This window comes from Hyperoodon ampullatus (genome assembly GCF_949752795.1).
Source record: "Hyperoodon ampullatus genome assembly, chromosome: 4".
Lineage (NCBI taxonomy): Eukaryota > Metazoa > Chordata > Mammalia > Artiodactyla > Ziphiidae > Hyperoodon > Hyperoodon ampullatus.
This window is the reverse complement of record NC_136917.1, coordinates 130,007,787-130,584,502: the sequence shown is the minus strand read 5'-3', so window position 1 is coordinate 130,584,502 and position 576,716 is coordinate 130,007,787. Positions and strand designations below refer to the sequence as shown.

General features: G+C 39.0%; 3 protein-coding genes and 2 pseudogenes across 5 annotated transcripts; 4 read left to right on the top strand and 1 right to left on the bottom strand.

The window, feature by feature from the left end:
- Window positions 1–109,747: 109,747 nt before the first annotated feature.
- On the bottom strand, window positions 109,748–115,541 carry PLK2 (polo like kinase 2; the record flags this gene model as incomplete). The annotated part of the gene is made up of 14 exons (XM_079701810.1): window positions 109,748–110,438; window positions 110,574–110,684; window positions 110,944–111,073; window positions 111,195–111,435; window positions 111,668–111,797; window positions 112,099–112,196; window positions 112,547–112,694; window positions 112,786–112,984; window positions 113,094–113,189; window positions 113,665–113,752; window positions 113,983–114,112; window positions 114,313–114,429; window positions 114,571–114,678; window positions 115,272–115,541. The coding sequence occupies 14 exons, from the start codon at window positions 115,539–115,541 to the stop codon at window positions 110,247–110,249; spliced, it is 2,058 nt and encodes a 685-aa protein (XP_079557936.1). The 3' UTR covers window positions 109,748–110,246.
- Window positions 115,542–124,469: 8,928 nt separating this feature from the next.
- On the top strand, window positions 124,470–125,006 carry LOC307052747 (acireductone dioxygenase-like; annotated as a pseudogene). The gene has a single exon. The product of its transcript is annotated as an acireductone dioxygenase-like (transcript).
- Window positions 125,007–170,649: 45,643 nt separating this feature from the next.
- On the top strand, window positions 170,650–171,114 carry GAPT (GRB2 binding adaptor protein, transmembrane; the record flags this gene model as incomplete). Its single annotated transcript, XM_079701886.1, has 1 exon — window positions 170,650–171,114. The coding sequence occupies one exon, from the start codon at window positions 170,650–170,652 to the stop codon at window positions 171,112–171,114; it is 465 nt and encodes a 154-aa protein (XP_079558012.1).
- Window positions 171,115–241,471: 70,357 nt separating this feature from the next.
- RAB3C (RAB3C, member RAS oncogene family) lies at window positions 241,472–553,068 on the top strand (the record flags this gene model as incomplete). Its single annotated transcript, XM_079703446.1, has 5 exons — window positions 241,472–241,495; window positions 267,892–268,119; window positions 375,550–375,668; window positions 489,453–489,577; window positions 552,881–553,068. 5 exons carry the CDS (start codon window positions 241,472–241,474, stop codon window positions 553,066–553,068), a joined length of 684 nt encoding a protein of 227 aa, XP_079559572.1.
- On the top strand, window positions 313,698–316,387 carry LOC307051892 (pre-mRNA-processing factor 40 homolog A-like; annotated as a pseudogene). Its single transcript has 2 exons — window positions 313,698–314,191; window positions 314,339–316,387. The product of its transcript is annotated as a pre-mRNA-processing factor 40 homolog A-like (transcript).
- Window positions 553,069–576,716: the final 23,648 nt, after the last annotated feature.

Below are 576,716 nucleotides of genomic sequence, written 5' to 3'. Positions count from 1 at the left end.
ACAGTGCCTTTTTTGAAGAGAAGATGCAATTCTCTGTCACACCCCTCACTTAAAATACATGTCTGGAGTCCAGTCCCTTTTCTCCCAGCCCACTTGCTCATATGTAAGGTGACCTACAGTTTCAATTTGCCTGGGGTCATCTCAGTGTGTGTCTGTTGTCCAAATAGTCCTTCTACTTCACCATTTTCCCAGACAAAAGCTTCTCTAATATCATAATAAATTATATGATCACTCTATTCAGTCATGATATGCTAAGTAGACTAAAGAATTTAAAAATCAATTTCAAAAAGATGCATGTCAATTCACTCAAATTCCTTATATGCAGAGCTGACCACCCGCCCCGAGAAAAATCTTAGGTACAATCCTGCACATCAACACTACTTTCAAAACAAAGGACATAAATATAAAGCAGTTTAATAGCTCCAAATCCTGGTCAAACTATTGAGGATGGAGTGTGTACTTTCTTGGATGTTACATGGAATTCAGTTTAGTAGACAAGGTAGATTACCATGAGTCACTATCCAGATGTTCCTTCTTCCTAATGCTAAAGGACTACATCCTTAGCCTGACTGGGTGAGTATAAGACCAAGAATGCACAGCCAACCAGAAGACTGAAGGTGGTGTAATCCAGACTCACTCATTCCTTTAGATGATGCATGCATTGTTGAAAAAAGGCAGCAATAGAGTGCAAATCTGTCATATTCCTACCTAAGGACACTAAGAGAACAGTAATGCAAGGCCCAAATACCTCCACCAGGTATTGAAAAGAGGACATGCCTTCTTCTACTGGGAAATATTAAAATAAAATGCTCTCCTATTAACAGTAATATCAGTGAGGTATCTTGTACAATGATTCATTTTGAAATAGAAACTCCTCTCTAGGATAGTTGGAATGAAGAAAAACTAATCTAGGTTTCTCTGTTGGAAAGGGAGGAAAAGAAAAGCAAAGTTCTCACATTTTTCCAGAAATTTCATTCATTTTAGTGATGCCATCACTGGACTGGGCTATCATTTTTCTCAATACAAAATTAAATTTCGAAGCTGTATTTTTATTTGTCGTTACTAAGGTAATTTCATTTGTATGCACTGCACTTTTCTATTACTAGAGATTTATTATAATATTATTTAGACTGTATGATTGTTTATTCTAGAATTTTTCTTCCATTTTTACCCCATCACCAGCTACAATAACTACAACTTGGAAATTTTATGCTAACAGCAAATTTTAGACAAGCCAATTTTGTTTGGGTAGCTGACGTTTGAAGAAGGCAAATAGATTCAGGGCTCCCTTCCCTTCCCTCTAGAGAAAAATCTGAGTTTCAAATGGGGCCTATCCTCCCCACCTCCTACATCCCCTTTCATCAGCATAATCCTTCAGATTGGCTTTTACAAAATGTCCACATCAAGACTTGGCTCTTTGTAAGTAGGACTGGAAAGAAGCAAGACGGGCAATTCTGCTTTAACACAACTCAGAATCTTGAGCCTCTCCCTCCCCTACCCAACCTCAAGTAACCCCGCCCTACACATCCACCTTGGCTTGGCATTTTCAATGTCTATGGGATTTTCCATTCTCTCTGTGGCTAATGCAGAACTATTAGGTATCCACTAGTGCCCTCGTGGCCTGAAGGGGCTTAAGAATTAAATCCAGGAAGAGGCAGTAGAAAGAGAGTTCTCTCCCCTGTGTACTGAGAAGCCATTTCATAGAAGAATGGAATTAAATGCACTTACAGGGCTTTTTAAAATCCAGGATTCTAGTTAGCAAGGTTGCTGTAAATTTTCCTTTCTCCTCTTTCATCCTCAAATAAGCATGCAAGATGGGGAAGCCTGCATAATCTCTCAAGACCATTTCAATTTGAAGATGCATTGACTCTCAGATTTTCTACACAGTGAGTTTTCTTTCTGTTGAATATCTGATTACACTAGATAGTTTTGATAATGTTCTAATTTCTATATAAATCTGCAAGAATTTTTAAAAAGATAGCTGCATACTTGCAGATTAAAACCAGCATAGGCAGAACTAAACATATTCCTCATGTCTGATTTGTACAATAGTCCAAATCCATCCTGAATATCTTCCCTGCACATGATAACAAAGAACTTAGTAGGTTTTGAGCTGTGGTTATACAGTGACAGGTTTTAACCTCTATTGCTGCTACATAGAAGAACAAAGGCCATTTTCCCAGGGGAGAGGAGACAAGAGCAAAGAAATACAAAAAAAAGACAACAAATAATAAATGTTGGCAAGGATGTGGGAAAAAGGGAAACCTAGTACACTGTTGGTAGGAATGTAAATTGGTGCCTCCACTACAGAAAACAGCATGGAGGTTTCTCAAAAAACTAAAAATAGAACTACCATACAACCCAGCAGTTCCACTCCTGGGTATATATCTAAAGAAAACAAATACACTAATTCAAAAAGGTACAGCCCAATGTTCATAGCAACATTATTTACAATAGCCAAGATATAGAAGCAACCTGAGTTTTCATGAACAAATGAATAGATAATGAAGATGTGGTATATATATACAATGGAATATTACTCAGCCATTAAAAAAATGAAATTTTGCCATTTGCAACAAGGTGGATGGACCTGGAGAGTATTATGCTTAGTGAAGTAAGTCAAACAGAGAAAGACAAATACTGTATGTTTTCACTTATATGTGGAATCTGAAAAATAAAACAAATGAAAGTATATTAAAAAAACAGAAACAGACTCACAGATATAGAGAACAAACTAGTGGTTACCAGTGGGGAGAGGGATGTGGGGAGGTGCAAGATAAGGGAAGGGGATTTAGAGGTATGAACTCCTAGGTATAAAATCAATTAGATACAAGGATGTAATGTACAGCTCAGGGAGTATAGCCAATATTTTATAACAACTTTAAATAAAGTATAATCTATAAAAAAAATTGAATCAGTATGTTGTACACCTGAAACTAGTATAACATTGTAAATCAACTATACTTCAATTTAAAAAAAAGAATCATATGACCCACCAATTCCACTCCTAGTATAAGAATTGAAAACAGGTGTTCAAACAAAACTTGTACACAAATGTTCATAGCATCACTATTCACAATAGCCAAAGGAACAACTCAAAAAAAAAAAAAAGAAAAAAGAAAGAAAAAAAGAGAGATACAATGGCAAAGGAATTCCTCCTTTGAGGGTAGTTATTCCAAATGTACCACATTCCTTGGCCTAAGACTAATGGAAGGTGTTAGGAATGGTTCCTAGCGTGTATACACTTCTTGAACTAGATTCCTTTAACTATGGGTCTCCTAGTATATGAGCTTCACTGACCAAGAAAGCAAAATGCCATATTTCAAATCCTTAGAAAAATCCAGATCCTAACCAAATTGAAATGTGTAATTAACAGATGTGGTCCTCCTAGAATTTAACATTTTCCTTCTTGTAAAAAAATATGGACTCCATCATCAATTGAGTTTTTAAATATGTTTTTGATGTTTAACCTATAATTTACTGTTTTTATATCCTATCTCTTTCCACTTATTTAGAAATACAGATGCAATAAGTAAACACTGCCAGAACCTATTGTTTTTAAACTAAAAAAGCAAACCATTCAGAAGTTTGTAAATATCAGAATAACAATCATCGGCCATTCATTTTCTGTACTATCACATTTTTTTCCCAATAGATTCACGTGTCAACCATCCTGTGAAAATTACATGTAGTGGCTAAAATGCTTGAGAATAGTGAGATGAGTCGATAATTGAAAGTTATCAATAAGACAGAGTGTGTCCGATTGTCAACTGGTTTCTCAAAACCCCCACACCATACTTCCTATGTGGGCCACGATTCTCTGCTTTCCATCCCACGTCCTAACAGCAGTAACAGGATATTCTAAAATACATTAACACTGCATCTTCTCAGTTCAGTTTGTCTGTCACAGGAATCAGCATGCTGTTATAGATTTTTTTCTAAAAAATTTTTTTTGCATACTTGGGTTTATTGAGTTGCCTTAACCTAAATAGACCTTATAAGTGATTCTTATAATTGAGAATCACTTTCAAAAATATTATCATTATCATTATGAAATTGCTAAAAACACACTTTTTGATAAATAGGTCCTTCCTCTTTCCTCAAACATTAACTCAGCTTATTTGATGTAGCAGATATTCTAAACTAGGGTTTCTCAACATCAGCACTGTTGAATTTTTTATTGGACCTGTGCATTGTAGAATATCCAGCAGCATCCCTCACCTGTACCCATGAGATGCCAATAGCATAACCCATCCAGCTGTGACAATCGAAAATCACCAGTCAGAATGACCATCATTAAAAGTCTACAAATAACAAATGCTGGAGAGGATGTAGAGTAAAAGGAACCCTCCCTACATTGTTGGTGGGAATATAAATTGGTGCAGCCACTATGGAGAACAGTATGGAGGTTGGTTAGAAACCTAAAATAGAGTAACCATATGATCCTGCAATCTGACTCCTGAGCATATATCTAGAGAAAACTATAGTTCAGAAAGATACCTGCACTCCTATGTTCATTGCAGCACTCTCTATAAAAACCAAGACATGGAAACAACCTATATGATTGACAGAGGAATGGATAAAGAAGATGTGGTACATACATACAATGGAATATTACTCAGCCCTAAAAAAGAATGAAATAATGCCATTTGCAGCAACATGGATGGACCTAGAGATTATCATACTAAGTGAAGTAAGTCAGACAGAGAAAGACAAATATCATATGCTATCACATACGTGGAATCTAAAAAGATACATATGACCTTATATAAAAAACAGAAATAGAACTCACAGACATAGAAAACAAATTTATAGTGACAAATGGGCAAAGGTAGGGGAGGGAGGGATAAATTAGGAGTTTTGGATAAACATATACACGCTACTATATATAAAATAGATAACCAACAAGGACCTACTGTGTAGCACAGAGAACTATACTCAATATCTTGTAATAACCTAAAATGGAAGAGAATCTGAAAAAGAATATATATATATATATATTATATATATAATGTATAACTGAATCACTTTGCTGTACACCTGAAACTAACACAGCATCATAAATTAACTATACTTCAATTTAAAAATGGTTAAAAACAAATAAAATAAAATAAAATTTCTTCAGACATCAACACAGTAAGTGTGGTAATAATGGGCTGCAAAGGGTATTATGAGAAAACAGAGGACGGAGGACAGACAAAAATTGGGGAACATGATATGCTAGGGCATAGAGGCAAGAAATAGTATAGTGTGGCTGGTACCTGGAGTTTGTGGCCAGGAGTGGTAAGAAATAGGGGTGAAAGAGAGGGAGGCACCAGATCATGCAAGGCCAACTTCTTTTGTTTGCTACTGAAGAACTGAATTTTCCTCACATCCACCCCTTAGTCATGCCATTTAAAAAGCATCAGATAAAATATTACTTTTAAATGTTAAAAACAGAATGCCAGGAGCATTTTTGCAGAAGGTGAATTAAGTCATATTTATGGATCAAGTTTATTCCTTGAGGCCAAACCTGCATAGTTGATTATTGTTTTCCCTAATATTGATAATGCATTGCTTTCTTTGAAACCTACTTGGAATATGTCCATATCCTCACCTCATCACCAATCCTTGCCGCAGATGTTCTTTTCTCAACAGGTATATTGGCTTCCTTGTTGACTTCTAGCTATGCTTGGTCTTATATCAAAATGCTGTCTCTGAGCAGCGCTTGAGAGAAGCAATTTATCCATCTGCATTCTATTTCAAGCAAAGCCTTTGACTCAGGGAGTGAGACACTTGACCTACTTGTGACTCACTTAAGCCCAGTAGGAGAGCAAAAGTCGGGCCTCTGGTTCTATCATCAGCACCGACATTTCCTGGCAAAAGGAGATTTAAATTTAAATAGAATAAGGTTTCAACATCATCATTTCATTATCTTCTCTTGGGTGAGTTAGTCTTGTGACAATACTGGTAAAGCAAGTAAAGTTTTAAGATGCACAATAAAATAACAGAGTCTATGAGACTCTGAAACAATCTTCCTTTTCATGCCACAAAAAAATCAAACGCTTGCTAGGATTGCAGTGTCTACTCTTGGTCTCCTCCTTTGTTGAAATATATGGGGAAACTTCAGTTCCACAAATATTTATTACATCCACTCTGAGCTAAGCACTTGAATATGAATACCACCTAATGGACAGAAAGTTGACTAAGGCCTATTACAGTGGAAGATGCAGATAAAGAGACAGATCATTTGAGTCCATGTGATAAATGCATGATTGAGGAAAACACAGAAAGAAATAGCTGATCCAGTGGGAGAGGTCTGCAGTAAAGACTCTTTAGGAAAGAGAGCCAAGGCACCCTAGAGAAAATATCCTGGGAGCTGACTCTGCAAATGTGATGGGTAATTAGCCAGGTGAAAAAGGGGAAAATGTTCTGATGGATAGAAAGCATGAACAAAGAGGCAGCAAGGAAGGCAGCATAGGCTGTACAGAAGATGTAAGGCTGAAGTGAGGAAGGCATGAGGGGCTGGGACTGAGGCCGGAAGATCCCTGGAAAGGGATGGAGGTTTTATCCCATAGATGTTAGGAAATTGCTGAAGGGTTTTAGGCCAGAACATGATAAAGACAAATTGGTATTTTTGAGAAATTACTACAATATCTGGGTAGAAAATTTGGGCTTAAAAATGATACAACTAGAGGTAAGGCAACTAGTTAGTGTCTGTTGTAGTTCTTCAGAAGAGGAGTGACTTGGGTTGGTACTTACAAAGTGGCAGTGGGGATGGAGGGAACAGCTTTAAAAAACATGTAAGTGGCCTGGCTTGGTGTCTAGATGAACTTTAAGATTTTAGAGACTGTTTTTAAGAGGAAAGTTAGAAAGTAAAATTCTTTTTTCTTTTTTTTCTATGGCCACGTTAGTTCTTTATTGCTGCTATAGCAAAGCACCACACACTTTGTGCCTTCAAAAGACATAAACTTCTTATCTTACAGTTCTGGAGGTCAGAAGTCTGAAATCAGTTAGAAAGTAAAATCCTTAAGGACAAATTATAGTAATTATAGTTATTACACCTGAAAATAACAATCCATGACATTTGGTAAGCACTAAAGCAAATAACCAGAAGTTAAGGTAAAGTAATGGAAGAAGGGGGTAAGGTGGGGAAAAAAGATAAGGAAGTAAAAAATTAAGAGTTTTTTAAAAGGAGTAAAAAAATGTACTCGAAGTAAGTTTATACTAGTGATATAAATATTATTTTTACTAGAATTAATTGTCAAAGAACTAACATAGAGTCTGTGTGCAAACTTGCTCCTTTTTTATGTGAAACTGTCTTGTGCCTGTTAGGGAACTGTACACAGGATAGTACTCAGTGCATGATCATTGATAGAAGACAAAATGGAGGGTAGAAAACAGGAAAGAGAAAAGCAGATTGAGGAGGTAAATATATCTCCACAAGAAAACAGACTGAATAATAATAGGAATGCTTGAAGCAAGGTTTAAAGAAACATTTCTCAATAGTGAGGATTATCAGACACCAAAAAAATGGAAGTAACTTCATTAAAGTATTGAAAAGCTGGGATACTGGAGTCCGACTGCCTTGGTGGGGATCTTAACTCTACAGGTTAATAGCTGCATGAACTTGAGCCACTTCCTTAACTACTCTGAGCCTCAGAATCCCCACATGTAAAATGGTGGAAAATATTGAGTTAGTAGCTACCTTATTAGGCTTGGTGGGGATTAAATGTTTTTGTACATATAAAGGGCTTAGAATAGTACCTGCTACAAAGTAAGCATCAGTTCATATTGGCTGTTTATTAATATTATTGGAGCTGGAATTTGTTGAAGATGATGGTACTTCCCGTTCTTATTTATTTATTTATTTATTCTTATTAGTCATCCATTTTATCCACATCAGTGTATACATGTCAATCCCAATCTCCCAATTCATCACACCACTACCCCCAGCCCCTGCTGCTTTCCCCGCTTGGTGTCCATACGGTTTTTCTCTACTTCTGTGTCTCAATTTCTGCTCTGCAAAGCAGTTCATCTGTACCATTTTTCTAGGTTCCACACATATGTGTTAATATACAATATTTGTTTTTCTCTTTCTAACTTACTTCACTCTGTATGACAGTCTCTAGATTCATCCACATCTCTAAAAATGACCCAATTTCGTTCCTTTTTATGGCTGAGTAATATTCCATTCTATATATGGAGCACATTTTCTTTATCTATTCATCTGTCACTGGGCATTTAGGTTGCTTCCAAGACCTGGCTATTGTAAATAGTGCTGCAATGAACATTGGGGTGCATGTGTCTTTTTGAATGATGGTTTTCTCTGGGTATATGCACAGTGGTGGGATTGCTGGGTCATATGGTAATTCTATTTTTAGTTTTTTAAGGCACCTCCATACTGTTCTCCATAGTGGCTTTATCAATTTACATTCCCACCAACAGTGCAAGAGGGTTCCATTTTCTCCACACCCTCTCCAGCATTTGTTGTTTGTAGATTTTCTGATGATGCCCATTCTAACTGGTATGAGGTGATACCTCATTGTAGTTTTGATTTGTATTTATCTAATAAATAGTGACGTTAAGCAACTTTTCATGTGCATCTCGGCCATCTGTATGTCTTCTTGGGAGAAATGTCTATTTAGGTTTTCTGCACATTTTTGGATTGGGTTGTTTGTTTTATTAATATTGAGCTGCATGAGCTGTTTATATATTTTGGAGATTAATCCTTTGCCCAACAATTCATTAATTTCCTTCATCAGTGTCTTATAGTTTTCTGCATACAGGTCTTTTGTCTCCTTAGGTAGGTTTATCCCTAGGTATTCTTTCTTTTTGTTGCAGTGGTAAATGGGAGTGTTTCCTTAATTTCTCTTTCAGATTTTTCATCATTAGTGTATAGGAATGCAAAAGATTTCTGTGAATTAATTTTGTATCCTGCAACTTTACTAAATTCATTGATTAGCCCTAGTAGTTTTCTGGTGGCATCTTTAGGATTCTCTATGTATAGTATCATGTCATCTGCAAACAGTGACAGTTTTACTTCTTCTTTTCCAATTTGTATTCCTTTTATTTCTTTCTCTTCTCTGATTGCTGTGGCCAGGACTTCCAAAACTATGTTGAATAATAGTGGTGGTGAGAGTGGGCAAGTTTTTCTTCTTCCAGAGCTTACAGGAAGTGCTTTCAGTTTTTCACCATTGAGAGCAATGTTTGCTGTGGGTTTGTCATATATGGCCTTTATTATGTTGAAGTAGGTTCCCTCTATGCCCACTCTCTGGAGAGATTTTATCATAAATCGGTGTTGAATTTTGTCAAAAGCTTTTTCTGCCTCTCTAGAGATGATCATATGGTTTTTATTCTTCAGTTTGTTAATATGGTGTATCACATTGATTGATTTGCATATATTGAAGAATGCTTGCATTTCTGGGATACATCCCACTTGATCACAGTGTATGATCCTTTTAATGTGTTGTTGGATTCTGTTTGCTAGCATTTTGTTGACGATTTTTGAATCTATATGCATCAGGGATATTGGCCTGTAATTTTCTCTATTTTTGTACTATCTTTGTCTGATTTTGGTATCAGGGTGATGGTGGCCTCATACAATGAGTTTGGGAGTTTTCCTTCCTCTGCAGAGGAAGAGCTTGAGAAAGATAGGTGTTAGCGCTTCTCCAAACGTTTGATAGTATTCACCTGTGAAGCCGTCTGGTCCTGGACTTCTGTTTGCTGGAAGATTTTTAATCACAGTTTCAATTTCATTACCTGTAATTGGTCTGGTCATATTTTCTGTTTCTTCCTGGTTCAGTCTTGGAAGGTTATACCTTTCTAAGTTTGTCCATTTCTTCCAGGTTGCCCATTTTACTGGCATAGAGTTGCTTATACTAGTCTCTTAGGATGCTTTGTATTTCTGCAGTATCTATTGTAACTTCTCTTTTTTCATTTCTAATTTTATTTATTTGAGTCCTCTCCCTCTTTTTCTTCATGAGTCTGGCTAATGGTTTATCAATTTTGTTTATCTTCTCAAAGAACCAGCTTTTAGTTTTATTGATCTTTGCTATTGTTTTCTTTGTTTCTATTTCATCTATTTCTGCTCTGATCTTTATGATGTCTTTCCTTCTGCTAACTTTGGGTTTTGTTTGTTCCTATTTCTCTAGTTCCTTTAGGTGTAATGTTAGATTGTTTATTTGAGATTTTTCTTGTTTCTTGAGGTAGGCTTGTATAGCTATTAACTTCTCTCTTAGAACTGCTTTTGCTGCATCCCATAGGTTTTGGATCATGATGTTTTCATTGCCATTTGTCTCTAGGTATTTCTTGATTTCCTCTTTGATATCTTCAGTGATAGCTTGGTTATTTAGTATGCATTGTTTAGCCTCCATGTGGTTGTGTTTTTTATGTTTTTTTTCCCTGTAATTGATTTCTAATCTCGGAGCATTGTGGTCAGAAAGGATGCATGATATGATTTCAATTTTCTTAAATTCGCTGATGCTTGATTTATGATGCAAGATGTGATCTATCCTGGAGAATGCTCCATGCACACTTGAGAAGAAAGTGTAATCTGCTGTTTTTGGATGGAATGTCCTATAAATATCAGTTAAATCTCTGGTCTATTGTGTTTTTTAAACCTTCTGTTTCCTTGTTTATTTTCATTTTGGATGATCAGTCCATTGGTGTAAATGAGGTGTTGAAGTCCCTCACTATTATTGTCTTACTGTTGATTTCCTCTTTTATAGCGGTTAGCAGTTGCCTTATATATTGAGGTGTTCCTATGTTGGGTGCATATATATTTATAATTGTTATATCTTCTTCTTGGATTGATCCCTTGATCATTACGTAGTGTCCTTCCTTGTCTGTTGTAACATTCTTTATTTTAAAGTCTATTTTATCTGATATGAATATTGCTACTCCAGCTTTCTTTTGATTTCCATTTACATGGAATATCTTTTTCCATCCTCTCACTTTCAGTCTGTATGTGTCCCAAGGTCTGAAGTGGGTCTCTTAAAGACAGCATATATATGGGTCTTCTTTTTGTATCCATTCAGCAAGACTCTGTCTTTTGGTTGGAGCATTTAATCCATTCACATTTAAGGTAATTATTGATATGTATGTTACTATGACCATTTTCTTAATTGTTTTCGGTTTGTATTTCTAGGTCCTTTTCTTCTCTTGTGTTTCCCACTTAGAGAAGTTCCTTTAGCATTTGTTGTAGAGCTGGTTTGGTGGTGCTGAATTCTCTTAGCTTTTGCTTGTCTGTAAAGCTTTTGATTTCTCCATCGAATATGAATGACATACTTGCCAGGTAGAGTAATCTTAGTTGTAGTTTCTTCCCTTTCATCACTTTAATTATACCATGCCACTCCCTTCTGGCTTGTAGAGTTTCTGCTGAGAAATCAGCTGTTAACCTTATGGGAGTTCCCTTGTATGTTATCTGTTGTTTTTCCCTTGCTGCTTTCAATAATTTTTCTTTGTCTTTACGTTTTGCCAATTTGATTACTATGTGCCTCAGTGTGTTTCTCCTTGGGTTTATCCTGTATGGGACTCTCTGCGCTTCCTGAACTTGGGTGGGTGGCTATTTCCTTTCCCATGTTAGTGAAGTTTTTGACTATAATCTCTTCAAAGATTTTCTCGGTTCCTTTCTCTCTCTCTTCTCCTTTTGGGACCCGTATAATGCAAATGTTGTTGCGTTTAATGTTGTCTCAGAGGTCTCTTAGGTTGTCTTCATTTCTTTTCATTCTTTTTTCTTTATCCTGTTCTGCAGCAGTGAATTCCACCATTCTGTCTTCCAAGCCACTTATCCGTTCTTCTCCCTCAGTTATTCTGCTATTGATTCCTTCTAGTGTAGTTTTCATTTCAGTTATTGTATTGTTCATCTCTGTTTGTTTTTTCTTTAATTCTTCTAGATCTTTGTTAAACATTTCTTTCATCTTCTCGATCTTTGCCTCCATTCTTTTCCCAAGGTCCTGGATCATCTTCACTATCATTATTCTGAATTCTTTACTTTAAGATTACATATCTACATTTCATTTATTTGATTTTCTGGGGTTTTATCTTGTTCCTTCATCTGGTACATAGCCCTCTGCCTTTTCATCTTGTCTACCTTTTTGTGAATGTGGTTTTTGTTCCACAGACTGCAGGATTGGAGTTCTTCTTGCTTATGTTTGTTCTTATGTATTGTTTGTTGGGGTCATTGGAGGAGATGGGAACAGTTTCCAGTTTTTCTTTGGGACCAAGTCAATGATTTTGAGAGCCTTATCGTTCTAAGGAATTAATTTATAAGCAGTCACCTGACAGTCTTGCCCATCACCTCCAGTCAAAATGTGCAGGTATTTTGAAGTGACAGTCAATCACCCAGGAATGTCATTTGCTCACAGCCAAGTTCATGAAGCAAGAAAGGCTACTTGTTCCTCCATAGGAAATGTACTTCCTTCCTAGTCATTTTACAACTACAGCCACAGGACAGAGAAGGTTTTGGATCCATGGTCTGTAGGTGCCTTAGCTCTCTGAGAGACATTGTGGTTGTTCTCTAAACAATTAATCAAAATTCAATCATGGTAGATGTGTTGAATTGGTTTTAGCCCAATTTAGCTCAGTATTAAGAAAAGATGATCATTTTTGGCAGCTGCAGACAAAGTACAAAATATTAGGACATACAAGACTAATTTGAATTCCATTGCATGGAATCTGTAAATTATCATTTGCCTTTGAAATGAGCTACTGGCTGAGCCCTTTGAAATGGCTGCCAGACACATGCAAAATGACCCAATTCAAAGGGATTATTTCTGTACCAAAAGATCTAAGGCATAAGTGTTTGCTTTAGTGAGTGTAATTGTGTTCAGTGAAGCAATGATGGGGAAGAAATGTAGCTATTTTGCAGGGAAATTATGCTTTCTGTTTCATGGGCTCTTTTAAACATAGGAGAAACAGGAGAAATCACATTTCTAAACTGCAATTTTCCTTAACTGGTGCATACTTCAATTAATGCAACTAGAGGTACACCTTAGAAAAATAAGGTTTTAATGAAAAAACAGCTGCTTGTTTTGGCACCAGATGTCACCAAAGGTGCTGATTGAAGAAAGTCTTTTACCTATTGACTGCACTCTGCTCTATTCCCACGTACTTACCAACTGTGATGCTTTCAGCTTCTAAAAGCCAAAGAGCTCCCTAGTTAACTGTAAAATGTGATATCCTTCTACATTCCACTAAAGTTTTAGTGTATGTGTGCATGTATGGTTTGATTTGTACATGCTTTAAAATAACGTCATGGAGGATACCTTCTTTTAATATGACTCTTCTCTTTTGGATAGGGAGACTATCACAGGGCAGAAAAAGAGAAACTCAAAAGTGTATATGTGTGTCTGTATGCATTTGTGTGTGTGTATCATTTGCTCCTAATAATATGTTAGGCACTCTGACAGACTATCACAACAAGGGCATTTTATACAATTAAAATATCTCCCAGCACTTGTATCAGAATGCTATTTTTTTTCAGCAAATAACCAAAAATGTCCCCTCTACTAGGGCTTATCTCTCTCCTTCAACTGTCTGTCCCCTCCAACTCTCCTCTACCAGCACTCCTAATTCCTTCATCCTATTTCTACATCCTTTTTTCAGTGTTTCTTAAACAGGTATGGTTTAAAAAGCATTTGCTAATCTAATGTTATAAAGCTTTCCAAAATCCTAGCAATCAATAATATTTACTGAGATCCACATTGTGTCCAACACTTTTCTGTGTTCTCAGGACTAATCCTGGTGCTCAAGGGGTTCACACACTGGGGGCAAAATGAAACTTATGTTGAATCACAAAATTTGAGAGTTGAAAGAACCTGAGAAGCTATCTGATCAGCCTTGCTCCTCCAAGGAGGTATTCTCTCTGCCACATGTGATAAACTGTCACTAACTCAGGTTCTTGGGCTTCCTAGGATGGGGAATTCACTGCCATTGACAGATCTAGTTAGCACACATTTCTCCCAAATAATGGGATGAAATTGGATTTCTTATGCCTTTTCCTATTGGCCCTAATTATGCTAAGTTGATTCTTCTTCCACACATGAGCTTTTCAAATACTGAAAATTTCTAATATTATCAGAGGTATATCTTAGACTATTTCTTCTCACTTCATATACTTTCCCTGAACAGTCTCAGTTGCCCTGTGGTTTTTAAATTCTCAATGTCAGGATGACTCCTAAATGTTTATCCACAGCTCAGTTCTCTCTTGAGCATCAGCTCTGAGTGTCCATTTGTTTATTACCTCTGTGTCTTTCACTGCCTTCATTATCTCCCTCTGGCCCCAAACCTGTCTCCTCCTGGGTCCCTGTGTTAGTGTCACCTTCACCTACCTAGCTGCTCAAACCTCGGAGTAATCTTTGGTTCCCCATTCCCTCCCCTTCCCATGCTAGAAACAGAAAGAACCAATAAGGATTTTTAAATACTGAAGTGACAGAACAAAACGAATTTTTTAAAGAAAAAATGATCTGTAGTAATATATCAAACAGATTAGAGATGGATGGATTTCATATAAGGAGAGCAGAAAGGAAGCAGGTTTTGCAAGCAGGAATATAGAGGTGAATAGATGAGTGTTTGGACAAGAAATTTAGAAATAAAAGCAGCAAGAGACAGATTAGAAGACATTATAAAGAAAAAAGCACTATGACAATTCATACATGGATATAATATAAAGTAATGATATAATCTAAATCTGACTGGCTTCAAAATAGAGCAGAAAGACCGCAGTGCAGGCAAAGCATGACTGCACATGGCCGCCTCTACCATCTTGAACTGCACTGTCGGGTGCAGCCATTGCACACAAGGAACTCTGGTCTGAAGTGCTGGAGGTGAGGTCTCTGCATATGGCACCATATGAGCAAGTGAAACTAGACGAAGCACTGAGGAAAGAAAAAGGCTGCCCCCTGCCTTCCCAGGAGACCCTCCAAGACTAGCAGGTGCACATGTGACTTGTGGCCAGCATTTTGGAAAGCACAGGTCTGGAGAGCAGTAGAGGAACAGGAAGACTACCCAGATTAAGAAAACAACAACTGATGGTCGACCAAGATGGCAGAGTAGAAGGACGTGCTTTCACCCCCTCTTGCAAGAACACCAGCATCACAACTAGCTGCTGGACAATCATCGACAGGAAGACACTGGAACTCACCAAAAAAGATACCCCACATCCAAAGACAAAGGAGAAGCCACAATGAGATTGTAAGAGGGGCGCAATCACAGTAAAATCAAATCACAAAGCTGCTGGGTGCGTGATTCCCAGATTGAAGAACACTTATACCACAGAAGCCCACCCACTGGAGTGAAGGTTCTGAGCCCCACGTCAGGCTTTTGAACCTGGGGGTCCAGCAACAGGAGGAGGAATTCCTAGAGAATCAAAATTTGAAGGCTAGTGGGATTTGATTGCAGGACTTTGACAGGACAGGGGGAAACAGAGACTCCACTCTTGGAGGGCACACACAAAGTAGTGTGCACGTTGGGACCCAGGGGAAGGAGCAGTGACAACAGGGACTGAATCAGACCGACCTGCTAGTGTTGCAAGGTCTCCTGCAGAGGCGGAGGGTGGCTGTAGCTCACTGTGATGACAAGGAAACTGGCAGCAGAGGTTTTGGGAAGTACTCCTTGGTGTGAGCCCTCCCAGAGTTTGCAATTAGCCCCATCAAAGAGCCTAGGTAGACTCCACTGTTGGGTTCCCTCAGGTAAAAAACCAACAGGGAGGGAACCCAGTCCCACCCATCAGCAGTCAAGTGGATTAAAGTTTTACTGAGCTCTGCCCACCTGAGCAACAGCCAGCTCTACCAACCACCAGTCCCTGCCATTAAGAAACTTGCACAAGCCTCTTAGATAGACTCACCCAGCAGAAGGCAGACAGCAGAAACAACAAAAACTACAATCCTGCAGCCTATGGAACAAAAACCACATTCACAGAAAGACGGACAAGATGAAAAGGCAGAGGGCTATGTACCAGATGAAGGAACAAGATAAAATCCCAGAAAAACAACCAAATGAAGTGGAGATAGACAACCTTCCAGAAAAAGAATTCAGAATAATGGTAGTGAAGATGATCCAGGACCTCAGAAAATGAATGGAGGCAAAGATCGAGAAGATGAAAGAAATGTTTAACAAAGATCTAGAAGAATTAAAGAAAAAACAAACAGAGGAGCCGGAGGAAGATGGCGGAAGAGTAAGACGCGGAGATCACCTTCCTCCCCACAGATACATCAGAAATTCATCTACACGTGGAACAACTCCAACAGAACACCTACTGAACGCTGACAGAAGACCTCAGACCCCCCAAAAGGCAAGAAACTCCCCACATACCTGGGTAGGTCAAAAGAAAAAAAGAATAAACAGAGACAATAGGATATGGACGGGACCTACACCAGTGGGAGGGAGCCGTGAAGAGGGAAGGTTTCTACACACTACAAGCCCCTTCGAGGGCGGAGACTGCAGGTGGCGGAGGGGGAAAGCTTCGGAGTAGCGGAGGAGAGCACAGCAACAGGGGTGTGGAGGGCAAAGCAGAGAGATTTTGGCACAGAGGATCGGTGCCCTCAGGCACACACCAGCCCGAGAGACTTGTCTGCTCGGCCGCCAGGGCGGGCGGGGCTGGGAGCTGAGGCTCGGGTATCGGCTTTCAGTCGGAGCGCAGGGAGAGGTCTGGGGCTGGCGGCAGGAAGCGACCCTGAAGGGGTTAGTGCTAGCCCGGAGGGAGTCCGGGGAAAGGGTCTGGAGCTACCGGAGAGGCAAGAGACTTTTTTCCCTTTTGTTGCCTGGTGCGCGAGGAGAGGGCATTCCCCTCCCTCCCCTCTGCCTGAGTGAGCCAGAGCCCCCGAATCAGCGGCTCCTTTAAACCCGTCCTGTCTGAGCGAAGAACGGACGCCCTCCGGCGACCTACGCGCAGAGGCGGGGCCAGGTCCAAGGCTGAGAACCGGGAGCTGTGAGAGCAGAGACAGGGAAATCTCTCTGTGCAGCCTCCGAGGCAGCGGATTAAAGCTCCACGGTCCATTTGATGTGCCCTGCGTCTGTGGAGTGCATGAATGGACAGCGAATCATCCCAAATTGAGGAAGTGGACCTTGAGGACAAGATTTAAGACTTTCCCCCCCCCTTTTTTTCCTCTTTTTACAACGAATTATCTCAAATTAAGGAGGTGGACTTAGCAAGATTTCAGACTTTTCGCCCTTTTCCTCTTTTTACAACGAATTATCCCAAATCGAGGAGGTGGACTTGGAGAGCAAGATTTTTGATTTTTCCCCCTGCTCTCTTTTTGTGAATGTGTATGTGTAATCTTCTGTGTAAGATTCTCTCTGTATAGCTTTGCTTCCACCATATGTCCCAGGGTTCTTTCGGTCCGTGTTTTTTTTCAATAATTGCTTTTTAATTTTAATAACGCTACTATATTTCATACTTTATTCTATTTTACTTTACCTGCTCTTTCTTTTTTTCCTCCCTTCCCTTCCTCCCTCCCTCCCTCCGCTCCTCCTTTCCTTCTTTCTTTTTCTTTCCTCCATCCCTCCCTCCCTCCCACCCTTCTTCTTTCCACTTTCTTTTTCTTTCCTTCCTTCCTCCCTCCCTCCCTCCCTCCTGTCTTTCTTTCTTTCTTTCCTTCCTCCCTCCCTCCCTCTCTTCTTCCATTCACTCTTCCTTTTGCTTTCATTCCTCCCTCCCTCCCTCCTTTCTTTCCTTTCTTTCCATCCTTCCTCCCTCCCTCCTTTCTTTCTTCCTTCCTTCCTTCCTTCCTTACTTCCCTTCTTCCTTTCTTTCAATCTCTCTTTCTTTCTTCTACTAATTATTTCTTTCTACTTTTTCTCACTGTTATTCTGAGCCGGGTGGATGAAAGGCTCTTGGTGCTGCAGCCAGGAGTTAGTGCTGTGCCTCTGAAGTGGGAGAGCCAACTTCAGGACACGGGTCCACAAGAGACCTCCCAGCTCCACATAATATCAAGCAGCGAAAATCTCCCAGGGATCTCCATCTCAACACCAGCACCCAGCTTCAGTCAACGACCAGCAAGCTACAGTGCTGGTCACCCTATGCCAAGCAACTAGCAAGGCAGGAACACAACCCCACCCATTAGCAGAGAGGATACCTAAAAACATAATAAGGCCACAGGCACCCCAAAACACACCACCAGACGTGGACCTGTCCACCAGAAAGACAAGATCGAGCTTCAACCACCAGAACACAGGCATTAGTCCCCTCCACCAGGAAGCCTACACAACCTACTGAAACAACCTTAGCCACGGGGGACAGACACCAAAAACAACGGGAACTACGAATCTGCAGCCTGCAAAAAGGAGACCCCAAACACAGTAACATAAGCAAAATGAGAAAGCAGAAAAACACACAGCAGGTGAAGGAGCAAGATAAAAACCTACCAGACCTAACAAATGAAGAGGTAATAGGCAGTCTACCTGAAAAAGAATTCAGAATAATGATAGTAAAGCTGATCCAAGATTCTATTTCCCAGATCCAAAATCTTGGAAATAGAATAGACAATATGCAAGAAACAGTTAACAAGGACCTAGAAGAACTAAAGATGAATCAAGCATCGATTAAAAACACAATAAATGAAATGAAAAATACTCTAGATGGGATCAATAGCAGAATAACTGAGGCAGAAGAACGGATAAGTGAGGTGGAAGATAAAATAGTGGAAATAACTGCTGCAGAGCAAAATAAAGAAAAAAGAATGAAAAGAACAGAGGACAGTCTCAGAGACCTCTGGGACAACATTAAACGCACCAACATTCGAATTATAGGGGTTCCAGAAGAAGAAGAGAAAAAGAAAGGGACTGAGAAAATATTTGAAGAGATTATAGTTGAAAACTTCCCTAATATGGGAAAGGAAATAGTTAATCAAGTCCAGGAGGCACAGAGAGTCCCACACAGAATAAATCCAAGAAGAAATACGCCAAGACACATATTAATCAAACTGTCAAAAATTAAACACAAAGAAATCATATTAAAAGCAGCAAGGGAAAAACAACAAATAACACACAAGGGAATCCCCATCAGGTTAACAGCTGATCTCTCAGCAGAAACTCTACAAGCCAGAAGGGAGTGGCAGGACATAATTAAAGTGATGAAGGAGAGAAACCTGCAACCAAGATTACTCTACCCAGCAAGGATCTCATTCAGATTTGATGGAGAAATTAAAACCTTTACAGACAAGCAAAAGCTGAGAGAGTTCAGCACCACCAAACCAGCTTTACAACAAATGCTAAAGGAACTTCTCTAGGCAAAAAACACAACAGAAGGACTATACCTACAATAACGAACCCAAAGCCATTAAGGAAATGGGAATAGGAACATACATATCAATAATTACCTTAAATGTAAATGGACTAAATGCTCCCACCAAAAGACACAGAGTGGCTGAATGGATACAAAAACAAGACCCATATATATGCTGTCTACAAGAGACCCACTTCAGACCTAGAGACACATACAGATTGAAAGTAAGGGGATGGAAAAAGATATTCCATGCAAATGGAAATCAAAAGAAAGCTGGAGTAGCAATTCTTATATCAGACAAAATAGACTTTAAAATAAAGACTATTAGAAGAGACAAAGAAGGACACTACATAACGATAAAGGGATCGATCCAAGAAGAAGATATAACAATTGTAAATATGTATGCACCCAATATAGGAGCACCTCAATACATAAGGCAAATACTAACAGCCATAAAAGGGGAAATCGACAGTAACACAATCATAGTAGGGGACTTTAACACCCCACTTTCACCAATGGACAGATCATCCAAAATGAAAATAAATAAGGAAACACAAGCTTTAAATGATACATTAAACAAGATGGACTTAATTGATATTTATAGGACATTCCACCCAAAAACAACAGAATACACATTTTTCTCAAGTGCTCATGGAACATTCTCCAGGATAGATCATATCTTGGGTCACAAATCAAGCCTTGGTAAATTTAAGAAAATTGAAATTGTATCAAGTATCTTTTCCGACCACAATGCTATGAGACTAGACCTCAATTACAGGAAAAGATCTGTAAAAAATACAAACACATGGAGGCTAAACAATACACTACTGAATAACGAAGTAATCACTGAAGAAATCAAAGAGGAAATAAAAAAATACTTAGAAACAAATGACAGTGGAGACACGACGACCCAAAACCTATGGGACGCAGCAAAAGCAGTTCTAAGGGGGAAGTTTATAGCAATACAATCCCACCTTAAGAAACAGGAAACATTTCGAGTAAACAACCTGACCCTGCACCTAAAGCAATTAGAGAAAGAAGAACAAAAAACCCCCAAAGTTAGCAGAAGGAAAGAAATCATAAAGATCAGATCAGAAATAAATGAAAAAGAAATGAAGGAAACGATAGCAAAGATCAACCAAACTAAAAGCTGGTTCTTTGAGAAGATAAACAAAATTGACAAACCATTAGCCAGACTCATCCAGAAAAGAAGGGAGAAGACTCAAATCAGTAGAATTAGAAATGAAAAAGGAGAAGTAACAACTGACACTGCAGAAATACAAAAGATCATGAGAGATTACTATAAGCAGCTCTATGCCAATAAAATGGACAACCTGGAAGAAATGGACAAATTCTTAGAAATGCACAACCTACCAAGACTGACTCAGGAAGAAATAGAAAATATGAATAGACCAATCACAAGCACTGAAATTGAAACTGTGATTAAAAATCTTCCATCAAACAAAAGCCCAGGACCAGATGGCTTCACAGGCGAATTCTATCAAACATTTAGAGAAGAGCTAACACCCATCCTTCTCAAACTCTTCCAAACAATATCAGAGGAAGGAACACTCCCAAACTCATTCTACGAGGCCACCATCACCTTGATACCAAAACCAGGCAAGGATGTCACAAAGAAAGAAAACTACAGGCCAATATCACTGATGAACATAGATGCAAAAATCCTCAACAAAATACTAGCAAACAGAATCCAACAGCACATTAAAAGGATCATACACCATGATCAAGTGGGGTTTATTCCAGGAATGCAAGCATTCTTCAATATACGCAAATCAATCAATGTGATACACCATATTAACAAGTTGAAGGAGAAAAACCATATGATCATCTCAATAGATGCAGAGAAAGCTTTCAACAAAATTCAACACCCATTTATGATAAAAACCCTGCAGAAAGTAGGCATAGAGGGAACTTTCCTCAACATAATAAAGGCCATATATGACAAACCCACAGCCAACATTGTCCTCAATGGTGAAAAACTGAAACCATTTCCACTAAGATCAGGAACAAGACAAGGCTGCCCACTCTCACCACTCTTATTCAACATAGTTTTGGAAGTTTTAGCCACAGCAATCAGAGAAGAAAAGGAAATAAAAGGAATCCAAATTGGAAAAGAAGAAGTAAAGCTGTCACTGTTTGCAGATGACATGATACTATACATAGAGAATCCGAAAGATGCTACCGAAAAACTACTAGAGCTAATCAATGAATTTGGTAAAGTAGCAGGATACAAAATTAATGCACAGAAATCTCTGGCATTCCTGTACACTAATGATGAAAAATCTGAAAATGAAATCAAGAAAACACTCCCATTTACCATTGCAACAAAAAGAATAAAATATCTAGGAATAAACCTACCTAAGGAGACAAAAGACCTGTATGCAGAAAATTATAAGACACTGATGAAAGAAATTAAAGATGATACAAATAGATGGAGAGATATACCATGCTCCTGGATTGGAAGAATCAATATTGTGAAAATGACTCTACTACCCAAAGCAATCTACAGATTCAATGCAATCCCTATCAAACTACCACTGGCATTTTTCACAGAAGTAGAACAAAAAATTTCAAAATTTGTTTGGAAAAACAAAAGACCCCGAATAGCCAAAGCAATCTTGAGAACGAAAAACGGAGCTGGAGGAATCAGGCTCCCTGACTTCAGACTATACTACAAAGCTACAGTAATTAAGACAGTGTGGTACTGGCATAAAAACAGAAAGATAGATCAGTGGATCAGGATAGAAAGCCCAGAGATAAACCCACGCACATATGGCCAACTTATCTTTGATAAAGGAGGCAGGAATGTACAGTGGAGAAAGGACAGCCTCTTCAATAAGTGGTGCTGGGAAAACTGGACAGGGACATGTAAAAGTATGAGATTAGATCATTCCCTAACACCATACACAAAAATAAGCTCAAAATGGATTAAAGACCTAAATGTAAGGCCAGAAACTATCAAACTCTTAGAGGAAAACATAGGTAGAACACTCTATGACATAAATCACAGCAAGATCCTTTTGGACCCACCTCCTAGAGAAATGGAAATAAAAACAAAGATAAACAAATGGGACCTAATGAAACTTCAAAGCTTTTGCACAGCAAAGGAAACCATAAACAAGACCAAAAGACAACCCTCAGAATGGGAGAAAATATTTGCAAATGAAGCAACTGACAAAGGATTAATCTCCAAAATTTATAAACAGCTCATGCAGCTCAATAGCAAAAAAACAAACAACCCAATCCAAAAATGGGCAGAAGACTTAAATAGGCATTTCTCCAAAGAAGATATACAGACTGCCAACAAACACATGAAAGAATGCTCAAAATCATTAATCATTAGAGAAATGCAAATCAAAACTACAATGAGATATCATCTCACACCAGTCAGAATGGCCATCATCAAGAAATCTAGAAACAATAAATGCTGGAGAGGGTGTGGAGAAAAGGGAACTCTCTTGCACTGCTGGTGGGAATGTGAATTGGTACAGCCACTATGGAGAACAGGATGGAGGTTCCTTAAAAAACTACAAATAGAACTACCATATGACCCAGCAATCCCACTACTAGGCATATACCCTGAGAAAACCATAATTCAAAAAGAGACATGTACCAAAATGTTCATTGCAGCTCTATTCACAATAGCCCGGAGCTGGAAACAACCTAAGTGTCCATCATCGGATGAATGGATAAAGAAGATGTGGCACATATATACAATGGAATATTACTCAGCCATAAAAAGAAACGAAACTGAGCTATTTGTAATGAGGTGGATAGACCTAGAGTCTGTCATACAGAGTGAAGTAAGTCAGAAAGAGAAAGACAAATACCGTATGCTAACACATATATATGGAATTAAAAAAAAAAAATGTCATGAAGAACCTAGGGGTAAAACGGGAATAAAGACACAGACCTACTTGAGAATGGACTTGAGGATATGGGGAAGGGGAAGGGGAAGCTGTGACAAAGGGAAAGAGAGGCATGGACATATATACACTACCAAACGTAAGGTAGATAGATAGTGGGAAGCAGCCGCAGAGCACAGGGAGATCAGCTCGGTGCTTTGTGACCGCCTGGAGGGGTGGGGTGGGGAGGGTGGGAGGGAGGGAGATGCATGAGGGAGGGGATGTGGGAACAGATGTATATGTATGACTGATTCACTTTGTTATAAAGCAGAAACTAATAATAAAAAAAAAAACTGTATTTACAAATTGCTGATGTACTGACTTTTATTTGTTTAAAAACTACAACAGCTAATAAACACTTGATTCATTTAAAAAAAAAACAAACAAACAGAAATGAACAATACAATAACTGAAATGAAAACTACAGTAGAAGGAATCAATAGCAGAATAACTGAGGCAGAAGAACGGATAAGTGACTTGGAAGACAGAATGATGGAATTACCAGCTGTGGAACAGAATAAAGAAAAAAGAATGAAAAGAAATGAAGACAACCTAAGAGACCTCTGAGACAACATTAAACGCAACAACATTTGCATTATACGGGTCCCAAAAGGAGAAGAGAGAGAGAAACGACCAGAGAAAATCTTTGAAAAGATTATAGTTGAAAACTTCCCTAACATGGGAAAGGAAATACTGCCCAAGTCCAGGAAGTGCAGAGAGTCCCATACAGGATAAACCCAAGGAGAAACACACCGAGGCACATAGTAATCAAATTGGCAAAACTTAAAGACAAAGAAAAATTATTGAAAGCAGCAAGGGAAAAACAACAGATAACATACAAGGGAACTCCCATAAGGTTAACAGCTGATTTCTCAGCAGAAACTCTACAAGCCAGAAGGGAGTGGCATGATATACTTAAAGTGATGAAAGGGAAGAATGTACAACCAAGATTACTCTACCCTGCAAGGATCTCACTCAGATTCAATGGAGAAATCAAAAGCTTTACAGACAAAAAGAGAAAGAAATCAAAAGCTTTACAGACAAAAGCTAGAAGAATTCAGCACCTCCAAAGCAGCTCTACAACAAATGCTAAAGGAACTTCTCTAAGTGGGAAACACAAGAGAAGAAAAGGACCTACAAAAACAAACCCAAAACAACTGTGAAAATGATCATATTAACATACATATCGATAATTACCTTCAATGTGAATGGATTAAATGCTCCAACCAAAAGACACAGGCTTGCTGAATGGATACAAAAACAAGATCCATATATATGCTGTCTTCAAGAAACCCACTTCAGACCTAGGGACACGTACAGACTGAAAGTGAGTGGATGGAAAAAGATATTCCATGCAAATGGAAATCAGAAGAAAGTTAGAGTAGCAATACTCATATCAGATAAAATAGACTTTAAAATAAAGAATGTTATAAGAGACAAGGAAGGGCACTACATAACGATCAAGGGATCAATCCATAAAGAAGGCATAACAATTATAAATATATATGCACCCAACATAGGAGCACCTCAATACATAAGGCAACTGCTAACAGCTATAAAAGAGGAAATTGACAGTAACACAATAATAGTGGGGGACTTTAACACCTCACACCAATGGACAGATCATCCAAAATGAAAATAAATAAGGAAACAGAAGCTTTAAATGACACAATAGACTAGATAGATTTAATTGACATTTATAGGACATTCCATCCAAAAACAGCAGATTACACTTTCTTCTCAAGTGCTCACAGAACATTCTCCAGGATAGATCATATCTGGGGTCTCAAATGAAGTCTTGGTAAATTTAAGAAAATTGAAATCTTATCAAGCACCTTTTCTGACCACAACGCTATGAGATTAGAAATGAATTATGGAGAAAAAAAGTAAAAAACACAAACACATGGAGGCTAAACAATACTTTACTAAATAACCAAGAAATCACTGAAGAAATCAAAGTGGAAACCAAAAAATACCCAGAGACAAATGACAATGAGAACACGATGATCCAAAACCTATGGGATGCAGCAAAAGCAGTTCTAAGAGGGAACTTTGTAGCTATACAAGCCTACCTCAAGAAACAAGAAGAATCTCAAATAAACAATCTAACATTACACTAAAGAACTAGAGAAATAGGAACAAACAAAACTCTAAGTTAGCAGAAGGAAAGAAATCATAAAGATAAGAGCAGAAATAAATGAAATAGAAACAAAGAAAACAATAGCAAAAATCAATAAAAATGAAAGCTGTTTTTTTGAGAAGATAAACAAAATTGATAAATAATTAGCCAGACTCATGAAGAAAAAGAGGGAGAGGACTCAAATAAATAAAATTAGAAATGAAAAAAGAGAAGTTACAATAGACACTGCAGAAATACAAAGTATCCTAAGAGACTACTACAAGCAATTCTATGCCAATAAAATGGACAACCTGGAAGAAATGAACAAATTCTTAGAAAGGTATAACCTTCCAAGACTGAACCAGGAAGAAATAGAAAATATGAGCAGACCAATCACAAGTAATGAAATTGAAGCTGTGATTAAAAATCTTCCAACAAACAAAAGTCCAGGACCAGACGGCTTCACAGGTGAATTCTATCAAACATTTACAGAAGAGCTAACATCTATCTTTCTCAAGCTCTTCCTCTGCAGAGGAAGGAAAGCTCCCAAACTCGTTCTATGAGCCCTCCATCAACCTGATACCAAAATCAGACAAAAAAAGAAAATTATAGGCCAATATCACTGATGAATATAGATGCAAAAATCCTCAACAAAATACTATCAAACAGAATCCAACAACACATTAAAAGGACCATACACTGTGATCAAGTGGGATTTATCCCAGGGATGCAAGGATTATTCAATATATGCAAATCAATCAATGTGATACACCATATTAACAAACAGAAGAATAAAAACCATATGATCATCTCAATAGATGCAGAAAAAGTTTTTGACAAAATTCAACACCCATTTATATTAAAAACTTTCCAGAAAGTGGGCATAGAGGGAACCTACCTCAACATAATAAAGGCCATATATGACAAACCCACTGCAAACATCATTCTCAATGGTGAAAAACTGAAAGTATTTCCTCTAAGATCAGGAATAAGACAAGGATGTCCACTCTCACCACTATTACTCAACATAGGTTTGGAAGTCCTAGCCATGACAATCAGAGAAGAAAAAGAAATAAAAGAATACAAATTGGAAAAGAAGAAGAAAAACTGTCACTGTTTGCAGATGACGTGATACTATACATAGAGAATCCTAAAGATGCCATCAAAAAATTGCTAGAGCTAATCAATGAATTTGGTAGAGTTTCAGGATGCAAAATTAATGCATAGAAATCTCTTGCATTCTTATACACTAATGATGAAAAATCTGAAAGAAAAATTAAGGAATCATTCCCATTTACCATTGCAACAAAAAGAATAAAATACCTAGGAATAAACCTACCTAGGTAGACAAAGGACCTTTATGCAGAAAACTATAAGACACTGATGAAAGAAATTAAAGGTGATACCAACAGATGGAGAGATATACCATGTTCTTGCATTGGAAGAATCAATATTGTGAAAATGACTATACTACCCAAAGCAATCTACAGATTCAATGCAATCCCTATCAAATTACCAAGGGCATTTTTTATGGAAATAGAACAAAAAAATCTTAATATTTGTATGGAGACACAAAAGACCCTGAATAGCCAAAGCAGTCTTGAGGGAAAAAAATGGAGCTGGAGGAATCAGGCTCCCTGACTTCAGACTATACTACAGAGCTACAGTAATCAAGAAAATATGGTACTTGCACAAAAACAGAAACATAGATCAATGCAACAAGTTAGAAATCCCAGAGATAAACCCATGCACCTATGGTCAAATAATCTATGACAAAGGAGGCAAGGATATACAATGGAGAAAAGACAGTCTCTTCAATAAGTGGTGCTGGGAAAACTGGACAACTACATGTAAAAGAATGAAATTAGAATACTCCCTAACACCATACACACAAATAAACTCAAAATGTATTAGAGACCTAAATGTAAGACCGGACACTATAAAACTCTTAGAGGAAAATATAGGAAGAACACTCTTTGATGTAAATCACAGGAAGATCTGTTTTGATCCACCTCATAGAGTAATGGAAATAAAAAGAAAAATAAACAAATGGGACCTAATGAAACTTAACAGCTTTTGCATAGCAAAGGAAACCATAAACAAGATGAAAAGACAACCCTCAGAATGGCAGAAAATATTTGCCAATGAATCAATGGACAAAGGATTAATCTCCAAAATATATAAACAGGTCATGCAGTTCAATATTAAAAAAACAAAAGACCCAATCCAAAAATGGGCAGAAGACCTAAATAGACATTTCTCCAAAGAAGATATACAGATTGCCAACAAACACATGAAAGGATGCTCAACATCACTAATTATTAGAGAAATGCAAATCAAAACTACAGTGAGGTATCACCTCACACCGGTTAGAATGGGTTTCATCAGAAAATCTACAAAGAATAAATGCTGGAGAGGGTGTGGAGAAAAGGGAACCCTCTTGCACTGTTGGCGGGAATGTAAATTCATACAGCCACTATGGAGAACAGTATGGTGGTTCCTTAAAAAACTAAACATAGAATTACTATATGATCCAGCAATCCCACTACTGGGCATATACCCAGAGAAAACCATCATTCAAAAAGACACATCCATCCCAATGTTCATTGCAACACTATTTACAATAGCCAGGTCATGGAACAACCTAAATTCCCATCAACAGACAAACAAATGGATAAAAAAGATGTGGTACATACATACAATGGAATATTACTCAGCCATAAAAATGAACGAAATTGAGTCATTTGCTGATTCGTGGATGAATCTAGACACTGTCATACAGAGTGAAGTAAGTCAGAAAGAGAAAAACAAATATCGTATATTAATGCATATATGTGGAACCTAGAAAAATAGTACATATGAACAAGTTTGCCAGGCAGAAATTGAGACACATATGTAGAGGACAAACGTATGGACACCAAGGAGGAAAGTCACGGGGGGGTGGGCGTAGGGGGGTGATGAATTTGGAGATTGGTATTGACATGTGTACACTGATGTGGATAAAATTCATGACTAATAAGAACCTGCTGTATAAAAAAATAAGTGCAATAAAATTCAAAAAAAAAAAAAGAAAAAGAGTGGAGAATCATCTACTTGAAATCTTATCATTAGCCATTTAACATCTCTCTTCTTCTGTAAGGAACAGTCATTCACAATCAATAACTTTAAAATTCTCTTTCCATACTCTGCTTCTAATTCTCCTCTGTATGGGAGATGTGAGAAACAGGAGCTGTATTTTTGTTCTCATTTTTTGAAATCTACACCAGGTTATTTCCTACAGTGAGTGACGGGGGAGAATTCCAGGCTAGTTTATGGGATATGAGCTTCAGTGATACTAATATCTCACTTTGAAGATAATTTCATATGCAAATAATTCTCATGGGTAGGAAATTCTATCACATATTTCAACAGTAGCTTTCATGAGACTGAATAATTATTATGAACAAACAGTGTTGTTTAATTTTAGGTGGGATATTAATGATGATCCCTAATAGATGCACGTTATTTAACTGAATTATATGAGAAAACTAAGAGCTGAGAATATTTTACAAGCTCAGAATAATAGAGCTCAGTTTTGTTGTCAGCTGGTAATGACAAGACAGGTACAAACTGGATATTTTAATTGTTGGTTGAGCCTCATGAGAAATAGGATACTGAAATGTAGTTGAGACAAGTTGGTCAAAACCTTTTTTCCCTCTTTGATGAGCTGTGATTTGGGTTATTCTAATATTACATGTTTCATGCCTTGAAACCTGAAAGTTCAGTATAGAATAAAAATGATGTAGCAATATAGAAATCATAGAGGTCAAACCTATTGGACATTTCAGGATGCTACATCTTTTAAGGTAAATTATTTTAGCAACTAACTCTAACATAAAAACAAGAAAGGAGCCAGAAGTCAATAATCTGATTTTTTAATTGAGAATATCCTATAAACCTATCATGGGGCTAAATGCTATGTGACATGTGACATTTGAGTAGTGCTCCAAAAAACTTACATGGGAATCATTTTATTCGATCTTCATGAAAATTCTACAAAGTAGTTAAAGCAAGTAACATTAGAAATCATACATGAATAAACTGAAGTTCAAAGAGCCCTGTAACCTGCCCAAGACTATGGAGTGAGTAAGCAGTGGTATAAGGACTCCAACTAGATATTCTGTGCTTTTCCCTGAAGAACATATTACTTCCCAAGGCAAGCCAAGATTAACCCTCAACAAAATAAGTTCATACGTTAGTTTAGTTTTTAAGACTGAGGCACAGGAAGAAGTAAGTCAGAGAAAGACAAATACCGTATATCACTTATATGTGGCATCTAAAATATGTTACAAATGAACTTATTTACAAAACAGAAACTGACTCACAGACATAGGAAACAAACATATTTACCAAAAGGGAAAGAGTGTGGTGGGGGGGATACCTTAGGAGTTTGGGATTAACAGAGACACACTACCATATATAAAATAGATAACCTATCAAGGACCCTACTGTTATAGCACAGGGAACTATATTCAATATTTTGTAATAACCTGTAATGAAAAAGAATATGAAAAAGAATATATATATATATATATATATATATATATATATATATACACACATATATGTAATCACTGAATCACTTTCACTTTGCTGGACACTTGAAACTAACACGACATTGTAAATCAACCATACTATACTTCAATAAAAATTTAAAATGATTGAGGCACAGGAAATAGAGGAAAAAGAAAAAAAAATCAAGGCCAAATATTGTTGGTTATGGGATCATTTTAATGCAGTGTTTCTGGTTCAGGTTTGGCTCCAAAACTTACATTATTTCTTCTACAGCACACTGATCAAACCTAGAGTCATAATCTCCAGTCCTACTTTATCTTATTCACATCACTTTATATCCAACCATATTTTGGTGTGTCTGTGGTATTCTCCCCGACAGACTCTGACATCATTATGGAAGGGGTGGCTAAGTGACTTGTCTAAGGTCACACAGCTGAACATAGTTGCACAAGGATTTGAAACAAAGCTGACAGAATACAAAACCCATACTCTTAAACACTATGCTGTACTGTCTTTTATATGATAATCAATAACCAAGCGAGTATGCATGTGATTTGCATATATACTTAACAAAAGATGAAGGGCTGTGACTCTTTCCTTACTGATTCCTGTTTTAAAAATAAATTAATCTTTACTGGCTTCTGTAATACAAATTGAGTAAATATATTCAGCCAACCTTAATTCTCAATTGATAAATGAACTCATATACAAATATATGATATCCTTTCTATATTTACCTTGTTGTGAAGATTATGCCCACTGTTTGCCTTTTAAAAATTATTTTTTAACAACTTTATTGGAGTATAATTGCTTTACAATGTTGTGTTAGTTTCTGCTGTATAACAAAGTGAATCAGCTATATGTACACATATATCCCCATATCCCCTCCCTCTTGCACCTCCCTCCCACCCTCCCTAACTCACCCATCTAGGTAGTCGAAAACACCGAGCTGATCTCCCTGTGCTATGCAGCTGCTTCCCACTAGCTATCTATTTTACAATTATTTTTTAAATACCTTAAAAAGTTATATTCATTATCCAACTTAAAAAGTAATTGAGATTGAGTCAGTTTAGAAAGAGGAAAACAAAATAGAACAAAACACCAAAATAGGATAAAATAAATAAAAGCTAAGAAATTAAAAGCATATTTGTTCAGCTGTCTTTTAAACCTCTATAGACACGTAAGCAAATGCGGGTTTATTTTTCTCACTTTCTAGAACAGGTCTAGAAGTAGGTAGTCCCAGGCTTTTACAGAATTATGGAATGTCATCAGGCATCTCTTATCTTTCCATTCTGTCATCCTCAGTGTATGACTTTCGTCTTCATGTTCACAAGATAGCTGCTGCACTCCTAGGCATCACATACACATTCCAGGCAAAGGGCAAAAGACAAAAGTTAGGATGCCAAGTTAATCTGCCCCTTTTAGAACACCCAAAGATTCCTAGCAATTTTCTACTTATGACACATTTGTCAGAACTGTATACCCGCAGCACCTCCACTTACAAAGGAATTTAGAAAATCTAGTTGTGGCTTTGGTGAACAAAATTAAGAGCTATCATTCAGAAAGATAGAATGTGTACGAAGGAGACAAGCCTCATTAACTACCATGGAAAGACATTAACAAAATTGTCATTATTCACAGACAATATATTTGTGAAATAAAAACCTAAAATAACCCATAGAGAAACCACTAGAACTAAAAATACTAGATATATAATTTTGAATTCCTATATACAAATGACAATTAGAAAATATATTTTAAAATATCTACAATAGTAACAAAATACATTTTATGCATAGGAATAAATAAATCTAATAAAAGGTGTAAGAGCTTATGGAAAAACATGTAAAACTTTATTTAAAAAACATAAACAAATACCCATATAAATGGAAAATTATATCATGTTCATGAATGTACGTGAATATTATCAACATAGTAATTCATTCCAAGTTAGTCTATAAATACAATACAACAAGATATTTTTGTAGAGTGGTGTTTTACAATGCTATTTTCTGCTGAAGCTGATCATAAAATTCACAGTGAGTTGTATGATGTCTTTTCTTTCACAAATGTTATTAATTTTAATGGAGTCAATCATCATTCTTTTCATCTATGGTTTGTGATTTCTATAACTTTTAATATATTCTTTCCTGCCCTGAGGTTATAAAGATAGTGTCTATGTATCTTTTTAGGAGAACTTCCTTTTTTCTCTTTCAATATAAATGGTGACTTCCTGGAACTTGGTGAACAAGTTCTAGGTTACAAGATGGAATTCTACAGAGCACATTGATGGGACAGATCTGCTAAATGCTCTTCTGGACCTTGTAAGGAACAGAGTAAAATACTTATGTCTACACTCTGGTTCTCATGCAGGCCATCTGCTTAGTTGAGACAGCCAACATCAATCTATGCTAGAACAGCAGGAGAACATCATGTTATGTTTTTGTCATTAGACAGGAAGCTCACAGGCGCACTTTGAAAGTGCTTCCATACTCCTCCAATTCTCCTTTGGATCTCTATTTTTGCCATAAAGTATTAACTGGGACTACACTATATCAGTTTCCATTTTAATTTTTAACAAATATTTTCTTTCTCCTTAGGCTCTGCAAACAATGCTTTCTTAATCCCTTAATACTTCTCTCAGCCTCAAGTTTTAGTCCTCTTCTTAAATAATTGTTTCTTTTCCTGAACAGCTAAAATTATGTATTATAATTAATTATATTTATTTATTTGTTTTTTGATCCCTTAAGTCTTCCCTTCTTGACTTCTGTTCCCAGCACCTACTCACTCACACTGCTTCCTCCATCCCAGTCTTCCCAGGTCTCTCAGCCTCCCCTCTGTTGTCAGAATGTACCAAGCCTGTCCTCCACTACCCCCATCGGATCACTTAGCTAAGCTAGCCTGGTAAACCAGTCTTCAGTGATGAGTTATGCAAGGTAGAATGGGCTTCTGTCTTACTCCTCTTTCTTCCTATGTTTACATTTTAAAAGGAATTTTAATCAGTCCTATCAACTGAAAAAATATGCACTACCTAAAAGTTATGTTTTATTCAGTGGAAAAACTGAGGACTTAAGCCCAGGACACAGGAGCCAGTATATACCAGAGTTTTTGCAACAAAGACCAGGTATTCAGAACATCAAAAGATTACTGTTAATTAAAAACAACCAGATATCTCAAGGAATTTAGCACTTTTCTATGTATGGGAAGATGTAAGAGTCTGGGATTACAAAAATCATCACTTTGATATGCACCTCAGCTGTTTGGGGCCAGTATCCTGTGCTTCTCATCCTGAGGCTCCTCCGGGTGCACCATCCGGGGGCAGCTGTAATGTCTTGATGGCTGCAACATCTTTTGTTTACTGATATGACAGGTGACATTCTTAGTTCACAGTCTTAATACAAAAAACTAACCTTCATGTGGATTAGAAGGATAAACTGCCCCCTTCAAAGGAGTTGTAGAAACACTAGGTGGATCTAAAGGGTGATTGTGTTTGTTGGCAGTCTGTATATCTTCTTTGGAGAAATGTCTATTTAGGTACCATGAAAGAATGCTCAACATCATTAATCATTAGAGAAATGCAAATCAAAACTACAATGAGGACCCTGGGAAGATGGCGGAAGAGTAAGACGCGGAGATCACCTTCCTCCCCACAGATACATCAGAAATTCATCTACACGTGGAACAACTCCTACAGAACACCTACTGAACGCTGACAGAAGACCTCAGACCCCCCAAAAGGCAAGAAACTCCCCACATACCTGGATAGGGCAAAAGAAAAGGAATAAACAGAGACAAAAGGATAGGGACGGGACCTGCACCAGTGGGAGGGAGCCGTGAAGGAGGAAAGGTTTCCACACACTACAAGCCCCTTCGCGGGCGGAGACTGCAGGTGGCGGAGGGGGAAAGCTTCGGAGTAGCGGAGGAGAGCACAGCAACAGGGGTGTGGAGGGCAAAGCGGAGAGATTCCGGCACAGAGGATCGGTGCCCTCAGGCACACACCAGCCCGAGAGGCTTGTCTGCTCGGCCGCCGGGGCGGGCGGGGCTGGGAGCTGAGGCTCGGGTATCGGCTTTCAGTTGGAGCGCAGGGAGAGGACTGGGGCTGGCGGCAGGAAGAGAGCCTGAAGGGGTTAGTGCACCACGGCTAGCCCGGAGGGAGTCCGGGGAAAAAGTCTGGAGCTGCCGAAGAGGCAAGAGGCTTTTTCTTCCCTTTTGTTTCCTGGTGCGCGAGGAGAGGGCATTAAGAGGGCTGCTTTGGGAAGCGCCGGAGACGGGCGCGAGCCGCGGCTAAAGGCGCGGACCCCGGAGACGGGCGTGGGACGCTGGGGCTGCTGCTGCTGCCGCCGCCGCGGGGCCTGTGTGCGAGCGCGGGTCACTGTCCGCCCCGCCTTCTGGGGGGCCTGTGCACCCCGCCACTGCCGGGGTCCCGGAACCCGGGGACGGCTTTCCCGGGAAAGCGCACGGAGCGCCTCGGTCTGGTGCAACGTCACGCCGGCCTCTGACGCCGCAGGCCCGCCCCACTCTTCGCTCCCCTCCCTCCCCTCTGCCTGAGTGAGCCAGAGCCCCCGCATCAGCGGCTCCTTTAAACCCGTCCTGTCTGAGCGAAGAACGGACGCCCTCCGGCGACCTATGCGCAGAGGCGGGGCCCGATCCAAGGCTGAGACCCGGGAGCTGTGAGAGCAGAGAAGAGACAGGGAAATCTCTCTGTGCAGCCTCGGAGGCAGCGGATTAAAGCTCCACGATCCGCTTGATGTGCCCTGCGTCTGTGGAGTGTATGAATAGACAGCGAACCATCCCAAATTGAGAAAGTGGACTTTGAGGACAAGATTTAAGACTTTCCCCCCTTTTCCTCTTTTTACAACGCATTATCCCAAATTAAGGAGGTGGACTTAGCAAGATTTCAGACTTCTCGCCCTTTTCCTCTTTTTACAACGAAGTATCCCAAATTGAGGAGGTGGACTTGGAGAGCAAGATTTTTGATTTTTCCCCCTGCTCTCTTTTTGTGAATGTGTATGTGTATTCTGTGTAAGATTCTCTCTGTATAGCTTTGCTTCCACCATATGTCCCAGGGTTCTATCGGTCCGTTTTTTTTTCAATAATTACTTTTTAATTTTAATAACGCTACTATATTTCATACTTTATTCTATTTTATTTTACCTGCTCTTTCTTTCTTTCCTTCCTCCCTCCCTCCCACCCCTCTTCCTTTCACTTTCTTTTACTTTCCTTCCTCCCTCCCTCCCTCCTGTCTTTCTTACTCTCTTTCCTTCCTCCCTCTCTCCCACCCCTCTTCCTTTCACTTTCTTTTTCTTTCCTTCCTCCCTCCCTCCCTCCTTTCTTTCTTTCTTTCTTTCCATCCTTCCTCCTTCCCTTCCTCCTTTCTTTCTTTCTTCCTTCCTTCCTTCCTTTCTTTCCTTCTTCCTTTCTTTCTCTCTCTCTTTCTTTCTTCTACTAATTCTTTCTTTCTACTTTTTCTCCCTTTTATTCTGAGCCGGGTAGATGAAAGGCTCTTGGTGCTGCAGCCAGGAGTCAGTGTTGTGCCTCTGAGGTGGGAGAACCAACTTCACGACACGGGTCCACAAGAGACCTCCAAGCTCCACATAATATCAAGCAGCGAAAATCTCCCAGAGATCTCCATCTCAAAACCAGCACCCAGCTTCAGTCAACGACCAGAAAGCTACAGTGCTGGTCACCCTATGCCAAGCAACTAGCAAGGCAGGAACACAACCCCACCCATTAACAGAGAGGCTGCCTAAAAACATAATAAGGCCACAGGCACCCCAAAACACACCACCAGACATGGACCTGTCCACCAGAAAGACAAGATCGAGCCTCAAGCACCAGAACACAGGCTCTAGTTCCCCCCACCAGGAAGCCTACACAACCTACTGAAACAACCTTAGCCACTGGGGACAGACACCAAAAACAACAGGAACTACAAATCTGCAGCCTGCAAAAAGGAGACCACAAACACAGTAACATAAGCAAAATGAGAAGACAGAAAAACACACAGCAGGTGAAGGAGCAAGATAAAAACCTACCAGACCTAACAAATGAAGAGGTAATAGGCAGTCTACCTGAAAAAGAATTCAGAATAATGATAGTAAAGATGATCCAAGATTCTATTTCCAAGATCCAAAATCTTGGAAATAGAATAGACAAAGTGCAAGAAACAGTTAAAAAGGACCTAGAAGAACTAAAGATGAATCAAGCATCGATTAAAAACACAATAAATGAAATGAAAAATACTCTAGATGGGATCAATAGCAGAATAACTGAGGCAGAAGAACGGATAAGTGAGGTGGAAGATAAAATAGTGGAAATAACTGCTGCAGAGCAAAATAAAGAAAAAAGAATGAAAAGAACAGAGGACAGTCTCAGAGACCTCTGGGACAACATTAAACACACCAACATTCGAATTATAGGGGTTCCAGAAGAAGAAGAGAAAAAGAAAGGGACTGAGAAAATATTTGAAGAGATTATAGTTGAAAACTTCCCTAATATAGGAAAGGAAATAGTTAATCAAGTCCAGGAGGCACAGAGAGTCTCATACAGAATAAATCCAAGGAGAAATACGCCAAGACACATATTAATCAAACTGTCAAAAATTAAACACAAAGAAATCATATTAAAAGCAGCAAGGGAAAAACAACAAATAACACACAAGGGAATCCCCATCAGGTTAACAGCTGATCTCTCAGTAGAAACTCTACAAGCCAGAAGGGAGTGGCAGGACATAATTAAAGTGATGAAGGAGAGAAACCTGCAACCAAGATTACTCTACCCAGCAAGGATCTCATTCAGATTTGATGGAGAAATTAAAACCTTTACAGACAAGCAAAAGCTGAGAGAGTTCAGCACCACCAAACCTGCTTTACATCAAATGCTAAAGGAACTTCTCTAGGCAAGAAACACAACAGAAGGAATATACCTACGATAACGAACCCAAAGCAATTAAGGAAATGGGAATAGGAACATACATATCAATAATTACCTTAAATGTAAATGGACTAAATGCTCCCACCAAAAGACACAGAGTGGCTGAATGGATACAAAAACAAGACCCATATATATGCTGTCTACAAGAGACCCACTTCAGACCTAGAGACACATACAGATTGAAAGTAAGGGGATGGAAAAAGATATTCCATGCAAATGGAAATCAAAAGAAAGCTGGAGTAGCAATTCTTATATCAGACAAAATAGACTTTAAAATAAAGACTATTAGAAGAGACAAAGAAGGACACTACATAATGATCAAGGGATCGATCCAAGAAGCAGATATAACAAGTGTAAATATGTATGCACCCAACATAGGAGCACCTCAATACATAAGGCAAATATTAACAGCCATAAAAGGGGAAATCGACAATAACACAATCATAGTAGGGGACTTTAACACCCCACTTTCACCAATGGACAGATCATCCAAAATGAAAATAAATAAGGAAACACAAGCTTTAAATGATACATTAAACAAGCTGGACTTAATTGATATTTATAGGACATTCCATCCAAAAACAACAGAATACACATTTTTCTCAAGTGCTCATGGAACATTCTCCAGGATAGATCATATCTTGGGTCACAAATCAAGCCTTGGTAAATTTAAGAAAATTGAAATTGTATCAACTATCTTTTCCGACCACAATGCTATGAGACTAGACCTCAATTACAGGAAAAGATCTGTAAAAAATACAAACACATGGAGGCTAAACAATACACTACTCAATAACGAAGTGATCACTGAAGAAATCAAAGAGGAAATTAAAAAATACCTAGAAACAAATGACAGTGGAGACACGACGAACCAAAACCTATGGGACGCAGCAAAAGCAGTTCTAAGGGGGAAGCTTATAGCAATACAATCCCACCTTAAGAAACAGGAAACATCTCGAGCAAACAACCTGACCCTGCACCTAAAGCAATTAGAAGAAGAAGAACAAAAACCCCCCAAAGCTAGCAGAAGGAAAGAAATCATAAAGATTAGATCAGAAATAAATGAAAAACAAATGAAGGAAACGATAGCAAAGATCAATAAAACTAAAAGCTGGTTCTTTGAGAAGATAAACAAAATTGACAAACCATTAGCGAGACTCATCAAGAAAAAAAGGGAGAAGACTCAAATCAATAGAATTAGAAATGAAAAAGGAGAAGTAACAACTGACACTGCAGAAATACAAAAGATCATGAGAGATTACTACAAGCAACTCTATGCCAATAAAATGGACAACCTGGAAGAAATGGACAAATTCTTAGAAATGCACAACCTTGCAAGACTGAATCAGGAAGAAATAGAAAATATGAACAGACCAATCACAAGCACTGAAATTGAAACTGTGATTAAAAATCTTCCATCAAACAAAAGCCCAGGACCAGATGGCTTCACAGGCGAATTCTATCAAACATTTAGAAAAGAGCTAACACCCATCCTTCTCAAACTCTTCCAAACAATTTCAGAGGAAGGAACACTCCCAAACTCATTCTATGAGGCCACCATCACCTTGATACCAAAACCAGGCAAGGATGTCACAAAGAAAGAAAACTACAGGCCAATATCACTGATGAACATAGATGCAAAAATCCTCAACAAAATACTAGCAAACAGAATGCAACAGCACATTAAAAGGATCATACACCATGATCAAGTGGGGTTTATTCCAGGAATGCAAGCATTCTTCAATATACGCAAATCAATCAATGTGATACACCATATTAACAAGTTGAAGGAGAAAAACCATATGATCATCTCAATAGATGCAGAGAAAGCTTTCGACAAAATTCAACACCCATTTATAATAAAAACCCTGCAGAAAGTAGGCATAGAGAGAACTTTCCTCCACATAATAAAGGCCATATATGACAAACCCACAGCCAACATTGTCCTCAATGGTGAAAAACTGAAACCATTTCCACTAAGATCAGGAACAAGACAAGGCTGCCCACTCTCACCACTCTTATTCAACATAGTTTTGGAAGTTTTAGCCACAGCAATCAGAGAAGAAAAGGAAGTAAAAGGAATCCAAATTGGAAAAGAAGAAGTAAAGCTGTCACTGTTTGCAGATGACAGGATACTATACATAGAGAATCCTAAAGATGCTACCAGAAAACTACTAGAGCTAATCAATGAATTTGGTAAAGTAGCAGGATACAAAATTAATGCACAGAAATCTCTGGCATTCCTGTACACTAATGATGAAAAATCTGAAAATGAAATCAAGAAAACACTCCCATTTACCATTGCAACAAAAAGAATAAAATATCTAGGAATAAAGCTACCTAAGGAGACAAAAGACCTGTATGCAGAAAATTATAAGACACTGATGAAAGAAATTAAACATGATACAAATAGATGGAGAGATATACCATACACCTGGATTGGAAGAATCAATATTGTGAAAATGACTCTACTACCCAAAGCAATCTACAGATTCAATGCAATCCCTATCAAACTACCACTGGCATTTTTCACAGAACTAGAACAAAAAATTTCAAAATTTGTTTGGAGAAACAAAAGACCCCGAATAGCCAAAGCAATCTTGAGAACGAAAAACGGAGCTGGAGGAATCAGGCTCCCTGACTTCAGACTATACTACAAAGCTACAGCAATCAAGACAGTGTGGTACTGGCACAAAAATAGAAAGATAGATCAATGGAACAGGATAGAAAGCCCAGAGATAAACCCACACACATATGGCCAACTTATCTTTGATAAAGGAGGCAGGAATGTACAGTGGAGAAAGGACAGCCTCTTCAATAAGTGGTGCTGGGAAAACTGGACAGGGACATGTAAAAGTATGAGATTAGATCATTCCCTAACACCATACACAAAAATAAGCTCAAAATGGATTAAAGACCTAAATGTAAGACCAGAAACTATCAACTCTTAGAGGAAAACATAGGCAGAACACTCTATGACATAAATCACAGCAAGATCCTTTTGGACCCACCTCCTAGAGAAATGGAAATAAAAACAAAGATAAACAAATGGGACCTAATGAAACTTCAAAGTTTTTGCACAGCAAAGGAAACCATAAACAAGACCAAAAGACAACCCTCAGAATGGGAGAAAATATTTGCAAATGAAGCAACTGACAAAGGATTAATCTCCAAAATTTATAAACAGCTCATGCAGCTCAATAGCAAAAAAACAAACAACCCAATCCAAAAATGGGCAGAAGACTTAAATAGGCATTTCTCCAAAGAAGATATACAGACTGCCAACAAACACATGAAAGAATGCTCAACATCATTAATCATTAGAGAAATGCAAATCAAAACTACAATGAGATATCATCTCACACCAGTCAGAATGGCCATCATCAAGAAATCTAGAAACAATAAATGCTGGAGAGGGTGTGGAGAAAAGGGAACTCTCTTGCACTGCTGGTGGGAATGTGAATTGGTACAGCCACTATGGAGAACAGGATGGAGGTTCCTTAAAAAACTAAAAATAGAACTACCATATGATCCAGCAATCCCACTACTAGGCATATACCCTGAGAAAACCATAATTCAAAAAGAGACATGTACCAAAATGTTCATTGCAGCTCTATTCACAATAGCCCGGAGATGGAAACAACCTAATTGTCCATCATCGGATGAATGGATAAAGAAGATGTGGCACATATATACAATGGAATATTACTCAGCCATAAAAAGAAACGAAACTGAGCTATTTGTAATGAGGTGGATAGACCTAGAGTCTGTCATACAGAGTGAAGTAAGTCAGAAAGAGAAAGACAAATACCGTATGCTAACACATATATATGGAATTTAAGAAAAAAAATGTCATGAAGAACCTAGGGGTAAGACAGGAATAAAGACACAGACCTACTTGAGAATGGACTTGAGGATAAGGGGAGGGGGAAGAGTAAGCTGTGACAAAGCGAAAGAGAGGCATGGGCATATATACAGTACCAAACGTAGGGTAGATAGATAGTGGGAAGCAGCCGCAGAGCACAGGGAGATCAGCTCGGTGCTTTGTGACCGCCTGGAGGGGTGGGATGGGGAGGGTGGGAGGGAGGGAGATGCATGAGGGAAGGATGTGGGAACAGATGTATATGTATGACTGATTCACTTTGTTATAAAGCAGAAACTAATTTTAAAAAAATCAAAAAATAAATAAATAAAGCTAAAAAAAAAAACTACAATGTGATATCATCTCACACCTGTCAGAATGGCCATCAACAAAAAATCTAGAAACAATAAATGCTGGAGAGGGTGTGGAGAAAAGGGAACACTCTTGCACTGCTGGTGGGAATGTGAATTGGTTCAGCCACTATGGAGAACAGTATGGAGGTTCCTTAAAAAACTACAAATAGAACTACCATATGACGCAGCAATCCCACTCCTGGGCATATACCCTGAGAGAACCATAATTCAAAAAGAGTCATGTACCAAAATGTTCATTGCAGCTCTATTTACAATAGCCCAGAGATGGAAACAACCTAAGTGTCCATCATCGGATGAATGGATAAAGAAGATGTGGCACATATATACAATGGGATATTACTCAGCCATAAAAAGAAAGGAAATTGAGCTATTTGTAATGAGGTGGATAGACTAGAGTCTGTCATACAGAGTGAAGTAAGTCAGAAAGAGAAACAAATACCGTATGCTAACACATATATATGGAATTTAAGAAAATAAAAAAAATCATGAAGAACCTAGGGGTAAAAGAGGAATAAAGACACAGACCTACTAGAGAATGGACTTGAGGATATGTTGAGGGGGAAGGGTAAGCTGTGACAAAGCGAGAGAGAGGCATGGACATATATACACTACTAAACGTAAGGTAGGTAGCTAGTGGGAAGCAGCCACATAGCACAGGGACATCAGCTCGGTACTTTGTGACTGCCTGGAAGGATGGGATAGGGAAGGTGGGAGGGAGGGAGAAGCATGAGGGAAGTGATATGGGAACAGATGTATATGTATGACTGATTCACTTTTTTATAAAGCAGAAACTAATACACCATTGTGAAGCAATTATACTCCAATAAAGTTGTAAAAAAAAATTTTTTTTAAAGAGTGATTGTGCTTAATTCTGTCACTGGCAGGCAAAAGAGGGGCCAGTTGCTCAAACAGACTTCATTTATGCCCCTGAAGACTCCTCCTTTAGACTCTATGTACTTTAAGCACAGGGAGCTAGGGATACAAGGTGCTGCTCTAGCCCCAAGAAAAGTACAATGGTAGGAAAATTGAAACCAGGAGGGAAGATAGAACAAAGACACATGCCTAGAGGAATTATACAGAAGTCTGGGGAAGAGATTTTTTGATAATCAACATGGTTTTATGCTCTAGATGACTATGGATATAAAAGAGATCACCCAGGTAACACGTGTGGAGTGAGAAGGGAAGAGCCTCAGGCTGGAATTCTGGAAAGTATTGGTATGTGAGGATCAGGCCAGGGAAGAGTAGGCTGCAGAGATGTGTTCAGAGAGGTGGGAAGAGAACTGGGAATAATGCCACCAGCACCATCCCCTACCATTTACTGGTATTTTCTATGTGCCAGAACTATGCTAATCTTTCCACATGTTTTTTTTTTTATCCTAATCATCACAACAACCCCATGTGGTAGAGATTATTATTATTATTATCTCCAAATCATAGACAAGATTTAAAAATAAGTAGGTAATATGCCTAAGCCACAGAACTTGGAACTGTCCTGTTGGAGTTCTGTGGCAGAATAAACCACTGGCACCACACCTGCTTGACTCGCTGTATCTACACCCCTGGCCACATGACATCATAGTCCTTCCCACTGAAGGCAGAGTGTACCTCCCTAACCCTCAACTTTGGGCTCAGCCATTTGAGTTTTATAGTCAAAGGAATGTGGGCAGTCATGACAGTGTACCTGTTCCAACCTAGGACTTCAGAGGCATGCAATGTTTCCACTTGCTCTCTTGGGTTTCTGGCATCACTTCCAGACTCCAAGTTTCCTCAGTTTGCCTCCTAGAATGATTATACAAGGAGCTTACCTGAGTTTTATCTGCAACTAGGTGGATCAGTAGCTTGAGGTACCCTCACCTAGCAAACCAAATCTAGATCAGCAGACCCCCAGCCGATGCATAGACACAGGACCAAATCAGCTGAGATCTGCAGAGCCATCCCAGCTAACATGAGAAACAAATGCTTATCATTGTAATCCATCAAGAGTGTATGGTTGAGAAAAACAAGATACAGCCTCATCCACCAGAACACAAACATCAGTCCCCTCCACCAGGAAGCCTACACAACCCACTGAACCAACCTTAGCCATGGGGGGCAGACAACAAAATCAATGGGAACTATGAACCTGCAGCCTGTGAAAAGGAGACCCCAAACCCAGTAAGTTAAACAAAATGAGAAGACAGAGAGACACACAGCAGATGAAGGAGCAAGGTAAAAACACACCAGACCAAACAAATGAAGAGGAAATATAAAGTCTACCTGAAAAAGAATTCACAGTAAAGATACTACAGGTGATCCAAAATCTTGGAAAAAGAATGGAGAAAATACACCAAACGTTTAACAAGAAACTAGAAGAACTAAAGAGCTAACAAACAATGATGAACAACAAAATTAATGAAACTAAAAATTCTCTAGAAGGAAACACTAGCAGAATAACTGAGGCAGAAGAACAGATAAGTGACCTGGAAGATAAAATATTGGAAATAACTACCACAGAACAGAATAAAGAAAAATGAATGAAAAGAATTGAGGACAGTCTCAGAGACCTCTGGGACAACATTAAATGCACCAACATTCGAATTATAGGGGTCCCAGAAGAAGAAGAGTAAAAGAAAGGGACTGAGAAAATATTTGAAGAGATTACAGTTGAAAACTTCCCTAATATGGGAAAGGAAATAGTCAATCAAGTCCAGGAAGCACCGAGAGTCCCATACAAGATAAATCCAAGGAGAAACATGCCAAGACACATATTAATCAAGCTATCAAAAATTAAATACAAAGAAAAAATATTACAAGCAGCAAGGGAAAAACAACAAATAACATACAAGGGAATCCCCATAAGGTTAACAGCTGATGTTTCAGCAGAAACTCTGCAAGCCAGAAGGGAGTGACAGGACATAGTTAAAGTGACGAAAGGGAAAACCCTACAACCAAGATTACTCTACACAGCAAGGATCTCATTCATATTCTATGGAGAAAATAAAAGCTTTAAAGAGAAGCAAAAGCTAAGAGAATTCAACACCACCAAACCAGCTTTACAACAAATGCTAAAGGAACTTCTCTAGGCAGGAAAAACAAGAGAAGGAAAAGACCTACAATAACAAACCCAAAACAATTACAAAAATGATAATAGGAACATACATATCAATAACTACCTTAAATGTAAATGGATTAAATGCTCCCACCAAAAGACATAGACTGGCTGAATAGATACATAAACAAGAGACATATATATGCTGTCTACAAGAGACCAACTTCAGACCCATGGACATACACAGACTGAAAGTGAGGGGATGGAAAAAGATATTCCATGCAAATGGAAGTCAAAAGAAAGCTGGAGTAGCAATTCTCATATCAGACAAAATAGACTTTAAAAATAAAGACTATTACAAGACACAAAGAAAGGCACTACATAATGATCAAGGGATCAATCCAAGAAGAAGATATAACCATTGTAAATATTTATGCACCCAACATACGAGCACCTCAAAACATAAGGCAAATGCTAACAGCCATAAAAGGGGAAATCGACAGTAACACAATCATAGTAGGGGATTTGAACACCTCACTTTCACCAATGGACAGATCATCCAAAATGAAAATACATAAGGAAACACAAGCTTTAAATGATACATTAAACAAGATGAACTTAATTGATATTTATAGGACATTCCATCCAAAAAAAACCAGAAAACACTTTCTTCTCAAGTGCTCATGGAACATTCTGCAGGATAGATCACATCTTGGGTCACAAATCAAGCCTTAGTAAATTTAAGAAAATTGAAATCATATCAAGTATCTTTTCCAACCACAATGCTATGAGACTATATATCAATTACAGGGGGGGAAAAACTGTAAAAAATACAGACATATGGAGGCTAAACAATACACTACTAAATAACCAAGAGATCACAGAAGAAATGAAAGAGGAAATCAAAAAATACCTAGAAACAAGTGACAATGAAAACACAATGCCCCAAAACCTATGGGATGCAGCAAAAGAAATTCTAAGAGGGAAGTTTAGAGCAATACAATCCTACATCAAGAAACAAGAAACATTTCAAATAAAAAACCTAACCTTACACCTAAAGCAATTAGAGAAAGAAGAACAAAAAATCCCCAAAGTTAGCAGAAGGAAAGAAATCATAAATATCAGATCAGAAATAAATGAAAAAGAAGTGAAGGAAACAATAGCAAATATCAATAAAACTAAAAGCTGGTTCTTTGAGAAGATAAACAAAATTTATAAACCATTAGCCAGACTCATCAAGAAAAAAAAGCAGTCTCAAATCAATAGAATTAGAAATGAAAAAGGAGAAGTAACAACTGACACTGCAGAAATACACAGGATCCTGAGAGATTACTACAAGCAACTATATGTCAATAAAATGGACAACCTGGAAGAAATGGACAAATTCTTAGAAAAGCACAACCTTCCGAGATTGAACCAAGAAGAAATAGAAAATATAAACATACCAATCACAAGCAATGAAATTGAGACTGTGATTAAAAATCTTCGAAACGAACAAAAGCCCAGGAGCAGATGGCTTCACAGGTGAATTCTATCAAACATTTAGAGAGGACCTAACACCTATCCTTCTCAAAATCTTCCAAAATATAGCAGAGGGTGGAACACTCCCAAACTCATTCTATGAGGCCACCATCACCCTGATACCAAAACCAGACAAAGATGTCACAAAGAAAGAAAACTACAGGTCAATATCACTGAAGAACATAGATGCAAAAATTCTCCAAAAAATACTAGCAAAAAGAATCCAACAGCACATTAAAAGGATCATACACCATAATCAAGTGGGGTTTATCCCAGGAATGCAAGGATTCTTGAATATATGCAAATTAATCAGGATGATAAAGCATATTAACAAACTGAAGCATAAAAACTATATGACCATCTCAATAGATGCAGAAAAAGCTTTTGACAAAATTCAGCACCCATTTATGATAAAATCCATCCAGAAAGTAAGTAGGGACTTACCTCAACATAAGAAAAGCCATATACGACAAACCCACAGAAGACACTGATGAAAGAAATTAAAGATGATACAAATAGATGGAGAGATGTATCATGTTCTTGGATTGGAAGAATCAACATTGTGAAAATGACTCTACTACCCAAAGCAATCTACAGATTCAATGCAATCCCTATCAAACTACCACTGGCATTTTTCACAGAACTAGAGCAAAAAATTTCACAATTTGTATGGAAACACAAAAGACCCCGAATAGCCAAAGCAATCTTGAGAACGAAAAATGGAGCTGGAGGAATCAGGCTCCCTGACTTCAGACTATACTACAAAGCTACAGTAATCAAGACAGTATGGTACTGGCACAAAAACAGAAAGATAGATCAATGGAACAGGGTAGAAAGACCAGAGATAAACCCACGGATATATGGTCACCTTATCTTTGATAAAGGAGGCAGGAATGTACAGTGGAGAAAGGACAGTCTCTTCAATAAGTGGTGCTGGGAAAACTGGATAGGAACATGTAAAAGTATGAGATTAGATCACTCCCTAACACCATACACAAAAATAAGCTCAAAATGGATTAAAGACCTAAATGTAAGACCAGACACTATCAAACTCTTAGAGGAAAACATAGGCAGAACACTCTATGACATAAATCACAGCAAGATCCTTTTGGACCCACCTCCTAGAGAAATGGAAATAAAGACAAAAATAAACACATGGGACCTAATGAAACTTCAAAGCTTTTGCACAGCAAAGGAAACCATAAACAAGACCAAAAGACAACCCTCAGAATGGGAGAAAATATTTGCAAATGAAGCAACTGACAAAGGATTAATCTCCAAAATTTATAAGCAGCTCATGCAGCTCAATAACAAAAAAACAAACAACCCAATCCAAAAATGGACAGAAGACCTAAATAGACATTTCTCCACAGAAGATATACAGACTGCCAACAAACACATGAAAGGATGCTCAACATCTTTACTCATTAGAGAAATGCAAATCAAAACTACAATGAGATATCATCTCACACCAGTCAGAATGGCCATCATCAAAAAATCTAGAAACAATAAATGCTGGAGAGGGTGTGGAAAAAAAGGAACACTCTTGCACTGCTGGTGGGAATGTGAAGTGGTACAGCCACTATGGAGAACGGTATGGAGGTTCCTTTAAAAACTACAAATAGAACTACCATATGACCCAGCAATCCCACTACTGGGCATATACCCTGAGAAAACCTTAATTCAAAAAGAGACATGTACCAAAATGTTCATAGCAGCCCTATTTACAATAGCCAGGAGATGGAAGCAACCTAAGTGTCCATCATCAGATGAATGGGTAAAGAAGATGTGGCACATATATACAATGGAATATTACTCAGCCATAAAAAGAAATGAAATTGAGCTATTTGTAATGAGGTGGATGGACCTAGAGTCTGTCATACAGAGTGAAGTAAGTCAGAAAGAGAAAGACAAATACTGTATGCTGACACATATATATGGAATTTAAGAAAAAAAATGTCATGAAGAACATAGGGGTAAGACAGGAATAAAGACACAGACCTAAAAAAATATAAATAAATAAATAAATAAATAAATAAATTTTAAAAAAATTTTAAAAAATAACAAAAGGAGTATATGGTTATTACCCAGCATTATTGTAAGAAAAGCCAACTGATGCAGAAATGAACCCAGGCAGTATGATTCCAGAACCCTGTGCTCTTCCCTGACCTGAAAGATATTGGGGATATCAGAAGCACTGAGTTTTAAGAGAGATAGAGTAGCCATCATAGCCAAATGCTGTAAGATGAAGTTAGGTTATTATAAAACATATCATCTCAGAATATTTTCTCTGCAAATATGTTTGAATTACAGCGTGGTACCTCAGGCAACCCAGAGACAAGCAGCAGGCAAAGAAGTTTCACACAAGAACAGTGAGAGTGACAGACAAGTAGACGTTTCCAGAAAGAAAACTCCATTTATGGCTGTAAGCAAAGGGTGACTTTGGCATGGCTGTGGTTTCCAGCTTTAATGCTGGAATATCTGGCAAAAAAGCCTGAGGGGAGGCAGCTAAGTAGCACCAAATGTGAAAGTCAGGCATGAATTAATTTGCTCTGCATTAATGCTTTTGCCTAGAAAATCCACCTTTGATAATGGGTAATCCATGTCCAGTCACCAACAGAGAGCAAAGTACAAACATAAGTTTTAAGTTTTAAGTCTTACGATTATATTCTTTTTTTATTAGATGATTATGTTATTAAACATAGTAATATAATGATACTTCTGAATTTACTATATTTTTTAAAAGCTTTTGAATAAGATCCTCATTAATATATTGCCAAAATAGATACTTTCCTATTTGATCCAAAGGGGATATATACCTACTTGATTTTAGCCAAAAGTTGTGAGGCAAGATCATAGTAAAAAAGCAAAAAAAAAAAAAAAGAAAAAGAGCAGAAGGTGTGTCGGAACACTTGGGGTTGAGTGTTGGCCAGGCCACTAAAGGGTACGTGGCCTGACCTTACTCGATAGATTGCAGACATCTCATCTATAAAAGAGAAGAGACAGCCATAGTAGTTGCTTCTGACTTGCATTACTTATGCAACAGTCTTTCAACTCTCAAATTAAATAAAGCTAGTAAATATAGCACTGAATTCTTTGGAATAACTAAACTTCTTAGAAATTTTACTGGAAGAATGTAGGAATTCTTTAAAGACTGTAATATGAGGAAATTTATAACCCCTTACAAGATTATAACACAGTGAATCTTCTAACCAAAAGAGGCCAAAGAAAAACTTTAAAGTGAAAAACTTTCATCAGAATTGGAACTAAGGACCTGTTACAACCACTAACCACAAAATTTGAGGAATTTTGGTTTCATAGAGTGGATTTGGAACAATATCAAAGACTGACTCACAAATCCTCTTCCAAGAGAATGGAACAACATTACAGAGAATAAGTAAAAGAAACTGAGAATGGAAGCCCTGGCAGAATATTCCAGAAAGCCTTACTTTAGAGGGCTTGGCTGAAAGCTGGAGCCCACTGGAAAATCATGCATCACTTCAGTGGGGGCCTCGACAACCAGGGATTAGAAGCACTCTGAGTTTCCAGGAGCAGGGCTTTGGGAGAAAGTGGCAGCTACACCCAACAAACACCTTGCGGGTAGTATGAGTTTTCATAATCCAGCTTCTCAATGGAGTCAGGAGCTGACTCCAAAAGGAGAAAGACTTTCTGAAATGAAGAGGAATGTCCTAACCTGAATGGGGCAAAGCTAGACATGATGCTGGACTGTGTAGAGATGAGGACCATTTTACCCAGAGCTGCTGCAGGTGGAGAACAATCAGAAGTAGCTGTGCTGGAGGGAGAGTGAGGCCGGTGCTTTCCGGAAACTGAACTTCTTGTTAGTGTGACCAGTCCCCCTGGACCTGGGAGGAACACTTTCAAAAATAAAGGCATCCCTGGTACGAGACAGAATGCTCCTCCTCAATTAGAGGTCTACCACTCGAAGAGACTGCTTGGAGCCGTGATTTCTCGAGAAGCCTCAGCCCTGGTCCGGCAGCAGGTCTAAATGAGGACTGTCAGTTGTCAGTTTGTAGCTGCAGCCTCAGAATGATTTTCGGGGTGTTGGTGGCCATCACCGTGGAGGCTCTGCCGGTGTTTGGAGCCTGAACCTAGCTCCACAGGCCTGGAGGGCCCCGCTGCCCGAGGACCGCTAACCAGTGCCTATTGGAGCCGGAGGAAGATGGCGGAAGAGTAAGACGCGGAGATCACCTTCCTCCCCACAGATACATCAGAAATTCATCTACACGTGGAACAACTCCAACAGAACACCTACTGAACGCTGACAGAAGACCTCAGACCCTCCAAAAGGCAAGAAACTCCCCACATACCTGGGTAGGTCAAAAGAAAAAAAGAATAAACAGAGACAATAGGATATGGACGGGACCTGCACCAGTGGGAGGGAGCCGTGAAGGAGGGAAGGTTTCTACACACTACAAGCCCCTTCGAGGGCGGAGACTGCAGGTGGCGGAGGGGGAAAGCTTCAGAGTAGCGGAGGAGAGCACAGCAACAGGGGTGTGGAGGGCAAAGCAGAGAGATTTTGGCACAGAGGATCGGTGCCCTCAGGCACACACCAGCCCGAGAGGCTTGTCTGCTCGGCCGCCGGGGCGGGCGGGGCTGGGAGCTGAGGCTCGGGTATCGGCTTTCAGTCGGAGCGCAGGGAGAGGACTGGGGCTGGCGGCAGGAAGAGACCCTGAAGGGGTTAGTGCTAGCCCGGAGGGAGTCCGGGGAAAGGGTCTGGAGCTACCGGAGAGGCAAGAGACTTTTTTCCCTTTTGTTGCCTGGTGCGCGAGGAGAGGGCATTCCCCTCCCTCCCCTCTGCCTGAGTGAGCCAGAGCCCCCGAATCAGCGGCTCCTTTAAAACCGTCCTGTCTGAGCGAAGAACGGACGCCCTCCGGCGACCTACGCGCAGAGGCGGGGCCAGGTCCAAGGCTGAGACCCGGGAGTTGTGAGAGCAGAGACAGGGAAATCTCTCTGTGCAGCCTCCGAGGCAGCGGATTAAAGCTCCACGGTCCATTTGATGTGCCCTGCGTCTGTGGAGTGCATGAATGGACAGCGAATCATCCCAAATTGAGGAAGTGGACTTTGAGGACAAGATTTAAGACTTTCCCCCCTTTTTTCCTCTTTTTACAACGAATTATCTCAAATTAAGGAGGTGGACTTAGCAAGATTTCAGACTTTTCGCCCTTTTCCTCTTTTTACAACGAATTATCCCAAATCGAGGAGGTGGACTTGGAGAGCAAGATTTTTGATTTTTCCCCCACTCTCTTTTTGTGAATGTGTATGTGTAATCTTCTGTGTAAGATTCTCTCTGTATAGCTTTGCTTCCACCATATGTCCCAGGGTTCTATCGGTCCGTGTTTTTTTTCAATAATTACTTTTTAATTTTAATAACGCTACTGTATTTCATACTTTATTCTATTTTACTTTACCTGCTCTTTCTTTTTTTCCTCCCTTCCCTTCCTCCCTCCCTCCCTCCGCTCCTCCTTTCCTTCTTTCTTTTTCTTTCCTCCATCCCTCCCTCTCTCCCACCCTTCTTCTTTCCACTTTCTTTTTCTTTCCTTCCTCCCTCCCTCCCTCCTGTCTTTCTTTCTTTCTTTCCTTCCTCCCTCCCTCCCTCCCTTCTTCCATTCACTCTTCCTTTTGCTTTCATTCCTCCCTCCCTCCTTTCTTTCCTTCTTTCTTTCCATCCTTCCTCCCTCTCTCCGTTCTTTCTTTCTTCCTTCCTTCCTTCCTTTCTTCCCTTCTTCCTTTCTTTCAATCTCTCTTTCTTTCTTCTACTAATTATTTCTTTCTACTTTTTCTCACTGTTATTCTGAGCCGGGTGGATGAAAGGCTCTTGGTGCTGCAGCCAGGAGTTAGTGCTGTGCCTCTGAAGTGGGAGAGCCAACTTCAGGACACGGGTCCACAAGAGACCTCCCAGCTCCACATAATATCAAGCAGTGAAAATCTCCCAGGGATCTCCATCTCAACACCAGCACCCAGCTTCAGTCAACGACCAGCAAGCTACAGTGCTGGTCACCCTATGCCAAGCAGCTAGCAAGGCAGGAACACAACCCCACCCATTAGCACAGAGGCTACCTAAAAACATAATAAGGCCACAGGCACCCCAAAACACACCACCAGACGTGGACCTGTCCACCAGAAAGACAAGATCGAGCCTCAAGCACCAGAACACAGGCTCTAGTTCCCCCCACCAGGAAGCCTACACAACCTACTAAAACAACCTTAGCCACGGGGGACAGACACCAAAAACAACGGGAACTACAGACCTGCAGCCTGCAAAAAGGAGACCCCAAACACAGTAAGATAAGCAAAATGAGAAAGCAGAAAAACACACAGCAGGTGAAGGAGCAAGATAAAAACCTACCAGACCTAACAAATGAAGAGGTAATAGGCAGTCTACCTGAAAAAGAATTCAGAATAATGATAGTAAAGCTGATCCAAGATTCTATTTCCCAGATCCAAAATCTTGGAAATAGAATAGACAATATGCAAGAAACAGTTAACAAGGACCTAGAAGAACTAAAGATGAATCAAGCATCGATTAAAAACACAATAAATGAAATGAAAAATACTCTAGATGGGATCAATAGCAGAATAACTGAGGCAGAAGAACGGATAAGTGAGGTGGAAGATAAAATAGTGGAAATAACTGCTGCAGAGCAAAATAAAGAAAAAAGAATGAAAAGAACAGAGGACAGTCTCAGAGACCTCTGGGACAACATTAAACGCACCAACATTCGAATTATAGGGGTTCCAGAAGAAGAAGAGAAAAAGAAAGGGACTGAGAAAATATTTGAAGAGATTATAGTTGAAAACTTCCCTAATATGGGAAAGGAAATAGTTAATCAAGTCCAGGAGGCACAGAGAGTCCCATACAGAATAAATCCAAGAAGAAATACGCCAAGACACATATTAATCAAACTGTCAAAAATTAAACACAAAGAAATCATATTAAAAGCAGCAAGGGAAAAACAACAAATAACACACAAGGGAATCCCCATCAGGTTAACAGCTGATCTCTCAGCAGAAACTCTACAAGCCAGAAGGGAGTGGCAGGACATAATTAAAGTGATGAAGGAGAGAAACCTGCAACCAAGATTACTCTACCCAGCAAGGATCTCATTCAGATTTGATGGAGAAATTAAAACCTTTACAGACAAGCAAAAGCTGAGAGAGTTCAGCACCACCAAACCAGCTTTACAACAAATGCTAAAGGAACTTCTCTATGTAAGAAACACAACAGAAGGACTATACCTAAAATAACAAACCCAAAGCAGTTAAGGAAATGGGAATAGGAACATACATATCAATAATTACCTTAAATGTAAATGGACTAAATGCTCCCACCAAAAGACACAGAGTGGCTGAATGGATACAAAAACAAGACCCATATATATGCTGTCTACAAGAGACCCACTTCAGACCTAGAGACACATACAGATTGAAAGTAAGGGGATGGAAAAAGATATTCCATGCAAATGGAAATCAAAAGAAAGCTGGAGTAGCAATTCTTATATCAGACAAAATAGACTTTAAAATAAAGACTATTAGAAGAGACAAAGAAGGACACTACATAATGATCAAGGGATCGATCCAAGAAGAAGGTATAACAAGTGTAAATATTTATGCACCCAATATAGGAGCACCTCAATACATAAGACAAATACTAACAGCCATAAAAGGGGAAATCGACAGTAACACAATCATAGTAGGGGACTTTAACACCCCACTTTCACCAATGGACAGATCATCCAAAATGAAAATAAATAAGGAAGCACAAGCTTTAAATGAAACATTAAACAAGATGGACTTAATTGATATTTATAGGACATTCCATCCAAAAACAACAGAATACACATTTTTCTCAAGTGCTCATGGAACATTCTCCAGGATAGATCATATCTTGGGTCACAAATCAAGCCTTGGTTAATTTAAGAAAATTGAAATTGTATCAAGTATCTTTTCCGAACACAATGCTATGAGACTAGACATCAATTACAGGAAAAGATCTGTAAAAAATACAAACACATGGAGGCTAAACAATACACTACTCAATAACGAAGTAATCACTGAAGAAATCAAAGAGGAAATTAAGAAATACCTAGAAACAAATGACAATGGAGACACGACGACCCAAAACCTATGGGACGCAGCAAAAGCAGTTCTAAGGGGGAAGTTTATAGCAATACAATCCCACCTTAAGAAACAGGAAACATCTCGAATAAACAACCTGACCCTGCACCTAAAGCAATTAGAGAAAGAAGAACAAAAAACCCCCAAAGTTAGCAGAAGGAAAGAAATCATAAAGATCAGATCAGAAATAAATGAAAAAGAAATGAAGGAAACGATAGCAAAGATCAACCAAACTAAAAGCTGGTTCTTTGAGAAGATAAACAAAATTGACAAACCATTAGCCAGACTCATCCAGAAAAGAAGGGAGAAGACTCAAATCAGTAGAATTAGAAATGAAAAAGGAGAAGTAACAACTGACACTGCAGAAATACAAAAGATCATGAGAGATTACTATAAGCAACTCTATGCCAATAAAATGGACAACCTGGAAGAAATGGACAAATTCTTAGAAATGCACAACCTACCAAGACTGACTCAGGAAGAAATAGAAAATATGAACAGACCAAACACAAGCACTGAAATTGAAACTGTGATTAAAAATCTTCCAACAAACAAAAGCCCAGGACCAGATGGCTTCACAGGCGAATTCTATCAAACATTTAGAGAAGAGCTAACACCCATCCTTCTCAAACTCTTCCAAACAATATCAGAGGAAGGAACACTCCCAAACTCATTCTACGAGGCCACCATCACCTTGATACCAAAACCAGGCAAGGATGTCACAAAGAAAGAAAACTACAGGCCAATATCACTGATGAACATAGATGCAAAAATCCTCAACAAAATACTAGCAAACAGAACCCAACAGCACATTAAAAGGATCATACACCATGATCAAGTGGGGTTTATTCCAGGAATGCAAGGATTCTTCAATATACGCAAATCAATCAATGTGATACACCATATTAACAAGTTGAAGGAGAAAAACCATATGATCATCTCAATAGATGCAGAGAAAGCTTTCGACAAAATTCAACACCCATTTATGATAAAAACCCTGCAGAAAGTAGGCATAGAGGGAACTTTCCTCAACATAATAAAGGCCATATATGACAAACCCACAGCCAACATTGTCCTCAATGGTGAAAAACTGAAACCATTTCCACTAAGATCAGGAACAAGACAAGGCTGCCCACTCTCACCACTCTTATTCAACATAGTTTTGGAAGTTTTAGCCACAGCAATCAGAGAAGAAAAGGAAATAAAAGGAATCCAAATTGGAAAAGAAGAAGTAAAGCTGTCACTGTTTGCAGATGACATGATACTATACATAGAGAATCCGAAAGATGCTACCGAAAAACTACTAGAGCTAATCAATGAATTTGGTAAAGTAGCAGGATACAAAATTAATGCACAGAAATCTCTGGCATTCCTGTACACTAATGATGAAAAATCTGAAAATGAAATCAAGAAAACACTCCCATTTACCATTGCAACAAAAAGAATAAAATATATAGGAATAAACCTACCTAAGGAGACAAAAGACCTGTATGCAGAAAATTATAAGACACTGATGAAAGAAATTAAAGATGATACAAATAGATGGAGAGATATACCATGCTCCTGGATTGGAAGAATCAATATGTGAAAATGACTCTACTACCCAAAGCAATCTACAGATTCAATGCAATCCCTATCAAACTACCACTGGCATTTTTCACAGAACTAGAACAAAAAATTTCAAAATTTGTTTGGAAAAACAAAAGACCCCGAATAGCCAAAGCAATCTTGAGAACGAAAAACGGAGCTGGAGGAATCAGGCTCCCTGACTTCAGACTATACTACAAAGCTACAGTAATTAAGACAGTGTGGTACTGGCATAAAAACAGAAAGATAGATCAGTGGATCAGGATAGAAAGCCCAGAGATAAACCCACGCACATATGGCCAACTTATCTTTGATAAAGGAGGCAGGAATGTACAGTGGAGAAAGGACAGCCTCTTCAATAAGTGGTGCTGGGAAAACTGGACAGGGACATGTAAAAGTATGAGATTAGATCATTCCCTAACACCATACACAAAAATAAGCTCAAAATGGATTAAAGACCTAAATGTAAGACCAGAAACTTTCAAACTCTTAGAGGAAAACATAGGTAGAACACTCTATGACATAAATCACAGCAAGATCCTTTTGGACCCACCTCCTAGAGAAATGGAAATAAAAACAAAGATAAACAAATGGGACCTAATGAAACTTCAAAGCTTTTGCACAGCAAAGGAAACCATAAACAAGACCAAAAGACAACCCTCAGAATGGGAGAAAATATTTGCAAATGAAGCAACTGACAAAGGATTAATCTCCAAAATTTATAAACAGCTCATGCAGCTCAATAGCAAAAAAACAAACAACCCAATCCAAAAATGGGCAGAAGACTTAAATAGGCATTTCTCCAAAGAAGATATACAGACTGCCAACAAACACATGAAAGAATGCTCAACATCATTAATCATTAGAGAAATGCAAATCAAAACTACAATGAGATATCATCTCACACCAGTCAGAATGGCCATCATCAAGAAATCTAGAAACAATAAATGCTGGAGAGGGTGTGGAGAAAAGGGAACTCTCTTGCACTGCTGGTGGGAATGTGAATTGGTACAGCCACTATGGAGAACAGGATGGAGGTTCCTTAAAAAACTACAAATAGAACTACCATATGACCCAGCAATCCCACTACTAGGCATATACCCTGAGAAAACCATAATTCAAAAAGAGACATGTACCAAAATGTTCATTGCAGCTCTATTCACAATAGCCTGGAGATGGAAACAACCTAATTGTCCATCATCGGATGAATGGATAAAGAAGATGTGGCACATATATACAATGGAATATTACTCAGCCATAAAAAGAAACGAAACTGAGCTATTTGTAATGAGGTGGATAGACCTAGAGTCTGTCATACAGAGTGAAGTAAGTCAGAAAGAGAAAGACAAATACCGTATGCTAACACATATATATGGAATTTAAGAAAAAAAAATGTCATGAAGAACCTAGGGGTAAAACGGGAATAAAGACACAGACCTACTTGAGAATGGACTTGAGGATATGGGGAGGGGGAAGGGTAAGCTGTGACAAAGGGAAAGAGAGGCATGGACATATATACACTACCAAACGTAAGGTAGATAGATAGTGGGAAGCAGCCGCAGAGCACAGGGAGATCAGCTCGGTGCTTTGTGACCGCCTGGAGGGGTGGGATGGGGAGGGTGGGAGGGAGGGAGATGCATGAGGGAAGGGATGTGGGAACAGATGTATATGTATGACTGATTCACTTTGTTATAAAGCAGAAACTAATAAAAAAAAAAAAAAAAAAAAAAGAAGTCTACCACTCCATGAGGGAGATCCAGAAGGACATAACCACACTTTGTATTTAGAGTAGTGATTAGACCAAGTTGAAAGACAGAGACAGAAGTCTGGTACATGGTACAGTGGTATGAACGAAGAAAGAAAAGCGTGCAGAGAAAAACTGCCTTTCTGCAATTAACTCTACACCTCATCCCCACTCATCTCTCCCCTCCAACTATAGACACCCAAGAGTTGAACTTTAATATAAAGAATTTTTTCTTAATTTTTATTCAGAATCCAGATTAATTTCTAAAAGGAAGACCTCAATGAAATGCAGATTAAAAAAGAAAACAGGGAAAAACCCAAGGAGTATTGACACAGATGACTTTGGCCCACCTGCCAAGCCCAGATAAGCTTGTCCTCATTCATGAACGAGTAACCAGAAGAATGAAAAATACCACCATTGTGTGTCTGAAGAGATTCTGCAACATGAAAGGAGACAAACATGGCATGAAAGGACCTGGTAAAGAAGATACTTCTGAAGATTTACTCCAGGAAACAGAAGTAAATTTTTAGGTAGAAAATGCTTTGCCTTTTTTTAAAAAAAATTAAGAAAATATGGTACAATGAAAAGAAAATAATAAAACAAGGGCATGAGATAAAGTGATAGCTGGCAGAGCTAATGTAAAGTTTTAAAGAGTAAAGCCACTGCAGAATTAAAACAGTATCAATAAAAAAACACAATTTATGGTGCAGAAAATTGAATTTCTGATAAATACAGTTTTGAAAATAATCACTTAGGTTTTAGAGGAATAAATGACATAAAAATAACATTCAAAGCTATAGCAAAATCCCACCTCCCAATCTGAAGAAAGAAATTTTGGTTTGAAAGAACTCTTGATGTCAGACAAATTTAATAATAAACAACTGACATCTAAACGTAGTCTATAAAAATTAATGACTTGATCAGACTTGGGAAAAAGGATATATCCATACATCCAAATATTTTAAAAAAGGAAAACTAAGCATGACCAAGGGGAAAAAGTCAGACATTTCAAACAGAACATGAGATACAAAACAACACAATACCCCCAAATAATACAAATAGACGAATATTTAGTTTTGAGAAGAAAAGATTAAGATCTGAAAATCTTATATCCATTCAAGTCGCAATTCATGTACATAAGCAACAGAAAGACTTTTTATACTTGCAAAGACTCCAGAAGAATACTGCCAAAATTCAGCCTAAAAAGGATAAAATTAAGAACTCAGATAAGACATAGCTGAGGAAAAACTAGTGGTGAGTACAAAAACCATGCAATTTACCTTAAAAAATATATATCTACAAAGAGAATGTACACACATACTTCTTTTGTAAACAAGGTGAATAATATAAAATGTCTAACAGCATAACAGTAATGAATTAGAGGAAACATTCCAGAGTTTATAATAGCCAAAACTGGGAAGTGAGTATGTGAGGAAGAGATCAAGCTTCAATAGACAGCATTTCATTCCCAGGATTGAGTCATTCAGATGAGTACATTATACGGAAATCGTATTTTTCTTTGTACTCTTATTTTCTTTTGTTGGTGAGGATAATAACATGATTAGCTTTTGAGTTGCCCTCTAGAATATAGTTTGTTTCAGACCAAGAATAAAATTTCAGCCATGTAACTTGAAATCAGCTTCTTGAGAAGCATGAATAAAGCATAATGTATGATTACTGTAAAAAGATGAGCTTCATTATCATTACCATTCCTTTACAGGACATGAAAAATTCAAGCATTTTTGAAGTTTTCTAGTTATTCTTCATGTGACTTACTGAAAAGAGATTAATGTTAATTTAGCCAACTAGGAGACAGGAAAAATGAAATGAAAGCAGGAGTACTGAAGATGTAAATTATGTGTATGCCTTTAATAGAATTCATCTTTAATCCTGCTCAGAACTGTCTTCCAGAATACCAGATAAAGCCCTCCAATTTTGCCTGGCTAGTTATGGAACTTAGAGAAGGTGGCTATAAAATAAGAGGGATAACCCTTTGGAGTTTCAAGCTTTTGTCTTTGAACTATGACATGTCATGCAGCAGGCACAGTCGAGGAGTACATAGCAGTTCAAGAGGTTGTGCAAACTCCAAATCACATGATACTCTTCCATACTTGCCCCAAAACACTTATGCCTAAAACTGAGATTTAATAATTAGCCTTTCCAAATATGTCCTGGAGTGTCTTAAATGTACCATAGGGCAGCCAGTCCTATTGCTCTAGGTATTATCTTTTAGAGACAAGCTTTTGCTAGCAAGCAACCCTAACCAGAGATGAAGAGCAAAAAGCATTCATTTGGAGTAACAGGAGGGGAATAACCAGAAAACACTAAGCTCAGCACTCTATCCGTCCTACAGGCAATGCTAAAAGAAGAGAAGAAGTGAATTGGGGGAGGAAATGGAGGAAAACAGAGACTTAGAGGATCACTTTCAAAATAATAATAGACCTGGATTAGTAAAAAAGAAAATGAAGCCAAGAAGTTAACTTGCCCAGCTTGACACAGTAAATGATAACGCTGGGATTCGAATCCAAGTGTGATTCCAAAGCCTGGTATTTAGCACTATAACCTACTGCTTCCTGGATTTGCTAAAGGTTGAAGTTTAAATTAGGAAACAAAGTCAGGAAAGAGACAAATAATTCCTATACTTTGCTCATAATTCTCAGGAAAAGAGAAATCCTCAAAATAAGGATATATGGTTGCTATTTGACTGAGGTCCTTCAACGTGGAAATCATTTGGTTTGGACCCGCTCTGAAATTTTAGAACCAGATGTTGGACAAGTTTACTGTTTAACTCTAGTCACTAATCAAAACTATGCACACATCATTAAGTAAGGGGCAGATTCAGCACTCACCTAATTATATTAAACAGCCAGCCAGACCAGGTCATTCTTGCCCCAAATTGTAGAGAAATTTTTAAATTCTGTTTTAAGCAACTTTACTCTCTACTACATTAATCAAATTAACTACATAACCATGAAGTCACTACTTCATTTTGTGATGCACAAGCTGCTGCACACTGATTTGCCTCCTAGGACCTACATGGAATTACTAGTTTCTTACATCCTATGGAGTACTGAGTCATAACCATTTTACTTCCATATATGTACATCCATATTCACAGACACATTCCTCTCTCTTCTAGGCTAGAGTAATAGCGTTCTAATGACTCTTTCTGTAATCACTCTTGCATTACTGTAATCCATTTTCAATACCATAGAAAGATAACAGTTTTATAAAGGAAAATCTGATCATATGCTTTTCATGCTTAATGTTTAGTCAAACCCGTAAGAAAATCAAAACCTGTTTATTAGCCCTTCCTCGTTACCTGGCTAATACAACTTTCAGACCTCAGGTTTTCTCTGGGAGGACTTTCCTTTACTCTAGCAGTTAAATCCTGCCACACATTCCCAGCAGCCTTCCACACTGACAGCGTTTGCTACACTGATTATTACTTCTTCGGTGTTTGTCTTCCTCACTAAACTATAAGCTCCAAGAAGTCAAGGGCCTCTTTGGTCCTGTCTATGGCTCTGTTTTCAGCCTTTAAGAAAGTGCTTGCTACACAATAAATATTTATTGTTTGATTGATTCAGTTATAGGTATATTGTCAGTTTATACAAGTCTGAGAATAGGTAGATGAATGTCTGTTCACTGGTATTTTTATTGAAAGACCAAAGGGATCTTCGAGCTTTATTTTTAAGAATACTGGTCAACATTTATTGTGAGGTAATGAGGCACCAGTGTCATAAAAATCAAGGCTGTAAGCAAATCCACGCTCAAGAGCTGTTGAAATCCTGAGTTACTGCACAGTTTTATTCAAGGGACCAATGCACTTTTAGCAAGCTCAGGAAACTCTTACCTGTGTCAATCATTAGGTTAAAAGAACTATTTCCAAAGTGCTAAGGCTCTACATGCTTTAACTTCTACCAGGAATCGATCATTCTAATGGAACTATTTGTTCTGAAGAGAAGCATGGATTCTCTGATAGGAGCTTAGACCAGATTGTGAAAAAACAAACAATCATGCAGGTCATGGCCCCTACTTTTTCCATTTGGGTTGTCAAAATGCCAAAGTTTCAACAACAAGTTTTGTGAATTTGTAAATTTATCTGGCAAAGGCCATGCCACGATTTCTTCAGAAAACATGCTATTGTACTGTGAATAAGAAAAATCTGTCAGAATTCTCACATCTTCCTTAATGAGGAATGGGACCTGGAAAAAGCACAGAATGGAATAATCTGTGTCCTATCCAGCTCTACTTACCCATGGGTAGTGAAGAGAAACATTGATTCAGAAGATATAAAACTATGGAGAGTTTGCTCATCATTTTGGGGTGGCCCCCTACCATTCTAACTCTTCGGTACATGACCTTTGTTCTTGCTCAGCAGCCAGTTCATGAATCAAAGTGATGAGCATGACCTGATCTTGTTGGTTAGAGGTGGTTTCCTCCCTCCAATTGCAGGCAGGATATAGGTTCTGGCCAGTGATCCTTAAGTTCTAAGCCAATACTTATTGAATAGTTTTTATGTGCCAAGTACTCTTACAAGTTGTATTGATGGGAGCCCCCAAACAACCTTAAATCTCATAAGTTAGTTATGTCTCAGAAACAGACCCAAGTGAGAGAGCCAGGATTGACACGCAGACCTTTGGACTCTACCAAACCATGACTACGCCAAACCATGACTACGCCTGATGGTAGGGCAGCCCACCCCGGGTGTGGACCTCTGTGGTCAGCCTCTCATAGGTCCCTGGAGCAGGCGGCATTCTTAGGGAATGGCCTGGAGGACTGACAGGATTTATCACAAAGGTGATGATCGGGGGTAGAAGTTTGGGCAGAAGGGAGGGCTGCTATATATCTCTCACTGAAGAAGCGTAAGGACTTTCTCCTGCTCAGGGTTCTGGAGCTTCCACAGGCCTCTCATGCTTACTAGAGTCCCAAGGACCAGAAACCACCTCCTTTCTCTGGCTGTCTTGGGTTTCTCTTACTCTGCCTACAGCCTTCTCCTCTGACATGGCTCAGGGAGCCCCTTGCCCATTCACCAGGTCATTGAGAACAGACTGCAGGTAGCAGGTGGCTATAAAGTTTCTGAAAAGGAAAAAATGGCTTTCTTTCCCATAATCAGGATTCCTCCCCAAGAACTGGACTCCCCCAGATTGTGAGAGCCATGGATACAGGGCTCAAGAATCGGGATAGAGAGACTTGATCATCCAAGTTCCTATGGACTTCTTGGCAGACACAATGCCTTATTTATCTGTGTGTTTCCTGTCATGCAACATGATTACTATTGAAAAGTTTCAAACTGCATCAATAAACACTTGTGTCAGCATGTTCAAAATTGTAGAATTTTGACACGTAAATTGTATGAACAGAGAGGACAGGGAACAGATTATGATTTGGTTTTGCTGCATTCCCCCTTTTCTCCCATCATTTTTCTCTTGCCTGAATAAGCCGTGATGTGTAACCTGTGGGCTGCAACAGCCCCTAAAACATCCTTGCAAAGTCCTCCCCTCTCACTCCCTCTGGGCTCAGGCTTAAAGGTCCCAGAACCAGCATCATTTTGTGTATGGCAGAGAGTAAGCCACACCACCCTGCCCAGAATTACACTGCTGCTGGAGCAGTCGGCAAATATATGAATTCAGCATAGAGGTGAAGAGGAAGGGAAGAGCGAGAGCAACTGATAGCGATGTGGAAACTGTCGGAAAAAGGAAAAAGAAGCTGCCGAAAAAAAGGTAGACTTTCATCTTCTGTTGTCAATGACGTGTTAGAGAATTCGTTACGTCATGTCAATTTTATTAAGCTGTTTGTTTGACTTTATATGTAGCGTAGTTGTCATAGAAAATAAACTCCTTATATGTGGTAACTAATTAAGAGTACTTCTTTGTTCTTTACATCTGTGCCAACCAGAGTGTGAGAAGTGACCCAGAGCTGCCCTGAATGAAAAGGAAGAAATAATAATTTGGAGATAAACATTCCAACTCTTATTAGACCACTAACTTGAATGCAACCCAGGACCAACAGACTCCCACTAAGTTGTGCCTCAATTTTATTTTCAAACACTGTTGCTTTACTAGTCACTGTATTCAAGTCTTAAGAGAAAATCTTATGAAAGGTAGTGATCTTATATTCCTCTGTCATTAATTAAGTGGCAATTTGAAATACATGCAAACCTTGTTAACCACTCCTAGAGCTTAATTTTCCCCAGAAGAAAGTGCGTCATATAACAGAAAAAAATAATGTTACAGATCTTCTTTCCATAATCTAGTAGATTTTCCTTTCGACTCTCACTATGTCTTAGCTAACCCTGTTAGGCAACTTTGGAGACCTGTTTGTTCGGGATAAGAGAACATCACAGACTTAAGGCCACTAAATAGCACAACTGAACAGGGTGTCATGTCCTTAGAAGAGTCCAGGTCTCCAAACAATGGATTCAATGGATTTCTTTATGGTTTTGTACAACTCTTCACAAAGGGATCCCAGATTGCTTACAAGATCCCCTTCCCCTTATTCTTCATTTGGAATGTGGTCCAGTAAACCATCAACATAACTACCTACTAGAAATTCTTATCAACACTAAATTTTTCTTTGCACACATATAAAGAAGATACTTTGTATTGGAGGGTCCTCTAGGCCTTCTAAAAGTCTGACTCATATAATGAGCATTGGCCATCAGTAGAGAAGAAAGTATATTCTATGAGAGCTACAGAAACATCCCCACTATTGGTAGAAAAACTCTTCTCATATATCTTTCAGGTGCTAAGAAGAAATACAGCTCATTATAATTTTTGTGACTCTGGAGAGTGACACTGATCAGTCTACATTTGTATCTAAATGAAGCATTTAGAAATCACAAAGCTTTATGAATCGTGAGTAGATCTCACTGTAAAACTGTACCTGAGTAAAAAGACATGCCAGGACATGAGTTATTGTGAAATGAATCAAATACCTTAGTGCTCAGATCTCAAGTGGAAAGGATGTGTGTAACATGGATACAATTCTAATGAATAAATATATAGATGTAGAACCCCTAAAAACATGTTTTGTGAAAGGAAAAATACACACACCTAACTGAAATCTTTTAAGTTCATAAACCTGGGAAATGTTTCTCACATTCTACCTGCCCCCAGCTCCATCCCCCCAAAAAAGCCTGTATTAATTTGTGATTTAATTGCATCAGCATGTTTCTTATTTAACACATGTCCATCTTTAAAGTTTTTTATTGGTCTGATATAAACCACTAATTGAACTTGATGTTCAACATCAAAAATTTAAAATAGTGTGGATCTGATAAGCAGAGGGCTTTTCTGCTCCTAAAACCTAAGGGCTGGGTTACAAATGTCAAATCTGTAGAACTAGGTAGTGTGTGAGTTTTTACTGCATATATTCTTTTGTGTGTCTTTCATTTAGTGATGTCTCAAAGACAACCACCATTCACATGAAAATATCTGCAATTATTGTAGGATTACAAACATGTGGCTGCCTGGGTTTGGCATGAGAAGGTGCAAATACAGTATGATTCACCACATTAGAAAATGTTACATTTTACTTTCCTTTGTTTAGTTTTTAATTACTTGAACAAGTTTGAATAATTCATTTGCTGGGGAAAATAAGGCTTCACATGTCCAATCATTCTGACTGAGAGAACAAACTATCCGCCAACTAGAAATACCAAAGCCCCACCCAAAGGTAATCATCACTTTGTAGTTTGACACAAGGTTTTACTGGAAAGATGATTATCAGGGAACAGCCTTTTTAAAATGTGAATTCCATATGGTTTTATGAACAGAAGTCCAACCGTTTCAGCAGCACATAGTTTAGAAGACGTCAGGTAAGGCTATTAAACCCAGGGCACTATCGAAGGCAATGGCTGGCCCTTGGCAAACAGCAAGAGGAAAAAATTGGGCATTTCCAGCTTGGCAAATCTAATTCTGGATGAAAACTTGTAATCAGTTTATAATGGGGAACCTGCCACAGAGAGATAGTTCCACCAGCCCACGTGAATCACAGAACCTGGGAGAACAGCTTTTGAAAACTCTTAGAAATAAAGGTTTCCTGGGGCTGGTTTCTTTAAAGCAAGGAAGGGGAAACTAGTTAAAGTCCTCAAGGACTGACTTTGACAAGCTTAAGGGCCCTCGCTTGCCAGGGAGCTTCATCTTTGCCTGCCTGTGCAGGCAATCGCTGACTTCAGTGAGGAAATAAGAAAATGCCTGCAGCGGGGAAAGAACCGTCTCTTCCGGTGTTCTCCCTTCTTCCTCTGTTTCCCTCCCTGCTCCTTTCTCTTCTTTCTCTGCTGCCAAGCAGAGAGGCAGCAATAAAGTAACTCAACGACTGAGGTGAGAATGGCAGTTGTGGGTGTGGATATGTCAGGAAAAAAAAAAGTTATTCAATACTACTGTCCTGGAATCTTGTTATTTCCCCTTCTACCAGAAAGATTCGAGATAAAGCATCTGCTTTAATCCTTAAGTAAAGAAGGTACTTGCTATAATATGCAAAGTACTCAAACCCACCAAAGGACCCCCTCCTGAGTGGATCCCAAGAAGAGCATCTTTGTAAGATGCCAGGATGGAAGTTTGCATCTGCTAACCCTTCTCCTGAGCTTGGCTTAGGTGATGGCAACCTATATCTCAATTTCAGAAGTTCCAGTCCTCCCTCTCCCTCTGCTGCTTCCATATACTCTTGTGTTATTTTTTATTTCTTATTTTTTTGCGATACGCGAGCCTCTCACTGTTGTGGCCTCTCCTGTTGCGGAGCACAGGCTCCGGATGCGCAGGCTCAGCGGCCATGGCTCACGGGCCCAGCCGCTCCGCGGCATGTGGGATCCTCCCGGACCGGGGCACAAACCCGTGTCCGCTGCATCGGCAGGTGGACTCCCAACCACTGCGCAACCAGGGAGGCCCTCTTGTGTTATTTTTGTTACACGTACTTAAGACTTCCTAAGCATTGACAGTGACCTAGCACTCTGCAGAGTTCCTCTGCCCTTCGCCAGCTCATGTGCTCATGCATCGTTGGAACACAGTTTGAAGCCCCGGTCTCCGCTTCGCCATTAAAATTGTGTGACCTTGGGTACATTCTTTTGCCTCCTTGGGATCAGTCACTTACACGGTGTAAAAGAGTTTCTTAGACATTCATCTCCAACGCTATGATTCCATGACAATTAGGTGATATTGATTCATCCATTTGAAAATCAAATAATTCTGCTGGGCTCCGTTATAGGAAGGGCTCACCAGAGGCAAAGTTTTGAAGCTAAGAGGGACAAAAGAACGATTATGTGAATGGCCTAAACTCGAAATGTACTAAGTGATAGAGGCAGGAATTGATGCCAGATCTGTATTTCATTATCCAGATTTTGTATTTGCATTTAACCAATATTCTTGGAATCAAAATTTCTTAACCTAAAAGTTTCTAATGAAGAAACTATGAAAAACCAATGGCCTACACAGTCTAACTGAAGGGTACAACCGTGCCTTGCAGCCTTGCTTTGCAAGAATATGGTGGAAATTTAGGCTCTTTTGTTTGAAATGTAACCTGTATCATTGGAGAAAATGTCTTCATCAAGCAATGTCTTAAGAATTCATTTTGATGACCAACACTCTGTTTTATGTAAATCTCATCTGAACTACGGGCTAGGGAAAAGTTTATTACCATATTTCCTGTTGCCTTTTGAGTCAGCAAAAATCTTGGAACATTAGTTGTAGCCTACTTTCTCCAAACTTTGTTTCAGGTTGATTACTAATGTGATTACAATGGTTACCTTTCCATTTGCAAGCGTACCTCATGTCACACCGTATGTAAATACCTAGGAACACACATGTTAATAACATTTTTAATATTAGAGTCATATTTTAAATGCTTTAGAGAATTTCACTATTTAGGAGAATCTCTACTGAAAAGCTTTTTCCAGCAGGGTTATGGTTTCCCTGATTCATCAGTTTTGCCCATTTAGATTTTCATATGTTGTGCCTTGGTTAAAGGGAATCACAAATATTTTGAGAAAGGGTCTACCCAAACTCTAGAGCTTATTGTGATGGTGACTCCAAGATGCAGAGTTTTTTTATATTAAGCCAGACGTAGTTCTTCAATAAATAGTTTATGTGAAAGATTTCCTTGGTCTTAACTTTCTCTCCTCTTAAGAAGAAAGTGTAGGATGATTGGCAAATATAAACTATAGTGTAACTATAGACAGTTTGCAAGACTAAAGGGGATTACTCAGTGTGGTACCAGCATATAATGGGGGAGCTAGGGATCGGAATGTGGGGCTGTGGCTGGAAGGTGGAAGGTTGGTAAATGGGGAAGGTTGGAAGAATCTTTGTGGTGGAGAATCAGGTGAAGAGCAGGGCGCATCTGGGACGATGGTCATATACAAGGCTGAAAACATGCTTTTTCCATCCGAAAACATAACCACCATCTTCCCTATTAGTGCATTTCCATTAATGAAAGGATGCCCTTTCTGTCAATGAAAGGCTGTTCTTCCAAAAACCCAGGCTTGCAAACTTTGAGTCATCTTTGAATCAGTGATGCCCAGAATCCTAGAGTTGGGTAAAGTCTTCAAGGATACCTAATCTAATCCCTTTACTTTTCAGACAAGGACATGCAGTGGAAAGAGATCCTGTTTTCTGCAAGTTCACACTGCAAGCAAGAACCAGGCCTAATGCTCAGTATCCTAAAACTCCATCCAGTGTTCCATTCACTGCTCTACCTGGTTCTTCCCTTTCCTTCAGCTCTTATTCAGCCAGATGCCAAATCCCACTAACTTTTCTTTTGGAATCTCCTTATGTCTACTCTTTTCCTTGGCTTCAAACCTAGTCTAGGCTCTACTTACAATTACTTCCTAAAACACTCCATGCCCTTAGGCTCTCTGCTCAAGTCCCGGGATCACCATAGTTATCCTAACCATCCTCAGACATTAATTTCATCATGTTTCTCAAGAACCCCTTTGTTAAATTCTAATAGCATGGGAGAATAAAAAGTGCTTGGGTTTTGGAATCGGTTAAATGTGGGTTCCAATCTCTGATCTACCCCTAAACTCATAAGTTACTTAACCTCCTTCAGATTCATTTTCCTCATCAGCAAAATGGGAATTGCAATCATAAATAAAAACAATACAAATGGTAGTTATAGTGAGAATGGATTGAACTCATGTATATTAAATTGCCCAGCAAATTAAAGATGTTCCAAAAATGTAAATTCCCTTTCTAAAATTCACACTGTTTGCAATATGGCTCACACCTGCCTTCCATTCTTTACTTCTGCTGTCCCACGAGACAAGTTCTTTGTCCCAGCAGCTTGGCCTGGCTCCTGAACACACTGCAATGTCTCAGCTGCTAGAGTTAATCCCACTCCCCAAAGATGTTCATCCCCTTTCTTCTTGCTTATACAAATCCTTTTAATTTACCCCAGCCTATGTCACTCAGTTTGTACTTCTACTCTCCAGAAGGAAAAGGAGGTGTTCAAACAGAGCATGTGGGAAACAGTCTGAAGTCTGTAGCTCTGAAGTCCCAAGCAGGTGTCTCTCTTGTGGCAGGACCTGTGAGATCCCATGATCTCCCGGATGGGACTTGTCACCCTTCTCTGCTGGTGCTCCCATGCTTGCCGCCTTACTCTGACAATCACATCCTCATCCTAGCCACTCTCGCTGTGTGGCACTGGCACTGTGTGGCCCTGCGGCTGCCCACCTGACATCCTTCTATTCCCAACGTGGTCCTCAGCACACCTTCCCTATTCTGCCCCTGCTCACCATCATACCGGATGACACTAAATAATTCTGGGAAACTTTGGTGTCCATGGATGATTTAAGGATCTAACTTGCTTGCATTCCTCAGATCTTCATCTCATCAGGTCTGGGTCCATCAATATATCTAAAGGGAAAGATGGCTCCATGGGACACAGCCCTGAATAACCTGTGAACAGCATCTCACCATCTTCTCTCTGAGACTTTTAATGAGTGTTGTTGCCTCTCTTTTATTAGGCATGGTTTCCCAGTTTGTGACAAACACTCCTCCTTCCCTCTCAGGGTTGTAAACTCTGGGCCTGAACTGGGAGGCACTTCCAGGAGCTCCGGGGAGTGTCTCATACAAATAAATACCAAGGTTTCTGAACTGATGGAAGACAGTTTTCTTCTCCTGCAGGCTTAGTTCTCAGCTGAGTCAGAGCACTCTCAGGAAGCTAGGATGTACCCTCAGCCTTCCCACTCCACCCCTTCCTGCTCAGGTGAGTGATTTTACCTCACTATGCTTCCAATAATAGTTCTCAAACCATAGAGTTCTCATTCTCACAATTAAGTGAGTTAATCCACATAAAGCACTTCACACTTCGTGTGACTGTGTACGTTGCACCATGAACAAGTGTGCCTTGCTAAGGCAGCAAGTGGGGACTAAAATCCAGCCCACACTCCATTCTCCAGACCTGGGCCTAGGCCAGGGTATGGGCTGGAACTGCCCAGAGGTGGGCAGCATGTTTTTTAACCTGTACGTAGGGACCATTGCTTGTCAAGCCCTGTGCTCACCAGATGAGGGGGGAGGGGTTGTCTCTAAGTTACATGAAGGCGCTGTGTGGGCCAGTACAGGCCATGCTAAGGCATGACACAAGCTTGATATATCCCAGTTATTACAGCTCTTATGACTGAGCCCCAATAGTGACTACCTTAAAGAGACTGTCTCAGAACCAATTTCTGAGATACCAAGTGTTAGGGCTTTAAGTTGATGGAAACATCCAGCACACAGCCAAAGGAAATGCATTGTAATCTAACTAAACATGGTCTCATCAATCTCATGTTTATTGCCCATAAACTAGCCCAAAATAATTCCTGGATATAGTTGGCCTTTTTCAGTCTTTGAAAACAGAAATCTTCCTTTAAGAGAGAAGCTACCCCATATTTTAATTTTGAACTGTAATGCCTCTGACTTAGTTATCTGCTGGGTTAGAGACTGGCTCATGGTAGTCCTATAGAGTTCTTGTTCGAGTTACCATCAGGCATAGAACACATTTATTTTAAACAAGTGTGAGAGATAGAGCAGCGTTTTATTCAGAGAGGGGCAAGGAAAATAAAAAGTACTTTTCTTCCCATTGTAAATGCTGCACAATGAAATTCTCAGACATGACATCATCAGTTTCTGGTTTCACAATGAGGAATCTTAGTCAATAGAGCTGGTTAGAGCAGAATGAGAAGCAGATGCAACCAGAATCAGAGAAGGTGACTTTTTAAGTATTTAACATTTTAAAACTCTGTTAAAAAGTATCCATTTGAAATAAGCTCTCCAGGAATTCTAGAATTTTTTTCATGAGAACAAAGGACCGATTAAAGTGGTAGGTTTAAGGAAAGCAAGGTTTTCAAGAGTTACCTAATTTATAATATGCTATTATAGTAAAAACCTGGAATACTATACTCTCATGCAAGACTTTGCTTTAGCTTCAAGGAAATTAAAGTCATCAAACAGGTTTAAATAAACGCCTACAGCTTATACTTTATGAACCTTTCTAGATAAATGGTACCACTTTCAAAGTAGCTGAAGAAAAGAGATACAAATATTTGAGTTTCAAAAAGTGGTATAAAATGTTCAGGGTAACATAGGCATTCAGAGTCAAGCACCTGAAGACTCGCTGTTGAGACACTGAAAATCTGCAGTTCAAGGTCGGAGCAATGCCAAGGAATGGAGACGTTCTGTTAAAGTTTACTGTTCACAGTACTTATATGACTTAAGAAAAAATATGGATTCCCCCCACTCTAAGTGCATGTCATTTTTGAAGAAAACATATCAAAGGAGACGTATGCTCTTTAGAAATGGTAATGTCAAGAGTGTAACATCTTCCAACTTCAACCTAAAATACTGCTAAATGTTGTAATACTTCATGGGGTTTACTATTTGCTATTTTCACAGGAATATCACAGGAAGCTCACAATTATGTCACATTCAGGAAATATCAGTAATCCATTTTGTGAAAAACACAAACAAGAAAGAATCTATATCAGTAATACATAAGTAATTAAAATATCTATGAGTAAAATACATACAACCAAATAAGTTATAAGAGAAATAAAGCTTAGCCAAATTAACGTATGAGGTAGATGCTCAATCTCATCCATTAAAGGGATGTAAGATCTAAAGACTTTTTTTCTCCTGTGAAATTGATTTCAAACTTGGCTAAAGTTACATGAAAGTGCAAAAAATAGCACAAACATATAAACCTACATACACACTATTAATGGGATTAAATCTCAGCACTATCCCTCAGAAGGGCAATTTGGCAGTATATAAAAACTATCACTCTTTGATCCAGAAGGTTAATTTCTAGTAATCTGTTCTAAGAAAATATTCAGACATAACAAAGGTAAAAAAATTACATATAAGTTTGTTCATTACAGTATTTTTTATAATGGCCAAATATTAACAACAAATAAAATGTCTATCTATAGTGAGTTTTAAAAACATAGTTTGAGTGCTCACTTCGGCAGCACATATACTAAAATTGGAACGATACAGAGAAGATTAGCATGGCCCCTGTGCAAGGATGACATGAAAATTCGTGAAGTGTTCCATATTTTAAAAAATAATAATAACTAATGGTATGGAGAACGGTCATTAGAAGTAAAAAAAAAAAAAAGCACAGTATAAAGCTAAATAGAATTGGATTCCATTAAAGTGTGTTAAAAATTAACAAAAACAAAACATAATTTGATTACTCAGCCTTAAAAAAAGAATGAAATAATGCCATTAGCAACTACATGGATAGACCTAGAGATTATCATACCGAGTGAAGTAAGTCAGAAAGAGAAAGACAAATACCATATGATGTCACTTATATGTGGAATCTAAAATATGACACAAATGAACTTATCTACAAAACAGAAACAGACTCACAGACATAGAGAACGGACTGTGGCTGTCAAGGGGGAAGGAGGTGGGGGAGGGATGGATTGGAAGTTTGGGGTTAGTAGATGCAATCTATCATATATAGAATAGATAAACAACAAGGTCCTACCAGGTAGCACAGGGCACTATATTCAATATCTTGTAATAAATCATAATGGAAAAGAAAAGGAAAAAAACAAAAAAAGCAAAAACAAAAACAGTGTTTGTGGGCTTCCCTGGTGGTGCAGTGGTTGAGAGTCCTCCTGCTGATGCAGGGGACACGGGTTCGTGCCCCGGTCCTGGAGGATCCCACATGCCGTGGAGCGGCTGGGCCCATGAGCCATAGCCGCTGAGCCTGTGCGTCCGGAGCCTGTGCTCCACAACGGGAGAGGCCACAACAGTGAGAGGCCCATGTACTGCAAAAAAAAAAAACAGTGTTTGTAATATGATGCAATATTATGCAGCCACTAAAAAATCATGTTTTAAATACATAGGGAGAATAGAGAATTGTTCACTTTATAATGTGAAAAACCAGCAAGATACAAAGCTCAATATACATTAAGACTTCAAGCAGGTGAACGTGAATATAATGTATGTGCCTGTATGTGTATCATGGAGGTCACACTAAATGCTAACAGTGGTTATCTCCACTTGGTGGAATTAAAATTATTTTACTTTTTTCTAAATGCAGAACATCTGTAACCAGCCTGTACATCAATTGAAATATAACAAAATATTCTTAATTCTGTATTGAATGTATTTGCTTGACACTTTAAAATACACTCAACAGTTGAGCTGAGGAAATGCAGTTGCAGTAACTCTATACTGCTTGAATGGGTTTGAAGAAACATCTGTGACCTAATAAACAAATGAGGTGTGGTGGGAACCAAAAGAGAAAATCAGGATCCCAGGTACCACCTCACAGCATGTTCTCTGTAATGGGACACACTAAGCCAATCTCAACCAAAAAGCATTAAAAACTAGGGGAGACTAACCCTGGCTAAGAAAAATTTGAATGTCTCACCACAGAGTCAGAAGTAGAAAATGAGGATTCCTGTGCTCCAGAAAATGAGGAGTCCTGTTCTCCTTGACTCTACGTGGGAAAGAGAGCTATTTCTTTATCCCCATTAAAGCACAAGATGCCCTGAACATCTGTCACAAGTGCATCTAGCCACAGAAACTCAAGCAAGCAATGGATTAAACAATTTAAGATTGTTTTTTTTTTTTTCCCCTTGTGTAACAACATGTCCAGCTGCCCATGGTGTAGTAGCTCCAGAATGTTATCGGGTACCTGGGCATCTTCTACTCTCTGATTCAGTCATTTTAGTGGGTGGCTTTCACCCTCATGCTTCTTGCACTGTGGTTGCAAGATGGCTCTGTCCAAGCAGAAAGGGCATGAGGAGATAGGAGAAAGGCAAAAGCTCATGCTAAGGGGACTTCCCTGGTGGTCCAGTGGCTAAGATTCTGTGCTTCCAATGCAGGGGGCCTGGGTTCGATCCCTGGTCAAGGAACTAGGTCCCACATGCCGCAACTAAGAGTTCACATGTTGCAACTAAAGATCTTTCATGCCACAACTAAGCCAAATAAATAAATATTTAAAAAAAAAAAAAACTTATGCTAAGGAAACTGCCACCTTAAATAGCTTTCCTGCCCAGAAACTTCCATGCATATCTCATTGGCCAGGATAATGTTCATGACCACATCTTGTAGCATGGGGGGCTGGAAATTAACTTTTTTATCTGAGCATATTGCTTCCCCTTGCTGAATAATAAGGAAGAAGAAGAGTGGGAAATGGACAGGGAAATGGGAAATCATGGTCTTCCATATTCTGGTACCCAACAGTCTCTTGCACCTAGTACCAAAAGCAGACAGTTTGTGTGGGCCAACAGGTAGCCTCAAGTCTGTCTAACCAGCTCCCCATAAGCTCTCCTGATGGAGGCTGCTACGTCTAAGACTATTGCCTTTACAACTCCATAGCACAAGAGCATAAACCCTCCAACCGCAAACTTGGAAAAAGAGGGGGAAGAGAATAAGTCAAGAGAATGTTTCTATCCTCAACTGCAGACACTATTAGTTCTACCCATGATCCCCTCCCTTCTTCCTTGCTCATACATAAATCTCAGTTTGGCTTGGCAGCAATGCACCAAGTTGCAGTTTGGGGGTTGGTAAATTATAGCCACCCATCAAATTAGTTCTGCTCCCATTTTTAGAAATAAAGCTTTATTGGAACACAAATGAGCCCAATTTACATATTGTCTATGAGCCACTTTTCCACTACAAAAGCCACACACCTGAGCAGCTGCAACAGGGACCATCTGGAAAGCAAAATCTAAAATATTTACTATGTGGCCCTTTAAAGAAAATCTTGGCAGACCCCTGCCTTAGATGATGGCCCATGATTGGACTCATCCAACTAACACATGGGTCTTTACTCTCGCCCACTCCCTCGCACCTGGGGTGGCCATAGAACCATATAACTGAACAACTGCTGAGACACTTCTGGGGAAAATTTTAACTTCCTTGGATAAAAAGATAGTCATAGCTGATCCATCTTCTTTCCTCCTTCTTCCTGCCTTGAGCAGGGACACAAAAACTGAAACTACAGCAAACAACTTGGGGCCATTAGGAGAAAAGCCAAAAAATTCATAAAGATCTTGAACCTGACACCCTTAATCCAATATATCCATGCTGAGAACAACCTACCTCCAGACTTCTTCTTATGTGAGAAATGTAAATCCTTATTTATTTAAGCTCTGTTATTAGACTTCTTGTTTTTCATTGCAGCTGAATGCTTCCCTAATGATATGGCTTATGTCCAGGAGAGCCTTTCTGATAACTCCCAACTAAGCCCTCATGAGAGAACAAAGCGCAGAACATATTATACAATATTGTGTGGCCACATTATCCTTTTTTTTTTTCTTTTGCAGTATGCGGGCCTCTCACTGTTGTGGCCTCTCCCATTGCAAAGCACAGGCTCCGGATGCGCAGGCTCAGCGGCCATGGCTCACGGGCCCAGCCACTCAGCGGCATGTGGGATCCTCCCGGACCGGGGCACGAACCCACGTCCCCTGCATCGGCAGGCGGACTCTCAACCATGGTGCCACCATGGAAGCCCATAATTTTGTGTAATTTTTGAATAGCAATACATTTTGTATTCCTTACATTAATATAATCAATCAGAGGTCTGGGGCATCACCTTATAATTACCACATTACTGCAGTAAAATATATTAATATTCACTCCAAGAAGAATGAATAAATACCATAAACAGAGGTGTAGTTTATGTCAACTTTTGCTGCTAAATTATTTAGGCCGAGTGAGGTTTTTTCACCAAATGAGTTACATAGATCTTTTTATTTTTTCAGGACTTTTGAATTTCAAAATGGTAGAAAAAGACTTGTAGACTTGTACCACACATTTCAGTAAGATGTAGTGCAGTCTAGACAGATGAGCAAACCAAAATGGCTTTTCTCTCAATAACTTTTTGATTATATGAACTAAGCCAAGGACAGAAATCCATGTTCTCAGACCCCTTTTTGTAAACTATATAGAAGAATCTCAAACAGAAAGATCCTCAAAAAGCTATGCAAAATCCCGCTCCCTGACTCCAAATTGCAACTTTGGAGAATCCCAACTCCCACAGATTAAAAGGAAAGCTTGTGCTCTCCTAGGAGGAATGTGTATAAATGAACATGACGAAGACCCTATTCTTGTATTTTGGAAGAGTCAAAGAAATATTTTTTCTTTCTTATTTATGGTTTTGAGATTGTGGCCTGTGTGAGCAGAACAGGAGGTCCTGTCCATTCATCTCTTTCACTGTTCCTCTCTGGAAATGTGAGATGCATGTCCAATGCCCAGAAAACCTGAAAAGAACCAACTTCAAACATTCCTTCCCCCACCTGGTTTGATTTTCAATTTAACTGGAAACTTGGAAACTAATCTATCCTTGGAAGACATGGACCAAGCAGAACAGCTTTGAAGATCTCTTAAGCTGAATAGCATAAAGCTATAAGCAGACTGTTATTGTTAATATCAATTATTAAACTAATAAAAAAAATCAAGGTAAACAAGTTTGATAAAGAGTTCCTCCAGGCTAGACTGGAGTCAAAGCCAAAATAACAGACATTTTGGAAAATTTCCAAGCCCACATACTGGCCCCAACATATAAAATTTATTAAAAAGTCTGTCATTTAATTTAGCATTCACTTCTGGTAGCCTAGTTTACATAAATATTCTCACAGGTGGTAAGTGTATACTGATGCCTTCATTCATTGCCTTGACCTTGACTTGTCTTGACCTTGAGTCTCTGACTTTATTCACCTCCTTTGGGATCAAGGGCAAATTCTTATTTTAATGGTGACAGCTCAAAGGTGCAGCTTGTGTTTGTAGCACCTTTGTGCAAATTACAGAATGCTGCCAACTCTGGGAAGACGAATTAGAGCAGAACCGAGGGCATCATGTCATCCATTACCTGCCTTCTGAGCCAACGGCTCTGCACAGCACACAAACCCACTGTGCTATATGGGGCCAGTGTAGCTGTCGTCAGAGAGACAGAAAATTTGCTGAGGTTGAACACTTCTCAGTTCGATCAATTTTTTAAAATCATTCATCACAATTTTTGTGATCTCTGAACTTTAGGGCCCTGAGGCCCTAGAATCACCCCAGACTCTCCACTCTGCTTCCTTACACCAAACCCTCTCAACAATGAGATTGTGCCTCTTGTGCTGGACCTCCGGCTCCACCCTCCACCCTTCTCTGCCCTGTCCTGGGCTCCAAAGGGCTGACGTTCGGTGAGTGTAACACTCAGATCCCTTTGTCCTCTGGTTGGGTTTGACCAGTGCTGATGAGAAGGCTGCAGGCAAAAGAGAGACAGAGGTATTGATTCCCAAGCTCCAGCACAGCACCCCCACACACACTCTACTTCCCTTGCTTGGTAGGCTTATGGCACTGCTTTAAGATGGCACAGTTTGAACTCTGAGGTGGCCCTACCTACAGCCACACCTCCATCTCTCCAGCTCTCTTGGCTTCCACTAACACTGCTCCCTCCTGGTTTTCCACTGTTGCCAGTCCCTGAGAGCTTCACCGTCTGTTGCTTCTTCTCCTAACTCGGACCACACCCTGCAAAGGTCAGAGTCCATTCATGACGGTCTCCGCAGTTACTCCTTTTGAGTGCACCATCACGCTCCCTGCCACTTCTGTCACCAGGAACTCTCACATTGGTCTCACTCCTTTCTTCAACAGTGCTACTCGTCTTTCTTTCTCTTCTAAATGTCCCAGTCCTGGTTTCTGTCTTTTCACCTTCTTCATATTGCCTGCAGAGAGATCTGATCAAGTCACCCTCCTGGAATTGGACAGAACTGAGCCCTGCATACTTAATTACTACATTTCACCTCTACCTGTCTCTCTCCCTTTATCTCTCTGAGCAGCAGCCATGCCCAACCGCTTGCAGTACTGACATTCAGTGCTCATCTCACCTCCACTTTTGCACTTCAGCTGTTCCTACCTCAAAATCCCTTTATCCCATTCACACTCCCTGCTGAATGCCTACTAAATATTTGAGGACTAAGTCAAGTGTTATTTTTTCCATGTCTTTCTTGGACTTTCAGCTTCTTCCTTTTCTTACTGTCTTTTTTGCCCATCCCACCTTACTGTCTGTGTCTTAGGAGATTGTGATAATTCTATCAAAACACCTATAAGATTTTATTATATTAATTTGTTCACTTGTCATTTTTTCTCCTATTAGCCCTTTGAAAATCAGCTCCAAAACTCAGTCAGTGAAGGCAAAATGGAGGCATTTAGTACATTGAAAGGAAAAAAAAAATAAAAGAAGAAGACAGACTAGTTAAAGGTAATGTCCTGTTTATGTTGCAAAATATCATATAAGGTTTTCATGTGTTGCATGAAGACAGAGTGACTTTGTGAATTGCATTTGTTATCTCAGAGTTTGGGGGTGACTACTAAATCCCTGCAAAGATTTTGATAGTAGTAAGGGATAAGTGCAAATATTCTGGGGTTTTTTATCCCAAAATTTAAAAATAGAAAATTCTAAAAGTGAAATAATGCTAGAGTTTTAAAAACAACAAATTCAGAAAGAAATAAAGAAAGGACTGTTTCTCTAACTTGAAAAAAAACCCAAAAAAACACCTTCTAATTAAAAATCAGGATATCTGCATTTAACTGCTTTATGGTGACCAGCTTTTATTATTGCTGTATCAAAATGGAATTCAAGACACATTGGATGGCATCACTAAAAATATGCTAGAGAATTTACTCGAAAAAAATGAAAGTTTGGATTTAAAGATCCCATGTTAAGAGGAAAATGGTATTTATTTGACTAGTATTTACTAGGTGTCTATTCTAGATGCTAGTGATACAACCGTGAGAAACAGCAGCATGTACTTCATAAGGGTTTCATGTCATAATGCAAGTAAAATGTTTAGTGCATTTATAGGGTATTTGAGAATTATGCTCATCTAGATATTTATCAAAGGTCAAAGTTTTCAAAGGTCTTTAGTTACTACATGAATCTTTTTCATCAACGAAAGAATTGGAGAAACTTAAGACCACACTTTTAAATATGAAAAAAAGGCCCCATTCTCCCATTGGGTTTTGTAAATATTTAATATATTCTAATCACAATATGTTTTACCTTTCTGTTTGAACTTGACTGCCTAGTCTTTCAGGCTTTTCCTTTTCTTTTTGTGATAATGGGACTTAGGTCCTAACAGTCATGGAATAGTCCCCCATATCAGAATGCGAACTTGGCCAATTTCTACAAACTAGTAAAGCTCAGTTTGTGTCCTGATGCCTATGGACCTTAAAGCTTAGCCTCACTAAGTGAATTAATATTCATATAAATAAGCGTAACTCAAATCCAGAAAAAAATTTAGACTTGGGAAAATTCAAAGCACAACAAAGAATTTGTTGTTTTGAAGCATTTTAATATTTGGCCATGCTGTCAATATATTAATGAATGTAATGTCTTTATCAGGATCCTTTCTTTCCTGATGATAATGAAGAAGATGATGATTCACTCACCCTCTACCAGCTCTTTTTAAAATTTATTAAGCTTATTCTGTAGGTAGTAGCATTGAAGACTGGCAGGGAAAATTCAGAATGTGTACAGAATTCCAGCAGCTAAATAGAGGTTTATATATTATCTCTATATTAATACATGTCTTATTAATTCAAGTTTCACTTTATAAGTGAAATGTATTTTAGAAATTAAATTAGCAAGGTATGTGAAAACGATCTTTTTTATATGTTTTTGTCTCCATCTCATAATTAGATCATAATTCTACCTCCAGGTTATCGATCTGATCTAAAAGACCTAAGAAAGGAAGATTTTTGCATTATTTTGGTCAGTCAACACGTTAGTGCTCTGTTCAGTGACAGTATTTTTGAAGACTGAAACTAAATTGCTTTACCTGCCTATCTTGCTTTCTAATGAACGTTGTAATAATGACTTTCAATATTGCATGTTATGCAATCATACATTTTCATGCACTTTAACTGCATCCTTTCAATGTATAGCAGTACATTAAAATAAATTTATTATTTATCTTTTTGATATTTTTAATTTATAAAAATTTATATATTTTGATTTATAAAAAATTATTATTAAGTATATTTCTGATTATAATGATAACTTGTGTGATTCACTCTCACAGCTGTAGTACCTTTTAAAGTTGATAAAGACTTCCCTTCTTTAGTTGCCAATCATGAAAAGGGACAAAGTTGCCCAAAAAATCCACTAATTTTGAAGAAGAGAGTGCTAAATCACACATTGAAATAACATCAAAAGGATGAGAAATTTTTTTTTAATCTCCCATGACTCCCCCTAGTATTCTGTCTTTGATGAAATAACTAGCAGGGGAATATAACTTACAATTTGAATCATAATGAAACCTTTCTTGTTTCTTAAGATATTCTCTCATCTTTCTCTTTTTAATGTAATGGTTACTTTTTATTACAGATTCAAGGTAATACTTCCTCAGGAACTTTTAAATGAAAACAGAGGATCTATTGTCTGGTTTGACCTCTAAATTATGTCTCTGATAAAATGTCACACAAATTAAGTGGTCTCTTTCTGAGAAGATGTAAGCTGTCATTTTGGGTGACAGTCAAATGAATTCCATTTACCATATGCAAATGGGGTACTAGAATCATAGGGTCAAGGCTGGGTCATCTAGAGAGGGAAATAGTGTATTCAGAGTGATCAGGAAGCTGCCCCAAAGGGTGTCAATGAAAAACTACATTAGTATGTAAAGAAACTGCTAGAAAATAGTGCCCAAAGTGCTGAAATTTCCTCTCTGTGGGATTTCCCAGACTGATGATATCATGTTGTTATATCATTCAGTCTCACCACATTCTCTTTAAGTATGCCATGGTGAATTTTACAATAATTAATTAATAAGGCATATCTAGTATTAGGGTAAAATTTTACTTTCCAGTCCAGTAGAATCACTTATTGCCAGAAAACTCAAATTGTAAAGCATACCTTAAAAGTACCACCCACTGAACACAGCAAGATAATATTTCCCCACCTCCTTGTGTAGGTGCATGTGGCCTTGTAAGCTGATTTATGGGCTATGAAGTGTGAGCAAAAATGATGTGTGCTATTTAGAGGTTAAAACTTTAAGATATGGGTACACCCCCACTGTCTCTTTCACCATTTGCCAAGAACAAAGACTAGGGTAAATTCACAAAATGAAAGAAGTCTGGGCTCCTGAATCGGACTTCTACCCAACTGGAAAAATAGAATTGGGAATTTTTAACTTAAGCATAATGGCAAATCATTGGAAGGTCTTATGCAGGGGAGTTCTGTAATCCCTGTGGTAGAGAGTAGATTGTAAGAAGATGTGGCAGCCAGTCTCCAAGATGGCCCCTAATGATCCCCACCTCACGGAGTTCACACCCTTATCTATTCCCCTCCCTCACTGTAACATGATTTATCACTGTGGCCAATGGAATATAGCAGAAGTGATGGGATGTCACATCCAAGATTAGGTACTAAAGACACTGTGGTTTCCATCTTGGTCTCTCTGTCTCTCTCTAAGATTACTCATTCTGGGGGAAGCCAGCTGCTATGTCATGTGCAGCTCTGTGGAGAGACTCACATGTTGAGGAACAACCACATGAGTGAACCATCTTGGAAGTGGATCCAACCCCAGTGAAGCTTTCACTGGGATCCAACCCCAGTAACCATGCTGTTGGTCACTCAAGCCAACAGCATGAGTGACCCTCAGCCAAAATCACCTAGCTAAACCTCTCCTGGCTTCCTGACCCACACAAACTGTGTGATATAATAAATGTTTGTTGTCTTAAACTACTTAGTTTTAGAGGAATTTTATGCACAACAATAAATAACTAATATAAGAGATAAGAGTATAAGCAGGATGATTAGACATGAGACTATTGCAATGATCCAGCAAAGAGATGGTTGTGATATTAACAGATTTGGAGATAAATGAGAGGATCATGTATTTTTTTTTGTGGTGAGGTGGAGCCTAACCTGATACAGTTTATGTGGAAGAACCTGGAAAATAATCCTCTCAGTGCAAGATATTGATGTGATTTGAGTGCTGAGAAAGCCAACTGAGGCTTCCCCAAAGTGATAGTAGCAACTTTTGTGATGGTATGGACTGCATTTGTATGCTCCCCCAAAATTCTTATGTTGAAACCCTAATCTCCAGTGTGGTGGTATTTGGAGATAAGGCCTTTGCAAGGCAATTAGGTCATGAGGATGGAGCCCTCATGATGGGATTAGTGCTCTTATGAGAAGAGACACACGAGAGCTTGCTCATCTTCTCTCTCCCTCTCTCTTACTCTCTCTCTTTTCTATATGAGGATATGGCAAGAAGGCATCTATCTGCAAATGAGGAAGAGGGCTCTCACCAGGAACCAAATTGCTGGCCACCTTGATCTTGGACTTCCCAGCCTCCACCACTGTGAGAAATAAATTTCTATTGTTTAAGTCACACGGTCTATGGTATTTTAATTATACAAGCCCAAACTGACAAAGAGAGATGGAAAGGTGTTTCCTCTGTTTCTTGCACTGTGTAGGCTATTCTTGGAGCGATTTGTCTAATTCTGGGTGATATACTTGCAAAGAGCAATTGAAAAACAAGACTTATACAGAGGATGTTCCAAAACGGTAGACTGAGGGATGGTAGAATGGAAACATGACAGTGAGAAATGACGAAGGGAAAGAGCAGTATCAAGCTTGGGGAAAAAACTAAGATCGAACATGATGGACATATAAAAATATTTGGAGAAAAATCCAATCCTTACCAATTCTCTTTATCTGAGGCTTTGGAAATTTTACTGAGTGCTTAGTTTCTTAATTATAACTTCTTTCCAACTATTCTATCTTCAGTATGAAAGAATTAGTGAGAAAATTCTGTCCCCGAGAAGAAGCCAGAATCAATTCACTGAACTGATATTTGTATAATGTCCACAAGACATGGAGAATTATAACTCAAGAGATTAAAAGTGTATTAGAGCATTTTACTTTTTGCTCTAAGGAATAGTGGTAATTAAATAGATATTTTGTTCTAACATTGTGATCTCATTTTTAATATCCTTCAGCAAGAAATTATGGCAAATTTTCTCTCATTTCTAGAAATTAAAATTTTTTTTCCTCAGGAGACAAATGTTTGTTGTTTTGTTTTATACCAGTGTAGACTTGCCTGCTCCAGAGAGCAAGGTTTCATTAATATAGCTCCCAGGAGGTAGACAGGCAGCTCACAGCTTGGTGATGAGAGGGGTCACATAGAAATAAGAAGGGAAGAGTTGAATAAATTGCACTAAGAGTGAATTGGGTAAGAAAATGTTGGAAATATTACCTACAATAGAAATACAAGTATACTTTTAAACAAACCCATGAAATTCACTTAAAAAATATTAATTTAGCTCCTACAATGTGTCAACCATTTTACCAGGTACAGTAATCCAATGGTGAACAAAAACAAAGCAAACTAAAACAAAAAAGCACTCAGTATATTGTCCTTACAGGCAAGTGGGAGAGTCAGATAATTACATGAACAATTATATAAACAGGAGTAAAATGGATGTAAAAGTACAACTTTGCCTAATGCTATAGATGATATAATGGAGAGCTGCAAGGTATCATGAGAGCCTAAAACAAGAAGATTTGACTTTATGAAGGAGCTTAGGAAAGGTTTATCTGGAGAAGTGATAAGGTAAGATCTGAAGAAAGAAAAAGAGTTAACTGGGTTGAAGATGGTAGAAGTTGAGGGCATGTCAGGAAAATGGAATGGCTTGTGCAAAGGCCCAGTGGTTGAAAGAAACATGAAAAATATGAAACACTGACCTGAAGCCAGAAGGCCTGTACCCAGCAGAGAAGGGCAAGAGGGAGTAAAGGATGGAGAAGAAGCTCAGGGCTAGACCCTGCAGAGCCTTATGAGTCATCTTAGGAAGTTTTGTTTGCATGTTTGCAATGGGAAGCAGTTGAAGAGTTTAAGTCTAGAGAGGGGAGAAGAAGGTGACATGATTAGCTTGTCTTCGGGGGAAGGTGTAACTCTGACCACAAAGTAGAGAAGCAGTTGGACAGTGAGCAGAATAGAGCAGAGCAGATCCATAATTGAGGTGAGAGGTGATTGTAACTTGGAATGGAATAGCTATGGTATGCATGGAAAGAAGTGGATAGGTCTTTGGCAAAGTATTGACAATTCGATGTGTGAGAGAAGGAGGGGTCAAGGATGACTGTGAGCTTTCAGACTCACACAACTGTTTGGATGGGTGGAAATAGGGGTTAATCACTGTGAAACAGAATACTGAAATAGGCCTAGGAATTAAGCCAGATGATTAAAAGTTTGGTTTTGGAGATGCTGAATTTAATCTAATATGAGGCCACCAAGGTGACTTTTCACACAGGCAGTTCAATATATGGGTATGGAGCTCAGAAAAGAGGTCAGAGCTAGAGATCACTGCTGTGAGTTACCTGCAAAGATGTCATAATTGAAGCAGGAGTGGAGAAGAGGTAACCTGGGACTGCACGTTAAAGAACTCCAACGTTTAAAGAGAGAAGATGCGGGTAAGGAATACTGAAAGAGAGTGGCCAGGCAGATAGGTGGAGAAGCAGGCATGTGCTGGGTTTAGGAAGCCAAGGAGAAAGAGCATTTCAAGGATGAAGTTGTCATTGAGCCAACCACTGGTGACAGATCAAATAAAAAGAGAATATGAAGAATAGACTCTCCCATGCTAAACAAGAAAGATTATTTAAAGCTTCTAGAGGAGAGGGCTTCCCTGGTGGTGCAGTGGTTGAGAGTCCGCCTGCCGATGCAGGGGACATGGGTTTGTGCCCCGGTCCGGGAAGATCCCACATGTCGCGGAGCGGCTGGGCCCGTGAGCCATGGCCGCTGAGCCTGCGCGTCCGGAGCCTGTGCTCCACAACGGGAGAGGCCACAACAGTGAGAGGCCCAAAAAAGGCTTCTAGAGGAATTTGCTTCAACTTTATTAATTCCCTAAGTCTCAGAATTGTAGGAAGGAGTAGGAGGTTTTTTAACCTCTTGATATTGTCATAAAGGACCATATGTCTCATACACCCAAGTTCAGAGAGATGGCACAGTCACACTACTGTTATTCCCAAATGTAGGAAATCACAACTTGTAAATTATGATTTTAAATTAACCGATTATTTAAATTAGGTTTAAGTGGCCCCCATAGCCATCATCCTGACTTCATTTTGAAAATGCAGAGAAACACGAACCTGCTATTTCTAAAAGTTCTTTAGCAACATTAATATAGAAATAATTTTTAACAGTTTGAGTAGGAAATGAGAAGGAAGAAAGCTGAAGAAAAGTAGCCTGCAAATATATCATCTTAAGACTCTAAATCATCTATATTTATTTGCTTTTATTTCTTATGAGGTACGGGGATGTATTGTTGTAGCTTAGCATATTCTTGGTACTTAATGCTTACTACACAATTTTTTTTTTTTTTTGCTGTACGCGGACCTCTCACTGTTGTGGCCTCTCCCGTTGCGGAGCACAGGCTCCGGATGCGCAGGCTCAGCGGCCATGGCTCACGGGCCCAGCCGCTCCGCGGCATGTGGGATCTTCCCGGACTGGGGCACGAACCCGTGTCCCCTGCATCGGCAGGCGGACTCTCAACCACTACGCCACCAGGGAAGCCCCCACAATTTTTGTAATAGTGGGAAAGAAGAGGTAAATTTGACTCAGACAAGCCAGAATTTATTTTTAAAGTAATATTTTTAAAAATCCACGTTTATTTTCCAAAAGAACACTGGCTTACTCCTTCCAACGAAATGATGAATTATTAATATTTAGGGGAAAAAATGATGTTCTTCTGATTACCTAATACATTTCCTGATCCTCTTTCTTCCTTTTCATTTATTATAACAATATATGGGTTTTTTTTTAATATATTTACTCTGTAGACCAGAGACAGCCTCCCTATGGGGGAAATAGGAAGAGGGGAAGGAGAGCCACCATCAAATGAAAAGCTGCCCAACAGCAAGAACAGAGCTGGACACTGCAACGGACATCTCACTCAGTCCTCAGGATGAACTCCTGTGTCTCCCTAATCTTACAGAGACAGAAAGTGAGGTTCTGAAAGGAATGTTCCTGCTCCAGAGTGAACAGAAAGAGTTTTCACTCCTCTGAGCTAGTGTCCATACTCCTCACACTATATTATCTGCCCACACAGGGTTGTAAGGCTGCATGAGAGAATATTATGTCCCCTCAGTCACCATATTTACTTGACTGTGGAAGTCTGAAGATGCATGTCCATTCCAACTTAGACGTAAAGAAGTAATACATTTGGGTTAAAACGTGTGATATTGATTTTTTTTCCTAGGAGCAGATTATAAAATATAGAGAGATAAAACCTCATTGAACATCTGAGAGGGATGGGACATGAAATAAGGGAAGAAAGGAGTATTAAGAAGGACCTAGGGATACCAAAAGTGTCCTCTTAATTTTGCCTGCAACCAACACAGTTGAAGGCAGAGTAATTGTGTTGTTGATGGAACATTCCTTCCACCTGGCACAATTAGCAAGTTATTACTAATAGATTTGTCCCCTCACATAGTCTCCAAAATAATTTTTCTCCATTTCAGAAGCAACAACTTTCATCAGGAAATACTGAGGACCCTTGCATAAGCTGCCTTTGAAAGAGTGCAAGTTACACAGATAGAACGGCCCAGTACACAATCCACTGATGAACTCTCAACTACAATACCTTGATTTTTGCCAAGGTCATGATAAAAAATAAAATTAAGAGATCAGAATAAGTTCATGACCACAGAAAGTCAGTTCTAGCTAGTGTCTTTCTCAGAATTTCCCAAATAGAACCTCTATAAATAGTCACCCTCTACCCAGAAGAATTTGATTTGGAAATTAACAGCTGCCTCAGTGAAGAATTTTAGCCACACAGGAAAAAAAAAAAAGTTTATTGGAGAAGCAGGTGCTAATTGCACTACTGTATTTCCCAAATGTGTGACTGCTTCTGAACTGCAATACACTGCTCTTTCCTGCATACAGCCTGGCTATTCCAAAAGTAGAACATTGCATCCTTAAAGTGACTTCAGTGTAAGTCTGTACAACTACAAGACTGAATACCTGATGCAATGAAGTGTCTTCAGTGCTCTTGGTTTATTCTACTAGCTAATCTGAACTCAGTACTTTCCTTTACTTTCACGCAGCTTTGCCTGCACATAGAATGAGATATGGAGGCTGAAGGAGACCGGAGCCCATCCTAAGCCATGACAGGTGTCTGGGGAAGAGGCTGTATTTTGTCAGTGTGGTCTGCCACACCGGCTGTTGGAAGACCATCACAATGTTGCTATCCAACCTCAGTAGAAAATTCAACATTTGTTTCAAATGTTTAGGTTTTCTTGAAATATTTTAAGTACTTTTAAAGACATTAAATAGACTACTCAGCTTTTCCTTGTTTGAATGATTCTTCTTTCTCCCTCTGTTCCTCAGATCCTAGAGTTTGATCCATTGTAGATTTCTATGAATATCAAAGAATAAAGGACTAAAAAATAGGAATAGGATACATTAATACACTTACTTATTTAATAAATATGTAGTGGGAATCTGTTATGTGCCAGATGCTGTTTTAAATTTCCAGAACTCTGTGTCTAGTCCACATTCATAAATGGTTATAATTTAAGACCATATGTAAGAAGTTCCCCAAAAAAATAGGTATAAAGAAGGTGCAATATTAGTGTAGAGAAGTGGCTGGGATGATGATCAAAGTATTCAAGAAGGGCTTCCCTGGTAGTGCAGTGGTTGAGAGTCCGCCTGCCGATGCAGGGGACACGAGTTCGTGCCCCGGTCCTGGAAGGTCCCACATGCCGCGGAGCGGCTGGGCCCGTGAGCCATGGCCGCTGAGCCTGTGCGTCCGGAGCCTGCGCTCCGCAATGGGAGAGGCCACAACAGTGAGAGGCCCGCATACAGAAAAAAAAAAAAAAAGTATCCAAGAAAATTATAATGCCTATTGTTTATTGTCAAGTTAGAACACCTTCTGTTCTCTTCTGTCTTTCCTCTGCATCTTAGGGGCTGGAAGGCTGAGAGCTGCATTTCCATGAATCCCTTGCTAGTTAACATTTTGGGTAAGAGCCTGCCAGTGATAGGCACTTACATAAAAATATGTAAGTAGGGGCTTCCCTTGTGGCGCAGTGGTTGAGAGTCCACCTGCCGGTTCAGGGGACACGGGTTCGTGCCCCAGTCCAGGAGGATCCCACATGCCGCAGAGCGACTGGGCCCGTGAGCCATGGCCACTGGGCCTGTGTGTCCAGAGCCTGTGCTCCACAACGGGAGAGGCCACAACAGTGAGAGGCCCGCGTACCGCAAAAAAAAAAAAAAAAAAAAAAAAAAGTGTAAGTAAAAGAGACACAAAGCCATATTATTGTTCCTTTGACAGTAACAAGTCAATGTGTGAACTACAGTATAGTTGAGGGATTTTTTTAGTGACTTCTGGCATTTTCCTAAGAGTTACCTACTTTCATGCTCCAAGCAGCTGTTAACAGTAATGGTAATTTCCTGTGGTTTTTTGAACTTCCTGATTCTCTGAATGTTAGTGGCAAACCTAAGAACTAGCCATAGCCTTCCCTGACCTTTATTTCCTGTAGTCCTTCAAGCACTTACAGCCTTATATTAAAGCCTTGCTTACATAAATTTCCTACATATGGCACTCTAGCTGAACCTATACCAGTCAGGACGGTTTGGGTTTGGTTGGCAGAGTGGCAGGTGATCAGGAGCCAGATTGTCTAGAGATCAGGACAAGCACAAGTACATCATCTTATCATCATTAGCATCACCACCATCATTACTAGTGTTTACTGTGCTTACTATGTGCCAGGTACTGTTCTAGGCACATATTTACTCAATCCTTAAAATGACGAATATAGGTGCTATTATTGTAAAAATGGGAAAATAAGTGCCAAGAGGGGTTAATTAAACCTGTGTAAGGTCACAGAACTATCAAGTGGTGAAACCAGAATTCATCATGTTTGGAAAATGAAGGGTACACGTTAAACAAAATTGAAGATACGACCAGAGAAATTGAGCCAAAACATCAGTGTGTGGTCTTAAATATTGTTGGTAAATTACTACCTTTGTTAAAATGTTAAAAGTATTGACAGACTCACAGAAAGTTGCAAAAAAGCAACAGCGAGATCCTGTATACCCTTCTCCCAGTTTCCTCCAAATGATTACATCTTTCATAATTATAGTACCATATCAAAAGCAGGAAATTGACATCGGTACAATGCCAATAACTAAGCTACAGATTTTGTTCAAATTTCACCAGTTTATACATACACTTGTATATGTGTGGTCCATGTGTGTTATACATAATGTGATCGAATAAATTACTGTTTTTAAACTCAAAAACTTAACACCTCAACGTTAATATGTCTTAACATATTTTCAAGACAAACAATCTTTGCTTGATATAAACTCAGTGTGAGTGAATAATACTCAGTCTCAGGCTGCCTCGATAGCAACACCGTGCCCAGCCTCTTGGTGATAAGAGCTCTACTATAGTATACACTGATTAGACCCACCCAGTGGTGCTCACCCACACCCGGAGAGACAAGACAAACTGGAGGACTTCCAGAGAAAGGAAAATGGACGTTGAAGGGTGATGATCAAGGATCTGAAATCCCTGCCATACAAAGAAGGGTTGAGAGAATAGGCACTGTTTATCCACGAGAAGAGATGATCTAAGAGGATGTGATATCAAGCTGCTCATGCAACCCAGGGTCTCAGTTTTACACATGACACTTAGTTAAGCCAAGCACCCACTCATGCATGAACATCCATACTCTTCTCTTCTCACTTGGAAAGCCCTATTTTCAGAAAGACTTTCATGATTCTTATTAATTAATCTTTTCTTGAATGTATATATAAATATAAGTATATATATATGTGTGTGTGTGTGTGTATATATATATACATATATACATATATATATATATATATATATATACACACACACACATACAGCCTTTACCAAATGACCCACATAATTTAGCCTAGTGATTCTCAAAGTGTGATCCAGGATCAGCAGCCTCAGTAAACTTGGAGATTTGTTAGAAATATAAATTCTTGAGCCCCACCTCAGACTTACTGAATCAGAAACTCTGGGGTGAAATCTGTATTGTAACAGGCCATCAGGTAAGCTAATGGATGCTAAGGTTCCAAATCTATGGTGTAGTCCTTAACTACCTGGGGTGTTGTTGTATTGAATATGGATATCCTCTTTCCCCAGCTACTGCTCTGTGAGGGAAGGTTCTATGTCCTTTTCTGTGTCTCCCTAATTGTGCCCAGAACAGAGCTAAGCAGTTTACTGATTGATTTACAAGACTTATTCTATTTTGTTTGGAAAATTGTGTCTGTTTCAACATATATCTGGAGTTGGTTTCTATCCTAGAATAACAGCTTTCTCTGACTTCCTAGGATTTGATATAGTTCACTATCAAAGCCAAGACGATTAAAACTATAATATTCATCAGCAACTGTCAGTGGTATTAATGCATTTTTGACACCAAACTCAGAACATAAACTTCTACTTTCCCTTAAAGCTGTCCTATCATACAGATTTGGCATCTGTACACCCTTGGCTGACCAACAGGGCTAAGATCACAGCTAAAAGAAAGCTAATGTGCCCTTAGCATGCAGCTCTATTAGCTGGCTTCCATATCAAAGCTCAGGTCAGAGAGCCTGCAACGTGTCCTTTTATCCTAGTCTATCCTGTTCTCTGAGAACACTGGAGCTAAATGCTTCCATCATTTCCACAGAAGCATCACATAATCAAGAAGTAAATATTCCTAAGTGACAGAAGACATGGATCCTGCTCTTTTAAGAATTATTTTTAGGGTCACCAGAGGGCTTCTGAGATTAGCTCAAGAGGCAATCCTTCTGCCTCCCATCTCTGCCCTGAGTCCACAGGCTATACGCAGTGAGGGCCAGGCACCCAGGATAGGAGACCCTTCGGGGGTCTGATTCCAGGTTTGCTAAGGGAGTTCCTGAACTCCTTCACTGGCTGAGGGGGCAGGGGCTGTGGTTCTCAAACTTCTGTGTATTTGAGAATCACCTGGGAACACATTTAAAATGTGCCTGGGTCCCTCTGCAGAGATTCTGATTTATTCGTCTGAAGGGAAGCTGGATAATCTAAGTTGTTAGCAAATGCTCATGGAGACTCTGATTTAGGAGGTCTGTAGTTTACACTTAAACCAATTATGAGGAGAACAGCCCTACTTAGAGTATTTAGCATTGCCTCATACACCAGGGAGGTGGCACAAAGCAGAGGTCTGTTCACCACCTCTTTGCAGTCAGTTGTTAGAACTGCATTAGTGAGAGAGCATGTGCTGCATTATCATATATATGAATATATATCACTCAAATATTATTTGTTCATTCAACAAACGTTATCACATATACTATGTCCAGGTCCTGTGCTAGATACTGGGGGAATGAGAGTCAGTTTCTCCATTCAGAGGAAGACAAATATTAACCGTGTCAATATCAAGGAGTCAAGTCCTACAAAGAGAGTACAGCGATCTGAAGAAACAGAATAGAGCTAAACTAGTGGCCAGGGCTGAGGGGGTAGGAATGGCTGATGAGGACAAGAGTTTATTCCCTTAAATTAAAATCTCGCCTTCAGTGAGGCTCATTTTAAGGATATGCGGAAAATCATATCACTATTGGTCTCATCATTTGGAAATAGAGTCTGAAGCAATATAAAGTCTTCTCAATCAACTGGCTAACTAATATATCTCAAATTTTATAAAACAACCATTTAAAAATGTGTGTAGACATATATATATATATATATATATATATATATATATATATATATATATGAATGACTATGCATAGAAAAATACCTGGAAATGCACACTGAAACTGTTTTGATCTCTGAATTCTGTGATTACTGGTTATTTCTGCTTTTTCTTTGCCCTTGTCTGTGTTTTCCAAATTGTCTATAATAAACTGGTATTATTTTTGTAATCAGAAAAAATATTATTAGAAACAAAACTAAGGCAGATTCTACAATAAAAATGAAAAACATTCCTATAAGGAAATTATGAAGAAATGTTTTGAGGCAACATACATTTATTAAGCATCTCTTATATAGATACTAATATTCCTAGAACCACAGCTTGTAGATCTTCCATTTACCAGTTGTGTAATGTTAGACAAATGACTCTCTCTTTCCCTCAGTTTGTTTATCTGGAAAAGCAGTTCAGTCATTGCGAGAATTAAATTAATTAATGAATGTTATGTGCTTAGAGCAGAATATGACATTTGATAGCCCTCAATAAATGTTAGTTATTACTGTTGCTACTGCTACTCTAAAGAACTACTGTCTCCTCCATTTGTGAGTCACCAGGCTCTGCTGGAATATGATCAGAGATCAGGATCTCATTACTTCCTAAGATAGCCTTTTGGATTTCTGAATAGCTCTACTTATTGAAAAGGTCTGCTTTATGCTGAGCCAAAATATGCTTTCCTGGAATTTCCACCTACTGGACACTCTTATTTCCATTACTGCACTGTGTAAAAAGATTGCTTCTCCTCTACATGAAATTCCTTCCTATATGCAGGTTACCACCATTTCTTCTCTGAGGCTTCTCTTTCTGCTTGGTAAACAGTTCCTCAAATGACATAACAAGAGCAGTAACACCTGCCTTATATTTTATAAAACTTTATTACATGTCTTATGTGAGCATCTCAGCACATAGAATAAATATTACCACCATCACCTTTTTATAGGTCAATAAATTCAGGCTTGGAGAAGTAATTGACTCATGCAAGATCACAGCTAGTAGGTGGTGGTAGTGAGAATTAAACACAGGATGCCTCTTAAAAACAAGATGTCCAAGCCTCTCTTCTACATCACGTCTATTTTAAAATGCCATACTTTAAGTATAATGCTCCAATTGTACACAGAAGGGTTCTCCTGTGTCTTCAAATACATCTTTTATTACGTAGCTTGAGTTTGTTATCAGCCAGAATTCAGCCAGGAAACAAGAAACCAGTCTACAACTTCCAAACACAGAGAACTATAATAGAAGGAATTGGTTTCACATACGATAGAAGAGGTGTGAAGCCAAACAGAGGACATGAAGACATTCAAGATATTCGCCAAAGGTGGAAGCCATTACCACCCCTAGAAGTGGTGTCCAGAGCCAGCTCTGCACAATAGAAGCTGGGAATCAAGACCTAGCAGGATTTGAGGGAATGAGAGCCACAAGACACTGGGAATGGGGGAAAAGAAATATTCTGGCTTCTCTCTTTTCATCCTCTACTTGTCAGTCAGGGCCCAGCATCAGCTGAACGCACCCAGAAACTAGGGTCCAGGGGAGCTCAGGAAATATAGATCCTGAATTACAGAGCAGAGGTGGGGAAGAGTGGGGACCAGGTCTGAGAACAACCTGGCTATTAGAGGCACACACCACACTTCTAATTCATTTTGAGCTTACTGTCAAGGTAAAATCAAGTCATTTTTCACATGAACCCTTAGTACACTAGTTCTTTTTTGTTTGTTTGCCTTTGGCAATTGATATTTTTTTTAACATCTTTATTGGAGTATAATTGCTTTACAATGGAGTGTTAGTTTCTGCTTTATAACAGTGAATCAGCTATATGTATACATATATCCCCATATCTCCTCCCTCTTGAGTCTCCCTCCCACCCTCCCTATCCCACCCCTCTAGGTGGTCACAAAGCACCGAGCTGATCTCCCTGTGCTATGTGGCTGCTTCCCACTAGCTATCTGTTTTACATTTGGTAGTGTATATATGTCCATGCCACTCTCTCACTTCATCCCAACTTACCCTTCCCCCTCTCCGTGTCCTCAAGTCCATTCTCTATGTCTGCGTCTTTATTCCTGGCAATTGACTTTTTGAATTTAAGTAGGGTCTTTAATTTATCTTGCTTAATTTCATCTTCTGACTTTTGGTCAGCGTTTCAGATGCTGTAAACCTCTCATCCCCTCTAGCCTTGTGTAATCTGGAAATCAACAAATATGATTCAATACCTATATTCAAATTATTATTAAATATTTTGAATGTGGCAGGGCTAAGGCTCGAGATCAACAAATAAGAGCGACCACAGTGGAGCACGTGAGGTACCCACCTTGGGCGCAAAATTGGGGCAGGGGGAGTGCCAAAAAACTCAGTAATCAAGATAAACAATATTTTAATGTGATATATTAAAAAATCAAAATTAATGCAAAATCCCAGGGTAAACAAAATATCAAAATTATAAATAAAAACAGACCTCACAGTGATTAACATTTATCAATTTCTCAGCCACCTGTAAATTCTCCTTTTTATGCTCTAACCTCTCCCACCCTTTTCATCTATTACTGAAGGATAAAATAAAGTATGCTGTTAAACATCTTTCAAATGCTTTGATACATTATGTTCTTGAATCTACTAGAACACTAATTTACTGACCATGTAGAGAAAGAGAAGAAATTCAAGATCACATCTGAAGCTGATATAAATTAATGGAACATCACTCTCTAAAACCATTTTATACTAAATGTATTCCCAATTCGATATCACTTCATACAAAATTCCCAAAATGTGGCCACTCCAACGTTACTTGACAAGAGGTAAAGTGTGGAAAGTGGACGTGGAAAGAGACCATGGTCTTAACTGATCGTGGTTAGACTATTTTACAAACTTTACAAAATGCATGTTCTTGTGAACATGCTGTGCTGCTTCCCAGACTGTAGAAGGGGCCTTTGCAAGCAGAGTTTTATTAATTTTGTAGTAAATCCAACTCTGAATTTAGACAAAACTCCTAGTAAAATTTCACGCATGGACAATAAAACACAGCAGACCCTTCCATTGTGCACTGTTACACAGATTTGATTTCTTGCTAGATAGAATCATGTCTTCTGAACAAAATCTCTTCTCTATAGATGAGTAGATTGGAGCATATGGTTTTGAAGATGCTCTCTAATTTGAAAAACTTACTCCATTTCATAAAATAAAAACTGGCTATTTCAGAAATAGTCCAGAACAAAAGTGACAGTCAATTTCCCCAGCATAGGTTTTTTTGGTTTTTTTTGCGGTACGCGGGCCTCTCACTGTTGTGGCCTCTCCCGTTGTGGAGCACAGGCTCCAGACGCACAGGCTCAGCGGCCATGGCTCATGGGCCCAGCCGCTCCGTGGCATGTGGGATCTTCCCGGACCGGGGCACGAACCCGTGTCCCCTGCATTGGCAGGCGGGCTCTCAACCACTGCACCACCAGGGAAGCCCCCCAGCATAGCTTTTATAAAAGGAAGTCTGCATATAAAGTACCTCTCTTTTATAAAATATCTCATTTACAAAAATGTTGTCTCAATTAGGAAGAAGTGCAGTCAGTTTTTGGTTTTTTTTTTCACTAAAAAAGACAAATATCCTGGTGTTGTTTATCAAGAAACCAGAAAAGAGAAAAGTCGCTGTGCACTAAAACTCCAAAAGGTGGCCTAGATTTTGGTACTTGCTAAAGAGGAGCTTGTCTAAAAATAAGCCCAAGTGTCTGGATAAGCTTGAGGATTTTAGAGAAATGATTCCAAAATGCTAATATGAATGCTAAAAACTCAAATCCATAAATGTCTTATGTTAATAGTTTAATATTAATTGCCTTCTGAAAATAGTATCATTGCTTTACAAATAAGCAGAGAATGGCAAATCCCCACAATGAGCATCATAGTCAATGTGTTCAGAGGTATGAGAGAGTGGTAGGAAAATCTGAACAAAATGATGGGTAAGGAAGAGATATTTTGGGCCTTTAATCTTGGAGATGGTAAATACCCATTTTAGAACGAGGCACAGTCTGACTCAGCTAATCTAAGTTCATTTTTTAATCACTCTGTTAAAACCACCCACAAACAACAGACAACTCTTCATCACTCACATTATAATAACTTCTCAAATCTCTTTAAATCTGTAAAACTGCCAGTTGACTCTAATAAAATACAATCAGCATAATACCCTATGGCTTGATATTTAAACGCTGAATTTGATTATTTAATTGATGTGGATTTTTTAACCTCAATGTTTAAAAGACAATTTGAAATATTAAGATTCGATAGTGGGCTTCCCTGGTGGTGCAGTGGTTGAGAGTCCACCTGCCGATGCAGGGGACACAAGTTCGTGCCCCGATCCGGGAAGATCCCACGTGCCGCGGAGTGCAGGGCCCGTGAGCCATGGCCGCTGAGCCTGTGCTCTGCAACCGGAGAGGCCACAGCGGTGAGAGGCCCGCGCACCTCAAAAAAACAAACAAAAAAAGGATTCGATACTTTAGAAGCATGGGTTTCACCTAAAACCCACAGAAAAAAAATAAAATAATGTAAAGCCTGCGTCATATTATCAAGAGTGTGGTGTTATTTTGACAATGATCTAATTTTTTGGGTAGCTTATAAACAATACTTCTATAGTTGTTGTTTATTCTAATGAATGTTATCTATTTTAGATACATTGAACAGTTTTTGATTTGGCAATATTATGTCCATTAGTCAATCTTAGTTGTTTTCAGGAACATCTTTAAATCTTATCAGATTCAGTATAAATAAAATTGGATTTCATCCCTTCTCTATGGAATTGTACCTTTCAGCCAGTAAATCAGTAATTGTTTTGTAGCTAATGACTTCATATCTTTAAATCCTAGAACCACCACTGTAGCAAAAGATGGGAAAAATATAAAATATACTGAGTTCTAGCATTAGAAAATACCATCTGATGGTTTGAGTTGACCCAAATGAAGGGAAAATAGATGTTGTACAAATTTATTTGTAGCAACTTGATTCCATGTGCTCTTGTTTATGCAAAAGAGGTCAAGTAAACCCCTAACAACCCACTCAGTTCAGCTTTCACATTGTGGTCATGAACCAGTTCTTGTCTGTAAGATATTCAATCATTTGTGGATAGAACAAAATTGATATTAGTCTATTCATCTTTATACTTTGAAATAAGTTTTGGCACTCATTGTTCATGAATTTAAAAAAATGTTATGCAGTGAAATCCTCTAAGGCAATTAGCATAACAGGGTTTATTTCTTCAACCAAAACCTTCTACTACTAAGGGCCTTTTTGGAAATCGAACTTAATGCTTCAAAGTACCTATGTGAAAAGAAGATGAAATTTAATTTTTGAAGCTTGTTTTTTTCTTTTATTTCACAGGTTTCCCCTAGAGACAATGCAGCAGATACACTTCAGAAAATATAAAATAATTCTCTGCTTTATTTATGCCGGTAGAAATGTCCAGATTCTCATTCTGACCACAATTTATCTTTTCTCCTGTGTACATGAAAAAGGATTAGGAATCTAACCTGACTTCAGCATATGGTAATTTTCCATCTCCTGTGATGTTAATTAATTTAATGGAAATGCTTGATTTTAGAGATAAAACTGGGTCCTCAATGTTGTACTTACAATGTATCATTATTATTTATAGAGCACTTTGCTTTTCAGAGCATTTTCAGGAGTTTTACTAGTCAGTTTTCATTGTATCGCTTACAGTTGTATGATTACTCTCATTTGACACATAGAGAAAATCACAAATAGAGACATGAAAGCTATGGTTTACACTATGCCAAAACTATGCATTTCATTCCATCAGTGCAGCTAATCCAGTCATGAAGGAAAAAATAGCAGCTCAGTCAAGATACTTAGCACTATCTGGACAAAAAAGAAAATCAAACAAAAATAAATACACACATCTGTAGTGATGTCCTAAATGAAATGGTCAACCAAGATATAAGTTTGTTACATAACTTCAGACCTAGCTCCTATCCACCCTATGCATTAACTCATGGTAATGAGATAAGATGAGAAGGCGACATTTTTCCTCCTGAAGAGATAAGTAGCTTCCATTCTATGCATAAAAAAAGCTCCTAAAAAGGAGTTTTTCCTATGTTTATTTAAAATTAGTTTATCTCAGTTTTTCACATTAAGAATTAGATTTCCCCAAACTGTGAATATTTTGAAAAAAAGTGATATCTGATATTTATCGAGTCTTGACTCTGTGCCGGCCACTATTGTGGATTATTTTAACAATCCTCGGAGGGTTCGTATTTCTATGACATGGATTTTATGCCTAATTTACAGTGGATGTGATAAAAGTCCAGACAGAGAAGTCAAGGAACTTACCCACAGTCACAAAACTACTTTTGATAAACCTGGGACTTGGACTCAGGTCTGACCTTAGAACCTGTATGCTTTGCCACTCCATCAGCTGAGAGAAAGAAAATCCAGGGCTCAACATGACGTCCATCACTATGATTTGTCCTCACTCTTGATTCCATAGTCCCCAGATAGAGGAGACACTGTGAGTATAACCTGAAATCATTGTTTTCACTAAAACCTCCCAGAAAAGCAATACTTCGATACCCACAGGACAGAGTGCCATACAAAACAGGAGTGTGTGGGCTTTCTCGCCTCTTCTGCACACAACATGCCGTGTGCTCCATGTCTTCAGCCATTGAAGTTCTCGGAATCTGTACTCTCATTTTGGCATCTGGAAGGTTTCAGCATAAGAGCAGGATATTGCTTATAATGGTACCTAGGAGCACTGAGTGGATGGGCCTCCTATGCATTTTTTACAGGGGCTCCAAGAGCAAAAGGAACAAAATGGCCTGTGACTAGAGCAGCTAGAAGAACCCATAGGAGAATGCCAGTGAGATAGCGCCTGCAGACACCATAAATAAGTGGTTAGAAAAGTGTTTTACTGGAAGTCGAAGGTTCTGCAATAACAAGGGGGAGTGAAAGCCCAGAAAACTTAAATCATAAGTGCTCATCTCACTCCATTTTTCACCTGTCCACCCTCCACATCCCTCAAGGCTGGGGCAGCCTAAGAAAATACAAGCTGTGAATTTAATCCCTTGACAATGTTCTTTGTACACTAACTCTCGGATAAATAATGTTTTAAACATGTCTCACTCCACTTCGGATGTCTTCAAGTCTCATGTTTTCATTATACATGGGATCACTGCCCATTATGACAAGTATTGTGTACTGTGATTAGCAAGGCCTGAGCTTGTCTCCTTAATACAGCATATAATTGTCTCTGGCCAAAAAAGAAAATTGATATTGTAATTATATTCAAAGTTAACACATAAGTTTAGGACGTAATCCAAAGAAACAAGTCAACAAAATAGCAGCCATGTAGGTTCCAGAACAGGGCTAGACAGGGCTGTTACCCAAGCCTAATCATTGGTTTTTGTTTGTTTGTTTTGTTTCATGCTTCTGATATTTTTAAGGACCTACAGATGAGTAACATTTATTATTGCTTTTCATGGCTATGACCATTCTCAGAGATTCCTAATAGAGAGAAGAAAATACAGGTATGGTGTAAAAGATTTTATATTCAAGGACAATATAGTAGGCATATTATGGCAGGACATTTTGAAGAGAATGATTATAGCATACATGCACACATGCATATGAGAGTGTGGTTACAGTCATCCTTGATAATCTTCAGGGCCTTTGTTCCAGGACCCCCAGGGATACCCAAATCTGCAGATGCTCAAGTTTCATATAAAGTGGCAATCCGCCATTGCTTGAATCCATGGATTCGAAACCTGCGGATACAAAGGGCCCACTGTATACGTTTCTTGGAAGAGGGATGGGCAGCTCAGTGCTGGTGGTATCCGAGTGGCAGGCTGGTCTTGGTAGACAGCTGAAACAAAGACATCAAAAAAAAAATAAAAAAGAAAAGAGCCATCTGAGTTTCCAGGAAAGGTTAGGTTAAAATCTAAAGGTTAGGACTCCCCTAACAGGTGTGGCAGTCAGGATCTGGGATTCACTCTAGTTACACACTGGCCACCCAAGCATCCCCCTTGAATTTGGCTTGGGAAATAAAGAGTGACCCAGCCTTGCTTTGCTGCTAATGGAAGCATGAACTTTGGGTCCCGCATCACTCCACATAGGTGTCCTCACAGTATCCTCCCGAGGTCCCTTCATAGAAGAGCTTCTGCCTATCATGGCTTTGCTTATGATACCCATAACGACGATTAGTAATAATGCCTCATTTTGGTAGAGCACTTTGCATCCTGCTTTTGTCCATTTTACACCTGTTATTCAGTGTGATCCTCACAATAGCTCTGATGTAGAGTGAGGGTGGTATTAGCCTTGATTTGCAGATGAGGACTGACTCAGGGAAGGACTTGGTCTAGGTCCAACAGCTAGTGAGTGGCAAAGCCAGTACTCCTGACTTCAGGCCACTTCCTTTGCCAGAGCCCTGGGCTGCCTCACCAGCTGTGGCCAAGCTTCTGAAAAAGTGAACCCCAAGGCTGCTGGGAAGATTCATCTTTCAGTTTTGCTTCTCCCAATGGATTCAGGGGCAGTATGGCCTCTTTACAATGTTGGATGAAGTGAAAAAAGGGATGAACTTTATTTTATTTGTACTCTCTGTCTTCAGGTTCTATTTACCACTGACTCTGCAACAATGAACAATATAACTTCTCTGATGATTGATTTCTCTGTCTTTAAAATGGCAAAGGTAATATTTGTCTCCCACTGACATTGCTAGAATTAAGGAACCAGAGCTTCTAAAATACAGTGAAAGAGATTATTTCAAAGAGATGCTCTAGAAATATGATATTTACATTCAATACATTTAAATGTGATTTTTTAAACAGAAATTAAGGTTTCACCAAAGAGTCTTGCCACATTGAACTCATCATAATTTGTGTTTTTATTATTCTTATTATTACAATTTCTTTCCTGTTCAGTTTCAGATTCTGCCATTTTATGGCCCACTGCTAAAGATGGAAATTTCATCATCTTATACACTCCACCCAAGACTTCATTTTATTCAGTTTGTTCTAGCTAAGGTGATAAATAAACATGGCTTTTTTTTTTGCTATACGGGACTAACAACATGTTCTTTAAGCACTGCCTCAGAAAAAAGCATAAGATGATGAATCAGGTTTTACTTCAACACTAAAAGTGCGATTTTGCACCATAATCTAGCAATGGCACAACAGTGTTGCTGGCCCTGGTGAACTGATGCATCACAGTGACAGCCTAAATTAGTCAGGCTGGCATGTCTCCCACTCGGGGAAACTATAGGATGTGTAATCTCTCCAAGGAGAGCTGAGGTATAGCAACCAGACTGCTGAAGGCTTCTTAATGAATGACTCTAACAGTCCAGAGTTACTAGGAATAAAACTATTAAGCCAGAGAGACATCTATGGCTTGCAAATTTAATATGGTGTGTTTGTTCTTGAGAAGCCATTTTTAGATAAGACGTGCAAACTTTCACACTGAATTGGATTGTCTAAAGCACCTGAACCAACAAAATGCTTTCCATAAAGGTGCTATTGGTTGTTGAAATTGACCTTGAAATGATACAGAAGCATTTTTCTGAAACAACCTGAAATTCACAAATCCGGATTTTCATGAACAATATTATACATTATCTACTATTTCATAGGAACTTTTTTCAAAATTGGGTTAGTGTCATTTAGCTTTTCTATCTGTCCCCTGTTTTCAGGAAGACAATGAATTAATATACTGCTAAAAGTCTTCTATGAAAGAAATACCTGTCTTTTAAAGACCTGTCTTTTAAACATCTAAGTGCTTCATTTAGTCCTGATAACCAGGGTCTGCTACCAAAAAAAAACAAAAGGAAAACAAACAAAAAACAATCAAACAAAATGGTTTGTTTCTCAAAAGTTTTTATTTTCTTAAATACAGCTAACCCTAGCTCAAAGTGCTCAAAAATGTTCATCTTCCTCATGACATCTGCCTTATATTTTGGATACTTTGGTTAGGCTTGTGGATTTTGTGTTGTTTTGCTTTAATTTCTAAAGTGAGCAATGGTCTTCCATTAGCTTGCCAGGAAACTGGCCTTTCATTCTTCTCACACCCACTTGAAACAAGCACACAATGTTTGGAAAACAATCCACATTACCTTTCACAGTGTCGGAAGATTGGAATATGACCAAACGTTGAGAGATTGGAATATGACCAAACGTTGAGATTCTGTCTACTTTATTGACCTAAAATTTCCTTCACGTTGCCAAGAAACTGGTTCCTGTAGACACTTGTTACACTTTAATATCAGACTGGTACTGTGGCAATGACGTTAGGTAAATAACATCGATATGCCTAATACGTTTTCTGAAAACCTCATGGTGCTTCACTGAAAAAAAGTCATCCAAACACATAGAGAACTCAATACCATGTCTGTGTAATTAAAATAAATGATACTTTAAAAAAATAAGTTACTTTGGCCAATTTGGTGCTAAACTAATAGAGTGCAAGAACAAGAGCTCGAATCAACTTTCTTTACAAGAATTTGGAGTATTGTGATGTGACCTGCAATATCTGTATTTTTTAAAACACAAATTTTTAGGTTTTCAATAAAAATATTGATATAACCCAAAGATTTTTTTAAATGTTTCTTTTGATTGTTAATTCTTGAAATATTTACATACATGTAATAAAACTTTCATATTTATTGTTGTTATTAGGACTCTCAATCTTAATTCCTGTTTTTGTACTTCTGCCCATTAAAGTAAAAGGATAACTGCAAGAAACCATATAATGTCACTCTTATACCATGAATGCTAAGAGAAAAGCCAGTTAGAAACTGGGAAACCCTAATGAAAAATTTAAATTTGCTATGCAGTCCATTCTGTGTAGTATCTACGTCACTAAAGCAAACCAGCTGTTATATGCCTGATATAAAGTGCATTCTTACTTTTAATTCTTAGCTAAGCCCATAAAATGTACCAATACAATCGCAATTCTAAATGCGTCACTAAATTGACAATGTTACTAAGTTCAAGGTGAAATTCTTTTGATGTATCTAGGAATTCAGAATACTATTATTTTATAACCTCCTTTCTTAGATAAATAATTATGACATCTTGGTATGTTTAGTTAGCATTGGCATTTCAGCTAATATTTACCAAAGAAGCTGGGGTGTCTATATTTAAATTCTTATTTCCATAAGAGCTTCACCACACTCCACAGAATACTTTAAATATTTTTAAATCGATGAGATCTATTATTTTCAGAGTACATTTCAAATTCATTCATTTTCCTGTCAAATTATTTGTCCAGTCTATCCACCTGAATTGAAGGAAATCAATTTTATTTGAAAGAAGAACTCCATATTTCTATTTCAGTCCTTCCTCTTTAAAGCCAGGATGAAATCATGTCACTGTTTACTTCAACCATATACCTCTAAGTTGAAATGACAGATAATTGATTATGAGTCAGAGTCTGTAAAAGATTAGTGATTAGAGAAACCATATCTTTTCCAAATATGTTTCTTTCATTCTCATTTACCAGGTGCTACCTGTGTCATTGACTGTCATTAATATTTTTTACCATCATTGTCATAGTGGTCTTAACAAGCAGATAAAGTAAAAAAGCATGTAATGTGAACCAGCATCTAAATAAATTTGTGTAGCCTGGATTCAGTTTTTCTGCTTCTCTGTTTAGTGAGGCATAAAAATAAGGTCATAGACACTAACAGTACTAAAATATTCTAACCTAACTTTCATAGGAAAAGGAATGGAAATCAGAGGTGCAGTAACATGGAAGCGGGTCATGCTAGATGCATCTTAGCTCATGTGGGATAGCACATGAATGGGATAGCAATGAATATTTCATAGGGTAACCATATAATTCATCTTCCAAATCCAGACACATTTGACTGGGACAAAGTCTGGGTAAGATTTTCCCAGGTACACAGAGGTGTGTGGTCACCCTCCACGTATATGTATCACATCTTTGCAGTACCTGGCTGTTCAGTATTAATGAGAAAAAACCAAATTGGACAATTAATCAATAGCTAAAACAACATGTTCCAAACCATCTAGTGGACATTGAAAGACCCTCTTCATTTGGATTGGAACTATAAAATTATGTTCCTGATGCAGTGTGAGATATATTCAATTAGGGTTTCCTGACTTTTTCTTTTTTAACTGAACTGAGTTTCTGTATCCCTTCTGAATATATAACTCCTTTCCTTATCACTCCATTAAAATAAGTCAATTAAATCTTGCCCTTCTACAATGATTTCACAATGAAGTTTAATTAATAAATCTTGCTCTAATGTATTCAGTGTGATAGGTCCACATGCTCTGTTCAGTAGGCTCTTCACAGGAGGTGGCATATGGAGGAAGATGCTTTACATCTTTTACAGCTGTGCTCTTCAGTGTAAAGAACTATCAACATGCTCTCTTCAAACCCAAAATGTCTTTTGCAAATCATAGTGAACATGGACTAAAATTTATTTTAAAGCATTTCAGTGCTATTATTGTAAAGAAACAGAAATGTGCATAAGTCGACTGTAGGCCTCTCCTTATTATCTAGGAATGGAATGTCTGCACTGCAAAGTTGACATGGTTACCTGGCCATACGGTTGATTCCTGGGCCATAAGTTTCTCCCTCTAGAGGGAAAATTTTCTTACTAAGTAAGACTGTAGAAGATATCCAAGGGCTCTGGAACTGTGATATCAGAGGTGGTATTAAATTCCCTATTCACCTAAATATTGTCCTACCACCATAAAAATCTGGGCTTTCATCCCAACCTATTTGACTGGTTCAAGATCTTTTTAAAGTAAATTTCGGTTACTAAATATGATTACTACATACATTGGCAAACTACATTCCAAGGAACGTTGCTTGCGATCTTAAAAGTTAATCCAAAACAAATAGTGTACTATGGCAAATAAGTTTGGAGAAACCTTTCCACTCTATTCCTCTCTGGAGATTCACAATGCAGGATATAGCATATTCAAATTCCTGAGAAGTTTTGACTTAAAGAAATGTTTACATTTATTTAATTCAGTATTTCCCCAAATAATTTGCCAGTGAGTACATTTTTCAGGGAATCTTCATGATATTGAAAGAATTTGGTATTCCTTGGAACACAGTAGAGCAATTATTTTTGAAGATAGTTGAGAAAGGACTATAACAAGAAAAAGCAACAAAGGAGGACTTACAATGTGGGAGATGTTTATGTGACTGGACTTAAATTTTGTCGGTTATCAGAAATTAAATTGCTCTCACTTTGGGACATTCCTTACTTGATTCCTAGGAGCGTGGTGAATGAAGGAATTAATAATTGAAAAGCTCTAATGCTATTTAATTAGGTACAAGATATACTCTTTACTGAAGTGTATATCACATATTATATTGCACATACTCTTATTTGCTCTTCAGTAAATGATATCAATATAAAACAAAAGGAAATATTAATAAAGACAATATTAAAAGAGGGAAGAAAACTTTCAATCTGATTTCTTCTCTTATTTTTTTTGAATGAAAAGAAATAGTTTTTGTTGTAGGTCAAAAATGTTCAAATATCATCAATATCATATTGTTCATCTTAATAGATTCCAATAGAATTTTTATTATTATCCTTATTTTACAGATGAGAAAGATAAGAATCAAGCAGTGTCGTGTTCCTGATACTCAGCATGCCATTGGCCCAGTTCAGTCAAGCTTAATATAGCTGATTAAAATTCCAAACTTTTCCTACTACATCATATATTTTTATAATTTGTTCATTGTGGGTTTTGTTTTACCACAAATGTTTCTTATTTGAGGAACTGACTTTTTACCACAAGTTTTGTATTTTAAACAAGAAATATAACTTGAATATTGTCTTTGAGGTTAACTGTAATTTCTTACACATTAGGACTTTGAAAATGTATTAGCTTTCATACTTATATTCAGCTCAATTTGATTTTCACTGCCATTTATGAATACAGTTATAAAAGTCCATTTGCAAAGATATTTTTTCATTCAGTTTAAAAATTCTTATGGCATGTTCGACATGATCCCAACTTTAAAGGTCATTCGGCTGCCGTTGATTCCAAAGCAGTACCAAAGAAAGGCATTGCTGATTTTATTTCATTTAGGCCTGCTGCCTGGCTTCTTGCAGTACTAATTTGCTACAGGCCTAAAAAAGAGAATTTGTTCTAACTTGTATCGTTGGATTAAGATATCCGATCATTCAGTATTTCATAGACGAGATATCTCAGTACATTTATTATTTTCACCTTAACTTGGTAGTGAAGTTATTGTACCTCATTCATTAAAATCAATTTTGCTTTGTATATAATTGTATTATAAAGCTAATCCCAGGGGCAAAATCTATGTATTCTATTCAGTTGAATTCCAAACACTAATGAACCATTATATTAAATTCTAACTCTGCATATGGGAGTTTAACATTTTAGTTTGAATTCACTAATATAATTAAATTGTGGCAATTCAAACAAAGGGATACTTTCCATTACTAAAGTTAATAAGGCATAAAGAAGTACTAGAAGAAAGCATGAGTCTATTCATATATAGATTAGAATCTCTTGCAAGCCAAGGAAAAACAAAATGGAATCTACAGGTTTCTGTTTATAGAAGAGGTTATTCCAAGTCTTGGAAATATACTAAATCTACCATGCACAGAATTGCTATAAAATACCAACATTGATTTCTCCATGTACCTTATGAAAATGTATCTTACTCATTTTTAAGTCATATCTATTTTCATTAGACTAACGTCTCTGTAGTGTAAAAAAGTCTGATGATGTTTCAAATCACAGAGGCCTAAAGCAAGAGTGACTCATCTTAAGATTCCTCACTCTATCTTGTTCCTCCTCTAACCTTCCCCTGCCTGTCATCCTCCTGCCTAGTGAACTAGAGCTCTTAGCACTCATGTCACTTTGGGATTTAAGAGGAAGAGAGGATAAAGGTGGTACAAAATTAATGGAAGAGAAAAGTTAAGAAAGAAGGAAGGTATTGGCCTGTTCAAGCTCAGACCCACCCTTGTCCTTCCCTGCTTCATTCTCCAATAGAAGAATGATTCCTGCAACCTTATTCATCAGGGTTCTTTTCCAATAGTGTCCAGTTCACTTGGTGAACAGTAGACTGTAGGGCAAAAGGAAGAAATAATCCAAAATATTTTGTCCCTTTACTTTCCCAACCAGATGTGTACAGGGGTTATCTCAAGCAGTGACTATATTTGCTCCATGATTTCAAATTCCTGGTAGGCAGTGACCACCATAATTCTACTTTCTGCCAGAGACCTCCAGTTCTGGAGTATTCCCACTTTCTCTCTGGGTCTCTCCAGCCAAGGGCGTGGTAGCGGCTTCCTGCTGTTGCCTATCTCTTGGTTGCCTCACCACCTTTGACTTCTGAGCTCTTCCATCATCTATACAACCAATAGCCTCCAATAAATTCCTTCTCTTTGAAAGTCCTAAAATGACTTGTGCATTCCTGGCTCGCCCATGACTGATACAGAAAGGAAGACTGGAAAGGGCAGAAATGAGTCAGTTATTTTCTTTTCTAGGTAACCAGGGTTACTGTCATGATGGGTGTGGAAGAAGGCAGGGGAAACAGGACAAGAAAAGGAGCAAATATTTATTGAGCACCTTTGATGTACAAGTGCTTTATTATCATTTAATCTTTGCAGGTGAGGAAACTGAAGCTTAGAGAGTTTAGGTATTTCTTGAGATCTTATTGGTAATACATGGTTGAACAGGAATTTGAACTTAGGACTGATTCCAAAGCTTTTCCACTGCAGTACATTTCCTATCTAGCAAACATAAGGTTACATTCAAAAATAGTTCTTGAAGGGTGGGGTTTTGTTTTGTTTTGTTTTTTTACTACTTTTATGAAGTAGTAAATGTCAAATAACTCAGGATCTGAGTCCTGCCATGGTCACACCACACTTAGCTGAAGTTAGCTATTACTATGCACCAAAACTGAAGTTTTACATCTTAAAAGATGGCCTTGTATCTCAGCCTATAGACTGCCAGGATTGGGGATGGCTAAGTGAGAAACATTCTTGAGGACCGAAGGTGTTCATCATGCACATTTGTTATTTGGGGGTTGTTTTTATGGAATCCAGGGTCCTTGCTTTTGAAAAGTAGAATTTATTTGGGAATTTTTTATCTTCTTTCCTTCACTGCAAAGGTTTATCAACACTGTTACGTTTTACATAGATGTCCTCAGTGCCAAAAAACAAAAATGCTGCTGGGTAGAAGGGATGACAGGGACCCATTTTTGTGTGCTCTCATCCAAAGCCTGTTTACTCCCAAATCTCGCTCGCTCTTGAGATGTAGACATGTATATCCAACTGTTTTCTGGACCTATTTGAGCATGCTCACACGAGTTTGATTCAAGCTCTCCTAAACTCACTGTATTTCCCTGAATATCAGTCTCTTCCTTCTACATTCCTAATTTATTTCAGTTAATGACCCCACAGTACGCTGCCTACCCACCATTGACTGCCAATCATCTTAAGGCCCACCTTCTTCCTCAGGCTCCATATTCAATAAAGTGTCAAATCCTATTCAAACCAACTTTCTAAGTCCCTCCCAAATCTACTGTCATTTATTCATTCAATATTTGATTGCCATATGCCACCGTACTGGGGATACTAAAATAAACTATTGGTAGATGGGCCAAAGGAGACACTACCTAATGCTTTATATGCACCTTTTTATAAAGTCCTTTCTCACCTGGATCACAACATTAGTATCTTTACTGTTTGGGTCATCTTTCTCCATCTTCTTCCCCACCCATCTTACTTATGTCCCCAGAATGAATTTAATAAAACTGAAATACTAGGTCACTTGCTTCCTTAAAATCTTTCGGTAACTACACATGGCCTTTGGTGCAGCCTAAATGCCTTGTGATGGAACTTGGGGGCACATCAGGTCTGTTTCTTCCAGCCTTTACCTATGATGCTTCAGACTTACACATCCACTTCTCCTGTGAACTCTTTCACCCTCGGGTGTCTATATATGTTATTCCCATTGCTTATAATACCCTTCCCCATCTCATACCTTTATTTAACCCTCACTCATCTTTCAAAACCCAATAAAAAAGAATTTTCTTCTCTGGAATCTCTTCTCTGAGTCCACCCCACGCCTGCGGCTCCTTCCCCATGATTCCTGTTCTTGGTTCCCACAACACCCAGTGCATATCTTTATCATAATATCACAGCACTTATCAGACTACAAGACAAATGCACTAGACAAATGTCTCCTCTACTCTGCTGTGATTTCCTCAAGGGCAGGGAGAGGTTTGGGCTCACTCAACATCTCCAACGCCAGGCCCTGGATTTGGCACACAGTAGACCCTCAGGACATACAAGAATGGATAGGTACCTAATTTTGAAATGGTGAAGTAATATACAACCTAACACTGTAAAACTCAAAATGAAAGCACATTTTTTACTATTTACAAACTCCTACTTCTACCTCTCTGCTCACAAAGATAAAAATAGATTCTACTTTTGCACACCCAGCTATTAGTGTAATTATCCAGTTTTCTTCAGCTATTACTATTTTCTGCAGCTATTACCATAAACCATTTAACAGAGACTGAAGCTGTACACGTGGCCCGAGAACTCCAGTCAGCAGGAGTTACTCTAGGAACTGTGAAATATCCATAAACAGTTCTCCAGATTTGACTTTTATTAATAAAGCATATCAGGGGCAGTTTGTAGTAATTTTAGAAAACTGTAAAATTACAACCACCATCTCTACACTACTCTGTACAGGATCCTAGTGCAAACAGAGCCTAACACATGAGAGAATGCTGCTTTTCTCAGGACAAAATTTTCCTTATAGTGGGATTACAATTGAACAAAAAAAGTATTTGCACTTTATACAGGTCACTGTCAGTTCAGAGTAACAGGGAGAAGCTTTGTACACCTGTCAAAGGAGAGATCCCACTGAAAGAGAAAACTGTCTCAGATTTAACCCTTGGATAATTTGACAGTTTAAAAGATGGGCTTAAAACCAAAGCTTGGTACCCTTACCATTCCTCATCCTCCATGCACCAGAAGGAAAATGACTTATTTACAAAGTACTTCTCACTACCGGTGACCATGGGAGTGTTTAGGTAGGTTTAAGCTGAGTTATACATTTAGGTGGTGCAAGTATTATAAAGTACAGAGTCCTGCCCACATTAAGATAAACTTCCGGTACCTACTGACACTTAATAACAGAGATCCGTTTCCACAGGATTACTCTAGCTTTTAGCTCCAAGCTAAACGAGTTTTGGGGAAATACTCCAGAGAGAAATTGGTTTTGGATTCAGTAGGAGGTCTATATTCTGGTTGTGAAAAGAGTGGTATTTTTGTTATACTCGTCTCTTCTCAAGCTAGATCTACCAGAGAGCCTATGACTTCACTTCAGGTATTAAAGACTGACTTCCTAGAAATTATTATTAGCAAAGTTAAAACTCTAACTTTCTAGCCTGCTTCTACACTCCATGTCCTGCCAAAGAGGGCCAAGAATCCATGATCAGAGAATGCTGTGATGCAGTGCTGGTGCCACACCAAAGACAGGAGATCACTGTTTCTGCTTTTTCATACTCTTTATTGCCAACAGTTTAAAATGGTCAACATAAAAAAAAAACTGATAATAAATACTGCTCTTTGGGCTGTAATAAATAAAAAGTTTATTAACAAGGAATGCACTTTTCCAGCCACAAGTGTCTTCAAAAAAAAAAATTATATATGGCCATAGTTCACAGTTAAGCAGCCAAAAGCTGCTCCAATTACAGCCTTTAAACAACATGGGAGCGTCCTCCCTTCTCCCTCCCCTTCAGGAAGTATATTCACAGTTCCAAGTCCTCTGTCTGAAGTGCTCTCCACAGAGAGAAGTTAAGTCAATGCACCTTTCTGCAAAATTGTCTGAAAAACCTTTTGAAACAGGTACGTCAAGGAAAACTGCATTCGGGGTCACTCTCAGCTTGTCCAAGGTCCAGAACTGTGTGCCTCAGCTTGGTCTGGTTCCACCAGTTCCAGCAGGCTACGGAGGAATTGTTTTCGTACCACCACCTGTCCACCTTCTTCAACGTGCTGTAGATCATTCTACTGGCTTCCTTGTAGATCTCACAGTGGAAAAGAGGAGTCCCATAGGATCCATTCAAAAAGTCTCTTAGTTACACCTCTGTAAGAGCATGTTCAGAGCATATTCCATTCGATTTTTTAATTCTAATGAACAGCCAGACATCAGCAGAGTTGTCAGTCTAAACGTTGTAGATATCCTGTCCTCATTGATGTAGGTGAGAAGGTATTCTTCATTTTGGCTACAGATGATTATTTTTGTATGATCATGGTAGAAATTCACCTTTAAAAAGTAGACATAGATATTAGATCTCTCTAAATATTCAAGATGTGAAGAGTTGTGTCAATGATTCAACTGGCTAGGTGAAAATCATTTTTTTAGGACCTAAACATGTGCTTTCCTCAAGGGCTCATTTACCTGAAAGGTGCCATCATTGAAGAGCATCATTAAGGCCTTATCAGATTTTAGCCACTGAAGGAGGTAGAGGCGAGGTCTTCGAACATCAGTAACACTAGGCAGATCTCCACCCTGGGAGAGATTGGGAGACTTAGTGCCTATAAAAACTTTGCAGTGTGTGCACTCAGTTCTTCTAAGCAAATGCCTATCAAACTTAAGCAAGTGCCAGAATGGCCTGGAGATTCCTGGTCCCACCACCCAGAGATTCTGATCCAGTAGACTGAGGGTGGGACATAAGAGGCTGCATGCCTTAAAGTGTTGAGGTTACACAGATGCTGCTGCTCTGTGGACTACACTGCAAACATCACTGCTTGAAAGCCACAGTACTTACATCCATGAGGTTTTCCTCCATGTAATGAGAGAAGTATTTCAGCACCGTCACTTGACTAATGAATTGTTCAGGGGCATCTGTTGCTGGGAAAACAGAGCATTGGCCAAGTTCTGCATAATAGTGAACTGTTCTAAAGAACAGGAACGGTACAGAGAAAAGAACGAAAAACGGAGGCAGTTAGTCACTATTTTCAGATTTCCTTAGGGCCAAACTAAAGAACTGACAGGGCTTCCTTAATTGAACACGCTTACTTTTTATCTGGAAGGAGGCTCATGTGAGCACCGTTGTTGAAGAGGACACCTACAGTGTGGTCTGAGAGCTGGTACCCAAAGCCATATTTATTAGAGTAGTCGACCCATTTGGTGACCCACTGAAAGGAAGTGCTCAGCTGCTCTTTGGGGATGCAGTCAGCTTCGGGCATGTTTTCTAGACATCCTCGAAGGACTCTTGCCACTGTGTCTGCGACACTTCCCATGGTACTGTCCTCGAGGCCTGGAAAGTCAGAGAAATTTAGAAAATAATGAACAACAAAACCTCAGGCTATGGTAGGCGCTAAGTCTCCCTTCACTAAATCTAAGGATGGAGGGCTCAACATTGTTCCAATCCTCTAATCGTGCTTCTTCTATGTTAAATCAGGCCTAAAACCGAACTGACTTCAGTTACTTAGTATTGAACACTGGCATTCAGAGCGTCATTATTTAAAATGCAGTTGACAGCAACTCACATTCACTGCTACTGCTGCAGCTGCCAAGAGTTCCTCTGACTATCATCCGAATAGCATCTCCAATCTGCTGCTTGTTTTCCACCGCGGGTGTTCCAGATCTGGCGACTGTAGTGGTAGGTGGCTGCAGTTCCTAGAAGAGAGAAGAGCCAGGCAATAGTCAAGCATCTAAAATTCATTGGGGGTTGAGAATTCTAGTTTAAGATGAGATTGTGGCAATTAGTAGGAAAGCTTATCAAAAAGCAATGGACACAAGCCAGGTAGAAGATATTTTGGTCACTCAATCGCACGCATTGTTAAACTAAGAGATAAAAATCTTCCCTTTTAAAGGGTTGGAAAGAAAACTTTAAGTAAATATGTGATCCAAGCGATAATTAACAAAGAATGAAAATGATATAAAGTGTTTATAACTATTTTACTCTTCTTTAGCATACCTCATCTGTCCTGTGTTTGCTGGGCTGCTGAGTTATCGAAGTCTTTTTCAAATCATGCCTAAGCTTGTAAATTTCTTCATCTTCTTTAGCCACTTTATCTGTAAATCAAGGAAAAGAATTATGAGCATTATTCTATCCAAACAAGGTAGAAACAGAGCTAGCCATATTTCCTCCTTTTGCATTAATAACCAACTTAAGAGCATCAACCATCAGCTTTTACTTTTATCTTTGCCATCAGCTGCAATTATGCAAGAAGCACACTTTAATGCATAGGAAACAAAAAGCTATCAACCACAATTTGCAGTGTGGATTTTTTATGCTACAAAAAGTCAAATAGTATACAAACATAGAGGCCAAATTATGTTAATATAAAAGCCTCTTTTAACTAACTTATCAACTTTATATATAATATTGGACACAGAAGAACAAAAGAAGTCTTATAACTTACTATGTGTGTCAATATATCTTGCTTTGTCTTTTTTGCCACCAAAAAGAGCAGCAGCTGCTTTCTTAAAGAAATTCTTAGCTGGGCTTGACAAGTGGAAATCTGGAACTGTATGACAACAGCTAGAAGAGAGTCTGTCTGGAGTGAAGCCCTATGAAGTAAAAGACAAGATCTTCAGTAACCTGATGGGAAATTAGGATCAAGAGCATGTAATAAAAAGATGTCAAAAAAAAAGCACCAACCTGCAAAAAAAAATCATGTCGAATGATGTCATCCAAACTGGGACGATCTTCTGGATTTTTGGACAACATGCTGGCTATTAAGTGCTTAGCAGGAGCCAGCAATGAAGAGGGCATTGTATACCTTGCTTCTCTTATGCACCTGTAAGTTTCTTTCAGGTTTGTAGTTTCAAATGGGGGTCTTCCTAATAACATTGTATACCTGTATGCAAGGAAACACTTCTTTAGGAATGGTCAAAAAGCAACTCTTTTCGAGTGTTAAAAATCTACATCCAAATTTGCTTTTTGACTATTTTGGTGCATTTACTTACATTACACAGCCTAAGGCCCAAATGTCTGATTCACAGCCGTGTCCTTGTTTGTTGAGAACTTCAGGAGAAAGATAATTTGGGGTACCACATATCGTTCTAGGAAAACAAAATATGAAGATCTCATTAGGAACTATACTACTGTTTAAACTTAGTTCTCCGGATAAAACCTTAAAAGCACCATGTTGAATTTCTATTTGGAAACATTTGACTTTCGATTTCTGGCATGTAGACAACTGACATTTGACCAAGTGACTTGGTAATTTTTTTTTTAATGTGTGTACAATTTTTTCAGCCACCTGACAAAGTGTTTTAAGCCAACTGAGACCAGGTACAGCAGGACATATTTATATATTTCAGGCAAATATAAGACAGATTTGTTTCATAATCAACTTATAGGCATAAGGTACTCTGCCTGGTCCATAGTGGCACTGGATAAGTGTTTCCTTCAATTAACACTGCAGCGGTTTGTAGATTTTAGTATCAACTGGTCTTTGAAACATTAACCGGAAAATAAAAAGGGCATATTTGAGCTCCACAAAACCCTAGCAGGATGTATCCTTCTGACTCTTACCTCCTTCTGTGTTCCAAGGGTTCCAGCCTGGCTGCCAAACCAAAGTCCCCAACTTTTAGTTCCATGGCTTCATTAATAAAAAAGTTTCCTAGATGATTAAAAAAAAAAAGATTTGAATTCCCTTGAAAAGCTGTTCTAACCAAGTACACACACATCCACTCAAGAGGCAGGCAGCCAGCTGCTTCAAGTGAAAGCCATCATTCATAAGCAAGATTGCACTGGTTAGATTCCAACTAAGAACATTAATATGTAAAAAAAGGGAAGAGAGACAGCACACCTCTCTGACACAAAAGTCAGCATTTGGAGTGAAAGGCTTACCTAGTTTGAGATCTCTGTGCAAGATTTCTTGTTCATGAAGGTACTTCAGTCCAGACACAATCTGCCTGAGGTAGTATCGGACTTCCGGCTCTGTCAACACCTTCCTTGCTTTCAAGATATGAGCCATGGACTGGGAAGAGGAGAAGGAAAAAAGAGAATCTGTCAAACAAAGTTACCAAACTCAGGGGTTTCCTTGTGCAGGATGAGTGATGAAAGTTAATGCTGCAGTGTAATAATGACCTCCACAACGAAATTCCCAGATAAAGTTCAGTGTGAATGCCGCGTCAGTTTGCGGGAAGTAAATGCATTCAAATAGGAGTGAACACTTACCCTTCTACTGCAATATTCCAAAAGAATGTAAATGTTTTCTTTGTCCTCAAAGTAGTGGTAAAACTGCACTACATGCTTGTGATGGAGAATTCTGTGAAGCTCTATTTCTTTGTCAATCTAAAACAAAAAAGCAAGATCCGTCTTATTAGCCTCCCTCACCTCTGAAAAGCCAGTCTTACACATGCAGAAGACATTTTCCTAACAGGGAAGGGCCATCTTGCACACAAAGAAAATACTTTACTCAACAGTCATACACACCTTTTCCCTTTGATGAGGTTTGGCTACTCTGCTGTGAGGAATAATTTTTGCAGCGTAGACTTTGTTGTTTGTCAAATCTGTCATCTCGTAACATTTTGCAAAGCCACCCTGAAAGGAAACAAAGCCAAGACGGAATTGAGTATGGCAGGGACATGGACGGCAGATTTCTGTTTTATATATATATAAGTAAATGAGAAAGAAAAGCAAAAATATGGGAGAGGAAGGGCGGACAGAGGGATGCGGTCTACTTTTTTAAAGCTCTTTCACGAGGAAAAGCATTCCTGAAAACAGTAAGTTAGAACAGTGCCCCTTCTCCCTTTACAGAGAGGAGCTTTCCGGAGGGGGGCTTGGGGCTGGGGAGATGAGAAATAGGGTCTGAAGAGACTTGTCAAGAAAATCCTCTGGGGGGCAGCTCGAGAGAGTTAGGTCTGGTATAGAAAACCCTCGCTTCTGGCCTCAAAATCAATGTCTTTGGGCGGCGGGACGCAGACTGAGCCGCGGCTAAGGATGTGCAGTCGATCCCGGCGCAGCCAGCGCACAAAAGCCAGAGGAGGGCAGGTGAGCAGCCCACGTCGCGCCGGGATCGGACTCCCGAGACGCCGAGAAGCGGTGGGCGCGGGGACTCGGCGTCCGGCCAGGCCCGGGGAATGCCCGGGCAAACCTCCCTCCCGCCTGGCAACAGGGCGCCCGCCGCTCATCACCTTTCCCAGCACTTTGCCTCGGCAGTAGCGCTTCCCCGTGGTGGGGTCGACGATAATCCTCGAGATCTCGGCCCCTGAGTGCGAGTGGTGGTGATGGTGGTGCGGGGCGGCCGGCTGCACCTGCACCTGGGGCTGCGGCGGCTGCGGCTCCTCAGGGGGCGGCTGCGGCCGCTTCTTCTTCGAGTCCCCGCCGCAAGCCTTGCCCAGCGCCTGCTCGCACATCTTGGTGCCGGCGGCCGGCTGATAGGTGATAGTCCGCAAGAGCTCCATGGTCCCCTCGCCACCCTGCACTGCCCGCTGCCACCTCCGAGGCGCGGACACGCGACCGAGCCGGCCTCTACCCTCGAGCCCCCGCTGCAGCCACCGACCTCCCACGCCCGACGCCTTCGTTCACTTGTGCGAGTGCAAACGCCCAGAGAAGTCTTATATACGGGCGGAGAAGGGGGCGGAGAATCGAAACGGGATGCGACGTCACGGGTGACGCTCCGCCCACCGGCCTCAAGAGCGCCCGGGGCCGAGCGGGAGATTGCGACGGGCCAGTGGCTTCCAGCTTGCGAGCCGCGTGCCGGCCGCGGGGAGCGCTTACCCCGACGGGGAGGCGGACACAGGCGTACGGCCGTCCCCGTGACCGCCATCCCATTCTTGGAATGTTCCGAGCTTCTGGGTTTGAAGTAGAAACCCGAGGGCCGACGCCTGGCTCCGCCCCCACCCGCCCCGCGGCGGGCGGTGCAGTGATCAGAGCCCCGCCGGGTGCTGCGGTCCTCGCAGGTTCCCTCCCCTGCACAGCCCTTCCTCACCGCCCTACAACCTGACGCCTCCGGTGTCAAGGTGTGAGTGTGGCCGGAGCCACCGCACAGGCACGTGAGGCTTCCCGGTGGCCACCTGGAGACCTTCTGGGCTGCCGCCGCCCCCGCAGTTTTACCCCGTTAGCTCCTGTCTAGAGGGACCCTGAGGGGAGGCCGTGCCCATGAAAGACAAGGGTCCGTGGAACAGGGTGTTCCGAGCTCCCCGCCGCTTCTGAATGAAGCGGACTTCGGCTGGGGCCGGCCGGCTGACCATGGCCAAGCCCTACTTAGGCCCGTGTGGCCTCTGCCCATCACCTTAGAGCAAGCCTTTGTCGGAGGTCAGGCCCTTAACCTTGGAGGGGGAGGCCAGCGCCTTGGGAAGGCTTCGCGTTCAGGATGACCGAAGACTGGGAGCAAAGGCGCCATCTCGTGGACTGTTCCAGAAGCGCAGTTAGTCCGAGTGGGCAGCGGTTAATGACTATATGGGCTTTCTTTGACAGTAAGTGGTTTAAAAGTGCTCCTGGTGCTAACTATGGTTTTACAGTCTAAATCATCTATCACTTCTTATTCCGAAGGGGTTATACGGAATGCGTCGTTTAAATGGCTCATTAAGCCACGTGGCTGCTCTGGTGCTGGGAGAATCAATCCTAGGCCTTCCAAGTGGAGGGGATTGGTAGCATGAGGGAGGAGCATAGCCAAGTGAGCTAAAACATCGCTTAGTTTCCTATTTCCAGATTTTACGATTCAGACTTGCTAACCTGGGACCACCATTGTTTCTTGTTCTAATGACAGTAGTGCATTTCTGTGCAGGGCACCATGCTTAGTATTTTGAAAAGCCTTATTTAATTCTACATCCATTCTAAGTAGGAAATATTGTTATTCCCATTTTACAGATGAGGAATCTGGGGTTTAACGAATTTAAGTTAACTATTCTCTATATATATATTTAGTAGAACATCCAAGTTATGTTAATTAGCAATCGACAGATTTTTAAATCCAAGTTAAGAGGTGTTAAACAGTTTTTTGATACTAATTTCCAGTGCTATATAGAATACCAGATTAATAACCCCCTGGAAGTTACCTAGAAAAGGGTTGGCTCCAGTACAGATACCATCAGGGTATGCATAGTATCAGTTAATTAAATGTGCATGGTTTCGAAGATTCTGTCTCAAGTATTTCCCACATAATGTAGAAAGGAGTTTCATTGGCATTACAGGGTAGAAAGGGAAAGTCTTCTGTGACTCTTCCTTTTTGATTCTGTAAGCAGTTCAGGGCAAGCCAAGACATGTTTCTCATAAAGTGAAAGTAGAATTTACCCCATGATTATCAGAGCTGGAATAAGGGGCCGGCCTGGTTGTGGATATGAAGAATTACACAATCCTCCTTTTTAAAGATAAACCTAGGGGTGACCTTTGCTCCCCAGATTTATGCAAACTTATTTACTAGCCTGTAGTAGGCTTGCTGGTTTAGAAAATACTACCTAAATTTCCAGAGCTAATTTTACACCTTGTCTTTATTTTCTCGGTTGATAATGAACTTTTTAATCTATATCTGTTTATGACTCTCTATGATAAAAGAACTATGAAGAATAGTCATGATATTTTCATTATTATTTCCATTCTTTGATTGTCATATACTATAGTATATCTCTTTACCAAATGTACTTAAGCATTTGATGGACTGTTGAACATGCCATGTAAAATTCAGGTCTATCCTCCAAAACATTTGAGCATTTAATAAAATATTAACATGTATATGTGTTATGGGGCCTTCTGTCCAACTGTGAAAATCTGATTTTTTGGTTTGTGGTGCCATCATGTGGACAGAACTAAAATTGTTGTTAGTAGAACAAAAAAGAAAATAAATGTACTTTCCAATAGAGATAAATCTTTAATTACAAAATATTTCTCTGTAGTTCTGTAGATTTAATGTAATTACAAGTGGAATCCCAATATGACTTTTAGTGAAACTTGACAAGCTGATTGCAAACTTTGAAAGTGTAAGTGATCAAAAATAGCAAACTAGGGCTTCCCTGGTGGCGCAGTGGTTGAGAGTCCGCCTGCCGATTCAGGGGACACGGGTTCGTGCACCGGTCCGGGAGGATCCCACATGCCGCGGAGCGGCTGGGCCCGTGAGCCATGGCCGCTGAGCCTGCGCGTCCGGAGCCTGTGCTCCGCAACGGGAGAGGCCACAACAGTGAGAGGCCCGCTTACCGCAAAAACAAAACAAAACAAAAAAATAGCAAACTAACTTAAAGAAGAATTAGAAGGGGGAAGGTCTTTCTTTACCAGTTATCACAACTTATAATTAAGCTAGAGCAATTAAGAAAAATTGGTGCTCTCACAGGGATAGACTGACCAATGGAATAAAGAGCCTAGAAATAGATCCACTTATATATGGAATTTTGGTATATGGCAGAGGAAACATGATAGATCATTGAGGAGAGGAAACTATTCAGTAAATGGAAGTAGAAAATTGATTTTTCCATATTAAAAAAAAAATGAAATCCGTATCTTACACTGTATTAGTTTTCTAGGGCGACCCTAACAGAATACCACAGACTGGGTGGCTTAAACAACAGAAATTTACTTTCTCACAGTTCTGGAGGCTACAAGTCCAGGATCAAGGTGTGGGCAGGCTTGGTTCCTCCTGAGGCCTCTCTCTTTGACTGCAGATGGCTGCCTTCTCATCGTGTCCTCACGTGATCATTCCTCTGTGAGAGAGCATCCCTGGTATCCCCTTGTATGTCCAAATTTCCTGTTATAAGTACAGCAGTTAGATCGGATTAGGGCCCACCCAAATGACCTCATTTAACCTTAATCACCTTTTTAAGGCCCTATCTCTAAATACAGTCATATTCTGAAGTACTGGGGACTAGAGCTTCATTACATGAATTTTGAAGGGAAACAATTTTTAGCCCATAACACACACCATGTACAAAAAATCTACTTCAGATGGAGTAAGGACTTAAAGAGTAAGAACAAAACAAAATATCAGTAGGAAATATAAGTAACCAACTTTCAGAGCATAGGGTAGGGAAAGATTATTTTTATTGAGATCTAGTTGATGTATAATACTGCATTAGTTTTAGGTATACAGCATTGTGATTTGATATATGTATGTGTATATATATGTGTGTGTGTGTATATATATATATATATATATATATATATATATATACACACAGTGAAATGGCTAACACAGTTTATATCACCACATATAGTTATAATATTTTTTCCTTGTGTGATAATAAATTTTAAGATCTACTCTCTCAATAACATTCAATATACAATACAGTATCGTTAGCTAGAGTCACCATGCTTTACATTACATCCCAGGGACTTACTTATCCTATAATAGGAAGTCTGTACCTTTTGACCCCCTTTACCCATTTTGCCTACCTTCCCTGACTTCTATTAACCACGAATCTGTTCTCTGTATCTATAAGTTCAGTTTTTTTTAGATTTCACATATAAATGAGAACATACATTGTCTTTCTCTCTTATTTCACTTAACATAAATACCTCAGGGTCCATCCATGTTATTGCAAATGGCAGGACTTCCTTCTGTTTTATGGCTAAATCATATTCCATTATGTGTGTGTGTGTATCAAATGTTTTCTTTATCCATTCATCTGTTGATGGACACTTTGTTTCCATACCTTGGCTGTCATTAATAATGCTGCAGTGAACATGGGAATAGCGATATCTCTTCAAGATTATGATTTCCTTTCCTTTGATTATATACCCAGAAGTGGGATTGCTGGATCATATGGTAATTCTATTTTTAATTTTTTGAGGAATCTCCATTCTGTTTTCCATAGTGGTTGCACTAATTTATATTCCCACCGACAGTGCATAAGGGTTCTCTTTTCTCCACATCCTCACCAACGCTTGTTATTTCTTGTCTCTTTAGTAATAGCCATTCTAGACAGGTGTGAGATCATATCTCATTGTAGTTTGGATTTGCCTTTCCTTGATGATTACTGCTGTTGGGCATCTTTTCATTTACCAGTTGGCCAGTTGTATGTCTTCTTTGGAAAATATCTATTCAAGTGTTCTGCCCTTTTTTTTTTTTTTATTGAAGCATAGTTGATTTACAATGTTGTGTTAGTTTCTGGTGTACAGCAAAGTGATTCAGTTATATATATACATATATATAATATATTCTTTTTCATATTATTTTCCATTATGGTTTATTAGAGGATATTGAATATATATAATTCCCTGTGCTATACGGTGGAACCTTGTTGTTTACCTATTTTATATATCTCAATAGTAGTTTGTATCTACTAATCCCAAACTCGTAATTTATTCCTCCCCGCCCTTTCCCCTTTGATAACCATAAATTTGTTTCCTATGTCTGTGAGTGTGTTTCTGTTTTGTACATAAATTCATTTGTATCATATTTTGGATTCCACATATAAGTGATGTCATATGATATTTGTCTTTTTCTGACTTACTTCACTTAGTATGATAATCTCTGGGTCCATCCATCTTACTGCAAATGGCATTATTTCATTCTTTTTTATGGCTGAGTAGGATTCCATCATATATACATACCACATCTTCTTTATCCATCATCTGTCGATGGACATTTTGGTTGTTTCCATGTCTTGGCTATTGTAAATAGTGCTGCTGTGAGTACTGGGGTGCATGTATCTTTTCAAATTAGAGTTTTCTCTGGAAAAGTGGTGCTGGGAAAACTGGACAGGTACATGTAAAAGTATGAGATTAGATCACTCTCTAACACCATACACAACTATAAGCTCAAAATGGATTAAAGACCTAAATGTAAGGCCAGAAACTATAAAACTCTTAGAGGAAAACGTAGGCAGAACACTCTATGACATAAATCACAGCAAGATCCTTTTTGATCCACATCCTAGAGAAATGGAAATAAAAACAAAAATAAACAAATGGGACCTAATGAAACTGCAAAGTTTTTGCAAAGCAAAGGAAACCATAAACAAGACCAAAAGACAACCCTCAGAATGGGAGAAAATATTTGCACATGAAGCAACTGACAAAGGATTAATCTCCAAAATTTACAAACAGCTCATGCAGCTCAATAACAAAAAAACAAACAACCCAATCCAAAAACGGGCAGAAGACCTAAATAGACATTTCTCCAAAGAAGATATACAGACTGCCAACAAACACATGAAAGAATGCTCAACATCATTAATCATTAGAAAAATGCAAATCAAAACTACAATGACATATCATCTCACACCAGTCAGAATGGCCATCATCAAGAAATCTAGAAACAATAAATGCTGGAGAGGGTGTGGAGAAAAGGGAACACTCTTGCACTGCTGGTGGGAATGTGAATTGGTACAGCCACTATGGAGAACAGTATGGAGGTTCCTTAAAAAACTAAAAATAGAACTACCATATGACCCAGCAATCCCACTACTAGGCATATACCCTGAGAAAACCATAATTCAAAAAGAGACATGTACCAAAATGTTCATTGCAGCTCTATTCACAATAGCCTGGAGCTGGAAACAACCTAAGTGTCCATCATCGGATGAATGGATAAAGAAGATGTGGCACATATATACAATGGAATATTACTCAGCCATAAAAAGAAACGAAACTGAGCTATTTGTAATGAGGTGGATAGACCTAGAGTCTGTCATACAGAGTGAAGTAAGTCAGAAAGAGAAAGACAAATACCGTATGCTAACACATATATATGGAATTTAAAAAAAAAAATGTCATGAAGAACCTAGGGGTAAAACGGGAATAAAGACACAGACCTACTTGAGAATGGACTTGAGGATATGGGGAGGGGGAAGGGTAAGCTGTGACAAAGCGAAAGAGAGGCATGGACATATATACAGTACCAAACGTAAGGTAGATAGATAGTGGGAAGCAGCCACAGAGCACAGGGAGATCAGCTCGGTGCTCTGTGACCGCCTGGAGGGGTGGGATGGGGAGGGTGGGAGGGAGGGAGATGCATGAGGGAAGGGATGTGGGAACAGATGTATATGTATGACTAATTCACTTTGTTATAAAGCAGAAACTAATAATAAAAAAAAAAACTACAATGAGATATCATCTCACACCAGTCAGAATGGCCATCATCAAAATATCTAGAAACAATAAATGCTGGAGAGGTGTGGAGAAAAGGGAACACTCTTGCACTGCTGGTGGGAATGTGAATTGGTACAGCCACTATGGAGAACAGTACGGAGGTTCCTTAAAAAACTACAAATAGAACTACCATATGACCCAGCAATCCCACTCCTGGGCAAATACCCTGAGAAAACCATAATTCAAAAAGAGTCATGTACCAAAATGTTCATTGCAGCTCTATTTGCAATAGCCAGGAGATGGAAACAACCTAAGTGTCCATCATCGGATGAATGGATAAAGAAGATGTGGCACATATATACAATGGAATATTACTCAGCCATAAAAAGAAACGAAATTGAGCTATTTGTAATGAGGTGGAAGGACCTAGAGTCTGTCATACAGAGTGAAGTAAGTCAGAAAGAGAAAGACAAATACCGTATGCTAACACATATATATGGAATTTAAGAAAAAAAAATGTCATGAAGAACCTAGGGGTAAAAGAGGAATAAAGACACAGACCTACTAGAGAATGGACTTGAGGGTATGAGAAGGGGGAAGGGTAAACTGTGACAAAGCGAGAGAGTGGCATGGCCATATATACACTACCAAACGTAAAATAGATAGCTAGTGGGAAGCAGCTGCATAGCACAGGGAGATCAGCTCGGTGCTTTGTGACCACCTAGAGGGGTGGGATAGGGAGGGAGGGAGGGAGGGAGATGCAAGAAGGAAGAGATATGGGAACATATGTATATGTATAACTGATTCACTTTGTTGTAGAGCAGAAACTAACACACCATTGTAAAGCAATTATACTCCAATAAAGATGTTAAAATAAATAAATAAATAAAAATAAAGTAAAAAGGCTATAAGTTGATAGAGAGATTTGCATGCATATAACTAACAGAGAAATATATAGGGGTCCTACATATATATTGGTAAGAAAAAGGACCCAACATAAAAATAAGTAAAAGATATAAACAAGCATTTCATAAAAAAGGAACTTCTTATAGCCAATAAATGAATTTCTCACAGTTATTAATAGTTAGGGAAATATATATCAAGACCCGTTAAACTCATTCAATAGGTAAAAGCTAGGAAGCCTGAACACATCAAGTGTTGGAAAAGAGGTCAACAATTTGCGTGTACAGTTTTGCTAAGAGAGTGAATTGATCATTCTTCCATCCTACAACCCAGCAAGAGAAATGCTTGCACATATGTACCAGGAGACATATACAAGTATAGTCATGGCAGTACTTTTAGTAATTGCAAAAAAAAAAAAAAAAAAAGAAAAAGAAAAACCACACAAACCAAATGCCCATAAGATAGGAGAATGGATAAATATATAGTGGTACATACACATAATGGAATATTATGTGAAAATCAATGAATTATACATTTCCATATCAGTATGAATAAATCTTAATGTTTGGTTTTTAAAAGGGCAAGTTAAAGATTACTCTTTTTATAAAATTCAAGAGCTGGGCTTCCCTGGTGGCACAGTGGTTGAGAGTCCGCCTGCCGATGCAGGGGACGTGGGTTCGTGCCCTGGTCTGGGAGGATCCCACATGCCGCGGAGCGGCTGGGCCCGTGAGCCATGGCTGCTGGGCCTGCGCGTCCGGAGCCTGTACTCTGCAACGGGAGAGGCCACAGCAGTGAGAGGCCCGCGTACCGCAAAAAAAAAAAAAAATTCAAGAGCTAAGTCTACATATTTTGTTTATACATATATATGTATTGATTTAAAATTCTGTTTTTAAAAATGTGGAAATGTTAAACAGAACATTTAGAGCAATGATTACCACGTATGAAGCAAGGGGTGTAAGAGGGAAAGAACATGCAGGTCCATATAAGTTATTGTCCATGATCGGTTTTTGTATTGGATTATAAACTCAAACAAGATGTGTATACCTGGGGAGACCAATGATAACTATGTCATGAGCCAAGGAATATGGTTAGTCCAACTATGATACCTTAAATCCAGGTAAAAAAAAAAATACATACTTCTAACCAGCATGATTTGAGGGAAGTGAAACAATGGAAAGAACATTTCATTATATGTATGCATTGCCAGGAGGCTACAGGGGCTAGGCTGGCCATGGTACGTCTCCACTGAAATATCCTGAGCATCTAAGGAAGGTGAAAAGAGACCAAACCTAGTTTTATATTTGTCACAGTATATCTAATTGATTGGATATTTAAATTTAAGGTCTAACTCTTTGAAAAGCAACTTAATAAATATAAAAGAAAAGGTTAATTTTAAGATTTAAATTTAAATATTAGGTGTGGCAGCCCTTGCAGGTCCGGGGTCAGGCAACCATGCCCCCGGCCCAGCCATGGTGCAGTCCTGGTACATGGACGAGTCGCCGGCGACCCGCGGCGGCCCCACGGTGCAGAGCCCACGCGCCCGGTCTGCCTGGAGTGGCTGTATGGGCTCGGCGTCCTTTACTGGACGTTGGATGCTGACAAAGATGAGAATGATCCAGAATTAGAAAAGATCCGAAAAGAGAGAAACTACTCCTGGATGGACATAATAACCATATACAAAGACAAACTACCAAATTATGAAGAAAAGATGAAGATGTTTTACGAGGAGCATTTATACCTGGATGACGAGATTCGCTACATCCTGGACAGCAGTGGGTACTTAGATGTGAGGGATAAAGAGGACAGGTGGATCCGGGTCTTCATGGAGAAAGGAGACATGATCACTCTCCCCGCCGGGATATACCACCGCTTCACGCTGGACAAGAAGAACTACACGAAGGCCATGCAGCTGTTTGTGGGAGACCCAGTGTGGACGGCGTACAGCCGGACAGCTGACCACTTCAAGGCCCGTGGGCAGTATTGAGTTTCTGGCACAGATGGCCTAGCAGTGCCCTGGGGCCTCGGGCACCCGAAAGTCCGGGACATGATAGCAGCAGAAAATCTGTCCTATTCTCCTTGCTTTTGTGTTGTAGACTTGAGGCTAGGTGAGCTTTCCTCTGCAAGATTGTTTGATCAGAATACGTTTTAATGGAAGTAGCTGTAGAACCGGTTGGTACATGGAAGCACCTGTGGAAATCTGGGCAAATCCGTTCATTTTCTCTAATTCAGGACCAGTGGTCAGTGGCCCTGTATCAGCTCGTGCCTTCAGCTGTGACCGAGTGAGTTTCAACTCCCCAAACGCAGCCACTTAGCTGCCCCATCTGGACCTGATTCTTGGACTTTAAGCAGGTACCAAGCAAGGCCATGCCTGCCTTGTGCGGAGGAGTGACAGTGGATGACAGGACTGGGCAGAGAGAAGAAGCTTTTCTCCCAAAACATGGGGGGAAGCTGGGTGGGGGAGTGCCGTGGGGGATGAGCTGGCGAGTTAGGGGGACCCTCACTTGATTATGCCACTTTCTTCTTCAAAATAGAGTAGGTGCCTTAACGTTGAAAAATAAATAAATAAATAAATAAATAAATAAATAAATAAATAAATAAATAAATAAATATTAAATATGTTAAATACCTTTTATGTTACATTCATTTTGACATACTGGCATTTTGTAAGTGAATAAAACTCTGTGGTAAATCCTGCCAGTAATCTTTGGTGAAGGTTTATATTATACATTTATCAAAATAGTTGACCAAACTTTTATTCATTCATCTGTCTGTCTACCTGTCTACCTACCTGAATACCCATCCACCTGTTTCCTGGACATGATAATAACAGTGTTTGAGAGCAACTCCCCTTTCCCTTCATTCACTGTTGCACAGACTGAAACTACTAATTTATTGCAGTGGACATAGATCTCCCTCTACTGGTACAAAATGATAATGCCGATCAATGCTATAAAGTTTTTGTTTCTTTGTTTGTTTGTTTTTAATAATTGCTTTACAATGGTGTGCTAGTTTCTGCTCTACAACAAAAGGAATCAGCTATACACATACACGTTCCCACATCTCCTCCCTCTTGCATCTCCCTCCCTCCCAACCTCCCTATCCCACCCCTCCAGGCGGTCACAAAGCACCGAGCTGATCTCCCTGTGCTATGCGGCTGCTTCCCACTAGCCATCTATTTTACGTTTGGTAGTGTATATATGGCCATGCCACTCTCTCGCTTTGTCACAGCTTACCCTTCCCCCTCCCCATATCCTCAAGTCCATTCTCTAGTAGGTCTCTGTCTTTATTCCTCTTTTACCCCTAGGTTCTTCATGACATTTTTTTTCTTAAATTCCATATATATGTGTTAGCATATGGTATTTGTCTTTCTCTTTCTGACTTACTTCACACTGTATGACAGACTCTAGGTCCTTCCACCTCATTACAAATAGCTCAATTTCGTTTCTTTTTATGGCTGAGTAATATTCCATTGTATATATGTGCCACATCTTCTTTTTTTTTTTTTTTTTTTTTCTGTACGTGGGCCTCTCACTGCTGTGGCCTCTCCCGTTGCGGAGCACAGGCTCCGGACACACACAGGCTCCGCGGCCATGGCTCGCGGGCCCAGCCGCTCCGCGGCATGTGGGATCTTCCGGGATCGGGGCACGAACCCGTGTCCCCTGCATCGGCAGGCGGACTCTCAACCACTGCGCCACCAGGGAAGCCCGCCACATCTTCTTTATCCATTCATCCGATGATGGACACTTAGGCTGTTTCCATCTCCTGGCTATTGTAAATAGAGCTGCAATGAACATTTTGGTACATGACTCTTTTTGACATATGCTATTCTCAGGGTATATGCCTAGGAGTGGGATTGCTGGGTCATATGGTAGTTCTATTTTTAGTTTTTTAAGGAACCCCCATACTGTTCTCCATAGTGGCTGTACCAATTCACATTCCCACCAGCAGTGCAAGAGTGTTCCCTTTTCTCCACACCCTCTCCAGCATTTATTGTTTCTAGATATTTTGATGATGGCCATTCTGACTGGTGTGAGATGATATCTCATTGTAGTTTTGATTTGCATTTCCCTAATGATTAATGATGTTGAGCATTCTTTCATGTGTTTGTTGGCAGTCTGTATATCTTCTTTGGAGAAATGTCTATTTAGGTCTTCTGCCCATTTTTGGATTGGGTTGTTTGTTTTTTTGTTATTGAGCTGCATGAGCTGTTTGTAAATTTTGGAGATTAATGCGTTGTCAGTTGCTTCATGTGCAAATATTTTCTCCCATTCTGAGGGTTGTCTTTTGGTCTTGTTTATGGTTTCCTTTGCTTTGCAAAAACGTTGCAGTTTCATTAGGTCCCATTTGTTTATTTTTGTTTTTATTTCCATTTCTCTAGGATGTGGGTCAAAAAGGATCTTGCCATGATTTATATCATAGAGTGTTCTGCCTATGTTTTCCTCTAAGAGTTTGAAAGTTTCTGGTCTTACATTTAGGTCTTTAATCCATTTTGAGCTTATTTTTGTGTATGGTGTTAGGAAGTGACCTAACCTCATACTTTTACATGTACCTGTCCAGTATTCCCAGCACCACTTATTGAAGAGGCTGTCCTTTCTCCACTGTACATTCCTGCATCCTTTATCAAAGATAAGGTGACCATATGTGCGTGGGTTTATCTCTGGGCTTTCTATTCTGTTCCATTGATCTATCTTTCTGTTTTTGTGCCAGTACCATACTGTCTTGATTACTGTAGCTTTGTAGTATAGTCTGAAGTCAGGGAGCCTGATTCCTCCAGCTCCATTTTTCATTCTCAAGATTGCTTTGGCTATTCGGGGTCTTTTGTGTTTCCATACATATTGTGAAATTTTTTGCTCTAGTTCTGTGAAAAATGCCGGTGGTAATTTGATAGGGATTGCATTGAATCTGTAGATCGCTTTGGTTAGTAGAGTCATTTTCACAATGTTGATTCTTCCAATCCAAGAACATGGTATATCTCTCCATCTATTTGTATCATCTTTAATTTCTTTCATCAGTGTCTTATAATTTTCTTCATACAGGTCTTTTGTCTCTTTAGGTACGTTTATTCCTAGATATTTTATTCTTTTTGTTGCAGTGGTAAATGGGAGTGTTTTCTTGATTTCACTTTCAGATTTTTCATCATTAGTGTATAGGAATGCCAGAGATTTCTGTGCATTAATTTTGTATCCTGCTACTTTACCAAATTCATTGATTAGCTCTAGTAGTTTTCTGGTGGCATCTTTAGGATTCTCTATGTATAGTATCATGTCATCTGCAAACAGTGACAGCTTTACTTCTTCTTTTCCAATTTGGATTCCTTTTATTTCCTTTTCTTCTCTGATTGCTGTGGCTAAAACTTCCAAAACTATGTTGAATAAGAGTGGTGAGAGTGGGCCACCTTGTCTTCTTCATGATCTTAGTGGAAATGCTTCCAGTTTTTCACCATAGAGGACAATGTTGGCCGTGGGTTTGTCATATATGGCCTTTATTATGTTGAGGAAAGTTCCCTCTATGCCTACTTTCTGCAAGGTTTTTATCATAAATTGGTGTTGAATTTTGTCAGAAGCTCTCTCTGCATCTATTGAGATGATCATATGGTTTTTCTCCTTCAATTTGTTAATATGGCATATCACATTGATTGATTTGCATATATTGAAAAATCCTTGCATTCCTGGAATAAACCCCACTTGATCATGGTGTATGATCCTTTTAATGTGCTGTTGGATTCTGTTTGCTAGTATTTTGTTGAGGACTTTTGCATTTATGTTCATCAGTGATATTGACCTGTAGTTTTCTTTCTTTGTGACATCCTTGCCTGGTTTTGGTATCAAGGTGATGGTGGCCTCGTAGAATGAGTTTGGGAGTGTTCCTCCCTCTGCTATATTTTGGAAGAGTTTGTGAAGGATAGGTGTTAGCTCTTCCTTAAATGTTTGATAGAATTCACCTGTGAAGCCATCTGATCCTGGGCTTTTGTTTGTTGGAAAATTTTTAATCACAGTTTCAATTTCAGTGCTTGTGATTGGTCTGTTCATATTTTCTATTTCTTCCTGATTCAGTCTTGGCAGGTTGTGCATTTCTAAGAATTTGTCCATTTCTTCCAGGTTGTCCATTTTATTGGCATAGAGCTGCTTGTAGTAATCTCTCATGATCTTTTGTATTTCTGAAGTGTCAGTTGTTACTTCCCCTTTTTCATTTCTAATTTTATTGATTTGAGTCTTCTCCCTTTTTTCCTTGATGAGTCTGGCTAATGGTTTATCAATTTTGTTTATCGTCTCAAAGAACCAGCTTTTAGTTTTATTGATCTTTGCTATCGTTTCCTTCATTTCTTTTTCATTTATTTCTGATCTGATTTTTATGACTTCTTTCCTTCTGCTAACTTTGGCGGGTTTTTGTTCTTCTTTCTCTAATTGCTTTAGGTGCAAGTTTAGGTTGTTTATTCGAGATGTTTCCTGTTTCTTAAGGTAGGATTGTATTGCTATAAACTTCCCTCTTAGAACTGCTTTTGCTGCATCCCATAGGTTTTGGGTCGTCGTGTCTCCATTGTCATTTGTTTCTAGGTATTTTTTTTATTTCCCCTTTGATTTCTTCAGTGATCACTTCATTATTAAGTAGTGTATCGTTTAGCCTCCATGTGTTTGTATTTTTTATTTATTTATTTGTGGTACGTGGGCCTCTCACTGTTGTGGCCTCTCCCGTTGTGGAGCACAGGCTCCGGACGCACAGGCTCAGCGGCCATGGCTCATGGGCCCAGCCGCTCCGTAGCATGTGGGATCTTCCCGGACCGGGGTACGAACCTGTGTCTCCTGCATCGGCAGGCGGACTCTCTACCACTGCACCACCAGGGAAGCCCATGTGTTTGTATTTTTTACCGTTCTTTTCCTGTAATTGATATCTAGTCTCATAGCATTGTGGTCGGAAAAGATACTTGATACAATTTCAATTTTCTTAAATTTACCAAGGCTGATTTGTGACCCAGGATATGATCTATCCTGGAGAATGTTCCATGAGCACTTGAGAAAAGTGTGTATTCTGTTCTTTTTGGATGGAATGTCCTATAAATATTATTTAATTCCATCTTGTTTAATGTATCATTTAAAGCTTGTGTTTCCTTATTTATTTTCATTTTGGGTGATCTGTCCATTGGTGAAAGTGGTGTGTTAAAGTCCCCTCCTATGAATTTGTTACTGTCGATTTCCCCTTTTATGGCTGTTAGTATTTGCTTTATGTATTGAGGTGCTCCTATGTTGGGTGCATAAATATTTACAATTGTTATATCTTCTTCTTGGATCGATCCCTTGATCATTATGTAGTGTCCTTCTTTGTCTCTTCTAATAGTCTTTATTGTAAAGTCTATTTTGTCTGATATAAGAATTGCTACTCCAGCTTTCTTTTGATTTCCATTTGCATGGAATATCTTTTCCATCCCCTAACTTTCAGTCTGTATGTGTCTCTAGGACTGAAGTGGGTCCTTTGTAGACAGCATATATATGGGTCTTGTTTTTGTATACTTTCAGCCAATCTGTGTCTTTTGGTGGGAGCACTTAGTCCATTTACATTTAAGGTAATTATTGATATGTATGTTCCTATTCCCATTTCCTTAATTGTTTTGGGTTCGTTATTGTAGGTCTTTTCCTTCTGTTGTGTTTCTTGCCTAGAGAAGTTCCTTTAGTATTTGTTGTAAAGCTGGTTTGGTGGTGCTGAACTCTCTCAGCTTTTGCTTGTCTGTAAACGTTCTAATTTCTCCATCAAATCTGAATGAGATGCTTGATGGGTAGAGTAATCTTGGTTGCAGGTTTTTCTCCTTCATCACTTTAAATATGTCCTGCCAGTGCCTTCTGGCTTGCAGAGTTTCTGCTGAAAGTACAGCTGTTAACCCTATGGGGATTCCCTTGTGTGTTTTTTATTGTTTTTCCCTTGCTGCTTTTAATATGTTTTCTTTGTATTTAATTTTTGACAGTTTGAATAATATGTGTCTTGGCGTATTTCTCCTTGGATTTGTCCTGTATGGGACTCTGTGTGCCTCCTGGACTTGATTAACTATTTCCTTTCCCATATTAGGGAAGTTTTCAACTATAATCTCTTCAAATATTTTCTCAGTCCCTTTCTTTTTCTCTTCTTCCTCTGGAACCCTTATAATTCGAATGTTGGTGCGTTTAATGTTGTCCCAGTGGTCTCTAAGACTGTCCTCAGTTCTTTTCATTCTTTTTTCTTTCTTCTGCTCTGCAGTAGTTATTTCCACTATTTTATCTGCCAGGTCACTTATAAGTTCTTCTGCCTCAGTTATTCTGCTATTGATCCCATCTAGAGTATTTTTCATTTCAATTTTTGTGTTGTTCATCGTTGCTTGTTTCATCTTTAGTTCTTCTAGGTCCTTGTTAAATGTTTCTTGCATTTTGTCTCTTCTATTTCCAAGATTTTGGATCATCTTTACTATCATTATTCTGAATTCTTTTTCAGGTAGACTGCCTATTTCCTCTTCATTTGTTAGGTCTGGTGGGTTTTTATCTTGCTCCTTCATCTGCTGTGTGTTTCTCTGTCTTCTCATTTTGCTTATCTTACTGTGTTTGGGGTCTCCTTTTTGCAGGCTGCAGGTTCGTAGTTCCCGTTGTTTTTGGTGTCTGTTCCCAGTGACTAAAGTTGGTTCAGTGGGTTGTGTAGGCTTCCTGGTGGAGGGGACTAGTGCCTGTGTTCTGGTGGATGAGGCTGGATCTTGTCTTTCTGGTGGACAGGTCCAGGTTTGGTGGTGTGTTTGGGGGTGTCTGTGACCTTATTATATTTCTAGGCAGCCTCTCTGCTAATGGGTGGGGTTGTGTTCCTGTCTTGCTAGTTGTTTCGCATAGGGTGTCCAGCACTATAGGTTCCTGGTCGTTGAGTGAAGCTGGGTGCTGGTTTTGAGATGGAGATCTCTGGGAGATTTTTGCCATTTGATATTATGTGGAGCTGGGAGGTTTCTTGTGGACCAGTGTCCTGAAGTTGGCTCTCCCACCTCAGAGGCACAGCACTGACTCCTGGCTGCAGCACCGAGAGCCTTTCTTCCACAAGGCTCAGAATAAAAGGGAGAAAAAAAGAAAGAAAGAAAGAAAGAGAGAGAGAAAGCAGGTAGGGAAGGAAGGAAGGAAGGAAGAAAGGGAGGGAGGGAGGGAGGAATGAAGGAAGGAAGGAGAGAAGGAAGGAAAGAAAGAAAGAAGATAAAATATAATAAAGTAAGATAAAATGTAAAGTTATTAAAATAAAAAATAATTATTAAGAAAAAAAAACCGGACGGATAGAACCCTAGGACAAATGGTGGAAGCAAAGCTATACAGAAAAAATCTCACACAGAAGCATACACATACACCCTCACAAAAAGAGGAAAAGGGGAAAAAATCGTAAATCTTGCTCTCAAAGTCCGACTCCTCAATTTGGGATGACTCGTTGTCTATTCATATATTCCACAGATGCAGGGTACATCAAGTTGATTGTGGAGCTTTAATCTGCTGCTTCTGAGGCTGCTGGGAGAGATTTCCCTTTCTCTTCTTTGTTCGCACAGCTCCCGGGGTTCAGCTTTGGATTTGGTCCCTCCTCTGCATGTAGGTCGCCGGAGGGCATCTGTTCTTCGCTCAGACAGGACGGGGTTAAAGGAGCAGCTGCTTCGGGACTCTGGCTCACTCAGGCCAGGGGGAGGGAGGGGCACGGTTGCGGGGCGAACCTGCAGCGGCAAAGACCGGTGTGACATTGCACCAGCCTGAGGTGTGCCGTGCATTCTCCCAGGGAAGTTGTCCCTGCATCCTGGGACCCTGGCAGTGGCAGGCTGCACAGGCTCCCCAGAAGGGGGGTGTGTATAGTGACCTGTCCTCGCACACAGGTTTCTTGGTGGCGGCAGCCTCAGCAGCCCCAGCGTCCCACGCCCGTCTCTGGGGTCCATGCTTTTAGCCGCGGCTCACGCCCATCTCTGGAGCTCCTTTAAGCAGCGCTCTTAATCCCCTCTCCTTGCGCACCAGGAAACAAAGAGGGAAGAAAAACTCTCTTGCCTCTTCGGCAGGTCCAGACTTTTACCCCGGACTCCATCCCGGCTAGCCGTGGTGCACTAACCCTGTAGGCTGTGTTCTTGCCGCCAACCCCAGTCCTCCCCCTGCGCTCCGACCGAAGCCCGAGCCTCAGCTCCCAGCCTCGCCAGTCCCAGTGCGTGAGCAGACAAGCCTCTTAGGCTGGTGAGTGCTGGTCGGCACCGATCATCTGTGCGGGAATCTCTCCTCTTTGCCCTCCACACCCCTGTTGCTGTGCTCTCCTCCGTGGCTCCGAAGCTCCCCCACTCTGCCACCCACAGTCTCCGCCCACGAAGGGGCTTCCTAGTGCGCGGAAACCTTTCCTCCTTCACAGCTCCCTCCCAGTGGTGCAGGTCCCGTCCCTATCCTTTTGTCTCTGTTTATTCTTTTTTCTTTTGCCCTACCCAGGTAGGTGGGGACTTTCTTGCCTTTTGGGAGGTCTGAGGTCTTCTGCCAGCGTTCAGTAGGTGTTCTGTAGGAGTTGTTCCACGTGTAGATGTATTTCTGGTGTATCTGTGGGGAGGAAGGTGATCTCCACGTCTCACTCTTCCACCGTCTTCCCCTCGTCCTCTAAAGTTTTTAAGGTTGTTTAAAATGCGGCTATTCCTTTAAGTCATACCCACCATTCCATTGCCTTGTGTAGCATCAGCATAAAAAGTAATCTCACTTTTGAATCTATCTTAAAGGCCACAGTTCTTTTCTAAAATCAAATTATCTAAATTTTTATAAATAAAAACAAATTATTAAGTGAATATAACACAAACAAAAACAAGGTAAAGGTGTTTTAGCTTTTCCTCATTCTTGGAAGTAAAATCATCTTGTCTTATTGAAATCTTAAACAAATTTTTTTTCAATTTTATTTTATTTATTTTTTATACAGCAGGTTCTTATTAGTTATCCATTTTATACCTATTAGTGTATACATGTCAGTCCCAATCTCCCAAATGATCACACCACCACCCCGGCCCCAGCCACTTTCCCCCCTTGGTGTCCATACATTTGTTCTCTACATCTGTTTCTCTATTTCTGCCCTGCAAACCAGTTCATCTGTGCCATTTTTCTAGGTTCCACATATATGCGTTAATATACGATATTTGTTTTACTCTTTCTAACTTACTTCACTCTGTATGACAGTCCCTAGATCCATCCACGTCTCTATAAATGACCCAATTTCATTCCTTTTTATGGCTGAGTAGTATTCCTTTCTATATGTGTACCACATCTTCTTTATCCATTCGTCTGTCAATACTCATTTAAGTTGCTTCCATGACCTGGCTATTATAAATAGTGCTGCAATGAGCATTGGGGCGCATGTGTTTTTTTGAATTATGGTTTTCTCTGGGTGTATGGCCAGTAGTGAGATTGTTGGGTCATATGGTAATTCTATTTTTAGTTTTTAAGGAACCTCCATACTGTTCTCCATAGTGGCTGTATCAATTTATATTCCCACCAATAGTGCAAGAAGGTTCCCTTTTCTCCACACCCTCTCCAGCATTTGTTGTTTGTAGATTTTCTGATGATGCCCATTCTAACTGGTGTGAGGTGATACCTCATTGTAGTTTTGATTTGGATTTCTCTAATAATTAGTGATGCTGAGCAGCTTTTCATGTGCCTCTTGGCCATCTGTATGTCTTCTTTGGAGAAATGTCTATTCAGGTCTCTGTCCATTTTTAGATTGGGTTGTTTTTTAATATTGAGCTGCATGAGCTGTTTATATATTTTGGAGATTAATGCTTTGTCTGTTGATTCATTTGCAAATAGTTTCTCCCATCCTGAGGGTTGCTTTCCATCTTGTTTGTAGTTTCCTTAGCTTTGCAAAAGCTTTGAAGTTTCATTAGGTCCCATTTGTTCATTTTTGTTTTTATTTCCATTACTCTAGGAGGTTGATCAAAAAAAATCTTGCTATGATTTATGTCAAAGAATGTTCTTCCTATGTTTTCCTCTAAGAGTTTTGTAGTGTCCAGTCTTACATTTAGGTCTCTAATCCATTTTGAGTTTATTTTTGTGTATGGTGTTAGGGAGTGTTCTAATTTCACTCTTTTGCATGTAGCTTTCCAGTTTTCCCAGCACCACTTATTGAAGAGACTGTCTTTTCTCCATTGTATATCCTTGCCTCCTTTGTCATAGATTAGTTGACCATAGGTGTGTGGGTTTATCTCTGGGCTTTCTATCCTGTTCCATTGATCTATATTTCTGTTTTTGTGCCAGTACCGTATTATCTTGATTACTGTAGCTTTGTAGTATAGTCTGAAGTCCAGGAGCCTGATTCCTCCAGCTCCTTTTTTTTTTCCCTCAAGACTACTTTGGCTATTTGGGGTCTTTTGTATCTCCATACAAATTTTAAGATTTTTTGTTCTAGTTCTGTGAAAAATGCCATTGGTAGTTTGATAGGGATTGCTTTGAATCTGTAGATTGCTTTGGGTAGTAGAGTCATTTTCACAATATTGATTCTTCCAATCCAAGAACATGGTATATCTCTCCATCTGTTGGTATCATCTTTCATTTCTTTCATCAGTGTCTTCGGTATTTTATTCTTTTTCATGCGATGGTAAATGGGAGTATTTCCTTAATTTCTCTTACAGATTTTTCATCGTTAGTGTATAGGAATGCAAGAGATTTCTGTGCATTAATTTTGTAAACTGCAACTTTACCAAATTCATTGATTAGCTCTAGTAGTTTTCTGGTGGCATCTTTAGGATTCTCTATGTATATTATCATGTAATCTGCAAACGGTGACAGTTTTACTTCTTCTTTTCCAATTTGTATTACTTTTATTTCTTTTCTTCTCTAATTGCCGTGGCTAGGACTTCCAAAACTATGTTGAATAATAGCAGTGAGAGTGGGCAACCTTGTCTTGTTCCTGATCTTAGAGGAAATGCTTTCAGTTTTTCACCATTGAGAATGATGTTTGCTGTGGGTTTCTCATATATGGCCTTTATTATGTTGAGGTAGGTTCCCTCTCTGCCCACTTTCTGGAGAGCTTTTTATCATAAATTGGTGTTGAATTTTGTCAGAAGCTTTTTCTGCATCTATTGAGATGATCATATTGTTTTTATTCTTCAATTTGTTAATATGGTGTATCACATTGATTGATTTGCGTATATTGAAGAATTCTTGCATACCTGCAATAAATTCCACTTGATCATGGTGTATGATCCTTTTAATGTGTTGTTGGATTCTGTTAGCTAGTATTATGTTGAGTATTTTTGCATCTATATTCATGAGTGATACTGGTCTGTAATTTTCTTTTTTTGTAGTATCTTTGTCTGGTTTTGGTATCAGGGTGAAGATGGCCTCATAGAATGAGTTGGGAGTGTTCATTCCTCTGCAATTTTTTGGAAAAATTTGAGAAGGATGGGTGTTAGTTCTTCTCTAAATGTTTGATAGAATTCACCTGTGAAGCCATCTGGTCCTGGACTTTTGTTTGTTGGAAGATTTTTAATCACAGTTTCAATTTCATTACTTGTGATTTGTCTGGTCATATTTTCTGTTTCTTCCTGGTTCAGTCTCGGAAGATTATACCTTTCTAAGAATTTGTCCATTTCTTCCAGGTTGTCCGTTTTATTGGCATAGAGTTGCTTTTAGTAGTCTCTTAGGATGCTTTGTATTTCTGTGGTGTCTGTTGTAAATTCTCCTTTTTCATTTCTAATTTTATTTATTTGAGTCCTCTCCCTCTTTTTCTTGATGAGTCTGACTAATGGTTTATCAATTTTGTTTATCTTCTCAAAGAACCAGCTTTTACTTTTATTGATCTTTGCTATTGTTTTCTTTGTTTCTGTTTCATTTATTTCTGCTCTGATCTTTATGATTTATTTCCTTCTGCTAACTTTGGGTTTTGTTTGTTCTTTTTCTCTAGTTCCTTTAGCAGTAAGGTTAGTTTGTTTATTTGAGATTTTTCTTGTTTCTTGAGGTAGGCTTGTATTGCTATAAAACTCCCTCTTAGAACTACTTTTGGTGCATCCCTAGGTTTTGGATCGTTGTGTTTTCATTGTAATTTGTCTCTAGGTATTTTTTGATATCCTCTTTGATTTCTTCATTGATCTCTTGGTTATTTAGTAATGTATTGTTTTGCCTCCATGTGTTTGTGTTTTTTACATTTTTTCCCTGTAATTGATTTCTAATCTCATAGTATTGTGGTCAGAAAAGACCCTTGATATGATTTCAGTTTTCTTAAATTTACTGAGGCTTGATATGTGACCCAGGAAGTGGTCTGTCCTGGAGAATGTTCCATGTGCACTTGAGAAGAAAGTGTAATCTGCCTTTTTGGATGGAATGTCCTATAAATATCAATTAAACCTATCTGGTCTATTGTGTCATTAAAAGGTTGTGTTTCTTTTTTAATTTTCTGTTTGGATGATCTGTCCATTGGTGTAAGTGAGGTGTTAAAGTCCCCCACTATTATTGTGTTACTGTTGATTTCCTCTTTTATAGCTGTTAGCAGTTGCCTTATGTATTGAGGTGCTCTTATGTTGTGTGCCTATATATTTATAATTGTTATATCTTCTTCTTGGATTGATCCCTTGATCATTATGTAGTGTCCTTCCTTGTCTCTTATAACATTCTGTATTTTAAAGTCTATTTTATCTGATATGAGTATTGCTACTCCAGCTTTCTTTTGATTTCCATTTGCATGGAATATCTTTTTCCATCCCCTCACTTTCAGTCTGTATGTGTCCCAGGTCTGACGTGGGTCTCTTGTAGGCAGCATATATATGGGTCTAGTTTTTGTATCCATTTAGCGAGCCTGTGTCTTTTGGTTGGAGCATTTAATCCATTTACATTTAAAGTAATTACCAATATGTATCTTCCTATTACCATTTTCTTAATTGTTATGGGTTTGTTTTTGTACGTCCTTTTCTTCCCTTGAGTTTCCCACTTAGAGAAGTTCCTTTAGCATTTGTTTTAGAGCTGGTTTTCTGGTGCTGAATTCTCTTAGCTCTTGCTTGTCTGTACAGCTTTTGATTTTGCCATGTAATTTGAATGAGATCCTTGAGTGGTAGAGTAATCTTGGTTGTAGCTTCTTCCCTTTCATCACTTTAAATATATCATGCTGCTGCCTTCTGGCCTGAAGAGTTTCTGCTGAGAAATCAGCTGTTAACCTGATGGGAGTTCCCTTGTATGTTATTTGTCATTTTTCCCCTGTTGCTTTCAATAATTTTTCTTTGTCTTTAATTTTTGTCAGATAGATTACTGTGTGTTTCAGCGTGTTTCTCCTTAGGTTTATCCTGCCTGGGACTCTCTGTACTTCCTGGACTTGCATGGCTATTTCCTTTCTCATGTTTTGAAGAACACCTTTCTATGTGAATCCTTGCAGGTTTCTTATCCTCTACACATGTACTTCTGAATTTTTTGTTCATTTTAGACCTTTTCTTTTTTTGTTCTTCTAGCTTTACTGAGATATAATTGACATATAGCACTGTGTAAGTTAATGTGTAGAGCATAATGATTTGACTTACATATATCATGAAATTATTATTGCAGTAAGTTTAGTGAATATTCATTATCTCATACAGATACAAAATTAAAGAAAAAGAAAAAAATGTTTCCTTGTGGTAAGAATTCAGTATTTATTCTTGTTAAAACTTTCATATATAACATATAACAGTGGTACATTACATCCCTAGTACTTTTTATCTTATAACTGGAAGTTTGTACCTTTTGATTGCCTTCATCCAATTCCCCTTCCCCCCACCCCCTACCTCTGGTAACCATACATCTGATCACTTTTTCTGCGAGTCTTTTTTGTTTATTTTTGAATTATAATTAACCTTCACCACCAAGTTAATTCCTGTTATACAACATATTGATTCTATATTTCCATATGGTTCAAAATGATCACCACGATAAGTCTATAGTCACAATCTGCCATCATACAAAGTTACTACATAGTTACTCACTATATTTCATACCTGTGATTCATTTACTTTGCAACTGGAAAGTTTGTATCTCTTAATCTCCCTTACCTATTTCTTTCCTCTGCCGCCCCCCCCAAACTCTCCCCACCACTGGGTCTGGCAACCGTGTGTTTGTTCTATGTATCTATAACTCTGTTTCTGTTTGGTTGTATTTGGTCATTTGTTCTGGTTTTTTTAGGTTCACATATAAGTGAAAGCATACAGTATTTGTCTTTCTCTGTCTTACTTATTTCACTTAGCTAATACCCTCTACATCCATCAGTGTTGTCACAAATGGCAAGATTTCATTCTTTTTTATGTCTGAGTAACATTCCATGTGTATATTTATACCACATTTTCTTTATCCATTCATCTATTGATGGGCACTTAGGTTGCTTCTGTATCTTGGCTATGATATGGAATAATAATGCTGCAATGACATAGGGATGCATATATCTTTTCTATTTAGTGTTTTCATTTTTGGTTTTGTTTTGTTTTGCTTTGCTTTGTTTTTGGACAAATACCCAGGAGTGGAATTGCTGGATCATATGTTTGTTCTATTTTTAGATTTTTGAGAAACCTCCATACTGTTTTCGATAGTGGTGGTGCCAATTTACCTTCCCAACAGCGCATGAAAGTTCCCCTTCCTCCATATCCTTTTCAATACTTGTTACTTGTTGTCTCTTTGATAATAGCCATTCTGACATATATGAGGTGATATCTCCTTGTGATATGCATTTCCCCATTGATTAACAATGTTGAGCACCTTTTCATGTGCCTGTTAGCCATCTGTATATCTTCTTTTGAAAAATATCTGTTCAGATCCTCTGCCCATTTTTTCAATTGGGTTTTTTTTTAAATGTTGAGCTGTAGGAGTTATTTGTATATTTTGGATATTAACCCCTTATCAGATATATCATTTGCATATATTTTCTCCCATTCAGTAGGTGGCATTTTCAGTTTCTTTATAGTTTCCTTTGCTTTACAAACACTTTTTAGTTTGATGCAGTCTCAGTTGTTTATTTTTGCTTTTATTTCCCTTGCCTGGGGAGCATGGCCAATAAAAAAGAAAAACGTTACAAGGACCAATGTCAAAGAACATACTGCTTATGTTTTCTTCTAAAAGTTTAATGGTTTCAGGGCCTACATTTAAGTCTTTAATCCATTTTGAATTTATTTCTGTATATGGTGTAAGAGTGGTCCAGTTTCATTCTTTTGCATGTAGCTGTCCAGCTTTCTCAACACCATTTATGGAAGAGGCTGTCTTTTCCCCACTGTACATTCTTCCCTCCTTTGTCATAGATTAATTGCCCATGTACATATGGGTTCAGTTACAGGCTCTCTATTCTGTTCCATTTATGTATGAGCATGTTTTTGTGCCAGTACCACACTGTTTTGATGACTGTAGCTTTGTAGTATAGTTTGAAGTCAGGAGGCATAATACCTTCAGCTTTGTTCTTCTTTCTCAAAATTGTTTTGGCTACTTGGGTCTTTTGTTTCCATACAGATTTTAGAATTTTTTATTTTAGTTCTGTGAAAAATGACATTGGTATTTTGATAAGTATAACATTGAATCTGTAGATTGCCTTGGGTAGTATGGCCATTTTAACAATATTAATTGTTCCAGTTCATGAACACATTGTATCTTTCCATCTGTTTCTGTCATCTTCAGTGTCTTGTAGTTTTGTGAGTACAGGTCTTTTATCTCCTTTGTTAGATTTTTTCCTAGGTATTTTATAATTCTTGAAGTGATTGTAAATGGTATTGTTTTGTTAATTTATCTTTCTGATAGTACATTGTTAGTGTATAGAAATGCAACATACTTATGTTTATTAATTTTGTATCCTGCAACTTTACAAAATTCAATGATGAGTTCTAGTAGTTTTTTGGTGGTGTCTTTAGGATTTTCTATGCATAATATCACATCATCTGTAGTGATCTGTCAATGGACAGATCATCCAGGCAGAAAATCAATGGCAAATGACACACTAGGTCAAATGGATTTAATAGATATATGTAGAACATTTCATCCAAAAACAGCAGAATACACCTTTTTTTCAAGTACGTATGAAGTATTTTCCAGGATAGACCACATGCTAGGCCACAAAACAAGCCTCAGTAAATTTAAGAAAATTGAAATAACATCTAACATCTTTTCTGACCACAATGCTATGAGTCTAGAAATGAACTACAAGAAGAAAACTGAAAAGAACACAACTATGTAGAGCCTAAACAATGTACTACTAAACAACCAATGGATCATGAAGAAATCAAACAAGAAATTAAAAAAAAAATACCTGGAGAAAAATGAAAGCAAAAGCACAGTGATCCAAAATCTATGGGACACAGCAAAAGCAGTTCTAAGAGGGAAGTTTATAATGATACAGTACTACCTCAGGAAACAAGGCAAATCTCAAATACGTTAACTTTACACCTGAAGAAATTAGAAAAAGAAGAATAAATAAAACCCCAAATAGTAAGAGGAAAAAATCATAAATATCAGAGCAGAAGTAAATGAAATAGAGACCAAAAAAATAGAAAAGATCAATGAACCTAAGAGATGGTTCTTTGAAAAGATAAACAAAATTGATAAATCTTTAGCCAGACTAAAGAGGAAAAAAGATAGAGGGCCCAAATCAATAAAATCAGAAATGAAAAAGGAAAAGTTACAACTAAACCACAGAAATACAAAGGATCATAAGAGATTACTATGAACAATTATATGCCAATAAAAAGCAAAACATAGAAGGAATGGACAAATTCCTAGAAATGTACAGTCTCCTAAGACTAAACCAGGAAGAAGTAGATAATATGAACAGACCAATTATCAGTAATGAAATTGAGTTTGTAATTAAAAAAAAAAAAAACACTCCCAACAAACAAAAGGCCAGGACCAGATGGCTTCACAGGTGAATTCTACCAAACATTTAGAGAAGAGTTAACACCTATCCTTCTGAAACTATTTCAAAAAATTGCAGAGGAAGGAACACTCACAAATTCATTCTGTGAGGCCACCATCACCCTGGTACCCAAACCAGACACAGATATCACAAAAAAGGAAAATTACAGGCCAGTATCACTGATGAACATTGACACAGAAATCCTCAACAAAATCTTAGTAAACGGAATTTTCAACAATTCTGTTAAAAGGATCATACACCATGATCAAGTGGGATTTATCCCAGGGATGCAAGGATGGTTCAGCATCTGCAAATCAATAAATGTAGTACATCATATTAAAAAACTGAAGAATAAAAATTATATGTCATCCCAATAGATGCAGAAAAAGCTCTTGACAAATTTTAGCATCTATTTATGATAAAAACTCTGAACAAAGTGGGAACCTACCTCAACATAATAAAGGCCATATATGATAAGCCAATATGTAAAGTCATACTCAGTGGTGAAAAGCTGAGAACATTTCCTCTAAGATCAGGAACAAAACAAGTATGCCCACTCTCTCCACTTTTATTCAACATAGTATTGGAAATGTTAGCCAAGGCAATCAAATAAGAAAAAGAAATAAAAGTAACCCAAATTGGAAAGAAAGAAGTAACACTGACACTGTTCACAGATGACATGATACTATACATAGAAAAATCCCTAAAGATGCTACCAAAAACTACTAGAGCTTATCAGTGAATTTGGTAAAGTTGAAGGATACAAAATTAATATGAAGACCTCTTCAAATGTCTGCTTGAAAAATAATAATGGAGAAATTTTTTCCTTATATTGTACAATCCATTTGAATCCAAACTCCTTCAGTGTTCATGACAAACTTCACAATGAAATCCCTTTCAACTGGAATTTTATGCATGGATCAACATCAACCTATATCCCCTTAAACATATTTTCTTGAAAGTAAAGAACCTTCTTTCATCATTCTATTTTAATACTGACATTTTATGCTATCACATTTTACCACTTTTAAGACTATTTGATAAAACCCGTCACTTTTGTGCATTAACCTTGAAAAATTATTTTGTTGGGAAATCTATGGGTAATGCAAGTGGGAAATCAAAAACCAGGGGAAAAAAATCTGGCTAGATTTAGTTTTAGTTTCCCATCAAAACCTTCCATACAACACAAAGACACATGTGAAGATTACTTAGAGCTATTCCAAAATAGTGCTCTTAATGTATAAGAAAGAGTTAAAGTTATTAAACTTATAAATGTTTATAAACTTATAAACTTATTAAACTTATAATTTATCAAACTCAGGCTTGATAAACAAAGTGTATTTAACACACAATGACAAAGTACACTCCATCTCTTTCAATGGATGGATGTTAACTAGTTCCACCCCAGTGATTACCCACTTTGGTTGCTGTTGTAGCCCAGGGACTTCTTCCCCTAGGAGGAGTTCCAGTGTCATCAGGAAGGAAGGCACACATATATAGATATGAAGCTGTCCTTTGTTTCAAATATCCTTTCCTCAGTGCTTTTTTATCCCTCTCAATAAAGTCATTTCCATAGGAGGCAGGAAGAGTTACAACTCAAGTTTGTTAAAATGCTTCAGACACAAACCATGCTGGAACAACCAGTTAGCCTGGGTCACACATTGTGCTTGCCTTGTCCACCAGAGGGTGACCTTATACTATTCTTCTTCCTCCTTGGAACTGAGCTGTTTTCATTAACTGAAGATCTGTTTAAGAAATATTTATACTCCACTTATTAACTATAACACCTCTGGCAAGCTATTTTGAGTCTTTCCCCATCTCAAAACTGGAGATAACATTACCTACCAAATAGGATTATTGTGAGAATTAAATGAAATATTCCATATAAAATGCTTTTGAAGGTGCTTGGAATATATCATGTTCAATAAATATTAACCATGAGGGATTTCCTATAGCAATGAGTCTAGCAATTTAGCACTTTTCCTTTGTAATGCGGGAAGCCATCTGAAAGGAGAATGGTTAATAAAACCACAAGCTCCATGTTTTTTAGTAAAGCTAGGGAGAAAGATTCCAAAATATTTATAATGTCTGTCAAAAACAACCATAGTTATTCAAAATTTATATTCAAAAATCTATCTTAAATAACAATTAGATCACATAAAAATGCAAACCTAAACTTTAGAATATGTAGGAAAAAATGAGAAAACACTAACTATTAGAACAGCTAAAGCAGTGATTCTTAACTGGGACAGTTTTGTCCCCAGTAAGGGGACCTTTGGCTATATCCAAAGACATTTTTGGTTGTCACAATTGGGGAGGGGGATACTGTTGGCATCTAGTAGGTACAGACTAGTGAAGCTGCTAAACATCCTGTAATGCACAAGAAAGCCTTTCACAGCAAAGAATTACCTGGACAAAATGTCAATAGCTCTGAGGTTGGGAAACTCCAAGCTAAAATAATGCTCAGAAGCAAATTTATAGCTTTAAATATTTATACCAAAAAATAAAGAATGAAAATAAATCTATTTTAAAAGTAATAAAATAGATTAACTGTTGGCTAGCCCAAACTCTGCCCTTTCCTTGAAAATAGAGGCAGAGAAACAGAAAATGTACTTAAACAAAATAACCACAGAGGAAATATAAAGAATAATTGAAGACTACTCCATATAAATAATTTAAATCTAAGATGAGATGGATACTTTCCTAAGAAAATATTTATCAAATATGACCCCAGAAAAATTCAAAAGTTTAAACTGACCAATTTCCACAGAGGAGGTAGAATAATTTTTTTAAGAATTGCTCCCTAAAAAGACATCAGGCTTGGATGGTTTCACAGGGTAATTCTATGAAACTATTAAAGTTAATATAATTCTAATACTATTTTAGCTGTTCCAGATCATAGAATAAAAAAAAAACTTAGAATTTATTTTTATGAAGCAACCATAACATTGACATCAAGACCTGACAAAGAGTACACAAAGAAGACTGCAGATAATCTCACTTATGAATATTTATAGAAGTTTTAAAATAAGACATTAGCAAACAAAAGCCAGCAATGTAGTAACAGAATATTACATCATGATGTAGTAAAAGTTTATTCTAAGTATGCAAGGATGCTTCAATATTGAGAATTTAGTATCATTGATCTACAAATAATACGCAATATTAATGATTTATATTACTAGACATAAAGAGAAAATCAAATAGTCATTTTCATAAGTGATTAAAAGGCCTTTGACAAAGTCAGGATCTATTCTTAAAAAAACACTCAAATTGAGAATCAGTAGATATTTACCTACAATGATGAAATGTACCTCTCAATTTGAAAGCTAGCATTGTGCTTAGTGGGGAAACACTAGATGCACTAGAAGTAAAATTAGGAAACTGCCAGGATGCTCATCTTTATCATATTACCTAATACTCTACGTACCACAAGTACTGGACCTTGTAATTAAAGAAGCAAGATTACAGATATTAAAATGGAAAGGAAATAAAACTATCACTGTATGTATATGATGTGACTGTATTCCTGGAAAACCCTGGAGAATAAATTCTAAAAGAATCACTATAAAAAGTAGAATTCAGTAGCAGGGTACAGAAATTGATACTCAGAAATCAGTTAGAAAATGTAGTGGAAGAAAAGATCTTACTTACAAAAGCAACAATAACAATGAAAGGCTAACATATCTAAGAATAAATAAGAAGTACTCAAGACCTATGTGAAGAAAACTCTTGGAAGGATATAGAAGAAGACTTCGACAAATGGAAAAGCCATACCATGTTCTTGGAGAGAAAGACTCAGTATATCTTAAAACTGTCTGTTCTCCTTGGATGAAATTATAAATTAAATTCAATCCAAATAGAGTCACTTTTTAAAGAAATCTAGGCTAAAGGATTTTGAAGCTCATATAAAAAATTAGCAAGACTGTCAAGGAAAACACTGAAATAACGAACAGTGGGGGCAGGGCATTTGCCTTATCATGTACTGAAATATACCATAAAGTTTCAGTAATTAAAATAATGTGAAACTGGCACATGAATGGTCAGGTAAATCAGTGAAACATGATTGAAAATCCAGAAATAGGCCCAACATATGTAGTGTCTTAGTATTTTATAAAGGTACCAACTGAAATCAGTGAGGTTTACCTTACTGCTTAGGTGTTTACTAACTGCCAAAGTGTCAACGTGGTGACCACCAGGAACGAACATAAGAAGAATTCACACTCTATACCTGGCTTAATTCCAAACAGATGAAAGTTTGAAATATAAAATAGGAAATCGTAAAACATTATGGGAGAGTTCTTTTATAGGCTTAGAGTTTGGTAATCTTTTAACTATTACCCACAATCCAGAATCTATAAAAGAAAAGATCCATTAATGTGACCATATAAAAACAAAAACTTTTTATCTTAAAAAAATAAGTAAAGTCAAAAGATAAATAACAAACTGGAAAAATTATTTTCAACATATACAGAGAAAGGGCTTATCTTCCTGTTGTATAAAGAGCTCTTATAAGTTGATTAATAAAAGACCCATTAGCCAATAGAAAATACATAGTTCTTATATTGGCTTAACTTCACTCATAAGAATAGAAATTGAAATTAAAACTGTAATGAAATACCATTTTCTACCTATGAAGTTGGCAAAATCCTCAAAATTTGTGTGAACATAATTAGTGAAGTTAAGGAAAGAAGCAGTCTTGTGTATTCCTGGTGGGAATGCAAATTGGTACAATCTCAGTAAAAAGTAATTTGGCAAAATCTATCAAGATTAAAAACTCATGTACTCTCTTCTAGGAATTTATCCTATGGAGATAATCCCATATATAAAATAATGAATGACAAGCATCAATAAATAAAGCAGCCTGCTGGCCAAATTTAGTCCAATGTGTGCTTTTGTAAATAAGGTTTTATTGTAAAACAGCCATGCCTGTGTGCTTACGTATTGTCTATGGGTGTCTTCATGATACTCAGCAGAGTTGAGACCACATGGCCTACACAGCCTAAAATGTTTACTATCTGACCATTCATAGAAGCAGTTTGCCAACCCCTGAGGTATAAGTTTATTCATTGGAGCATTGTTTGAAACAACGAAAAGACTAGAAAAAATCTAAGTACGTATCAATAGAGAAATGGTTAAATGTTGATATCTTCATATAATGAAAATGTAGGCAGTTGTAAAAACAAAATGAAAAGGCTTTTTAAGTATTGATGTGGTGACATCTCCAAAATAAATATTTTGAAAAGCAAATAGGATAGTGTATGGTATAGTAAAGCATGTTTCCTTAGGGTGAAATAGGAAAGGAAAATAATATACTTTTATAGTCTCAAATGTGAATAGGGCATAAAATTTCTGGAAGGATTAATAGGAAACTAATAACAATAAAGGTTTTCTCCATTTACTTGTTTATACATTTATTTTTGCAGGTGGGTTATTTACTTTTCTGATCACTTTTTTACAGGTTTTAGTGTTTGGACCAGGAGAGTATATTACCTATTTTAAAATATGTAAAAATATTTTTATGACAGGATTCAGCTCCTCAAAGAGGGCTTGTTGGTCTACACTCCGTCTGTTACTGCCAGTCATCTGATCAAGATTTCTGATGTGTACCTTGCCTTGTATTATTTAATTGTTTGGTGGTTATTTTTCTTCCCCACAGGTGTGAAAGCTTCATGAGTACAAGTTCATTACTGTCTTCAGTGCTGTGTTCCCTGTGTCTACAACAGTACATGGTACAGAGTAGGAAATCAATTATTTTTTGGATAAATAAATTTATAATTATAAAACAGTTGAGGAGACTAGACACATTCTAGATTTGGTCTTGCATAAATTACTGAACCTCTCTGTGCCACAGAGAGGTTCATGGGGATTACAATATTGTATAAGGTGGTTGTGATTAAATAATCCAATGCCTAGAATGGTTTTAGAGCAGTGCTTGACATATAGGAAGAGATCAATAATGTTAGTTACTATTTAATATTCAGGAGAAAGGAAGGGGCAAGACAAAGAACTAGCAAGGGCAACAGGGATGGACAAAGAGAAGTTTAACCCAAGGCCTAGTGGAAAGATCTTCTCTCCAGCATCTGGTTTACTGAAAGTTGAACAAAAATAAATGGAACTAACAAGGAGAAAGAGTGAGCAAATAAGCACCGTTTTTGTTTGCCTTTTTGGTTTGTTTTTGGCTTGGGTAAGTGGAAAGAGAGAGGAGAAGCATCTAGGAGGTTGTTACCACCAGCCAAGGGAGAAGATGTCCCAGCTCTGGACCCGGAACGTGAGGGAAGCTGCAGCTTAGCTGTTCTGAGGGCTGGGAGAGGCTGGTGTGCTTCTCTCAGTGGCTGCCTAGGCAGTCCAAGTGGGACAGGCTTCTTCAGCTCTGCTCCAGGAGGCCAGCCCTGACAAACAGTCTGGTGCCCGGAGTGGCCATGTGCGTAGGAAGCGACCTACTCCTCTTGAGATGTCCCAAACCCACTTCGTCCAAACACCTCTCCACACCGCCTCCCACCGTGGCTCCCACATCCACACCTAACTCAGCTTTTGTGAATTCAGGGGTGCAAAGAGCAAGGCTGACTCTGGGGACTCAGTGTGGTGCCTGCAACCCAGGACCTCCAACCACTGGGGTAGGGACAAAGCCCTGGCAGAGAAGGAGGGATCCGGGCTGCTGGCATCTCACTGTGGAGCTGCAGTGACAGGTTGGCAGCACAGAGCATATTTTTGTTTAACATAATTGTGAAAAACAATCAAACATATAGAATTGTAAAAAAAAAAAAAAAAAAGGGCACGGTGAATGCCTATACATCCAGCACCAAATTCAGCAGTTGTTTACACATATTCGCCCCACTCTCTTGCATGCCATTTAAAAGTATGTTGTAGATATCATAACATGTTATCCTTAAATACTGCAGCATGTATCTCTTAAGATGAGGAAATTCTCATATATAGCTGTAACACTTCTATTGCACCTTGCAAAATAAACAATAATCCTTCATATCTTATACCTAGCTCATATTCACATTTTCCCACTTGTTCCGCAGATTCATTTTATAGCTGATTTGGTTCAAACTAAGAGCCAATCAAGGACCACAGACTGCATTCTGTTATGACTCCTAACTCGATAAAGCTGCAAGTCAGTCCTTCTTTTGGCTTTTTGAAGAGACCGGGCTAGATGTCTTGTAAAATGTCTGTTTTCTGGATTTGTTTTATTTTTTTTCCTAAAGGTTTCATTTAACATATTCCTTTGTCTGTATTTCCTTTAAACTTGAAGTTAGAAATGCAGACTGATTTAGATTGGGGCTGAGCATGTTGTAGTAAGAATACATCCTAGAGAACACTGTATAATGCCCATGTGTCCCATTAGGAGGCATGTGGTGTTGTCCTGCCATTCCTGATAGTCACTCTGCTCTCCGAGTTAAGTTGCAGGCAGCCAGATCTCACCGTTATAAAGCTGCAGGGAATCTGGGGGCAATGTAGGAAAATTTTTCCATCAGCCATTCACCTAATGATTCGATCCCACTTTGATGATTCTTGATAGAACCAGTTATATCATTCATGGTTGCAGAATGGTGATTTTCTGATAGTGTCCATTCTTTCTACATTTATTAGTTGCTATTGCATAAAAAATATTTTCTCATCACCAGAGGCTCGGAGGATGGGGGCAAGGGGAATTGGATGAAGGTAGTCAAAAGGTATGAACTTCCTGTTATAAGATAAATTAGTAGGGATGTCATATACAACATGATGACTATAGTTACCACTGCAGTATGATATATAGGAAAGTTCAGAGAGTAGATCCTAAGAGTTCTCATCACAAGGAAAATTTTTTTCTTTTATTTTTGTATCTATATGAGATGATGGATGTTAATTTAACTTAGTGTGGTAATCATTTCACAATATATGTAAGTCAAATCATTATGTTGTACAGCTTCAACTTAAACAGTTCTGTATGTCAATTATATCCCAGCAAAACTAGAAAAAAGTTTCCTTATCAACTGGGGTTATATTGTTATCCTCAACTGTAAGAAGAGTAAATTAATCCGTTCCCTTTAATTACCAATTTTCAGAATAAGGATTCCAGTGAGGGCAAGGAAGTTTTTGTTTGCATGCTTACTTTTTTTTTTTTAATACAACCGTGGTTTCATGAATTTTTTATGTCTCAAGTGTATTAATCAATTATATTCACTTTTTTAAACAATGGAGGCCCATTCAGACAGCAGAGGTAGGAAATACATTTTTTTAAATCACGAGTTTAAATTGACGTTTATCAATTCAAATTTGACTTATAGGGTTTTATCTAATTCTTTAGATTTTATACTTCCCTTCTTAAAATGAAAATTTTATTTTATAGTGGCATAATCATTTATTTGCCTTAGCTCTATAATATACATAAAATGACTTCCAAATAACAATACCAATATAACTATTAACAGTAAAACCACTGAATTTGAAGCTCTTTTTGACCTTAGAATATATCTTTCCAAAGGTTTGCAGCAAGAATACAATATTCTAGAGTGATCTAATGTAATTGTTTCCTCTGTCTGGTTATGTTAAATTCTGATATATAGTTAGTATCTTTCCTTTTAAAATATTTTCAATTTTAGGGATTACTTTTTTTTTAATGTGTAAAATATTTACATGATTCAAAAGCCAAAATTTCATAAAAGTATACTCCAAGAGGTCTTGCTTCCATTTCTGTTCATTTAATACTGTTTATGTCCCAACCCCCATCCCTAACCAGTAGATATTTTCATTAATGTTGGGTTTACCTTACAGAGTTTCCTTCTGAAAATATAAGTGGATATGTCTGCCTATCTATATCTACCTATCTACTTATCTATATATGTGCATAATATATTATATTCATATTCAAATACTTTTATTTCTCTTTCTTTCTCACACAAAATGTAACATAACCAGTCCTCACTCTGAATCTGCATGAGACTCATTGAATCACCCAGCAGCTGGGCAGACAGAAGAGCCTACTGGAAGATTGTGAGTTTGCCTTTGTCCAGTGCAAGTTCAAGCCAGAGACAATTAGGTTGTTGGTGACACGTGAATTTTATCTCAAGCTTGGGGTAGCTGAAGAAACACCTTCACACAAAAATTTTAAATTTTAAATAGATTTGATTGTCATGCTGATGTGAAAATCTCTAGTTAAATGTGAGATCTTCAAGTAGAAACATCTGGTTGGTGTTTCTGAATGCAAAAAGAGATCAATAAGATTTCTGAGTCATCCACCTAGGGGTGATAATTGGATTTGTGAGAATGAGTCAATTCTCCAAGAGAAAAAATACAGAGAAAGTAACAAGTAACTAATTTTGTAGAAAAGTCAATTCAAATGAGGATATGCATATATTGGAATGTTTCAAGGAGTGCTGGGGCACACAGATAGTTTCAAAGAAATCAATTTACGAATCCCCAGGTGTTACATGAACTCTTTCCTGAAACTCATCTGCCTGTGAAGTATCCCCTCTGCTTGTTCTCCTTTCCCAATTTCTCTTTCACAACTGCCCTTCTCCCATTTTACAGTAGGAGAGCGTGCCTCTCATCTGTGCATCCATCCATCCATCCATCTATCCAGAATTTTACTCTTGTGCATTTCCTCCAGGTGTAAATGTTACTGAACCAGGTTCGTTTGCTCGACACATGGCAAGCCAAATGCTGAGACATTGAGGTTGGCAGCAGATAAAGGGTTTATTCACGAGGCAGCCAAGTGAGGAGATAGGAGAACAAGTCTCAGATTTGCCTCCCAAAGGTGAGGGGCTCAGGATATTTATAGGATAGAGAAGCAGAGTGGTCTTAAGTGTGGGGAAAGGAGATTGGAAGTAGGAAAAAGGTGAGGTAATCAGTGTTCTGTGCAGACATATCTGAGTTACATGCTTCTTCGTGGGATGCATGATCAGAAAATGGCGGTGTTAGCGAGATCTGAGGGTGGAGTTTTTGGCCCTCTGACATCAAAAGGTCATCTGTGGGACGCTCATGCAGGCCCAGTTGGAGGGTCAGTGGTCCCAAACAGCCTTAACCAGCTTGAACTTGAACTAAACAAATACTCCAAGTTCCTAAAAAAAACCTTAAGCAACCGTTACCATAGCGACCCATACGTTAGAAGTATTATCTATAGAGGGCAGTTAAAGGAGGCTTGCGATATATTGTCTAGGCTACCTGAAGTTTGGAGGGTAGGCAATTTGCAGGAACAATTAAAGGGAGCTTAGTCAATGAAGACAGGTTACAGTGTATCATTTATTAAGCAAGTTATAGTTTAAGGGATCCTAATTAATGACTGTCCTCAGTTTCATAAATACCTCTGGAGTATTTGTTCCCCAGAACAAAGGGAAAGTTTGAGACTGCAGAGCTTCTGCAAGAAGCTTCCTCCAAGTGGCAAACCTGTGGCAAGACCTCATGCCTCATCATTTCTTTTCTTTTTCCTTTTTTACTTCTTTCTTTTCTGTGCCAAAGACTTAGAATTTAGAAGCAAGATGGTTTACACAGAGACAGGTTTTAACACATTTATTTGAGTTGGAACACAAAGTCAATTTTCTGATTGATTTGTTCGGCAGTGAAGACTGTGTTTGCCAATTGAATTACATAGTGGAAGTTTTCCATAAACTGAAGGTGCAACTCCATAGTTTTGTCAAAAATGTGTTAGAGACACATATACAGTATTCACTGTGTCACATATTATATTCCTTGTGACCCTTAATCTTATGAAAAAAATTTACATATCAACTTAAAAATGTGTGGGGTGGTACATAATTTTTAAAGTTATTTTATTATGGAGTACAGGGACCAAAACATTTGAAGTCCTGTGAGTTAGAGGACCTGAAGAGACAGAAAAGGACCATAAAAAGTCAGGGGCAAGGAGGAGAACCAGAAGAGAAGGCAGAAGAGACTCCAGTCCAGGAGGTAAGTATGATGGCAAAAAAGAGGGGTAATGAGAAGCGCTAAACATTGCAGAAGGGTTAAGGAGAGTAATAGCTAGATACAAATCTTTGTGAATGCAGTTTCTGCAGGTGGGATAGAGTTAATAGTCTGTTTAGATCATTCAAAAAGTTGGGCAGTGATGACAAGGAAAATAGAATACTGTTTATAATACAATTTGCCAGATCACTGGGATTAAAATGGATTTTGTAACTGAAAGAGCAATTCAGGATGTTGGGCAGTGAAGACTGTTTGAAGGAATACAGTGGCAGGGGCGCAGGGGACATAGACAGAGGAACTTGCCTTCAGGAGAAGGAAGAGAGCTCTTGCTCTGAAACTGGCGGGAGTGAGCAGAGAGCTGTTGAGACAGCTGGAGAGGAAGGAAGTGGCCAGAGGCTCCAGCTCCAGGCAACGGTCTCAGTGAAGGAGAAGCAGAGCTCCTGTGCTGAGAGTAGCCGTCTGGGTGGAGAGCAGAGGTCCAACGACTGCTGAGAAGTTATGCCAAGAAATTTCTAAGAGAGGTTTGGGAGAGAGGACCACTTTAGGATTGTTGCTCATTGTAATTTTTTTATGAGTTTTTAAAGTGTAGTTTTGTTAATACTGTCCCCTTTAAGGTTTCTATATTTTTCAAATTTCCTACAATGAACAAGGAATAAAGAAATTTTTTTCCAAAATAAGGGGTTAAAAAATAAAAGATCAAAGAAGGTGCAGGTAAACAATGTCATCAGCCTACATCAAACTAAAAATCTTCTGCACAGCAAAGGAAATCATCAACAAAATGAAAAGGCAACGTACAGAATGGGAGATAATATTCACTAACCATTTATCTGATAATTCATTAATATTCAGGATATACAGGGAACTCGTACAACTCCACAGCTAATAATAGTAATAACGCAATTAAAAATGGGCAAAAAACTTGAATAGACATTTTTCCAAAGAAGATATACAAATAGCCCACATGTACATGAAAAGGTGCTCAGCATCACTAATCATCAGGAAAATGCAAATCAAAACCACAATGAGATGTCACCACACACCTGTTAGGATGTTTATTATAATAAAGACAAGAGATACAAAAAGCTGTCAAGGATGTGGAAAAATGGAAATCCTTGTATACTCTTGGTGGAAATGTAAACTGGTACAGTAACTATGGAAAACAATATGGAGATTCCTCAAGAAAGTAAAAATAGAACTACCATATGATCTAACAATTCCACTTCTGGGTATATATCCAAAGGAAACAGAATCATAGTCTTAAAGGGTTATCTGTGTCCCACGTCCACTACAGCATTAGTCATGATAGCCAAAGTATGGAAACAAGCTAAGTGTCCATCAATGATGAAGGAAGCAAATGTGGTATATGTAGGCAATGGAATATTATTCAAATGCCTTAAAATAAAGAAGGAAATCCTGTTATTTTCAACAACATGGATGAACATGGAGGGCATTATGCTAATTGAAATAGACAAAGACAAATATTGCCTGGTATCACTTATATATGAAATCTAACAAAAACATCAAACTCATAGAAACAGTAAAACGGTGATTGCCAGGGGATGAGGGGTGGTGGGGGAAACGAGGAGAGGTTGGTAGAAGGATTTAAACTTTCAGATACAGGATGAATATGGTCTGAGGATCTAGTGTATGGTATGGTATCTATAGTTGACAACACTGTGTTGTATAATTGAAATTTTCTAAGAGAGTAAATCTTGTGTTCCCACCAAGAAAAAAAAGTAAATATGTGAGTGATGAATGTGATAATTCAATTGGGGAATCCTTATATGTATATCAAATCATCACACTGTATGCTTTAAATGTATCATAATGTGTCAGTTATACCTCAGTAAAGCTAAAACAGTTTTAAAACAATGTCCTCAGCAAACTCCCTTGGTACTGTAATACTGTAACGTAAAGGAGGAATCATTGCATTTATGTGGAGTAGCTCAATGTTTCCGAGTTTGTTTTGCCAGTTTGAGGAGGCTTATAAAGATATCTTCTGAAACGTTAGATGAGTACTTTCCAGCAGTCTACCCACGGCTGAGCCGACAGTCAGCCATACTACCTGCTCAAATTTTGCTGGCCCTGAGTATGATGGTTTCTAATGATCAGTTTGCATAGAAGTCACGTTTATAACAAAGATAGTGATGACTTGGCAGGTATACAGGAATTGGGTGTGAAAAAAAAAGGTTCATTGACAAACCCAGATTTTTAGCCAGTAGAGGGCAGGTATACAGGAATTGGGTGTGAAAAAAAAGGTTCATTGCCAAACCCAGATTTTTAGCCAGTAGAGGGCAGACTTCTCTAGGTTTTGGGTTCTACAGCATTTGCTCCTAGTTTTTCCTAGTGGTGATACAAGTATTAAAGATAGATAAAGCCGGACACTAGGTAAAGTGATAAGAACACATTATAATCAGTAATCTACTACTGCAATAGGGAAAGGAGTTCAGCGTGAACTGAACTCAACTTTGACTTATACAGTGGTGACTGGGTGTTTAAAGGGAGAATGAGAATGGGGGTGTTGGTGAGCAGAGGCTCAGCAGAGTCCAGAAGGTGAAAGCTTACAAAAAGCAGGGCGAAGTGGGGGTAGGTCCATATGAAACCCATCTGGGTTTGCTAACTGACACTTACCAAAATTAGGCTCCTACCATCCCACAGAGACTGGGAGGTGGGCTCTATCTTTAAGTATTGGCTGGAACAAACAGTAAAGTCTTTTGGCAGCAATGAGTTTTCTCAGGCGGGTACTTTAAGGGGGTGTGAGGGTCATCCTAGGGGTTCAGTCTTGAGCTACTAGAAGCTATGTTGCTATTTGTTCAAGTCTTTATAGGCCAAGGTTGAGGCCTGCTTGAGAAAGGGCTTGAGAGGAACCTGGCTAGAGTTTGGTCAAGGAGACAATTTTTGTCACAGGGAATGGTATTAATACTAGTTTTATTGACAAAAATATAATTCCACTACCTTCTTCTACCAGTGGGACAATGCTGGTACTTCTCGACTTATTGACATTAATTCTGCTTTGGAACTGCCTTAAGATCTCAGCAGAATTTGGGAGACAACTTGAGAAATGGCTCTCTCTGTCCTGAGAGAACTGTTGTCTTGTCCCTGTCCTTTTTCCTTTAAAGAATCTTCAAGAAGAGAAAGGGTCACTTGTGTTTCTTCACAAAACTCCATAATGTCCTTCTGTAAACCATGCATCAGCCGGCAAAGAGAAGTAGTTAACCTCATTTGTCACCTCCGCTCCTGGGGAGGACATGCAAGCTTGGCCTAACCCATCAGAGCATCATACACCCTGAGTCAAACAGTTCTTTCAAGAACTGACTTGAAACCTGACACAGGCCAGTGGTCAATTCTGGGACTTCTGGAACTGTTGAGAAGTCAGGCACTCTTGCCACTAAACTGCCAGCTGTAGATATAGCAAGCTTGGGGCTGCAGCAGATTCCAGCTGGAGAGGGCCTGCAGAGGAACGGGGGGTGCAACCAAGAAGAGGAGGTGCCATTGCTGATGACATTTCTTGAGCTGCTTGATCCAGCCACTTCATGTTGTTTTATCTTGGTTTGTTTTAATTTATTTTGAAGTTTTTCAAATATTCAAGAAGGTATGAAAATTATTATAATGAACATCCATGTACCCATCAGGCAGTTTGGGAAATAAAAGATTACCAATGAAATTGAACTCATGGACTTTTCAGTTATAAAGGTCAGTAAATCTATTTTGTGTGAGCCAGTTTGAGTTGAGCCTGTGTCCCTTACAACAGGAGAGTTCCAACACATATCCAGTAAAGTATGTCCTAAGATGATCTGAAAGCATAGTACATAAACAAATGTAAAAATATAAATAAATGCACAGTGCATCAGTCACAGTTTTAGTTGCAAGTAATGGATCCTATTGAAGCTGATTTTTAACGCTTTTTGAAAAATTAAGACTTTTGTTTTTAGAACAGTTTAAGGTCCATAGCCAACTTGAAGGGAAGGTATAAAGATTTCCCATATACTCCCTGCCCTCACACATGTGGGGCCTCCCCAGTTATCAACACCCCCTACCAGACCAGTACATTTGTTACAACTGACCTACACTGACACTTCATAGTCACCCAAAGCCCATAGTTTACATTACCTGTTCAGTCTTGGTGTTGTGCAATTTATGAGTTGGATAAATGTATAATGTCATTTATCCATCATTAGGGTATCATAAATAGTGTTTTCACTGCCCTAAAAATCCTCTGTACTCTGCCTATTCATATCTCCCCCCTTCCCCAATCACAAGCAACCACTGGTCTTTTTACCATCTCCCTAGTTTTGCCTTTTCCAGAATGTCATATAGTTGGAATCATACAGTGTGTAGCCTTTTCAGATTGTCCTCTTTCACTAAGTAATATGCATTAATTTTCCTTCATGCCTTTTCATGGCTTGATAGCTCATTTCTTTTTAGCACTTTAGTATTCCACTGTCTAGATATTTATTTATCTATTCAGCTACTAAAGGACATCTTGGTTGTTTCCAAGTTGTTTTTTGTTTTTTTTTAGGGATGTTTGCATATTTTTTTCTTTAAAAAATGTATTGACTAAAACATTCTTTAAATTCTGTAGTGCTTTACAATTTTCAAAAGTTTCACACACATTATTTCATATAATCCCATAATAACCCTTTTTCCCCCTACCCTTATATTGCCCCTCCCCCTTCCCTCTTCCCACTGGTAACCACTAGTTTGTACTTTATATCTGTGAGTCTGCATTTTTTTGTTTTATTCACTAGTTTGTTGTATTTTTTAGATTCCAGATATGTGATATCATACAGTATTTGTCTTTCTCTGTCTGACTTTTTTTTTTTTTTTTTTTTTTTGCAGTACACGAGCCTCTCACCGCTGTGGCCTCTCCCGTTGCAGAGCACAGGCTCCGGATGCGCAGGCTCAGCGGCCATGGTTCATGGGCCCAGCCGCTCCACGGTGTGTAGGATCTTCCCGGACCGGGGCACGAACCCGTGTCCCCTGCATCAGCAGGCGGACTCTCAACCACTGCACCACAGGGAAGCCCTGTCTGACTTATTTAGCATAATGCCCTCCAAGGCCATCCATGTTGCAGCAAATGGCAAAATTTCATTATTTTTTATGGCTGAGTAGTATTCTATTGTGTATCTATCTATATCTATCTATCTGCCTATCTATACCTGCCTACCACATCTTTATCCATTCATCTGTCGATGGACACTTAGGTTGTTTCCATGTCTTGGTAATTGTAAATAATGCTGCTATGACATTGGGGTGCATGTATCTTTTTGAATTAGTGTTTTTGTTTCTTTGGATATATACCTAGGAGTAGAATTTCTAGGTCATATGGTGGTTCTATTTTTAGTTTTTTGATCTCCATACTGTTTTCCATAGTGGCTGCACCAATTTACATTATTATAGCAGAATAAAGCTGCTATAAACATCCTTGTGCAGGTTTTTGTGTGGACATAAGTTTTTAACTCCTTTGGGTAAATACTAAGGAGCATGATTGTATGGTATTGTGTGGTAATTGTACGGTAAGAGTATGTTTAGTTTTGTAAGAAACCACCAAGATTTTGCACCCTTTTAAGCCTAAGGACAGAAGGTCTCAGTGAGCCTGGCCCTGATACTTTCCTATACTTGGCTTGTCTTGACAATATGCTGTCAGGACACTTGAAGCCCCTTTTTACCCGACAGAAATGCTCTTCTTTGACCTACCACTTAAGGCCATACTCAGAAGCAGAAAATACAGAGCACCCTTTGTCCCTGACCTTGTCTCCACTAGACATCCATGTCTAGTCCATACTAGAGGCCTACCAGCTGCTTGACAATAAGCTGTACATTTTCATGCCACTTCCTAGACCTGTCCAGAGACACGCCAGCCCACCAGAGGGGACTTTGTACGCACTCAAGGAGGCTGAGGCAACCGGTGGTCTCGTGGCTCAACACAACTTCTCTTCTCCAGAGAGCCTCATCTGACAGTGGAGATCTTGCCGTGTCAACATGAACTGAGTCTGTGCTGGCTCTGCAGTTTTCCAGACTATTTAGTGATATATACATAGGTGGTGAAACTGTAACGAAAAGCAAGGAATGATTAACAGAAAAAACCTGGATTGCCGTTACTCTGGAGATGAGGGAAGACAGTGTCATAGGGTGGCACAAGTTTGGGGCTTCCAAAGTAGTGATGATTTTCAGTTTCTTTATCTGAGTGTTGAGACATACACTGATGTAACACTGTGCTAAAGGGAGCAGCTAATGCAGGGCCTAAAGGCAAGAACGAACTGAACGCAGTGGAGGGTTTGCAGACAGCAAATGTGTCTGGGGTTCAGTGAGGGAGGGAGAAAGCAGGGGCCAGATTATGAAACTCCTTATCAGTAAAAGTGGGGTAATTCCAAGACTACAGGAAGCCACTCAAGGGTCTTAGTAAGCAGGGGGCTGATGTGGTCTAATTTATGTTTGAGAGATATCACTCTATCAACTTTATGGCAGTATTGGAGGGTGAGCAGTGTAGGATAAAGAAGCAGTAAGAGGCTATTTCATTTGTTCAGGCAGAGATGGTGTGGTCTGGAATAAGGACATGTCCATGAACATACAGAGAAGAGGGCAGACTCTATGTGTAACAGCTTACTAAGTCCAGTCAGAGCTAAACATGATGTCATTTCCATCAATCTCCCTGGTAGTCACAAGGGTCACCAGGCCATTTTAAGCATATCACTCCCCTTCTGTGAATTGTTTAATCTGGTACATCACAGGCATTTGGTTACACAAAGAGAAGGAGGGCAGTTCATAAATACCATAGAGGTTAAAAGCACTTGCTCTAGATTCAGGTCACATGCTGTGAGTTTGAATTCAGGCTCTGGAAAGAGATATGGCCTTGGGTAGGCCTCAGCTTCTTCATCTCCGAACTAGTAAATAACACCCAGCCCTATTCTTGCAGAAATTAAAAAAGAAAATCCACATAAAGAGATGAGAGTATGGTCTGACATATGCTCAAGTGTGAAATCAATGTGTATATACTATTAGTGCCACTTTAGCCATCATGCAAATTCCTGGCAGTTTTTAGTAACATATATTTTTGTGGTGAACTTTGAGCACTTTGCAAATCTTTTTTTACAACACTACATTTCAAGTTCTCTTTATTTATTTTTGGTTGCATTGGGTCTTCATTGCTGCGTGTGGGCTTTCTCTAGTTGCAGCGAGTGGGGGCTACTCTTCATTGTGGTGCACAGGCTTCTTATTGCAGTGGCTTCTCATTGCAGAGAACGGGCTCTAGGCTCGCGGGCTTCAGTAGTTGCAGCATGCAGTCTCAGTAGTTGTGGCACACAGGCTCAGTAGTTGTGGTGCAAGGGCTCAGTAGTTGTGGCACACAGGCTTAGTTTCTCCATGGCACGTGGGATCTTCCCGGACCAGGGATCGAACCCATGTCCCCTGCATTTGCAAGCAGATTCTTAACCAATGCACCACCAGGGAAGTACCTCAAGTTCTCTTTTTATAGTGAAGAAAACTGAAGTAAAGAGTTAAGTGGTTCTCAAGATCATACAGCACAGAGCCATAGAATATTAGTTCAAAAGAGGCCTGACTATTCAATACTGGCTTGCTGGGGACTTTAAATACCTGAAGACCTTTTAAAAACTAGTAATGCTCAAGTTACACCCTCAGAGATTTTGCTCTAATTTTTGTGGCCTGGAACCCAAGCATCAAGATTCTTAAAGCTCCTTAATGAGATTCCAATGAACAGCTAGACTTAAGAACCATTAACTCATTAAGATCCATTTTACAGATGAGAAATTGAGGTTCTCTGTGATTAAATGACTGGCTCAAGCTAGTTAATGTTAGAGATAACGATAGATTCTGAGGACAAGAAGGAGATGGTCTTCAAATTCTGATAAACTAGCTAATAAAAGGAACATATTACGGTGAGATATGTCTCTTAAGAATGAACAACACGATGTTAGCCTGGTCTACTAACGAGAAGCCAGTGGTCTACAACGAAGCATAGAAAATGGGTTTCAGAGACATCAACTTGGCTGGGGCATAACACTGGCTTATCTGAGCCTATTAACAATTTATGCCTTACCACTAAATGCCCTCGTGCTCTGGGTGAATGTTCACCAATATTTACCTGAAGATGAATTGGCTTCCAGAGTGTGTTTCCCACAAGGAGAGAGAAAGATGCCCTCTTTATTGGGACCCTTTTAGACAGGTCCTCTGCCCTACCCACTCCGTTAGTGTTTGTTGTTTTCTTCACCCTCTACTCCTCCTCCTGGGAATAAAGTTATATAGGGCGCCATCTCAGAATAATGTTATATAGGGCACCATCTCAGTTTTGGGGGAAAAAAAGTGACTCTAAATAGCTGCTATTCTCTCTCCCCCACCTAATTTCCTGCTCAGAAACAGTGTATAACTCAGATCACTCAGGGTCTTCAAGCAAAGGCCTGAGAATATGCTTTCCTCTGATGGGTGAGCCTCCCCTAGTACCCGCTTCCTGTGCCAGGTTAGATTGACACTGTTCTTGGGAGAAAGGTGTCTGCTATCCAGTAGTTCTTACATCCAGTCTGACTACAGTGTAAAGTTTCAAAATATGTGCAGTTATTTTTACAGTAATGATATGTTATAATGTGCCTTGCAGAATTTTCTGAGGAAGTTGGCAGAATCAACCAGTGACTGATATGGTGCCTATTATTAATCCTAGTTTATAATACTCTCCTCAAATGAACAGAAACCAAAAATCTGTTGAAATAATTTATCCGTTATTTGACTTGTGAAATTATATACACAGTCTAAGATGAACAGTGTATCTTCTGTTGAACTGCTAAATTATGCAGCTTTCAATTTTTTTCATGAAGCAGTAAAATGTTTTCAATTTTTTTCAGCTTTCCCAATGTCCATTTATTTTAATCTGAAGGAATAAAAGGGGAAACAGTGAGGGAAGGAGATGGAGTGTTGTTCAACTGAAGTTGAAACAAGCTTCAAGTCATGTTATCTGATATGCACTAGCAATTAGGAAAGACTTATGATGAAAAAGGAGTTGGAGTGAAAGGAAATATATGGTAAACATGAAAACTGCTTTGAAATATCTTCTGAATGTGATGGCCATTTTTATACTATTCATTTGTACTTAGTAGAATTTGAAGGAATCTTAGGGATTACTGAATCCATTTTTGTTTTGTGGATGAAGAAAGCAAGATGGAGAAGTCATATTATTTGCCCAAGATCACAGAATTATTCCTTTTAGGCTAAATTGCTTTATACCTGTGTTTTAGATTGAATATTATTTTTCAGCAACACATCCCTTAAGTAAGTCAAGGTGTGCCAATGAAAGACCATATTCATAATCTCAGAAAGTAGAAATTCCCTGCTTTGACTGGGTGGAAGCTCAAGGTTCATTAGTAACTCCCATCCTTCTTACCACCAGCCTTTACCAACCTTCAGGCTCAGGAAGCTCCAGATAAAGTTATAACTCATCCAGCTCAAAGTCTACCTGCAATTTAGCAAAATTTCCCCTTCCAAATTAGTAGACCAGTTTACTGAAGAAGATGGTAATCTGAATGAATAAAAACATATATCGTTACCTCAATTTTTCATGACTTTTAAAGGTATTGTCTTCATCTCCAGTTTCTTTTTTTTAATTAAGATACAATTACATAATGTAGTGCATAAATCTGAAATGGACAGCTTGATGAATGGTTATATATAGCTACGTCTTTGTAGCCACCACAAAGATCAAGATATAGAACATTTTCTAGCATCTGAGACGGCTCCCTTATATACCTCCCAGTCTATAATAATCACCTTTCTTCCGACTTCCACCATTATATGGTTGTAGAAAGCTTTACATGATTTCAGGAGTGGAATCATAAAACATGTACTCTTTTGTGCATAGCTTCTTTTTTTTTTTTTTTTTTTTTTTTGCGGTATGTGGGCCTCTCACTGCTGTGGCCTCTCCCGTTATGGAGCACAGGCTCCAGACGTGCAGGCTCAGTGGCCATAGCTCACGGGCCCAGCCACTCCGCGGCATGTGGGATCTTCCCGGACTGGGGCATGAACCCGTGTCCCCTGCAACGGCAGGCAGACTCTCAACCACTGCGCCACCAGGGAAGCCCAATATCTTCTTTAATTATATATTAAGTTTGTAAGATTCATCCATGTTTTTGTGCATATCAGTAACTTGGCTGTTTTCATTGTTGTGTAGTACTCCATTGTGTGGATTTACCATGCTCCATTTACCCACTGTATTGTTGATGGACATTTGGAATGTTTCTAGAGCTTTGGGACATTATGAAGAAAGCGGTCATAATCAGAAACAGCCTTCATTTCTGTTGAGTATATACATAGGAGTGCAATTCCTAGGTCTTTTTCTTTGTTTTTCTTTCAGTGTCTTCTTTTTTTAGTCCTTGACCATAATCTAACCTTTCTAAGTTGTTAAATGAACCATAACAATATACGTCTCTTTAGTCCTGATAAGTGTTTCAGGTGGCAGATTTCATAGTTTAAAATGGTCCACCAATAGGGTAACATCTTTCATGGTTCACTACCTATGGCATCCCTGATGGATTTTGCTCTCTCATTTTCTTATCTCTAACTTCCTGTCCTATATAATCTGACTTAATGTAAGGAGAGAAAAACAGATAGACTCTTGAAGGGGACATCTAGGACTTTCTTTTTATCTATTCCTCACGGAGGTGGTGTAGTATAGAGGAAAATTACTAGATCAGAATCAGGAGACTGTTTTGATATCTGGTCTAGATTTCTACTTTCTATGGAGTAAATCACATCACTTCTCTGACCTTCAGAGGGTTCAATTATATCAATAATTCCCAAACCTGGCCACAATTCAAAATCATCTGAGGAGATGTCAATGTTCCTTTTTCTTATGAAAGTGGCACCTGTTTATGAAAAAAGATCAAACAGTATAAAAGACTATAAAATCAAAAGTAAAAATTCCTCCCCCCGACACAGTCTGTGAATCGCAATCCCTTATTCCTCTAACTCAGAAATGCCTTGGTATTGTTCTTAACTTTTAAAATGAAGATCCCTGGGCCCGACTCCAGACATAATGAAGCAGAATCCCCAGGGTCCTATGTATTTGTTTTTTTTTTTTTTAAGTTTCATAAGTGATCTTCATAGACTTTCAGGTTTGGGAATGAATTCGTTGACTAAATAATGTCTCACATCTCTTCCAGTAAAATCCATTCCAGTCCCCTCAAAATTAGTTGATTTAAGTTTGCCAGCTGCTAACAGGATTGACACTAAGCATAACTAAAGCAACAGTGGTTCTATTTTGACCTCTTCTTATTCGTGCCTTCTCTCCTCACCTTCAACTGCTCAGCTTCCTCACTTTAAAATTTTCTTCACTCCTTGGCCCACACAGTGAAACTTTACTAGTTGAAAGGCAGTGACTCATTCCATTAAAGCTCTAGTTGCCTTTTGGCTCATCCCATAAACCCATCAGTATTAATGAATTTGCTAGCTAATAATATGCTACCTTTCCCAGGCAACATAATGCCTTATGCTAAAATGTATGATTCCATAATGCCTTTAACCAGTAGCATGGAATCTGGGGGCTCCCTACAGAATATCCAGGAAGATGTTTTTAGTCAGTCATGCTTTCAAACAAAATCCACATTCACAAACATTTTTCCACATCTGTCATCACCAATATTACTCAGTTCAAGTATCTGAAAAAGTACATGGTTAAAATAAATAGATATTAACTGACACAAAAGAAATTGCTAGGAATTTTAATCACAGTTAAGTAAATGGGTTGTTAGTCATCAAATAATAGGGGAAGAAATATTATCTGGATAAACTATTCAGTCCAAATTACACTAGAGAACAATTTACCTCCCACGCCCTCTGCTACCCAAACGACATGGTGGAAGGAAAAGCAGGAAAAGAAAGCCTAACTATAATTGCTATGATTAAAAAGGGAACTGTAAGAAGACAATAAAAATGTGTCTCACTAGGCCAAAGATAGGAAGGTAGGGAAACAGAACTCAAGACATAATATCTGATCCATACAAATGATGATTATATAATAATTCTATTTTGAAAAAAATATATATATAGCATCTCTTCTGTAAATTCAAAGAATGGTTATATCTATTACTTAAAAATAAATCATATCTAGAGAAAAAGGCCAGGGAATATCCCTTCATTTTATTTATCTTTAGAAAAACTAAAGTGATAAAGGGTTAAAACTTTCCTAAGTTCAAACAGCAAAATCCAGATGAACTTCCAGTTGTCCTGAGTTCTAGAGTAGACTGTATAATCTCACATAAATATTGTATTTATTACATTCCTTGCAGATTGTGTGCATGTGTGTGTGTGTGTATTATTACTTGGAAGGGTGGCTAATGTTGCAGTTAAAATATTGGTAGAATGAAGATTGAATTCCCATTTCAAGCTTCACAACTTCATAACCTCCTTCACTCTGAGATCTTTGCCTAGAACACTCCTATTCTGCCTTGCTTATCTCCTTCGTGCTCTGTGAGGCTTTGCTCATGTCTTCCCTTCCCTGACAGCTGTGAGCTGGTATCTCTTTTCCTTGCTCCCACTGTTCCCTGTGCATAACGGTGTCTTTCTTAGCTCCTACTGCCTTGATCTGAAAAGATCTGTGGGTACAGCCTCTTCACTAGGCTTTAGGTGCTGCAAGGGAGTTTGTTCACTATTGCATCCCCATTGCTTAGCATAATGCCTGGCACAATGTCAGTGTCCAGTCAGTATTGACAATATTGTTCTTCGAATGTCCAATTGGTATTTCAGTAACTAGATCTTCTTTTAAACTGCCTCATGCAAAGTTCATCCTCTGTGCTTGAAAAAGTTCCAGTACAACAGAAAAGGCAAAATTTCCATTACTTTATCATCTTGTCTGTCTAATTCAGCATTTCCCATTTTGGTATTCCACAGAGTTGTCCTCTGAGAGATGCTGTTAATTAAGGGTTCCGTGATGGAGACTTGTCATTCAGCCTAACGAGACAGCTGGTATGGTGACTTTAGCACACAGGTGATGGAGGCAAACTGCCAGCCACACAGGGGGAGTGAGTACCTCACCACTCTGCCTTCCTCCCCTCCTCTGTAAGAAAGGACGTATAGAGTCCTCTCCTATCAAGTTGTTGTCAGGATTTACTGAGTAGCACACAAAGGATTTAAATACATAGTAGTGCTCAGAAAATGCTGGCGACTATTATTAAATGAAGTTAAACAGTTTTTCTTTCATGTTTGGTTTTGTTTTGTTTGCTTGCTGTAGGACTGCTCATAGCTTTTAGTATGCTGAGTGCCTATGAGTCTCCAGGTAAGCAGTACTTTCCAAATTTACTTGATGAAACTTCTACTAGAAAATTCCAGAAGTAGTACACTTTGGAATATACTTTAGGAAATCCTGTCTTATCAATTTAAAAGAATATGAGCATATTCTGAACCAAAATTGGGACACTGGTTTGACATGTATAGATGTCACCTGGGGCACTGGGACATAGTAGTTGGAAAAAGGACTGTTCTAACATACAAGCAAATAAACAAAGACCTATGCATTACTACATTTTAAAATATTTCTTTTTAAAAAATTTAAAGAGCAAATAAAATGACTTATTTATTCTAAAGTGAGGACTGCCTGAAGATTACACACAGCATTAAACTTTTAAAAAATTATAAAAATTTGGGCTTCCCTGGTGGCGCAGTGGTTGAGAGTCCGCCTGCCGATGCAGGGGGCGCGGATTCGTGTCCCGATCCGGGAAGATCCCACATGCCGCGGAGCAGCTGGGCCCGTGAGCCATGGCCGCTGAGCCTGCGCGTCTGGAGCCTGTGCGTCACAACGGGAGAGGCCACAACAGTGAGAGGCTCGCGTACCGCAAAGGAAAAAAAAAAGTTATAAAAATTAAAAGGTAAAATGCACACTCTTTTAGGTATTGTAGTGGGTTGAATGGTGGACCCCCAGCCCCCAAAAGAGCCATCCAAATCCTAATTCCTGGAAGCTGTGAACAGGACATTATTTGGAAGTAGGGTCTTTGCAGGTGTAATTAAATGAAGGGTCTGAGAAAAGATCATCCTGGATTATCTGGGTGGTCCTACATCCAAAGACAGTGACCTTATAAGAGATACATAGAGGAAAAGACAAGATGAGAAGCCATGAGACAATGGAGCAGAGGTGGGGGTGATGTGTCTATAAGATGAGGAACACCGGGGATCAGCAGGAAGCATCAGAAGCTGGGAGAGAGGCCTGGATGAATTCTCCCCTGGGGTGTCCAGAAGTACCGCCCCTGCCCACCCCTTGATTTTGGACTTCTGGCTTCCATAATGTGAGATAATTAATTTCTGATGTTTAGAAAAAACAAAAATAAAGTGGAGACTGCAAATATTGCTCAAATAAAAGAACCACCTAGGCTTTATGCATCATTTTCTGATATAGTTGGAGAATTATTACTGGGTAAAGATGAAGGGCTGGACTTCCTTACTCAAAAACTCATGCAATTTATCTTAATTCTTGTGCATCTGATAAGAACTTCCTCTAGAGCCAGGAAACTTTGCAAGTATGAAATGATCTGAAAGGAGGGAGTAAAGAAGGAAGTAACTGACCTATGTGAAAAAGGAACAAGTTCTAAACAAAAGCGGGTTTAAAACATAACCAAAAGGACAGAAGAGAGCTCGGCATACCAATCTCAAGGTAAGTAAGAACCTGCTTTAAGGTGTTTGTGTGAAAGGAAAACAATAACAAACTAGTTCATTTTAAATAATCAATGGCTTTTTATCTTATCAAACACAGTTTGTAGAATTAGGTGGCCATACATTGAAAAACCACTTTACAAATTGAGAGTGAGGTTGATGTTTCTTTACTAGTATAGAGCCTCACAAGGATAAGAGTATGCTCTGTTGTTGCCTTGGTTTCAAACAGAAGGGCAGTGTCTGACTGAAAATTTCAGAAGTTTGTCAACAACTTGTGATTTTAAGAAAAATAATTGTTAGGTAACCTGTTGGAATTGTCTTCCAAAACAGAAGCAGTCTTCCTTCAAATTGGGCAAAGTGAAACCTATAAGTTATATTTGAAGGACTCTTGTTTAACATAGGTATCCCATTCTAGTAGGTCTTTATTCATGTCTTGCAGGGTTTTTCCTATTAAGTTATTTTGAAGAAAGAGGACGGATGCATTTATTTTCCTGTAAAAAGTCTCCTTGTCTTTATCTCAGAGAATACTACTTTGACAAACAGCTTTAATATTGGGAATGTACTGGAATGTCTACATAGAAGAACATAGATGGTTAAAAATAAATTCTCCTCTCGAAAATCCAGAGAGCAATTTCTTACCTTATCCTCAGAGGACAATAGTTAGCCTTCTTCACTGCTGTTGCAATCCTGGCAGCTTTTTAAAAGCTGATTAATTTCAATCAATATGTGAAATTTAGTTCAAATATGCTGGCAAATATTTACTTAAATGAGTAATCATTTATACCATGAAATATCTTACATATTGTCAGTTCTCAGCTGCTTCAAAAAAGGAAGTGGGCTCTGAATGGTTAAAGTCACTTGCCAAACCTTTGCCTTTGAACACAAGCACTGTGTCTGGCCTTTTAAAGGAGGGAGCCTACAAAAGTTCCAAAGAGAGTAAAAGTTGTTGCAGTCTGGGGTGTCTGTCCCTATAGTTTTATGAAATAAATGTTATGAGTTAACTGCATCTCCTATTTAATTTCATATTTTATGTGAAAGGCCAATTGAAAATTTGCATATTGATGTATTCTAACCTTGAACAAATTTAGAAAAGTTCACTGTTGTACATGAGTTCCTACTGAGAGCAGGGCACAATTTCATGGGGTTTCTTTTTTCCTGTTTATCGTGACTCTTTTTATCCTAATGGAGGTTGCTCCCTTCATTAACACATATTTAACAAGCTAGCTATTCTGTGTCTAGTACTGCTGCTGGTAATATAAAGATGAAAAAGATATGATTCTGAACACTCAAGAACCTCAGAGCTAATCATCTATAAAAATTTAGTGATGGATGTGCTTGATAGACATTCATAGAAATGTGGGTAGGAATAAGATTTGGGGGAAATTTTTACTTGAATCCAGATTTAATCACTTCTTAGTCATTAAAGAAGTTACTTAACTTTTTTAATCCTCTCTTTTCTCACATATAAAATGGGCATAACAGTAGTATCTATTTAACATGACAGCTGTGCATGGTAGGATTAAATGAGATAATCCATGTAAAAGTGTTTAGAAGCTGACCCCAAATAACTAAATATTATTGATGATGACATTCAGTGGATGATGATAATCATCTCATAAGCACTATGAAATTGGATGACTATAGTTAACAATACTGTATTATTTACTTGAAAGTTGCTAAGAGAGTAGATTGTAAAGTTCTCATTACAAGAAAATAAATTGTAACTGAGCTGATGCATATTAACTAAATTTAGTGTTTTGATCAATTCACAATACACACATATATCAAATCATCATGTTGTACACCGTAAACTGATACAGTGAAATATATCAATTATATCTCAATAAAACTGGAAGAAAACAACAACAATAATGAAAACAATATTGGATATAAGTATTTCTGTGACTAGGCTAAAAACATACAATAATAATATTTTGTTGATAAAATCATAATAGAACATTCAGCCGAGTTGAACACTTCCATTTTTCTCTCCTCTTTGCCATTTTAAAGCATCAACAGGTAGCACTCTAAAATTATCTTAATTAAATGAAAGTTATTTGTTGGAAGTTGTGAGAAGACTAGTGATAGGAAGTCTTTCAAATTTTGTTTTAAATATTTTTAGGTATTTTGTGTTACATCAAAGAGCTCTTTTCTTTTTTTAAGTATACACTGTACCTTTTAGAAGACATGTCTTGAGTTTTAAACTGTGAACTTAAACAATTAGATGCTTAGATTTGGAGTCTTATGTTTATTTAATCATTCATTCAATCAATATTGACTGAGTGTCTTTTTTGTGCTAGGTGTTATGCTTTTCTCTAGGAGTATTCAGAGGAAAAGACCTGACCCCTGTCCACCATTTAACCAGGTAGGAAGACGCACAATTTCCTGTAATTTAGATTGCCATGCTATAATAGAGAACTGACTCATTAATATGGGGATACAGAGGAATGTGTGATTAAGGAAAAAACATGGTCCCAGATCACTACAAAGAGGGACAGGCAAGGTTTCACAGAGGAGGTGATAGGTAATGGAAATGATTGCACATCTTATGCACATCTCTTATCTCTTTGCTCCTATTGTGTTTGAAGCATTATCTTTCTCTTGAAAATTATTAGCCTTATGGTCAAAAACCACGTTGAAATCTAAGTGATCAAACCACTCAGGCTTCAGCAGAGACAGGTTCTTTTAACTCTCCCCCCGCCACACACACACACACAACAGCTAGTACTGTATTTTATATTAAAACAAAAACTCACTAAATGCAACAGCTAGTACTGTATTCTATCCTGAAGGAAGAGCTCACTAAATGCTGGTGCTTAATGTAGTGGTAGAAATTGGCAGAATTTTTATTATGCTATGTAATAAATATGCAATTAAAATGTTTCTAATTTACAGCAGGCACGTGGATGGCAGATCGTTTAACCTTCCCTTCCTTGAGTTTTCTACTCTGCTATTAGTTTCCACTCATTGGTGCTTCATTTTGTGATTCATTGATAAAAAAGGAAGTGGAGTTGAATGAAATCCCCCCGACACGGTGCAATTATACAACAACAATTGTATAATCATCAGCTACAACAAGAGCCAGCTTCCAAAATCAAGTTTACTCATCTCTCCTCTATGTACACCAGGATTTTGCCATGATGTTCTTTCATATCTGAAACAGAAATGCCTAAAAGAGCTTCCGAAATTACTTTCAAACCATATCCTACAAAGAATTACAGTGGACTGTACCTGTGAATTCATTAAGGGCTACACCATACTATGAAACAATACTGTGCAGAAATGCTGAAAAGCTGGGGAAATACTTCAGTGGCCATTTCCATAGGAATTTCCCTTCTTTTACTGTTGGTGATCTGTGGAATTGGATGTGTTAGGCACTGGAAACAGCATAATACAGTGCACTTTACCTTACCAAAGTTTTTGCAAAGGAGAAAAGACTATACTAAAAGAGTCTCCTTGAGCTCCCAGGTTATCGGCCCAGGGCATAAAATCTCAGTTCAAACCGAAGACCACAGCTCTGCTGGGAAGGACACTAACATATATGACAACTATGAAAATGTGGAAGCGTGTCCTCCCCAAGCTAAAGAAGAAACAGATGAGGGAATATATGAGAACACTTGCCAGACCAATTTCAAGGAACATATCTATGGAAATGAGACATCATGTGACTATTATGACTTCCAGAAGCCTACTACTTCTGAAGAACCTCAAGATGAAAACATATACATTCTTCCGGATTCATATTGACTTTTCAAAATGTGGGTTTCGTTTTTGAAGGATAAATATTTGCTGGAACTTTTACTGTACTGATAACATTATTAATCAAGTTCTTCTGTTGAAACTTAATGATCTCTGTTTTATCTCCACCCTTCCGAATCCTCTCTGCATGTATCACTGTGGATTAATTCTAGATATCCTCTCCACCCTCCTTGCCCTGGATTAATTCTTCATTATGTTTTATTGATTCTTCCTTCTGAACATTACTTGTTATATTTTTCTTCTTTTTCTATCTCCACCATCTTTTCTGGCTCAGTCTGCTAACTAGTCTTTCTGGCTCTAGTTTCTACATAATCAGTGATGCTGCATCACTCCCCGTGATGTTGCCAGATTCATCTGTAGAAAATATTCCCAATGGCCACATCATTCCTTTGCATATAACCTTTTAATGTTGCCTCTTTGTAAAAGACATACTACTCATAATTCTAACTCCAGAATTCATGATTTTACACAGTTGGTTCAAATTGACTTTTCCAGTGACTTCTACTAATCTCTCACTTCGTTTTCATCAGAATCATCTGAAAACCTGCCGAACTCATCCCTCCTCCACAGCTTTGCTTGTCCACCCCCTCTTAAGCCTGCCTCGGATCATAACTTCTTCCACAAATCTCTTGAATCATTCCAAACCTACGTTTGCCTTTTTTCTTTTCCTGATCTCCTATAGATTTTGCTGCCTGTTCAATTCTTTGGGCGTTTAAACATATGAATGTTTGCAATGGCATTTTATTATTTAGTGTCATATGGCAATGTCTTAAATTCCCTACTAAATAGTAAGGAACTGTCTCATATTCATATTTTAGCTGCAATACCTAGACCACCATATGAGGCACTCAATATTATTCCGTTTTGACAAGAATTGAACTGTATATTTTACTAAGTCCTTTTGAAAACAATCTAATAAATTCATCCATCCAAGGAATATTTATTGAGTACCTTCTATTTACTTCTTACTGTGCTGTACACATGGAGGGGGTAAAAGAGGGAAAAGAAAGACATGGGTCCTGAACATGTTCAGTCTAGTATGAAAGAAAAGACAAAAAACAAACAAATACTATGCTATTTATTAAGCTATGATATCTCTAAACCCACCCTTGGATATGTTGCTCTAAATTGCTCAGGCTGGAACTCTGCAAACTATCAATACCTTTTCCCTTTGCCAGGTGTATCCACGTTAGGATCTGTCAATAGTGGGCAGTGAGGAAGAGTGGTAGGCAATAAACAGGAAGCAAAAGGGGCCTTGCTCTTTCTCGTTCTCCTTGCTGTTCTGAGAAGGTACTGTTGTTGTTTAATTTACTCCAGCATCACTGGTTGTTCGCAGTTTCTAGTTCTTCCAGCAGCACTCCCAGAACCAGCTTCTTTGCACCTTGTCAGAGATGCCGGCACCAGCCAAGCAGCACCCTTTCCTTGGTATCTGAGAACCAGCCCCTCAGGCCCTCCTCCAAGCTCCTGAGGGACTGGCAGGAAGCAAACGGCACCTTGAGCTCTGGGTCCGAGCCCTGCAGGACACCTCCTCCTAGTTTCTGATGATCCCCAGCCTTAGGTATGTTGGCTATTTCCTGCATTTCCTATTTCTCTGGTACCTCAGTGTCCTGTTTTTGTCTTTTCAGTCTACCAGTACTTTTTTTAAATTGATGCTTTATATTTGGTTCTCCCTTTTCAGACAAACTGGTATGGTTTCCATTTCCCCAAGTGGACCCTGAGTGATACAACTAAAAATGGGATAGTAGGTGTTGTGAAGAAAAAAAAGCTTTCTGTTTTTGAGAACAATGGCGTTCGTTCAGTAGGGAAGAGGATTTGAATTTTAATAAGATGGCCCAAGGAGGCCTCTCTAAAGGCACACTTAATCTAAGACCTGAGGGTGAAAGGGGTTATGTAAATGTGGTGATGGGCAAGAAAGGAACCAGCATATGGAAAGAATCTGAGGGATGAAAGAATGTATGGTGCTCTGGGAACTTAAAGAAAGCCATGGTGGCTGGAGCTTAGTGAGGGAGGGCTGAAGTGACACCTGATGTGTTGGCAAAGGGGGGAAGAGTAGACACAGCGCAGCTTCTCGTAGGTCTTGGCAGGTGGCTTGGACTGACATAGGTGCAAGTGGAGTCTAAAAAATGATTTTAAGCAGAGGAGTGACAACATTACATTTTTAAAAGAGCTACCAGGTTGAGAAATGACGGGAAAGGGTCAAGATGGAAGTGCTTAAGACAGTAAAGAATATTGTTCAGTAACTTACTACTCATTAGTGAAAGTCCATAAAGCCTGGCAAGGTTTGAAATGGCTCCTATTCACTTTCTAGAGGAGAAAAGGATTTATGTTGATCTCAAGCATTTATGTTGGTCCCGGACTGCATGGTCATTTTGAAGTCCCAAACAGTAAGTTTTTTTGCTAGAGTAATCTATACCCATGCCTACCTAGTACTCAATCTTAGGAGCTGAAAATTACCTGCCAGAAACACCACCAGAGAGTATCTCTGTCTTGGTAGGATGGTGGGAATCAGGCTGGAACGAAGAGGGGGTTTAATCCAGAACAGCTGAAGTGGTTTTATCTAAAGGGATCACGAGACTCCCTGTGGAGGTGAGTAGCCACAGGTGGGCACTGGAGGAGCCGCCTTAACAGTCTGGTCTGAGCCTTCATTGGGAGGTGGTAAAGCAAGGTTTCTCAGTGAGCTAAGCAAGGGCCCATTTGCTGTGAGATTAATAGTGGGTTGGGGTATATTACTCTACCCTGTTATTGGGGTATATCATTATTACCTTTATGGTGAAGTGTTAAGTCAGACTGAAGTGAAACGTTGCAAGTTGCAGGCGTGAGCGCCGGGGCAAGGAGCCCGGTGCTCACTGTTGCTGGATGTTGGCCGTGAAACCCTGCAGAGACTAGCTACGAGTCACGGGGTGTGAACACGCCGACATTTCTGTGAGTACATCGTAAAGCCACGCTCATTATATTTGACGCTACTGGGTCTTTTTCCCCACCCCCAACTTCCTTCCTCTTTTAATTGTGGTACATGTGGTTACTTTTGCTAATAACTAACTCAAATGCAAACTGCTATTCTCAGCCGATGTAGACAAACTTTGTTCTTTTTATCTCTCAAGGGCGATTTTCACTTTTGAGATTTTAAGAAGGTACAGAAATATTGTAAAGGATGCAGACGGGAGATAGAAATTTGAAAGGGGAGGTGGGGAGGAAGGTAGAGGAAGAGGAGGAGGAGAAAAGTGGGGGAAATGAGAGAAGGAGAGATATAAACGAGAATAGGAAATTGGAGCGGGTCGGAGAAAGGAGGGCATGTATGGTAAAAAGAGAAGTTGAATGGCAATTTCCTTTACCCCCTCTGTTGTTTCCCCCCAACACACACACACAAGAATTGCTAGTAAGGGGCTTCCCTGGTGGCGCAGTGGTTGGGAGTCCGCCTGCCGATGCAGGGGACACGGGTCCGTGCCCCGGTCTGGGAAGATCCCACATGCCGCAGAGCGGCTGGGCCCATGAGCCATGGCCGCTGAGCCTGTGCGTCCAGAGCCTGTGCTCCGCAACGGGAGAGGCCACAACAGTGAGAGGCCCGCGTACTGCAAAAAAAAAAAAAAAAAAAAAAAAAAAGAATTGCTAGTAAGGTGAGTAGATATAAAAAGAAGGAAGAAGTTTCTGCCTTTACTGCCTTTCTAACCTTGTTGAATGTAGATAACAATTGGCTACTGGTAAACACATTGGTAATTGCACCCGTCCTTGTCATGGAAGTGTACTTATGTGATCACTAGCCTTCTCGCTGGTCCTCAAACTTGCCTGAATTCAGGGGCATTACATTCTCTCAGCCCTGACTGCTCTTCCTCCAGATATTCACACTGTGAACTCCTCATTTTATTGAACTCTATGATCCAAGGACACCTACTCAGATCTGACCCCCCGAATCTGAAATGGCCCCCTACCATGAATCTCAGACCCTTTTCCTTGCTTTAGTTGCCTTCACAGACTTATCACTACCTGACAAGTGTGCTTGTATGTTTATAATCTGCTCTCTTTACCTAGAATGTAAGTTCCATGAGGGCAGAAACATTTTCTGTCTTACTCCGTGCTTGATCACCAGTACTTGCTTATAGGAAATGCTCAATTATGTTTGCTGATCAATTCATTAAGGTGTTTTCTTGAAGACTAACATTTTTAGTGAAATTGCTGACATACTTTGGAAAATAACAAAATGGGAAAACTTACAAATAGTATTTTGAACATCACTAATAGGCAAGGATATATTAAGCCAGATTTTAATAGAAATTCAGTGCCATGAGACACCTTTGCCGTTTCAGGACAAGTGAGCTTTGTGCCACATCAGTAGAAGGAGCGGAGCAGATGTGGCACTTAGGCCAGTGGGGAGACTGGACATTGGGTTCCGTGGAGGAAAGGGAAAAGAGGAGAGAGATGACCCTATTTCCACATTTTTAACTGCTATTCTAAGCCACAATAACCAGCTGGTTTTTACGATTCAGGGAGTTATAGACTCCATCATCCCCTTTTAGTGCTTACATTGTGTTATCACGTTGCAGCATGGTATTCTTGTTCCCTCTCTCCCCTCCTCAGCTCTTTTGCAAGTTCCTCTCCAGGTGACTTAGACATTTATGCCTGAACTCTCCTGCCCCCAATGTCCTTTGGAAGCATTTGACTCACATAGCTCACCATCTAATGCTTATTTCTATGCAGTATTATCCTTCAGACATCTGAAATTCAGCATGGGCCAAACTGATGGCTAGAGGTCAAGGTGTGGGTGTCACTCAGAAATAGAAATGAAATTAATGACGGGATCAGAGAAGGCTCAGAGGTAAAGGGAGGGTATCTATTGCATGGGATGCTTGTTAATAATTTCAGAAGCTGACAGTTCAGAATATCCCAGTGCCAAAAACTTCAGCCTCAAAGTATCATGGTGTCAGTATACCATGTACTGAGTAGCTGCCTCTTCAACATTAGTGCCTGGCTCAAACAAACAAGATTTGTCCCTGTGATCCCAGTCACTGAATTCAGGTGGTGTCACATTTAGCAAACAGTGTGTCTGTCCTTCTCTTCCCCTGACTGCTGACTGTTGAGATCTGAAACATAAAACTCTGTGTATAGCAGCAAAAGGGGTCCAGGGCTTGCTAGGCATCAGGCTAGTGGACTTGTCTGATGACTATAGGTGTATGGCTCAGTAGTGCTACTTATTTCATTTACTTCAACATTTTTGTTTGTTCCTTATTTTTAAATCTTTTAAGGATAACTGCATTGTGCTGACCTAAAAATCAGTGGTTAGTGGACTAAATCATGAAAAAAAACACAGACCACAGACCAGGGATTTTAGAATTTGTCCACTTTAAGTGAATGGTTATCTACCGATATCCCTGTGAAGGATAGGAAAATTGCAAATACATCTTGAATAAAAGCATCTTCTGGTAGATGCTTACAGTTGGATAGACAGGAAGTTGCAGAACACCAAAGTCATGAAATTTATAACAAGGGACTCTCGTGATCTAGTAGGATAAAGTGATTTCCGTCATGTAACAAATATTTGTGAAGCACCTGTGATGTATCAAACCCTGAAGGAGCACTGGAAATTCAGCAGTGGGGTTAGTGGATGGAGAGTGTAGAGACAGACCCTGCCTCTGCATTCGGTGGGCTTACACAGTTTTGAGGAGTTCTGATACTTCTACAGGCTATTAGAATGTATTGAGGTAATGGTATAACAGGGAAGCTCGTGGTGTAATGGAAGACTCACCAGGCTTGGGGTTAAGAAGGCTTTCCTGTGGAAAGTGACACCTAAACTGAGACCTGGAGGACAATTACGAGCTCGCCAGGCAAGGAGGCTGAGGGAATGATGTTCCAAAAAGAGGGGACAGCATATGTGAGGACCCAGAGTACAGGATGTGTTCAAGAAGTGAAAGAAGATAAATACCACCTAAGTGTAGAGTGTAAAGGGAGACCGGCAAGAGGAAGGTGGTGCTGTGAGCAAAGGTCAGCTGATATAGGGCTTTGTATGACAAGCTGAGGAATTTGGACTCTATCCTGACAAAGCTGATACCCATGATAACAGAACAGGATCTTGGAAGGCAGAAATGGCATCGATTTTCCCAAAAACCATAGGGTATTGCAAATAAATAATTTCTCAGCTGTAACAGAATATGGGAAGCGAGATCTGAGGTTCAGGATATGGGACTTGATTCTAACAAACACATGTCTATGAGTTTTATAAAATAAGCCATGCTCTCCAGTGTTTTATTAAGGCTCCCATAGCTTTTAATTTAAATTCAGCTCCCGTAGTTTTGCATTTTGCGATTCTCCCAATAGAGATGGGAATTAAGCAAATGAGAGAGGCTCAAACAAAAGGAAGCATAGAAGATGGTAAATTGCCAGATGCAATCAAGGCTGATGAAGGTGTGACTGCAGCTATTGACCTATGCTGTTGCCATGGGAACAAAAGCTCTGTGGTTCTGGAGTGCTTTTCCTTTTTAAGGACAGACTGGCTTTAGTGAATAGTTAAGTCTGAAAATTATGGAAGTCAGATATCCACTGCCACATGTATTCTAAATCTTTGTTAGTGACAGAGATGGTGGCTAGCTGGGTCTGAGGTGAGCTCCCCAGAAGCCCGGAAGCTGTCAAAGGCATAAGGTTGAGGCTCAATGAAAGGCAGAGTTTAGCTGTTGCCTCAGGCCCACTTCCCCAGCTCCACTCCATGCTAGACTGACATATTAATTGTGATACTGAGAATTTAGGAGGAGGAATATAATTAACTAGGCTTTATTAACATATGATTTTTTAAATATCAAATTAGGATATTGGAAACTCATCAAGCAAATACACAGAAATGTACATTTATTTTCCTTCTTAGGTGTTTCCGAGAAGACTGTAGTCCTCATTACATTCCTACTATTGGAGTGGCTTCTGAGCACCAAGCACCATGATAAGGCTTTATGTGAATTATCTTTCTTAATTCACCAACAATTCTATTGCATTTGTACTATTGTTATCCCCATTTTACAGATGAGAAGATTGAGACTTAGGGAAGTTAAAATCTGACCAAAGATCTCAGTGTCAATAAAAGAAAAAAATGGAGGCAGGATTTGAACCCAGTCATTCTGATGAGAGACTTGCTCAGGTTATTTTATTACAGTATTATTAGTAGATGATATCTTCTATCTTAGCATCATGGCATTTCAGACCTAGAAAATAACTTGGAAATTATCTAAACTGACTTCCTCATATTGCAAATGAGAACAGTGAGTCCCAGAAAGTTTATGTGACTTTCCTAAAGTAAGACAGTGATTCCTGACTAACCAGGATCAGAACTCAGGGCTATTCAATGTAACTTGCTGCCTTTCTTATTGACAGAAAATAGAAAGGTTTTGTTTGTTTCTTAATCCAAGTCTTCTTCATAGCATCCTTTCAAGTCTCATTTCCTGAGGGCTTTGCTTTTATCTATTTTATTTTAGCTGGGCCTTCTCTTCTCTGCATTTAGAAATGATGCTGATTTTTCTAAATGTTAAACAAAGATAGTCCTAAGAGAGCAGAGTATACAGATTTCTTAATGCATGTGGTTCTCGTGTGGCCGGAGCTAAGTAATGAAGCCCATCAATCAGGAGTGGAGTGGTGCACGACATGTCCTCTTTTGGTCATTATTTCTTAGAATGTACGCTTTTGTCATCTTGTCTCATCTGGCAGAATTTGTCTAGACTATATACACTTTTAACTTAATTATCTGATAAGAGAAACACATGACCAACAGAAGAGGCGCATTCAGGGCGAGGGGAAGGGGGAGGAAGTGGGGAAATGTCTGTGACAACTGCATTGCAATGAGAGGGCTGGAGAGCACATTTGAAGGAAGAGCTAATGACAAATATTCTCTCTGAGCTGGAATGGCAGGGGCCTAGAGGCTATTTTCAGTCTGTTTGTTCCAGAAGATCAAGGAGAATACTGTGAAGTACCTGAGCAAGGAAAAATCTGATGTTACATTTAAGGGAGAATCTCCTCCTTTTAAAATCAAAAGATGCAAAAGCAAAAGCAAAGCAATAATTACTTTTGAATTTGCTAGATCAACTAATTAAATCTTAGAGCAAAGGTTTGGGAGAGGACTAGAAAAGTGCACGGGAGGGGGAACATTTAGAAAAAGGAGGAATGAAAAGCTGCACCAAAAAAGAACCCTTGAGAATATATAATCCCCTTAATGGTCATCAAAAGAGAACGTTCTGTCTAAAGGAGAAAGCTAGACATCTACAAGGGCTAGGCAAGGACATATATTCATGAATGAGGCTGCTGAAAGGCAGTGGGGGGCTAAGAGTCTTGTATGTGGAGCAAGTGAAAGGGCTGCCTGAGTGTCTTTCCTTTTCAGACCCTCTGCAGAACAAACAATAATCAAACAAATGTGTCCCTTAGCTCTAAATCAAGATGTAGTTCTTTGTTCCTACTATTTCTAATGCGTCATGCAGATCTGTAGAAATGGTTTGATTTTACTGTTTAGTAAAAGTTCTTTCTAATGAAACACTTTATAGTTCAAGGATGTATAGTAGTAAAGGAAACCAGAGGGGGAAGTGGGAGTCTTTTCATTTCAGAATGATTTTCATTTCCTCTTTTAATTAGCTGTGTTGTTTAATATAACAATACCTTCTCACCCACATGTGTTGAAAAAGAAAGCTGTGAGGCTTAATTTAGGATGCATCTCCTCGATTTCACTTAATGGGAAAAAAAAAGCTGTAATAAAGGGTGTATATTTTTAACATGTGGATTGACATGTTAAACATTTTGCCCCCTTCTCAAAGCCTATATTAAATTCCGGATCACATATGAATCCTTGTTTAATGCCAGCTGTCCAAAATGACCTATCTTGTGCTGATTTCCTTCCTCTGTCTATCCATGCAGCCATTTAGCCATTACCCAGCTAACAGATATTTACTGAGGGTGCATCAGCTGTTAGGCATTGTGATAAGAACTCAATGGTGAATAAAAACATACAATGCAGTCTAGATGAAATACCAAAAAAAAAAACCCTACAAATAAAAGCATAATTAGAAACATAAATAAATGCTATGAAGGAAAGAAACATGGTGATATTAAAGCTTGTAATAGAAGAACTTGACTTAGTTGAGCAGTCAGAACAGGCTACTTACACTGGATTACTAAAGTATGAATTATATAGCAGAATTTACCTAGAATGAAAATAAGAATTAATGACTGCCTTTCTACAAAAGAGGCCCATTATTATAGGACATTATCACTGTGTTGGCTTGTTTGTGTAAAAGAAAGGGAAAAATCTCCAGTTGCTTTGAAAGGCTTGTAAACTGCTATTAAAAATAATTAGAGAGAAACATGAAAATATGGGTTGAGAAAATTTCATACAGATTAGCTTTCTACACAGGTCTGGCAGGAATTTAAATATTTCTAGGCAGTGTAATAGAGTGGAAAAAATAAATGCTAAAACATATACTAGACCTATATTAGTATCACAGTTCTAATGACTATTAGCTATGTGGTTTTGCAAAAGTTCTTTATCCACTCTGAGTCAGAAAATCCACAGCTGATAAGTAACACTAACAAGAATACAGTAGGGTTATTGTGGAAAGTGAATAATATGTGAAAATGCCTCAGACATTAAGATTATTCAATGCCTGGACTTCCCTGGTGGTGCAGTGGTTAAGAACCCACCTGCCAATGCAGGGGACACGGGTTCGATCCCTGGTCTGGGAAAAACCCTCATGCCGCGGAGCTACTAAGCCCAAGAGCCACAACTACTGAAGCCTGCGCCCTCAAGGCCTGAGTACCACAGCTACTGAGCCTGCGTGCTGCAACTACTGAAGCCTGCGTGCCTAGAGCCCGTGATTCACAAGAGAAGCCACCGCGATGAGAAGCCAGCTCACCGCAACAAAGAGTAGCCCCCCGCTCGCCACATCTAGAGAAAGCCTCTGCTCAGCAACGAAGAGCCAACGCAGCCAAAAAAAAAAAAAAAAAAAAAAAGATTATTCAATGCCTAAGATGCATTTAAAACATTAATCTGCTGTATTACTTGTCTCAGTTATATTACCTACATATTATTGTTGGACTTTTCACCATTAAGGATTTTTTTTTTTTTTTTTTTTTTTTTGCTGTACACGGGCCTCTCACTGTTGTGGCCTCTCCCGTTGTGGAGCACAGGCTCCGGACGTGCAGGCTCAGCGGCCATGGCTCACGGGCCCAGCTGCTCCTCGGCATGTGGGATCTTCCTGGACCGGGGCATGAGCCCGTGTCCCCTGCATCGGCAGGTGGACTCTCAACCACTGCGCCACCAGGGAAGCCCCATTAAGGATTATTTTTTATGATTTTCTTCTTCAAAGATTTTGTGCTTTGAAATATTTTGCTCAATAAAATAAGCATTTATTGTATAATAATTGATTTTGATGGACATATATACACTACCAGATGTAAAATAGATAGCTAGTGGAAGCTGCTGCATAGCACAGGGAGATCAGCTCCATGCTTTGTGACCACCTGGAGAGGTGGGATAGGGAGGGTGGGAGGAAGACACAAGAGGGAGGGGATATGGGGATATATGTTTATGTATAACTGATTCACTTTGTTATACAGCAGAAATTAACACACTATTGTAAAGCAATTATATTCCAATAAAGATGTTAAAAAATAATAATAATAATTGATTTTGAAATTTTCAACAATCATGCACTTGTAACTACCAATCAGAACTTCTGATCAGCATGATCACAATTGAATTTATATAACTAAAAAAAAAATTCTTGCACTACTTCGACTTTTTAAAATTCAAAATAGCTACCTCTTATGTGAACAGTGAAGCAGCTCTTGTCCAAATTCCTTTCCAGGAAAATAAAGGGCAAGAATGCTGAACCAAGGGCAAGGTTGAGGGAGGCTGGGCTGGAGATAGATGAGTTCTGTGCTCCTCGCACCAGCTCTGAGAGTTCTAGTTGAACTCCAGTGCACTAGAACGATATAGCTTAATCCCTTATTTCAATATGTGTCAATTAAAAATTGTATCGGGGCTTCCCTGGTGGCGCAGTGGTTGAGAGTCCGCCTGCCGATGCAGGGGACACGGGTTCGTGTCCCGGTCTGGGAGGATCCCACATGCCGCGGAGTGGCTGGGTCCGTGAGCCATGGCCGCTGAGCCTTGCACGTCCGGAGCCTGTGCTCCGCAACGGGAGAGGCCACAACAGTGAGAGGCCCGCGTACCACAAAAAAAAAAAAAAAAAAAAAAAAAAAAAAAAAAATTGTATCGATTCTACTGTTAAGTCGTTGACTCAGATGTTTGGAATGACTTCATTGTCACAGAGCTCACCTTCTGAAAGTTGTCACACTTATTTTGATGAGTTCAAAGGGTATTAAAATTTGCTCAGTTTAGTCTACATTTCTGCTCAAAAGTCATCAGCTTTTGTATATCTTACTGCCTCTCCTTGGCTGCCATACTTTACAAGCTTCCCTCCTTGGAGCATTATGGAGGGCCTTGAGAAATTCTCATGATGGGTACAGAAGTATTACCTAAAGAGACAGTGTCCATAAAAATTATATCCACCCCCATTTGGGCCATGCCATGATGATATAAGTTTCCCTCTTTTCAATTACGAAGATTGTTGATATGCCCTGAAGTTACTTCCACCACATTGACTGCTGGTTGAGTGTGTGCACTTGTCCAAGAGTCAGAATGATATAGGAGGTTGTTGCCTGGGTCAAAGTAATTTAAGGATGTCCAAAGTCCCAATTACACATCCCTCCTGCCTGTCACAGAGTTTGAAACTCACACCAATACAAGGTTCTTCCTTGCTCTTTAGAGTCTCTCAAATCCTTTGTTTAGATGTACAAAAATGTACAAAATACTTATGTGTTCTTAAACCATTACCCACTACTTAATACTTTCAAGAGTTGATGTTTCACGTAAGTGACAGGGATTTAGAGAAGAGCCACCACACATCTGAGCAACTAATTAACTGCTTTCTTCTAAGACAAGTGATCACATAGTGCAGAGGTTCTGGAATTCTGAGTTGGTTCAGGGGGAAGATATAATGGAGTTTCAGATGACTTTTGGTAAAAAGATGCTATGAAGAAATAAGCCAAATCGTCTTCATATTTCTTCTATATTCCTGCCTTCGGGTACTCAGTTGTCCTTTTTAATCCTTGACATTCATCACCATGGCTGCCTAATTAAGAGCATCTCTTACAGCCCTCCAGGTATTAGCCCATGTAATACCTCAGCACAGTATTAAGCTGAGGATACAGATACATGAAAGGCAAGCCACTACCCTTGAGGTTTATAGTCTGCTAAACCTTATAATCATTTTTCCCCCTCAAATCATGGACTGATATTGCCACTCACTTGTTAATTTGCATTATTAGGCCTGCAAATCTTTGGAATTCAATGTCAATCCAGATAAAACATGTACTGCTTTATTTTTTTTAAATGTATTCATATGCCAGGGCCATTCTAGACTGTAGTGACACAGAAATGATGTCAAATGACTCATGGACTCTTGTGAAAGCCACATAAATAAACCAACAGTTTTAGTACAATGTAATAAATTCTATCTTTAGTAGAAGCGTAAGTTCATAGCTATGGGAGCAGAGATGAGGAAGTCTAATTCTGACTGAGAGGGTAAAATGTGTCTTCAGAAAGAAATGGTGAGCTAAGATAGGGGGACAGTACAAGGCTTCATTACCTTGGAAGTCCCAGGAAATATTAAATACAAGATACATATGACTTGATATGAGGGAGAATCTGAGCATGGTCACTATGGGGACCCAGTGGGGCATCATGAGAAAACCAGAAGCATCATGATAAATTCTGGGCAACCAGAGGTCAGAGGGAGTTTTACTGTTAGGAAAACACTAAAAGTAGGAGAGAGACTAAAGAAGGAGAGGTGGAAAGCTTGTAAAATATAAGTCCACACTTTTTCACTATTTTGTAGAAAATGTATATGTCAGTGTGTATAGGCAGTTCAGATAGAGGGAAGTTAATGAAGGAATTGGTTGCAAAGATGTTGCAGGACTGCAAGAACAAAAAGGAGTAGGTAATTCTACTCAAAAGATCAGTAACTGCAGGAATCTATTCCCTCCCTTACAGCAGGGAGAGCTAAAGCGAAATGATCCAGACTAGACTAGAGCTCACAGTTCCTATATCCCTGAGCCTGCTGCTTGGGGATCAAGCTGTGTGAGCAGGAGCCCAGGAAGTGATGCTCAGCAGCCATCACTGCAGGAGGTACCACGAGAAAGCAGAACAAGAGCTTCTGCCTACCTTCAAACCTAACAAAAAGCCAACCGACAAGGGAGCTTGGGAGTTTGAGAAATATAACATGCAGATTCTCATCCCCAGTGGTATAGAGGAGACCATAGGAAAATGATTATGGAGTTGAGAGATAATAGACACTATCTAGCAACTACATGTCCTGACTTAAAAATCCCTTAAGAATCTCCCTCCATCATCCCTACCCCCAGTATTCCATCAACAAAGAACAACATGGAGGACACTCATGTACTTGTTTTCATTTTCTTCAGCATTACCCACATATATAGTCATGTCTACTCTTGGGAAATAGGAAATTATTCTAAGTATGTACTGGTAATAAATGAGGGAAAATTGGAACAAATAGGAGAGATACAGGTTCAGGAGAGAGCCTTTAAAAACAGTAGAAACTAACACAGCCCTGTGAATCAGCTATATTCCAATAAAAATTAATTTTTTAAAAAAGCAGAGAAGGGGGCCTCCCTGGTGGCGCAGTGGTTGAGAGTCCGCCTGCCGGTGCAGGGGATACGGGTTCGTGCCCCGGTCTGGGAGGATCCCATATGCCGCGGAGCGGCTGGGCCCGTGAGCCATGGCCGCTGAGCCTGCGTGTCCGGAGCCTGTGCTCCACAATGGGAGAGGCCCGCGTACCACAAAAAAAAAAAAAAAAAAAAGCAGAGAAGGCTAGTAGTAATTATCTAGAAAAATAATAGTCTCCTCTACTCCTAAACTATTCTTTACCAACACAAAATTTTAAAAAATCCACTTATTTTATACATTTATGATTTCCTTTTTATTTTTTTTAGCTCACCATATCTGCTTTACTCCCACAATTAAAGATTTAAGAAGAAAATAAGTTGTATTTTTCCAACCCAACAGTTTCTAATAATGAAATATGACAAAGCTAACTCTATTAAACAGCTATCCAGGTTGTTCAAATATGCTCTATGGCACATATTTGGATAGGAAAATAAGATATATCTCTTTCAAAAGGAGATTAAATGGCTAAAGATCAGAGAACAATGACAACTGGAAAATTCAACTGGAGAACAAAAATAGATACATACCCAAAGAGAGAAGCTTGGGTTTTCTATTTAATTTATAAAAGAGTTCTGTTTTTCAAAAAAACTAATTGCATTTATTGATCTTTAAAAGATTAATATAAAAATTTAAAAGAAGTTAAAGTAAAAAGAGTAAAAAATACTTTATGCTTTTGCTTTTACATTGCTATTTCCTCTGTATAACAGTTTTTAAAGGCAGTGAGCACTAGTGGCCCACAAATATACAATATTCTTTAGGGTATATTTTATATTTATTTTTCATTTTTTTTGTACTTTAAAAATTTATTTTTTATTTTTTATTAGTTTCTGCTTTATAACAAAGTGAATCAGTCATACATATACATCTGTTCCCATATCCCTTCCCTCTTGCGTCTCCCTCCCTCCCACACTCCCTATCCCACCCCTCCAGGCGGTCACAAAGCACCGAGCTGATCTCCCTGTGCTATGTGGCTGCTTCCCACTATCTATCTACCTTACGTTTCATAGTGTATATATGTCCATGCCTCTCTCTCGCTTTGTCACAGCTTACCCTTCCCCCTCCCCATATCCTCAAGTCCATTCTCAAGTAGGTCTGTGTCTTTATTCCTGTTTTACCCCTAGGTTCTTCATGACATTTTTTTTTCTTAAATTCCATATATATGTGTTAGCATATGGTATTTGTCTTTCTCTTTCTGACTTGCTTCACTCTGTATGACAGACTCTAGGTCTATCCACCTCATTACAAATAGCTCAATTTCGTTTCTTTTTATGGCTGAGTAATATTCCATTGTATATATGTGCCACATCTTCTTTATCCATTCATCCGATGATGGACACTTAGGTTGTTTCCATCTCCAGGCTATTGTAAACAGAGCTGCAATGAACATTTTGGTACATGTCTCTTTTTGAATTATGGTTTTCTCAGGGTATATGCCTAGTAGTGGGATTGCTGGGTCATATGGTAGTTCTATTTGTAGTTTTTTAAGGAACCTCGATACTGTTCTCCATAGAGGCTGTACCAATTCACATTCCCACCAACAGTGCAAGAGTGTTCCCTTTTCTCCACACCCTCGCCAGCATTTATTGTTTCTAGATTTTTTGATGATGGTCATTCTGACTGGTGTGAGATGATATCTCATTGTAGTTTTGATTTGCATTTCCCTAATGATTAATGATGTTGAGCATTCTTTCATGTGTTTGTTGGCAGTCTGTATATCTTCTTTGGAGAAATGTCTATTTAGGTCTTCTGCCCATTTTTGGATTGGGTTGTTTGTTTTTTTGCTATTGAGCTGCATGAGCTGCTTCTAACTTTTGGAGATTAATCCTTTGTCAGTTGCTTCATTTGCAAATATTTTCTCCCATTCTGAGGGTTGTCTTTTGGTCTTGTTTATGGTTTCCTTTGCTGTGCAAAAGCTTTGAAGTTTCATTAGGTCCCATTTGTTTATTTTTGTTTTTATTTCCATTTCTCTAGGAGGTGGATCCAAAAGGATCTTGCTGTGATTTATGTCATAGAGTGTTCTGCCTATGTTTTCCTCTAAGAGTTTGATAGTTTCTGGCCTTACATTTAGGTCTTTAATCCATCTTGAGCTTATTTTTGTGTATGGTGTTAGGGAATGATCTAATCTCATACTTTTACATGTCCCTGTCCAGTTTTCCCAGCACCACTTATTGAAGAGGCTGTCTCTTTTCCACTGTACGTTCCTGCCTCCTTTATCCAAGATAAGTTGACCATATGTGCGTGGGGTTATCTCTGGGCTTTCTATCCTGTTCCATTGTTCTATCTTTCTGTTTTTGTGCCAGAACCACAATGTCTCGATTACTGTAGCTTTGTACTATAGTCTGAAGTCAGGGAGCCTGATTCCCCCAGCTCTGTTTTTCATTCTCAAGATTGCTTTGGCTATTCGGGGTCTTTTGTTTTTCCAAACAAATTTTGAAATTTTTTGTTCTAGTTCTGTGAAAAATACCAGTGGTAGTTTGATAGGGATTGTATTGAATCTGTAGATTGCCTTGGGTAGTAGAGTCATTTTCACAATATTGACTCTTCCAATCCAGGAACATGGTATATCTCTTCATCTATTTGTATCATCTTTAATTTCTTTCATCAGTGTCTTATAATTTTCTGCATACAGGTCTTTTGTCTCCTTAGGTAGGTTTATTCCTAGATATTTTATTCTTTTTGTTGAAATGGTAAATGGGAGTGTTTTCTTGATTTCACTTTCAGATTTTTCATCATTAGTGTACAGGAATGCCAGAGAGTTCTGTGCATTAATTTTGTATCCTGCTACTTTACCAAATTCATTGATTAGCTCTAGTAGTTTTCTGGTAGCATCTTTAGGATTCTCTATATATAGTATCATGTCATCTGCAAACAGTGACAGCTTTACTTCTTCTTTTCCAATTTGGATTCCTTTTATTTCCTTTTCTTCTCTGATTGCTGTGGCTAAAACTTCCAAAACTATGTTGAATAAGAATGGTGAGAGTGGGCAGCCTTGTCTTGTTCCTGATCTTAGTGGAAATGGTTTCAGTTTTTCACCATTGAGGACAATGTTGGCTGTGGGTTTGTCATATATGGCCTTTATTATGTTGAGGAAAGTTCCCTCTATGCCTAATTTCTGCAAGGTTTTTATCATAAATGGGTGTTGAATTTTGTCGAAAGCTTTCTCTGCATCTATTGAGATGATCATATGGTTTTTCTCCTTCAATTTGTTAATAAGGTGTATCACATTGATAGATTTGCATATATTGAAGAATCCTTGCATCCCTGGAATAAATCCCACTTGATAATGGTGTATGATCCTTTTAATGTGCTGTTGGATTCTGTTTGCTAGTATCTTGTTGAGGACTTTTTCATCTATGTTCATCAGTGATATTGGCCTGTAGTTTTCTTTCTTTGTGACATCCTTGCCTGGTTTTCGTATCAAGGTGATGGTGGCCTCGTAGAATGAGTTTGGGAGTGCTCCTCCCTCTGCTATATTTTGGAAGAGTTTGAGAAGGATAGGTGTTAGCTCCTCTCTAAATGTTTGATAGAATTCGCCTGTGAAGCCATCTGGTCCTGGGCTTTTCTTTGTTGGAAGAATTTTAATCACTGTTTCAATTTCAGTGCTTGTGATTTGTCTGTTCATATTTTCTATTTCTTTGTGATTCAGTCTTGGCAGGTTGTGCATTTCTAAGAATTTGTCCATTTCTTCCAGGTTGTCCACTTTATTGGCATAGAGTTGCTTTTAGTAATCTCTCATGATCTTTTGTATTTCTGCAGTGTCTGTTGTAACTTCTCCTTTTTCATTTCTAATTCTATTGGTTTGAGTCTTCTCCCTTTTTTTCTTGATGAGTCTGGCTAATGGTTTATCAATTTTATCTTCTCAAAGAACCAGCTTTTAGTTTTATTGATCTTTGCTATCATTTCCTTCATTTCTTTTTCATTTATTTCTGATCTGATCTTTATGATTTCTTTCCTTCTGTTAACTTGGGGGATTTTTGTTCTTCTTTTTCTAATTGCTTTAGGTGCAGGGTCAGGTTGTTTACTCGAGATGCTTCCTGTTTCTTAAGGTGGGATTGTATTGCTATAAACTTCCCTCTTAGAACTGCTTTTGCTGCGTCCCATAGGTTTTGGGTTGTTGTGTCTCCATTGTCATTTGTTTCTAGGTATTTTTTTTATTTCCTCTTTGATTTCTTCAGTGACCACTTCGTTATTACGTAGTGTATTGTTTAGCCTCCATGTGTTTGTATTTTTTACAGATTTTTTCCTGTAATTGATATCTAGTCTCATAGCATTGTGGTCGGAAAAGATACTTGATACAATTTCAATTTTCTTAAATTTACCAAGGCTTGATTTCTGACCCAACATATGATCTATCCTGGAGAATGTTCCATGGGCACTTGAGAAAAATGTGTATTCTCTTGTTTTTGGATGGAATGTCCTATAAATATCAATTAAGTCCATCTTGTTTAATGTATCATTTAAAGCTTGTGTTTCCTTATTTATTTTTATTTTGGATGGTCTGCCCATTGGTGAAAGTGGGGTGTTGAAGTCCCCTACTATGAGTGTGTTACTGTCAATTTCCCCTTTTATGGCTGTTAGTATTTGCCTTATGTATTGAGGTGCTCCTATGTTGGGTGCATAAATATTTACAATTGTTATATCTTCTTCTTGGATCAATCCCTTGATCATTATGTTGTGTCCTTCTTTGTCTCTTCTAATAGTCTTTATTGTAAAGTCTATTTTGTCTGATATGAGAATTGCTACTCCAGCTTTCTTTTGGTTTTCATTTGCATGGAATATCTTTTTCCATCCCCTTACTTTCAATCTGTATGTGTCTCTAGGTCTGAAGTGGGTCTCTTGTAGACAGCATATATTTGGGCCTTGTTTTTGTATCCATTCAGCCAATCTATGTCTTTTGGTGGGAGCATTTAATCCATTTACATTTAAGGTAATTATTGATATGTATGTTCCTATTCCCATTTCCTTAATTGTTTTGGGTTTGTTATTGTAGGTCTTTTCCTTCTGTTGTGTTTCTTGCCTAGAGAAGTTCCTTTAGTATTTGTTGTAAAGCTGGTTTGGTGATGCTGAACTCTCTCAGCTTTTGCTTGTCTGTAAAGGTTTTAATTTTTCCATCAAATCTGAATGAGATCCTTGCTGGGTAGAGTAATCTTGGTTGCAGGTTTTTCTCCTTCATCACTTTAAATATGTCCTGCCACTCCCTTCTGGCTTGCAGAGTTTCTGCTGAGAGATCAGCTGTTAACCTTATGGGGATTCCCTTGTGTGTTTTTTGTTGTTTTTCCCTTGCTGCTTTTAATATGTTTTCTTTGTGTTTAATTTTTGACAGTTTGTTTAATATGTGTCTTGGCGTATTTCTCCTTGGATTTATTCTGTATGAGACTCTCTGTGCCTCCTGGACTTGATTAACTATTTCCTTTCCCATATTAGGGAAGTTTTCAACTATAATCTCTTCAAATATTTTCTCAGTCCCTTTCTTTTTCTCTTCTTCTTCTGGAACCCCTATAATTCGAATGTTGGTGTGTTTAATGTTGTCCCAGAGGTCTCTGAGACTGTCCTCAGTTCTTTTCATTCTTTTTTCTTTATTTTGCTCTGCAGCAGTTATTTCCACTATTTTATCTTCCATGTCACTTATAAGTTCTTCTGCCTCAGTTATTCTGCTATTGATCCCATCTAGACTATTTTTCATTTCATTTATTGTGTTTTTAATCATTGCTTGATTAATCTTTAGTTCTTCTAGGTCCTTGTTAACTGTTTCTTGCATTTTGTCTATTCTATTTCCAAGATTTTAGATCATCTTTACTATCATTTTTCTGAATTCTTTTTCAGGTAGACTGCCTATTTCCTCTTCATTTGTTAGGTCTGGTGGGTTTTTATCTTGCTCCTTCATCTGCTGTGTGTTTTTCTGTCTTCTCATTTTGCTTATCTTACTGTGTTTGGGGTGTCCTTTTTGAAGGCTGCAGGTTCGTAGTTCCCGTTGTTTTTGGTGTCTGTCCCCAGTGGCTAAGGTTGTTTCAGTGGGTTGTGTAGGCTTCCTGGTGGAGGGGACTAGTGCCTGTGTTCTGGTGGATGAGGCTGGATCTTGTCTTTCTGGTGGACAGGTCCACGTTTGGTGGTGTGTTTGGGGGTGTCTGTGGCCTTATTATATTTCTAGGCAGCCTCTCTGCTAATGGGTGGGGTTGTGTTCCTGTCTTGCTAGTCGCTTGGCATAGGGTGGCCAGCACTATAGCTTGCTGGTCATTGAGTGAAGCTGGGTGCTGGTGTTGAGATGGAGATCTCTGGGAGATTTTCACCATTTGATATTATGTGGAGCTAGGAGGCCTCTTGTGGACCAGTGTCCTGAAGTTGGCTCTCCCACCTCAGAGGCACAGCACTGACTTCTGGCTGTGGCACCAAGAGCCTTTTATCCACCCGGCTCAGAAGAAAAGGGAGAAAATGTAGAAAGAAAGAATCAGTGAGAAGAAAGAAAGAAAGAAAGAAAGAAAGAAAGAAAGAAAGAAAGAAAGAAAGAAGAGAGGGAGGGAGGGGGGAGGGAGGGAGGAAAGAAAGAAAGAAAGGAGGGAGGGAGGGAGGGAGGATGGAAGGTAGGAAAAAGAGAAAGAGAGAAGATAAAGTAAAATAGAATAAAGTATGATAAAATATAATAGCATTATTAAAATAAAAAAGTAATTATTAAAAAAATTAGAAACAAAAGAAAACAAACAACAAAAAAAACGGATGGATAGAACTCTGGGACAAATGGTGGAAGCAAAGCTATATAGACAAAATCTCACACAGAAGCATACACATACACTTTCACAAAAAGAGAACAAGGGGAAAAAAAATCGTAAATCTTGCTCTCAAAGTCCACCTCCTCAATTTGGGATAATTCGTTGTAAAAAGAGGAAAAGGGGGAAAAATCATAGATCTTGTTCTCAAAGTTCACCTCCTCAATTTGGGATGATTCATTGTCTATTCATGTATTCCACAGATGCAGGGTACATCAAGTTGATTGTGGAGCTTTAATCCGCTGCTTCTGAGGCTGCTGGGAGAGATTTCCCTTTCTCTTCTTTATTCTCACTGCTCCTGGGTCTCAGCTTTGGATCTGGCCCCGCCTCTGTGTGTAGGTCGCCAGAGGGCATCTGTTCGTCGCTCAGACAGGACGGGGTTAAAGGAGCAGCTGCTTCGGGGGCTCTGGCTCACTCAGGCCAGGTGGGGAGGGAGGGGTACGGAGTGCGGGGTGAGCCTGCGGCAGCAGAGGCCGGCGTGATGTTGCACCAGCCCGAGGCGCGCCGTGCATTCTCCCGGGGAAGCCGTCCCTGGATCCCTGGACCCCGGCAGTGGCGGGCTCCACAGGCTCCCCGGAAGGGGGGCGTGGACAGTGACCTGCGCTTGCACACAGGCCTCTTGGCGGCGGCAGCAGCAGCCCCAGCGTCCCACGCCCGTCTCTGGGTTCCGCGCTTTTAGCCGCGGCTCGCGCCCGTCTCTGGAGCTCCTTTAAGCGGCGCTCTGAATCCCCTCTCCTCGCGCACCAGGAAACAAAGAGGGAAGAAAAAGTCTCTTGCCTCTTCGGCAGCTCCAGACTTTTTCCCGGACTCCCTCCCGGTTAGCCGTGGTGCACTAACCCCCTCAGGCTCTCTTCCCGCCGCCAACCTCAGTCCTCTCTCTGGGCTCCGACTGAAACCCGAAACCCGAGCCTCAGCTCCCAGCCCCGCCCGCCCCAGCGGCCGAGCAGACAAGCTTCTCGGGCTGGTGAGTGCCTGAGGGCACCGATCCTCTGTGCGGGAATCTCTCCGCTTTGCTCTCCGCACCCCTGTGGCTGTGCTCTCCTCCGCTACTCCGAAGCTTTCCCCCTCCGCCACCTGCAGTCTCCGCCCGCGAAGGGTCTTCCTAGTGTGTGGAAACCTTTCCTCCTTCACGGCTCCCTCCCACTGGTGCAGGTCCCGTCCCTATTCTTTTGTCTCTGTTTATTCTCATTTCTTTTGCCCTACCCACGTACGTGGGGAGTTTCTTGCCTTTTGGGGGGTCTGAGGTCTTCTGTCAGCGTTCAGTAGGTGTTCTGTAGGAGTTGTTCCACGTGTAGATGAATTTCTGATGTATCTGTGGGGAGGAAGGTGATCTCCACGTCTTACTCTTCCGCCATCTTCCCCCAGCTCTCCCTAGGGTATATTTTAAATGGTACTCTGTGTCACTCGATTGAAAATTTCGGCTGAGAAATCAGGAGAAGCCAAAACTTAAAACTATAAAACAAAATCCTGATCTTCCAATTAATTTACAAAGTTATAAAATCATCCTGTAAGTATAATTTGGGGGGCAATTTGCATGGCGCTGCTCTTAATAGACATAGTTTTGGAGTAGTAAGGATTTCACCATAATCTCCTCTCCAGGGTGATTTCACACACCTTAAAATAGGGTCGTTCAGACCCTTTTCCTAGTTGTTTCCTCTTCCTGGAATGCTCTTCCATTAGGTACCCATCTAGACGATTTTCTCACTTTCTTCAAGGCTAGTTGCTTCATTCACTCTATAATAGTAGCTAACACCTTCCTAACACAGCAAGAGTTGTAAGACATCAATCATCCAGAAAGGGCAACTTCAATAGACAATTTTTTAATGTAATGCTTATATATTTACGTGGTTCAAAATTCAAAAGATACAAGAGGATATACAGTGAAGTTTTCCTTCTAGCTCCATACCATATTTTCCACTCTCACCCCTCCTCACCAGGAAAAGCGGTGAGATCCAGGAATATAACCTATACATAAGTGGTGGGTCACTCCACAGGATGAAGCTCACAGATTATTTCTGTGTAATACAAATATGGAGGGTTTATATTCTTGCAGGACACATGTCCCGGAGGTATGTTACACAGTTTAATGGGCTATGATATTTCATTTTCTATGTCATGTGAATAATTCCTTTTAAAAAAACTCTGAAGCACCTAAACATTACATTATGATGCAAAGTGAGCATTGTTCTTTGGAGTAATCATCAATTCTTTAATGTCTGAGGTGAACACCTCATGGAGAAGAACATCCATTTCTAGTTGTATTTTGTTTAATGGTTTTATTAGTCAGGATTATCCAGAGAAGTAGAACCAATGGGATATATTGTCTGCAAACTGGAGACCCAGGAAGGCAGGTAGTGTAGTTCAAAGCCTGAGAGCCAGGGATCTGATGGTGCAGATTCTAGCCTGGGTCTGAAAACTTGAGAACTAGGAGTGCTGAGGGTAGATCCATGTTCAAGTAGTGAGGCAGAGAGAACAGGAATCTAACCTTCTTCTGCCCTTTGTTCCATTCAGGCCCTCAAAGGATTGGGCAGGCGATACCCACCCACACTGGAGAGGGCCATCTGCTTTATTCAGGCTACCAATTCAAATGCTAATACTTCTGGAAACATCCTCACAGACACACCCAGAATAATGTTTAACCAGCCATATAGGCATCCTGTGTTTCAGTCAAGTTGACACATAAAATTAACCATCACAATGGCAAATTTATTAAATTTGTTAAAATTATGTATTTAATAAATCTTTGAAAATATTTTTTCATAAATATTTAAATATAAATAACACATGAATAACAAAATATCCTTTCAATTTAAATGGGAAATACAAAATTACTATGACTGATTATTTTGAATACTCCAAAACCACTAAGACGAAAAACTTACACACATACAAACTCAGCAAATTTATTATTCTACTAACTCTTAAAACTATTCTACAGTTTCACTATCACAAGCTTAATTCATTCCTTTGTTGTTTCACACTTGATGTTAATATCTTCCTAGGTGGATAGCTATACTAATTTTAATACATACCTAGAGCTATAGTCATATTATTTTGATAACTTCTTGGGGGTGGAGTAATCTTAGCAGATGCATTAGAAAAATAATACCTTCTCAGACCAGCCGAGGATTTTTGTTGCCAACAGATGGGACAAAGAATTTGGTCATTTTTCCCATAGTGAGCTTCCTTTTAGGTGACATATTTTATTTGTTACTTCATTGACTCTAAATCCTCACTTCTTATGTGGATATTATTATTGTCATTATTTTGTCTCCTGTTGTCTTCCCCCAGCCTTAATATACTTTCAAATAATCACTTAGCTACACAACCCACTGTTTTTATGATATATTGACCTAGTCTGTTAGCAATATTACAAACTGATATATTTCTTGGTAAAATTTTATTATTATCAATAGTGCTATATAGGAGCTTCACCTTCTAGGCAATAAGCGGTTAACATTAGGTAGTTAGCTCTCCTCATTAAGAACACTGGCTTATTATTTATTTTCCTGGAACAATGGTGACCTCCTTCTCTACTTAGTTTTGTTTGTGGCCACTGATACTGACTACATGTTGAACTCCCTTTCCACCTGATTTTTATTTTGGGTCACCTGTTAATGTTCATTCCTTCCTAGTTTTGGTATAGACTCCTTTTTTCCCCCAGACTTTCTCCATGCTTCTCTCTTTATTCTTTCCATTGTACACAGATGAAAGCAACAACATGTCTATTCTTTATAAACAGACATATAGCAGATATATAAAAGTATAAGAAACTGAGCACTTTTATATATTGCAACTTTATTTGTTAAAATTGTTGTCAAACCCAAGTTCGTGTGCCCGACTCACAGTGAAGCCAAACAAACCAAAACATCGGAGTTTGGAGGAGAGAAAGGTTTAATGCAAGGGCCAAGCAAGGAGTATGGGTGGCTCATACTCAAAAGACCCGAACTCACCAGTGGATTTCAGGGAAGTGTTTTTTAAAGGCAAGATGAGGGAGAGAGTCACAAGATGCATGACCAGCTCATTCATAATTTTATGACTGGTTGATGGTGAAGCACATTGGAAGGTGGTGTCACAGGGTTTAACATCATCAGTGCTCAGCCTCCAGCCAGTCTGGGGCCTATGTGCTCACTGTTATCATGCAGTTAGTTTCTCCCATCTGGTGGGATTTTATTATCTACAAGACAACTCAGGAATGTGCATCAGACACTGTTGCCCATGTTCTTTAGGGAGGAACCAAAGGTTCTGTGACTCTGCCATATGGCTGATCTACTGTTTAAACTGTTACCAGTTTTCCTGGCCCAACTGCTATTTTTTTGTAACTACATTTTCACATTCTTCTAGTCATTAACTCCTTAGCTAGCTTTTTGTGACCAAGGGGAGGCCTGGGAGCCTCAGCTTTTCTATAAACCAGAGGCAGGTGGAGGACATGTGGGGGGTCTGTCCCAGGAAGGCCCCATAGGGTCCTGCTCAGTTACAAAATCATTGTAAATTTGAATGTATTTACCTTTCTTTTGCTCTGTATTTTTAAAATAATGTTTATACAAACTGTTCTCTTTGGAATGGCATTAGGAACTCACTGAATTTCACAGCAAACCTTGTTCAAACTGACATAACAAGAATAATCATAGTTATTAGTATTACAGTATTATTGCTGTGGTGGCTGTGGTTTAAATGATCACAGCTTGATTAATGAGATGTTTTTTGCAGAGTCTTTGTCCTTTCAGCACTACCCCTTTTTGGTAAGAGTTAGACATGTTTTGATATTTCTTTTCCTTAAGATATGGAATCCATGACTTTCCTGTAATACCCCTTGCCTCTTAGTTGAGAATACTATTAGAATAAAATACCTGGGTTCTTGGATTGCACAAGAGGGTTGGTGATGAGCAGAAATATTTCTTCATTTGATCCATTTTCCTTGGTGACAGAGGTAAAACATATGTTTGTGTATATATGTGTATATATATATATGTGTGTGTGTGTATGTATGTATACATTTGTATATGTACATATGTATTTCTTTCTTATTGAATATAATTGATGTACAATATTATGTTTCAAGTATCCTACATAGTGTTTTGACATTTGCATACATTATGAAGTGATCACCATAATAAGTTTAGTAACTATCTATCTAACTTAGTAGTTACTAAGTTTAGAAACTACTAACATACAAAGTTAGTACCACATTATTGAATATATGTATTTCTTTTTAAAGCGTAAGTTCACACTGATTTTTCTAATTGAAGCATGTGAAGTTTCATCAATGACTAAGACTTTCTTTTACATGAACACACAGGACATTGTGATGTTCCCACCCTGATAGATACTACATTGCTAGAGAAGAAAATGCTTAGCTAATGATAATATTGACTATTTTACACTGTCTCTGTGAAACGATTAAGTCTAACCTTAATCCTGCCAACAATTCAGTTTTTGAATCTGATGACTTCATTTACAGAACGCAGTTTACCAGAATCTTAATCCCATCATCAGGTGCTCCATGTGTGTACCATCCATGCAGTTATATAGGACCTCATTCTTAGAACGGCCCCATACTTGGTTTACTGCTTTGCTGTTGCTGCCTTAAAATCCTCAATCATTTTTTAACAAGAGTCTCTGCACTTTCCTTTTGCCCTGGGCCCTGCAAATTACATCCCCAGTCCTGCCCACAATATATGAGCTGTTAGATTAGAATTTAAGGTCCTGGTTCCTTTACCTTTTTATTCATCCACAGTAAGAGGCAAATTTTTAGCATGTGCCTTTCCAATGAATAACAAATCATATTAAATCCAAGAGACTCACCATTTCCCCTGTGAGACTGAAATCCTATACAAAAAGTCTTCAGACAGAAGAAAACCAGCCTAAATATTTGACTGGTCACTAAGAGTTTCCAAGAGACTTAAAACTACAGATTTCTGGGAAGCTCTGCAAACTGAATCCAAATCTTTATAGAAAAGAACAGGGAAATCTGCATTTTTTAAATCTCTAGACTTCTTTTTTAACTGGTTGCGAGTAAGTATGGAAGCAAGAGGCTTCGTTACATTAGGCTGCTGAAATTCATGACGTGAGAGGCTCCTCTTACCAAACTCAGTTTCTGTTGGGTATTAATCTGATATAGTTTCTGCCTGTTTCCAACCCACCAGCAGGGTACCCACCAGGAGGGAACTAACAGCTACTACTCACAACCACTGTGGATGTGAGACCTCTTAGCTCTTACAATCATGCTCAGCTAACATTTCCAAGAAAACATTGGCAGAATAAGTCCTTTCTTTTTACTTCTTTTAAAAGTTTATTTTATTAAAGTATAGTTGACTTACAATGTTGTGTTAATTTCTGCTGTGCAAATTGATTCAGTTATATACATATATACATTCTTTGTAATTTCTTTCTAATTTCTAATTTAACCTCTCTCCCCACTTGTCTATTTCCTGTGGTAACTATGTGGGCTCATTTCATTATAACTTATTTCCCTTTCTCTTCCCTGAGTCTGATCTTAATTACAGCTGTTACTTTCTTCTGCTCAGTCTTGCCCCTTTGTGGGAAAGAGAGAAAAGAAGACAGGAGCAAAGCAGAAGCAAAAGTACCATCTTAACTTAGACACCTGGGGGGGAGTTACTGGGGCTACCCTGACATTTGCTCTGCATACTCATCACACAAGGGGTAGACTATTTTCCCCTGCACACTCTCTATAAGGTACAGAGTGTAGGGCTTGTGAGCTCTTCAAGGAACCAGGACCTTAGACAAACAACCAAAAGGGAAGTATCGACTCTAAAGTGCACAAATAAAACTGCAAAATCAAAATTAGTCATTGCTAGCTAATGTATATTACACTTACTTAATTGTTATTAATAATCACAAAATTTTCATTATATTTGAAAATAATGCATAGGTTAGCTTTACTTTGTTTGCAAGAATTCCCGAGTATACTTGATAATTGCTGAGAATTATAGCCAAATGTTCATGAGATGTATTATCCATAGTCAAATAATTTCAGAAGCAAAGTTTAAAAGTTCATTTCAATTTTTTTAATGAAAAAAATATGTTTAGGGACACAGGGGACAACATAAAGAGCTCCAAGTAGCCAAAACTGGAACAATTTGAGGAATAAAGTAAATAAATAGTATGCAATTATAACCTAAAGTATAAAATAAACATATATGAATCCAAACTGACATAAGTAATTGAATTAAGAAATTTAAATATATGTAATGTGAGTAATTTTTAAATGTTTAGAATACTATAGGGACACCATCAAACTTAAGGATGCCAAAAGTCCTCTAAGGTCTTAAGACATCTCCATTAAAGTAAACTGCCATTATGTTTATATCAGTACTTTAATAATCATTTGGAAAGTCAGATCATAGTTGACCTAGTAAACAGTTACCACAAGCTGCTATGTTATAGTGGTAATTTCAAATGTTTTGCTAAAGCAAAATATTTTGCAGTACCCCAATATTAAAAATATGTAAATAGAAAGACAGGCAGACAGATAGACAGATAGCAAAACCACTCAGCCCCTTACCCACCTCAGCAGCCCCAGGGAGCTCTGCAGAATTCTGATTATCTGTGGAACTCAGCTTGTAATTTTTTTTTTTTTAATACAGTGGGAAAAGCTGAGTCTTTGAAGGCAAGCCACAGAGTTGGAGAAAATAATTGGAATATAATTGTCTTGTATAGGGCATGTACCCAGATAATATAAAGGACTCTAACAACTCAGTAGGAAGATAAAAATCCCACTAATAAAAATGACAAAAAGTGAGAAGAAACACTTTACTAGAGAAAATATATGAATGGCTAATAAGCATATGAAAAGTTTCTCAACATTACTGATCACTGGGGAAATACAAATTAAAATAAGTTAATGGGCTTCCCTGGTTGCGCAGTGGTTAAGAGTCCGCCTCCCAAGACAGGAGACATGGGTTCGAGCCCTGGTCCGGGAAGATCCCACATGCTGCGGAGCAACTAAGCCCGTGCGCCACAACTACTGAACCTGTGCTTTAGAGCCTGTGAGCCACAACTACTGAGCCCGTGTGCCACAATTACTGAAGCCTGCATGCCTAGAGACTGTGCTCTGCAACAGGAGAAGCCACTGCAATGAGAAGTCCGTGCACCGCAACGAAGAGTAGTTCCCGCTCGCCGCAACTAGAGAAAACCCACACGTGGCAACAAAGACCCAACGCAGCCAAAAATAAATAAGTTTATATTAAAAAAAAAAAAAGTTACCACTACATGCCTACTAGAATGGATGCAATATAATGGCTCCATAGCAAGTTTTGGGAGGTTGAGGAATAACTGAACCTCTCACACATTGCAAGGATGCAAAATGGTACAGTTACAGTTGAAAATAGTTTGGCAATTTCTTATCAAGAAAAACAGCTATTTACTATAAAACTCAGCACCCTCCCTCCTAGGTATTTGCTTAAGATAACAGGAAACATACGTCCCTACAAAGACGGGTAGGTGAGTGTCTACAACAGCTTTATTAACCTCTGAATATTTATTTACTTCCTGAGGAGAATATAAACTCAAAAGTAAACAGAAATGGTCACAAGTTGTCTTTGCTGTAGAGTTCGAGATTCAAAAATCTGAATTTACTACAGAATGTTGTTTAAAAGTCAAATACTTCTTTCAGAACAAAATGTCATAGAATGACATTTTAACACCCAACTTAGGCTTTTTTTAAAATTAATTTTTATCGGACTACAGTTGATTTACAATGTTGTGTTAGGTTCTGCTGTACAGAAAAGTGAATCAGTTATACATATACATAAATGTACTCTTCTTTAGATTCTATTCCCATATAGGCCATTACAGAGTATTGAGTAGAGTTCCCTGTGCTATAAAGTAGGTTCTTATTAGATATCTATTTTATTTACAGTAGTGTGTATATGTCAACATCACAAAGTCATTACTTAATGTGTCCAGTAGGACATGCAGTGCTAGCTGATTCAATGCATGCTTTCTTAAAAACAAATAGGTGCTGTAACTTATTAATAGTATTCCTGAAAATTACAGTAATTTTAACACCTATCTAAAGTTGTATAAAATTCATATTTTAAAAATTCTGTCACTAGTTTTAGGTTACCACATTTACGTGGATATCACAGATTGAGCTGACATGTTAAGTGATAATGGATTTTTACCTGCCACAACTCTTACACTTCAAACACCAAGAGAGAAATGATAGTGCAAAGCCCTCAGGAGGCAGTTTTCTAAAAAGACTTTTTAAAATCTTCACAAAGTAGAGATGCTCCATTAGCATCTTCTCAGAATGGAATTGTTAAATCATATGTTAAGCACTCATATTTTCTGCTTTCTATGTCCTCTGCTAGAACTACAAATGTTTTCACAATTCCTTTGAGACAGATTGTTAAAATTCTCCGCACTTCTTTTAAGTGAGATAGTGGCATCATCTAATTATGAAAGTTGTCTGCTTTTCTTCTGGGAATATTAATTTGCCCGCCACACATCTTAGTAATTTTACAGCCCAGTGTTTGCTGCACCTTCCTTCCTTCTTCTTGCCGTGTTCTCCCTGATAACTTTATCTTAACACTCTTATCTCCCACCTAAAAGTTACCCAAAGTAGCTTTATATTTTTTGTTGTTGTTGTTGTTGGAGCATTTAATCCGTTTGCATTTAAGGTAATTATTGTTATGTATGTTCTTTTTATTTTTTAATTTTTGAATTTTATTTACTTTTTTATACAGAAGGTTCTTATTGGTCATCAATTTTATCCACATCAGTGTATACATGTCAATCCCAATCGCCCAATTCATCACGCCACCACCACCAGCCCCCTGCTGCTTTCCCCCCTTGGTGTCCATACATTTGTTTTCTAAATCTGTGTCTCTATTTCTGCCCTGCAAACCGGTTCATCTATACGATTTTTCCAGGTTCCACATATATGCATTAATATACGATATTTGTTTTTCTCTTTCTGACTTACTTCACTGTGTATGACAGTCTCTAGATCCATCCACGTCTCAACAAATGACCCAATTTCATTCCTTTTTATGGCTGAGTAATATTCCATTGTATATATTTACCACATCTTCTTTATCCATTCGTCTGTCGATGGGCATTTAGGTTGCTTCCATGACCTGGCTATTGTAAATGGTGCTTCAATGAATATTGGGGTGCATGTATATTTTTGAATTATGGTTTTCTCTGGGTATACACCCAGTAATGGGATTGCTGGGTCATATGGTAATTCTATTTTTAGTTTTTTAAGGAACCTCCATACTATTCTCCATAGTGGCTGTATCAATTTACATTCCCACCAACAGTGCAAGTGGGTTCCCTTTTCTCCACACCCTCTCCAGCATTTATTTTTTGTAGATTTTTTGATGATGGTCATTCTGACTGGTGTGAGATGATACCTCACTGTAGTTTTGATTTGCATTTCTCTAATAATTAGTGATGTTGAGCATCCTTTCATGTGTTTGTTGGCAATCTGTATATCTTCTTTGGAGAAACGTCTATTTAGGTCTTCCACCCATTTTTGGATTGGGTTGTTTGTCTTTTTGTTATTGAGCTGCATGTAGCTCCTTATAATTTAAATGAGATTATGTGTTGTGTAAGACAGTCTCATCGGTAGCAGCTGTGAATGTGTCTGACTGTATGTCTCTGAGGGGGTTACCTAAAAGTTACCCACAGCAGCTTTAAAGGTTGAAAACAGAAAGTGTGCTGTTTTATTGCCATACTCAGATACCTTAGGCAAAACTATGAAATGAAGCACGCCATTTTATATTCAACATGGCTCACATTTTCTCTCCTTCTCTCCCTGTCTTGGTGCCTTTTCCCATATCTTTTCCACCTCTAACTCCTAGACACCCATATGCCAACTTCTTCTATGTAAATTAATGTGTTTGCTTGCCATCAAGAGAGAATTTGCATTTGAGACGAGCCAAAACAACCAATTGTGGAATTTGAACAACTCCAGCAAGTTGACAGGGAGCTAATTGGGGAAGGAAGTAAAGGTGTGGAAAAGGTAAAAGGAGTTTTGGTTTTCCTGCCCCAATTAAAATGTACAGATTATTAACTATACCAATGCATTAGGCTGAGCCTAAACCTTGCCAGAATAATTCAGAATGGGTTGAGATCACCATTATAATGAAAATGTGGTTAGAAGGCATCATTTAAATATCTAGTGTTATACATATATACATATGAAAATGTGGTTAGAAGACACCATTTAAATATTTAATGTCAAATACCACAGTTGAATGTATATAATGTAAAAAAAATCCTTGCAAAAAGGTGATGGGACTGCATTATCCTGATTAGTTTCTTGTACATTTGTTTCACTTTTCAAAAAAGAAAAAAAAAAAAACCTAAAACTCAGTATTTCTCTCTCTACACCTGCATCTGGTTACTCCCTCTTCTGCATTGACTACAGGGTTCCACTAGGAGGAGATCACTTCTGTCTTCTCCCAACTTCCTGTTCTAATTCACATTGCTTTTACTCATCTTTTAAGTTCATATCATCCACTAAAAAAATCACACAAACAAACCCCTTTTGGTGTAATGAGAGAAAATAAGCTTAGTGGTTAAAAAATACATGCCTATTCTTACAGGTGTCAGCTCTCAGCCCCCACTGCCCAATCATCTGTGTACCTTTGCACAGTGTGCAAACTGTACAACAATCCACTCAGCCTTGACTCCACTCCTCCTTTCCTCCTCTCTCTTTCCACTTCCCACTATTATCAAATGTACTTTACTTTTCAATCTTTACATTCTATTTTGCAACCAAAATTACATGTACTTTGTATACAGATTGAATATTAATATAAAGCATTTACATTACTATACCAATATATTATTCACTGTAGACAAAAGTATGGTTACATTTCCTATCTTTTGTATAGCTCATTGTTTTTCCAAAATTGCCATTTTCCTTTTTTATATTACCTCTCTCTCTCTCTCTCTCCCTTCTCCTCATTGGAACGCTCCTTCCCTTACTTTAGGCTAGACTATTTGATCTTGGAGCCGGCTGTGTGCTTGGGTTTTTCTAATTATTTTCTTGGGTTGATGCCATTATTTCCTGGAATTCATGTCTTTTGAAAAATTTACTGTTTTGTTTTACCTGGTTGGAACAGAGCCTCAAGTAAGTGCCTACCAGCGAGATGAAGTTTCACATTCCTTGCACATCTAAATTATCTTCTCTTTGCCCTCAAATTTCACTGATAATTCAGCTTAGAACAGAATTCTAGATTGAGCACCATTCCTCTTAGAATTTTAAGTTATGGCTCCATTGTCTTCTAGCATCAAGTCTGGCAGATGAGGTATCTATTCTCAGTTACATCATATCTTATCTGTTTTTTCCTCCCTGATCCACCAGCATACTTCTACTTCCAATGGAAATTTTTAGCATACTCTCTTTCTCTTTATTGCTCCCAAGTTTCACAGGGATTGTCTAGGTATCTTTTTTTTTTTTTAAGTCAACTTCTATATTATTCTAATAACCTTTTTTGATAGGAAATCTCATGTCTTCTTTCAGCCTGGGCACTTCCCTTTTAAAATGTATTTGATGACTTCTTCACCTCCATTTTCTCTGTTCTTTCTTTCTGAAATTATTCTAAGTCAGATATTAACGTGCTTGGTTGTAGACCTTATTTTACCATTACCTTCATATTTTAGCCCCTTGTGTTTTAGATAGTATAATAGGTTATGGAACAAGGCTGCATGGATTTAATCCCACCTCCCCCTTATTATCTGTGTTACCCATAGGAGTTTCTTAACCTTTCTTGTTACATTTCCTCATTTCTAGAATGGACTAATAATGGTGTCTACTCATAAGGTTGTTCTGAGGACTAAATGAATTAATTCATTTAGTGCAGTGCTTGTCACAGAGTAGGTGCTTAAAAATACCAGCTTTATTTTTGGAAATAGTATAGCATCACAGTTAAGTTCATTGACTCTGGAGCTAGACTAACTAGGTTTTAATCCTAGCTCATTAACTAAGTGGCCTTGACCAAGTTGTTTAATTCCTCTATACCTTAGCTAAAAAAAGAGCATCATATTATTACCTACATAAGGGGCTTGTTGTGTTGACTAAACTGCTTAGAACAGTTCCTGGCTATTTGGAAAATGTTACCTATTTGGAAGAGTTCTTTGACTTTGATTTTTAAACCTGATAATGATTTTTATATTTTGTCAATCGTATTTTAGATTTCCAAGACCTCTTTCATGTTTTCTAATAGTTCCTTTTTCATAGTATACTGTTCATGGTTTGTGGGTATAATATCTTCTCAAATTTCTCTGAAGCTACTTATTTAACATTCTGTTTCCAGAACAATCTTAATTTCTTTCTGAATGATTCTTAAAATTTGCTTATTTTCTTTTGTTTTCATTTAGGAATCTTTCCTAAAAGTCTTGGTGAGCATTGATTGGGTCATTTTGTATTTCAGAACAAGATCATAAAAGGCTATCCTGGGTACCTGTGAACTGGAGTGGTACATATTAATGGGTACTGTGGATTTAGGGGGAATGGGTAAGAAGCTGGTCCTTATGTTGGATGGTCCCCGAAGTCCAGGAATCCCTGAGATTTGCTTTGGCATGGCAACATTCGTGCTGGCTGCCCTGGTTCTCCCAGACAATTTTTGTCCAGTTTCTTTAAGGAAGCCTCATGTTTCCCCTCAGGGATAAATGCCTGATGCACAGCTTTCAGGAGTGATGGGGTGGGGAAGTCAGCTACTCTGTATTCAGAACTTTCAGTAATCCCCTATTTTCACTCTCTCCATAGGGCCTTGAGTCTGAAGCTTTGCCAAGGCTCCACTGGGCAGGCTATTTGTTTCTTTGGTGGCAGCTCAGAAAGCATGAGTTCTAGGCTCTAGTTTTCTCTCACTCAACCTATATGGTGAACGCCATCTTTATCTTTCTGCTTTCCAGAGACGTATTGAAATCTCTTTTCAACTGATAGTCCCTCTCCAATTCTATCTGCTATTATGCATGAATACATTTTTAAATTCCTTTCAGAGTGATTTAATGGGGACTTGGGTGGGAGAGGAGATAAATACAAATGTCCAGATGGCCATCTTTAATGACCACTGCTGAAAATGTATTTTAAAATGATCCCTTGGTTTACCTCAGCTCATTTGGACACACTTGCTTTTAATTAGTTAATCTCACATCATTATCAAGTACAAAGTATGATATGTAATGAGGAATATTTAACTGTAAAGGCATTTGTCGTGAGTTTGTAAATACTAAGGATTATAGAGCCCCCTCCCTGCCTCTTAATAGCTGTAGCTCATGCCTTCTGGGCCTCAGGTAGCTCTTCCTTATTGGCTTCACACCTTGTTCAGTCTCCTTCTGATTACTATATTATTCCCAAGAATATATAATTTGGGGGATTTGGGTAATATGAACCTTTTTAATTGCTACTTGGCGTATCTCCTTTTCCCTCCCCAAAGTCCTATGTAGACTCTTGCCCTGGTGTTATAGGCTAGATTACAAAGAACTTTCAGGGAGTGTCTCACATAGCCTGGTACTGAGCTAGCCCTAAGAAATTCACTTGATATTTTAAAATTTATTTTCTTATTGGAAAAAAAGTATTTTAGATATTTTCTATGTGTGATACATGGGAGATAGAGTGGAGGACAGGATGACATGTTTCCTCTGATTGTATAGCTTCATTCTATAGGATTCTTGTTAATCCAGGCCCACCGGAGTTCTTATCAGCTTTTCTGACCTGAGCACCTATCAGCAGAATGCATTTCCAGGCCCTCATACTATTTTGAAGGAGAAAAGGAACCAGTGAGAGTCACATAGGAGAAAGCTTGGATGCACTTTGCTCCTCCCACCAAAGGCTGTGTTCATTTTCTTCTGTTTTCCTAGGGTCTCTCTGAGCATGGGGGGTGGGTTGGGGAGAGGTAAGAGTGTGTAACCAAATGTACTAAAAAGTTTTTTTATATACCTACTCAACATTTTAAGTTGGACATGGGAGGATGGTAGAATTACATTTCTTGGTACAGTGTACAGTGACCATCTCTCTTTTTTTTATCAGGGACCTGCTTGTGGTACTAACTCAATAACATACAAATAAAGTCAAGAATGACCAATGTCTCTCTTTCTCTATTATAGACTCCACTCTAAAGCTCCCTATCACAAAAAGAGGGCAGCCTTAAAACTGTCACATTTTACATTCTGGGCATAAAACACTTTAGATGACATAGCAAATGTTCTTTTTTTTCCTAATGAGGTTGACAGCCACTAGAGGCCCTCCAAGCCCAGAACTCAACAAGGGAACTGGAATGCTAAACAGCTCTCAGCAGCACTGTCAGCCCAGAGGTAACTGAGGGGTTGATTACTCCTTCCGAAAGCACTTATCTGCCAGTCTTGTCCACAATGGCCACATTAAACACCTGCAATCTGTTACACAGCCTAGGTGGGTTTCTTTTCTGAAGAGTACTATAAAACCAACCATCATTTCTGGGCTCATGCGTTCGCTTTTTACTCCTTTCCAGAAATTTTTTCTTAATATTCTTCTGCTTCAAAACAAATTCTCAATGTTTATCATCTCTTTGGAGAGATTTTACAAACTAGCAAAGATGATTCTGCTTTCCCAGTGCTGATAATACTCACTGTTATTCAGCAAAGGGTCCACAGAAGATGCTTCCTTCTATCCCACGAATAGTGATGCTGAGGATTTGATTCACTGAGTCAGTTGAGCAAATGAGGTTGAGAGGCCTGAGTTTTACTATCTTGCTCTTGCCAGTATCTGGATATCCAGAGGTCTAGTTATGGGATAGTCCAGGACAGAATTTAATGGTCTGTCTTTTTCTCCACATGGGGCTCCGATAACAGAAGGAGACAGTGTTTCTTATGCTTGGTCCTTCCAGGGAGGGGAGTCAAATAACAAGATGAGTATGTCAGTGCTGCATAAGTGAACCAGAGGAACACCTTTAACCTTAATCTTCCAGGCCAGGAATAAGGAGGGCTAAAGACCTCCCTACGATCTACCACTTTAACACTGAGTATTTGTAATGACATTCACTCTTTACTAAAACCCATCCCACCTCCAGAATGACCAGAGCAGACAGATCTCTCAGCTGGTAGTCAACTCCCCTTTTAACCCATCTTCATCATGATACCATATTGTCTTCCTTAAATCAGCATATTATTGCATCACTACTCTGCATCCTCCCCCACCAGTACTTGGATGACTCTGCATTGCCATTTGGAAAAGTCCAAGTTTAGCATCTTATTCAAGGTTCCCATTATTTTCTCTTCTAGTATATTTTCCACTTCTCTTCTTTTCATGACCTTTTTATCCAAAAGCTCATCTTTGCAAAAGGCCCACCTGTTTGAAGTTCTTTAACAGAATGGAATTCTGCAACAAAGACTCAAGTCAGTTATAAGAAGTTCAGTGTTAACCGCCCCGTGAGTGGGAATGAACCTGAGCCAAAAAGGAAAATTTCTGGTCTTTGGGAGTGGTTCCATTCTTAACCTGCTTCGCTAGTGAAGCTCTGAAAGCCCCAGAACATGGAAAATACACTTGCTTTCTAGGGACTGGGCTGCCGTGTTTAGGTAAGTTTACCCATCCTTTGAGAATACCCTAGAATTTCCATGAGCCTGGAAACATTTCATCTTATCTATCACAGTGGGACTAAGGAGTAGAGCATGCTGATTTTAATATTGAGAAATTCCATTGTCAGCAATTTATTTTAACTTCCTTAAAACAGCATATCATTTTAAGTATCTCAAGAAAGGAGACATGGTAGATAACACTCCTTTGCCATTTATTTGAGATATTGATTCTATGATTAAACACATTGTTCATGTTGTGTTTCAGACTTGCCCAACTATCTAAGTCATTTGAAAGAATAATCTGTTCAGAGCTCTTCAAGAGAAGAAGGTTTTAGACTTTTTGGATCATTTTAGTCTGACATAAAAAAAATCGTAATATCAAAATCCTGATCTTAACCAAATGATCTTTTTACTTCATTCTAGGGAAATAATATGAAAGTACCTGGTTTAGCTTCTTTTCTTAAAACTTCTTCTTCTGGAATGATGTTTTCTAAATTCAAAGGGAAGCAGTTGTTTTCAGGATTTTGACCTTAATTTGCACAGAATCAGTCTAGTCATTTGACTTCCCAAATCTTAAAGAAAAGGTCTTTCACTTTAACTTTGATAAATGCTGCTGTAATTGATTCCTTGTACCTTGGTACAGTGGAACATTGACCACTTGCTTTCTGAGAATCTTCATTTTTATTCTAGAAGTCAAGGATTAAAATGAGCTATTCTCTACCACATTCAGACATGGTGACCTTAACAGGACGTAGTAGTTTGTATTGTCACCACCCTTGATGATGCACATTGAAGGGAGCGGAATACACCACCCCAAAATAAGCCTCTTTGGTATAAGGATTATTTTGAGAAACTGCACACACAGCAGAAGCTCTGAAAGCAGAGTAGAGATTATCCTTTTTTAAGGGAAATCTTTATTTGTAATGGAAATTTACATTAGAAAGGAGATCTGTACCAGGAAGAGAGCTATTACCAGAGATAACTTTTTTACCTAAGAGATTTATCCATATGTCAGGGCAACCTTTGTTTATCAAACATTTACTCCCCTCTCCTTCCCTGTGAATTGCTCGTGCTCAATTCCCCAACATCTTCCTTTTGCCTTTACCTGAAGATGGTATCTAAGATGGTGGCTTGGGGCATATCAGGGAATTACTCATTTTTCCTGGGTTCTCTCATGAAAATATGAGGTATACATGTTAATAAACTTCTGTTTTTCTCTTGTTAATCTGTCTTTTATTACTGAGATCTCAGCCAAGAACTCAGAAGACTGGAGGGAAAACTCTTTTTCCTCCTCTTCAACATTTAATAACCACTGAAAAAAACCCATAAACAAAATTTATAATGATTAACACTAGCTGCTGCTTCTGTAAAGTGGTAGATATTGTTGCCAGGAAACTAAATGGAAAAAAAACTAGAGAAAATCAAAGCTTTTACATTTGCAGATTTAGCATATGTGGAGGTAAGATTTGTTTCAAGGGTTTGATTCTTTTTAGCTTGATTTAATTTAGTTGACTGTGAGGTAAGGTATCTGCATACTCATTTTTAATAATCATAGCAACACTTAGTGATACTTTAGGTGATGATTTATATTTGAAGCTAAGCTGATAATCTGAGAAATTATTTCGAGATCTAGCCTCAGGAAAAACACACGCACACACGCACGTGTGCATGCACACACACACACACACACACATATAGAGTATGAAATCTAAAATGTATAGCATTTGCCAGAAAGCAGGGCTCTAATAGAGTAAAATGTGAGCTTCAAACACTGGCTACCCAGCAGGGAAGGGCCTCATTACTAAATCTGAGATGCACTTATAAATCAAAAGAAGCCCTGAGGTAGACAAATAATTTATGTAAAATTTTTGCTTTTGCCTACATAAGTGATTACTCTAATTCACTATTTCTTTAGTCTTGATAACTCAAATGTTTTATTATTTAGTGAGGGTCACCATGAGTTAAAAAATCACAGATGTCGGGCTTCCCTGGTGGCGCAGTGGTTGAGAGTCCGCCTGCCGATTCAGGGGACACAGGTTCATGCCCCGGTCCGGGAAGATCCTACATGCTGCGGAGTGGCTGGGCCCGTGAGCCATGGCTGCTGAGCCTGTGCGTCTGGAGCCTGTGCTCCGTAATGGGAGAGGCCACAACAGTGAGAGGCCCACGTACCGCAAAAAAAAAAAATCACAGATGTCATAGATTAACTTACGTTTAACAGTAAGCTGCATTGTTTCCAAAGCCTTCTACCTGCCCAACACATATGCCTTTCCCCATCTCCTTATCTAGAACACATTGAGAGCCTAGATTAAAATCACCTGGAAATCGTACACTGGTTAAAATTATAATTTTGTTACAGATGTTTCAGTACAATAATAATTAAGTCATTTTAAAATCACCTGGAGGGCATTAAAACAAATAATAAAAGATAAACAAAACCCCAGCCCCACTCCAAGGTGTTGGAATTTAATTGTTCCTTTATGTAAGGCTCCAGTATTCATTAAACCCCATACAGATGATTCTGATTTGTCTCCAGATGATTGATTTGCCTCCCTCTGATCCAGATGATTCCTTTCTCTGCCAGCTCCTTTCCCTGGGAGGTTATCCTGCATGCTGATGTCACATCAGTGTCCCAAACACTGCTTCATCACATCATTCCTCACATGCTCCCCATTAGTGAGCCGTTTCCAACTGTTTAAACTGTAACTTCTCTAAATGGGAAAGGCTCCATTGTGTATAGTAGTCAATACTCAGTATTAATTTTAATGCTAGGGAATTATTTTAAACCTTAAAAGACTGACACAGAGCATGATACATGAGTCTGGTACCTAGTTTGTAAAATATGTGGTTACCCGTTGAGGTGAAAAACAACTTGCTTTGTGGACCATGTCTAGAGAACTGTAACTCCAGCATCAGGGCTTTATTTTTGTGGGTTAGAGAAGTGGATCATTTAAAAATGCCTATATCTGTAAGAAGGAGGTCTGACATGGGATTGCCTTTCCTTTCTAATTGGACCACTAACTAAAAGGAAAATTTGGTGGGGGGTTGGTAGAGACACCCTGAGAACACCAGGCACCTCCAGAGACTCTAAGAATGAGGAGAAGCCCATGTAAGGAAAGGAGTGAGAACACTGGAAATCGAGTCTCTTTACTTCACCACCATTTTCCTGTAATAAATCTGCTGTAAGGGGTAGGTTTACACTTGTGAAATATGCATAGTAAAGTGGGGAAATATCATTTAAATCACAATTGGCTTCTAAGATTAGACAGTGTCACTAAAATAGCAGCAGGCCTTTACTTCAAATTTTTAAAAACGGGCAATTATGGACAACTTGCTCAATTAAATATGAAAAAGTACTATAAATTTACGAAACCTAAACCATCACAAGATATTTTCTCATCGGAATATACAGAAAGATAAAAGAATGGAGAAAAAGTCAGTAAACAGACACATCTATGTTTATGTATACATTACTCAGTGTCTCATAGAGATGGTGTAAATTCATGAAGCCACTAAAACAATAAATAATGTACATTAAATACAATAATGTAGAAATGTACTTATTGGCATAGAAAGGAAGCATGAGACTCTTGTTTTATACACATATGGTAGATTGATAATTCTGGAAAAGCTCAATCAAAAACAAGGTTATCTCCAAGTGGTACTTTGGGTATTTTTTATTTTCTCTTCTTCTTTATCTGAATTTCAAAAATCTAAGTTATACTTATATAACTTGTATAAAAATGCTTTATCATTTAAGAAAAGGCTAAAAGTGAAAAGGTTTTCTTTTTATATTGCAAGCTTATAACTCAGTGATAATTTATTCTGATACCATTTTATAATTACTGCAGGGTTTGCCAGAGATTAGATTGCTTATAAAAATAGAAGCCCAAGGAATATAGAGCCACACCTGAAAAAAAAAATGGGTTCCTAAAATCTCAGTGGAAGATCATATAAATGAAGTAAATACTAGGTTTATAGAATAATATGAACACATGAATTATCTTCCAGCAGAGCAGACACAGTAAGCGAAAGTTACAAACATTTTACTGAGGCATGGGAACTATAAACTAGGTTAGAAGACTCATTTTATCAATATTTCAAGCCTAAAGAAGTAAGAATAAAAAGAAACTAAAATTATTTTTTTGTCTGTAGTTCTCTCTTTTCCCTTTTCCAGGGACAAGCCAGCAAAGAGTGAAAATGTGCACAGAATAACGTTGAGGGTGGTGGCAAAATAGCCACAGGAGTGACACGACCTGGGAGCCCACACAAGGATTGAGGCGCAATATTTCCCAGCAAGCCTGTGCTCCTATTGCTGAGAGAACTGTGTAAATCAGATACATGCCAAACTCGTAATTCACCCAGACACAGCTTTTACACCAGCTAGGTCAATCCAATTATCTCAGAGCAGGGACAATGGGAAGAGTGCATGAGGACATATTAAGCAGCATTGCACTGGTAAAAGAGGTAAAGAGATACAGAAACTCTATACCACCACCCAGAGGGTGCCTTCATAACTTAAAGCTGAACAGAGCTTCAAGCTCCTGTCCTGCAGCCCAAAATCACCCTCCCAAGACCATGGGTCCACTCTCCTCTTGGAGCAAAAGTAAACTTTTCAGCAAGTTTTGTACATGCTACATTTTTACTCAAAATAAAGACCCTTTAGTGTCTTGAAATGGCTCCAGATAATAACAGCCAACACTTATTAAGAGTTTACAATATGCCAGGTACTGTTCTATACCATTTGTGATTATTAACTTATTTAATGCTCATAAGCTAAGACAGGTACTGGTATTATCTCCATTTCACATATAAAGAAATACAGGCGCAGAGAGATTAGGTAACTTGAGCATGATCACACAGCTAGTAAATGACAGAGGAGGCATACAAACAAAACCTTCTCTTTTTAAAAAGAATCTTTTTATCGTAGTATAGTTGCTATACAATATTATATAAGTTACAGGTGTACGATACAGTGATTCACGATTTTTAAAGGTTATACTCCATTTATAGTTATTACAAAATATTAGATATATTCCCCCTGTTGTACAATATGTCCTTATAGCTTATTTTATACCTAATAGTTTGTACCTCTTAATTCCTTATCCCTCCCCACTTCCCTCTCCCTACTGGTAACCACCAGTTTGTTCTCTATATCTGTAAGTTTGCTTCTTTTTTGTTTTATTCACTAGTTTGTTGTATTTTTTAGATTCCACATATAAGTGATATCATACAGTATTTGTCTTTCTCTGTTTGACTTATTTCACTTTCACTTAACATAATGCCCTCCAAGTCCATCCATGTTGCTGTAAATGGCAGAATTTTATTCTTTTTTATGGCTGAGTAGTATTCCACTGCACATATATGCCACATCTTCTTTATCCATTCATCTGTTAATGGACACTTAGGTTGCTTCCATATCTTGGCAAGTGTAAATAATGCACCTATGAACATTGGGGTGCATGTATGTTTTCAAGTTAGTCTTTTTGTTTTGTTCAGATACCCAGTAGTGGGATTGCTGGATCATATAGTAGCTCTATTTTTAGTTTTTAGAGGAACCTCCATACTGTTTTCCATAGTAGCTGCACCAATTTACAGTCCCACCAACAGTGCACGAGGGTTCCCTTTTCTCCACATCTTCGCCCAGCATTTTTGTGGAGAAAACCTTCTCTTTTAACCACCACAATGTGTCTTGAGAGAAAACATTGGTTTAGTATGAGTTTATTGCTGCTCATTAGGCTCCAGCCACAAAATAGGATCAAATAACTATCTTAAAATCTGACCAAATAGAACAGTACTTCTCCTGCTTCAGGGTGGAGATAGAGATGAATAGGAAGAGAAAACAAAAAAGAATTGAGGAAGAATGAAGAGAGAGAAATCTTGAGTAATTAAAAACAAATCCCACGATGGATAAACAAACTGTGATACATCCATACTATAGAATACTACTCAGCAAGAAAAAGGAAGAAATTACTGACACTGACATAATAGCAACATGGGTGAATCCCAAGAACATTATGCCAGGTGATAGAACCAGACACAAAAGAGTCTGGGATCTGCAGCTTATATGACATTCTGTATGATTCCATTTACCTGACATTTTGGAAAAGGCAATACCTTAGGCATGGCAAGCAGACCATACTGGTTTCCAAGGTTTGAGGTGGGGGACGGTTGACTATAAAAGTGTATGGACAAGATTTTTGGGTAATGAACCACTGCATGCATTTGTCAGAACTCTCACAAGTGCAACCTAAAAGGGTGAATTTTGCTCTGTCTAAATTATACCTTAATTAAAAAAAAATACAGGACCCACAGCACCCAAAACAATTTCAAAATCTGTCTTAAAAAGAATCCTAGCAGGTTAATTTTGTTCTTTTTTGACAGATCTTCATTGAGCAGCTGCTGTGCACATACAGTTGGTAGGGCTGAGAGGGTGCCAAACAATAATACACCATCCTGACCGCAGGAAGCTCAAAGCCTGTTACATTTAATCATGTGAATTGATTCTCTCTGAAGAAATCTGAGGGACCATAAATACAGCACAAAGTGTGCAATTTTTTTCCTTTCAAAGGTACCAACAAAAAAAAAACAGAAGATTTTAATAAGTATGAAATATAAATAATGTAATAGCACCAATGTCCTTAGTACAAAGTGGAATGTTTCAGATGTACCCCAGGGGTGCTCTTACTGAACAAAATAGTTCATGCAGCCATTAATTTCACAAATATTTATTTAGGTGTTGAGGTGTGGTGGTTAGTTTCATTTGTCAACTTGGCTAGGTTATAGTCCCTAGTTGTGCAATCAAACACTAATCTAGGTGTTGCTGTTAAGGTATTTTGCAGATGTGATTAAAGTCCATAATTAGTTGACTTTAAGTAAGGGAGATTTTCTCAGATAATCTGAGTGAGCTGGGCCTGATTCAATCAGCTGAAAGGTCTTATGAGTAGAGCTGAGGCTTCCCTGAAGAAGCAATTCTGCCTGTGGATAGCAGCTTCAGCTCATTACCAAGAGTTCCAGACTGTCCTTCCTGATGGCAAGCCCTACACATTTCAGATGTGTCCAGCCAGCTCCCACAATCACATAGACCAATTCCTTGCAAAAAAAAAAAAAATTCTCTTGTTGTATATCTCCTATTGGTTCTGTGATTCTGGTTGAATCCTGACATACTCAAGGAGAGAGGAATCTAAAAGATAGACACAGATCTGGTCCTTACCAATTGTGTGGTTTGGTGGAGATGACATGGAAGTAATCTAGTGATTACAAAATAATTTTTTGATGGTAGAAGTACAGGGAATATATTGGGTGATACCTAGCCTAGACTTCAGAGTGGAATGGGTAAGGAACATTTCCTAGATGATGGAAAGTTTAATTTGAGAGTTAAAAAATTGACTGTGAATTAAAAAAGTAAAGTGTGTGTGTGTGTGTGTGTGTGTGTGTGTGTGTATTACAGGGAAGATGGTGATAAAGTGTTCTAAGCAGAAGACCTAGTCTTTGCTAAAGTCTAGAGGCAAAAGGGAGCATTGCACAATGGATGAGTGAAAGAGACTCAGTAGAGCTGGTGTGTAGAGTGTGGAGGTGAGAGAGGAAGGCTGTGAGAACAAGCAGAAGCTAGATCATGTGGGCCTTGTGAGTCATGTTAAGTTGCTGGGCACAGGGAAGAAATTAGGGAATTTTAAGCATAGAGAACAAGTGATTAATTTTGGATTTCAGAAAGATCATTTAGGACATGATATGGATAATAGATTGGGAGAAAATGGAGGTTGGGGACTACAATCAAAAATTCAAATGGCTGATTAAGGTAACCTAGTAGAAATGGAGAGAAGGATTTAATTGGATAGATATTTAGATGGTAGAAAGTACAATACTTGCTGATTGATTGGATTTGAAGGATGATGAAGATTGAAAAGTCAATATCAAGCCAAGATTTCTGACCCGAGCAACTAGGTGGATGGTGGAACCACTTGCAAAGATGGGGAACACAGAGGAAGGTGCAAGTATGGAAGAGGGAAGGACTCTTTTGGACCTGCTGTGGCTTAGGTACCCTTGGACATACAGGTGCAGAGATCCAGTAGGCAATTGGCTGAACCAGTCTAAAGGGCAGGAAAAGATCTGGGCTCAAAATATGGATCTAGGAGCATCATTAGATCAATGAAAATTGAGGCTGTGGGTGAGCTCATCTAGGAAGACAGTAGATACAAGGCAGGAGAGAGAACAAGCTATAACCAAGAGTAACGCTGATATATCCAATGGGGAAAGAGAAGGAGAGCCTTCAAAACAGCAGACACTAGTTTTTAAAATCAGGTTAAAATATGACATATCACGGCCTTCCACTTTTTTTCTTTTTACCACAATTAATATGTGGTTATGAAAAGCAGTTGGGATCCAAAGATATCAAAATGTTTTTTAGTTGTGGATGTGCTTCCTGTGTATACTAATGTGGTCTGGCTAGCATATGCTTTGTCGTTTGAAAAGCTTTTTCACAGGCATACATCTATCATTTAATCCTGAAAAAAAAAAGCCCTCGGAGGAATCGATTAACATTATTCCTATTTTACAGGCAAGGACATTGAGGCTCAATTCAATAATTTGTCCAAGCTCACTGAAGTCCATCCCAGTGCCTCTGACTGTCAATCCCATCAGCATAGCTCTTTACAGTGGACATATTCAAAAACAGCCCTGCAGCCCATGATTGACCTTATATTACAGATAGGAAAATAAAGGTTCACAGAAGCCGAGAGGCTAATCAATATTTCTTACTCTGAAAAGGGAGTAGCTGAACTTTCATTCAGATATTTTGATACTATAAAACCAGCTTTCAATACTTGTTGACTAATATAGTAATAACTTAGAAAACATTTATGGTCCATAACTTCAGTGAAGCTTTTGTTTGTCTGAGTATGTAATTGGGCCTCTGATTATCCACAGCAAGCATCATGATTTTTCTAGGAACTCACTAAATTTTTGCTAGAAGGTATATAGTTCTTTCTGAAAACAAAGTAATAAATAAATGTGAACCCTAGTGATTACTTCTCTGTTTTAGTTTCAGACTCTCCTGGTGCCATAAAGTAAAATTAAAATATAGGGGTATGATTTTGTAACCTTTAAGTTTCTACAAATACTAAATTTTGTCATTAGGATTATAATCATCAGTTACAAGGAAATTAATGAGAAACAGCAGTATAAGTCAGTGATCAATGCAACAATACTAAAAGACACTTGCAATTTCTTCTATTATAAATTTATGAACCATTATAGGAAGAATCCACCTATAAATGTTTCCTTAGTCTACCCTCAGCCATAGAAATATATAAAATAATTAAAAACAGCATATCTTCCACCTAAATGATTGTCTTGAGAAACAATGACTTAATTAATATGAAAGTGTTTTGTAAATGGTAGATATCCCTGTGAAAATGGGGGTATTCTTCTTGTTATTTTATTAATGATAGTAATAAGAGTTTGATTTCAGTTAGGTAGGGTCATCCCACTGCAAAGCAAATCACCCTGCTTAAGAATCGTTTCATGAGCCATATTTTATGTTTCAACCAGAAGAATTCAAACATTCCAGAAGAATCCAGCATCAACCAAACAATATGCAGATTTAGGATTCAGTAACGAAGGCTGATGTTAGTAGGGAAAGAGCCTCAGTGTCAATGAATGTTCGTGGTTATGTGAGTGACTCCTTTTTAATGGTACATTTATTTCTACTAGGTTCTAACTGCTCGGTTCCCATAGCAACTCAAGTGCTGGAGTGATGACCAAGGGAATGACCTTGTACTTCCTGGGATAGCTTTTAAGCCCAGGATAAATCATTTCTTCTTTTGCAAAACTGCCTTCCAGTCTAAGGTCTTCCATTTGCTTGACATGCACTCTAGGTAATTCACTTTACCTTTGGTTTTGTTTCCTCATCTATAAAGTGAGATTCATAATAATAATGCTTATATCACAGTTGGTATGAAGATATAAGAAATTATTACTTTACTAATTTACTTTTTCTTCAAAAGTTTTATGATACCACACCTTTCACTTTGAAAAGACTTGAACTAATGTTACAGAATTTAAAAAGGGAAGATATTTTATTTGGACATAAGAAACATAATGTGAAAAAGGAACACATATACTCTGCATATAATCCTATGAACCTAATGAATCTCAAAAATATTAACTTCGTAAAGAAATAAATGCATATTTTCCTCCTTCAAAATTCAAATCCAACATTATGTTTCTGTTATCATTATCTTTTTCATTGATAATTTTCTTAATTCAAAATTTGTTATGTGGAAGTTAGGATGAAGATTCTTGGACAGGAAAGTTCTGAAAGACTTGATTTCTGAATACGTACCTAAAGGGACAATTGGCAATTTGTATGCTAGTTTGGGAGTAATTTTTTTTTTAAACTTAAAGAATTCAAATTCTGTAGTTACAAAGCGAAATACCAAAGCTGCCTCTTTGACGTTATAGGAAATTACTCAAGAACTTCAAAAACGGTCCTGCAGACCATTTCTCATTATAGAGGGGTGGGGTCACTTGTTCACTCATGTGAAATACCTGTGACATAGTGGATAAGCTTGTAGCTCTAGAGCCACACCACCTGAATTGGAGTGCTTACGTTTCTGCTGACAAAAAGCAAACTTCCCATGCTTCAATTGATTTTCTCGTCTATAAACAAGGATAATCACAATATCTATCTTGTGGGTTTTATGTGAGGAGAAAATGATAAAATAGCATGTGCAAAAAGCTTAGTAAGCTCTCTTGAAAAGACAGCTATTAAATGTACTACTGGACATTTTTGCCTCAAAAAAATGCCTTAGGGTTGCCTTTGTCTAATTTGTGCCTGTGATCCGTAAGAATGAGACAACAAATAGACCAGTAATTTAAGCCACAATCATTCACAAGCACATAAAACATAAAACTCTTAGTGAGCGAAACTTTTTCTTATGTATTCACGTACCTGCTGTTCCAGAAATTCACTTGAGCTGCATGATTTAAACTTCTAATCATCTCTTGGATTCCAAGCTAATGAAAGAGCTGAGTTGCTGCTGTTCTCCTGGCTTCAGTGTTAGACTCGAGAGCAATTCCAACCTTAGAATATATTCTATCCACTTCATTTCCTGAATAAGAAAATCAATTCCTCAAAACCTTGCATAATTTTTATCCTTGTTCTATCATCCACCAATCTCTTTCTCTACAGGCAAAACCAAGGAACCCAGTAAAGAAATAATGGAGTGAATTGAACTGAAATTCCATTCACTGGGGTTCAATTCAAATAGTGCTGAGGTGCTTGGTTGTGAATGTTCCAACCCAGTGTCTCCTCTAAGAGATGAAGGTAATTTTTCCCTCAAGTAGCTTCTGAGAGTTAAAAGCAACAAATCAACAACTACAAAAACACTTCCTACAAATCCATCTGTAATGAAACATCTAAGATGAAAACTCCCTACTTGGAAGTTCTTACAATCAGTTAAATCACGAGGACTAACTGGGAACTTGGAGAGAACCAATTACTGTGGTATGCTAAAAGCAACATAATGGAAGAGCCTAAGAATTCTCAGTCTCTTGACTGGCTACTCTTCACAGGGTGAACACTTTTCTACTAAGACATAATGTTCCATTAGTCAAAAGATGAAAAAGCAAGATCAGAAATTACATTTTTCAGCACTAACATAGCATTAGCTAGTGTTTACAGGCATAGCACAGTGCATAGAAAAGCTCCTTTTTATCGGTTTTTCATTTCCCACTAGGGTGGGACCAACTCACCTCAGTTTGCTGTGACTTTTGAGGATTTAGCACTGAAAATCCTATATCCCAACAAAGCCCTCAGTCCTGGGCAAACCAGAATGGTTGGTCACCCTATATCCCAAACCAAGTCAGTCCTACACCTAGCCACATCTACAATGTAATTTTCAGGGCTCCAAAACTGCCTTCACCAGAAAAGCATCTTCATCAGCTTGAAATACAGCATTTGAGAAAAGATAAGTAGAAGCATATTCATAAAATAGCTTAAAATCCTCCCTGTGGCTTATTGGTAACATACAGTCATTCATACATTGTATGGCAACAGGGAGACAGTCCCAGAACTCCTGCCACTCACCATGGGGAGAGAGGCCATAAGGCAAGCCAGCTAAATACACCTCAAAAAGTGCTATGATGGCTAAAGTTCTGAGTACTATAGAAGCATAGGACAAATATACCTGGATCCTGGAAGAATCAAGGAAATCTTCCTAGATAGTGATAGCTGACAACTTTTTTTAATTTTTAAAAAATTTTAATACAATTTTTAAGGGTTACTTTCCATTTGCAGTTTTTACAAAACATTGGCTATATTCCCTGTGCTGTACAATACATCCTTGAGCCTATCTTACACCCAATAGTTTGTACCTATTGATAAGTGTGAGGTGATACCTCATTGTAGTTTTGGTTTGCATTTCCCTGATGATTAGCAATGTTGAGCATCTTTTCATGTGCCTGTTGACCATCTGCATTTCCTCTTTGGAAAAATGTGTATACAGTTCTTCACCCATTTTTTAATCAGGTTGTTGTTGTTGTTGTTTTGATGTTGAGTTGTATGAGTTGTTTATATATGTTGGATATTAATCCCTTATTGGTCATATCATTTTCAAATATTTTCTCTCATTCAGTAGGTTGTTTTCTTGTTTTGTGGATGGTTTCCTTTGCTGTGCAAAAGCTTTTAAGTTTAATTAAGTCCCATTTGTTTACTTTTGCTTTTATTTCCTTTACATTAGGAGATGGATTCCCCAAAGTATTGCTGTTATTTATATCAAAGAGTGTTCTGTCTATGTTTTCTTCTAGTTTTATAGTGTCTGACCTTACATTTAGGTCTTTAATCCATTTTGTGTTTATTTTTGTATACAGTGTTAGAGAATATACTAATTTCATTCTTTTACATGTATCTGTCCAGTTTTTCCAGGAACACTTATTGAAGGGACTGTCTTTTCTCCATTGTATATTCTTGCCTCCTTTGTCATAGATTGACCATAAGTGTGTGGGTTTATTTCTGGGCTCTTAATTCTGTTCCATTGATCTAGCTATCTGCTTTTTGTGACATAAGCTGGGATCTTAAACACATGTTTAATTTAGTGCTAGAAGTCACTAAACAAAGCCTTATTCTGAGAAAGGAGGCTAGACAGGCAGGTTTTCCTGAATATCATGCAACCAGAAACAGCTGACATTTTTGGGAAAAGGAGATGCTCCAGAGTGGGGGGAGGGGGAATGAGGACAGGAAAGATCTGGGAAGGCACCAGAAGGGGCGGAGTGTGTTCCTCCAGGGCAAACTTCTTCCTTTTATCATGTTTGCTTTCATTTCCTGTGGGAAAAACCTAGTCCGCTAAACTATTTCCCCTCTAAAGTACCCAAAGTCCTTCTCTAAAGTACCCAAGTGTCCTTCCCATTTGTATCTATTAAACCTTGCTCATCTTTTCAGGTTCCTCTGAACATCTCCATTTTCACCAAAGCTTCCTTGATCTTTGCTGATCCTCCCTGAGCTTCATCTTCCCAGGCCTCTAACCCTTTACTACATGTGCCACACACTTATGACCTTCATTATATTTGTTTTCCAGTATTTTACATTTAAATTCATCAAAATTTGTTGAGCACCTACCATCTGCCAGGTATTTATTACATAGTAGTGAACAACTTAAATAGGACCCTTGGTCTCCTGGAGCATATAGTCCTTCATTAAAAAAATAGGATTATAAGCACTAAAAAATACAGACCATGCAAATATGTCAGTTGTATCCTCTACAGTGTCAAAACAACTATAGTGCACATTGGGCACTTCATAAGTATTTGTTGACCTGAGGAATTAAAAAATTCACTAGTGGAATTGTTCACATTAGGAAACAATAATAAAAGCAGACAAAAAAGAGATGGTACATAGAAATTATTCAAGGGTCCAGTTGAAATGTGATGATGCACGTACACACTTAATTGTATAGTCCTGGGGATGTTAAGGCTGTGAAAGTTAAATGAGGAAAATGGAGTTGGAATTTTGGGAAAGCTCCCTATGATGAAATTACAGATTATTTGTCTCTTAACCAAGCTCAATAGCATAGTTAATACATATAATGAATGCAAAGAGAACTAGAAAGATCTGAGTTTAAATTTTGTTTTGCCTCTGTGACCTGCAAAAGTTATTATTTGCTTTGACTCTCAATTTGCTCATCTTTAAAATGGGACAGTGTGCTGATACCTCCTATTTACCCTCCTTTTCCACCCTACTCTGCCATTCTTTACTCTGCTCTCTGTCTTCGGAGGCTGAATCAACAGATTCCAAGGCTCATGATTCTGACTGGGTTTAGCCAATGGGGAGCTGGCAGGGGACAGTGGGTGGAAGGCTGGTTATTTCCTTCCAGTGCAGGCTCCATCTTCCACAGCAGTTTCTTCTCTCTTCAATGCTGCCTTCCTGGACTTTAGCCATCTGGCTGTAACTACTCCCTGGTTCTCTGTTCCTTCTAGTCCCAGGGTACACTACCGTCTCTTGTTGGTTTCCACTAACACTGCCCATGGCTCTATAATTAGCCCCTTTATTAAATTTTCTACCAATTACCCAGTTTGACTGTGCAATCTTTGCCTGTTTATACAGACAACAATCATATTTGCCTCTTGCTAATGTAAACATTAAGCTAAACTATACAAAATGTCCAGCACAGTTCCTAGTATAAAGTAAGTCTTAGCAAATATGACTCTCTCACCCTCCTTCTCCTTCCTGTAGAACACTCTGGCCTTCCTAAAGACAAGGTACTAGTCTATGCTAGTATGGAATCTGTACTAAATCTGATTTTTAATAGTTTAATGACTTCTCCTTGAATAGGTCTTTGTTACTATAAAGAAAAAAAACTGTTGCTTACATCAGGGTCATTAGCAAATAAAATCAAGAAAATACATCTTTCAATGAGTCATGGCAATCTAAAGAAAGGTGTACTTCAACTATAAGTGCCTTGACCAGAGTTAAATGTGTGCTTTATAATGATATAATACTCCTCCTTTCAGGAGCACATACATACTCAGACTATAAAAGAGCACAAGGATCAGACAGAAGAAAAAGATTTATTTGACATAGGCAACAGCTTTGTGGACAAAATATTGCTTACAAAAATTTGTTTTAGAGATGATTTATAATATTTCTAGCTCAAGTTTCCTATAGATTTTGTGGCAGGGAGAGTAACTGAGAATTAAATGTGACAGAATATCTGTTGGGAAATGACTGAGTCTCCCTTTTCTCCATAAGATGATCATGGAAGAATGAAAGGTCTTCTTTCCTTGCAGTAGGGGTGATAAGGCTTGTGAGTTCTTTTGTCCAGGAATCTTTAACTTTCCTACCTCCTGGGGATGGTTAACAGTCAGAAGAAGGAGTAATCAGCTGTTGTAAGTATGCTGGAAGGAATTTTCTGAACATGACTTTGTTATTAAAGGCTCAGGTCCATGTAAATAATGAAACTGGATTACTCAAAGAGAAACTTAATCAGCAGAAGTACTGTGATTGAGGATTGAAGAGGGGCTCTGTGAGGTTGATAGATCCCCTGAAGCCAGGGAGGTGGTGGGAGTTCTGGTCAAGAGCAGCAGAGGCAGGTGCTCATGGAAACGCAGAGCCTTTGAGGTGGTAGAGCCTTGATGCAATGCTGGGCTGTGTGTGGCAAGTTGAAACAGTGGCCACAGTCTCCACAGCTTCCTGTATCTGAGTCCTTTTGAAATGTGACTACTCAGCTCCTCTCATCAAGAAGTGGAGTTTATTTCTCCACCTCTTCAATCTGAGCTGAACTGTGATGTCTTCTGGTAAATATAACGGAGTGGAAGGGATGATATGCCAGTTCCAAATCTAGGTCTCAGGAGGCCTTGTGTGTTTCTGCTCTTTCTCTTAGAACCTGGAAAACTGCCATGGGAACAGATTTGAAATATCCTACTCTATGAGAGACACAGGGCCTGGTCCTTCTCCCATTCCCCATCTGATAGCCAAGCAATCCAAGAAGCCACTTTGCTGACTTGTAGCTCACCACAGAGGTATGTGTAAACCCAAGTGAGACAGAAAGACCACTCAACAAAGTCCAGTCCCAACTGTCAACCCATAGAATCATGAACTAAGAATGTTTGAATCACTAAGTTTTGAGATTGTTTGTTACCCAGCAAAGCTAACTAATACACTATGAACCTATGATCTTGGGATTTTGATCAGAATCTCTATGGCCTAGCTTGGCATGGGGAGAATGGTGCTACCTGACTACAAATGGGCCATGTTGACCTGAAAAAATGCAGCATCAGTGACCATCAAAAATGTCCAGCATCTACCATTTTGCTGTGCTGCCTGTCCTTCAGGGTTCTGTGTAATCTGAGGAGGGAGGAAGGAGAAACCCTTGCCCCCATTTCTGTCAGATCAGTTGATGCTGAACTTTCTAACAATCTTAATATATGGGGACTTGAGTCAAACTTTATTTTAATTAGAAAAATAATAAAACCTGGTTCTGTAGCTTATGTCACATTTTTAAAATAATAAAATTTAAAATATTTAACAAGCCCTTATGTGAAAAGGAAAGTATTATACTTCAGCTTTCCTTAGATTTTATACCCTGTTTCCCAGCCAGCATAGGAGAGATAACCATCAGATCACATAACTTTCTGGAGGAGGTTTTTGCATTCTGATTTAATGTGTGGTAATTTCATGATTTTTGAGCAAAAGTTTGGTTAAGTTATGAGATAGCAAATAAGTGTTCAAGTCCAAAGTAGTGATTGTTGAAATGTTGTATATTTGTAAAGAACTCTGGTCTTAATGTCATGTGAATTGCATATTGGTCTTGGCTCAGTTATTAAGTAGTGTGTTGCTAGGTGAGTCATCACCCGTATTTGAGACTTTATCTGCAAACTCAGAAAAATACTAAATAATCCTTAAGTTCCTTTGAAGGTCTTCTAGTCTTTGTCTCGACTTCTACATTTACAATTGGATACCTTCTTATTCAGAGGCATAATTTACTTCTCCATAGAATATCCTTGAACTGACTACTCTTTCCTATAAATCTTTAAAGCAGTTACTAATGAGAAGAGCGGGCAGGCAGCTAATCAGGCCCAGCTCTGTGTTATCTCTACCACTGATATCTTGTTATCTGTTACCTGTTTACCTGCTCTTCTGAACTAGTTTGGAACCCCACTTGAGGATGAGGATGGTGTCTTATCCTTTCTGACTGTCCATTTTAAAGTATAAAATGTAAACCTAAAAATAACTCAATGAAAATTATTGATACACATAAAATTGACTATATTAATAAATTGTGATGTACTTTCAAGATAGCCTTTTTTCCAATATTTGTAGACCCCTTCAATGGCATCGGATGACATGTGGTGCTTTAGGCAGGTCATTTCACTTTTCTGGAATCTAATTTATAATGCACAAAATGGGAGGATTCAGCTAGATCATCTGTAAGAACTCTTCTTCATTTAATAGTGTGTCATGTTTTAAGTGCTATGGAAGTTCATGACTTAGATGTTTGTCATGAGCCTCATTCTTCTTAGCTAGACTTGGCTCTTAGATATAAGCTTAGCTTAGAGCTATTGAAGGTATGCAGGCTGGCTGTCACAGGTGCTCTGGCTGGGTGCCCACAGCATGCTTTTCCATCTCACCCCTCAACCTCCCACCTTTGCCCCCAAAACACACACACACACTCCACACTGTTGCAATTCTAAGAGATGCTGCTTAGGGCCACCCTCTGTTCTCAGAGTTAGTATGTTAGATTGACTCTTTTTTGACTGGTCAGAATCCTAGAGGTAGAAAACTTAATATCTACACTCGACATAGTTAAGTTGGGTCTTGATTATAAAATTATTTTCAAAATTTTTAATAGCTTTACAAGATAATTGTTTTAAAAAGATAATGATATGTAGCTCTTTGGAAGTAAGACCTGGCTTCTGTAAAGATGTACATCACATAACCTTCACACAAGATTACCAATCTGAAACCTGTAGCTGAATAAGTACATTGCATGAAATGTGCAGACTGTTGTTTAAAATTCCTTTGTTTTTCTCATAATCTGCATAATTACAATGTTTGTTTTGTTTTTGGGGTTTTTTTTGCGGTACACGGGCCTCTCACTGCTGCGGCCCCTCCCGTTGCGGAGCACAGGCTCGGGACGCGCAGGCCCAGCGGCCATGGCTCACGACCCAGCCGCTCCGTAGCATGTGGGATCTTCCCGGACCGGGGCACGAACCCGCGTCCCCTGCATCGGCAGGCGGACTCCCAACCACTGCGCCACCAGGGAAGCCCTAATGTTTATTCTAAAGCTATCTTCTATGATTTGGAAATATAACATATACACTTTACCAGAAGATCTGAAATTGATACAAAGCTCCTTAGTAATATCTCTAGTGCATGAAATGAATCAGTATCTGAAAATGTTGACAGTTTTCAAATTTAATAATGTATGAAAAGATATAAGTAACCCAGTAATTCCATGAGAGGACTATATGTAGTATCCTTGTTCCCAAGCAAGGTCAACAACAGCAACAAAGTCTAGTAAAACTTCTTTGTAAGACATTTTAAACATATTGTCTTGAATCAATATTGCCTTTTTTTAAAGCTTTTTCTGCATCTATTAAGATGATCATATGGTTTGTATACATCAATTTCATAATATGGTGTATCACATTTATTGATTTGCATATAATGAAGAATCCTTGCATCCCTGGGATAAATCCCACTTGATCATGGTGTATGATCCTTTTAATGTGTTATTGGATTCTGTTTGCTAGTATTTTGTTGAGGATTTTTGCATCTATATTCATCAGTGATATTGGTCTGTAATTTTCTTTTTTTGTAGTATCTTTCTCTGGTTTTGGTATCAAGGTGATGGTGGCCTCATAGAATGAGTTTGGGAGTGTTCCTTCCTCTGCAATGTTTTGGAAGAGTTTGAGAAGGATGGGTGTTAGCTCTTCTCTAAATGTTTGATAGAATTCACTTGTGAAGCCATCTCGTCCTAGACTTTTATTTATTGGAAGATTTTTAATCACAGTTTCAATTTCATTCCTTGTGATTTGTCTGTTCATATTTTCTATTTCTTGCTGGTTCAGTCTTGGAAGGTATACCTTTCTAGGAATTTGTCCATTTCTTCCAGGTTGTCCTTTTTATTGGCCTAGAGTTGCTTGTAGTAGTCTCTTAGGATGCTTTGTATTTCTGTGGTGTCTATTGTAACTTCTCCTTTTTCATTTCTAATTTTATTTATTTGAGTCCTCTCCCTCTTTTTCTTGATGAGTCTGGCTAATGGTTTATCAATTTTGTATATCTTCTCAAAGAACCAGCTTTTAGTTTTATTGATCTTTGCTGTTGTTTTCTTTGTTTATATTTCATTTATTTCTGCTCTGACCTTAATGATTTCTTTCCTTCTGCTAACTTTGGGTTTTGTTTGTTCTTCTTTCTCTAGTTCCTTTTGGTGTAAGGTTAGATTGTTTATTTGAGGATTTTCTTGTTTCTTGAGGTAGGCTTGTATAGCTATAAGCATCCCACTTACAACTGCTTTTGCTGCATCCCATAGGTTTTGGATCATCGTGTTCTCATTATCATTTGTCTCTAGGTATTTTTTGATTGCTTCAGTAATCTCTTGGTTATTTAGTAACATATTGTTTAGCCTCTATGTGTTTGTGTTTATTACGTTTTTTTCCCTGTAATTGATTTCTAATCTCATAGCGTTGTGGTCAGAAAAGATGCTTGATATGATTTCAATTTTCTTAAATTTACTGAGGCTTGATTTGTGACCCAAGATGTGATCTATCCTGGAGAATGTTCTGTGAGCACTTGAGAAGAAAGTGTCATCTTCTGTTTTTGGATGGAATGTCCTATAAATGTCAATTAAATCTATCTGATCTATTGTGTCATTTAAAGCTTCTGTTTCCTTATTTATTTTCATTTTGGATGATCTGTCCATTGGTGTGAGGTGTTAAAGTCCCCCACTATTATTGTGTTACTGTCAATTTCCTCTTTTATAGCTGTTAGCAGTTGCCTTACATATTGAGGTGCTCCTATGTTGGGTGCATATATATTTATAATTGTTATATCTTCTTCTTGGATTAATCCCTTGATCATTATGTAGTGTCCTTCCTTGTCTCTTGTAACATTCTTTATTTTAATGTCTATTTTACTTGATATGAGTATTGCTACTCCAGTTTTCTTTTGATTTCCATTTGCATGGAATATCTTTTTCCATCCCCTCACTTTCAGTCTGTATGTGTCCCTAGATCTGAAGTGGGTCTCTTGTAGACAGCATATATATGGGTCCTGTTTTTGTATCCATTCAGCAAGCCTGTGTCTTTTGGTTGGAGCATTTAATCCATTCACATTTAAGGTAATTATTGATATGTACGTTCCTATGACAATTTTCTTAATTGTTTTGGGTTTGTTTTTGTAGGTCCTTTTCTTCTCTTGTTTTCCCACTTAGAGAAGTTCCTTTAGCATTTGTTGTAGAGCTGGTTTGGTGGTTCTGAATTCTCCTAGCTTTCACTTGTCTGTAAAGCTTTTGATTTCTCCATCAAATCTGAATGAGATCCTTGCCAGGTAGAGTAATCTTGGTTGTAGGTTCTTCCTTTTCCTCACTTTAAGTATATCATGCCACTCCCTTCTGGATTGTAGAGTTTCTGCTGAGAAATCAGCTATTAACCTTATGGGAATTCCCTTGTATGTTATTTGTCATTTTTCCCTTGCTGCTTTCAATAATTTTTCTTTGTCTTTAATTTTTGCCAATTTGATTACTGTGTGTCTCGACATGTTTCTCCTTGGATTTATCCTGTATGGGACTGACTGTGCTTCCTGGACTTGGGTGGCTATTTCTTTTCCCATGTTAGGGAAATTTTCGACTATAATCTTTTCAAATATTTTCTCTGGTCCTTTCTCTCTCTCTTCTCCTTCTGGGACCCCTATAATGCGAATGTTGTTGCATTTAATGTTGTTCCAGAGGTCTCTTAGGCTGTCTTCATTTCTTTTCATTCTTTTTTCTTTATTCTGTTCCTCAGCAGTGAATTCCACCATTCTGTCTTCCAGGTCACTTATCCATTCTTCTGCCTCAGTTATTCTGCTATTGATTCCTTCTAGTGTATTTTTCATTTCAGTTATTGTATTGTTCATCTTTGTTTGTTCTTTAATTCTTCTAGGTCTTTGTTAAACATTTCTTGCATCTTCTCGATCTTTGCCTCCATTCTTTTTCCGAGGTCCTGGATGATCTTCACCATCATTCTTATGAATTATTTTCTGGAAAGTTGCCTATCTCCACTTCATTTAGTTGTTTTGCTGGAGTTTTATCTTGTTCCTTCATCTGGTACATATCTCTCTGCCTTTTCATCTTGTCTATCTTTCTGTGAATGTGGTTTTTGTTCCACAGGCCGCAGGATTGTAGTTCATCTTGCTTCTGCTATCTGCCCTCTCAATATTGCCTTTTGTGAGAAAAACTATGGACAAGAATCTGGGCTTTGGAATCAGATAACCCTGAGCTTCAAATCCTGGCCCAACATCTTGCTGGCTAGGTGTCCATAAGCAAAATCATGAGGAAGAATGAGTTAAAATTATTTTCTTTTAATTAAAAAGAGATCAATAACATCATGGGGATATTCAATTTCTTCCAAAGGCAACATGAGACAATCAATAGCAATTCTTGATACAGATGCTGCACAAAGTTGAAATCAAGGACAGCTTTAACACAGAGAATCAGACAAAGGTAACAGGGCTCAGTCCAGGAAAACCTCCTGTTTGTTTGGAAGTGGTCCCATAAACACCTAGGATTAGACACCCCGCCATATCCTTGCACAGTGGATTTGAGTAAGGCGTGCATGAGGGAGTAAGTGAATCCCCAGGGTCATGCTTATCTCTTATACCAAGCCTCAGTCATTTAATTTTTCAGTGTAAGTCCTAACAGAGAGATGGTAACAATGGTAGAAACAAAATTTTATCTAATGCTATTTTCCATTTAACCAATGTCATCATTACTAATTAATAATTATCCTTGTTCTTGGCTTTGTTTAGCCAAATAAGTTATCCCCATTTAACCCTACTTGATAGAATTTTACTGTTTAATAGAGCTGATATAGACAGGGACTGTAACAACAAAGTGAATAATAGATAAACTGGATAAACACAAAAAAACAAAGTAAATGCTAGTAAATATCAGATAAACACAGGATAGGTAAAAGCCAATCAATAATGAAGAGTGATGTCAGACAATGAAAAGAAAACTGAATCCAAAGACAAAGATTTAAGAGTTCTTATCTCAGCTATCCCTCTAATGATCTATGTGACCCTGGGTAAATCATGCTCCTTGGACCTCAGGACCTTGAGCCTGCTCTACTTTCTCACATGGGGAAGTGCTCATGTTACATACTTTGTGACACTCACTGGTGGGCTCTTTGCCTGCACTTAACTCTACTTTGCCTTTTAAAACCATTTTAATGTCAACTAACCCCAGATTCATATGTAAGTGGAGAAGACTTCCCTCTTTCCTTATTTCTTCAACAAGAGCCAGACTATTCTAATCTTTGGGTAATTCCTTGATTTTAAGGCTTTAATTGCTCTTAAATTACAGAGATCCCTGGGAATGGATAAACTTTAAAATTGTTAGACATGCACATTTCAGTAAAATTGCGAAAGGAAAAAAGCAGCAAGATTTATCTTATAGTCCCCCTTATGCCCTGTAGTAGAGATTACCAGCTGTCTCCCAGCACCTGTTCTTCCCCAGTACCCATTTTATAACAGAATTCCTGATTTTCATCTCGGCACAAGTTTACCCACAATAGGGGCTACATTTCCCAGCCTACCTTGCAAGTAGGTATGATCATAAGATTAAGGTCTAGGCACTGTAATGTAAGAGCACTGGTGTATTAAAAGGGATGCTGGAATGCCCTTCTTCATCGTATCTTCCTTCCTGCCGGCTAGAATGTGAATATAAGAGATGGAGCTCCAGCAGTTATCTGGTGACCTTGGGAATGAAACTCACAGATGGTGGCCTAATTTCAAGCAAAGGTAAAGTGCTCTTCTGACTTTAGGGAGATAATCAGTTCCAGTCCAGTTTTGCTTGTTTAGTTGATCCCTGGCTAGGTTTTTTTTTTTTTTACTCCCTTCACCCACTTAAATAACCAACTAAGGCAGGAGAAACAGGACAGAACTAAGTTCCTCCAAACGTTTCACAACGTTTTTTTTTTTTTCCCCACAATTCAATTTTCATGGGTTCTTCCACAAATAAAAGACATACTAAAAAACTGAGGAGGGGGGCTTCCCTGGTGGCGCAGTGGTTGCGAGTCCGCCTGCCGATGCAGGGGACGCGGGTTCGTGCCCCGGTCTGGAAAGATCCCACATGCCGCGGAGCAGCTGGGCCCGTGAGCCATGGCCGCTGAGCCTGCGCGTCCGGAGCCTGTGCTCCGCAACGGGAGAGGCCACAGCAGTGAGAAGCCCGCATACCGCAAAAAAAAAAAAAAAACAAAAAAAACTGAGGAGATAAATCATTGTAATAAAATTTGAAGAAGGGATGAGGAGCCGGAGGAAGATGGCGGAAGAGTAAGACGCGGAGATCACCTTCCTCCCCACAGATACATCAGAAATTCATCTACACGTGGAACAACTCCAACAGAACACCTACTGAACGCTGACAGAAGACCTCAGACCCCCCAAAAGGCAAGAAACTCCCCACATACCTGGGTAGGTCGAAAGAAAAAAAGAATAAACAGAGACAATAGGATATGGACGGGACCTGCACCAGTGGGAGGGAGCCGTGAAGGAGGGAAGGTTTCTACACACTACAAGCCCCTTCGAGGGCGGAGACTGCAGGTGGCGGAGGGGGAAAGCTTCGGAGTAGCGGAGGAGAGCACAGCAACAGGGGTGTGGAGGGCAAAGCAGAGAGATTTTGGCACAGAGGATCGGTGCCCTCAGGCACACACCAGCGCGAGAGACTTGTCTGCTCGGCCGCCAGGGCAGGCGGGGCTGGGAGCTGAGGCTCGGGTATCGGCTTTCAGTCGGAGCGCAGGGAGAGGTCTGGGGCTGGCGGCAGGAAGAGACCCTGAAGGGGTTAGTGCTAGCCCGGAGGGAGTCCGGGGAAAGGGTCTGGAGCTACCGGAGAGGCAAGAGACTTTTTTCCCTTTTGTTGCCTGGTGCGCGAGGAGAGGGCATTCCCCTCCCTCCCCTCTGCCTGAGTGAGCCAGAGCCCCCGAATCAGCGGCTCCTTTAAACCCGTCCTGTCTGAGCGAAGAACGGACGCCCTCCGGCGACCTACGCGCAGAGGCGGGGCCAGGTCCAAGGCTGAGACCCAGGAGCTGTGAGAGCAGAGACAGGGAAATCTCTCTGTGCAGCCTCCGAGGCAGTGGATTAAAGCTCCACGGTCCATTTGATGTGCCCTGCGTCTGTGGAGTGCATGAATGGACAGCGAATCATCCCAAATTGAGGAAGTGGACCTTGAGGACAAGATTTAAGACTTTCCCCCCTTTTTTTCCCTCTTTTTACAACGAATTATCTCAAATTAAGGAGGTGGACTTAGCAAGATTTCAGACTTTTCGCCCTTTTCCTCTTTTTACAACGAATTATCCCAAATCGAGGAGGTGGACTTGGAGAGCAAGATTTTTGATTTTTCCCCCTGCTCTCTTTTTGTGAATGTGTATGTGTAATCTTCTGTGTAAGATTCTCTCTGTATAGCTTTGCTTCCACCATATGTCCCAGGGTTCTTTCGGTCCGTGTTTTTTTTCAATAATTACTTTTTAATTTTAATAACGCTACTATATTTCATACTTTATTCTATTTTACTTTACCTGCTCTTTCTTTTTTTCCTCCCTTCCCTTCCTCCCTCCCTCCCTCCGCTCCTCCTTTCCTTCTTTCTTTTTCTTTCCTCCATCCCTCCCTCCCTCCCACCCTTCTTCTTTCCACTTTCTTTTTCTTTCCTTCCTCCCTCCCTCCCTCCCTCCTGTCTTTCTTTCTTTCTTTCCTTCCTCCCTCCCTCCCTCTCTTCTTCCATTCACTCTTCCTTTTGCTTTCATTCCTCCCTCCCTCCCTCCTTTCTTTCCTTTCTTTCCATCCTTCCTCCCTCCCTCCTTTCTTTCTTTCTTCCTTCCTTCCTTCCTTACTTCCCTTCTTCCTTTCTTTCAATCTCTCTTTCTTTCTTCTACTAATTATTTCTTTCTACTTTTTCTCACTGTTATTCTGAGCCGGGTGGATGAAAGGCTCTTGGTGCTGCAGCCAGGAGTTAGTGCTGTGCCTCTGAAGTGGGAGAGGCAACTTCAGGACACGGGTCCACAAGAGACCTCCCAGCTCCACATAATATCAAGCAGCGAAAATCTCCCAGGGATCTCCATCTCAACACCAGCACCCAGCTTCAGTCAACGACCAGCAAGCTACAGTGCTGGTCACCCTATGCCAAGCAACTAGCAAGGCAGGGACACAACCCCACCCATTAGCAGAGAGGATACCTAAAAACATAATAAGGCCACAGGCACCCCAAAACACACCACCAGACGTGGACCTGTCCACCAGAAAGACAAGATCGAGCTTCAACCACCAGAACACAGGCATTAGTCCCCCCCACCAGGAAGCCTACACAACCTACTGAAACAACCTTAGCCACGGGGGACAGACACCAAAAACAACGGGAACTACGAATCTGCAGCCTGCAAAAAGGAGACCCCAAACACAGTAACATAAGCAAAATGAGAAAGCAGAAAAACACACAGCAGGTGAAGGAGCAAGATAAAAACCTACCAGACCTAACAAATGAAGAGGTAATAGGCAGTCTACCTGAAAAAGAATTCAGAATAATGATAGTAAAGCTGATCCAAGATTCTATTTCCCAGATCCAAAATCTTGGAAATAGAATAGACAATATGCAAGAAACAGTTAACAAGGACCTAGAAGAACTAAAGATGAATCAAGCATCGATTAAAAACACAATAAATGAAATGAAAAATACTCTAGATGGGATCAATAGCAGAATAACTGAGGCAGAAGAACGGATAAGTGAGGTGGAAGATAAAATAGTGGAAATAACTGCTGCAGAGCAAAATAAAGAAAAAAGAATGAAAAGAACAGAGGACAGTCTCAGAGACCTCTGGGACAACATTAAACGCACCAACATTCGAATTATAGGGGTTCCAGAAGAAGAAGAGAAAAAGAAAGGGACTGAGAAAATATTTGAAGAGATTATAGTTGAAAACTTCCCTAATATGGGAAAGGAAATAGTTAATCAAGTCCAGGAGGCACAGAGAGTCCCATACAGAATAAATCCAAGAAGAAATACGCCAAGACACATATTAATCAAACTGTCAAAAATTAAACACAAAGAAATCATATTAAAAGCAGCAAGGGAAAAACAACAAATAACACACAAGGGAATCCCCATCAGGTTAACAGCTGATCTCTCAGCAGAAACTCTACAAGCCAGAAGGGAGTGGCAGGACATAATTAAAGTGATGAAGGAGAGAAACCTGCAACCAAGATTACTCTACCCAGCAAGGATCTCATTCAGATTTGATGGAGAAATTAAAACCTTTACAGACAAGCAAAAGCTGAGAGAGTTCAGCACCACCAAACCAGCTTTACAACAAATGCTAAAGGAACTTCTCTAGGCAAGAAACACAACAGAAGGACTATACCTACAATAACGAACCCAAAGCCATTAAGGAAATGGGAATAGGAACATACATATCAATAATTACCTTAAATGTAAATGGACTAAATGCTCCCACCAAAAGACACAGAGTGGCTGAATGGATACAAAAACAAGACCCATATATATGCTGTCTACAAGAGACCCACTTCAGACCTAGAGACACATACAGATTGAAAGTAAGGGGATGGAAAAAGATATTCCATGCAAATGGAAATCAAAAGAAAGCTGGAGTAGCAATTCTTATATCAGACAAAATAGACTTTAAAATAAAGACTATTAGAAGAGACAAAGAAGGACACTACATAACGATAAAGGGATCGATCCAAGAAGAAGATATAACAATTGTAATTATTTATGCACCCAACATAGGAGCACCTCAATACATAAGGCAAATACTAACAGCCATAAAAGGGGAAATCGACAGTAACACAATCATAGTAGGGGACTTTAACACCCCACTTTCACCAATGGACAGATCATCCAAAATGAAAATAAATAAGGAAACACAAGCTTTAAATGATACATTAAACAAGATGGACTTAATTGATATTTATAGGACATTCCACCCAAAAACAACAGAATACACATTTTTCTCAAGTGCTCATGGAACATTCTCCAGGATAGATCATATCTTGGGTCACAAATCAAGCCTTGGTAAATTTAAGAAAATTGAAATTGTATCAAGTATCTTTTCCGACCACAATGCTATGAGACTAGACATCAATTACAGGAAAAGATCTGTAAAAAATACAAACACATGGAGGCTAAACAATACACTACTCAATAATGAAGTGATCACTGAAGAAATCAAAGAGGAAATTAAGAAATACTTAGAAACAAATGACAATGGAGACACGACGACCCAAAACCTATGGGACGCAGCAAAAGCAGTTCTAAGGGGGAAGTTTATAGCAATACAATCCCACCTTAAGAAACAGGAAACATTTCGAGTAAACAACCTGACCCTGCACCTAAAGCAATTCGAGAAAGAAGAACAAAAAACCCCCAAAGTTAGCAGAAGGAAAGAAATCATAAAGATCAGATCAGAAATAAAGGAAAGAGAAATGAAGGAAACGATAGCAAAGATCAACCAAACTAAAAGCTGGTTCTTTGAGAAGATAAACAAAATTGACAAACCATTAGCCAGACTCATCAAGAAAAGAAGGGAGAAGACTCAAATCAGTAGAATTAGAAATGAAAAAGGAGAAGTAACAACTGACACTGCAGAAATACAAAAGATCATGAGAGATTACTATAAGCAACTCTATGCCAATAAAATGGACAACCTGGAAGAAATGGACAAATTCTTAGAAATGCACAACCTACCAAGACTGACTCAGGAAGAAATAGAAAATATGAATAGACCAATCACAAGCACTGAAATTGAAACTGTGATTAAAAATCTTCCATCAAACAAAAGCCCAGGACCAGATGGCTTCACAGGCGAATTCTATCAAACATTTAGAGAAGAGCTAACACCCATCCTTCTCAAACTCTTCCAAACAATATCAGAGGAAGGAACACTCCCAAACTCATTCTACGAGGCCACCATCACCTTGATACCAAAACCAGGCAAGGATGTCACAAAGAAACAAAACTACAGGCCAATATCACTGATGAACGTAGATGCAAAAATCCTCAACAAAATACTAGCAAACAGAATCCAACAGCACATTAAAAGGATCATACACCATGATCAAGTGGGGTTTATTCCAGGAATGCAAGGATTCTTCAATATACGCAAATCAATCAATGTGATACACCATATTAACAAGTTGAAGGAGAAAAACCATATGATCATCTCAATAGATGCAGAGAAAGCTTTCGACAAAATTCAACACCCATTTATGATAAAAACCCTGCAGAAAGTAGGCATAGAGGGAACTTTCCTCAACATAATAAAGGCCATATATGACAAACCCACAGCCAACATTGTCCTCAATGGTGAAAAACTGAAACCATTTCCACTAAGATCAGGAACAAGACAAGGCTGCCCACTCTCACCACTCTTATTCAACCTAGGTTTGGAAGTTTTAGCCACAGCAATCAGAGAAGAAAAGGAAATAAAAGGAATCCAAATCGGAAAAGAAGAAGTAAAGCTGTCACTGTTTGCAGATGACAGGATACTATACATAGAGAATCCTAAAGATGCTACCAGAAAACTACTAGAGCTAATCAATGAATTTGGTAAAGTAGCAGGATACAAAATTAATGCACAGAAATCTCTGGCATTCCTGTACACTAATGATGAAAAATCTGAAAATGAAATCAAGAAAACACTCCCATTTACCATTGCAACAAAAAGAATAAAATATCTAGGAATAAACCTACCTAAGGAGACAAAAGACCTGTATGCAGAAAATTATAAGACACTGATGAAAGAAATTAAAGATGATACAAATAGATGGAGAGATATACCATGCTCCTGGATTGGAAGAATCAATATTGTGAAAATGACTCTACTACCCAAAGCAATCTACAGATTCAATGCAATCCCTATCAAACTACCACTGGCATTTTTCACAGAACTAGAACAAAAAATTTCAAAATTTGTTTGGAAAAACAAAAGACCCCGAATAGCCAAAGCAATCTTGAGAACGAAAAACGGAGCTGGAGGAATCAGGCTCCCTGACTTCAGACTATACTACAAAGCTACAGTAATTAAGACAGTGTGGTACTGGCATAAAAACAGAAAGATAGATCAGTGGATCAGGATAGAAAGCCCAGAGATAAACCCACGCACATATGGCCAACTTATCTTTGATAAAGGAGGCAGGAATGTACAGTGGAAAAGAGACAGCCTCTTCAATAAGTGGTGCTGGGAAAACTGGACAGGGACATGTAAAAGTATGAGATTAGATCATTCCCTAACACCATACACAAAAATAAGCTCAAAATGGATTAAAGACCTAAATGTAAGGCCAGAAACTATCAAACTCTTAGAGGAAAACATAGGTAGAACACTCTATGACATAAATCACAGCAAGATCCTTTTGGACCCACCTCCTAGAGAAATGGAAATAAAAACAAAGATAAACAAATGGGACCTAATGAAACTTCAAAGCTTTTGCACAGCAAAGGAAACCATAAACAAGACCAAAAGACAACCCTCAGAATGGGAGAAAATATTTGCAAATGAAGCAACTGACAAAGGATTAATCTCCAAAATTTATAAACAGCTCATGCAGCTCAATAGCAAAAAAACAAACAACCCAATCCAAAAATGGGCAGAAGACTTAAATAGGCATTTCTCCAAAGAAGATATACAGAATGCCAACAAACACATGAAAGAATGCTCAACATCATTAATCATTAGAGAAATGCAAATCAAAACTACAATGAGATATCATCTCACACCAGTCAGAATGGCCATCATCAAGAAATCTAGAAACAATAAATGCTGGAGAGGGTGTGGAGAAAAGGGAACCCTCTTGCACTGCTGGTGGGAATGTGAATTGGTACAGCCACTATGGAGAACAGTATGGAGGTTCCTTAAAAAACTACAAATAGAACTACCATATGACCCAGCAATCCCACTACTAGGCATATACCCTGAGAAAACCATAATTCAAAAAGAGACATGTACCAAAATGTTCATTGCAGCTCTATTCACAATAGCCCGGAGCTGGAAACAACCTAAGTGTCCATCATCGGATGAATGGATAAAGAAGATGTGGCACATATATACAATGGAATATTACTCAGCCATAAAAAGAAACGAAACTGAGCTATTTGTAATGAGGTGGATAGACCTAGAGTCTGTCATACAGAGTGAAGTAAGTCAGAAAGAGAAAGACAAATACTGTATGCTAACACATATATATGGAATTAAAAAAAAAATGTCATGAAGAACCTAGGGGTAAAACGGGAATAAAGACACAGACCTACTTGAGAATGGACTTGAGGATATGGGGAAGGGGAAGGGTAAGCTGTGACAAAGGGAAAGAGAGGCATGGACATATATACACTACCAAACGTAAGGTAGATAGATAGTGGGAAGCAGCCGCAGAGCACAGGGAGATCAGCTCGGTGCTTTGTCACCGCCTGGAGGGGTGGGATGGGGAGGGTGGGAGGGAGGGAGATGCATGAGGGAAGGGATGTGGGAACAGATGTATATGTATGACTGATTCACTTTGTTATAAAGCAGAAACTAATTAAAAAAAAAAAAAAAAAAGAAGGGATGAACTTCTCAAATAATAGTAAATCTGAGAAGGTACAACACTTGTAATATTTCAACATGTTCTGTGGTATCAGACTCTTTGAATTCTGAGAATTTCAGAAGGTGATGATGATAGTGTGAAAATTATAGGAAATTTTTTGGAAGAAAGACAAGCTCTAAGTAGCTGTGCATATTTTTATTATTAAATGCCAATAATTATACACATTTTAGTGTATTACTGTGTTGGTACTTCTCTTGGAAAAAATTTATAAAGAAATGCACCTTTACATAGATCTAAAAAAGATCTGCAGAAGGCTTATGTGTAATAAGCTATCAATAAACATATTGATATTGGTTTTTACCTTTTAATTTTATTTGCTATTAGCTAATTTAAATGAAATTGCTTGAAACCTCACATAACCAGTGCTCCCCTATGAGGGGAGCATTTTCAAATGTGTTTTCTGAGTAGCTATAAAAACTATTTACCTAGGTGATATCACATTCCATTCTCATTGATTGCAAGATTAGAAGACAGATCTTAGATTTCTTAAAAGAAAAGGCAAAAACAAAAACACAATCTAAAATTATTGGGACGTTTTGAACATGGTGGGTTCCCAATGCATTGTTGTTGTTGCAATATTGAGTCAGTCTGTGAAGTTTGCAAGGTGTGTATTTTTGAAAAATTCTTTCACATAAAAAATTTTAAGGCAGTGTTTCTCTGTTTAGGGACAACTTGCATCAGAATTGCTAGAGTGTTTGTTTAAAATGCTAATTCCCAGACACCTCATCACTTCCAGTGAATCAGAATCTTTATGCATGCCTTGAGAATATGAATTTTAACACTCCCAAGAGATTTTCAAGCATATTTAAGTTTAAGAACCTCCGTTCTACTGCTTTGTCTAGTGCAATGAAGTTTCAAGCAGTTTTAAGTTATTACTTCCATGTCTCTGTCAGTATCAAGTTAATTCTTTTCCCATTCTGCCTCCAATTTTTGGCCACACGTGAAAGGCAGGGATGATTACTGGACTGATTAACATTTACTCTTAAGGAGAAAAGAGAGTTTTTAGATTGGGACAGAGAATATGGATAGTCACACATATTTGTGAACTGAGGGGAAAAGATAAGTGTAATAAAAGTACAGTTCCGAGATTTCAAAACTATTTTTGAACTAGTCTGTAGGAGCATGATTGTAATGTAAGGCATGACTCTGTGTTAAAGAAAGGACAGGATAACTTAATAGAGCTCTCCTATCTTGCTCTGTGGTGGTGCTTCTAGGCTCTGGTGATGAATGTGTTCATTTTCCGTGACTTCCTTTGGGTAAATAACCCGGTGCCCTATCAGCTCTCCAGCCCTGGGCCAGCAGCGGCCGTGTGTGCGCACTAATGACGGTGGTAGGTGTCTGGGGGAGGGCCTGGGGAGAGGCTGCCCAGCACGATCGCGCCCCTGGCACTTCCTAAGAGACTCTCAGCTCTTTCTCTGCAGCTGGTACTTGAAGACTCCACACTCTCCCTCCAGAGAAAAGAAACCATCTATCTAAATTAGCTGTGCTCCCTCGTCCCTCGTTTCTCCCTCCGCCAGCCGCCACCCCCAGCCCTTCCATTGTGTAGTGCGTTTAGCTTCCCTTCCTGCGTGAGACCTTAACCTCGTTTGTAGCAGGGATTACTGAGAATTTCGGAACCTTGAGTTGCAATGGAGCTGTATGGAAAGGTAAGCAGAAGGGAGTTCCTCTGCACGCTCTGAGCGAAATCTCGCTTTGATGGACTTTTGTGTGTGTGTGTGTGTGTGTGTGTGTGTGTGTGTGTGTGTGTACGCGCGCGCGCGTGGGTGCCTTCTCAATGTAATTGTGTGAGTAAACCACTTTCTTTATGTGTGTGCCATTCATTCTCGTTCTCCCCCGCGTTTGGTGAATGAGATTGTAAAACCACCCCACTCTGCCTGTGGAAATGTATAAACTTTCCCGATTCAGGATGGGGAGGTGTAGGGCAGAGAGTTCCAGAACGCAGCGCAGGTTTGGTTAGATTGGGAATTAGCACAAGGTAGTGCGTTTCCTAACAAGAAAAATCACAATCTAGCTTCGGAAAGCGATAGGTAGCAAAGAAAAATCTCCAGCTGAGATGAGCTGGGGTCACTTTTCGCCTGCACCTTGCGAAGAAATGGTCTGTGAGGCTGAGAGCAGCACCAGCCGGGAGCGATTCCAAAAGAGAAGGGAGGCTCCGCGGCCGAGTCCAACAGGAGGAGCAGCCCGTTTTTATGCTGGCTTGCCGGGAAATGTAGTTCAGGGCTCACCGGTTTGCCGGAAAACTCAGCAGGGTCAGACTACAACTCCCAGGAGCACGCGGGGCTCCCAGCCAGTACGCGTGTGCGGCGCCAGGAAGGGACAGCTCCGGTGCTGATGTTGGAGCCGGTTAGCGAACCCCAAGAGTGCAGTGTGGAGCGTGAAGCGCGCGGGCTGGGCACGCTTGATCGGGCTCCCGGGCCAGCACTGTCTTAGCCAGGGAGAGAGGACACTTTGCGAACAATGAGACACGAAGCTCCCATGCAGGTGGGTCTATATAGAAAGTGTGGCCTCGGGAGGAATTGAGAGAGATGCTTTCTCCCTCGCTCCCAGCATAAACTGCGCCCGATCTAAGGGAAGGTCTTAGGCAGCCACCCGCGGGGATGCGGTTCTGACTTGGTCCAGGGAACAGAACTGGGTTCCTCTACGCTCCGCGGGGCTGTGACTGGGGATGTTTTGACGCGGGTAAGAGTATACATTATCTTCCTAGGCTCCACAAGGAGGATTATAGTGTCTAAAACGTAAACTTGAGCAAACAAAAGTCAGAGGAACATGTAATCTCGTATTGGCATTGATTGTCCCTCCTGCTTGCCTGGTTTGTGATCGCGGTGCAGACACACGGACTTATGGCGAGGTTCGGGGTTGAGAACTGTACTGGAGTCGGGATAGAGCGAATACCGCTTGGTTAAGAGCGCGCTAAGAAAGGAGAAGCCAGTGTTAGGGTCCGCATAGTCCTCTTTCTTCAGTTAGGGTCCTAGTAGTATCAACGGAAAAAGCAAACCCATTGGGGCTTGACTCTTCCCAGAAGTAAGCAAGCCTTTATCGCTGTCCACACAACTGGTTTACTGCTGCGTTTCAAAGACTATCCTCTGAGCTCTCCTGAGTAATGTGCCCATTTGTTGTCCGTTCCGATTCCCTATTTCTATCACATTCTTATGTTTGCTTCCTTTGATTCCGGCGCAAAGGTGCCTCTGCCTAAGCACCTTGCTTAAGTTTTGTTTTTAAGTAAAGATAAGTGATGCTTTCTCCTTTGTATGTACAATCAGTTAACGCTAAACATCAGCCTGTGTTCATTACCAAGCAGAGTGATCCCATTGCGTAACAGAAAGGCACTTTATGAATGGGATTGAGAGGGGGAATGGAACACACGTTTGGAACGTGTTGTCCCTCTTGAGAACCCAACCCTGCTACCAAATCCACCAATATAAATGTTTGACTAATTCGTGCTTAAACATTTTCCACAAAAATCAAGGGCTTTAAACGTATGCTTCAATTTACTTTTTATTTATGGTATGGGTTATGTATATTAAGATATATGCTGACTGGACTGTTCAATGAAAAAAGGTCTGTAGAATTTAATTTGTTTGTTGAAGGATTATATAATAGAAGCTCTCGAATTACCTTATGAGTTATGGAAAATTTGATTTGTTCCAGAGAACATTGGCCCCATTGTGAATCTTCTAATACCTCTGTTTGTGACTTAGTTTTTCATTATAGACCTGATGTGAAAAGAATCTGGACAGACAATAAAGGTACAGGCTGTTGCAATCAAGATATATTGGCTTATGATAATTTCCCACTACTAGAGGTACTGCCAGGAACCAACTGGCTAAATTAATCATATCTGATTACAAGTAAACATTTACAGTAGATTTTAAAAGTAGATTGTTAGTATTTAACATCAAACCCATATATGCACTGAAGTGTTCATGTTAAAATAAATTTCTAACATATAAATCACACTGCATCTTTATTTTTATTTTCTTATAATAATTGCTTAGAATGTTCAGAAGGGTCATTAAAATGTTACAGAACTGTATGAAATTAGTGCCTTAAGAACTATTTTAAATTATTTCATATCAACTTTGTAGTAGGCACTGTAATTCCATATTTTAGTCAGAACTTTAATGAATAATTAATATAAAAATAGGTAACAAAATTAATTTGCTTCTGGATGGACTTGTCATATTTAGGATGTATTTTATTCATTGGACTTGATTTTTGAAATTAAAAATTTCAATGCCCAAATGCTATCAAAAATAACATGTACATTAAAAAAAATCAAAGACTATTTTCTGTAGTATATTTCATTTAAGCACATTTATTGATTCAATTTACCAAGTAAATTGTTATGGTGGCCCTCTCTCAATTACTGTCAGGTTTTCAAACATATATAATGATAGGAAGAATAAAAACTATAAACATGCTTTTTATATATATAGAAAGAATAAAAGCTATAAATATGCTTTATATATATATATATATATATATATATATATATATATATGTTTTTTAAGTGGCAAGTAATGTCTCAGCACCTGTACTTCTGAATCATAAGCACATAATCACATTCCAGGTGATTTTGACATATGAAAATGCAATGAGATGAATAGTTGACTTTTTTTTTCCATTTAAAGACTGAACCACATCATCATTTAAAATACATACCCCTAAGTTTCCCCTTAGGTTTCTGGAAAATGAGTCACAAGCAAAACCTCAGTCTATAGTTTCATTATCCTAGGAGATTCTTTTCCCCATATAAAAATATTTAGTTCATTTATTCAGTGAAACAAAATGTGCTCTTTAATTGTTGATTTCTTAATTTATTTCATTTTCTTAAATCAAAGAATCCTTTAAAAATTCATGTCTTTTACAAAGTATTTATTGTGCCTATGTACATAGCTTGGTGCTCTGTTCAAGGTAGTTATCTTTGATATATGCAAATTTTCTGAAGAATATTTCTCTCTGAGTTGATGCAAAATGAGGGATAATAATTGTTTTATAGGGATTATTAAAATAATAAACAGTAATAGTCTTTTCTGTCTGTGTTTCCTTTGCAACTAAATAACCAGGAATAGCATTTGGTAAGTGTTCCAAATGATGGGTTAGAATTTTAATGCAGGAGATGGTCATTTCGTATTTTTTCATTCAGTGCATCCATAAATCCTGAGGGCCAAATGAAATGGGGAATAGCAGCGCTCATGACTTGAGGGCGAGACTCTCATGAACAAATTGTCATTTGATTCAGGAGCCAGGTTGAACAAATTCCAGTTTATCTAGTGCTTTGTGCCAAGCACTGTGCCTTGCATTCAGATCTCTCTGCGTGTGTGTGTGTGTGTGTGTGTGTGTGTGTGTGTAAAATATAAAACAGTCCTAGAGGTCACCATTATCCTAATTATGGGCAGATAACTAGAACATTTTAAGATTAAACAACTTTCCCAACATGGTAAATTCAAAATTCTGCCAGACTCTAGAAAGCCCTTTTTCTTTCCTCTATTATTTTGGGTTCCTCAAGAAGACACAAAATGGTGGTGTAAAGGTTGAGGGCACTATTGATATAATTTGATTCATTCATTTGGTTCAGAAGAAAGAAAACTGTCTCTTCTGTTTATAAAATTATCTTGTATAAACTAAACCAAATATTTGAGAAGGGCCAATGTTTTAAAAATGGCTAGCTTTCTGTTTCCTGGGTTTGAATTTCTTGCAGGTTTGCTTACTCTCTTGCAGGACCAGTGGAATTCATTGTCTCTGTTTAAATGCTTATCTTCAATTTTGTCATCCACAAGCTTTCTGGGTCATCACATAAGTGCAGAGCCCTCTAACTATTTAGGAGACTTGAAAGGAAAACAACTACTCAAAGCATGGAGCAGAGTGCCAAAAAAGGTTATTTGGCTAAAAATTAGGAGGATTGAAGAAAGAATGTAAGTGTAGGCTGAAAATGAGGTTGAGGTGAAAACCACAATAGATATTAAATACAGCCGTGCTATATAACAAAAACAACTTACAAAGAATCAGTCTAAATATCATTGTTTCATTTGGCTATGGAAGGTACATGGCAACCTTGCATCTTATTATTGTGGAATTTCTAACCACATCCAGCCTCTATGATGATCCCTTTATCTTTATAAGAAATGGAAGTTTAGTCCTCATCCCTTACAGAGACAGAGAAAAACTCTAGTTAACATTGGAGAAACAAGAACTTTTTTCTTACTCCATTTGAGCAAATTCCTCAAGTATCCACGTTTCTTCTGTAAAGTAAAGTGGAGGATAGAGAGGGGAATTACAGTAAAAATAAATTTCTGTGGTGTAAGAATGATTTTCCATTTTCATTTTTTTAGTCCAAGAAGTTGTGGTTTTATTACATGGCATTACCACAATTTTCCCCTGCCATTCTAAACTTATATTGGAACTGCAGGTTCCTTTCCTGACCATCATATTCCAAGATGGAAATATATTTTTATGCTAAGGATTGAATTTTCCTGGGACTATTCTTACACCAAGGATACTCAACTTACTAAGTATAAACAGTTGTGCCACCTGAAAAAAATGTTGTATTGGTTAAAGGTCGTCCAACAATTTCCCCCATTTTTCATTCATTAATTGGGTCCAGAGGTTCTAAAGGAACCCTCTTAATAGCTCATAGTTTTTTACCATGCATACTATGACCTGTGAAGATGAAATCTTTTAGATTTATTTGGAATTATATAAATTTTTAGCATTTTTCATTTGTTTATTTACAGTTATTGAGATATTTCTATATGTTGAAATGTGCAAATATTAAGTGAACAACTTGATGAATTTAAAAAATTATTTATTTTTATTTTTTTAAATTCTTTATTGAATTTGTTACAATATTGCTTCTACTTTATGTTTTGGTTTTTTGGCTGCAAGGCATGTGGGATCTTAGCTCCCTGACCAGGGATCAAACCCGCACCCCCTGCATTGGAAGGCAAAGTCTTAACCACTGGACCTCCAGGGAAGTCCCAAATTTGATGAATTTTGATAAATGGGTACACCTGTGTAATACATACCATTATAAAGATGTAGAATATTTCCAATCAGCCCCCAAAATTCCTTCATTCATATTCTTTTTCCAGTTAATCTACCAATGCAATAAATTCTTGACTTTTTTCACCATAAATTAGTCCTGTTCTAGAATTCTATATAGTTCTGGAAAACATACAAAATGAACATATTGCAGAATATACAGTGTGTACTCTTGAGTATGGCTTATTTTGCTCAGTATAATGTGTAAGGGATTTATTCATGTTTTTGCATGTATCAATAATTCATTTTGTTTTATTGATGCATATTATACTAGTGTGTCAATCTACGACACTTTAAAAATCTATTTATCTGTTGATGGACTTTGAGGTAATTTCATTTGGTGCTACTATAACGAAGGCTATAAACATTATCACATTGGTCTTTTTATGATAATGTGTTTTCATTTCTTATGGGTAGATACCTAGAAGTAGAGTCGTTGAGGGGTAAGGGTAAGTCTTTGTTTAAGTTTCTAGGAAACAGTCAAATCTCTAGCCAAAATGGTAGTGCCATTTCACATTCTCACCGGCAATGTATGAACATTCTAGTGGCTTCACATCTTAACAGTGTCTGGTGTCAGTGGCCGTTTAAATTCTGGCCAGTTTAATGGGTGTTTATGGTATCTCATTGTGATCTGTATTTGCATTTTTCTGACGACAGTGATGTTTAGTATATTTGTATCTTTTAACTGGCCATTTGTATATCTTCCTTTGTGTAGTGTCTGCTTAGCCTTTTATCCATTATCTGGGTTGCCGTTATTGTTTAGTTGCAGAAGATCTTTGTATAGGTTTTTTTTTTTTTGATATCTGTTTGTTTATTTAGTTTTGAAACTAGTTCTTTGAATGTATTAAAATATTTTCTGCCAGTCTGTGCCTTGAATACTCATATCTTAATAGTGTCTTTTGATGAGTATTTTTATTTTGATGAAATTTAGGTTATTAATTATAGGTGGGGTCTATATTTGGACTCTCTACTTTCTTTGATCTATTTGTCTTAACTATGTCCCAAGACCTTACTACATTTGTTATTTCTAGTAGTATTTTTTTAGATTTCTTAAGAATTTCCCCATAAATAATTGTATCATTTGCAAATAGAGACAGTTCTTTGTTACCAGTGACCTGCTTTTTTTATTTCCTATAACTTATTCCACAAGATAGGACAGCTAGTAAAATGTTTTATTTATTTATTTATTTATTTATTTTTATTTATTTTTTTCAATTGCCTAATTCATCACACCACAACCCCCACCCCCCCACCGCTTTCCCCCCTTGACGTCCATACATTTGTTCTCTACATCTGTTTCTCAATTTCTGCCCTGCAAACCAGTTCATCTGTACCATTTTTCTAGATTCTACATATATGTGTTAATATACAATATTTGTTTTTCTCTTTCTGACTTACTTCACTCTGTATGACAGTCTCTGTGTCCATCCACGTCTCTGCAAATGACCCAGTTTCGTTCCTTTTTATGGCTGAGTAATATTCCATTGTGTATATGTACCACATCTTCTTTATCCATTCGTCTGTTGATGGGCATTTAGGTTGCTTCCATGACCTGGCTATTATAAACAGTGCTGCAGTGAACATTGGGGTGCATGTGTCTTTTTTTTTTTTTGTGGTACACGGGCCTCTCGCTGTTGTTGCCTCTTCCGTTGCAGAGCACAGGCTCCGGACATGCAGGCTCTGTGGCCATGGCTCATGGGTCCAGCCGCTCCGTGGCACGTGGGATCTTCCCAGACCGGGGCACGAACCTGCGTCCCCTGCATCAGCAGGTGGACTCTCAACCACTGTGCCACCAGGGAAGCTCCCCAACACCACTTATTGAAGAGACAGTCTCATCTCCATTGTATATCCTTGCCTCCTTTGTCATAGATTAGTTGACCGATAGATGAGTTTATCTCTGGGCTTTCTATCCTGTTCCATTGATCTGTATTTCTGTTTTTGTTCCAGTACCATATTGTCTTGATTACTGTAGCTTTGAAGTATAGTGTGAAGTCAGAGAGTCTGATTCCTCCAGCTCCGTTTTTTTCCCTCAAGACTGCTTTGGCTATTTTTTGTGTCTCCATACAAATTTTAAGATTTTTTCTTCTAGTTCTGTAAAAAATGCCATTGGTAATTTGATAGGGATTGCATTGAATCTGTAGATTGCTTTGTGTAGTGTAGTCAGTTTCACAATATTGATTCTTCCAATCCAAGAACATGGTATATCTCTCCATATGTTGGTATCATCTTTAATTTCATTCAACAGTGTCTTATAGTTTTCTGCATACAGGTCTTATATCTCCCTAGGTAGGTTTATTCCTAGGTATTTTATTCTTTTTGTTGCAGTGGTAAATGGGAGTGTTTCCTTAATTTCTCTTTCAGATTTTTCATCATTAGTGTATAGGAATGCAAGAGATTTCTGTGCATTAATTTTGTATCCTGCAACTTTACCAAATTCATTGATTAGCTCTAGTAGTTTTCTGGTGGTATCTTTCGGATTCTCTGTGTATAGTATCATGTCATCTGCAAACAGTGACAGTTTTACTTCTTTTCCAATTTGTATTCCTTTTATTTCTTTTGCTTCTCTGATTGCTGTGGTTAGGTTTTCCAATACTATGGTTGAATAATAGTGGTGAGAGTGGACATCCTTGTCTTGTTCCTGATCTTAGAGGAAATGCTTTCACATTTTCACCATTGAGAATGATGTTTGCTGTGGGTTTGTCAGATATGGCCTTTATCATGTTGAAGTAGGTTCCCTCTTTGCCCACTTTCTGGAGAGTTTTTATGATAAATGGGTTTTGAAATTTGTCTAAAGATTTTTCTGCATCTATTGAGATGATCATATGGTTTTTATTCTTCAATTTGTTAATATGGTGTATCACATTGATTGACTTGAGTATATTGAAGAATCCTTGCCTCTCTGGGATAAATCCCACTTGATCATGGTGCATGATCCTTTTAATGTGTTGTTGGATTCTGTTTGCTAGTATTTTGTTGAGGATTTTTGCATCTATATTCATCAGTGATATTGGTCTATAATTTTCTTTTTTTGTAGTATCTTTGTCTGGTTTTGGTATCAGGGTGATGGTGGCCTCATAGAATGAGTTTGGGAGTGTTCCTTCCTCTACAATTTTTTGGAAGAGTTTGAGAAGGATGGGTGTTAGCTCTTCTCTAAATGTTTGATAGAATTCACCTGTGAAGCCCTCTGGTCCTGGACTTTTGTTTGTTGGAAAATTTTTAATCACAGTTTCAATTTCATTCCTTGTGGTTTGTCTGTTCATATTTTCTATTTCTTCCTGGTTCAGTCTTGGAAGGTTATACCTTTATAAGAATTTGTCCGTTTCTTCCAGGTTGTCCATTTTATTGGTATAGAGTTGCTTGTAGTAGTCTCTTAGGATGCTTTGTATTCCTGTGGTGTCTGTTGTAACTTCTCCTTTTTCATTTCTAGTTTTATTGATTTGAGTCCTCTCCCTCTTTTTCATGATGAGTCTGGCTAATGGTTTATCAATTTTGTTTATCTTCTCAAAGAACTAGCTTTTAGTTTTATTGATCTTTGCTATTGTTTTCTTTGTTTGTATTTCATTTATTTCTGCTCTGATCTTTATGATTTCTTTCCTTCTGCTAACTTAGGGTTTTGTTTGTTCTTCTTTCTCTAGTTGCTTTAGGTGTAACGTTAGATTGTTTATTTGAGATTTCTCTTGTTTCTTGAGGTAGGCTTGTATAGCTATAAACTTCCCTCTTAGAACTGCTTTTGCTGCATCCCATAGGTTTTGGATTGTCGTGTTCTCATTGTCATTTGTCTCTAGGTATTTTTTGATTTTCTCTTTGATTGCTTCAGTGATCTCTTGGTTATTTAGTAACGTATTGTTTAGCCTCCATGTGTTTGTGTTTTTTACATTTTTTCCCTGTAATTGATTTCTAATCTCATAGCATTGTGGTCAGAAAAGATCCTTGATATAATTTCAATTTTCTTAAATTTACTGATGCTTGATTTGTGACCCAAGATGTGATCTATCCTGGAGAATGTTCTGAGCGCAATTGAGGAGAAAAAGTAATCTGCTGTTTTTGGATGGAATGTCCTATAAATATCAATTAAATCTATCTGGTCTACTGTGTCATTTAAAGCTTGTGTTTCCTTATTAATTTTCTGTTTGGTGATCTGTCCGTTGGTGTAAGTGGGGTGTTAAAGTCCCCACTATTATTGTGTTACTGTCGATTTCTGCTTTTATAGCTGGTAGAAGTTGCCTTATGTATTGTGGTGTTCCTATGTTGGGTGCATATATATTTATAATTGTTATATTTTCTTGTTGGATTGCTCCCTTGATCATTACATAGTGTCCTTCCTTGTCTCTTGTAACATTCTTCATTTTAAAGTCTATTTTATCTGACATGAGTATTGCTACTCCAGCTTTCTTTTGATTCCCATTTGCATGGAATATCTTTTTCCATCCCCTCACTTTCAGTCTATATGTGTCCCTTGGTCTGAAGTGGGTCTCTTGAAGACAGCATATATATGGGTCTTGTTTTTGTATCCATTCAGCAAGCCTGTGTCTTTTGGATGGAGCATTTAATCTATTCACGTTTAAGGTAATTATCGATATGTATGTTCCTATTACCATTTTCTTAATCGTTTTGGGTTTGTTTTTGTAGGTCCTTTTCTTCTCTTGTTTTCCCACTTAGAGAATTCCTTTAGCATTTGTTGTAGAGCTGGTTTGGTGGTGCTGAATTGTCTTAGCTTTTGCCTGTCTGTAAAGCTTTTGATTTCTCCGTCAAATCTGAATGAGATCCTTGCTGGGTAGCGTAATCTTGGTTGTAGGTTCTTCCCTTTCCTCACTTTAAGTATATCATGCCACTCCCTTCTGGCGTGTAGAGTTTCTGCTGAGAAATCAGCTGTTAACCTTATGGGAGTTCCCTTGTATGTTATTTGTTGTTTTTCCCTTGCTCCTTTCAATAAGTTTTCTTTGTCTTTAACTTTTGCCAATTTGATTACTATGTGTCTTGGCGTGTTTCTCCTTTGGTTTATCCTGTATGGGACTCAGTGTGCTTCCTGGACTTGGGTGTCTATTTCCTTTCCCATGTTAGGGAAGTTTGCGACTATAATCTCTTCAAAGATTTTCTCGAGTCCTTTCTCTCTCTCTTCTCCTTCTGGGACCCCTATAATGCGAATATTATTGCATTTAATGTTGTCCCAGAGGTCTCTTAGTCTGTCTTCATTTCTTTTCATTCCTCTTTCTTTATTCTGTTCTGCAGCAATGAATTTCACCATTCTGTCTTCCAGGTCACTTATCCATTCTTCTGCCTCAGTTATTCTGCTATTGATTCCTTCTAGTGTATTTTTCATTTCAGTTATTGTATTGTTCATCTCTGTTTGTTTGTTCTTTAATTCTTCTAGGTCTTTGTTAAACATTTCTTGCATCTTCTCGATCTTTGCCTCCATTCTTTTTCCGTGGTCCTGGATGATCTTCACTATCATTATTCTGAATTCTTTTTCTGGAAGATTGCCTATCTCCATTTTATTTAGTTGTTTTTCTGGGGTTTTATCTTGTTCCTTCATCTGGTACATATCCCTCTGCCTTTTCATCTTGTCTATCTTTCTGTGAATCTGGTTTTTGTTCCACAGGCTGCAGGATTGTAGTTCTTCTTGCTTCTTCTGTCTGCCCTCTGGTGGGTGAGGCTATCTAAGAGGCTTGTGGAAGTTTCCTAATGGGAGGTACTGGTGGTGGGTAGAGCTGTCTGTTGCTCTGGTGGGCAGAGCTCAATAAAACTTTAATCCTCTTGTCTGCTGATGGGTGGGCCTGGCTTCCCTTGCTGTTGCTTGTTTGGCCTGAGGCAACCCAACATTGGAGCCTACCCAGGCTCTTTGGTGGGGCTAATTACAGACTCTGGGAGGACTCAGGCCAAGGGGTACTTCCCAGAACTTCTGCTTCCAGTGTCCTTGTCCCTTGGTGAACCACTGCTGCCCCCCGCTTCTGAAGGAGACCCTCCAGCACTAGCAGGTAGGTCTGGTTTGGTCCCCTCTGGGGTCACTGCTCCTTTCCCTGGGTCCCAGTGTGCACACTCTTTGTGCGTGCCCTCCAAGAATGGAGTCTCTGTTCCCCCTAGTCTTGCTGATGTCCTGCAGTCAAATCCCATTAGCCTTCAAAGTCTGATTCTCTAGGAATTCCTCGTCCCATTGGCAGACCCCCAGGTTGGGAAGCCTGACGTGTGGCTCAGAACCTTCAGTCCACTGGGTAGACTTCTGTGGTATAAGTGTTCTCCAGCTTGTGAGTCACCCACCCAGCAGTTATGGGATTTGATTTTATTGTGATAACGTCCCTCCTTCCATCACATTGCAGCTTCTCCTTTGTCTTTGGATGTGGGGTATCTTTTTTGGTGAGTTCCAGTGTTTTCCTGTTGATGATTGTTCAGCAGTTAGTTGTGATTCTGGTGTTCTCAGAAGAGGGAGTAGTCAAATGTTGAGTAGAAGTAATGAGCAGACATTCTTTTCTTATTCCCAATCTTAGCGGAAAGCCATCTTTCACCATTAAGTATGAAGTTAGCTATAATTGGCTTTTTGTTGTTGTTGTTTTTATTATAGATATCCTTATCATACAGAAGGTATTTGTTTTGATTCCTAGTTTGCTAAGAATATTTGTTTTTAAAATAAATGGTTGCTGAATTTTGTCAATACATTTTCTGCATCTGTTGGGTGATCACATGGTTTATCTCCTTTATTCTATTGGATTACACTGATTGATTTTTATTTTATGTAACATTACTTAGATAAACCCCAGTTAGTCATGATGTACTGTCTGGATTCAATTTGACTATATTTTGTTGAAGATTTTTGCATTTAAGTTCATGATGGATATTGATATATGATTTTCTTTTAATGCTTTTATGAGGTTATAATGTAGGAGTTATGGAAACCGTATAAAACAAGTGAGAATTGTTCTTTTTCCCTCTACTTTTTGAATGATTTTGGTGTGTAAGATCTATATATTTTGTTCTTGAAAGTGTTAGGTAGAGTTTATCAATGAAGCTATTAGTGCCTGGAGTTTTCTTTGTGGACATTTTTTTTTTTTTAACAAATGCAACTTTTTTGATATACAGATATCTCTATCTTCCAGCTATCTACTCTATCTATCTATCTATCTGTCTCCCTTTAGTATATTGTGGTAGGCAGAATAGCCTTCTCCCTAACTCCTTGCAGAGATGTCTGCCTAATCCCTGGAACATATGAGTAAATTATGTTACACAACACAAAGGCCTTTGCAGATATAATTAATGTTATGGACTTTAAAATAAGGAGATTAACCTGGATTTTCAGGTGAGTCCAGTATAATGACATCAGTCATTATATTGCTTGAGTCAGAGAGATGTGACAGAAGGGGAAGTCAAAGATTTGAAGCATGACGATTGTTGGTTTAAAGATGAAGAAGGCTCTATGTCAAGGAAATAGGGACCTCAGTCCTATAACCACAAGCAGCTGAATTCTGCCAACAACCTGAAAAAGCTTGGAAGTGGAATCTTCCCCAGAACCTTCAGGTAGGAACCCAGCCCAGCTGGCACATTGATTTTGGCCTTGTAATGCCTTAGCAATATGAGCAGAGGACCTAGCTGAGTTACACTGGGTCTAGATTTCTGACTCGGTAAATAATAGCTGGGTGTTGGTTTAAACATCCATTATGGCAGCAGTAGAAAATTAATTATGCATATATAAAATTTCCTATTTCATCTTGGGTCAGTTTTGGTAAATTATGTTTTTCACCAAATCTTTCAAATTTATTGACATAAAATTGTTCAAAATATTTTTATTACCTTTTAATTTCTTTAGGATCTATAATGATATCCCCTCATTCATTCCTATTATTGATAATATGAATCCTCTCTCTCTCTCTCTTCATCCCTACCTCCCTCCCTCTCACTGGTCTTACTAGATATTTATCCATATTATTAATGTCTTCAAATAACCAACTTTTGCCTTTGTTAACTTTTTTGTTGTTTATTTTGTATTGTATTGACTTGGGCTTTTAGGAAACAACTGTGTTCCTTGTATAATACTTTAGTATAACCTTTTTGTTTATCAGGCTTAAATTATTGATTAGAAATTTAGATCACTGAGTTTAAATGTTTCTTTTTAAGAATAAACATAGTATTTACAAAGATAAATCTTTACTACTTTAGTAGTTGACTCCCACAAATTTCTGAGTATAGTATTTGCATTATATTTTATTTCAAACTATTTGCTTCTTTTCTTGTGGTGTTTTCCTTAATTAATGGGTTTAGAGGTATGTTGTTTAATTTCGAGATACCTGGGTATTTTTCAGATATTTTATTGATACTGATGTCTAATTAAATTCTCTTGCTACCAGAGAACATATACATTTTTTTTTTTTGCTGTACGCGGGCCTCTCACTGTCGTGTGGCCTCTCCTGTCACGGAGCACAGGCTCCGGACGCGCAGACTCAGAGGCCATGGCTCACGGGCCTAGCTGCTCCGCGGCATGTGGGATCCTCCCAGACCAGGGCACGAACCCGTGTCCCCTGCATCGACAGGTGGACTCTAAACCATTGCGCCACCAGGGGAGCCCCAGAGAACATATTCTTTAAGATTTCATCCTTCTGAAATTTTTTTGGATTTGTTTTCAGGCTAGTGTCTGGTCTAACTTCATGAACATTTCATGTGCACTGTGAATGCTGCATGCAGCAGTTGTAAGGTATAGTGGTCTGTAAACATCAATTAGCTCATGGTTTTTGTGTGGTGTTGCTAAGATCATCTATAACCTTAGTGATTTTGGTCTAGTTATTCTATCAATTACTGAGAAAAAGGTTGTAAAATCTCCAACTATGGTAATCAATCTTTCCATTTTTTTAGTTCTTTCAGTTTTTCTTTATATATTTTGAACTCCTTTATTAGGTAAACACACATTTGTAATTGTTGTGTCTTCCTGAAAATTTTTCCTTTTTATTATTATGAAATGTCCTTTTTTATTTTTGGCAGTGCTCCTTGTCTTAAAGTCTATTTACTCCATATTAATACAGACACTCTTGCTTTCTTAATAGTGTTCTCATGCTATATATATATATACACACACACATGTATATGCCTGTATATGTATGTATATATACTATATTCCTTAAAGCTTTAACTCTGCAGAAACAATATGCCTTTTCCAACACCAGCATGTTTGAGATTGGTTTGAGGCATTATGTCAGTTTTATTTGGGTCATGAAATATTCTTCTGTCCATTAAACAATGAAACCATAAGAGTGAATGTACTAGGTCTTCAGTCGCCTAGTGACTGGTAAAAAGTCAGGGTCAGTAGTTCCCTGATGAACTCTTCAGTAAGCTGATTGGATTGGGTCTAGCATTAGGAATTTAGCTCTAGCAGGCCTAAAAGAGTCTCATTTTGTGCCTACTTGGCCTCCTAACTGAGAAAACCCTGGAACCATAGTCACTTTGCTCCTACACTGTCAACTTTTCATGGTCTGGGAACCCAAATCATAATGTAACTTTAAGAGGTGAGGCACTGATCCTCTCATCATGAGTCTACCTGCTTTTCGTTTAATTACTTGTTAGTTGTCCAGAGCGGCTCAGATGCATGCCTGAGTCTCATGAGCTAGAGACTCTTGCTAGTCAACACAGTGATTCCTGCTAAAATAGCCATAGCTTGAAGAGCCTTAAAGATCTTGAGGAAAGAGCATGTTAAGTACCGATTAGCAAAATATGACTCCCACGTGACACTTATATATGGTGTTTGCAGTAAAAGGCAGTTTTTCTTTTGAATGTTTGATTCACTGAACACCTGTCTGAGTAGCAGGACTGATGAAAGGGGACAATGGAAACACAGCACACCTGTGCATGTGAACATTCTTTTGTAAGTGTGCTTGGGTGGGCTTGTTCTTTGTAGTAAATAATAGTAGCAGTAGCTTTTGAATGAGAAGTAGGGACAATTATAACTAGAAAAGTGGCTCTGTAAGTCATTCCAGTTGCATAGTCTGGAAACACAAAAATGTAGACTGCTAGCCCACCGAGCTCCTCAAGAATGGTCCCGATAGTCCGTTTATCTCATAAATGTGTGGACCATGGGGTGTTTGCCCCTGTACATGACCTACCTCGATGACTGGAAGAGGGGAAGAGAAATGTCGAGATTTAGAAGGAATGTATAGCAAATCCCTGGAGGCATTTTTCAAGGACTTAAATATTTAAAATTCATGTGAAATATTTTTTAAATGTTTAATGTTCTAAAAATGTTTAATGATGAAATTTTGGGGGGAAACACATGTTAATATTAAAATTTAGCTTTTTCCCCCCACTGGTGATTTTTAGAGTATTTTACTATGTGTTTTTAAGAGAGGTTTTCCTTATACCACATAGTACTGGGTACGTCTACTGTTTAATTTTTATTTCCTTCTCAGGAAGAGATATTCTTCATTTTGTGGTTTCAGTTTAGCCACTGGCCTCCTATAGATGTTGGGTGCTTTCTTATGGAGTGGAGGGAAGAAAAATCTAATTGTGTATTATTTTTATTATTTTTTATTTTTTTGCGGTAGGCAGGCCTCTCACCGCTGTGGCCTCTCCCATTGCGGAGCGCAGGCTCAGCGGCCATAGCTCACAGGCCCAGCTGCTCCGCGGCATGTGGGATCTTCCCGTACTGGGGCATGAACCCGCGTTGCCTGCATCGGCAGGCGGACTCTTAACCACTGCGCCACCAGGGAAGCCCTTGTGTGTTATTTTAAAAATGACTAATGAAGAAAGGCAGGGCCATGCACCACAGAGCTGAGTAGAGCAGAGTTGCGTGTGCTGTGAGAACGGGATTGCTACCTCTCACTAGGCTGTACTTCCTCCGAGTCTGATGGGGAGCTCACAGTGAGTATCACTGGTCCTCAGAAGGTCTGGCTCCTACCAGGGCAGAGATAATACATTTCTCAGAATCCAGCTTGTCTGTGCAGGCTGAGCATTTTAGGGTATAGACCCTCTGTGCTGAGCCAACATTCTGGTGAGATCAGCTGTCCCCATCAGTGGAAGGGGTGACTGGTGAAGACCACAGCTGGTAGAGAGCACTAGGATTCCATTTCCTGTCCCACAGATCCGGACTTAAATGTCAGATTACTCAGTCTCCTCGTATGTATGTCCCTGAGACCTTGACAGCAGACACCTGCCCTGGATTCCCTGCGGACATTTGTTAATCCAATAAATTCCAAACGTGACTGGTCAAAAGAGTCTTAAGGGGATCTTTAACAATTTAGATACCTGACCCCACCTTGAATATTCTAATTTTGCAGAATTCAGGTGGCGTTTCCCAGGTTTGGAAATCTTGAATCTAGTGAAGATTTAGTTTTGTATTCCTGAATAAAAATATATCCAGCTCTAGAGAGCGGATATTTGAGAACACAATGTCTGGTATTTCTTGCTACCAAGAAATGATGAGAAAGCATATGTATATTTTATCCATATTCATGAGAAACGTTTTAAAGGATTCTTTACATTTCGTTGCTAAGAGAGAGGCTCTTTCATTTTTATAAATTGACATCTGCATATAGGAAGTGTGAATGCCAAGAATGTTTGATGACTTTTATATTTTAAACTTAATTTTGTTTTAAAGAAGTCGTACGTGGGGAAGATGGTTGCTTGTCTCTACAGGATCAGAGAGAGATGTGGGACTTGGATTTTCAGCTAGTCCTCCTGTTTGCATGCCCTAGAAACACCTCGCGTGACCAACATCTCAGCTTGCTTGTTTTAACACTGAAAGTTCTGCTGTGTACCATGAAACCCCACAGTCCTTGGCAAATGAGGAAAGTTGGTCACTCTAGCCACACCCCATGATCAAGACACTTGATGTCTCCAATCCCAAGGCCATCCCAGGTTCTTCAGGGTAAGGGCTTTTGTGGACTACCCTTGCAGGCCTAGGATCCCCCTTTCCCCAGTCATGCACTTCCAAATCCCAAACTTTTGTTGACCTTTCTTTTCTACTTTTCTTTGTCTATCTGGAATTTTACTTTTGTGAATACCCTTTGCCATTATTTTAGAGAGGTATTAGCAAATGCTGGAAATGACCATCATGTATGCAAGATACTATTTATTTATTTATTGTGGGCTTAAAGATTTTTTTATTTCTATTGAGATAGAATTGAAATATAACATTGTGTAGGCTTAAGGTGTACAACACTTTGATTTGATATGTTTATATATTACAGTATGGTCACCACCATTGTGTTAGCTAACACCTCTATTTTATCACATAATTATCATTTCTTTTACATGGTGGAAACAATTAAGTTCCAGTCTCTTAACGACTTTGAAGTTCATAATTCAGTATTGTTGTCTATAATGATATTGTGGACTTTGATGATTTATCAAATTCCACATCAGAAATTAGGTTAAACTTTACCTAATACCTACTCTAAGGCCCTATAAGAAGAGAGCTTCCCCATAATTATTAGAAGTTAGTTCCTGGAGCTCCCTTTCATTTATTTTCAAATTTATTTTATTGAACTATAATAGATTTACAATATTGTGTTAATTTCTGCTGTACAGCAAAGTGATTCAATTATACATATATATATTCTTTTTCATATTCTTTTCCATTTTGGTTTTTTTTTTTTTTTTTTTTTTTTTTTTTTTTTTTTTTTTTTTTTGCGGTACGCGGGCCTCTCACTGTTGTGGCCTCTCCCCTCGCGGAGCACAGGCTCCGGACGCACAGGCTCAGCGGCCATGGCTCACGGGCCCAGCCGCTCCACGGCATGTGGGATCTTCCCGGACCGGGGCACGAACCCGTGTCCCCTGCATCGGTAGGCGGACTCTCAACCACTGCACCACCAGGGAAGCCCTCCATTTTGGTTTTTATCATAGGATATTGAATATAGTTCCCTGTGCTATACAGTAGGACCTTGTTATTTATCCATTCTATATATAATAGTTTGCATCTGCTAATCCCAAACTCCCAATCCATCTGTACCCCACTCTCCCTCCCCCTTGGCAACCACACCTCTGTTTTCTGTCTGTGAGTCTGTTTCTTTTTCGTAGATAAGTTTATTTGTGTCATATTTTAGATTCCACACGTAAGTCATATCATATGGTATTTGTCTTTCTCTTTCTGACTTACTTCACCTAGTATGATAATCTCTAGGTCCATCCATGTTGCTGCAAATGGCATTATTTCATTCTTTTTTATGGCTGAGTAGTATTCCATTGTATATATGTACCACATCTTCTTTATCCATTCATCTGTTGATGGACATTTAGGTTGTTTCCATGTCTTGGCTATTGTGAATAGTGCTGCTATGAACATAGGGTTGCATGTATTTTTTTAAATTATAGTTTTGTCTGGATGTATGCCCAGGAGTGGGATTGCTGGGTCATATGGCAACTCTATTTTTAGTTTTTTGAGGAACCTCCACGCTCTTTCGCATAGTGGCTGCACCAATTTACATTCCCACCAACAATGTAGGAGCTTTCCCTTTGCTCCACACTCTCTCTAGTATTTATTTGTAGACTTTTTGATGATGGCCATTCTGACTGGTGTGAGGTGGTACCTCATCATATTTTTAATTTGCATTTCTCTAATGATTAATGATGTTGAGCGTCTTTTCATGTGCCTGTCAGCCATCTGTATGCTGAGCACCCTTATTAGTCCAATCCTAGTTTCCATAAAAGTCCACCCACACCCAAGGGCTTCATGAGTTAGTAACTCTCCAAATGTGACCAGGTGGCGGGCAGTGTCATATGACAGGTCATATCACAGGGTGTACGGCCACTGGCCACATTTCCCTCCCCACAGCCTCTCCAGACCACAGAAGACTTCTGTCTTTGCCACAGGTACTCAGGGTCTCAGCTTCTGTACCAAGACGTGTTTTGATGAATGCTCTTTGTTCCATGCCACAATATTTGAAATGAGAGAGTAAATGTAATGTGTTTATTTTGGTAATTATGAAACTCTACAGAGTGGGAGTATTGGGTATCAAAGCCTCTTGTCCTCTAAAGTTAGGAAATGAGAGGGAACATGTCCTATAAAATCAAACATTTCCTTTTCAGGGAGTAGCAACAGTGGGAGTTGGGAGAAAGTGAGTGGCTTGTGTATCATTTCAGTATAATAAGAGGAATAACAAAGACAATGATGGATGATCTATTCAAGGACTTTACACATGCCAGCAATTTTACTTTGAAGATCCCACTATTATTCCTATTATTTCTATTTTCTATTTCTCCAATAGATGAGGAGCTTAGAATATTTAAAACAAAACATAAACCTTGCCCAAGTTTGCACAGGTAACAGACCTAGGATTCCTTCTCAGGAAGCCTGACCCAAGAGAGTGTGTGCTTTACCTACACCCACATTACACCAAGAATGTGGAATGCTCTTTTTCACAGATGTGTCTGCTGCACATACTTTCAGACCTGGTAGAAAAGAAGTGGAATGGTGTTTCCCTAGCTCTCTTCCCGCTGTGATTATAAAGCCTGTGTTACCAGCAGCTAGGTGATCGCCAGCACCCCAGGACTGCACTAATGACCCTCTGGCTTCAGCATCCATGAAGATGTACAGGAGCTACTGGGCAGGGCTCTGCTTCATGGCAGCTGTCAGGGTTGCATCACTGGAGTCTGGAGAGCTCTCCCAGCCACCGTGGTTCCTGTCACAGCAGACCTCGCTCACACTCTTGTCTGTGTGATCTGGGTGGCCCCTTCACCTGCTGCTGCACAGCTCTCTACAGGCTCTCCCTGCCGGGAACCCTCAGTAAGCACACTAGGAGTTGGGGTGAAATGTAGCGTGGGCTGAGAACACTGGTCTGTGATACTAATGGGAAACAGTTCTATATGGTTTGGTAAAATTCATCCCCTTTTTCTTGACACTGTGGTAACAAACATCTATAGACATCAAAGGAGTTGCAAAAACCATTATAATGAACTTTAAAATATATCAAATTTAGAGCATACCTCTCTTCAACAAAGGAATGGATATTTTTCTAGAAGCAAAGTAAAGAAGGACCCTTACCTCTTTCAATATTCTCTGTGATTGAAGGCTGAGACTTGTTAGTTTGGTGAAGGGAAGAGTGGGGTAGCTGAGCTGCATGTCTGTAATTCTTTGAAAATTTTATTGGAGTATAGTTGATTTAAAATGTTGTGTTAGTTGCAGGTGTACAGCATGGTGGTTCAGTTATACATATACCTATATTCATTCTTTTTCTGGTTCTTTTCCCATCTAGCTTATTACAGAATATTGAGTAGAGTTCCTTCTGCTATACAGTAGGTCCAGGTCCAGTAGGTCCATGGTCCAGGTCATGAAGGCACAGTCAGTACACAGACAGAGGAATCAGGATAACAACCTACTGAAAAACAAGGACCTCCCCCTCTACTTTAGCTTCCTCTCAAATACTCTTAATTTCATCCTTAAAATGGGGATAAAGGCTTTGAGTTTTCTGTCCAGTACGGAGGGAGCTTGGAAATGGTCACTCCCATTCTCACACAAGAAAAAAGCTGAACAAACTGAATATTAACAACTCTTCTTAGATTATCAGAGAAGTGGGGTCACGGGGAAGACTGCTGCCCTGCAAATTGGAGAGACAAATAGGCAGACACAGGGAATCACAATTTACTGGAATAGAAACCTTCACGGGGATCAGTACTAGGGTAGGAAAACCTAAATGTAATTGATGAAGAAAATGTAGACTGTAATTGATGAATTGCTGGAGGCTCAGTGTGGACAAGTCTAAGACATAAAACTCCAGAGGGCCTCACACTTTTGTGAATATTACCTTCAGGAGGTCTATTATGTTCTCATAGTGAAGGTTGGAGAAGAATCCGCTCATGCTTCTGGCAGGGGGTTGGGGAAGGTAGCCATTCTGAAATACACTCAGCATTCTGTTCCTCTAACAGGGGGGTGCTAAGAGTTAGATTCTGATATCTGGGGACAGTGAAAGGATGAGGTGTGATAATATGTGTAAAGCAGAGTACAGTGTCTGTGAGAGCTGTTGTTGCAGTTATTGTACCACTTTCCTGTGCATCAGCCGAGTGCTACCCACATGTACTAAAGAAGCTATGCATGAAATAGAGGTCCAGACGCAGACTGAAAGGAGTTCTGTGAAACTGAGCTTGAGGGATACCCTTAAAACATAGAGCAACGTGCATCTTGGAAGCGTTACCATAATTTGGCATACCATCATATACCTTCTCCAGGAGTCCCACGAAATATAGAAGTAAGTCAATCCCTGCTAACATAAAAGGAGACAAAGACGATTTCCAAATGCTGCCCTACTTTCCAGGCCCTTTACTTCAGATGCCAGGGTTAGAGTTTAAGTCTTCTAGTGCCTTGGCTGCTTCCAATTCTCTGGACAGCATCCTTTCAGCTTGATGGTGATGTGTCCGCAGTGATACAAGTAGTGTTTATTGCTTCCTAGCTGGCTCTTGCCAGAGCAAACAGTAGCAGACACATGGAGAAACTGCTGGCCAGAGACTGCAAAGAGCATCACAATTCCAATCCACCCGGAGAAACAAACAGGGAGACAGGCAACCAAGCTCAGATGAGACCTTCCCTACGAGAAACCACCAGGGGCCAGATGACATGTCTTTGGAAATCCTATCTTTTCCTTCTTGGTTTTAAAATTTAGTCTTTACTTTGGAGCTCTCAAGAATAACTCCTCTTATTACCTTTTTCTTTTCTTTTCCCCTAGGTAACAACAATTGAGATTTGAAACTACTTTACATATTTCCACACACTTCCCATACATATGTCCCATCCTTACTTTCACTCTTCCAATTTCAAAGAATTGCATTTCATTTTCTGGATAATTTACCCTCGTTCTTCCTCCCACTGACCCTCAGGATGTTATCAGTAATAGTAGATGGAACATAGTACATTTAAAATGACTTCTTTTTGTTTTTCTCATCAGATGCACAGATGGCTTAGTACAGTTTAAATTCTTAAGCACCCAAGGGAATCCCTGCAGATAATTTGCTTTTCTCATTTATTTGGAAAAGCTAATGTCAAAAATTCTGAAGAAGGCTATGGTTACGTGTGTTAGTCAAAGGTAATCTGCTTGGTCCCTGGTCAGTAGGACTTCTGGGGAGACTAGAATTGAAATTAAAAATGACACATCAATTAAATCTATGATCTATTCACCTGCTACTGAACCAAGGCACACCTAGAGGGATAGCACAGTGGTTTTGCAAGGCACCAACTCCCAGAGGTTAAGGATTTGTTTCAAACTTGCTGAGTTCCTTAATGACATATTGTAGAGTTCATCCATAGATTTATGTATTCAGCAAGGTAAAAAAAATTGTGATTTGTTTACAAACTGATTAGCACTTTGATTAGCATCTTAAGTGAGGATATGAAATGCATACTGATCAAACTTAGGAATGAGACAAATCTGGAAGGGATAACTAATATTTTTGATGAAAGGACAAAAAGTTATCAAAACAGAATGGAATTGTAAATCAAAACAAACAAAAGGAAATGTAGTAGAGTACATAATAAAGGTTGACACTTCCATTAAAAAAATAAATTGCCGAGGCATAGGAAGGGGTTAGGGGAGACCTATGTTTATAACAGTGAATGTGAAAAAAGTGCTGAGCATTTGAGGAGACTATTGTGAAGTCAGATGTGATAGGATATGAGAATCTCATTTCACTCTGCAAGGACCAGATAAATATCTGGAATATTGTGACCAATTGTGGGAGCCATGCATGGGACTTTGACATCTGCAGAGATGTCACCTTTAACCTAGAAGACGTGTGGGATTTTTCAGATATGTCCTGGGTGGAGAAAGGGGCTAAAGCAGTTGAGATTATCCAGGCAGGAGGAGAGAAAGCTATGGAGCTGTGATTGGGAAAGGAGTCAACTCTTTTGATTCATAGGCAGAATCTGGAGCACATGGACAGAAGCTACAGGGAAGTAGATTTTAACTCAAATCTAAGGAAGAAATTTATAACAATTGCCGTTGTTCAGCAATGAAATAGGCTGCTTCACAGCCTAGCAAACTTTCTGTCACTCGCGGTGAAGGGCTGGGCTAGAACACCAATGACAAGAGGGACACTTGGGGATGAATAGGAAGGAGGGCTTAGCTGAAGAGTCTTTCCCACTCTATGATTCTTTTTTTTTTTAATTAATTCAAGATTAATGCAATTTAAAGAGTTTCTTATGTATCTTTTATAAAATCCTGTTTGCCCTCTAGAAGGTTCCTTCATGCCCACTCCTGTTTTCATATTTTCACATGAAAATTTTGGAGACGTTCACATGACTTAGTATTTAGAACTGTTAGTAAATTTACATAGTGACTGTCTATATGTTCCTTTGACATTCATATGCTGTCAAATTGCTTCATCCTTTTTTTTATTGGCGTATAATTGATTTACAATATTGTGTTAGTTTCAGGTGTACAGCATAGTGAATCGGTTGTACATATACATATATCCACTCTTTTAGACTCTTCCCATATAGGTCATTACATAGTATTGAGTAGAGTTCCCTGTGCTATACAGTAGGTCCTTATTAGTTATCTATTTTATATATAGTAGTGTGTATATGTCAATCCCAATCTCCCAATTTACCCCCGCTCCTGGTAACCATAAGATTGTTTTCTACATCTGTAATTCTATTTCTGTTTTGTAAATAAAATTGCTTCATTTCTATTCTCAGCAAGATTCGGGAAGTCTACTTCTCCATTCCCTAAGCCAGGATTTATTTCATTATTCTAAAGTTTATGAAACACATATGTTCTGAATACACATCTTTGGGGCTCTCTGTGAATACTTTGGGGGATATAAATCAGGAAATAATTTAAAGAAACCACACATCATCTTCAAGAATAGCAGGTTAGCAAACTCTTCTAATTAATCCCTTGGAGGATCTGGATCCACATATCCACCAGCCTCATGCCCCATCATCCTCGGTGCTCCTACCACCTTCTTTGCTGCTAAAACAGCTGGTATAATCTGTCCTTAAAATTGAACATCTTCTATTTCTCATGCTGGAGAAAACTCCAGTATGGTTTTCTCTATCTAAATCTCTACAATTACCTTTAAAAAATACATACAATGATGATGTCTATATTTCCGCAGGTTTTGGAGTTGGTCTAATTTTGGACTAGGACTTGTGATTGATAGCGCCTTTCTTTATCACGTGTTCTTTCAAGGAAGCCTAGAAATCCACAGGACTCAGAGTCCCACCTCAGGGTAATGGTAGGCTATCAGGCTGAGAAAATGAGCAGCTCTAGGAAACTTGTAAAGTCTATTTTCTACCTGTGGCTTAACTGAACATGCTTAATCCAGAACGTAGTATCTGGGCTGCTTCATATAAAAGATGGTAAAAGATCTTTTTAACAAAGGTCATTTGCAGGCCTGGTTGAACTTAGCACCTCCATAAGGGGGGAATCTTAATTGGTGAAAGGCTTATGTCTATAGGAATAGGAGTGTCAAACGAAATAGTTACCTGGCTTTCTGGGGTGTCAGAAGTCATCAGAGCAAGACATTGTTCAAACTGAGAGTCAAGAATTATAATCCTATTTTTGTTCTTGGTGGGCTGCTTGTGTTGGGGGAAGTTTACCTTAGCACGCAGACTCCAGGGCCAGAAAGGAAAATGATGATATCTGCCTGTTTTACTGGCCCAGTTTTTCCCACTGGCAGACAGTCATTACAAGGCATATTTACTGAAGACAGCGATGTGGTTACATGGACTTAAAAAGAGAAATGCTTAAACTTATATTTAATAAGAAATGAAATGAAGTCAGAATGTTTATTGCCCTTAAATTTCATAATATATACAGATTTTCTTTTTGCCTTTATTCTTGCTCATATTATGGTGTTCTCCTACTGGCAGTGAGTATTTGTAGAAAGGGAATACGTTATCCCCCCATCTCCCCTTTCCTTTTTCCCTCAGTTGTCTTACACACACACACACACACACACACACACACACACACACACACACACCCCTGATTTCAGCAACCAATGTGGTCTTAGGTGAGACTAGGCACTATATAGTGTTTCTAGCATTCCGCTATCTTCTGGGGCTTTTCTCTTTGCCATACCTCCAAGAGAAATATGTAATTATTAATCAGATTTTATAAGAAATGAAAAAAGACTGTCTAGTCTAGCACTGAGTAATAGAACTTTCTGCAGTTATGACAGTGTCCTGAACCTGTGCTGCCCAGTGTCATAGCCACAAGCCCCATGTGGCTCTTGTGCCCTTGAAATATGGCTAGTGTGAGTGAGGAACGGAATTTTTAATTTTACTTAGTTTAAATATAAACAGGCATATGTGATTAGTGGCTACTGTATTGGACAGCACAGCAATTGGCAAAGAATTCATAGCATCCAAAAAGGTGATCCGGTAAATGCACTAATCACTGGGATTCACTGTTCTAAATGCTTCTTTTCTATATGGAGCCAAATGGTACTTAGAGTAATGCTGCAGCATTTTTGATAGATGTGAAAATGATCATCAAAAAAGATGAGGAAAAATCCATCTAGAGCATTTATAATTAATAATAGAGATAATTCTCTATTCTTTGCTAGGCGCTTTATATATCTGCTGTACAGATATATCATCTATTATTTTCACAAGTGTTTCAAGTTGGATGATAATTTTTTCCATTTCACAGAAGAGAGGAAACTGAGCTACACCGATTTAAAATAAAAAAGCAAAAGTTCCACAACCAGTAGGTGGTGGAGCCGAGGTTTGAACCCAGGTAGGGACCTTCATTAATGAATCTCACAATGAATATTTCCCACTTCAACTTTAGAGCACGGGTACATATTTCCCTAGTTCTCACTGGGAACCAGGGCTGGGGGGCGGGGAGTAGAAGGCAAGGAATAAAGATACAGACCTACTAGAGAATGGACTTGAGGACATGGGGAGCGGGAAGGGTAAGCTGGGACGAAGTGAGAGAGTGGCATGGATATATATACACTACCAAACGTAAAATAGATAGCTAGTGGGAAGCAGCCATATAACACAGGGAGATCAGCTCGGTGCTTTGTGACCACCTAGAGGGGTAGGGTAGGGAGGGTGGGAGGGAGGGAGATGAAAGAGGGAAGAGATATGGGAACATATGTATATGTATAGCTGATTCACTTTGTTATAAAGCAGAAACTGACACACCATTGTAAAGCAATTATACTCCAATAAAGATGTAAAAAAAAAAAAGGACATGAGCCCTCGCACCACACTGCCTGATTTGAAACCCGCCTCTACTACTTACAAAGTATGTGAAATTGAGCAAATTACTTAGTATCTCTGAGCCTTAATTGTCTCCTTTTAATATGTAAATAATAAAGGTACCCACCTATAGGGTGTGGTGAGGGTTAAGTAAGTTAACAGTTCCTGGCACGTTGTTTGAACCATATGTATTTGTCATTATCATTATTTTTTATTTGAAAGAGATTGGTCATATATGTTAGGATGTTGATTTAAAGTGATATAAATAGATGAAATAGAGATAGGCTTTGGGAGTGCTTCCCTAGAAAATAAGAGAGACTCTAATCATTTAGATGACTCAGGAAGAAACACCCTGCTGTTCAGCCACCTTGGTGTCGCCATCACTGGAATTACAAACTTTCAGAGTCCACATGCCCTGGCCAGCTCCTCATATCTTTGCTTTTCATGTTACATCTCCTTTTGTGTCTTTGATTCGTTCTGAATGCTGAGCAGTGACACACACCAGCACAGCTGGAAAGAGCCGTAAGATTTGCTTTTCTGTCTTCCAGCAGGGAATTATTGCCATGGATACCAGCATCAGAGGAAGGCTGGGGAACTCTCTCAACTTGTCTCCTGAGTGGTCTGACATCTGTTTCTGGCAAGACCAATAATGAGTGTGCTGCTAGCTTCATAGCAAACAGGAGACTGATCCACACCTCTTTTGTTTTGTTTTGTTTTACTATAGATGGCCTCTGCCCAAGATGCCAAGTACGGCCAGAAAGACTCCTCTGATCAGAACTTTGACTACATGTTCAAATTGCTCATCATTGGCAATAGCAGTGTGGGGAAAACATCTTTTCTGTTCCGTTACGCGGATGACTCCTTTACATCTGCATTCGTCAGCACAGTTGGGATTGATTTCAAAGTCAAAACTGTATTCAAAAATGAAAAGAGAATCAAGCTTCAGATTTGGGTAAGTGACTTTGAACTGACGGCATCCTTCAGTCTAGGGTGTTGAACATACAAGTTTGTGAGGGAAACCTTTCTGCCTTGTTCTGTCCCCATGGGGTCTGTAAGCCTCCATTTCCAGGTTCTTTGCCACAGAACATTCTGTTTCAAAGGCAATAGAGTGTTGCCTCTTTAAGGTAGGGAGACTGAATTAGGCCTTATTGTCACTGATGCTTCTTAAGAGTCTTCAGAAGAAAGAAAATCCAAATGTCTCTTTATTGTGGTAAAGAACACTCAACAGAAAGTCTGGCTCTGTCTTTTATGGTCTGTGTGACCCGGAGCAAGTCTCTGAACCCTTCTCTGCCACTTTTCTAATACACAAAATAGGCAAAGTAAATTTAGCCTTTTTAGGTTGCGGGAAGCAGCCTGCCCTGGTCGTTTTAAAGAAGGTGAACAACCAAATATAGAGAAAGCTTAGGTTTAGTCCCTTCGTAAAGCCCCAGCTAAAATTTGAAAATGGTCTATTTAATCTCCACAAACCTTGTGTTTTCAGCTCTAAGAGTTATGTTTATGTACCCAGACAAAACAAAACAAGTAGGATATTTATTTTAAATAGGGTTTTCCCCTAAGCAGAAGGTTCTCCAATAAGTGTTGAGACTGTGTGGCTAGCTTTGTGCCTCTCCTCACCCGCTGCAGAAGATCAGAGATTCCTTAACTAAATAGTTGGGGTAAATTTAGGAGAATAGCAAGTGAGAAACATAAGAAAAAGTGTGTGTGGGTACACGTTCAAGGTAATATAAGAGCTGAAGTAACAAAAAAAAATTGGTTATACCGAGAGAGTTAGGTAGTAAGCATTTTATGTACATCATGCAATGTATGGGTACAATGGTAGAATGTTTTTACAGTTAGTTTTGGTCCCCTTTCCCTGTTCATTTATACCTCTGCCACTCAAATTGATTTGAGCTTTAAAAAGGCATTTCCCAAGAGATGAGGTTTCTGCCTTCTTCTGAGACAATTCTGATGTCTACTACCATTTGGTACTGGTGCCATGGTTGATCTGTAGGACCGACGATAAGCCTGCCTCCTCAAATATGGAAAGCTGAAAGAAAGACAAATCTCAGAGTAAAACATTTAACCTTTTTTTAAAAATAAAAGAGCCCTTAAGATATCATTTTAAATATTCCAGATGTCCTTTCATATCTTAAAGCTCTTAGGAGTAAAATTTAAAGATGCAGGTATATACACAGGTAGGTATCCTCTTAGGCAGCTTACAAGAGATTGTTACTATTTTACTTATTCTAATTCTGGAGTCTTCCAAGTCTAATTAGAACTCAGAAAAGAACTTGGAAAAATAGGCCCAGTCCCCATCGCTGCTCTACTGGTCCCCAAAGACATTTTTGTTGGGAAGGGGGTCCCTCTTTAGATACTTTAGAAACACGCAGCCCTGTTTATACAGACAGAAAGAGCTGTGTTTATTGCTTCACATTCTCTTCCTTTTGAGCTTTAAGCAACCAATTGTCATGTGAAGATAACTTTCATATCCAGGCTTGAGAAAGGTCCCTTAACTCTCAGGGGCTTTGTTGAATTGAAAATTAAATTAATTTGGTAACTACACATCTCCTACCTCTGCAACCATGTTCTTTCTGTTAATATCAAAGAAGTGTCATTCCTCTGGCTGACAGCTCCTGCCATATGTCTTAGGGATGTTTAAAGGTGGTTGTTGTGATTGTTTAGGTAAAACATCAACATGGTGTATAAATTCAATCCTATAATCTCTAGCAATTTCTCAATTTAGGTTTTTGACAGAAATGCTTTATAGAAGTATAAAATTATTTGCCCTTAATGTAAAACAGAAAAAGTTCAAATAATATACTTTTTTTGAGAATTATATTGTCATACTTACAAAAATATTTTTTTTCAAAACCCTCAGTGCTAGTACCAGGCCACAGCTCATTCCTGTACTTTTCTTGGACCCTGAAGTTCAGTTACTTCTGTCCAGGTCTTACTTCTGCGTGAAAGTTGCTCTTCTCTGAGACAAGCAAATCCCAACTCAGGTCTCTGGGCTGCTTCTCCTCTAATACCTCCTCATGCTTCTCAATTTCCATAACTTCACTCAAAAGCCTGGGACATATAAATCTGTCTCTAATCATCCATAATCCACCATTTTCCCAAAACCTCCAACTCTCTTCACAGCTCCGTCCAGCCTGGGACCTCCTTCCAGGGTTTTCATTCTCCCATTCTGTGGATACTCACACTCCCTTCAGGGGTCAGCCACTCAGGAACCCTTCACCCAGACCTTCCTCAGTCACAACGGTAGTCTGATGGCCACTGTTTTCTTTGCAATCAAAACAATCTTATTTCTTCCTCTTAGGGATACTGGGAGCTCTTAATGTACCTGTGATTCTAGGGGTATGAAAATGGATTTTACACTACCGTATACCAACTGGTCTACTATATTGTGAACCATTCAAAAGCAGTACTCTGCAAAGATTTTGTGCTCATTGAACTTGTAGTATAGTTGGAGAAAGAAATGAATGCTCACGGAGTAACTATATATGTATGTCTATAAGAAAATATCAAATTGTATAAATATTATATGTAGCTAACAGTTATTGAACATAGAACTATGCCAAGCATCATCTATACCTTATTTCTAATTTCCACAACAACCCAACTTTGTATTTATTATTATTCCTATTTTATCCGAGAAACCTGAAAGTCGGACAAATTAAATAGCTCGTCCAGGGTCATATGTGGCAAGAGGCTGGTTCCAGGCTAGGTCTATCAGATTCTAATGCTTTGGCTTGTTCGCCTTCACCATGCTGCCCTAATTAAGAAGTCTTCTTGAATATGGTGGTGCTTTTGTGAAGATGGTGATCTTAGGCCATGTATCCTGGGATGCTGAAGATGTTTTTAAAAGAGTCTGACCATCCCGATGAACTGAGTCATGCAGGGGGAGACAGGATAAGGAGCAACAGGGTGGTTGCCTAAGTCTAGACATTCCTACAATAATTTTAGGGGTTCTTGCTTTATGCCATAATGTAAGTATACTAGAAAATATTTAGTTGTGTACAGCTTTTTTTGTTTATGACGTAACAAATTATTTATTTGGGACTGTATCTGGCACTGATAGTTTGCCGTCTCGTATTTAAATAACTGAACGTGAACTGTTTTTTCCAGCTTATAGTATCTTTATGCACTTATATTAATGTGTAACGAATTCATTAAGGTATCCACAGCTATCTTAGCCTATACTATGATCTGTTTCTACTTGCAACACTTCTGACACCAAATGCTGGGGTTTTCCAGACCAAGCAATTCTTCATTGCTATGCAGACACCAAATGGGTGTCGTGTAATTTAATACAGTGTTGACACTAACTACCCAGAGTTAGCACAGATCCCACAGGTAAAGGCTCCATTCCATAAGCCTATCCCTCCTTTCCCCACCCCACTCAGATACCAATCACAAATCTGGGTGCCCTGTGCTTTTGACCTACAGGCTATAAACTTGCAGGTCCCACAGTCCCACCCCTCAGGGTTGATAAGTTGCTAGAAGAGCTCACAGAATTCAGGAAGAGTTTACTTACTATTACCGGTTTATTATAAGGGATACAACTCAGGAACAACCAGATAGAAGAGAAGCATAGGGCAAATTGTTGTGGGGATGGGTGGGAGCAGCTTCCATGCAGTCTCCGTGGTGTCACCCTCCCAGCACTGTGATATATTCACCAACCCCAAAGCTCTCCAAACCTCACTCTTTCAGATGCTTATGGAGCTCCCGTTACATAGGCACAATTGATGAAATCCTTGACCATTGGTGATTAACTCAGTCTTCGGCCCCTCTCCCCTCCCAGAGGTTGGGGTAGGGCTGAAAGCTCCAACCTTTTGATCACATGGTTTGTTCTTCTAACAATCATCCCCTATTCTTTTTTTATTTTATTTTATATTGGAGTATAGTTGATTCACGATGTTGTAATCAGCCCCCATTTTGAAGCTATGTAGGGGCTAACCAAGAGTCACCTCATTAGCATGAACTCTGGTATGGCTGAAAGGGGCTTATTATGAATAACAAAAGATGATCCTTTTTCCCCCATCTCTTAGGAAATTCCAAGGGTTGTAGAAGCTCTTTGTCAGGAACCAGGAGGAAGACCAAATATGTATTCCTTGGTCTATCACACTATTATATATTTCAAAGGAAGAGAAGCAAAATTGTTTCATAGTGATGAAAACTGTCATGGATTAGTCCAATGCATTTTTACCTTTACCAAGACAGGTTACAGATCTTAACATGAGTCTGATGACTCTATTTTAAACTGCCCGTACATAGAACTGTTTCCAGGTTAAGAAATGAAGATATATATAGTGGGCTAAGGGATTTGACCTTACCTTACAGTTAGTTCCAGAGTATAGTCTAAAATCCAGGTCTCCTGCTAGCTAAGCCAGTCCAGTTGCTAGTACACCAAGTTCACGCTCAAGGTAAGTGCTGTGTTATGACAATTGGGATAAATCTCCTACCTGGTTGCCAGTGTTGCCATCGGGCATAGGAACATCAAACTTGAAGCCAGATTTCAAGTAGTATTTCTAAAAGGTCAGGAAGAAAGAACCTGGGTGGGAAGACTGCCCAGTTTTTCTACTTGATGGGTTGCTTTTTGCATATGCTGTGGGGGAAGCTTCTGAGACCACAAACTGGATTACTGGATTTTTAACAGTCCACATTTAAAGAAAGCTTTTAACGGCTACTACAAATCATCGACATTTCTTTCTGGCTGTGTTACGCCTCCTCTCTGTGGAAGTTCACTCCTGCCTTGGAATAAACTTGTCTAGAGAAATGACATCGTTCATTTGTACTTAGTTACAAACCTTATTTTCCTTTAATATATTTATGAACCCCTCTGTCCTTCACTACATTAACATTTCTTATTGCACTTTTATTTTATTATCATTTTTATGATTCTCAAGTCAAAAATTTTCAAAATTTTGAGGTTTCAAGTATTACAGGTGGTTCTTTTGTTTTCTGCGTCTAATGCTGTTAAGAATATATTGGAGAAAAATCTAGCATGGGTTTTTCACTTTACTTAGAGAAAAATATTTCACAGCTGGAGTCTGTAATATTTTGCTTTGAATTTAAAAGTAGTTTAGCTTTGGGAAAGGCTATGTAGAGTGGATTTCCTCCCAATAAGAAGATTGAAAAATAATATAGCATCCATTACTAAGAATATCTCAGTACTGTATTTATTTTCAGTGTCTAGATTACTACTCTATGAACTATGAGGCCTATAGCGATCTGTAAAGTAAAGAGTGCCGGTAATTCTTGAAACTAGACTGTGTAGAGAGCCAGGTTTGACAGTGTGGTTCCCCTGAATAAAAGGCAACTTCCTTTGTGTAAAGAAAGCACATGGACAGAGTGAAGTAAGTCAGAAAGAGAAAAACAAATACCGTATGCTAACACATATATATGGAATCTAAGAAAAAAAAAAATTTGGTCATGAAGGACCTAGGGGCAGGATGGGAATAAAGATGCAGACCTACTAGAGAATGGACTTGAGGACACGGGGAGGGGGAAGGGTAAGCTGGGACAAAGTGAGAGAGTGGCATGGGCATATGTACACTACCAAATGTAAAATAGCTAGTGGGAAGCAGCCACATAGCACAGGGAGATCAGCTCGGTGCTTTGTGACCACCTAGAGGGGTGGGATAGAGAGGGTGGGAGGGAGAGAGACACAAGAGGGAAGAGATATGGGGATATATGTATACGTATAGCTGATTCACTTTGTTATAAAGCAGAAACTAACACAACATTGTAAAGCAATTATAGTCCAAGAAAGATGTTTAAAAAAAAGAAAGAAAGACAGCACATGGGTCTCCTTTTTCAGTTGGGTCTACATTGTCCAAGTCCAAAAATCAAGGTTGACTCTAATTAATGAAAGACTTAGCTTGAAAATTTTGTAGCTTAATTAGAGAATATAGGTTTAAAGTGAGCAGAGGGCAGGTAGGCAGAGGAGATCACTGTTTCCTTAGGAATTAGAACTAGCATTTTATCATTTTTGCATTCTCTTTTTCCCACCCTCACCCTTCACCACTCCTTGTCTTTTCTCTCCCTCCTTCCCCTTTCCTCCTCTCCTTCCCACCTTCATTTCTGAGCCCTGGCCAGCCTGAGTTAATAAGAAACATCCTCAGTGTGTTCAGAGGTCAGGGCTGCCGCATACAGGATGCACATGTTGTGCACTGGACAAAGACACCAACCAGGGGTCAAGTGGGGCTGTTCTCCAGCCAGAGCGCCACATACTAAGCTGTGCTCAGTTCCAGGAAGGGGTGCCTTTTCTTTTTCACAAAGGTGTCATCTGCTGTCAAGCACGTGCTTCTGGTCCACGTGCAACCAAAGGGAATTCTGATTCCCATACAGCAACCACATACATAGGCAATAGCTATATCACAATCTTATGCAGGAGATGGATGAGTAAACTGAGAGAATACAAGCCCTGCTTCCCCAGCCCAGTCCTGGAGGAAGACGGTATTTTAAAGTGTAGGTTTTATTGTTATTTAGGTGTGGCGAGGCCCACAGGTCAGGAGACAACTGCCATTGAAATAGTAGTTCGTTATGCTCACAGATTTTAAGAGAAAGACACATGGGCTCGGGGAGGGGAGAACTTGGAGTGAGGGGAATCCCCTGCGGGGGTCAGGAGGCAGAAGGAGGGGCGGGAGGAATGTGACAAGAGCCTCTATTGTGGTTTCTGTATAAGGAATGGGCCAGGCAGGGTAAACAGGCTTAGGACTGGCTAGTTTGAATACCTGCAGCAGACCCTGGGGCATAGAGACTTCCCTAAGTTGTCAGGTGCCTGGGGTAATTATGGCAGGTGGATAGTGGCTCATAGTGTGAGAGCCCAAGATGGAGCAAGCCCTATGAGCTCTGTATTGGTGGTTTGCATTTGACAAGTGAGCTTCAGTGAGTTGTTTAGTGTCTTTAAGAATTGACTAACTCAGGGTAGGGCAGTCTCTCCAGGATCCATAAGGCCCCAGCTGTCAAAGCATCTGAATACAGAAAGTAAAAGACATGCTTAATACAAAAGGCAGGTTCTTGGAGTCCCAGGGGTGGCTTCTGTCATTGATTCCACTCTGACAAATGCTTATGATTTCAACCATTCTCACCGCAGACTCAGTGCATTTCTGGGTCTCAGTATTTAGAGACCTCAAACATTGGGGTCAGGAAAAGATCTTTCAGATTTTCTAGCCCAAGCCCTCATTTGATGATACAACTGATAATAGCATCACGTAATGAACCCAGTGTTGACCCCTAAAATAAGCATTTTATGTTTATATGCATTTTTAGAATTTATTTTTTGCCAAACCCCATGAAGGAAGGTGGTATTATTAGCCCCATTTTATAGATGAGGAAACAGAGAATCAGAAAAATAAGGGGATTTGCCCAAGGTCCTATCTAGGATATGTCAGAAGCAGGATTCGAACCAGGGGATTGAAATCAAAGCCCATGTACTTGACCACATTTGTAAATGAGGTAAAAGGAGGCCAAGTGATCTGTCGGAGATCTTCAGGGGATCCAATCTGTAAACCTACATATCTTTTTTATTAATAATTTTTATTTTATATTGGAATATAGTTGATTTACAATGTTGTGTTAGTTTCAGGTGTACAGCAAAGTGGTTCAGTTATACATATACATATATCTATTCTTTTTTAGATTCTTTTCCCATTTAGGTTATTACAGAATATTGAGTAGAGTTCCTTGTGCTCTACAATAGGTCCTTGTTGATTATTTTATATATAGTAGTGTGTGCATGTTAATCCAAAACTCCTAATTTATTCCTTCCCTTCCCCACACCTTATCCCTTAGGTAACCTTAAGTTTGTTTTCTAAGTCTGTGAGTCTGTTTCCGTTTTGTAAATAAGTTCATTTGTATAATTTTTTTTTAGATTCTGCATATAAGTGATATCATAGGATATTGGTCTTTCTCTGTCTGACATTCTTCACTTAGTATGATAAGCTCCAGGTTCATCCATGTTGCTGCAAATGACATTATTTCATTCCTTTTAATGGCTGAGTAATATTCCATTGTATATATGTATCACATCTTCTTTATCCATTCATCCATTGCTGGACATTTAGGTTGAGTCCATGCCTTGGCTATGGTAATTAGTGCTGCAATGAACATTGGGATGCATGTATCTTTTTAAATTACGGTTTTCTTCAGATATATTCCAAGGAGTGGGATTGCTGGGTCTTATGGTAGCTCTATTTTTAACTTTTTAAGGAACCTCCATACTGTTCTCCATAGTGGTTGTACCAATTTACATTCCCACCAGCAGTGCAGGAGGGTTCCCTTTTCTCCACACCCTCTCCAGCATTTGTTGCTTGTAGACTTTTTGATGATGGCCATTCTGACTGGTGTGAGATGATACCTCACTGTAGTGTTGATTTGCATTTTTAAAATACTTAGCGATGTTGAGCATCTTTTCATGTGCCTCTTGGCCAACTGTATGTCTTCTCTGGAGAATGTCTATTTAGAATTTCTGCCCATTTTTTGATTGGGTTGTTTGTTTTTTTGATATTGAGCCATTTGAGCTGTTTGTAAATTTTGGAGATTAATTCCTTGTTATTCACTTCATTTGCAAATATTTTCTCCCATTCTGTGGCTTCTCTTTTTGTTTTGTTTATGCTTTCCTTTGCTATGTAAAAGCTTTTGAGTTTAATTAGGTCAGATTTGTTTATTTTTGTTTTTATTTCCATTACTTAGAACACAAATTTAAAAAGATTTTGCTTTGATTTACGTCAAAGAGTGTTCTTCCTATGTTTTCCTCTAAGGGTTTTATAGTATCCGGTCTTACATTTAGGTCTTTAATCCATTTTGAGTTTATTTTTGTGTATGGCATTAAAGAATGTTCTAATTTCATTTTTTTACATGTAGCTGTCCAGTTTTCCTAGAACCATTTATTGAAGAGACTGTCTTTTCTCCATTGTGTAGTCTTGCCTCCTGTGTTGTAGATCAATTAACCATAGGTGTGTGCGTTTATTTCTGGGCTTTCTATCCTGTTCCACTGATCTATATTTCTGTTTTTGTGCCAGTGTTATACTGCTTTGATTACTGTAGCTTTATAGGATAGTCTGAAGGCAGGAAGCCTGATTCTTCCATCTGTTTTTCTTTCTGAAGATTGCTTTGGTTATTCAGGGTCTTTTGTGTCTCCATACACATTTTAAGATTTTTGATCTAGTTCTGTAAAAAATGCCATTGGTAATTTGGGATTACATTGAATCTGTAGGTTGCCTTGTGTGGCATAGTCATTTTGACAATAATGATTCTTCCAATCCAAGAGCATGGTATATCTTTCCATCTGTTTGTGTCATTTTTGATTCCTTTCATTAGCGTCTTACAGTTTTTGGAGTGTAGGTCTTTTGCCTCCTTAGGTAGGTTTATTCCTAGGTATTTTATTGTTTTTGATGTGATGGTAAATGGGATTGTTCCCTTAGTTTCTCTTTCTGATCTTTCATTGTTAGTGTATAGAAATGCAATAGATTTGTGTGTATTACTTTTGTATCCTGCAACTTTACCAAATTCATTTTTGAGCTCTAGTAGTTTTCTGGTAACATCTTTAGGATTTTTTATATATAGTGTCATGTCATCTGCAAACAGTGACAATTTTACTTCTTCTTTTCCCGTTTGGATCCCTTTTATTTCTTTTTATTCTCTGATAGCTGTGGCTAGGACTTCCAAAACTATGTTAAATAAAAATGGCAAGAGTGGACATCCTTTTCTTGTTCCTGATCTTAGTGGAAATGCTTTCAGTTTTTCACCATTGAGAATGATGTTAGCTGTGGGTTTGTCATATATGGCCTTTATGTTGAGGTAAGCTCCCTCTATGCCACTTTCTGGAGAGTTTTTATTATAATTGGGTGTTGAATACTGTAAAGCTTTTTCCGCATCTATTGAGATGACCATATGATTTTTACTTTTCAATTTGTTGATGCAGTGTATCACATTGATTGATGTGCAGATATTGAAGAGTCCTTGCATCCCTGTGGTGAATCCCACTTGATCATGGTATATGATCTTTTTACTATATTGTTGGATGCAGTTTGCTAGTATTTTGTTGAGGATTTTTGGGTCTATGTTCATCAATGATATTGGTTTGTAATTTTCTTTTTTTGTGGTATGTTTGTCTGGTTTTGGTATCAGGGTGTTGCTGGCCTCATGGAATGAGTGTGGGAGTGTTCCTTCCTCTCCAATTTTTTGGAAGAGTTTCAGAAGGATAGGTGTTAGTTCTTCTCTAAATGTTTGATAGAATTTGCCTGTGAAACCATCAGGTCTTGGACTTTTGTTTGTTGGGAGTTTTTAAATCACAGTCTCAATTTCAGTACTTGTGATTAGTCTGTTCATATTTTCTATTTCTTGCTGGTTCAGTCTTGGGAGATTGTACCTTTCTAAGAATTTGTCCATTTCTTCTAGGTTGTACATTTTATTGGCATATAATTGCTTGTAGTAGTCTCTTATGATCCTTTGTATTTCTATGGTGTCCATTGTAACGTCTCCTTTGTCATTTCTAATTTTGTTGATTTGAGCCCTCTCTTTTTTTTTTCTTGATGAGTCTGGCTAGAGGTTTATCAATTTTGTTTATCTTTTCAAAGGACCAGCTTTTAGTTTCATTGATCTTTTCTATTGTTTTCCTCATCTCTCTTTCATTTATTTCTGCCCTGATCTGTATGATTTCTTTCCTTCTACTAAATTTGGGTTTTATTTGCTCTTCTCTCTTTAGTTGCTTTAGGTATAGGGTTAGGTTGTTTATTTGAGATTTTTCTTGTTTCCTGAGGTATGATTGTACTGCTGAAAACTTCCCTCTTAGAACTGCTTTTGCTGCATCTGATAGGTTTTGAATCATCATGTTTTCATTTTCATTTATGTCTAGGTATTTTTTTTTTACTCTCCTTTTTGATTTCTTCAGTGATCCATTGGCTGTTTAGTAGCCTATTGTTTAGCCTCCACATGTTTGTGTTTTTTACAATTTTTTTCCTTATATTTGATTTCTAATCTCATAGCATTGCGGTTGGAAAAGATGCTTGGTATGATTTCAGGTTTCTTAAATTTGCTGAGCCTTGCTTTGTGGCCCAAGATGTGATCTATCCTGGAGAATGTTCTATGTGCACTTGAGAAGAATGTATATTCTGCTGCTTTTGGATGGAATACTCTATATAAATATCAATTAAGGCCACCTGATCTAATGTGTCATGTTTCCTTATTGATTTTCTGTCTTGATGGTCTGTTCATTGATATAAGTGGAGTGTTAAAATCCACCACTATTATTGTGTTACTGTTGATTTCTCCTTTTATGGCTGTTAGCATTTGCCTTATATATCGAGTTGCTTTTTGTTGGGTGCATATATATATATTTTTTTGAATTTTTGAATTTTATTTTATTTTTTTATACAGCATGTTCTTATTCGTTATCCATTTTATACATATTAGTGTATATATATCAATCCCAAACTCCAAATTCATCACACCACCACCCCTCGGATGCATATATATTTACAATTGTTGTATCTTCTTTGATCCGTTGATCATTATGTAGTGTCCTTCTTTGTCTCTTATAACAGCCTTTATTTTCAAGTCTGTTTTGTCTGATATGAGTGTCACTACTCCAGCTTTCTTTTGATTTCTATTTGTATGTGTCCCTAGATCTGAAATGGGTCTCTTGTAGACAACATATATACAGGTAATGTTTTTATATCCATTTAACCAGTCTATGTCTTTTGATTGGAGCATTTAATCTGGTTACATTTAAGGTAATTAATGGTATGTATGTTCTAATTGCCATTTTGTTAATTGTTTTGGATTTGTTTTTGTAAGTCATTTCTTCTTCCCTTCCTCTTTTGTTCTCTCCTCTTGTGATTAGACGACTAACTTTAGTGTTGTGTTTGGATTCCTTTTTCTTTTGCTGTGTGTATCTATTGTAGATTTTCACTTTGTGGTAACCATGAGGATTTGATATAGTAGACTATATGTATACACAAGACTGTTTTAAGTTTCTGGTCTTTTAATTTCAAATACATTTCCAATATCCTGCATTTGTACTCTCCTCATGATTGCTGATTTTGATATCATATTTCTGTGTGGATGATTTCCTACCTTTACTGTATGTGTGCTTTTACTGGCCAGCTTTCCCATTTGTAAATTTCTTGTTTCTTGTTATGTCTTTTTCTTCTCTGCCTAGAGAAGTTCCTTTAGCATTTGTTGTAAAGGTGGTTTGGTGGTGCTGAGATCTCTTAGCTTTTGTTTATCTGTAAAGCTTTTGATTTCTCCATTGAATCTGAATGAGAGCCTTGCTGGCTAGAGTATTCTTGGTTCTAGGTCTTTCCCTTTCATCACTTTAAATATATCATGCCACTCCCTTCTGGCCTGAAGAGTTTCTGCTGAAAAATTAGTTGATAACCTTCTGGGGATTCCCTTCTATGTTGTTTGTTGCTTTTCTCTTGTTGCTTTTGATATTTTCTCTTTGTCTTTAATTTTTGCCAATTTGATTAATATGTGTCTCAGTGTTCCTCCTTGGGTTTATCCTGTATGGGACTCTCTGCTCTTCCTGGACTTGAGTGAGTGTTTCCTTTCTCATGTTAGGGAAGCTTTGCACTATTATCTCTTCAAATATTTTCTCAGGCCTTTTCTCTCACTTTTCTCCCTCTGTGACCCCTATAATGTTAATGTTCACATGTTTAATGTTCCAGAGTTTTCTTAAACTGTCCTTATTTCTTTTCATTCTTTTTTCTTTATTCTCTTCTATGGCATTGATTTCTACCATTCTGTCTTCCAGCTCCTTCTTTTGCCTCATTTATTCTGCTATTGATTCCTTCTAGTGTACTTTTCATTTCAGTTATTATATTGTTCATCTCTGTGTGTTTATATTTTATATCATCTAGGTCTTTTTTAAACATTTCCTGTATCTTCTTGGTCTGTGCCTCCATTCTTTTTCCTAGATCTTGGATCAATTTAACTATCATTACTCTGAATTCTTTTTCAGGTAGATTGCCTGTCTCCACTTCACTTAGTTGTTCTTCTGGGGTTTTATCTTGTTCCTTTGTCTGGAACATATTCCTCTGCCATCTCATTTTGTCTAACTTTCTATGATTGCAGTTTCTGTTTTGCAGGCTACAGGGTTGTAGTTCCTCTTGCTTCTGTTGTGTGGCCCCTTGTGGGTGAGACTGGTCTAAGAGGTTTGTACAGGCTTCCTTGTGGGAGGGACTGGTGCCTGCCCACTGGTGGGTGGAGCTGGGTCCTGTCCCTCTGGTGGGCAAGGCCGTATCAAGAGGTGTGTTTAGAGGTGGCTGGGGGCTCAGGAAGATTTTAGGCAGCCTGCCTGCTTATGGGTGGGGCTTTGTTCCTGCCTTGTTGGTTGTTTGGCCTGAGGCATCCCAGCGCTGGAGCTACAGGTTGTTGGGTGGTGCCAGGTCTTTGTGTCAAAATGACAGCCTCAAATATGCCAATGAGTGCTCTGAAGTACCTCTGTCACCAGTGTCCTTGTCCCCATAGTGAGCCACAGCTGCCCCCTACCTCCCTAGCAGACCCTCCAAGACCTGCAGGTTGGTCTGGCCCAGGCTCCTATGAAGTCACTGCTCTTTTTCTGGGTCCTGGTGTGCACGATACCTTGTGTGCATGCTCCAAGTGTGAAGTTTCTGTTTCCCCCAGTCCTGTGGGGTTCCTGCAATCAAGCCCCACTGGCCTTCAAAGCCAAATTCTCTGGGGACTTCTCCTCCTGATGCCACACCTCCAGGCTGAAGAGCCTCATCTGGGGCTCAGAACTCTCACTCCCGTGGGAGAACCTCTGCAATATAATTATTTTCCAGTTTGTGGGTTGCCCACCTGCAGGGTATGGGATTTGATTTTATTGCGAATGCGCCCCTTCTTCCATCTTGTTGTGGCTTCTTCTTTGCCTTTGGATGGAGAATATTACTTTCGTTAAGTTCAAGTCTTTTTTGTTGATGGCTGTTCAGCTGTTAGTTGTGATTTTGGTGTTTTCATGAGAGGAGGTGAGCTCAAGTCCTTCTACTTCTCCGTCTTGTCTCCAATTCCCTGTAATCCTACATATCTTAATCCCAGCAAGTACCCTTTCCACACTAAGTAATTGCTTGACAACTTTCTATATTCCCTTTTTACCTGTTCCGAGAAATTATTTATAGATACAGAAAGGAATCAGTTATTTTGCTTGAAGTTTACTATCTGCCAGCATGAACAGGTTGTGCATTATCTGTTTTGTGTTTAAAACACATAGAGGGCTTCCCTGGTGGTGCAGTGGTTGAGAGTCTGCCTGCCAATGCAGGGGACATGGGTTCGAGCCCTGGTCTGGGAGGATCCCACATGCCGCGGAGCGGCTAAGCCCGTGCGCCACAGCTACTGAGCCTGCGCGTCTGGAGCCTGTGCTCCGCAACAAGAGAGGCCGCGACAGTGAGAGACCCGCGCACTGCGATGAAGAGTGGCCCCTGCTCGCCATAACTAGAGAAAGCCCTCACACAGAAACGAAGACCCAACACAGCCAAAAATAAATAAATTAATTAATTAAAAAAAAAAACAAAAAAAAAAACACATAGATCTGCACAATAGGAGGGACTGGAACATATTCCATTCACTTCTTGCTCATTTCTGGAATGCCTGTTTCCACTGCTGGGGAGTGTGCGTAGAAAGAAGAGTATTTGGAAAGAAGCATCTGAGTAAATGGAATGAATACCTGCGGGAAAATAGTGCTGACTGTAATCTTTGCATTTGGTGCTCACTTAGCCTAGTCACTCTGCCCATTGATTTCAGGATGGTGTTCAACCCTCTAGTCTGTGGATAAGGAACCAACATTTTCTGCCCAGGAGAATCCTTAAGAGAACCACAGAAGCCAGTGACAGCTGCTAAGACCATTCCTGGTGCTATCATTTATATGGTCTTTTCCTCCCATCACATTTCTTCTAACTTAGCATCTGCTTTTCCTGGGATATTGAGAAAGGCAAGCTTTAGTTTCACTCCTGACAAGAAGTTGATACTGTGTGCAAAATGTCAAGATGCAAACATTCACTTAGTCAGACAGCTACAAGTGGTGACTCCTGCATCCTGCTGTGTTTAAACAACTCTTTTGAGCATTGACAAAATACAAAGGATGGTACAGACCTTGTTGCTGGCCTAATAGAGCTTACCAGCCATGTAGGAAGACATGAAAACAAACATGCAAGAAAAGATCACCCCACGGATCAGTAAGTGTTTTGCCACCAAGGGGCAGAGTGGCTCAGTGGCACAGGCGGGGACTCTGTGGCTCAAATACTGACCCTGATCTCATTAGCTATGTGACCTCAAGCCCAAACTTCCCTATGTCTCCATTTACTTATTTGTGAAACAAGAGAAGATAACACCTACCCCTTAGCTGCTAAGTATTTGCTATAATAAATACTTATACCTAGTTCAATACTAGGTGCAAAACTAACAATAAATGTTAGCTTTCTTCTTTTGTAAACAGCGTACCAACCTTCAGACTTTTGTACCCAATCAAGTAATTTAATCAAACCAAATATTTTTTGGGTGCCTACTATGTACCAGGCACTGTGCTAGGTGCTGGGATGCAATAGTGAAGGATGCACAGGTTTGGCCATTAGGAGACAACCATCTGATGGGGCAGTGATGAGAGGAGAGAGAATTCATCTTCTATAATAAGTTCCCAGGAGGTCGGGGGCACAGAACACACAGAAAAGTTGCCTAACTCGGTCTTGAGGACTCTAGTAAGGCTTCCTGGGAGCATCTATATCTGAGCCAAGAACTGATGAGTGAAAAGGAATTATTCATTCATTCATTCACTTGATCAACATTTATTGAGTTTTTACTGTGTGCCAGACACAGTGAAGGAATTTGAGGTTGAACATAAATAACAGAAAAAATATAGATTGTGATAGTGCTATGGAGAAATAATCAGAAAAATCTGATAAATGCAAAACAGTATCAGAAGAGGGAAAGAATATTTTTGTTAGATGATCAAGGTGGGTTTGTATGAGATAACTGAGCTGAGACACAGAGGATAAGGAGCCAGCTATTTGAAAAACAGGGAGCTTTCTCTCTCTCTGTCTCTGAAAAAGTGAAAGTTTTTCAAAAGGGAGTCTTTGTTTTCTGATTTTTTTCCACCATAGCTTTATATAGAGCATTTATTGCCTACTGTTTGTTTTTCAAATCCTGACTGTCATCTTGTTTTGCCCTCCATTTGAGCAAGTGTGGATTTAGATTATTAGGGCCTGAAGCTTTTACAGTTTGGCAATCGTCTTTAAGGAACAAGATACAAAAATACCTTACTTTTGCAAAAGTAACATAAAGCAGACAAACACATTTCTGGACCCCCTTGGAAGAACCTAAAGTTTAACCTTCAGTCAGCATCATAGCAATTCACGTCTGCATTTGTGGAAATTTCACCTGTATGTCTGTAGAGAATGAAGGACATGTGGCTGATGTGAAGCAGTTACAACTAGTGCAAAAGAGGAACCTCCACTGGGAGCGTGCAGGCGAAGGTGTGATGAGACAGTGGGATGGAGAAGAGGGAGTGTTGGGGGTAGGAGACTGGATTCCTGGGGCAAATGTCTTCACTTCTCTAGGTATCAGTTATCTCATCTTGAAAAGGAAGGGGATGGACTCAACTAAAACAAAACCAAAATTGACATTCAATGATTGCTAATATTCCAGGTACTGCTGTATGTGTTTATAGGTATTAAGTAATCTAATCCTCATAAAAAACCTATGAGATAGATGTTGTTCTTATCTACAGTTCACAGATAGGGAAATTGAGGCACAGAGAGTGCAGATAATTTGCCCAAGGTCACATAGCTAACAAGTAGTTAGCAGAGCTGAGTATGGGCCACCTAGCCTTGGAGCCTTTTCTCTTAACGTCCTTTTTCTAGAAGTGCCACTTTTGAATAATTGCTGGACCATCCACTTTGCACATTTTATGTTTAATACTACAACCTTGAAATGTTGGTATTAATATAGCTCTTTTAAAGATATGAGGAAACTAAGACTCAGAGAGGTTAAGTAATTTCCTCCTAGTCACAGAGCTCTTTCTACTTCTTTTAGAGTAACTTTGAACTTTATAACTCTGATTAAAAAATAAATAAATCAGCAAGTGGGCAAAAATCAACAGAGTAAATTTTTTCCAAAAATATATCATGACAATACATTCTATTCAGATTGGTGTCTTTCGTGACTCTCCTGTCATCCTACTTCCTACAGGGACTTCTGGCTTAAGACTGCTGCTCTCAAACCTTCTAAAAATGGGAACACCACCTTTGGTAGCAGAAAATGGGAGTTCTGCATATGTGAGGTTCCAGATAATTGAATGTTTAAATTGACAGAATCTTAAACAAATTACATATTTTAATGAAAATCTTTCTAATCTGTGTTGTGCATTTACTTACACAAAACTAAGAACATGAAAGATAAGTGAACTTGTCTTGGACTTGACTCTCAGGATTATCGGTATGAGTCCCTTGGGGATTACCACTCTACTCAAGAGTCACCAGATATCTTCCGTAGTCTTAGATCTACTTATATATTTCTATTTTTAATATCACCCTGTTCCTAGTTGCTTCCTTCTCCCATTTTGATGTTTTACTTTTGTTATATTGTTTTGTATATCAAATTCTTTGTCCTTAGCTGAATTGAGAGCAAAGTGGCTCAGAGTAGCTTTGTGTTAATATGCAGGAGCTTTCAGTGCTTCGTGTCCACCTAGAGGGGTGGGATAGGGAGGGTGGGAGGGAGACGCAAGAGGGAGGAGATATGGGGATATATGTATACGTACAGCTGATTCACTTTGTTATAAAGCAGAAACTAATACACCACTGTACAGCAATTATACTCCAATAAAGATGTTAAAAAAAAAGGTATTGTGGGAAAAAAAATATGCATGAGCTTTGGTATAAGGGTGCTGGAAAGTCTAATTTGACTTCACAGAAGCTTCCCTTTGCTACTGTATTGTTATCTTCACAAATGTATCAACTAAAATGTTTAATCTGCCTGAACACATTGGTGTTAGTTTGACCTTAGGCCTATTCTAGACTTACTTGGATTTAAATTCCCCTAAGATGGCAATATCATATAGTGGTTTTGTGCTTAAAAATGGAATCCAAAGCAAGGCTGTCTGAGTTTAAATCTTGGTTCTCTAAGGCTTATGGGTGTGTGACCTTGGGCAAATTAACTTCTCTGTGCCTTAGTTTTTCCACCTATAAACTGAGGTGAATAATAGTAAGACTTTGCTTATAATCTCTTTGTAAAGATTAAAGAAAATGATATTTATGAAGTTCTTAGCATAGTGCCTGACACATAGTATGTCATTTTTCTTTCTCAGTCTCCTGCATTTTACCAATACTATTGACCTCATCTACCTAACTCCATCCTTTCTGGAACAGAACATATACTGTTTTGGCCATAAATTGCCAGTTCTAATGTAGGCAGATATTTATATGAAGAACTTTATTTTGGTGTCCTGACATGGTAATGAAATATCCCGGCATACTGACAAGATAAAACATCTTCTGGACCCCTGGGTTCCTCTCAACAGCCACTGGTAAGTGTTAATCTGCCCAAGTGCAGTCAGCTGTGTTGTTGAGGTATTTCTTGGTGTTTTGGAGCCATCTGTGCATTTAGATAGAGCTATGAACTGCCCAGGAAAGGCAAACCCATAAGCCTGTTTATTAAATGCTCGTAAAATTGATGTTCTGCCCTGTAACACAACAATTATAAATCATTAGATCCATGGATGGAGAGCTGTTATTAAAATACTGGGATATAATTTCCTCAGGATATTGCCCAGTGATACCGGCAGCTTCTGATATGAGATATGGGCTGTATGTGTGTCACCGTCACTCATTATTATTTCTCTACTGATTTGTTTAAAGTGATACTGAACTGACCAGTTCTGACGTTATATAAACACAGCTTAAATCTGAATACAAGTGAAACATTTAATTACTTCATATTTGTTTCTCAAGTCAGATTTAAGGAAAAAGCACAGCATTTCCCAAGCTAGATAGTACTTATTTTTAGTACTATGAATTTTTTTCCCTCCTGCTTTTGCTCTCAAAACATTAATTTTGCTAGTCCTGAGCATGGCCACTGTGACAACTCAACCAGCAAGATCAAACTGTGAGTTTCAGTTGACAGAAATCACTTTACCCAACCCTTTGATGGATACAGAGAAGTGAAAGTCGAGGTTTCCACCTTCAAGAAGTTTACAGTCTTTGAAAACAATCAATCCTAGAATGTCTATAAAGCATCATATGCAAAACTCTGCAGTATAAACTAAAAGTACAAGAGAGACAGAAAATTTTAAAGAATTGAAGTGGGTGAAAGTATCAACAGGGTTTGGGGGAGAAATGCACCGGGTGATTTAGGAGAGTTTAATAATTTTACAAAGGTATGTGCAGGGTTTAGGGAAGCAAGAAGGGATGGTGCAGACCTCAGAGCCATTCCCACGCCTTGGACTGAAGGGAATGGGGACCAGGAGAGAGCTGTAGCTGTAGCTGTAGGAGGGGGCCTGTGTTCTTCCAGAAGACCAAGGCTTCTGCCAGTCAGTGGCTCTGCAGGGAAGGGGCCAAGGGAAGATATGTCCCGATGTTTCATTCCTCCTGACTCCTGACCTTTTACCTGTGTCTCTCATTGGCTGAGCCCACCATCAAGGGAGCTCTGGTTTAGCAATTCACAGAAGTTAGCTCCCTGGAGCACAGAGCAGGATGGAACTGGGTAAAGAGGGCATCTGGAAAGGCAAAGGCACGTATCCAGCACAATGAAGAAGGTAGTGTTTTACATTTTCTATATAAAACCTTTCAATTATCAAATAAGAAGGCAGACATCCCAAATCCACATTTTAGAGAACTTGAATCATAGATATTACATGGCATGCTCTTCATATATTCATACCCCTGATAATTTGAATAATATGGTACATTTCACAACTTTTGTTTTATTTTGGCTGATCACATGGTCCTCCCTAACTTTTTCAATGCACATTCACTGGATAATTCTATCAAATGCTCAAGATATTGCTAATGAGTTAGCACTTTGAACACATATATAGCCATTAAGGTCTGCTTCATAAAGAAATTAATTTTCACTCAAATCTGGGTGAACGTCTGCATAGAAAATAAAAATACCAGTGAACCCAGGTCTTTTATATAATCCTCTCGGAAGAGATATGGGGAAAATGTGGCAGTTCTCTGTCCATTGCCCATTTGTATTTATTTATTACGTTGACCTGAATGCAGAGGTAAACTGAGGCAAACTCAACATTGTTCAACAGGTGAGTTTATTCAGGAATAGCAGAGGAATTGCACTTTGGGACATTTAAACTCTAGCAAGACACAGGCTCCTTTGAGGGTTTGGGGTGGGTTTCTTTATGGGCAGGGAAGGGCAAGAGGGGAGGGTTCAGTTAGAGTCTGTCAAAATAGAAAACAAAGAAAGACCAGCTTTGAAAGTTCCCCTACCAGTCAAAATCAGGCCAGTCATACAATCAAAGTTCAATTCAGTTTATTTTGTGAGACCAGCCCTACCTGGGTCGTTTCTTGTTCATGCCTCTGGAAACTATAAGCAAAGCTTCCCAGGGTTGATATTAGGCAGCCCCTGATAATTTTTTATCATTTAAGAAAATTCCAATATTATCATTTTTCTGTGAATCAGGCATTTATCAGAAATCAGTCTCTCAGTCCTTAAGTTTTATTTTCCTGAGGACACATGCATTTTATACCCCTTAGTTTCATTTTAGATCGAAAATTTTCACGATTATTAGTATCATTTAGATCTCGGAAGCTCAAACATCTGGGAAGCAGTGACATGCGGGTTTGTGTGGTATAACCCCGCTAGGCTGGACAACGTGGAGGGAACAGCTGGATAGCCAGGCAGTCACCCTGTTTGAGTCAAACAGACCCCAGGATGGCTTTTTCTTAAATGACCAGACATTTATGAGTGATCACTCTGTGCTGTATAAAGTGCTAGACTCCGGAGGTGAGAGAGCCAAGGACTTTTAAGCTTCCTGTCTTTCAGCGACTTACAGGATAATGGCATGGAAATAAGTGCGGAAATAAATGAAGAACAACCAAATGAGAAAAGCAAAGGATCTTTATACTGAACTCGATAGAGCTAGGGAGTCAGCCACCATTGTATTTTGGCAGAGACTGAAAGGCAGGAAGAGGAATGGGAAAGCTTTCTAGGAGAGAAGAGGGAAGGCTTCAGGTGATGTCCTGAGTGATTGGAGGCTGTTGGCAGGGGAAGTTGTAGGTGACGTTATGAGAAGGGGGGGACTTCTTTCTGATTGGTTAGGGCTGTCTGATTAGTTGGCTTTCTCTGATTGGTCCTAAGTTGGAAGTGGGGACAAAAAGAGAAGAAGCTGTCGGTTGTTAATGAAGTCCTGAGCCTTTGGGGCCAATAGTTTATAGAAATTATTATTTAGCTTCCTGGATTGTCACTAGAGGTAACAATCTGGCCCTGCAAGTCTGACTTACAGCAGGCTGGCATTCTGAGTTGTTCATTGGAGATGAGGGGGCGGGTTTCCTGGCAGGTTGCTACAGTTTGTGGGTCAAAGTTTTATTTTTATATATGGTCTGCCTGTTGTCCGTTTGTATATTCAGACTCAAAAGCAAGCCAGACACAAGGCCAGCTTTAATGAGGGCAGCAAGAGAGATAACACAAGGAGAAATAATGAGTTTTGGTGTCCGATGATTTGATTCTGGGCAAATTATGTATATGTCTTAGTTTCTTTTTCTATAAAATAAGGATAAGAATATTTGCCTTAATAACATAGTATGTGGAATATGGTTTATATGGTGTTCTCATAGTTTTTGGGCCCATTTGTACCTTTAAAAATTATTGAGGACCCCAAAGATCTTGTGTATATGTGGGTTATATCTATTAATATTTACGTACTAGAAATTAAAACTGAAAAAATTTACTAGTTTATTTAAAATAACAATAATAAACACATTGCATGTAAACATAAATTACATACTTTTAATGAAAAGAACTACATCTTGAAAAACAAAAATGTAGTGAGAAATGTGATATTGTTTTGTATTTTTGCAAATCTCTTTAATGTCTGACTTCACAGAGGACAGCTGGATTCTCATATCTGCTTCCTCATTCAGTCCGTTGCTATATCACATGTCATGTAACCTATAACCTCTGGAAACCTCTGCTGAACACTTGTGAGAGAATGAGAATGAAAAAGATAGTTAATAGTTTAGCATTATTTTACAGTTTACCTCAGAGACTTTCTGAAAGAGTTTGGGGGCCCCCATGCCATATTTTGAGTACAGCTGCTCTGGGCCTCAAATAACTTATTAATAATATTAGCAGAAGTTTATAGCACTGTTGACACATACCTGACAGGGCACATCTTTATATAGAGGTACTGCTTTCTACTCCCATGTGCTGGTAGGTAAAGGAAGGAGATCTTCTGACAGTAGGTGGCTTTTCTGGAAGCCAGGTTTGAAGCTCAGAGCAAAGAGTGCAAGTCTTTGTAAATAGAGGCTGAACCAGAAGGAAGTTTTTCAGTAGTATCTGAATGAGAGAATGAGAAAATTAAAGCACAAACCCACATCTTTTATGGCAATAAAAGCTGCTATGGCAATAGCAAGTGCAGGAGACTGGAAGTAGGTCCTCCTCAAAGCTTCTCACTGGAGCAAGAATCTCCCCCCCATTCTGGGGAGGGAGGCAGGTGACAAGTGTGGCAAATCCTCTCCAACTCCTACTTAGTTTACAAACTGGACAACTGAGCACAGAGCCATTTGATTTCCTGGCCTAAGTCTCAGAGAGAGCACTGCTGGTGAAAGCAACCTCCTGGATTCTGGAATTCTAATCTTTCAAAGTTTATCAGAGGCTAAGTGTTAATTTACACTGAATTATGAATAACTGATAGACTCACATCTGAAATATACTAAAGGTAGTAGCTTGTTAACCAAAGGAATGAAGGAGCTCACAGCAGTGGGTGTCACAGTGGGAGCACCTTCCCTGGCCTCTTCAACTTATACCACCTGTGTGAAAGGCTGACCCAGACTCTTAAGGTACATTGTTGCTCCTTTATGGTAATGGAGGGGAATAATGTGCAGATATAAATCATTTCATTTTATCTTAGCCGGTAGATCCGTCCTCCTCTTTTAAGAAAAAGTACAGTAGTGACTTTTTTCACCCCTTCAAATTTGGCAAAGCAATTAACCTCTGGGTCAAGATAAGCTCAGATTTCATCTCTACTGTTTAATTCTTCACAAATTTATAGTCAATTGGAAACAAGAGAGTGAGAATTGAAAGCGTTTTTCCACTTTGCTCTATGGCATGCTTCCGTGAATGCTGTAATGAAGTCTGTAGGTCTAGTTTTGAGAGTAAAATTCTAAAGTAAGTTTTGTAGTAACATAGCTGCCAAGGGTTGAAAACAGAGGTGGAAGGACAGGCCCTTTACTCAGGGACTGGTGAAAATCAAGACCTTCTGAGACCTTTTTGCCTGGCCTTGTTGATGATACCTACTCAAACAATGTAAAGGCAATTCTATGGTTGGGAGGCTCTTGACTCTGCAGATGGGCGGATCTCGGAATATGAGAGAAAAGCACATATGAAAGTAAGCACAGAAGGCTGTATGAAACAGGGGCCTAGCGTTTATCAGCACCATCATTCCCCAGAGGAGTGTCTAGTCAATGATTTTAGTGCAGAAACCACGGTCTTTCCAGAGAGACAGTCCTCGAAGTGTGGCCCCAGAGGCAGGCCCTTGTCAGAATCATTTGGAGAATTTGTTAAAAATGTAGATCCCAAGCCCACCGAGTCAGAATCTCTCTATGAGCAGAACCAGGGAATCTGGATTTCTAACAAGCTTCCCAGATGAGTCTGATGCAATAAAGTTTGATAACTGCTGCTCTAAGGAACAGGTCCCACTCAAATGGAACAATGTACTCCTGTCACATCGTGTCTGCTCATGAAGAACAGGAGGTAGGTCTACGTTAGTCTGTTAAGGTCAAGGGTAGATACGGGGAGGGGTAGACTTAGATATTCAGATCTGATCTCCTTCTGATTTCTGGAGCCAGAGAACATCTTAGGATGACCCAAATGTGGCTTCTGGCTGGAGGTCTATCCTTTGGAGTAGCTGGAGACAGGGCATATGTGTAGCATCGAAGCTTCAGGGCCTCCAACATACTCTACCTGACAATGGGTCTACCTGCTTCTTCATCCCGTTCTCCTCTTCTCTTGCCCTATCTGCCTATCATCCTTCCCTTACTTCAGGATTAAATACAGTCCTACTCCCCCTTGGTTGCTAACTTCGCTCCTGATTCTTTCTTTTCCCTGCTGGGTTTTTTTTTTTTTTTTTTTTGCAGTATGCGGGCCTCTCACTGTTGTGGCCTCTCCCGTTGAGGAGCACAGGCTCCGGACGCGCAGGCTCAGCGGCCATGGCTCACGGGCCCAGCCGCCCCGTGGCACGTGGGATCTTCCCGGACGAGGGCATGAACCCGTGTCCTGTTCATCGGCAGGCGGACTCTCAACCACTGTGCCACCAGGGAAGCCCTTCCTGCTGTTTGATACATCCTTAGATACTGATGTCTACACGTACTCTCTCTCTATTCCCCTTTAGCTCAGGTTTTTATTCTGTGTCTCTGAATACATCGTGAACTAAAATGGGAAGGTTCCAGTACTCTCTCGATCTCAAGCAAAGAGAGGTTTGTTTCCTCAAACTCTTTATAATTTGCCACAGTGATTTTCAAATATTTTTTAGGATATCTAGTCATTTCTTAAAGACAGGCTTGTGTGGTATCCTAGTGACTGGAGAAAACTGACCTGTTTTAAGCAAGTGAAGAGCCCAGAGTCCATTCCCTTCAACTTCCTAACCCCTTACTGAGATGAGGGCAGGGAAAGTGCAGCCTGGAACACTACTATTCCACATATCTTTTAGAATAGGAGCCTGGGGAACACATAGATATACCTCTCGCTGACTCTGTCCATGAGGCATACCCCCTGCAAAATGGCAGCTCTTATGGACAGAGCCCAGGGGCTCTAAAAACTAGGTGATGGGAAGGAAAGTGGAGGGGAGAGCATCGGTTTAGGACATCTCACCCCCAGGGGGGATCTGCCAGGACCCTAATCTTTTAATTTGTGTATTTGAGTGAAGATTCAGTAGTACAAGGAAAAACATTTGGTGGACACTCTTTCCACATAGAGAAGAGGAATGAATCAAGATAAGAGCAAGAGATTAAAACTTGCCATTAAAAGTCATATTATTGGGCTTCCCTGGTGGCACAGTGGTTGGGAGTCCGCCTGCCGAGGCAGGGGACGCGGGTTCGTGCCCCGGTCTGGGAGGATCCCACATGCCGCGGAGTGGCTGGGCCCGTGGGCCATGGCCGCTGGGCCTGCGTGTCCGGAGCCTGTGCTCCGCAGCGGGAGGGGCCGCAGCGGTGAGAGGCCCGCGTACCGCAAAAAAAAAAAAAAAAAAAAAAGTCATATTATTAATTGATATTTACATGATCAATCTGTCATTTAGTTTTTTACTTTCTTCCAATAAATTATGAGCTTCTATGGGGGTCATAGACTGTGCATTATTCAATTCAGGAGTCCCAGTGTCTGTGATGGCTGTCCCATGGGAGCCACCAGCACATGTTGAGTACATGCATGAGCATGTTTATGTCTAATAGAGTTCTGGTCATGCTCATTTGCTTTATAGATATTTGGTTGTGAAGTCTCTTTGGTTGCAATCCTAAATTTTATCCACCTATTTCCAGTTCTCATAACCATCACCATTCTTCCCTCCCATTATTTCAGTTGTCCAGGTTGAAGAATATTTATTCACACCTTTTAAAAGTTGGAGGAAATATTGCACAGGGAAAGCAGATTCCCTGCAAGAGCCTCTGCTTTTCAGAAGCCAGAGCAGCATCCTGGTTAGGGGAGCAGGCCCTGATGGCAAAGTGTCTGGGATCAAATCCTGAATCATGGCTTCCTAACCTCTCTCAGCCCCAGTTACTTCATCTGTAAAATGGGCACAATTAGGATATCTACCTCTTATAATATGTTTATGAATAATAATAAATGTGTACATCACTTAACCTAGCACCTTGTAGATAGTAATACCCAATAAAGGTTAGTTCTTGTCACTATTTGTGGCTTGGACCCAGTAAAAACCTCAACATCTAATCTCAGAAAGTTGTGTGTTGTCATTTTGAGACTTTCCCCTGTTGATATAATATGACCAAGTGAGAGTGCCCCACTGTCACCACTGAGGAACATAACTCTCTGACCTCTTGAGAAACACTGGACGTTCTGTAAGATGCTAGGAGACCCACAAATTGTATGAACTCCAGGCCTCACAAAACCTGCGTTCACCCACATTTAGACTTCCTTTCCAGGGCAGTGGGAAGAAACTTGAGCTTAGTAACAATATATTGGAGGTTGGTGATCCTCACTGCAGATGGAAAAGTCATTTAAGATCAAGACTTGTAGTTGGACTAAAATAGAGATAGGAAAAGACAGCATTTATGTAAAAGAACAACACTTTTTGGTAAAAGTGCATTGTTGAATTGAATTCAGTTCAATTTGGGTGCCCACAGTAAGGGGGGCATTTGATGTAAGAATACTCTGTGAGGTGACAAGGAAATTTGTTGCCTCTATGTCTATGAGTTGAATGGATGATACATCTGAGCCATCTATTTTGGAGACACAGCTCTGGAATACTGATGTGTGTGTAAAGGTGATCAACTCTTCTCTAGTTTCTCTGAGGACAAAGGAGGAAGTGTAATACTAAAATGGCCAAATGACAAGCTTATGGTCAAATGCATAAGGAAGAATATCTTGTTTTGTCAAACATGGGATCTGTTACATGGGGTGCTTGCAGTCCATCCTTAACAGAGGCTTTCCAAATGAATACATCTTAATCTAGGTGCAATAGTTTAAAGAAAGCAGAGTAGTGAATTGATGACTTAAAAAGGCTGCTCCTGCCTCCAAGAAAATACGTTTTTTGTTAAGTTGTGTCATCTGGCATGCAGAATGATCTCTGTGTTGATAGGAATGGTTTCTAGAGAATTGGATATTTTCTAGCCAAGCACAGAATTGTTATCCTAGGAATCAAAATCAGACTAATTGCGTCTGGACCTGGAATCCTCCATGTCTTGACTGGTATTGTCAGGACCAGGGTTTGTACATCCTCAGATTCTCTCTGACTTCCTCCCTGAGTCCCTGAGGCTGTACTTTAGAGCACACTGTACCTCTTGACTGATTGTCCCCTAGCTTTTGCTTTCTTTCCTGACACAGAAAGGAAAATGAAATAACCTTTCTGTTACAGTTTCAGAAGGCACATGGCCACATCATAGCTACCAGGGGACTCAGGGGCATGCAGGTCACTAGATGGTGGACAGAACATGGGGTTTGATAATGGAAACAGCAGGAAATCGTAGAAAAGGACATGTGTTACATTTATGTTACTTATCTAATTTATAGTTGCTTTTGGGGAGTGGATTAAAAGAAAACATTGGAAGTCTCTGAGTTTATGGAAAAGCAAATGTAAAAAAAACAAAAAACAAGAAAAGTTAGAGGACCACAGAGAATATAGCATTATGTTAATTATCTTTTAGACTTATTGCTCCTGTAGCTCTCAAACCTGCAGACTTGGGACAGCTGAAATAATTACTTATTATTTTGGCTCCACCCCTACTTTGAGACCAATCCTTCTTGGATGAAGGGAATATATAAAATCCAAATGTACTTGTTCACCTGCTCAGTTTCAAATAGATCATCTACCTGGTCTTCCCGGAATCCTGATTTCCTAGAAACTGGATATTTCTGGTTTCCTTTATCTTCAATTCCATTCTCTTGCAGGTGGCTTCTGCCTAGATCTCCTTCCTTAATATCACAGTCATTTTAGAAACTGCACTCCTGCCCCTGAATGCTGATGCCTGTATATTGCTTGGATTCTGGGCAGATGAACTTTGAGTCCTATCTTTGGACCCGTCCCTGTGTGTATGCCTCTTGATTAACTATCACTCTGCTTTTGCACTCTTGTTCCTTTCTTTACTTTTGCCTCACCTTATTGATCTGTCTGCACTCATGCTCTTGAGTTTTATGATTTGACTCCCCATGTCCCAATCCATTATTTGGACTCCATATTCAGCAAATGCTTCCTCCAGCCTATTTTCAATTAAGATTGTTTTGTCAGCTGCCTCTAATGAGGCAAAATCAAATGAAGAGGGAAAAAATGTGCCAGACCAGGATGACAAATCATTCACCCACAAGTGGTGAATCATAATCCTCCGAGTTGTCTCCTCCACAGTTCCCAGGGGAACACTGTTGCCATGAGAAAAAAAAAAAAAGGACATATGAGAATTTCAACCTTCTTATTTTTGATTATGTCAACATGTAGTACATGCTTTTCTTAATTTTTTGCCTTTGTGTAACTGTTGTATATTTAATACACCACCTTAAAATGTTGGAAAAACTAATAAGGAACATATGGAAATCAGAAATATGATTAGGAAAGAAACTCTGGGTAGTACATTAGGTTATTTTTCTTGCCAGTTTTACAATTATTGGGTAGTACCCATGGAAGGGACTTGAGCACATGGAGAAAGCATTATCATTTAATTGATTTTATTCAAAAAATAATTTTTCCATTTTTATTTTCTATTTGAGTGGATTTAAAAATTTTACTTCTAGTTCCCCACTCTTGATGTTTTCTTATATACAGAAGAGTCATATTTGGAAAACCAAAACATTTAATAATTGAATAGTCTTTCTGACCTTTATGACTCAAGAAGGAAAACAAAACAAAACCAGTCTCAAACATCCAAGCTACATTCTGTAATTCTGTACATGCTTTTCTGTCTCTTCATTTGTACTTCTCTCTTCCTCTTTCTTTTTTTCTCCTTTTTTTCTCATCACTCTCTCTCTAAATGACTAGATAATTCATTATCCTTGTATATTCTGGTGCTAGAACTATAAAAAAAACTAGGCTCGCTATCCCTGATGCCTCCAAATTCTTTCCGGAATTTTCCCATAAAAGGATTTAACTGAAGAAAAATGATGTAGATTTAGAGTGACTTTAAAATTCAGATATACTATATTAATATGTTCCTTTAGAAGATAAAAGTTTCTAAAAGAAAAGGAGGGAAGACAGAAAAAGTAGTCGAAGCTGCCCACTCAAATCTTAGTCATAATTAATTTTAACACTGAAGTAGATTTTTGAAAAATAATTAGTTTTGGGGCTTCCCTGGTGGCGCAGTGGTTGAGAGTCTGCCTGCTGATGCAGGGGACACGGGTTCGTGCCCCGGTCCGGGAAGATCCCACATGCCATGGAGAGGCTGGGCCCGTGAGCTGTGGCCGCTGAGCCTGCACGTCTGGAACCTGTGCTCCGCAACGGGAGAGGCCACAACAGTGAGAGGCCTGCGTACCACAAAAAAAAAAAAAAAAAAATAGTTTTGTCTAGTATTTTAAAAGTACATATGGGCATTGTAGAAAATATGCAAATATAGAAAAGTAGAAAGGAAATCACGAGGAATGTTACTACCCAAAGATAGCTATTAATAGTTTGGTGTATAACTTTCCAATTGTTTTCTATATGTATAATCCATATTTAAAAAGAAGATACATGCTATATCACCAACCGTGTTTTCTCTTCTATGTTACGAACCTTTTCTAAAATATTTAAATATACTTTGAAAGCCTGATTTTAAGTAGCAACATAAGAAAAATTTATTTAAACAATCTCTTATTGCTAGTTTTCTTTTTTCTCTGATTTTTCTTTTTGCCACAGTAAATGATGGGAATTTACATTGATACCTCTTTACCGAATTTACCTCTTTATGTGGGTGGGTAAATCGTAGGAAATAGAATTTCTCGGTTTTTAAATTTAAAATTTTATAAATTCTATTATGCCAAGTTGACATAACAGAAATGCTCCAGTTCTACACTCCTAATAACAGGGCACAAGATGCCCATTTCACGGAACCTGTAATAGATAGCATGATCATTCTTTTGATTGCCAATTTTACATTTATTGTAATTTCATTTTCATCTCTTGGACTGTCTTTTTCAAATGTTTCTTTGCCATTTGCATTTTTTCTTACATAAGTTACTAACTTTTCAGCTATATATCTTTATTCTTATTGATTTGTGACACTTTTTTCCTGAACATAAACTTGTTTTTCTTGCAAATAAGTTTTTTTCCCCTAATTGTTTGCCTTTAGTTTTGTTTATGGCATATTTGGGGCATACCTTTCTTTTCCTCTCATTTCTACGGAGCCACATCTATCAATTATTTCCTTTAAAATGATTGTTTCAAATAACAAGCCATACTAATGTCAAAACCATTATGAAATCATAAATATGTCTTTTTTCTTTGGAAATTATAATCCATTTTACAACTCAAGCAGATGTATTAGGCCTTAAGTGTAATGGAAACTTCAGCAAAGACTAAGAACCTGTGGAACAGTAATGTCAGAATAGACTCAAAGTTTGGAACTGAATATAGCAGGAAACAGATGATATATGTCACCTGGGGCATTAGATGTGTGCGCACCTTTAAAAGGAAGAATAGGAAACACTGTTAGAAGCTCTTCATGCAGTTGGCATCATCATTCTAAAATGGTCTTCCCTTATTAAGTGGTTGTGAGTAGCAGATGCTCTTAGGCCCCCATCCATCTCCTTGGCCTGCTTCTGATTTTCAGCTGCAGCGAGCAAATCTGTGCATGCTTAGTGGTCTACCTCAAGCATATCACGCATGCCTTTCTGCTTTCTGCCCCAGGGCCTTCTCTTACAGCACAACTCACCAGGTCTATGCTTGCAAGTACAACCAGGAAGTGCAGGGCTGTGAATCACCCCTAGCCCTGTAATAGCCCTCAATTAATAGAGACCAGAGCCAGGGGGTGGATCCTCTAGCCTGTCTTCTTTTAGATGGACAATTCTGGAAAACTTTCTGCATGCTTTTCAGAAGATGATAGCAGTATTGAGAGCCACACACTCATCCCAATGACCCTGATAATACAGCCTTACATCGTCTTTTTCTCCTCTCCTGTCTCATTCTCCCTATTACTTCATTCCTGTTTCCCAGCATGGCCTCCCCAAAAAACTACGTGCTCTACGTTCTCTCAGGCTCTGCTTTTGGAGGAACTAAAATTCCAACAATGTCTTCTTAAACATATATATGTTAATTGCACTTGGATGAAATAAAATCCTCAAAGATCCTTTCAATCCTCAAGGATCTACTTTATAATCGTAAAGATGTTTCCTCTTCATTCCCCAATAATGTTTGACCATCAGGGATTCCAATCTCTGTGTCCCCAGGTTCTGTCAAATAATCGGTGATTTTTAAAGGTACTAGAGAATTTCATTGCATAAATGGAATCAACTGTACATATAGGTATAGTGTAAAAATCCCCTCATGCTATGCATTCTTTTTGCAAAGACACATTCTATTTCTAGTGTCTTTGTAAAGTGCGCTTGATTTCTCTCTCACCGCCTTTCCAGCTAACAATGAATCCAGAGGAGAGAAAGGAGGGAAGCTTCTCCCAATTCCTTTCCTGGAGTCAAGCTCTTACCTGGCTCTTGGAAAGAACTGAGCTTCCAGCTGCTGGAAGTAAATTTGTCTGCCTGCCCAGGAGCTATTTTGTACCAACCAACATCTCTGCCAGGAAGGTGAATATTGGGAGTCAGTGTGTGGACATCAGAATTTCCAAAGTAGGATAACCATCACCTCCCTCCCCTCCAATTCTATGCATTTAAAATAACCTCTAGGGAGAGTGAGGAAGGGAGGATTCAGGCTGACTAGGAAATTACTCTACCACATTATTTCTATTTGGATAAACATTTATCCCACAAATGCCAGGAAGGTTGGCGATCACCACTGTGGAAAGAGCTCCATTAAAATTTATGAGCCAACCTACCGTGCGGAAGTAATTATAAATAATAATTACTATGCTGCTTAGTGCTGTTATTATTTGAAGCTGCCCTGCTTCAGGTGGTATATAAGATGCAGCTGAAATATATGACTAAATATACTCTCATTAGCATGGCCTAAGAATTCCTGACATGGAAGAACAGAATAAAATATCAGATGTCTTTCAGGGATGGAGTAGGTGCCCTCTTCCATGGGATGCAAGCTGCACTTATCGTTACCAAATGAGAACAGCAATTCTTTTACTGTAAACTAGGAATCAGGTGCAATATTGTAATTTTACTAACTTTCCAATTGTGTAACAGGGAAGCTTCCAAAAAATAATTTTAGTTGAGTTACATTGTTCGTATTCTGCACTAAGGTTTTAAGAACAAGGAAATAAATCTTTTCAACAGATCTTTCCTTGGATTATGGTTTATCCCATCAGACCAAGCATCCTAGAGTCATGTGAGTGAATAAACTGCTTTTGCCACTTTTGATCTCTCCTGAAGGCTGGTTGTCAACACCTGTAATCAACTCCATATAAGAGAATCAAGCATGCTTTCTCAGATTTTTATCAGAGCAAGGTTAATTGTGTGAGCAGGACATGAGTTGACCCTTAAAGAAGCAGGGGGTGCTGCTGGAGCAACTGTGCTCAGTGGTCAATGGGATGGAGAGCTGGAGGGCTGCTTCCACACTGTCCTATCTATCAAACTTTCCCTTGTTCTCACTCTCTTATCTGAGAATGTATAAGAATGAGCCCTGCCAATTATAGTGCAAGTAAGCCCAAGGGAAAAAAAAAGTCATTAAGAGAGACAGGAACCCATCTGGATATAAGAAGAGAAGAGATTATTGGATTGTGTCCTAACTGATCTCCACCTCAGTATCAGCATCTGTGATTCTCAGAACCCCAGGTAGACTAAACACACCAATAACCTCATCATACTTTATTCCAACAATTTCAAAACAAGTCCCATACATTTATCTTATATGCAATCTCTATCTTAAAAATGTGTTGTTGGGCTTTCCTGGTAGCGCAGTGGTTGAGAGTCTGCCTGCCAATGCAGGGGACACGGGTTCGTGCCCCGGCCCAGGAAGATCCCACGTGCTGCGGAACGGCTGGGCCCGTGAGCCATGGCCGCTGAGCCTGCGCGTCCAGAGCCTGTGCTCCACAACGGGAGAGGCCACAACAGTGAGAGGCCCGTGTACCGAAAAAAAAAAAAAATGTGTTGTTCATACTTCCAGATGTTAATTTTTACATCATCATTTAGAATTAGGACATACTTTCCTATCTTAAAATGTTACAGAAATGGTTAGTTTCCTGGTAGAGCTACAAACTGTATATAATTCCTAAGGTACCAAAAAAAAATTAATTGTAATAAAGCGTTCTTGAGAACTATGTCGGAGAAAGAACTTTGGACTTGACTGGATACAAAAAGATTAGAAACCTGTTTAGTTTTCGAGGAAATTATATTGCCATAGAAACAGGGCACTGGCAAAAATAAGCCTGTGACTTTTTTTTTTTTTTTGACTTTTTTTTAACAACCCTTGATACTCATAGAAAGTGGGTTGCAAAACCTGCATTTCCCAAGGAGGGCATCCTGTCCAATGCCAACATCAGATGAGACCATGGAGGAACAAGGACAGAGGGTCCCAGGGTGTGGAGTCAGGGCCTGAAGTGAACAGTGAGGAAGGTGCTGCTTCCTGACACCTGGCAGAAGACACACCTACTTATTAAAAATACTGGCTTTGAATTGGCATATATTTTCGACCTACATTCCTTTGACAAGAATCAGCTTAATGGCTACACGTAACTATGAGAGGCTAGGGAATAGAGACTAGCTGTGCATTTAGAAGGATGTTTCACTAAAGCAGATTTTAGTGAACTGTTGATAGACTGGGCCATACCTATGCTTCCCCCTCTCTGCTCATTTCCCTCCCGAGCTGACTGCCCTTGTTGCCTTCTCCCCTTCTCTGCCAGCCCTCTTAAAAATCCCCTTGTCCTGGGTTGCAGTCACTCTTCACGTCCATTCAGTTTGGCTTCTGTCCCCACAGGCAGGTGAAGTTGTTCCCACTAAAGCTGGAAATGATATCCTAAGTATTAAAGACAAAGACCTATTTCCAGGCCTCATCCTCCCGATACTCAGCCACTGTTTCCTTGGATCTTCCTTGAGGTCTGAGGTGTCAGCCCCTCCTGATTCCCCTTTCAACTCTCTGACCACTTCTTCTAGTTCTCTTTATTAGTTGTTCCTCTCTGCTCTTCCCATAAATATTGGCACTTCCTAGATTTTTCCTTTGATCTTTTTCTTTTTCATCTCTACTCAGTCTTCCTAGATGATCCATTTGACCTATTTATATCTCTGAAATGTAACTATCTGCTTTTGACCTCTTTTGACCATGCATGAGACTCACTAGACAATTCCATTCCTCAGACATTCAAGCTTAATAATCTAAAGTGGAACTAAGTTTCCTTAAAAACTGCTCTCTCTGATCCTTGAGGTTCTCAGATGTCATAATGATGAGTAATGTTTAGTGAATATCTTCCACCTATCATGCATGCCAGCACTGGGTGAAGCATCTGACATGCATTACATGATGAAGTCCACACAGCACGAGGTAAAGTCAATATCACTATTCCCATAAGAGACAGCTAAATTTCAGAGAAGTTAAGAAATTCCCTTACAGTCACCCAGCTAGGTAGTGGCAGAGCTAGGATTTGAATATAGCTCATAGATCTCACACTGTTATCTATTAGGCTACTGTCTGACTCAATTTCTAGTAAAACGATTAATAAGATCTTTTTTTAATCATGTTTTTCTATACATATTACTTCATAAAGTTCAATAACTTGTGGGAAAAAAACAGCATTGCTTTGTCAATTTAAACAAACTTTGATAGAGATGAAAATTGATGCTAATTGTTTCAATTTCATAATCTGAATCCAGTTATCTCTATGACTTGGTAACATTGTGGTCAACTTAACTTGGATTCCAGTATCTATAAATAATTAAATAGAAGAACAATTCCTGAAGATATGCAGAAAGAGAAAAAACAAAAGTTATTTTTTACTTGGGTTCTAAAAATAGCCATAAGTGTCACCGGTAGCAGAATAGCTGAACATGCCTAAAAATAATCTGGCTAACTGTTATTGATCCATTGTGTCATTTATCCTAAATTCACCAAAAAGGATTATTTTCGTATTGAACTAATATTGAGGGTCTTAAAGGACAATGATCTTTTAGCTGTTATGACTTTATCTGCTAACATACTTGACCACCTTTCCCATACCTGAGAAATCTAAGGTTACAACATGACAGGCATCAGATTCTCAGTGGTATGTAATTGGTAATTAGCTATTCAGACCAGTTATTGGCAAATGTGCCACATTTTCATTTTGGAAATTTAGGCAAATTGCACTCCATTGAAAACATATATTAAAATGTCTGATTTTGCATCCAGGTTGATACGTGATTGAAAGTAATCATTTCCTACCTTTCGAGCCATCATTTGTGACCTTCTGAATTCCCTATTGTAAATAGCCTGTTTCTGAAATTGTGCCTTTGTGTGGCCACATCCAATTAATTGCAACACCACTCCTGAAAAGGTTTCCTGCTTCAATCTCCATAAAGTAGTTCATTAGCTTTGCAGGGATTTTACTTCAATACTATATTTAGTTTGTACTCCCTGGGATGCTGCAAACAGAAGAGTGAGTTCCCTAGGCGGGAAGCAGTGGGGTTAGAAGAACAATCAAGAAATAAATATCTGGCTTTAAAAATGGTCTGCGTTGTAAAGAACAAAGCAATACAAGGATGCTCGTAAATCAACAGCACTGCTTTTCTAATGGGCTTTCTCTTACATGAATTATCTTGGGCGACTCAGACTTCAGCTTTCTCTAATAGGAAAAATATACTGAGAGGCTCAGGGAGCAATATCTCATTCTTATTGTTGTTGTAATGCTCAAAATTTTATTGAGGCCTGGTATTGTACCCTCGGAGGTACAATGTGATTGGCAACTAGACTTAATAGCTGCATTAAATGGGCAAGTAGAGTGAATCTGAGAAGTGCAGTTAACAGAAATCATAATTGTGAGTGCAGCAGCTAAGGTAGAGGGAGATTCAATGGGCCAGGTGTCCAGACAGATGGGATATCCTGGCTTGGACCTGCCATGTGCAACCTTGGGTGAATTACTTCTATGCTCTGGGCCTCCGTCTCATCTTCCATTGAACTAGGATCTGAAGCTAAGATTTCTAGGGTCTCTTGTGGTTCTATTATTCTATGATTTAGTAATGGCTTAAGCCAAACAGTTCACCATGTTTGGAATCAACATTAGGTTGACATCCAAGGCATTCCATCAAGCCAATGGCATGACTTAATGATAACAGAAATAGCTCACAGAAACATGTGTTAGGCTAGTATACTCCCAGTAACCCTATGAGTAGCCCTTATTATTGCCCCCACCTTGTAAAGGGGAAACTGAGGTACAGAGGAGTTATATTATGGGCACAAGGACATACAGCTCACAGCTGATAAATGGCAGAGCCAGGATACGAACCTAGGAAGCCTATATTTTTAATTACCACACTTCTGGCAAACAAACCACCGGTGACGTATATTCCAGAAATTCTACAACGTAAATAACATAAACAATAATTCTCTTTCCTGTCTGAGTTTCAGAAAAAATGAGAAAAAAGGCAAAATAGTTAATGGATGGAGGAAATTTTAAAATCACCTTTATTAATTATAAGGCAGATATTGGAGAGAGTGGCTTAGGTGTGAAAGCCCCAGAGTTAGACAGACTTATCCCCCAGCAATGGAAGGTAATGGTCCACCTAGGCCTCTCCTTGAGGAACAGAGCAGAGAGTGAGCCTTCCGTAAGCAGATTTTTTATTTGTTTGCTTTTGTTTTCCCCAAACCCACTAATCACATAAGTCACTCTGCGCAGAGTTGAGTGAGGGAAAGAGAGAGGCCAGGAGTGTTCCTCTCACTGATCTTCCCCAGTTGAAAGGAAAAATGAGGGAGGGAAAAGAAATGTCTCTATCCTAACCATTTCTCCTGGTTCTTCGTTTATAATTTAGTTCCTCATTTTCATGCTATATCTGGTGTTAAAATTGTTTAAGATATTTGACCAGTATGAAGATAAATTGTTATAACCAGCACTAGCTGAGCTGCCATCATTTCGAGCTTCTGTTCTCTGTGTCTTGTCACATTTGAAAATGGACCCAGGAAGATTGGGAAAGTTACACAGGAGCGCACAGTGAAGAAAGCGTGATCCTTAAACATCGTATTTACAGAGCACAAATGAAGGGCTGATTCAGCTCTCTGTTGGTTAATAACCAAACTGAGTGGTTTGAGAATCAAGTAATATTAACAAGTAAGTGATTTATGATCAAAAGCAATTGTCGGGCTTCCCTGGTGGCGCAGTGGTTGAGAGTCCACCTGCCGATGCAGGGGACACGGGTTCGTGCCCCGGTCCGGGAAGATCCCACATGCCACGGAGTGGCTGGGCCCGTGAACCATGGCCGCTGAGCCTGCGCGTCCAGAGCCTGTGCTCCGCAACGGGAGAGGCCACAACAGTGAGAGGCCCGCATACCGAAAAAAAAAAAAAAAAAAAAAAGCAATTGTCATTTGGGGAACATCATTTCCAAGATAGTGTTAAAGGCAGAGGAGATATTAAGAAAGGGAAAAGAGACATGATTCGGAGGAAGTCTCTTGCATACGGCTACAAGGCCATCAGTAGACATATTAGAATCACTTGGGCTCAAGTGAGATGGAGCAGGTCTCCCTCTGCAAAGTTTATTAGGCTGCAGTGTGTCAACAAGTGCCACAGGCTGATTATAACGCCATGGAATACAAATTAAGAGATCACTGGATTCTAATTTTCTCTTGTAAGCTCTCCTAAATGAATATGCAGAGCGTACATTTCCATAACCAATCATGTGTCTCACTTCTAATAGAGAAAATATGCTTCAGATTCACAGATGCATGAAATACAACTAACTGGAAATATGGAGGAAGAAACATAGCACCCATTACTCTCTGAGTGGAATAACTGGGCGAGTCCTAGGGTCCTTTTAAAGGCAGCAGAAAAATAAGGGCACAACATTCTTCCATTCATCTATCCACCCACCCATTTATCTAGTCTACACACGTGTTATGCGTACCCACAATTTGCCAGGTGCTATGTACAAAGAAGAAGACATAGATCTGTCTATTTCAAGCAGACAAAAGAAAAAATGTAAGTCAGCGTTATTAGTGTGATTTGTGACAGATTAGAAGTAACCAAGCAGTGGGTATCGTGGGGGCAGAGAAAACGAGAATCTCAGTTTATGGGAGAAGTGCAGCATGTTTTCTGGAATAAGAAGTGATCATTTCTCTGAGTCCTGAAATCAAGGAGGAGTTACTTAGGGAGCAAGGGGGTTGGGAAGGAGGGCACTTCCTTGGGGCAGAGGGAACAGAATGAGACCAAGGTGGGCCTGGGGCCTCAGGTAGCAGATACTGTGGACAACACTGGTCGGGCAGGGCCTGAAGTGAGGATCTAAGTCTTCTCTACTCCAGGAGATGAGAGTGATTCCAGAAAGGAACTTCATGTACCTTCACTTTGCCGGTTGTGATTTGGGCAGGTCAGGATCTGGTGTCTGGAGCCTAAGGGACATTCTACCAGCACAGAATCTCATGAGGAATCTTTGAATAGGTTTTATGAGAAAGGTGAGGCCTGATGATTTTTCCCTTGGGGGTAGGCTTGATTACTTTGGGGCTGTTTTCTTTGAGTTATGGGTGGCCTCTGGGGTGCCACCCATGCCCATCCAAAGGTGGAGTTGGGACCCCCTCTGTTCTCCTCTCACTGCACTTATTGAGTTATGCTGTCACTGACACTTAGAAACAGCTTCTGTCTCCATTTCTTGAAGGTCAGTGGACAATGTGTTTATTCAATACCTTTGCATCCTTAACACTTGGCAGAGCCTGACACATATTAGCTCTCCATAAAGGTTGTCTAAAAGAATGAACCTATGAGTAGGGCTTCCCTGGTGGCGCAGTGGTTGAGAGTCCGCCTGCTGATGCAGGGGACACGGGTTCGTGCAGTGGTCCGGGAAGATCCCACGTGCCGCGGAGCAGCTGGGCTCGTGAGCCATGGCCGCTGAGCCTGCGCATCCGGAGCCTGTGCTTCGCAATGAGAGAGGCCACAACAGTGAGAGGCCCGCGTGCCACAAAAAAATAATAATAATAACAAAAAAATAAATAAAAAAAGAGTGAGCCTATGAGTATATGATTTGGCTCTTCTGATGAGTTTTAAGGAAACCTGTTATACATGAGATTTCCTAGGAAAAACGCTGTCAATGGGGCAAGCTTCATACCAGTCACCCATCCAGCAAAGCAGAGGCGATGTTCTCTCGAGGGTGACTGGCGGGCTTCCAGGCCTGCTGTGGGCTCCTAGGGAGAGGAAAGAGCAGACTTCTCACTGGTGGACACCAGGGTTGTTCCGCTGGGTGGGAGCTCTGTAAGTGGAGAGCAGAGCACGCAGTGGAAAGAGAAGGCGGCAAACTCGATATTACCTGCTTCTCAGTTTTGCTTCCAGCCTTCCAAGGTTGCCCCCCACCTCCACTCCTTGGGGCAGGGAAAGCCAGCCCCATGCCTCACCAGCCTGGTTTTACTTCGTTCATTAAATCATGAGCCCAGTGATCACTCACGGCTGACACATCCAATTAGGAGCCACACAAATAATCTTCCCCAAGCTGCCCCTTGGCACCTTCTGCTGTATCGTATCACAGTGTGATGAGTCCGTTACGGAGAACAATGATCACACTCTGTTTTGCTCACCTCCCATTGCAGGCTGTGATTATTGGTGATCTAGATCCCCCCAGAAGCATCCAGATATAAAGGAGGAGCATGCTATACTCAATTCAGTGTTCCTCTTTAGAAGCTGCATCTCAAGTCAAACTGAGATCCTCTATTTTGAAGAGCTATTGGATAAGGCACTGAAGACAATTAAAAGCAAAGTCAGGACTCGGGATGAGAAAAATCCCTACAACCAGCTTTTTAGCTGATAAGATACTTCAGCTCTTTTCTGATGAACAGAATAATAACTTCCTTACCCCCAAACTTTGAGTTTTTACTTTAGCTGATGGTTTATGTCTCACAAGAGTATCTGAGAGCCGATGGAGTTGCGTTGAGTCCAGGAGAAATAAGTACTATAGGATTTTTTTAATGACACACTGAATTTAAAGATAATCCCAACCCTCAGGTTTAATGATGCACACATGTCCCTGAGTTGACTAAATAGGTCTGGAGATTGAAGGTCGCCACATTCCTTTGATATTGAGTGCAATATAGCACTTTGATACCGCCTCGTGCTCTCTTTACGGTCATTGTGTGAGGTGAAATGAATGTTATCTAAGTTTTGCAGATGAAAAACAACTGAGAGGGCTTCCCTGGTGGCGCAGTGGTTGAGAGTCCACCTGCTGATGCAGGGGACACGGGTTTGTGCCCCGGTCCGGGAAGATCCCACATGCCGCGGAGTGGCTGGGCCTGTGAACCATGGCCACTAAGCCTGCGCGTCCGGAGCCTGTGCTCTGCAACGGGAGAGGCCACAACAGTGAGAAGCCTGCGTACCGCAAAAAACAAAAACAAAAAATCAAAAAAAAAACTGAGAGTCAAAATTAGTAGCTGCCACAGTAAGGGAAAATACTACTACTCTTCGATTATGAAAGTCAGAGTTTTCATCTAAGTTTTGATATAAAATAGTTCTCTGGGTATGAGCTGATCGTTCCTTCTCAGGCCCACACAGCTCTCTCCCTGGAAAATGAGAAGCCAAACTCTAAAGTCACCAAAGTCCTTCAAAGAAATAAGGACTAGAGAATTCTATATCATAAGGTTAATTAGCAGAAGACCCCAGGTTGGTCTCCATAATTGCCTTCTAATTTACTTTTTCTCAGAACATTGCTTTTCTAGTAGCAATGACTTCATTCATTCATTCATTCATTCAAAAAGCACTCACTGGATGAGCCCTATAGGCCCCCCCTTGGATACAGAGTTGAATGAGATTTTGCTCTAAGCATCTCCCCTTTGAGAAATCAGTTTACTGCGTGATTGTGTGGGTTTTGGGTTTACAAAACGGGCTTTTCAATGTAATATGGGAACCCCTATAGTTTTTTATAAAAGAAGAAGAACTCATGCTCCAAAATGTAAGAAAAACAGAAAACAAACAGCAAAACCTCTCATTTCTTAGAAAGATGAAACCATAAGATCCAGATACTTTTCATATTTATTTATTTATTTATTTATTTTTATTGAAGTATAGTTGATTTTCAATGTCATGTTAGTTTCACGTGTACAGCACAGTGATTCAGTTATATAACTATATATACATATATATGTATTCTTTTTCAGGTTCTTTTCTCTTATAGGTTATTACAAAATATTGAGTACAGTTCCCTGTACTATACAGTAGGACCTTGTTGATTATCTATTTTATATATAGTAGTGTGTATATGTTAATCCCAAACTCCTAATTTATCCCTCCCCTGCTTCCTCTTTGGTAACCATAGAAATTTATGGTTTTTTAATTGTTACCTAAAAGTCTCTGTAGAATGTTCTACATTCCCTCAAAGGAGACAAGTAAACTAAGAAATTTGCTCATATTTATCAGTGCGAGGTGGCTGCATTAAAATGCTGAAGTATTTTTATTCCATGTTTTGTTCAGGGTTAGCTAATTGCTCTAAAAATCCTAAAAACTGAGTAGGCTTATACAATAAAATTTAATTTCTCTGTCATGTTGAGTCCAATTCTGATTTTCCTGTTGGGCAATTCTCCTGAGAAAGGCCTCCTTCAAGTAGTAACTCAAGGATCTGGGGCTTCCATCTTATGGCTCCATCATCCTGTGGCTTCAAGATTTCCCTGTCATCATTGGGAAAATAATCTTACTCACAATGCTTAGTTACCTCAGCTGTGAACCAAACAGAACTTTCCTTCATATTCCTCTGTCAGGAATTAGTCATATGGTCCCTGCTTGCTGAAAGGGGAGCCCAGAAATGTTCTGGCTAGGCAGCCACTTTCTAACGTATATTTTAGTTATTCAGCCATGTTTCTCCAGTAAACACATAGCTCCCGTCTCAAGTTCCCCAAGTGCCCCACCACTAGCTGGTCCGCTGGGAACCCCTGAACAGTCCAGCAACTAAAGCGTTAATACCCAAAAGGAACTGGACTCCAGAATACTCTTCCACTGCTCTCCCTGGCATCTTTTCTGATTGGTGGTGCTCATTCTATACTAGTTAGATATTTTGCAGATCACATCGGCAATTTAGGTATCTCTCCAAGCTCCATTTTCCGAACTCTCTGGCTCTAACTTGCTTGTTGTGGTCACTGACCTCCAATTCCAGATTTCATCCTCCCTTTGGGAGCTCCTTTGGACTTAATGACTGGTACCTTCCCAGAATTCTCCATCTTTCCTTCCACCCTGACTTTACAGCCATAGTCCATCCCCACCTTATTCATGCCATTCCCCTCCTGAGGGTCCTAACCACCTGTGTGGGGAGTCTGACATTCCAAGGCACACAGAGTCTTCATAATTCCCTGGGCTTTCTGGACTCATCACTGTCACTCTCCCCCACGCCTGACACAGGCTCCTGGCCTCTCCTTCCTTACTGTCTCTCTCTTAGCCTCCCTTCAATGAAGAGGTATTTCCATCCCCTTCTCATCAGAATCTGCCTGGCCAATATTACTTTTTCAGGAAACTCGGAACCCTATTAGCCAAAGTAATGAACACATCTCTGCTAAAATGTCTTAATGGTCTGCCCATCCCAGACAGTGCCTTTGTCTGACAGCTGGAGACAGGTGAAGATAAAACCTTAGCTCAAAAAGTAGCACACTCTTGTTCTTTCAAGCACTACAATGGCATCAAACTACACTCTTCCTCCCCTGTCTCTGACAGGCCCTGATTTCTTTCCTGCCTTCCCGATTCCCTGCCTTTCTGTTTATAATTTACAATTTATATGCAAAGAATTTTCAGCATCTGACCATTACAAACTGAAAAAGATTGTGTAATCTCATTCTTGGAACCCTAATTAGGTGCATTTAAAACCTCAACTCATGTAGCCAGCGACATTTTAAATGAACAGGTATAAAATAGTGGCTTTGCACCGGTTCACATTTTCTTAAATGTGACACGAGGATTTCTAACTCTGATCTCCATTCAAATTTAAGGTGCAAGATTCATCTTGTACTAGTGATTTAGAAAACGGACGATTCTTGCTAAATTCTTAGTAATATCAGGTAAGAGAGCGAAGATCAGAGTCTAGGAAGAAAGAGAGGAAGCAAAACAGGGAAATATGGTGGGAGTACAAGAGAGAGGGTATGGGGGAGGGAAGGCTGGTACAGTTAGACAGCAGAGGAGCAAACAGTAAAAGTTAAGAGAACCAAATGTAAAACTCTGGGTTTTGAATGAAGAATGAGGAATGATAAAGAATGGATTTAGCAAGAAATATAGTAACTCCAGTTGAGTCAGGAGAAACCCTGGGAGTTTTAGATACATGTGATAATTGGCATGTGTGTGCTAAACAGGATCAACTCTGCATTCACATATAATGAAATCTTTCATACCTCAGTTTAATCAGCTTCCATAATTATGGTTATAAATTATAACTGGAGATGCTACTGCTGGAAGAAGAAATATGGCCATATTTGTTAAGCTGCCATTTATTATCATCTCTGAATTTCTTGTAGCTGTGTTTTCGTAGATGGTTTGAGGACCGGCGTTAACAACTGTGATTCCCCTATGAATTACTGAAAATGGCTAGGGAATCCTTGACACCCACTTTGAAAATCACTTCCACATCATTCTTGTACCTTCCATTCTGGAAAAGACTAATCTCCAAGACAAAGAAAAAAAGGAAAACTCAGAACTGAAATAGAAAACAGCTTTGAATGTTTGGATTAAGCAGGATTACTCATGATCCAGAGGAATCACTTTTTTGGAGCCTAAATTAAATTGGGCGTTTGGTTCCACAGGAGCTGGGTAATGTCTTTGCTTTGTAGTTTGAATCAAATTCTGTCTATAATATGTCACTGATATGGGGATGTTAAACTTAGGCAAATCAGACCCTCCTTAAAACCAGATTGTTTCCTGTCACCGTGTAATCTGCTGGATCAGCCATAGTAGCAGTGACCGCAAACCTCTGATACAAACTATGTCACATCATAGAGGTTTTTTTTTTTTTTTTTTTTTTTTTTTTTTTTTTTTGCGGTACGCAGGCCTCTCACTGTTGTGGCCTCTCCCATTGCGGAGCACAGGCTCCGGACATGCAGACTCAGCGGCCATGGCTCACGGGCCCAGCCGCCCCGTGGCATGTGGGATCTTCCCGGACCAGGGCACGAACCCGTGTCCCCTGCATCGGCAGGCAGACTCTCAACCGCTGCGCCACCAGGGAAGCCCCATCATAGAGTTTTGAGATGCAAATGTTGGTCTTTACTAGCTCTGGTCTCGTACCATTGACCACTTTCTTAATTATGACTGACACTGACTGTTTTTCTAGATTCCTGTTTATTTTGTGTGTTTTCTGTCACCATTAAATAAGTCAATAAATGAGGCTGTCAGTAATTCTTTAGATCAGTTATCTTCAAAGTGACAGGGGTGATGGGAGATGGTAGAGGTAGCATTCACTCCAGGGGGTGTACAAGATAATACATTAGCAGTAAATATTAGAAAATGTATTTATGGCTTTAAAATTTAATTTATGTATATGTTTCCATATACATAATACATTGGTACAATAGTACAGTATATACTATGTTATACATGTTATACATGCTATTATATGTGTTTGTGTGTGTGTAAAAACAAAACTATACATTATGAAGAATTTTGATTTTAATCCCAGGGCATTGAATTAATTATTCATGCACTCCATGAACAATTTTTAGTCTGTATTTTGTGCCCTGCACTATGCTAGGTGCTGAGAATACAATTGTAAACAAAATAAATACAAGTCCTCCATTCAAAGCTTACAGTCTACTTGGAATAGTAGTTCTCAGGGTGATGAATATAAGCTTATAACAGAGGAGCTTGGCTTAGTCCAGGGGCGGGAGTTATCAAGAAAGCCTCCTGACTTCTTATTCTTTTATAGTTTTCCTTGGAAATTGGAATATATTTTATAACATCCTCGAATTGTCCCATAAAGTGTAGTTTCCACAATCAGTTTATATTCCCTAAAAAAAGGGAAAGTGAACTTTTCTGTCATAAAACAATTTTATATGTTTTCTTTTCTCCATCGCCTACTGTAGAGGTGAAATTGTTATTATATGAGCTGCTGAGCTGGAAGAAGGATCATATCTAAGGTCAAGCATGGCCCAGAGGTACAGTCATTCCACTGGGAAATAACAGGAGAGATGCAGTTAATGATACATTGTGACTTGCATTTCCAAACCTCTGGGACTGGTATGCACACACAGGCGTACACACCCCTGCAGAGCTACATATGGAATAGTTAGGGGATTTTTTCCTTGGTAAAGAAGAAAAACAAAGAGAAAAGATGAAACAAGTTTGCTGAAATTTATATGAACTTTTGAGTATTAAACATCTAAGTTTGATTAAAAATAATTAAAATTTTAAATGAAAACAACTTTTAATAAAATACATGTCCTTCAAAAATCAGGTAACATTTTAGTTTAAAATTACTCTAATAGGTCCGACGATGTGGCTGGGGATGGAAGCTGAGCATGGAGGCCTTATGATGGGGCACCCTGGCATGCATTATGCCCCAGTGGGAATGCATCCTATGGGTCAGAGAGCGAATATGCTTCCTGTACCTCATGGAATGATGCCCCAAATGATGCACCCAATGGGAGGACCACCAATGGGACAAATGCCTGGAATGATGTCTTCAGTAATGCCTGGAATGATGATGTCTCATATGTGTCAGGCTTCCATGCAGCCTGCCTTTACTGCCAGGAGTAAGTAACATGGATGTAGCAGCAGGTACAACACCCGGCACAAAATCAACGTGGACTGAACATAAATCACCTGATGGAAGGACCTACTATTGCAATACTGAAACAAAACAGTCTATTGGGGAGAAACCAGATGATCTTAAAAGTCCTTCTGAGCAACTTTCATCTAAATGCCCTGGAAGCAGTACAATTCTGACTCTGGAAAGCCTTCCTATCACAATTCTCAAACAAAAGAATCCCGCTGGGCCAAACCTAAAGAACTTGAAGATCTTGAAGGATCCGAGAATACCATTGTTGCTGAAGTCTTATTACAAAATCAAGCCTGCATACAATGATCAAAGCTGAAGAAAGCATATTACAAAATCAAGCCTGCACACAATGATCAAAGCTGAAGAAAGCATATTACAAAATCAAGCCTGCACACAATGATCAAAGCTGAAGAAAGCAGTAAACAAGAGTGCGCCATAACATCAACAGCCCCAGTTCTTACAACAGAAATTCCAACCACAGTGAGCACCATGGCCGCTGCCGCTGCAGCCAATGCCAGTGCTTCCACCTCTGCCTCCAGTACTGTCGGTGGAACTGTTCCAGTTGTTCCTGAGCCTGAGGTTACTTCGATTGTTGCTACTGTTGAAGATAATGAAAATACAGTAACAGTTTTGACTGAAGAACAAGCACAACTTACTAGTACCCCTGCTGTTCAGGAACAAAGTGTTGAAGTGTCTAGTAATACGGGAGAAGAAATATCTAAGCAGGAAACTGTAGCTGATTTTACTCTAAAAAGGAGGAGGAAGAAAGCCAACCGGCAAAAAAACACATATACTTGGAATACAAAGGAGGGGGCAAAGCAAGCATTTAAAGAATTATTGAAAGAAAAGCCGGTGCCATCTAATGCATCATGGGAGCAAACTACGAAAATGATCGTTAATGATCCATGATACAGTGCTTTAGCAAAGTTGAGTGAAAAAAAAGCAGGCCTTTAATGCTTATAAAGTTCAGACAGAGAAAGAAGAAAAAGAAGAAGCAAGCTCCAAATACAAAGAGGCTAAGGAATCCTTTCCGCGCTTTCTTGAAAATCATGAGAAAATGACTTCCACAGCTAGATACAAAAAAACAGAGCAAACGTTTGGAGAGATGGAAGTCTGGAAGGCAATATCAGAACGTGATCGTCTTGAAATCTCTGAAGATGTTTTATTCTTTCTTTCAAAAAAAGAAAAGGAGCAAGCAAAGCAGTTGCAAAATAGAAATTGGGAAGCCTTCAAAAACATACTTGACAACATGGCTAACGTGACATACTCTACTACTTGGTCTGAAGCCCAGCAGTATCTGATGGATAATCCAACTTTTGCAGAAGATAAAGAATTACAGAACATAGATAAAGAAGATGAGTTAATTTGCTTTGAAGAACACATTCAGGCTTTAGAAAAGGAAGAAGAAGAAGAAAAATAGAAGAGTTTGCTTTGGGAAAGGAGATGACAGCGTAAAAACAGAGAATCTTTTCAGATATTTTTAGATGAACTGCATGAACATGGACAACTGCATGCTATGTCATCTTGGATGGAATTGTATCCAATAATTAGTTCTGACATTAGATTCACTAATATGCTTGGTCAGCCAGGATCAACTGCACTTGACCTTTTCAAGTCTTATGTTGAGGATCTTAAAGCATGTTATCATGATGAGAAGAAGACAATAAAAAACATTCTAAAGAATAAAGGATTTGTAGTTGAAATAAATACTACTTTTGAAGACTTTGTGGCAATAATCAGTTTGACTAAAAGATCAACCACATTAGATGCAAGAAATATTAAGTTGGCTTTCAATAGTTTACTAGAAAAGGCAGAAGCCTGTGAACCTGAAAGAGAAAAAGAGGCTTGGAAGATGAAACGAAAAGAATCTGCATTTAAGAGTATGTTGAAAAAAGCCACTCCTCCAATAGAATTGGATGCTCTCTGGGAAGATCATGAATGTCAACATCATCATTCAAAGAATAAGAAACATTCTAAGAAATCTGAAAAACATCACAGGAGACACTCCCGCTCTCAATCAGGGTCGGATTCAGATGATGATGACAGCCATTCAAAGAAAAAAAGACAACGATCAGAGTCTCGTTCTGCTTCAGAACATTCTTCTAGTGCTGAATCTGAGAGAAGTTATAAGAAATCAAAAAAACATAAGAAGAAAAGCAAGAAGAGAAGACAAATCTGACTCTCCAGAGTCAGATGCTGAACAGGAGAAGGATAAAAAAGAAAAAGACTGGGAAAGCGAAAAAGACAGAACTAGACAAAGATCAGAATCAAAACACAAATCACCTAAGAAAAAGACTGCAAAGGATTCTGGTAATTGGGATACTTCTGGCAGTGAACTGAGTGAAGGAGAATTGGAAAAGCACAGAAGGACCCTTTTGGAGCAACTGGATGATGATCAATAAATTATACCAGATATGTTTACAGTATGATTTAAAGTCTAATTCAGACCAGGGATTCTATTTTAAGTTCAATTGAAATAACACTGGGTTTTAATTATATCACAGGAAAAAAAGTGCATTTACATATTGTTATTGTGGACTTTATAAAAGCAAAGGAAATTGAAAATAACTTTTGATTCTGTATCACAAATCGTATTTTCATACAGTCATAACTGTCTGTGACCCTTTCATAGGGCACTGCAGAATGGATTAAAGGTGGCAATTTACTGATAACTGCAGGTGTCTCTACTTTGTTCTAAAGTCTAAATCATGAGGTGATTTGATTTACTTTATACAAGTTGGATTTTGAAGATATAATGAAAGATTTTTAATATCTAGTAGTACAAAAAAAGCACCAGCAACAAATAAAACTGCTTTTTTGTGCACTATCCAGCTGGTTAAAGCCAATATGATCTTTTACGGTGAACTCAGAAATAGGTGTTCTTAATGGAAACCTGGTAGACCCTTAACTATAGTGGTGTTATTGAGCACTACTATAATAAAGCCACAATTATTTTTTATGTCTTCTTCTTGGATTGACCCCTTTATCATTATGTAGTGTCCTTCTTTGTCTCTTGTAAGAGTCTTTGTTTTAAAGTCTATTTTGTCTGATATGAGAATCGCTACTCCAGCTTTCTTTTGATTTTCATTTGCATGGAATATCTTTTTCCATCCCCTCACTTTCAGTCTGTATGTATCCCTAGGTCTGAAGTGGGTCTCTTGTAGACAGCATATATACGGGTCTTGTTTTTGTATCCATTCAGCCAGTCTATGTCTTTTGGTTGGAGCATTTAATCCATTTACATTTAAGGTAATTATCGATATGTATATTCCTATTACCATTTTCTTAATTGTTTTGTGATTGTTATTGTAGGTCTCTTCCTTCTCTTGTGTTTCCTGCCTAGAGAAGTTCCTTTAGCATTTGTTGTAAAGCTGGTTTGGTGCTGCTGAATTCTCTTAGCTTTTGCTTGTCTGTAAAGGTTTTAATTTCTCCATCAAATCTGAATGAGATCCTTGCTGGGTAGAGTAATCTTGGTTGTAGGTTTTTCCCTTTCTTCACTTCAAATATGTCCTGCCACGCCCTTCTGGCTTGCAGAGTTTCTGCTGAAAGATTAGCTGTTAATTTTACGGGGATTCCCTTGTATGTTATTTGTTGTTTTTCCCTTTCTTCTTTTAATATTTTTTCTTTGTATTTAATTTTTGATAGTTTGATTAATATGTGTCTTCATGTGTTTCTCTAAATACATTTTAAAAAGGCTATTGTGAGGGCATTATTTTGAGATGATGTTTAAAAAGTTAACATCAAATCAAATTGTAAATTAGCTTAAATATATTGCCTTAAGGACCTGATAAAGAATGTGCCACCAAACCTTAAGTGATGGTTGCAATATCCTTGTCTAAAACAAATCAATGTTGACTTAAACAATTTTTTTTTTTTTTTTGGTGGTATGCGGGCCGCTCACTGTTGTGGCCTCTCCCGTTGTGGAGCACAGGCTCCGGACGCGCAGGCTCAGCGGCCATGGCTCATGGGCCCAGCCGCTCCGCGGCATGTGGGATCTTCCCGGACTGGGGCACGAACCCGTGTCCCCTGCATCGGCAGGCGGACTCTCAACCACTGCACCACCCGGGAAGCCCCTTAAATGATTTTTTTAACAGTTGTCTTTTTTTTTTTTTTTTTTACAATCTGATCTTTCTCTTGCTTTTTTTCATTGAGGAAGTCTTTTACCTTCCCTACTCACTAAGAAGTACTGACTTCGTGGTGTGCATTCTAAAGCAGTTCAGATATGAATATTTTTGTACATTTTTATCAATTATTAAATCTCTTCTAGTGAAAAAAATGCTCTAATAAAAGGGTTATTAAGCATCGTCCTATGCCTAAAATATGGTTCCTTATATTTCTTTATATCAGTCATAAACAGATAAGTTGAGTCATAAATATCTTAAATGATTATTTTATTTGCATGGTAAACCAGAGGATGAATTGAGTATGAAATGTAATAAATGATGAATAAATAATGAACTTTTTTTGAACACCAATTCACATAGTTTCTCTCTTACGTGTATGTGAATTATATCCTCTTTTAAAAAACATGGAGTAGACCAAATGGAAAATAGGTAACTAGTGCGAAGCAGCCACAGAGAACAGGAGATCAGCTCGGTGCTTTGCAACCACCTAGAGGGGTGGGATAGGGAGCGTGGGAGGGAGATGCAAGAGGGAGGAGATATGGGGTATATGTATATGTATAGCTGATTCACTTTGTCATAAAGCAGAAAATAACACACCACTGTAAAGCAATTATACTCCAATAAAAATGTTAAAAAAATATATGGAGTAGTAGTTTTTGTTGATTTTCCTTTTGCAGTATTCTCTTGGCTTTTTCCTGTGTTTATTATTCCATACAAATTTAATTTTGCTTAAAATAGCTTTATCATTTTTATTTTTATTTTTTTTATTATTATTTTTTTTGCGGTACGCGGGCCTCTCACTGTTGTGGCCTCTCCCGTTGCGGAGCACAGGCTCCAGACGCGCAGGCTCAGCGGCCATGGCTCACGGGCCTAGCTGCTCCGTGGCATGTGGGATCTTCCCGGACCGGTGCACGAACCTGTGTCCCCTGCATCGGCAGGTGGACTCTCAACCACTGCGCCACCAGGGAAGCCCGCTTTATCATTTTTATAATGATTATAAATGTTTATTATAAACAGTTGAAACAATGCAAATATAGTCAAAGAATATAAAAATTATCAGAAATCTTATCCCATGCCTATGAGAATATAATAATTATTATTTTGTAGCGTATTCTTCTAGACCTTTCTCTATACATTTATAGATGTATAGAAGTAGGTAAACAGTCTTATATAAATGGCATCATGTTACAGATTACTCTTTAATCTGCCATCGTACTCATTAATATTTCATATGTATAAAACCTATTTCATATATAAAATGATTTTAATTTTTTGTCATGTATTGCTATTTTTTCCAATATCTCTTTTATTATTTAATTTTCCACAAATAATTAATATGTTTAGAAAGTACTAAACTTCTGTGTTTCCTTTTGGTAATTTTATCTTTGCTTTGTACATTTAAATCTTTGATTCATATAAAAGCTATTCTGGGAAAGGATAGAGGGATCCAGGTCTTTTTTTTCAAAGATACTAGCTTGTCCAAGTCCATTGATTCAATAATCATTTCTCCCCTATTGTTTTGGAATGCCATATTTGCTTTTCCATTATATATTTGACTAGATTTCTATACAAAGCTTCCATTGATCTGTTTAATCCTGTCCCAGTACATTGGTTTTAATTACTCTGGCTTTAGAATACGTTTTTAAATCTGGAAGGATACTTTCTTGCTCTATACTCTTTATTGTTCAAAATTTTCCTTTATTACTCTTCCAGATATACTTTAGAAAAATTCTGATAACTTGTAAAATAAAATACTCTTGGGGTTTTATTTTGGTCACATTGAATTTATGGACTGATTTAGGGAAAATTGATAGTTTCACAATACTGAGTTCTTACTTACAGTAAAGAAAAAACGTTGACTCTTCATTTATGCAGTTTTTACATTGCACTCTTCAGTAGTGTTGCATAATATTCCCTATACAATATCTTCACACTTCTCTTCAAATTTATTCCTAGATATTTCAAGATTTTTATGGTTAGAGTGAGTTGGAACTTTACTTTTCACTTGTAAATTTCTGTTTCTTTAGAAAAGGTGTCAATTTTTATTGGTTTATAAGGGTCTTTTTTGTTTTTTCAAAACAAACAACTCTTTATTGAAGTATAGTTGATTTACAATGTTGTGTTAGTTTAAGGTGTACAGAAAAGTGACTCGGTCAGACATATATATATATTCTTTCTCAGATTCTTTTACATTATAGTTTATACAAGTTACTGAATATAGTTCCCTGTTCCATGCAGTAGGTCCTTGTTTTTTATTTATTTTATAAATAGTAGTGTGTATCTGTTAATCCCAAACTCCTAATTTATCCCTTCCCTTGTCTTTCCCCTTTGGTAATCATAAGTTTGTTTTTTATGTCTGTGAGTCTATTTCTGTTTTGTAAATAAGTCCATTTGTATCATTTTTTTAGATTCCACATATAAGCGATATCATATGATATTTGTCTTTCTCTGACTTACTTCACTTAGTATCATAATCTCTTCTAAGGATCTTCTTTTTTTTTTGCTGTTATTATTTAAAATTGATATGGGTGAGCTTTTATTGTAAGTCTGGAAGAAAAATTGCAGATCATTACTTATGCATTATAAGTGTTTTTAGTATATTTATAAAACAAGTATACATAATGAACAAAGGTATGGAAAAATAGTTTTTCTAAAAAGTATCAATAAGTTAAGTTTTAAATATACATAAAATTATGAAACACCAAGATGAAAGAGAAATATTATATGTATTCACAATTTTACTGATGTAAGGAGGAATATTGAGTTTGGGAAATATTTCCTGTTAACAAATCAACACCTCCCAAGAAGAATAACCTTCAGCAGCCTGAAGAAATGAAGGGAAAATGAAAGGCAATGATCTGGGGAGGTGGTGTGAGACTACATTGTGAAAGATGGTTAGAAGTTTGGAATCTGAAGGTAGAACAACAGGTTCTGGTGAGTGGTTAAAGAGAGAATGAGAGTGAGAAAGGAAAACTGCAAGACTTCTGCTTGCGGAGCCTGGTGGGTTACCATGTCATGGGATGAGATAAGTAGTACAGGAGATAACTGAGTTTTGTGTGGGTCACTTTGACTTGGTGGTTGGTGATGAGGTGGTGATAAGACATTTACTTGGTGAGGACCATTGGAACACTTGATAGAGAAGGGAACTGGTGACAAATTTAGACATCATTCGCCTTTAGGTGGTAGATGAAGTCACGGAAAGATCAACTTTATCCTAATTGAAAGAAAAATTATGACAGAGTTTTGTGCATATTAAGTTCCATAGTCTTCAGTTTACACATAATCTATTTAGGGTGCCTGTTATTCATACAATGACCGCAGCCTGAAGAATAGACAAAGCATTTTAGATGAAATGACCTGGAAATGAAACCCCAAACTATAAAAATTCATATTTTCTGACTTTCTAAGTTAATGTTTTCTGCATTTGCTTCTCCCTCTTTTTTTGCCCTGATTTCTTCTGCTTGCTCTTTTTGTTAGATGAACTGACTTAGTCTAAGCATTTGATTTTAAAGCTTAGAGCAATTTAAGGTTTCCAAAGCATTCTTAGATCCACTGTTGGACCGTAATATGTCATGTAGGCAATAAAGGATTGCTTGGAGAGTGCAATTTGCCCAAAGGAAATCGTTTTTAACAGCAGATAATAAAAGGGTTTTCAAGGATTTATAGGTTCTTTCCAGGGAGCACAGCAAGTTGGAATATATTTTAAACTGAGAAATAAGAAGAGTTTCCAAAAGAGTTTAATTTTACCCTATGAGATTCAAATCCAACTTTTCAAATCAGTTTTTTTTTGTTTGTTTTTTTTTTGCGGTACGTGGGCCTCTCACTGTTGTGGCCTCTCCCGTTGCAGAGCACAGGCTCTGGACGCTCAGGCTCAGCGGCCATGGCTCACGGGGCCTAGCTGCTCCACGGCATGTGGGATCTTCCCGGACCGGGGTACGAACCCATGTCCCTTGCATTGGCAGGCAGACTCTCAACCACTGCGCCACCAGGGAAGCCCTCAAATCAGTTTTATGACAGAGTATATATGTCTGATTATGCTGTTCATAGTTGTAATTTAACTGTTTTAAGTCATAGGAACAGTTTCTACTACAGAGAGTACTTACATAATTAATTACAGTTACTATTCAAAATTTCAGATGAAATCTTCAGTCTTAGATGAGAAAATATTTTAGGAAATCCTCATTGTGATGAAAAACCATTAAAAGGCAAACTGCGTAAAGCAAGCAATAGTGAAATCCCTTCATGTCATGTTACTTCTCTCTCTTTCTAATGTCTTTCAAAATTGCATTAAAAAAATCTTTGAATTAAATGTTTTTCCACGAATGTGTAAATTTGTTTCATAGTAATGATTGAGAAACATTTGTTCATTTATCCTTTCATTCCACAAATACTTACTGTCTACTGTGTCCCAGGTGCTGTACCAGGGGTGGGGATATGAAACACAAAAACCTCAGAGAGCTGATGTTCTTGTTGGTGAGACAAACAATACTAAGTAATCAAATATGTAAGTATAGAAATATACACATTAATTTCAGGTAGTGATAAGCAAATTACACATATATGCACATAAAATATGTATAATATATAATTTATAACTATATATAATATATACAATATAAACATATACATAATTTCTTTAAAGGTAGATGTCATATGTGTAATGAACCTAGTTTGTGTAAAACCCATGGGGAAAAAAAGTTGTTTTAAGCAAGGGAGAGGCCACTAGAATGAAAGTTAATTAACTGTGTTTCAAAGTGATAGTTCCAGAATTAGTGACAGAGGGGGACACTGGGAATCACTGCACAATTAAAAGTAGAGAGAAGGAAACAGAAAGCTTGGGAAGAAAAAGAACTGCTTTGTGTGTGTCTATTATGCTGCAGGTATAATAATGGACAATTTACTTATGTCAGCTTATTTAATCCTCCCAACAAAACTCGATGAAATAGCATATCTCCATCTTAACGTAGGACAAACTAAAACCTGAGAGGCCAAGTGACTTCCCCGAGGTCTACCTAGTAAATAAGTGTGAACTTGAGATTTAAACTCCAGCTTGCTTATGTATTTACCACAGTGAGCACTAGAGGAAAGGACTGTAGTTTAGGAATGAGAACCTTACTTTTAAAAATAAGTAGAATATTATTTAGCAGCCTACTAAAAATTCTTCCATGGTTAATGCATATATTAAAATCCCCCTGTTGGTTGCATCACTTATCTCTTGCTGCCTAACACACCATGTTAAAGCTTAGTGGCTTAAAACAACAAAAATTTATTTAGCCTACTATTCTCTGGGTCAACAGTTTGACTCAGCTGGGTGGCTCTTCTGAGCTTTGAGTTTTGATCATATTTTCTCACATCTGTGGTCAGCAGCAGAGAGGCTTTACTTCTGAGGTTGACTGGCTGTTTGCTGGGGAGTGGGACAATAGGGCTGTTGGGCCACATGTATCTTATCATCCAGCTGGCTAGCTTGGGTTTGTTTACATGTTACCTTGACAGTTTCAAGAGAGGGAAGAAGCATACAGACCTCTTGAGACTTACACTCAGAACTCGCATATCATTACTTCAGTCATATCTATTGGCCAAAGCAAGTCAGAAGATCAGCCCAGATTCAAAGGAGAGGGAAAATAACTGCCATATTGTGATAGGAGAAGCTGCAAAGTTATAAAAGGGGCATGCAGACAGGTAGGTTTGAAGAATTGTGGCTATTTTGCAATCTACCACATTAGGCAAAAATGTGGGTTAATTGCATAGAAAAATAATTATCAGTATTGCTTTTTGAAGTCCATACACATGTATGTATTTTTATGAATGCATACATACACATACATGTATTATATAAGTATTTCCCTATAAGGTATTTTATTTCAAGTGAATAAGTATAATGAATTGAAATTATGTCTCTTCTTTTGGAAGGGGTAATGTCTTCACTACATATAATATTTTTTTTGGTCCCTTTTGAGAATTTATGCCTGTCCCATAGTAAACTCTCAACAAATATTGGGTGAATAATCCTTTCCAGGCTTTATGTAATCTTTTTCTTCCTTTAGTCCCGGAGAGTAAGAAGCAATCATCTCTTCTTATATCACTCATGTTTGCCAGTGAGGGAGATGACAGGACTTTTTTCCTAGATAACACATAGTTTACCCCTCCAGAGTCTGTGGTGGGCAGGACCATTTAGTCATACCATGGGTGCTTATAATGGAGAACAATTAGTCTACTATTTACTCTGGCAGAACCAAGCCTCATTTCCCCAGCTGGCTTTTTTATAGGAAAAAAAAATTAGATTTTCAAAGAAATAATAAAATTAATTATTGCCAATATTAGATTTTCAAAGAAATAATAAAGTAATTCTTGCCAATATTAGATTTTCAAAGAAATAATAAAATTAATTCTTTCTCAAGCAGCTAGAAGTTGGTTTTAATTCACTGGCCACTGATTTCATGATGATCACCTCTTTCCTTAAGTTCTTAATATGGTAATTACCTTGGGATGCAAAAACCAAAAAGGAAACAAACAAACAAAATAATATTCTGCCTCTATCTCTGCAAGGTAGACAAGTATGAAACATATTATAAGGTTCCCTTAAACCTGTAAGATTTTAGTAGTCCATTATAGAAATTCTAATTGTTATGCCTTGCCTGGGATTTGAAAAGTAAGAGACGATATGGTCCCTGAGACTGACTCTTACTAAGGGTATACTTATCCCTCTACCCATCCATCTGCTACCCCACCCCAGCCTATACAGAAACAACAATAAAATAAGGAAGTAAATGGTTCTTCAAAGATCTCTGGCTGTGTTTTCCTGGAGTTGGGTCTGTGAATACCAACCCCATTTCATCACACAAATCAGATATGGGAAAGAGACTACATTAGCCAGGGAAATTAATAACACTATAGACCAACCCTAATATCATAGTGACAATGTAATACAGTTTTTTTCTTGTGGTTATTTATTTCTTACGTTATGGTCTGAATCAAGTTGGGTAGCTCCTCTGTGTAGCCCTCCTTGAAGCACAAAGCCTAGGCTTCTTCCGTCTTTTAAGTCTACCATCTTGGATTCCTTTATGTTTAACTCTAAGGAAAGGAGAGACTGCATGGAGAAAGCACACACACTCTTACCTGCCATGGATAGGGCTCACTTCCCTCACATTCCACTGGTAAAACTGAATCGTAGGACTCATCTAGAATGGATGATTGGGGTTGGGGGAGTATAGAGGAATACAAACAACCTCTGACTCAGGGAGGTATTCAGAGAAACTTGATTAACATGCACTATCAAAATTAAAACATTATAATGTTCATGTCCCCCTAAAATTCATCTCTTATTTCAACGTCCCATTAAAGCCTTAATTTTGGGAATATTTCATTTCCTTCATGAAATAAGCAATAGGGTTTTTGTTAGCATGTGAAAGAACAGAAGCTAAAGCATACCTTAAAGGACAGTCATGTCTCATGGGTTTTTCATTAGAATTTTGCTACCTGCAGCAAATATCATTCTATTCAGAGAAATAAACAAGTTCAATAACTGGAAATGAATGCATCTGAATATCATTTGGAATCATGTGTCCATCTTACTTTTTTTTCTTGCGATGTTATTTCTAATACACATACCCATGTTAATTAGACATGTACTTTACATCCATAACAAAACAGTTTGTATCAACTCCAAAGAATTATTAATTTCTTGGGACCAAACACTGGCTACTTAAAACCATTTTTGTGCACACCTTTTTTTTGTATTTACCATTGTATGCTTGACTAAGCCACTCTAATAATTCAAGTGTTAAAGACACATCTGAGCAAGTGGGGCTGCAGCTGACTGACTGGATAAACCCTAGATGAGACAGATCTAAGTTTTTTTTTAATGGATGTAATAAGTTTTATTTGGATATATTCAGTATAATTTTTTTATTGAAGTGTAGTTGATTTATAATGTTGTGTTAGTTTCAGGTGTACAGCAAAGTGAATCAGTATACATATATAACTATATTTCTTTTCAGATTCTTTTCCATTATGGTTTATCATAGGATATTGAATATAGTTCCCTATATATAGTAGTGTGTAGAGACAGATCTGACTTTGATCAAACACATGAGAGCTGTCTTTTGGTTGGTGACCTGACTACACCCAGTGGGTGGCAATGCTTGAGAAGCCACAGGCAGTGCCAAAAGAGAGGTCTTTCAGAAGATTAAAGGGACGCTAGTTAAATCCATTAACCCTATTCTTGAAAGTTGCTAATTGCCAGAACTATAGGCCCTGTATCTTTCCTCCTGCCCACCCCCCAGCTTCCTGTGAATGAATGTTCATATTACAATATCATGAATGCACCACAGAGGAAGAGATGGACAAAAGTGTAAGAGAACAAAATGGGGTGAACAGTGGTAAAAGCAAAAAGAAGCTAGAATATCAATCATTTTCTAGTGTGCAGGAAGAGATTTGGCAGAGGTGACCGATCAGGGAGGAAATGTCGAATCTCCGGCTGCTCTTCCTCTCCCATATCCCGAATCCCCACATGATGGAATCAGGTCAGGAATGACAAGATTTTTGTTAGGAGAAGGAAAGGCCGCTTGTGCTTAGTCTTTTATATCTAAAAAGCCCCTGGAGGGGGCGGCCTGTAGTTTCATTTTCTCTTTTACTGGGTTGGGAGGGAAAGGATATTGTGCCCTTGTCTTGGAAGTCATTTGACTCTGGAAGGGGCAGAATGGAACCTAGGGCAGAGAAGGCAGAGCTGCCTATAACCAATTTGCTCAAGACCAAAGGAGATGGGGAAGAAAGAGGCAGAAATTCAGGGGAGTGTCTTTGTTCAATAATAAAAGTTATGATTGCAGAGTTTTCTTTGTGCTGGTTTCTCTCATAGAACATGTTGAATTAGGCTTGTGGCCGCTTCAGAATTATCCACTTCTCCTTTGATAGGAGGAGAGAATGAAAGAAAAAAATATAAATGTATAAATTGCATTTATATCCATACGGATAAAATTATTGAGCACCAAGCCAGCTACCTTGATATTAATTCTCATAACAACCCCCTCAGAAAGGTACGAATAAGACAATTCCTCAGCTGAGAAAACAGAAGTTAAATAATTGGTCCATTTGCCATACAGCTTGTAAAAAGAGCTGGGATTCAAATCCAACAAACTAGATGAATCTCAAAAACATTATGCAGAGCAAACAAAGCCAGATACAAAAGGGAACATATTGTATGGATTCATTTGTATGAAATCCTAGAACAGACAAAAACTAAGCTATAGTGATAGAAATCAGATGAGGGGTGACCTGGGTGAGGGGTGGGAGTGTCCTGACTTCAAAGGGTCATGAGAGAACTTTTTTGGGATGATGAAGATGCTCTATTTCTTTCTTTCTCCTTCTTTTTCTTTTTCTTTCTTTTTTTCTTTTTTTTGAAGATACTCTATTTCTTGATCGTGGCCATGGTTAAACAAGCATATGTTTATCAAAACTCATTGAACTCTATGCAAAAATGGGTTTATTTTAATGTATGTAAATTTTAACTCAATAAAATTGATTTTTTTTAAAAAAAGAGGAAATGATCCTACCAATAAAGCACACTTTCCTCAAAGAGACACTACCACAAAGAAGGAATCTGTATATGTCTACATAAGGGAAGATGGGATAGAGAATATAAGTGCAGAATCACTGGCTCTTAAAGGAGCTGTTTATGTTTCTTTCATCCGAATCAACCAAATAGTACTTCTGCATTTTTCTAGTCAACAACTGAATGTTTCACTGTATTTAATTAACAGACACTTACTAAAGTTATGTCTAAACATGCAGAGTACACAGAGTACAGCATCCATTCTTTGGCTTAATTATTTTTCTTCTTCAAATTAAAACAAAAGCACATTTTGGGGAATTAAAATATTTAGATGATTACTTTCATTTGTACTTATATCTGTAGACATTGTTATGTACAGATAAACATCGTTGACTAATGCTTAGCTTGACCACAGTAGGAAATGTGGGTTATAAAATTAATGTTAGTTCAGATCAAAAGGATAGTATTAGTAGACCCACCCTTGGCACAGATATTCTGCCTTGTAAACACATTTTACTAAGAGGTTTGAATAAAATTTTAGTGTTATTTGTTGGAAAATTAATTTTGCTAAGAGATAGTTATCTTTCTCCTAAGAACCTTGAGTTTTAAATATTAAAATGTAATTCAATTTACTAAGGTGAAATAGAAGGGGAAAGATTAACCCAGATGTAACTATTAGCTAAAATTAAATGTCACTTGGGCCAAAGATCTGAACAGACATGCCATCAAAGAAGGTGACAAAGAAGGTGTTCAAATGGCTAAGAAGAATATGAAAAGATGCTTAACATCATTAATCATTAAGGTAGTCCAAACTAAAACCACGATGGGATACTACTACTCACCTATTAGAATACTAAAGTAAAAAACAAAAATAAAAAAAATAAAAACAACCGCAAGAAGCTGACAGTGCCAAGTGCTGGTAAGGTTGCCGAACAACTGAACCTCTCCTGCTGTGATGGTGGGATTTGAAATGGAACAACCCCTCTGGAAAACAGTGTACCAGTTTCTTGTAAAACTAAACATGTGGCCCAGCAATAGCATTCCTGAGCATTTATCCCAAAGGAAGAAAAACTTATGTTCACACAGAAAACTGTACATGAATGTTCATAGCAACATTATTCTTAATAGCCCCAACTGAAAACAACCCAGATGTCCTGCAGTGGGTAATGGCTAAACAAACTAGTTCATCCATACAAGGGGCACTACTCAGCAATGAAAAGGAATGAACCACTGATACACACACCAACCTGGATGAACCTCCAGGGGTATGCTGATTGAAAAAATCAATCCCCAGAGGTCATATACTGTAGGATTCCATTTATATAACATCCTTGAAATAACAAAATTATAGAAATGGAGAACAGATGAGTGGTTGCTAGGGGCAGGGACAGAGGAGAGGGTGGGAAGTGGACATGGCTATAAAAGGGCAATAGGAGGCATCCTTGTGGTCCTGGAAATGTTCTGGACTTGACTGTATCAGTGTCAATATCCTAGTTGTGGTGTTGTGCTATAGTTTTTGTAAGGTGTTATCATTGGGGGACACTGTGTAAAGAGTACACAGGATCTCTTTATATTGTTTCTTACAACTGCATGTGAACCTATAATTATTTCAGAATGAAAATTTAATTTTTAAAAAGCATATTAAATCATATAACCCTCCTTTTCAAAATCGTTCATTAGCTTCCCATCACACTCAAAACCCAAAAATGCCTCAAAATTACCTCACAGGATTTGCAGGATCTGGCCCCTGGCATCTCCTTCCAGCTCATTTCTTACCATTATTCCTCTAGCTGACTTTGCACCCCACACTTGACTTCTTTCCAATTCTCAAATATTCCAAGGCCCTTCACATCTCAGGCTCTTTGAGCTCCAGACCTGAAATGCTCTTCTTCCAGACTTTAGAATGACTTACTCTCTCCCTTAGTGCAATTGCTCACAGGTCATGTCCTTAATCTCACTTGCTCACTTAATGCCATTTGGCAAAATATCCCCTCCTGCAAGAGGACTTCTCCAACCACGGTATCTAAAAGGACATTTGTGTCCGATTCCCATATCAGTCTCTGTTCTCTGATGCTGCTTAATTTCCCTTTTGGGTATTCTTACCTGACACTACAATATCTTTTTTTTGTTTTCACTTTTTTTGGTGGTAAAATATACATAACATAAAATTTACCATTATAGTATCACTTTTATTTATTTACCACAATGAATAGTAATTAAGTTCCATTAGGGTAGAGCCCACATTTTCCCTACTCACTATTAAATCCCCTGGACCTAGAACAAATATTTGTTAAGTAAACAGTTATTAAATTAATGAATAATTGAGTAAACAAAAGCAATTTGGGAAAGTATACATACCTCTATGAGAGTATCTGTGGGTAAAACTTAACACAAAATCATGATATATTATTTAGTCCTGCCAGGCTGGTAATGCATATTGCTGTTATGGGTTGGGAACGGGGATTAGTACATCACAAGTGAGAGAAGAGAGAAATAATACCTGATGGGCATTACTGTTTTACAGAAGATATGGGAATATGATCTACGGAAAAATTTTTGTGTACAAACTTGTTAGCAATGCCTTTCAGTTGCAATAGTTTTTCTAGTTACTTCTTTTAAGCTGTCCTCTTGAGGAATTAGCTGCTATGGACCTCTCTTTATTAGAAGACACTAAAGCTTGGGCCCTGCCTGCAAACAAACTAGTCTTTATGATTGCCAGTATATAGTACCAGTGATTTCACATTGAAGCAGTATAATAATTGGTCGATTAAATGCTCTTCAATCTATGGGCACTCATTTCATTGTTGTTATTTGATTAATTCCTTAATGGACCCTCACTGTGGAAGAATCATCTTCTCTATGCAAGTCCTGGTACTGCTTCTCCTTGAATTATTCAAACTCTGTATTATTCATTTTATATCTTCCTGGTATCCTCAGAGTGGCTTGCATTGTATAGGCTTTCCAGAAATGTATTTTAGAATAGAGAAATGAGGGCTTCCCTGGTAGTGCAATGGTTAAGAATCTGCCTGCCAATGCAGGGGACATGGGTTTGAGCCCTGGTCCGGGTAGATCCCACATGCTGTGGAGCAGCTAAACCTGTGTGCCACAACTACTGAGCCTGTGCTCTAGAGCCCGCGAGCCACAACTACTGAACCCACGTGCCACAACTACTGAAGCCCGTGCGCCTAGAGCCCATGCTCCACAACAAGAGAAGCCACCGCAGTGAGAAGCCTGTGCACTGCAATGAAAAGTAGGCCCCGCTCGCCAAAACTAGAGAAAGCCTGTGTGCATCAACAAAGACCCAATGCAGCCAAAAATAACTAACTAACTAAATAAATAAAATTTATATTAAAAAAAGAATAGAGAAATGAATAAACAAAGGACATTTGATTCCATTTCACATGTTTAGGAATAGGAAACTTTCATAAGCTTATTTCCTCTGAAACCCCATAAAGTCATGAAATGCTAGCCTTCTAGACATTCTTAAGTGAAAGAGTTAATGAGAAATCTGCACGTCCACTGAGGAGCATGGAGGCTAACACCCCTCACTAAATTCTTGAGTGACAGAAAAAAACCTTTTTATTGCCTGCACTGCAAACTCCTCTGGGTTTGCTGCCATAGATTTTTATGAGGAGATGTTGGGCTGTACTCTATTTTAATTCAGTGCTTCTGGCAGGTTCCAACACAGGTGTGAGAGGGTGAATCGCTAAGTAGGCAGCTATGTTTATTCGGTTAGGGACTGTATAGGGTGACATTCGTTGGCCCTCAGGAAATCAGCACAGCCCAATATAATTGACTGCATTTTATTATGTTTGGAATGTTCATGTTTCCCCAAGCCAGCTCTGCTCTGACTATAATTAAACCGAAAATATTCAAAGCATTTTCTGCTTGTAAATGGTAATTGACAGAGAAGGCAAATAAGCTATTACACTGTCTGAGTGGGTAGCCTGGAGGGTGAGCATCTCTACTTCTGCTAAGTGTTTAGGTTAGAGATATGCTAAAACCCACCTGGAGGACAAAGACAATGTTTCTTGAGTAAGAATTATCTGGAGAGTTTGTTAAAAGCGTGAGGTTCCTGGGCCAATTATACCTCAATAAAGCTGAAAAAAATAAAAAAAGATTCCTAGGCCCTACACCCAGAGATTCTGATGCCAGACACCCAAGGAGGGTACAAAAAAATTGTATTTCTAACAAGCTCCCAGGTGGTACTGGTCTGCATACCACATACTTTGGAGCACCCCACCAGGCCAGCCAGAGTTAGCCATGTAACTAGCACTAGAGATGGGAACTGCTGGTATTCCACTTGGCTGCAAGTTAGTTGCAAATCAGCCGGAGGCCTCAGCTGAGGTAGGAGCAGAAAGGCCCTCGTCTTCCCCAGGAAGAAACTGCAGCGCCTCTGAAGACAGATGTTGAATGTGATGCTAATTATGTGGGAGCTGACTCACAGGATAATGGAGGTGATTCATGGAAAGTGCTGCTGCAAAACCGAATGGAGACGTGAAAACCAGTGGTGACGTGTGGGGAATGTCAGACCAAAGCCAAAGATTTCTTTTGTTGCCTCTGAACCTTTGGGCATTTTATCTGAAGGAGACAACCCATTGCCATAGAATTGGAAAACAAAGTTATACGATGCCTTTAGATAGACTATATGGTGTGTCAATGCATCATGGTAATAGCTGTGTCACACCCTCCTGGTTGCTTTCCCAATATCTTTTCACCCGTCCTCCATACCAACAGCACCACAGTATGGTGTTAACTGAAGACAAATGGGATTAGTTTTATACACTATTGATGGCCCTTGCAATGGAGGCAGATTTTATTGAGTGTAGCAATATGTCCAGTTATAAAATTCCATTTCTCAGCTTCCTTTACAGCCACGTTCATCCACATGGCTGAGTTCTAGCAAGAGGGATATGAGCAGACGTCTTCTAGGCAAGCTTCCAGGAATCCTGTTGTTTCCCTGATTTAAAGGAATAAAATGACAGACAGGGCTGCAATAGTGCTCTTTACCATTCCTCTTCATCCTTTCCTAGAATGTGGTTGTAAGGCTTGAAGATATAAGACCCACCTTTGCAAGCATTAGGATAGAAGCCAAATGGAAAGATGGAAGGATCTGGGACCTTGATGGCATCCTGGAGCTTCTGTACCAGCACTGGGCTGCCTACCCCAGGTTTCTACTGTGGAAGGAAAGTATTGGGTTAAGCAGCTGCTTTTGTGTACCTGTTATATGGAGCCAAACAACATTCCTAACAGATGAAATGGGTATCATTTATTGAGAATTTACTATATGTATATGCCAACTACTTCACTAAGAATTGTATATGTATTATATCATTTAGCCTTCATGGCAACCCCATGAGGTATATTGTTCCATTCTATCAAAAGTTTCTAAGGAGAATCAACAACATTAAGAAAAAGTGCATGTTTAATAATGCCAGTGTAAATCTACTTGGGTAGATTTGAGTCTTATTTATTTTAACCTGGCCCAGCTCCTAAGATAGTCTCCTGACACCTGCTTTATTGTGATATTGTCCTATGCATATTATATTGACTTGTAATTATCAATCTCTACCTCCCACTGGGTTCAAATAAGGTGAAACATCTCTTAAGTGAAACAGTTTTGATTCTTGTAACATGGACATAGACTATGGAGAGACATTGGCTTGATAGAAATGGCTCCACAGTAGATTCTGCCAGTATATAATATAAATTACCCATGCACAAACATTTCATTAATTTTTTTTTTTTTTTTTTTTTTTTTGCGGTGCGCAGGCCTCTCACTGTTGTGGCCTCTCCCGTTGTGGAGCACAGGCTCCGGACGCGGAGGCTCAGCGGCCATGGCTCACGGGCCCAGCCTCTGTGCGGCACGCAGGATCCTCCTGGACCGGGGCACGAACCTGTGTCCCCTGCATCGGCAGGCGGACTCCTAACCACTGCGCCACCAGGGAAGCCCCATTAATTTTTTTTTATTACAGCTGCCTACCTTAAAAGCCTGTCGTGCTGTCATGTTCCTTCCTTTCCTCTTTAAAGAAAAGTGATTAGAACATTAAATGGAGTAAATTAACCTGAACCTCAGAGGTAAAGGGAAAAATTAGCTTGCAAAGAAATGGTTCAAACTTTCTGGAATTTATTTGCAGCTTGGATATGGGGGTGGAAGGTTAGGAGCCTGGGAGATAAATGGAGACTCTAGTTTTAAATTAGATTTTAATGTCAGTCTGGAATTCTAGTTAACCTCAAAATGACTGAAATTTCTTTGGCACTTGAGTGTTTCGCAAAATCATTATTAAAACTCAACTAATAGTTTTAATTCCCCTATATGGAGAGGATCACACAAGTTTACAAAATCATATCTTCTGAATTCACATGAAGTATATAGTTATGACACACAACCAGGATCAAATCATAGAATCATCAAATTTTAAAGACCTCAGGGTATCTAGTTTAATATACCCATTCATATATGAAAACACTATATAGCTAAGAGGTGGGAGTCATTCCTGCTAATATCTAATCCAAGACTAGAATTAGGGGATCCTAAATCTTTAAGATTCTTTCTAGTCCCCCATGGCCTCCTGTGAAAGATTCCCCTAGTATTTTTTTTCCACATTCTAAGTCCCAGTAGATGTGTATAATTTTTTAGCTGTAGGCTCAAGCAACTGATGACTCTCAAGTGTGTCCTTCGTTGTTGAAATCAAATCCCCATCCCTAATGTGGCGTATGATATCATTTCTCCTTGACAGAATTAGAGAAAATCCCACTCTTGAGATGCAACCCCACGTTCCAAGAGCCTGCTCCCCAAGTCACAGCAGACCACACCCAGAGGCTGTTAGAACATAGGGGTGGGTAGTTAGCATGGGGCAGGGGGTGTCCAGCTCACATCCAGCCTGCTTGCTGACAAGCTCCCTCAGCCCCAAATTTGGGGTACAACTAACAGTGATGGTATAAATCCAGGTTCCTAGGTCAGCTGGGGCCTCCCTGGAGGCAGGAGGACCTCCGTGTTAGGTGCACTGGCTCAAGAGTCAAAATACCTGGGGTCACATGCCAGCTCCATTGATAACTGGTCCTTAAATTAATCTTGAGCAAGTCGCTTGTCCTCGCTGTGCTTTGATTTTCTCATCTACAAAATGGACCTAACAATATTAACTTCACAGTGTTGAAAAGATCAAATGAATGAATTATGTAAATGTAATCCCTGCTTGATCCTAGCCCTAGGGTCTGTCATGACCCTACATACTGCTCATACAGGCAAAACCAAGGTGTGAGTCAACCAAAAACTCATCCTTCAGTTCTCATAAAGACGAACTCTTCCAATTTTTTTTCATTAACCAACACTTTTTCCATAGGGTGATTTGGAGATTTCTAAAGAGTATAATCTTTTTTTGCCCTCACCCTCTTTTGTTTTGAGAATTTGGAGAAGTGGCGACAGGCAGCCATTTATACCATCTGCATGAATATTCCCCAGGAATGCACACATCCCCTCTCATTATTCTCAGGACTGGTTTTTTTGACGGGGGTGAGGGGGAATCTGATGATTTTGAGAATCTGATGCAAGCTATTGTCATCTCCTCTCCCACCAGTATTACTATCACATACACGTTCAAACAATTAATATACAATTTCAGAGGTCAGGACACCCCCTGGTGCCTATTCCTGACCCTTTGGGAAGGCCTGTGATAAAGATTCTAAGTCTACATACACTCTTTAAAATAAAAATGTTTCCAAAGGATGGATTAAAAACATTTTTTTTAAACCTTGGCTCAGATATAATTTGAGGGAAAAAAATTGCTAAACAACAGAAGTGATTTGTTCTCAGCATCTATGGAGAAGACACATTTCTCTTCCACTATCTTTCCCTTTTTGGTGATTTTGGACTTCCTGGGCTGTGCTGAATGTGATAATGTTCTAAGTTAGCCAAATATCTGTTAAAGATCTGCCAAATTTCAAAGCAAAGCTATGTAATTATGCATTTCCAACATAAAAAAGTCAAGGTGCCCAGAAAAATGTGCCTAAAAATGGGGAAATTTTATCAAAGACAAATTATGTATTTATCACCTTAAAATCAGAATTGCAGTTATTTGTTTAAACTCTATTCCTGATGCGTAATTACATGAAAGGAAGTTAAGCAGAAGCCTTATGCCTGCTTTATGTGACAGCTGGGTCATTTTAATTTTATTGACTACATGTAGAACCTGGCCAACTTCATGGTCAAAGTCAGATTCTGGTCTCATTTCCACTACAGACTCAGTCCAGCTTTGCCCTGATGATTCACAGAGTGCACTTCAGGTGCCATATCTACATAGTCAGTATGGAATGACGTCTATGAAATCAAACTCATGCTAATGCTTTGGCCGTCATACATTTTGCAGGACTTCTGAGCAGAGGAGATCCCACCTCTTGTTTCTGTTCCAGCAAGTCACAACCTCTCTGGGTCCCCGTTTCTTCTACCAAGTGACAGGTTAACCTTACCTCTCAGGTCAAGTTCAATGTTCCTTCTCCCCTTCCTCACGATCCATCAGCCGAGGGCTGCTGCTGATTGTGTGCTCTTTCCTTTCCTGAAGATAATAATACTAACAGTTACCAAAAGCCTGACACTGACTCATGCCGGGCACTGTTCTTTTTTAATTTTTATTTATTTATTTTTAACACCTTTATTGGAGTATAATTGCTTTACAATGGTGTGTTAGTTTCTGCTGTATAACAAAGTGAATCAGCTATACATATACATATATCCCCATATCCCCTCCCTCTTGCATCTCCCTCCCACCCTCCCTCTCCCAGCCCTCTAGGTGGTCACAAAGCACCGAGCTGATCTCCCTGTGCTATGCAGCTGCTTCCCACTAGCTATCTATTTTACATTTGGTAGTGTATATATGTCCATGCCACTCTCTCACTTCATCCCAGCTTACCCTTCCACCTCCCGGTGTCCTCAAGTCCATTCTCTAGTAGGTCTGTGTCTTTATTCCCATCCTGCCCCTAGGTTCTTCACAACCTTTTTTTTTTTAGATTCCATATATATGTGTTAGCATACGGTATTTGTTTTTCTCTTTCTGACTTACTTCACTCTGTATGACAGACTCTAGGTCCATCCACCTCACTACAAATAATTCAATTTCGTTTCTTCTTATGGCTGAGTAATATTCCATTGTATATATGCAGGCACTGTTCTTAATGCTTCATAAAAAGAAATTTAATTCTCACAACAACCTTATGTTTTAGGTACTCTTATTATCCCCCATTGAAAACTGAATAAACTGCCTATCAGGAAAGTTAAATAGCTTGGTCACATTCACAGTTAGCAAGAGGCGGAGCAGAGGCCCTCTGGCTGCAGAGCAGGCATGCATGAAGACTCTGCTGTTGCGGTAAAGCAATAGAGTATTTCTTGTTAGACTTCCTAGATTAAGTTGCTTATTTTCCAGCATATTTTCCTGGACTTTAGACATTTAACCAAAATTTACATACTTTGGAATTGGAATCATTTACAAAATTGCACCCCTAAAACAGTTGACATAATTTATTCTCCTATCAAGCATATTTGCTTTTAATGAAGGCCTTCGCATTTCTTCATATCAGCACTCTGGCTACGAACATAAGAGATTACCAACCGGATAGAATTTCAAAATAAAATGTGATTTACACTGAAGAGTTTTGTTTGTAGTGTATGTGACTCAGAGTTAATTGAGGTTTCACTTTTCATCTGTGTTTATGTGTGCTGATATCCAAAATCTTTGTGAGTTCATTTCCATAAGAAATAGGATATTAGTGAAATACAACTGTTATTCAGAAATACTGAGAATATACCATTTCCACCAGGAGAAAGACTGAGAAATTAAGTGAAATTAAAATACATTTAGAAATGACGTGATACAAATAAGACATGTTCTAGAAATAACTTTTTTTTTTTTTTTTTTTTTTGCGGTACGTGGGCCTCTCACTGTTGTGTCCTCTCCCGTTGCGGAGCACAGGCTCCAGACGCGCAGGCTCAGCGGCCACGGCTCACGGGCCCAGCCGCTCCGCAGCATGTGGGATCTTCCCAGACAGGGGCACGAACCCGTGTCCCCTGAATCGGCAGGCAGACTCTCAACCACTGCGCCACCAGGGAAGCCCTAGAAATAACTTTTGTGCTAACTAGGAATTATTTACATACTCACCAGTGACTCATTACTCATCTTTTCAGCTTGGTGGATAATAAACTACGTGCCATAATGCCAGAACTTTACAGTAAAGATACTTTTAATATGTGTTACTATAGAGCTTTCAGTGGGGCTAAAAATTAAAACAAAATGTATTAATAGTCCAATGCTCCATTGTTTACAGGATAATGGGACAGAGTGAAAACAGCGTTTGGATCAGTTAGGAGTCCTGTGTTCTCTAAGCTGCACCTTTAATTTGCCAAGTTACTCCTTGAGTCTCAGTTTCCTCACCTGTAAAACAGGAGACTGGACAGGATGGTTCTTGAAGGTCATGTCCATCTCCACCATTCCATGGTGTTGAGACTGAAAATGTGTAAGGAATCAAACTCTGGGAAATTTTATCCTGCCTTATATCATTCTTGCTTCTTCTTGGACAACTTCTCTTTTATCCTGTAGTTTTCTTGGAAGTTGATGTATGCTCTGAGAAAACTCAACCCACTTAGTTTCTGGTAAAGCCCTATGGTTCTCTTATCCCTCACTGGCTACATTTATATGCTGGTAAAAGATGAAACCATATATATATATAATGATTGTTATTTTTGGACTCCACCCCCATTCGGTCATCCAGTTGTTCTAGTCTTTGCTATTCTAAGTAATATCTCTTAGGATTTTCCAAGAATGTATTATATGTTAGCATTTAATTATATGTTAGCATTTAATAAACATATTAGGTTCTTGGAGTTGGATTCTTTGGGGTGAGAAGTTGGGGATGGGCAAGATTACTATGTATTAAAATAGAAAACTTTTGGGCTTCCCTGGTGGCGCAGTGGTTGAGAGTCCGCCTGCCAATGCAGGGGACTCGGGTTCATGCCCCGGTCTGGGAAGATCCCACATGCCGCGGAGCGGCTGGGCCCGTGAGCCATGGCTGCTGAGCCTGCGCATCCGGAGCCTGTGCTCCGCAACGGGAGAGGCCACAACAGTGAGAGGCCCACGTACCACAAAAAAAAAAAAAAAAAAAAAAAGAAAACTTTTAAGAGTGTTTTCTTGTATTCTAGGCATTAGGCAAGGTGCTTTGCATTGAGAACTCTATTTAGTGAATAGACTGCACTTGATAGAACCCACAATCCCCTTAAAACATGTTCTGTTGCTGAGCTTTTCCCCGCCCGGTGGGATATTTTGTCAGTGTCCACAAATTCTCTGATTAGTTTTAGGTATTAGAGTGCTATCACTCTCAGGTATTAGAAAGTCCAACCTGATCCAAACTGGAACGTTCATCTGAGATCTAATTCAGAGTTTCTCCCCCATCAAGTCTGATCCAATTTGGAAATTGGAAACAAACCAGTTACATACATATTATCTTCAATCCTCTTGACAATCCCATAAAGTAGGCCTATTTCCATTTTATGTAGACTAAAACTTGAAAAACCTATGTTTCATAGGATTTGACCCAGGGATGTCTGATTTTAAAGCAAATTCTTTCCACTGCCCCTATGTTGCCTCTCAAAATTTCAGTTACCCACATGGTTGGGTGTTTGGGGGGGGGCTTTGGATTTGATTCTCTTATATTATGTTTCCAAACCAAGAGGATCAAAATTTTCAATTATGTTTCAATACTTTTTGTTTATCTGCATCTGTTTGGTAAGATTCAAGGGTGTCACAAGATGATCATGTCTATAATAACTCGGAGGCATTCAGAGTTAATGCAAAGAGGGGTCATGACTCCTACCATAAGACCTAGACACTTTCTCCAGCACTGGCAAACATACACAAGCAATACATAAAGAAATGTATACTGTATATAGAAATTATTTTATAGACATAAATGACATAAATCAATGAATTGTTAAAGTGTATTTAGTGGATTAGAGAACAGGTCAGTGACAGTACCGGTAAATTGAAGAATAGGTAATAGATTGGTAATTCTGAGAACATGCAGGGTGTTGGCATTTTTCAGAATAAAATCTTACTCTTAATAAATATTTGAGAGAATCTAGATGGGGAATTTAGAAACTATCTCAGGATCAGAACTGGGTGTATTCCATGTGATGTGATATATATTATTAGTAAGAACAATGAGTATGTATATTCTATATAAATCATCCCTGTGTATATTAGATTTAGACCTCAGGACATAATGTCTCTAATGCGTCAGGAAACAACTTTAGAGCTTGAGTCACTGCTTTATCTCTTTAAAATGTACATTAATGTGTTTTTCAGTAAATTTGATGCGTCCCAGTTTTTTAATTGAATGCTCTATAAAGAATGTGTCTGATGGATGCTACTTGAAGGTTTTTCTTTCTCCTATGCAAGAGAAAACAATGGGAAATCATGCCTAATGCCAAGAAATCATGTTTTCTGCTCAATCCACGTGAAGAGTATATGGATGACAGTCAAAAAGATCTGCCAAACTACAAATGGAGATGGTACAGGAGCTTGCGTGGGCAATGCAATACAGCAGTGTAATACTTAACACTGAAATTTAGTTTCCAATAGCATGAAGTTCAACACGCATGTTATGATGCTTTACATTGAATAATGTATCGTATTTAAAATGCATAGAGATCTTTTCTATAGGTTACAATGCATTAGAAGATGTGAAAATATGTTCAAAACTTAAGACACCAAAGAAGGCAAAGATATAGAGTATAAGACCTGTTTTGTTGGTCTTTAGAAATTTGAATTCTCTTTGAAGTTAGTGAAAGTATTGAGATGAAACATCTGCATAAAAATATAAACCTTTCCCAATCTGAAGTCTAAGTCACTCCTGAATGATATGATAAACAACCAAAGCACCAAAGCTTTATGAACCTCCATTTATCTTCCTGGGATTCAGAGGATTCCTCTGAGTGCATTCCTCAGACCTAATGGTGACTCCAACACCTTTGGGATCATATTGTGGTTTTTGAGTTGAGTTCCCAAACCCTACCAACCATTTCTCATGCATGTAAATGGTTTCGAGTAGCTTTCTCATGTTCACCCCAACCAAGGTTTGCTTCAACCACAAACCTGTCTCAGGCTCAGTACATACCTTTCAACAGACTTCTCCGTGAAAATGGCTTTGTGTCCATCCTATACCCCATTCATTTAGGCTCTTTGAGACTAGATTTCAGATGACATTAAATATCTCTTAAAAAGAGAAAAATTTTTTTTCTCCAAATCTTATTTTCTTCACCTCTATCAATACCTCCTGGGCTATACCCTTAACTCCCATCTCTGTAATCACAATTTTCATTAAATGCTTTTAAGATTCCTTTGTCAAGATACATTTAAAATTTTCCATATATCGTAATTTAAGTTTTCTGTTTCTTTCGCCCATCTGCTATTTAAATTTTCTTCTCAGCAGAAAGCCTTGCCATTGCTTCATTTCCACACATGGCAGACATTCAAGCACAGCAAATTGGAGTCACAGTTACACTGAAATGGGAAGGAAATATGCTTTCCAACACCCCATCAGCATCTCCCACCAGAGGCCATTTGTCTTATCTGCCTTTTTTTGTTTTTTTTTTCTTTTTTGGCCTTTTAAGCAAATGACTACCAAAAGAAAATATCAAAACCGAAATCAGTAGCACCTACCACCAGTGCTACGCAAATCACCAGATTTGATCATATAAAGTTCAGGATTCCTGTTCAAAAATATTCCTCTTGGTGATCTGAGATGAGTGTGTCTTCTAAGCTCTCAGTCATCCTTACTCAGCCTTCTGGTTTCCTACTTTGGTGACCCCTCTGTGACATCCACTTTCTCCTCCAGGTTGTTTTTCGTGGGTTTGGTTCCTTTCCATTTAGCTTAAACCTTACTCTTTTAGCAGGTCCCCATCTGGCCCAAGGGATTGGCCCTATATCTTCACACTGTGGCACTGTGAAAGGACACCCTTTCCTGGCACAGCTTGGCTCTTGGCTCTGCCACGCAGCTTGGTCCCATCAGCTGCTTGCCTTTAGGGTCACTTCAAAGAAAAAGTCCCTGTGTTCCCCAAGCCTCAGGAGACCCAGGTTGCTCTTCCTCAGGTATTTTCTGAAGCCTCCCTCATTCTACCTCCTTCAAGGACCAAGGAAATTCTATAGCACTCTGATAGCCTTCTCTCTAACCACTAAAGAACCCATTGTTACCCTGAATTCTCTCTCAGCCCTTGCTTTTATAGACTATTGGTGGAGGATGGGCTAATCTTGGCAGCCCGTTTGATCACCCTCTTTTCAGGCCCTGCATTGATAACCATAGAACCTGATTAGTATGTGAGGATACTTGATAGCTATTTTCCTCAGCTTTGGGCCCTCAGTTGAAATTCCAAGACAGGAAGTTTTTTGTTTTATATTCTGGTTTGTTTTGTTTTCCTTTGTCATACAGATTTTTAAAAAAATTATCTACCTAAAATTATCAATGATTTTTATGGTTTCTAGTTTTTATATTTGCTTAGAGTGGCTCTGTATTAGGGTTACCGAATCAGGTCCGACTACTTGCCATTTAAATATTAATATTCGGGAGAGGCAATGTTGATAGAAAGGAAAGTTGCCTTTGATCAAAATGCTGGCAATCTGGGGAGATGGTGGACTCAGTGTTCCTCAAAAGCCACCTCCAAAGATTTTGCTCAGGCATGAAAGTTTTTAAAGGGAAAAAAGGAAATAATCTCAGTTAATCATTGAGATCGGGGGTCAGAGTTGTCGCCATCCCCCACTGTGTGCAGGCTTGTCGACTTGCGATTTTTTTTTAGACACTATCTTGTTCACGCAGTTTGTTGGAAAGATTACTGAAGGGAAAGCTAGGGAAGAGATCTGGTCATCTATTAATTACTTATTCTTCATTTTTACTTCTTTGATTTACGGAAAGAACCAGCAGATTAGGCAAGATATTGCATGATCAAAAGATTTGAAAGGCTTGCTAGGGGCAAAGATGAGTAGAGCATGGGGTGCCTAGTTTAAGGTTAGTGACAAGACAAAAGGGGCCTCCTGCAGAACGCTCTTTCCTGCCAAAAGCTGCTTACAAATCCCCACTTGTCTAAACATTCCATTATTATGGGATTATGGGTGAAGGTCCATCTTCTGTAACTTCTTCCTGCTGACATAGGGTGCCGTATTCTTAGAGTGGAAGATGTCAACAAGGGTCTGTAGCATCTCTTTGTTGACAGTTATAGTTGTCCATTTACATATACGGGCAGAGCAAGCTACAATTATTTAGATGTCCCCAAAGGTATAGATTATTATAAGCAATAGTGTTAATCCCATTCTCTTAAGGCCAGTTCTTGGAATTGTGCTAGCCATAAATTCAGTACTGCTCAAGATGGAGTCTGGTCATCGTGCAGTTAGCTTTCTTCTCTGGTGGCAGTTATAGTATCTGTAAAATGACTCAGGAATGTGTATCAGACACTGAGTCTGTGACTCTTTTGTCCTAATCATTAACTGCTCGAGCCTCCTCTTTTGTGACTCAGGGAGGCCTGGAAGACTGCAGCTTTTCTATAAACAAGAGGCAGCAGACATGGAGGGGCCTTTGTACTTGGGGTGGGGGGCGCAGGGTTCTGCTCGGTTCCAGTAGTTTACTAGGGGTACCATAACAAATGTCCGCAAACTGAGTGGCTTGAACAACAGAAATGTATTATTGTCTCACAGTTCTGGAGCCCAGAAGTCTGAAATCAAGGTGTCAGCAGGGCCATGTTCCCTCTGAAGGTGCTAGGGAAGAATCTCTTCCAGGTCTCTCTCCTAGATTCTGGTAGTTCCTGGGATTATGGCAACATATCTCCAATCTTCACATGGCGTTCTCCCTGTGTGCTTTCTATTTCCAAAATTCCCCTTCTTGTAAGGATACCAGTCATACTGGATTAGGGGCCAATCCTACTCTAGTATGGCCTCATCCTAGCTTAACTAATTATACACATTCTGAGGTACTGGGGGTTAGGACTTCAGCATATGAATTTGGAGGGGGGCTCAATTCAACCCATAATATGCTCCAATATTTATTAAAACTATCCTGACTTTCCCATAGAGCTTTCAGATGGCCAGCAAGCCAGACTGATAGTTTTTTTTTGTTTTGTTTTTCTTTTCCCCATCTGTGGTCCACCTTAAATTTCTTTTGGTATAAAGTGTAAGATAGGGGTAAGGATATGCCTTGATATTTTCCTAAAGAATTAGCACAAATTAAAGTGTCTTACCCATTATATTATCCTCTTCACAACCTGGCAAAGTATTTGAATCATAACCAGGTACTAAATAAATGTCCTTTAAAAAGTCAAATCACCGACAAGAGAACTGAATTGTTAACTTCCTAACTAGATGATAGCTTATCTAACTGTTTGATTTCAGGTTGTGAAGAAATCCCAGAGAAATGACAAGACCCATAGCAGTGAACCAAAGAATATTGGGTTAAAGGAAATACTAGCATTTTCTACTTATTTAAGGAAATAAACAATGTTTCTGTGACATATCTTTTTCAGTAGCCTATAGGACAGGGTGATGAGCTAGAATTGAAGACTGATTTGTAAAACAGATGTCCTTTTCTTTCACTGGTTTACTGGGAGGTATCAGCTACATTATTTGGGGTGTGTGTGTGTGTGTGTGTGTGTGTGTGTGTGTGTGTGTGTGTGTATTCAGTGTACATATGTGGGGGGTGGCCAGTAAGTAAAGAGATCAAGAAGCAGCCATGTAAACTCTTGAAAATACTTATGAGCAACATTTTAGAGCAATGATAAAAATGATTGTTGATCCATTCTAAATTTTAAAGCTTAGATAATCCTAATTTATGGTGCTAAGTTCATAAGTATTTCTCACATAAGACATGAAAGTTATAGAAACTATTGAAAACTAAGTTTTGATAGCTAGTAATGAAACTTATGTGGGTCATATTTGATGTTTGGTAACAAAAAGACATACTTGGAACATTTTACTGCAAATAGATGAAATTCATACAGTGTCATGTATATTCATGTTCAAAGTAATTACAGTTTTTCATCTGTAATTTGAAGGAAGTACATGGAGTCAACCAGACTGTTGATTAGCTTCATTAAGTAAAGATGCTTTGTCATATAAGGTGACAAGATAAGTCACTGACTTTGGGGAAATTATTAGGAAAAAATTATTGTCAAGTGGTCATCTCTCAGTAAAACAATGTGTTGTGGGTTTGTTTTTTTTTTTTTTTTTTTTTTTTTTGCTGTTTTGTATTTTAACAGTCTTCCCTGCATGTCTCAGAAAAGAGCATTAATGTGTTAACTTTTAGAAAAAAAATACTTCTTCTATTACTAGCAAAATTTTTCCCTAACTCTACCTAAGAGATTTATTTTAAACAGTAAAATTCGCAATACAACTATTCTCTATTTTAACAATAATCAAACTACAAGTCATTCCAAGTCCAATATAATCGTGATTTTTCAAAAAAGCTTAGAATAATATGAGTAATGCTAAGCTCCTTTATCATTGACTCAAAAGGATTATTCTGATTTTAAAAAAATCTCCTTTTGCTGTCTTTGCTGGATGTGGATATAAATAGAAAAGCCCTGTATAATCAAGGAGAGGCTATTAGGAGGCTATTATATATTCAAAGAAGACTTTTTTGTCTGCTTAGGGAAGGTTATCATTTTAGATTCTGGCTAATAGGTGCTTCCTGACCTGATGGACTCCATACTGGTTATATGTGCCCCTGACATACTCTTCCATCCCAGTCATCCAAGCCAGAACAAGGAGACATGTCAGCTGCTGTGAGGAGGGAATGGTGTGGAGTGAAGGAGAAGACACAGTGTGGGGTGGGTGGTACAACCAAGGAAAGACAGTGAGGGTGCTGCAAATGCTGTGGTCCAGGGCTTGAGTTGTGGCTCACTTTCTCTGTGACTTTCATTGGGTTAATTGATTGCTTTGAGTCTCATCTCAACAGCTGGAACTAGATACTCCCTATAGCCCCCTTCATCTCTCAGATGCTAGGTTTCTATTACTCTTAACAGGATCGCCCTTGAAAGGGGAATCTTTGTCCTGACTGAGGCCACAATATTTGCAGGATTGACATCTCAATATTTTGGAGGCAGACAACTCTGTTACATGTTGAGCCTGCGTTCTCATCTAGAAGACGCTCGTTATCCTGTCAAAGCCTTTCACCTGATAGTTTTTCCACATGGAATGACACTTTCTATTCCTGATAGTCTCATAGCCTTCTTTTCTCTTACCAAAGGCAACTTTTCCAGTTAGCATTTTCAGTAGCTGTCTTCCTGAAAAGAATGCCTTCAGGTGGTCTTTACTGTATTCGAATGCTTTTAACCTCAAATTAAGCTATTCTCTGCTGCTCCTTGGCTCAAAAACCAGAATCAGAACCAGCAAATCCAAATGTGAATTAGTCAGCAAATTCATGCAGCCTTTTCTTTGCACAGTGAAATAAGCAGAGGCAATGTTTTCTTCTGAGTCCATGGATGGCAAACATATCCTTTTAGGAAACTGAATGTTTGATGTTAAGTAAGAAATGTCTGCTGAGCTCAGGCTTTTAGAGGTTCAGTTTGTCAGCAGATTTTTGTGCCATTCAAATTTTTGCTTATTTCTTTTGAAATCTAAAATTCCTCCATGTGAATATTTTAAATGACTGATGGCCATAATTTTATAAACTGAAACAAATGGGGAAATCAGCTTTGTTTACAAGTGATAGGGAAATGGGGCACTAATTTATAGCAAATAAAAGAATCAAAGCGAAGGAGTTATATAGTTTATGAATCAGGGGTTCAGAAATCGCCCATTTAGAGAAAATGGAACACCTTAAAACAATACCAGCAATTTAGCTCCATGTTAAGTGGGCCTTTGAACCTTCCCTCAAAGTCCTAGAACCTAAAAAAAATAGGTAACTATTCTAGGCTGTCTAACCAAAGAGAAAAACTTGTAATGCCCAGAAGCAGATCAAGAATGATTCAGAGGGGCTTCCCTGGTGGCACAGTGGTTGAGAGTCTGCCTGCCGGTGCAGGTGACACGGGTTCGTGCCCTGGTCCGGGAGGATCCCACGTGCCGCGGAGCGGCTGGGCCCGTGAGCCATGGCCGCTGAGCCTGTGCGTCCGGGGCCCAGGCTCTGCAACGGGAGAGACCACGGCAGTGAGAGGCCCGCGTACCGCGAAAAAAAAAAAAAAGAATGATTCAGAAAGATCACACTTTTTGAATGTAGCATTATTGAAGTGAACTGTGAAAAGATAATGACCTGGATGCTTTTATAATGTATACACACACTCACACAATTCCAAGCAACTATTTAGGGAAAAAAAATCAGTTACTCCCTGCATTAGTTTCCTATTGCTGCTGTTACAAATTTCCACGGACTTGTGCTTCTCCTTGTCTGGAGAGATGGGTTATCTAACTTGCTAGCCTCTCATTTCCTTGACCTCTGTATCACCTTCACCTTTCATTCTAGGTCATTTGACTACTCTTAGGGTTACATCCTGGGTATCTCTTTTGAATTCTTAAAGTCTGACCTCCCTCTCTGACTAAAACCACTCAGTTCACCCAGTTTTCTCACACAGGAGCTCCACTACACATATAGTGAAGAAGTTGAGGTTGTAAGGTGATTTGTTAAACAGTAGAGAAAACAGAAAAGTATAGGAAAGGAGACTTCTGGTTAAACAGAGAAGGCTGAACACCGTTATTTCTCTCTGCCCTCTAAGCCCCCAATAAGAGAGCAGGAGAGAGGAGGGCATGAATGTTGCTCACAATTTTTGAACAGGGAAAGCCACCGGAAAGGGGAACTGACTTACCAGGTGGTAGGAGCTGAATTTCAGGTCCAAGGAAAGGGTAGATCCATGCTGCTGACCCTTGTAAATCTCAGAACTTGAAAACATCAGGCACCATAAAAGGTGGAAACGATGGAGACGATCTGATAGATTCCCTGATATGTTTGGCCAAATAGTAATGGTATTAAGAGGTTGATGGAACTACTGGAAAGAATTAATCATGAGCCCACAGGCTATGAAGCAAATGAAACATGAGGTCATTATTAACTTCAAGAAAATCTAAAAGATGAACAAGAGACACTACTTCTCTCAACAGTGAAAAATAGTCACATAGTTATAAAACAGACCATTTGATGGATTGAAACCTTGTGCTCTTTTGCTGTAATTTCATTGAGAGTTTGGAGGGAAAGGAAATTGGGGTAAGGGTGTCATTGAGCTCAAACCTCCTCTATTATAAAAGGAAGCCAATAGATAATGTCTAAAACTGACCAATTAGAAATAGCAAGAAAAATATATTACTGAGAAATATAGGCATCAGAGTGTTGGGGCCTTGGACTGCTGTTTTTCATAATATGCTTTTTATACTAGGTGTACATGTAACTATGATTAAAATTAGCATTTATTAAGATTAAAAACAAACAAAGGTTTCAGAGGGTCAGGAGAGAGAAGCACAGAGCAGAGGAAGTACAGATGTCTAAAGCAGGTTACATTTTACTTGCTGATGTATATGAAAGTGTAGACTCACCATTAAGATCTCTTGAAGCAATTATGAACACTACCCATCACAAACTTCCTTTCAGTAACAGCAAGTTGAAAAATTTGTTCTGGTTATTTACCATCTTATCCATTAGGATAGCTATGTAGCTGAGCAGTTACGTAATGGGTCAACCTAATACCGGGGAGGAATTGAGTCCACACCTTTGGGAGCAGAACACTCTCTAGGACCCCCCCCAGGCCATCCCAGGGAGAGACCAGAGAGTGCAGGTGAAGGGGGAGCTGGAGGCTGGCCTGGGATCTTACAAAACTTCCTGGTAGTGCTGAGACTTCAAATCAGATTTTCCAATTTTCAGTTTTCACTCTGATGCATTACAGTGCCTCTCTAGGCTTCGAGAATCATCACTACCATAGGGGAAGGAGGGAGAGTTGAGTTGGTGGGAAGTGGCAAGTTGTGGAAAGAAATGTCAGAAAAGCAGAAAAGAGCCCTAAGGAGTTATATAAACAATGGAGCAAGAAGGGGAGTGAGTGAAAACAGAGGTTGGGGCTTCCCTGGTGGCGCAGTGGTTGGGAGTCCGCCTGCCAATGCAGGGGACGCGGGTTCGTGCCCCGGTCCGGGAAGATCCCACGTGCCACGGAGCGGCTGGGCCCGTGAGCCATGGCCGCTGAGCCTGCGCGTCTGGAGCCTGTGCTCCGCAAGGGGAGAGGCCACAACAGTGAGAGGCCCACGTACCGCAAAAAAAGAGAGGGTGGCAGGAAATGGCTTGATCAGCATCTTTGTTAATTTTATTGATATAATCAATCAAATAAAAATTTGCTTATAAAACCATGCACAAGATCCTAATAGGACTTGATTATATCCAATGGATGTACTCATTTCTTTTAACACTGAAGTTAAATATGCTTCAGGCAGGTGGGGAAGAGGGGGCTGGAAAACTTGTTAATGAGATGAAAGAATGAGCAAAGTGAAATTTTGTTTTTTAAAAAAAAGGTTTAAAAAATTCTTAAGAGGACAAGGAAATGGAAGAAGTAATCAGCGTCTACCAGCTTACCATCAGATAATTTTATTTCCCATCTCATTCAGGTTATTGGTTCACCTCTCCCTGTGGCCCCTCATCTATGCATTCCATAAAGGCAGGGAATATATTTTATGTATCTCTCTATCCTCTGGGCTTGATGAGGTGCTTGGCAAGTTGTAGGTTATCAATGAATGTTGCTTGAACTGAACAGAATTAAATGTCATTTCTTCTTTCAAATTTTCTTTTCCCACTCTAAAGTTGGGTATTACACTAGGTTATTTCTGCTTAAGGAATTATTCCTAACCACTTATTCACTAGGATTTTTATCTGGATGTGATAGGTATAGGGGAAACTGAGCCAATTATTTGTATAATTGAACTGAAAAAATTGTGCCCAAATCCTCTAAGTTATTTATCTATTCTCTGTAAATTATGTATATAATTGTGTACACAATATCAAAGACAAACAAACAACAATATAGTTATCACCTACAGTTGCCCCTAAATGTCTTCCTTTTTAGGTCCAATTAACAAAAATATCAACAATTACTCCTATTATGACCTAGGAGTTCTATCATAATCTGTGTCCATCTTAAATCTGTATCCATCTTTTCTTTGTTCTGCATCTCTCTGATTCTCATTCTCTCTCTCTCTCTCTCTCTCTCTCTCTCTCTCTCTCTCTCTCACACACACACACACACACACACACACGCATGCACACAAATACAAATTTAATTCTTAGGACCAGCTCTCCTATTTAAATAGGGAGGAGAGGAAAACCTCTTATCAATGGTTTTAATTTTGAATTAAATTTATACATAACAGGGTCAACTCTTGACCCATCCAGTTATCCAGTCCAGTGACTCCTAAAACAGTCACCTGGAGGAGAGTAGAAGCTTTAACCTATTTAACAAGATCTCCCCAACAACACTACCAGTTTTAACTTAAGCCCAATAACTCTAAAAATAGAGTTGAATAAAAAACCTTTATTTTTAAATCTCCAGGTGATTTCAACCAGTGACCTAGAGCTCTACAACTTTTTTCCTTTGCTAACAACCCCAATCACCCAGCTCCCTTGTGAATAATAACGACAATATAGTCATCTTTGTTTTCTTTCGTGGTTTATTGGGAACAGGATCATTCTGTCAGCCTTCCTGAGTCGAAGCCCCTCTAGAAATGATTGCGGTTCATTTCTTCCACCCACTAGATACCAAAATAACCTACTCTCTTGGCAAAATGTGCAGCCACTCCCCAAATCATATTTTATGCCAAGTTTTAGAAGAGAGGGAACCATGCCAGAGTTCATTTTAAAATCAAGTTCTATTTTCTATTTCTAGTGCTGGTGCATGGTAGACAGCTGGAGGGTAGTTTCATTTAAGTTGATTTCTTCCTTGACACTCTTTCTTTTCAGTTATGAATTAGATAGAATTGTGTTAAAATGAACTTAATTCTGTACTAAAACAATAACAATAGTAATTGCAAGTAAATAAACCTCAGTAAACATTTCAGTAATAATATGCTTGGTGCAGCAGTTAACCTTTTTTCCTGCATTTAGGAAATATTATATGAATGTTAGGAAGCTCTACCTAATAAATCCTTGTCTATATAAATGTGCCATAAATTGAGATATAGGGCAAAAAATAAGGAGATACAATCTACCTAGAGACAATAGGGCACATATTACATTCATATAATGAGCCTAATCCAAGTATTAGTGCAGCTGATCCTACATATAAGATAAATTCAAAATATACTTAAGAAAGAACATTGGCTGGGCATTTAGATGTACTGGTATCTTTTCTAGTCACTGCTGTATTGTTTTGCATTCTTCAGTTTATGAAGTCTTAGACCTTTACTATTGAAAACATTTCTGATCTAAGTTCCTGAACAGAATTGCTAAGGTTTTATTTGACTGATAATGTCTGTTTATTTAACCTTCCTCATCTATTAACCATCTTTGACACTTTGATTGAATATGCTATTCCCAGCATATCAGCTGTTTTAATTAATTCTCGCAAATGTTTTGCAAAGGCCAGAATGTTTGTTTCTATAGAGATGCCTCAAATCCTTTTTTCTTGGTGCCAAGAGCTATGGATTTTTTAATAACCTGTTTGCTATCTGGTAGAAACTGGAATTTTCTAACTGTGACTCTGGAGCCGAGAGTTCTCCTGGTTTCTGCAGGGTTCCCATAAGGAAGGAATCCCATTAAAACTGTTATCAATTTTGTTGACTTTTCCTTGTTTACTTTTTCCTCTTTTAAACATAAGATGCCCCTCATAGCTCTGAGCCTGGCTGGCTGAAGGTTTTTTACCCAACAGCATATTCTTCATGGCAGCTGTGTGTTCCATGGAACAACCCTACCTCTTCTGCCTTTCTCTTTAAGGTAAATAGAAGGATTTCCAAAACCAAGAATAAGAGAAGGACAACTCTAAATTGCAGCCTTCAGTATTTGGCGACGTGTTTACCTCTCTCAGGTCTATTGGAATGGTCTTATTCGATTGTATTCAAATGTAGTCTATTCCGTTTTGAAAGTCAACCTTTTTATGCCGCTAAGTTACAAAGTCCTTAACTAATGTACTGCTCTATACAAAAGGCTTAGCTCTTCAGCTATCATAAGAACACGTCAGTGCTACTGTCTTCTCAGGCCAAAGATTCAATAGAGAAATCAGGACACCTTTAGGTTCTTTATGATTTCACAATCCATTTTAATTTCTTTGGATGTTTTATTGGTATTTCTTTGACCTTTAATTCTGTGAACAGGAATTGATTATAAATTAGGCTCTCTAAACGTAATGTGCATCTTTGGTTATTAATGATGATAACTTAATACTATTCTGAAAATCAGTAGACATGGTCTCCTGATGGATCCAATAATGATTTCAGTGAAGTCAAACATGTATTTGATTTGGTTTTACCTCCTTTGTAATTTTTAGGTTAACAATTTGTTAGTATTCCTGTTGAGTTGGATATATATCCTCTATAGTAGGGAAGAGAGACAGCTGACATTTATTGACCTTTTTCTGTGTGCCAGGCATTATGCTAAGTATTCTATGTAGTTTATTCTCATTTAATCCCCACAGAAGCTCTATGACGTTGATGTTACTTTTATTCTCATATTTACAAATGAGAAAACTGAAGCCCAGAAAAATTGAAGTAATGTTTCCAAGGTAATGTGACTACTATGAGGTTAGAACAGAATTCAAGTTAGAAGGTCTGACTCCAGAACCTGAATTCCCAACCATTATTATATACTACCTCTCATGGTAACCAATGTTACTGACTACTGCAGTTCCTAGTTTATAAAACAGTAATGGGATGAATAAGATTTGTAATAACTAATAAACCCAGTTAACACATTTAAGAATTGTTACAATTGATCATGAGATAAGAGGCTATTATTAATGGTAGTTTGCAGAGGTAGATTTCCATGTTAAACAAGTTGCTCTTAAGCCATTTAGCTTATTAATAATAGCTTATATTTAATTCATAAAGAAGTCACAAATTATGATGTTCATAACATTTCCAGTAAAAAAAAAAAAGTAACCTGAAATCCTTTCAAACCTGCCTGCATGTTCTCTTGGAAGTTCTATAAGCTGGTTAGGGAGGAAATAAAGAGAGAAAATGCTCCATGCTGTGGTATGCTTAACTTGTAAGTTTTGTTGAATGTCATGTTGTGTGGTATTTTAAGACCAGAGCCTCGGATTATAAAGCATGGTAACTTTATATCTTGTAAGATTAAGGTAAAGACTGGCAATCACTCTGATAGGCAATAAAATTTATTATAAGTATTATTATTTTAAAGAATATTAGAGAAAAGGAGGAAGTCACAATGTATGGAGTAGTTATGAAACTAATAAAAAACTTTTCGTGGCACCATGGAAGTATGAGCTTGGAAAAATCCAATGTATGGTCCAGATTGAGATAGAATGAAACCAGAGGAATCATTGAAGAGAAAGTGTTTTTATGTGCACTTCCCACTTTTGAAAATTAGTTGTCTGGCTGTAGCATAATTTTCTTCATAAAAGTAGCCACAATTCTTCAACATCTGTAAGTGTCGACATCTGTAGATGTCCTATTTTGCTATTTCTAGGGACACTTTGGAAGAAATATTGTGAGTCTAATCAGTGAGTGATGATAAACCTACACAGCTCACTTTGTTGATATGATGAACAAACTGCTGTGGAAACATAGAAAGATAAAAGAGCAAAGTGGTGAATTCCCCACTGCTGGCACCGTAAGGGTGGACAGTGTCAGAGACTTACCAAGAAGCAAGCATCCGTACTGAGCTTTGAAGCTCAGTAAGTTAAAATTCTAGAGGGATGCTGTTATTGGTTCCAAAGTCACATCCAGGATGTCTCAACCTACTAGACTATTTTGTTCTTCCTCCTCCATATTCCAAAAACAACCTACCTATTTTCAGGAGTAGGAAGAACTTGCAAAGGATAAGGTCTCAGGCATCTGCATTTCCCTCCTTTACTACCTTGATCACTATCAGTGAAGTTAATATAAGGGGGTCATGATGGAAGGCCAGCATGGTGTGACTGATGCAGCACTCAGAAAATCAGTTGTGTCCTAGGCAGGAAAATACCTTAGATATCTAAAGCATATCTGAGATGCTTGGCCATTCTGTTTTGAAGAGATTATCAAATTTTAAGATTTTCTAAGTTCTCTTGAGAAACAGATCTAGTAACTCTTGACCTTTTACCATCAATTAATTTCTTCCATACAAATGATGTGTATGTTGAGAATCTGTTATATACTAAACACTGGATTTTTAGATTTGAAAGACCCAGTCCTTGCTCTCAGCAACTCATGGTGGTGTTTAATGTAAGCATGAGACTAAATGAAGTCTTTTCATAAATGGCATGTATATGCCTGCTACATAAGCCAAATTATAGTCAATTTTTCTATTTTCTATAGTAGATTTATTATATTTTTGATTCATAAATCTTTCAATAGATGGCTATTTTCTTTATTACCTTATATAATATATATATATATATATATATATATATATATATATATATATATATATTACAATACAATTTAAAAATTATGAAAATGGCACCGGAGCTGAAGGAGTAAAGATGAGTTGAATTTATATTTTCTTTTCTAATATTACTTTTATATTCATTTTGATTCTTTTCCTGAACTCTCTTTATACTAGAATTATAGGTCATCAGACTTGCATTGATCCCCTCTATAGTGGCAGTGGAAAGAAATAAAGTGGACAACACTTGGATTTTATGGCCTGAATGGACAGAGAAGCAGAAATATATGCAATGAATCTGGCAGTAAGACACCTCTTGTGGTTCCTAGACTGACCCATCTATGCAATGAAGTAGCTCCTCTATTCATATCCTCTTCATTTTGTTCAGTCCTTCTTGTGAAGGATTCTGGTCAATGTGGCAGGAATGAAGGAGAGATGGGAAGGAGAGAAGTTGGAAGGGGTAGCTAAGAAACAGATTACATGGGTTCTTATTGACCATATAAAGAGTTTGGATTGTATTTCAAGTTCAATGGGAAGGCACTGGAGGACTTTACATTTTAGAAGATTGTCTGCTGTGGGTGAACGTGTAGTGGGATAAGTTCTACATGTTTTCATAAATGGACTAAGGTTTCTTCTTCTAAACAGAGAAGAGCTTTAAACAACCAGAGTATTAGGGACACAGAGATGGGGCATCTACTTGGTGAGTATTGATAAAGTCTGCAGGAAATGGAAAGCCAAGGGAAGAAACAAAGAAGAGAGGAAGAGATATTTGTCTGTGTTTGTCTCCAGAAGCTCCAAATTGACGTAGATGTCAGAGAGAAACTAGCCAAAACACTTTCACAGTCTTTAAATGCACTGATTAAAAGGTCTAGCTGGAAGGGGAAAATATGGATGATTACCAGACATAAAGAACTGTCTGAGAGACTTTGGCATTCGGGAGGAGCTGACTTGGTACAAAATGTCTTTCCACAGAACAGAAAGCTTCTGATACGTGGGGATCATGACTTGGGCTTCCTTCATTGCACATTGCGCCTAGAACACAGATGCTCAGTGAACACTAAGTGGGTGTTTGATCCTTAAAAAAAATATATATATATATTTTTAATATGAATTTATATTTTTTATAATATATATTTTGCATTATATAGTTTTGGACAAGATTTTATCTGTTTTCTGTTCACCTACCGTCACTGAAAAAAGTACAGCAGATAAATCCTATTTATACCATGATTTAATTAGCGTGTGGAACTGGTCTTCTTGTTCCTTAATCATAAATGAATCATTCCACTCTTCTTTTCACAAAATGTGATTGTGTTCTGAAGATTGATGGATCCAGGCACATTTTGGACTGGAGGAATCACAGTCTAGACTTCAGCTAAAGCAATAAAGTGATGCTTTTTCTTCAAGGTCAGAACACTCAAAGATGAGTAGGCCTGCTGCACAATTACAATTTATTTAGACTCATGCATTACATCTGGCATGAAAATAGTTCCAAATGGTTGCATACTTAGAAACTCAAAGTATGTGTAATATAGAAATGAGAGAATAAGATTGTATGTATATGTAATTTAAATACATCCCAAAATATAGACACTTGCCTTTTTATTGCAGTGTTTTATAAACTCAAAGTTTAGCTAGTAGAATCATCAATGTGTGTTTAAATGTTTTAGATAATGCATTTGTCAAAAAAAATAAAAAGAATTGATATACCGTTTACCAGAAATACAAATATATATTTGCTCATAAGAAAATAATATGCAGGGATAAAGGCTAGGCTGACCTCATATTTGTAACTGAATAGTAACGCACACATACCATCTCCTCTCCTCTTCCTCCTCTTTCTTCTCCTTCTTCTGTCTTCCTTCTTCCTTCCCTCCTTCTTCCTTTCCTTCTTTCTTTTTTTCTTTCTAAAGGCAAGATTATAAAAATATAATAGGCTTTATAGAAAAAAATTTAAATACAGAAGAATAAACAGAAAATAGGTAACTGTTAATATTTATATATTTTCAATTAATCTTTTTTGATATCTAGATCAATATACTTTATTAAGCAAAACTAGGACTCTACTATAGAATTTTGTAACCTGCTAAGAATAGACTTGGCTTTGACCTGGATAGTAAATGTGGCTAGAACCTGAACTTTTTGACAGGAAAATCTAGGGCAACCTATATGTTGAGTTAGCTAATACTCAGGGTATGTGGTAATTAAAGGTGACTTCCGTGAGGAGGAGAAATGTAAAGAACTTTTAATAAAAGAAGAAAGGGATGATTCAGAAATTGCATGTGGCAGCCAAATCCGAACTCTCCTTATGAATAACATCAAATTTATTATTTTATAATCCTATTTCTGAGGGCAAAAGGAGGTTTTATTTGGAATGATTGTGTCTTAGTATCCTGTTGAAGCAGTTTTTCCAGGCATTCAGCCAGGATTTGAAGAAATTGCTTTATTTCTTTCAAGCTACTAGTTTAATCTCAAAGTAAGGTCCACAGAGCACCTCCATCAGAATTTCCTGGAGGGCCATTCATAGTGCAGATTCCCGTGCCCACTCCTGTCCTCCTGAATCAGTCTTTAATGATGGGGCCCAGGAATTTACAATTAACAAATTTGATGTATAACAAAGTTTGAGAATCACTGCACTGAAATTCATAAAACTCGTAAAAATCAATGTACTAAGCAGCTTTTTAGGGGCCCTACAGTGTGTTAATGTACATTCTCCCAAGAAATAAATTCCTTTAAAAAGACTTAACCTTAGTAGTCTTTAGAATTGAAAGAGACCTTAAAAATTATGTAATTCAATCACATCCCTAAACAAATAAGGAAACTCGAAAGATGAAGTGACCTTTCCGAAGTCTCAGAGCCAGTTTGTGAAAGAACTGAGCCTGTTACCCAAAAAGAACCTCTGACTCCAAGTCCAAATCCCTTTCCTTCTGCACACTGGAGTGTGCTTTACTGTAGCTGCTGGGTGACTTATGTCGAGCCTCTGTTTCCTCACAGTAAATGCCCTTTTAATCCTTGCTTATTTACTTTCTAATGACAAATCCTAACACCAATTTCTTTATAAAATCACATTTTGGTGTTTAAAGAGAAACACGCCTGGCTTTAATGTAATTATGAAAACTACAGAGCCATGAAGTCTCCTTTGTTAACTGCATACAGCATATAATCTGTGGTCCATAATTCTTAAGTTTGCCTGCTGGTGTACTCAGATAAGAGGAAGCAGTGAGAGTTCCAAATTAAAGGATTCTGATAGAATAAACTGCATAGATATCTCTATTCCCAGAGCAGGAAAAAATTCTCCTTGTTTAGTGAGTTGAAAAGTAATCTAAGTAGCAGAAAATAATCTCAAACACAATTCTTGAAAGCACTGAGAATCTTATAAGTAAAGATACACAAAAACAATGCTGTATAGGTACTGTATATATCACTTATTCATGGAATCTAAAAAAGCCGAATTCATAAAAACAGGGAATAAAATGGTAGTTAACAGGGACTGGGGGGTGGGGGAATAGGAGAGATGTTGTTTAAGGATGTAAACTTGCAACTAGTGGATAAATAAGTCCTGGAGATCTAATGTACAGTATAGTGATTATACACAACAGTGTTTGTTATAAACATTAAACTTGCTAAGAGACTAGATAAAAAACAAAAACAAAACAAAACAAAAATGCTGTACAAATGATCTGTGCAGAATGTTTCTGGTGCTGAACTTCTATTCCATTCCAGAACTGCAGTCAAAAAAAAAAAAAAAAAAAAGAGAGAGAGAGAGATACGTGATGGACAGTTAAAATGACTTTTATTTTGCCTGAATTATTTTGGTTGCCATATTTCAGAAGTCTAAAGGGGAGCTAGCTCTTCCTCTTTTCTTTTTTTATTGCTGTAACCTTCAGTCACTCTCTAGCTAGACATTTAGCTCCAGTTTGAATTAGGAGCTGTGGCCCCTTGCTCAATACTGGAAAGACTGATTTGTTGGACAGTGCTGTGCTCACCATTAATTAACACCATGAGAAACATGTGTTACCAAATCAGAGAGAATTTCAAGCTCGTAGCTAACTGTATGCATTTCCTTTTGCTTTGTTTCATGGATGGTAGGTTCAAAGTGAGTGACAGTGCAGTGTCATATTCAGAACCAATTTCATCGAAGCAAAGGAGAACATAATTTATTATTTTTGACCATCACTATGATCTTTTGATTTTTTTCCTCAATCTTCAGTAATGATTTTTTAACCATCTGGTTATTTATGACATCATGTTATATGTTAGAAAGATATTTCTTCAGGAAATCTCTGCTCTCAAAATACTTTTAGATAAACAACTGACTAATGAAATAACTGTATATCACATAGAGTATTTTTTGAGTTCTTATTTTTTAAGTAGGCAAAGCAACCTTGACCTTCAGGAAGAAAATAGCTTCCCACAAGTGAATTTTATTTCAGCAGTTAGAGATAAGTGACTAGTCCAAATGTGAACTAGATTCTTCTGTCTCATGGCCAGCAGTTTCGCAGTATCACTGTTAAATGGAATTACTGGTAATCTACAAACAATTGGCTTTCTTTTATAAACTCTTAAAATTTTTTGACGATGAGCTTGACATTGTGGCATTTGGATTTCTTATTTATTAGGAAAGCAGGTAAGAGGGACTTGAATTCAGAATCCAAGATAAAACAAATGTGTGTTTCAGTGAATGTTATAAGGATAAAGAGAATTCTTTTGGAGGGAGTATAAGTCTCTTGGAACTGGGTTTATGGAGCAGAACTAGATGACACAAACTTACTGTTGAAAGGACTCCTTGAATAAAATGACTTGTTCCCAAGCACTTCTGTCCACCTCTCTCCACTTGCTCTGATTCCCTCTCTCCAGCCTCCCTCTCTTCCTGTCTCTTTGGAAAGAGGCCCTCTGGTCTCTAACCTAATTTAACTTGTTTCTGGAAATGGAGCAAATTAAATTTTACATATTAATGTGCTTATCCCTGAAGTATCCATCTTCCTATGATCAAGAGATTAGGCTGCATTTGATTTTATGTTGACCAATCCACCTCCTCTTATTTTTAGATTGCTCATAGTAGCCTTGTATTTCATTTGATCATAGGAGATACTGGATATTACATTGTTGGTGCCTCCAATATAAAATTATGATTTTATGACTTGTAATGTTTCTCTGATGGTTTTGGGGATAGTTGGGACTTTTTTTTTTTTTTTTTTTTAGCTGTACGCGGGCCTCTCACTGTTGTGGCCTCTCCCGTTGCGGAGCGCAGGCTCAGCGACCATGGCTCACGGGCCCAGCCGCTCCGCGGCATGTGGGATCCTCCCAGACCGGGGCACGAACCCGTGTCCCCTGCATCGGCAGGTGGACTCTCAACCACTGTGCCACCAGGGAAGCCCGGGACAATTTTTTTAAATGCACATTAATCTAGTGTCAATAACCATTGAGTGATCTAGTAATAAGTATAAAGAAAATACCAAGAATAGAAACTTTTTCTTTTTTTTTTTTTTGCTTAAGGAGTAGCTTATTGTGGCCACGTTGAATAGTAAGCTTTACTATCTCACTAATTGAGAGGAGAGGCCAGTCAGTTTCAGCTACAAGTTGTGGGACAACGGTCTTGGAAGGAGAGAGTTTGAGCACCTTCTGGATAAACATATTTTTCACCTTTTGCTTTGGGCACCCATCCCAAGTTTATATCTTTATTTACAGGTAAATGGCTACTTCCCTTATTGAATCACCAAAACTTGTATGATAGGAAAAGCAGAAAAACCAGTAATCAAAAAGAGTTATTAGAAAAAAAAGTAGGTTCGTAATATAATGAGGACATACCTATTTATAGATTGTTTGGTTTTAGAACATCTCTGCTTTGGAGTTTCCACCTAGGGCTAAAATAAAATATGTCCAAAATCTGAGCTCCTTGTCTTTTCACAGATGTTTAGTAACTTCTTTACTTCTTTGTAGTTCCCAAAAACATGACGAACCTTCCAATACCCAGCTTCACAACTTTAACACCATCTATCATTTTCCTTTTGTAATCTTGTGGTTGTGTAGTCTAATGCTTTAGAGAATGCATAACTCTCTTCTACGACATCCTTAACATTGCTCGCCCAGCCTGTGTTCAAACATGTCCAGTGACGAAGTACTCGCCAGCTCATGAAGCAACCCCTTTTTTTCTCAGTAAGTTTCTCTATTTTGATCAAAATCTATATATCTCCAATCATTTTTACCATTGAGGCAAAGAGTCTTCATACTTTTTCAAAAACCAGCTTGGATAAAGGCCCAAGCAAACTTTTAGTCATTATTTGTTTGCTTTTCTTTCTGTGGCAATTTCAAATTTTTATTTGCTTGTCTCTATTTGTTTTTTAAATTGCCTTGGACACGTTGAAGTAGGTCTTCTGGCAGAAAGAAGTTTTAAAGCTCAGAGATGTTTGCCTGTCCACTTGAAACAAATTGGAAGACCACAGCAGTAATCTCATTTCCATTTGAGAAAAAAAAGATCACATTTTAGCAAAGAATGACAAAGTATAAGACATCTTTACTCCTTGGTCACTCACATTTTATTTAAATAAGAATGGTTAACAGTGGTTTGTAGTCACATCTTTGAAAAAAATGACACTCAAAATTAGATCTATCACACCAATAATATATATATGTATATAATATTATACACACACAATATATGGCATATGCATTATTTGTATATTCTGTAGTGACTTTAAAAACCCAAAATATAAGCATGAAACATATCAATAGATAAAACATTGCATATAAGAAAGAAAATTTAAAAAATGAAAGAGCATTTGGGAGTTACAATAACTACCATGTATTGCTCACTTGCTAGTCTGAGCTCTTATAGTAAACAAATTGCCTGTGTTAGCTCATTTAATCTTCATAACAACCTTGAGAGGTAATCTATCATGATCCCATTTTACAGTTGAGGAAACTGAGGTGTAGAGAGATGAGTTGATTTTTCTAAGGTCACACAACTAGTAAGTGATGGAGCCACAGTATGAGCCCAAATCACCTAACCCCAGAGTCCCTGCACCTCAAAGGTATTCAGCATTAGTCAAACCACCAGCATCAGAATGACCAAAGGTACCTGGAGAGAGGGCACATCCCCAGACTCCACCACCAAATCGACCAAAAGAGAACTTCTGAGAGTGTGGCACTATTTTAAATGACCAAATGTAATTTTTATATAAGCCAGTGAGAAGGAATAGGTCTCCTAAAATTTCCCTGAAGATAAGAGGTAACTCTCCATCTTATCTGTCCCTCCAAGCCAACTCTGAGCAACAGAATTGATTGCTCTCGGTTCCAAAAGGGGAGAAACTCTGACCCACTTGGTCAGATTCTTCAGAAGTAGCTTAGAATTTTCTTTGGATATAAAGAATCATTCATTTGTCCTTTTATGAAGGATGATGGATCTGTGCAAATCCAGCCTTACACCCTTGCCCATCTGCCTGCCTCTCACATTTGTGAAATAACTCACCAGGTTGAGCGTGTAATCGGGCAGAATGAAGAACACACAGGGATCAGACCCTGACCTTATTAGCACAGCATGATCCTCAGGCCTGGCATCCTCCAGCTGAGTGCTACCCAGCTGGAGAAGTTTCTGTCTTTCCTGTAGGAGAAGGATCAGTAGATGCCAGTGCATCTGCTCTCTGACTCTGCTTATCAAGCTATTCAAGCAGTAGAGTTCTGTTGACATGGTAAGAAAAATATGTTTGTCAGGCACACAAGCCATAAAAGAACTTTTTGCATTGAAAGTAGAAATTTGAATTATAGTTGGAATATGAATGCCCTTTCAGGCTTCTCATGCCAGCAGCCATGTTGTTAGTGAAATTTAAATGTGGGAAGAATGATTTTATGGGCTGTCAGATTGTTTGGCAAATGATTTAGGTCTATTTGGTCTATTTGTAATACAGTGATTTGGGTAACTTTTTACTATGAAAAATAAAAACTAAACGTTGCTTTATGCATGGGTTTTATTTCACATCAATAATGATTTTCTTCATCCTAGTTAATTTTGCTTCTTAAATGTAAAATGCTAATGTGTGAGTGTTTTATATACTATACAGCATAAATCTGCCTATCTGCGTCCTCTTTCATACAATTCAATACAGGCTGTCTTTTATTTGATCTGGAGATAATGCGGTTGATTTATTTGTAATGACTTCTGGAAATTTACTTTTTCTGACTTAATAGAAGATTTAACCCCTAACTGGAATTCACGTTGAATAAATTCTGTAGATGTTATTCTAGATTTAGATTGTATCACGTTTTAATACAAATTTGGCTTCTCCTTTAGATTTTGTTTTCTTTGGTTCTGTGGTCAGGTTTCAGACCTTTCAAAAGCAGCATCCATAGTAACAATGTTAAAGGGGCCCTGAGTGCCCACGGGGCTCTCCTCTCCCAGCTCTGGCCCCTCTGCCTCCCCAGAGGGGCCTCCATAACTCACAGCCCAGCCCTTAGATACCCTGTCTGCCTTTCCAGCTTCCACAAACCTTGCAGCCAACGTCCAGGCCCCATTTCCCCCAATAAGTCTAGTCCTGTCTTGAATGAAGATTTGTAAAAAGAAAAGAGCCACTTCCCATGCTCTGTCAGAAAGACTTCGAAATACTGAAGTCTAAGGAAGTCACTTTCAGACTTCTGAGCCTTAATAAAGCTCCTTGAGTTGTTCCCCTTGGGCACATCTCTCTTTAACCCTATAATCGTCTTTGTAGCCCACCTCTGACCTCTGCCTTCGATTTCAGTCCTTTTAATTATGAAGCTGAGCCCCAGCCTCAACTCTGCATGGGTGTCTGTTCAGAACTGAACAGAAAAGAAAGAGAGAACTGCTTAAATAGCCATTGAAACTATCTTTCAATGGCTTCAACATAACCAAAAAAGTAGGCAGAAGCCAGGGTTTGTCTTCTACTTAGCTGTGTGATCTCCAAAGCTTATTTGTGATTACCATCGATCTTAGGAGACCCTAAATGGCTTTGTGCCTTATAAAATTTGATCCTATATAATCTCGTACAGAGATGTGAGGTCACAAAGGCCACACATGAAAGTGCCCTCTGCCGGGTGAGGCCTGAGTCTGAGTGTCCCTGTTTCCTGAATGCCAGGCAATGGGCTTAATATTTTCTACCAACTTAACAACTTGTAAAATAGTACTCAACAACTCAAAATTGCCTTTGATGTTTAGATATTTCATATGGATGTAATGTCATCTCATTATATTTTTTGAATTATTTATGATGAAGGTTATATATAAAGAAACAAATAAATATATTAGGCCCACTTCAAAAAGAGAAATATATGCCATTATTGATAGTAGTACTATTTCTGGTCAAGTCAAGAAGCCTTTCCAAAGTAAACTTCTCCCTGGCCTTCCCGTGCTCCTTGCAGAGCCAGACGGTTACTTTATCCTCTTGCTGCCCAGGCCTGCTGCACAGCCAGCTGCCTGCTCCGAGCTTTCTCTCTCTGGATTTGGAGCACATAATGAGATGCTACAATGACTTCTGTTTCTCTAGCATCTGGTTTCTATGTTTTCATTTCCCTTTGTCTCTCTTTGTATTTTTGAGACTTCATTCATTGGACATAGTACTTGTCGTTCAATGATAGTTCTCAACTACACTGAGCGGTAGTCTGAGATGTGGAAATCATTCCTTTAACCTTGAAACACCGTTGTTATTCATTAGGCCTTTTGTTTCAATGCAGGTCAAAACAATCATAAAAATAAGACTGTGCAGAGGATCTTAAAGAAATTAGTAAGCATAATCAAGTAATTGTCATGATAAGGATTTAATTGTGTATTTCATCTTTGAATTCTGTTCCCTTTTTATGTAAGGGGGCATGGAGAGAGAAAATGAGGGTATGTAGATTCTGGGTGATTCTGAAGGACAACTACCTTTATTTTCTCTCCTCTCTGGGAGATGGGAGATATAAGGAACAATGTTCTACTGAGGAATCCAGTTGCACTTAACAAACACTTTCTATTGGGATTTGACATGTTTCAATTCTGTACTGTCTTTAACACATTCACTAGTAATGATATTACCTATAGGTTACAGAGAACTTATAGCTTACAGAGAACTTTTGTCATTTGCAACTTGCAATTCAACTCCGTATCAGTTACTAATTTCATTTTGGAAATCAGGATACTGATTCTCAGAGAGGTTAGGTGATATTTCTAAAATCACTCAGCATATGAGTCTCAGAGCCAGAGTGGGAACCCAGGTGTTCTAACACCAAATCCTTGTCCTTTCCTCCACATGTTGCTGCTTCTAGGAAAGAAAAAAAAAAAAAAAAAAAAGAACCCATTTATTGAGCACCTAGTGTGTGCTAGAAGCCCTTCAATATGTTCATTTATTTAATCCTTACAACAACCTTGAGAAGGTAGATAGGTAGATAATATTATCCCTATTTTAGCTAGAAAGTGAAAATTCAGAGGGGTTTAATTACTTAATCCACCTGGTACTGGGTCATAGATTACATTTTCTTTCTTCCATTTTGGATTATGGATCCTGCTCTAGAAGAAACAGAATCTGTTCTCAGTTTCGCCCACAAGATACTACAGTTTAAAAGGGAGTAGGGGGCTTCCCTGGTGGCGCAGTGGTTGAGAGTCCGCCTGCCGATGCAGGGGACACGGGTTCGTGCCCCAGTCCGGGAAGATCCCACATGCCGCAGAGCGGCTTGGCCCGTGAGCCATGGCCGCTGAACCTGCGCGTCCGGAGCCTGTGCTCCGCAACGGGAGAGGCCACAGCAGTGAGAGGCCCGCATACCGCAAAAAAGAAAAAAAAGGGAGTAGGGAATCATACTGTCCATTTGCAGTGCCTGGTGAATTATCAGGTACCAAACAAAAGCCTTCTGCAATATTTCACAATAAACATTGTTTTAATCCCTGCAGAGGGATTGAGGTAAGTAAATATGAAGGATAAACATCAATGCCAGTCTCTCCACTCCCTGTCATTTCCATGGTCTTTCCATGATCCCAGTTGTGGTTGTGTCTGCTAACTACCTCACCTCTGCCCTTCAAAACCTACTCATCCCTGAGGACTGGCCTTACCTTTTCCTGGAGACTTTTCCAGCTCATTTCAGTCAACCCCTCTAGCACAGACTGCACACATCCTACAATAAACACTGCAAATACAGCCAGGGTCTCAGATCACTTTATGTGCTTTATTTTGGCAATTTGTGGAAAATACAAACTCTTTGTTTTAGAGATTGTATCATATGGATGCTTATTTTGTATTTTTCTCGGTACCTAGTATAATGTTAGGAATACAGATTTCCAGTGTTTGATTAGTTTTTAACAAGAAGTTAACCCAGACAGAATATTCATTTGTTAAGACAACCTGACTTTTTCCTTGTATAATTTTGATCCCAAATGTAACTTTCACCTAGGCATTAAATTGCCTAGGCTAGGTTAAGAACTAGTTTTATTCTTTGGTTAAGACAGTGCAGAAGAATAAGAAGAATAGCTATATGATAAGACAGTTTTTTAAACATATACTTGGATTCTACTGAGGATGAAAACACAAGATCAAGAGGACAAGCATGTGGAGGCATATACACACATGAAGAAGACACGGAAGTCAGAAAACACAGGGGGCGTGGTTTGAGAAACATGGTCAAATTCTGACACAAGGGGATCGAAAAGAAGAATAAACACATATAATAAATATAAATGTAAAGATAAAATTGGAAAGGGATCGGGCCAAATGGAAAAAAGCCTAAGGAATTTGGACTTTATCCTCCGGATGAAAGGAAGACATAGGATGGTTTTGAACAGAGGATAAACAGAAATACTTATGGTGGTAGGTGCTGGGTGATCTCAAATAGCAGTGCCTTAGGGAACAGGCAACAGCAGAAAGGAGAGAAAGGCAGATGACCCGTATAAAAGAGGCAGCTGCTACCTAGCCTCAGCCCTCAATGGCCATACAGCAGTTTGTTACCATCTTTTAAAATTTTTCAAAAGAAATTGGAAATCTGGGCTTTTGTGTAAAAATCTCCACATTCTTCATTGTTGGCTTAGAATTTTTTAACGACTGTGTAAATCACATGAAACACCAGTGAATCAGATGCCAGCCTGTGATCTTGACCTACAATGAGTGACACAATCACTTTTAAACATGGGTAACTAAAGAAAGCTGATCAGAGAAAAAAATAAGCTGAACAGCTAATGTGATGATTTAACAGGGCAGAGACCTCGTGAGAAACAGAAACACTCCTTTTCTAGAGGCAGACTCATGCCACAGTGTATATTTTATACCCAGTTCTGCTTTCATTGTAAAGCTAACAAGTTTTACAATGTGTGACTCAGCTGACCTTTGGAACTTTTTCAAACCTTTTTTTCAAACTCTTCAGAACTGACAGAAACCATGTCAGAAACTATGAACTTGTTTTATAGATCCAGGCCTGTTTTCAGATATGAATTAAATTGAAAAAGCTCCAGAAGACTTTTGAGTCAATAAGTTCATTATTTAAGTGTTCATTGATCTACCACAAGTCATAACCTGGGACTTTCCTGAGCAGCCCAGGCTGTGTGGTCACCTTACTTTCCTGATATCTAATTGTAAGTCCAAAATAAAGGGGGGGAAATAACGAATGGGAGAAAAGTAGTTTGAAGAGATAGTGACTGGATTTTTTTCTAAAATTTTGAAAGACAAGAATCCTCAAAATAGGGAATCACAGTGAACCCCAAGCAACATAAATAAAAGAATTTTAAGTGTAGCCACGTCTTTGCAAAACTGAAGACCACCAAAGATGAAGGGAAACTCTTAACAGTAGCTTCAGAGAAAACAGTTTACCTAAAATAGAACAATAATTAGAATGATAGCATATTTTTGAATGTATCAACTGAAGTCTATAAACAATAGCATAATGCTATAAAGAACAGATAGAGTATAACTAGAATTTACACCCAATAATATATATTTATTGAATATTATTCATGAATAACGGCTAAATAAATATATCTTCAGACATGCAGGAGGAGAATATTTACTATCAAAAGACCTTCACTGGTGAGATTTCTGAAGAATGCACTTCAGAAGTATGGAACCGTAGTTTAATATGTATTGATAAGAAGAAATTGTGAGCAGGGAAACTGGAAAACGTAGGATAAATATAAATGAATAATGTCTACGTAAAACATAATAATGTCTAATACAGGGGGTAAAAAGTCAAGATATTATTAGAATATGGAACATTGTACAACATTATTATGTAGAATGGGAAGGGATGACTGACAGATTATTCTAAATATTTGAATTTGGGTAAATAAAGATATAATTAAATTTTTTAACACAAATTTTGAAATTTTAATAATCACTTTATATATAGCAGGTATAACTTCCAAACTAATAAAGGGAAGAATAAAATTAGAAAAAAGTGAAAAACATTCAGCCAAAGAGAAAGCAGGAAATGAATAGAAAGAATTACAGGAAAATCAAGCCAAATATAAAATAAGATAGGAAACATCTATGCAAAGATAGTGGTAATTACGGTAAATATGAATGGACAGATTTCACCAGTAAAAAGATTCTGATGCACTAGCCCAAAAATCCTAGAAGAGGGGAAAATGTATTTAAAGACATTATATGAATTGAGAGCTGAAACAGACTTAGAAAATTTATTTTCTCATTTACAAATGAAGACATCAAAGCCCAGAGGGGCAAGTGAGATAACCAAGTTCACACAGCTAAAATGTGCCAGATATTCAGCCAGAACCTGTTAACATTCCTTCTGACCCCTCTTGCCCCTGTTAGTATTCCCCATCGCCTCCCCAGCCTCCTCCAGGAGACAGCCCTCTCAGAGGTGGGTTAATGGCAAGATGTCTCAAGAGCAGCTGCCTGCTGTGGTGTTTATTGCTAACCTGTGGGAAGTCGGGCTCCTCTACCACCTCCCCCTCCTCAACCCTGCCGTCTCTCTCTAGGTCTCTAATACCCCTACATAAGCACAGATCAGCAATTCCATTGCCTAAGCAGACATCCATCCAACCAACCAACTGGCACATGGCTGTGCAAGTGAAAGCTCCATTCCTTTGTAAGAAGTTTGGTTGGAGTCTTAGTGCCACTTTTAGGGCAACAATAAGAATCCCACTCAAAAGCCTATTATCCTTTAAAACACAGAACACTTGATCTGCTGGCAAGCATTTTGAATTGCATTCTGTGAAGAAAAACAATCACCGATTTTGACTAAAAGCTCCAAGCTGCCTGAATTGAAATATTTATGCCCTAGGTTTTGACAAAGTTGAGCATAATCAAAATCCCACTGAGGTGGGCTTCCCTGGTGGCGCAGTGGTTGAGAGTCCGCCTGCCGATGCAGGGGACACGGGTTCATGCCCCGGTCTGGGAAGATCCCACATGCCGCGGAGCGGTTGGGCCCGTGAGCCATGGCCGTTGAGCCTGGCGTCCGGAGCCTGTGCTCCGCAATGGGAGAGGCCACAACAGTGAGAGGCCCACGTACAGCAAAAAAAAAAAAAAAAAAAAAAAAAAAAAAAAATCCCACTGAGAAGAAGAATGTCGAAAAGATTAATTAGAAAGAAAGCAGGGCTTCCCTGGTGGTGCAGTGGTTAAGAATCCTCCTGCCAATGCAGGGGATACCGGTTCGAGCCCTGGTCCAAGAAGATCCCACATGCCGCGGAGCAACAAAGCCTGTGTGCCACAACTACTGAGCCTGCGCTCTAGAGCCTGCGAGCCACAACTACTGAGCCTGTGTGCCACAACTACTGAAGCCCGTGAACCTAGAGACCTGCTCTGCAACAAGAGAAGCCACCACAATGAGAAGCCCTTTCACCACAACGAAGAGTAGCCCCCTCTCACTGCAACTAGGGAAAGTCTGCATGCAGTGACAAAGACCCAACACAGCGAAAAATGAATAAATTAAAAAAAGAAAGAAAGAAAAAATGGCACCTTTCTCTGCCTTTGTGTTAATTGTGCTTAGATAACAAGCTCTTAAATGAGTGAAGATGCCTTTACATGCTTTTGATTGTAAATTTTATTAAAGTCTTGAAGAGAGTTCATCTGAGCATTGAAATGGAGTTTACTGAAAAGTGTCTCCAACTTTCATGAGCAGAAACACACAATTGGTAGATGTGTTAGGTTCTCACTGACAATAGAGTCTAAGGCCCCCTATAAAAGAGGTATATACAACCGTTCCTCTCTTCCAGGAAAGATGAATTGCCATGGTAACACTGCCAAGAAATAATAGGTCAAGTTTTATCCTTGTGCCTCAGGGTTATTTTATTAGGGTTTTACTTGGAAGTGGATGCCATTGTAAAATGAAGCTTTGGGTATTTCAAAGCTAAACATCATGCCAAGAAAATCTGATCAATAAAATAGGCCGGTGTGAAGAGGATGGATAAAAGACAGTAGGTAAGAAGAACATCTACGTTGATCAAAGAACTATTTAGAGGCCAGTTTATTAGAACTCTTTTCTAAAATGTGAGCTTCATTTACAGATGCTTGTATAACTAAGTGTCTGTAAATGAATTAAAACTGACTGTACAAGATCAGTAGGGAAAAGTGGTTTGTAAATTTCATTTTAATGGAAGATTAACTGCTGTAAGGAAAAAAAGTTCTTATTCCAAAAATAAGCATGCAACAAGAAAGCATAAAATATTTGAGCTTCCTGTTTTGCTTACTATTTTTATCAGACTATGTTCAATGCTGCTTTATGCCTGCCTATTTATGGAAATTAAAAAATAAATACAACTGGGAGGAAAGTAACATCACCTAAAAGAAGTCATGTATAATAATAAGCATTTTGTTGTTTCTGTTGTTTTGGAGAGTAGTGTCTCAGTGTATGTTATGACTTTAGGTTTTTCTGTAACAGCATTTCAAAAATTGGGGGATGAAATTCCAACGTGAAACAGTATATAATGTGTATCGCTTCAAGCAATGGTGCTCTGTCCTTCTAAGAACAATATATGTATGTATTCATGTATATTTAAGATCTACTTTTTTAAAGCAATAAGATATATCAACTCACCTTTTTTGAATAGAAATAGTTTTTCATAAATGGAATATAGTTATGCATTTTAGCATAACATCGTGAGACTATGTTAGGCTTCTCAATAAGACTACCGTTAATCTTCTATATTTTCTCTCCTGTAAAGTAGTAAAGGGGTATGTGGATAGCTGTGAAATTTATATTGCTTTTGCCCTGATCATGAAGATTACAAACTGGGGTCGATGACTGCAGTAGTTTCCTACGGCTGCTGTAATGAAGTACCACAAACTTAAAACAACAGAAATTTATTGTCTCACAGTTCTGGAGGCTAGAAGTCCTAAATTAAGGTATCACAGGGCCATGCTCTCTCTCAGACTCTAGGGGGAGAATTCATTTCATTCCTCTCTCCTAGCTTCTAGGGGTTGCCAGCAATCCTTGACATTTCTTGGTTTGTTGATACTTCACTTCAGTCTCTGCTACTGCTTTCACGTGGCCTTCTCTGTGTCTCTGTTTTCTCTTCTTGAAAGGACACTGGTCATAGGATTAGAATCCACTGTAATCCAGTATGAACTCATCCTAACTTGATTACATCTGCCAAGACCCTATTTCCAAATAAGGTTACATTCACAGGTTCTAGGGTTAGGACTTCACATACTTTGAAGGGGGCGGGGAACACAGTACAACCCATAACTGTGACTATGAATTGGAGAACCTCACCACTGAGCAGATGGTCTCAGTTACAATTTTAAATTGCTATGCTGTCTGGTTCTTTAGAAATGATATTTCATGTCTAATATTTTGTAGACATGTGAGGAATATGTTATCCTGATTAATGAAATGCTTTTAAAGTGTAGAATTTTTAAATATACAAAAATACGTCTAGAATACATAAAATAAATTTAATAAATATCTATCACAGTCCGTAACTGGTAATAGGTGTTCACTTATTGTTTATTGAATGAATGAATCAATCACCCAATCAGCATTAATATTAAATTATATTGAGCATCATTTAATCTTCCTTTGATGATTCAAAATAATTCCTACAGGTAGAAGGTAGCAAGGTACAAGTTAAAACATTGCGACTTGCTTGAATGCTAAATGACTGAGTGTTTATTCCATTTCACATATTTGTGTCTATTTAGAAGTTCACTAGATAAAATGCGTTTTATGTCTTATGTTGCAGTGTTCTCATCCTACATTGCTGTTGATTTCCTCTTTGGATTATTACATATTATTTCCTTTAGCTTAATTAAATTACCTTTGTTGATCAGTTAACACCAATGTGTTCTGGTTTGGTTTCTCCACCTATAAAATTACCTACTTTATCATGTATCAGGATTGTCTGTCCTTCAATCTATTTTTCTCTGTCTAGACATTCAATAAATGTATTTTGATGGTAGTGGTATTATTTGAGTTATGTTTCTCTACTAATGGTTACTTCCATTTTCCCTTTAATCTAATACAGAGAGAAGTAACCACCAGAACAAAAACAAATTACAGTATAACCCAGATTTTACAAATGAAAGCTATTTGCTCAATCCTAAAACTGCACATTATCTCTGTGTGACCTCAGAAGTGTTTGAGAATGCACTACATGCAGTTAAAAAAATAAAATGTGGGCTTCCCTGGTGGCGCAGTGGTTGAGAGTCTGCCTGCTGATGCAGGGGACACGGGTTCGTGCCCCCTGCCCGGGAGGATCCCACATGCCGCGGAGCAGCTGGGCCCCTGAGCCATGGCCTCTGAGCCTGTGCGTCCGGAGCCTGTGCTCCGGAACGGGAGAGGCCACAACAATGAGAGGCCACAACAGTGAGAGGCCCACGTGCCGCAAAAAAAAAGAAAGAAAAAAAAAAAAAAGTTTCACCAGAGAAAGAAAACATAAGGCAAAAACAGACAAAAATGCCAAAATTCAAACTGAAAACGTTCCTAGCTACTACTATCAAACTGCTAATGTTTTCCATTTTAGAGCTCTTTTTTGACAGATATTCAAGTATTTGCTAATCAAACCTATCATTTAAGCCAAAAATTCCTCCTAAAAACATGATTGAGAAGTCAAAATATTTAAGCCAGCTAAGATGATTTTATTTTTTCTTAAAAGAGAGAAAAATGAAAGCTAACTCTCTTGGAAGAAAGCTTTCATTTTAAAATCATTTTTATCCCTTTTTTTGTGAAAGATTTCCTGTTGTGTTTTTCAATCACCAGAAGCCTACATTTATAGAAAACCAGCAGGTATCTCCAGTTATTAGAAGTAACTGGGCAGAGCAACAAGGCAAAGCCAGAGTTTAGAGCCATTTTCCTGAGCAGATTGAGAAGTACCATTTTAGTCAGTTACCTTTTGAGATTCTCACATTCAATTACGTTAGTGGCACTTGACATTATAAATGTTCTTTTCTTTCCAATATAACCTATCATTATTAGTAAATGTCAAATGTAATGAAGTATTTTTTCTGACTCCTTTTTCTTCCTAATATAATGGGAGAGAAAATGCTAGTGAGTTTGTAATCTTAAAATTGTTTTCGGTACTCAAAACCAATGCAGAGCCAACTAGTGTCTGTTTATTAGCTTAGTTTTACTCTTTTTATTTTCTTTACATTTGGAAAGGAAATTTCCTTTTTGTATTTCTTACTACACTTCCCCTACTTGGTGCAATTTCTTATTCTCCCTGAGAGCTCTGAGGTGACAACTACCTCTAATGAGATTGTGTTTCTGGGTTCAAGTCAGAATCTTGTGGAAGGTCCTGCCCCTTGCTGTGACTTAAGTGCTGTCTGAAAGCTTCTTTTTTTTTTCTTTTTCTTAAAAGCTGTTTTTGTCCCCCTCTCTCTGTTTTAAAATTTTGATACGTAATGGCTATCCAACCCCGTGGTTTCCTGTAACATCTCAATCATAATGTAACGGGACCTAGATTTCTGCTCCCTTGAAGATTAAATACACTTCCAGTGTGAAATTGATATGTTTTATAACGCTAGATCTAGTTTCTTTACTGTCAAAATAAAACTAACATCTTCTGAAAGAGGAAGCCATCACTGGAAGAGGTCAAGAAGAGAGAGAAAATGTCATAGGTTTTCAACACAACATTATTTAGTGTCTGTATTGAAGACATGCTTGACAGGAAGGGTCTGGGTCACCTTTTAGCAGTGCCTCGGGCATATTGGCTGTTTTCTTCTATTGAGAAATTGGGGGAAAGCTGTCTTTTGTATAGAGAAAGCAGCAGGAAGGGGGTCCCTAACCTGTAAGAAGGCTACTCAGTCAATGCCAAAAAGATATTTTAGCAAGAGATAAAGAAAGCTATTTAAAATTATTTCACAGTAGGAAAAAAAATGGTAATTTTATAGATAATGTATTCTGAAAAATATGAACCCAAGACAAAAGTGCCTAAGTTTTAAAATAGAATGACTAGTTATAAGGGGTTCTGTTCCCCAGAGAGCTAAAATATATTACACAATCTCTAATTATACCATGCTTTTTAAACACAGTCTTTGGGCATTTGGTTCTCTTTCTCCTTCATTTCACAGTTGGATATACTGTTAATGGAATCATATCCAACGAATATCCAAAAATATGCAAATAAGCTCAAGATTGGCTTCTTTCTGTCTAATAAATTTGTATGATTGTCCCAATTACATGCAGTTTTTGATTTCCAAGTTTATCTCTAATATCTATACCATCATATTTATAAAATACTAAGCAAAGTACAGTAAAATATTCAAATATCATTTGATTATATATCATTTCAATTTTCTTCATAGCATTTTTTTTATATTCAAGGAGTGGTCACATTTTCACGTGGTGAAATCTAGACTTTTCCTTTTTATTTTCTGCCAATTAGTGGTATGTTCTGAAAGAACTTCCTCATTTGTTTTGCTTCATTTTTGCTATTTTGGGTACCATAATCTGTTTTTATCTTACCTTTGGAAACTTCTTTCAATAATATTACCTAATAAACACCTCTAATCAGGCCAGCCTTATCCCTGCTCCAAGTGTAGAGTATAATTGTTGCTCATGAACAGTCACACCCTTTGCTAATTTTCAAGTTTTATTTCACACGTCCACATCCTCCTGGAATCATTTGCTGATTTCCTCAGCCTTCTTTGGTTACCATTCTCTGAACTTTCAGGGGCCAAATAGGGTAAACCACACGAATTAGGAGAAAATTGTGAGCACTCTTGAGTTTCCAACTGTTAGTCCGAGGTGGAGTGCAAGCATCTGAGCAGGAGGGTACCTACGGGTGAGGAACAGTGTGTCCAACATGAACCTGTTCTAAGAGTGAGACCCAGGAGATGTTCACTTCATTTTGATGCTAAAGGAACTTCTTCTTGAATCATCCAACACATTCGCTTTCCCTTCAAGACCTATTAATATTGCCTTAGGGATGCACTTTGTATACAAAGGAGGCATCTCTGGGAGAAGGGAAGAAAGAGGACCCAGACTGAAATCAGAAAGAAGGTGACATTTCTGTCCAAAATGCTAAGCACCTAGAATACTACGACAGAGAAATCAGAGCCCAATCCCCTGGGAAAGTGGTGAAGGGGGAAGCCAAGGAGCATTGGGTTATAAGTTATACCCCAGATCCTGAGACGACAAAGGAGCAAGAGTTAGTTGAATTGAGGAATAATTTCTTCAACTACACTGTGCAGTATCTGTGACCTATATAGGTCATTTCAGTGATGTAGCTGCCTCTGATTCTCAGATTTCACTGCTGCATGAGACTCTTTTGCAGGCCCTGAGCCCCTGCATTTGTAAGTTGCCATCTACCATCCTGTGTTAGCCTTGTCTTCCCAAATTTCAGGAATAACAGCCAGTTCTTACCATTTATTGGCCACTTTTTTTGTGTCAGGCTCTGTGAAGCACTTTCCATGCATTATTTCATGTCACCCTAACAAGCATGCTAGACTTTAGGGGGGTTTAAGTTACTAGAGGCTCAGCAGCTTGTGCATGTCCCCCCCAGCTCTCTAATGGGAGAGTGGGAACTCCAGATCTGTCCGACTCAAACACCCACACAAAGTAGGTATTTTAATTGTCATTTTACCATTGAATAACTGGAAACTACATTGCATGCTTTTAAATGCAGGGACCTTTTCATAAAAGGTCCTTTTCTTTTTTTTCCCCCACAGAGGCTTGTACTTAACAGATAGACAGTAAATACATAATGATGGAGCTAATGTACTCTTCTGGTTTTAAACTCTACAAAAGCCACAGATTTTGATATGTATGATCTTTCTTATTTTCTATTCTATAGTTAAATGATCCTTAATGGGAATGAACATATGTAGAAGGGACTTTGAGCTAGTTCTTTACACCCCCCAAAAAAAAGGGATTTGCTCATAATACTGCAGAGTGGCCATATGAATAGCATTAGGAAAAACAAGACTGAAAAACATATATAGCTATACATTGTAAATACAGTTTAGACTCTCTGTTATGACTATTTGGGGAATAATTAATCACATCCCAGAAGGTGTATTGCCTCATTTTTTGACAGATTATTATTTTTATTTTGTAGGACACAGCAGGCCAGGAAAGATACAGGACTATCACCACAGCCTATTATCGTGGAGCCATGGGCTTTATTTTAATGTATGACATCACAAATGAAGAATCCTTCAACGCAGTACAGGATTGGTAAGTAAGAGCAAATGTTCGCATTTCTAATAATGACTTTTTTTCATTCACTTCTCTCTCCCTCCTCAAAGCAGTGATCACACCACAATGTAATATGTGTATTTTTATATACTGTGATCCCACTTGTGTTTCATACAGCAAACAAGGGCTAGCTATGCTCAGACTCACTTAAGGATTGATAAGAAATCATTTTGATGATTTTGCTCTATTTTGTTCACTCTAATGCTTTGCATCCTGTGATCTTTAGTTCTATGGGGACAAGTACATTGCTTTTGATTTTTTGAAGTACAGATAATGAATGGTCTGCAAGCATACTGGTCTAAAATAGGAATCTGGAAACCATGAACCATAGGCCAAATCTGGACTATGAGCCACAACTGGCTCACCACTTGTTTTATAAATAAAGTTTTATTAGAACACAGCCACGTTCATTTACTTATTGTCTATGACTACTTTCATGGTACAACAGCAGAGTTAAGTAGCTGCAACAGAGACTATATAGCCCCCAAGCCTAAAACATCTTCTGTCTGGCTGTTTACCGTAAAAGTTTGCTGACCCCTTATCTGGATTTGTTAGATAGTTTTCAGTTTTTCTTCAAATTGAAAAGTTCCAAAGGACTGGGATGAGGAAAAAGAAAAAACTGAAACCTTTCTTGACTCCCAGCTACATCAAACCATGTGAAAACACCTCTGTCTGTGTGATTTGCTATGGGAGGTTGACTGCTGTGGCTGCAGCTCCTTCAGCCTATTCCACCAGCACCGCAGGAGGAGACACTGAAAAACTGATGGTCATGGGCATGGGCATGAATTAAAGCAGCAGGATGGAACAGGGCTACTTTTCTGTGGAAAGAGCCAGAGTCTAGTTGGGCTTTGTGTGGTATTAGGAGGAAAGCGAGCTCACTGGTAGGACCAGGACTAAACAGACACCACATTTTAACTCCAAATACAGTCATGGCTTGTCTTATTGAAGGAAAAATTAGCAATACACAGGTAAAATAAACATTTTTTTCTGTTTTACATGATAGTATTATCCAAAATGATTTTTTATATGTGTATCAGCTCAGTGAAGGTCAGATGCTATTAAAAATTTCAATTTGCCTTAGATTGTTTCTTTAAAAATTTTATTGCTTATCTGAAAATGCACCTACATCTTTCTTATTTACACACACACACACACACACACTTACAATACAAAAAAATAGTAATAATACCACTAACAATAGCAGCTCAAAAGGGAAATATATAGCTGTAAACTGAAAAAGACAAGCTTAGTACCTCCATGAAAAAATAATTATCTTCAACTGAGGGGCATAGAAGAAGGCTTAAGTACCTCTCTTTTTAGTAGACTGACTATTGTAAAAAATGCCAGTTCTTCACAAATAAATTCATAAACTCAAGGCAATCCCAATCAAATACCAGGAGGTTTGGTATAGAATGGAATGAAATAGAGAGTCCAGATATAGACACAAAGCCACATGGGATTTGGTTTATGATAAAAGTAGCATTTCAAATTAGTAACAAAAAGGTTGGTTCAATGAATACCGTGGTGCTATCCAGTTAATTGCCACACATCGCTCTAGCACACATATTGTCATACAAAATGGTCATTTTAACTTTGACTATTTCCTCTCAGGAAATGATAAGACCCAGGAGTGTTCATGAATTAGATTTCAGACATCAGGGTTCCTAAATCTGTTTGCACCCATAGCTCTGGCCCATTGTTCCAATGAACGTTATATGACAGTTGAGAGGAGATGGATCTGTTGAGTTCTTTGAAACCAAATGATAACAGTGCCAAGAGCCATCCTAGCAGTACCTCTGACTCTCACATCAGAAACACTGTGGAAAAGTGCAGCTTCCTCATGCCCTCCTCCACGCCTTCCCTCTGCAACCCCACCCAGGCTCCCTCACCTGTCAACAGACCATGTGCCCTATCTCACTTCTCCCCTACCTCCTCCAGTTCTCTAACTATTTGATTCTATTTACCCACTCTTTCCTTTGAAATTCTGTTTCCTGTTGTCTTAGAGGCACATTTCCCAGATTATTCTTGTGTCTCTCAGACCTCTCCTCTTTCTACTTCCTAGCTTTCACTCCCTCCCTCACCCAGCAAAGGGTAAGCATCCTCTCATGGCTTTTTTCTTGGGCTTATTCTTTTTCCTTGGCCATCTTATCCACTTGTGCACATCATTTATCACTTGCACCAGATGGTTCCCAAGTTTAACTATCGGGCCCCAGTCTGTCTTGTGAAGTGCATTGTTGCATTTCCTGGTATCCGAAATATTTATACACCTGGACATCCTGCTGCCATCTCACAATCAATTGTCTTCACCTGAAACTGCTCACCTTCCTGACTTCAATTTTTGCTGTTCATTGAGGCCACAATGCTTTGCCACCCAGGTTCCACCGTGTATCCAGCTCTAACTTCCATCCATCCTATTCTGGGGCCTGATCTTGCATATTAATTTTTTCCTGACTATCCTTTGAATCTGCTCCTGCCTGAGAAATCACGTGACCATCATGGCTCAGCTTCTTCTTCTTATCTTTTGCTTCTTCCTTTATAATAGCCTTCTAACCGATCTTTTCCCTGTTGGATTTCTTCCCATCCCAACCCATCCTACTCCACTGCTGCTATAAGAGTCTCCCAAAAGAACATGATCCTAAAGATCATGGAAGACTCCTGCCCAAAAGCCATGACTTACCATCACCTCCTTAATTAATTAAAACTTCCTCAGACTGACTTTTAGACATACGACATCATGGAGTCCCTATGTTTTTACAGTCTCATCTCTCACTATTCTAAAGCCAAACTGAACCATTCACTGTTTTTGGAACCGAGCCTAAACTTTCCAACCTTTGTGGGTTTTGTGTTTTGATGGTACCCTCTGTTTTGCATTTCTTTTTCACAACCTTGCACTCCACCTCCCCCAGATATCTAGATTTGTCAAAACCCAACAAAGCTTATCCATAAACCAACTCTTAGTCATGTTTTCATCCACAACTGTATAATCATTGGTTTACTAGGGATTTTTCATTCATTCAACAGTTATTGAGCACCTACTCTTTTTTTTTTTTTTTTTTTTTTTTTTGCGGTACGCGGGCCTCTCACTGTTGTGGCCTCTCCCATTGCGGAGCACAGGCTCCGGACACGCAGGCTCAGCGGCCATGGCTCAAGGGCCCAGCTGCTCCGCGGCATGTGGGATCCTCCCGGACCGGGGCACGAACCCGTGTCCCCTGCATCGGCAGGCAGACTCTCAACCGCTGCACCACCAGGGAAGCCCAGAGCACCTACTCTTTGACAGTCAATCTGCCAGATGTCGTAGTTAGTACCTGTGCCAATATTTACTATCTCAGTTAGTGGATCCACCTGCACCCAGTTGTCTGATGTGGAAATCTGAGCTCTAATTTTGATTTCTCTCTCTTTACCCATTACATCTCACTGACCACCAAGTCCAGTAGTTTTAACTTTCTGAAGGCCTTTGTCCCTACAGCCACTGTCTAAATTCAGACTGTCCTGAGCTCTTTAAGAACCATAGCTCTCAGCACTTTAGGAATTTTCTACCTTGTATGCTTACTGGCAAGTCCCACCTTCTCCAGGTCATCTATCGTATTGCCATCAGAGCTAAGTAATGTCTCTCATCTTAATAATAAAACCTTTCATAATGTCTTATTACTTATAGTAGAGATTCTGGGAGCCTCTCTGAATCACTGTGGAGCCTTGACAGCATGAAGAAGCCCAGGCTCCACTCTATACAAACAAAACCAAGTCTGTGGTGATAAATATTGGTATATTATGTGTGCCGGCTCTAAAAGTGCTCCTGATGCCCATTTCTGGTTAAGACCATTGATTGAGAATGAAGTCCACACCCTCTAACGTGGTGGGCAGTGTTGCCTCCTCATAGCTATTCCATTAACATCATCTACCACTCTCCTCCACTGGTCCTAGGTTTCAACCAGACAGAACTTTTCTCAATTTACTAATGTTCCATTCTTTCAATAACTCTGTTCCTCTGCTTGGAATACCTTCTCTGCTATCTTTCTAAATTCTTATTCTCCTCTAAAGGCCATCTCAAATAACAACGCTTCTATGAATCTTTTGAAGATACCACTGTCTCGTTTCCCACCCACCACAATTTCCATTCCCAGTGGACAATGCTATTCACTCCCATATCTCTGCTTCCATGCCACACTAGCACTTTCTGCAGACCACATAAAAAACCTAGCAGACTCTGTTTTTATCTGATTACATTTTGTCTTCTGTATTGCAGTGTGAGTTCATTCATCTCTTTTCCCTAGTACTGAATACAGTACAATTTTATTAAAATTTTTTCTAAATTTTTATTGTGGTAAAATATACAAAACTTAAAATTTACAATCTTAATCATTTTTAAGTGCACAGTTCAGTGGTATTAAATACATTCTTATTGTTGTGCAACCATCACTACAGTCCATCTCCGCAACTCTTCATCTTGGAAAACTGAAACTCTGTGCCCATTAAATAACTTCCCATTCTCCTTTATCCCCAACTCCTGGACCATTATTCTACTTTCTATGTCCATGAATATGATTGCTCTATTCATACTGCTCTAAGTACCTCATATAAGTAGAATCATACAGTATTTCCTTTTTTGTGTGTGACTGGCTTATTTCATTTAGCATAATGTTCTTTTTTTTATATCTTTATTGGAGTATAATTACTTTACAATGTTATGTTAGTTTTTGTTGCACAACAAAGTGAATCAGCTATATGTATACATATATCCCCATATCCCCTCCCTCTTGAGCCTCCCTCCCATCCTCCCTATCCCACCCCTCTAGGTCATCTCAAAGCACTGAGCTGATCTCCCTGTGCTATGCAGCAGCTTCCCACTAGCCATCCATTTTACATTTGCTAGTGTATATATGTCGATGCTACTCTCTCACTTCATCCCAGCTTACCCTTCTCCCTCCCCGTGTGCTCAAGTCCATTCTCTACATCTCTGTCTTTATTCCTGCCCTGCAACCAGGTTCATCAGTACCGTTTTTTTAGATTTCATATATGTGCGTTAGCATACGGTATTTGTTTTTCTCTTTCTGACTTACTTCACTCTGTATGACAGACTCTAGGTCCATCCACCTCACTACAAATAACTCAACTTCGTTCCTTTTTATGGCTGAGTAATATTCCATTGTATATATGTGCCACATCTTCTTTATCCATTCATCTGTCGATGGACACTTAGGTTGCTTCCATGTCCTGGCTATTGTAAATAGTGCTGCAATGAACATTGTGGTACATGACTCTTTTTGAATTATGGTTTTCTCAGGGAATATACCCAGTAGTGGGATTGCTGGGTCATATGGTAGTTCTATTTTTAGTTTTTTAAGGAATCTTCATACTGTTCTCCATAGTGGCTGTATCAATTTACATTCCCACCAACAGTGTAAGAGGGTTCCCTTTTCTCCACACCCTCTCCAGCATTTATTGTTTGTAGATTTTTTGGTGATGGCCATTCTGACCGGTGTGAGGTGATACCTCATTGTAGTTTTGATTACATTTAGCATAATGTTCTTAAGTTTCATTCCATGAAGTAGCATATGTCAGAATTTCCTTCCTTTTTAAGGCTGAATAATATTCCATTGTGTATATATATACCACATTAATCCAATATGTATTTTGAATGGATGATCCAAGGAACTATAGAGGGTCACATACTTCCTTGATATCCCAACAAAAAAAATATAGAAATTACTTCAGACCAACATAGGAATTAATGGTTCTATTCTTCCTCCCAGCAAAGATTTAATATCATATGTGTATTGCTGCTATGGTGATATTATATTCAACTTTTTATTGTTGTTAGGTATATAGTTGTCTTAAGTTCCTAACAGAATATAAACTATTTGTAGAGAAAAATTTTGTATTTCCTACTTAATGTAGTAACTAGCACAAAATGGGTATTTTAAAAATTACTGTTAATTAATGAACTCGGCCCATCAAAAACCTTGGGAAATGTTTAAGGAATAGAAATAGAGTTGTATAGTAAGAAAAAAAACCTGTTTGGGGAAAAAAATCCAGTTCAGCAGTACTAACTTGCTTACATATACAGTATTGTCCAGCAGCAGTGGGGAAGGAGGGGCTTGCTGATATTCCACGATGCCTTTCTACAACAAGAAATAAGGTATTCCTAAGCAAAACAAGTACAAAGGAACAGATTCTTTAAATTACTGGTATCCAAGTACTGACCTTAAGGCTAGAAAAAATACAGAAAAACATACATAGCAAAAGAAAAATTAATTGAAATGTATTTGCAGCTAAAGTTTCAAATACTCTTCTCAACAAAATGTACTTTCATTATATAGAAAGAAAAGAAAATGCTTGTTGGCTGTGATCTCAGTAAAATCCTTAAACTAACTAACTGTAGGAAGATTTAGATGAAGTGAATAGTTTCTTAAAATTTAATTACACATAAATTCTAGTCAGTTAAGAAAGCAAGTATAGAGATTTAGAGAGAATAGCAGCAAAGTAACAAATCGTTTTGAGGAAATAGAGGCTGTCCCTTTTTTGAAAACACGTTAGACTGTACTTTGAATTTTCCAGTAGAACTTTATTTGAGAAATTAAATTAAATTAAAATACTCTCTTTAGCCAAGTTCTGTAAAGTTAATACAAAATGAAGCTCACTGATCTTATTTATAAGTTTATCTTGAGTCTACACATTTTCAAAAAGAATGTGAAGAAGTAAACACAAAAGATACATAGAATATGCTTAATAAAATAGGAGTAGAGAGTGACCCCAAAAATCAGGAGGGAATATTGTTTTAGCCCTAGTTCCCTAGAAACAGGGTGGGAAAAGCTTAAATGCTAATACTTTGCTGGGAAGTACAGTCTCAGGGAAGCAAGAGAGAAGAAAGGGGTGAGTGGCACAGAGAAGGGGGAAGCAATACCAGGGGACGTCTGGCAAACCAGTCACCACTTGGTATCAAGCGCAACTGACCACAGGTCTCACAGGAACTTCTTCAGAGAGACTGTCAGGTAGAAGAAGGGAGAAGAATTTCCCCATGAGCCTTTATCTGCTACTGGTCAGAGGTTCAGACTTTAACTCCTCCACATTTCTGTGTTACACATCCGTGGATGACTCATTTCAGTGACAACAGGGAAGCTTCACTGTGGAAGGCAGAGCTGTGTGGCATTAGCCTGAGGTGAGCTGCTTTGGGTCATGCCCATGTCATGCTGATAACAGAGGTGACAGTTGAGCAGAGCCCTTGCAGGAATGGAATGGAATGAGTGGCTGGCCTTTCAGACAGGTGAGTCCAGAAGAATTTGAGGGGGCACATAAGTTTGAGGGTGTCTGATAGAGAATTTTAAAGCTTATGGAAGTGTAAAGGGCAAAATGGCTCTTGTGTTTAAAACAAAATTTGGTTCTGTGACTCTTTAAAACCGAGGTGAAAACCATGGCTGAAAAAAATAATTAAACCTGATGTAATATTGTATTACAATATTAATAGCTCTCAATATAGGAAGGGGTAAAAATTACTATACCAATCCCTGAGGGCAAAGAAAGTTGCTTTTTTTTTTATTAAATTCTGCTGGAAATATCTTTAATTTGGGAATACATTGGGTTTATGTCAACAATGGCTTTCACAACTAGTACTAAAAAGACCTCATGAGACTCCTTTTTTATAGTGTCTTTAAAACATAGAAGACAAACAGAGTATGTTCAGTGAAGGCCCCTGTGGGAGGCTCGGAAAATATAATCCAAGCACATAGACTTCTTGTGGTCTCAGACGATCCAAGAATCAAATGGTAACCGCTCAAGGGAATGCATGGATTCCATGCTACCTAGACTATCCTCCCTAAATTCCATTTTTCTATGTTATACCTTAGATAGAAGGCAGTTTGAGCTTATGTTCTCTGAAGAGGGCCTCAGGTGCTTGCTTATACTGCATCCAATACTTTGGAAACCAGATGCTGACCTTGTATTATTATGCTTGTTAAAGTCTTTCCAATTTTTTTTTTGACATCTCTGAGTACAATTGCTTTACAATGGTGTGTTAGTTTCTGCTATATAACAAAGTGAATCAGCTATACATATACATATATCCCCATATCCCCTCCCTCTTGCGTCTCCCTCCCACCCTCCCTATCCCACCCCTCTAGGTGGCCACATAGCACCGAGCCGATCTCCCTGTGCTTTGCGGCTGCTTCCCACTAGCTATCGATTTTACATTTGGTAGTGCATATATGTCCATGCCACTCTCTCACTTCGTCCCAGCTTACCCTTCCCCCTCCCCAAAGTCTTTCCAGTTTTTGAACTTCTTTCAGTTCCTTGAATACTTCTAGGTTCCGTATACTTGTGGGTTTCTCTTCCTCTTCAGAAGAGGCCTTTGCACATGCCCTGCCTTCTACAAGGAACCACATCCCTCCAACCCTCACACAGATCAAGCTAATGTCCTCTCATCCTTTAGATCTCAGCTTGACCATCATTTCCTCTGATAGGTTTTTTCAACGCCAGATGTGTTTACTTGCTGCTATTGTAGGCTCTTGAAACACCACCACTGGTTTATCTTATAAAGTAAATGCCTATTTCATTTTATGGTTTCCTGCTGGATTCCAAGTTCCTTGAAGACAAGGGCTATGCCTTCTCTTTTTCGCCTTTATATCTCCTTGCCTACCCCAGGGCCTGGCACTGAGTGGCTGCTCAAGAATTATTTATTGAAAGTGAGTGAAACCCGCATGGAAAGTGCACATCTAGTAAGGTTATCTGAATTGGTTGGCATATTTTTTAAAAAGACACAGGGAAGTAAAGTGGCTCTAAACAATCACTTTGGATGCTCAACAAGGTTTACAGTGTTCTTCAGCTTTGTCCAGGTGGCGAAACTGTGTGTCACCGTGGTCAGTAACTAGACTAATTGGCCAGATCCCCATTTGCTCCAACCTGCAGTTTGTTAAGGAGACAGCTGTGTGGAGTTCAAAGTCAAGAGCAGCAATTTAGTGACTCCATAATTTTGAGAAAATAGAGGTTACCTCTTTTTTGAAAACATTCTGTGGTTTGAATCCTCCGATGGGCTTTGATTTAAGAAATAAATGCATGATTTATTAGAGAGACAAGGCCCAAATAGATTTAGATAGTTCTAGAAACAGAAGATCACCACTGAAAATTCACTGCCTTTGAAATGTTGCTCAGAGGAGTTGTGGCCTAGAGAGTTTCCTGGGTCTCAGTGGGAGCGTGATTCCAGGTATATGGAATTCGGATCTGCTGTGCAGGCTCTTCCTGAATGTCTAGCACTAAAACTCAAATGTTTATACACACTGCAGAGAATTTTAACTTGATTTAAATTCTTCCCCATTCCTGACTTTAAATGCATTTCTGTTCTAAGTATGGCATGGCCACAAGCTGCTGTATTTCCTGTAGGAGATTGTCTTTGGTTTACTTCCCCCACCTTATTTATTTACGTTCTGCTTTTGATGACACAATGAGAAACTATAAATATAAGGTTTTTTTTAAGGCAGGAAATCTGGTGAGCAGATTGATATTTTTTTAAAAAACCGCCAGACTGAGGATAAAAGTCTGACACCATCATCCCACCAGTTTTAAATAATTCATTTCCATGACATTCAGGGTACTATTGCAGATGTGCTGGAACTGGAATGAAATTTCACCTTCAAATATTCTCTTCCTCTGCAGTTTTCTGTCTCTTTCTTTTTCTCCAAAAATATATAATGGTCTTAAATGAAGGTGACCTCATATTCAATATGAAAGAATTTTAGCCTGGTAATAACAGCTGAGATATGATGAGCAATTGCTAAGCCTTTGTTCAGAGCTTCCTAATCTTGTTCAAGGTCTTCTCAGCTACAAGGTCAGTTCTGTGACAGCTTGGAGGGGGCAGTGGTGGGAGCAGAGCACAGACGTCTGACCCCCGAGTTTTACCACCACCCCACACTGGGCATCGAGGTGTCTCTCCTCTCCCTGGATCTTAATGACTACATTTCTTACTGCTGCTTGGACCCAGCCATAAAACAGTTTTCTTCCTCTGAAATTTTCACATCATCCAACTTAAGCTCAAGTTTATATTTATAAGATAGACGGCTCCTAATCCACAGCTCCTTCCCAAAAAACAAAAACAAAATATACCCTGTTCCCTCCATTGTCTTTTCTGTCTCCATCTTTGCAGTTTATCAATCCAAAAACATTGAGGTTAACCTTAACTTCTCATTTTCTCAGAGCCCACATCCAGTCCTTTAAAAAAAAATACTGTTATTATCTTGGCTCTAATTTCAAAATACATCTCTTCTGTCCTTCGAGGTGGTTATGCTCTATAAAGTTATCAAGAGTGTTGAATTAGTGAGTATAGAATCTGCCCCACTGGGGGGGTATGGGGTTAGGTTCCTGCGAGCTTCTGTTCACAACATGTTTGCCAGCCGATCAATACATTCCTTACGTTAGGTGTGTTTCTGCTTCAAGACACTGTGTTTAATATATATTGTTGATTCCTGACATCAAACTCATGGCCTACAGCAATGCAACTCATGCTGACGTGAAGCTTATCCAACACACCTTTTTCCTCTGTAAGGCACACTGCAGGCTTCTTGCACTCGGGAACATGAGACAGCACTTCAGCATTATGCTTGGAGGTCATATTGAACAGCAAAATCATCAATAAAAAAACTAAACTGTGAAGAGTATGACTCTAAATGTATTGTGAAAGGGCACTTATTTACAGGGTGAGAGCTGAAACAAGAAGGCAGAACATGCCCTTGTTCAGCTCAACTAAGAGTACGTGTTTGGGCCACTCGGATTTCTGATCATTTTGCTCATGTCTATAAATGTCTGTGAAAGTGCCATGAGTACTTATTCTGAGGTTACAGATAAACTTTAGCAAATCAAAAATATGGAATCCGTGAATAATAAGAACCAATCATATATTCAAAATCCCACCACTCCACCACCACCACCCCGCCCCTCCCTGTTTCCACTGTGTATTAGCCTGCTAGGGCTGCTGTAGCAAAGTACCACAGACTGAGCGCTTCAAAAACAGAAATGTCTCAGTTCTGGGGCTAGAAATCCCAGATCAAAGTGTTGGTGGGGTTGGCTCCTTCTGAGGGTTGTGAGAGAGAACCTCTTCCATGCTTCTCTCCCTCTGGCATTCCTTAGCCTGTAGACAACATTCTCCCTGTGTTTTCATATCATCTCCCCTTTATATGTGTCTCTTTCTGTGCCCAAATTTCTCCTTCTTATAAGGACACCATCCTATGGGATCAGGGCCCACCCAACAACCTCATCTTAATCTGATCATCTGCAAAACCTTATTTTCAAGGACCATCACATTCATAGGTACTAAGGATTCGAACTTTAACATTTTGGGGAAGGGATACAATTCAAGCCATAACATGCTGCTACCACCCTGGTTATGCTACCATCATCTCTTATCTGGATTATTACAATAGCCTAATTGGTCTCCCTGCTTCTAGCACTGCCCTAGCCTCCAGAATCTTCCCAGCAGAGCAGATGGAATGAGCTTTTCAGACTGTAAATCAGATCATGTCACTCCTCTGCTACAAATATTCACAGCATCCCACCTCCTCTGCATTATAGCCAAAGCCCTTACGAGAGCCTACAAGCCCTGCACAACTTACCCACTGCCTCTCTGACCTCACCTTCTCCTGCTCTCCCTCTTGGCTGGGCTACACCAGCCTCTTTGCCATTCCTAGAGCATACCAGACATGCTTCTACCTCAGGGCATTTGCTCCTGCTATTTCTACTGCCTGGAAGTCTCTTCCCCAAGTATCTTTATGGCTCTCCCCTCATCGGCTTCCATTCTTCACTGTAACATCACCTTATCATCAAGGTGTGCCCCTCCCACCCTATTTTATATTGCAACCCTCTTTAGCACTCCGTATCCCCTTTCTTGGCTTTATGTTGTTTCCATAGCATTTACCACTCTCTAATATATTTTCTAATTGACTTATTTACCACATCTGTCTCCCCAGCAAGCATGCTTCATAGACTAGCAAATCTCTGTCCCTTTTATGCAGTATTATATCTGTGTGTCTAGAATAGTCCCTGGCACATACTAGATGTTCAATAAATATTTGTTGAATGAATGAATGTATGAATGACAGAAAGAGAGGTATATAGGACTAGATCTTACTCATTTTGTTTCTTCATAGTCTTCACAGTCCCAGGCACATATCAATTACATGTCCTACAAAAAGTTGATGACCAAGGGCCACAACAATATCAGAATATTTTGAAGAAAATAAATCAGTGCTCTCAGTTCAAGTGTGTAGGGAGGTACTGCCTATCTCACCAAACTTTTGTCTATATTGTAAGACCTTCCAACTTCTCAGTAAGATGGAGCTGATATGTAGGTAGAATTGATGAAGAGAAATCAAAATGTGTCTCATCTTCCATACTGGGCAAAGTGACTTGAAGTTACCTGGTTAGTTCCTGTAGGAACTAACCCTGATTCCAACCCTAAAATGGTCCTCTTTTATCTTTATTTTTGGAGGGGAGAGTATATGTGAGGAATGCCTTAGAACAATAAATGTACAACACATATTTGGGGGCACCTAAAAATGGCCAGAAATGTCATCTAACTCAATGAGAAATATTTACTCATCTCTTATGGCCTCAAAGTTCCATCAACCAACTTTCTGTCTCTGGATTTTTTTTTATTTCTTTGTTTTTTCCACTTATTCTTTCATTTGCTGGACTTAGTTCTGGCCCAGAATTAGCTCCATGAAGAATGCAGACATGTTAAAAAATGTAAAGCCTGGAATTAAAGATGTTTTAATTAAGTACTTAAGTTTACTCAATATCTGCCCAGACCAAAGAGGGCAAACCTGGGCTTATGTTCTGGTCACAGAGAATCTTTTCTTTTTTTTTTTGGTGATCCAGGAAATAGCAAAAGGCTTGAAGACTGAAGCATGAAGCACATATTAGCAGTTAATGTGCTGATTATGTACAGAGAAGGAGCTAGGGGAATAGAGATGCCTGTCCCGTCTGACTTTGTGTTTTGTCGCCTAACCTCATCTGTACTTGGAGGTGGTAATTATAATTCCATAAACACTGACACTAAAGTCAAGGCTAGAAGCTAAATTCTTGTTCCTGCAGCTTTACCTAAGATAGGCTATATAGGGATTATAAAGATTAAATAAAAGACTTGGTCTCTTGGATGAAAGATATTATATAAATATGATTGCTATTTGTTCTGCTTCACTTATACTCTGAAAATAGACTTCTTGGCAGCTCCTTATGTGCAGCTGTGTGTCAAAATGTTTATTGCAAATACTGTTATTTTCTCACAGGATTTTCTTGGTTTCTATCTATTTTATTGTACCTTCTTTTCTTTGAAATTAGTTGCCTGTCTTTGGGGAGTGGATTTGTCTTGAAGGACACTAATTATACCTGTCACATAACTCCTCAGAGAGGAGATTGTGGTAAGAGCTCATTTCCTAGTTCTAGATGTTCAGCTTGGTTTCTGGGTAATATTGTTAATGAAAAAGAAAATGTGTGGGATTGTTGATGATCCTATTTAGAAAACAGAGTTTTAGGCTTTAAAAATGAATGGTTATGCTCATGCCTTACTTGAACCTTACTAGTATTTTCCATCATGAATGTAATCTCCATCAAGTCTGCTTTCCAACCTCAGTGAATAGTTATAATGTTTAGTACTTTATGACACATACTGTTGGTCCTCAGTTTCTTTTCTTTTTAAAAAATATATATGTATGTATTTATTTATTTGGCTGCACTGGGTCTTAGTTGTGGCATGAGGAATCTTTTTTTTTAGTTGCAGCACGTGGGATCTTCATTGTGGCATGCGGGATCTTTAGTTGCGGCATTTAGGCTCTTAGTTCTAGCGTGCAGGATCTATTTCCCTGACCAGGGATTGAACCCGGGCCCCCTGCATTGGAAGCGTGGACTCTTAACCACTGGACCACCAAGGAAGTCCTGGTCCTCATTTTCTAATTGTCCAGTCAGCAAATAATATGCACTGAGCCACTGCACTGTGAAATGAGTAAAGGCCAAATCTTCTCAGTCTAAGTTGATACAACCCCAGAGATAATCTTACCTATTTCTAAATCTATGGCACTATTTGCCTAATGTGGGGCTCCCCAGTCTAGCTGGAGGGTTCTGGAGCCCTATTTATTCATTTAACGTTGGGGTGGCCTTGGTTATTTATCTCTGTAGTCCAGTTGATTGAGATAATTATCCTCATTATCAGTTGTAAACCAACTCCCCTACACACCCACTCCTTAAAAACTAATATACATTGAAGGAAACTATTCTAAAGAGAAAATTAGAAAAATAGCACAATATTAGTTATGGGAGGATTATGTTTTGTCACCGGAGAAGATAGGTCATGGTGTATGATGACTGATTCCATTAAATTTAGACAGAGCCCCATATTAAGTATTGTCATGTACCTTTTCCTTCTCATACTATCAATTTCCAAAGCAAGAGCAAGAATTATGGTGTAAGTAAAAGGAGTTATAAGCAGCCCAACCATGCCACATTCTCCATGCCCTCAACCTCGTGTTCTTTAGTCACAGAATACCTTTTAGAAAAGTTCTCTTTTTTTTTTCTCATTGTGGTTCCTTCTTTATTTATTTTTTTTAATTTTTATTGGAGTATAGTTGATTTACAATGTTGTGTTAGTTTCAGGTGTACAGCAAAGCGAATCAGCTATACATATACATATATCCACTATTTTTTTAGATCCTTTTTCCATATACAGAGCATTGAGTAGAGTTTCCTGTGCTATACAGTAGGTCCTTATTAGTTATCTATTTTATATATAGTAGTGTGTATATGTCAATCCCAATCTACCAATTTATCCCTCCCCACTTCTCTCTCCCTTGGCAACTATAAGTTTGTTTTCTACATCTGTGACTCTATTTCTGTTTTGTAAATAAGTTCATTTGTACCAATTTTTAAAATTCAACATATAAGCGATATCATACGATATTTGTCCTTCTCTGTCTGACTTACTTCACTCAGTATGACAATCTCTAGGTCCATCCATATTGCTGCAAAAGTTCTTATTTAAAGTCTATTGTATCCTGTGATCCAAATGTAATTTGTATATATCAAACGAATTTTTTTTATAGTTTTCCTTCCCATAGCATACTGAAAGCAACAGCTACTGGATGGCAGGTGAGGGAGGAGATGACTCAAGGCCTGAGTGGTGTCCTAGGTGGTTTTCAAACTTTTTTTGAACCAAATACTTAGAGCCATTAAAAGTTTTTGGTAGTCATTCCAATATATGTCTACCCATAGTTAGCCAAGGTTAAGGGCACTGTCCTCCTCCAGATTGCCTCACTTCAGATACTACATAGCAGTTTGTCATCCATAGGACCACTCTCACTTCTGACAAGCAGGCTGCAAATACAGGATTTCCCATGACTACTTTTAGGTTTGATAATTCACTAGCATGACTTACAAAATTCAGGAAAGCGCTATACTTACAATGATAGTTTTATTATAACAAAAGGATTCAAATCAGAACCAGCCAAAGAGAGAAATGCATAGAGCAAGATCTGGGAGTGTTCCACATGCAAAGCTTCTGTCGTCCTCAGGGACACATCACCATCCAGGCACATTGATATGTGACAATGTGCAGGAGATTGCCAACCAGGGAAGTTCACCTAAGCTTTCGTGTCCAGAGTTTTTTGTTGGGGGTTTATTACATCGGCATGACTGGTTGAATCATTGCCCATATAGTTGAACTCAATTTCCAACCCACCTCCCCTCCTCAGAGGATGGCCTGATATCACCTGACTCAAAATGCCAACCATCTAATCACACAGTTGGTCTTTTTGGCATGGCCCCCTCTCATCCTGAGTTATCTCACTAGCATTAACTATCTGATTTGCTTTAAAGGGCCCACCATGAATAACAAAGACACTCCAGTCACTTGAAAAATACCAAGGTTACCTCTCAGGAGTTGGGGACAAAAACCAGCCAAATTCTTTTATTACACAACGTCCATTTATTTATTCATAAATCATAAGCATATACCATTGTGCCAATCTATAATGCACATTACAAAACAAACACAGAAAAGTAGATGCTAAAAAAGGATGAGTTAAATATAAATAGAGCTTCTAATATTGTCTTCCAACACCCTTGTGAAAGACCACGTTGTAGAAAGCTGCCCTAAACAAGCCCACCAAGGAGCCCTGTAAGGCTGACAAAAGTGGCGCATGCCAGTTTCAGCAACACCAGCTGGTCTCCCCTGGGCCCCCCACTATTCTTATTTGCATCTCACTTTCCCCTTGTCATTTCTTCCCACTCTTGCCCTTGTTGGCTCCCTAAATTTTGTTATTCACATCAGTTTCATTGCCACTGAAGTGAAACGTGGTGATAAGGCCAGTATGACAGGGTCATGTTGATAGAGCCCTCATCAAAGTGCCCATGTCAGAGTGTCAAAACATTCTTTTTTTTAATGAGCAATAGTAGAACAACAAATATTTTTACCTCCAGTTCCATCCCTGACCCCACTTTTGATCAAACCCCTTCCCTCAACCTCATGCCTTCTCTAAATCCCAGTGGGCTTAATCCTGAACAAGACATTTTTGAAAGCTTTGTTATGGCATTCAAGGAGTTAAGTATAGTAAAATCTAGCTGTGGTCCCACTGACCCAGCACTTCCTAAATGCATATCAGATATTTAAACAACATGAAAAAAAAATGGATGCTCTGCTATAATTGAAATTATTTCCTTATCTTTCTGTTTTGGATAAGCTGTGAACTTTAAATATGAATATTAATATGGTAATTTATGTAAATCTTTGCTTTCATAGTTTATATTCTGGAGCTGAGTCTTTTCTGAATTACTAGAGCACAAAATTTTATATCCGATGACCTATAAAAGTACCAAGAATGACTTAATTTATATAGCTGAATAGAACAGCTTATTTTAGGAGAAGTTTTCTTAAGCTGAGAGGAAAAGTTGCCTTTTTAAAAAAATTCCCTCAATTTAAAACCAACAGAGATAGGGATCTGGGAGGGAATGAGAAAGGTAGAAAGAAGGAAGCAGAATTCTGGGTTAAAGATCTATTTTGAAAAGGGCAAGAGGCACCAAGCTGAGAATTCTGAGGCTGGTGAGGGGAGCTATAAAGGCTTTGCAGACCATTAATTGAAGTCCCCTGCCTCAAAGTTAGACAAATCCAACAAACCAAAGACTGTATAACCTTGGAAACTTGACAGTATCTAACCTTTCTCAGCCTTCGTGACTATCTTTAAAAGAGAGAAAGAATTCCTAACTTACAAGGTGATTGTAGGAACAGAGGAGACGATGTAATGTACCTGGCATGCTGTAGACACTAAAGGACTTTATCTTGCCCTTAGGTCTATATAAGACAGTAGGGCTCAATCCAGATTCCTCATTAGAATCATTTGGACATCTTTTCAAGACACGGTTGTCCCTCAGTATCCAAGGGAAATTGATTCCAGAACAAAATCCATCGACACTCAAGTCCCTTATATATGTGTGTGTGTGTTATATATATATTTCTTTTTAAAAACCTGGATATGAAGCCCACAGTATGCTGAATATAGCTTACAAGATTCAATTCGACCAACACGTGTTTTTTGAGGGGGAGGGGTCACTTGGTTGGTTGGTTGGTTGGTTTTTGCAATTGAGAGGTCTCTGCATGGCAATCACTGCGAAAGTCACCAGGCCACTATTGCAGAATCCCCCTTTGTCTCTAAGATTGCCTTTTTGGTCAGCCTCTCTGCCCTTGCCTCCCCTCTGTCCCCTCCATGGGGCCAGGGCTTTTATGCAGCCACCCTCTGATTTCCAAAGCCCCCATTCTTCCAGGCCTACTGTTTCAGAAGTAGATGAGGTGTCATAACCGCATGCACCTTTCTTCACTCTGACCACACCAGACCACAGGCCATACTCACATGTGTGGTTCATCTTGATCCCTCTGCTTTTCTATAGAACAGAACGAGGGGTTCCTGTCCTGACTGCAGACCTCTGGAGTCTTCCTTGTCTTCTAAAGCTCACCTTGAATATCCCCCTTTTTAATAATGTGGGTAGTGTCCTGAGGCCTGACACCAGCCACAGGGCAGGAATTCATTAAGTGTTAGTTCCCTTCCCTTCCTCCTGATCAGGATCAGTTGTTCCTCACTCAGGGGCTCCCCCTGTACTGTCCCTTATAGATCTCATAAGCACTTAGCTCATCCTGCCTTGTATGTTCATCGCTTACCTGTTTGTTTCCTCCACTATGCTATGAAGTTCTTGATGTTCAAATATGTATTAGACTTATTTATCCCTATGTTACCCAAGCACCTCTCAAAGAATCTTATACTTAGTAAGCACTCAATTAATATGCAATTGATGAGTGAATGAATGAGAACACAAATGCCCAGGCCCAACCTTCGCCTACATAACTCCCCTTCCACAGGGTTTTCTCCCTGTCCAAACAACTCCTATTAGCTGATTGGTTTGATGCGTTCCAGGGCCAATTCAGGTTAAAACAATTTACAGAATCTGTATAAATTGTTATGTGCTTTGCTAGGGTAGATGGGAACATTTGCACTTTAGAAAGAGTTTTATATCCCTAAACTGATCTCCAACTTCTAAGGGATTTGTGATGAATATAAATAGGAGGGTCTTTTTGTTCATTGCTGAGGCTAGGAAAAAACAAAAAGCAAACCAACAAAAAACATCCTCTCATTCTAGACAGTCACCATCCTCCCTGTAACTAGTTTGTCAGGGAATCAACACAAGGAACCAGCATCATTCTCTGGCATTCTCAGGCAGCCTTGTAAAGAGCTCCCAGATATATGGGACTTAAGAGAAACAAAGACATCACAAAGGGAAGAGAGGATGGGTTATATACTGAATATTTAAACTGGGCATCGGGAAGCAGCTAACTTCCTGAGAGTCAGAGTCATTGCACATGTATGCACACACACATTGCCATCCTGGTGATATTTCAAGAGAATGGCCCGTTGTAGCCTGAGCTTAACATTAAGGACTTGGACTTATGACTTCTCATTAGCAGCCCCTACACACCAATGTGATTCCGTACCATCTTGCATAATAATGAGCTCATCCATAAAGTACATGTTTGGCAGCTAGAATGAAAAGCCATATTATTTTCATGCTTCTTCCGCAGCTGTGGAGGGAATGCAAACAATTTCCCTGAAATCAAGAATCTGATGTAGATCTTCCTGAAGTAAAAAAGTATTTCACAAAGTTGGTTTGCAAGTCAGATGTGTTTACGGATTCTGAAAAGATCCTAAAACTGTAACACTCTGCAAATTTATTATTTTAATAATTACTATTGATATTTATGTCACTGATTCCTGTTTCTAGATCAGAAAACTGCTTGACTGGTTCTTTGAGCTTGATGCTTAATTTGTCTATCTGGACACACATACAAAAGCTAGCAAAAGGACAATGGAAGCTAAAACTGAAGTCGTGGACTTATTTCATATATTTCACTTTCACATTCTTAGTTATTCTGACAGCAGCTTCAAGCCCTTTCACTTCCCTCAGAAATCAAGACATACTATGAGTAGATACAGCTTTTGTTGATCCACCACCTACAATGAAATCCTCTACATTTCTTCTAACATTATTTCTGACCAAATTTGTTTTTAATGAGATTTTTAGGCAACAGTAGACACGTATTATGATAACATTCGAAGGTTCCTTACTAGAACTTTTAATAGGGTTGCTGGATGTAGCAATGAAAGTGTAAACTGTCTAGTTAAATTTGAATTTCAGATAAATAATGCATAAATTTTTAGTATAAGTGTTCCCATACTATATTTAGGGCATACTTATACTAAGAAATATTTTATCATTTATCTGAAATTGATACCTAACTGGGCATCCACTAGTTTATCTGGTAATGCTATTCTTTAGAGACTTACAGACAACCTGGGTATAGTAGAAAGTTTTAAAAACACTCATGTTCTAACATTTCTCTATTAAACTTCCCTTTCACTGCTTTCTGCCATCTGCCTCTCCCATTTTTCTGGAGGTCACAGCTGGTAGCCAAAAGCATGTTATTATTTAGTCAAAATATTTATTATGTCTGAGCTTCCAAAGGCTGAGGTGAGAAATGCTCACAAAGAAAACAGCATAATGTGTGTTGATTGGTACTCATTCCACAGCCCCCAACCAACCCTATTTCCATGTTATTTTGTATATATAATATATATATATATATATATATATATATATATACACACACATATATATAATCTCATTGTTTAAATATTCTTTTTGTTCATCAACAGAATTATTCTTTAGCTTGGGACAACATAATGTAAAAGTCTGTCAGTCTAATGATATTCAGCACCAAATCATTTACTTTGTAAATACTCAGGAAATATTTATTTTAGATCGCAGCAAGCATTACAATGAAGACCTTAAAAAAAAAAGTTCTAGGTCTTAAATGGCTCCAAATGAGATTTGATATTGCCTATGCCCAACCCTCCTACTTATTAAATAAACCCTTTCATTCTTTAAGGCATTTAAATAATACACTTAGAATAATCTTTGAACATCAACAGAAAAGAGCTTTTAGTGTTACTACATGGCCTTAAGGATAATGGCCTTATGAACGAATGACAGATAGAACAACAATAACAAAACATGTGTTAAGAAAGTAAAGAACTTTCCCCCTACCTTTTCTATCCCTGCCCTCACTCTTGTTAATATAGTGGAGATTAGGAAGTTCTTTAATAGGCACATAGGCTATTCCACAATACTTAGAAAGAATTTCATGGGTGAAATGATGTAGCCATCCAGACAGAATGCTGGGAAAACACTAAGAATAAGAAAGATAATTGACCCTTTTAAGCATTAAAATCTGCACAGATTTTGTCATTGTTTAGCCTTGACATTATAATTACCTGCTCTTATGTCTTTCTTTCCCCTAGGCTGATTATTCCTGTGAGGTGATAAGAACCTTGCCTCATTTTTAGGTTGAAATTGTCTAGCATAGTGACTGGTTCATAGTGTGTGGCAATAATTATTTCAAAAAGTCTGAGAACCATTGCCTGAAGTAGGATGTAATTGCAGTGAGAGAGTTAAGTAAAACTCAACATTCTGATTTGGGGAAGAATCATACCTCTAACTGTGTTGGCTTGCTTGTAGCACCAGCCTTTCATTTCTTAAGACCTTCAAGTAGTGTGTGTGTGTGTGTGTGTGTGTGTGTGTGTGTGTATCTTTCAGAAATTAAATCTACATAGATAAAGAAACATATGTATACATATGTGTATGTGTATATGTAGATATTCATTTACAAAGTATTTAAAAGAAGATGTAGGAAATCTTTATGGGCAGAGATGGCTCCATCAAATTTATGCACACTCTTCTATAGTACTACTTACTGGGAAGAAGTTGCAGTCAGGGGCTATGTTTCCCAGCTTCTCTTTCAGCTAGGTGAGCCATGTGATTAGTTCTCATCAACAGAATGTCAGCCAAAGTAATGCCTGCCACTACCAGACCTTGGTGATGTGAATTTGCTTTCTCCATCCCTGTTATCCTCTTTTAATGGGCTCCATGCAGAATCTTGGAGACCACGGGGTGAAGATAGTAGAGCCCGAAGATGGAAGGAGAATGGGTTTCTAGAAATCACTCCTGGAAAGAGAGCTCCCCTCCACCCCCTGAATCAGGAACATTTATTGTATATATTATGTATACAAGGAATAAACTTCTATCATGTTTGAGCTGTAGGCATGTTTGCTCCAGAAAATAGCCTCACTACTAACATAATTTACTAGTAGGATTTTACTTAACACCTATTCAGGTGCTTTTTCTGTTGTCTCCAGAAGCAGTTGTTTAGACTATATATTCTTATAGTTTGACCTTCCCCATCTTTCCTTTCTAGTGCTTAGAAAAGTTCCAGTATTGAGGAAATAGGATTCTTAAAGAATTCCAAAGTGATTGGTTCTGTGTGAATTTTCTTTTCACTTAATAAACATTAATCTAGCAGTCATTATATGGATCATGCATCCTGCTAAGCCTGGGGAATAAAAAGATAGTTAACTGATTAATTAACTACAGAAAAAGACATATAAAGGATAAATTACAAGGAAATGCAATTTTAAAAAAAGTTACAGCATTATGAATGTCTCTGGGAGCCAGTAGAGCTACTTGGAGGAGAAGAAGGCTTCACAGAGAATGTGACGTTGAGTTAGATCTTGGAGAATGAATATGAGATCTGTCAAAGGATATGAGTCATTTTTTACATCTTGTAACCATTTTTACAATGAAAAGAGGATATTGCTTTTTGTTTGTTTGGTTTGGTTTGGTTTTTTTGCGGTACGCGGGCCTCTCACTGTTGTGGCGTCTCCCGTTGCGGAGCACAGGCTCCGGACGCGCAGGCTCAGCGGCCATGGCTTACGGGCCTAGCCACTCCGCGGCACGTGGGATCTTCCCGGACCGGGGCACGAACCCGCGTCCCCTGCATCAGCAGGCACACTCTCAACCACTGCGCCACCAGGGAAGCCCAGGATATTGCTTTTTATAAAACTATATTGGTTTGTCATATCGAAATTGGTCACGTTCATCAGGAATAACTATCCCTTTGTCCTACTTTTAGTCTTTTGCTGAACAAAATTTTCAGTTATTAACTTTACCATTAATAATTTATCTTTTTGCTTCAGTCACCAAAATCTCATTCACAATTTTTTAAGCGTGAGAGCTTTTTAACTCAAATTCTTTAGTCCTTCTGGGATTTGTGGTTGTATATGATAACAAATAAATTATTTCTTCATTATTAATCCATTTTTATTAATCACTACTTATTTGTCCATTATTTTGTTTTCCATGGTATTGTAATTTATTAAGCTTATAGGCTTAGCTCCATTCCAAGCATCTCTATTTTGTTCCATCATTCTACTCTTCTATTTTTAACTTGCATCACACAGTTTTAACACCTGGTGCTTTATAAACATTTTTATGTACGATAGAGCAAGCTCTTCAATGTTAGCTTTCCCTCCTACTCAAATTTATACAATTTTCACTCTGGCAAGGGACTGATTTCCAAGGGCCAGAAGTTTAGAAACTGATAAAATGAACAAGAAGCAATGGAAAGGTTTAGAAAAAAAAGGAAATAGTAAGCTATTTAGTTGGTGCCGCTTACTTCTTGCTACTATGAATGCTTCAAGGAAAGAGATCTCCTTGTTCTTTGTGACTCTGTTTAAGACCTTGGAAAATAGATGCATGATATATGTGTTGAATCACTGCTTGGCCTTGACTATTTCTTTTGCAAGTCAGTAACTCAATTCACAGATAAGTTGGGGAAGAGTTGAATTCAGCAATTCTTTGTAATAGATACAAAAACTCAAGAAATTTATTAGAAAACACTGAAACTTTTAGGTTATAAAGCCTTTGAAAAAGAAAAATAAAAGAAATTAGGTCTCTGACTCTTGAAAGCAATTAACTGGGTATCAGATTTCACTCTGGGTTCCTTTAATATATATGGAAATTATTTCCTCAGTCAGTAGAGTCTTTGTAATCAGATTGCAAAACTTTCACTCTTTACCTTATGAAGCTCATTATGACTCATAGCTTCATTTTAAAACCAAGACTTAAAACTAGGTTAGATTTAGAAAGGGTGCTTTGCTTATAAAAATTAAAACTGGTCCCATCATATATAGATCTTGACCATTATCCTGTTTGTGGGTCTGCTAAAAGGTCCGGATCATAGTTGAGACAGGAAACCAAAGGTATAATTGAGGAGTGTCTATTTTGTTTGCCACCGTATCTCCAGTTACCAGAACAGTACTTGAAGACACATAGTAGGCATTCAATAAACATTTTTTGAATGACTCGGTGTCAAATGTGAGTTGCAGCCAGAAGATAGCTCACTGAAAAAGTAATTTTAGATCTAAGTCAGGGAGGCTGAGAGGAAGGAGGTCAGGAAGCAGAACACAATATAGATTAAGGCAAGAGGTTTGGACAGAAGCCACAAATGGAGGTACGTGGGGACGAGGGAGAGAGACCGTCTGGCATTAGATATAGTATGTGAATGAAGAGCTTATTTGACTGACCTGACCTTGTATTTGTAGAACATTTAATTGTTTTTCAGAATGCTGAATTGAACCTGCTATTTCTGTATTTTTAAATAGAACTGTGAATTAATGATTTAAATGTAGGTCAGAGGTGTAATTATTGATTTTCCTTAATTTGAAGCCTCTCACAAACATTGTCTTTTCAGTTATACCTCAAAACAAAATAGCAGATTTAAGCATAATAAAGTGTGAAAAAAATATGGAAATCAGCTTTTAGACTCAGTATGATTACTTTGATTTCTGACTTAGAGAAATATTAAATGTGTTTAGAACTCTAGACATTTCTTAAACTGGTAATAAAATTATTTCAGAGATTCAAAAAAACCCCATGTTTCTTTAACTCAAACTAGGGCTTGTAAATGAAATTCAACATAACTACATACTGAAATCACTTCTTGAGCCTACTTAATAACTTTGTATTTCCCTTATTCTGGAAATATTTAGCAACAAATCTGTCATCTAAGCAGTATTCCTAGCAGAAGAAATAACAACCCAGTTCACAAAATACTACTGCTGTAACTTAATGGTAGAACTGCAATTCAGTTCTAGGAAAAGACCAAGATATTAGCGCCTAATGATCTATCAGGGATTTAAGAACTCAGCCAAGTGAAAACTCCCAACAGGACTGTGTCCTAAAGGAATATCCTTGAAAAGAAGATCTGGAATTGCTTTGGATAGAAGAGGTCCAGAATCACAGTACAAAAAACTCATTGAATCAACTGCAGAAAAAGATTTTTACAAAGGAAAATGCATATATTCTGTGTTGAACATTTACATATGTTCATCTTAAACTGTTAATCTTTAAGGTTTTCTGAGGTACCAGCAGTGATTCCAGTCAGTGAGAATTCTCAGTAGTTGTCTCTTTGCTTGATTCCAAATGGGAAATGATTGCTGATGGACTTTCTCCAGCTATTAAGTGAAGTATCAAACAAGAAAGAGGTATTACAGCTTCGGGGGAAAGGATAAAGCACTGAAATTCCTTTACTCTACTTTGCTCAATTTTATTACTTCTCAACTACCTAAAATGCAGATTTATTCATCATTTTAAAATATAGTATGTTATTTGAATAATGTAATCATATACCAGCTTCCCCAAAAGATTAAATTATGAAAATTCACTCTCAATCTGAAAATAGTTGTTGATGACTTAACTCCATATAAGGAATTAGGCTAAACTCTTTATGTCAGTTGAGATGAGGGAGCCATCCTTTTAGGATCCCAGGGAGAGTCAGTTTTAACTTGAACCTTAAAGAGTGAAAAGGGATCATTAAAAAAAATGACATTCCTATTAGAAAAGTGGTTAATAGGGTGTTTTGAGCATGCTTAAACTTCCTCCAGTATTCATAAATATTCATGGACTCAGTTAGTTATTTGAAGCTTGATGTTTTGCTGCTGAAGGAAAATAATTATCTGCTAAGGTGGGTGTCCTGTCTGGAGGCTGCATTTATTTTAAAATGTGTGAAGGAAACTAGTGGGGATTATCAGTTTGATCTATGTAGAGGCATCTTTTAACTGAACTGTAGAATTAATTTCTCTGACCAAAAGAAACAAGAATCTTTTTTTAAGGAAAGAGATCTCACATGCTTTTCCTCATTCCTGAATCATGGATTTTAAGCGGTCATTTCTTAAAAATAATGTTCTCATCCATTTATAGAGTAAATCCTCAACTACCCATTATCCAGTTTTCCAGAACCTCTAGTTTTCCTGAAATTTTTCAGATCCGGAAATAATTCTTCACCCTCAACTATCCCCCTTACCTCCAATAGGCTTTTAAGGCAGGAAGGAACTCCTGAGCATCTGGAAAGGGCAGCAATCAGGAGAACTGAGGCTGACCACTGTTCTCATGAAATGCCATGGGGTTAGTTCAGTATCTGGTATACCCAGGAAGAGAAGCAGAAGGCCAGGAGGGGAGGGGGCGCCCTCACTGACTGACCCTGTCCAGAGAAGGCATCAAGGCCAGAAGCGGGAGGAGTGATGAGACAATAATTAAGAAACAGAATGAAGAAGAGCAGTGGTGCTGGTAGTGTCAGGGCTGCAATGACCATTGTGGGGCTGGTGGACGGACACCTGGAGAGGGAGCACAAACCCCCCTGCTCATTGGTGGGACCCCTGGCTTCCCTCCTCCCCAGTCTGTAGCCATTTAAATATTTCCGCATTGAAAGGTTTTATTTTCTCTGTTGAAGAGAGGAGAAGAATAATTCTTGCCAACAGTAGTGGGCCAAAATTTGTCAGATGCTGGATTCCAGCTTGCTGGGAGGGAGGGGGGAGGGCTAGAGGTTGGGGGAGGGGTATGAAGATCTGGGACAGGTAGATTCTTCAGTTTGAGAGAGGAGAGAGTGCGCAAGATATTTGGGGAAGCGTTCCATCATGAAAGATTAAAATCTGGCACTTATAGGGTTAATCTCCATCTCTGTGTTGTGTGGAGTGAACTGTACAATATACTCTATTTCTCCCTGGTTGGGACTTGCACTTTACAACACAATTATTATACTGTCCATGTTATTAACAAAGGTCCTGTAGAAACACACTAAATTTATGTAACCAAAGCAATTTAACAATTGTGATCTAGATAACATTGTCAGGGAGGCAAGCTTTTTATTGTAGGGCTGAGCCTTATGTCTTATGATTTCAAGTTCAACCTTTCCCAGCTCAGGTACCTTCCACATGGCAGTTATTAGAAAAATGCTTGCCGAAGTGAAAAGGGGTCAGGGTCAATGTCACACTCAGCATGAATAGGTGTACAGCCCAAACCCAATTTAATAAGGAAGGCACAACACAGAGGTAATCTTTGTCTTTTGCGGGGGGCAACATACACCTCGCCCAACACACCGACAGTGGTAACTACCCCTGGCCAAGGATAAACAGGACATTCATACAACTGTGCCAGCCTCGAAGAGGGACAGCAGCAAATGGGAACCAGAAACAATTGTTTATATGATGATGTTCAATGTATTGACACTGTGTTCCTTCTTGAAAGACAAGAAACTGAGGCACAAAATCCAGAATAATAAATTGCACAGATATAACATCCTGTCTAGTATTTGTTACACTGAGCACTGCCTGTGACCACCTCCATCTTGAGTCACCCAGAAAAATCCAGAATGCTAAATCTAAATCTCCTTAGATATTTTCTTGATGTATCTCTCTCTCTCTCTCTCCCTCCCTCTCTCTCTCTCTCTCTCTCTCTCTCTCCTCTTCCCCTGCACAAATCAGTAAAACCTCTTCTGTCAGCCCAAGTTAAATTCCAAGCAACATAGGCAAGGAAACCAAAAAAGGAAAAAAAAAAAGTGAGAAGAAAAATCTGATTGGCTCTAACATGCAGAATATAAGACATAGAATTGGAGCTGACAGCTGACACGTTATTGACTAGAAATCATTCTCTAATCACTTACACAACAACCCCAAAAGCATGGCAGCCACACAGAGCTGTGACAAAGAGGGCTATATTCCTGAGGATAACAGAAGGGCACAGGCGAATAATTTCCAGAGAACCTGAGTGACAGTGCTGGTTTCTAACTTATTATTCTAGGGCCCTGCCTTTTGATGTCCTGATTTAATGTGGTTGTAAGCCTGAACTAATCTGATGTAATAAAAGCTTAATTGGCTACTTCCAATTAACACTTCCCTTTTAGTCTGGCTATTTGTTTTCATCTGATCAATAGCTGTTCCTCAGGGCAGGATGCACTTGGTGTGTTGTGCATTCTGAAATGATGTTCGTGTTTTGGGTACAATTGTAAAGTGTAAGTCACCCCTAGTAATTGCGTGTCTGAGTCCTGCAGTGGCTGTATCACTGTGAGCTGCTGCCAAGCTGGACAGAACTGGACATCTGGATTGGGAGCAGGCAGGATGGGCATCCAGAGCTGGGAGCCTCCAGATGATTGCAGCGTTCAGGAGGGGAATGCCTACTGCCAGGGCTTGTGCTTCTCCTTGGTGATGGTCTTGTCAGGCAGGGGCAGCTAGGAAGCTCCAATTTTGAAAATTCCCAGTTGGCAGTATTTCAGAACCCAAAGAATGCTAAGTCTGGGGACTGCTGAGTGCTATGAATTAGTATGCAAACTTTCACATTATCACTGATTTTATTACACTTTCCCTTTTGAAGTTAAACCTTTTAATTTATTTATTTATTTATTTATTTATTTATTTATTTATTTATTTATTTATTTTTGGCTGTGTTGGGTCTTCGTTTCTGTGCGAGGGCTTTCTCTAGTTGCGGCAAGCGGGGGCCACTCTTCATCCCGGTGCGCGGGCCTCTCACTGTCGCGGCCTCTCTTGTTGCGGAGCACAAGCTCCAGACGCGCAGGCTCAGTAGTGTGGCTCATGGGCCTAGTTGCTCCGTGGCTCTTTCTATAGGTATTATATACATATTATTATACACATAATATTTTTCTGAAGGAATTGGGGATAAGTCACATACTTCATGGCCCTTTACTCCCAACCTCAGTGCATATTTCCTAAGAATGTGGATATTCTCTTACCCAGTAGAGTAAGCAACTTCAGGGCATTCAACATTGATAGAATTCTTTAATCTAGCTTTTATATTTTAGTTTTATCAATTGATCCAATAATGTGCTTTATAGCATTTTCCCATCTAGTATAAGATCAAATCTAGGGGCAGGTATCACATTTGGTTGCCATGTCTCTTTAACCTCTTTCAATATGGAATAGTTCTACAGCCTTCTTTGTCTCTTCTAATATTGATGTTTTGGAGGTATAGAGAATCACCACCCCTCCCCCTTTTAAAATAGAACATTTCTTGCTTGCCTGATCACACCCCCCGTGCTTACGATCAGGTTATACGTTCTCATTTGGAATGCTGCCCAGGTGATGGTGTGTCCCTCTCAGGGTATCATATAGGGAGGGATACTATGTCCATCTGTCACTCTGTGGTGATGTTAACTCTCATCACCCAGTCGAGTGTTTTTTGATTTCTCCACTAGGTAATTACTGTTTCATTTTCTCCCCCATAACTAATAAGCAGCCTGTTGGGGACACTTTAAAGCCATGCTAATAGCTAGTTCCTCATCAAGATTTCCTTCTAGATTTAGCATCCATTGATGACTCTTGCATGATCCAGTCTTTAATGAAATGTGTACAAAATTAAGATTTTCCAATTTCTGCACTCCCTCCACCCTTGCCACCAGCTCTCAGCATTCTACTTCAAGCAGAATTCTCCCATTTATTTCTTTACTTATCTGTTTATCATCAGCGTGGACCTATGAATTCCAATTTTTTCCCAATGGTTTATAAACTTGAAATAGAATTTTAATTGAATGGCTTATTTACTCATTTATTCAGTGATTATTCATTGAGTGCCTACAATATGCCAGGCACTCTGATACATCATGGGGATACAACTATGAGTGAAACAGACAGATGCAACCCGTCCTTTCCCATTCTTACAGACATATTGTTTCTATAAGTACATCCAGAGGTTTGAGGACAGCTATAGCCTAGAAGAAATTTTTATCAAACACCTATGTGTTGAGAACTGTCCTAGGAGCTGAGGGTACTGATTGAGTCCCTACCCTCAAGGAGTCTAATGGGGGAAGATATCAACAAACAAGTACATAATAAATAAGGTGTCAAAAGAGTTACTGGTTTTGAAAAGGGCTGTGAGAGAAAAAAGAAAAGAGGAACTAGGATAATGGATGATTACCAAGGTAACATAGAGGCCAGCCATGATTAAACAGAAATGCGGGAGGACAGCTTCATCATGATCTCTCATGAATGTTTGAGTGGTGCTTCTCTGGGCAGATGTTCAGTGCATTTTGTTCTTCCTTTGGTGTTTTTCCATGATCTTCTTCTAGCTTCTTTGCAGCAGCCTCTGAAGGAGGACCAGGGCATACTCCTGCTGTCGCCCCCTTCGTGCGTCCAGCCTTTAGATTAGAAATTCCCCAACTGGTGACTGCATGTCAGTAACTTTTATACCGTGACACACAAATGACCAAATAGCCAAACCAAGACAGTTTATACAAAATACCACCTACCTCAAATATTTAACAGATATTTAATAAGAATGCACATTGTGCCGGACCATGGAAAACAATGGTGGACAAGAGAGACAGTACCTCTTCTCAGTGGAATGGAGATTTAAACGAAGGGTACAAACAAGTAAGTAGGCAAGGTGCTGTGACAAGTATAACCACAATGCTAAGTATAGGGCCCTGGGGGACGTTAAACAAGAGAATTCTAGCCCAGACCGGGCAAGTAGGCAGAAAGTGCTTTTTAGAGGAAGTAAAGCCTATTCTTAAAGACTGGTACAAGTTAGCCAGAGACCAACAGCTGTTCCCTGCATCCAGGTGGCAGGAGCAGCATTTGTAATGTCACAAAGAAAGTGGGCACATACACCCTGATTCCCTAGTTCCCCACTATACCTTCAGTGTCTGGCACATAGTAGATGCTCAATAACTATTTTGCAAAGAGTGAGTGGGTACATGCATAAGAGATATTCTGTCCTCAGAAGTAAAGATAACCTTGATAAAATGCAACATAATTCAACATAAGATTCTTTATAATATTTAGCATATTTGATTCTACTTTCTATACTACCAACTTTACATCCATACTGTAGCTTTAACTACATAATGAAGAGGAAGATAGAACAGTTTTAGAGTCTGCTGCTATTAAACTATTTCTGCTGATGCCTTTAAATAGATGGGTTGTAAAGCACATTTATACCTAGAAGAACTGACTTCGCTCATCCATTTAATTTTTCCAATTAACTGAAAGCCAGGTTGACTTGGCTTTGGTTTGCTCTTTGTGGTCAAAATTTAGCATCACAGTACTGATTAATTAGTGATGAATCATTTAGCTTAAAATGTCATAAAGTACACGTTGGCAAGTTTAGAGGATGAAAATTGGGCCACAGAGTAGCAATGCATTCAAGTGCTGTTCTTTGTTATTAAAAATATCACTGCCAGAATGGAACTGATAGAAGCAGCAAAGATTAGGGTTTCTTTCTCCCTCTTTTGTGTCTCTGACCTAGATAAGAGACCTTATCTGATCCTAACTCCTAACCCCTTCACCCTTTACTTGGGACCTTCCCACTCAGCCTCCTTGCCATTCAGTTGGTTGTGATGAGTGTGCATCATTATGAGTAAGATAAATGGCATTATTATCAAAATAAATGTGCAATGGATTTATGTGTCAATAAGATTTGGGTGTTTATTTGTATGAAAAATTTAGCCAGTTGCTTGTTGTCCACCATAACTATATGGAAAAGTCATGAAAGTTTTGGAATATAAGATCCCCGGTATAATATAGAGGTTGAGGTTATGAGTCCTGAAGTTAGAAGCTTGGATTCAGTTCCCAGTGCCACTACTTAACACTTTGCATCAGATTCCTCATTGTAAAATGGGAATGTTAAATGTACCTACACTATGGGTTACTATATGTAAAGCACTTTAGTGTGGTGATCCACTGATGCTCTCTAAGGCTCCTTTCAGAATTATGAGTCTCAAGAATGGGATGGCCAGAAGCCTAGAATATCACCCCTGCTGGGATGTGAGCAATTATTATTAACCTAGCAAATTGCCTGTTCTTCCTTCTTGTCTGGTGTTCAGGATCTTGTATAATCAGTTCATATTCACAAGAAATACCTATTATTGAAAAAGTATTTTTGAGAGCCCATTGTGGACCTAGCTCTATGCTGGAATCCATGGTGCATTTAGATACAACTCGATTCTGCCCTCAGGGAGCTTCCAATTTAGTTACTGGAGGCATGGCATGGATACATGTCTAACAACGTCAGTACGACAAGTCCAGTACTTAGTACTGCACTTGTACTGACAGGTGGAGGCTGTCAGTGAAGAGGAGATATGAGTATTACTTATATATCTTAATTTTCCAAAGAAAGACATTACGTATGCTTTTACAAAGCAGTTTATATAACATGAGTTATATGATCCCATTCTCTCCCCCCTCCTGTGTCACACACACACACACAAACACACACACACATACACACACACAGCAAGAACACGTTTAGAAGGACATAGGCCAAACTGCTAACTGTGAGCATCTCTAACAAATGGATTGGGTCTGGGAGCAGAGGTTACATTCTACTTTTATTTAATTCCTTATATATTGATTGAATATTTTTTTACAATAAGCATTTTATATTTTTTAATCAGAAAAACCAGTGTAATATTTTATTTTAGTAAAAATATATCAAAGGTAAATCCCTGAAAAAGTTCAATTTATCTCTCACATTAATGACTTTTAACCTGATAGTCATATAACTTGTTCTTTCATTACAAATGAAAATTATGCAATTAATTAATGTATGCATTTGCAATACCCACAAACACTTTTTAAATTTCATTTTGGAATGACAAACCCCTTAAATCCATATACTGCTTGCTCTAAAAAAAATAGATCAATTTCAGGATCTTGTTTGATATAAGACTTTTTACTGTTTCCAAGGTAACCAATCATATCTCTAGAAAGGTTAGCCAAGCTTGTTCTTCCTTCTTCATTTTGAATGCTCAGCTCTTTTCATTTCCTCATGAAAACCTTAAACTTTTACACACACACACACGCACGCACACACGCACACACACACACACACACACACACTCAGGATTTTACTTGCTTTCCATCAAGGACAAAAGGTACAACAAAACTAAGTATATGCTTATTGATCTTTAAACTGTTTACTGCAGGCAGCTGTTTCATGATCTTTTCTGTCTTTATATATCGTAAATGATGACTGACAAACGTTAGGTGATTATTCATAGAGGAAGCATATTAGTTTTTTATGAATTCCCAGGTAACTGCTCTTCAGTTTATGACCTTTCTTCTTGTTTTGTTTTTCTCCTGCATAGATATTGAAACCCAAGAATATGCCAATAATGTATAGCAAAATAACAGTAAATTTGTGGTTTAATTCTCTGTACCAGAATTATCCAATAGCCACATATGTAATTTTTAATTCCCTATTAGTCACATTGAAATAGCAAAAAGAAATGGGTAAAATTAGTTTTGAAAAATATTTTAATTAACCCAAGTTATCTAAGACATTACCATTTCAACACATAATCAATATAAAGATTATTCATGAGATATTTTACATTCTTTTTTTTTTTTTGGTACTAAATCTTCAAAGTACAGTGTTCAGGGGCTTCCCTGGTGGTGCAGTGGTTGAGAGTCCGCCTGCCAATGCAGGGGACACGGGTTCATGCCCCGGCCCGGGAAGATCCCACATGCCGTGGAGTGGCTAAGTCCGTGAGCCATGGCCACTGAGCCTGTGCATCCAGAGCCTGTGCTCCGCAACGGGAGAGGCCACAACAGTGAGAGGCCCGCGTACCACAAAAAAAAAACAAAAAAAAACACAGTGTTCATTTTACACGTACAGCACATCCCAATTTGGAGAAGCCAGGCTGCAAACCCTCAGTAGCCTTTTGTTGCTGAAAGCTGCCATATCAAACAGCAGAGATCGAGATGGTGGTTTTTACTTCCTTAAAACTGCTGTTATTTTATTACTGAGATATTTAAAGATATAAGCTATTTTGCGGGATTTTCTTTCCTTCCTGAAATTTGGCTCATAAACATGTCAAATTGTCTTCCTTAATGGAAAATATTTTATTTCCACTTTTCATCACTATTTATTTATCCTTTTGATGGATTTTTCTTTCCAGTAACTAGCCTTCTGAGGAAGCTACAATATGAATATTTCTTAGTATCTGTTAAAAGATAATTTTCAGCAAAAGGTAAAGGCATGACTTTCAGACAGATATAAAATGAACACATATTGAAAAAGTTAGTTTACTCATATGATATGAGGGAACCAGGCAGGTGTTATAACTGTTTCAAAGGAAAAGTCAGAAGAGTATGAATTTATATGGAGGTAAGCAATGGTGAGATGAGTTGCCAATGGGAATATAACTGTTTTTCCCACAAGAGGGAAGTCAATTAAATCACTACCAGGTAGGACAGAACTCACATATCTATCATTTACCTACCATTTACAAAGGGTTGCAAATTAGCTCAAAGACATGAGTAGGACTAAAATCTGATAACCCAAAAGGGTATACTGTAGATAATGCAGAGTTATCCATTGAAACACAAAATGCTTTTTACATATCAAAATAATAAATCTTGATATGTTACTTTTGTTGACTATATTTTGTTGAAATATGGTTATAACATATCATGAATATACAGAATATATCTCCTGTGACTAGAGCCTATCGGCATTTACTACATTTTATGTCTATTCACATTAAATTAGATTTATTAAATTATTCTTATTTGAACTTCTAAGCACATTAAAAGTTTGTATATCTACATCTAATTTTCCATAGTAATGGAAATGGAAATGGGGTTATTTTTTAAAATTAAATTTGCTAATTACCTCCTCTTGACTTTAGGTTTACCATCTACTTCTGTAAAACCTTTCCTCACACCTGATAAGAGGTTGATATTTTAACTAAGCTGAGGTTGGCTTCCTCCACCTTTGGAACAACTTGCATTAATAAACTAAGAGTTGAGAGGGGGAAATAGCAAGGAAAAAAGAGAAAAAATGGTGGACCCAGAGAACCCACATTATAAAATATTATAACTAAAAAGTACCTATATTTATGCCTTTGAATCTGATAATCCATTTAAAACCACCTAAGCATCAAGTCCCAGCTCTGCCCCGAAATTGTAAGCTTAGGCACATTTGAAAGATTATGCTTCATTTTTCTCATTGATGAATCAAGGAGTGATATTAGATGTTTGTTAACCTTCCTTCCAGCAATATGATTCTTTGAAAGGAAGATCTCCAAAAGTTCATTTTCACTGGAGCACCTCCTCCCACAGGTACTAAAACAACGGGAAACAGAAGCAGGTCCCATCCTGAAACCAGTCTTCCAACACTAGATAAGTGGCTTTGGCTCTTTCCAAGCAGTCTCCCTGCCCTCCTGATGAAGGCATCCAACCCATATTATAAGAGTTGCAGGCTGTCACAAAGGAACAGATGACCAAGCTTTTCGCACATTCTGGGGGCTTATCACTCTGTTTCCACTTCCACTGAAGAAGAAGTTCCCACCTTTCTGGTTCACAAGGCAGACATTTAATAAAAATTTGCCTTCCTATGACTTAGAAAAGAAAGCATAGTGATTTAGAGAAGAAAGCCATTTTCTTTTGCCAAGCAAGCAGAAATAGCAATAAAGCAAAACAAATGTGCCAATGCAGAGAGAAATGGCTGATGGCATCCTAATAGGACACATGGGAGCATTTGGAAATTTCTTGTGGGACTGGGTGATAGAATGGAAGAGCAAGGGATGGGAAGTCAGGAGGCACAGGGGCTTCACCCAGCTCTGCCAATTTTTATTCATCCTTGGGGAGTCTCGTTCAGCTTATCCCAAGTGTGGTCATGTCTCTCTGATTGGATAAGGTTTAATTTTTAATTATTTTCCTTAAAAGTAAAATAAATAACAATGAACGGCATTAAAATAAACCAGCATATTTTTTTGGCATACATCAAACTTTGAGATCCCTTTGTAGAACCCAACTCACAAATTTGTACTGTACTGATATAGAAATACAGGGTCAAACTTCAGAGAGGAGGACAATCCCCTTCAGTTACTCCTTCAACCTGAGGACTAGGAATCTCCCCTCCATGTAAATTTACAAAGGACTAGGTTCTGAATCTAACCTGCATCCCGTGTGGCCATGGTCAAGGCCTGTAGGTCAAACTGCAGGATGGTATGTGCAGCTGGGCCATGACATTTAGAAAGCAGCTGCCCTGTACTTATATTTGGGACTCTCCATTGGGAGGCTTTCAAGATGACTATTTCCATGGAATGGTTTTATCAGCTATTTCTCTTTTCAACCCTTCCTATTATCTGTTATAGCCATTACCCTAACAGAAGGAAGTGTTAAGGAGAATATTGGCCTTAAGAGTTTTTTTTCTTCCATGCATATCATAGTTAATATTTTCAAGCACTATCTTTTTTGATAAAATATATTTTTGAAATATTGTATTTTGAAATTCAATTGACTTTCTTTAAAACTGTCAAGAAAATGAACTAAAAAGAGGGAAAATTCTTTTTAAAAAATGAAAAAGAGAGAATCTGATTAAAAAACTAAGGATTATGCACTGCTTGGGACAAGTAAAGTCAATAGGAAACAGACCCCTAACTTTCTAGGTGCAATAAGCTGCATTCACGGCCAGTATCTTCTGCTCCTACAGTGGGGTCAGGCCCAGAGGTCCAGCCTGCCTTTGGAGGCCTGGACTGTTAAACTATCACTGACACAGGTTTTCCATTTCCACCTCCCTCAGCTAACATTTTCCTTGCACTCGCTTTACTGCAGATCAGAGAATAAATGGTCGTGTAATGGGTCCGTACCATAAGTTTTATCTTTCTTTCCTCTTTTTAATGGGGTTGTCTATTTACAGAGATAGCACTTACTCATTTTAGAAAATGTAAACGATGCATCATCATGGATAAAGAAGAAAGCACAGATGCTCATAATCTTACCTCCACTGATATTTCTTGAAAAATATCCCATGCTACCTTTATAGAGAGGTATATAATTTGATGTGAGTGGAATGATATTGAACATATTATTTTGCAAACTTATATTGTTATTCAAAAATATACTGTGGAGATCTTTCCATGTCAATCTAGTCATGCGTCATCCTTTTCATGGCCATAAAATATTTCACTCCGTGGATACATTATCTAGCATTTATCTAATCAGCCACTTATTGATGAACATGATAGCAAGAGATAAAACTGGAATGAAGTCCAGAAGTAAGACTGTAGGTCCATGGCAAGAGTCCAGAGACACAGCTGCCCTATGGCGCCAAGTGGAAATATGAGAAGATTAATGCCAAATCCAAGGCAGCAAATGATCAACTGAGGAGGTTCTGGCATTTTTAGATTCTTCTAAAATTATTGTATAATTGTCATGAACATGATACCGAAGCTCCGGTATGAACCAGAGATTATTGGTGGGGTTCAGAGTCTAGGAGGTAAATGTAGCTCAGCTAAAGGAATAGTCAGAGCTTTCAGATGAGATAAAGGCTTGGTACAAAGGTACAAAGGCAGTAAGACATACCTGTTAGGGTATAAACACTAGTATAGGCTAGGATGTACAAGCTGATATACAGCCAGGAGACACAGGCAGGAGCTAATTCCAAACATCCAGGTGAGGGACCTAGGTACCACGGGGTCTGAGGAAGAGATAGGGAGTAGACCTCAGGGGACTGAGGACAGCATCTCAGGTGATGCATGAACACAGGACCACAAAACCCAGGAGGAGACCCAGTACAAGGACTCTCATAACTTTGCCCTGGAAATCAGACAAGAGAGGGCCAATACGTGTGCTCTGGCTTTCAGGGGAAGCGAAATTCTGCTGGTGCTGCCAGTTTAAGAGAAAGCCAAGTTATCTGTGATGTCTGCACAGATTTCATAACAGACGAACACGTTGTAAAGAGGGTGAGCAGTTTTCTAGTGAATTGAAGGGATGAGGGCCGCCAAATCTCAGAAATCAGGCCAAAATACTTCACCTGACAATCCTCAACTCTGAAAGGTGGGCTGAGACGTTGCCAAGCAGTCTAGCTTTATCCCATTCTACAATTCTGGCGGGCATCCAGCCAGCAGATCCTTAGCTTTATTCTACACACTTCTTTTATTCATTCATTCTTTCAATACATATTCATTGAGCACCTGCTGTGTGTCAGATACTCTGCTCTGTGCTGCAAACAAATAAAACACAGCCCTTGCTCATTTCAAAGAAGAGAAATTATACTGTGCCACATCTGCCAGTCTGTAGAGAAGTTTGGGTTAAAAGAGAAACTTGTTTTATGCAAAAAAAAAAAAAGGCTAACATCACTTTGCAAATCAATAGGGGATTTGGGGGTGAGGGAGATAAGCATTCTGCTAATATTTCAACTAACGCTTCTTATGTATTCAGTGGATTTAAGGAGCCAAGCTAGAGTCATATTCATATTCAGCAAATGTTTATTGATCACCTACTATATGCCAGGCATTGTTCCAGGCCCTGGGGATACAGTAGGAACAAGAGAGACATTGGAATTTATAGCCTGGTGGAAGGGGAAGAAAATAAACAAGAAAAATACCAGTGATAAGGGCTATGCAAAGAATTAAATTATAATGATGTGAGAGGCTGCTATAGACTCAGCAGTCATAGATGGCTCTTTGAGGAATTGTTGTTGAAGCTGATCTCTGAATGGCAAGAAGGAGCCAGCCCTGGGACAGAGGATTCCAGCACCCATTAGTACAAGACCTCCAAGTCTGGAACATATGTAGTGAGCCTGCAGGAACAGCAAGAAAACGCTGTGACTGGAATAGAGAGGGTAAGGGGCCGGGTGGCAGGGGGGAGAGGTTATTGTGAAGGCAGGGGCCCATCATGCACATGACTTTGAAGCCTGTAGGACATCCAGGGCAGAGCTATGGACTAAGCAGGCAGCACCTCCAGTCACCTTGGTGCTCAAAACAAAAGTAGAAAGACTCTTGATCTGAGTACTTCTTACCCTATAACAATCATGATGGCACCACTGAGAAGAGTTTAAATTCTACTTTGTCAGAACCTGATTTTATAAATGCATTTCCTGTATTTCCATACAGTAGGGTGGATCAGTTAGTCATTCATTTAACACAAAATTGTTGAGTGCCTACTAGGTGCCAGCCACAGACAGGTCTAGCTGGGGAGATAGATGACAAATAAATAAGGATACAAATAACAAACAATAACACGGTATTGGATGGTGATACATGCTATGGAGAAAATAAAGCTGAGTAACGGGATGTCGCCCCGGGACTTTTAGATCAGGTGCTCTGAGGAGTGACAGTTGAGCAGAGATGTGAATGATAAGAAGAGGCCAACCATGTGAAGACTGTGGGGTGCTGCGGGGAGCAGTCCAGCCAGAGGAGGGAACAGCAAGTGGGAGAAGGGTAGCCAGGAGCTTGCTGAGTCCAGAAGGGACTAGAAGGCCTGTGTGGCTGGGGCCCAGAGAGCAAGGGTGACAGTGTCAAAGGTACAAGACCCTACTCAGAGGGCTCCTTAGGCAGCGGCTATTCTGTGTGTAATGGGAAGCCAAGGTAGTGTCTTAATACTTGCCTTTTGGAAAGATCGCTCCCACTGCTGTGTAGAGCTTAGAGTGAAGGAATCCAAGAAAGGAAAACCTAGAGACCCATGTAGAGGCTGTGACCACAGTCCGTGCAAGATGTGATGTCCACATGGGCCAAGGCAGTGGCACTGGGGGAAGCGAGAGTGAACAGATTCAGAATAGATATTGAAAGGAAACCAGGCAGGGTGTAACAATGACAGGATAGAGCAAGAGGAGCCACGGGTGGCTCCTGAGTTTGGGCCCTGAGCTCCTGAGTAGATGATGGTGGCAGTAAGTGGTGGGGAAGACCTCGAGGGGTTGGCTTTAGGCAGCATTGGGGATCAGGGGAGGGTTGAGGTAGCAGTGTATGGGCTATATCTTGGATCACTCATATCTGTAATTTCTACCAGACGCCCAAGCAGAGACGTTGAGTTGGCAGTTAGATATTTGAGTGTGGGGTTCAGGTAAGGGTTCAGGGTTAGAGATGTATGCACGCGGTCCCAGCATTAAAACATTAAAGTATGTGCACACTGGTCCTTCCTTCCTAGCACAGGGGTAGGGGATGCTGAACACATGCTGCTCGTTTCCTCATGCTCTTTCTTCTCTGGGAGAGTAAATGGTATTAGGAAACTACCTCTGCTTCAAAAAATAAAGAGAATCCAGACAGCCCCATCTTTAACAGTAAAAGAAAAGGAGCATTGTCAGAGTTCGATTTGATTTGAGGAAGCTTCTGAAATTCTGACTTAATCTTCCAGTGCATCATTTTATTAGATTTGGACCTTTTATTTCTTTCTGCTTTTATGAACTTGCATTTCAGCTGCATCTTCATATGTAACTTCTGCCAAGAGGTAAAATAGTTTATGCATGTGTCTTTGAGAGAAAATTAATCATCTGTAAGATTCTTCAAGATATGAATATACACTTAATATTCTCCCCCAAGGAATACTAGTAATGTAAAGTATTTGGATCAGATTATTTCTGATAAATATGAAGCTCTGAAGGGCGTTAATGAAAAACAGTAGCTAAATCACATGTAAAATGTTCTTATACCTTAAAATCACGTTCTATGAAAATAAATCTAGACACATCTAGCTTAGAAAAATATAATGTCTGGACAACGATGCTGCTGTTCATTCCATAATGATAATTATAATTATCTTTGCTAGGTTTCTATGTAATTTAATTATTCACTTCAACACAATAATATTATTAAAGAATAAAGATGGTAATTATTAATATGTTCTGCCCTGGGGTGAGAGTGGGATGTTTAATTAATGAAGCACCCTTTCTCTTACCTGTGGGTGACTCACTGATAAGATGTGTGCAATACAGCAGGCTGTTAGGTGTTTTCTCCTGCTAATGGATTATTCAAATCATTTTCTCAACCAGAGTGGAAAAGAAGTCACTGTCTATAACCCAGAAATGATATTGGCAAAGAAGCTGAATAATCAGCAGAACAGCTTGGAATAGTGTTCATTCTGGATGACTGACAAAATACAAAGAGGAAATCTTCTTTAGGGTTTGATGTGAGGCTGAACCCAGTTCAGGTTTTCTTGGAAGTGGCCTACTTCTTTGCCTAAGATGTTTCATATTTTTTAATTTTTCTAAAAGATAAAGTTCCCAAATGAATTATAGAAGAGGTCTTTAGTAAAAGGCATTTTATTATAGTTTTCCCTCTTTAAAGACCATGGATCTTTTCAGACCTTCAGCAGGAAGACGTAAAGTTGGAAAAGCTACCACAAATTTCATCCTACTCCACAGCCTAGCCCAAATGTGGGTTTATAATTAATATTCATTATGATTAATCATAATATTAATAATTCTTTTTGACCTTAAGTATGTCTTTTTTTTTTTTTTTTTTTTTTTTTTTTTTTGCGGTACGCGGGCCTCTCACTGCTGTGGCCTCTCCCGTTGCAGAGCACAGGCTCCGGACGCGCAGGCTCAGTGGCCATGGCTCACGGGTGCAGCCACTCCACGGCATGTGGGATCTTCCCAGACCAGAGCACGAACCCGTGTCCCCGGCATCGACAGGCAGACTCTCAACCACTGCACCACCAGGGAAGCCCAAATATGTCATTTTAAATAAAATTCAATGAAGTGGTTAAAGACAAAACCAAATAGTTTGGGAATAGATTAGATTCTGAAAGACACACTCTCACATATGCTTTACACACACAAAAGCATACATATCACAAGATAATTAATACATACACATTTTTTAATTAAAGAATGATCCAAAATATTTAATGAATACTCCAAGTGTTTTATAAGAGACTAAAAATTTTTTGCTATATATGTAATCTGGCCCATAGAGTAATGAAAATGTTTCCTTATTGGATCTGACCATATAGGGGCCAAACTCCCAACTTCAGTATCAACAGCTCCTGCTCTGACAAGATCAATTAGGCAATGTGCCCATGTCTTCATAAGGACCAAAATCATGAGTAAGCTACTAAAAAATCACTCAGCAATTGTTTGTTGGAAAAAGCATAATGCTAGATACCAGTTAAGTAATTATGATGAAGTATGAATATATATTTAATAATTTATATAAATATGGGTATACATATGTAATTGGTCCTGCTTTAAAAGAGATTCCAATATGTCAAGGGAGAAATAAATACTTAACTAAATACTAGTGATTTAGGGCTTCCCTGGTGGCGCAGTGATTGAGAGTCTGCCTGCCGATGCAGGGGACACGGGTTCGTGCCCCAGTCTGGGAAGATCCCACATGCCGCGGAGCGGCTGGGCCCGTGAGCCATGGCCGCTGAGCCTGTGCTCCACAACGGGAGAGGCCACAACAGTGAGAGGCCCGCGTACCGCAAAAAAAAAAAAAAAAAAAAAACCTAGTGATTTAAATGAGATGAAATCTCTCAAAACTCTTGGTTTGATTATGTAATCTGTCAGAATCATAGGCTTATTATTCTTTAATGAATGTAAAGAGAAGTGAAAAATTCAAAAAAGCTCCTTTTCTTGGTTGCTAAAAAATTTACAAGTATTTATACCTTGTGAAAAATATTATCCAGCAACAAATTTATAGACAAAGGAAACAGACATTCAAAGTTTCAGAAGTTAAAGGTTAGAATTCTCAGGATATAACAACCATCTCTAGAGTACAGGTGTCCTCAGTAACTCTTTTTATAAAGTAACACTTTCAAGGACAGGTTTTCAAGTAGCAGAAATCAGAAAAGAATAGCTGTAGTTACATAAGTCTCCACTTATGTGGAGAGTTTAATTGATACTCTTGTGAATGAGCCAGAGTTTAAGATTGATACTCTTGTGAATGTTCTCATGTTCAGAATTCTTTTTTTTATTTAATTTTTATCTTATATTGGAGTATAGTTGATTAACAATATTGTGTTAGTTTCAGGTATATAGCAAAGCAATTCAGTTATACATATACCTATATCCATTCTTTTGCAGATTCTTTTCCCATATAGGTTATTACAGAATAATGAGTAGAATTCCCTGTGCTGTACAGTAGGTCCTTGTTGATTATCTGTTTTACATATAGTAGTGTGTATGTGTTAATCCCAAACTCCTAATTTATCCCTCCCCTCCACCTTTTCCCTTTATTAGCCATAAGCTTGTTTTTGAACAAATTCTTTTTTATGAAGCAAAATAGTGTCTGAATATCTGTGTCTGAAAGGGAAGTGGAAACATCTATTTTTTTCTGAGATTATTTTTACTGGAAGATGGTAATGGAGGAATTGGTATCTCAAGGCTAAACACTGTAATCTTATTTGTTAGCATCAAGAGAAGAGGGAAGCTTTAAGAAACTCAAGCTTATACTGTAATATGGAACTAGAAAAGAGTAATCATGGAATTACTTGTAGAGCAGAGACATGTGATAGACTATTGCATTGGTAATGCCTGATAAACAGCACCTCTGGTATTTACACCCTTATATGGTCCCCTCACACTGATTCTAGGCTTGGCCATGTTGATTATGTTGGGTAATGGGACATTAGCAAGCATGATGCAAGCCGAGGCTTGATAAATGCAGCCTTGAATGGCAGGATCAGGAGAATTCACTGTATTTGGTTAACAAAAGGGAATTAGTGAAGGTTTTTAAACAAAAGCCTGACAGGTTCAAAGTAGTGCTTCAAGAATATGAACTTGAGGGGCTTCCCTGGTGGTGCAGTGGTTGAGAGTCTGCTTACCGGTGCAGGGGACACAGGTTCGTGCCCCGGTCCGGGAGGATCCCACATGCTGCGGAGCGGCTGGGCCCGTGAGCCATGGCCGCTGAGCCTGCACGTCCGGAGCCTGTGCTCCGCAACAGGAGAAGCCACAGCAGTGAGACGCCCGTGTACAGCAAAAAAAAAAAAATAATAATAATATGAACTTGACTGTGGTGTGTAAACTAGAGTCACGTGGAGAAGCTTGGTTGGTGATCAGGGTAAGGAGAACATTTGAAAGATTATCATTATCTAAGTTGGCTTCTGCATTAGAATAGAAGAGCAAACAATCAACACTGATATATTCTCTGTTTATTAAGAAAAGACAATTATGTCTCCTGCTTTGTTTTTTTTTCCTCAGGATTGCTTTGGCGATTCTGGGTCTTTTATGGTTCCATATAAATTTTTGGATTATTTGTTCTAGTTCTGTGAAAAATGTCATGGGCATTTTGATAGGGATCACATTAAATCTATAGATTGCTTGGGTAGTATTGCCATTTTAACAATATTAATTCTTCCAATCCAAGAGCATGGGATATCTTTCCATTTCTTTGAATCCTCTTTAATTTCCTTTATTTATGTTTTTCTAGTTCTGAGCGTATAAGTCTTTCACCTCCTTGGTCAAGTTTATTCTAGGTATTTTATTTATTTATTTATTTTTGGTACTGTTTTAAAAGGTATTGTTTATTTATTTATTTATTTTGGTAGTTCTTTCGCTTTTAATTTTAAGTAGAACAGAAAAGCATTGAAGTTGAAAGGATTATAGGTTAATGCTTTTAGAGTGAAAATGAGAAAAAAATTTCTGAGTAGTGAGAGAGGAAAAAAATCATTTTTCCAGTTTTTTAATCTTCATTTTTAGTTGGACCAATGTATATACTATAAACTAATTAAGGGAACTTGCAGAACCATACTGACAGTGTTTTTTTTTAAACATCTTTATTGGAGTATAATTGCTTTACATTGTTGTGTTAGTTTCTGCTGTAAAACAGTGAATCAGCTATAAGTATACATACATCCCCATATCCCCTCCTTCAATAGCCTCCCTCCCACCCTCCCTATCCCACCCCTCTAGGTGGTCACAAAGCATAGAGCTGATCTCCCTGTGCTATGCAGCTGCTTTCCACTAGCTATCTGTTTTACATTTGGTAGTGTATATATGTCAATGCCACTCTCTCACTTCATCCCAGCTTACCCTTCCCCCTACCCATGTCCTCAAGTCCATTCCCTATGTCTGCATCTTAAAAGGTATTGTTTAAATGTAAGTTGGTGCAGTATGGAAAACAGTGTGGAGGTTCCTCAGAAAACTAAAAATAGAATTACCATATGACCCAGCAATCCCACTACTAGGCATATACCCTGAGAAAACCATAATTCAAAAAGAGACATGTACCAAAATGTTCATAGCAGCTCTATTCACAGTAGCCCGGAGATGGAAACAACCTAAGTGTCCATCATCGGATGAATGGATAAAGAAGATGTGGCACATATATACAATGGAATATTACTCAGCCATAAAAAGAAATGAAACTGAGCTATTTGTAATGAGGTGGATAGACCTAGAGTCTATCATACAGAGTGAAGTAAGTCAGAAAGAGAAAGACAAATACCATATGCTAACACATATATATGGAATTTAAGAAAAAAAAATGTCATGAAGAACCTAGGGGTAAAACAGGAATAAAGACACAGACCTACTTGAGAATGGACTTGAGGATATGGGGAGGGGGAAGGGTAAGCTGTGACAAAGCGAAAGAGAGGCATGGACATATATACAGTACCAAACGTAAGGTAGATAGATAGTGGGAAGCAGCCGCATAGCTCAGGGAGATCAGCTCGGTGCTTTGTGACCACCTGGAGGGGTGGGATGGGGAGGGTGGGAGGGAGGGAGACGCAGGAGGAAAGGGATGTGGGAACAGATGTATATGTATGACTGATTCAATTTGTTATAAAGCAGAAACTAATAAAAAAAACAAAAAGAAAACAAAAAGATACATGCACCCCTATGTTCATAGCACCACTATTCGCAATAGCCAAGACATGGAAACAATCTAACTGTCCATCAACAGATGAATGGATAAAGAAGATGTGGTGCATACATACAATGGAATACTACTCAGCCATAAAAAAGAATGAAATAATGCCATTTGTAGCAACATGGATGGACCTAGAGATTATCATACTAAGTGAAGTGAGTCAGAAAGAGAAAGACAAATACCATATGATATCACTTGTTTGTGGAATCTAAAATACTGCACGAATGAACCTATCTACAAAACAGAAACAGACCCATTGTATAGCATAGGGAACTATATTCAATATCCTGTGATAAACCATAATGGAAAAGAATATTAAAAAAAGAATGTCTATATGCGTACAACAATCACTTTGCTGTACAGCAGAGATTGGCGCTGCATTGTAAATCAACTATACTTCAATAAAAAAAATTAAATTAAAAAAAGGGAAAATATTTTTTAAAAAAAGAAAGGACAACAAGAAGGGACTAAAGCACCATGGTGATGCAGTAGCTCTCTGGGACCACTAGGGCTGTACAGCTCTAGCCAAGTCCCTGCAGAATAGGGATAGCTATGTCCTTTCATTGTCATGAGAACAAAAAAGAGAAGAGGACAAGCCCATGGTGTTTGTCTTTTGGTTTTATCTCTTTTCCTGGCATCCCATAAAGGCACACTCCAACTCATTCCCAAGACCTCCAGACTTTTCTAACTATCCTGGATGGCTCACTTCCAGCATAATGATCTAAATTTACATTCTCCTGATTTCCAGAATTCATAGCTCAAAAATCCTAAATTGCTCAGACTTTACAAATAAAGTAAGGAAATCATACTTCTCTTGTATAGAAAACCCTACAAAGAGTAGAGAAGTAAAATATTTTTAAGTGACAGAGTAAAATCATGACGCATTCACACGACCATGAAGCCAAGGCTGAGTGTCAAGTTACAGGTAGGAAGGTGAAGTCAGCAGAAAAAGGCATTGAATGCTTTGTATGTGTCATCTGACCTCTGGAAGCTACATAAAGAAGTTCTCCCAAGAGAACAGCAGATTCATTCTATGTATCTGGGGGAAGTGAGTCATTATAAAGATTTCAGGTAAACTCCTAAGAGGGACAGGCCAACAGTGGGGTGAGCCAACCTCCTCAGGTTGAACAGAATTTTGTAAACCGGTCAAAGTGGAGAGGTGAGGGCAAGGTGAGCCTGGGACCAAGGGACTAACCAGCTATAAGTTTGGCCTAGAATAGAGTACATACTGGTCCTAATTAGTGTCCAAAATGACGGCAAATGGAGGCTTGTATTGAGGAAGATGTTGGAGAAAGTCACCTCCATTCGTAGAAGCCTGTCCTTGGGAACTCACAGAAGGGACTCTCCTAAGTGGACTTGGAATCAGATTAGAGTCATCCTCACTCAAAGGACTGCAGCTGCCTGCTTCAGAAGCTGAATAAGTAAGGACTCACCAGAGTGAGCCCAAAGTGTCTGTTGGGTACTGAGGATCAGTTTTCAAAGCATCATTGTGTGGAAGTCAGATGGGTACCCCTTTTGGATAATTCATGGGGAGTGAGGAGAGAAGAGCCCCCAGAAATATGTATCAACATGTTCGTTATTCAAAGTTTGTGGAGTAATTTATACTGGGTACACTTGATTGAGGCCAGTGCTGATTCCTGGGGGGAAGAGGGCACGGCTGTTAATCAGTGTCATTCTTCCAAATTAGGTGAGCACCCCCAGGGTGACGGAAGAGGCAGTGGGCAGTTAAGGTTACAGGCCGATCCGTTGATTCCCCCCAACTCTCCCGTCCTCCCATGGCACCCCCTCCTAGCAATCCCAGGACCAATTTATTCCAATCATCTGCTTTTCTCAGCTTCTGCTCCCGGGCTGCAAATGATGCTGGAGAAATCAGATACCTGGGCCAGTTGGCACCAGGACAACCTCAGCTGGGCCCTCCATACTACTCGGCAGTCCTTTCACGTGTCCTAACCACTTTCTATTTACAGTGCCCGAAGCAGCTGTTCCAAAGCCTTTCATTCTCCTCAAACAGCCTATATCTCTTCCCTCTCCTGATTCTCAACTACTATCTCTGCTCCTACCTCAATGAGGAAACAGAGGGCATTGCCTCTGCACCCCTGGTCCCTAATGTAGTGTCCCAAACACAGTAGGGGTGCAATAAATGAATGAGTGAATTCATGAGCGAATGGTCATTGGTAGATGTCAGTTTCGCTTCCTTCCTCGCCTGGTATCAGGACCTATCCTTGCTTCCTTCAGGCCTACTTGAGAGAGAGAGAACTCTCTTTCTGCTTTTTCAAGGCCAGGCCCTCCACCGAGGCTCCCAGTTCTATCTGCCCACATCTTTCCCAGGATTAGGCTCCATCATTGACGTCCTCCACCTTCTGTATCTCTTCTCATCCTCTACACTTCAGCCCACACATGTACTTAAGTCTCTGGTTCAGTCTCCTCCACCTACTATGTGCTGCATACCTATTACCTGCGAGGCACTGCCCTTAGCACTAGAGAGATATTAGTGGGGAAGAAAACAGAAAAAAAATCTGCCCTTTAATGGATGGAAGGCAGATCATATATTAATGAAGGAAACAAACAAGTTAAAAATAGATGTGTATAAATGCCTTGGGGAAATATATGCAGGAATGGGGCACTGAGTACTAGAGAGGAAGTGGGGATGCTCCTTTAAATGGAGCTGTCAGGATGGGTGACACTGAGCCAAGATCTAAAGGCGGGGAAGGAGTAAGCCATGTGGAAACTGCATTCCATTCGAAGCAGAGGGCAAACCAGGTGAAGGTCCTGCAGCAGGGTGGGAGTGTCCTTAGTGTAAATTGGGATCAACATGGGAAACTGTGGTTGGAGCAGCATGGGGAAGGGACTGGAGCGGGCTATGAGGCCAGGGGTCCAGGGCCTGAGGGCCTTGGGGGGCATTGTGGGTCAGGACTCTGGCTTTTACTCTGGATGAACTGGGAAACTCATAGGAAGGTTTCGAGTAAAGGGATGACGTGAGTTGACGTATGTAAAGGTTCCCTCTGGCTGCTGTGTTGCGAATTCAGGGGGCAGAGGTAGAAACAGGAAGCCTGGGCAAGTTCACCCAGGACTGCCATACCCTCCATCTTCATTCTCTCCCATCTGTTTTAGGCTCCCACTGGTCTTCTGAAAATACCCTTGGCTAAGGTCACAAATGACCTAAGTACCAAGTGCCAGGCCCTGGAGGTTCTGTTAAGTGTCTGTGTGCTCCTTTATGAAAGCTCAGGGCCAAAGCAAGCCCAACTGTGCCCTTACCTATTACAAGTACTGCAGAGTCAGAAGACCCCTCCTGGCTGGTGTAGTGGAATCACGACAGCCATTGAGGCCTGACTTACCCTTTCCTATCTCCTTGGAACAGTGTTTGCAGACTGAAACCCTACGAAGGCTGACAGGTGATGGGAATGGAATGACCCCTCCAAGATGGCAAACTTCTCACCTCCCCACAATAAGTGTCACATAGGCAAGTGGTTCAGAGCTGCCAGACATTCTAAGTTTCCCAAAGAATCCTGAAAACTGAAGTTTTGTGTCAGTTGTCAACATTTTTAAATCTTGGTAATGAACTTAAATTTTGAAAAACATTTTATGGACCAAACAAAATGTTATCTGTAAGTCATATGCAGCCAGCAGGGCACCAGTTTGCAAAGCTTCTTAGAGGAATTGCTGAGCTGAGTGTCATGAGGGAGTACGCTGGCCTGGCACTCTAACTGCTGAGTCAGCGACGACTGTAAGGTCATTCATTGTTTCCCCAGTTTGCAGCCTTAAAACCCTGCATGCAACTCTAGTCCTTTCCATTTCCCTTATTCAGATCTTGTTTTCTCTTGAGTTCCTGGCAGCCCCTTGCCTGCTGGACAACCCTGCATGTTGCATCACACACCAACCTTGTTTCTGCTGCTTGCTCCGTGGCTGTGACCACACCCTGCTCTGTTCTGCTCGCCCCATCTGCCACCAGACACATCAGAATCTTTCCTGGTTCTCTCTGTGGCAACTCACTCCCTCAGCCACCATTTAGGTCTATTCCACTTTTCTGGAGCAGACTGGTCTAAATTCAAAGCCCTCCTCTCTAGCTTATGAGCTGTAGAAACTTAAGGACGTCATGTATCCTCTGAATACCTCCGTTTTCTAATTCACAAATTGGGAAGTGCCCATCTCACTGGATCTTTGAGGAATGTACCTGGTCAATTATATTTTTTAAAAACCTAATATGCTGTTTTGCAGGAAGTAACTAAAACAAGCAAACAAAATGTCTCTCCCTTTCTCTCTCAACCCCACCATTCTTTTCCTAAACTCTTTTGATGAACCTCTCCTTTCCACACCTTAAATACTGGTGTTGCCCCCAGAGTTCTGCTTCCTCATCTCAACCTATATGCATCAAGACTGGTTCTTTACACTTCTTTGACCTCAAAGAATATCTATATGGCAGTGACTTCCAAATATAACAAGGCTAACCTGAGCCTCTTTCTTAAGCTTTAAGCCCATTTTTCTCCTGATCTCTTGAACACTTGGGTGCCCTCGCACTTCTCAAATTCAGCATAGGTGAAACTAAGGCCATTGTCTTCTTCTCAATCTTCTACCTTATTCACACCACTCCTCCATTCTCTCGTCAGTATTACTCAAGGTAGTAACACTAGCTGCTGAAAGAGAGAAATCACAAAATCTTCATGCCTTGCTACAGTACAATTGGATTGCTTGCTCCCAGCCCAATGTATATAATGGTCCAGTGCAGCCCTACAGGGGTGGGGTGGCGGGGAAGTTCTGCTCCAAGCACTTTTCAGAGCCGACCTCCTTTCATCCTGTCATGGGGCATCTTCAACACCTTGCCTGGAAGGTTACCGTCGATGGAGAAGAGAGAGAATGCACAGGTCTGGAAGTGGTGCGTACATCACGTCTGACCACACTCCACTGCGCAAAATGCAGATGCATCACCCCAACTAACTGCAAGAGTTCTGGGCGGTGGACTTGGCTGTGTGGCCAGGAAGAAGAGTAGCTCCCGCAACAAAGAGTAGCCCCCGCTCACCGCAACTAGAGAAAGCCTGCATGGAGCAACAAAGACGCAACTCAGCCAAAAATAAATAAATAAATTTATTTAAAAAAAAAAAGAATATGGGGCATCGCTAGGATCCTCAGCCATGCTAGCCAGGCTTCCAAGATAGAAACGGGAGAAACAACTTCCATTTCATTTGTTGAATCTTAGTAGTTCCACCTCAGAAAAGTCTCACCTCCTCTGCTCTTTGCAATTCTCAACCGCATCACTTCTTGCTGAAACTTTTGACTCAACCCCCAGTCTTCGCTGGCTTACTACCGCTCACTTCAGGATAAAAACAAGTCTTGCTCAAGCTGGCTGTAACCTACCTTTTCAGTTTCCTCCTTTAATCCTTTCTGCAACTCCCTCTATGCCCTGAACCAAACGTCCTTACTTCTTTCTTCAATAAGTTGCCAAAGCTGTATATACGTGTGCGTGCCAGGGGTATTTCTGTGTTCTAGAATGTCCAGCCCTTCCTTCACAACTTCAAAAATCTTCTTTGAGCCTCAAGACCCATCTCAAACATCACTTTTTCTTAGAAGCCTTCCCAAGTCCCACAGTCAGACATAATTTGTTTATGTGTCCAACAAAACAATTCATATTACACTATAGCATTTTAGCACATTTACTTATAACTGTTTTTATGTGTCTCTGTCTCCCATAAGACTGGGGATTTCTTGAGGAGGAGGACTGTGTTTTATGTATAATCCCTTCAGCCAGATTCATTGTCCCTAAATCTTGTTCAGAGCTGGCACATTGTGGATGCTCAGCTGATGCTTGATGAATGAATGAATCTTTTTGTAATTATATCATAATGCAAATTAGAACTCTACATTTTTATTTTTAGACTAATCCAGCCCAATATTTTTCTTCACTTCAGAGTTGTATTATTTATGCTCTAGGAGCTAGTAGCCATCTAAATCTCATAGGATTTTGGATGAAAATTTAGTAAAAGCAGCATCCTTCACCAGCCAAGTTAGCTGACTTTTCTCTGAAGATTGTGTAGAATACTATAGTAAGTTCTTGGCTACATCTCAACAAGAGGTAGGGCCTTCCAGGATTTTACCATTTTTACAAATTGCAAATCCTAGACTCATTAAAGAATAGGTAAAGGAGAGCAGGCATTTGTTGGTTTTCTGCGAGCTGGTTATTTCTTCCATTCCACTTACTTAGAGTCATTTCCAATAAAAAAGGGAATGCAAGGGGGCTTCCCTGGTGGCACAGTGGTTGAGAATCTGCCTGCTAGTGCAGGGGACACGGGTTCAAGCCCTGGTCTGGGAGAATCGCACATGCCCCGAAGCAACTGGGCCCGTGAGCCACAACTACTGAGCCTGCGCGTCTGGAGCCTGTGCTCCGCAACAAGAGAGGCTGCAATAGTGAGAGGCCCGTGCACCGCGATGAAGAGTGGCCCCCGCTTGCCATAACTAGAGAAAGCCCTCACACAGAAATGAAGACCCAACACAGCAAAAATTAATTAATTAATTAATTAACTCCTACCCCCAACATCTTCTTAAAAAAAAAGGGAATGCAGGCAGGGCAAAGGTGTGAATCTCAATTATCCAGTTCTGCCTGACTTTAAAGCCTGGATAAAGGCTAGAATGGGCTTTGATACTGCCTAGTAATTGCAGATTGCCTTGCTTTTCTTGTAGCAGTGAGTGATAAGGAGTGAGCCTCATCATTAAATGAGACATGCCAAGAACACTAACTTGCTTGCCCACGTCTCTGCCTCTCATACCCAAGCTGAATGTCAAGGTAGTGCACTAAAATTATTTATACCCCTGGCCTCACCTATCATGTCTAAGTGAATGACACCCAAACGTATGTCTTGAGTGTAGACATCTCTTCCAAGTTCCCTATATCTGGCTGACTCTGGGCATTTCCACTCAGATGACTCAGGAGAATCTCTAATTCAGCATGTCAAGAACTGAATTAATCACCCTCACTCCCCAGCCTACTGCAGCTCCTACCGTTTCTTGCTCAATTAATAATATCGTCATTCTCCCAGTCAGACAGGACTGAGAGCACAAGGTCATCTTTGAGGGCCTATGCATCCCATCAACAATCATTTCTTTTGTGTGTGTGTGTGTGTGTGTGTGTGTGTTACGCGGGCCTCTCACTGTTGTGGCCTCTCCCGTTGAGGAGCACAGGCTCCGGACACTCAGGCTCAGCGGCCATGGCTCACCGGCCCAGCCGCTCCACAGCATGTGGGATCCTCCTGGACCGGGGCACGAACCCACATCCCCTGCATCAGCAGGCGTACTGTCAACCACTGCACCACCAGGGAAGCCCAACAATCATTTCTTAAGCCACATTCATTCTGTCTCTGCTCAACCATTACGATAAGATCTCACTCTATTTTTTCTATATTCGAATACAGGCAGCCCAGAGCTGAACCCTCATAATGTCAGTCTCAGAATGAAGAGGACAAGCCAGTGCTAACAGAGTACAGTCACAAAGACAAACTGACCACATCCAAGTTCTCACTCTGGCTCTTAATTTCTGACTGTCTTGACCACCAGGTCCAAGTATATTTATATAACAAAACCTGGAAGGTGCTCTTTGACTCAGAATTTTGTGAAGTCAACAACTACAAAAAATGAACTTGTTGATTTGTCAAGAATGAACCCATCACAGACAGTCAGAAAGATAGATATATGACTTAAAAAGGGTGTTTTAGAGGAACTGGAACTGAATCACTGGAAGATTGTCTGTGTATGTGGGGCCATCCAGCTTCCTAATTATTACAATGAGTTTGGGAGAGTTTAAGGGTGTGGAATATTTAGGAAACACCGAATAGGTGCTTATTCACATTTTTTAAAGTGCATGGTACCAACAGGCCATGAGGAAAATAACTTGAACTTAGCCCACAGTCAGGATCAGATATAGAGAGATACCTGTCTGGTGGTACTTTGCACAAAGGAAGGGAGACACTGTGGGGAAAAAGATGACAGCTCTAAGGACCCGAAAACCCTGGTGTGTGAACGTCCTCTCACATAAGTGGTCATGAACCTCAGAAAGGTATTTCCTACTGGCCTAAGGCTGAAGAGCACTGAGGGGCAGAGAAACAGAGGAGGTCAGCAGTTTCATGCATGTACTCTTGTCAGGAAATTGGGGGCAGCGGAGCAACACTGGTCAGATAGCAAAATGATGGTAAGGCCTGTGGATTCCAAAAACACGGAATTGCAGATGTGCAGGTAGCAGCTCTGATTAACTGAGACAGCCCATCTCTCCTCAAGGAAGACTGAATAATTTAGAGGGAGCTTCTGAATTTGGTTTCCTGAGAATCAAAGCACTGGTATTTGAAAGAGCTCTAAAAGGTAATACATTTATCCTCACTGATCTGAGAGACCTGGGGCCTAACAGTTTATGTGAAGTATAGCAATCTATTAAGAATGCTCCTTGGGTACCAATATCTCTCTAAGTCCTTTTCTCTAAGAAAATAATGTTGGTCTGGTCTGGATCCTTCTTTGTAACTTACATATGGTCTCTGTCTCCAAATCATCTAAGTCTGGATATCTTGTTTCTTACTCCAGGGTACTTAGTAACTAGCTTTTGCTCTTGGCTTATGTACTTGCTCAGAATATTACCTTTATGAACTGAGTGCTTGTCAGTTGATTTTCAGTGAAATCTTTGCTTCCTTCCAATAAAGTCAGCAAAATACAGATAGTGGCTGTGTGATGCTGCAGCTTTCTGTCTCCTTAGTCAGAGTAAGCCTGTGTCTGTTTCGGGTCTCTTTGGTGGCCAGGTTAGAGCTGGTATAATCAGCATTCTGGGATCCCCTGGGGTCTTAGGTGGACCTTTTAAAACACTCCGTTGAAAGGTAGAGTTGTTTATTGTTTAATGAATGGGCTGAAAATAGGTACCCTACCCAAGGATATGTGACTAACATGATATATCTAATATTTTATTATTAATCATCTATCCCATAGTTTTCAACTATATACTGGCTGTAATTTAACTCAGATCTTCATTTATCTCTAGAATTCCAAATGTGTTTTTTTCCTAAATTACACTCCAGCCCTATCTTTAAAACTCTCTCTTCTCCAGGCAAGGAGAAATCTTCCTAACAATCAATCAATCAAATAAAAAATTTAAAAACCTCCAGCCAAAAGTACTCACAGCTGCTCATCAGATTCACACTCAACTCCACACAAGTGTGACCTTCTAGTGTTTACTGTTAACACGTATCCTTTGGGCCAGGAGAATAGTCCTCTGGGTAGATATGATTTGATTAAAATCAGTACTTACATATCTCTCCATTTGCTATCATCTTAGTTTATTTCTTTCATTTAAACTTGTAAGAGTCACCTAATTTGCTCTCTGTATTACTTCCTTTCTTTCTTAATCTGAATATGATTTGAGAGACTGTTTTCTCAGTTCTCCCAAGTATGGTCCTTAACTAGTATCATTCTAGATACATAGGAGAGAAGTTACTTTGTTACATACTATCCACACTTTTAAGGCATCAGGACTCAATTCTCAGTTGCCAAAGCGGGGAGTGGAAACTCTCAGCAAGTTAATCTTAAAAATCACTCTTCTGTTCATGTCATCACCCTTCTTAGAATCTTTCAGTGGCTCCTGAGAACGATAAAATCCTTTAGTACGTAGGGCCTCCTATGATCTGGACCCAACCTACAGCCAGGCGCACTGGCATCTCTCCAGTTCTCCAACCCATCCTGGGCCACATCAGAAAGTACTCTTCCAACTTACCCCTCCATTTCCACCACCCCAGTTTCTGACTCCCCACTCTGTATGTCTCCATTCATTTTTCAAGGCCAAGCTCAGATGTCACCTTTTACATGAAACCTTTCCTGACTCACACTTCTGGCTAATCTCTACCAGATTTTACTTTTTTATTTTGTGGAACTTACTACCATCCACTTTTTATTTGAGGGCTTCTCCTATCAACCTCTTTGGCCTGAAAGCTCCCAAGGGAGGAACAGTGCATCCTCTTTCACCCCTTATCCTCATGACTAAGAGGTATAATGTCAATAAAGCTTTGGTAAAATCATGAATGAATGACTGAATTAATGGGAATGGGAGTACTTTGCCACCTGTCTATTGGTGCACCACTGGGTTAATTTCAACTGGTTAAGCAGGCTAGGCTTGGAAGAGGAAAGCATCCCGAGAGTGAGTGAGCCTCACCCCTCTACATGCTCATGTGTGCCATTCAATGGCATGATGCCTTAACTCCCTTCAAAAATCTACATGGCCTCTGCTTCCTCTAATAGCCCCAGCCCAAATCTTCTATCTAGGCTGTACCCAGAATTTCTTAGTGCACGCTTTAACACCTTGGATGCAGTATTTAAGTAACAACTCCAACTGTGAATAGTCATTGTGTCCACTGTTATCCTATGTACAATTGCTAGTCTTTGTGACTGTCAAAGCAAATGTTTACTCCAGTACTTCTACATAGTATGTTCCTTTGCAGTGACTGCTACATATGACTTTATCTGAAAGCAGCCCAGACTTGAAAACTAAGCTTTTTTTTTCCTGCTCAGAAATCATCTCAACAATAATAACAATTTTTAAAACATTGCATTTCTGAAGTACATTATATTTGAGAATTCTAATGTACTGTTGGAACATCAGTCATGCCAAGGTATGGATCAGTCAGAATTTTACTCGGAGTATTAGTGTTATCCCTAGAAAACATTCATAGCCTTCAGCACCTGAACAGAACATAGAAGGGTAAGAATTATTTCTCAGGAGCCCAGTTCTAGGACCACATTTGCCTTTCAGATTGAAAATGTGAAGGGTTTTTGTTGCTGTTGTTTTCCAACAGCCTTCAGTTGTATTATGCCCTATACTGTGATTTATTTCAGTTGTTTCACTTCTTTCCTGGTAGGAAACTACCATACAATTCCTCTTGATTTCCGTAACACTGCATATTCATAGCTATTCCTTTTGGCTTCAGGAAGTTGTTTTTGTCATCAGTGTAGTGCTGGTATTGTCAGAATATATGTTTTTACACTTATTCCATCCTCTCTTTTTTTAGAAACTAGTAAGAGCCCAACACAAATGCATATATTTTTATAAAGCACAAATATCCCCCAAATTGCACCTGTAACAGAGATAAGATTTTTTTTAAGAAATTGCCATACGATATGCCCATCAAGAGAAATTTTTTCAGATTAAAGGTTGTAAAATATCTTCACCTCCAGCTTGGCAGTGTAAAAAGTATATTAGTTTGTACAGTGAAAAAATTCAAATTGACACTTTTAAGTCTTTCAGAATAGTGAATATCTGAAATGCAGGAATAAAGACAACATGTGTGAATCATTCAGAACAAAATGATTTTCTCCAGTGCCAAGTTACACCAAAATGAATTTATATTTCCATCCAAAGAAGCATACTCTTTATATTTCAGATAAATGATTTTTTGTTTTTACTGAAACTCATAGGAAACCATTATTTGTTTTTTAAATAGGTCTCCCACAAAGCATGAGAAGGTAGAGGCCAAGTGTTTTCCACATGGCACTTGCTTTAGATTAAATCCTTTTAAAGTGAATGCTTTAGTAAGGCTGCTGTGCTCCCTGGAAGGGCTTATTCTGTGGGTCTCTTTGGGCAGGTGGCCAGACATGCCCTGGAAGTGAACTGGGGGCTCAACTTTTCAAAATTTGCCTTTCTTCTCTCCCCGCTCTGTATCCTCTAACAACTTCCTTCAGTTTTCCAAAGCAAACCAGGAACCCAGAGAACCTATTGTTTAGCACTTAAATTGTGGCTGAGTTCAATCCATTCATAGTAAACAGAGCGTGTTGGTGTCACTTGGGAGACTAGAAATGTGAACTTGATTCTGTTGTGAGTGAGGAGGCTGTGCGTGAACCGTGAGTCAGCACTTTCCTTAGCAACCCTGGGACGTGCCTGGTTCTCATCTGAGGGATGTGGAAGGTCCGGAGTGACAGGCAGGCCATCCTTGATAGGGCAAAGGTCTGCTTTTCCTTCTCTTGTTTGAAAAACTATCTTCAAAATTAATGGCTGAGAACACCTCTCCCAACTCAAATGTGAGGAATACAATACATAATTGTATTTTTACTTCAGGACTGGCTTTCCATGTATGGCTGCTTTTCATTAAAGAAAAAAATTGTGTTACAAACCAATAAAGGACCTTACTCTTATTACCAGATATTCTAAATATGTTCCTTAAGTAGAGAATGCTGGAAGGGAGTCAAAAAGGCTAAAGGGGGAGTGTAAAGAAGAGACCATCTACTTTTGCCCTTCCTTCCCTTACCTCATTAGCTTACTGGGAAAGAGTCAATGGGCCTTTAAGGACCATTAGCAAACTTTCATAGGCTGTGTGAGATGCAGACAAACATACTTAAGAATGTATCTGACATATATACACTAATATGTATAAAATAGATAACTAATAAGAACCTACTGTATAAAAAAATAAAATTTAAAAATTTAAAAAAAAAAGAATGTATCTCAGTTCTAAAGGAGAGTGGTTACCTGTCTGACCCACACATTCTAGGAGTGCCTCCCAATGGAAATGGGGTTGGGGGAGGGGGAATAAGGGTGGAAAACTAGACCCAACCCTTTTTCTGCCGCAGCTTGAGGTGGTCTGGTATCCGTAAACAAGGATGACCAATGTCCCAGTTTGCCCAGGACTATTTTGGTTTTAAAACTGAAAGTCTCGTGTCCCAGAGACTTTCAGTTTTTTTGTTTTTTTTTTGCAGTACGTGGGCCTCTCACTGCTGTGACCTCTCCCATTGCGGAGCACAGGCTCCGGACGCGCAGGCTCAGCGGCCGTGGCTCACAGGCCCAGCCGCTCTGTGGCATGTGGGATCCTCCCGGACCGGGGCACGAACCCGTGTCCTCTGCATCGGCAGGTGGACTTTCAACCACTGCACCACCAGGGAAGCCCAAGACTTTCAGTTTTAAAACCAAAATAATCCTGGGCAAACTGGGACATTGGTCATCCTGAAAAAACACAATTTAGACTCTCTTCACCATTGAAAGTCTTCTAAATCCCAGACGTTTGAAGCTGGCTGCACACTGGAAACATCTGGGGAGTTGTAAAAGCCACTGGTGTTGGTGTCCTGCCCCTAGAGAATCTGATTTCTTTGATCTGGGGTGCAGCCTGGCCTTTGGGATTTCCTAAAGCTCAGGTGATTCTAATGCATTAGGACCCAGTTTGGAAACCCCTGCACTAAATGATTTGGCCAAGTTATTTGACCTTTCTGAGCTTCAGTTTTTCTTTTAGTAAAAACTTGCCCTGCTTTTTCGCATTCTTACTTTTACAGTAATAGTCAAGCTTCCACAATTTGGGATGTGCTGAATCAGTGCATAGGAATCACCTGGGGATCTTGATAAAGTGCAGATTCTGATTCAGGAGGTCTGGCAAGAGCCTCCAGAGTTTGCATTTCTAACCAGCTCCCAGGTGATGCTGAGGCTGCCTGATCCACGTGATCCACGGATCACGCTTTGCATAGCAGAATATGCAACATCAAAGGGGGAGAAGAATTACTCAAAGCAACCTTCTTTCCTTTGAAGATTAGTGGACGTTATCAAGGCATTTGTTATTAAGGGTAGCAGGAAGGGATGGATGCATGGAAAAAGTGGCTACAGTGGGTAGAAACTCAGGTATATACATTTGGGTATGTGGTAGGTAGAATAATGCCTCCACCTCTAAGATGTCCTCATCCTAATCCCTGGAACCTGTGAGTATGTTATATGGCAAAGGTTGCTGATGGAATTAAGATTGCTAATCAGCTGACTTCAAAATAGGGAGAGTACCCGTGATTGTCCAGGTGGACCCAGTAGAATCACAGAGGGTCCTTATAAGTGGGAGAAGCCTGTAGAAGAGAAGTCAGTGCCGCGGAGCTGTGATGGGAGAGAGGCTGTGCTGGCCACTGCTGGCCATTGCTGGCTTTGAGTGTTGGAAGGAAGCCCTGAGCCAAGGAATGCGGGCAGCTTCTAGATGCTGGAAGAAAGGCAGAGAAACAGATGTTCCCTGAGAGCCTCCAGAAAAGAACTCACCCCTGTGGATGACATGCTGATTTTAGCCCAGTGTGACTTGAGGCCAACTTCTGACCTACAGAACTGTAAGGTAATGAGTTTGTGTTCTTTTAAGTATTTATCGTAATTTGTTTTGGCAGCAGCAGGAAAGCACTACAAGTATGATATTAGTCCACAACTTGGGTAAGAAGTACAGTTACATTCTTGATAAGTCCATTTCTTACTCTGAGGCCTCTTTCTCCCAGCCCTGAACCTCAGCCCTTCATGGGGTTTTGAGCCCCCGTCCACACCCTCGGGTTTGGCCGCAGTTCTGGAGTCCAGAGTTTAGAGATGTGTTGGGAGAGGGAAGCTGGACAGTCCTACTTTTCCCCAACGCCCATTGGTAGGTGGAGTCTTGGCAGGACAGCCTGTGGCGGCCCGTCTACAAGCAGCAGTTGACCACACGTTCTCTGTGGGTCCTGGCATCTCCCAGACATGCAGAGGACGGTGGTGCTCCCTTCTCTCCATCCCCCCTCTGCCGCCCAGTCCAGGAGGATCTCAGCTTTTCTCTCTCCACGCTTCTTCACGGCACTCTGTATATACCTCTATGAAGTCCCTAAATTCACCCAGAGGTTTGGGCTTTGGAACACAGTTCAGAAAATAGACCGAGCAGGTTATCTTTATTTTCTGCGAGACCACAAGGCTCCCCCGGGGCTCTGAGCCCAGCTGGCTTTGCAGCACAGGGGACAGGCAAGGCAAGCGAAAAGGGAACAGAGCCCATCCAGGAAGAAAAGACCATGAGTTCATTTGTCACAATATTAACCGCCTACTTGTGTGTGAGAAGAAAACAGAATGAGGTTTATTTTATGGTTCCCCTCCCCACTCCCCAGCAAAGAAGAAAGATCCTCGCTGCTATAAACATGTCACATCTGCCCGGCACGTACAGAGGTAGAGGAGTGTGGGGGCTTTTTGAGGATGTTAGAGGCAAGCTGAGAGGAAGTGAAGAAACCCAAGGGGCGGGAGGTCAGCTTAGAGGTAAAGCAGCAAGCGCCAGGAAGTCCTGAGCACCATTTCAGGATCTGAAGTTCCAGAAACTAGACTCTTTCTAAGCCCTCGGGGGTGACGTGAGTGGCCACTGCAGGCAGTCCCCTCATCCCCAGCATGCATGCCTAGTGGACCTGAGCTCTGCATGCCTGTGGGTGCCTCACACTCTGCCCCACGCGAAAGCCCTGGGGGCTCAGGGTTAAAAACCTTCCCCCTTGCACTGCAGCCAGGCTGGCGCAGGAGTCTTTTCTGAACTTTACAACTTAGACTTCTTTACGGTTTCTGCAGCAAAAAAAAAAAAGTAGCCTCTATGTAAATTGTCAGCATTTTCTGTACAGATTTAAGTTATTACAGTGCCTTTGTAGGTGACAACCTAGTAGATTATAGTAAAATCCAGTCTTATCAGGAGACTGAGACTTGGGGACTGCCCAAAAAGTCCCTGGAGAAGGGTAGATGGAAAAAATGCTCATGTTGATTAATCTGGGAGTGTAATTGAGTGGTTTGGGTGTTATGTTCATCTGTATTTTCTCAGAGAACGTTTGGTTTGTACAACTTATTAAAAGTAAGCAGAAGCACTGTGGAGGGGACAGTGCTGAGAAGCGGGCGGAGGACTCATCCTCAGCTTTCCACGGTGACCTCAGCACTCCTGCTGCAAGGCCAGGACCTCTGTGTGGGCAGGCGTGGTGGGGCTGTGGGCTCCCGCATTACTGCTTGGAAAAGTATGGCCCTCCTGCATCCCACTGTCTATGCACCTCCTAACGAACAAGTCAGTGGTGTCTTCAGACCCTCTGTTGTGGTCCTGACCTTGGGCTTGCCCCTGTCTGGAAGTCACCAGCTTCCTGTTGATATAAATTGCAAACAGACCTGAGTGCAAAGTCGAATGTGCGTTAATCAGTTGGCACATGTCCCTTTGTACCAATATGGGGAAAAAAAATAAAAAGAGCTCCCTCTTCCTTTGAGCTTGGGATTAGGATTTGACTAAGCAAGGAAAAGGTTAGGGGTAGCTCTGGAGAGGGGTGGCCCTTGGGAGAGAGCGCCTCTGCGGTGGGAAAGCACAGTTCACAGCAGGTGGGGTAGACAGGAATGTGGGTGCTGCTCCTGCCTCGAGCGCCTCCCCCACTGCCCACAGCCCCCAGAGGAGTGGGGAGGAGGATGCCAGACAGAGAAAGGGGCCTTGTGGGTAACCACACTCTGGAAAGGACTGTGATGGTAGCTGATGAAAAGCCTAGAGAGGGTTTTCTAGGGGCCTTTCCCCCTGGCCACATCCTTACAAGAGCCTCAGGCCCTGCTGCTTATGTGGCTGCTGCATCTCCGCCTCCCTCCCAAGAGGCAGCTCCCCGCTTTGCTGTGTGCCCCTATGGAAAGTGTGAATAAAGCCTGTGTCACAAGGACGGGTGTGACCTGGGCAGGGTGGGGTGGGACCTACCAGCACTAGGACTCTGAGTGAGCTGGCACATTTCTGTAAATCTTTTTTTTTTTCAATCCTTTTTTTTTTTTTTTTTTACATCTTTATTGGAGTATAATTGCTTTACAATGGTGTGTTCGTTTCTGCTTTATAACAAAGTGAATCAGTTATACATATACATATGTTCCCATATCTCTTCCCTCTTGCGTCTCCCTCCCTCCCACCCTCCCTATCCCACCTAGACTGACACAAAAACAGAAATATAGATCAATGGAACAGGATAGAAAGCCCAGAGATAAACCCACGCACATATGGTCACCTTATCTTTGATAAAGGGGGCAGGAATGTACAGTGGAGAAAGGACAGCCTCTTCAATAAGTGGTGCTGGGAAAACTGGACAGGTACATTTCTGTAAATCTTGAATCCCCAGGGCAGACCTACCCTCCTAAGGAGAGTGTGGTGGACTGCAGGGGTGATGGTTGGGGAAAAACTAGTTTCTCAAATCTGGAACTCCCAGGGGGACACCCGCCAACCTCACTGGGCGGGGACTAGAATTGCCCTCAGATGTTGTGAATACTAATCAGTTACAGTAAGTCTAATGATACGGACAGTTGACGTGCATGAGCCCACTTGCATCTGAAGATTGTCAAGAGTTCTGTGGCTGGGCAGGCGGGGCTTCTTCCCTTGTTCCTCAGGTGATGAGGATTATCAGAGCCTGTGCTAGAAAGTTCTCATTGTCCAAACCCTTTGCCAGGGGTGCTGAACACTCCCCTCTGCTGTGGTCAGTCAGGGGCTCCAGGCCAAATAGAGATCAAACCTTTTCTTTTCTGCACAAGAAAAGGTGCTATAGATAAATCCCCAGGTAAAGAGAAGAAGGCAAGTGAAATGCAGGTTGGGGAGGAGAGAGCCGAGCCACTGTCCCCTGCCTTCCGCCAGGCCCCATGCCACCCAGGTCACTGTTTGTTTCTTCACCCAGCCTGCTATTAGCAGTTGGCCAGAAAGCTTTGAACTTAACTGATATACATAAAGCAAGCTGTTCATTTAATCTGCACATTTAATTCAGCGGCTCTGTGTGCTGCTCCAGGCTGGCTCCTTGCCATATAAGGCATTCACAGGAGCTTTCTGCAGCCCCCCTGCCTCTGTCTTGAAAAGCAGCCAAAGATGGCTTTGCGCTTGATGCATATGCTGTAGGCCGAAAATCTCACGGCACTGCCACCACCTTGCCTGCCAGGTAGGTCCTGTATGGTCCACTTCTGTTTCTCCTGCAAATGAGAACATGCTGAATTCTAGCATTTTGGTCTTTTTGAGGTGAATGATTGGAAAGAAAATCAGCTTCAATTTTGCTTGTCGATCAGATTATATCAGGAACAAATGCATGCATTTGTATATAATTGCCTGGTTGTGAAAATGTTGCTGGACTTGGCTTTAGTGTCTTAAGACAGGTTTGATAAAAGCTTCAAGCATCCTTTCAGTAAAATGTGCATTCCAAATGCATGAATAAGGTTCCTAGGGATGAACAGTGTGTGGTAGGCAAAGGAGGGACATTTTCTCCTGTAGAATGTTCTCTTCTAGATACTATGAAAATACGTGTATAATTAGAATTGTATTGAAAGGTGCCAAGAGATTAAATAGATGGTTGCATTTTGGTATTTTCCCAAATAAGCAATATTTGCTACAGAAATCTCACATTTGGGATAATGACATGTAAATGTGTCCTAGTCCCATTTCCCTAAGTGGTTTCCATGGTTTAATGACTGTCAAATTTGTGAAATATCTGCAAAACCAGATGATGCCACCAGTGTGAGGGGGAGAGTTAGGAGATTACTAAAGCTAGCCTGTATTTTATTTTTCTTAATCTTTGCTAAGGAAGAGGGTGCAGGCACGGAGGGGTGGCGTGGGGTATGTAAGCATGCGGCCTGGGGAAACAAATAGTAAGGGAAAGGCATGAGAGAAAATATACATTATAATTACAAAACTGGGGTGGAAGGAAAATGAAATTTAGCGATAAGCCGGGCCTTGGTATGGATGGGTGGGGGAAACAAGGAGCCACTGTCTTAACTTGGTCAGGCCTTATCACCACTGCCTGCTTTGAGCACCAGCTGCCTCATTTAGGGTCTGTTCTCACAGCATTAACCAAGGTGAACCTGTTACAAAACCCTGACAGTGAATGACAAGATCTTGAGATACGGTGTATAGACAGGATGGCTGAAGACCTCAAACCAGATGCGCTTACGACTGACCTGTAGAACAACAGAAATCTGCTCCTGTCATTATGCAAATGAACTATGTACCTTCTTTCAGCTGTTACCAATCTATCGAACAGCTATAAAGTAGCTGGCCCTTTGTTTATGGTCTCTCTTGAATTCTCTTGTTACCTACGGTCTTCTGAAAGTTAGTACTTACAAATAAGAAAAATTAAGTCTCAAGGAAGTGAAGTGTCTCAGCCAGGGTCAGCAGGCTAACAAGTGGAGAAAGTAGAATTTGGACTCGGATCTTCCAACCTGGGAAAGTTCATGTTCTTTCCTCTTTTGTGTGGCCTCTCGATTTAATTTCCAATTGTTACAGGAAAAATAGTAAGCAGAAAAAGGGACATACAAATAAAACCATTTTCCTGGGAAGATTGGAACTATACCTTAAGTCAGTTAAATCTTGGGCTTCCCTGGTGGCACAGTGGTTGAGAGTCCGCCTGCCAATGCAGGGGACATGGGTTTGTGCCCCGGTCCGGGAAGATCCCACATGCTGCGGAGCGGCTAGGCCCGTGAGCCATGGCCGCTGAGCCTGTGCGTCCGGAGCCTGTGCTCCGCAATGGGAGAGGCCACAACAGTGAGAGGCCGGCGTACCGCAAAAAAAAAAAAAAAAAAAATGAAATTAAACCTACAGGTGTTTTTATTTGTCGCCTGAATTTTCCAGTGGTTCAGATGTGTTGAAATTAGCCAGACACACAGGGACACTGTTTCCCAGTGTTGGTTATACATTGTACTAACCTGGAGAGCTTTATAAATACTGATGCCTGGTTTCCATTCCTAGAGATTCTGATTTAATTGGTCTGAGATGCAGCCTAGGTATCATGGGTTTTAAAAGCTCTCCAGTGATTCTAATGCAAAGCCAAATAGCTCTTTCCCTCTTAGACTTCTCCTGAAGTCTAGAACCATTCATGCCACTGATTCTTAGCTATCTTTGCTTTAGTATCCCACAGGCATCTCAAACTCACCATGTCCAAACCAGAATTGTCCTTCCACTTAAACCTGACGATCCTCTTCCTACATCTTTTTTTTTTTTTAACACTAGTTATAGTATTGAGTAGAATAGACCTCCTATTCTAAGTGACTCCTATCTTTAGGTGAACATAATCCTGAGATTAAAATAGACATGCCAGACCACCGGCTGTCTGCTGTGTAAATTTATAGAGCTTCCGTGGAATTCAAAAGTCTAGCGAATCCAGGCACTGACTACTGAGAACGTTGTGATCGTTCCCTCCCGGATGCCAAGAAAGAATAAAGCTCAAATGTTTTACATCAAAGTTAACTGAAGTGAACATATGGGTCTTATTGTCCATAAGAAAATCACCTTCCAAATTTCAGGTAGGCAAAGGGGGTCTGGTTGGCTGGGTTTTTACCATGGACTCACCTGGAATCATGGGAGATTTGGTCCACTCAAACCACGTGGGCACTCACAGTGGAAGAGGGGTGAATCCCCAGGGAAAAACGTGGGTCCTGTTCAAAGAAGAGGAGTCAGAAGTTGGGCTGGACGTAGAAATCCCTGATGTAATCTCTGCAGGTGCAAAGAGAAAGACATCTCATCCATCTGGGGAGACAGGAAGTTGAAAGGGAAGGTACAATTGGGATGAGTCTGGGAAGATGGGCAGGGTAGGAGGAGATATAAAAGAAATTTTAAGTATTGCCAATGATTATTACTGTTGCTGAAACAGTTCATGTTCCCCAGTATTCCCCTCCACTGTTGTGAATCTAAGAAGCCACTTAATCATCTGCTTAAATCAAATGTTTAGGTTCCTTGAAGATTCTGTTTACAAGGAAAGAGACCATATCATTCATGTACTCAGAAGTTACTCTGCAGTCTTTTAAAGTGAGAGCCTCCGAAACTTGAGTTTTTTTCTTTACATGAGACAGATACTTTCATGAAACTATAAACAGTGAGAACTCACTAGGCTTAAACTCTTTTATAGAAAATGAGCGAGCTACTTTTCCTAGATAATAAACTTCTCCAGCACAGAGACCATCCCTGTCGTATGAGTTCCTTTGTATCTTTAATTACAAAATCAGAATGAAAAGAAATATTCACTACATTCTGCTTACCAAAGAGCTAGACCTATCTTGCTATAATATAATGAAAAGATTGGCAGTGATACTTAGAAAAAGTTTCCCCTGACGACATACTGCTTCTTTCTGCCACTGGCCTTCCATGTAACTTTAAGCAAGCCGTTCAAATGACCTATGTCTAAAACGGTGATGATATTGGCTGATAGTAACGATGACTGATGATCAGATTGTTTTAAATATCGGATGGAATAAGTAAATGAAATAGCTTTGTAAACAGCAAGTACTATACAACTGTGAGATGACGGTGGTGTACATTTTTGGTTTGGGTACGAAGGGATGTGGAGGGAAGCAGCAACATACCTAGTATATTTGACACCAGAGCAGACCCATTACGCCATTATCAGATCCACAATCAATCCCATTATCTTGAGCCCTCAGAGCCCTGCTGGTACCACACCAAAAGAGACTGCTTTCAGAATTCAGTTATAGGAGAGTTTTCTCTTGTGTTTCCTACTATAAATATTTCTGTTATGAGAATTACAGACTTCATCTTTGTAATTTTTTGCTTGGGCAGACAGAATTCAGAATAACTATCTATACCCACATGCCCCAAGCCCCTACTACCACTCCTGGTCTCTCTGGCCTCCGCCTTGCCTCTCTTCTCTGAAACAGTCTCTCCCCTCTTTCTTTCTCTCTCTCTCACATACACACACACACACATATAACACTATAGTGTACATTAGTTATTCCCAAATATGAGGAGCTTTTAAAAGACCAGTTTCTGGGCCTCACCTCTGAAGAGGCTGAATCAGTATGTCTGGGATGGGGGCCCCCAGCTCTACAGACTTTAAAAGCATCTCATGTATTTTTGAGGGTCACTCAAGTGAGGAAATCCTTTACTAGTGACTGGATTTGTATTTTTCTAATTCTATGCTCATAAAATTCTATAATTCACTATGGTCCTGATTTTACATTTCTATTTTGCCATTTTATTGTCTGTATCCTTATTTCATCTTGGAGATCACCTCAATATAGAATTGGAATTTAATTCTTAAAAGGTGGAAGAAATCTTTGCTTTTTCCCCTTTACGAAACCATGAATTCTTACAATTGTGCATGCAAAATGCAAAGTTGCAGGTTTGAAGGGTCATAAATCAGCTGCAAGTTTCTCAGCAGGATATATATTAAAATGTATGACCCTCTGTTCTTACAGCAGATCACTAAAGAACTTTCCATACCATCAAATGCAGTGAAAAAGCACAGTGCTTTTCATACCCCCATATGTAGTATATTACTCGAGTCTCCCTCAGAAATGTATAAAACTATTTTCTCTACTTAATACCGTTTTTTGGTCCTTCAGACAAAATTCACAATTGCAAAAAAAAGAGAAAAAAACAGGCAAAAATACAACAAAACACAGAAGCTTCTGAGAAGCGTGGTAACTTATTACTTGGCTTTTCTACCTGCAGGATTATATGAAACAGGAAAAAGCAGTATTAGAAGCAATAACTTCTAATGGTTTCTCAGCTGATAAGCATGAACCAACTTGTAGTCCAGGTTGCATCACTGGTTATGCTTTTAAAAATTATTTTGTCTATGTCTTTACTAGATGTTGAATGCCAGTCATTGTGACTATTAACTGATCAATTCAGTTTTTTCATAGGTGAATCATCAGTTTTAATTAGTTGCTATAAACAAGCATTGACTGAGTATTAAAGTATTCCAGACAGACAGAACTAAATAATGTGTTATTATTATTATTTTTTTTTTTAGATGTTGGGGGTAGGAGTTTATTAATTTATTTATTTATTTTTGCTGTGTTGGGTCTTCATTTCTGTGCGAGGGCTTTCTCTAATTGTGGCAAGCGGGGGCCACTCTTCATCGCAGTGCGCGGGCCTCTCACTATCGCGGCCTTTCTTGGTGCGGAGCTCAGACTCCAGACGCGCAAGCTCAGTAGTTGTGGCTCACGGGCCTAGTTGCTCCGCGGCATGTGGGATCCTCCTAGACCAGGGCTCGAACCCGTGTCCCCTGCATTAGCAGGCAGATTCTCAACCACTGAGCCACCAGGGAAGCCCCTGTGTTAATTTTTATAATACTGCTATGAAAGAGGTATTCTTCCCAGGTGAGGGAAGTGAGGCTCAGAGAAATTTAGTTACGTTTCTCAAATTATTCAGTTAGTAAATTACAGAGCTGAAATTAAAATCCAGATCTGCAAGCTCAAAAACCTAGATTTGTAGCCAGAATGTTGGTGGGTTTTGTACTTTGGTGTACATAATAATCTCCTCTGAGAACTTGTTTGAAATGCTGGTTTCTCCCCCGAGATTCCCCTTCAGTAGGCCTGAGAGAGCCCAGAAGTCTGCATTTGAACAGGCCATCAGGCGATCCTGACCACGCTCAGGAAAGGCTTGCACTGTGGCTGCCCTGCTCGGGAAGACGTGTCTGAGTTAGGGAGATGAAGGAACTCCACAACCCTGTGCTATGTACATCCCTTGGGTTTTGTCCCTTCAGAGCTCAGGCCACAGGAAGCCACACCCTAACCTAGCCACCCCGGTCTGCTGGGTATTTGTCAGCCATAAATTTTAACAATCATATTTTTAAAAGGGAATCCTGAAAATGTGTGTCCAACATTATTTAAGGTAAAAGGCCACAAGAGCCTTGTGCAAATGATTGAGAAAATGAAAGCTAAAAGACTCAGAGGTGAGAAGGTGGGTGCAGCTTTTTCTAGCTCGTTAGGTCTCCATTCCCTGATAATGGGGGTTGCCATCAAAAACAGCACACTCAGCAGGAACTGAGGCAGCCTTAGGACCAAAAGAAAAACTCCACAGCAGTGAGAGAAAGAAAGAAGGTAGGATAGAAATGTTGGTGTAAGATGTAAAAGAGCAGGGAAAAAGCAGGAAGAGAAAAAGAGGAAGACTATGGAAATGCGAGGCTCTTACAACCAGAGCAAACCATGGTTAAGCTTAACAGTGCATCAGTCCACTCCTCCAAGTGTTCAACTGCCTTCCTTTTACAATTCCTGGGACACCTGCAACTGAGTAGCTCCACTAACCTTTCTCAGATCTGTATCTCCACCAGTCAGGTTCACTTATGTAATGGGTTTGCCCAGCAGATGGCCTTTCCTGTGAATCTGAGTTAAAATGGTTGCAAGGAGAGAAATAACAGTCCAACAGGGTCCAGGAACTCCAAAGCCTTCCCTATTAGTTCTTAGTGTTTGCTCCAAGTGGCATAAATACTTTAAGGCAACCCCTCACCTATGTCATTAAAAACTTTCTGGGCCATATTGGAAGAAGGTGCTTGGCAGGTTCTAGAAGCATTGTGTGTAGTATTGGAGAAATGGTAACTCACGCTTGGCTCCAACACCTAGTAGTTGTATGATGCTTGGCATGTCAAGTAATTTCACCGGGCGTCAGTTTACCGAGCTAAAACATGGTTGGTTATAGTGCAGCTATACCGGGTGGTTGAGAGGGATAAGTGAATAATCATTTAGACAGGCCCTGGCATGTAACAGTTGTAGCAGGGTCCTGCCTGGAAAAAGAACCCATCCATGATGGTTCAAAGATAACTTCCGTGAAGAGGTGACTTACAAGGGTGTTAGCAGGGAAAAGAAAATGAGGAGGTAGGTACCTGGAGACGGTCACAGCAGGAATCCATTACTACCCTTAGAGAGGAAGGCACAGAAGATGGAGTGTTAGCTATTCTGCAGTGAAAGCAGGAGCTGTGAAGAAGTCTGTAAGACCTACAGTGTGGAGCGACCAGCTACTGCCAGAGAATCAGGGAAGGAGTGGCCTCTTTCTCCTCCTGCCATCTGTGCTCCTACTAGAGCCTCCCATTGCCAGACCCAATTGGAAGCCACATGGGAAGGATGCCCAGATGACCTAGTTCCTAGGAGTCAGCTTCCCTGAGCACCGAGCAAGGCAGAGATAAGCATAGGATCGATGGGGAAGGAGAAGTGGGCCAGGAGTTTTTTCAATGAATTCTTTTCAATGTCTCAACCTTAATGTACTACATAGACACCCACAGCTTCGTATTTCCAAACAAAACTGCATGAATAGGGTTGAGGGAAACAGTTCTTATTTCACCAGTAATCCTATTAATGATAATTTGCCAAGTCCAGCAATGAATCCAAGCTAAACATTGCTCTTCCTTTTCTCAAAACCTCAGGACCACTTGGTTATATACTTGGAAAGACATTAACTCTTGGACCCAAATCCTGTCTCTAAGATACATAAACATCCTTTCTCTCCCTGAGAAAGGTAGTGTGCTTCCCTAAAGAACTTTTTTACTGCTAATGAGTATTTGGCACCAAGGGCATCAGACTCTCTAGAAGACGGAATTAAAAAAGCAAGCAATGGGCTTCCCTGGTGGCGCAGTGGTTGAGAGTCTGCCTGCCGATGCAGGGGACACGGGTTCGTGCCCCGGTCCAGGAGGATCCCACATGCCGCGGAGCAGCTGGGCCCGTGAGCCATGGCTGCTGAGCCTGCACGTCCGGAAGCCTGTGCTCCGCAACGGGAGAGGCCACAACAGTGAGAGGCCTGTGTACCGCAAAAAAAAAAAAAAAAAAAAAAAAAAAAAAGCAAGCAACTCATATACTGCTGCAGCTTACACTTCCTTACAGTTCTTCCCCAAGACTGATTCTCTAGATAGTGGCAAACTTCTCGACAAACTACAGCTGTCTCCACTTGAAAGTATGAGTCTTCCCCACTCCCTCCATGGAGGTAGGGGATAGTCAGCTTGCTGGAGTTGCTGGACCTGTTGGCCTCTAGCAGGGATCAGAGAAGGAGGTATCCATGCAATGCTGAAGATGGAAGCAGAGGTGTGACTGGGACACGAGCAGCTGTCAGTCATTTGGCCAGTCTGTAGGTACCATGCAGATCGACAAGAAAGAGGAAAGCCTTTTAACCACAGGCCTAGAGGACTTCTGGAAATTCTTGGTCAGGTAGCCCCATCATAATTTCTCCCATGGACAAGATAAGATCTGGTGACCAGTTTGTACTCTACTATGACATTAACTTGACATTTTAGCTTCTGCACTTAGAATACAATTATCATAAAAGCTACCACTTGTCAAATGTCCAGTATGGTCCAGATATGTACCAAGAGTTTGATACTTTTGTTCTAATCATCACAACTCTTCAGTATTAGATTGTGACACATTAAATTTAAAATAGTCCCTATGGGGAATTCCCTGGCGGTCCAGTGATTAGGACTTGGCACTTTCACTGCTGGGGGCCCGAGTTCGATCCCTTGTTGGGGAACTAAGATCCCACAAGCCGTGTGGCATGGCCAAAATAAATAAATAAAATCCCTAATGATACTCAAAAGGGTGGGAGGGGTGGAATCTCTTTATAGAAGAATGTCAGTTAATACAAGGAAAAAGAAAAACAGAATTGGAAAATCAGAATTTTTCAACCATGAATGTAGTAACTGATTTAAGCAAGTCATCAACGGATGTTAAAATGTTAAGCAGATAGAATGTGCACAGTCTCAAAGCATCACGCCCCAGGTTAGTTATTAATTACAGAGATAAAAAATACCTTTACAATAGAAAAACTTGGCGATACATTAAGCGTGTGAGCAAAGTTAACATCACCAGTAATGGGACAAACTGATATTATATGCCTTGTGTTAGTTTGTAATGGGAAGTGTTCTCATTGAAATGTTTAACCTGAATCTAGTCATGAGGAAACAGACAAATTCAGACTTAGGGATATCCTTCACCTGTCCACAAATGGCCTGAATTCTTCAAAACCGTCAGTGTCATGAAAAAAAAAAAGCAAAGTGATCTAAACTAAGACTACAGAGATGACAGCTAAAAATATAATGTGTGATCTTCTAGGATCCTGGATGGGTAAAAATCAGGTACAAAGTTATGTACTGGAATAATTGGGGAAAGTTGAATGTGGTCTACATATTAGATAGTAATGATAATATTAGGTCAGATTTCTTGGTTGACTTGATGGAGCCGTGGTTAGGGAGGAAACTGTCTTTTAGTCTTAGAAATCTGTGAAGTATTTAAGTGTCATCAAGTTTATAATTTACTTTTAAATAGTTCAGCAATAACTTAAGTGTTATGTGAAGAGAAAGCAAATGTGGCAAAATGTCAACAATTCAGGAACTTTTGTGGAAGCTGGGTGTATGACAACCGTAGGCTTGAACTTTTAAAAACTGGAGTTGGGAGAACACACAGTATTTTTGATCCCACTTTTTCAAAAATGGAAACTAAGGTTGAGATCCCCCTGCTAGTACACATGCTAGAGCTAATATTCAAACCTAGGTCTTTCCGACTTTACAAACTTTTCAGTACATTTTGGCCCTGGGATAGTCCGTGTGACCACAATCAGTGTGAGATGGTCTTGAAAAAGAATGTCACTTATTTCCCTCAGTTCCTCATGACCAGAGCAGATAAGGATCTCCCCTGAGAGCTGAGGACCTGTGCTTGGTGTGCAAGTGTGCTGCTGGCCTCCTCCCCCAACCCCTTGTGAAAGAGGCAGGCATTTCCTTCTCCTACGAATATTACAAACAGTGGTTTCGAATTCGCTCAATGTCAGTTATTAAGGCCCAATGCAAACTCTTGTGGAATGCTGGGATCTAAATTAGCTCTGACTTTTCATCATCTCAGAACACAAAACCTAGCAGACAGCAGAAGGCAACTTTGAAGACAGCTCTAATAGAGGTCAACATAATGCACAGTTCTTGCGGACTCATTTTACACTGATGACATCTGAACAAAGGAAGGGCCCAGGAAAGAGCATTTCTTCAAATCCATTGGCCCCCTTTCTTCAAAGCATTTATCAGCCATTTATGAAATCTATGATCTATCTGGTGTATATGAGGTGATTAATCATGCAATAATGCATTCAATTGAATTTGAAAACATCCATCTCAGGTAATGTCTGCTCCATGTTCATGTATTTAGATAAAACGGCTCAGGCTTTGTAGTGAATGGCGTTAGAAGTTTAAATTTTCTTTTAATCCCTTATGTTGTTCCATAATAACATATTCTTATGGCATGTGAATAAATCCTCATTAAATGTCTTCAATTAATATAACCAGGTAAAAAGGAAACTCATTCTTTGGTGGTATGTAGGCAGTAGCCCCACTTCTCCCTTACATGGGTGCCCTCTAGTTTTACCCTACATCTAGATTTTTGGATTCTGTGAATTGCTGACAGGAGCCAGATCTTTTTTTGGAAAAGTGTTTTATGCAGATAGGAGGGAAAAGCTCACAGTAGGTTAGTGGTGTCATTAGCAATTTTTTTCTTTAAGAGCAGGAAACTATAATCCAAGGGTTTGAAGCTACTCTATATAGGCTGGTACTTCTCTCCCACTAGGAGATGCTTATTTTCTCCACCCCTAAAGATGGGTATTTTTTAATGTTTAAGTAAATCCCTGCAATGTCTTTGTGTAATGAAAGAGCTGTGCTTCAGTGCCTTCTGTGGAGAATACATCAGAGTACAGCCATGTGCTCTGTTTCACCTGCCACACGTGGAGGGGAAGGGCAGGGGAAATCACATTTTGTGGGGAACCTTCCACCTTTTTTTGTGTGTGTGGTATGCGGGCCTCTCACTGCTGTGGCCTCTCCCGTTGCAGAGCACAGGCTCCGGAGGTGCAGGCTCAGCGGCCATGGCTCACGGGCCCAGCCGCTCCGCGGCATGTGGGATCCTCCCGGACCGGGGCACGAACCCGTGCCCCCTGCATCAGCAGGTGGACTCCCAACCACTGCACCACCAGGGAAGCCCCTTCCACCTTTTTTGAATGGAATTCTTTAGTAAGTTTGAGGAAAAGGAAAAAAATTAGAGAATGTAGGAGACTGGATCCTTAAGTACTGGCTTAGCTCTGAGAGACCTTTGATCTGGCCTTTCATCCTCTTGTGTAACTAAATGCCACTAAATAATTTTTCAGGCCCTGTCTAGTCATTCCTAGTGAAAATATGGCTTTACCACATGAATTCAGTCACTTCCTTCCCACCTGGAATGATTGCCATTTTTCTTACAGTCAGTGTATTTAGCAGCCTAACTACATTTGCCCTGGGTACATTCCTGAGTGTCCAGGTAGACAGGGGAATATCAACAGGGCTGCAAAAGCCCCTGTAGAGGCTTGAGACTATGGCACCTCCTTGAGGAATATGCCTGTATGTCTCTTGGCCACAGAACTTGCTACTCTCACACTGGAGTACTATCTCTCTCTCCGGCTCTAAAGGGTTTCTAGCAAAGAAATATACAAGCCCATGTTTGAAATAAGAAGCAGCAAGGGTAAGACCAAACGTCTCAATTAGAGTTCCAAGGATCAGTCCTACAGACCTGGGCAAGGCCAAGATTGCATGGAACAGTGAACCAGTGGGATAAGGAATTAGAGCAACATGCAGAATTCCATCATGGTGTAATCTAGGAAACTGGTGGTGATGCATGAGAGAGTAGCCTATGTGGTTCCAGTCTGACATGAGAACCAATGGGAAGCAGCAACATGTGAGTGTCTGGGGAAGTCCAGAGGCTAGGTTAAAATTCAAATCCAGCCAATCACTGAAGATTGAATTCCTCCAAGGATTTTGGAATTCGAAACTCCTGACGTTCTTTCTCATTGTGCTACGGCATGGCATCCTCTCATACTCATAGTAGAGATAATTATGAAAGTTAAGAAATTTGAAATTAATATCTCAATCCCAGAAAGGGGATCTTTTCTGGTCAGAGGTCAACCCTCTGGAGATGTAATGAGACCAGCAGATCCTGGGACTTCCATTGCTTTGCACAAGGCTGACCCTTTAAATGGTGCAATGTGACAACTTGTCATAATACCCGAACTACTTCATGGGAGTCTGAAAAAACTAGCTAGGGATATAGAAAATCTGCTCCTTATGTAAATGTGACCAATTGAATGGCCTTTGAGCACTTAGCTTTCTAGCTATCACACCCTTAGTGATTATTACTGGAGTCATGCAACAGTGAAGAAAATATGCAGCTGCATTCTTTTCTATTCTCCATAAAACCATGCATTAATATGGGATGTTTGAAAATTTGCCTTTTGAGTGAAGCATTAGACAGAAGTTTTTCTCTATGAATCATTAGAAGTATATAACTAAGAGAAATATAAATTTGGAAGATTTTTATACCTGAGGTATGAAAAACCTGTTTTGAAAATTTTTTAAAATTGCATTTAGTTACAGTAAATCAATCTGACTTTTTGAGTGTATGTCTTCTTGTAAGAGAAATGCAAATAAAAACAATGAGAGATCTCCTCAGACTTGTTAGAAAGTTATCAGAAAGGTGAAAGATAACAAGTGTTGGCAAAAGATATGGAGAAAAGGGAGCCCACGTATACTGTTGGTGGGAATCAAAGTTGGTACAGCCATTATGAAAAACATTATGGAGGCTCTACAAAAAATTAAAAATAGAACTACTTTATGATCCAGCTATCTCTCTCCTGGTAATATATGCAAAGGAAATGGAACCACTATCTCAAGGAGATACCTACAATCCCATGTTCATTATACCATTATTCACAATAGTCAAGGTATGGAATAGTCAAGGTATGGAGTAGTCAAGGTATGGAATGGTCAAGATGTGGAAACATCCATTGATGGATGAGTGGATAAAGAAAATGTGATATATCTACGTGTATCTCATGCACGTATACCATGGAATATTATTCATAAAAGAAGGAAATCCTGCCATTTGTGACAATATAGATGAAGTTGGAGGACATTATGCTAAGTGGAATAAGTCAGATACATAAAAACAAATCCTGTATGATCTCACCTATATGTAGAATCTAAATAGTCTAACTGATAGAACAGAATAGACTGGTGGTTGCTGGGGACAGGGGGACATGTTGGTCAAGGGATACAAAGTTTCAGTTACATAACATGAGTAAGTTCTAGAGATCTAATGTACAGCAACGTGACTATAGTAAACAATATTGTATACTAGAAATTTGCTAAGAGAGTTGATCTTAAGTACTCCCACCAAAAAAAAGAAAAAATGAAAATAGTAACTATGTGAGGTGATGTGTATATTAATTAGCTTGATTAATTAGCTTTGATACATATATCAAATCACCAAGTTGTACACCTTAAATATATACAATTTTTAATTGTCACTTCAATGAAGCTGGAAAAAATATTCAGAATTAGCTTCTTTTTTCTCATTTGTAATGGAACCCATTTTCCTTACTAGTGGACTAGCACACTTTAATTTCAGGTTCAAAGGGATAACAAATAAGCACTCTGCCAGGCATCTTTGGTGTTTGTACTTATGAGAAAATGCATTTATAGTGCAATGGTTGTATGTGCACACTCCCAAATGACAGGGAAATGATACAGAAACCCCACATAGAGAGTTTATAGGAAGAAATGTCAGCTCACATGTAATGGCCTTGGCTGCTGACATTGGCAAGGTTATAATTAGACTGATAAATTTTAGAAATTACAACTTTTCTTATAACTAAGTGACTTGATTGTATCAGCTGCCAAAAATCCTGAAAAGTTTTCCAGCTTTCTGTGATGGGCTAAGAATCTATACAAAGGAATTTTTTTTTTTTTTTTTTTAGCTAACTGAATTTTTTTTTATTAGTTTCTGCTTTATAACAAAGTGAATCAGTCATACATATACATCTGTTCCCACATCCCTTCCCTCTTGCATCTCCCTCCCTCCCACCCTCCCTATCCCACCCCTCCAGGCGGTCACAAAGCACCGAGCTGATCTCCCTGTGCTATGCGGCTGCTTCCCACTATCTATCTACCTTACGTTTGGTACTGTATATATGTCCATGCCTCTCTTTCGCTTTGTCACAGCTTACCCTTCCCCCTCCCCATATCCTCAAGTCCATTCTCAAGTAGGTCTGTGTCTTTATTCCTGTTTTACCCCTAGGTTCTTCATGACATTTTTTTTCCTTAAATTCCATATATATGTGTTAGCATACGGTATTTGTATTACTCTGTATGACAGACTCTGTATGACAGACTCTAGGTATACAAAGGAATTGATTGTTCCAGATGAAAGGGATATGGCAGTAGGTGGGTGCACATAAGGGTATGGGCTGAATTTATACAAGTTTAGACAAAGAATTGTGTATTAGAATTGGGTATGATAAAGGCTAAGCTGCTGTCACAAAAAGTCCCTAAAATACAAGGCTAAATGTTACAAGACACTGCTTTCTGTTTCATTTAAGAAACACAGCTGGACTAAGCTTGAAGGACATCCATGTTCCACAAGGTCATTCAGGGACACGGGCTTCTTCCAACTTGCTGCCACAGTCTTCCTGCAGCATGAGTGTCATCTGCATGATGGAAGCTGGGTCATAGCCTCACCCAGATTCCTACAAGTGGGACATGTGAGATGGTCCAGGGCAAGCGTTTGTCTTTTGAGGGAGCAAGGCAAAACTGCACCCATCCATTCTGATCTCATTGCATTAACCAGAACTCAGTCATTGTATTAGGATTCTCCAGAGAAACAGAACCAATAAGATATGTATATATTATATGTATTATCTAGATAGATAGATATATAGAGATAGACACATTAAAAGGAATCAGCTCATGCAATTATGGAGATGAAGTCCCATGATGTGCCATCTGCAAGCTGGAGACTCAGGAAGGCCAGTGGTGTAGTTTAGAAGCCTGATAGCCATAGACTGGATGGTGTAGAGTTCAGCGTGGGTCTGAAGGCCGAGAACCAGGAGTGCCGACAGCAAGAGAAGATCGATGTCCTAGCTCAGCAGTCAGGCGGACAACAAATCCAACCTTCCTCTGTCCTTTTGTTCAGGCCTTCAACACATTGGACGATGCCCACCAATATCAGGAAGGGCCCTCAGTCCCCCAATTCAAATGCACATCTCTCCTGGAAGCACCCAGAAATAATGTCTAACAGCTATCTGGGCATCCTTTGGCCCAGTCAAGTTGCCACATAAAATTAACCATCACAGATGTATAGCAATAGCTTAGCTATAAGGATGTCTCTAGCTGGTGGCCCTGTCCCAAGAAGGAAACTGATTTGGAAGTGACAAATAGCAACTTACTGCCTGACTAGCACTTCTCACTGTTAAGGTTGTTATTCTCCATAACCAAGCCCTGTTTCTAAGAGGATCATGTTAATACATAATTGAGCTGAGGAATAATTCAGATTTTTGTCAATTTAATAAAGTGCTGGGACAGTAGAGTCTTATTACCACGTTAAAGTGTTAACTCTTTCATATACAGTTTTCTGGTATCAACTGCCTGCTCAGAGCAGACCAGTCACCAAGTGGCACCTTTGTTGTCTCCCTCCTGTTAGTTTTATTTCCAGTTGGGCTTCTGATATCCGAAGAACTATGCAGGCAAGCTCCATTTCTGGCAAAAGTTGTAAATGAAGAAAGACAAGTTCACTGCATTAGGTTTCTCTGAGATCATGCATGCCTTTTTTTTTTTTTTTTTTTGCGGTACGCAGGCCTCTCACTGTTGTGGCCTCTCCTGCTGCGGAGCACAGGCTCCGGACGTGCAGGCTCAGTGGCCATGGCTCACGGGCCCAGCCGCTCCGCGGCATGTGGGATCTTCCCGGACGAGGGCATGAACCCGTGTCCCCTGCATCGGCAGGCGGATTCCCAACCACTGTGCCACCAGGGAAGCCCATGCATGCCTTTTTATTTCAGAGACTGTCACAAGTCAAAGGTGGCATTTGGTATCCAGTGTACTGCCACGGAGGTGCACAAGACTTACCAGATAAACCTCTGCTGTTCAATATCAGAAGCAAATTAATTGTCTTCCAAAACCAGTTTTATGTATGTGAAAATAAGGATAGATTTTGATCATCTGTGTCAGCCCATTTTCTCCTGAGCAACTGGCCTTCTGCAAATGATCCAGAACTATCTGCTGCATAGTCTCAGCTGGGGTGATTTATTGTGCAGATGGAAAGGCATAAATCCTCTGTAGAAGATAGTTAGGAGACCAGGAAGATAAAGGCATTCAGAACAATAAGCTTTAAAGGAATTCAGCTGGTTCTCTGGGCTTTGTGAAAATATGAAATTGTTACAGACTGTCGGGATCTTTAGTTGTTCTTTCTCTAAATCCAGTTATCTGACAGGAAATTTCTTCAACAGAAATTACTGGTGACATATCTTAACACAACCAACATTTTTTCCCTTTCATTTTTTGGAAGGCTGGTAAAAAGCAATTGACCTACCATTTTGCTTGTCTTCCTCTGCATTCAAGTACGAAGAGCCCCTTGGTTTTTAATTGGGGTTTTCAATCAGAATTTTTCCTTGCTTGTGTGCTTTTACATTCCCATTACTCTCACAGAGCCCTCAGGACTTGCTTTTGTTCCATCCAGGTTTCTCCCTCCCCAGGGAAACTCTCAACCAGGGAAGGGGAATGAGCAAGGGGCTCAGGGCTGCACATGAATCATGTGGCTTCACAGTTGCTTTCCTCTTCCCAAAGAGGTATCTGTCTTATTTAGCACCATTGCTAGCACATCTTTACCACTTTATTTGCAATAAAGACAAATTTAGGAAAGAATATTACTCTAAAGCTAGTTTGGCTGAATGCCACAGGAGGAAAAAAAAATAAAATCACTGTCCACAGTGAGGTGTGTGTGTGTCTGTAGGTGTGTTGCATATTCCAGAAGTATATACATGTTTCTGCAGAGAAGTGTTCACACATGAGCACTCAAACTAACATCCCTTTCTTGCAGAAGATACTTATAAGAACACCTACAGTATGTAAGCTATGACCTCTACTAAAAGATTTTCAATTAAGATAGATTTTTCACATTTTAGTGCTCATAAAGGCCTTAAGATAGTGGTTTTGTTTCCCTATTTTTATTCACAACATCCATTGACCTGCACTGGATGTTTTATATGATTTTTATATGCTGGAGATTGCAATAATGAAAGTCAGAATTGGGAAGGGATAAAGGTATGCTTTAATTTATTTAGGTTTTAATTTATCCATATATTTAGAGTGAGTTTCAGAACTAGAGTGGTCCAATTTCACCAAACTGAAGTCATTTATTCAATCATTTACTAAATACATATTGGGCACTGTTCAATACTTTGGAGAATACAAGGTGGTCTAAGGTTCTATTTTCAAGAATCCAACTCTAACTCAGAAGAAAAAGACTCATGTATAATGCTTTTATAACAACACAAAATAATATGGTAGAGAATTAAGAGCCACATGAGCAGTATAAATACCAAGTACTATAAGGACCAAGAATACAGGAAAAATAGCTTGAAGGGAGAACTCGTCCTGGAGTTGAAAGATGGACAGACTGAGTATGTAGAAAGGAAAGAGGTGGTATTCCAGGCAGGGAACATAGAAAAATGTGCTCAGATGATGAGTTGGGCTTGGTTGAGGAAGGGTGAGTAACACGTGGGAACAGAAGTAGCAAGAAATATTCCTACAAGGATACCATGAGCCCTCAGCCTGGGTGGGCAAAGGTGCAAAGGGCAGACATGGAGCGCTGCAAAGCCCCTTTCCCCCCAAAATGACTTTACCATGAGAGAGAGCGTGGAAGGGGGTATGGTGGGGGGTGGAGGTGGTGTCTGATATCAAGTCCGTATATGACCAGGGGCTGAGCTTGTTCCACTTAATTTCAAAAACGTGTGTTTGGATTTCTATTAAATAGGTTATCTGGCTCCCTTATTTTTTTTTCCCTGTCATTTTAAGCAACCTGATTGTAGATGGGTTCATATCTAACAGAAATTGTAAGAGGAGGAAGGAAAATGTATCTGGGGAGAGAGAGAGGGAATATTTAATCCTCTGGGCCAGACGTTAGCATAGAAGCGAAGGATGCTAACTCTGGAACCTATCCCCTAGGTTTGTTTCCCCACACCTCCATTTATTAGCTGTGCAATTCTAGGCAGATGCTTCAACTCCCTCTACCTCATTTCACTCACCTGTTAAATGGGGATAATATCAGTCCCAACTCCTGGGGTAGTTTTGGGTATTAAATGAGATCAAACATGTAAAATCATTTTGAAAGCTCCTAGCACATTGCAAGTGTTCAATAAATGCTAGCTATTGTGATCATAGAAAGAAAACACAGGCAACCATTGCCTCAGTTTTAGAGGGGGAAGAGGATGAAGAGACTGAATGAGAATCTGATTGTCTTGGATATGTTTAGTGATGTAAGGATATTGAAAACTCTGGTCAACCACAGGAAGGAGATTCAAAGTTTAAACCTAATCTAACTAGTCACAGATCTTGTGGTCCCAGGAAAACAGAAAGTTAGCATGTTGTTGTTGAATATGAAAAAGGCCACCCCCTCAAAAAGAATCATTCTGCTTAGAAAGACTATTCTCTATGGCATTTTTCATTTTTCCAATAAAGCAATAAGCATTATAAGCATTCAGGTGTTGCTTGTTGATGCTTCTTCAAAGCAACCTAAGTAGCTAGCTTGAATTCATTTGAACTAATCAGACTCGACTACTCTGCTTCATACTAAAGTAAAGCACAAGCTCCCTAGATAAGTGATTATTTAAGGAAATAAATCCCTTGGTCTGTTAAAACAGGGTTTCTCTACCATGACACCATTGACAATTTGTGCCAGATAATTCTATTAGGGAAGGGGGGCAGACGTCCTGTGCATTGAAGGATATTTAGCAATGCCTCTGACCTCTCTTCACTAGGTGCCAGTGGCACCTCCTTCTTCCAGTCATGACAATAAAAAAATTGTGCCCAGACAGTGCTAGATATCACCAAGGGGACAAAACCATCCCTAGTCAAGAACCTCTGTTAGACTCATTGGATGGAAACCCATTGCCTGTGTTTTTCAAACAGGAGAGTGTGGCCACAATGGATACTCATACCTTTGGCCCATGTTCACTCAAATAAACCCAGGCTTTCATCTCAGTGGACTTACTGGGCAGAAACCAACCACTTCAGGAGCCAGTATCAGTGGCAGTTGGGTGGTGGGGTGAAGAGGTACGAGGAGAGAGGAAAAATCAGAGATGCACAGATGACTTAGCAAGATCTGAATACTAGTAGCATCTACCAACCAAGCAGAAGGGCCTGGTAGTGATGTCATCACCTCGCTTCTTCTGCAGAATGGGAAAACAAAGTACTTGGCTGTTAGAGGAGCCATTTTTCTTTTAGAAATAATTACTTTGGTTTTTATCTCAAAGTTTCCTGTGTAATAGAACTGTGAATCTACTAGATATGTTCTGTTTCTTTGCCTTCTCTGATATGATAGGCTTTTGAAGGCAGCATGCCAAGCTGAAAGGGTTGTCTGGATGGTTACTGCAGTTGGGAAGCAGGACCTTTCTGACCGATTGGTAACCTGTCTCCTCCTAGAAAGCTCACAGCCACAGACTGACACTCATTTTCAAGTTTCAATTCAGTTTGGGGCGAATATGAATTGGGGGGTGGGGTTCTATAGTGTCTTATATTGCTCATCTCTAACTTTGAAAAATGCTAAGATTCAAGAGTCATATATTTCTAGTTTTTAATTTGTGTTTCTATGATGCTTTTTTTTCCTGACAAAAAGATTTCCAAAACTAGGACCTTCTCTTTGTTTTTTATTTTTTTTACAACTTTATTGGAGTATAATTGCTTCACAAAGGTGTGTTAGTTGCTGCTTTATAACAAAGTGAATCAGTTACACATATACATCTGTTCCCATATGCCTTCTCTCTTGTGTCTCCCTCCCTCCCAGGGACCTTCTCTTTTATCAAAGTTCTGCCTCCAAAGACACTTCAGGTACAAATTCTTCAGTGATATTTTGAAGTCAAAAGCACCATTTTCAGGGAGAGCCACAGTCCTCGAGGGATATCCCTCTATTCTTATCTGAGAAGAAACAACTTTTGGTTAAAATGAAATAATTTCAAACTCAAAAGAAGTCATTACACCCCATGGAATTTAATATTCCCTTCCATTCATACATAGCATTCCAGGGACACTGGGTTATTAACATTCCCTGGGCACATCACATATTTTCATTTTGCTGGATTTTTGCCCTTACTCTTCTTTAATGCCAGGATGCCTTTTGCTAGAGAAGCTGGCAACATTATCTTCTCGTAGAAAAGCAAGTGCATGGAGAGTAGAGGAAAACCATGACCACCAAATATGGTACCTGGAATTGCAAATATTTACTCTTGCAAATAGAATTTTCATGAACCTGATTGCTGAAATGCTGAGTCCAGAAAGCAGGAGATTGAATGACGTTGCTAATACTAAAGGAAACTCTAGCACCTTCTGTGGTTATGTCTATCATATGGCTATGATATTTTAAAATATCTTAGTAGTCCAAATAAAAGCAGACCACAGTGAACAAGTAGAGAGTCCATCATGCGGCAGAAAATAATTCAGTGAACAAAATGCTTTTTAAGATGGTGATTTTAAGTCTGAATCAAGTACAAATTAAATATGAGTAGAAATTCCTTAAAGTAATTGTTATTACTTTAAATGTTAACCTTAAATGTTATTATTCATTTCATTCTAAATTACTTAATTGCATTACAGGTCAAATTAAAAATTGAAAAGAACTTTCGAGCCGCTTGCTTTGCCACTTACCAGCATAAAATTTGCCTTATGAGTTTACTTATCAGATCAATCAAAAATAATGAGGATGGGGAGAGGAATACTTCAGTCAACTGATTGAAAGTGTTAGCTTTATTTCCTGAGACAAAGATCTAGTTTTCTTGTCATTAACTTCACCTTTCAGCTCTTGGTTTTCTCCTTTGGAGTCAGGCAAGAATATTTATTCTTTCAACAGCTTTTCCTCTGTGTCAAATTCTCAAGAAATGCTGTGTCATGTTTTGTTATTTTACAATTCTTTTCCTTTTTTTTTTTTTTTTTTGCCAGAAGCCAGCTACAGTTATTTCAAATAGCTCAGTAAACACTAGGGTTTTAGAATTTTGACTAAATGGCTTTTTCTTAACATAGCCTGTATTTTTCTACATTTACTATTATTTCTCTGTATAGATAATTTTATTTTTCTCTTCTTTTTTATTTTATTGGATAGTGCCCACTGCATAGTAACTAAAACCTGGTGTATAGCCTTCAGTGTTCTCACAGCTGACAACATATATCCATTTAGCCTAATTTGATCTTTCTGAAGTTGATAAATTATGATGAGAGAACCTCTAGTTAAGTTAACTTTATTGTTTACTGTTCTTCCTTTCCAAAGTCTGTGCACCAGAGGAAGCCTCCGCAATAGTTGGAGAAATAAGGTAGCCTAGACTTTTGAGCTACAAAATAGTGTCCTGTTTTGTTTCCTGAATGAAAAACTATTCAAATGTTAACATAGTGTGTCAGTGAGGATCCAGCCCAGGAAACAGACGTTGGCCAGGTCATTCGATAGGGAGAATCTAATCCCAGATAACTAGGGGCAATGAGACAATCCAGAGATGATCAACCACTGGGTTTTGAAGTGGGGTTTCTAGAGCCCACAAACTGAGGGCACCACCTACCAAGAGCTGGAACTGTCCGTAGAGCTGCTGCCTCTTTTAGAGAGGCCGCTCAAAGCAGAAGCGGGGGGAGCCCTGAGCTCTGCCCTCCTCCCTCTCCAGTCTCCCGTCCAAGTCTCCCATTGGAAACCAGCTGGCAAGGCAGACTGGGAAACAATCGTGCAAGGGTCATCCTCCTGCCATCCAGAGCGCAGCATGGGAAGGGAAAGAAACAGACCGAAGAACAAATAGGCAAATGACTGCTGCATCTAGAAAGCACTGGACGAGAAACAAAAGTGCTTCTGTTGGTACAGAAGTCTTCTTTGTGTGTGCTTTCTCTGTGTGTGTATTAGAATTAGTTGTTCTGTTTTAATTTGAGATGTGATGATTACTACCTAATAGGATCTTCTCCAGAAGCATGGTGGTGTTGGGCAATTTCTTCTAAAGCAGGAGTACAGGGGCAGATGTGTATTTCAAGAACACGTGCTAATATGCACGAGCTGCATCTTCTTTTAGTGGCTGTATTGCCCTTGCACAACAGTTGTAGCTTGCCCTCCTCGCTTACTTCTAGAATTTTCCCCCACCAAACTGGTGCCACCAAGGTCTTGTTTGCCTCCAAGGGCTATGGTATGGACATGGATTATTCTGATCTTACAGAGGCACGATGAGACCAGGACTTCATCTGAGCATCCAAGCTGAGCACAGGTTCTACGAACCACGTCTTTACTGCACGACCTTACTCTTCTTTATGCCAGAATGCCTTTTGCTAGAGAAGGACTGCGGTTCACATGCACAGCCTGCAGCTGGACCCCTTACCCCGTGCCTTGTTTGAAGGGACATCTAAAAAACCGAATACCAGTTACTGTCTGCAGCCTGGGCCGATGGCGACTGTGGAGCTCGGCCTTTTCATATTTTCTGGTTTCCTGAGGCCAGAGTTCTCCCCAATGGCAAAACCTCTTTGCTCTTGTTCATGTGAAAAACACTGTCATTTCAAAGGTGAGAGAGAGAAAGAGAGAGGCGATTTTACAGTGATTTTTATGGCAAACAATAGAACAATGCTTCAGAAATGTTGAATGGGAGGGGTTAAAAGGCAAATGGGTTGGAAGAGAGTGGACAGTTCCTGGCTCTTCCAAATCTGTTTTACCAGAACCTAAGGCCTACGGAAGGGGCCAGAGATGCCAGTTAAGTCTGCTCCTTGGCCCTGAGGATAATCTTTCTCTGTTTCCCGTTTATCCTTTTCTTTTCCTCCCCACTGCCCTTCCCTCTCCCCAAGACACGAAGCTATCTGGGTGGGGGGGCCCTTCCCCACACCCCCACTGGCTCTCACTGTACAGGGGGGCAGCTGAATTCACGTCAGTGAACCACTGAAGTCAGATCCAAGGGTCAATCCCCAGATCACCCTTCCCCCCGTTGCCCCACGCATCCCCACCACCACTGCCAACATGGGACCCCCAAGCAGCCTTATCTCCCCAGGCCCCTCTGAAGGCCTCCTCCAGCTCTTCAACCTAGAGACCCCAACCCCATCCTAGTACCATGATCCTCTGTTTCAGTCTATGCATTTCTCTGACTTGGAGATTAAACCTTAGACTTATGAATACCTAAAAGACCCATGATTATCCTTCTGAAGGGGCAATGTGCTAGCTCCTATCCTGTATCTGCCACACCCCTCCTCTACTTCCCAGAGGTCCAGCCTCCACTCCTCACCGCCCCCCTGGTCCATCATCCCCCAAGCTGCTGGAACAATCACCACAGCCTTCCCACTGGAAGGGCCCCCCACTTACCCTGCCCATTTGACCATTAACTTTTCAAACTAGACTCTTCTCTCTGGTGAATGTAACAGCCTGAAGACGGGGGCCAAATCCTACTTCTTTCTCCCCCCCACTACAGTGATGCTCAAAGTGTGCTTGGACCACCTGAGCACTTGTTAGAAATGCAGAATCTCAGGCCCTGCCTCAGTCCTCCTAAAGCAGAATATCTGGGGGTGGAACTCAGAAGGTGGGAGCAAACCTTCCAGGTGATTCCAATGCCCGCTAAGTTTCAAAAAGCGGCACCCTGTGTTGTAGACACTAGTGTCTTATGCACAGTAGTTGATGAATAAACACCTGCTGATTTGAGTGTATTTGTGAGATCACAGTATGAGGTCAGGCCGCAGCTCCCTGAGAGCACAGCCCATATCTTTCTTTACTGCTGGGTCCCCAGCTCCTCAAGTAATACCTGACAATGCATTTGTAAGGTTGAAAGAGAATTAGTATTTTATTTTTGTGGTTGTTTTCCTCCCACTTTAACCTTTTCTAATTAAAGGTCACAAAACAGCAAAGAAAATCACCATGAGGATTGTTTAGAGAATGATTTGAGATAACATATCAATGCCATATGGAAAATTAATATAATTTGCCGGTAATAATAATACCTTCCATTCATACAGCACTCTTTAGCTTTCAAAACTCCTTCATGGACATCTCCTCATTGGTCTTCTTGAAAATCTAGTGAAAATATTAGTAGGGTTTGTTCTCCCCTCTCGGCAGAGATTCAAGAAAGCTAAGAGAATAGTTCTGGGTTCTCTGAATAAGGTACAAAAATTAGAACCCACCACTTTGAGCTCCTACTGCAATGGAAAGGTTTGCAGTCCAATTGCATTATATTAGCTGAGGATTTCTGGTAACTTACCCTTAATAGGTGTTCATTTTACAATTTCTTCATCTGCAAAATGGGGAAAACAATAGTATCTACCTACAGTGTTATCGGAATTAAATGAGATAATAATAAATGTAAAGCACTTAGCACATTGCCTGACATAAAGGGTTAAATTAATGATGTTACTGTTTTATTATTATCAATTTATTGTTTTATGTTTAAATATTATGTATTATTTATATGTACATAAATATGTATTATTTATTTTTTATTATACCACCAGAGTGACCAGTACTTCACATGTGGGGTAACAAGGGCTAGGGTCTTCCCCATCTCAGAGGGTGTTCCTTGTTAAATTTAGGGGACATTTAAGGCATTTAGTCCAACTCACATGACTAGGATTGTTTCTCACTGCTGCCCTCCCTTGGGTCTCCTGCTGATTCCTGTGGTCATTACACCTAATAACCCATCAGGATGGTTGAGTATATCTACTGCAGCACAATGGTGATTTCTTTTCTCAAGTACAGGTTGGCTAGTCATTCCAAATACATGCCTTCCTTCCATCAGGTGATAAGTTGTAATGGTTAATTTCCTTTTATTGATATTTTATTTTTTATTTAACATATTCTTTATTCTGTGATTTCTTTTATCTCATAAAGCGTAAACAACCTGTAAGTTATGTTCTGCCAAGTCTTATACTTCTCCAAGTTCCCCTGCTGCTTTTCTACAAGTGTTAATGTTTTTATATGTACCAGGAAAAAAGGTTGGAATGCACTTTTTTGTGTGTCATGTGTTAATCTTATTTTTTAAATTATATTGGAGTATAGTTGACTCACAATGTTGTGTTAGTTTCCAGTGTACAGCAAAGTGATTCAGTTATACATATACATATATTCATTCTTTTTCCCTTATAGGTTATTACTGAATATTGAGTAGAGTTCCCTGTGCTGTACACTAGGTCCTTGTTGGTTATCTATTTTATATATAGTAGTGTGTATAATATGTTAATCCCAAGCTACTGATTTATCCCTTCCTCCCCACATTTGTTTCCCTGTTGGTAACCACAGTTTGTTTTCAATATCTGTGAGTCTCTTTCTGTTTTGTAAATAAGTTCATTTGTATCAGTTTTTTAAATGAGATCCCACATGGGTGATATCATATGGTATTTTTCTTTTTCTGTCTGACTTACTTCACTTGATATGGTAATCTCTGGGTCCATCCCTGTTGGTGAAATGGCATTATTTCCTTCTTTTTTATGGCTAATATTCCATTGTATTTATATATGTATACCACATCTTCTTTATCCATTCATCTGTCAATGGACATTTAGGTTGCTTCCATGTCTTGGCTATTGTAAATAGTGCTGCAATGAACATTGAGGTGTATGTATATTTTTGAATTGTAGTTTTCTCTAGATATATGCCCAGGAGTGGCTTTGCTCGCTCATATGGTAGCTCTCTTTTTAGTTTTTTACGGAACCTCAATACTGTGCTCCATAGTGGTCGTACCAATTTACATTTATATAGGAGGGTTCCCTGTTCTCCAGCATTTATTGTTTGTAGACTTTTTGATGATGGCCATTCTGATGTGTGTGAGGTGATACCTCATTGCAATTTTGTTTTGCATTTCTCTATAATTAATGACATTGAGGATCATTTCATGTGCTTTTTGGCTGTCTATATGTCCTGTTTGGAGAAATGTATATGTAGATCTTCTGCCTATTTTTTAATAGCATTGTTTGTTTTTTTGATATTGAGCTGCATGAGTAGTTTGTATACTTTTGAGATTAATCAATCCCTTGCCGGTTGCTTCATTCCAAGTATTTTCTCCCATTCTGTAGGTTGTCTTTTTGTTTTGTTTATGGTTGCCATTGCTATTCAAAAGCTTTTAAGTGTAATTAGTTCCATTTGTTTATTTTTGTGTTTGTTTTCATTACTCTAGGAGGTGGATCCAAAAAGATCTTGCAGAGATTTATGTCAAAGAGCTTTCTGCCTATGTTTTCCTCTAGTAGTTTTATACTGTTCAGCCTTACATTTAGGTCTTTGATCTATTTTGAGTTTATTTTTATGTGTGGCATTAGAGAATGGTCAAATTTCATTCTCTTACATGTAATTGTCCAGTTTTCCCAGCACCAATTATTGAAAGGACTCTTTTCTCCATTGTATATTGTTGCCTTCTTTGTTGTGGATTGGTTGACCATAGGTGAGTGGGTTTAATTCCGGGCTTTCTATCCTGTTCCATTGATCTATTGGTCTGTCTTTGTGCCAGTACCATACTGTTTTGATGACAGTAGCTTTGTAGTATAATCTGAAGTCAGGGAGTCTGATTCCTCCAGCTCTGTTTTTCTTTATCAGGATTGCTTTGGTTATTTGGGGTCTTTTGTGTTTCCATACAAATGGTAAAATTTTTCTTCTAATTCTGTGGAAAATGCCATTGGTAATTTGATAGGGATTGCGCTGAAGCTGCAGATTGCCTTGGGTAGTATAGTCATTTTCACAGTGTTGATTCTTCCAATCCAAGAACATGGTATATCTAGCCATCTGTTTGTGTCATCTTCAATTTCTTTCATCAGTGTCTTATAGTTTTCAGAGTACGGGTCTGTTGCCTCCTTTGGTAGGTTTATTCCCAGGTATTTTATTCTTTTTGATGTAATGGTAAATGGGACTGGTTCCTTAATTTCTCTTATCTTTTGTTGTTAGAGTATAGGAATACAAGAGACTTCTGTGTATTAATTTTGTATGCTGCAACTATACTGAATTCCTTGATGAGCTCTAGTAGTTTTCTGGTAGCATCTTTAGGATTTTCTGTGTATACTATCATGTCATCTTCCAACAGTGACAGTTTCACTTCTTTTCCAATTTGGATTTCCTTTATTTCTTTTTCTTCTCCGATTGCCATGGCTAGGACTTCCAAAACTATGTTGAACAGTAGTGGCGAAAGTGGACATCCTTGTCTTGTTCCTGATCTTAGAGAGAATGCTTTCAGCTTTTCACTGGTGAGAATGATGTTATCTGTGGGTTTGTCATATATGGCCTTTATTATGTTGAGGTAAGTTCCCTGTATGCCAGTTTTCTGGGGAGGTTTTTTTTTTTTTAATCATAAATGGGTATTGAATTTTGTCAAAAGCTTTTTCTGCACCTAATTGAGATGATCATATGGTTTTTATTCTTCAGTTTGTTAACATGGTGTATCACGCTGATTGATTTGTGGATATTGAAGAATCCTTGCATTTGTGAGATAAATGCCCCTTGATCATGGTGTATGATCCTTTTAACGTATTATTGGATTCGGTTTGCTAGTATTTTATTGAGGATTTTTGCATCTATGTTCATCAGTGATATTGGCCTGTAATTTTCTCTTTTTGTGGTATCTTTGTCTGGTTTTGGCATCAGGGTGATGGTGGCCTCATAGAATGAGTCTGGAAGTGTTCCTTCCTCTGGAATTTTTTGGAATAGCTTCAGAAGGATAAGTGTTAACTCTTCACTAAATGTTTGGTAGAATTCGCCTATGAAGGTATATAGTCCTGGACTTTTGTTTGTTGTAAGTTTTTACATAACTGATTCAATTTCATTCCTGGTAATTGGTCTGTTCAGATTTTCTATTTCTTCCTGGTTCAGTCTTGGAAGGTTGTACCTTCCTAAGAATTTGTCCATCTCTTCTAGGTTGTCCATTTCATTGGCATATTGTTGTTTATAGTAGTTCTTATGATCCTTTATATTTCTGTGGTATTAGTTGTAACTTCTTTTTTATTTCTAATTTTATTGACTTGAGTCCTCTCCCTTTTTTCCTTGATGAGTCTAGCTAAAGGTTTATCAATTTTGTTTATCTTCTCAAAAAACCAGCTTTTAGTTTCATTGATCTTTTCTGTTGTTTTCTTCATCTCTCTTTCATTTATTTCTGCCCTGAACTTTATGATTTGTTTCCTTCTGCTAACTTTGGGGTTTGTTTGTTGTTCTTTCTCTAGTTGCTTTAGGTGTAACGTTAGGTTGTTTATTTGAGATTTTTCTTGTTTCCTGAGGTAAGATTGTATTGCTATAAACTTTCCTCTTAGAACTGTTTTTGGTGCGTCCCATAGGTTTTCGATGGTCATGCTTTCATTTTCATTTGTCTCTAGGTATTTTTTTATTTCCTCTTTTATTTCTTCAGTGATCCATTGGTTGTTTAGTAACGTTATTTAGCCTCCACGTGTTTGTGTTTTTTACAATTTTTTTCTTGTAATTGATTTCTAATCTTATAGCATTGTTGCTGAAAAAGACCCCTGATATGATTTCAATTTTCTTAAATTTACCAAGGCTTGGTTTATGGCCCAGATGTGATCTATCCTGGAGAATGTTCCATGTGCCCTTGAGAAGAAAGTGTATTCTGCTGCTTTTGGCTGGAATGTTCTATAAATATCAATTAAGTCCATCTAGTGTAATGTGTCATTTAAGGCCTGGCTGTCCTTATTGACTTTCTGTCTGGATGGTCTGTCCATTGATGAAAGTGGGGTGTTAAATCCCCCACTATTATTGTGTTACTGTTGATTTCTCCTTTGATGGGTGTTAGCATTTGCCTCATATATTGAGCTGCTCCTATGCTGGGTGCGTATGTATTTACAATTGTTAAATTGTCTTCTTGGATTGATTTCTTGATCATTATGTATTGTCCTTTTTGTCTCTTGTAACAAACTTTATTTTAAAGTCATTTTGTCTGGTATGAGTATTGCTACTCCAGCTTTGCTTTGGTCTGTATTTGCATGGAATGCCTTTTTCCATCCCCTCACTTTCAGTCTATGTGTCCCTAGATCTGAAGTGGTTCTCTTGTAGACAGCATATATACACGTCTTGTTTTTGTATCCATTCAGCCTGTCTATGTCTTTTGGTTGGAACATTTAATCCATTTACATTTAAGGTAATTACTGATATGTATGCTCTTATTTCCATTTTGTTAATTGTTTTGAATTTGTTTTTATAGGTCTCTTTTCTTCCATTCCTCTTTTGTTCTCTTGTGATTTGCTATCTTTAGTGTTGTGTTTGGATTCCTTTTTCTTTTGCTATGTGTATCTATTGTAGATTTTTGCTTTGCAGTTCCCATGAGGTTTTGATATAGCAGTCTATATGTAAACAAGATTATGTTGCTGGTGTCTTAATTTCCAATGCATTTCCAATATTCTGCATGTTTACTCTCTTCTTCTCACAAATGCTGGATTTGATATCCTGTTTTTGTATGGATGATTTCCTACCTTTACTGTATGTTTGCCTTTACTGGTGAGCTTGCCCATTCATAATTTTCTTGATTCTAGTTATGGCCTTCTGTTTTCTGCCTAGAGAAGTTCCTTTAGGATTTGTCATAAAGCTGGTGAATTCTCTTAGCTTTTGCTTATCTGTAAAGCTTTTGGTTTCTCTGTTGAATCTGAATGAGAACTTTGCTGGGTAGAGTATTCTTGGTGTAGGTTTTTCCCTCTCATTACTGTAAGCATAGCGTGCCACTCTCTTCTGGCCTACAGAGTTTCAGTTTGTGACAACCTTATGTGGATTCACTTGTATGTTACTTGTTGCTTTTCCCTTGTTGCTTTTAATATGTTTTCCTTGTCTTTAATTTTTGGAAATTTGATTAATATGTGTCTCGGTGTGTTCCTCCTTTGGTTTATCTTGTTTGGGACTCTCTCTGCTGCCTGGACTTGAGTGAGTGTTCCCTTTCTTATTTTAGGGAACTTTTCAGCTATAATCTCTTCAAATATTTTCTCAGGCCTTTCCTTTTCTCTGCTTCTTCTAGAACTCCTCTAATGTGAATGTTGGTGTATTTAATTTTGTCCCAGAGGTCTCTGAGACTGTCCTCACTTCTTTTCATTTTTTTCTTTATTCTGTTCTGTGGCAGTGATTTCTACCACTTTGTCTTCCAGCTCACTTATTTGTTCTTCTGACTCAGTTATTCTGCTATTGATTCCTTCTAGTGTATTTTTCATTTCAGTTATTGTATTGTTCATCTCTGTTTCTTCTTCAAATCTTCTAGCTCTTTGATAAACATTCCTTGTATCTTCTTGGCCTGAGCCTCAATTTTTTTAACAAGATCTTGGATCATTTTTACTATCATTACTCTAAATTCTTTTCCTTGTAGATTGCCTATCTGTACTTCACTTAGTTGCTCTTCTGGGATTTTATCTTGTTCCTTTGTCTGGAACATATTTCTGTGCCATCTAATTTTGTCTAACTTTCTGTGTTTGTGGTCTCCTTTCTGCAGGCTACAGGTTTGTAGGCCTTGCTTCTGGTGTCTGCCCCTTGGTGCATTAGGTTGGTCCTGGGGCTTGTGCAGTCTTCCTCATGGGAGGCACTGGTACCTGCCCACTGGTTGGTGGAGCCTGGTCTTGTCCCTCTGGTGGGCACGGTCATGTCAAAGTGTGGTTTTTTGTGTTTTTTTTACTTTATTTTTAAATTCCTTTTTTTTTTTTTTTTTTTTTTTTACAGTAGGTCCTTTTTGGTTATCTATTTTAAATATAGCAATGTGTACATGTCAATCCCAAACTCCCAATCTAACCCTCCACCCCACCTTTCCCCCTTTATACCATAAGTTCATTCTCTAAGTCTGTGAGTCTGTTTCTATTTTGTATATAAGTTCATTTTTATCATTTTTTTAGTTTCCACATATAAGCGATATCCTATGATATTTGTCTTTCTCTGTCTGACTTCACTTAGTATGATAATCTCCAGGTCCATCCATGTTGCTGAAATAGCATTATTTCATTCCTTTTAATGGCTGAGTAATATTCCATTGTATATACGTACCACATCTCCTTTATCTATTCATCTGTTAATGGACAATTAGGTTGCTTCCATGTCTTGGGTATTGTAAACAGTGATGCAATGAATATTTTGCTGCCTGTATCCTTTCAAACCATGCTTTTTTCTGGATAAATTTCCAGGAGTGGGATTGCTGTATCTTATGGCAGCTCTATTTTTAAATTTTTAAGGAAACTCCATACTGTTCTCCATAGTGGCTGTACCAATTTACATTCCCACCAACAGTGTAGGATGGTTCCCTTTTTTCCACACTGTCTCCAGCATTTATTGTTTGTGGATTTTTTGTTGATGGCCATTCGGACTGGTATGAGGTGATACTTCATTGTAGTTTTGATTTGCATTTCTCTAATAATTAGTGATGTTGAGCATCTTTTCATGTGCCTCTTGGCCATCTGTATGTCTTCTTTGGAGAAATGTCTGTTTAGGTCTTCTGCCCATTTTTTGATTTGATTGTTTTTTGGATATTGAGCTGCATGCGCGGTTTGTAAATTTTGGAGACTAATCCCTTGTTTGTCTGTCGTTTGCAAATTTTTCTCCCATTGTGTGGGTTGTTTTTTTGTTTTGTTTGTGGTTTCCTTTGTGTCAAGGGGTATGTTTTGAGGTTGCTGTGAGCTCAGTATGGCTTTAGGCAGCCTGTCTGTTGATGGGTGGGGCTGTGTTCCTATCCTGCTGGTTGTTTGGCCTGAGGAGTTCTAGCCCTGAAGCCTGTAGGCTGTTGGGTAGGGCCAGGTCTTGATGCCAAAATGGCTGCCTCCAGGAGAGCTTATGCTGAACAATATTCCCTGAAGCCTCTGCCACCAGTGAGTCACAGCCAGTCCCTCCCTCCCCAGGAGCCCCTCCAAGACTTGCATGTTGGTACAGCCCAGGCTCCTATGGATTTACTTCTTTCTGCTGGGTCCCAGTGTACATGAAACCTTGTGTGAGCCCTCCAAGAGTGGAGTCTCTCTTTCCCCCGGTCCTGTGGAGCTCCTACACTCAAGCCCCACTGGCTTTCAAAGCCAAATGCTCTGGGGGTTCCTCCTCTCAATGCCAGGCCCTCAGGCTGGGGAGCCTGATATGGGGATCAGGACTCTCACTCTTGTGGGAGAACCTCTGTGATATAATTACTTTCCATTTTGTGCATTGCTCACCTTGCGAGCATGGGATTTGATTATGTCTTGAAAGTGCCCCTCCTACCATGTTCCTGTGGCTTCTTCTTTGTTTTTGAATGTAAAATCTTTTTTTGGTAGGTTCCAATCTTTTTTGTCAATGGTTGTTCAGCAGTTAGTTCTGATTTTGGTGTTTTTGTGAGAGGAGGTGAGCTCAAGTCCTTCTCCTCCACCATCTTGTCTGGAATCAAGGACCTGCTTTTAGTTTGGATGCTTGCTGCCTCTTTCCTCAGCATGTGCGTTCTGTTAACCCCTTGATATGGAGTGTGCAGGTGCAGTGGCACTTGTGCACTCCTGGGATGGCAGGGACAGTGCTTGGCACCTGCTCACAGTTCTCGTAGCTGTGGCTATGGTCTGTGTGTTTCCTGGACAGTGAGGGCAGTGCTTTGCACCTGCTCATGAGTCTCCTAGGGGTTGCTGTGACCCACATGCTCCCGGGACAATGGGGGCAGTGATTGGCGCCTGCTCATGGGTCTCGCAGCAGTGGCCCCTGCTCACCTCTGGAGCCCACAATGGCAGCTGCAACTTGCGCCCACCCCTGGAGCTCCTGTAGGCAGTGACCTGTTGCCTGGGAGTACTCAGAGGGAAAAAAGCTCTTCTGGTGGTCCCACCCCTCTCCTTCTGTGCCCCCAACAATGGCACCTTGCCTCTCTGGTGGGCCCAGGCCTCCTCCGAGTACACCCTCAGTCGCCACAGTCCAGCCTCTTCAGGCTGTCTCCACGCAGCCAGCCCCGGTCCTCTCCCTGGGTCAAACCTCTAAAGCCTGAGCTTCAGCTCCCAGACCCAGCCCACACCAACAGATGAGCTTCCCAGCCTGGGGAGCGCATGGCGGCACTGCTGACCTTCTTTGTGGGTTACTCTCTGTTTTGCCCTCCACAAACTGGGTGCTGCACTCTCCTTCTAGGCTCTGAAGCTCCCCCTCCATCCAGGCTGATCTCCCTACTGGTGAGGGGACCTCCCAGCATACAGGAACCTTTCCTCCTTCATAACTCCCTCCCTGAGGTGCAGATCCCACCCAGATTCCTTTCTTTTTCTTTTTCTTTTTCTTTTTGTCCTACCTGGTATTATGGAGGTTTTCTTGCCCTTTCGGAAGTCTGAGGTCTTCTGCCAGTGTTCAGTAGATATTCTGTGTGAATCATACCACCTATAGATGTATTTTTAATGTTTTTGTAGGAGAAGGTGAGCTCTGTGTCTTTCTCCTCTGCCATCTTGAGCCTTTCCCCCTCTGGAGTCTTAATTTCCTTTTAAAATAAGGTAAAATCACAACTTCCATCCAAATATAAAATAAATATGTTAAAGATTTTATTTAACTCAGCAATTAATGATGGAACCAATATAAGTTGCCAAAGTTCAAGGGATTAGTCAGTGAAAACACGTAGAGGCAATGGGGAATGCTGGAATGAATTTACCAATATTTGCAAAATAGGTGAATATCCATGGGGCGATGATCAATGACATTCCACCAGACACAGTTCATTTGCACTTCCATTTCCTATTGGCAAGAACTCATCTATATTATTATCCATTTTCTCCCATTTACAGAGTTGTAAAATAGCTCAAAGTCTATGAAAAGCAAGAGATGATCCGGAAAGATGTGCTCGTGAGAACTCCTAGGCATCTCTTTTGCCCACTTCAAAGTCTTCCACAATTAATCCTGACAGTGGGATCTTGGAACAGTTGGCTAGTGTTAGAGGAAAGGAAGATATAACTATATCATTTTATTTTCCTGCCTGGAATGGAGGCTTCACAGTCCTAGACTTCAAACAGGATTAGCGGACATTTCTCCTTTTCCTGTCTTTATGTCCTCTTAATCTCCACTTCTCATTTCCCTTTGGCTTCTACTTGCTCAGTCCCGCAGACTTGTGGTTTCATTCCCCTCATGGAAACCCCGCCTACCCCACAGGAGGAGACATTCCCTCCTCCTCCTCCTTGGTCCTTTCTTAATGTCTTGCATGCCTCAGTTCTCAGGCTTCCTTCGAATGTGTGTGGAGCTTCTCCTCTGCTCAGCCCCCCGGGCTATGAAGGGGAAGGACAATTTTCTGGTATCTGAGTGAGGGCAGAGCAGATGCTAGATTCTAAGTTCAGCTTGCCCTTCAGCTAAGTAGCAAAAAGCCTTATCAAAGACCATTCGTTCCCCCAGGATAATACAGTCTGATCTGAGAAAAGGATATTTCTGTTAACCTGGATTTGGCCTTGCCAGTTGTGGAAGAATAACCCAGGCATCCTAGAGCCTAGGAACATCTGTCCCTTTCCTGGGTCAGACTCCCTTCTGCTCACTGAAGGGGGGGCTCTGTCTCTGTTTTCCAGTGGGTGATGCTTCCTCCATCCAGTTGTTGTTTTTCTTTCTGGCATAGAAGAGAGATGTCCAGTTGTTCCTACCACACATATGGATTAAAAAAATAGAATTTGACATTTTGTACAAACATAATGAGATTAGAAATTATAACAGAGGCATGATAGAAATGGATCTAAAGTTGGTTTTAGACTGACAATGCAGAATCTGATGTGGTTCCAGAACCACACTGCTCAAGATGACTGCTTCTTGAGTTCTTGAATAAATGCTCACTATTTGCTCTCAGCAATGGACTTCCTGCAAAGAGGAGGATCAGATCCTTCAGACCCATCCAGTTCTGCTCATTTCCACATGCAGCCTCATGACTCTCATATATACGGAGATTTAGAGTATTTTGGTCTCCTCAGGAGACATTATTTTTTATTTTTAAAAACCTGTCAGCTGTTTGGCATATGAATTTCTTCCCAACTTCCATGTTCAATAGAATGTAGTCACTGCTTTTCCCTGTGGAAGTAGATGAGGAGGCATGGAGAGTCTTGGGATACAGACTCATATCAGCCACTAGGTAACTGCATCATGTCCATTAACATGTCACTCCACATGTTGAGTTTCAGCTTTATCATCTACAAAGTGAAGGAGTCAGACTAGGACCCTCCAAAACAACTATTCCATGGTAATGAGGTGCTAAGTTACTCCCTGAGTATCCTCATCCTGACTGTTGGTGCTGGAGCAGAAAGGAATGTGATTCCTGTTGGCTGGAATGAATAGCTCATCACACAGATGGCCTTTGCATGTTGTAGAGGGGCCAACACTTGCTTTTCTCTACCAAGGACATGGTCAGGATGTCAAAGACCTTGGAAGAACTCTGCCAGCAACGCGTCCTGAAAGGAATGTCATGGGGCACTGGCATCACATACAGTGGTGATTCTCCTCCTGTGCTGTTTCAATTCTATGCTGATATTCTGAACTTAGGCATTTTTGCCACATTCGGTCTATCATTCACTCATTCATTTGGTCACTAATTCACAGTTACTGGCTGAGACTCTTCTTTGTGCCAGATGTTTTCCTGAGTGCACAGTGGTGAACAAAACAGTTGGGGTCCCTGACCCCCTGTAGTCTAGGAGAGATACAGACAAGTGAGAAGGTCCAGATGAGTGAGGTACAGGGTGTATGGGGGCCCATATGATGAGCACCTAGTCCAGAGGAGGGATTGAGCAGAGACCAGATGGAATAGGGCGAGGTAGCCTGACACAGAGGCCATAAGTGTGTTTTAGACAATGGCACATGTGATAGCAACAGGTGAATTTCTTGCAAAACTAATGAAGCTTAAATTCTGTGGTGTACCAGGAAACAGACTCTTTGAAAAAAAGGCAAAAACAAAAGAAAAAAATCTGATTTGTAGCATTTGCTAATTTCCATGGTATAAATACACCCATCGTGGTCAACGTTAAGGTACAGTTTAACAACCAACCCACAAAAGTCCTTAATATTTAATAATCAGTGCTTTCAAGCCGGTACTGCCATCTCCAGAACCTTGCTAGGATGCTTTCGGTCCCTTACCTGGACAAGCCCATTCCAAGTGTATTAGTTGGGGTTTCTCCTGAAGCAGGCTCGTAGAGGGGAATTTGTATACAAGTGGTTTTTTCCAGAAAGTGTAAGAAATAGCCACAGAGGGTGGGGAAGTTAGCTGGGGAAAGGAAGACCACCAATAAATGGTGCTTCTGCAATTATGGATAACTAGAGTTTCCTCCTTCTTGAAATTCTGGGAATCATTGTGGCAGCAGCCTGAGGGGAAAGGGAGTGGCAGTAGTTATACACTAACTCCTGTCAGTCACTGGCTGAGGTCTGTTCCTGGGGTGTGCTCTTTCCCTGTTACATTTGACTTTCCCTGATGGGTAGAGTGGCCTTCCATTGCTTCAGAGAAGACTTTAAAGCCAAAAGCTGCAGATACTGGCAGTTGGAAGTCAGCCAGCACGCGAGGAAGTAGCAAGGCCTGGGGGATATGTGCAGAGCACCGACAGCATCTGCTACAAATTGCCCTGTACCTAATTCTGTATTTCTTTTTTTTTCTCTTCCATTATGGTTTATCACAGGATATTGAATATAGTTCCCTGTGATATACAGTAGGACCTTTTTGTTTATCCATTCTATGTATACTAGTTTGCATCTGCTAACCCCAAACTCCCAATCCTTCCCTCCCCCTTGGCAACCACAAGTCTGTTCTCTATGTCTGTGAGTCTGTTTCTGTTTTATAAATAAGTTCATTTATGTCATATTTTAGATTCCACATATAAGTGATGTCATATGGTATTTGTCTTTCTCTGACTTACTTTGCTTAGTATGATAATCTCTAGTTCCATCCATGTAGCTGCAAATGGCCTTATTTCATTCTTTTTTATGGCTGAGTAGTATTCCATTGTATGTATATGCCACATCTTCTTTATCCATTCATCTGTTGATGGACAGTTAGGTGTTTCCATGTCTTGGCTATTGTAAACAGTGCTGCTACGAACATAGGAGTGCATGTATCTTTTTGAATTATAGTTTTATCCAGATATATGCCCAAGAGCAGGATTGCTGGATCATATGGCAACTCTATTTTTAGTTTTTTGAGGAACCTCCATACTGTTCTCCATAGTGGCTCCACCAATTTACATTCCCACCAACAGTGCAGGAGGGTTCCCTTTTCTCCACACCCTCTCCAGCATTTGTTATTTGTAGACTTAATGATGGCCATTCTGACTGTCTGTATTTCTAATTTGCATTTTTTCCTTAAATTGGGCCCTCACATTTTTATTAGTTTTAGGCCTTGCAAAACCTAGAGCCACCCATAGTGATAGCTCCTAGTTGTTGAAAAATGTAGCATGTTTGAGAAATTCAAAGAAATTAATAAGGCTATATCAAAGTTGGGAGGAGGGTGGGTAGCAAGAGATGAAATGAGAAAGCAATGCTGGGCTGTTCTAGGTTTGGCTGAGATTTGCTGATCTCTGTAGAACTCAGCTGGGCTCCTCCTGCTTTTTCATTCCTCTGGGACAGGCTGGCAGAGCAGCCCGCTTTCTGGGATGGGCTCTTCCATGATGAAGAGCAAGAATGCCAGAGGGCTGATGAAACTCACAATGCCTCTGATGCCTATTGCTCACCAGTGGCTCAACCAAATCTCCTAATATTCCATTGGCCAAAGCAATTCACTTGGCCCAGTCCAAAACCAGGAGGGCAAGGAAATATAATTCACCTACAAGGAAGGAGGTGATGACTCAGTGAGGTCAGTAATACAATCTACTCTAGCATTTTCACCAAGATGTTAGTGGTGGTTGTCTGGGGTTAGTGAGATTTCTGATAATTTATATTTTTTGCTTTAGCTTTTTCTCTTATTAGAATTTTTAATGAGAATATAGCAATTTTACCAAAAACTATAAACCTATTTCTTTAAGTAATTGAAGATATTAAAGGTTGGAGAATATTTATTTGAGGATACATTTTTAACATTTCCTTTTATAACTTCTTTATTAAATGAGTTAATGTACATATGAAAAGCCTATCTCCTCAACTTCTGAGACTACCTGTTAGCTTTTACAGTATATATAAATCATTAGGTTTTATTATATTCCTATTTTTGTTTCCTTATTACTACTCATTCATTTTAAAATTTATTTTGTTTATATCTTTTATTTTGTATGTATCTCTGTATACCACCTCCAAACACTTTGAGTGTTAGATGGGAAGTAAAGAAACAGATTATTTTAAAAACTGAAACGGGCTTCCCTGGTGGCGCAGTGGTTGAGAGTCCGCCTGCCGATGCAGGGGACACGGGTTCGTGCCCCGGTCCGGGAAGATCCCACATGCCGTGGAGCGGCTGGGCCCGTGAGCCATGGCCACTGAGCCTGCGCATCCGGAGCCTGTGCTCCACAACGGGAGAGGCCACAACAGTGAGAGGCCTGTGTACCGCAAAAAATAATAATAATAAAAACTGAAACAGGTGTGGGCGAGAGAGCAAATCAGCTGCAGAGATTATTTTTTTTAATGCTTATGATGACGTCCCTAAAGGTTCTGATTTAATTGTTCTAGGTTGAAGTTATTTTTAAAAGCTCTCCAAGGGCTGAGAAAAATTGAATAAATAAATGATTAAGTTAGTATCAAAGTAACAGAAGGGCCAATGCTATGCGATGAGCAGTAGGAGATTGGGAAATTCCATAATGACTTGAAGTCTGCTGAGATGCTGAAGGCTGAGGCTTCCGAATATTGAGGAGAGTAAGGGAAATGGATGCTGAGGAGAAATTTGAGCTTCCAGAATGAAAAACAGGACTGCTGTTAAGATCTGTCTGAGATTCACTGCAGGGGTAAGAGCTGGTCATATTCTCCCTGACACCTCATTTTCCCATGTATAGCCCAGATCAGACCCTAAGAGATAACTGCTTTTTGGGTTACTGAGGTACATTTTGTGGACCGTTTTTCAGAACATTATCACTAATAAGAGTCTCTTCTCAATGAAAACAGGTTGAACTCATAGGAAATTATTTATATACCCGAACAAGAGAGGAGAAATAGAGATATTATAGGAATTTGATTTGTCTGATTACAGCTCTCCTAAATTATTTTATTTTGTGCAGTGTTCAGTCATTTATGTATAAAATATGAAAATCTCTTCATCTCCCTCTGCCTCATAATATAAAACAAAAACAAAACAAAAATCAAAATCTTCTCTCCCTACGTATATATTTATAGAGGAAACATATAAAAATATAGAAATACATATAGAGAGAGGGGTTATTATTTTATTTTTGTTTTTAACTAAAAGACAAATAACTTTTTTTTTTAGTAACCAGGATCTCGTTACTGGTAAGGTCTGAGTTAATTGCCATTTGTAGAGTAACCATGGTGACCAGCATGTTGCTTCTGAGTCCATTAATCTTGTTGAGGTTAACAGTAAATCCCAAAGGATCTTTTGCAATGATTCAGAAATAAATCATCTTCTCACATGTATGTTATTTGGTGACAGCATTTTCTTTAAATATGTCTCCCTAACAGACAAAGAAATAAGACAATCCCTAGTGAGGTGATAAAAACCCATTCCCGAATAAGAAATTTTATGAAATATAGCAAATGACTGAAAAAGTAGATACATAGAAATGACACATGAAAGGAGGATTCACTCAGTAAACATGTACCATACTCCTAATAGACATACCAAAAAAGGCCATTTACTCCTTCTTAGTAATGTATCTGTATACAGGACCTCAGCCTTGAGGTATAAACCACAGAAAAAATATGATATTCTTCAATGAAAAAAAACTCAAATTATTTTTTAGATTATAGAAATTAGAAAGGATGAGTTGACCTGGACTGAGGAAGAGAAACAGCTGGCTGCCCAAGCTGGGACTAATAATGTTTTATATTTGTGAAAAGGTGTTTGCGATGTAGAAAGTAGAGCCTGACCCTACCTAAAACAACATTTGTCCTACAACATCCCCAGAGATTAAGTACAAAATGTGTTGGCCTCATTTTACAGATGAAGATGCTGAGGCTAAAGAATGCAGAATGACTTTCCCATACTCAGTATTAGCGCTTTCTTTTAAATGAGCTGAATAAAATTGTTAGGATTCTGAGTTGGAAGGGTTGGGGATTGGATTTTCATCCCAACATTCTTCTGCCCTTAATTCATATTACACACAACTCTGGGTCTTTCTCAACCCATGAGGTTTATATTTTCTCATCTCCAAGTATTCCTGAGCTAAAGGAATAATCCAAGCTCTCATTTCAACCTAGGTCTTCATACATAAAAGAAATACCAAGAAAACAATAGTGTTTTACAGAAGCTAAGATGAACAATTACTCATATTTTAACATCTCTGAAATTGGGATGTGTCTTAAAATAAATGACATTGTAATTGCTGATGCTGTATGAGAAATGGATTCCATTGCCTGTACATGCGCCAACATGGTCATAGCTGTGTATACTGTCCTTACCTCAACTGAGTGGTGGAACTGTTACAACGTAGGTAGAAAGTTATTGTGTATGCGGGAGGGGGGTATCAGTTTGATGTTAGGGATGTGAATACTCATTTGGAGTAATGACCATCATTTCATATTTCCCTGCAAAGCGACATGCTGGTGCTCTACAGGTCTTAAGGGAAGATACCCACAAGCAGAGGGTATGTTGACTTATTGAGGTAGTCATAGGATGATCATTTTTCATGAACAAAGCAACTGAAGACAGAAAGAATTACTAACTCCCTCAAAATACATGAAAAAAACTTCAAAGTAACAAGAAGCTGATGTAACTGACAAGCGTGTCTAGCAGGACAATTGTTAACCATTGTATCATAGTTTCATTGGCTGCTGCTTTTTGTTCTTGGCCATTCGTAAAGTAATTTTTAATCTTATAATCCATGGCATCTTAGATTCTATGATATGTAGTAATTCATAAATCAGCATGGTTCTGTTCCCCTGTAGCTTGTGATTGGGCTACGCCTAAAGCTACTCTGTTGATGGTGGACTTCATCAGAAAGTCCAGAGTCCAAAAACAAATCTTCTTTGATTAACCAACTCTGGCAAATTAATGTTTTGTTCACTTCAACACAAATGTCTCAGACCACAGTTGATATTGAATTAAAAAGAGAAATTGTCTCCAATGGCTCTTGAAGCTTTTAAGATAACGGTTCTTTATAATTCCCTAATTATAGAAAGTGTTCGTTTTTAATTATTGGCAATTTAGGACATTGCAGAGGTTACAGTAAAATATTTCTGATATAGGTACAGTTGGAAAGGGGGATGGTTCTGATGTAATCATGGCATCCCAAAATTATACACACACACAGTATAAACAGGGAATGTTGTGTATGCATAGATGTATAATCTATCACACATCACACAGTATAAACAGGGAATGTTGTGTATGCATAGATGTATAATCTATCTCTGTGGCCTCCGGAGACCCCGTGAGTTATTATGCTAGAACTGAGAGACTCAGACATGTTTAATGGCAGAAGCAAGCATTCCATTAACTTGGTTAAAGAGTACAAATCAGCTAGCTGGGTTGTTTCTTCTTTACCTTCACAAAGGTGCACCCCAGCCCGGTTTAAGTTTATACAGTCAGGGGTGCAGCAGGAAGAGTTTAACTAGGTCAGAAGAGTGCTAAATTTTTTCAGGCAAGCATTTGTCCTTGATAAATTCAGTACGCCATGCCATTACATACCAGCCCCAGCTTCTTCCTTACGCAAGTATGACACTCTCCTGTGACTCCCGTCTCCCCAACTCCATTCTGCAAATTTGCATTCTAGCTGTGTGCTAGGATAAGAACTTTCTCCATTAACATAGGGGCTCTCAACCTAGGGCCTTTCCAGGCATAGGCCAAGCCTTGGCTAACAAGACCTAGAGGAAAAAAGGGATATTTTTTTTAATTACCTAAGGAAATCTGATTAGATTTGAGTTCCTTTGAAAGAACCTTTGGAATTTATGTATACAACTATCTTAGCACTTGAGATTTAAGGTGTGTCCATGTATAGAATATTTTTTACGCCTTATTTCACTCTGAATTCATCATTCTTCATATACCCTGCTCATAAGATGAGGTAAGTGAAAAGTATAGATTTTGAATGTCTGCCTTTATTTTCCCAGTTTATAGATACATGCTGAATGTGACTATTGCTAGAGGAATGTATTATTCTCTTAGGTGTCAGAATTAGAAAGGTCACATCCCCAGATTTTTTTGAAAAAATATGCTGCACCTTGAGATGCTCACATGGAACCAAAGGTATCTTTCACCAGATATTTTAATCTCATTTGAAAACTTGTACTTGGTTCAGGGAAGTACTCTGAAATAAGACCCTATCTGCCTTTTAGATCTTCTTTTTTCTCGGAGGAGAGAAATAGTGATGACATCTCATTAAAAGCTCTCCTGCTGCCATTTAAAGCTATTTGCTTTCATTCTCTCTTCAAGCTGAGAACAGCTCATCACTATTTTCTATGTAAAAATCCTGAAGTATTTGACAATTGCTAGTAAGAACATGCCAAGCTTCTCTTTTTGACACTTTACAAATCCCTTTATTAAACTTCATCATTTGTTTAGCTTTTCTCTCTCTCTCTGTCTCTCTGTCTCTCTGTCTCTCTGTCTCTCTGTCTCTCTGTCTCTCTCTCTCTCGACCGCCCACTGGGTGATATGTCTTTCCCACCTATCTTGAATTGTTATCAAATTAGAACGTGGCCAATAAAAAGGGAGGATTAAAGAACATGGCTTCCTTTCAGCTTCCTCTCTGAAATGATAACAAATACACTAGAACTTCACTTCTCAAACTTGTAATGAGTAGTACAGATATGTGTTTAAGAGCACAGGCTTGAAAGCTTTACTGGCTGCATTTGATTTCCAGATCTACCACTTTACTAGCTGAGTTGTCTTAGGCGAATTTTTTAACCTTTCTGTGCCTCATTTTCCTCAACTATAAAATGAGGATCATAATATTGTCTCCCTTGAGTTACTCTAAGGATTAAGTTAAGGTAACATATATAAAGAGTTTAAAACAGTACCTGCAAATATTAACTATTATAATTATCAACTAAGTTTCAAAATCAAAATTTGGTTATGTGCATTATGATCTATACCAGAAGCTTATTCTGAATCCTAGATATCCTGTTTATAGTAACCTAAAACACAGCTCATTGTATTATAATTTTGATATTAATCAACCTGGCATTTTTCTCTTAAAAATGTAAGCCATGAGTATATTAGTTCTTTTTTTTTTTTTTTTTTTTTTTTTTTTTTTAATTTTTTTTTTTTTTATTAGTTTCTGCTTTATAACAAAGTGAATCAGTCATACATATACATCTGTTCCCACATCCCCTCCCTCATGCATCTCCCTCCCTCCCACCCTCCCCATCCCACCCCTCCAGGCGGTCACAAAGCACCGAGCTGATCTCCCTGTGCTCTGCGGCTGCTTCCCACTATCTATCTACCTTACGTTTGGTAGTGTATATATGTCCATGCCTCTCTTTCCCTTTGTCACAGCTTACCCTTCCCCTTCCCCATATCCTCAAGTCCATTCTCAAGTAGGTCTGTGTCTTTATTCCCGTTTTACCCCTAGGTTCTTCATGACATTTTTTTTTTTAAATTCCATATATATGTGTTAGCATACGGTATTTGTCTTTCTCTTTCTGACTTACTTCACTCTGTATGACAGACTCTAGGTCTATCCACCTCATTACAAATAGCTCAGTTTCGTTTCTTTTTATGGCTGAGTAATATTCCATTGTATATATGTGCCACATCTTCTTTATCCATTCATCCGATGATGGACACTTAGGTTGTTTCCAGCTCCGGGCTATTGTGAATAGAGCTGCAATGAACATTTTGGTACATGTCTCTTTTTGAATTATGGTTTTCTCAGGGTATATGCCTAGTAGTGGGATTGCTGGGTCATATGGTAGTTCTATTTGTAGTTTTTTAAGGAACCTCCATACTGTTCTCCATAGTGGCTGTACCAATTCACATTCCCACCAGCAGTGCAAGAGTGTTCCCTTTTCTCCACACCCTCTCCAGCATTTATTGTTTCTAGATTTCTTGATGATGGCCATTCTGACTGGTGTGAGATGATATCTCATTGTAGTTTTGATTTGCATTTCTCTAATGATTAATGATGTTGAGCATTCTTTCATGTGTTTGTTGGCATTCTGTATATCTTCTTTGGAGAAATGCCTATTTAAGTCTTCTGCCCATTTTTGGATTGGGTTGTTTTTTTGCTATTGAGCTGCATGAGCTGTTTATAAATTTTGGAGATTAATCCTTTGTCAGTTGCTTCATTTGCAAATATTTTCTCCCACTCTGAGGGTTGTCTTTTGGTCTTTTTTATGGTTTCCTTTGCTGTGCAAAAGCTTTGAAGTTTCATTAGGTCCCATTTGTTTATCTTTGTTTTTATTTCCATTTCTCTAGGAGGTGGGTCCAAAAGGATCTTGCTGTGATTTATGTCATAGAGTGTTCTACCTATGTTTTCCTCTAAGAGTTTGATAGTTTCTGGCCTTACATTTAGGTCTTTAATCCATTTTGAGCTTATTTTTGTGTATGGTGTTAGGGAATGATCTAATCTCATACTTTTACATGTCCCTGTCCAGTTTTCCCACCACCACTTATTGAAAAGGCTGTCCTTTCTCCACTGTACATTCCTGCCTCCTTTATCAAAGATAAGTTGGCCATATGTGCGTGGGTTTATCTCTGGGCTTTCTATCCTGATCCACTGATCTATCTTTCTGTTTTTATGCCAGTACCACACTGTCTTAATTACTGTAGCTTTGTAGTATAGTCTGAAGTCAGGCAGCCTGATTCCTCCAGCTCCGTTTTTCGTTCTCAAGATTGCTTTGGCTATTCGGGGTCTTTTGTTTTTCCAAACAAATTTTGAAATTTTTTGTTCTACTTCTGTGAAAAATGCCAGTGGTAGTTTGATAGGGATTGCATTGAATCTGTAGATTGCTTTGGGTAGTAGAGTCATTTTCACAATATTGATTCTTCCAATCCAGGAGCATGGTATATCTCTCCATCTATTTATATCATCTTTAATTTCTTTCATCAGTGTCTTATAATTTTCTGCATACAGGTCTTTTGTCTCCTTAGGTAGGTTTATTCCTAGATATTTTATTCTTTTTGTTGCAATGGTAAATGGGAGTGTTTTCTTGATTTCATTTTCAGATTTTTCATCATTAGTGTACAGGAATGCCAGAGATTTCTGTGCATTAATTTTGTATCCTGCTACTTTACCAAATTCATTGATTAGCTCTAGTAGTTTTTCGGTAGCATCTTTAGGATTCTCTATGTATAGTATCATGTCATCTGCAAACAGTGACAGCTTTACTTCTTCTTTTCCAATTTGGATTCCTTTTATTTCCTTTTCTTCTCTGATTGCTGTGGCTAAAACTTCCAAAACTATGTTGAATAAGAGTGGTGAGAGTGGGCAGCCTTGTCTTGTTCCTGATCTTAGTGGAAATGGTTTCAGTTTTTCACCATTGAGGACAATGTTGGCTGTGGGTTTGTCATATATGGCCTTTATTATGTTGAGGAAAGTTCCCTCTATGCCTACTTTCTGCAGGGTTTTTATCATAAATGGGTGTTGAATTTTGTCGAAAGCTTTCTCTGCATCTATTGAGATGATCATATGGTTTTTCTCCTTCAACTTGTTAATATGGTGTATCACATTGATTGATTTGCGTATATTGAAGAATCCTTGCATTCCTGGAATAAACCCCACTTGATCATGGTGTATGATCCTTTTAATGTGCTGTTGGATTCTGTTTGCTAGTATTTTGTTGAGGATTTTTGCATCTATGTTCATCAGTGATATTGGCCTGTAGTTTTGTTTCTTTGTGACATCCTTGCCTGGTTTTGGTATCAAGGTGATGGTGGCCTCGTAGAATGAGTTTGGGAGTGTTCCTTCCTCTGATATTGTTTGGAAGAGTTTGAGAAGGATGGGTGTTAGCTCTTCTCTAAATGTTTGATAGAATTCGCCTGTGAAGCCATCTGGTCCTGGGCTTTTGTTTGATGGAAGATTTTTAATCACAGTTTCAATTTCAGTGCTTGTGATTGGTCTATTCATATTTTCTATTTCTTCCTGAGTCAGTCTTGGTAGGTTGTGCATTTCTAAGAATTTGTCCATTTCTTCCAGGTTGTCCATTTTATTGGCATAGAGTTGCTTATAGTAATCTCTCATGATCTTTTGTATTTCTGCAGTGTCAGTTGTTACTTCTCCTTTTTCATTTCTAATTCTACTGATTTGAGTCTTCTCCCTTCTTTTCTTGATGAGTCTGGCTAATGGTTTGTCAATTTTGTTTATCTTCTCAAAGAACCAGCTTTTAGTTTGGTTGATCTTTGCTATCGTTTCCTTCATTTCTTTTTCATTTATTTCTGATCTGATCTTTATGATTTCTTTCCTTCTGCTAACTTTGGGGGTTTTTTGTTCTTCTTTCTCTAATTGCTTTAGGTGCAGGGTCAGGTTGTTTACTCGAAATGTTTCCTGTTTCTTAAGGTGGGATTGTATTGCTATAAACTTCCCCCTTAGAACTGCTTTTGCTGCGTCCCATAGGTTTTGGGTCGTCGTGTCTCCATTGTCATTTGTTTCTAAGTATTTCTTAATTTCCTCTTTGATTTCTTCAGTGATCACTTCATTATTGAGTAGTGTATTGTTTAGCCTCCATGTGTTTGTATTTTTTACAGATCTTTTCCTGTAATTGATGTCTAGTCTCATAGCATTGTGGTCAGAAAAGATACTTGATACAATTTCAATTTTCTTAAATTTACCAAGGCTTGATTTGTGACCCAAGATATGATCTATCCTGGAGAATGTTCCATGAGCACTTGAGAAAAATGTGTATTCTGTTGTTTTTGGATGGAATGTCCTATAAATATCAATTAAGTCCATCTTGTTTAATGTATCATTTAAAGCTTGTGTTTCCTTATTTATTTTCATTTTGGATGATCTGTCCATTGGTGAAAGTGGGGTGTTAAAGTCCCCTACTATGATTGTGTTACTGTCGATTTCCCCTTTTATGGCTGTTAGTATTTGCCTTATGTATTGAGGTGCTCCTATGTTGGGTGCATAAATATTTACAATTGTTATATCTTCTTCTTGGATCGATCCCTTTATCATTATGTAGTGTCCTTCTTTGTCTCTTCTAATAGTCTTTATTTTAAAGTCTATTTTGTCTGATATAAGAATTGCTACTCCAGCTTTCTTTTGATTTCCATTTGCATGGAATATCTTTTTCCATCCCCTTACTTTCAATCTGTATGTGTCTCTAGGTCTGAAGTGGGTCTCTTGTAGACAGCATATATATGGGTCTTGTTTTTGTATCCATTCAGCCACTCTGTGTCTTTTGGTGGGAGCATTTAGTCCATTTACATTTAAGGTAATTATTGATATGTATGTTCCTATTCCCATTTCCTTAATGGCTTTGGGTTCGTTATTGTAGGTATAGTCCTTCTGTTGTGTTTCTTGCCTAGAGAAGTTCCTTTAGCATTTGTTGTAAAGCTGGTTTGGTGGTGCTGAACTCTGTCAGCTTTTGCTTGTCTGTAAAGGTTTTAATTTCTCCATCAAATCTGAATGAGATCCTTGCTGGGTAGAGTAATCTTGGTTGCAGGTTTCTCTCCTTCATCACTTTAATTATGTCCTGCCACTCCCTTCTGGCTTGTAGAGTTTCTGCTGAGAGATCAGCTGTTAACCTGATGGGGATTCCCTTGTGTGTTATTTGTTGTTTTTCCCTTGCTGCTTTTAATATGATTTCTTTGTGTTTAATTTTTGACAGTTTGATTAATATGTGTCTTGGCGTATTTCTTCTTGGATTTATTCTGTATGGGACTCTCTGTGCCTCCTGGACTTGATTAACTATTTCCTTTCCCATATTAGGGAAGTTTTCAACTATAATCTCTTCAAATATTTTCTCAGTCCCTTTCTTTTTCTCTTCTTCTTCTGGAACCCCTATAATTCGAATGTTGGTGCGTTTAATGTTGTCCCAGAGGTCTCTGAGACTGTCCTCTGTTCTTTTCATTCTTTTTTCTTTATTTTTCTCTGCATCAGTTATTTCCACTATTTTATCTTCCACCTCACTTATCCGTTCTTCTGCCTCAGTTATTCTGCTATTGATCCCATCTAGAGTATTTTTCATTTCATTTATTGTGTTTTTAATCGATGCTTGATTCATCTTTAGTTCTTCTAGGTCCTTGTTAACTGTTTCTTGCATATTGTCTATTCTATTTCCAAGATTTTGGATCTGGGAAATAGAATCTTGGATCAGCTTTACTATCATTATTCTGAATTCTTTTTCAGGTAGACTGCCTATTACCTCTTCATTTGTTAGGTCTGGTAGGTTTTTATCTTGCTCCTTCACCTGCTGTGTGTTTTTCTGCTTTCTCATTTTGCTTATGTTACTGTGTTTGGGGTCTCCTTTTTGCAGGCTGCAGATTCGTAGTTCCCGTTGTTTTTGGTGTCTGTCCCCCGTGGCTAAGGTTGTTTCAGTAAGTTGTGTAGGCTTCCTGGTGGGGGGGACTAATGCCTGTGTTCTGGTGGTTGAAGCTCGATCTTGTCTTTCTGGTGGACAGGTCCACGTCTGGTGGTGTGTTTTGGGGTGCCTGTGGCCTTATTATGTTTTTAGGTATCCTCTCTGCTAATGGGTGGGGTTGTGTTCCTGCCTTGCTATTTGCTTGGCATAGGGTGACCAGCACTGTAGCTTGCTGGTCGTTGACTGAAGCTGGGTGCTGGTGTTGAGATGGAGATCCCTGGGAGATTTTCGCTGCTTGATATTATGTGGAGCTGGAAGGTCTCTTGTGGACCCGTGTCCTGAAGTTGGCTCTCCCACTTCAGAGGCACAGCACTAACTCCTGGCTGCAGCACCAAGAGCCTTTCATCCACCCGGCTCAGAATAACAGTGAGAAAAAGTAGAAAGAAATAATTAGTAGAAGAAAGAAAGAGAGATTGAAAGAAAGGAAGAAGGGAAGTAAGGAAGGAAGGAAGGAAGGAAGAAAGAAAGGAGGGAGGGAGGAAGGATGGAAAGAAAGGAAAGAAAGGAGGGAGGGAGGGAGGAATGAAAGCAAAAGGAAGAGTGAATGTAAGAAGAGAGGGAGGGAGGGAGGAAGGAAAGAAAGAAAGAAAGAAAGACAGGAGGGAGGGAGGGAGGGAGGAAGGAAAGAAAAAGTGGAAAGAAGAAGGGTGGGAGGGAGGGAGGGATGGAGGAAAGAAAAAGAAAGAAGGAAAGGAGGAGCGGAGAGAGGGAGGGAGGAAGGGAAGGGAGGAAAAAAAGAAAGAGCAGGTAAAGTAAAATAGAATAAAGTATGAAATATAGTAGCGTTATTAAAATTAAAAAGTAATTATTGAAAAAAAACACGGACCGAAAGAACCCTGGGACATATGGTGGAAGCAAAGCTATACAGAGAGAATCTTACACAGAAGATTACACATACACATTCACAAAAAGAGAGCAGGGGGAAAAATCAAAAATCTTGCTCTCCAAGTCCACCTCCTCGATTTGGGATAATTCGTTGTAAAAAGAGGAAAAGGGCGAAAAGTCTGAAATCTTGCTAAGTCCACCTCCTTAATTTGAGGTAATTCGTTGTAAAAAGAGGGAAAAAAAGGGGGGGAAAGTCTTCAATCTTGTCCTCAAGGTCCACTTCCTCAATTTGGGATGATTCGCTGTCCATTCATGCACTCCACAGACGCAGGGCACATCAAATGGACTGTGGAGCTTTAATCCGCTGCCTCGGAGGCTGCACAGAGAGATTTCCCTGTCTCTGCTCTCACAGCTCCCGGGTCTCAGCCTTGGACCTGGCCCCGCCTCTGCGCGTAGGTCGCCGGAGGGCGTCCGTTCTTCGCTCAGACAGGACGGGTTTAAAGGAGCCGCTGATTCGGGGGCTCTGGCTCACTCAGGCAGAGGGGAGGGAGGGGAATGCCCTCTCCTCGCGCACCAGGCAACAAAAGGGAAAAAAGTCTCTTGCCTCTCCGGTAGCTCCAGACCCTTTCCCCGGACTCCCTCCGGGCTAGCACTAACCCCTTCAGGGTCTCTTCCTGCCGCCAGCCCCAGACCTCTCCCTGCGCTCCGACTGAAAGCCGATACCCGAGCCTCAGCTCCCAGCCCCGCCCGCCCTGGCGGCCGAGCAGACAAGTCTCTCGGGCTGGTGTGTGCCTGAGGGCACCGATCCTCTGTGCCAAAATCTCTCTGCTTTGCCCTCCACACCCCTGTTGCTGTGCTCTCCTCCGCTACTCCGAAGCTTTCCCCCTCCGCCACCTGCAGTCTCCGCCCTCGAAGGGGCTTGTAGTGTGTAGAAACCTTCCCTCCTTCACGGCTCCCTCCCACTGGTGCAGGTCCCGTCCATAACCTATTGTCTCTGTTTATTCTTTTTTTCTTTTGACCTACCCAGGTATGTGGGGAGTTTCTTGCCTTTTGGGGGGTCTGAGGTCTTCTGTCAGCGTTCAGTAGGTGTTCTGTTGGAGTTGTTCCACGTGTAGATGAATTTCTGATGTATCTGTGGGGAGGAAGGTGATCTCCGCGTCTTACTCTTCCGCCATCTTCCTCCGGCTCCCCTATATTAGTTCTTATAATGCTTTTTTAAAATATTATCATTACCCCCAGATTTCCTAACCCAATTGTCTTAGCTCTTTAAGTTGTGACTGTAACAAGGTAAAAAATTTTTCTGTGATGCACTATAAATAGTGATCAATCATCTCAGGTTTCTTGGAACTGAGGGGTTTCTTGGGGCATAAGACTTTTACTGCTAAAACTGGGAACATCTTGGGCAAATTGGGATGGTTGGCCACTCACTCCAGCTATAAAAGTACTGTATAAGGTGGAGTAGAAGGGGGAAAGGAAGAAGCAGTAGTAATATTAATCTCATCAAACTCAGAAGAATTCTAAATACAACACCACTGTTCCCCTGATTTTTGACTCATGCAATCCCTGATGAGTATCTGAAGGGTAAAATTGCACTGAACTAATTCATTCTAAATGTAAGGCATTTGGGCTTCATTTTTTGCTGTTATCGTCATCTGTGGGATATATTTCTTCTCCTTCATTTTATGCTGTTGCACTTTCCTCTGATCATTTTTTTTTGCCTTTTTTTTTCTTCTTCTTGTAGGTCAACTCAAATCAAAACATACTCATGGGATAATGCCCAGGTTATCCTGGTTGGGAACAAATGTGACATGGAAGATGAGCGAGTCATCTCAACTGAGAGGGGCCAACATTTAGGAGAACAGCTTGGTAAGAAACAAATGATCAAATTAACGAGAAAGAGAGCATGGTAATTACTTGTAACACAGTGCAGAGTCCCAGCTACTTGCTAGGATGGATTTAATGAAAAGATTGTCAACCCGACAGAAGAAACCAACACAACACCTGTAAGTAGTACGTGGATTTCCTCCCACTTTCCGTGGTATCCTTAGAATCCAAGCACAATTAGAGAAGCAAAATAGACAGCCAGCCTTTGGATTTAGTACAAGATGTTCAAATTCCATTACATAAGAAAGACAGGATGTACCTTGGATATCTTTGGGGCTTTTTCTCTATATACAATATTTTATACTGAGTGAGCACTTTATTATGCTATATGATTGTTGTTGATTATTGATTATATTATATGATTGTTATTGATTATTGATTATTATATGATTGTTATTATGCTATATGATTGATGTTGTTTTCAAGTATCCATTGGAGGAGGGTGGGTAATAGTCACAGAATAGGTCATGTTATAGATTCTGGTTCTAAAGACACCACTGGCAATGTGTGTTACAGTTACAAACCTCTTTGAGACTCAATCTCCTCATCTCTTAAGAATGAGTATTATGACCCATGCCTACTTTACCAAGTCCTTGTAGATAAGATCAACTGAGATAAGAGATAGATATGAAAGAGTTTTAGAAATGGCAAAGCCATTTCAAGTGCAAAACATTGTATATAGGGGGAAAAAATGCTTGAGTGAGTAGGGTAGAGTTTTGGTGCAAAGGAGGGAATCATGATTGATTTTTTTAAATAATTTTTATTGGAGTATAGTTGACTTACAATGTTGTGTTAGTTTCAGGTGTACAGCAAAGTGAATAAGTTATACATGTACATATATCCACTCTTTTTTAGATTATTTTCCCATATAGCTCATTATAGAGTATTGAGTAGAGTTCCCTGTGCTGTACAGTAGGTCCTTATTGGTTTTCTGTTTTACATATAGTCGTGTGTATGTGTCAGTCCCAATCCCCCAATTTATCCCTCCCCCCTTTGCCCCCTAGTAACCATAAGTTTGTTTTCTACATCTGTGACTCTATTTCTGTTTTGTAAATAAGTTCATTTGTACATTTTTTAAGATTCCACATATAAGCGATATCATATGATATTTGTCCTTCTCTGACTTACTTCACTCAGTATGACAATCTCTACATCCATCCATGTTGCTGCAAATGGCATTATTTTGTTCTTTTTTATGGCTGAGTAATATTCCATTGTATATATGTACCACATCTTCTTTATCCACTCCTCTGTCGATGGACATTTAGGTTGCTTCCATGTCTTGGCTACTGTAAATAGTGCTGAAATGAACATTGGGATACCTTTTCAAATTATGTTTTTCTACAGATATATGACCAGGAATGGGATTGTTGGATCATGTAGTAGTTCTATATTTAGTTTTTTAAGGAACTTCCATACTGTTCTCCATAGTGGTTGTACCGATTTACATTCCCAAGAGTGTAGAAGGGTTCCCTTTTCTCTACACCCTCTCCAGCACTTATTGTTTGTAGATTTTTTGATGATGGCCATTCTGACTGTTGTGAGGTGATTGTAGTTTTGTACAACTACTCATTGTAATTTTGATTTGCATTTCTCTAATAATTAGTGATTTTGAGCATCTTTTCATGTGCTTTTTGGCTATCTGTGTGTCTTCTTTGGAAAAATGTCTATTTACATCTTCTGTCCATTTTTTGGTTGGGTTGTTTGCTTTTTTGATATTGAGCTGCATGAGCTGTTTGCATATTTTGGAAATTAATTCCTTGTCGCTTCATTTGCAAGTATTTTCTCCCATTCTGTTTGTTGTCTTTTCATTTTGTTTATGGTGTCCTTTGCTGTGCAAAAGCTTTTAAGTTTCATTAGGTCCAATTTGTTTATTTTTGTTTTTATTTTCATTACTCTAGGAGGTGAATTCAAAAAGATATTTCTGCGATTTATGTCAAAGAGAGTTCTGTCTGTGTATTCCTCTAAGAGTTTTATAGTATCCAGCCTTACATTTAGGTCTTTGATCCATTTTGAGTTTATTTTTGTGTATGGTGTTAGGGAGTGTTCTAATTTTATCATTTTACATGTAGCTGTCCAGTTTTCCCAGCACCACTTATTGAAGAGACTGTCTTTTCTCCATTGTATATTCACGGTTGCTGGTTTTGATATCATATTTGTGTGTGGATGATTTTTTACTACTACTATATGTTTGCCTTTACCAGTGAGCTTTCCCACTTCTGATTTTCTTGTTTCTAGTTGAGGCCTTCCCCCCACACACACACCTAGAGAAGTTCCTTTAGCATTTGTTGTAAGGATGGTTTGGTGGTGCTGAATTCTCTTAGCTTTTGCTTATCTGTAAAGCTTTCAATTTCTCTGTCAAATCTGAAAGAGAGCCTTACTGGTTAGAGTAATCTTGGTTGTAGGTTTTTCCCTTTCAACACTTTAAATATATCATACCTCTCTGTTCTGGCCTGCAGTTTCTGCTGAAAAATCAGCTGTTAACCTCATGAGGATTCCTTGTGTGTTATTTGTTGCTTTTCCCTTGTTGCGTTTAATATTTTTTTCTTTGTCTTTAATTTTTGTCAGTTAGATTACTATGTGTCTCGATGTGTTCCTCCTTGGGTTTATCCTGTATGGGACTCTCTGCACTTCCTGGACTTGGATGAGTGTCTCCCTTTCCCATGTTAAGGAACTTTTTTTTTTTTTTTTTTTTTGCGGTACGCGGGCCTCTCACCGCTGTGGCCTCTCCCGCTACGGAGCACATGCTCCGGACGCGCAGGCCCAGCGGCCATGGCTCACGGGCCCAGCCGCTCCGCGGCATGTGGGATCCTCCCGGAGCGGGGCACAAACCCGTGTCCCCTGCCTCGGCAGGTGGACTCTCAACCACTGTGCCACCAGGGAAGCCCTAGGGTACTTTTCAGTTATAATCTCTTCAAATTTTTTCTCAGGCCCTTTAACTTTCTCTTCATCTTCTGGGACCCCTATATTGCAAATGTTGGTGCATTTGCTGTTGTCACAGAGGTCTCTGTGACTGTCCTCATTTTATTTTTCATTCATTTTTCTTTATTCTCTTCTATAGCAGTGATTTCAAACACTGTCTTCCAGCTCACTGTGTTCTTCTGCCTGTTATTCTGCTATTGATTCCTTCTAGTGTATTTTTTATTTCAGTTATTGTGTTGTTCATCTCTGTTCTTCAAATCTTCTATTTTTTAAACATTTCTTATATCTTCTTGGTCTGTTCCTCCATTTTTTTCTGAGATTTTGAATTATATTTACTATTATTACTCTGGATTATTTTTCAGGTAGATTGCCTACCTCCTCTTCCTTTAGTTGTTCTCATGGGTTTTTATCTTGTTGCTTTGTCTGCAACATATTTCTCTGTTGTCTCATTTTGTCTAACTTTCTGTGTTTGTGGTCTGCTTTCCACAGGCTGCAGGATCATAGTTCCTCTTGCTTCTGGTGTCTGACCCCTGTTGGGTGAGGTTGGTCCTGAAGCTTTTGTAGGCGTCCCAGTGGGAGGGACTGGTGCCTGCCCTCTGGTGGGTAGAGCTGGGTCTTGTCCCTCTGGTGGACAGGGCTGTGTCAGGGGGTGTGATTTGAGGTGGCTGTGAGCTCAGTGCAACTTTAGGCAGCCTGTCTTCTGATGGGTGGCACTGTGTTCCTATCTTCTTTGTTGTTTGGCCTGAGGCTTTCCAGCACTGGAGCCTGTAGGTTGTTGGGTCAGGTTGGGTATGGTGCCAAAATCGGGACATCCTGGAGAGTTCATGCCAATCAGTATTCCCTGGGGCCTCCACTACCAGTCTCCTCACCCCACACAGCAATCTACAGCTGACCCTTACCTCCCCAGGAGAGCCTCCAAGACCCCTAGGTAGGTCTAACCCAGGTTCCTATGGATGTACTGCTTTTTGCTGGTCCCAGTGCACATGAGACCTTGTGTGCACCCTCCAAGAGTAGAGTCTCTTTCCCCCAGCCCTGTGGAGTTCCTTCACTCAAGCTCTGCTGGTCTTCAAAGCTAAATGCTCTGGGGGTTCTTCTTCCCAATGCCAGATCCTCAGACTGTGTCTTGGAAGGCTATTTTTATGTGGGAACGTTTCTGTGTGGCCTGCATGGATTTGAATTTTTTTGGTGCTAGGGCTGTTTTTAGTATAGGTGTCTGCCACCTCTTTCCTCAGTGTATGCTGTCCATTATCCCCTTGATAGGAGGTGTGACTGGTGTTGTAGTGACAAGAGCTTGCATTGGATATTGAACCTCCCCTTTGTTCTGTGGTTGTCACTGCCCTGTCAGGGGTGGGGTCTGCTCCCTAGTTCTTGGAGTAGAGGCCCCCAGATCTGTTTCTTGGCTGTGATTCTGATCTGTGGTGTGAGTTAGGTGGGACTGGAGCACTCCCACTGGGAGAGAAGCCACTGAGTATCCCTCCTCTGGAGCTGTTCACCTGTGGGTGTGCTCTGTTGTGTCACCTTTCACCCGTTGTGCGAGCTCTCAGATTACACTGATGTTGGCACTGCTCTCGGCCCCACCTTAACTGTGTGGGTGTGCCGGCAGTTGGCCTGATGTCTCTCAGGTGCTGTTTTCACCAGGCCACTAGTGTAGATCCACTGAAGTCAGGTTCCAGGATTGCAGTAATCATGGATCTGCATCCACTGTGGGTGCTATGGGGTCAGCTCGGACTCTGGCCTGGCCCAACACCCATGTGTACATGTCCATAAAGTCCACAGCTGCTAAAGCTAGACCCATCTCAGCTGCAGGAGCACTCATTGTCTGTTCAGATGTTCTGCAGGTGCTGAGTTTACAAAGCTGGTTGCAGGGGTGTAAATCCAGTTTGCACAGCAGTAAGGGGAGATCTCATCTCTTCTTCCTTAGTTGCATGGTCCCTGGGGCTCCGCTGTGGTTTCAGCCCCACCTATGCATGTGGGCCACCCACAGGCATCTGCTCCTGAGGCTGCCCCAGAGCACATGAGCCTTCCCTGGTGGGAAGGGGGCACAGAGGAGGCAGTGGCTGGGGGACACCATAGCAGGGACTGGTGCATGGGGAGAGAGGCTGCAATGGCCATGATTGATTTATTAATTCAAGGCATTTTTTACTGAGCACCAGTTATGTATCCTGCACTGTGTCAGACATCACAGGGGATACCAAAAAATTGTGATCCACAGTCCCTCGGCTCAAGTTGCTTTCAATCAAGTGGGGAGACCAGAGATACACACAAGAAAGCAGAAATAACAAGACAACAACAAAAATAGCATCATGGGGATATGATAAGCTAGGAGACAGACACCAAGAGGAAAGCAACAGAGGGAGGGAGGCAGACACAGGTGTTAGAAAATGTGAGAGTGAAGTGAGATGGGAGGCAGATAAGGAGCAATGCAGAGGAAACAGAGAAAATGTATGGAAATGAGCAGAACATCTAGGAAGAGGTGAGTGATGAGAGGAGCTAACAATCATATGGGTTAAATGGCAAGATGAGTTTTGAATCTTCCTGAAAGGAGAGTAGAATATGAAAGCCATGAGGAGGAGAAGAAACATCATGAATAAAGGACACAGTGGAGTAAGGACATTGAGAGGAACATTGGGAGGACAGTGAGTGGAAAAGTTGGAACCCAGCGTAATGTTATGGAAGTAGAGTGGATTTGGGGAACAAGTCTAGCCCTAAGCAAATGAGCTGGAATTTCTTTCTTTTCCTCCCTTCCTCCCTCCCTCCTCCCTCCCTCCCTCCCTCCCTTCCTCTCTTCCTCCCTTCCTCCCTTCTCCCTCCTCCCTCCCTCCCTCCTGTCCTTCCCTCCTCCCTCCCTCCCTCCTTCCCTTCCTCCCTTCTCCCACCCTTCCTCCCTTCTCCCTCCCTCCCTCCTGTCCTTCCCTCCCTCCCTCCCTCCCTCCCACCTCACTCCCTCCTGTCCCTTTTTCCTCCCTCCTGTCCCTTTTTCCTCCCTCCCTTCCTTCTGAGAGTCTGGCTTTCTAACCTTTCTGGCCAGGACCTACAGTAAGAAATGCATTCAACCTAGGAACCCAGTGTATACATATGTAGAGAGAAAGAGAATGAAACCAAAGTTTTACAAAACACATTTACTCTTATTAGATGAGATTTGTTCTGATGCTATTCTCTTTTCTATTATTTTTCATCTTTTTTCTTTTAATAATGGTTTCAACTCACTAAATAAATCCTAGGATCCACTAATGTGCTTCAACATGCTATAATTTGAAAAACACTGTTCTGAAGGGGGTACTATGTGATTAATCTGCAGGGAGTGTGCAGCACAGATTAGAAAAGCAGACATCCTCTCAGTGGGGCACCCTGTCACTTGGTCATCTCATAAATGAACTATGCACAGTCCAGTCTGAGAGCGTGACCATTTCCTTATGAGATTAGTGAGCTCATTGGACCAAAGGCTATCACCCAATGACCATGAGAACCCTCCCACCAAACTTTCTTACATTCGCCCATGAGAAAATCATACGGCTGATGTCTGTTCTTTCTGTGGCTGCCCTTGAGCTTTTATCATCTCGTTCATAGGGCCTCTCCCCATTCCATCAATTTAACAATCTTTTTCCCCCAAAAGTCTGAAAAACTTGGCTATCTTTTCTTAGTCCTCTTAGCATCTCAGGAAGTTAGGAATGGAGAGTAGTAGATTCCCCAAGAGAAGAGAGAAAAGAAATCTGGGAGAGGGTTGGCAGGGTGGCTGCCTGAGACAATCTCTTCCCTCCCTGTATTTTCTTGACTAGTCAGGCATATGCTATGTGGGGGGAAGAAACTGCTACACAGACATAAGTGACTTCTATATATAAACCTGAAAATTGTTTGGTTCAAAGAACAATAGATGGGAGACGATATTTTAGTGACATTGAGCCAGGTAGCTGCTTACATTTTTTACCACTGTAATAAATTACCTGGGTGTTGAGAAGGTCATGTTGTGGAAGGGGACATGTAAAATGGTGTGACTGCATCAAGAGGGCAGCCTTCCTTGGAACTCCGCTGACTGACACAAACACAAACCCTTTTCGTGCGGTACACAGATGAAGGAAAGTTCCTGAAATTGTGAGGCAGAAATGGTTTATGTACCCATACACATTCTTCCAATGATTTCTGATTGATTTTTTGCTCTGTATTCAATAAACCCCAGCAGTTGTCATAGCAACCAACACTTGGGCATTCTTAGAGAGTCGTTTATCTTCTTTAATGTGATTTGTTCTTTTCATGACTACACGCCCTTCTATAAATGATCATGAGAGATCATTTATATGGGGAAAAAAAAACTCACAATCAGTTTAAAGATTTTAAAGGTCTTAGCTTTATTTTTTTTTAATTACTGGTAAAATTCCATTTTCCAGAACAGCATCACACACACACACAAAGGTTGGGCACTGTTTTTTAAATGTCATTACCACATCTTAGCAGATGGTTCAAAAACACTGCTGTATTGATCTAGTTACAATTAATTCTCCATTGTGGATGGTTACATCCATAACATTTGCTTATCCTAATGAAGGTACTTGATGGAACTGAGCTGTAGCTGAGGTCTTTAAAATACTTGTATGTCAGATGCCCTTGCCAATCCAAACATTTACAATACATCAGGTGCTTGGGAATACAATCATAATGCTACCTTTCAGGAGCAACCATTGTAGCACCTGTGATAGACTATGCAGACAATCAGCATTTTTCTGGCCTTCCCTTTCCTGGTTGTTTTGTTTCATTTGGCCTGCTGGGCATGCCCTCCTTCTTGCATTCTGCCATCTTGGCTTCTATACCATGGTGCTCTCTCTCCAGCCACACCTTGGCTGTTTCCTTGGGAGACTCCTCCTCTTTCTCCCTCTTGCACTTTGCCTTTCCATCGTTGGCTCACCACTCTTCTCTCTCTGCACTCTCCCTTAGATATTCCCAACCACTTCTGAGGCATGAACTCTGCCTATAAACTAATGATAGACAAGCCATGTCTTAGCCCTGACCCTTTCACCTGACTGTCTACCCACCTGCCAGCTGCATGTATTCAATACTTCTGATTTGGGGTGGTCCTCTAAATCATGTGCAGCTGAATCTTCTGGGGTTCTTTTTCAAGTGCATATTTGTCAACCCTAACTCAGGCATGCTGCATCAAAGTTTTGGAAGGCCAGGAATCTACATGTTTAACAAACAACATTCTGACTTTCCTACAACCCTAAAATTTTAGAACACTGGCTTAAATAGCTGCAAGTGTTTGGAGAAGGTAGGGAACTGCCCCTGAGCTGAACATTATCCTATAGCTAGTGTCATTCTTCCCATGTGTGTTTTTGACATTTACTATAGGCACATGTACCTATAACAATATATAGGAATGCTTTCGATTTTTATTTTTATCCAAATGCCAAATTTATAATATGGCAATAATATATATATATATATATATATATATATATATATATGTACAGTCTCATAAGTTTTAAATGTAAAAATATTAAATTAGAAAAAATAGAAATAATTAAAGATATAAGTTTTCCTAAAATAAAAGTAATATAACTGGGAATAAGAACAAAGAAATGTATGGAGGAGAATGGATTTGTATTGCCCTGAAATTATAGAAGAAAGAATACTTGAACCATTTTTACAAGCACTGAATGGGCAGAAAGTGCAGAAACTCTGAGGTTTCCTAAAAATGTAGTCAGAGAAAGAAAAATTTCAGATAAACTAAATTTGCTTCTGGAGAGAAGTGATGTTTTTAATAACTAATTTGTAAGGCTCTAATTTTGTTTTTAATTTGCATTCATATTTCTTCCTAAAGCAAATAACAGATACATATATCCTATTACTCTCCATTCAAATAATTGTCATGATATCATGTGCCTGTATTACTAAATTCCAACCCTGTCGTCTCCATCCTTCCTCCTTGTCTAGCACAGGGAACCCATGAGGATTTCTGACAACTATAAAATATTCTTATACTTTGCCATCTTTCCAACCTGTAAAATTTGTTTCCCCTTCTTTTCACATTTAATGACTTGTTTTGTTTATTCATCTTCAAGTGTTTATTAAACACCTATAATGATATTAAGGAGTCATGAAATATGTATCTTCCTCCTCATGGAGCTTAATGTGTGGTCTACATGTCAAAAATACAATAAAATATCGTGAATGCATAAATTGTTTCCAGCCCTGTTTAGGGCTGGAAAACATCAAAACAAGTATAACTTGAAGGATGAAGGTGGGACATACAGATCTACAAATATATAGTTCCTTCTGTTTTAAGAATATGAGGAGTGACAAAAAAAGTCACATTCTATGTCTATAAACTCTGAAACATTGATTCAATAAAAGCTGGCTTAATTAAACGGTTCCTTCAAGGGAATAATTTCTTGAAGTAGAAAAAGGTAAATTAAAGACAAATCAGAAAGGATACACCTTCACATAACAAAGAATATACTAAAAGAACTGATTGTTTCTGGAGGGGGGAGGTGGTGCAGACAGGATATATTCAATATAGTTGCTTCCCAAAAATTCTAGATAAATCAAGTAAGGCAGATATGCCATGGCTAATAGAGTTTGGACTCTATGGGACATTTCTATCCCACCAAGAATAAGAGTTTGAGAACATTGACCATGCGGCTTCATATGCCCTGTTATCACTCTTGGGGACATGTTAACTAGGGTGAATGGAACATCGTTGTTACCAAGCCAGGAAAGTCTACCTCCTGAGATTTTAGTGCCCGTGCTGCTGATTTCTGCTGAGACTGGATGACTTCAGGGATGCCTAATTTAGGAACTCTGATTCTAGGATTCTTCAATTGGTTTCTAATTTGAGTCTTTTAGTGTAAACACCTTTGTCTTTCATTGCCAACTCAGGTGAGAATGAACAAAGCAGTAACTTCACTGAACTTTGGATCCATGCAGTCTGATCCTAAGCAGCCAGATTCTCATTATACATTTTCCATTGAAGAGAATTATAATTACCAGCGTCACACCTTCCTGACCGCTAAGCTCCACTTGAGTCACTGTATACTTGGAACGACCTTGAGATACAGATTAGGTCTTAACTGTGTTTAGTTTTCTGTTTTACAATCCAGGAGAGAATTTGGGTCTATATAACTGATAAGCCTATTTAAACTCTGTTCATGGACCCCAGAGTCTTCCAGTGATCCACAGTGATCCAGTGAAAGATGCCAGAAAATGATTAGATCACTGTTAAGGATAAATTTTCTCAAATGCAATATTGCCCAAGTACATAATATTTATTTTCAAACAGTGCCCAGCTTTATGGAATTTCCTCCAAGCAGTAAGTTGGAAAACTCCTTGACTACTCATTCTGTGCTTTATAAGAAACCTCTGAAAATTCTTGATGCCTCACTCTCTGGGCCTTAAAAATTACACTGAGACAGTTACCACTAAACCGGTTAACAGCAACTTCTTAGTACCTTTAGAGCATTATTTTAGGGAATCTGTAAGGAGGACTACTTAAGGTAGGTCCCTTCTAAATAATGAAAAATTAAGGTATTGTAAAGTGTGCTGTCTTTCTTCTTTGTTGCACTGAGAGAGCCACATAAGACTGCTCTGAGACTAGGAATAACAGAGATAAATTAACTCAAGTCACAGGTAGGCCTCATTGAGGGGATCTCACTTCTTTCTCAGAAAAGTCAATTCAGGCAGGACCAAGGCGAGGAGAGGAGAAAAGTAAATAGAAGGAAGATTGAATCTAGAGAAGGGGTTCTCAAAAATACCAGTGTACAAACTGTACATCAGGCCAGTTAAATTGGGATCTCTCTGGTGGGACTCAGTCAACAGTATTTTATTTTATTTTATTGAGGTATAATTGACATATTCAGGTGTGTAACATAATGATTCAATATTTGTATGTAATGCAAAATGCAAAATGATCACCACAGTAAGTCTATATCCATCACTATACATAATTACAAAAACTTTTTTCTTGTGATGAGCACTTAAGATTTATTCTCTTAACAACTTTCAAATATGCGATACAGTATTTTTAACTATGGTACTGTGCTGTACATTACATCTCTGTGATTTATTTATTTTATAACTGGACATTAGTACCTTTTGAACCTTTCATCCATTTTGCCTGCCCAACCCCCGGCCCCCACCTCTGTTCACCACCAATCTGTTCTCTGTATCTGCAGTGGGTTTTATTTTGGAGAGTTTTTTGGTGGGGAGGTGTTTTGCTTTTTTTTCTGAGATTCTGCATATAAGTGAGATCATACAGTATTTGTCTTTCTCTCTCTGACTTATTTCCCTCAAGGTTCATCCATGTTGTCATAAATGGCAAGATTTCTTTCTTTTTTATGGCTGAATAGTATTCTGTTGTGTACGTGTGTGTGCATATGTGTGTTTATCCATTCATCCAATGATGGACACTTAGGTTATTTCCATATCTTGGCTACTGTAAATAATAATGTAGTGAACATAAGGGTGCCTATATCTTTTTTTGTTAGTGCTTTTGTTTTTATTGTATAAATGCCTAAAAGTGGAATTTCTGGATTATATGATATTTCTATTTTTAATTATTTGAGGAATATCCATATATGGCTATAACAATTTATATTCCCATCAACAGTGCACAAGGGTTCCTGTTTCTTCATACCCTTACCAACACTTGTTAATTTTTGTATTTTTGGTAATAGCCATTCTAACAGGTGTGAGGTGATATCTCTTTGTGGTTGTGACTTACATTTCACTGATGATTAGTGATGTTAAACATCCTTTCACATACCTGTTGGCCATCTGTATGTCTTTGGAAAAAATGTCTATTCAGATCCTCTGCCCAATTTTTAATCATATTTTTTGTTTATTTATTGCCTTTAAGTTGAACAAGCTCTTTATATATTTGGATATTAACCCCTTCTCCTGATAAATAGTTTGCAAATTTTTTCTCCCATTCTGTATGTTGTCTTTTCATTTTCTTAATTACTTTTTTTTTCTTTTTTGCTGTGCAAAAGCTTTTAAGTTTGATGTAGTCTCATTCGTTGATTTTTGCTTTTGTTGTTTGTGCTTTGGATATCATAACCAAAAAGTCATTGCCGAGACCAGTGTTGAGGAGCTTCTGACCTATGTTTTCTTCTAGGAGTTTTATAGTATCAGGTATTGTGTTTAGGTCTTTTTTTTTTTTTTTTTTTTTTTTTTTTTTTTTTTTTGGCGTTACGTGGGCCTCTCACTGTTGTGGCCTCTCCCATTGCGGAGCACAGGCTCCGGACGCGCAGGCTCAGTGGCCATGGCTCACGGGCCCAGCCGCTCCGCGGCATGTGGGATCTTCCCAGACCGGGACACGAACCCGCGTCCCCTGCATCGGCAGGTGGACTCTCAACCACTGCGCCACCAGGGAAGCCCGTGTTTAGGTCTTTGATTCACTTTGAGTTGACTTTTGGGAGTGGTGTGAGATAAAGGTCCAGTTTCATTATTCTGCATGTGTTCATCCATTTTTCCCTACACCATTTGTTGAAGAGACTATCTTTCTTTATTCGGTGCTCTGGGCTCCCTTGTCAAATATTAGTTGATCTTATGAGCAGGGGTTTAATTCTGTGCTCTCTAACTTTATTCCATTGGTCTGTGAGTCTATACTGTTTTTTATTACTGTAGCTTTGTAGTATAGTTTGAAGTGTGATAGCTCCAGCTTTGTTCTTTTTCCTCAGGATTGCATTGGCTGTTTGGAGTCTCTTGTGGTTCTATAAAAATTTTAGGATTGTTTTTTCTATTTCTGTGAACAATGCCTATGGTATTTTGTTGGGAATTACATTAAATCTGTAGATGGATTTGGATGTTATGGAGATATTAATAACATTAATTCTTCCAATCCATGACAGTATGATGTCTTTTCACTTGTTTGTGTCTTCTTCAGTTTCTTTCAGCAAAGCCTTGTAGTTTTCTTATAATCTTGTACAGATCTTTCACTTCCTGGGATAAATTTATTCCTAAGTATTTTATTATTTTTAATGCTATTGTGAATGGTATCTTGTTCAGATATTTCAACCTTAGTGTAAAGAAATGCAACTAGTTTCTGTATGTTAATTTTGTAGCCTATAACTTTACTGAAATTGTTGATTAGTTCCAAACTTTTTTGGTTGAGACTTTGGAATTTTCTATATACCAAATCATATTGTCTACAAATAGCAAATCATTCCAGATTTGGATGCATTTTATTTCTTTGTCTTGCCTAATCCCTCTAGCTAGGACTTCCAGTACTATATTCAATAGGCGTGGTGAGAGTAGGCATTCTTGTCCCATTCCTGATCTTAGTGGAAAAACTTTCAATTCTCCTCCATTAACTATAATGTTAATTGTGGGTTTCTCATATATGTTGTGGTATATTCCTTCTATACCCAATCTGCCAAGGGTTTTTATCATGAAAGGGTGTTGTATTTTTTTTTTACATCTTTATTGGAGTATAATTGCTTTACAATGGTGTGTTAGTTTCTGGTTTATAACAAAGTGAATCAGTTATACATATACATATGTTCCCATATCTCTTCCCTCTTGCATCTCCCTCCCTCCCACCCTCCCTATCCCACCCCTCTAGGTGGTCACAAAGCACCGAACTGATCTCCCTGTGCTATGCAGCTGCTTCGCACTAGCTATCTATTTTACGTTTGGTAGTGTATATATGTCCATGCCTCTCTCTCACTTTGTCACAGCTTACCCCTCCCTTCCCCATATACTCAAGTCCATTCACTAGTAGTCTGTGTCTTTATTCCTGTCTTACCCCTAGGTTCTTCATGACATTTTTTTTCTTAAATTCCATATATATGTGTTAGCATACAGTATTTGTCTTTCTCTTTCTGACTTACTTCACTCTGTATGACAGACTCTAGGTCTATCCACCACATTACAAATAGCTCAATTTCGTTTCCTTTTATGGCTGAGTAATATTCCATTGTATATATGTGTCACATCTTCTTTATCCATTCATCCGATGATTGGCATGTAGGTTGTTTCCATCTCCGGGCTATTGTAAATAGAGCTGCAATGAACATTTTGGTACATGACTCTTTTTGAATTATGGTTTTCTCAGGGTATATGCCCAGTAGTGGGATTGCTGGGTCATATGGTAGTTCTATTTGTAGTTTTTTAAGGAACCTCCATACAGTTCTCCATAGTGGCTGTACCAATTCACATTCCCACCAGCAGTGCAAGAGTATTCCCTTTTCTCCACACCCTCTCCAGCATTTATTGTTTCTAGATTTTTTGTTGATGGCCATTCTGACTGGTGTGAGATGATATCTCATTGTAGTTTTGATTTGCATTTCTCTAATGATTAATGGTGCTGAGCATTCTTTCATGTGTTTGTTGGCAGTCTGTATATCTTCTTTGGAGAAATGTCTATTTAGGTTTTCTGCCCATTTTTGGATTGGGTTTTTTGGGTTTTTTGTTATAGAGCTGCTTATAAATTTTGGAGATTAATCCCTTGTCAGTTGCTTCATTTGCAAATATTTTCTCCCATTCTGAGGGTTGTCTTTTGGTCTTGTTTATGGTTTCCTTTGCTGTGCAAAAGCTTTGAAGTTTCATTAGGTCCCATTTGTTTATTTTTGTTTTTATTTCCATTTCTCTAGGAGGTGGGTCAAAAAGGATCTTGCTGTGATTTATGTCATAGAGTGTTCTGCCTATGTTTTCCTCTAAGAGTTTGATAGTTTCTGGCTTTACATTTAGGTCTTTAATCCATTTTGAGCTTATTTTTGTGTATGGTGTTAGGGAGTGATCTAATCTCATACTTTTACATGTCCCTGTCCAGTTTTCCCAGCACCACTTATTGAAGAGGCTGTCCTTTCTCCACTGCACACCCCTGCCTCCTTTATCAAAGATAACTTGACAAAATGTGCGTGGGTTTATCTCTGGGCTTTCTATCCTGTTCCACTGATCTATCTTTCTGTTTTTGTGCCAGTACCATACTGTCTTGATTACTGTAGCTTTGTAGTATAGTCCGAAGTCAGGGAGCCTGATTCCTCAAGCTCCGTTTTTCCTTCTCAAGATTGCTTTGCCTATTCGGGGTCTTTTGTGTTTCCATACAAATTGTGAAATTTTTTATTCTAGTTCTGTGAAAAGTGCCAGTGGAAGTTTGATAGGGATTGCATTGAATCTGTAGATTGCTTTGGGTAGTAGAGTCATTTTCACAATGTTGATTCTTCCAATCCAAGAACATGGTATATCTCTCCATCTATTTGTATCATCTTTAATTTCTTTCATCAGTGTCTTATAATTTTCTGCATACAGGTCTTTTGTCTCCTTAGGTAGGTTTATTCCTAGGTATTTTATTCTTTTTGATGCAGTGGTAAATGGGAGTATTTTCTTGATTTCACTTTCAGATTTTTCATCATTAGTGTACAGGAATGCCAGAGATTTCTGTGCATTAATTTTGTATCCTGCTACTTTACCAAATTCATTAATTACCTCTAGTAGTTTTCTGGTAGCATCTTTAGGATTCTCTATGTATAGTATCATGTCATCTGCAAACAGTGACAGCTTTACTTCTTCTTTTCCGATTTGGATTCCTTTTATTTCCTTTTCTTCTCTGATTGCTGTACTAAAACTACCAAAACTATGTTGAATAAGAGTTGTGAGAGTGGGCAACCTTGTCTTCTTCCTGATCTTAGTGGAAATGCTTTCAGTTTTTCACCATTGAGGACGATGTTGGCTGGGGGTTTGTCATATATGGCCTTTATTATGTTGAGGAAAGTTCCCTCTATGCCTGCTTTCTGCAGGGTTTTTATCATAAAGAGGTGTTGAATTTTGTCGAAAGCTTTCTCTGCATCTATTGAGATGATCATATGGTTTTTCTCCTTCAACTTGTTAATATGGTGTATCATGTTGATTGATCTGCATATATTGAAGAATCCATGCATTCCTGGAATAAACCCCACTTGATCATGTTGTATGATCTTTTTAATGTGCTGTTGGATTCCATTGGCTAATATTTTCTTGAGGATTTTTGAATCTATGTTCATCAGTGATATTGGCCATTTCTTTCTTTGTGACATCCTTGCCTGGTCTTGGTATCAAGGTGGTGGTGGCCTCATAGAATGAGTTTGGGAGTGTTCCTCCCTCTGCTATATTTTGGAAGAGTTTGAGAAGGATAGGTGTTAACTCTTCTCTAAATGTTTGATAGAATTCGCCTGTGAAGCCATCTGGTCCTGGGCTTTTGTTTGTTGGAAGATTTTTAATCACTGCTTCAATTTCAGTGCTTGTGATTGGTCTGTTCATATTTTCTATTTCTTCCTGGTTTAGTCTTGGCAGCTTGTGCATTTCTAAGAATTTGTGCATTTCTTCCAGGTTGTCCATTTTATTGGCATAGAGTTGCTTGTAGTAATCTCTCATGATCTTTTGTATTTCTGCAGTGTCAGTTGTTACTTCTCCTTTTTCATTTCTAATTCTATTGATTTGAGTCTTCTCCCTTTTTTTCTTGATGAGTCTGGCTAATGGTTTATCAATTTTGTTTATCTTCTCAAAGAACCAGCTTTTAGTTTTATTGATCTTTGCTATCGTTTCCTTCATTTCTTTTTCATTTATTTCTGATCTGATTTTTATGATTTCTTTCCTTCTGCTAACTTTGGGGGTTTTTTGTTCTTCTTTCTCTAATTGCTTTAGGTGCAAGGTTAGGTTTTTTATTCGAGATGTTTCCTGCTTCTTAAGGTAGGATTGTATTGGTATAAACTTCCCTCTTAGAACTGCTTTTGCTGCATCCCATAGGTTTTTGGTCGTTGTGTCTCCATTGTCATTTGTTTCTAGGTATTTTTTTTATTTCCTCTTTGATTTCTTCAGTGATCACTTCATTATTAAGTAGTGTATTGTTCCTCCATGTGTTTGTATTTTTTACAGCTCTTTTCCTGTAATTGATATCTAGTCTCATAGCGTTGTGGTCAGAAAAGATACTTGATACAATTTCAATTTTCTTAAATTTACCAAGGCTTGATTTGTGACCCGAGATATGATCTATCCTGGAGAATGTTCCATGAGCACTTGATAAAAATGTGTATTCTGTTGTTTTTGAATGGAATGTCTTATAAATATCAATTAAGTCCATCTTGTTTAATGTATCATTTAAAGCTTGTGTTTCCTTATTTATTTTTATTTTTGATGATCTGTCCATTGGTGAAATTGGGGTGTTAAAGTCCCCTACTATGAGTGTGTTACTGTCAATTTCCCCTTTTATGGCTGTTAGTATTTGCTTTATGTATTGAGGTGCTCCTATGTTGGGTGCATACATATTTACAATTGTTACGTCTTCTTCTTGGATCGATCCCTTTATCATTATGTAGTGTCCTTCTTTGTCTCTTCTAATAGTCTTTATTTTAAAGTCTATTTTGTCTGATATGAGAATTGCTACTCCAGCTTTCTTTTGGTTTCCATTTGCATGGAATATCTTTTTCCATTCCCTTACTTTCAGTCTGTATGTGTCTCTAGGTCTGAAGTGGGTCTCTTGTAGACAGAATATATATGGGTCTTGTTTTTGTATCCATTCTGCCAATCTGTGTCTTTTGGTGAGAGCATTTAGTCCATTTCCATTTAAGGTAATTATTGATATGTATGTTCCTATTCCCATTTCCTTAATTGTTTTGTGTTCGTTATTGTAGGTCTTTTCCTTCTGTTGTGTTTCTTGCCTAGAGAGGTTCCTTTAGCATTTGTTGCAAAGCTGGTTTGGTGATGCTGAACTCTCTCAGCTTTTGCTTGTCTGTAAAGGTTTTAATTTCTCTGTCAAATCTGAATGAGATCCTTGCTGGGTAGAGTAATCTTGGTTGCAGTTTTTTCTCCTTCATCACTTTAAATATGTCCTGCCAGTGCCTTCTGGCTTGCAGAGTTTCTGCTGAAAGATCAGCTGTTAACCTTATGGGGATTCCCTTGTGTGTTATTTGTTGTTTTTCCCTTGCTGCTTTTAATATGTTTGCTTTGTATTTAATTTTTGACAGTTTGATTAATATGTGTCTTGGCGTATTCTCCTTGGATTTATCCTGTATGGGACTCTCTGTGCCTCCTGGAATTGATTAACTATTTCCTTTCCCATATTAGGGAAGTTTTCAACTATAATCGCTTCAAATATTTTCTCAGTCCCTTTCTTTTTCTCTTCTTCTTCTAGAACCCCTCTAAATCAATGTTGGTGTGTTTAATGTTGTCCCAGAGGTCTCTGAGACTGTCCTCAGTTCTTTTCATTCTTTTTTCTTTATTCTGCTCTGCAGTAGTTATTTCCAGTATTTTATCTTCCACATCACTTATCCGTTCTTCTGCCTCAGTTATTCTGCTACTGATCCCATCTAGAGTATTTTTAATTTCATTTATTGTGTTTCTAATCGTTGCTTGATTCATCTTTAGTTCTTCTAGGTCCTTGTTAACTGTTTCTTGCATTTTGTCTCTTCTATTTCCAAGATTTTGGATCATCTTTACTATCATTATTCTGAATTCTTTTTCAGGTAGACTGCCTATTTCCTCTTCATTTGTTAGGTCTGGTGGGTTTTTATCTTGCTCCTTCTCCTGCTGTGTGTTTTTCTGTCTTCTCATTTTGCTTATCTTACTGTGTTTGGGGTCTCCTTTTTGCAGGCTGCAGGTTCGTAGTTCCCATTGTTTATGGTATCTGTCCCCAGTGACTAAGGTTGGTTCAGTGGGTTGTGTAGGCTTCCTGGTGGAGGGGACTAGTGCCTGTGTTCTGGTGGATGAGGCTCGATCTTGGCTTTCTGGTGGGCAGGTCCATGTCTGGTGGTGTGTTTTTGGGTGTCTGTGGACTTTTTATGATTTTAGGCAGCCTCTCTGCTAATGGGTGGGGTTGTGTTCCTGTCTTGCTAGTTGTTTGGCATAGGGTGTCCAGCACTGTAGCTTGCTGGTCGTTGAGTGCAGCTGGGTGCTGGTGTTGAGATGGAGATCTCTGGAAGATTTTTGCCGTTTGATATTACGTGGAGCTAGGAGGTCTCTTGTGGACCAGTGTCCTGAAGTTGGCTCTCCTACCTCAGAGGCACAGCACTGACTCCCGGCTGCAGCACCAAGAACCTTTCATCCACACGGCTCCTCAATTTGGGATGATCCATTGTCTATTCATGTATTCCACATATGCAGTGTACATCAAGTTGATTGTGGAGCTTTAATCCACTGCTTCTGGGGCTGCTGGGAGAGATTTCCCTTTCTCTTCTTTGTTCTCACAGCTCCCAGGTCTCAGCTTTGGATTTGGCCCCGCCTCTGCGTGTAGGTCACCAGAGGGCATCTATTCTTCGCTTAGACAGGACAGGGTTAAAGGAGCAGCCGCTTCGGGGACTCTGGCTCACTCAGGCTGGGGGGGGAGGGAGGGGCACGGAGTGCAGGGAGAGTCTGCGGCGGCAGAGGCTGGCGTGACGTTGGCCGGCGTGACGTTGCACCAGCCCGAGGCACGCCGTGCACTCTCCCGTGGAAGCCGTCCCTGGATCCCGGGACCCCGGCCGTGGCGGGCTCCACAGGTTCCCCGGAAGGGGGGCGTGGACAGTGACCTGCGCTCGCACACAGGCCTCTTGGCAGCAGCAGCAGCAGCCCCAGCGTCCCACGCCCGTCTCTGGGGTCCGTGCTTTCAGCCACGGCTCGTGCCCGTCTCTGGAGCTCCTTTAAGCAGTGCTCTTAATCCCCTCTCCTTGCGCACCAGGAAACAGAGGGAAGAAAAACTCTCTTGCCTCTTCGGCAGGTCCAGACTTTTTCCCTGACTCTCTCCCGGCTAGCTGTGGCGCATTGGCCCCTTCAGACTGTGTTCACGCCACCAGCCCCAGTCCTCTCTCTGCGCTCTGACCGAAGCCGGAGCCTCAGCTCCCTGCCCCGGCGGGCGAGCAGACAAGCCTCTCAGGCTGATGATGAGTGCTGGTCGGCACCAATCTTCTGTGCAGAAATCTCTCCGCTTTGCCCTCTGCTCCCCTGTTGCTGTGCTCTCCTCCACGACTCGGAAGCTTTCCCCCTCCGCCACCCACAGTCTCTGCCCGCGAAGGGGCTTCCTAGTGTGTGGAAACCTTTCCTCCTTCACGGCTCCCTCCCACTGGTGCAGGTCCCATCCCTATCCTTTTGTCTCTGTTTATTCTTTTTTCTTTTGCCCTACCCAGGTATGTGGGGGAGTTTCTTGCCTTTTGGGAGGTCTGAGGTCTTCTGCCAGCATTCAGTAGGTGTTCTCAAGATAATTTTTTATTTCCATCTTCATTTCTTCTTTGATCCTTTGATTCTCAGAATTGTGCTGTTTAGTTTCTACATATTTGTAGTTTTTCCAGCTTTCCTCTCTTTGCTGATTTCTAGTTCATGCCATTGTGATCAGAAAAGATAGTTAGTATGATTTCAGTCTTCTTAAATTTGCTAAGATTTTTGTGTGTGTGTGTGTCTCGTATGGTCTCTTTTGGAAAATGTTTCATGTGCACTTGAGAAAAGTGTATATTCTGCTGTTGGATGGAATGTTATATTATATATCTGTTAAGTCCATTTTTTCTAGAGTATGGTTCAGTTCCAACATAGTACCAAATGGGAGTGGGGCAGGCTCATCAACTCTCTTGGATCCTCAGAGATCCTATCTACTTACTTTCTAATACACAGGTGGGAAGAAATTTCTTGGGTGTCCTGGTATAATGTGCAGAGGCAGTTTGCTTTTGTTATGAATGTCCAACTCATTGTAAATAAAAGGGGAGAGAAAAAGGGATGACTCACACTGCCATGATGCTGACGTCACTTCATTTGAACCTTTTTTTGTTTGTACAATCCTTAGAGTTAAAAAAAAAAGGTTTGGAGATCACTGATTAGATGATGGTTTATAGGGGAAGAACAGGAAGCTCATGTGTGCACACACACATGTATGTCACATAAATCAAAATCTCTAAAGCTGGAGTACAGACACTGGTGTTTTAGCTCCTCTGATGATTCTAATGTATATCCAGGGTTGAGAACCCCTAATTTAGGTTCTGCCCATGTGTTACCTGATTGTGTTGAAGTTGAGGACCATAGGCCTAAACTGAGCAGTGGCAGTGGGGTACAAATGAGGAGAGAAACTTTTACATGTTTAGGCAGTAGAACTAACAACACTTGGTGAATATTTGGATCCTGAAGGCTGAGGGGGGTAAAAGATGATCCAAGGTTTCTGGCTTGAGTAACTAATTGAAGTCATTATGGAGGGACAATTTGGGAGTAAAATCAGCATGTTAACAGGCAGAAGTGAAGAAACCCAAGAAGAAGCAGAGGATGGAGAGTCAGGAGAATGGAGCTACTTGGTGGAGAGCCATAGGGTGAATGGGACAAGATCTAGTGAGCAAATGGAAAGAGCTAGCATTAAACCTAGGCACTGGAAATCAGAAATCCATAGTTTTAAAGATGACAGTAAATTATTTTTCAAATACAAGTAGCCATCCCTTTCTTTTCTATGAATTTAAATTGTTGTAAAGAGTTGCCTCCATTAAATGCATTTTTTATAACATTTCCTAATTTTGTATGCATTTCCTAATTGGTAGGAAAAAGTAAAGCAAATCATAAGAACTGGCCATCGTGGCCATGTCTGCATTATTAACCTTGTCTTTAGCAACAGCCCATAACTAGTTTAATGGTTGGTGGGGTGCACATTTTTGTAGCTAATTTCAATTCGTGTGCTTCAGCCTATCATTATAGTGTCAGTTTAGCTTGCCAAGGGCCACTTAGTTAGGTGGGGTTACACAAGCCAGAGAAGTATGAGCATTTCTGGTGGTGAACATACTCCTGCCTGGGCTATTTTAAAGCTTTCTTGTCAAGCTCAGACCTGCAATGTTGCCTCCAGCAACCACACTTTAATAACGGATATTTTTCCTTCAGTTTTTTAATCTCATTCCCTTGTCCCTACAAAACCAATTCTGTAATAAAGCCAGGCTGAGGAGCCAGAAACTCTAATGAAAAGAGCAGTACCCTGAAGCCTATTTTTAAAACTGAAACCACTTGCATCAAATATGCATTGACTTTATTCTTCAGAAGATTTTTAAAGATTTATTTAAATCTTAATCATAGTGTTTATGAAAGAACAACAATTTCCAATTTCTGGATTCAGTGGGGAGCCCCAGCAATGCTGTTTAAATGCTCTAAGTACCTGTCTGCACACAACTCTCTGCCCAGAAACATGGCCACCCAACCATTATTTCCACTGGTTCGCTTTCTCTTTGGCTAAGGAGTCTCAGGAGGTATAAAGCAAATCAACAGGGTCCATTTTAATGTGTTTGGGTTAGTTTAGGTGTGATCCTACTTGTGTGGTAGGAAGGGAAGGGACCCCTACTTCCTCCTGATCCTTGTCTCCTTTGAGCTCCCCAATTCATATGAACTCTTGCTCTCCATTATCTCATAACCTTAGGAATCTCTACTCTCTTTACTGGAAGCTAAAATTCACTCCCTAGCAAGTATCTGTTCTTTATGAATAAAGTGACTGTGTGCCCCAGTTTGCTCAGGACAGTCTCAATTTATGCTCATTTTTCAGTATGAGTATTAATAGCACCCCCTTTCAGTCTCAAAAATGACTTGGTTTAAATGATAAATTTTATGGTCATCCAGCCCATGAATCCCCACCCACACAGCACGTTTGAGTGGTAAACTCAACTTCCTCATTTACCTCAGGGTTCTGCATGCTGCTACTCTTGTGAACTGCCACTCATTTAATATTTTCACATCTCCCAGTAAATGAAGACCCTGGTGAATCCTTCTTTGACTCACCACTTTCTTTAGTCAACCCCACTAACCTAGGTGGTCTTTCCCATATTTCTCCTTACTGATCCAGATTTCTACCAACATTGATCTCTGGCGATATCCTCATTCCCATGAGTCCAGCTGCTCCAAGGGCTGCCGATATGCTAAATATGTTCTTGCTAAAGAACCTCCAAATTCCCATTGTCCTACTACCCTTGTGAATCAAAGCTTATCTTCTAAACAACTTCAAATTGATATGTCACATGCCCCATCTTACAAAATTATCCATCCCTCACTTTTCTTACCTGGATTTGGCTCAGAACCCTACCTTTGCTTCTTCTCTTAGAATGATCTTCCAAGCTATGACCTCTTCTCATTTTGTGAAATGTTTAAAAATGAACCCAATTCCATGTTACAGAAATCTGTATAAACTGGTGGCTTTGTTTTTTATTTGGTTTTTAAAAAAACAACAAATGCTAATATCAATGTTACTTAACAATAAAATTAAAATCAGATATAAGAAATACAAACTGCAGCATTGGTATAGAGTTTAATCTGCTAAGTGTTGAGAGTTGAAAGAGTTTAAATCAATGAGGACCATTTGATCACACTGAATTGTGAAATATATTCTTGGTCAGCACAGTTGGCAGAGGTCCAGGTCTGTTTACCAGCTTTGTACACTTACCAATATTATTTCTTTTCCCTTGAAGCAAAATTATCAGAGCAGGGGAGAGTGGGGGAACAAATCACACTAACAAAATTCACAAGGGACTGATTTGTAATTAAAAATGCCTTTCATTATCGAGAAGTGTAAATGTTACATCATTGATAATATTTCTATCAGCTAATCAGTGCATCCTATTGTCAATTGATAATACCCTTAGAAAAGGCATTCAATTTCATACGGTTTCTCAGTGGCCCTAGAGCAAAGAAAAGGGAACCCAACAATATTCACTCATTTATTCCTTATTGTATTGACTGTTTACTATGTGCCAGGTCTGTGACATTAAAGGAATACCAGTGAGCAAGGACAATGTTCCCTTTTCCAATGGAAGTGGGCAGGTAGGCAAACCTGAATACCCAAACAACTTGGTCAGGCACCCTCTCTTTCCCCTTGACCATGCTGAACAGTAAATTCTCTCAATCCTGACTCTCCTTTTTCTTGACTCCATGCAGACCAACTCCATTCTCTCCTGATGGTCTCACCTTGGAAATTTTAAAACTCATTAGGCCATGGCTAAGAGAAAGATCTTGCCCTCTGTGTTGAAATTTGGGAGACACCCTAGTCCCTTAATGGATTTTGGGAAATTTCATGCATGTTCTCACCAGAGTCATCTGTTAATCCTATCTTGCAGTGAATTATGCCTGCATATGGCTAATCTCATGTACTTTGTAGCACTAATTTAGCACCTTTATTCCTCAGTGGGTGACTTTTTCTTGTTTCAATCCCAAATTCCAAGGATACACTCTATTTGGTACCTGTAGGCACCTCTTCCATATCTGTGTACGTGATATCTAAACCATGGTATTTCATTCATGAATGTCATCAGAATAGAAATTTTCCCCACTAAGTCTAAATACTACACCCTTATTCTCTCTCTTTTGCATTTAGTTATTTTCATTGAGGTATAATTGACATATTATATTAGTTTCCAGTGTACAACATGATTCAATATTTGTGTATATTGTGAAATGATAACTACAATAAGTCTAGTTGACACCCTTCCCCATTTATAGTCACCTTTTTCCCTGTGATAAGGACTTTTAAGATTCTTAGCAACTTTCAAATATACAGCACATTATTAACTATACTCACCACGCTGTACATTACATCCCCATGACTTAGTACTTTTTGACCTCCTTCACCCATTTCATTCACCACCAACCCCCTCCTGTGGAAACCTGTGGAAACCACCAATATGAGCTCGTTTTTTGGTTTGTTTTTTTAGATTCCACATGTAAGTGAGATCATATGGTATTTGTCTTTCTCTGTTTGACTTATTCACTTAGCATAATGCCTTCAAAATCTATCCATGTTGTTGCAGATGGCAAGATTTCATTCTTTGTTACGGTTGAATAGGATTCCATTGTATAAGTATATACCACATTTTCTTTATATTCAATACATTCATCCATTGATGGATATTTAGACTGTTTCCATATCTTGGCTATTGTAAATAATGATGCTATGAACATAGAGGTTCATATATCTTTTCAAATTAGTGTTTTCATTTTCTTCACATAAATACCCAGAAGTAGAGTTGCTTGATCATGTGGTAGTTCTATTTTTAATTTTTTGAGGAACCTCCATACTGTTTTCCATAGTGGCTGCAAAATTTGCATTCTTACCAATAGTGCACAAGGGTTCCCTTTTCTCTACATCCTTGCCAACACCTGTTTTTCATGTCTTTTTGATAATAATGATTCTAACAGGTGTAAGATAATGTCTCATTGTGGTTTTGATTCGTATTTCCTTGATGATTAGTGATGTTGAGAATTTTTTCATGTGTCTGTTGGCCATCTGTTTGTCTTCTTTGGAAAACTGTATATTCAGATCCTCTGCCCATTTTTTAATCAGATTGGTTTTTTTCCTGTTGAGTTGTATGAGTTCTTTATATATTTTGGATATTAACCCCTTATCAGATATATGATTTGCAAATATATTCTCTCAGTAGGTTGCCTTTTCATTTTGTTGATGGTTTCCTTTGTTGTACAGAATCTTTTGTTTGATGTAGTCTCACTTGTTTAATTTTGCTTTTATTGCCTTAGCTTTTGGAGTTAGATCCAAAAAATCATCACCAAGACCAATGTCAAGGAGCTTACTGCCTGTTTTCTTCTAGCAGTTTTATGGTTTCAGGTCTTACATTCAGGTCTTTAATCCATTGTGAATTAGTTTTTATGTATGGTGTAAGATAGGGTTCCAGTTTTCCCAGTACCATTTATTGAAAAGACTGTCCTTTCCCTATTGTATATTCTTGGCTCCTTTGTTGTAAATTAATTGACACAATATACATAGGTTTATTGCTGGGCTATCTGTTCTGTTTCATTGAGCTATGTGTCTGTTTTTATGCCGGTACTGCACTGGTTTGATTACTATAGCTTTGTAATCTACTTTGAAATTAGGGCACATGATGCCTCCAGCTTTGTCCTTGCTCAAGATTGCTTTGGCTATTCAGAGTCTTTTGTGGTTCTATATAAAATTTAGGATTGTTTGTTCTATTTCTGTGAAAAAAAATGCCATTGGAATTTTGATAGGAATTGCATTGAATCTATAGATTGCTTTAGGTAGTGTGGATAGTTCAATGATATTAATCCCACCAATCTATGAGCATGGAATATCTTTCCATTTATTTGTATCTTATTTCTTTCATCAATGTCTTATAGTTTTTAGTGTATGGGTCTTTCACCTCCTTGCATAAATTTATTCCTAGGTATTTTATTCTTTTTGATGCAGTTGTAAATGAGACAGTTTTATTAATTTCTCTGCCTGGTAGTTTGTTATTAGTGTATAGAAACAGCAGATTTTTGTATATTGATTTTGTATCATCAACTACCCTGACTTTATTAGTTGGAAAAATTTTTGATGGATTCTTCATGTTACTTTATATGTAATATTATGTCATTTGCAAAAAGTGACAGTTTTCTTTTTTGATTTGGTTACTTTTTTTTTTTTCCTTTTCTTGCCTGATTTCTCTGGCTAAGGCTTCCGATACTGTGTTGAATAAAAGTACTGAGAGTGGGCATCCTTGTCTTGTTTCTGCTCTTAGAGAAATAGCTGAAAGTTTTCCTGATGAAAGTCATCAGAATAGAAGTTTTACCCCCCCTAAGTCTAGATACTACACCCTTATTTTGTCTCTCTCTTTTGCCTTTACTTTAATTAACTGACATTCTCCTGGATTGGCTTTAACTGACAGAGAAATTGCCATTCTAAGAAAGAAGTTTATTCAAAATGCATAAAGAACTCATACAACTCAATAACAAAAAGCACATAACCCAATTAAAAAATGGGTAAAGGACATGAAGAGAGATTTCTCCAAAGAAGACATAAGCAAAAAGCCAACAGGTATGTGAAAAGATGTTCACCATTACTAGTCACTAGGGAAATGCAAGTTAAAACCAACAATGAGATTTCACTTCATGCCTGTTAGAATGGCCATAATCACAAAGACAAGAGATAATAAATGCTGGCAAGGATGTGGAGAAAAGAGAACTCTTATGCCCTGTTGGTGGAAATATAAATTGGTACAGCCACTATGGAAAACAGTGGCTTTTTGAGGATTCTCAAAAAAATTAAAAATAGAACTACCATATGATCCAAGTTAACAAAAACACTAACTTGAAAAGATATCTACACTCTCATGTTCATAGCAACATTATTTACTATAGCCAAGATATGGAAAGAACCTAAGTGTTCATAGATGGATGAACTCATGAAGTTGTGGGGAGTGTATACACACACACAATGGAATATTATTCAGTGATTTTAAAAAAACGAGGAAATTCTACCATTTGCAACAACATGGCTGTACTTTGAAGACATTATGCTAAGTGAAATAAGTTAGAACAAGACAAATACTGTATGATCTCACTTTTATGTGTAAACTTAAAAAAAATAAATACAGCCAAACTCATAGAAAAAGATATGAGATTTGTGGTTAACCAGAGGTGGGGGAGGGAGGAGTGAGAGTTGGATGGAGGTGGTTAAAAGGCACAAACTTCCATATATAAGATAAATAAGTCCTAGGGATATAATGTACAACATGAGAACTATAGCTAACACAGCTGTATGGTATATAGGAATGTTAAGAGTAAATTCTAAGAGTTCTCATTACAAGGAGAAAGTTGTTTTCCTGTTATCTTCTTTCTTTTCTTTTTATTGTATTTATGAGAAGATGGATGTTAGCTGAACCTAATGTGGAAATCATTTCACAATATATGTAAGTCGAACCATCATCATTCTGTATGCCTTGAGCTTATACAGTGATGTATGTCAATTATTTCTCATTAAAACTGGGGAGAAAAAAAGACTTCAGGATTAATCATCATCTCATCCTCTGCCTTGATGGCTTAATGAACAAAGAAGCTGCTGCTGGAGAGACGGTTCCTTTTCCAGATTCAAGATTTGTCAAGAGAAGGGATGGCTTAATTACAACTTTCAGAATCTCTCACTATATGTAGGAAAATCATTTGCATGAAGCTTCACATGCTTTCTGTGTCTGTTCTAAATAGGACAACTAGGCTGTGTTACCATAGAAAGGAACTAGATTTAGGCTTTGAGGAGAATGTCCTGATTTTAAGAGTGGGTAAACATTAAAATATGTTACTCAGGGTGGATAAGAATCCCCAAGAACATTTTTCTGAAGCTGACAGCTATCATTCTATAATGTTTGAGTGTGGTGCTGCCAGGATATAAGATAGAAATTAAGGGATGCATGGAGATTAAGAAAGCAGGAATTAGAATCAGACTTCATTTCTTGCCCTGGTCTGCCAAACATGTGACCCAATCACTTTTCTCAGCTGTAAAATGGGCAGTGTGAAAATACTTCATGGAGCTTGTCCCAAGATTAGGAAATAGATGCAAGATACCTGGCACAGTATTTGCACATAGTGTGTGCTCAATAAAAGTTAGTTATATTTAAGATTCCACATCCTTGGATATCACAGTGAGATCTCATTAATTTGGGCCCTGATAATTGAAAATTTATTACACTACTTGCTCTATTTCACATGCATCCCTCACAGCAAAAATAAGTCACTGATAATGCATATAAATATATTTGTAAACTAAAATCCTACACAATAACAGTTATTGATATTTTCACTTCATAAATAGGCTGTCTGGAAATTGTCTCCTTTATCATTGAAAGCCTATTAAAATGTTAAGAAGGTACAAGGGGAATATTTAAATGATTTAAGAAAACAAACTCCTTTTAAACACTCAGCAGCTATTTCCATCTACACAGTTACTCTGCCAATCATAAATGATCCTTCTTTACCAAAACCAATCTGACAGAACCTCCACTTCAACACCTGAATTCACAACTACTGAAGTGTTGAAGTGTAACAACTCTGCGTTTCTTCAATAGTTTCAGAAATGTATCTTTCCTCACAGTTGGATAGAGATGGTTGGTTTTATATCACAAATTTTCCACAGGGCAAAAACAAATTAATACTACATGGAATTCTGTACTGGGTAAACCCCACCTAGAAAGAATCTGGCTGACAAAATTGCTCACAGCTGTACTCACTTTATAACTATAAACAAAAGAATAACTGATTCTTTTATTTTTCCATTCCCTTTCTGCCCCTTCTCCCAGCAATCAGTCCTTTAATTAGCCAAAATCTACCGGACATCTGCTGGTGTCAGGCACTATATTAAATGTTGTGTGAGATAGAGAGAAGTCCTCATGGGACACACAATCTAATTGGGGATCAAAATACACCTAGCATGTGGAGGTGGGGTGGGGGGAGGCTGAGAATGGGGATTAACTACGTAATGGATACAGAGATTTTGGCAGGGTGATGATGATGTTCTAGAATTAGATAGTAGTGGTGGTTGCACAATATTGTGAGTGTACTAAAAGCTACTGAATTGTACACTTTAAAATGGCTAAAATGGTAAATTTACGTTATGCAGATTTTGAACCTAGTACAAAACAGCAACTACTAAGTTCCAAATACAAGGTAGAAAGAGAATTAATAGGGAGCAGGGAATGTTCAGTGCACACTGGAGTCACCCAGCAAGACCTTAGAGCTCAGTGAGGTCTCAGCTAGGTCTTTTTTAAAATTTTTATTTTATATTAGAGTACAGTTGATTTACAATGTTGTTAGTTCCAGGTGTACAGCAAAGTGATTCAGTTATACATATACATATATCCATTCTTTTTCAGATTCTTTTCCCATAGGTTATTACAGAGTATTGAGTAGAGTTCCCTGTGCTATATATTAGTTATCTATATTATATATAGTTGTGTGTGTGTGTGTTAATCCCAAGATCCTAATTTATCCTCCCCCCACACCTTTCCCCTTTGGTAACCTAAGTTTGTTTTTGAAGTCTGTGAGTCTCTTTCTGTTTTGTAAATAAGTTCATTTGTATAATCTATTTAGATTCTGCATATAAGTGATATAATAATGATATATGTTTTTCTCTGTCTGACTTACTTCATTGTAATCTCTAGGTCCATCCATGTTGCTGCAAATGGCATTATTTCATTCTTTCTTAGGGCTGAGTAATATTCCATTTTATATATGTACCAAATCTTCTTTACCCATTGCTCTGTTTATGGACATTTAGGTTGCTTCCATGTCTTGGCTATCAGCTAGGTTTTGAAAGTTTCAAAATCAAATACCTACAGGGGATGGGCAGGTGACGCAAATATTTGAAAAAGTGAAGCTGCCAAGTGTAAGATTCAAACACAGTTTGTTTTACAAAGTAATGTACTCTCCTTTCTATGGAAACAATGGGCTCTTCTCTATGTAGCTTCCATTTCCCCACTGTTAATAGAGATGTGGGTGTCAAGAAGTGCCAGTGCAAAAGGAACTAACAATTGAAACATGGATTTCATACCAAAGAGACATGACTGTGGCAGAGTGACAGATTGTGTCAGCTGAAGAGAGACTGCCCGTCTGACGTAGACCAGCCACAGATATCAGGGTATGCGACCAAAGACCCATGAGTATTCCAAAATTTAAAGATAAACCAGAAATCTGAATTTTTTTCCAGTTTTACTGAGATATAATTGACTACAGCACTATATAAGTTTAAGGTATACAATATAATGCTTTGACTTAGATATACAATGAAATGACTACCACAATAAATTGACAACCATTTTAAAAAAAATTTTTCTTTGTGAAGAGAAACTCATAGGATTTACAACTCAACAACTCTTATGTACATCATAAAACAGTATTAACTATACTATTCACCTTGTATGTTACATCCCTAGTACTTTTATATCTTATAATCTTACAAATGGAAGTTTGTGCCTTCACCCAGTCTCCCACCACCTCATGCCACTTTTGGTAACCGTAAATCTGAATATCTTTTTCTATGAGTTTGGGGGTGTTTTGTTTTGTTTAGATTCTACATGTAAGTGTGATCATACAGTATTTGTCTTGCTCTGACTTATTTCAATTATCATAGTGCCCTCAAGGTCCATCCATCTTGTCACAAATGGCAGGAATTCCTTCATTTTATTCCTGAATAATATTCCATTGTGTGTGTGTGTGTGTGTGTGTGTATTCCACCACTTCTTTATTCATTTGTCTCTGGACACTTAGACTGTTTCTATGCCTCATCTATTGTAAATAATGCTGCTGTGAACATGGAGGCGCAGATATCGCTTTAACAGTACTTTTGTTTCCTTTATGATATTCTTAGAAATGGAATTCCTGGATCATATGGTAGTTCTATCTTAAATTTTTGGAGTAGCCTCCATTATTTTCCATAGTGGCTGTACCAATTTACAATCCCACCAACAGTGCACAAGGGTTCCCTTTTCTCCGCATTCTTGCCAACATTTATTATCTCTTATCTTTGTGAGGATAGCCATTCTAGCAGGCATGAGGTGATATCTCATTTAATTGTGGTTTTGATTTGCATTTCTTTAATGATTAGTGATGTTGAGCATCTTTTCATGTGCCTGTTGGCTGTCTGTACGTATTCTTTGGACAAATGTCTATTCATATCCTCTGCTCATTTTTTAATTGGATTATTCTTTTTCTGCTATTGAGATGTATGCATTTCTGTATATTTTGCATATTAACCCCTTATCAGATAAATGGTTTGCAAATTTTTTTTCCCATTTCATAGGTGGTTGCTTTGTTAATTTTTTCTTTTGCTATTCAGAAGCTTTTTAGTTTGATGTCATCACACTTGTTTACTTTCTATTTTGTTGCTTGTACTTTAGGTGTCATATGGAAAAAAAGTCATTGCCAAGACCCATGTCAAGGAGCTTTTTTTCCTGTTTTCTTCTTGGAGTTTGTGGTGTCAGAGCTTACATTTCAGTCTTTAATCTATTTCAAGTTAATTTTTGTGAGTGGTGTAAGATAGAGATCTATTTAGTTTTATTTTTTTACATGTGGATATGCAATTTTCCCAGAACCATTTATTGAATCAACTTTCTTTTCTCCATTGAGCATCCTGGCTCCCTTGTCAAATTATGTTTGGGTTTATTTCTGGGATCTTCATTCTGTTCCATTGGTCTATGTGTCTGTTTTTATGCCAATACCATACTGTTTTGATTATTATAGAATTATAGTATAGTTTGAAACCAGGAAGTATGAGACTTCCAGTTTTTCTTTCTTAGGATTGCTTTGCCTATTCAGGATCTTTTGTGGTTTCATGTAAATTTTAGGATTTTTTTTTTTTTACTTCTGTAAAAAAATGCCATTGGGATCTAAATAGGGGTTTCATGGAATCTACAGATGGCCTTTGATAGTATTGACACTTTAATAGTATTAATTCTTTCCATTCATGAACATGGGATGCTTTTTCATTTTTTTTGCCTCTGATTTTCTTCATCAGTGTCTTGTTTTCACCTTTTAAATCTTTTAAATCTAAACCTTTAAAATCTTTCACCTTCTTGGTTAAGTATTTTATTGTTTTTGATGCTATTATAAATGTGATTGTTTTCTTTTTCAGATAATTTGTTGTGATGGTATAGAAACACTACTGATTTGTGTATGTTAATTTTATATACTGCCGCTTTATTGAATTTGTTGATTAGATCCAACAGTTTTTTATTGAAGTCGTTAAGATTTTCTATGTCTAAAATTATAGCATATGGAAATAGAGAAAATTTTTACTTCTTCCCTTCTAAATCTGATGCCTTTTTAAAATTTTTCTTGCTTAATTGCTCTGGCTAGGACTTCTAGTACTATGTTGAACAGGAGTGGTCAGAGTGGGCATCCCTGTCTTATTTCTGATCATAGAGGAAAAGCTTTCAACCTTTTACCATTGAATATGATGTCAGCTGTGGGCCTGTCATATATGGCCTTTATTTTTATGTTGAAGCACATTCCTTCCTACCTAATCTGTTAAGAATTTTTATTATGAACAGATGTTGAATATTTTCAGTGTTTTTTCTGTGATGTATCACTTTGATTGATTTGCCTATGTTGAACTATCCTTACATCCCAGGAATAAATTCTTCTTGATCATGGTGTATAATCCTTTTACTATGCTGCTGAACTTGGTTTGCTAGTATTTTATTGAGAACTTTTACATCTATATTCATCAGGAATATTGACCTGTAGTTCTTTTCTTACAGTGTTTTTTTCTGGCTTTTGTAGCAGGGTAATGCTGTCTTCAAAAAATGATTTTGGAAATGTTCCCTCCTCTTCAATTTTTTGGAAGAGTCTGAGAAAAATTGACATTAATTCTTCTTTAAAAGTTTGATTAAATTCACAACTGAAGCCATCTGGTCCTGGGCTTTTCTTTGTCGGGAGATTTTTAAATATTTATTTTATTGAAGTATAGTTGATTTACATGTTATGTTAATTTCCACTGAACAGCAAAGTGATTCAGTTATACATATAAATACCTTCTTTTTCATACTTTATTCCATTATGGTTGATTACAGGATATTGAATATAGTTTCCTGTGCTATATAGTAGGACCTTGTTACTTAGCCATTCTGTATATAATAGTTTGCATCTGCTTATCCCAAACTCCCAATCCATCCCTACCCCCCCAACCCTGGCCAACCACAAGTCTGTTCTCTATGGCTGTGAGTCTGTTTCTGCTTCATAGATAAGTTCATTTGTGTCATTGTTGGGAGATTTTTTATTACTGAATCTACTTACTAGTAAGTGGTCTGTTCAGAATTTCTATTTTGTCCTGATTCATTCTTGGTAGGCTGTATGTTTCTATGAATTTTTTACATTCCTTCTAGCTTGTCCAGTTTGTTGGTATATAATTGTTCATAGTAGCCATTTATGATCCTTTGAATTTCTCAGATACCAGTTATAATGTCTCCTTTTTCATTTATAATTTTGGTGATTTGAGTCCTCCTTTTTTTTGGTTATCTAGGTAATGGTTTGTCGATTGTATTTATCTTTTCAAATCAACTTAGTTTTGTTAACTTTTCCTATTGTCTTCCTGTTCTCTAGTTCATTTATTTCTGCTCTAATATATTATTTCTTTCCTTTTGCTAACTTTGGGGTTGACTTCTTCTTCGTTTTCTAGTTCCTTAAGGCATAGAGTTATGTTGTTTGAGACCTTTCTTGTTTCTTAATGTAAGTATTTATTTCTATGAACTTCCCTCTTAGAACGATTTTTGCTGCATCTCATAAATTTTGTAAGTAGTGTTTCCATTTACATTTGTCTCAAGATACTTTATTTCCCCTGTAATCTTTGATTCATTGGTTGTTGAAGAAGTATTTAACTTCCATGAATTCATGAATTTTCTATCTTTATTCTTATTGTTGATTTCTAGTTTCATATCATTGTGGTGCAAAGAGATAGTTGGTCTGATTTTAATCTTCCTGAATTTTCTAAGACTTCTTTTGTGGCCCATCATATGGTCAGTCCTATAAAATATTCCATGTACATTTGAAAAGAATGTGTATAGTTGACCCTTGAATGACATCGATTTAAAGTACATGGGTCTCTCACAGACATCTCCATCTCAATGCTAAGACCCAGCTCCACTCGACAACCAGCAAGCTACAGTGCTGGACACCCTAGGCCAAACAACTAACAGGAGAGGAACACAACCCCAACCAGTAGCACAGAGGCTGCCTAAAATCATAATAAGGTCACAGACACCCAAAAGCACACCACTGGATGCAGTTCTGCTAACCAGAAAGACAAGATCCAGCCTCATCCACCAGAACACAGGCACCAGTCCCCTCCACCAGGAAGCCTGCACAACCGACTAAACCAGCCTTAGCCACTGAAGACAGACACCAAAAACAACAGGAACTATGAACTTGCAGCCAGCAAAAAGGAGACCCCAAACACAGTAAGTTAAGGAAAATGAGAAGACAGAAAAACACACATCATATGAAGGAGCAAGGTAAAAACCCACCAGACCAAACAAATGAGGAGGAAATAGGCAGTCTACCTGAAAAAGAATTCACACAAATGATAGTAAATATGATCCAAAATCTTGGAAATACAAAGGAGAAAATACAAGAAACGTTTAACAAGGACCTAGAAGAACTAAGGAGCAAACAAATAGTGATGAACAATGCAATAAATGAAATTAAAAATTCTCTAGAGGGAATCAATAGAAGAATAACTGATGCAGAATAACGGATAAGTGACCTGGAAGATAAGATAGTGGAAATAACTACTGCAGAGCAGAATAAAGAAAAAAGAATGAAAAGAATTGAGGACAGTCTCAGAGACCTCTGGGACAACATTAAATGCACCAACATTTGAATTATAGGCGTCCAGAATAAGAAGAGAAAAAGAAAGTGACTGAGAAAATATTTGAAGAGATTATAGTTGAAAACTTCCCTAATATGGAAAGGAAATAGTTAAAGTCCAGGAAGCACAGAGATTCTCATACAGGATAAATCCAAGGAGAAGCATGCCAAGACACATATTAATCAAGCTATCAAAAATTAAATACAAAGAAAAATATTAAAAGCAGGAAGGGAAAAGCAACAAATAACATACAAGGGAATCCCTATAAGGTTAATAGCTGATCTTTCAGCAGAAACTCTGCAAGCCAGAAAGGAGTGGCAGGACATATTGAAACTGATGAAAGGGAAAACCTACAACCAAGATTACTCTACCCAGCAAAGATCTCATTCAGATTTGACAGAGAAATTAAAACCTTTACAGACAAACAAAAGTTAAGAGAATTCAGCACCACCAAACCAGCTTTACAACAAATGCTAAAGGAACTTCTCTAGGCAGGAAACACAAGAGAAGGAAAAGACCTACAATAATAAACCCAAAACAATTAAGAAAATGGTAATAGGAACATACATATCAATAATTACCTTAAATGTAAATGGATTAAATGCTCCAACCAAAAGACCTAGACTGGCTGAATGGATAAAAAAACAAGACCCATATATATGCTGTCTACAAGAGACCAACTTCAGACCTTGGGAAACTTATAGACTGAAAGTGAGGGGATGGAAAAAGATATTCCATGCAAATGGAAATCAAAAGAAAGCTGGAGTAGCAATTCTCATATCAGACAAAATAGACTTTAAAATAAAGACTATTATAAGAGACAAACAAGGACACTACATAGTGATCAAGGGATCAATCCAAGATGAAGATATAACAATGGTAAATATTTATGCACCCAACATAAGTGCACCTCAATACATAAGGCAAATACTAATACACATAAAAAGGGGAAATCAACAGTAACACAATCATAGTAGGGGACTTTAACACCCCACTTTCACCAATGGACAGATCATCCAACATGAAAATAAATAAGGAAACACAAGCTTTAAATGACACATTAAACAAGATGGACTTAATTGATATTTATAGGACATTCCATCCAAAAACAACAGAATACACTTTGTTCTCAAGTGCTCATGGAACATTCTCCATGACACATCATAACTTGGGTCACAAATCAAGCATCTTTTCCAAATACAATGCTATGAGACTAGATAACAATTACAGGAAAATATCTGTAAAAAATACAAACACATGGAGGCTAAACAATCCACTAGTAAATAACTAAGAGATCACTGAAGAAATCAGAAGAAACTAAAAAATACCTAGAAACAAGTGACAATGAAAACATGACAGCACAAAACCTATGGGATGCAGCAAAAGCAGTTCTAAGAAGGAAGGTTATAGCAATACTATCCTAGCTTGAGAAACAAGAAACATCTCAATCAACCTAACTTTACACCTAATGCAATTAGAGAAAGAAGAACAAAAAAAACCCCAAAGATAGCAAAAGGTAAGAAATCATAAATATCAGAAATAAATGAAAAAGAAATGAAGGAAACAATAGCAAAGATCAATAAAACTAAAATCTGGTTCTTTGAGAAGATAAACAAAATTGATAAACCATTAGCCAGACTCATCAAGAAAAAAAGGGAGAAGACTCAAATCATAAGAATTAGAAATGAAAAGGAACAACTGACACTGCAGAAATACAAAGGATCATGAGAGATTACTACAAGCTACTATATGCCACTAAAATGGACAACCTGGGAGAAAAGGACAAATTCTTAGAAAAGCACAACCTTCCAAGACTGAACCAGGAAGAAAGAGAAAATATGAACAGACCAATCATGAGCACTGAAATGGAAACTGTGATTTAAAATCTTCCAACAAACAAAAGCCCAGGGCCAGATGGCTTCACAGGCGAATTCTATCAAACATTTAGAGAAGAGCTAACACCTATCCTTCTCAAACTCTTCCAAAATATAGCAGAAGGAGGAACACTCCCAAACTCCTTCTATGAGGCCACCATCACTCTGATACCAAAATGAGAAATATATGTCACAATAAAAGAAAATGACAGGCCAGTATCACTGATGAACATAGATGCAAAAATCCTCAACAAAATACTAGCAAACAGAATCCAACAGCACATTAAAAGGATTATACACCATGATCAAGTGGGGTTTATCCCAGAAATGCAAGGATTCTTCAATATAGGCAAATCAATCAATGTGATAAACCACATTAACAAATTGAAGGATAAAAACCATATGATCATCTCAGTATATGCAGAAAAAGCTTTTGACAAAATTCAACACCGATTTATGATAAAAACCCTCCAGAAAGTAGGCTCAGAGGGAACTTACCTCAACATAATAAAGGCCGTATATGACAGACCCACAGCCAAGATCATTCTTAATGGTGAGAAACTGAAACCATTTCCACTAAGATCAGGAATAAGACAAGGTTGCCCACTTTCACCACTATTATTCAACATAGTTTTGGAAGTTGTAGCCACAGCAATCAGAGAGGAAAAAGAAAGAAAAGGAATCCAAATCAGAAAAGAAGAAGTAAAACTGTCACTGTTTGTAGTTGACATGATACTATACATAGAGAATCCTAACGATGCTACCAGAAAACTACTAGAGCTAATCAATGAATTGGGTAAAGTAGCAGGATTCAAAATTAATGCATAGAAGTCTCTTGCATTCCTATACACTAATGATGAAAAATCTGAGAGAGAAATTAAGGAAACACTCCTATTTACCATTGCAACAAAAAGAATAAAATACCTAGGAATAAACCTACCTAAAGAGACAAAAGACCTGTATGCAGAAAACTATAAAATACTTATGCAAGAAATTAAAGATGATAGGAACAGAGGGAGAGATATACCATGTTCTTGTTTTGGAAGAATCAACATTGTGAAAATGACTATACTACCCAAGCAATTAAAGATGATAGAAACAGAGGGAGAGATATACCATGTTCTTGGATTGGAAGAACCAACATTGTGAAAATGACTATACTACCCAAGCAATCTACAGATTCAATGCAATCCCTGTCAAACTACCAATGGCATTTTTCACAGAACTAGAACAAAAAATTTCACAATTTGTATGGGAACACAAAAGAACCCAAATAGCCAAAGCAATCCTGAGAAAGAAAAACAGAGCTGGAAGAATCAGACTCCCAGACTTCAGACTATTCTACAAAGCTACAGTAATCAAGACAGTATAGTAGTGGCACAAAAATAGAAATATAGATCAATGAAACAGGATAGAAAGCCCAGAGATAAACCTACACACATATGGTCACCTTTTCTTTGATAAAGGAGGCAAGAATATACAGTGGAGAAAAGACAGCCTCTTCAATAAGTGGTGCTGGGAAAACTGGACAGCTACAGGTAAAGGAATGAAATTACAACACTCCCTAACACCATACACAAAAGTAAACTCAAAATGGATTAAAGATCTAAATGTAAGACCGGACACTATAAAACTCTGAGGAAAACATAGGCAGAACACTCTTTGACATGAATCACAGCAAGACACTTTTTGACCTACCTCCTAGAGAAATGGAAATAAAAACAAATGGGACCTGATGAAACTTAAAAGCTTTTGTACAGCAAAGGAAACCAAAATAAGACGAAAAGACAGCCAACAGAATGGAATAAAATATTTGCAAATGAAGCAACTGACAAAGGATTAATCTCCAAAATTTACAAGCAGCTCATGCAGCTCCATATCAAAAAGACCAAACAACCCAACCCAAAAATGGGCAGAAGACCTAGACATTTTTCCAAAGAAGTTATAGAGATTACCAACAAACACATGAAAGGATGCTTAACATCACTAATCATTAGAGAAATGCAAATCAAAACTACAATGAGGTATCACCTCACACCAGTCAGAATGGCCATCATCAAAAAATCTACAAACAATAAATGCTGGAAAGGGTGTGGAGAAAAGGGAACCCTCTTGCACTGTTGGTGGGAATGTAAATTGATACAGCCACTATGGAGAACAGTATGGAGGTTCCTTAAAAAACTAAAAATAGAACTACCATATGACCCAGCAATCCCACTACTGGGCATATTCCCTGAGAAAACCATAATTCAAAAAGAGTCATGTACCACAATGTTCACTGCTGCTCTATTTACAGTAGCCAGGACATGGAAGCAACCTAAGTGTCCATCGACAGATGAGTGAATAAAGAAGATGTGGCACATATATATAATGTAATATTACTCACCATAAAAAGAAATGAAATTGAGTTATTTGTAGTGAGGTGGATGGACCTAGAGACTGTCATATGGAGTGAAGTAAGTCAGAAAGAGAGAAACAAATACCGTATGTGAACATATATATATGGAATGTAAAAAAAAAAAAAAAACAAGTCTGAAGAACCTAGGGCCAGGACAGGAATAAAGATGCAGATGTAGAGAATGGACATGAGGACACGGGGAAGGGGAAGCTGGGACGAAGTGAGAGAGTGGCATGGACATATATACATTACCAAATGTAAAATAGATAGCTAGTGGGAAGTAGCCACATGCACAGGGAGATGAGCTTGGTTCTTTGTGACCACCTAGAGGGGTGGGATAGCGAGGGTGGAAGGGAGATCCAAGAGCAAAGGGATATGGAGATATATGTGAACGTATAGCTGATTCACTTTGTTATACAGCAGAAACTAACACAGCATTGTAAAGCAATTATACTCCAATAAGGATATTAAATCAAAAAAATGATAAAGTGCATGGGTCCACTTATATGTTGCTTTTTTAAAATAAATATGTTGAAAAAAATTTTTGGAGATTTTCAACAATGTGAGAAATCTCACAGACAAACCACATAGCCTAGAAATATTGAAAAATATTTCTAAAAGTCAGGTATATCATGAATGCATATAATCTATCTAAATACTAATGTATCCTTACATAGCATTTGGGTGAGTGAATTTAATAGAAGATTAATAATATGGTATTACATTACCATACAGTATGCCCCTCTCTCTCAAAATTGGAGAAACTTGGTAAGTGGGTTTTTTTTAATAAATGTTTCCAGTACTGTCTTATGAATATGACTGTAATATTGTATGCCATAAGTATTTTATAATTAGTTTGTAGGCTAGGCTACCATGAAGCAATCATGTTGCTGCTTCTTCATTATCAATGCATTAACTTTTTCACATTATCTTTTCATTTTGATTTCTAGTGTTAGTAATAAGTATAACATCTACAGTGTTTTGTATCATCTAAGATAATATTAATGTGTTGATACTGACATACAATTTATCTTGTAAATGGATGACAAATATATGGTATTGAGAAGTGTAGTACAGTAAATATATCTTCTCATAATTTTAAGTCTTTCATCTAACTTCATTGTAAGGATATAGCATATAATACATATAAGTTACAAAATATGTGTTAATCAACTTATGTTATTGGTAAAGCTTCCAGTCAACAGTAGGGTATTAGTTAAGTTTTTGTGGAAACAAACAGTATACATGGATTTTCAACTGCATTCTGTTGTCGGATAGAATGCTCTGTGTAGGTCTGTTTGGTCTGTAGTGTTCTTCAAATCCTGCTTCTTTTATTCTATCTGGATGATCTATCCATTGTTGAGAGTGGGGTATTAAAATTCCCAACTATTATTGTATTGCTCTTTATTTCTCATTTTAGCTCTGTTAGTTTTTGCCTTATATATTTAGATGTTCCCCTGTTGGGTGCATAAATACAATTTTTGTATATCATTATAGATTGACATCTTTATCATCATATAATGACCCTCATTGTCTCTTTGTACCATTTTTAGTTTAAAGTCTGTTTTGTCTGATAGAAGTTTTTCTTTCAGTATTTTGAATATATCATCTAATTGTCTCCGGGACTGAAAAAACTTTCTATTGAGAAAGCTACCACTAATCTTATGGGTGTTCCCTTGTCACTTCTTTCTTTTCTCTTGCTGCTTTCAGAATTCTTTATCCTTGACATTTGACAATTTAATTAAAATGTGTCTGATGTAGCCATATTCGGGTATATCTACTTAAGGTCCTTTAGGATTCATGGATCTGGATGTCCATTTCTCTCCCTAGGTTTGGGAAGTTTTCTGTCATTACTGCTTTAAATATATTTTCTGCTCCTTTCTCTTTCCATACTGTGGATATTGTTTCTTTTGATTGTATCCTGTAAGTTCCACAGACTTCCTTCACTCTTTCTCATTTTCCCTTTTGCTCCTCTGACTGGGTAATTGTAAATGTTCTGTATTCTACATTGTTGATTCTTCCTTTTGTGTGGTTGAGTCTGCTTTTGAAGCTCTTTATTGAATTCTCTAGTTCATGGTATTTTTCTGCTCTATGATATGTTTTTTGAAGTGTACTATCTTTTTTGAACTTCACGTTTTTTTCATGCATTGTTTTCCTAATTTCATTCAGTTGTGTGTTCCTGTAGTTCACTAAACTTCTTTAAGAGGGCTGTTCTGATTTGTCTGACAGTTCATAGATTTCCATTTCTTTAGTGTCAATTATTAGAGCCTTACTAGTTTCCTTTGGTGGTGTCATGTTTACCTGATTTTTCATGATTCTTAATTCTTTACACTGGTATCAGCATATTTGAGTAAACAGTTTCCTCATCCAAACTTTATAGGTTCACTTTGACAGAGGGAGTTCACCAGTCAGCTCAGTTTGGGTTTCTGGATGTGTCTCTTGGCAGCATCCTTGGTGTGAAGCCACTGCCCAAGCTCTGAGGTTGGGGGGTGGGTGTGTGCTGCTGGCTTGGTTCCTTGCCCAAGCCAGGCTACAGGGTGGGCTCTGTATTTATCTGGGTTCTCTGGCCATGCTTCTTACATCGTTGGAACTGGGTACTATACTCAGCAGTAGATGGTGTTATGAATTAACTTCTCTGCCATGGCAGCATAGCAGGACATACCCCAGAGGTGGTACAGCTTGTTTAGAAACCTGAATTTGTCAAGATTGTACACTGAATTCCCTTGCCAAATGGGGCCACTGGTTTTGCTCTCTGAAGACAGGGAAAGCCATAGGCTGTGCTCTCTGTTTAAGTGCCAGTGTAAGCAGGGCTATTAGATAGGCTGCACAGCTCCCCATATGCTCTGGTTAGGTACCCTGGTCAAGTGGGCTGAAGGCTATATTCAGCAATGGGTGGAGCTATGAATTAGTTTCCCTCCCCCGATGAAAAAGGAGAACCAGATCCACGTCTGGTCTTATCTCAAGCCAACCCACATCACAAGTTCCCAAGCCATACAGGACCACCGACAGTCTTTGCTCTGCAGAAAACCAACTCTGCCTGCCACACTCTCTGCTCAAGTGTTGTTGGGCTATGCAGCTTCCAGGTGTTCTGACCAGCCTTTTTGATTAGGCAGTGCTGGGAGCTACGTTCAGGAGTGAGCTAGGCTATGACTCAGCTCTCGTGCTTGAGTGGGGGAAGGCCAAGTTGCAGGGAAAGAAAGCTCTTTGAGGACCTGTGTCAGCACAACCGTACCCTGCTGTGTTCCCTGGTCAGACTGCACCACCATCTTGGCTCCACAGATGAGCAAAGCCACTGGTTGGGACTGCTACTTGGGTGCTGCAGATAGGAGCTCAATCTGCCAAGATCCAAGTGCTGGTTGTTGTGAGCCTCTCCCTGCACATTATCACAATCAGATTCCCAGTGGCTGAGCCTTACACATTCCCTTGCCATCCCTTGTGGGATGTGTGTGGAATGGAGGCTCCTAAGAAGCAACCCACAATACTGGGGAAGCTGAACGTCCACCCTGGGCTCTCTTACCCACTGGAAGACGTATAAGCTCTTGGTGTGGTGCTGTACCAGCCTGGGGCAGAAGCAACACAATCAGCATGTCGTTGCTCTCCTTACCCTGCTAATGCAGTCTGTCTTGGCTCTCTGGGTGCAGGCGGGTGCTTCAGCCTCTTCCACATGTTCTAGGATTTTCTCAGTGGTGTCTTATTACATGAATAGTTGTTAGTTGTTCCCCTTGTGAAGGAATGAAGTCAGGAATGACCTGTGTCATCATCTTGTTGATACCACTCCAGAAATCTAGATTTTTAAAGGTAAGCTCAAAATTAAATGTTAAGTCTGGGGACCAGATATAACATACAGGAGCCTCTGTCTTGAAGAGTAGGTTGGATTGGGAAGGGGAAAAGGGTGAAGGACAATGATTCAAAGAGATAACTCACACGGGCACAGCTGCAAGGAGCTTGTGTTGAGTCTGTACAACAGATGGGGAGTGGACAAGCTTCGCTGAGTGCAGGATTCTGGGGGTGGATTGACTGAGAATGATGAACTGTAGCATGGGCAGCTGCTACACCAGCGAGCTCAGAAAGCTTCCTTTCCTCTGTATTGTTTATCTGAGCTTTTCCCACATATGAAGTGTGTTAAGCTAATATCTGCAGAAGGAAGGACCAGGAGGAAACCTCTACATTGAGCAGGAATGATCCTTGAATAGTTTCAGAATACTAACAAAGCAGGAGAAAGCTACCTACTAGTCAGGCCTGGCTAAGGGCAAGGACTCAAAGACTAGAATACTTGGCCTTTTGTTTTAGCAACACAGACCTTTGGCTGGGCTCCCATTCTCCAGCTTTTGTCTGCTTTCTGCGGCCCTTCTTCAGGCAAGTGGGTCAAAATCCTTATCAGTTCCTCTGAAGTCTGTCTCCAGGCTGGGGCCCAGCAGGGAACAAGCTAATACCATAGCTTGTCATGCTGCTCAGCAATCCCAAGATCTGGCCCAAATGTCACCCACCTGGCAACAGAATGACCTTTCCTTGCTGCTCTGGTTCATTCAATTCCACAGGAAAGGGAAGACATTGAAACTACAACTAGAAAGTCTTCTCATTTAGGAGTTTGAGAATAGAAACCTAAGGACAGATCATAGATTTTTAACAATTAGAGATGAAAATGATTTACTGCACTATGATTTTTATGGAATGAAAAAACAGTTGTAATTTTTTCTCTCAAAATGAAGTTGAAAACAGTCATAGTGCCCCAAAGGGTGTTTAGGATTTTCCTGGGGTGGAGAAAGAGAAACCGTTCCCCAGAATGTCTTATGGAAACAAATGGTGTTTCACAACATGGCATAGCCATTGATGCATGGGAATATGAAAAGGCTGAGAAGGTAGTAGTTAATGCTCAGTATTTGAATATTTGAGTTGTGATTATAACCATTAATGCAGTACAATTGCAAGGGGAACAGAGTCTCTTGTGGGGTGCTGTGACATTTCGGTACTCTTCAGGTGCCAAGGGGAGCCTTCCCGGGACTTGCTACCTTGATGAGAAGCATGCTTTCAGCCTTAAGCTACCCTGTGTGGGTATTGGTCTGAAAAAGTGCCAGACTGCTGTGGCACCCGGCACTCACTTGACCTTCAGGGAGCCAAGTAGAGAGAGTGGTGCCAGCAGCCAAGCTGAGTGTGGTTCTTGTTCCTCATATTCACCAGAATGTATTCAAATGTCCTCCCTGATAAGCAGCTTCTCTGTCATCTCCACTGAGGCTAGAGCAAAAACAATGGACAAATACCTGTTTGAAAGGTTTGTGTTGGGCGTGAGGCGATATTTTCTGATTGACAGAATCCTTTATCGGTGGAATGGTTCCCCCAGTAAGGCATGGAGATTCCTTCTGGAGAGATCTTTTCTGGACAACATACATTCTCATTCATTTAAAACAGTGATTCTTAATACATATATACATACACCTTACTGAGATCTAATTCACATACCATGCAATTCACCCATTTAGATTGTTCAATTCAGTGGTTCTTAGTATATTCACAGAGCTGTGCAACATTTACCACAATCAATTTTCATCACCCCAGGAAGAAACGCTATGTTCATTAGTGTCTACTTCCTATTTCTCCTGACTCTATAGATTTGCCTGTTTTGGACATGTCATATAAATGGAATCATATACTATATAGTCCTTTTTTGTCTGACTTTTCACTTAACGTAATGTTTTCAAGGTTTATCTACATTGTAGCCTGTATCAGTAGTTTATGGCTGAAAGGTATTCCATTATATGCATATTCCACATTTTATTTATCCATTCATCAGTTGATGGACACTCAAGCTGATTCTTTTTATTATAACTATTGCTATTATAAACATTTCTGTGTAAGATTTGTGTGGATGTTTGTTTTCATTTCTCGTGGTAATGTACCTAGAAGTGGAATTGCTGGGTCATACAATAATTATGTTTAACTATTTGAGAAACTATCAGAATGTTTTCCAAAGAGGCTGCATCATTTTACACTCCCATCAGCAGTGTATAAGGATAGGAAATCTTTTATAACTGGAAGTTTGTACTCTTTGACCCCCATTTTGCCTACCCTGCCAACCCCACCTCTGGCAACCACCAATCTGTTCTCTGTATCTCTGAGCTTAATCTTTTTATTTTACATATAAATTAGATCATACAACATTTGTCTTTCTCTGTTTGACTTATTTCACTTAGCATAATGCCTTCAAAGTCTATCCATGTTGTTGCAAATGGCAAGATTTCATCTTTATATGGCTAAATAATGTTCTATTTTGTGTGTATATATATGTACATGCATATATATGTACACATATATACACACATACATCACATTTTTAAAATTCATTCACACACAATCTATGTACTCTTAGGTTGTTTCCATGTCTTAGGTATTGTAAATAATGCTGCTATAAACATGAGGGTGCGTATGTTTTTTCCAGTTATTGTTTGTTTTCTTCAGATAAATAACCCAAAGTGGAATTGCTGGATCATACAGTACTTCTATTTTTAATTTTTTGAGGAACTCCATTCTGTTTTCCACAGAGGCTGCACCAATTTACATTCCCACCAACAGTACACAAGGGTTCCCTTTTCTCCACATTCTTGCCAACCCTTGTTATTTTGTTTTTGATAATAGCCATTCTGACAGGTGTAAGGTGATGTCTCATTGTGGTTTTGATTTGCATTTCCCTGATTAGTGATGTTGAGCATCTTTTCATGTACCTCTTGGCCACCTGTTTGTCTTCATCAGAAAAATATCTGTTTAGATCCTCTGCTCATTAATTAGATTGTTTTGTTTTGTTTTTTGCTATTGATATGTGTAGGTTACCTTTTCATTCTGTTGATGGTTTCCTTAGAAGCTTTTTAATTTGATGTAGTGCCACTTGTTTATTTTTGTTTTTTGTTGCCCTTGCTTTTAGAGTTGGATCTAAAATATCATTGCCAAGACCATTATCAAGGAGTTTACTGCTCATGTTTTCTTCTAGGAGTTTTATAGTTTTAGGTCTTACATTCAATCATTTATCCATTTTGAGTTAATTTTTGTGTATGGTCTAAGTTAGTGATCCAGTCTTATTCTTCTCCATGTGGTTGTCCAGTTTTCTCAGCACCACTTATTAAAGAGACTGTCCTTTCTCCACTATATACTTTTTGTTCCTTTGTTATAAATTAATTGACCACATCTACATGGTTTTCTTCCTGGGCTCTCTTTTCCACTGATCTGTGTGTCTGTTTTTATGCCACAAAATACTATTTTGATTACTATAGCTTCATAATATAGTTTGAAGTCAGGGAGCATGTTGCCTCTAGCTTTGCTCTTGCTCAAGATTGCTTTGACTATTTGGGGTGTATTGTGTGGTTTCATATAAAATTTAGGATTGTTTGTTCTCTTTCTGTGAAAAGTGCCATTGGAATTTTGGTAGGGATTTCATTGAATCTGTAGATTCCTTTGGGTAGTATGGACATTTTAACAATACTCTTCCAATCTATGAGCATGAACTATCTTTTCATTTATTTGTATCTTCAATTTTTTTCATTAATGTCCTGCAGTTCAGTATACATATCTTTCACCACTAAGGTTAAATTTATTTTATTCTTTTTTAGTGTAATTGAAAATGGGATTTAAAAAAATTTCTCTGATTGTTATTAGTGAATAGAAACAAAACAGATTTTTGTAATTGATTTTGTATCCTACAACTTGACCGAATTTGTTTATTAGTTCTACAGTTTTGTGATGGAGTCTTTTTAATATGTCATCTGCAGGTATTGACAGTTTTACTCCTTCCTTTCCAATTTGGATGACTTTTATTTCCTTTTCTTGCCTGATTTCTCTAAAACTTCCACTACCATGGTGAATCAAAGTGGCAAGAGATGGTATTTCTGCCTTGTTCCTTGATCTTAGTGGAAAAGCTTTCAGCTTCTCACCATTGAGTATGATGTGGGCTGGGCATATATGGCCTTTATTATGTTGAAGTACAGTCCCTCTATATCCACTTCATGAGAGTTGTTTTTTTTTTTTATCATACATGGATGCTGAATTTTGTTAAATGCTTTTTCTGCACCTATGGAGATGATCAGATTTTTATCCTTCATTTTGTTCATGTGGTATATCATGTTGATTGATATGCAGATGTTGAATCATCCTTGCATCCCTGGAATATAGCCCACTTAATCATGGTGTATAAAATCCTTTTAATGTATTGTTGAATTTGGTTTGCTAATATTATGTTGAAGATTTGTTCTTTAGGGATATTGATGTGTAATTTTCTTTTCTTGTTATGTCCTTGTTTTGGTATCTGGGTAATGCTGATATCATAAAATGAAGTGTTGCTATTAATTTTTCTTTTATAGAATTCACCAGTGAAGCCTCCTGGGCTTTTATTTGTTGAGTGGTTTTTGATGACTGATCCAGTTTCCTTACTAGTAATTGTTCTGTTCAGATTATTTCTTCATGATTCCATCTTGGATAAGTTCCTAGAAACATAAGTTGTCCAATTTGTTGGCATATAATTGTTCATGGTAGTCTCTTATGAACCTTTGTATTGCTGTGGTAAAGTCTCTTCTTTCATTTCTGGTTTGAGTTCTCTTTTTTCTTGGAGAGTCTAGCTATGGGTTTGTCAATTTTGCTTATATTTTCTGAGAACCAGCTATTACTTTTTTGTTTGTTGCTACTTCATTCATTTCAACTCTGATCTTTGTCAGTTCCTTCCTTCTGCTAACTTTGGGCTTTGTTTGTTCTTTCTTCTTTTTCTAGTTTCTTGAGGTATTAAGTTTGAGATTCTTCTTGTATCTTAACAAAGGCATTTTATCACTAAGATTTTTTTTAATTTTGGTAAAATACACATAAAAATGGCTAACATGGTAAATTTTATGTTAAGTGAACAGTTCAGCATGTATTAACTTTGTTTTGCAACCAATCCCCAGAACATCTTGCAAAAGTGAAACTCTATACCTGTTAAATGACAACTGTTTTTCCCTCCCTCAGACTCTGGCCCTCCACCTTCAGTCTCTCTGAATTTGACTTTTTTGTGACTGGTTTATTTCACATTGCATGATTTCAAGATTCATACATGTTGTAGCATGTGTCAGAATTTCTTTTAAGGCTGAATAGTAGTCCAGTGTATGTATATACCACATTTTGTTTATCCATTCATCAGTTGATGGAAACTTGGGTTAGCTTCCACCTTTTGGCTATTGTGAATGATGCTGTAATGAACATGGGTATAGAGAGGCTAGTGAATCTTAACCTTTTGTGTGCATAAGAAACCACCTAAGGAGCTATTTAAAGGGCATATTCAAGGCCCTTCTCCTCCTCACAATTCCAGTTCAGTATGTCTGGGGGTGAAGTTTAAAAGCTTTTAAGTACTTCAGGTGATTCTACTGCAGGTAGACTTCTACTGGTATGATGTTAGGGTGTAGGATCACATCCCTTGGGCAGAAGAGTGAAATCTGGTTTGTACCACCTCTCTCTGCTGCCTCACCCTGGGACAACATTAAATGCACCACCGTTCACATTATAGGGATCCCAGAAGGAGAAGAGAGAGAAAGGGCCTGAGAAAATATTTGAACAGATTATAGCTGAAAACTTCCCTAACATGTGAAAAGAAACACTCACAGAAGTCCAGGAATTATAGAGATTCCCATACAAGATAAACCCAAGGAGGAACACCAAGACACATTCTAATCAAACTGACAAAAATTAAAAACAAAGAAAATAGTAAAAGCAATACACAAGAGAACCCCATAAGGTTATCAGTGGAAACTGTAAGCCAGAAGGGAGTGGCATGATATATTTAAAGTGATGAAAGGGAAAAACCTACAAACAAGAATACTCTACCCAGCAAGGTGTTCACTCAGACTCAACAGAGAACTCAAAAGCTTTACAGACAAGCAAAAGCTAAGAGAATTCAGCACCACCACACCAGCCTAACAACAAATGCTAAGGGACCTTCTCTAGGTGGGGAAAATAAAAGCCATAATTAGAAACAAGAAAATTACGAATGGGAAAGCTCACCAGTAAAGGCAAACATACAGTAAAGGTAGGAAATCATCCACACAAAAATAGGATATCAAACCCAGCATTCATCAGGAGAGGAGAGTACAAATGCAGGATATTGGAAATGCATTGGAAATTAAGAGACCAGTAACTTAAAACACTCTTGTTTATATATAGACTGCTATATCAAAACCTCATGGGAACTGCAAACAAAAAATATACAATAGATACACACACACACACAAAAGAAAAAGGAATCCAAACGTAATACTAAAGATAGTCATCAAATCACAAGAGAACAAAAGGGTACTGGAAGAAAAAAGACCTACAAAAACAAATCCAAAACAATTGACAAAATGGCAATAAGAACATACATACCAGTAATTACCTTAAATGTAAATGGATTAAATGCTCCAATCAAAGCATAGACTGGCTGAAGGGATATAAAAACAAGACTTGTATATAGGCTGTCTACAAGAGACTCACTTCAGACTGAGGGGCACATACAGACTGAAAGTGAGGGTATGGAAAAAGATATTACATGCAAATGGAAATCAAAAGAAAACTGGAGTAGCAATATTCATATCAGACAAAATAGACTAAAATTAAGACTGTTGTAAGACACAAAGGACACTACATAAAGATCAAGGGATCAATCCAGGAAGAAGATATAACAATTGTAAATATGTATACACCCAACATAGGAGCACCTCAATATATAAGGCAAATGCTAACAGCCATAAGGGAAGAAATCAACAGTAACACAATAGTAGTGGGGGATTTTTAACACCTCACTTTCATCAATGGACAAACCATCCACACAGAAAATCAGTAAGGAAACCCAGGCCTTAAATGACACATTAGACCAGATGGACTTAATATTTGTAGAACATTCCATCCAAAAGCAGCAGAATCCACATCCTTTTCAGGTGCACATGAAACATTCTTCAGAATAGATCATATCTTGGGCCACAAATCAAGGCTTGATGAATTTAAGAAAATTGAAATCATATCAAGCATCTTTTCCAACCACAACCCTCTGAGATTAGAAATCAGTTACAGTAAAAAGAAACTGTAAAAAACAAACACATGGAGGCTAAACAATATGCTACTAAATAACCAATGGATCACTCAAGAAATCAAAGAGAAAATCAAAAAAAATACCTAGAGACAGATGACAATGAAAACATGATGATCCAATACCTATCAGAGGCAGCAAAAAAGCAGATCCAAAAGGGAAGTTTATAGCAATACAACCTCACCTCAGGAAACAAGAAAAATCTCAAACAACCTAATCTTACATCTAAAGCAACTAGAGAAAGAAGAACAAACAAAACCCAAAGTTACTAGAGGAAAGAAATCATAAAGATCAGAGCAGAAATAAATGAAATAGAAATGAAGAAAACAGTAGAAAAGATCAATGAAGGCTGGCTCTTTGGAAAGACAAACAAAATCAATAAACCTTTTGCCAGACTCATCAAGGAAAAAAGAGAGAGGGCTCAAATCAATAAAAATAGAAATGAGGGAGGACCTTTAAGATGGCGGAGGAGTAAGACATAGAGATCAACTCCCTCTACACAAATACATCAAAAATACATCTATGTGCAGAAAAGCTCCTACAGAACACCTACTGAACACTGACAGAGACCTCAGACTTTCCAAAAGGCAAGAAACTCCCCACGTACCTGGCCGTGTGGCTTTCAGGGTCTTGGTGCTCTGGCTGGGTTTCAGGCCTGAGCCTCTGAGGTGGGAGAGCCAAGTTCAGGACACTGGTCCACCAGAGACCCCCCAGCACCTCTCTCTTAATGCTAAGACCCACCTCCACTCAACGACCAGCAAGTTCCAGTGCTGGACATCCCATGCCAAAAAACTAACAAGACAGAACACAACCCCACCCATTAGCAGACAGCCTGCCTAAAATCATACTAAGTTCACAGACACCCCAAAACACTTCCGGATGTAGCCCTAACTGCCAGAAAGACAAGATCCAGCCTCATCCAACAGAACACAGGCACCAGTCCCCTCCACCAGGAACCCTACACAACCCACTGAACCAACTTTAGCCACTGGGGGCAGGCACCAAAAACAATGGGAACTACGAACCTGCAGCCTGCGAAAAGAGACCCCAAACCAGTAAGTTAAGCAAATGAGAAGACAGAGAAACACACAGCAGATGAAGGAGCAAGGTAAAAACCAACCAGACCAAACAAATGAGGAGGAAATAGGCAGTCCACCTGAAAAAGAATTCAGAGTAATGATAGCAACAGTGATCCAAACACTTGGAAATAAAATGGAGAAAATATAAGAAAGGTTTAACAAGGACTTAGAAGAACTAAAGAGCAAACAATAATGAACACCACAATAAATGAAATTAAAAATTATCTAGAAGGAATCAATAGCAGAATAACTGTCACAGAACGGATAAGTGACCTGGAAGACAAAATAGTGGAAATAACTGCTGCAGAGGAGAATAAAGAAAAAAGAATGAAAAGAATTGAGGACAGTCTCAGAGACCTCTGGGACAACATTAAATGCACCAACATTTGAATTATAAGCATCCAGAAGAAGAAGAGAAAAAGAAAGGGACTGAGAAAATACTTGAAGAGATTATAGTTGAAAACTTCCCTAATATGGGAAAGGAAATAGTCAAGCCCAGGAAGCACAGAGATTCCCATACAGGATAAATCCAAGGAGAAACATGCCAAGACACATATTAATCAAACTATCAAAAATTAAATACAAAGAAAAAATACTAAAAGCAGGAAGGGAAAAGCAACAAATAACATACAAGGGAATCCCCATAAGGATAACACCTGATCTTTCAAAAGAAACTCTGCAAGCCAGAAAGGAGTGGCAGGACATATTGAAACTGATGAAAGGGAAAACCTACAACGAAGATTACTCTACCCAGCAAAGATCTCATTCAGATTTGACAGAGAAATTAAAAACTTTACAGACAAGCAAAAGCTAAGAATTCAGCACCACCAAACCAGCTTTACAACAAATGCTAAAGGAACTTCTCTAGGCAGGAAACACAAGAGAAGGCAAAGAGCTACAATAACAAACCCAAAACAATTAAGAAAATGGTAATAGAAACATACATATCCAAAATTAGCTTAAATGTAAGTGGATTAAATGCTCCAACTGAAAGACATAGACTGGCTGAATGGACACAAAAACAAGACCCATATATATGCTGTCTACAAGAGACCCACTTCAGATCTAGAGACACATACAGACTGAAAGTGAGGTGATGGAAAAAGATATTCCATGCAAATGGAAATCAAAAGAATGCTGGAGTAGCAGTTCTTATATCAGACAAAATAGACTTTAAAATAATGACTATTACAAGAGACAAAGAAGAACACTATATAATGATCAAGGGATCAATCCAAGAAGAAAATATAACAATTGTAAATATTTATGCACCCAACATAGGAGCACCTCAATACATTAGGAAAATGCTAAAAAGCCATAAAAGGGGAAATCAACAGTAACACAGTAATAGTAGGGGACTTTAACACTCCACTTTTACCAATGGACAGATCATCCAAAATGGAAATAAATAAGGAAACTCGAGCTTTAAATGACACATTAAACAAGATGGACTTAATATTTATAGGACATTCCATCCAAAAGCAACAAAATACACTTTCTTCTCAAGTGCTCATGGAACATTCTCCAGGATAAATCATATCATGGGTCACAAACCAAGCCTTGATAAATTTAAGAAAATTGAAATCATATCAAGTATCTTTTCCAACCACAACATTATGAGACTACATATCAATTACAGGAAAAAATCTGTAAAAAATACATACACATGGAGGCTAAACAATACACTACTAAATAACCAAGAGATCACTGAATAAATCAAAGAAGAAATCAAAAATTACCTACCAACAAATGACAATGAAAACAAAATGACCCAAAACCTATGGGACGCAGCAAAAGCAGTTCTAAGGAGGATGTTTATAGCAATACAACCATACATCAAAAAACAAGAAAAATCTCAAATAAACAACTTAATCTTACACCTAAAGCAATTAAAGAACAAAAAATAACCCAAAGTTAGCAGAATGAAAGCAATCATAAAGATCAGATCAGAAAAAAAATAAATGAAGAAAACAATAGCAAAGATCAATAAAACTAAAAGCTGGTTCTGTGAGAAGATAAACAAAATTGATAAACCATTAGCCAGATTCATCAAGAAAAAAAGGGAGAACACTCAAATCAATAGAATTGGAAATAAAAAAGGAGAAGTAACAACTGACACTGCAGAAATACAAAGGTTCATGAGAGATTACTACAAGCAACTGTATGCCAATAAAATGGACAACCTGGAAGAAATGGACAAATTCTGAGAAAAGCACAACCTTCCAACACTGAACCAGGAAGAAATAGAAAATATAAACAGACCAATCACAAGCACTAAAATTGAAACTGTGATTAAAATCTTCCAATAAACAAAAGCCCAGGACCAGATGGTTTCACAGGTGAATTCTATCAAACATTTAGAGACGAACTAACACCTATCCTTCTCAAACTCTTCCAAAATATAGCAGAGGGAGGAATTATCCCAAACTATTTCTATGAGGCCACCATCACCTTGATACCAAAAGCAGAAAAAAGGTATCACAAAAAAAGAAAATGACAGGCTAATATCACTGATGAACATAGATGCAAACATCCTCAACAAAATACTAGCCAACAAAATCCAACAGCACATTAAAAGGATCATACACCATGATCAAGTGGGGTTTATCCCAGATATGCAAGGATTCTTCAGTATACGCAAATCAATCAATGTGATATACCATATTAACAAATTGAAGGAGAAAAACCATACGATCATCTCAATATACACAGAAAAATCTTTTGACAAAATTCTACACAATTTATGATAAAAACCTTACAGAAAGTAGGCATAGGGGGAACCTACCTCAACATAATAAAGGCCATATATGACAAACCCACAGCCAGCATTGTTCTCAATGGTGAAAAACAGAAACCATTTCCTCTAACATCAGGAACAAGACAAGGTTGCCACTCTCACCACTGTTATTCAATATACTTTTGGAAGTTTTAGCCACAGTAATCAGAAGAAAAAGAAATAAAAGGAATCCAAATTGGAAAAGAAGTAAATCTGTCACTGTTTGCAGATGACATGGTACTACACATAGAGTATCCTAAGGATGCTACCAGAAAACTACTAAACCTAATCAATGAATTTGGTAAAGTAGCAGGATGCAAAATTAATGCACAGAAATCTCTGGCATTCCTATACACTAATGATGAAAAATCTGAAAGAGAAATTAAGGAAACACTCCCATTTACCACTGCATCAAAAAGAATACAATACCTAGGAATAAACCTACCTAAAGAGACAAAATACCTGTATGCAAAAACTATAAGACACTGATGAAAGAAATTAAAGATGATAGAAACAGATGGAGAGATATACCATGTTCTTGGATTGGAAGAATCAACATTGTGAAAATGAACATACTACCCAAGGCAATCTACACATTCAATGCAATCCCTATCAAACTACCGGCATTTTTCACAGAACTAGAATAAAAAATTTCACAATTTGTATGGAAACACAAAAGATCCTGATACCCAAAGCAATCTTGAGAAAGAAAAACGGAGCTGGAGGAATCAGGCTCCCTGACTTCAGACTATACTACAAAGCTACAGTAATCAAGACAGTATGGTACTGGCACAAAAACAGAAAGATCACTGGAACAGGATAGAAAGCCCAGAGATAAACCCACGCACATATGGTCACCTTATCTTTGACAAAGGAATCAAGAATATACAATGGAGAAAAGGCAGCCTCTTCAATAAGTGGTGCTGGGAAAACTGGACAGCTACATGTAAAAGAATGAAATTAGAACACTCCCTAACACCATACACAAAAATAAACTCAAAATGGATTAAAGACCTAAATGTAAGGCCAGACACTAAAACTCTTAGAGGAAAACATAGGCAGAACACTTAATGACATAAATCACAACAAGATCCTTTTTGACCCACCTCCTAGAGAAACGGAAATAAAAACAAAACTAAACAAAACGGACCTAGTGAAACTTAAAAGCTTTTGCACAGCAAAGGAAACCAAAGGAAACCATAAACAAGATGAAAAGTTAACCCTCAGAACAGGAGAAAATATTTGCAAATGAAGCAACTGACAAAGAATTAATCTCCAAAATATACAAGCAGCTCATGCAGCTCAATATCAAGAAAACAAACAACCCAATCCAAAAATGGGCAGAAGACCTAAAAAGACATTTCTCCAAAGAAGATATAAAGATTACCAACAAACAAATGAAAGGATGCTCAACATCACTAATCATTAAAGAAATGCAAAACAAAACTACAATGAGGTATCACCTCACACCAGTCAGAATGGCCATCATCAAAAAATCTACAAACAATAAATGCTAGAGAGGGTGTGGGAAAAAGGGAACCCTCTTGCACTGTTGGTGGGAATATAAATTGATACAGCCACTATGGAGAACAGTATGGAGGTTCCTTAAAAAACTACAAATAGAACTACCATATGACCCAGCAATCCCACTACTGGGCATCTACCCTGAGAAAACCATAATCCAAAAAGAGTCATGTACCACAATGTTCATTGCAGCTCTATTTACAATAGCCAGGACATGGAAGCAATCTAAGTGTCCATCAACAGATGAATGGATAAAGAAGATGTGGCACATATATACAATGGAATATTACTCAGCCATAAAAAGTAATGAAATTGAGTTATTTGTAGTGAGGTGGATGGACCTAGAGTCTGTCATACAGAGTGAAGTAAGTCAGAAAGAGAAAAACAAATACTGTATGTTAACTCATATATATGGAATCTAAAATAAATAATAAATGGTTCTGAAGAACCTAGGGGCAGGACAGGAATAAAGAAGCAGATATAGAAAACGGACTTGAGGACACTGGGAGGGGTAAGGGTAAGCTGGGACAAAGTGAGAGAGTGGCATGGACATATATACACTACCAAATATCAAATAGATAGTAGTGGCAAGTAGCTGCATAGCACAGGGAGATCAGTTCAGGGCTGTGTGACCACATAGAGGGGTGGGATAGGGAGGGTGGAAGGGAGATGCAAGAGGGAGGGGATATGGTGATATATGTATACATATAGCTGATTCTCTTTGTTATACAGCAGAGACTAACACACCATTGTAAAGCAATTATACTCCAGTAAAGATGTTAAAAAGAAAAAAATGAAAAAGAAGATACAACTGACACCACAGATATACAAAGTATCATAAGAACTACTACAAACAACTATATGCCAATAAAGTGGGCAACCTAGAAGAGATGGACAAATTCTTAGAAAGGTACAACCTTCCAAGACTGAACCAGGAAGAAACAGAAAATATGAACAGACCCATCACAAGCACTGAAATTGAAACTGTGATTAAAAATCTTCCAAAAGCCCAGTACCAGAGGGCTTCTCAGGCAAATTCTGTCAAACATTTAGAGAAGAACACCTATCCTTCTCAAACTCTTCCAAAAAATTGCAGAGGAAGGAACACTCCCAAGCTCATTCTTTAAGGTTACCATCACCCTGATACCAAAACCAGACAAAGATACCACAAAAAAAGAAAATTACAGGGCAATGTCACTGATGAACATAGATGCAAAAGTCCTCAATAAAAATACTAGCAAACCAAATCCAACAACACATTAAAAGGATCATACATTGTGATCAATTGTGATTTATCCCAGGGATGCAAGGATTCTTCAATATATGCAAATCAATCAATATGATACACCATATTAACAAACTGAAGGAGAAGAACCATATGATAATCTCAGTAGATGCAGAAAAATCTTTCGACAAAATTGAACACCCACTTATGATAAAAACTCTCCAGAAAGTGGGCATAGAGGGAACCTATCTCAACATAATAAAGGCCACATATGACAAACCCACAGCAAACATCATTCTCAATGGTGAGAAACTGAAAGCTTTTCCTCTAAGATCAGGAACAAGACAAGAATGCCCCTCACCACTTTTATTCAACATAGTTTTGGAAGTTCTAGCCATATCAATCAGAGAAGAAAAAGAAATAAAAAGGAATCCAAGTTGGAAAAGTAGTAAAACTGTTTGCAGAAGACATGATACTATACATAGAAAATCCTAAAGATGCTACCAGCAAACTACTAGAGCTCATCAATGAATTCGGTAAAGCAGCAGGATACAAAATTAGTACACTGTAATTTCTTGCATTTATATACACTAACAATGGAAGATCAGAAAGAGAAATTAAGGAAACAATCCCATTTATCATCACATCGAAAAGAATAAAATACCTAGGATTATCCTACCTAAGGAGGCAAAATACCTGTCCCCTAAAAACCATAACATGCTGATGAAAGAAATTGAAGACAAACAGATGGAAAGACACACCATGTTCTTGGATTGGAAGAATCAATATTGTCAAAATGACTATACTACCCAGTGCAATCTACCAATTCAATGCAATCCCTATCAAATTACCAATGGCTTTTTTTTTTGAAGATCTAGAACAAAAAATCTTAAAATTTGTATGGAAACACAAAAAGCCCCAAATAGCTAAAGCATTCTGGAGAATGAAAAACTGAGCTGGAGAAATCAGGTTCCCTGACTTTAGACTATACTATAATGCTACAGTAATCAAGAGTAAGGTAAGGACTTCCCTGGGTGGCACAGTGGTTAAGAATCCTCCTGCCAATGCAGGGGACACAGGTTCAATCCCTGGTCCGGGAATATCCCACATGCCACAGAGCAACTAAGCCCATGTGCCACAACTACTGAGCCCACATTCCACAATTACTGAAGCCTGCACACCTAGAGCCCGTGCTCCACAACAAGAGAAGCCATGGCAATGAGAAGCCCGCACACAGCAACAAAGAGTAGTTCCCACTCTCCACAACTAGAGAAAAGCCCACGCACAGCAACAAAGACCCAACACAGCCAAAAAAATAAATTAGAAAAAAAAAAGCAGTATGGTACTGGTGCAAAGACAAATTGCTGTGTCAATGGACCAGGACAGAAAGCTCAGAAATAGACCCTTGCATCTATGGTCAATTAATCTATGACAAAGGAGGCAAGAATATACAATGGAGAAAAGCCAGTCTTTTCAATAAGTGGTGGTGGGAAAACTTGACAGCTACACGTAAATGAATGAAATTAGAACACTATCTAACACCATACACAAAAGTACACTCAAAATGGATTAAAGACCTAAATGTAAGGCTGGACACTATAAAACTCTTAGAGGAAGACATAGGCAGAACACTCTTTGACATAAATCACAGCAGCATCTTTTTGGATCCACCTCCTAGAGTAATGAAAATAAAAACAAAAATAAACAAATGGGACCTAATTAAACTTAAAAGCTTTTGCACAGCAAAGAAAACCATAAACAAAGTGAAAAGACAACACACCGAATGGGAGAAGATAGTTGCAAATGGAGCAACCAACAAAGGATTAATCTCCAAAATATACAAACAGCTCATGCAGCTCTATATCAAAAAAACAAAAACCCAGTCAAAAAAATGGACAGATGATCTAAATAGACATTTCTCCAAAGAAGACATACAGTTGGCCAAAAAGCACATGAAAAGATGCTCAATGTCACTAATTATTAGAGAAATGCAAATCAAACCTAAAATGAGGTGTCACCTCACAACGGTCAGAATGGCCAACATCACAATATTTACAAACAATAAATGCTGGAGAGGATGTGGAGGAAAGGAAACCCTCCTAGACTGTTGGTGGGAAGTGCAAATTGGTACAACTGTTATGGAGAACAGTATGGAGGTTCCTTAAAAAACTAAAAATAGAGCTGCCATATGAGCCAGCAATCCCACCCCTATGTTTTTTCCAGAGAAAACCATAATTTGAAAAGATACATGAACCCCAATGTTCATTGCAGCACTATTTACAATAGCTAAGACATGGAAGCAACTGTCCATTGACAGAGGAATGGATAAAGAAGATGTGATACATATATACAGTAGAATATTACTCAACCATACAAAAAGAATGAAATAATGCCATTTTCAGCAACATGGATGGATCTAGAGATTATTATACTAAGTAAGACACTTAGAGAAGAACAAATATCTGTTGATATTACTTATATGTGGAATCTAAAAAATACAAATGAAATTATTTATAAAACAGAAACAGACTCACAGATTTCAAAAACAAACTTATGGTTACCAAAGGGGAAACATGGTGGCAGCAGATAAATCAGGAGTTTGGGATTAACATATACACACTATATATAAAATAACCAGCAAGAACTCTACTTAATATTCTTAATAATTTATATGGGAAAAGAATCTGAAAAAGAATGAATGTATGTACGTAACTGAATCACTTTGCTGTACACCTGAAACTAACACAACATTGTAAATCAACTTATAGTCCAATAAATTTTTTTTTTAAAAAAGATGTTCTGAACCATGGTGCAAGGCTTATCCAGCTTGGAACAGTGCTGTGTGTGCCAGAGAGAAATTAGAATGGATGATTAGTGTTTCTGTGATTAACTGAAAGTGTTCACTGATTTGTTGATGAAAACATGTGTATGCTACAGTTATTAATACAGGATGATATAGTCTGAGGGACAGGTGTCCAAGGCTATAGGCTAAGTCAGTAACCTATTTATTAGGAGATCTCTGTCACCTTTCACAATCAGCTTGCTCTGTGACCTTGGGCTATTTATTTGATCTGCCGAATCATACTGTCCTACCTAGTAAATTGGAAATGATCTTCAAAGTTTTATGAAAAAGACTGTTTCCTAGGGATCACTGACTGAAGTGCTGGCTTTCCACTGATGTTCATGTGTATGAATAGGAGGTTAAATATTTCTAAGAACAAGGTCATGATGCTATAGTTGAAGTTAGTATGATACATTGGGAGGTAATGGCCATAAAACCCAACAATGACCCAGTAGAAGAATAAAGGCTGAAGTGTTTGAATTTGTGGTTACAATTTAGTCCATGAGCTTTAAATACCATGGACACCCATAGGTGTGGAGTGTGGTAGCACATAGAGTTGCTTGGATGAAGATACTGATTCCCCTGGATGGAGAATCATTTTTTGCACAGTAAACTTGCTTTGCCCTGAATCCAAACAACTATGTGCTAAAATAATGATGTTGAGTTTGATCCTGAATATCTCATTTTATGACCAACAGCACGTGTGGTCAATGAGAGGAGGCCTAATTTCCAGAACCTTTCACATATTTCTCTATAGACATATAGCTGTCCTGATGGCCACCTTGATGAACCTTAAGCAGCACAAAATACCAGAGTACCTTTGGAATCATTAAGAAAAGATATTTCATATGTTTCACCCGGAGTGTTAAATCTAGTTAATCACTCTTTAACTATGTAAATTGATGAAAGTTTGTTGTATTACTTAACATAGAACTTCCAATTCAACTGGAACCAAACAGTAGGCTCTGCAGAGTATCTGAAGGAGGAGGAGAGTGTTCCGGTTTAGTTCAAATGGCAGCTGTGCCATTACTGGCTGATCAAGTGAATGAGCAAAGTACTCAGCCATTTTGTGCCTCTATTTCCTTATCAATAATTTGGAGAAAATACTGGCACCTACCTTACAGATACAGTGTTTTAAATAGTACCTGTTCTACAGTCACCTCCCAAATGTTAGTTTCTTACTATTATTGTTGTTATAATAATAGTATTATTTAATTATATAATTATTATATAATTAAATAATAGCATTTTCTGGTTTGCTTGGCACTTTTACATATATTTTCTCATTTGAGCCTAATGTAAGACAAATGTCATAAATAAGAAACATAAGAATAAAAACATGACTTTCCCATGGTCACAAAGCCAGTAAGTATTGCTCCTATGGCTAAATCTCCCATCTGACAATCCATCCCTCTTACCACATTATGGCACCTCCTTCTCCAGCCATGCTGGATAAATGGAGGGCTGTTATAATATGGTGTTCTCTTCCTGGGGTTCCAGATTAAGGTCAAGACACAGAACATTCTGGCTCCTGGGCTCAAGGTTCATTTTACTTAAGTTGTACACCAGCAACATTATGTGTCTCTAAGCCCAGATTAAAAGAATCACATTTGATAAAGGTTTGCATGGATTACTGTGGTTTGTTTTACAATGGCCAAATCTTTTGATACCCTTCAAGTTCAGTGCCTTCCCCCAAATCATGCTAACAAATAAAAGATGTGTTAACAGAAGCGATGAGAGAAAAATGAAACTTTTGGAGGAAAAAAATCCCATAATTTGTCACAAAGTCTCATTTAGGGATCCTGATTTCAGTGGGGTTTTGGTATCTTGTGACTTAAAGCACCCTCCTGTTAACACTGAGAAAATCCCCACAAGGATGCAAATAGTTCGGACATCTAGGCAAGTATGGATCTAAGCAATTGCGCTTTCCAAAATCTGGATCAAATTGTTGAAAGGTGAATGATCTAGCCCTATAGATTGCAAACATTAGAAAAGAGAATTCTGTTAATGCCAGATAGCATTTTTTGTAAAGAAATTAGGAATTTAAGAGAGCTATATAAACACTATCCAGAGAGACAAATGAAAGGGAAATACAAGGCAAAGAGGGCTTGAAATATTCACCTGGCTTAACTCCTGCTCACTTCAGCTCAAATCCTGTGGTTACTCACTTGGATTTTAACAATAGAATACACAGTAACTAAAGAAATTCGAGCTCAGATATCATCATCTATCTTAACTAAATTAGAAATTTTAATTCATGAAAATTTCTTTTTGTTGTTTATCTTCAATACTGCTTAAGAAAATAAGTATTTCTAGCTCATGAGAGCGATTTTGACATGGATTCAAAATATTAATCCATTTTTTTCTCTTTTGGCCCCAGGAGCTGGGATGAAATCACATGATTTAATCATTCTGAATCCATGTGGCTCCTCAGAGATAGGGCCAGATGTAACCAGAAGGATTTATAGGGTGTAAAATTCAGAATGGATTAGGACAGCATTTCTGTGTTCAACCCAGTACATCCTAAATCAACATCCCCTGGATGGACCAGAGCAATCTCTGGCTGGCCTAGTGGGGAGGTTGTCATGGCAACTGACTGGCAAGCTCAGCCCTTGGAATGTGAATGCAAACAATAGAGTGACAAGGCTGTGTACAGAGCAGCCTACTAAGGCTGCTTCTACCCAGGTACAGTGACACATCAGTCGACGCGTGAAACTGTCACTGCATTTTTTTTGTAACTTCTTGCACTTCTGGCAGCTTATTTGAAATGTATCGTGTCCTTTCCCAGATGTTGATAAAACATTGCTGCTGACAGGTAACAGAAGATATGGAAAAATCAGCACCAGTAGCTAGCTGCAATGGTATACAAAGCCCTGGAGGGCTGTTAGACTAACACCACTCAAATTTCCTAAAGGAGGCTGAAGCACGCTTAGGGTAAATCCAGTGATTCTTTAGTGCCACCTTATGTCCAGTTAAATACTGGAAATTTACCAAAGGCCTACCCTCAAACGCTTTACTAGGCAGCAGTAGGACAGACATGGAAAAAGTTAGAGCTGCATTATGTTGGAGTTTGGGAGTCCCTTTCACAGCAGAATATGAACATGAAGCTTTCTAAGCCTCAAGTTAAAGAAAAAATGAAAATTAATAATTTTGGTAGAATCTGAAATGAGGAAAGAAAAAAAAAAAAAAGCCAAATAACCCCAGACCTAGAAAAGATTAGAAGAGGCTGCATGCTGATCCAGGGGTTGTAGGAAGAGGTGGCAGAGACAGACTGTGTCAAGGATTCTTCATGTCGTCCTTACTAACTAACTACCTCTTGCCAAGGCTTTTTTTTTTTTTTTTTTTTTTGTCCAGAGAAAAATAAGATGTGAACATCACTAATTCGACTTTATAATTCTTGTTAACGGATAGCAAGATGGTAGCATTTGTTCAAATGGCACCTCATCCTGCCTCTCATCTCCCACCCAAACCAACCCTACCAGCCACTGCCGTCCCACCATCACCATGTCCCATTTAATTTCCGCAGAAGTATGAAGTGACCAAGCTGTGTTTCTTTGTGTTTCTTCCAGGTTTTGAGTTTTTTGAAACAAGTGCCAAGGATAACGTTAATGTGAAGCAGACATTTGAGCGTCTCGTGGATATCATCTGCGACAAAATGTCCGAGAGTTTGGAGACAGATCCAGCCATCACTGCCGCAAAGCAGAACACGAGGCTCAGGGAAACCCCTCCTCCACCGCAGCCCAACTGTGGCTGTTAGTGTCCCGGTACAGGAAGCTCCAGAGGGGCTGGTTGCTAAAAAATAGCATTTATAAATGGTCAGTTAGCCTTCATTTATACTGCCTAATAATTATTTGAGGGAAATCTTTGATGTCTGTGGCTCAAACATGCATTCAATTCCGGGGAGATTTCCGGTGTTAATAAGTGGCAAATATGTGATCTTAACTTTGTAAGGACTATCCATCTATAAACATCTGATGTTTGCATGTGATTTGTTATTTGTCTTCTAGGCTCTTTTTGTTTCAGGTTTCTTAGATTAAGCTACTGCTGGGACCTCCGATTATAATTTCAGTACAACTGAGTTTTGGGCTACGGGTTCAAATTATGCTATTAACTTGTAGGGATGATAACCAAGAAATTGGTTGTGTGTGTGGTGTGAGCAGGGCGAGATCTCAGGAGGCCTTATTTGCTTTACTCTCAATCGAAAATCAAGTGGAAATATTACTCATGATTAGGGAGACTGTCATGGGTCTGGTTGGTTTACTGTTCAGGAAAGGTATCTATTTTTCAGTGTTATTATAACTGAGAAGACCATTGACTATAAAGAAATTGAAATATTGTTTAAGGCCCTTGCAAATTTACCAAGAGATTAATATTTACCTGACTGGAAGTAGATTTTAACAGTAGTCTTAGTTTAGATGTTTAAATAAGGAATACCTAACCCAAGACTGCACCACCCAACATTCTGAATATTTGAGGGCACTGCCAGACAGAGGTATCTGCTGAATGTGTTATGTAACAAGCGTCTTAACCAAGAAGGATATGAGTAGCAGTGGGATTCCAAGGCCTGAGCTCCCCCCATGACATATACCACCACGACTTTCTGGAACAATTGCCAACTCTTGGAACAGAGGTTAAGTTGAAGCTTGTTAGAGCCCCTCTTCCCATAGGATGTAGGCTTGCTTCCCCAAACATTACCTTCTGCTCGCACATCCCTAGGTTCTTTTACCTGGCTAGAAGTCATTTAAACAGTATCTCCATGGCTCTCAGATTGAGGAAAAGACAGTTATCATCTCTAATCTTTTTCAATCCAAGTATTTATACCTTTAAGGCATATCCCCATTCTGTAAGCCTTTAAACACGCTTAAGTTACTCAGAGACCTCTCTTTGGAGCTGAGTGTTACAGAAAAATCTTAGGGTGCCATAAGCAATTTGAGAGGAGAAAGGAAACCATTTGAACACCCAGATTCTTTCTCCTAGAGATTCTTTCTCCTGGATTTCCTGAAGACCATATATGATTAACAAGCAAACCAATCCCACCAGTGATTCTAAGTGAGGACTGAAAAGAGACACAGCATCTGTATCACCACCCAGCATTGTTTACAGCTAGGACTTCAAGGCAGCAGGCACACATTGGCATATTTGGAAGGGCAGTTCCATTAAGTGAACTTTCCCCTTTTTTGGTGATCATGTAAAAGATTTTTTTCTCTTTTCAAAAATAGAGACATTTCCCATGAAAGTATTGAGCGCAAGATTTTTGAGCAAGGATATTGATAGGGAAAGATGCATATCTAAAGAGATCTCTGGAGAATAAATGCCTGCAAGTCAGGGAACTAGGTCACATATATTACTAGTAAGTTAGTTAGAAGATGAAAATTACAGGAGAAAGCATTTGGGATATCTTAAGCACATCCACATTCTTATTATTTCTCATCTTCTTAGCTTAAGATCCACTAACTGGCAATAAATCTTCACTTTGACACTCTGCAAGGTAGACCTTAGCCTCGTGAAGACAAGAAGACATTAATGCTTTATTAGATTTTAATGGGGCAACTAGCTTCAAAAATCACAGAAATTAAAGTGAAGGGAAGAAAGACAAGGCAGGGGCCATCAAAGCAGATTTGTTTGCAACAGAAGCCTGTTTGCATGATATTGTAATATTTCTTTAACATGGTCTAGAAAATGGCCATGTTAAATGATATAGCTGTTAAGCTGACTTTTACAATCTAATATGAAGCAATAGAACCAGGAAGACCTTTGCATCCTCTCTCAGACCTGATCTCACATACATACATACAGATGTCAAGGACCTCAATATGATGTCTCAGATGGCTTTTTCAGAAGGACGTTGATATGCATATTATTGTAAAATGGAAAGCAAAATCAGAGGGGGTAGAAAATTGGAAAGAAAGTTGAGTTTTGCCCTCTTGTAAACTCCTTCCCTGAAGAGCTAATTGCCATTGAAATTAAGTGGCTCTAGAACCAGAAGACCTAAGCCAAGTACCCACTTACACAATGTCAAACATACCAGACTTGAGCTACTGTATGCCAGTCTGGAGCATAATGCAAGAATGGCCCAGGTGTCAGTGCCAAGGGACATCCAATAATTTCTATTTTTCAAACCTCAATGGAAGTAGAGGCTTACTAAGTGATTCTCAGTTCTGAAGCCCCTACCCCAGTGTGAATTTCTAAGTGAGACACTTCCAAAAAGGGTTGTCACAGAGCTCAATGAATTGAGCACCTATGCTCCTGCTGTAAAACACATGGAAAGAGAAAAATTCTCTATTCCTAATCTCATCAAGAGATCCTGGTTTTAAAATCAAGTTTGGCAAAAGAAAAACCAGCCTAGGATTAACTAAGTAAACTTCTATTGGCATCAAGCTATATTATTTATAACACTGTGGTTCTAAGGTTTTTCACCCTTTAGGCCATCATGCACACAAATGTGTATACATACACACATGCATACAATACCTCCCATATTCTGCCAACAGCTTAAATAACCTCAGATCATTTTTACTAATGGCCTAACTAAATTTTTATTCAAAAGGACAAAGACATCTTACAAAGTGTATGTTTGTGTTAGTGTGTAAATTGTAGACAACCATCTTTTGTCTTTGATGCAACTCAATTAGTGTTTCAAGAACAAATTTCTCTTCCTGTCTCCTCATCACCCCATCCCTCCGATTACTTTTATAATCAAACCTTGTTTTGAGCAGATACTTCCAAGAGCTTTGGTTTGGGGACATTCCTTTCTGTCCTAAATGTAAATGAAAAATTGGACTGGAAATTATTTCCTCTAAACAGCCATTTAGTGGACCCACATTTCAGCTTTCGGGGTTATGAGTGGATGTAGAAGGTGCATGAAGTTTCTTAAGTCCTAAGATGGCAGTTTACAAGTGAGCATTATATCTATGGGCTTATAAGAAGAATTGCTTTAAGACACTGAATTAATTCATTGCCACTGCCCCCGCTGAGCAGCCTCCACTGCCTTGATAAACTTCTAACCACCTCTTTAGTTTAACTTAAAATCATTATCCCTTTGCCCGCCTAGTAAATAAGTGCTAAGATTTTTATTTGGAATGGGAACTATGATGATGCCTTTGGTTGCTGCAGAAAGCTGCAGCGTTATGTTAAATATGAACTATGAATTCCACTATAACCACAATTATACAAGACATCTATATACTCAACAAACAAATATGTATTTCACCTACTTAACTCTTATCCAGATTAATAATAGCTCTTTGGTTCAGCACGTTGGTTATCTTTCAGGAACTAATTTAAACTTCCAATTTTAACTACATCTATACTGAAGATAGACTTTCATGGATGCAATGTTCTTGCTTTAAAGTAAAATACTGTTACCTGAACTTCCATGAAGCAACATTAATTTTGGAGCGTGGTAGTTGGTAATCAGTGGCTCATTTTGATGTGCTTTATCCAATGTGTCTCTTCGTGCTCAGTGAGGAGATACTGTGCCATCCTTCAGTCAACTGTGTGGCATCTGTGAGACTATATTAAAGTATCCAGACTCTCCCAAGCTATCCCAAGGCTGAGGTAGCAGCTGCATGTGAAATACTAAGATAAATCTTAAAGTCGTGATTAAAACCCTTCTAGGTCAAAAAGTGTTTAATAATTTTCATATACTATTGGAATGCTCCATCAGGAATTTTTGGCGTGGCATACTTGGGAGGTGGCCTTTCTGTCTGAAGAATGCTCTCTCTCTCTAAATTATAGTTTGCATGACTGGTAACTGGAACTCTTTGTTCCTTTGTGTGTGTACTCACTCAATGTGCCATGTCAGGGTGCCATGTGAGCAACTAGACCCATGTGGCCTTTCTAATCACCCCCTAGAAGATGCAGCCACTCCAGCTCTGCTTGGCTTTGCCCGTTTGTGTATAATACCTGTGTTTTAAGGGTCTGCCAGCAAAATGGTAAAGTCTTTCTGATCAGCTGAACAATCAGGGTCAGCTTTTTAGATTCCTTTATATTTTAGGTAAATTTTTGATCAAAGCCAGTTAAAGACAAAAACCTGTTTTATATTCTGAAACAAATTGGGAAAATTGAGTAAAAGATGAAGTTTATAACCAGGAAAAAAAGCATCTTGATTATCTCTATAGTGCACCTAAACGGTTCCAGGTTCTAAAGATACAATATCCTCTAAGGGGACAAAAACAGGTCTAGAGGATTTATTTAAAATATATCCACCTATTGTTGTTTCATAAATAAATGTTTTTTTCTTAAAAACCTTTACAGGACTGCTTGACACTCTAGTCAAATACTTCCCTTAAGTAGGTTAAAATATTTACGCTTGCGCCACACAGATAGTGTTGCCCCTCCCATCACATACACACTCAAACACAGATACCTTTTCTATGAAGGAAAATTTCCATATATGGTGCTTTCTCAGTGCTAGGGAAAAGGGAGCTTTTACTAGGCTCCAACAACTGTAACTGGCATTTCCCTTAAAAAGATCTACAAAATAGATCCTTCACACTGATTTGATTTGCGTCTGTGCAGAGAATTAATTCCCATTAAAAGGGGAGGATAGAGAGAATATATTTTGCAAACCTTCTAGAGAAAAAAAATTATTTCAAAGCCTCTGTCAGAGCTCGAGTATTAAGATCAGACCGTGTAGCTAGTGGACAAATTGAGCTTTCTGTTTACAATTCTCTTTCCTACTTCCTGATTTTTTTTATCATTTCAGTTTTTTAAAGCACTATCCTCACAGAGTGACAGGACCAAGAATAGGAAATGAGACTCAAGTTTCACCATTTACCTCCCATCAGTACAGTTAGTGGTAGAGTTTCAACCGGTCATTACTTGCTGAAATGAGGTGGTGGTGGCGGGGGGGGGCGGGGTACCTGCGTATTTCATTCACCTGTGTTCATACTTTCCTTCATTGTGGACAACTGAGAGTTGGCTGTGACTTTATTTCTTAATGGAAATGTTTCCATGGTCATGTTATTTGGCACTAGAGGTTGCTTAGGTTCATGAATGCCATTCTTAAAGATGCAGATGGTACATGAACCACAGACACCTGGCCTTTCAGGGACGTGAGCATAAATTACATCTGTCTAGTGGTTCCATACGCCTCATAAAAGTGAAATCTGGGGATTGTTTGCTGTTTCAGTATGATGGTTTTCCATGCATTGTCTCATGATCGCTAGGATATGTGCTGAATGAAAACTTCCTGTAATTCCTGTTAATATATTGTTAATGTCAGACGTGATGTGATACCGTTGAACTGTCCAAATGTACAACTACTTAATGGTGTTTGTGGAACTGAAATGTCTTAAATGTTGCATGAAATATGTTATAAAAATAGATTTGTTTTCTATTTTTCAACACCTCAGAATTGAGGGTTCATGGGCCAATAAGTGCAATATTTAATGACTTACTCAGTGTATATAAACTAGTGTGAAAGAGTGAATTATAATGAATGTGTGAGATGCTTTGATGGCTGTTTGACTTACTCAGATTATTTCGTGTAGCTGTATTTGTCTAGTGGTACAATTTATACGTAAATACCTTATTGGTGTCATGTGAAACTCCTCTGTGCCTACTTCAAGGTATTTTTTTTTCCCCATAAGACCAAACATTTAGGATCTGGGAATATATGTCAATTTTGCCTTTTAGAATTGTGGATTTTATTTTCAAGACAGAATGGCTGTTAGTTTATTTTATATAGGCATTTCCTTCTTTAATTCAGAATTTTCCTTAAGCCTTTTATAAGAGGTTTAGAAACCTAAGAAAAAATATGCACATAAGGAAAAGTCATTTTTATTTTTCTCTGAAATGTTGATCACATGTTCTGTCTCCTAAGAATTTTCACTCATATTTTTGTGTATATTTTATTGTTACTCAACCTTGTGTTTTGTTTGCAAATGTAACACTGTCAATCCTGAGAATCCTAAAATATTGAAGTCTTTTTAGGTTGTTGCTAATATTATATTCACTTTCAATTCTCAATTGTCCACACTGATAATATAGGAGAAACAAGTCAGAATCCTTAAATCACTTTGGTATGTCATCATAAACTCATGTATTCGTCCTCAGACTCCCTTGGTTAATCTCATAATTGGTGGCCTAGAACTTCAATGAGATACAAAATCAAATTAGGCCTGGTTGCTGGATTACCAAAAACTATGTATTTATGTATATGAAGTTTCAAATAGGACAACTACCTTAAACTCCTATTTGCCATTTTAATTTTTAAGGCAAAACACTCATTTTAATACTGTGTTTTGCCTTTTCATTTTGTTAGAGTAAATCATGATACCCTGGGGAAAAACATTGAGTTTTTCACTAAAAATGATGAAAAACAGTTGGTTTTAGATGACCATGGCCCTCTGTACATCACAGGAAGCCTTCAGTTCTCTCTATGGCAGTTGCCTGAAATTGACATGTGAGAATGTGCCAATCATATTAAATGGCTTTGGGCCACTCCCAGCGATATGTGGCCCTATTTTACATGTGATAGCCTGCTCTCGGACCCACAGAAGTCAAGTAGAGGTGGGTGAAACAGGGAGGTTAGAGACTACTTTGTGCCAAATTTTAAAAAAAGAAAAATGTAAGCAGGTAGCCAACATTAGAATGATAATTTAAGGGTGTGTTTAAATGTTTAGTCGTTAATAGTTACTGAATACCATGTACTCAGTGCTGTGGGAATCAAACATGGAAGAGGTATGGCTCTGGCCTCTAACGAGCTTACTGACTGAAGAACAAGGAACGAAATACCAGGATATGATCTAAATGCTATGTTACATCAGGCTATAGGAGCACAGAGAATGCAAGACCTACAAAAACAGGAAAAGTCAAGAATGGCTCCATTGAAGAGGTGAGACATGATCCCAGAAAGAATTAGATAGAGGAGACTGTGCCAGGCAAATAAATGGGAAAGGTCACAGTTTGTTCCCTTGAATGGAAGGTGGACAGAGCTGGCAGCTAGAGATCACTGTTTTCCTCCAGAGAACCAGACTGGCCCTCGGAAACCCAACAAATTACCCCAGTTTGGTTCTCTCTGTTTTTATCCCCATGAGGAAAGCAAGCTGCAGTATCGTCATATTCCTCTGTGCTGAACAGCCCCAGACTCGGGCCCAAAACACAAATTAATCTGAAGCTCATAAGAACAGTAGATTTAGACATTTTGCCCATGCACCAAACCACAAGGCATTGTCAAATCCAGTGTCAACCAGGCAGATGTGAGCCCAGAGATTTTTCTGTGGTTCTGTGTTTCCCATAAGGGTGTGGGGAAGTGCATAGATGAATACCTTCCTTTGTAACCAGGCACTTTCGGCTCCTTCTTAGTGACTGCACTGTGGAGCTCTTCTTGAGAAAAAAAAATGAGTAACGGCTTAATGCTTTCATATAGTGATCGTGATGTTTATTTGAAAACTACTGCTGCACAGTAAATATTATGACTCTTCATGTGTCCACAGGAGCTCTTATCTGGGTTTAACGCTATAAAGTGTATTCACATTGTGAAGTTTTAATTCTCTTTATTAAAATGAATTGTGTAAGAACTGTATGTGCTCTATTAGGTATTAAGTTTGTATGTGAATTCTGTATAGAAAGTGGTTTTTGTTCTTTGGGTTTATCTTGTTTTATTTTTTGGAGATTACAATAAATATCTAAGAGACTATATTCCTGAATTTCTCAGTCTTGGTCTGAGAACATTTTTCATCTCCTCTCAATTTGTATTAATTTTGGTCCTAGGATACCTATTTCCATTTTTTTCCTTCCTCATCTACCATCCTAGGCACAGTGCTGAGCTTGAACTAGAGACAGAATGAGTGTATTTTTATTTAGGGCTATGAGTTTCCTACACATGATTTTGGACCTAGGCAAAGGAGTTAACTCTAACATTTGTCATCTTTTAAGGTAGATAACTTTTTATACCTGACTGACTAAATTCCAGAGTCAAAGCTCTTGGTTGTAGAATCAAGAAAGGCTGCTATGGTATTAAAAAGTCACCTCTGCTACCTGAAGACCATGTGTTCCTGTATCTGAATTCTAGGATCCAATGATTATTTTGCACCCTACTGACACAGCCTGGGAAAGAAGCATTCAACCAGGCAATGTATGGATGGGATGTGTGAGTGGTATAGGCTTTTTTAAATGTATGGTATGTGATGCAGTGATGCTTCAGGTAATATGCAGGCTTGCCTTGTTCTTGGACCTCAGAGCATGGTGAAGCACCCAGTTATCCATCTATTTGCATCACAGCAGATCTACTACTAATTTTAAGATTGCTTAATGTTCTAATCATGCCAACAGCTCTATTTCCACATATTTTCTTTCAAATATGCCTCTAAAGCTGTTTCCCAAACTCTGTGCTAAAAATAAGCCAAGCAAGATGGTCCTAGGAATATCCACATGGGTCCACAAGGGTCAAAATAACTTCCTGAACAGAACTCAGTGACAAGAGGGTCACCTGTCTGTCTAGACAAAGCAGGCAACATGCAAAGAATCAAAATTAATGGAAAATAATAAATTAAGGGACTTCCAGTTATATTAATCAACAAACATTTATAAAATGTCTTCTATGTGCTAATTTCTTGGTATACATGAAAATACATAAATAGAATACTACCTCAGTGAACTCATACAAGTGTGATAGAGGAAAATGTATAAGTTAATATTAATAAATTACCACAGTTTATATATTACTCTTTCCTAATATTTGTGTCTAATAAATCATTGAAGTGAACATTAGAAAGTTGTTTCATTCTAAAAGAACTCACAAAAATGTCTTCTTGAAATCTCACAAAATACATTTTTTTAGACAATAGTCCTCTATCCCTAGGTAAAAGTCTTGCCAGTAGCAAGACCTCAGAAGAACTATACATGCTTCATGGTCATTCTGAGGTTTCTGTGGCTCAACCAGTTCCAACTGGTTTTATCAGGAATCCCCCTCTATGTTCACCCCTCAGAAATAATCACCCTGGCTTTAATTTTTTAAAAATGAAGTTACTATGTGTCTATTTTTCTCAATAACATTGAAAAGGTAGACCTAGAAAGAATATATCTGGCACCCTCAGAAGATGCTAATCATTTTTGCTAAGTTCCTATTGGACCTGAAAAAGACTTCTAAATATAAGGCCACAGCAGGCTCTGGTCTTGGACACTTCTCAGGAACACTCAAGTCTGATGGTTCTCTTATTTCTCTTCTAAATTTCTTCTCACTTCACCCCATACCCACCAAGTCCAAAGAATCTTTAGTCTGGTGGAGAAGTAGTCTGACTGCTCAACTTTTCTTCCTAATCTATTTTTTATGCCCCAAGTCCTTTAGCACTAGAATTTCTTTTTTATTAATTGTAAATCTCAGGCAATTTCAACTAAAAATCATATTATTTTTTAAAGTATATTGTTCCTCCCTTAAAGCAATTCTACTGACTGAATGGTAGAAAGGCAAAGATAATATATTGTATAGACAATATAAGAAGGCAAGTATTGGGAGAAAGTCTGGATTAAAATTTCAAAACAGTATACTATCAAGCAGACAACTACAATACAATTTGATGTGTGCCAATATAGAAGTTACATACAAACTACTGTGAAAACACAGAAGAGGGGCAATTAACCCAGATTGGAGGCACAGATTGGGATTTCCAAGAAAGTGTACTAGAAGAAATGAGACCTGAGCTAAAACATATAGGAGATGTAGGAGTTATGCTGGAGCAGAAGTGGAAGAAGAAGGTTGTTCCACACAGAGAGAGCAACAAAAGCAAACCACAGAGGTAGAGCAGAGTACTGTGTATTCCTAGAACTCCAAAGCCATTCACATAGGTCATCACAGGGTGGAAGAGAAAAAGAGAGGCTCAGTGCTGAGATCATCACACTTTCCTGAAATACTTTAAAAGTCTGGATTTCATGTTCCAGCTTTGAAAAATTCTTGAAGGAATTTAAGCAAGAAATTAGTCTGATCAGATTTGAATTTTGAAAGGTCACTCAAATGGCAATATAGGAAATGGACTAATAGGAGGCAATGGTGGAAACAGAACAAGCATTAAAAAGCTGTTAGGTTATCTATATGCTTGAAATAAAGGTGGCTCAGTAGTGGTGAAGAGTACAGGATACACGATAGTTCAATTTAGAAAGTAGATAATGGTGACCAATAGGATTTCAAGAGTGAGAACTAGAAACTGAGAGGAGACACTGACATTTCTGGCTCAGTTTAAGTATATATTAGCTCCACTAACTCAAAGACAAAGTACAGGTTCTGGTTCAAGATGGTGATGCAGAAGATCCTGAACTCACCTCATCCCATGAACACACTGAATCTGTAGCTACATAGTGAAAAACTTCCTCTGAAAAAAAGTGAAAAACTACCTGAGCAACCCCTATACACTGGGCAAATTAAAAAAAAAAAAAAAGCAGGTAAGAGAGGCTGAGACAGTCTCACCATAAACTCCATACTGGGTGTGGTGACCCACAATCAGGAGGGAACTCAAAACCCAGAGCTTCTCCCTGTGGAGGAAAGGGTTTGAGCTCCACATCAAGCACCCCAACTCTTAAAGTCTTCATCTGAGAGATAAACTCCAAAACATCTAGCTTTTAAAATCAATGGGGCTCACATCCATGAGACCCATGAGTCTATAGCAAACCGAGAAACAGCCCATAAAGAGTTTGTGGGCTCAGATTCTCTTGCCTCAGAAACCAGCACAGAGGCAGTCAACTGAGAGGAGCCCAGGCTTTAAGACAAGCAAGTAAGCCTCTTTCACATAAAGTATCAGCCAGAGGGGCAGACATCCAATTTAATACACATCTAGAGTCCTGATAGGGTACTCTCCAGAGACAGAGGCTGGCGGGCAGCATCTCTGTGCTCTCTCTCTCTGCCATGCTCCAGCTCACCTTTATCCCTTAGAAAGGAGCGCTTACCCTTCTCTGGCACCCTGCCAAGTTTAATTGCCTGGCTCTGGTGGCCAGTGGAGCTCAAGCTTGAGAATCCTAAAAAATTGTAACCAGTGGAGAAAGAGTTCTTACATGGCTGCCACCCCCAGAGCACAGAAAAAGGCAGCAGACTGAGGCACCCAGTCTTTCTGTGAAAGAGGCCTACCAGCTTATCTTCATAGCTATGGCCTGAGGGATAGGTTTCTAACTAAACAAACATCTAAGAGCTTAATGTAATCTTCTCCAGAAACCTTAGAGGACAGGCACAATCTTTGTGCTCTCCCTCTGCCACACCCCAAGAGGAGGGCTCTTGCATGTGTCTGGTGCCCAGTTTTTATGTCTGGTGCTTTCATTTTTGTGGTTGCCCCCCAGGGAATGCCCCTTGATTGCCTAGTTCTGATGGCCAGCAGGGCTTGCTTTCCTGAGTTCCATGGGATGGTAATAAACAGAAAGATGGTTCTTGGCAAGCTACCACTCCCAAGACACTGTGCAAACAGCAGACTGAAACACATCCCCAGTCTTTATGTGATAGAGGTCTATTTGCTTCTCCTGGCGCTTCAGGCTGGGGAATAGGCTTCTACTTTGTCACATGTCTAGGGCCTAACAGAGGGGCATTCCAAGGACAGAAGCTGCTGGACTCCATGTTTGTGCTCTCCCTATGCCTTGTTCTAGGCCACTTGTATCTTTTCTAAAGGACCTTGTGTACTCATCTGGCACCCCAATTTTTGCAACTGCCACCCACAAGATGCCTTTAGATTCCAGGACTCCTGTGGCCAGTGAAAGTTATGCATACAGTCACATAAGGCCATATATATCTGTGTACTTTAAAAGCTGCTGCCTAAGGGTCTGGCTTCCATCAGCTTGAATCTATGTACTGACTGAGCTATTCCCCTTTAGGACACTGACAGCCTCAACTACTGGGAGTCACTAAGAATAAAATAATCTGCTTGAACAATCAAAAAAGGCAACCAAGAGCTAGGGCAGGGTTGAACGATAAGGTTCATCTCCCACATGAGGACACTCCTTCAAGACTGGGAGAGGTGGGTGTTTTATCTAATACATAGAAACTAACACAGAGGGTCAAGGAAAAAGAAGAAACAGAAAAATGTGTTCTAAAAGGCAGAACACACCTAAGAACTAGTTAGTTCTTAATGAAACAAATATAATTGATTTGCCTGATAAAGAATTCAAAACAATGGTTATAAAGATGTTCAACAAGCTCAGAAGAATGAACACAGTGAGAATTTCAACAAAGGAATAGAAAATATAAGAAAGTACCAAATAGTAGTCATAGAACAGAAGAATCCAATAAATTAACTGAAAAATACACTAGAAAATTTCAATAGCAGACTAGATGAAGCTAAAGAAAGGATCAGTCAACTCAAAGACAGGGCAGTGAAACTATCTAATCAGAGCAGCAAAAGGAAATGATTACAAAAAGTAAAGATAGCTTAAGGGACTTAAAGAACAACATTGAGCATACCAATATTCATATTATAGGGGCCCCAGAAGAGAAGAGAGAAAGGTGTCAGAAAATTTATTTGAAAAAATAATGGCCCCAAACTTCCCTAACCTGGGAAAGGAAACACACATCTAGATCCAGGAATCCAGAAAATTCCAAGTAAAATGAACCCAAAACAGACCCACACCATGACACATAATTAAAATGTCAAAAGTAAAGACAAAGGGAGAATCTTAAAAGCAGCAAGAGAAAATCAATTTGTTACATAAAGGAAACCCCCCCTAAGACTATCAGATTTTTCAGCAGAAACTTTGCAGGCTAGAAGAAAGTGGCACAATATATTCAAACCAAGAATACTCTGCCCAGCAAAGTTATCATTCATAATTGAAGACGAGATAGCAAAATCTAAAAATGTTCATCATAACTAAACTGTCCTTAAAAGAAATGTTAAGGGGACTTCTTTAAGCTGAAAAGAAAGGGCACTAATTAGTAACAGGAAAAGATATGAAGTATAAATCTCAATGGTAAAGGTAAATATATAGGAAAATTTGGAATAATCTAATGTTGTAAAAATGGTGAATTAATCACTTGTAAAGCTAGTATGAAGGTTAGAAAACAAAAGTAATAAAATAACTATAACTACAATAATTAGGAAAGGAATACATAAGATAAAAATGTAAAATATGACATCAAGAACATAAAATGAGGCAGGGGGAGATTAAAATGTAGAGCTTTAGATTCATTTGAACTTAAGTTGTTAAGAACTTAAATTAGACTGTTATAAATATAAGTTGTTTTATTAAAGCCTCACAAGGCAAAAACCTACAGTAGCTACACAAAAGAGAAAGCTAAAGAAATACAAGCACACTACTGTGGAAAGTCATAATATCACAAAGGAAGAGAGCAAGAGAAGAACAGAAGATATACAAACAGCCAGAAACAATAAAAATGGCAATAAGTACCTATTTATCAATAATTACTTTAAAATAAATATATTAACTTCTCCACTCAAAAGACATGGAGTGCCTGAAGGGATAACATAAAAATTTAGAAGAACCATCTGCAGGCTGGCTACAAAAGACACAAGGACATACACAGTAAAGGGATGGAAAAAGATATTCCATGCAAATGGAAACTAAAAGAAAGCTAGGGTAAGTATACTTATATCAGACAAAATAGACTTTAAAACAAGGACTGTAACAAGAGACAAAGAAGGGCATTACATAATGAAAGCAGTCCAATCAACATCTGTAAATATTCATGTACTCAACATAGGAACACCTAAATATGTAAAGCAAATATTTATAGACCTAAATGAAGAAATAAGCCATGCAATACAATAGTAGTATGGGACTTTAAAGCCCCACTTTCATCAGTGGATAAATTGTCCCAGTCAGAAGATAAATAAGAAACATCAGCCCAAAGCGACACATTAGACCAGATGGACTTAACAGGTATGTAAAGAAAATTCTACCCAAGAGATTATAGTCTTTTCAAGTGCACATGGAAGATTCTCTAGGATAGATCATATGGTGGGCCACAAAACAAGTCTTAATAAATTTAAGAAGATTGAAATCATATCAAGCATCTTTTCAACCACAATGATATGAAACTAGAAATCAGTTACTGAAGAATACTGGAAAATTCACAAAGAAGTAGAAATTCAACAATATGCTACTGAATAATCAATGGGTCAAAAAAAAAATCAAAAAATACCTTGGGGACTTCCTTGGTGGTGCAGTGGTTAAGAATCTGCTTGCCAATGCAGGGGACATGGGAAGATCCCACATGTCGCAGAGCAACTAAACCTGTGTGCCACAACTACTGAGCCTGCGCTCTAGAGCCCATGAGCCACTGCTGAGCCCATGTGTCATGACTACTAATGCCCGCATGCCTAGAGCCCATGCTCCACAACAAGAGAAGCCACCACAATGAGAAGCTGCACACTGCAATGAGGAGTAGCCCCCACTTGCTGCAACTAGAGAAAGCCTGTGCACAGCAACGAAGACCCAACACAGTCAAAAAAAAAAAAAAAAAAAAAACTTGAACAAATGAAAATGGAAATACAACAAACCAAATCTTATGGGATACAGCAAAAGAAGTTCTAAGGGAGAAGTTCATAGCCATAAATGCCTACATCAAGAATCAAATTTCTCAAATAAAAAAAAAAGCCTAACTGACTACTCAAGGAACTAGAAAAATAAACACTAAAACCCAGCTTTAGCAGAAGGAAAGAAATAAAGATCAGAATAGAAACAAATGGAGACTAAAAAGACAATAGAAAAAAAATCAATGAAACTAAGAGCAGGTTCTTTGAAGATATAAAAAAATTTACAAATATTTAGCTAGACTCACCAAGAAAAAAGAGCACTCAAAATCAGAAATCAAAGACATTACAATGCATACCACAGCAATATAAAGGATTGTAGGAGATTGCTGTGAAGAAGTACACACCACTGAGTTAGACAACCTAGAAGAAATGGATAAATTCCTAGAAACATAAAAACTACCAATACTGAATTGTGAAGAAATAGAAAATCTGAACAGAACAATTACTAGTTAGGAGATTGAATCAGTAATCAAAAACCTCCCAACAAACAAAAGTCAAACACCAGACAGCTTCACTGGTGAATTCTACCAAATATTTAATGAATACCAACCTTCCTCAAACTCTTCCAAAAAAATAGAAAAGGAAACACTTCCAAGCTCTTTTTTAGAAGGCTAGCATTACCGTGATACCAAAAGCAGACAAGGACACCACAAGAAAATTACAGACTACAATCACTGATGAACATAGATGCAAAAATCCTCAAAATATCAGCAAACCGAATTCACTATTAAAAGAATCATTCATCATGATCAAGTGCAACTTATTCCAGAGATGCAAGGATCGTTGAACATTCACAAATCAATGTAGTACATCACATTAATGAAAAGCATTTGACAAAATTTGACAACCATTTATGATTAAAAACTCTTAATAAGGTGGATATAAAGGGTACAAACCACAGCATAAAAGGCCATATATGTACATAGCAATAAGGACATACCTATCAGTTACAAGCCCACAGCTAACATCACACTGGTGAAAACCTGAAACCTTTTCCTCCAAGATCAGGAAAAAACAAAGATGACTACTCTCACCAGTCTTATTCAACATAGTACTGGAAGTCCTAGCCAGAGCAATTAGCAAGAAAAAGAAATAAAAGGCATACAACTCACACAGGAAGAAGTAAAACTGTCACTATTTGCTGATCTTATATATAGAAAATCCAAAAGATTCCACCTCCAAAAAAATGCAAGAACTAAATAAATTTCACGATACAAAAATCAGTATGTAAAAATCTGGTGCATTTCTATACACTAACAATGAACTATCAGAAAGATATTAAGAAAGCAATCCCATTTAAAATATCATCAAAAAGAAATATACTCAAGAATAAATTTAACCAAGGAGGTGAAAATTGTTATACTGAAAACTGCAAAACGTCGATGAAAAAAATTGAAAATAATACAAATAAACAAAAAGATATTCTACGCTCATGGATTTGAAGAATTAATATGGCTAAAATGTCCATACTACCCCCAATAAATCTATAGAGGCATTGCAATCCCTATAAAAATTCCAGTGGGATTTTTCACAGAAATAGAAAAAAATCATAAAAGTGGTATAGAACCACAGAAGACCCCCAAATATCCAAAGCAATCTTGAGCAAGAGCAAAGCTGGAGGCATCATGCTCTCTGATTTCAAACTAGACTGTGAAGTTATAGTAATCAAAAAAGTATGATGTTGGCATAAAAACAAACACATAGCTCAGTGGAACAGTACAAAGAGCCCAGTAGTTAAGTGCACACATATGTGGTCAATTAATTTACAACCAAAGAACTAAGAATCTACAGTGGGAAGAGGACAGTCCCTTCAATAAATGATGCTGGGAAAATTGGACAGCCATATGCAAAAGAATAAAACTGGACGCCTATCTTACACCATTTACAAAAATTCACTCACATTGGCTTAAAAGCTTAAATGTAAGACCTGAAACCATAAAACTCCTAGAAGTAAACAAAGGTGGCAATCTCCTTAACATCAGTCTTTGTGATTATTTTTTGGATTTAATACCCCCAAAAATAACTGATAATATTACTGATAGTTAACAGCAAATAAACACAATTCAACCCTAAATTATTTATTAAGTACATTGTTAACCCAGCACAGGTATGCACCCAAGGAAAGATTTTAAAAAGTAAAAGGAACTCAGCAAACATAAACCCTGCCTGTTTACCAAAAACATCACCTCTAGCATAACTAGAGGCACTGCCTGCTCAGTGATAACTGTTGAGCAGCTGTGGTATCCTGCCCGTGCAAAGGCAGCATAATCATTTGTTCTCTAAATAAAGACTTGTATGAATGGCCACACAAAGGTTTTACTGTCTCTTACTTTCAATCAGTGAAATCGACCTTCCTGTGAAGAGGTAGGAGTAAAAAAAATAAGACGAGAAGACTCTATGGAGCTTTAATTAATTAACCCAAATAAATATAACTTAACCACAGAGGAATAATATAATTTTCACGAGGGTTGACAATTTTGATTGAGGTGACTTTGGAGAACAAAAAAGCTTCCTAATGATTAAAATCTAGACCTACTAGTCAAAACACATTATCACTTATTGATCCAAATATTTTGATCAATGGAACAAGTTACCCTAGGGATAACAGCACAATCCTATTCTAGAGTTCATGTTGACAATAGGGTTTGTGACCTCGATGTTGGGTCAGGATACCCCAATGGTGTAACCGCTATTAAAGTTTCATTTGTTCAACAATTAAAGACCTATGTCATCTGAGTTCAGACCAGAGCAATCCAGGTCGGTTTCTATCTATTATATATTTCTCCCAGTACAAAAGGACAAGAGAAATGAGGCCTACCTTTTAAAAGCACCTTAAAATCAGTTAATGATATAATCTTAACATATAGAAAACATTACCCAAGAACAGGGTTTGTTAGGGTGGTAGAGTCTAGTAATTACATAAAACTTAAAAATTTATAACCAGAGGTTCAAATCCTCTCCCTAAAAAAATGTTTATAATTAATATCTTTATACTCATTATCCTTATTCTTCTAGCTGTAACATTCCTAACATTAATTGAATGAAAAATTCTAGGCTATGCAACTTCAAAAAGGACCAAATATCTTTGGAACATATGGCCTACTATAACTTATCTCTGATGCAATCAAATTATTCATCAAAGAGCCACTACAACCAGCTACATCTTCTATTTCAATTTTTATTATCACAGCCATTCTAGCCTTAACTTTAGCCCTAAGCATATGAATTCCCCTACCCATACCCTACCTCCTTACTAATATAAACTTAGGGATATTACTTATACTAGCTATGCCAAGCCTAGCTGTCTACTCCATCCTATGATCTGGATGAGCTTCCAATTCAAAATATGCACTAATTGGAGCCCTATGAGCAGTAGCACAAACAATCTCATATGAAGTAACACTAGCAAGCATTCTCCTGTCAATCCTTCGAATAAATGGATCCTTTACCCTCTCAACCCTCATCACAACATGAGAACATTTATAAATAATCTTCCCAGCATGACCACTGGCCATAATATGATTTATTTCTACCCTAGCAGAAACCAATCAAGCCCCCTTCAACCTAACAGAAGGAGAATCTGAACTCATATTGGGCTTCAATGTAGAATATGCAGCAGGCTCATTCACTATATTTTTCTTAGCAGAATATGCCAACAACATCATAACAAATATTTTCCCAACAATCCTCTTTCTAGGAGCCCTGCACAGCCTCCACACATCAGAACTATACACAACCAACTTCATTATCAAAACACTACTATCAACAATTTCCTTCTTATGACTTTGAGCATTCTATCCTTGATTCTGATATGATCAACTCTACCCCGAAAATTTTGGTTTATATCCTTCCCCTACTAGTAAATCCTGTTATTCTTATTATCATCATAACAACCATTATCTCAGGAATAACATAACTGTAATTACCAGTTAACACTGAATCAGATTTGAAATAAGTATACTAGCCATTATTCCCATTAAAATAAAAAAATTCACCCACGAATCATGGAAGCATCTACTAAACATTTTCTGATACAAGCCACCGCATCATTATTACTTAGAATAGTGGTTATAATTAACCTATTATATTCCAGCCAATGAACTATTACAAAAATCTTTAACTCAGCAACATCAATAGTAATAACAATAGCCCTAATCATAAAACTAGGACTATCTCCATTCCACTTCTGAGTATCTGAAGTCACACAAACCATCTCATTAATAGCAGGCTTAATTTTATTAACATGACAAAACTCGCACCCCTATCAGTATTATACCGAATTTCACCATCCATTAACCTAAATTTAATACTATCTGTATCTATATTCTTAATTATGATTGGAGGATGAGGCAGACTAAACAAACCCAATTACGAAAAATCATAGCCTACTCATCGATCACCCATATAGGGTGAATAACTATAATAAGCTATTATATTGTATAATCCAACTATAACAATCCTAAATCTACTAATCTATGTCATAATAACGTTTACCATATTTATACTATTTATTTATAGCTCAGGCACCACTACACTATCACTACCACAGACATGAAATAAAATGCCCATTCACAACCTTTATTCTAATCACCCTATTAACAGCAGGAGGTCTTCCACCACTATCAGGATTTATACCAAAATAAATAATCATTCAAGAAAGAACAAAAAATAACATTATTTTACCTACATTAATAGGTATTATGACATTACTTAATCTATATTTCTTCATATGACTCACGTACTCCACAGCACTGAGTATATTTCCCTCCACCAACAACATAAAAATAAAATGACAATTTGATTTCACAAAACAAATGATCTTCCTACCAAGAGTAATCATTATATCTACAATGCTATTACCACTTACACCAGTCTTTTCAGTAATGGACTAGGAATTTAGGTTAGTATAGACCAAAAGCCTTCAAAGCCCTAAATAAGTATAATTTACTTAATTCTTGTTTAATAAGGATGGCAAGACTATATCTTACATCAATTGAATGCAAATCAAACACTGTAATTAACTTAAATCCTCGCTAGATTGGTGGGCTCACATTTCCCAGGAAACTTTAGTTAATGCTAAATACTCTAGTCAACTGGCTTCAATCTACTTCCCCCACGGTCAGAGAAAAACAGGCGGAAGAAGTCCGGGCAGAATTGAAGCTGCTTCTTTGCAATTCAGTATGTTAGATTGACCACAGGATGTGGCAAAGAGAGGACTTAACCCCTGTCTTTAGATTTACAGTCTAATGTTTACTCAGCCATTTTACCTGTGCTCATAAACTGCTGATTATTCTCAACCAACCACAAAGATATTGGTATTTCATATTTATTATTTGGTGCTTGAGCTGGAATAGCAGGCACTACTCTAAGCCTATTAATTCATGCTGAATTCGGTCAACCCGGAACATTACTTGGAGATGATCAAATGTACAATGTAGTTGTAACGGCCCATCCATTTGTAATAATCTTTTTTGTAGTTCTACCTATTATAACTGGCGGTTTGGGAGATTGACTAGTCCCATTCATAATTGGAGCACCCCATATAGCCTTCCCCTGCATAAATAATATAAGCTCTGATACCTTCCATCTTCTTTCATACTATTACTCACATCATCCATAGTTGAACCTGGCACCGGTACAGGCTGAACCATATATCCACATTTAGCTGGAAACCTAGCCCACGCAGGAGCTTCCGTCGACCTTACCATTTTTTCCCTACATTTAGCAGGTGTTTCCTCAATCTTAGGTGCTATTAATTTTATTACTACAACTATTAATATAAAACCACACACTCTATCCCAATACTAAACACCACTATTTGTACGATCCATTCTAATTACAGCTGTATTACTATCACTACCAGTTTTAGCAGCCAGAATTACTATACTATTAACAGACCGAAACCTAGACACAACCTTTTTTGATCCTTCAGGGAGAGGTGATCCAATCTTATATCAACACTTATGTTGATTCTTCAGACACCCTGAAGTTTATATTCTTATTTTACCTGGATTTGGAATAATTCCATGTATTGTCAGGAAAAAAAGAACCTTTTGGGTATATAGGTATAGTTTGAAACTTAATGTCAATCAGCTTCATAGGGTTTACCATGGGAGCCCACCATATGTTTACAGTAGGAATAGATGTTGATACACAAGCATATTTTACAACAGCTACTATAATTTTTGCCATTCCTACATGAGTAAAATATTTAGCTGACTAGTAACACTTCACGGAGGTAATATCAAATGATCCCCTGTCATAATATGAGCTCTTGGCTTCATTTTCCTTTTCACAGTAGAAGGACTAACAATAATTGTTTTAGCTAATTCAACCCTAAATATTGTCCTTCACAATACATATTATGTAGTTGCACACTTCCACTATGTATTATCAACAGAAGCAGTATTCAGTATTATAGGAGGCTTTGTACATTTAATCCAACTATTTTCAAGTTATAAGCTCAATGAGTCATGAGCAAAAGGTCACTTTGTAATTATATTTGTAGGTGTAAATATAACCTTCTTCCCACAACATTTCCTAGGTCTATCTGGAATACCACAACAATATTCTGACTACCTTGATGCCTACACAACATGAAATACTATTTCATCAATAGGCTCCTTTATTTCACTAATAGAAGTAATATTAATAATTTTCATAATTTGAGAGGCATTTGCATCAAAACGAGAAGTCTTAACAATAGGACTAACTACTACAAATTTAGAGTAACTAAACTTGATGCCCTCCACCATATCACACATTTGAAGAACTCATTTATGTCAATTTAAAATAGTGAAGAAAGGATGTAATCGAACCCCCTTCTACTGGTTTCAAGCCAACAGCATAACCATTATGTCTTTTTCAATAAATGAGGCATTAGTAAAATTTTACATAAATTTGTCAAAGTTAAATTATAGGTGAAAGTCCTATATATCTCCATGGCATATTCCCTCCAACTGGGATTTAAAGATGCAACATCACCCATTATAGAACTTCAACACTTTCATGATCATAAATTAATAATCATATTTTTAATTAGCTCTCTTGTTCTTTACATTATTTCACTTATACTAACAACTAAATTAACACATACAAGCACAATAGATGCACAAGAGTTACAAACTATCAGAACAATTTTACCAGCTATTATCAAAATTTTAATTGCCTTACCATCATTATGAATTCTTTACATGATGGATGAAATTAATAATCCCTCTCTAACTAAAAACCATAGGATGCCAATGATACTGAAGCTATGAATATACAGACTATGAAGACTTAAACTTTGACTCCTATATAATTCCTACATCAGATCTAAAACCAGGAGAATTACGACTATTAGAAGTAGATAATGGAGTAGTTGTACCTACAGAAATAACAATCCGAATACTAATCTCCTCAAAAGATGTTTTACACTCATGAGCTATACCTTCACTAGGCCTAAAAACAGATGCCATTCCAGGATACTTAAATCAAACAACTCTAACATCAGCATGACCAGGTCTATATTACGGACAATGCTCAGAAATTTGTGGGTCAGATCATAGCTTTATGCCCATTGTCCTTGAATTAGTACCACTAAAATACTTTGAGAAATGATCTGCATCAATACTATAAATACGTTAAGAAGCTAAACAACGTTAACCTTTTAAGTTAAAGCTTGGGAGTTAATCCTCCCCTTAATGATATGCCACAACTAGATACATCAACATGATTTATTACTATCCTATCAATAATTCTAGTCCTATTCATTATATTTCAACTAAAAATTTCAAAACATATTTACTATTCAAACCCAGAATCAATATTTACCAAAACACTAAAACAACCCACTCCTAGAGAAACAAAATGAATGAAAATATATTTGCCTCTTTCATTATCCTGACTCTTTCATTATCCTAACAATAACAGGGCTTCCTGTTGTTATCTTAATTATCATATTTCCAAGCATTCTATTTCCTACACCTAATCGACTAATCAAGCATATAATTTCTATTCAAAAGTGATTAGTTCAAATAACATCAAAACAAATAACAGCTATTCACAATCACAAAGTACAAACCTGAACACTAATACTAATATCACTCATTAATCAGATCAACAAATCTACTAGGACTATTACCACATTCATTTACACCTACTATACAACTCTCAATAAATCTAGGCATGGCAGTTCCCCTATGGGCAGGTACTGTAATTACAGACTTTCATCACAAAGTAAAAACATCCCTAGCTCACTTTCTACCACAGGGAACACCAGCTCCTCTTATTTCCATACTAGTTATCATTGAAACTATCAGTTTATTTATTCAATCAATAACCCTGGCTGTACACTTGACAGCTAACATCACAGGACACCTGTTGATTCATTTAATTGGAGGAGCAACTCTAGCATTACTAAATATTAGCACTGCCACAGCCCTAATTACATTTATTATCCTTATCTTCCTCACCATTCTCGAATTTGCTCTTGGCATCATTCAAGCCTACATATTTATCCTACTAGTAAGCCTTTACTTACACGATAATACATAATGACCCACCAAACCCATGCATATCATATAGTAAGCCCCAGTCCCTGGCCCTTCACAGGAGCTCTTTCAGTCCTCCTAATAACATCAGGCCTAATTATGTGATTTCACTTTAATTCAACATTATTGTCACCAGGTCCACTAACAAGTACCTTAACAATATATCAACAATGATGAGACACCATCCAAGAAAGCACTTTCCAAGGCCATGATATACCAATTGTTCAAAAAGGACTTTGATATGGAATAATCCTATTATTTCATAAGTGCTCTTTTTTTACTGGCTTTTTCTAAGTTTTTTAACCACTCAAGCCTTGCCTCCACACCTGAACTAGGAGGATGCTGACCACCAAGAGGCATCTGTCCCCTAAATCCACTAGAAGTACAACTCGTCAATACCTCTG